The 448,978-nt window shown below is 37.2% G+C and overlaps 69 protein-coding genes, 1 long non-coding RNA gene, 1 other non-coding gene and 5 pseudogenes across 112 annotated transcripts; 44 read left to right on the forward strand and 32 right to left on the reverse strand.

The window, feature by feature from the left end:
* The first annotated feature begins 5,985 nt into the window (after positions 1-5,985).
* On the forward strand, positions 5,986-8,837 carry LOC119991195 (phenylalanine ammonia-lyase-like). Its single transcript, XM_038837454.1, has 2 exons — positions 5,986-6,521; positions 6,923-8,837. The coding sequence occupies exons 1-2, from the start codon at positions 6,118-6,120 to the stop codon at positions 8,670-8,672; spliced, it is 2,154 nt and encodes a 717-aa protein (XP_038693382.1). The 5' UTR covers positions 5,986-6,117; the 3' UTR covers positions 8,673-8,837.
* Positions 8,838-9,160: 323 nt separating this feature from the next.
* Positions 9,161-12,783, forward strand: LOC119995233 (isocitrate dehydrogenase [NAD] catalytic subunit 5, mitochondrial-like). Of its 2 annotated transcripts, XM_038841673.1 has the most exons (8): positions 9,161-9,449; positions 10,190-10,510; positions 10,598-10,759; positions 10,833-10,907; positions 11,115-11,224; positions 11,298-11,370; positions 12,188-12,375; positions 12,504-12,783. In XM_038841673.1, the coding sequence occupies exons 1-8, from the start codon at positions 9,258-9,260 to the stop codon at positions 12,559-12,561; spliced, it is 1,179 nt and encodes a 392-aa protein (XP_038697601.1). In that variant the 5' UTR covers positions 9,161-9,257; the 3' UTR covers positions 12,562-12,783. The 2 variants fall into 2 exon arrangements, with proteins under 2 accessions (XP_038697601.1, XP_038697602.1); XM_038841674.1 differs by having other exon boundaries at positions 9,162-9,449; positions 12,188-12,783.
* A 117-nt stretch (positions 12,784-12,900) lies between these two features.
* On the reverse strand, positions 12,901-26,364 carry LOC119995232 (helicase protein MOM1-like). 4 transcript variants are annotated; one of them, XM_038841671.1, is made up of 19 exons: positions 26,241-26,364; positions 25,816-25,942; positions 25,127-25,208; positions 23,774-23,866; positions 23,203-23,345; positions 22,464-22,651; positions 22,210-22,337; positions 21,833-22,117; positions 20,756-20,905; positions 19,843-20,097; positions 18,818-18,958; positions 18,435-18,746; positions 18,105-18,254; positions 16,382-17,423; positions 15,818-16,248; positions 15,172-15,307; positions 14,987-15,057; positions 14,667-14,868; positions 12,901-13,931 (listed from the first exon to the last, which is right to left on the reverse strand). In XM_038841671.1, the coding sequence occupies exons 1-19, from the start codon at positions 26,314-26,316 to the stop codon at positions 13,621-13,623; spliced, it is 4,323 nt and encodes a 1,440-aa protein (XP_038697599.1). In that variant the 5' UTR covers positions 26,317-26,364; the 3' UTR covers positions 12,901-13,620. The 4 variants fall into 4 exon arrangements, 3 of the variants coding, with proteins under 3 accessions (XP_038697599.1, XP_038697598.1, XP_038697600.1); XM_038841670.1 differs by having other exon boundaries at positions 22,210-22,340; XR_005467641.1 differs by lacking the exon at positions 12,901-13,931 and having other exon boundaries at positions 14,798-14,868; positions 15,172-15,366; positions 22,210-22,340.
* Positions 26,365-36,778: 10,414 nt separating this feature from the next.
* On the forward strand, positions 36,779-40,185 carry LOC119988031. 4 transcript variants are annotated; one of them, XR_005465540.1, is made up of 5 exons: positions 36,779-36,971; positions 37,042-37,096; positions 38,526-38,654; positions 39,826-39,906; positions 39,991-40,185. It is a non-coding gene; the product is annotated as an uncharacterized LOC119988031 (long non-coding RNA). The 4 variants fall into 4 exon arrangements; XR_005465532.1 differs by having other exon boundaries at positions 36,782-36,971; positions 39,790-40,185; XR_005465538.1 differs by having other exon boundaries at positions 36,782-36,971; positions 39,826-40,185.
* Positions 40,186-43,988: 3,803 nt separating this feature from the next.
* Positions 43,989-45,749, forward strand: LOC119995492 (subtilisin-like protease SBT3.3). 2 transcript variants are annotated; one of them, XM_038842007.1, is made up of 3 exons: positions 43,989-44,247; positions 44,332-44,429; positions 44,561-44,583. In XM_038842007.1, the coding sequence occupies exons 1-3, from the start codon at positions 44,072-44,074 to the stop codon at positions 44,566-44,568; spliced, it is 282 nt and encodes a 93-aa protein (XP_038697935.1). In that variant the 5' UTR covers positions 43,989-44,071; the 3' UTR covers positions 44,569-44,583. The 2 variants fall into 2 exon arrangements, with proteins under 2 accessions (XP_038697935.1, XP_038697934.1); XM_038842006.1 differs by lacking the exon at positions 44,561-44,583 and adding an exon at positions 45,441-45,749 and having other exon boundaries at positions 43,993-44,247.
* A 147-nt stretch (positions 45,750-45,896) lies between these two features.
* Positions 45,897-48,211, forward strand: LOC119995493. Its single transcript, XM_038842009.1, has one exon. It carries the CDS (start codon positions 47,475-47,477, stop codon positions 47,631-47,633), a length of 159 nt encoding a protein of 52 aa, XP_038697937.1. The 5' UTR covers positions 45,897-47,474; the 3' UTR covers positions 47,634-48,211.
* A 4,938-nt stretch (positions 48,212-53,149) lies between these two features.
* On the reverse strand, positions 53,150-57,897 carry LOC119993501 (cell division control protein 48 homolog D-like). The gene is made up of 9 exons (XM_038840660.1): positions 57,773-57,897; positions 57,460-57,625; positions 56,697-56,925; positions 55,512-56,278; positions 55,180-55,401; positions 55,016-55,087; positions 54,629-54,910; positions 53,813-54,172; positions 53,150-53,708 (listed from the first exon to the last, which is right to left on the reverse strand). The coding sequence occupies exons 1-9, from the start codon at positions 57,799-57,801 to the stop codon at positions 53,418-53,420; spliced, it is 2,418 nt and encodes an 805-aa protein (XP_038696588.1). The 5' UTR covers positions 57,802-57,897; the 3' UTR covers positions 53,150-53,417.
* A 1,292-nt stretch (positions 57,898-59,189) lies between these two features.
* LOC119995410 (UDP-glycosyltransferase 86A1) lies at positions 59,190-61,026 on the reverse strand. Its single transcript, XM_038841890.1, has 2 exons — positions 60,357-61,026; positions 59,190-60,122 (listed from the first exon to the last, which is right to left on the reverse strand). Exons 1-2 carry the CDS (start codon positions 60,889-60,891, stop codon positions 59,203-59,205), a joined length of 1,455 nt encoding a protein of 484 aa, XP_038697818.1. The 5' UTR covers positions 60,892-61,026; the 3' UTR covers positions 59,190-59,202.
* A 441-nt stretch (positions 61,027-61,467) lies between these two features.
* On the reverse strand, positions 61,468-67,061 carry LOC119995719 (TSL-kinase interacting protein 1-like). Its single transcript, XM_038842230.1, has 14 exons — positions 66,904-67,061; positions 66,327-66,549; positions 66,128-66,210; positions 65,993-66,040; positions 65,648-65,757; positions 65,174-65,258; positions 64,797-65,082; positions 64,403-64,540; positions 64,160-64,308; positions 63,837-64,075; positions 63,373-63,748; positions 62,481-62,882; positions 62,252-62,374; positions 61,468-62,032 (listed from the first exon to the last, which is right to left on the reverse strand). Exons 2-14 carry the CDS (start codon positions 66,460-66,462, stop codon positions 61,805-61,807), a joined length of 2,403 nt encoding a protein of 800 aa, XP_038698158.1. The 5' UTR covers positions 66,463-66,549; positions 66,904-67,061; the 3' UTR covers positions 61,468-61,804.
* A 181-nt stretch (positions 67,062-67,242) lies between these two features.
* On the forward strand, positions 67,243-69,641 carry LOC119989609 (membrane magnesium transporter). Its single transcript, XM_038835245.1, has 4 exons — positions 67,243-67,437; positions 67,582-67,634; positions 67,720-67,820; positions 69,286-69,641. Exons 1-4 carry the CDS (start codon positions 67,365-67,367, stop codon positions 69,377-69,379), a joined length of 321 nt encoding a protein of 106 aa, XP_038691173.1. The 5' UTR covers positions 67,243-67,364; the 3' UTR covers positions 69,380-69,641.
* Positions 69,642-71,607: 1,966 nt separating this feature from the next.
* On the reverse strand, positions 71,608-73,714 carry LOC119992029 (transcription initiation factor TFIID subunit 8). The gene has a single exon (XM_038838622.1). The coding sequence runs from the start codon at positions 73,146-73,148 to the stop codon at positions 72,060-72,062; it is 1,089 nt and encodes a 362-aa protein (XP_038694550.1). The 5' UTR covers positions 73,149-73,714; the 3' UTR covers positions 71,608-72,059.
* Positions 73,715-73,889: 175 nt separating this feature from the next.
* LOC119992043 lies at positions 73,890-75,970 on the forward strand. The gene is made up of 3 exons (XM_038838649.1): positions 73,890-74,102; positions 75,453-75,531; positions 75,629-75,970. The coding sequence occupies exons 1-3, from the start codon at positions 73,951-73,953 to the stop codon at positions 75,692-75,694; spliced, it is 297 nt and encodes a 98-aa protein (XP_038694577.1). The 5' UTR covers positions 73,890-73,950; the 3' UTR covers positions 75,695-75,970.
* A 487-nt stretch (positions 75,971-76,457) lies between these two features.
* On the forward strand, positions 76,458-79,247 carry LOC119992036 (thylakoid lumenal 15.0 kDa protein 2, chloroplastic). Its single transcript, XM_038838635.1, has 6 exons — positions 76,458-76,781; positions 77,074-77,177; positions 78,342-78,432; positions 78,571-78,639; positions 78,717-78,826; positions 78,934-79,247. Exons 1-6 carry the CDS (start codon positions 76,568-76,570, stop codon positions 79,024-79,026), a joined length of 681 nt encoding a protein of 226 aa, XP_038694563.1. The 5' UTR covers positions 76,458-76,567; the 3' UTR covers positions 79,027-79,247.
* A 9,844-nt stretch (positions 79,248-89,091) lies between these two features.
* On the reverse strand, positions 89,092-91,304 carry LOC119984478 (heavy metal-associated isoprenylated plant protein 5). The gene is made up of 5 exons (XM_038828458.1): positions 91,143-91,304; positions 90,870-91,005; positions 90,364-90,614; positions 90,073-90,151; positions 89,092-89,894 (listed from the first exon to the last, which is right to left on the reverse strand). The coding sequence occupies exons 1-5, from the start codon at positions 91,149-91,151 to the stop codon at positions 89,362-89,364; spliced, it is 1,008 nt and encodes a 335-aa protein (XP_038684386.1). The 5' UTR covers positions 91,152-91,304; the 3' UTR covers positions 89,092-89,361.
* Positions 91,305-94,809: 3,505 nt separating this feature from the next.
* Positions 94,810-100,266, forward strand: LOC119995021 (transcription factor-like protein DPB). Of its 2 annotated transcripts, XM_038841379.1 has the most exons (9): positions 94,811-95,383; positions 96,631-96,710; positions 96,921-96,964; positions 97,564-97,626; positions 97,754-97,900; positions 98,001-98,069; positions 98,178-98,276; positions 99,432-99,502; positions 99,829-100,266. In XM_038841379.1, exons 1-9 carry the CDS (start codon positions 95,139-95,141, stop codon positions 100,064-100,066), a joined length of 1,056 nt encoding a protein of 351 aa, XP_038697307.1. In that variant the 5' UTR covers positions 94,811-95,138; the 3' UTR covers positions 100,067-100,266. The 2 variants fall into 2 exon arrangements, with proteins under 2 accessions (XP_038697308.1, XP_038697307.1); XM_038841380.1 differs by lacking the exon at positions 96,921-96,964 and having other exon boundaries at positions 94,810-95,383; positions 97,571-97,626.
* Positions 100,267-101,846: 1,580 nt separating this feature from the next.
* On the forward strand, positions 101,847-104,057 carry LOC119995022 (zinc finger protein 593-like). Its single transcript, XM_038841381.1, has 4 exons — positions 101,847-102,024; positions 102,144-102,252; positions 102,480-102,542; positions 103,622-104,057. Exons 1-4 carry the CDS (start codon positions 101,943-101,945, stop codon positions 103,722-103,724), a joined length of 357 nt encoding a protein of 118 aa, XP_038697309.1. The 5' UTR covers positions 101,847-101,942; the 3' UTR covers positions 103,725-104,057.
* A 1,482-nt stretch (positions 104,058-105,539) lies between these two features.
* Positions 105,540-111,850, reverse strand: LOC119995023 (ABC transporter B family member 1). The gene is made up of 10 exons (XM_038841382.1): positions 111,350-111,850; positions 111,195-111,249; positions 110,939-111,114; positions 110,651-110,851; positions 110,282-110,541; positions 109,884-110,200; positions 109,473-109,696; positions 108,013-108,386; positions 107,221-107,935; positions 105,540-106,977 (listed from the first exon to the last, which is right to left on the reverse strand). The coding sequence occupies exons 1-10, from the start codon at positions 111,848-111,850 to the stop codon at positions 105,691-105,693; spliced, it is 4,110 nt and encodes a 1,369-aa protein (XP_038697310.1). The 3' UTR covers positions 105,540-105,690.
* An 11,372-nt stretch (positions 111,851-123,222) lies between these two features.
* LOC119986523 (transcription factor RAX2-like) lies at positions 123,223-125,034 on the reverse strand. The gene is made up of 3 exons (XM_038831112.1): positions 124,685-125,034; positions 124,448-124,577; positions 123,223-124,205 (listed from the first exon to the last, which is right to left on the reverse strand). Exons 1-3 carry the CDS (start codon positions 124,818-124,820, stop codon positions 123,503-123,505), a joined length of 969 nt encoding a protein of 322 aa, XP_038687040.1. The 5' UTR covers positions 124,821-125,034; the 3' UTR covers positions 123,223-123,502.
* Positions 125,035-130,910: 5,876 nt separating this feature from the next.
* On the forward strand, positions 130,911-135,541 carry LOC119995456 (protein PTST homolog 3, chloroplastic). Of its 2 annotated transcripts, XM_038841968.1 has the most exons (6): positions 130,911-131,186; positions 131,306-131,425; positions 132,024-132,178; positions 132,255-132,689; positions 134,314-135,324; positions 135,491-135,541. In XM_038841968.1, exons 1-5 carry the CDS (start codon positions 131,017-131,019, stop codon positions 134,502-134,504), a joined length of 1,071 nt encoding a protein of 356 aa, XP_038697896.1. In that variant the 5' UTR covers positions 130,911-131,016; the 3' UTR covers positions 134,505-135,324; positions 135,491-135,541. The 2 variants fall into 2 exon arrangements, with proteins under 2 accessions (XP_038697896.1, XP_038697897.1); XM_038841969.1 differs by lacking the exon at positions 135,491-135,541 and having other exon boundaries at positions 134,286-134,485.
* Positions 135,542-138,218: 2,677 nt separating this feature from the next.
* On the forward strand, positions 138,219-142,083 carry LOC119995455 (S-adenosylmethionine synthase 3). Of its 2 annotated transcripts, none has more exons than XM_038841966.1 (3): positions 138,219-138,270; positions 138,431-138,581; positions 140,526-142,083. In XM_038841966.1, the coding sequence occupies exons 2-3, from the start codon at positions 138,526-138,528 to the stop codon at positions 141,703-141,705; spliced, it is 1,236 nt and encodes a 411-aa protein (XP_038697894.1). In that variant the 5' UTR covers positions 138,219-138,270; positions 138,431-138,525; the 3' UTR covers positions 141,706-142,083. The 2 variants fall into 2 exon arrangements, with proteins under 2 accessions (XP_038697894.1, XP_038697895.1); XM_038841967.1 differs by lacking the exons at positions 138,219-138,270; positions 138,431-138,581 and adding exons at positions 139,375-139,504; positions 139,539-139,562.
* A 563-nt stretch (positions 142,084-142,646) lies between these two features.
* On the reverse strand, positions 142,647-150,265 carry LOC119995454 (FAD synthase). 3 transcript variants are annotated; one of them, XM_038841963.1, is made up of 17 exons: positions 150,051-150,265; positions 149,665-149,770; positions 148,382-148,427; positions 148,135-148,292; positions 147,858-147,975; positions 147,639-147,721; positions 146,854-146,913; positions 146,486-146,737; positions 145,788-145,884; positions 145,559-145,609; positions 145,352-145,432; positions 145,070-145,141; positions 144,236-144,298; positions 143,891-144,043; positions 143,313-143,370; positions 143,176-143,228; positions 142,647-143,072 (listed from the first exon to the last, which is right to left on the reverse strand). In XM_038841963.1, the coding sequence occupies exons 2-17, from the start codon at positions 149,763-149,765 to the stop codon at positions 142,992-142,994; spliced, it is 1,527 nt and encodes a 508-aa protein (XP_038697891.1). In that variant the 5' UTR covers positions 149,766-149,770; positions 150,051-150,265; the 3' UTR covers positions 142,647-142,991. The 3 variants fall into 3 exon arrangements, with proteins under 3 accessions (XP_038697891.1, XP_038697892.1, XP_038697893.1); XM_038841964.1 differs by having other exon boundaries at positions 149,665-149,788; XM_038841965.1 differs by having other exon boundaries at positions 142,647-143,069; positions 150,051-150,262.
* A 652-nt stretch (positions 150,266-150,917) lies between these two features.
* Positions 150,918-154,313, reverse strand: LOC119988711. Of its 4 annotated transcripts, XR_005465661.1 has the most exons (6): positions 154,156-154,313; positions 153,038-153,202; positions 152,742-152,829; positions 152,036-152,102; positions 151,822-151,950; positions 150,918-151,356 (listed from the first exon to the last, which is right to left on the reverse strand). XR_005465661.1 is itself a non-coding variant. In XM_038833877.1 (5 exons), the coding sequence occupies exons 2-5, from the start codon at positions 153,150-153,152 to the stop codon at positions 151,897-151,899; spliced, it is 324 nt and encodes a 107-aa protein (XP_038689805.1). In that variant the 5' UTR covers positions 153,153-153,155; positions 154,156-154,313; the 3' UTR covers positions 151,608-151,896. The 4 variants fall into 4 exon arrangements, 3 of the variants coding, with proteins under 3 accessions (XP_038689805.1, XP_038689798.1, XP_038689790.1); XM_038833877.1 differs by lacking the exon at positions 150,918-151,356 and having other exon boundaries at positions 151,608-151,950; positions 153,038-153,155; XM_038833870.1 differs by lacking the exon at positions 150,918-151,356 and having other exon boundaries at positions 151,608-151,950; positions 153,038-153,190.
* A 2,804-nt stretch (positions 154,314-157,117) lies between these two features.
* LOC119995497 (probable xyloglucan endotransglucosylase/hydrolase protein 32) lies at positions 157,118-158,380 on the forward strand. Its single transcript, XM_038842018.1, has 4 exons — positions 157,118-157,313; positions 157,416-157,516; positions 157,605-157,822; positions 157,904-158,380. The coding sequence occupies exons 1-4, from the start codon at positions 157,118-157,120 to the stop codon at positions 158,268-158,270; spliced, it is 882 nt and encodes a 293-aa protein (XP_038697946.1). The 3' UTR covers positions 158,271-158,380.
* Positions 158,381-159,056: 676 nt separating this feature from the next.
* On the forward strand, positions 159,057-161,661 carry LOC119989261 (dual specificity phosphatase Cdc25). The gene is made up of 3 exons (XM_038834682.1): positions 159,057-159,214; positions 159,324-159,462; positions 161,364-161,661. The coding sequence occupies exons 1-3, from the start codon at positions 159,132-159,134 to the stop codon at positions 161,532-161,534; spliced, it is 393 nt and encodes a 130-aa protein (XP_038690610.1). The 5' UTR covers positions 159,057-159,131; the 3' UTR covers positions 161,535-161,661.
* Positions 161,662-161,753: 92 nt separating this feature from the next.
* On the reverse strand, positions 161,754-161,826 carry TRNAK-UUU. The gene has a single exon. It is a non-coding gene; the product is annotated as a tRNA-Lys (tRNA).
* A 56-nt stretch (positions 161,827-161,882) lies between these two features.
* LOC119995206 lies at positions 161,883-163,856 on the forward strand. The gene is made up of 4 exons (XM_038841633.1): positions 161,883-161,988; positions 162,088-162,165; positions 162,279-162,380; positions 163,536-163,856. Exons 1-4 carry the CDS (start codon positions 161,986-161,988, stop codon positions 163,626-163,628), a joined length of 276 nt encoding a protein of 91 aa, XP_038697561.1. The 5' UTR covers positions 161,883-161,985; the 3' UTR covers positions 163,629-163,856.
* Positions 163,857-166,295: 2,439 nt separating this feature from the next.
* Positions 166,296-170,199, forward strand: LOC119986574 (ACT domain-containing protein ACR10-like). The gene is made up of 6 exons (XM_038831197.1): positions 166,296-166,670; positions 166,994-167,212; positions 167,664-167,769; positions 168,389-168,725; positions 169,142-169,426; positions 169,699-170,199. Exons 1-6 carry the CDS (start codon positions 166,517-166,519, stop codon positions 169,837-169,839), a joined length of 1,242 nt encoding a protein of 413 aa, XP_038687125.1. The 5' UTR covers positions 166,296-166,516; the 3' UTR covers positions 169,840-170,199.
* A 1,178-nt stretch (positions 170,200-171,377) lies between these two features.
* On the reverse strand, positions 171,378-174,234 carry LOC119995631 (heparan-alpha-glucosaminide N-acetyltransferase-like). Its single transcript, XM_038842141.1, has 13 exons — positions 173,980-174,234; positions 173,747-173,884; positions 173,537-173,618; positions 173,335-173,411; positions 173,125-173,240; positions 172,902-173,010; positions 172,692-172,808; positions 172,507-172,598; positions 172,343-172,409; positions 172,173-172,254; positions 171,973-172,064; positions 171,736-171,879; positions 171,378-171,645 (listed from the first exon to the last, which is right to left on the reverse strand). The coding sequence occupies exons 1-13, from the start codon at positions 174,232-174,234 to the stop codon at positions 171,499-171,501; spliced, it is 1,518 nt and encodes a 505-aa protein (XP_038698069.1). The 3' UTR covers positions 171,378-171,498.
* A 1,390-nt stretch (positions 174,235-175,624) lies between these two features.
* LOC119995632 lies at positions 175,625-177,421 on the forward strand. Its single transcript, XM_038842142.1, has one exon. The coding sequence runs from the start codon at positions 175,625-175,627 to the stop codon at positions 177,419-177,421; it is 1,797 nt and encodes a 598-aa protein (XP_038698070.1).
* Positions 177,422-178,103: 682 nt separating this feature from the next.
* LOC119992247 (serine/threonine protein phosphatase 2A 57 kDa regulatory subunit B' beta isoform-like) lies at positions 178,104-182,649 on the forward strand. 2 transcript variants are annotated; one of them, XM_038838950.1, is made up of 3 exons: positions 178,106-178,228; positions 178,345-179,630; positions 182,002-182,649. In XM_038838950.1, exons 2-3 carry the CDS (start codon positions 178,479-178,481, stop codon positions 182,323-182,325), a joined length of 1,476 nt encoding a protein of 491 aa, XP_038694878.1. In that variant the 5' UTR covers positions 178,106-178,228; positions 178,345-178,478; the 3' UTR covers positions 182,326-182,649. The 2 variants fall into 2 exon arrangements, with proteins under 2 accessions (XP_038694869.1, XP_038694878.1); XM_038838941.1 differs by having other exon boundaries at positions 178,104-179,630.
* Positions 182,650-183,099: 450 nt separating this feature from the next.
* Positions 183,100-185,515, forward strand: LOC119992261. Its single transcript, XM_038838963.1, has 4 exons — positions 183,100-183,334; positions 183,650-183,760; positions 184,704-184,772; positions 185,134-185,515. The coding sequence occupies exons 1-4, from the start codon at positions 183,191-183,193 to the stop codon at positions 185,182-185,184; spliced, it is 375 nt and encodes a 124-aa protein (XP_038694891.1). The 5' UTR covers positions 183,100-183,190; the 3' UTR covers positions 185,185-185,515.
* A 521-nt stretch (positions 185,516-186,036) lies between these two features.
* On the forward strand, positions 186,037-187,858 carry LOC119992270 (transcription factor MYB27). Its single transcript, XM_038838974.1, has 4 exons — positions 186,037-186,836; positions 186,923-187,052; positions 187,163-187,263; positions 187,362-187,858. Exons 1-4 carry the CDS (start codon positions 186,704-186,706, stop codon positions 187,709-187,711), a joined length of 714 nt encoding a protein of 237 aa, XP_038694902.1. The 5' UTR covers positions 186,037-186,703; the 3' UTR covers positions 187,712-187,858.
* A 1,719-nt stretch (positions 187,859-189,577) lies between these two features.
* Positions 189,578-192,741, reverse strand: LOC119985758 (probable pectate lyase 12). Its single transcript, XM_038830140.1, has 5 exons — positions 192,243-192,741; positions 191,240-191,700; positions 190,482-190,924; positions 190,184-190,392; positions 189,578-189,870 (listed from the first exon to the last, which is right to left on the reverse strand). Exons 1-5 carry the CDS (start codon positions 192,371-192,373, stop codon positions 189,672-189,674), a joined length of 1,443 nt encoding a protein of 480 aa, XP_038686068.1. The 5' UTR covers positions 192,374-192,741; the 3' UTR covers positions 189,578-189,671.
* Positions 192,742-197,081: 4,340 nt separating this feature from the next.
* On the forward strand, positions 197,082-197,927 carry LOC119995449 (zinc finger MYM-type protein 1-like). The gene has a single exon (XM_038841959.1). The coding sequence runs from the start codon at positions 197,288-197,290 to the stop codon at positions 197,711-197,713; it is 426 nt and encodes a 141-aa protein (XP_038697887.1). The 5' UTR covers positions 197,082-197,287; the 3' UTR covers positions 197,714-197,927.
* A 1,628-nt stretch (positions 197,928-199,555) lies between these two features.
* On the forward strand, positions 199,556-202,114 carry LOC119995634 (alpha carbonic anhydrase 7-like). Its single transcript, XM_038842143.1, has 8 exons — positions 199,556-199,649; positions 199,752-199,969; positions 200,052-200,161; positions 200,238-200,340; positions 200,559-200,723; positions 200,942-200,995; positions 201,091-201,165; positions 201,971-202,114. The coding sequence occupies exons 1-8, from the start codon at positions 199,556-199,558 to the stop codon at positions 202,112-202,114; spliced, it is 963 nt and encodes a 320-aa protein (XP_038698071.1).
* Positions 202,115-202,667: 553 nt separating this feature from the next.
* Positions 202,668-203,902, reverse strand: LOC119986468 (aquaporin TIP1-1). The gene is made up of 2 exons (XM_038831033.1): positions 203,429-203,902; positions 202,668-203,314 (listed from the first exon to the last, which is right to left on the reverse strand). Exons 1-2 carry the CDS (start codon positions 203,810-203,812, stop codon positions 202,943-202,945), a joined length of 756 nt encoding a protein of 251 aa, XP_038686961.1. The 5' UTR covers positions 203,813-203,902; the 3' UTR covers positions 202,668-202,942.
* Positions 203,903-207,056: 3,154 nt separating this feature from the next.
* Positions 207,057-207,764, forward strand: LOC119995635 (annotated as a pseudogene).
* Positions 207,765-208,399: 635 nt separating this feature from the next.
* Positions 208,400-211,399, forward strand: LOC119984420 (ras-related protein RABE1c-like). 3 transcript variants are annotated; one of them, XM_038828354.1, is made up of 8 exons: positions 208,413-208,750; positions 209,253-209,325; positions 209,415-209,515; positions 210,127-210,192; positions 210,348-210,445; positions 210,557-210,619; positions 210,792-210,895; positions 210,997-211,399. In XM_038828354.1, exons 1-8 carry the CDS (start codon positions 208,678-208,680, stop codon positions 211,160-211,162), a joined length of 744 nt encoding a protein of 247 aa, XP_038684282.1. In that variant the 5' UTR covers positions 208,413-208,677; the 3' UTR covers positions 211,163-211,399. The 3 variants fall into 3 exon arrangements, with proteins under 3 accessions (XP_038684299.1, XP_038684282.1, XP_038684292.1); XM_038828364.1 differs by having other exon boundaries at positions 208,420-208,750; positions 210,803-210,895; positions 210,997-211,356; XM_038828371.1 differs by lacking the exons at positions 209,253-209,325; positions 209,415-209,515 and having other exon boundaries at positions 208,400-208,750.
* Positions 211,400-211,499: 100 nt separating this feature from the next.
* LOC119984438 (ras-related protein RABC2a-like) lies at positions 211,500-214,819 on the reverse strand. Its single transcript, XM_038828381.1, has 6 exons — positions 214,590-214,819; positions 213,596-213,664; positions 212,868-212,933; positions 212,483-212,604; positions 212,178-212,306; positions 211,500-211,846 (listed from the first exon to the last, which is right to left on the reverse strand). The coding sequence occupies exons 1-6, from the start codon at positions 214,726-214,728 to the stop codon at positions 211,706-211,708; spliced, it is 666 nt and encodes a 221-aa protein (XP_038684309.1). The 5' UTR covers positions 214,729-214,819; the 3' UTR covers positions 211,500-211,705.
* Positions 214,820-216,425: 1,606 nt separating this feature from the next.
* On the reverse strand, positions 216,426-220,746 carry LOC119987460 (ras-related protein RABC2a). Its single transcript, XM_038832387.1, has 6 exons — positions 220,238-220,746; positions 219,598-219,666; positions 218,827-218,892; positions 217,869-217,990; positions 217,244-217,372; positions 216,426-216,925 (listed from the first exon to the last, which is right to left on the reverse strand). The coding sequence occupies exons 1-6, from the start codon at positions 220,374-220,376 to the stop codon at positions 216,806-216,808; spliced, it is 645 nt and encodes a 214-aa protein (XP_038688315.1). The 5' UTR covers positions 220,377-220,746; the 3' UTR covers positions 216,426-216,805.
* A 964-nt stretch (positions 220,747-221,710) lies between these two features.
* On the forward strand, positions 221,711-224,459 carry LOC119990474 (splicing factor 3A subunit 2). The gene is made up of 7 exons (XM_038836409.1): positions 221,711-221,916; positions 221,996-222,165; positions 222,965-223,041; positions 223,155-223,220; positions 223,370-223,444; positions 223,538-223,612; positions 223,840-224,459. Exons 1-7 carry the CDS (start codon positions 221,765-221,767, stop codon positions 224,218-224,220), a joined length of 996 nt encoding a protein of 331 aa, XP_038692337.1. The 5' UTR covers positions 221,711-221,764; the 3' UTR covers positions 224,221-224,459.
* A 359-nt stretch (positions 224,460-224,818) lies between these two features.
* Positions 224,819-232,051, reverse strand: LOC119990463 (phosphatidylinositol 4-phosphate 5-kinase 9-like). Of its 2 annotated transcripts, none has more exons than XM_038836389.1 (9): positions 231,815-232,051; positions 229,466-230,857; positions 228,714-228,881; positions 227,681-227,846; positions 227,196-227,306; positions 226,804-226,991; positions 226,385-226,542; positions 225,633-225,798; positions 224,819-225,301 (listed from the first exon to the last, which is right to left on the reverse strand). In XM_038836389.1, the coding sequence occupies exons 2-9, from the start codon at positions 230,704-230,706 to the stop codon at positions 225,034-225,036; spliced, it is 2,466 nt and encodes an 821-aa protein (XP_038692317.1). In that variant the 5' UTR covers positions 230,707-230,857; positions 231,815-232,051; the 3' UTR covers positions 224,819-225,033. The 2 variants fall into 2 exon arrangements, with proteins under 2 accessions (XP_038692317.1, XP_038692326.1); XM_038836398.1 differs by lacking the exon at positions 231,815-232,051 and adding an exon at positions 231,508-231,786.
* A 6,178-nt stretch (positions 232,052-238,229) lies between these two features.
* On the reverse strand, positions 238,230-239,465 carry LOC119989663 (expansin-A9-like). The gene is made up of 3 exons (XM_038835328.1): positions 239,244-239,465; positions 238,783-239,101; positions 238,230-238,689 (listed from the first exon to the last, which is right to left on the reverse strand). Exons 1-3 carry the CDS (start codon positions 239,431-239,433, stop codon positions 238,380-238,382), a joined length of 819 nt encoding a protein of 272 aa, XP_038691256.1. The 5' UTR covers positions 239,434-239,465; the 3' UTR covers positions 238,230-238,379.
* Positions 239,466-240,588: 1,123 nt separating this feature from the next.
* Positions 240,589-241,359, forward strand: LOC119995481 (thaumatin-like protein 1). The gene has a single exon (XM_038841994.1). The coding sequence runs from the start codon at positions 240,589-240,591 to the stop codon at positions 241,357-241,359; it is 771 nt and encodes a 256-aa protein (XP_038697922.1).
* Positions 241,360-243,013: 1,654 nt separating this feature from the next.
* LOC119989426 lies at positions 243,014-247,381 on the forward strand. Its single transcript, XM_038834937.1, has 9 exons — positions 243,014-243,447; positions 244,381-244,606; positions 244,716-244,863; positions 245,044-245,132; positions 245,260-245,302; positions 245,747-245,803; positions 245,913-246,006; positions 246,960-247,054; positions 247,151-247,381. Exons 1-9 carry the CDS (start codon positions 243,315-243,317, stop codon positions 247,244-247,246), a joined length of 981 nt encoding a protein of 326 aa, XP_038690865.1. The 5' UTR covers positions 243,014-243,314; the 3' UTR covers positions 247,247-247,381.
* Positions 247,382-247,974: 593 nt separating this feature from the next.
* Positions 247,975-248,610, forward strand: LOC119995051 (histone H2B.3-like). The gene has a single exon (XM_038841413.1). The coding sequence runs from the start codon at positions 248,067-248,069 to the stop codon at positions 248,493-248,495; it is 429 nt and encodes a 142-aa protein (XP_038697341.1). The 5' UTR covers positions 247,975-248,066; the 3' UTR covers positions 248,496-248,610.
* Positions 248,611-250,823: 2,213 nt separating this feature from the next.
* LOC119995429 (protein SHOOT GRAVITROPISM 6) lies at positions 250,824-286,466 on the forward strand. Of its 11 annotated transcripts, none has more exons than XM_038841925.1 (51): positions 250,826-251,257; positions 251,335-251,425; positions 251,526-251,580; positions 251,668-251,799; positions 252,618-252,689; positions 254,238-254,328; positions 254,431-254,526; positions 254,939-255,017; positions 255,181-255,244; positions 255,977-256,080; positions 261,517-261,622; positions 262,092-262,181; positions 262,324-262,401; positions 262,599-262,666; positions 262,744-262,843; positions 262,932-263,054; positions 263,598-263,687; positions 263,816-263,881; positions 270,558-270,656; positions 270,755-270,829; positions 271,212-271,271; positions 271,877-271,966; positions 272,154-272,275; positions 272,391-272,520; positions 272,597-272,676; positions 273,659-273,794; positions 274,049-274,130; positions 274,598-274,743; positions 274,820-274,900; positions 274,969-275,069; positions 275,859-276,127; positions 276,212-276,321; positions 276,448-276,576; positions 276,700-276,774; positions 276,858-276,991; positions 277,210-277,282; positions 277,460-277,591; positions 278,713-278,894; positions 278,977-279,099; positions 279,684-279,744; positions 279,855-279,950; positions 280,552-280,652; positions 281,884-281,989; positions 282,285-282,398; positions 282,497-282,571; positions 283,816-283,944; positions 284,557-284,628; positions 284,724-284,809; positions 284,916-285,009; positions 285,685-285,792; positions 285,870-286,466. In XM_038841925.1, exons 1-51 carry the CDS (start codon positions 251,212-251,214, stop codon positions 286,047-286,049), a joined length of 5,202 nt encoding a protein of 1,733 aa, XP_038697853.1. In that variant the 5' UTR covers positions 250,826-251,211; the 3' UTR covers positions 286,050-286,466. The 11 variants fall into 11 exon arrangements, 10 of the variants coding, with proteins under 10 accessions (XP_038697861.1, XP_038697858.1, XP_038697860.1 ...); XM_038841926.1 differs by having other exon boundaries at positions 250,827-251,257; positions 283,846-283,944; XM_038841927.1 differs by having other exon boundaries at positions 250,827-251,257; positions 275,859-276,097.
* A 2,466-nt stretch (positions 286,467-288,932) lies between these two features.
* On the forward strand, positions 288,933-290,832 carry LOC119989557 (UDP-glycosyltransferase 73C3-like). Its single transcript, XM_038835164.1, has one exon. It carries the CDS (start codon positions 289,120-289,122, stop codon positions 290,593-290,595), a length of 1,476 nt encoding a protein of 491 aa, XP_038691092.1. The 5' UTR covers positions 288,933-289,119; the 3' UTR covers positions 290,596-290,832.
* A 1,198-nt stretch (positions 290,833-292,030) lies between these two features.
* On the forward strand, positions 292,031-293,872 carry LOC119988216 (annotated as a pseudogene).
* Positions 293,873-296,400: 2,528 nt separating this feature from the next.
* On the forward strand, positions 296,401-298,217 carry LOC119988206 (UDP-glycosyltransferase 73D1-like). The gene has a single exon (XM_038833171.1). The coding sequence runs from the start codon at positions 296,541-296,543 to the stop codon at positions 298,020-298,022; it is 1,482 nt and encodes a 493-aa protein (XP_038689099.1). The 5' UTR covers positions 296,401-296,540; the 3' UTR covers positions 298,023-298,217.
* A 483-nt stretch (positions 298,218-298,700) lies between these two features.
* On the forward strand, positions 298,701-304,877 carry LOC119988294 (myosin heavy chain, cardiac muscle isoform-like). The gene is made up of 7 exons (XM_038833278.1): positions 298,701-298,932; positions 299,028-299,228; positions 299,309-299,431; positions 299,796-299,984; positions 300,348-303,509; positions 303,715-303,848; positions 304,268-304,877. Exons 1-7 carry the CDS (start codon positions 298,852-298,854, stop codon positions 304,512-304,514), a joined length of 4,137 nt encoding a protein of 1,378 aa, XP_038689206.1. The 5' UTR covers positions 298,701-298,851; the 3' UTR covers positions 304,515-304,877.
* A 3,402-nt stretch (positions 304,878-308,279) lies between these two features.
* Positions 308,280-319,401, forward strand: LOC119992310. Of its 2 annotated transcripts, none has more exons than XM_038839028.1 (22): positions 308,280-308,505; positions 308,607-309,782; positions 309,888-309,959; positions 310,091-310,295; positions 310,411-310,522; positions 313,155-313,250; positions 313,351-313,443; positions 313,684-313,776; positions 314,013-314,105; positions 314,245-314,329; positions 314,406-314,465; positions 314,550-314,602; positions 314,700-314,866; positions 314,987-315,197; positions 315,371-315,428; positions 315,644-315,700; positions 315,814-316,059; positions 317,467-317,531; positions 317,647-317,703; positions 317,783-317,876; positions 318,726-318,866; positions 318,948-319,401. In XM_038839028.1, exons 2-22 carry the CDS (start codon positions 308,649-308,651, stop codon positions 319,083-319,085), a joined length of 3,330 nt encoding a protein of 1,109 aa, XP_038694956.1. In that variant the 5' UTR covers positions 308,280-308,505; positions 308,607-308,648; the 3' UTR covers positions 319,086-319,401. The 2 variants fall into 2 exon arrangements, with proteins under 2 accessions (XP_038694956.1, XP_038694963.1); XM_038839035.1 differs by having other exon boundaries at positions 314,248-314,329.
* Positions 319,402-321,158: 1,757 nt separating this feature from the next.
* Positions 321,159-323,704, forward strand: LOC119985067 (putative pectinesterase 14). Of its 2 annotated transcripts, none has more exons than XM_038829239.1 (5): positions 321,159-321,744; positions 321,874-322,045; positions 322,771-322,977; positions 323,118-323,368; positions 323,468-323,704. In XM_038829239.1, exons 1-5 carry the CDS (start codon positions 321,293-321,295, stop codon positions 323,670-323,672), a joined length of 1,287 nt encoding a protein of 428 aa, XP_038685167.1. In that variant the 5' UTR covers positions 321,159-321,292; the 3' UTR covers positions 323,673-323,704. The 2 variants fall into 2 exon arrangements, with proteins under 2 accessions (XP_038685167.1, XP_038685174.1); XM_038829246.1 differs by having other exon boundaries at positions 323,118-323,375; positions 323,468-323,665.
* Positions 323,705-323,762: 58 nt separating this feature from the next.
* Positions 323,763-328,782, reverse strand: LOC119985060 (carotene epsilon-monooxygenase, chloroplastic). Its single transcript, XM_038829225.1, has 10 exons — positions 328,117-328,782; positions 327,727-328,023; positions 327,452-327,649; positions 327,104-327,205; positions 326,068-326,208; positions 325,840-325,947; positions 324,941-325,023; positions 324,660-324,822; positions 324,295-324,356; positions 323,763-324,102 (listed from the first exon to the last, which is right to left on the reverse strand). The coding sequence occupies exons 1-10, from the start codon at positions 328,606-328,608 to the stop codon at positions 324,099-324,101; spliced, it is 1,650 nt and encodes a 549-aa protein (XP_038685153.1). The 5' UTR covers positions 328,609-328,782; the 3' UTR covers positions 323,763-324,098.
* A 2,621-nt stretch (positions 328,783-331,403) lies between these two features.
* LOC119986893 (protein DMR6-LIKE OXYGENASE 1) lies at positions 331,404-333,414 on the reverse strand. The gene is made up of 5 exons (XM_038831585.1): positions 333,279-333,414; positions 332,868-333,184; positions 332,545-332,786; positions 332,028-332,373; positions 331,404-331,818 (listed from the first exon to the last, which is right to left on the reverse strand). The coding sequence occupies exons 2-5, from the start codon at positions 333,168-333,170 to the stop codon at positions 331,570-331,572; spliced, it is 1,140 nt and encodes a 379-aa protein (XP_038687513.1). The 5' UTR covers positions 333,171-333,184; positions 333,279-333,414; the 3' UTR covers positions 331,404-331,569.
* Positions 333,415-343,147: 9,733 nt separating this feature from the next.
* LOC119995132 (uncharacterized protein At3g50808-like) lies at positions 343,148-344,833 on the forward strand. 2 transcript variants are annotated; one of them, XM_038841528.1, is made up of 4 exons: positions 343,148-343,305; positions 343,416-343,595; positions 343,710-343,925; positions 344,317-344,833. In XM_038841528.1, the coding sequence occupies exons 1-4, from the start codon at positions 343,303-343,305 to the stop codon at positions 344,497-344,499; spliced, it is 582 nt and encodes a 193-aa protein (XP_038697456.1). In that variant the 5' UTR covers positions 343,148-343,302; the 3' UTR covers positions 344,500-344,833. The 2 variants fall into 2 exon arrangements, with proteins under 2 accessions (XP_038697456.1, XP_038697457.1); XM_038841529.1 differs by having other exon boundaries at positions 343,150-343,305; positions 343,396-343,595.
* Positions 344,834-345,900: 1,067 nt separating this feature from the next.
* On the reverse strand, positions 345,901-346,700 carry LOC119995636 (RING-H2 finger protein ATL2-like). The gene is made up of 2 exons (XM_038842144.1): positions 346,669-346,700; positions 345,901-346,570 (listed from the first exon to the last, which is right to left on the reverse strand). Exons 1-2 carry the CDS (start codon positions 346,698-346,700, stop codon positions 345,901-345,903), a joined length of 702 nt encoding a protein of 233 aa, XP_038698072.1.
* Positions 346,701-347,754: 1,054 nt separating this feature from the next.
* On the forward strand, positions 347,755-350,611 carry LOC119995711 (serine carboxypeptidase-like 51). The gene is made up of 13 exons (XM_038842222.1): positions 347,755-347,890; positions 348,024-348,124; positions 348,224-348,331; positions 348,422-348,668; positions 348,756-348,799; positions 348,897-348,964; positions 349,159-349,264; positions 349,404-349,519; positions 349,625-349,694; positions 349,994-350,044; positions 350,207-350,259; positions 350,338-350,470; positions 350,540-350,611. The coding sequence occupies exons 1-13, from the start codon at positions 347,755-347,757 to the stop codon at positions 350,609-350,611; spliced, it is 1,305 nt and encodes a 434-aa protein (XP_038698150.1).
* A 514-nt stretch (positions 350,612-351,125) lies between these two features.
* On the forward strand, positions 351,126-354,925 carry LOC119995189 (vacuolar protein-sorting-associated protein 37 homolog 1-like). Its single transcript, XM_038841610.1, has 7 exons — positions 351,126-351,390; positions 352,402-352,617; positions 352,897-352,984; positions 354,097-354,136; positions 354,251-354,297; positions 354,380-354,500; positions 354,590-354,925. Exons 1-7 carry the CDS (start codon positions 351,377-351,379, stop codon positions 354,751-354,753), a joined length of 690 nt encoding a protein of 229 aa, XP_038697538.1. The 5' UTR covers positions 351,126-351,376; the 3' UTR covers positions 354,754-354,925.
* Positions 354,926-355,278: 353 nt separating this feature from the next.
* LOC119995190 (dnaJ homolog subfamily C member 28) lies at positions 355,279-357,408 on the reverse strand. Its single transcript, XM_038841611.1, has 3 exons — positions 357,042-357,408; positions 356,143-356,473; positions 355,279-355,698 (listed from the first exon to the last, which is right to left on the reverse strand). Exons 1-3 carry the CDS (start codon positions 357,308-357,310, stop codon positions 355,612-355,614), a joined length of 687 nt encoding a protein of 228 aa, XP_038697539.1. The 5' UTR covers positions 357,311-357,408; the 3' UTR covers positions 355,279-355,611.
* An 886-nt stretch (positions 357,409-358,294) lies between these two features.
* Positions 358,295-360,954, reverse strand: LOC119992854 (exopolygalacturonase-like). 2 transcript variants are annotated; one of them, XM_038839652.1, is made up of 6 exons: positions 360,765-360,954; positions 360,180-360,348; positions 359,539-359,865; positions 359,147-359,436; positions 358,835-359,063; positions 358,295-358,719 (listed from the first exon to the last, which is right to left on the reverse strand). In XM_038839652.1, the coding sequence occupies exons 2-6, from the start codon at positions 360,333-360,335 to the stop codon at positions 358,489-358,491; spliced, it is 1,233 nt and encodes a 410-aa protein (XP_038695580.1). In that variant the 5' UTR covers positions 360,336-360,348; positions 360,765-360,954; the 3' UTR covers positions 358,295-358,488. The 2 variants fall into 2 exon arrangements, with proteins under 2 accessions (XP_038695580.1, XP_038695589.1); XM_038839661.1 differs by having other exon boundaries at positions 360,180-360,361.
* Positions 360,549-361,316, reverse strand: LOC119995637 (annotated as a pseudogene).
* A 409-nt stretch (positions 361,317-361,725) lies between these two features.
* LOC119992848 (DEAD-box ATP-dependent RNA helicase 38-like) lies at positions 361,726-368,825 on the reverse strand. The gene is made up of 8 exons (XM_038839640.1): positions 368,430-368,825; positions 367,183-367,476; positions 366,414-366,632; positions 365,646-365,711; positions 363,685-364,086; positions 363,488-363,599; positions 362,946-363,028; positions 361,726-362,240 (listed from the first exon to the last, which is right to left on the reverse strand). Exons 1-8 carry the CDS (start codon positions 368,697-368,699, stop codon positions 362,178-362,180), a joined length of 1,509 nt encoding a protein of 502 aa, XP_038695568.1. The 5' UTR covers positions 368,700-368,825; the 3' UTR covers positions 361,726-362,177.
* Positions 368,826-370,608: 1,783 nt separating this feature from the next.
* Positions 370,609-376,580, forward strand: LOC119991889 (aspartic proteinase 39). 2 transcript variants are annotated; one of them, XM_038838419.1, is made up of 11 exons: positions 370,609-370,728; positions 370,865-371,168; positions 371,816-371,945; positions 372,046-372,296; positions 372,879-373,106; positions 374,009-374,171; positions 374,767-374,840; positions 375,138-375,234; positions 375,336-375,399; positions 375,849-375,920; positions 376,045-376,580. In XM_038838419.1, exons 2-11 carry the CDS (start codon positions 370,936-370,938, stop codon positions 376,212-376,214), a joined length of 1,482 nt encoding a protein of 493 aa, XP_038694347.1. In that variant the 5' UTR covers positions 370,609-370,728; positions 370,865-370,935; the 3' UTR covers positions 376,215-376,580. The 2 variants fall into 2 exon arrangements, with proteins under 2 accessions (XP_038694347.1, XP_038694355.1); XM_038838427.1 differs by lacking the exons at positions 370,609-370,728; positions 372,879-373,106 and having other exon boundaries at positions 370,759-371,168.
* Positions 376,581-377,949: 1,369 nt separating this feature from the next.
* Positions 377,950-383,237, forward strand: LOC119991886 (polyadenylate-binding protein 7). The gene is made up of 10 exons (XM_038838403.1): positions 377,950-378,381; positions 379,334-379,452; positions 379,559-379,752; positions 379,865-380,124; positions 380,215-380,321; positions 380,392-380,581; positions 381,144-381,433; positions 381,566-381,718; positions 382,298-382,489; positions 382,796-383,237. The coding sequence occupies exons 1-10, from the start codon at positions 378,183-378,185 to the stop codon at positions 382,991-382,993; spliced, it is 1,902 nt and encodes a 633-aa protein (XP_038694331.1). The 5' UTR covers positions 377,950-378,182; the 3' UTR covers positions 382,994-383,237.
* A 1,636-nt stretch (positions 383,238-384,873) lies between these two features.
* On the reverse strand, positions 384,874-388,283 carry LOC119989654 (wall-associated receptor kinase-like 20). Its single transcript, XM_038835316.1, has 2 exons — positions 385,330-388,283; positions 384,874-385,243 (listed from the first exon to the last, which is right to left on the reverse strand). The coding sequence occupies exon 1, from the start codon at positions 387,223-387,225 to the stop codon at positions 385,336-385,338; it is 1,890 nt and encodes a 629-aa protein (XP_038691244.1). The 5' UTR covers positions 387,226-388,283; the 3' UTR covers positions 384,874-385,243; positions 385,330-385,335.
* A 1,676-nt stretch (positions 388,284-389,959) lies between these two features.
* On the forward strand, positions 389,960-394,892 carry LOC119985831 (annotated as a pseudogene).
* LOC119985828 (protein CHUP1, chloroplastic) lies at positions 390,197-392,050 on the reverse strand. The gene is made up of 2 exons (XM_038830251.1): positions 391,041-392,050; positions 390,197-390,903 (listed from the first exon to the last, which is right to left on the reverse strand). The coding sequence occupies exons 1-2, from the start codon at positions 391,887-391,889 to the stop codon at positions 390,436-390,438; spliced, it is 1,317 nt and encodes a 438-aa protein (XP_038686179.1). The 5' UTR covers positions 391,890-392,050; the 3' UTR covers positions 390,197-390,435.
* Positions 394,384-411,795, reverse strand: LOC119985806 (E3 ubiquitin-protein ligase UPL7). Of its 6 annotated transcripts, none has more exons than XM_038830207.1 (15): positions 411,619-411,791; positions 411,137-411,259; positions 410,073-410,313; positions 408,658-409,250; positions 406,668-407,645; positions 406,242-406,579; positions 405,164-405,442; positions 404,821-405,073; positions 400,697-400,867; positions 400,510-400,602; positions 398,942-399,049; positions 397,411-397,527; positions 396,068-396,157; positions 395,846-395,955; positions 394,384-394,888 (listed from the first exon to the last, which is right to left on the reverse strand). In XM_038830207.1, exons 1-14 carry the CDS (start codon positions 411,640-411,642, stop codon positions 395,872-395,874), a joined length of 3,492 nt encoding a protein of 1,163 aa, XP_038686135.1. In that variant the 5' UTR covers positions 411,643-411,791; the 3' UTR covers positions 394,384-394,888; positions 395,846-395,871. The 6 variants fall into 6 exon arrangements, 4 of the variants coding, with proteins under 4 accessions (XP_038686135.1, XP_038686144.1, XP_038686163.1 ...); XM_038830216.1 differs by having other exon boundaries at positions 394,384-394,902; XM_038830235.1 differs by lacking the exon at positions 400,697-400,867 and having other exon boundaries at positions 411,619-411,792.
* Positions 411,796-413,646: 1,851 nt separating this feature from the next.
* Positions 413,647-417,709, reverse strand: LOC119995331 (annotated as a pseudogene).
* A 3,205-nt stretch (positions 417,710-420,914) lies between these two features.
* Positions 420,915-424,160, forward strand: LOC119995284 (sulfite exporter TauE/SafE family protein 4). Its single transcript, XM_038841740.1, has 12 exons — positions 420,915-421,212; positions 421,329-421,488; positions 421,801-422,001; positions 422,110-422,171; positions 422,285-422,333; positions 422,442-422,497; positions 422,595-422,681; positions 422,772-422,822; positions 422,933-423,172; positions 423,385-423,478; positions 423,601-423,741; positions 423,824-424,160. Exons 1-12 carry the CDS (start codon positions 421,069-421,071, stop codon positions 423,904-423,906), a joined length of 1,368 nt encoding a protein of 455 aa, XP_038697668.1. The 5' UTR covers positions 420,915-421,068; the 3' UTR covers positions 423,907-424,160.
* Positions 424,161-424,938: 778 nt separating this feature from the next.
* LOC119989140 (60S ribosomal protein L24) lies at positions 424,939-427,435 on the forward strand. The gene is made up of 5 exons (XM_038834486.1): positions 424,939-425,024; positions 425,992-426,067; positions 426,217-426,318; positions 426,522-426,670; positions 426,927-427,435. The coding sequence occupies exons 1-5, from the start codon at positions 425,014-425,016 to the stop codon at positions 427,081-427,083; spliced, it is 495 nt and encodes a 164-aa protein (XP_038690414.1). The 5' UTR covers positions 424,939-425,013; the 3' UTR covers positions 427,084-427,435.
* A 1,278-nt stretch (positions 427,436-428,713) lies between these two features.
* On the reverse strand, positions 428,714-429,734 carry LOC119984813 (homeobox-leucine zipper protein ATHB-22-like). Its single transcript, XM_038828933.1, has 3 exons — positions 429,581-429,734; positions 429,108-429,454; positions 428,714-429,013 (listed from the first exon to the last, which is right to left on the reverse strand). Exons 1-3 carry the CDS (start codon positions 429,669-429,671, stop codon positions 428,786-428,788), a joined length of 666 nt encoding a protein of 221 aa, XP_038684861.1. The 5' UTR covers positions 429,672-429,734; the 3' UTR covers positions 428,714-428,785.
* A 2,171-nt stretch (positions 429,735-431,905) lies between these two features.
* On the reverse strand, positions 431,906-435,223 carry LOC119995321 (F-box protein PP2-A15-like). The gene is made up of 3 exons (XM_038841793.1): positions 434,629-435,223; positions 434,321-434,439; positions 431,906-432,745 (listed from the first exon to the last, which is right to left on the reverse strand). The coding sequence occupies exons 1-3, from the start codon at positions 434,938-434,940 to the stop codon at positions 432,283-432,285; spliced, it is 894 nt and encodes a 297-aa protein (XP_038697721.1). The 5' UTR covers positions 434,941-435,223; the 3' UTR covers positions 431,906-432,282.
* Positions 435,224-438,223: 3,000 nt separating this feature from the next.
* LOC119989067 lies at positions 438,224-440,397 on the forward strand. The gene has a single exon (XM_038834373.1). The coding sequence runs from the start codon at positions 438,750-438,752 to the stop codon at positions 440,208-440,210; it is 1,461 nt and encodes a 486-aa protein (XP_038690301.1). The 5' UTR covers positions 438,224-438,749; the 3' UTR covers positions 440,211-440,397.
* Positions 440,398-440,479: 82 nt separating this feature from the next.
* On the reverse strand, positions 440,480-448,323 carry LOC119989052 (pyruvate kinase 1, cytosolic). Of its 2 annotated transcripts, XM_038834361.1 has the most exons (17): positions 448,112-448,323; positions 447,855-447,951; positions 447,557-447,654; positions 447,045-447,200; positions 446,564-446,641; positions 445,684-445,815; positions 445,501-445,581; positions 445,309-445,380; positions 445,114-445,203; positions 444,187-444,331; positions 443,898-443,986; positions 443,223-443,318; positions 443,012-443,079; positions 442,768-442,867; positions 441,692-441,751; positions 440,709-440,889; positions 440,480-440,602 (listed from the first exon to the last, which is right to left on the reverse strand). In XM_038834361.1, the coding sequence occupies exons 1-16, from the start codon at positions 448,178-448,180 to the stop codon at positions 440,737-440,739; spliced, it is 1,584 nt and encodes a 527-aa protein (XP_038690289.1). In that variant the 5' UTR covers positions 448,181-448,323; the 3' UTR covers positions 440,480-440,602; positions 440,709-440,736. The 2 variants fall into 2 exon arrangements, with proteins under 2 accessions (XP_038690289.1, XP_038690282.1); XM_038834354.1 differs by having other exon boundaries at positions 440,480-440,889.
* Between the last annotated feature and the right edge of the window lie 655 nt (positions 448,324-448,978).

A 448,978-nucleotide genomic window follows, 5' to 3' on the forward strand; every position in this document is an offset into this window, starting at 1 on the left:
TAGTTGTTTTACCTCGAACCGCCACTGGAGGTGCGTCTGAATTCTAGCAATTTTTCCGATTGATCATCTCAAGCATAATCGTCTTAATTTACAATTGCTGATAAGAAACTTGAATTACTGTTACATAATTGAGATATGCACCTTTTAGTATGTGCTATAAGTAAGATATACACCTGTTAATTTGTACTTTAGCGGCGATAGACTAGTGAATTTTGATTTTAACAGCGTTAGGGTTATTTGCGGTTCAGAGACCATGGCAGAGTTGAGAGTATAAATTATTTGGAAGTTTGAAACTGTATGTTATTTGATTTAAATATTGGATGAATTAGCTATCTTTAACAAATTTGAGGTTGGAATTGTCTTGTATGAGTAGTTATGTAGGGTTTTGAGGATTGCATAGCAGGAAAGTTGGTATTTGTCATCTAGAGATGCTAATCTAGTTTTTCTTTTTCTTTAACGACAGGGGTTAAAACATCAAAGTTAAAATTGAATATTGAAGCTAGGTAAGGCTTATGTTAGTTGTAGGGACTTGGAAGCACGACCTTTCATTCTAAAACCGCTTGTACAATTTAGTTTAATATTCACTTATGAATCTATGATATTTTCAATTCTTCAAGGGTTAAACCAATTTAAAATAGTGGCTAGCGAGGGTGTTCAAAATTTAGAAGAAATGGAGAAACATCTACCAACTTGGGAATCATATGTTTATGAAGAATTTCTTGGAATCCTTATATTGATTATGGAGAACTCCACTTAAAAATTGCTTAGAAGATGTTGGAATATGGTTTAATCTATTGCACAAACTGATGATCTAAGATAGACATGTTGGGTGAGTGTGAATCTATCCATTTAAACTATATATATATATTAAGTACACATTCTATCATCTATTTCATTACTGATATATGCATCTTCATTCACATCACGAGTGCCAGGCAAGCTCACAGAAAATCCGTGTGTGGCTTGCCCCTAGAAAGGATTGAACTCTAGTGTGAGAGCATGACTAGCATGCTCTTAACCAACCAGGTTAGCCATGAGGGCTTATGCAATTTTTTGGTTAACTTTATTTACTTTCCATCCTATTTCCCTAAACGAATACTTTCTAAAGTAAACTGCTATATGGTGCTTTGCTGTATGCTTTGATTCTGTGAAGGAAGATGAGCGGAAAAAATTGTCATTATTTGCGCTAGTGATGTAGTAGGTGTTTGGTTTAAAATTTTGTATTTGTTCAGATGAATAACTATTATATTTGCATCGAATATGCCTTTGCTATTTCTTCCCTGTTCATATAGTTTTAATAAGAAACTACTTTGCTAGTTTAGTAATGTAGAAGTGCCATATTATGTAAGTGGCAGCTTGGTAATCAATCTCTTTTCCTCTGATTATGTGGCATTAACTGATAATCCAAAAGAATGGGTTATGTTTTGGTGATATCCTTCCCGGTTATACTGTTCTTCTTGATCGTGGCACTTGCATTCTACCTTCTTGGTCGAGCCCGAGGCCGAAGAGAGGCCCCTAGTGTTCCTGTTTATTATGGGCCTCCTGCACCTCCATTTCAAGCCCATCGACCTGAAGAACCTGGAAAGACACCAGAGCCATAGGCTTGATTCCTACAAATTATGTTGGTTTGTACAGCCCCAAGGTCAATTTGGTAGATTACATGACTAATATGTTATACTTATGTCGATAGTGGTAAAAATTAATTTGGATTTAATCACATAGTGACTGATTTATCTTATATATTAAGGGCTTTGGTGATGACGACTATGTTATTCGTGTTACACGAGCATCTGTTATATGACATTTTCATCTGTATAGAACAATTGTGTACATCAATACATTAGGTTTGTGACAAGTAATTTGACCCTTATGAGGACGATCGCAGTTTTAGTGTTGTTTAATCAGTGTCTTCCCTCTGTTCTTCAACAACCAACTCTGTAGTGTAATCAGCGAAGGCACCACTTAGGCGTTCATAGTTTCCAGTTTCTATCACTCTTGTTCTGTTATTAGTGGCCTACATAGTTTCCACTTTCTATCATTCTCTATTCAATTCTCTCTGTACAATTCTGCTGTTCTGATTACTGAGAAGATGTGTGGAGGACTCTAAGGTTGCTTCAGATTCCTAACTTGGTGCCAAAACTAACAGAGACCAGAAACAGAGAGAGAGATGAATGTTAAACCTAAAAGCAATTAAATAAATAAAGAAACAGAGAAATCTATTTACTACAGTCTGAATGGTTGTAGAGACTGCATTGGTTCTGCAACCAATATAAGTACGAGGCCACCATCACTACCATGTGATTTGTTTGTTTCCTCAAAAAATATCACATGCTCCCTGGCTCCTCAAACCTAACCATCCCCTCATAAGAACAGCTGTTGTGTCTCCTTGTTTTGAATGAAATTACCTTAAAATTTCATAACAGAGGGGGAAACTTCAGTCTCATTTTCTTCTCAGTGTGTGGGACACCATTGCATGAATCACACTTCCACATGAGTCTTGGTTTGGTTTTGTTAGGTGGGATGTATGGTGTGGAACCCATTTGCTGGTTTCTCCTGGACCCCTCTCTCTCTCTCTATAAAGATTTATTATTTAATTTAATTTAATTTCTGGATAAGTTACAAGCTTTAATTCTCACTTCTTATGATTGGTTCTCATGTTTAGTTAGGAAAATCAATAAATGCATGTACATATTGGGTTTGGACAATTCACATGTGAAAGCTACTAAGACATTCAACAACTGATGAGAAGATTTCATTGCCTCTGAAACCTTCCTCTTATGCCTACCCCTCAATAGATGGAACACTGGTTTTTCAGGTAAAAAATTTCTACCAGAACCTAATTTCTTGCAGGTTTCCATTCACACTAAAATGGTAAAACGGTGTTATGGACCAGAGGCCTTAGCCACTTGGGCAGCATTTGGTATATTTGACTGTGCAAAATTTGGATGATGAAGGCCAGTATTAATTGGTATCAAACAAAATCTACTATAAGTATCATCGAATAGTTAAAGAGAGTTTGTCCTCTTTGAAATTGTGGATTTGATTTATCTAGCATACTTGGTTTGCATATTATTGTGCGGATTGATAGATTTAATCAACTTACATTCGAAAAATAGTAATAAAAATGTCTATGCAAATCAACCAGAGATGACTTGATTGACAATCGACTGAATTAGGTATATGTGTATCCAAAGTTCGATTCCAATGAGAATCATATTTCTCAACGGTATTTCAAAAAGAATGTGCATGTAAACAGAATCTAACTTTACGAAGTTGATAGGAAATATCATTGAATTAGGGACATTTGACCATGTTTCAACAACCATGGCCACTCCAAAACCAGAATATTCTATGGGAAACAGGTGGGTTGGTGTGTTCTGCAGACTTTTTAACTTTTTTTTTTTTCCTTCCAACATTTCCCATTGACCCGCTGACCCAAGTCAAGAAAAAAAAATACAAACAATTAAGAACAAAAACACGCAACAGAGTGTGTCATTTGACCAAACCACAATACACACATAGTACAATCTAAAGAAACTCTTGGGGAGCTCAATTAGGTTTTTTCATCATTGATTCTCTTTCCGTCTTTCGTTATAGACAAAATGCATGCATGGGTATTGGGTAGTTAGATTTTGGTAAAAAACCCTAAAAATTCTTCTTCTTTGCACCACACAAACTTTTATTGGTGCAAATTTTTTGGGCTCTTATAATACTATATATATATATGAATTCTCATATGCATACCTAATTTACGAACTTAAAATACAAACTATTTTAAAATACACACTACTTTAAATCTTATAGGATAAAATTGAAATAGAATAAATTAAATTACAATATGTTTATCCACACCCACAAACCAACATTGACTCTATTGAGGACGGCCTTGTTATTCAACAAAGAGGTACTTGCCTACTTTGATGAACGATAATTTTGTTATATATATATATCTATATATCCATATAATATGTTGTTAATTAATTAATAAACTAATTAATTAATTAGTTTTGTGTGTGGTGAAGATGCTGTACTTGTTAAAGAACAGTTAGTGGAGAAAGAAAATGCCAAAATTAGGCAAACAAATTGGTGTTGCTTTGGTGGTCGAGACTCATTTAAAATTATTCCTTCCAATTAAATCCATGTATATAGTATATATTGCTTGTCGATTTTTGTCTTCATTTTAATCATAATTATCCACATTTTAATTTTACTTCTAAATCATTCTTCACATGCATACCAAAAAATAAAATATTCTTCGCTTTCACAGTTGCACTCCTCTCTTAAAAGTTAATAGAGAGTAACTTTAGAATATACTTCAATTAGCAATCTTGATTTATTTTTGTTCCAACTCATACTCCTAACTTCAATCAAATCCAATCCATTGAATTCAACAAAATCTTAATAGATACGGGTTGTGTACGTTATTTGAATAAATTAAAGAGTTCTTGGCAATTGTCATAGTGATAATTTATTTTTAGAACTTGTATCAGGACAAATTGAGTATTCTCGTCAATGATGGTATTGGTCTGGTCGTAAGGTGCATGCTAGTCATGCTCTACCACCATAGTTCAATCTTTTTTGGAGGCATGAGCTGACACATGTATTTTTCGTGAGCTCGTCTGACATGCGTAGATTAGCTTATGGATTAGCATGCATGCCCAATGAATTTACACAACATGCACTCAAAAAGAATAGTAATTGGAGGTCTCACCATACAAAAAAAACCTCTTTTGTACATACATATTATAGGTTGAGCACACACATAGGAATTCTCTAATGTGGACTTAAAATAATTAAAAACCTATATTTTCACTGTTGATTTGGAATATGCAAGATCCAAAGCCATGAGCCCACTTGTCATTTCACTTATCCACACTTTCAAAAAAATTTCAGTATTTTAAATCTTTATTTTAAGTTCGCAAAGGAGAATTCCTTATGTGTGTGTGTATATATATATATAACACTTAATATAATTGTAAAACAATTACATTTATGCTAACAACGGATCATTAGCTGAGATGGTAAAATTAACTATGGTAACTCTTAGCACAAGTAGCAGGTCGTGATGGGCCTTCGCTCAGCATAGCGTATGCGAATGCCACCTTGCTTTGTTTTTCCGCACTAGGTCTCAGTCCAGGTCTCAATTGATCCATGAGATTGCGGGGTCTTCATGTAGCGTGGGCACCTTCTGTTATCTTCCCACACTAGGTCTCAATCCAAGTCTTAATTGATTCATGAGAGTTGTGAAATCTCGTTCATGTGACTTGATGTTTATCAGTCAATTTTCCAATGAACAATTATGGCAACAACAACACCTCAACTGAAGTGATCAGGCATTTACTCGTCCGTGAAGCTACCCAGGGTTTGTCCCATGTAGTTAGTAATTATTCTCCTTCACCTGCCAGATCGAGTAAATTAGCCTTACCCATATGAAAGAAACACACAGAAAGGAGTACATTTATCATCACATTTTTTTTTACCATTTACAGTTTTAACACAACCTTTCTTTAACCAACTCGGTACATTGCTACTGCCACCTAATCAAATCTAAATTCATGAATATTCATTGATTGTTTTAACTCACAATTTTCTTTCTTTCTTTAAAATTTCTGACGTCACTAAATAACACTTGAGGTTGAGGTCATTCTGTCACTATAAAAATTACATTTTCCGTTAAAAGAAAAATATTACATATTTTCTTATTCTCACCAACCACGCACACCCCTCACCATGCACCACTTACTACCACCACCGCCACCTTACAGGAAAATTCACCCTTCTCTACCAATGATGTACACGAAGTCCACGCTCACCTAATCTGGACCCTTTGATCTACTTTAATCAACGGCTGCGATCGACTCTCAACCAACCCCGCTTTATTTTTTTTTCCTCCCTCTGCCACTCCCTTATGCTTACCTACCAAGCCTCTGTATCTGCTACAAATCTCTCTCCCTCTCTCTCTCTATTTAAACCACCACAACGAGACCAAGCTCTTCTCAGGAAATCCATACACAACTCTAGATTTCCTCTCTTTCTCTCTCTACATCCAATCCAAGCCATTGTCTTTTTGCTTTTCTGGTTCTGGGTCTTTTGTTTTTTCGCATTACATTCAGACAAATGGGTACGGAGGCAGTTATTGTGAATGGGCACCAAAACGGTGCGTTTGATAGCTTGTGCGTGAAAAGTGATGATCCTTTGAACTGGGGCTTGGCGGCTGACTCGATGAAAGGGAGCCATGTCGATGAAGTGAAGCGCATGGTGGCTGAGTTCCGGAAGCCGGTGGTGAGGCTTGGCGGGGAGACCTTGACTATATCACAAGTGGCGGCGATTGCGGCACGTGAGTCCGGTGCTGTTGAGGTTCAGCTGGCTGAGTCGGCTCGAGCCGGCGTTAAAGCCAGCAGTGACTGGGTTATGGACAGCATGAATAACGGCACGGACAGTTACGGCGTCACTACTGGCTTCGGCGCCACCTCTCATAGACGGACCAAACAAGGCGCGGCTCTTCAGAGAGAGCTCATTAGGTAAGAGCTCTGAAAAGTCTTTAAATTGTTCTTCTTGAATCACTGTACGACAATCGGCTTGTGACTCGGGCGAGTTGACTCATCTCAATGATGCCCATGTCGAGCTGACTCGTCCGAGTCGGGATGAGTTATGATCTGGGAGACATGGTAGTTTGCTGCACATTTATCAATTTGTTTATTCTGTGGTGTTGGCCCTCCATCCTCGACATTCTTGGAAATGCTGGTGGACCATACTTGCCCAAAATTGACCAAATTTAGTTTTTTTTTTTCCCTCTTGTAATTGACTATTGAGTATTGACAAGTAGTTAATTTCATTCACAACCAGCACCAGAATTTGTATTTGTTTATTTATGATTTGTTATCTACTAATTTTATGACATGGGTTTTTTTTTCTGGTCTAGATTCTTGAATGCTGGAGTATTTGGGAATGGAACAGAGTCATGTCACACACTCCCTAACTCGGCCACAAGAGCAGCTATGTTGGTCAGAATCAACACACTCCTCCAGGGGTACTCTGGAATCAGATTTGAAATCCTAGAAGCAATCACTAAGCTAATCAATCACAACATCACTCCATGCTTGCCTCTGCGTGGCACAATCACTGCTTCCGGCGACCTTGTTCCTCTGTCCTACATTGCTGGATTACTTACCGGCAGGCCTAATGCTAAAGCTGTTGGGCCTAATGGTGAATCCCTTAATGCCCTGGAAGCATTTCGTAAAGCCGGAATCAGTTCTGGGTTTTTTGAGTTGCAGCCCAAAGAAGGACTTGCTCTTGTGAATGGTACTGCTGTTGGTTCTGGTTTAGCTGCGATGGTTCTGTTTGATGCGAATGTTCTTGCTGTTTTGTCCGAGATTTTCTCAGCAATTTTTGCTGAAGTTATGCAGGGTAAGCCTGAGTTCACTGACCATTTGACACACAAATTGAAGCATCATCCGGGACAGATCGAGGCTGCTGCTATAATGGAACATATTTTGGATGGTAGTTCTTATGTTAAAGCAGCTAAGAAGTTACATGAGATGGATCCCCTGCAGAAGCCGAAACAGGATCGCTACGCTTTGAGGACTTCACCACAATGGCTTGGTCCTCAAATTGAAGTGATTCGGTATGCCACCAAGTCGATTGAGAGAGAGATTAATTCAGTGAATGACAACCCTTTGATCGATGTTTCGAGGAACAAGGCCTTACATGGTGGCAATTTCCAGGGGACTCCAATTGGTGTGTCCATGGACAATACCCGGTTGGCGATTGCTTCGATTGGGAAACTCATGTTTGCTCAATTTTCTGAGCTTGTCAACGATTTCTACAACAATGGTTTGCCATCCAATCTCACTGGTGGGAGGAACCCAAGTTTGGATTATGGTTTTAAGGGTGCTGAGATTGCCATGGCTTCATATTGCTCTGAGCTCCAATATCTTGCAAATCCTGTCACTAGCCATGTTCAGAGTGCTGAGCAGCACAACCAAGATGTGAATTCTTTGGGACTAATTTCATCAAGAAAGACAGCCGAATCAGTCGATATCTTGAAGCTCATGTCTGCAACCTACTTGGTTGCACTTTGCCAAGCAATTGATTTAAGGCATTTGGAGGAGAATTTGAAGAACACCGTGAAGAACACCGTCAACCTAGTGGCTAAGAAAGTTCTCACTACTGGTGCTAATGGGGAGCTGCACCCATCAAGGTTCTGCGAGAAAGACTTGCTCAAAGTGGTTGATCGCGAGTATGTTTTTGCCTACATTGATGACCCTTGCAGTGCTACCTATCCATTGATGCAAAAACTCAGGCAAGTCCTTGTCGATCACGCATTGGTTAATGGTGACAATGAGAAGAATGCAAGCACTTCAGTCTTCCAGAAAATTGTAGCATTTGAAGAGGAACTGAAGGCTGTTCTGCCTAAAGAAGTTGAGAACGCTAGGAGTGTGATTGAGAGTGGAAACCCCACAATTCCTAATAGGATCAAGGAATGCCGGTCGTACCCATTGTACAAGTTTGTGAGGGAGGAGTTGGGGAGTGTATTTCTGACCGGTGAGAAGGTCACCTCGCCGGGCGAGGAGTTTGACAAGGTGTTCACAGCCATTTGCCTGGGAAAGATTGTTGATCCAATGCTGGATTGCCTTAAAAGCTGGGATGGTGCTCCTCTTCCCATATGTTAAGTGATTTAAGATTTTGTGTCTTGTAACATGGTTTCTTGTCTTGGTTAGGTCTTAAATGGTTGATGTCAATACTATCTATGTATTCATTTCTACCCTGTTCGCTATATCATTATCAAGTTTATGAATAGATTTTTTGTCAAATAGAAAATGTTTAGTTAACTGGCTCCGACCTTTTTTACCTCAGATTCTCATATTTTATTGAAATATAAACAATTAGTCATTATGCGAAATCTCAAATGCACGTTAAATATTAATTTTTAACTCTTAAACTCAAGTACGGTATTTTTAAAAAATGATAGAAAATAATGGGAGCCCACCCAGCTCATTGTTACTCATTGCCCATCCAAATGTTACTAAAAGGCAAAAAAAAAAAACAAAAAATGGAGCTGATATCGACCCGACCCGACCCGACCCGACCATAATGTCTTTGTTTGATCCATCAGGAAATATATTTTAGCAAACTAACTCTAAAAAAATTCTCAATTACTTTGCCGCTTTGTATTTTATAATTATTTTTTAAAAATCTTAATATTCTCCATTTGATTGTCAAAGAAAGCCAACGAAGGCGATCGACGGCATCAATCAATGGCTTCTCAGATGTTGAAACGGGTTCTTGGAAGCCGATCGAGACAGATTCTCTCCGGAAACCCTAGCCCTACCTTTCGATCTGAATCGTCTACACTAGTGAGGGCTTTCTCTTCTCCTTCCACTCCGATCCGTGCCACTCTCTTCCCCGGTGATGGAATCGGGCCGGAGATTGCCGAGTCCGTCAAGCAGGTCAATCTCTTTGTACATCACTTTGTGTATACAAATGAACTCGTATTCTTTTTGTACATGAAACTATACATTCCAATTTTCATTATGCTTTCTGTTTGTTTTCCACCACTTTCTCCTTGCTGAATTGAATAGTATTTTGAACTAATCTTCGGTGATTTTATTTGTGAATGAAAGGATCCGTTTTAGTTTTCTGATATGTACGTTTATCTGGAGAGTTGCGTTCTTGATTCCATTTATGTTGAAGCTTGTGATCCGTAAATTTGAACTGTTATACTCAGACCAAAACGTGCACGTTTGAAACTTTGAAATACATGGCTGGAAAATCTAATTAACCAGTAATGCAACTGAATTTTCTGTGAACATATAATGGGCGCTGAATTTGGCTCAATATTTGTTGTTTGCTTGATTATAGTAATTGAAAGACTTGATTTCAAGTAGATGATTAAAAGAATCTGGCTATTGTACTTGTTCTTTCCGTTGTCTTTATCTGTATTTTTGACAAATAGCTAAAATGAGGCTCGGACAACTTGGTCTTCTACTTTTCTTTAGACGTTTGCATTGCCATTTCTTTGCAACTCTATTTTACTTTCCTTGGGTTGCGCCCCCTTGGTGTGTGAATAAATTTTCCATTCAAAAAAAAAAGTAAAATTGAGATTTTTCTTTTTTTTTTGTAACTACAGTTACACTTTAATTAAACACATTGTATAGATGCAGCCATTAAATCTGTTCTGCCACATCAGGTTTTTCGATCAGCTGAAGTGCCTATTGAATGGGAAGAGCACTTTGTCGGGGACCAAATAGATCCTAGAACCCAGAGTTTCCTGACTTGGGAAAGTTTAGAATCAGTAAGGCGAAATGGTGTAGGCTTGAAAGGGCCTATGGCCACACCTATTGGAAAAGGTCATCGTTCTTTGAACCTTACCCTTAGGAAAGAACTGAATTTGTTTGCCAATGTCAGGCCTTGCAACAGTCTACCTGGCTATAAAACTCGGTATGACGATGTAAACCTTATAACCATCCGTGAAAACACAGAAGGAGAGTATAGTGGACTTGAACATCAAGTAAGTTTGTCTCAGCTGTTTGTATTTTCTTGCTTTCATATCATACAACAATGTCAAACTTAATAGAGATCTTAATTCTTGTTCTAGGTAGTACGAGGTGTGGTTGAAAGTCTCAAAATTATCACTCGTCAAGCAAGTTTGAGGGTGGCAGAATATGCCTTTCACTATGCCAAGGCCCATGGAAGAGAAAGAGTGTCTGCAATTCACAAAGCCAATATTATGCAGAAAACAGATGGTTTGTTTCTTAAGGTATATCAATAATTGATGCTTAAATTGTAGACCCTATTGCAGATATTGAGTTTGGTCTAGTTTTTAATTGCAGTGTTGTCGTGAGGTAGCAGAGAAGTATCCTGATATCACATACGAGGAAGTGGTTATTGACAATTGTTGTATGATGGTATGCCAACCTTCCTCTCTCTTTCTTTTCAATAAAGAAAGTATTATTGCGTTTTAGTATAGTGTAACATATCAGTACCACCTTATAAGTATGGTTAGCAATGCCATTATTATCAAGTCTATATCATTTGAGGACGATTAGAAAATGTTCTCTTATCATACATGAAATTGAAGTATAACACTTCTCACTTGTTTTTTCTGTGCACAGCTTGTGAAGAATCCTGTTCTTTTTGATGTGTTAGTGATGCCTAACCTTTATGGAGATATTATCAGTGACCTTTGTGCTGGTTTGATTGGTGGATTGGGCTTAACACCCAGGTATGTGCATAGTTTGTTTCATCTAGAATGCAAGGCATTTATAACATCTGAGAGCATTTGATTTCCGTTGCAGCTGCAATATTGGTGAGGGAGGCATTGCCCTTGCTGAAGCTGTACATGGTTCAGCACCTGACATTGCTGGAAAGGTTAGTATTTGCTTAGTGGTTTTCCCGCATATTGCATCTACCTTTGGTTTCTTTCCTTCCAATTCATTTAGAAAAATCGAAGTGGGACTCTATTGGAATGTTAAATTAATAATAGTCATACTCATTAGTGGGAACTTTCCTAATCATCTTTGATGCCCATTTGAAAAAAGTTTGTTCGTGGTGGTATCTCATACTCAATTTTGAGCAACATGGTACTTTATATGTATTGTTCATTTGTTTGGCCCTTTGGTCTAAAAGAAATGCTATAATCCATTAATCCTCACAAAGAATTCAGTACTCTACTAGGAGAGAACTAAGTAAAGTTCTCAAGTTCTACGGCGTCTTATTTCTGGTTTGTTTTTAGTTTTTTCTATCTGGAAATTCGTGAAAGTGTTTGCTTTGGTATTTTCTTCCCATCATTTGGATAAACCCCAACTTGTCGGGTCATCTTTATTCCCTTAACTCTTACATTGTGGATAGTGGTATGTATTAGTTGCTGGTATTGGAGAGGCTTTAAAGAGTTTCTTGAGTGCTCTTAAGAACTTCTCTTTACTATAGAACTTAGCCATCTTGGAGATATCCTGGCTAAATGAGGTGAGAGTATTTTATGCTCTTAGATGCTTGGTTGCGAGTTCGGATTCAAATCCAAATAAAGGAAGCTTGAATGTCTCTTTCATTTTAGTCTAGCTTCTTGTCTTGTCATGGTTTTTAATTGTGTGGAAATTATTATTCATTAATATACTTATATATTTTAGACTTTTAAGTGGTTTCCACTGCATTGGTTGCTACTAAGTCCTCTCTCTTCTCATTTGCCTAGAACATGGCGAATCCAACGGCCTTGCTGCTGAGCTCTGTTGCAATGTTACGGCACTTAGAGCTCCATGACAAGGCAGATCAGATTCAGGATGCCATCCTGAAAACTATTGCAGAGGGGAAGTACCGAACTGCTGATCTTGGTGGCTCTGCATCGACCACTGATTTTACAAAAGCAATTTGTGAGAATCTGTAAGACTCTTGGGAGATTTAACTTTCGAATTTTGAGTACATAACTTGGTCATTGACATGTTGTTGGTTCTATGAGTAAAACCTTGTTTTAGATGGTGGTGGTGAATAAGACTGCTTCCTTTTTGAAGGATACGAAGAACCACTTCAAGTCGTGTACGGAGATTTCTTAGGATGTTCATGAAGTAACGACATGCTGCATTTTTTGTCCTCTGTTTATGCGGCGTCCTCAAATTAACTATATCATTTGATTTGTTCTGTAAAGTTTACTAAGAATTGCTTTCCTGAATGCCCTTAGGTAAGGAAATTGCCCTGAGGTAGGGAAATCCTCGATGTTCAATTTTATTTACATTTCAGATTACATCTTTTGACGCTACTTTTATAAATAGCTAGAAATAACGAACTTCATGATGACCTGCTTTATGCTCCCTTTCTCGAGGTTACTTTTATTCTGGAATTCAGTTTACCAGCCCAGTTTACTAGCTTGGGCCTGTGGGCGTTTATATCAAAGCTCGGCAAAGAGGTAATGGTGAAAATATGGTAAGCCTTAAAACAATGCCTTTTGAAACAAATTACCTCTCTTGGATAAAAAACTTGATGGATTAGAGCAAAGGCCAATAGTGATCCAAAGCCAATTGGCCTTATCCAATTTATTAAAGTAAAGCTATTCTCCAGCATGTGTATGGTTGAGGTGAATGGCTGGCCATGCAACATCTCAGAATCCGATGGGACAAACACCTGTAGTTCATAAAACCATGCTTTGTGTATATATATATATCTGTTGAGTGTTGAGGTTTGAGGTTCCCTATACTACGCCTACAGTATGATTAATCTTGGACAAAATTGGGAAGTTAGAAGGCATTCCTACTTCACTGCAGTGCCGCCCTTCAAAATGCCACCGACGTCGCTTGCTGGAGTATTGCATCTCAAAACCTACTTATCCTACTGTCCACTATCATCAAAGCAAACAACCCCAACATCAGAGAAACGAAACGAGGGGAAAAAAAAACACCCTGCAGGGTGCCTGTAAACTTGATTAGCTGAGATGCCCAGCCGAAAAATTGACCAAATCTTGCTGTGGTAGAAGGTGGCTCGCCATATTTTCGTCAGGAACATTGTTCATGCCATTTTGTAATCCAAAAGCTGAAGGATATGGGTGACTGGTATGGTGGCAACTGGCAACACTTTCTGGCTGCTGGATATTATGTGGTACCAAGGCTTCTCCTGGTGGCCTCCGCTGTGTCAGCATTACTGATGTTTTGGGAAGTTCTGTGGTGATTGCAGGTTTCGCTCCCCATTGCCAAGAACCGGCAGATGGTTCATTGCCACGAATGAAGGTGGTCTGCTGTATGATTGGAGATGCGGGGCAGGGGCTCGTAATGCTACATGTCGCACACGATTTTGAAAAGTTCCCTGGAAGTTCACGGGACTAAAATTTGGTCTGCCAGAAGTTGAGAATAGTTCCGATGCATGGTTGACCCTTTGCACGGGTGGAGCCGTTGATGAACTTGCTGGACGATGTTGAAGCCCACTCTGAGCATGAAGTTCAATCAGTGATTCTGTAAACATTGTTGTTGCAAGGAAAGGTCCTGTCAGCATATAGATTTAAGTTGAAACTTGAAAGCAAAAGACAGAATCAAAATTTTATATGTGCGTGAAAGTAACCATTGCACTGATGCATCCGGTTCTGGATACTTGATGATTCTAAGTACTGAATCTGCTTCGTATGCATGTCTATATTGAAGCTCTCCGAGCCTAATGTTGATGTTGCAAGCAGTTCTCTAATTCCCTTGAACACGGAAAAGAAAGGATGTCTTACGAGAATTGGGACTATTTTTTACATTTACCCAGCAAAGGGTAAATGTCAGGTTAACGGGCAAACTCCCATGCAGCAGGCAAGCGGTAATAGCTTTACCTCTTTACAGGTTAAAGCTTGGGGGCATGAAATTCAGGATCATTAATCCGGTGCCACTACCATCCTTTTTCTATGCACACCATAGGCTATGATTTTGTTTGGGACAAAAATAATACTGTTAGACTTGTAATCCATATCAAAACACAATCACAATTTTTTTTAAAAAAAAATTAAAAATTATAAGGCGCTGTAATGAATTTACAGTAGGCTCCTTCTAGACTCCACTCGGCATTGGTTTCCCAGAGGGTAAAAACCACCGCGTACTAAAAGTCAGAGAAGGCTAAACTAAACAAGTGGCGGGTACTTCCCATACAAGCAAAATAAATCAGCAAGCATAACAATTTGAACACTTCTGAAAGTTGAGAATCTTATGTTGTACCTGGTGAACCACCTGTATCGTTATCATCGTGCTTTTTTTTGAGAGCTTCAGCCAGCAACTTTTGTAGATACACTTTGTGATGATTCATCTCTAGATATTTTTTGTTGCGCGTTACTTCTTCTTCAGCATCCCGAAAGAGCAAATTGTACTTCTTTTCTACCTCTTTTCTCTCTTTATCACGCTCCAACTTGAGCTGCAAAATCTACTTGACATGGAAAAAGAATTATGATTAAACAGAAATGTGCAAAAGCTGGTATCCATATAGAGGAATAAGCATAATACCGATAAATAAGTTCAAAACAATAACATCTTGAACTAACCCTATCTTCGTGTATCTTTAGAGCTTGCACTTGATCCTTTCGTATTCTTTCCATTTCCATTAGAAGTGGATCTGTACAACAAGCAGGTATGGTAATCTTGGCATGGATATGATGATAACCAAACATAGTTCTGCCTGTCAGGCTGACCATGTACTTCGTTAGCACCCATATGGGACAATTTGTACCTGCAGATGGCTGTTGTGAATGTATCATCAAAGGGCTAAAATGATGCAGATGATTCTCCAAGGATGGTTCTCTTGGACTTTGAGCTTCTGAACTGGACCCATGCCTCCCACCGTTCTGCTCATTTTGACTCCCCAGCTGCCAAGGCATGCAAGGTAAGGGTCTTCAGTTGAGGAAGGAATAATAGTGATAGGCAACTGGAAGGATTCAACAGGCGGCAAACTGAACTTTAGATACAAAAATGATTTGACTATTATCCAGAATTTGGTGGCAAACATCGTTGGTTTCCATGTATAATGCTTCAGTTTTCACAGTGTTTTCCCTCCCAGTTAATTCCGAATGTACAAGTAATTTTATTGATGCAGAAAACCAGCAACCAATGCACAACAAATTCGTGTTCCCCTACTGATAATAAGGGTCGAAGGGATTCCCTTTTTCTATTTGAAAAGAGACTTGGACAGTGTCAATAATTTCTACTCAAAAAGATAAAAAGGGGTTACACACCATGGCCATCACTGCCAAATTAAATCATGCCTCTTCCTTATGCATCACCCCACCAAAAAAAACCCCAGGCTATGGAAAAGCATTAAGATATCCAGAAATGACAAATCAGACCAAAAAATTACTACTCAGTGAAACTTCATGTACCTGATTTACTGAGAGCGAATGTCCCAGGCTAGTGCTGGTGTTTGGCTGTAACAAAAGTAAACTAGTCCCTGTTGACTCACAAATAGGGGAATTCTCCACAGGGTCGTTTTTACTTTCTTCATGGGATAGCCGATCATGAGCTGAAGCCTCCACAGGGTCATCAATTATGACTACTTCATCCAAAGGGTTTAGATGGCCTTCAGAAGGTACAGACTGGTTGATCTGGATATTTTTGACAGCACTTTGATCTAGAGGACCTTCAAGGTGCTGCTCACTTGAAGCAGCTCTGGCATCTTTGGCAGTACTTCCTTCCTTTCCACCAATCTCTTCATCAAACACTATTTGAATAGTTATAGTCTCAGATTCAACCATGTTAACTTCGGGTACTCTTGCACAATGAACCACATGAGGTATGGGTAAAGAATCATTTTCTAGATCAAAGTTAAGATTTCGATCAGCAAAAAATTATAAATTTCAGTTGTATTTAAATTGCACATGCCTCAAAAACAAAAGATGAAAAAAAAAAATCAGGGACGCAAATTTGGAAGTTACAAGCCAATTTACCTCTCTTGTTTACGACTTCCTGTTTCTTGCTACTATACCACCCTGGTTTTAAATGTCTAGGATAAAATGCTTTGTTGATGACCCTCCTTTTACAGACAGAAACTTGGTTCATATTTTTCAATTTGCCGTCCTTGTTTGCGGCAGTCCGTTTCTTTCTTTTATACAACCCTGAGATAAGATGTATGGGATAAACTGTGTTGCTCACAACCTTCCTGCTTTTTTCTGTCGAATAATCATATTCCGGTGTAGATTCATTCACATTTTTTCGGATTCTTGGACTTGACTCTGACAGAAATATCCAATGCGGACACCGTCCTAATAGAAGATTTGTCCAAAAAGAAGTGGGTGGTCCATCTCCCTGCGCTTCCTTTTCACCAAGTAATGTCATATTCCCCCCATAAACTCCTCCACTTTGCTGTACTTTCGTAATGATTGAATTGTTACTAGCATCACTGTTCTCACTACTGCACGACAAATGCACTGACAACTCTTGCATTACATCATCCAAAAACAACTGGTCAGAAAATATGTTTGAACTTGATGATGATGTATGGCAGCGATGAAAGTCATCAAGCTTACTGAATAAATAAGAAGCACCCCAACGTAGCAACGTATGACAAGTATTTCGATTCATAGCCTTCAAACCACTATCAAGCATCAAACCTTGCTTTGCAAGAATCAGAACTTTTTCTTCAATAGTACAGCAGGAATACAAACGGAATACGTTTAACTGCTTAAACTGCGAACCAATGGTAATCTTATTCAGGGCTCTTAGATCATTCAGTGGATCCCAGTCACTGCAGAATAGAATAATAGTGTCCACTGAAGAAAGTTCAATGTTAGGACGACAAGCTCGACTTTCTATCAATAAGATGAATTTTCCACTCTCCTTATCATTAAATGTGTCTACGGCCTCTTTCTTCTTTATACATTTCTTTGAATGTACTGCATGCTCAATTCGAACACAACAATCGCCAAATCTTTGGTGAACAAAGTCTTCCAAAATATCTCCAACAGAAAATGGTCTCGAGTCTTCAATTAACTGTCATATATCATAAATTTTAATTAAATTAGGAAAGTATATTTGCAATAAGTTCTTGAGCCTATAAAGACTTATAAGAATCTCAACTATTTCTTATTTTTTATATGAACCTGTCAATATAGCATGTTCTAATAAGGAAAAAACAATTGCTATTAAAAATTAAAAATTAAAATGTCGATCAAATTTTTTGAACATTCAAACAAGAACCTCTTCTAACATTAGCAAGGTTGACTGAATCAGCAAAAGACCAAAATTGTGAAACTTTCAACATGGTTAGCCAAGACATGAACCATACACAAGGAGTTCTTGGCCTAGTGGTAGCTAACTCCTTACATTTGCATATGAAACATTCACAGAATTTCAAATAAAAAATTTACAAGGTACAAAAATAAAATTCTATTTTGAACCTAATTGTCTAAACTCGATAAAACAAATTGTCTAAATGGGAATATCATTTGCAAGTAACCTTCAGGGAAAACTAATCGCACAGGCACAGGCCTATCATCATTAATGATCATAATTGCTAATGTTTCAAGCCCCTAGTATGACAATAGAAACATCCATCACCATGGGATGCCAATCAATTAATTAAATATTAGATATTCAGCAAAAAAAGTCTTAACTTTTAAAGCACTGAAAGCTTCATTGAGAATATAATATCCAAATACTCACATAGATTACCTGAAAAAGGATTACAACTCTAAGACCCCGACTTTTGATCTCCAAAAGGATTTTATCAAGAAGCTGCAATTTTCCACTTGCCTGTATGTCCGTTTCCAAGTTTCTTTTGCTTGGCAAAGACTGATCCAGAAGATTAGGGTGGTCACAGCACTGCAAAATAACACTAATATGAGTGTGAACCATGATGCAAAGTTGATTTTACAAATTCGCCACAGTGATTGTTGGTCCTGATGAGTACATTAGAAAACATTCATAACGAGGTCAAACATACAATTTTTGGAAAAAGAGACTTTGGCTAACTTTAAGTCACAATATCTGGTTAAGACCAACCTTCCTGGAAGAAGTAACAAGTTCCCGAAGAGCATCAGCAGAATTATTCTTTAAGCATGAAGAAAGTAACATTGAGTTTGAAAGAAGCTTAGCACAATACTGCTCGAGTTGCAAGTTAGAAAGCCGGACAGGGACCCAATATTCTACGAACCTTGTGTGGCCTGACTGGCACTCATATGCAACATAAGGTGCCAATCGTTCCTTCAATTTATCAATCTTAATATTCAATGAAATCTCTTCAACATTGCAATCTTGCCCCTCACGTTCATGATCAAGAAAGAGAAGCATTTTGAGGTAGTCAGCAGAGCGATACTGTAAGTTCAAGCAGAAACTGATCAGTTTGAGAACATATAGCCCAGCTATGAAATTGGATAATAGATTACCTTTATTTGATCACTATCAAGAAGAATTTTCTTATCAGCAGCCAACATCTTAAATTTGTTCAGCTGTCTCAAGATTTTAGAGTGTTGGCACTGCTCAATAATTACTGCTTCCCAACTGATGTATTCTAAATCTTCCAAATCCTACATAAATACAACAGATTCAAAAGTCTAAATGACACATGAGTCATGAGTCCTATCTCCTTCAGAAACTGAAAGAAGGCTGATATTCCATCTAATGCAAAGCGGCTATTGAAGTGGATGTACTTCATAAAACTAGAGTTCATTAGGCGTGATGAAGATGACGTTGTATGTATCACTATGAACTATTGTATAAATTATCAAGCGGCTAAGAAAAAAACATTGCCCAGAAAATAAATTTAGCAAAATTGAAAAAGGTCCTGATGGACATGTGACAACAAAAGGAAGATAAAATAACTAAATAAGAAGTGAAGATATTCAATTTAAGGTTCAAAGGAAATCCAACTGAATAGAAAAGAAAATCATCTTAGATGATTTGGATGTGTGTAGTATAGAGAAGAAATGCGCTAGCAGGAAAATTAACAAAAAAAAAAAATCAAATGTGAGATTTTAGGAAAGGAAGATTGAAACTAAAAAGGCAATAGATAAATAGGAAAGGATATTGATGCAAGAGGATTGGTGGAAAGTGTGATCATAGATAGGATGGATAGCAAAAAAAGATACACATAGCAATCGAACTAGTTTTTATCAAACAATCAAATAGCAAGCCCCAAAAATCTTGGAGTAATGACTGTTATCATTCTTCATTCTTATCATCATCACTGCTTTTGCTTGATAGATATGCTTTCCAGCTAATGATGTTATTATAGGACTTGGGTACTAAATAGAATTCGTGGACAGTGTGGCACTAGACCTGAACAAAAGAATGGTCGATTACTACTTTTCAGAATAAATTTACCAACAAAAAAAAAAGGACGTTTTGTCAAAGCTGAGTCCGTCATCAAATAGGGATAAGAGCTAATTCTATCACTAAGGGAAAGAGGTACCTCAACAACAACATCCCAGGATGATAAAAGCACTTGAAACATTATCCGACCACCTTCATTTTGAAACTCCAATTGCCTGATACTTTTCCTGACAGCTCTGTTTCCCGAATAAACTACAATGTTTGCAGATGGTACCACACGTAAGAATTCAGCTTCCCACACAGAAAGAGCACTGGAAGTCGAGATGATGAGAAAAGGCTTTTGCACAACTAAATGCAGAGAAGAAATGAACAATATCAGCTTCAAAGCCCGTTCCTGCAAAATAAATGGTAACAATTGTGGTCCTGTTTTGGAAGTACTAATGGAAACAGCACAATTCAGCGCTTAAAGGACATCAGGCAAGATAACATAATGCAGAAAACAATAAAGTTTAGTAGAGAATATTGTGGACTTAAGCATACATGACAGTAAATACGCTAGATAATGACAACCCAATGAAGAGACACTGAAGCCACGTTAGAGGGTAAAAAGTAAACAATTCTCGTGCACAAGACTCCCACAGTGGGTAGGGTCAAGGACATCTAGGTTGCACCCCTGCAACTCTACCATTAGGCCACATGCTCGTCTATAAGAGGAAAGGAAAAAATAACGTAGTAACCTATCCGTACTTTTCCCAAAAGCATTTTGTGCATTTTACATAATCAATCCAATTTCCACATGCCATGGCATTATGGTCTTTTAACTCCAACCAGAATGCCAGATTCATGAGACACAACAATGTCCTATGATATTTCTAGTTTAGCTGTTATGAACAATATAAGAACAAATGCAGCCCCACCAATCATAATTACTAACACTTTCTCCTAACAAATCAACATATGATTTCTGCAATACAAAGGAAGGACGAAAAGCTGTCCAAGAGATTATGATAACCAAGAAGAGCAAAAATGAGAATGGACAAAGAAGTGCCTACCTTGTTTGATTGATCATCAAAAATGATGGCATTGCAACCTTTGTGCCAGTGCTCATAAAGCTTCTTTACATAACTAAGATATTGCTTATATATTTCAGGTGAACAACCAAATGACAATTCTGAAAATTCAGAAAAGTTACCTTTCCGCTCCTGCATTACCAAAAACAATTTACTATACAACAGAATAGATAATTATACCATCATATAAGATCACTTGAAATCAAGCTATCTTGTTGCAGATAGAGAATGATGAACAACACCAACAAGCATTAGAAGGTTCCACATCATGCATGAATTTTGTACAAGCAAAAGGCATACAACTAATGATCTGGGATTTGCAATCAATAAATACAAATACTATTATGCCAAGAAAGTGGAAAACAGAAAAGGCGAATAAAAATGAACCGCCATTTATTAGAAAATGGAATATTATTCCTTTGTGTTGCATTTTTTTTCTATATTTCTCCACTAAATTGGACCAACTAAAAGACTTTTTCCCGAACCTTAGTCTGATGTTTCCCGGATTTCCAAGACCAATCAGTCTCAATTAGCCACAAGTGCAGATAAACCAATAAATACGAGCTTATCATTCTTTTTTTACTATTTATTTTAGCAACATAAACTACAAGTGGATGGCTCTTTCAGCCATCATCAGTAGAATTACTGACTAATCATTATCAAACCCTTTATGGCTACATGAATTTATATAAGAAATTTGTGAGAATCCACCACATGAGCATCCACTTCACATGTGGATTCACATAGTTTGAGACAATTTACAAGCTTCGGATTATCTATCTACAAAGTATAACAAAGCATCATATAAAATGCATTAGAAATTTAAACCTTCAATCACATATATCATCTAAGGATTAGGATGTTCCACAGCGATAAATATGACATAGATATAGATCAACAAAAGAACCTCATCACATGAGGGTAAGATTATTTATATTTGCTCAATCGAAATGCAGCAGTAGATGAACCTTATGCACTGGGTTTGACTTTTTCTTCAATTGTAAAATACCCTAATGAATAACTAGAGTTAACAAATTTTAGCCACAAAACTGAAATTACCTCATCTACTTCCAAAAGATTTGGCGGTATTTCTGGCTTCTCATGGCGACTTTCATAATCTTTTATGAGCTTAGCAGCTTCAGGCGAAGTCAGAAATGGGGCATTCTCTAATTCCCAAGTAGCAAGGTCATAACCAAGATCAGTCCATTTCACAAGCCATTCATAATGACAATCTGATCTATCACCATCATATTCATGACAATATCCATCAAATTGTTTTTTAGAAAGTATCCTTCTTTTCTGTAGTAAACGTTGCGGGACAGTCCACTCTTTCCACCTAACAGCCTACAAGTTTGGTGAGAAAAAAAATCAATTGTTAACTTTGGAGGATTCACCGGTATTTTTTCATTAATGGCCAACATGAAGAGCTAGGAAACCTGGTTCTTTGGATTGAATTCTGAAAGAAGTTTTGGAGCTTCAAAAAGCAGCTGCGTCTCTGGAATCCAGCGATTGTGAACATGAGCTAGACCTCTGTACTTGACCAAATACTGCTTATCCATCACCACTGCTATAACCATAATGTTGTCCAATTGTTAACAATGACCCCTCCATTAGCAATAAACTAATTACCAGAATGAAAGGAACTTTAAAAAAACATTTTAATGAAATTTTAAATTGTTCTGCAAGATACCTTCATTATCTGTTGCCACCTCTTTGACATCCCAAATGGACTCTACTACTTCAGATACAGAATGCACGCCGAACTGTATCTTTTTTGTAACACACCATGAGCAGTGCCAAAGTCCAAGAGCACTAGTGAAAGGAGGGTCAAGACAAGACAGATGATATCTCTTTCCACACCCAGTTCCATCACAGCACCTGAAATTGTACAGAGAATTGTAAAACAAACTTGGGAGCAAAATAACAGGAAAAACTCCCACGAAAAAAATATTAGCTTCACAAAGCAAGTAAGGATTTGGAAATGAGAAAACCCACTTAAAAAATCCCATAAATACAATAGAATGTAGTAAAATATCCTCAACTGAAAAAATCAAGAGTCTGATTTGAGCTGGCTGCTACATGCAGGTCCATAAATACAAGTAGTTTAAGTATATACTCTAAGGTTCAATGATAAATGTCATACATAAACAATCTTGATGCAGGTAGAATAATAGTTTCTGTACTTGCAGACATCTACTTACAACCTCGGGTTAAAAATTATACTGCAGGTATTTTCCTTTTCCAAAACAAGGTCTACGTAAAGAAGAAACAAAAGGGAGGCCACCTTATATTGAACATATTAAAGAAATTCTCAGCATTGACATTATCGGAGAGAATGGATCAACAAGAGGCTAAAAGACATCACTGTGGAATGAATCTACTTAAAGATAAATTCTATATAGGAGAAATAATTAAATCTGATAACTCACCAAAGCTCTCCACCAAGCATGCAAATGGAACATACATTATGTTCACCATCAGTTCCAGCTTCTGAATTGTATTCCTCACTGCAAGCTTCATTGGCATGTTCTTCAGTAATTACCATGATGTGTGAAGGAGATTCGCTTCCATTCTATCACAAATTCACAATTCATAAGAGATTAGCAGAACAGTGTTTTCTAAACTAATTATCACATAATGACTGTCAATAAGGGTGGAAAAATCGGCCAATATTCTCCGTGAAAAATCTAATGGGTGCTACTTCTTTTTATCCTTGGCATGCACTTTTTGAAGTTGCATCTTTGGGAGGAAATTGGATCAAACAATTTGCATCAGTTCAATCAAGTAGAATTTGTTTGTAAGGGAAAGAAAACATTTGACATATAAGAAACAACAATTATACAGATTAGATACATTGAACAATTCTTGTTAATTAGCAAATAATAGTGCTTCCACTAAAGCTTACAAAGGATAACCAAGAAGAATTGGAATGATGTATCAGAAGAGCACAAGCATATGTATCTTCATGCTTCTAGCACTACTTTTGAATAAAAAACTTACATGCTCACGTTCAAGAATCGGACTACTTAAGCTGCCAACTTCAGTCACACCATTCAAGCACCCTCTTGCTGCAGATACTTTATCAGAGACGACCTACAAATATAATATATGACACCACGTGTCAATGTTCATCCTTCAACAGCAGTCAAAAACACTTAACCATAAATTATCCTTTGGATGGAAAAAAGATTGTTTTCAACACTTAAACCTGAGCTCTGTGAAATCAATATACAAAAGCGATCTGAAAAGGACAAATTGACAAGACAAGTACAATGTACAAGAGATGAGATATTATTGAGCAAATACTCATAGAAGTTAGAACGTAATCCAAAAAAGTTGTACCTTTTCTTCTTTTATCTTTTTGGGGAGGACAGTGTTTAGAAAGAAGATAATTTTCCCAAAATGCTACAACAGAAATGTCCCAGTGCTAACCATACTTGAAAATGCCATCAACTTCTACAGAACATCAAAGCATAGGAAGTTTGACAGTAGAGGAGCTACTTTCGTCAAGTTCTTGGTAAGGATGCATCGCAGGAGAGTGAAAGACGTGGACCAAGAAAGAACTACAGTAATGTGAATTTATCTTTGACTATTTACATACATATAAAGAATAAAAGTTAAAAGTACAAAAAGATATGAACTATACAAGATCCATGTTTTCAATGGCTTGAAAGCAATCTTTATGATAAAATATGAATTATCTGGGTAGACAGTGAAAAGAAGCTACCTCAAAAACAGAAGTAGGAGGATTTGGCAAAATCATTGGCTCGATTAGGAAAGAATATTAGCAGCTGTAAGATAGAAATCTTATCGTGGACGTTAAAATTTTAATACAGCATCGATTTCCTTAAACTAGTCAAGGGAAAAATAATTAACCAAAACTGCAATTTGCATTTCAAAAAAGGAAAAAGTCAAAAGATCTGTGCAAGTGGGGATAACTATCATATAGCTTGATCTGAGGCAAAAGAGAATAGACCATCTGATTCACTAAAGAAGCCACAAGGAGATCAAAAATATTATAATAGCCTAATATTATTAATGGAGCTCATGTTTTGTGCAAAATGCACACAATGATCCAGAAGGCAATGGTTCACAGATATTTTTCGACATGCGCAGGAAGGGTGGAGAGAAAATCCAATAAACACAACGTATATGTCAGATATAAGGGAACCCCTCTTGTAATTCTTTTCAGAAGGACAGCGAAAGTAAAAGAGCCTCCAGATGATCATGTTGACATGCCAAAGCCAACATTTGGTGTGTGCAGATTATGATTAATCTATAAATAAAGGAAACAGGGGGAAAAAATTAAGGAAAACTAAAACAAATATTTTTCACTGATTTTGCAGGACATACATTAGGAAGATGAGCATCAGGTAAATCATGGCCAAGTTCGTTGCTGCCAAAGAAACCATGTCGTTTTGAATCAGAATCTGCCCTGCAAAAAGGTATGAGAAAGTTCATAGAGACTATCCAAGAGATGGTCTTTGATTCTGAGTCCTAAGAGCATGCAAAGTTATCATACAACTAGAACTACGAAGAGCACAATAAAAATCCGTCACATAACCATTTCTTCTGCGATAGAGTTAGCTAGCATCATCCATTGTGATAGAATAAACCCTTTGCATGTCGAAATAGTAGTCAATTAGTCATTTAAAACTGGAATAGGATAAGAAAATATTAAACTCATGAGTCCTTAATTCATAACTCAAGTTCCCCAATTTCTGGCACTTGTTCGAACTTCAAAAACATCAGGACTTCATACATTGCTTTGAAATGGATATTTGTTTACTAATTGACCTAGTGTCAATGAACCATGTAAATACATGCATACTTGGATGGCCCCTCTCACCACTCACCCAGTAATACGCAGGGTGTAAAACTATATATACAGTGAATCGAATTTAGGGTTCCAACTGGAATGCTAAACCAACTCAACAACTGGAGAGTGCTTTGAGATGAAGGCCATTCTTTTTTTAATGTATTGATGAAGGCAAATATATAAGTGAAGTTAGAAAAAAAAGTTAAAGAAGTTTTACGGGTACCTTTGTCTTTTAGAACAAGACAAGGAATTCCCAGTAACCCCTGGCAGAACTTCCTCAGAAGTAGTAGTTCTCGTAATGCTCCCGTTCCCTTGAAAATGGTGCCCCCTCTTCTTAAGCATAGTATCCCCTGTCAAGTATTAAAAAAGAGAAGACTAATTCCCAGAGATGTTTCCTAGGTTACAGTATTTAAAATATGTGCGCTCCTTCATGCTGGATGCATGGTTGTGCTCGTTCTTAGGCACATAACAGTCTTACTGTCTCAGATTACTCCAAGTTCTCTACATGTATCTCCACCACCCTCTCTCCGTCACTCACATGCCACTGTTTAGTCCTTAATTGAATAATTAAATAAAAGTTGGAATGAAGAGTGATCTAAAAACCTATCTACCAAGAAAGCATCATGAGGGAGGCAGCAATAGTGTTACCTGACTCCTTTGATTTCTTTGTTTGTGATGCAAGAAACTTTCTGTAACTACGGGCATCAAGACTATTCTTGCCCATTCGTTTGCCCGAAGCTCTCCGATGGAATGAAATCGTGGCAACAGTGCCCGAAGCAGTTGAAACTGTACCACAAATGTCATGAGTGAGATGTCAGTATCATCAGCTTCCAAATTGCTAACAGACCCATTATCATCTCCTAACATTGCTACTGCAAGTGTTGTTACGTGACTAACAGAGTAAATTCAACATGTATGATACAAGCAAAAAAGAATATCCAATCAAGTTCCCACCGCACAACAAGGTGAAAAGGTTCTTTAAGTCAACATCAAGAAAGTGAAAGCAAGCAATGAAAAGATTCTAAAAGCAGGATCCAAAAAAATCAAGAAAATCATCCCGCGCAACTGAAAGTTGTAGTTTGACATGGTACTTGGTTGTGAAATTCGTGTTGAGACTTTTCTCATTGTCCCAAAATATGAATACATAAAATGAAAATAAAAGCAGATAGGGGCATGAATTGGCTGTCCCTGTATCAAAAGCCACAGATTAAGTACCAACATCACAGGGAAGCCAATGACCAACAGTCGAAGAGAAGCCCAAATCCCATTTTGTATAGAAGCTTGGAATAAGGACGTACAAACCTCCAGCCTAATCAAACGAAAATCCATTTGGTACGCAGATGCGATTTTTGCAACAAGGTATTGTAGGCCTTCCTAGTTCCTACCCTCCCTTCCCCTCCCCTCATAGATCTAGTCGGTCTCAACCTCTCAAACCAAAAGAAGTCACGGGTTCCTTTTATGTGAATGCAACCTCTACTGACGTTCATATCCATAACCTCTCTTTGATTGGGACTCGCTCTTCCAAAGTATACTGAAATAAAATCGTGAGAGAAGGGAATGCCCACAGAGATACCACCAGACCTAACAATACTTGGATGCAAAAATATGCATCCACAACTCCAATTAATTTTTTATGGGAGATTCAATTAGCTAGTCGAAATTGTTGGGAAAAAACTTGAACGACGATGAGCCAATGAATATGACAACTCAAACCAACATGACCAAATATGAGTAAAAGAAAACACAATGATGCATGCCAAACAAAAGTATCACTGTTTTATAAGGAAACAAGAAAGGAAGAAAACTACATCAGAAGAAGATGACCAAATACTGCAATACATTGTGTAGACATACATGAATACACAAAATCACTATAATGCCAAATTGCAGAACCAATAACGACGATTCCTTCTTCTTCAAGTCCCCCGTTAATGGTGTGGGAAGAAAACAAGAGAGTGAAGAGTGACTCAGTGCAGGTATAAATGGAATCCGTACCGAACAGCACATGTCGATTCAAGGTATATTGGCGCACAGGACGCGTGTTATTTGTCCTACTGTTTTGGGTAACAGCAGAAACAGAGGATTAAAGCCTTCCACGACGCCATCCTGAAAACGCGTCACATAAATCCAAATCCGTACTCCCCTAAAAACCAATCGTTGTTGTTGGCTCAGCTAGCAAATTAACGGAAAGAAACAGAGGCATCTCCATTAACAGATTCGGATTAACGGTTTTGCGAGTAACGTTTTGAATTTTGAACGGTGATTAGTCACCTCTTAATGTAGCGATTAAGGATTACTTGCTCGCGAAGTTGTGTCACTACGACTGTACGACCCGTGAAGGGCCTGATTGTCTGCGTCGCATGTCCATTTCACCAAAGTCAAAATTCGTCAATCCCAATTCAAGAGGGATGACAGCGCCCCCACTGTACTTTCTGCGTGGGACTTAAAATTTGTTAAAAATTCATATTTATATTTTGATTGATTTTACGAATTTAAACAATATATTTTTTTGTTCAAAACAAAAAATCAAATTCATCATAAAAAATATATCATAATCCTCGACTATTGAATATAAGTCAAAAATATTACATACGTTTTTTACGTTGAATTTGTATTTTATTTCAAACAAAAAAATATATGATTAGATTCGTAAAATGATCAAAATACAAATGTAATATTTAAAAATTATAAGAAAATTTTTTGAGCCCTCGTATTGAACATGAAAAATACGCGCGTGAGACTTTTAAATATTTGGGTTAATTTGAAATAAGTTCATCAAAATAAATTTTTATTCCAATCGATTTATTAATATTTGTTTTAGTTTAGAATATATATTCTATTAAAGATAAATAATTTTAAATTATTTTATTGATCAAAATACTCTCGACCCTTCTTAAATATTTTTAATAAGATTCCCTTTGATCTTTTAAGAGTACTTTTAACTTTGCTTATTGACAAAACAATATTTTTTATTTGTTAAGCACATATTTTCCAATAGTTGCCATTGATTTTCCGATTAAAAGTGATAGGGATCCTAGTAAAAAGCATCACGGTCATCCCAGTAATGGATGTGTCACTCTCTAATTCAACTATTAGGTTTTGTGTACCCCTACACTTACATCAATCAAGGGACATGATCCACTATTGTGATGACTGAGATGCTTTTTATTGGGATCCCTAATATTTTTGTTTTCAGATCAACTAACATGCTCTTTCTTTTATGTGAGTGAAGAATCAATACCTAACCCTGCCATATTTATTGATTGAAACAATAATTTTAAAATTTTAGGTTGTGGGAGGTGAATTTAATTTTGCATGTTGGGGGACTTTTGGGGTTTCTACAAGTGATATCTCATAATGGGATGCCTGCCAATTCTACTTTTTAAAAAGGAAGGAAAGAAAAGAAGCAAAGTAAAACAAATAAAGTTTTTAAGACATCTATTTTACCCTCAATCCATATCATAGGGTATGTTGGTTAGATTGAATTATATGTGAACCAAATCCTAACGTGTCAACAGCCTTCTCCAATTATATACTTTATTAAGACTGCGGTGACGGGCTCACCTAAAAATAATAGTTACTGCTCAAACCAAATATCTCGCAATGAATAACTACTCTTATGCGCTCAAATAAAATTACTCTAACAGTCGCCTATATTCATCATTTTTCCATTTCAAAAAAGCATTGCGTCCTGTAAATTTCAATTCTCAAACTACATATTAGACGTAAGTGAATGCTCAAACAATATGTCAAGGCCTCAATCGAAGTCAATAATGGTGATTCTTTTTAAAAGTGGGAAGTAGAAGAAGAAGAGAAGAAGGGTATAAAAATTAAATTGTTTTGGTAGTTGCAGTCATGCGGACATGAAAAAGTACGTAAAACCAAAAGTGATGGGGCTTTCACTAAAGTAGTCCGAGGATGAGTTGTTTCACACTTCCACTGTTGTTATTACATGAGATCTCTTTCATCTTCAACTGCTGTTGTTGCGATACTCTGAGTATCTTGTCTGTCAGGTCCATTAATTTGAGACCTGAAAATTACAATTTACAAATGTGAAAAAGTTGTCAGCTCCACGCAGTTCCAGTCCCAATTCCATCGCAGCTTCTTACTTGTAAGTAGAGGAGACGAGGACCACACTATCTTTTTAATCAAGTGATGGTGAAAGGAAGATTTGAAGCTAGCCAGCCTTGACTGTGTTCAACAAATAACTTAATAATAATTAATTGTTGGCTTTTTTACCCTGTTGTTGTGTGTTGTGGCTGTTGGGTCAATCCCTCTGGCTCTGCTGTGGTTACCAAATAAAGAAAATAATTAAACATATTGACCAACCAAATAATGAAATACATATGTGATGTGAAGGTGTTGGACCCATTAAATAGAAATGACAAAACAAAAACAGCAAATAAAATAGATATACTTGAGAACTGCGAGTGAGTAACTCAGTTGACATTCATGTATGTGATTGTGTGGTATTTCATAGAGATTTCGAGTTTGAATCACCTTCATCCCCTATAATAAAAAAAAAGATATAATCGGAAATGTTGTTTATATGATAAACGGTATTCTTTTATAAGCTACGGATGATACAAAAGATACGTTGTTTGCCAGCATGCGTTGATATTTGATAGACACAAACAAGTATAATGTACTGTACTGATATAATCAAGTATCATAATGAGTCCATGGAGTATTTGTAGCAATTGGCTTGAGTGGATTGGGTCACAAACCTATATATAGTGTCAAGTTTAGCGGTGTTGGTTATTGAGCGATGATGAAGCTAATTTTTTTTGTCTCATATCGCCCCAAAAAAAAGTGAAGTATAAAATATAGTAGGCCAAACTTTTAAATTAGTAATAAATGTTTTTTTTTTGCTCAAACTAGTATGGGTTGATACTGAATCTAAGAAGACAAACCCTTCTGGGCGGTATGAACTAACCTAAAATGGACAACATATTGGAGGGATGGACACTATCTTTTTTAATCAAGTGATGATGAAAGGAAGATTTGAAGCTAGCCAGCCTTGACTGTGTTCAACAAATAACTTAATAATAATTGTTGGCTTTTTTACCCTGTTGTTGTGTGTGGTGGCTGTTGGGTCAATCCCTCTGGCTCTGCTGTGGTTACCAAATAAAGAAAATAATTAAACATATTGACCAACCAAATACTGAAATACATATGTGATGTGAAGGTGTTGGACCCATTAAATAGAAATGACGAAACAAAAACGGCAAATAAAATAGATATAATCGAGAACCGTGAGTAACTCAGTTGACATTCATATATGTGATTGTGTGGTATTTCATAGAGATTTCGAGTTCGAACCACCTTCATCCCCTATAATAAAAAAAAAGATATAATCAGAAATGTTGTTTATACGATGAAGGATATTCTTTTATAAGCGACGGATGATACATAAGATATGTTGTTTGCCAGCATGTATTGATATTTGATAGAGACAAACAAGTACAATGTACTCTACTCAGTGGCGGAGATAGGCGGATAGAGTGGGGTCAAGTGACCCCACTCAATTTTAAAAAAAAAATAAATTAATATATGTAATATTTTATTTGTTATTTGTCTAATTGTAGTATGTTTGTTTTTGTGATTATGATTATTTGAGTTATTTTAACTAATATCATTTTGTCCTCTTAATAGGTTATTTTGGTATATAATTGTTTATCATTATAGAAAGTGTGACCCCGGTGACAATCCATCCCAACTCCGCCACTGACTCTACTGATATAATCAAGTATCTTAATGAGTCCGTGGAGTATTTGTAGCAATTGGCTCGAGTGGGTTGGGTCACAAACCTATATATGCAGTGTCAAGTTTAGCGGTATTTGTTACTGAGTGATGATGAGGCTAATTTTTTTTGTCTCACATCGTCTCAAAAAAAAGTGAAATACAAAATATAATAGATCAAAATTTCAAATTAGTAACAAATATTTTTTTTGGTTCAAACTAGTATGGGTTGGTACTGGATTTGAGAAGACAAATCCGTCTGGGCCGGTATGAATTGACCCAAAATGGACAAAGTATTACTAATCTGGATGGATGAACTTTTTTTTTTTTTTGGATGGATGAACTGATGTAGTATTAATATTGAAGATAATATCGGGATAAAATTTATCTCTTCAACCTAGTAATTATAAAGCTTTTTTATTATTATTCCATATATTCCTGATACTAGTCATTGTTCATGTGGTGGTTTTGGTTTTCAACGAGCTTCAGTGTTGACTTTGACTACCACTCCAGAATTCTCGCAAATCAGATACGCAGACAGAGCAAAGCCATCTTCCATCTCTTCGCCATAGCAAGTCAAAGTGATGTTAGTGGCAGGAACAGCCCAGTGCCTCTCAATCTTGGCCTTCAAATCCACAACCAAGCCACTGATCTCCTTCACCTTCAGAGTGTCATTCTTGGAGCCAGACTTGAGCTTGATACTGAACTTGGGATCTCCAGCAAGTGGTGCCATGGCAAGACTCACTGTGGCATCTCTATTCAGATTGTAGAATTCTAACAGTTTGAGCGTCGTCCAGGACTTGGTCATTGAAGTTGAGAATCTACCTGCTAGCTTTGACACCCAAAATCACTTCAATCAGATCCTTCAGATGAAGAATTCGCGCATCCTTGGGCACACCCACCTTTGCACTCATCTGTCCTCCTTGAATGTTCAAGCCAATCATGGGTACGTCCTCCATGATCAAGCGAAAAAGGGGTTGAACAGTTAAGAGGAAGGTAATTCAATAGTTCTCAATTGTGTCCAAAATTAACTCACTGTGGACGAATACTTATATATGTACAAGATTCATGCGGATTAGAATGAACCAAAGTAGTTGATTACATGCATGTTTCGTCTTCTCTGATTAAATTCATGCTTGTGAAGGTGGAAGAAAGATGTTCATGTTTACCAAGGAATGGTTTCTGTTTGAATCGACTTCAAGTGTGAGTCTGGGCTAAGAAAATGGCCCCATATGAGTTCCGGGCTGGGATTGTCATTTAACTTAAATCACCCGGCCCAATATGTTGGGATCATTTTCTTTTCAAGACCGGCCACAATATTTAACGATCATTTCTGACGCACAAAAGAAGAAGCCCAAATACAAACAATCTAATTAAGGCTTGCTTGAAAAGCCCATGAGTGACTCCATCATTTTGCCGTTGTCATATTAACTTTGCAGGCCTCGCCTGGAGAAAGCCCAAAGTGAATTTGACTTTGATTATTCAACTTATGTAATAAATAATTTAAAAAACCATGATCGGTACTGATCGTACATGAATATTATAAAATAAGATGACTCGGTTGGCACTCGGCTGGATTAGACTAATCTCAACGATATTTCCAAAAAACAAAAATTTTGATTATTCAAAACACACTTATTTTATTCCCATTATTAAGATAAAACCTAATACAAAACATAAGAACAGAATCGATATGACTAGTTACCCAAGAAAAGACAATTATTACATATTATGGTGCGTTTGGTACAAGGGTAATGGAGTGTAATAGTTATAAGGGTAATTAAATTTTAAGTTTACTTGTGTTTGTTATGTCAGTATAACTTTTACTCCTGTAATAAATTTTAGTAATTGAGCTTATTTTTTACACATAAAGTTTACTAGTGGAGGGACCTGTGTAATAAAAAGTAATGAGAAGTTTTACTCCAACCTATTACCCCTTTAAATAAAAAATTCTAAAAGTCCATAAGTTATATATACACACATATATATATATGAAAATTCTCAAATGAGGGATCCCTCACTTTATTTAAAATGAGGGATCCATCTAACACCATTCATTATGTGTAAGTGTGACCCCCACATGTGATGGGACCCGCGTGGGACCCGTGAGTGAATGGTGTTAGATGGATCCCGCACTTTAAATAAAGTGCGGGATCCCTCACCTGAGAAGCTCTCTCTCTATATATATATATATATATATATATATGTATATATACACACACATATACACAGACACATATACACACACATATATATATACACACGCACAAACATATGCACTATCTGTGTATATATATACATACATATATATATATATATACATATATATATATATACACATATACATACACACACATATATATATACATATTCACTATCTGTGTGTGTGTATATATATATATATATATATATACACATATTCACTCTCTGTGTGTACATATTCACTATCTGTGTATGCACTGTCTGTGTATATACACACACACATATATATATATATACACACACATATATACATACACACACACATATATATATACACACACACATATAAATATATACATATGCACTGTATATATATATATATATATATATATATATAATACACATACATATATACATATACACAGACAGTGCATGCATTGTCTGTGTATATGTGTGTATTATATACATACATACATATTTTATATAAATATAAATATAAATATATACATATTATATATATAAAAATAAATAATGTCGGGCTTGGGTCGGGCTCGGGCTGAGCCAAAATTGGCCTGAGGTGTCTGGCTTCAGGTTGGGCTGACCCAAAAAATGGAACCCATGCCCGCCCAAGGGGTCGGGCAGGGCCGAGCTCAGACCTAGGCCCGCGGGTCAAATGATGACCCCTACTCTTGTGTCACGTCTTTGTCACGGATTTGAATGTTATCAGATTATTTTGTTGAAATTGTTAACAATTGTTATTATATATATATATATATATATATGGGACTTTTGGAGGCCGGTACACTAGATTATACTTAATTGTAAAAAAGTGCAATCACTAAAACATCTTTTTAAAAAAGTACACTGGGATTCTCTCTCCACGAATTGTGATACAATAGTGATACTTTTAAATAGAAGATCCAATTTGATGTTCAATTTATATCTTTTGCTCATAAAATGATGATATAAATGTTAGAATGTAAATTTGATTGCATTACATGTCTTTCTAGTTTAATTATGTCATTTTAGTGGATTTTTGGTGTTGGTGATACTATAGTGATACATCTCTGCAGCTGTAAATGTTTTTCCAAAACGAGCAAGAGATGTACAAACTAAGAAAAGAAAACCAAGAAAGGAAAAGTAATTAGGAAGAAGAAGTATGCATATTGGTTCAATTGTATCATTTTAATGAATTTTTTGTGTTCGTGATACTATAGTGATACATCTCTGCACTTGTAAATGTTTTTCCAAAACGAACAAGAGAGGTAACCAAGAAAAGAAAATCAAGAAAGGAAAAGTAATTAGGAAGATGAAGTATGCATACTGGTTTAATTGTATCATTTTAGTGGTTTTTTGGTGCTGATGATACTATAGTGATACTATATTGATACTATAGTGATACATCTCTGCAAAAAACGAATCAGAGTCCAGATCTACAAAAAAATGAAGCACAACTCATATTGAACAACGAAGCATAGTCCAGATCTGTCAAAAACGAAGCAGAGCAACTCGACGCAGTCCAGATTGAGCAACGACGAAGAAGGCGATGAAGAGAGGAGAAACTCGGCCAAAAACGGAGAAGAATGCAACGAAGAACAAATTCAAATTGAGAACCAGAAGAAGAAGAAGAAGAAGGAGGAGGAGAGAAAGAATGAGATAACTTTTAGTAGAGAAGAATGAGAGAAAGACATGACACACTAGAGTTAGATAGTTGGAGGGAGAAGAAGAAGAAGAAGAAGAAGAAGAAGAAGGGTATTGTAGGAATAAATTAAAAAATATCTTAAGTCAGTTGACCACATTACCCTTAAATTGTACTTTTTTACAATTTTAAAAATGTTCATGACCTTTTTACAATTAAGTTGTCTAAAGTGCTCTTACTCCCAATTGTCCCTATATATATATATATGTCTGGCTGTGTGTGTATATATATGCATATGTATCTATATTTTTAAAATTTTGGTACATGATGGTCGTAACAATAAAAAACATAATCTTACTTTTTTCTACTTTGGTTCATTACAATAATAACAAACAAGGGTAATGGTATTACACCAATAATGTATAATCGTAACAAATAAGAGTAATGAATACTTGGGTAAATTTTACCCTTTTTTACCAAACAAGGGTAACACTTATTCTCCATAATTATTATTACCCTTGTAACATTTACATGGGTAACAAATTATACCCCCAAATTCTTACCCTCATACCAAACGCACCCTTAATATTATGATATCCATAAAACTATATAGATATAAACCATCACTAGCTCACACACTCACATTTAATTACTCTCAGCACATCCCCACATCATCGATCAGTTTGATTTCTCCCTGAGTACAACCACAGAATTCTTACAAAGGAAGTATTCATACAAACCATGTGCATCATCCATCTCCACATGATCATGAACCAAAATCATTTTCTCACTTGGTATGCTCCAAAACCCTTCAATTTCTTTTTTCAAGCTGCCAACAGTATCTCCTTCGCTCACCATCACATTAGCCTCCTTCGACGGGGATGCCACTCGAAGATAGAACTTCTGAACAAGGATAGGTGCATCAAGACGAAGTGTCACCAATTCCCCCTCGAAACAATATGATTGAATGGTGTGAGAATTCATCAACTTGGTGTTAACTAGGCATTGATTATTGCCTTCATCTTCCATATAGAGAGTCTGCCTGCTAATAGGTATGTTGAAGTGGGCTGCGATATTCTTTTTCAAATCAAGAATGGTAGCTGTCACTGGCATGGTGAATTCGGGTACAATATGTCTTCCAGTGATCTTGAACTTCTTTGTAGCCATCATTGAGTGCTCTCTCTTCAATACAGCACAATTTCTTCAAGAATTTATTGAGTGGTGTATGGACTGATTCATGCAGTGAAGGAATAAAAGCAATGAATTGCTTGTTCTGTCATGGCATACTTGTTTGAAATTTCAATTCCCTGATTAGTTAATTTTTCATGATTTGGAATTGGATGGTACAATCGGACAAAGCTAATACAAGCCCAGAAAAGAAAGCCCATATAACGGGCCTAGAGAAGTAAGTCAAGGCCCAAGTGGGATATACCAACATACAACGGGACTAGAGAATGAAGGCGAAGCCCAAAGAAGCACTAGCCCACCGGCCTGTGTGATTCACTCAACGTGGATTTAGTATCGGGCCGAAGTGTTGGGCCCGAGAATGAATGATCACCGTTTCACCATAGGAGCGCAAGTATAGCTCGGAAACAGGTGTTGAGAACTTTTTCAGGTTTTGGGATTTGGACTTTTGGAGTGGCAGAGGAAGAAGGATCAAATTACGTTAATGATGCAACATCTAAGGCTATCGTTATGGTTGACATTGTTCGTATTGGCGTGTACACCGACAAGCCCTAGGAGAAGGGGTCTGAAGAGTATCACATCAGAACGAGTCTCACCTCCGTCATCGGCAGGTGCGTCTCTTTTTTGATTCATTAATTTTGTGTGATTATGTATTTGACTAGATTGTATGTATCCTTATAGTGAAGAGGTTGCGTAGGAGGCTCTGATTTGCTGTTACAAGAATGCTCCCACCAAAGTAAGCTCTTTTTTTTTGTTTGCTGAAATTGGAAAGATTTGGGGGATTTCAAAAGTTGTGTATGGAAATGCAAAAAAGGAAAAAATTATTTCGGATACGTGATTAGATTTAGATGCTGCAAATTCAATGGACTAGATAAATTTTGGGTATTTTAATGCTAGGGGAGTTCGTCTACTACTGATGTTTTTAGCTCCTGAATGACTAAATTATTGCAGTTTTTTTTGCTGAATTCTTGGCTTCCTACAAGTATTGTCTGGTTGGACTTCAGCAGACTGTTTATAAGGAATTGGGTTTTCTTTATAAATTATAGTTGTTAAAACTTGAAACAGAATCTTTATGTTGCCATGCCAATGCATGTCACGAATTCTTGCCATGTGAGGGCTTTTGTCATTATGGTGCTGCCTTCTGCTTGTGTTAAAGCACAAATTTTATTGATGTTTGCAGCTTTTGATTGAGTTTTGATTGTAAAAGAACTGTCACCATTTTATGCTCTTGTGTTGAATGCAATGGTGTTACCCTGACATCCTATTAAAATTCAGAACTTCTATGGCTGACTGATGCCGAATTCTCTGTCATATTCATCGTGGGTCCTATATATCCCAGAATGATAATGAAGGGAGGTGGTGTGATACAAGTCAACCTATGTCCAGTAACATAGATTTTTATTAAAAGGTCCAAAGGGATAGTATAAAATCTTCGTAGTTTCAACTTCTTGTCTGTAACACTGCAAAACGCGTATGCGCTTTCATTGTAGGCAAATTTTTAATAAGTAGAAGAACTTTTCTCGGTCATCTACCTAAGTAGTCTTTTACATATGCCAAACTAGATATGTTGTATGGTTGTGACTTGAAATTTTAATTTTTGTGGTTGATATTGCAGAAGAACAGTGTGATGTGGTTTTTAAACTGCTGATGTATATTTTAAATGTGATTGAGCAAAATCAGAAACTCAAACCCCCAAATCAACCTCAATTCAAGAAACCCTATGGCTAAAATTCCCAATTCCTAGGTCTGAAATTGGAACAGAATTCTTGAACTTCTGAATTGAACAAGATCACCCTGAATCTCTTAGGTAGGGTCAGATCAGCTCACCTTCCCCTCTCAGCACAACATGTAAGGAATCTCTCTTATCGAATCTTTGCATAAAAAACTGTCTTCCTTTTTTCCTGAGGCTAGCAAGACTTTAATTAGAGTTTTACAAACATTGGTTTAAGGAAACATTAGGATTTCTGAACTTGACGGAGCTAGAGAAACATAATGATTTAAAAGAGACCTAACTAAAAGAAAAACCTTCTCCAGAAAGGATTCCTCGACTCTTAAAAAGAACAAATTAAAAAACAAAAACAAAATTAATGGCTTCCTGCATTACACAGCGTCTCAGTGCTCATGTACTGTATGTTCTTTAAGATTTATGTTTTCTGATTGTTCAGGTTGTCGATAACTTTCAAAGGCAGAAAAACCAGGTGTTGTTCAGGTTGTTTGAAATCAGGACTCTACTCTGCTGGTTTCTGGACATGAAAAGCTACCCTAGAAGAAGCTACTCAATTACAAGTAAAACTGTAAGTTCTTTTATCATACAGTTTGATGTGCTTTTGTATAGGATAATCTGTTGTGCTATTTGATAGAATCAAATGTAAAGTGGATAGAACAACTGCCTTCAGTCCAAGATGTATTTGAGTCGAATGATTTAATGTAAATTCAGTTTCCTTTAGTTCTATGAAGCAAATAATTCTCAGGCTTGTGAATCCATGCATATCAAGTGTCATTTTTCACAAGGGTTAAACTTTGTTTTCTGAAAAGTTCACCTTTCGGTTGATTACTTGTTTTAATCTTCTCATTGGTTTTTGAACTAGAAGATAGCCCTTTAGAGATGTTTCAATTCAGATTCTAAGAACCAGACATGAATTAAGCTTATGACACTGATTTGCATATTTGAAAGTTTAAGACGATTATTATAGAGCTATATTTCTCCAAAAAGCTATAAGTGAACTATCAGTCATAGTTAGCTGTTCAGTTAGCTATTCTAAGGGACAGTTTTCTTCTCCCTTACTTCATCCACAGAACCCTCACCATTGTTGTAGACTTGTAGTCATATAAACCAAAGCGATTCTCCATTTAGGCATAGGAGTAAACCTAGATCATGTTCACACTAAGCTTCAATACATTAATCATGTAATTGGAATATATATTAGGATTTCTTAACGCGTCAATTTACTAGCTATATCCAAATTTTAAATCAGTTAATGTCGGATTAAGAGGGTTACTGTAAGTTTAGCTAATTAAAATGTCGTCGTATTTTTTACTTTAACCAAATAGGAGGACATACCTCCATTAATTCAGATAAGAATCAGCCATCTATAAGGCTTGTAAAACTGATTTGGCTTAGCATCTTGGATAACTCAAATCATCTATTTCTATTCCAATATAGGGAAAACCATAGGATAGACCAGAAATCACATAACCAGTAGGACTAGCCCATGAGAGTTATTTATTTAGAATTCCTACATTTTCTCCATAAATTTAACATAAAAATTAACATATCTTATTATAGTATTGTAGTACTGACAGGCAGTTACTCATCCTTAGCATCAGTGTTGTTTTCACCTCCCTTCGCCTGATCAATATCATCCTTAGCATCAGTGTTCTTATCACCTTCCTTTTCCTCGATGTCCGAGTTTTCAATTTGGGCGACAGGTGGTTTAATGAGGAGTATGCTGACATGATTGTCAGGGTTAAAATGATAGGATTCAATTGTGCGATCGTCCTGCAAATTCTCTGTTTCAACACAGTGGAGAGTTTGCCTTTCAACAGGTACGTAGTAGTACTCTGCAATCCTCTCTTTCAAATCAAGAATAGTTGCAGACAGCGGCATCTGAGTATAAAAAATTAATTCAGTTCCTTGAGAAAATCCAGTTCCAATGATCTCGAATGTCACCCCAGCAGCAGCCATGACGAACCAGAAGTGTCTTCAATAATTTTTATGGGATTCTTACTTCTTTTTTTCAGAACTGATTTGTGTTATTCTATGTGAAGAAGTCATGCAGAAAAGAAGCAAATTAAGAAATATGAATGGCATGACATTATAATGTCTCTTTGAAATCCAAACTCCATTGGCATGCTTTGTTTTTGTGATTTGGATAGTATGAATGGCATATTATGAATGAACATGAAGTTTGTATTGTTATGGGAATGTTAGTTTCATTCTTTCATGATATTATCATGTCTCTGACTGTCCACAATTCAGACTTCATTTCCATGCTCTCTTTCGTGAAACTAGTTAATGATGCAGCAGTTAACATATGACTATAATATGAGTGCAGTTATGGGCCAGAATCAAAGCCCATAATGGCCAGTATCGGATGGGCCGCTGGCCAACTGTATGAAAATACAAAACTAAAGCCCACTCACAAGTACAGTAATATGGACCTGATTAAGAATAATTTTGAAGCCCAGTACTTCAACAAAGATGGGGTTTTTTTTTATCTGAAGCATTTGATCATGGATATATGTTATTATCATATATGCTAAAAGATTCAATTTTTCAGGGCTTTAGAAATGTGACCCAGCTAGTGAGGGCGACACCATTGGATTGGCTTGTGACAAAACAAACAATCAACTTTACCAATGGTAATTCACATGTGGGGAAAAGGGGCTTGTCAAGCTAGTAAGAACATTTTTATTTATTGGATTAATACAAAAGGAAATTAAAATCCTATAGAAATTTTTTTTTAATACCCTTAAGAAATATGCTTCTCATTGGAATCGAACCTTGGGCACATATATGTCTAACTCAGTCGATTGTCAACTGAGCCACCTCTCACTGGTTTATAGAAGTTATTCATTTCAAGAACAAGATAATGAATTCATATGATTAATGTTATTTTAACTTAAATCTCTTAATTCATTGAAATATCAAACATCTCCACTAGTTTTTTTGGCTTAAATAATAAACTTACTTGGAGTCATAAAAAAAATAAAAATTAAAAACTCATATTTTTATTCCCATACAGCAGTGAACAACTAGTACTGCTGCCCCATCACAAGGCAATATTATTTAGTTATTAAATATCAGACTTACTCATCACCTCATCACTCTATCAGCATCAAGTGTTAAATCTCAGTTACTTGAATAACATCAGCCTCACCAACGTAGTACTCCCACATATTCAAGTCATCAACGGCCAATATGATGTCGTCGTAAGTCAGCATGATTTTCTCAGAAGGTATACCCCAAAGTTGCTCAATTTTGGCTTTCAAATCACCCACACTCTCTCCTTCATTCACTGTCACATCAGCTTCTTTCGATTCGAATTTCACAGTGACGTCCATCTGTTTGTACTCTGGCTTTTGAAAGAGCATTAGGTCCGTGACTTGGCCTTTGTGATTAGAGTAATAAGATTCAATGCTGCGATCATTGTCGTCCATAAGTTCCTGGTGAAATTCACTGTAGAGGATTTGCTTCTCAACATCTACATACAACTCGGCTTCAATCTCCTGCTTCAAGTCCAGAACAGTTGCAGACATTGGGATTGTCATCATTGGCTTACGAAATCGTCCAGTGATCCTCAGTTTCACAGACTCCATGATTCAGCTGTAACAATCAACACAGAAGAGACTCCAATATTTCTTCTTTTTCAGCTCTGATTTGATTTTTTCAAAAATTCATCACATTATATGTAAAGAATTCATGTGTAAAAGAATCAGAGAAGCGGATTGCGTTTCATGTCTGTTTCAAAATCCAATTCCATTTTCATGCTCTGTTTTCTTTGACTTTGATGTTATGGTCAATTGCTCATGCTCATCACACCACACTCGTTACAAAGGACGTGCGTGACATGGCCGTTGGGGAGTGGTTAACAGAAAATAAAACTAAATTTTTATTTTAGGGTTGAAAGTTGGGGTGGCAAACTTGTTCGGTCCGGTCCGGATGACCAAATCTGTCCGATCCAAATTAAACAAAGTTTGAACATATGTTATATATCGCAAATCCGGGTTCAAAAACAAAAAATTGGTATCGTTTAAAACCAAATACAGGTCGAAACACATAAATCTTGTATAATTTACTTGTTCGGCCTCTAGCCTGATTAGGTTATTGTCTGGATTTAAACTAATCCGAGTTTGATCAATTAAATACGTCTGAAATCCAATCCAGGTTAGGATTCGAACATGTAAATATTTCAAAAATATATAATGTTGTTCATCCCGAAACCAATCTGAAACCGATTTTTTTGCCACCCCAATTGAAAGTCACATTTTCATTTTATACATCAAAAGCAAAGCAAAGCAATTGAATGGCTATCAGACTCTGTTAACCCTTGTTGTACATCATGATGACGCTGCTTCTGATGAAAAATAGTAGTCAACTAGTCAAACGAACTCTAACTTCCTTTCTTATCCACTAAAGGAGGAGTTGACTTTATGTCAAAACACATGGTCAATAAAAGTCCAGATCACACATTGGAGAAGTAAAACTACCATCAATGAATTCTGTTCAGTAATATTGATGTGGGTGCAGCCCAAAATAGTGATTGATTAGTAATAGTTTTATTTTATTATCATGAGTAATTTTCATTACATATAGTAAGTAACATCACTCGTCAACTATTCTACTCTGAATCATTGTCATTGTTATCCTCATCTGCTTCTTCTGTTAGCTCCTCTTCAGTCTTCATTATTATCCTCCTCCTCCTCTGCTGCTGATGAATCATCTTCAATCTCAATCACCTGCTCCTCTGTTCCTGTTGTTGATTCCTTCTCAATAATTCCATGAACTTTAGCCTCAATCACAGACCCCTCACAGATGTAGTAATGAAAAAGCTCAAAACCATTGTCCATCTCCTGCTCATTGCGAATCAGTGTAATTTTGTGGATTGGGATTTTCAAAACACTCGAGATTTTCTTTTTCAAGCTAAGCACCAACTCTGTTTCCTTCACCATCACAAGAGCAACAATCGAACGGCACGAAACCCGGATTTGGAATTCTGTATCTTCAGGAAGGAATTCTGCGTCAAGGACAACATTGACAGAAGGATAATTGAAACCATAAGATTCAATGGTGCGGTTGTTCTCCAACGCTTGCGCATTAGTTCCATCGGAGTAGTAGATAGTTTGCCTATCAATAGGAAGGTCGAGAAGGGTTTTGATTCTAGTCTTCAAATCCAGAATGGTCGCGGACACTGGCAGTGCAATTTCAGGTTTAATTGCCCTCCCCAAAACCTTGAACATCCTATAATTCATCTTGAACCAGATAGAAAAGCTGTGTTTCTCAGTATTATTTGTTTATCTTTTCTTTTTTCTTTGAGTTCAAACTTCTCTGAAAATACAGAGGGTTTGTACATAAGTAAGCATTTCATGTAGGAAAAAGAAAAAGGTAAGAATTACATGATTCAATTCACTCTAAATCCATTGTTATGAAAGTTAGCAGTACTATTCTCATTCCTTTATTTTGAGAGCCTCATAGTTTCATGCTATATTTTTGGTTAATTTTATATCTCAAGTAGAGAAAGTTAAAGATCAAAATTATGTGCAAGTCATATAATTAATAACGCAGTTACGTTAGAGATCTTAGCGGCTCTTATTATTATCCCATTTGATCCATTGACTTGTATGCATGAGATTTCATTAGGGATATGTGGAGCTCACAAATTTATTTAGATTTGTGCGTCCAATTCAATAGTTAAGATAACTTGTATACGATATTTTTATCATTTTCGTTAATAAGATAATGAGACTAATAAATAATTAATACATTTGATATTACTTAGTGAAGCAAATTATGTTGGAGTCCAAAAGACGGAAGTAGCCCTGCTGCAGGAGAAGCCAACGCGTCGGATCAGGAGAAGGGGAGATCACGAAGGAAACACGTGTACGTGTAGGACTTGACAACTGTTTCGAAACTTGATCGCTAAGCAAACCCATTACGCGTACTCGCAGAATCTCTGTATAAATCAGAGTTGCAAAGAAGATCCAATCGCCGATGAGATTTACTCTTTTGTCGTATTTCACACTTCTGATATTGTCGTTGGTTTCAATTCACATGGCGGAGGCAGCATCACCACCGGAATCGAAGGTTCACATCGTCTACACTGAGCAGCCCAAGGACGAGGAGCCTGAGGCCTACCACATCCGAACCCTCTCCTCTGTCGTCGGCAGGTCAGTCCCTTCCTTCGATTTCTTCTTTTTTAAGGACCGATCATGCGTAGTGTGTGTTGATTTGGTTGAATTTTGTGTATACAGCGAAGATGCTGCGAAGGAGGCTTTGATCTACAGTTACAAGACTGCTGCAAGCGGCTTCTCAGCCAAGCTCACTACTGAACAGGTTGCCGAGATGCAAAGTAAGTTTTATTTTAAATTTCAGTTTTCTTCATTTTATTTTGGGGTTTGTGCTTGTTTCAATTGTGGGTATCTCCTGAAGCGCATAGGATACCAATTTTAGTATATTTTCATTTTCATTTTTGAAATCTAGATCCATGATTAGTTGCTGCAAATTCAATGGACTGGAAGCTTAGTTGTACTGATATGCTTTGGTCTATTTTAATACTGGCTGAATAATGGGCAAGTTGGCCTGCTACTGTTGTTTGAATTTGATAGCTTTAATTTAGGAATTGGTGGTTTGTAGTCATTTATAGGAGTTAGAAGTGAGTCTTTACGTCAATGTGGGGGCTTTTATCGCTATGGTGCTGGTCTCTCCTTGTGGTACCTTGATAGAAACTGCTGCTGCCCTGTATTTATTTTCAACATCTTTGTTTGGAAATTTTAAGTAGGTTTTGTTTGTAACGAACTTTCACCATGAAAAGCAATGCTACAAGGACATCTATTGGCTGATTTTTTTTAACCAATGCTGAATAATTTCGCTTTTGAACTATGGGTTTTATATGTTGTATGAAACATTGAAAGGTGAGCTGGTGCTGACATTTACATAGATAATCATGAGAACATCTAATCCATAGTATAGACTGTTTCCAGCTCCAGTTTTCCTGTGCTCTGAAGTTCTGTAATATAGGAAAACATATACTATTACCTTTATATAGTGGCAAAATATTTGAAAGCTCAAAAAAAATTTCCATCTATTTAGCACTTTTTTTGGAGTATGGCACATTTAAGGTTCTCTAACTCTACTCTGGATCTAGTCTTTTTTCCGAGTATACACCTGGTTGTTCTAAACTTATTGATAATCATGGCAAGCTAGATATGATCTACGGACTACGGTTCTTGTTTGAAATTTAAACTTTGTGGTTTTCGAGTGATATTGTGGAACAACATGATCTTCGTACTTATTTTGCCGTTTGTACTTTTGAGATTTCTGCTTTCTGGTTTAGCTCACTGTCTATTAATTTCAATGGCAGAACAACCAGGTGTTCTTCAGGTTGTCCAAAGCAGGGCACTGCAGCTGCATTCTGGAACTGGGATGCGTGCTGGACCTGCAATTCTACACTGATGTTGTTACCTATTGAAAGTAATAGTCTATATATAAAAGACTAGTGTTTATCAATCTATATAAAGACAAGTGTTAATCAAGCTGTTTGCTGTGCTTCTCAATAAAAAAAGTTAGGCTCGTGTAATCGAGGCACCTGTGTGTATGTGCCCTAATAATGTGTGGGATTTGATTATATTTGAAGACCCTGTTTATGATTTTTGTTTACGCTACTTGTGAACTCCGAATGCGTAGCTAGTTACCTGTGATTCAGTGAAATAGCAATGGGACAATCTTATTGTTCGTTAGCTTATTGAATTATAGATGGGTTCTTCCACTCCATTCTCAAAGGCCATGAGTGTTTTTGTGGGCTTTGGAATGGGCCTAGCCCACCCATTAAATCAAAACTCATAAGATTATTAGTGGGCCTATGTGTGCTAATATATATGTCTTGGGCTTTAGCATTGCTGTGGGTTGTGACCGTAATATTGGTTAGCCAGCCCGTTTTGACCCAATACGATCTAAAGTACTATTTGCCCCAACTCCCAAGTGGCAGTCAACTTGAGTCAAAGAGATAACATAGCAGTCAATTTCGGACCACTTGAAGAAATATACTACAGAAAAAGCTGATGGTCAAGTTGATGGAGTTTTTAAGGTCGTGATTCTGCCACGTATTTACTATATTCTACGCTCAGGATATGTCCACGTAGGATTAGTCATAATACTAGGTCAATTAAGACTCCTGGACAACCAAAAAAAGGAAAAAATAAGGTTACTAAATTGGAGATCTCCCTGAACCTTAAAAACTCCAAAGTAGAAAAGGATAAAGAAAGGGAACAATGCATCTACCATGGCAGTAAGAGTAACATCATATATAGTTTTCTAATCTCTGTTTTTTTTTGGGGGGTGCACAATGCAAATATGATATAACATCTGAAGTTGAAAATCAGTGGAGATGGAGACCCATCAATGATCAATTGAAAGGTCTTTCCTAAGACCCAAAATGGCTTTTTTACTAATAAACTGAACTGGTTAAGCACATGGCTGCTGGACCCATTCACAGAATCTCTGACTCTCCCCTTTTTCTTTTTTACATTTTGACTTATTCCCCCCACCTCTTTTCTGCTTTCTCCATCTTCCCTTCTTTTGATTGTGTATCTGCATTACACCTACAGCGTCATACACATAACATAGAAATACTTATCATGTTTGTTCATTTATAGCGAAACCCCACAACAAATAATCCAATAGTTTTTTTTAACCCAAAACCACGCTATACAAATTTATCCTTTACACATGCAATATGAGCCTAAACTTGAGAAGTCAACAGGCTTAGAAGTTTCCGACCCGAAGACAAGATAAATTGAGCCAAACTCAATGAGTGATCACAAACGTATTACTCCCAGTGATAATCAAACTCGGGACGGGGTCCATACAATTTGATCACAGAGATATTCACCAACTAGACTATCACCCAAATGGTCAAATCACCCAATAATCACATTAATTAAAACCTTATCACTAAAGTTTTGGTAAGATGTGATACAATGAGTAGGTACTAAAACAGTAATTAATCTCACATGTCCAGAAGGTGGTAATAATAATGAGACAGGGCACATTCAACCTGGCCTAGGTGGGGTAATGGGGCAAAATTCACAAGGTTTCAGGTGAAATGGCAGGAACATTTTGGTCTATATTGTGTCCTCATGTGCTGTATGCCATCCAGTATCCCCTGACAGCCTGGTGTTTTACAAACTTACAATGACTAGAGACTAGAGTACTAGTAGTATTTATACCAAAATGAGAGGAGAGCTAATGAACCCATGAATCACAACCCCAACCCCACTGTATACCCAAAACACACACACTCTCTCTAGTCTATATAAACAATCCAGAACTCCTACTTCTCCCCTCTTCAAATATTTACTACTAGTAGTTGCAGTCATATTAGTGCTAAGAGGTATTCATGGAAGGAGAAGAAAACAGCCACCACAACAGCAGTAACACAAGCTTCAGTCAGAAGTGCAGTCATGTGGTGAAGAAGCAGAGGGCCAAATTTTACATTCTCCGCCGCTGCATAGCAATGCTTGTTTGTTGGCATGAGCGCGACCGCGGCGAATCTTGATTGACTGATTTTTTTTTTGGTCAGTTTTGAAAATTTAGAGCTACATATATATATGTGTATTTATCGGAGTAGGTGTGATTTTGAATAGGAATTCATGCTACGAATCAATTTGTATCTATTTTTGTTCCCAATAATTGCTTTATAAATAATGTGTTCATCATCAATCTGGGCATGTTATAATTTGGAAAAATTGAGAGCGATGAGAAGGAATTGAGAAGTAGAAGAAGGAGGTGAGCCGCGAGAGAGATTTGTGCTCAATCAACTTGAGGTATTGTGCACGCTTTGGGTCAAGACCCGCGTGACTCCATCATTCAAAAGGTGTCTCAAGTGTTTATAAACGACATCGTTGACTTACAAAAGTGTTTATAAACGATATTGTTGACTTACGCCAAACCGTTATTAGACTTTTTACGAGTCCAACATTAGCTAGGTTCTCAAATGTCAAGGGTCTCAAGTTTTCATTTGAGTGAAGAATTTTGTGTTCTCCATATCTTCTCAGAACATGGTTTCACAATTTAACTTCTTAGTCTCATTTATGATGTACACATATTGGATTAATATATTGGATTTTGAAGGAAGTGTGGGACAATCAACAGCTGGGTTTTGATGCAATTAAGTCTTAGTTCTTGTAGATATTGTCAAAATTGATAAGGATGTATGTATATACCCACTAGCATTTGATGGCATGTCTTCGGAAGGGACAAATCCAAAAGATGGATTAAATTGAGTGAATGAAATTGAAAGATTGCATGGGGTAACTTTTGGAATTAGGGATAGGCTTGTGATTGGCGTTGTAGATGGATTGAGACCCCCTACAATTTCCCTTTCATACAATTTATGTTCACTTACTGGTAGCCCACTCTTTTAAGAGGACTTGAATTATAAAATTAAATTGTCACCTTTTCATTTCATCTTTTTGTTTAATCATTTTTTTTTGCATAGAAAAATTAATTAAACAATTCTAAGGATGTTTAAAATTGTCTTCGATTTTGATGATGTATCGGGCGATAGGACTGATGTCAGAAGTTATCATCGATATTGCTGAGAACGATTTGCATAGGAGAACACGTAGGCTATGTGGGCCCCTGAGGATGATCTGGAGAACACGTAGTTATATGAGTTCTAGCTAGTTTTGGTAAGAGTATATCTACTCCCCTGATCTAGATCAGGCGGAATTATAGGAATGTAGATCATGTCCTGATTCCTTTCATAAATAAATTCAGTCTTTCCTTGAACTCTTAGTCTCCTTATGGTATTTGGTCACCTCCGATTACGGGGCAAGTGTGCTCGGTATTTCACTGAAGGGAGTTCCTTGGCCTTATCGAGGCGATCTCCTTCTCTTCGAATGTCATGTTCTATGTGGGCTCTCGGACTCTATCTCATCATCGCCCTAGTGTGATTTTGATTTTATTCACCGTGTGTCAATATATGAGTGGAAGTCATTTTTTTATCATCAAATTCAAAACATAAAAAAAAAAAAAACAAAAACAAAAACAAAAACAAAAACTAAAACTAGAGCTGCTAAACTATCAATCTTTGTGAATTAATCAAATGATATGAAGTGATAAACCTCTTTTAGGCAAAACAATATGTTGTGATTGGGATATGCATCCTAGCTACTGTTTATTTAAACGAGAATAATAGTAAATTGTACACAAAACATTGAATCACCATGTCCATGAGTTGTTTTTTTCGTTCTCCACAAAACCCTTAAAAATAATTGTACATGCATGATATCTCAATTCAGATCAGTCTAATCACAAGGTCTTTTTTGCTAAGGGAACATGAGACAGTAGCAATATAATTGCCAATTTTCCAACACACACACATATATGTACATATATTTTGTAAGTTTGGGGGCCAATCTTCATTTATTTATCTTGTTTATTTGTGGTAATCTGTGTCCTCCAATCCCATCATCCCTTCCAATTTATGGTTCTGTTTCTTCATCTCCTACATATATATGAATCCATCAAACACTACACCTAACACCTCCTTTGGTAAAATCAATTCGTTGCTCCCCTGATTGAATACCTATTATTTTTAAAATCCTAAAAAAATTATAGTTGCTTTTTTTTTTAGTAGTGTATACAATTCAAATTAAGATGTATTTTTTTCACCGGGAAAATATGTTTTAAAAAAATAAGTTTGAAATTTATGAAAAGATATATTAATATTACCGAAAAAAAGAAGTTTGATTTTTGTTGATGTTAAAAAAAATATATCATTGGATTATTTATATACCTTAAAACAAACATATATATGAATTTTTAAAATTGTTTTGTTTTTTTTTTTTAAAAAAAAGGGGATGAAGAGGCACCGTAAAGAGTACCCCCGATTCTTTCATGTTTTTCACGTACATCAGAGTAATCAATAATTGGGTCAACTTAACATCCTTGGAGGCTTGGACTAGAAAATCAAAGGAAGAAAAAGAAAACATTTTAGTGATGTGACAACGATATTATCTTCTACACTTTACCTAATAATTGTGTTCATACAATCATACTTCATATCTATCTACTATTTTCTTTCACGTAATAATTTAAGATTATATTAGATTAGATTATATGTATGTATGTATGTATGTATATATTGGGAGTTATGGTGGTGTGTGGGGTTGATATTGTGAGCCGACAACGAGAATCCCCCAATAAGAGAGATGCAGGGAACGTCGTACAACCTCCTGCTGGCACTTCCTGCTGCCCCTTCTCCTTTTACACTCGTGCGGCTCTCTTTTATTATGTCATGTCTCCTCTCCTCAATAATATGTATATATAGACTCTTTTAAACTTACTATCGGAGCATAGTCAAAGTGTACATTGGTGTGGAACCCAGAACACATGGAGTCCTGACAACAATGAAATGTGAGCATGTAATATATATATATATATGTACTCTAAATTCTACCTCTATCTCACCTTATCTAGTTTTAGGTTATCTTGTCCAACCACTTGTCCACGCACTCGGAATCTTCACTTTCAAACGCCACCGTTTTAATGGTTGAATCTGTTTTGACTATACTACTATTTCTATGGTTCTTGCTCCCTCAGTCTCATCGAAATAATTTAAATTTTAAAATTCCAATAAGGAAAGTTTAAAATATTTTTTAGAGAGAATGATAAAAATTACAAATTTACCAAAATATCATTCATTCTTCTTATTCCTTGCTTTGTAGAAGAAAATTGGGAAAAGGATTTGTTGGAATGATTCCAGCAATTCCACCTCATATCCACCATTGTATACATTAGGTGTAGTGTTGTCAAATCAATGTATTGTTGCATTGGATGGTGGAGATGGGGTGAAATTGCTGGAATAATTCCAACCCCCTATCCCAGAAAATTGGCGTCCGATCATCGTTCCCAATAAATAAACCACCAAAATAATGCCCTATGAAACTATCGAAATGCTAATGTGATCACAAACAAAGGAGAATAACAAAGGAAAAACAAAAATTCTATGTTTTGTTAGATTTACAAGTCTTTTGGGAAAGAAGAGGGTGTTTTATACAATAAAATAAATTATTTTAATTTTTTGTCATTTATGAAATACTGTTTTAAAATTTGTCACTTTTGAATGGATGTCGTCTTATGACCCGAGGCCCACATTAGTTTTTTTTTTTTTTTCTAGTAAAACAATGAGAGGGAAAAAAAAGGATGATGTGTTGAGGGTACAAGGACGGGTAGAGTATGCCCCCACAGACATGATTGATATACGTACGTATTATCTACGTGTATGATATGATATGATATATTTCTTTAGCCTCATTAATTTTTAGTTTTTGTAAGAATTTTTTTTTTTGTCTTTTTCCAATATATATATATAGTCCCTAAAATGAAAAAACAAGTTTTTTCATTACTGAAAATACTATGGGCCTATGGCAGCGTTTGGTTTTATGTGAAAACATTCAAAAAAAATTCATTAAAACTATCCATTCTTACATAAGTTTTTGAGATATAAGAAAACATCGAAACAAGGGATGTACACATACCAATACCAAGAAAGAAAGTGAGAAGACATATTGATGATATCATATATGGAAGTAGGAAATGAGATATATATATATAAGAATTCTCCTATGTGGATCAAAAAGTGTGGACCAAGTTTGTGGACCAAAATCCAAGGGTTGTAATAAACCACAACATAAGTGGGGACCACACATTTATTATGGGACCCACCACATCTGTGGTTGAAAAACAAGTCCACAAACTTGGTCCACATAGGAGAATTTCTATATATATATATATAGTTTTGCATGTGAAGTTGTCTCCCATAAAGTGACTTAGACAAATATAGTGCCCCTCATCATTCACATAACCTACCTAGCTACTAAAAAACACATCCAATTTCATTGCATTCTCCCTCCTATCCCTACCATCTGATGCCCAGCTTTATTTTTAGGAAACATTATATTATATGACTCCCTAATCTCCAAACCCTCTACAATATTTGCTAGCTCTGGAGGGGTTTGCACAATTACACTGACCCTATTGTCCACGACACCAGTCAGTAGATACATATATATCAACCTTAGTGCAAATTACTCTATTAAGTGGGGGGGGGGGGGGGGGGTATATTTAGCAGTAATTTGCATTCAAGATTTGAGTCCATCGAATTGTTTTAGTGGTCAAAGATGGAACATTTTTGAGTAACTAAGTTAAATCCTTTTAGTGAGATGTAAAAATCAGTAAAGAAGTGCGAGTAGTCAGCAATTTAGGCTGGAAGACTGGCAGATTTTGTCATGATAATTTTTACCTGTTGGTAGTCAATGCCAATTATCGATGCTTGAAAGTTGAAAAATGAGAGACAAGACATCTTTGTTGCAGCTCTCTTTTGGGTTTTGGCATGCATAATGTATGTGTTCACCTTTTCTTTTTGTAACGTTAGAATTTACATCAGACAATCAGTCAATTGGTTGATAAATTTCGGATCACATAAAAGATTCTACAATTTTTATGGATTCGTTGAGACTGAGGTCGAGGCCCAGTACAGATTCACCTAACAAGTGGCTAGTAAATTCCGAACCACATAAAAGACCTTGCAACGCTCATGTACTAGCCTGTTGAGATTGGGGTCGAGACCCAGTGCGGGAGATAACACACGGAAACATTCGCGTACGTTCGGTTGAGTAAGGATCCATCTCATAAATGTGATAATGGAAATACCCGTGAAACTTAACTCACTATCTCCCGCTTGCGCTAAGAGTTACCACGGTCAAATTCATCTCAACCAACCATCCGCGGAACACCTTTGCTCATTCGTCATAGCATGAAGTGTTGTTTTGGATTTCAAGTTCATCCTGCCGCATCATATCCATCAACTTTATTGGTTTAGTTACAGGCTCTTGGATAAGAATTATGATGTTTTTGTTCTGCAGAATGAGATTAGCTCTCAAACAAAAACTTGAGCTTCAAACATCCAAGTGTAATTCGGGCTTGGATTGAAGTCTTCTGGCTAACAGAGAAGGGAACCTATTCCACGACCTACTCATTTGACATAAAAGAGATGCAATCAAAACCTTAATCAAGAATACCAAGGTCCAATAACGGCCAAATTCAGCTTAAGAACTTCTGGAGTGGAAGTGAACCACTCTAGTACAAATAGCAAATTGTGTTCTTTTAAATCAGAAGGCAGCCAGTAATCTTCAATTAGTTAAAAGACAGGGTATTTCTGAATTAAATAACTGCCAAGGAAGGCTTTTACAACATCATATGCAGAATAAAAATGTACTCCTAGCACATAAATGTATGTAGGCATAAAAAGCGTATGCAAATATGAAGACAATTTCTAACTATAAAGGTCATCTTCATCGGCGCCACCGGCAGAGGCAGCGAATGGGTCGGATGCTGCAGCTCCACCAGTGCTTGCTTCAGCAAATCTGAATTCAGTTCCAAATCCTCTGGACTGCTGCAAGGTCTGAGCAAATGCCTGGTACTTACGAATATCAGCATCGCTCACACTCCTGCGAGCATACTTCATTGACTCCTCAAAATGTGCTGCCTTGATTTCTGCAACTTCATCCTCCGCATCCTCCTCCATAGCCTCTGGGTTATCCTTCCTCCTTTCCCTCTCAATATCCTGAAAAATACAAATGATTTGTTTTAATTAAATTATTAGATACTAGGTGGGCCAAGTCCAATCCTGCACTCTTGGCAGAAGGGATACAATTCAAAGAACCATACCTTCTCAATGTTCTCTCTAATAGCATATTTACAAGCACGCTGGCATATCTCCGTGATATCAGCACCACTGAATCCATTAGTGTACTTGGCTAGCGCTCTGAGGTCAACATCTTTGGATACTGGGGACTTCCTCAAGCAAGATTTGAATATTTGAAGACGAGATTCCTCATCGGGTAGCGGGATATAGATCAACTGATCAAGACGACCAGGACGAAGAAGTGCAGGATCTATAATATCTGGTCTATTTGTTGCACCGATGATGAAAACAGTTTTCTTTGCAGACATGCCATCCATCTCAGTCAGAAGCTGGTTCAAAACCCTGTCAGCAGCACCCCCAGCATCTCCTACACTGCTCCCTCTCTGAAAGTTAACATGTCAAAAGGATCATATGTAAGCCAAGAGCAAGATATCAACCGCATTGCCACGGTACTAAAAATCAATACAAACAACTGAACACCAAACTCTTTATATATAAAAAAAAAACAACTAAAAACTGCGCACCAAACTGATAATTGTCATCCCCAACTACACAAGGTTGTAGCCCATTGCTGCACAACACACTCATTAATTGTCTACCCAAATTATTCAAGTTAAATAATTCGACAATTTAATAGCATTAAATCAAGCAACTACTTAAGAAATCCAAGATGCACCTTTTTCTCCAGTAAAAATTACTGTAATTCTACTTTTCTTTCTTATCATACAGTGGGAAATGGAATAATGGCTCACTATCTTCTGAATCCACGTATGTCATGACATTGGCCACCATAAAATAAAACAGGCACCCTCTTGTACGTATTAACAAATAAAACGAACCTGAGTAGCAATAGAGTCAAGTTCATCAAAAAATAGGACGCAAGGGGCAGACTGGCGAGCCTTGTCAAAAATTTCTCGTACATTTGCCTCGCTTTCTCCGAACCACATGGTGAGCAATTCAGGACCCTTGATACTAATAAAGTTTGCTTGACATTCATTTGCAATAGCTTTTGCCAGGAGAGTTTTACCGCATCCAGGTGGACCATAGAAAAGAACTCCCTTAGAGGGAGACATTCCAAACTTCTCAAATTTCTCAGGATGCTCCACAGGATATTGAACAGTCTGTTTCACAAAGTAAAACAGGAATAAAAATTTTGAGTTGTTAACAAGTAGATAAAAAACAAAAATAACTGGTAAAGGATATGTGAAATCCGCATAACAAATTACCTCTTGAAGCTCCCTTTTAACATTCTCAAGACCACCAATGTCTTCCCAACTGACATTAGGCACCTCAACAACCTGATCCAAAATTATTGATTAGAGAAATGGCCATATAAAAATTATTCTAAGGATCAGTAACTCCAAGTCGATAAAGAACAGACTACACTTACTGTTTCGCGCAAAGCAGAAGGATTACTTGTTCCAAGAGCAGTCTGGAAGTGTTCATTGCTTACTGCCATGGAATTCAGTATCTCAGCATCAATTGTTTCATCTTCCAAGTCAATTACATCCATCTTTTCCCTGATGCATTGGAGAGCAGCCTCGGTACACAAAGCTGCCAGATCAGCACCCACATAACCATGGGTATTCTTCGAAATTCTTTCCAAGTCAACCTGTAAAAAACAAGGCATCAAAATCAGACAAATTTGACAGATTCCCTCAGAATAGTGAACATGGAAAGGAATTGCGTGATCCATGAGAACAAAATGCTATTTGATCTTACATCCTCAGCAAGCTTCATGTTCTTTGTATGAATACGAAGAACCTCAAGGCGCCCAACTTCATCTGGTACACCAATATCAATTTCCCTGTCAAATCTTCCAAACCTTCTCAGTGCTGGGTCGATGCTGTTGGGACGATTTGTAGCCCCAATAACAATGACATGAGCACGTGATTTAAGCCCGTCCATGAGCGTCAAGAGCTGGGAGACAATCCTCCTCTCAACTTCTCCATGTGTCTTCTCTCGCTTGGGTGCAATTGAGTCAATCTCATCAATGAATATAATGGATGGGGCATTCTTCTCTGCTTCCTCGAATGCCTTCCTGAGATTGCTTTCACTCTCCCCTGCCAACTTTGACATTATCTCTGGTCCATTTATACAGAAAAAGAAAGCACCCGTCTCATTAGCAACAGCCCGAGCAATCAGAGTCTTTCCAGAGCCAGGTGGTCCGTACAGAAGGATTCCTTTAGGTGGCTTTACACCAATTGATTTAAATAGCTGTGGATGCCTCAATGGAAGTTCAACCAACTCTCGAATCTGAGCCATCTGTTTTCTAACACCACCAACATCATCATAACCAACCTCATCCAATCTGTTCTCATCCTCCCTTCTCACAGGTTCTCCCTCACAAAAAATCTCTGTGTCAGGGGCAACCACACAGTATTCTGGAGGGTCAGTCTCAATAACCTTGAACTCCACACTTCTCATTCCCCCTCTCACGAGAAAAAGATCACCCTTCCTTACTGGGCGGTATGCCTCAAGGAAATATGCTGCAGGTAAAAGCATGCAAAGCAAATGGGAAATTAGCAAAGACAATTATTAATCCACACAACTGGTTCAGGTGAGATAGAAAGCCAGTTTTGAATATCAATTCCAGAAAACTATAACAATAGATGTAATGCTTCATAAGAGTCTCGAAGAAATCTTAAGACTCTGGTACCATAAAGTATAATGCACTCAGTGAGAGTACCATAACAACCAAGTTCATGAAATTACTGCTCAAACCAACATCTTTAAAAAAAATAAAAATTATCGCAAGCATAAAATGGCATGTAATATTCAACAGAAATCTTTAAAATCAATTTGTTTAACTTCCTCTAAAGCCTGGGAATAAGGAGAAGGAAGGGGGCATTGTCCTGTCATGGCCTCACGAGTATTACATAGAATAAAAGGATAAAATCAACTCACGTTTCAAATATGCATCGAACAGATTTCCGGTAACTCCTTCTATTGTGTCATCCACGGGCAGAATATGCACACGCTTTCCATACTTAACATCAGGACACTGGTGCACAGAAACAACGTCCCCAAGCCTAACCCTAAGGTTAGACCTCACAACCTTGTTCATCCTGATCTTTGGTTCATCACATGTATCATCAGCAAGGGCAATGCAGATTGTATCTTTCCTTTTCTTACCCTGAATATGCAAACAGTTGAACACAAATTCAGACTTGTTTACAAGAATATAAATGTTGGCCATATTATATATTTGAAATTTAAAATGCAGATAATCTGCATAAGTCCTCTATTCTATCCAATGAAACAAACACATAACTCCTTGCAACAATTGCAAAGAAAGCCCCTGAGAAAAACTATCTTCTCTGCTTCAATAGACAAAACAATCAAAATACGATCTCAAAAGTCCCATTACAATTTCTCTACTAACAAAATCAGGGTATAAGTCAGGCTTTAGACACTAAAACCCCACTTTAAAGGAATAAAAGACATCCTTAAATCATTCGTAGAGTACATGCCAATTCATGGAACAACAGTTTAAAGCCCATTAAACTCCAGATAAAAACACGAAATATCTTATCCCGCAAAAAACAAACCCTAATTCCCCAACATCAGCGATGAACACACAACTTCGAATCTCAACGAAATCATAAAGTACAGTAATAACAGGTGCAAATCAAGAAACTCAAGCGATAATAATTCAGTTAAATCAAACCTTAATCAAGATCGTGTCTCCACGAAAGAGTTGGAGCTTCTCCATGGTATCCGGGTGGAGTGCCACGACGGAGTTGTCATCGTTGACAGCCTCATCAACGACCAAGCGATTCGCCGCCTTCTTCCGCTCGAGAATGGCGGTACTGAAGTCCTTCTTCGTTCCCTTACTGTTAATCAAACCCACAACAACAAAAACCAAAAAAATCAAAATTCAGAGCTAAAATCCAGATTGATAAACACAATGACAAATTTTACATCGAAAAAACAACAAACAGATAGAGGAAATCTCTGCGAGCAGAGATCTGGTGACTTACGCGTCGGAGGATTCAGCTTGGTTCGACATGGTCGGTACAAAGAGTTAAAGCGAGAGAGAAGCAGATACAACGTGGGGTTGGAAAATCTGAACACTAGTCTTTTTTTTAAAGTAAAGGTCATGAACCTATATATATATTATTGAGAATACGAGTCCAAATTGTACGTGACTAAGGCCTTGCTCCGTTTCCTTTTTTTTTAGGCCCTTCCTCCATTTCTTGTTTGGAAAGAAAACTTTTTTATTTTAAATTTTATTTCTAACTTGAATTTTTTTTATTTCTAAATCTTATTTCAAACTTTTTTTTATTTTAAACTTCACTTCCATAACCATTGGTTGGCCTAGCCGAATATTGTAGCCACAGATTACACTCCTAGCATCTGTAAAATGTTCTATGTTATTTCTTGCTACGTTAGGAACCAAATTAATTATAGGAAAACAAAAAAATTAGAAATGTTGATACTGTAAAAATTATAAATAATAATAGAGATTCCTATAGAAATCATTAAGCTTTACTTTTAATTTTTTTTGAGTACAAGTACAGATACAATATACGACACACCACTAGATCAAGCCTATGAAAGTAAAGGTGTCAACATGCCCCATGCAGGAGGTATAAACCAAGCCCACACACCTCTTTATAAATATTCGGGAGGATGTGAGACTATAACTCATGACCTGAAATCATTAAGCTTTACTATCTTTTATGTGATTTATTAAAAAAAATAAAGAATGCCAATTTTATTCATCTTCCCGTGAACTTGCTGTTACTCTGTTAGTACGTTGTTTTCAAATAGACAGGCCCACGTAACACATTTAATGGGCTCGACCTAGAATTGGCCCTAAAAGTGTTGGTTACCTACGAATACGATGACGTTAATGGAGTTAAGACTAAATGGTCTCCGAATGCTTTGCCTATTTGCCTGATTCCCTTCATTGGAAAGAAGGCCTGGCCCGTCAGGCCTATTTGGCCCATCAGAAGCAAAGAAGTCGAGATAGGCGCTGTCATTAGTTTAGCTATAATTAGCTGTAATTATCTCAAATTATATTTTTTTTAGTTTTTTTTTTGTGTTTATTTAGTATTTTGGATCATCATAATGTTAGAATGAAGATGATTTTGAAAAAAATATATTCTAAATTCTAAACCATAAACCTTAAACTCTATATTCTAAACTATACAATAAACTTTAACTTCAAACACTAAATCATAACTCTTAAATGGTAATAATACAAAAATATATATATATATTTGGAGGGATCTAGGGCTGTAATTAGTAATTACAGCAAAAATAATTACAAGATTCCTTAATATTCATATAAAATTAAGCACATCATGAAAGGTTGTTTTGTCATATCAAAAGCTAGACCATACATCAAGTTTAGAACCAACACCTTTAGAGAAAAAAAAAAGAGATGCTTTCTTTTTTAGATAATCTAAGCTGTAATTTTGTGAAACTTCACGGTTTTCAACTTCACATAAGTAATGAAGCAATTCAAGTTTTCTTCTGATGATCCATTGCTTGATAATGCATTTTCCATCACCTTTCTGACCTCTTTGACATTCTTTCTCACTTCATCACCTGATTTTCCACACATCAAACGGTTGATCTTCGCCGCCATTTCCGTTCTCGTGACTAATTTCTTATCACAGAGATTAACTCCAATCTTCCAATCATCCACCGCTAATTTCCGATTAGTGAATTGATCAGTCAACAGAGGGAAACACAACAATGGAACGCCACACCATATGCTTTCCAATATTGAATTCCATCCGCAGTGTGTCAAGAACCCACCAACGGCCTGATGTGAAATCACTTCCATCTGACAACACCACGGCACAATCAACCCTCTTTCTTTCACTTCCTCATCGAATCCAACGGGTAGGAAATCGACTTCATCAGAACCCACAATGTCTGCGCGAAGCACCCAAATAAAACTCACTTTACTAAGCGAAAGCCCGTGAGCTATCTCAACGACGTCGTTTTTGGTGCAGTGAGCATAACTACCAAATGAGACGTACAAAACTGAACCGGGTGGCCTGGTGTTGAGCCACTGAGTGCAGTCCGACTCGAACCATAAACTCGAACCCACAATGGGTTTAGTGACATTAGTTGGGAAAACTGGACCAATTGCGTAAACTGGCTGGTTCTCTTGCAAGGCTAAGATGGGATTGGATTCTAGCTCTTGTATTGTGTTGACAAGAACAAAATCTACTCTCTTTACATCCTCATATCCCTTGTATAGTATTCGATGGATCACTGTTGTTACATCGGTGGCCTGGAGATATGATGTCATGTCTTTTGGTTCGATTGGATCAACTCCTGGTATGTAATCAATGGCATCCTCTCGCTTATCTACTCAAAACAAGAACAATCTCATTATAGTAACTCTTAGCAGTTGGGATCCCAATTATCCTACATGCTATAGTTGTACGCATGAAATTCTATGTGAATAAGTCAAACCCGCAAAGTCTCTTTTATCCCGTGTGTCCAACCCAATTGTTGGGATCTTTATCATTTCGATTTTTTTTAGAAATTAAACTTACGTGTATATCTAAGACGTATAAGAATTAAGTAAAAGATACATACCATGACAAGCAAAATGGCCATGACTGGTAAGCAGGTTCATGTGATAGTAGAGAGTGAAAACCAGAGCTGGTTCAGTCCAAAACGAAACACTAACAAGATTATACTTGTTGGCAATCACTGATGTCCAAACAAAGAAAGTATCAGCGATCAAGCAAGTGAGAGGGGGGTCTGAGTGAACAATCTTGGCAACAAGTTCATCAACATGAGCTGAGAAGACATGCAAAACACCGTCCCAGAACATGTCATGGTTAAGAATTCGATCAAACCCGAGTGGAAAACCATCGCTTATGGTTGCATAACGTATGTCAAGACCAGATTGACGTGCTTCGAGGAAGATGTCATCAGTCCCATTAGCAGTACTACCATCAGGTTTGGTTTTGGTTATTTGGTGGTGGATTGAATGGGTATTGACAAAAGTTATGGTGAAGCCCTTTGAAGCAAGTTTCATGGCAAGATGAACGAAAGGGTTAACATGGCCTTGGAGAGGGTAGGGTATCAGGATGGCATGAGGTCTTTGTTCATTATTGTTCTTCATAGCTTCGTTGGTCTGTGAGTGCAATTGTGGCTGTGATTATGGTCTTATCAACTTGCGTTATTTTGTGGGGCATATTTTGTGTGATTAGCACTATACATCACTTGTAAGATGTAACCTGTCTTGGCCAGAAATAGACGTAAGCCACCACCAATGATCTAGTGGATCTTGTCATGGCGCATGAGATAATGACGTCTAGGATTGTAAAAGCTAGCCATGTATTATATACAGAAGAACAATAACGATTGATTTGCAAAGAGATACGTACAGAACATTCGGCATATTATTCTATGGTAAGCCATCAATTTAAGATGGCCCCTGGGACTTAGTCATGAGCTCTCATCATTGATTTTCACTCTAGAGGCTTTTCATTGGTTTGTAAGGAAGGACAACGGTGCCCGAGAAGACTTTTCACTGGTATGTCATGTTAATTTTCACCAGTAAAATGATAAAATAATTATTGAGACTCTCAAAATATGACCCTCATTCACCCCCAATTAATGTGAAGTGAGGGTCTTATTTTGTAGATATGTAGCATTAATCAATATGATATCAAACCATATTAAAACAATAAACCAATAGTCAAAAGAAAATTAAGTTAGTTTTTCTTTTGTGAATACACAGTAAGTACATAACTTCTTTGGAAAACAATGTACAGAACAAACTACAGAAAAAAGTTGGACGACAACAGAAAACTGTGCAATGTTTACACTTTCGATATTTGTACATGCAGGGGTGATGCTATGATACATGGAACATTCTCCACGCCACCGGGTTCTCTTGTTGGCTTGTATCAGATCCATGAGCACACACACCTTTTGTCAGCTGAACCGGAAAGTAATTAGTCTTCTCTATATTCAGACAACTCCTCTAGCTCTCTAAGCATGTTATCACCGAGGAACAAGTCACTACAACTTCAAGCCCCACTGCCAACTTTAAAATTGATAAAGGAGGCAGTTTCATGAGTTTCAACTGTTGATGGAGCTTCTTTCTTGTCCAAACCGAAAAATGAGCAATTCTGAAATGTGTCCAAACTGCTGGCTATCAGACGGTTCAAACCACCAAGGCTGTCACTTAAAATTAGGTCTTCGTTATCATACTTTGAGGGACGAATGTCCAGATCTAACGATCCTAAAGATTCAGGCTGCGACATTCAGAACATGAAACCATGTCAATTATCCAATAAGTCAAGCCATAAAAGGTCCAAGTACAAGAACTCATATCCCCTATCATTGATGATTCGATACTATCATTTACTCTCAGGAAAATTTAGGTTTCAAAACCAAAACCGACTGCACAAGAAGAGGTAATGGGGCTGAAGAAAACACGATAGTAAATTGGGAAGAAAACGATAACAACATACCCAATAAATATCTGTTAGACCAGTGAAATCTTTTGCCGGATTGTAAACATCATGTGCATCAGGGGTACATTCCTCCATAGGGTCACAAGGACAGTCCATAGGGTGCTCGGCTTCAGGTAACTCCTGTAGAGATTGAGACTGGTATTGAGATTTGGATTGAGAATGTTTCACAAATACCTATTGCCTTTCCAGGAAATAAAGATACATAAGACAGAAACAAATAAAATACCTCAACCAAGTCACCAGAAGCCGCTGAGCTTGTTATTGCAACCTGTTTGCAGAGCCCCGATGAAGTAAAATCTGTTGTTGTAGGAACATCCTGACAAAGAACGTGATTCTTTTGAAATGAGAAGGCATCACATGTTTGTTCAGCATCCCAAATAGAAGATGCTTCCATGGATGCAAAGACCATCTTGTTCTGATGTCTGGACATATGAGCAGCAATAGCAGCATCAAACGAATCACAGCTGAATGGGGTTTGCAGAAAGCATTGACCAACAGGAGGTTCAACGCATTCAGCATCCATGTCCTGAGGCAATTCTGAAAGTAGATCTCCAACACTTATATTAGTAAGACTGTCTGCCCACTCTCCAGCTGATTGACCCGCACCATTGTTCAACGCCAGATCATACTAAACATGAAGATGCACAAGTTCAGTATCGCATGGTTGGAGACAAATTATTCTTAAAACTCTTTAATTTTAATAATACGTCTTGTTGAAAGGCGAATACATGACCCAATGGTAGAGTTTTAGTGGTGCAACTAGAGGTCACAAGTTCAATTCCTGAAAAAAAGCCTCTCTAAATATTATGTGGGGATAAGGTATGTGTACATTCTATCTATCCCCGACCCTGCCCACTACGGGAGCCTTGTGCTAGGGAGTTGTTTTTAATAGGTCTAATTTAAAATCTAAGTTGTACTGCTTCATGAGACAAAATTCATGTAAACCAGCCCACAGACTTACACTCTACATATCTATTTGTTTTAACACAAATGTATGACTTTCAGAACTTTTGTGGTGCAATGATGCACAACTCCAAAACCTGTAATCATGCCTTCATTCCAAAGCATCTTAAAACTGTTAAAGCCACAAGCTCGCAAGGATAAGAGAAAATATTTACCGCATCTTCCGATTGTCTCGGGTTAGTCCTGTCACCAGTGTCCTTTCTATGCAATGATATATTTGCTGAAGAATCAAAGGACTCCACAAGATTATTTCTGGAACCTGCATTCAAGTACCTATGCATTTCATGGGCATCATCTGTAGAAGGCGGTGCACAAGCATGGTTATCATCTGTTGTAACTAGTTGATCCCTGAATGGATCCACAAGTGTCTCAGACTGATCATTGTTTGATGGCCCAGCTGTGGGAACTGAACCCTCAGTTTGCCCCTCCATATTTTCAACACTAATATGATGACTGCAAGGAATGCACCAGGATCTTAACGGTGGTTGTGACGTTGCCGACCCAAATTGAGAGTTGGAAAACCAACCATACCTTCAATTAGAAAACTGATTAGTCAGATATCATGTATAGGGGCCTCATTTTAAACAATTGTATTTGATTTTAGAAGAAAAGAAGAAACCTCAAGCGAAAAACTGGAGGACTTCCTATCATTGCATATACATCTGCTGCACTGACGGTGGAATCCTGAGTCCATCTCTGACAACCCACAAGATTTTCCCTCTGAGCACTGTAAGGGAAAAGCATTAGGTCTCCAGATGCTGCACTTGAATTACCCCATTTGCGGTTCAGGTGTTCCAATACCGATGATATCTTTTTCCGGGTACTAAGAGTGAGCTCCAGGTGTGGATTATGTTTATCCTGAGAAAAGAAGAAAAACCAATCATTTCTTACAATGTTCTGACCTACATAAAAGTTGACCTCTTGATTTTCTTTTGTACTCACCATTTCCAACGCTCTCCGAACACCATCATCAACAGGAAACAACTGGAGCTTAAGTTTCATAGAATTGAGAGCATTGCCCCCGACTAAAGGATTTTGTGAAACAGCTACTGTGTATGGTACTTCTCCCACTGGGTCAAGGCCATTTTCAACTAGAAATTATAAGGAATTCATGTTAAAAATCCATGCATTTCTTCACAATTAAAAACATTTAGGAAACATATAAGCAATGATGTTCAGCAGCACCTGGCATACACCGCTCATGTTCCACCTCTTTATCCATCCTTGTTCGCTCCAAATGCTCTGCAGCATGAGCAACCAAAGAAACACCAGCAATTGCAGCCTTTTCCCATTTTTTATATGCTGCGGATGAGACGACACCTCCTAAGAATCAACCAACAAAAAAACCCATAAGCAAGTTTGTTATTTGGCACAGACAATTAAGAAATAGTTAGGATCATAATTTTCAACAACCAGATAGTAAATTGAAAGCAAGAAAAGTTTAGAACATTGGCTAACAAGATAGCTGATGATGATGATGCTAGATTGCATCAGATCATCAGACGAGAGCATTAACCAAAATGAACCCAAATGAAGGGGGGGCCGGGGGGGTGTGAAAGAAATAAAAGAAAAGATTTACCTTGTTTCCGTCTCTGCCTGCTGTTAGGTGGTTTTATGGCAGTAGTGTCTCCTCTGTGGCCACAACGATTACCACCTGAATTAGCGTTGCGCTTCACTAGTCCCTTTCCAGATCCTAATTTTTGAATATTTTGACTGTCCACAAGAAGCAGTTTAACAGTGCGGCTATCCTGTGCTGATGTTCTACTCTGGCTTCTGACAGATGTTGAAGTAATGAGAGAACAGTTTTCCTCGAAGGGACGTCGTTTTCTCACATTTTTCTTTTGGTCTTTCAAGAGTTGGTGCTCCTTCACGTGAATGTAGGTTTTGGTCAGTTAGTACATGCTCATTAAACAACTTCCATAAAATAGGAGGGCCACAGATATTATATTGACTAACCAAGGCTTCTATAAATATCTTAAAACGCCGGGGCTTCAGGTGAAGTTTCGAGGCCTTGCAGCTATATTTTTCCAATAAAGACCACCTAGAAAAACAATTAGCATTTGCAAGGAAAAATCATTATAAAACAATGTCAGAGAGGTTTATGGCCAAAACACAGAAAGAGATTTTAATAATTTTTTTTATAATGCTAAATACAATCATTAATGTATTTAATCTTGATGACACCAACACTAAAGTCGGCACAATTTTCCTTTAAATTTCACTTTTAGAGAAATTGAACTGCAATAAATTAATGGCAAATTGCAACCAAGGAAAGGACACTCAAGTGAGCAAGGGGCTTTTCCCCGTAGAAGATTTGCCAATAAGAAATATGAGTTTTATGACACGTAGATTAAATAAGGAATTACCCAATTACAAAAGAATTCACGAGACACAATCATATCTATACAAACACTTCTACAGCAATATTACCATCGAAGCATTGCTGCGTTGGTATCCTTTGAGTTTTTGGCATCCAAACACAGCCCTGGACCGAGCAGCTTGTTCATACGCCTCACAAGACGATAGTAGTAATGTCTGACCTGAAAATCAACAAAAAAAAACAAATGTTGAATACGATAAATATACATATATGATAACAAGGAAACGTTATTATATGAGCTCTTGTGCAATGTTCCATTCCCCTTTCCCCCAAAAAAATATCAAATATACCGGTAAATGGGTATAACCTAATAACTTAATCAAAAAAGGAACATGAAGATTAACAAACACAATGAATAAAACGACAACAATTATTTGGCCCTAGAAGAAAAATACCTGATCTTTGTTTTTGCTTTGGACACGACAAGTGATCTTCTCGAAATTCTGCGATCAAGCCATGAAAATGTAAGCATAATTCTAGCATTGAAAAAAGGTTCGATGGCAAAACACATTCCAACAACAATAATATACCTTGCCAGCTTGCCGGAGTGCAGTGAAGAAACTTTCCTCCTCTTGATGCGTCCAAGCTGCCCATTGCCGCGTTGGTTTTTTGGCTGCATCATGGATTTCAGCAAAAGTTAATATTTAACAATTACATGATAGACCAAATACATAAATCACAAACATAGCATCTACATTGTCAACAACCACAAAAATATCATTGTAGTACCAGGTGGCTGCTGCTGTGGTGAAACATTAGTTCTGGCTGATGGTGTCACACCAGGATCTCCATCCGGAACCATAGAAATGTTATCTTGCTGAGGTTGTACCTCAGACTCCAAGGAAACCTGTGATTCCGTCAGCATCTTCAGGACTTCACAGAAACCCTAATTTTCATGCTCTTTAGCTCCCAATGTCCAACCATGCATTACGCTCGGAGTCCAACGCAACAACTACAACAGACGTGCTTCATGTCAGATAAGAACACAATAATTGCAGGAATACAATCCAAACTCGGAGCTTGGAATCTATGAAAGTTCAAAATAATCGACAAGGGCTCGGATTTTTGGGTGAAAAAATGTCGGTTTCGTCGGATATGAAGACAGAAGAAAACATAACTGACCTAGAAAATCATAAATTTGCTTCCATTAAAATGGAAGCAAGATTGCTAAGAAGAAAAGGAAGTTAAACAAACAAAATCACGATTTCGAAGTTAAATTAAATCTTACAGATCATTGATTATAGAAAAAAAAATTTAAAAAAGAAAAAACAGATAAAAGCAAAAATCAAAGGGAGAAATAACGTACTATCTATGAGGACACGATTTGCGCAGAAGAGATCCGGAACATAGATCGAATCGATTCAATCAAGGCCAGAAAATTGACTAGGGTTCTTGTGTTTTTTCTTTGAACTTTGAAGTTCCTTAATTTTTATTTTTTTATTATTATTTTTGATCTCAGCAAATTAAGATTTGGAATTTGGAAAATGGAATATGGATAGTGGACTGGATAGTACCGAACTCGAGCAAATTATAAAAAGAGGCCCAATGTTAATATTAATCAAAAAACATCAGGCCCATTTAATTCTAGACTGTAAAAACGACATCGTTGGAAAGCAAGTCAACAGTCAATATATCTACTGACGGAGGGAGCTCTGCGGAGTGCGGAGATTCTTCGTTCCAGTTGTTGCTTGGTTTGTCCGTCAGAGTCGAGCACCTCCACCGTCGGTAAACCCGGATCCAACTTTGGGAAACTGTGCCGGTTCAAAAATGGGTATAGGGTTTGCAGTTGGAGTGTTGGGTGTTCTGCTTCTCGCTCATGCCGCTTATTCAACAATTCAATGTATTCTCCTCCTCTGCAGTTTAACCTAAAATTGCAATTAACTTTTTCTACTCATATGTAGAAGATTTGCATATGGTTCTTTGACTACAGATTAATTTGAACTTTTTGATTGGGTGTTTTGCTTGATTTATGATTTCGGTGCAGATAGGGGATTGCTAAAGATCACGGAGGAAGAATTCTCAGGGCCCCCCATTAATGTGAGGGTTTCAGTTTTTGCTTATTTGTGTATGGATTTGGTTTATTGTATTGTGGGGATGTTTTATATGGTTTTGGTGAATGCAGGTGGTGGTTGAATTGCTATTAGGGTTAGTTTTCTCTATGTGGGCAGCCCTAACTGTGCCAGGAAAGTTCCTTTCCATACACCCAGATTCGGAGGAGAATAGGTATTGATTCTTTTGATTTGTATTGAAATTTAGTTCGCCTTCACCAGGATTTGGATTAAAAATATTGTGCCTTAGTGGAAATAACTAGTGAGACTGGATTGGGTGCAGACACCCTTATTTATTTTTTATTTAAAAGGTGGCCTGAATATGGAGTATCAGCAATTGCTATAAGATATGCACACCATATTGAGTCATTTGGAAGGCTTTTCTTTAGTTGTTTAGGTTGGAATCTTTTTCCTTAATAGATCATTACCAGCTTGCTTTGCTACGGAATGAATGTTGGTCCATTGAATTGATTCTTCGCCAAAATCGAAGTTTACACCCTTCCATTATCATATAGTTGCACACAGCCGTTGTGTCTTCTTCTTCTTCTCCTTCTTCCAAACATGGGTAGGAGATATTTGGAGTTGCAATCACTGTAGTCATTCAGCATTGTCTTTAAACACACAAACTGAAATATTTGATTTCTTAATCACGACTTGCTCATTCAATGCTTCTTATTGAATATTCAATAAGATCGATAATTGCTGTTTATGTTGTTAGCTATGTTTCCTTTATGTATGAGCGTTGATTGTCTGGCAGTATATATTTGATTTGGAAACTCCAAGTGGGAGATTTGGTAGAGAAGAGGGAAGTGAAAAAGACATGAATAATAGTGATAAAGAATGATATAGATCAAAATAGGATATAGTGATAGAAGAAACTTCATGATAGTTCTTTTCTTCTCTAAACATCCTACCACCTCTTTATGTTAGCGCTGAGGAAAATGACGGAACGACTGAGAAAGGGAGACAGCTCTCACAGACCTAGCTATAATACTAAATAACTGACCCATGCTACCTATTTTGGTACAATGATTCCTACTCAATTGACATTATGCTTTCGACTTTGGTCATGAGGTGATTTACCAGTCATGCTATATGATTTTGAATCCAAATAATGGAACTGTTTCTTTGTGCTTAGGAAAAGGGCTGTTGTATATCCCATCGACAAGAGATATTGCAACTTTGTGATCCTGATGTAAGATTGCAACTTTTTGTGCACAAAAATATGGGAGAAGCTTACATTCAGCTGTTAACTAAATGTCAACATCACCTCCATCACTTTCCAAGTCATTTTACTGTGACCTGTTAAGTTTATATTTTTGTGGGCATCCATCTTTTTACATTTGTGAACAAGTGCATAATTTAATTGAAATACAAACGTTAAGAGGAATAAATGCATTTCTTTGAAGGGGCTTTTCCCCATGTATCCTGGACCATTGGAAATTGCCGACTTTCACTGTTTTCAATCTTGTTAAGTTTTGCTCGTTTTAGTCTCTTTGATGATTACTTCTTTGTTGCTTTGTTTCATGTTGCTTGCAAGTTAGATTTTGTAGAATCATATATTCATGCTAGGTGCTGTTTCTCCTAAAACATATCAGATCACTTACGTGAACTTTTGTGTGAACTTTTGTGAAACGCAGGATTGTTTCTTTGCCAGCCAACCTTGATTTCATGATTTTTAACCATCGTGGTAAAGCAGTTTTGTCAGGAGTTAACATGAAGTTGAAGCATTGAGGTTGTCTTCATCAAAGAAGATTTAGCTAAAAGGGTAGTATAATTTCCTGGTCATCTATAAGAATACTGATGAGTTACGCCATCATCAAGTTATTTTGGAAATGTTTCTCTCTATTTCTGCCTTTTATATTTTGTGGATTTAACTGTTAGCCTGTTACCACCTTTCAGTTTCATGTAATTTAAACTAGGGGGTGATCACTGTTGCTTGCAGAAGTTGTGCAAACTATATGGATAAAAATGTCAAAATATCTATTGCTGGTTATATCAAGCACACGAGGGTTCTTCCATTCATGGGTGCCATGGCGGACGACGATTTGCAAAATTTGACATATAACTGTGTTTAACCCTTTTGAAAGTTGGAGCCAGAATGCCCTTCATCTATCAAGAATCTGCTTCTATTGCTCAAATTTGTCAAAAAGACGGGGTCATGATGGAACTCTGTGAAGGATTGGAAAATTGAAAAGAAGGTAACACAGTGAACACCCAACATAAATGCAACATTTTCACTCACTAAGGTTAGGTGACATTATCAAAGAAAAGCCAAAATCTTTGTACCTTCTCCCTGCCAGGCTTAATTCAAAAACAAATGCACCGGGGAAGAACAATGTCCATAACTGGGGTTAGGCAAGCAATGAAGCTCTTACAAAAGGCTTTACAAAAGGTTTTGGTCGGGCAGAACTATCTTTCCTATTATACATTTGACACATCAATAAAAGCAGCAAAACAAGAACTTAGATTCAATCACAGTGTAGTCATCACAGCAAAAAGGCAGAAACACCATCATGAACTCTTGTAAGTTCAGCCAACACATAGAACACGGAATACAAATGCGACACAGATGCAACCAGGACAGCGCAAATCTTGGTATGCGCATTTAAGGTTTCAATTCAAATAAAAAGCAATAAGAAACATTGCCCATTACTAGGGCTATGAAAGCATCGAAGCTCTTACACAAGGCTTAATTGTACCATTTCAGATGGCTAACTGAAGGCAGCTATAGTATCAGAAGAATTTATTACTCCGGAGGTGGTGAAAAGGGCACTTTTCCCCGAAGCAACAGACACAAGAAAGTAACAAAATGCAACTAATTGCAATTATCTAAAATTCCATAAATTAACATAAGTCTGCAGATTGGCACCTAGAAATTTTGATAACTAGCTCACATCTCAACATGGTGCTTACACAAACGTATAAGCTAGTTTGTTGACAAAAGTAATTAAGCACTACATATAAGCTATCCTTCCGCTCTCTTCTCCATTTTTGTTTTTGGAACAACAAATGCAAAAGAAAGACACCAATATGGTGTCATCTGCTTTACAATCCAAAGGGGGTCACTCTATTCAATCCAAGATCAAAGTTCATCGAGCAAATTATTGTCACAAAAGCAAGTAAAAAGGTTCTTTAAGCATCGACCCTTGAAGATGCACAAGAAATACTTTAGCAAATTATATGCTTCAAAACAAAATACTTTAGCATATTATGACAGAAAATAACAGAAAAAACAAGTTAGAAAGTGACAAGAATATGCATTTCAATTAAGAAAGGCTCCCCGCCAAGCGTTGTGCTGCATGTAGAAAAATATTATGTTGGTCCAATTGTTACTGAGCAAGCTCCATTTAACACAAACAGCAAAATAGGTAATATGGCATAAATCCAGTACACTTTGGTTATTGCCACCAGGAGGCTGGGTTGCACAGTCATAACTGGTGTTCAAAATGGTATGAATACCTTAAAAGGTTACCTGAATTGGGTTAAAAATGGGTTACAAAACTTAAAATAATCCAGAATACTGACCTACTGAAATACCAATTATAGCAGAAGAGTAGCTAAAAAAAGAAAAAACAAATCATGAACAGTTTGGAGAGATTCGAAGATTTTAGATAATTGAGTTTCAATTTGACAGTTGGGCTTCTAAAACCAAGAAACTTAGGATTCATATAAATGATACAAAAGGAAAAATGACAAGATAGTAGTCTACGCACCGCACCAGGACTCCTGCAAATCACAAAATCTAAAGCAATTTTTTGTGCCAGAAACTCTTTCAAAGTTGATCCCCTTAAGGTACTAATGGTTCATGGATTTTTTTAAGTACTTCCTAGTATCAATAACAATAAATAAGAGTTTGAACCCCTAGTAAGAAACTAATCTGACAATAAGTTGACTAGGATTGACTTAAAAGATAGCATACTAAAATCATTAAATAAATAACGCGGACTGCCCAAAAAGAGTGAAAACAAGCATTAATAAATTAATTGAGCACTCTTTGATTAGTTTACATTGAGCAACTTTTTCGCTGTACGCAAAATATAATCTGTTTGCATTAGGAACATGGTGCTCTGCAACTCTAAATGATTGTTAAGCTACATGGTTAATGATATCAAGAAAGGAAGAATTGTCTATTGGATATCATTAGTTAGTTTAGCAATACAACATGAAAAACAGTGATGAAAAATTACAATTACAAAGACTGGTTCGAGGCTAGGAAAGTGTTGTAAAACCAATGATTTGCATACCTTGAACACATGTTAGATTGGGCCTACATGGTGGTCTCGCACCAGGCTCTCAAAATGCCCATGCAAGACAAACGATATATCCTCAGTAAAGTAACAGCCAGAGCCACTACTGCCTTCAAGCCAAACAGAAAAACATGTCCACCAAGCCAGCCAAACAACAAACTGATTCACAACTGAGTGAGTTCCTGTGGGTTTTCCATAGATTGTCTGAGTATATGCTCAGCTCTTCTCTTTTTTTCATCTCTCTCCTCATCCCGCCCTAACCTTGTCACCATTCTACCTCCACCCTTCTTTTGATGATACAAACTGAAGGGCTCGCCAAAAATTTTCTTGCTGGTCTTGACCTTAAAATTCACACTGGGTCGTCTTTCAGAAAGTAACTTTTTCTCAACATCTCCCTCGTCATTAATCCCATCTTTCACAGCCTCGATGGCCGGCGCAAATGCCTCTAACACAGAAAGATGACTTTGCCCCACTGCTCCATTCGCATTGTTAGCTGGAGCAAAATCATCTTTCTCCAAAAAATTAACAAACGATGAACTACTCTCCACTGTACCTGATTCCTTTCCGTCATTTTCGCTATCCTCTGAGACCGAAGTCCCCACAACATCATTACTGCTGACCAGTCTCTGCTGCAAACTCAGCAAGGCTCTCTCTGCCTTTCTCCGCTGCCTTGCTTGCTCAATCTTATCAGCACGAGGATCCGTTGCCCTCTCATTCCACATAGGCGTGTGTACATACGTGTGAGGATCAGGAAATGCTGGCAACCATGTCGGGATATGCTTACCAGGGGGTGTTTCACTCATTTGTACAAAACTAGGTATCAATCTCCTACTCCTAATTGTTGGAAACCGCGGCAGTGGCTGTGCATAAGGAATTTCATCAGATGACCACACAAACTCAGTTACTTCCTTCATGATTCCAGAACTCACAAGACAACTGCCCCCAGAAGATCCAGCAGGAAAACCTTGAGTAAATTTCAAATCCTCCAGACCCTGAATAACATCAAAAAGATTGCACTCCGTTCTACCAGCTAAATTCGCATTGAACCTCGCAGCTTTGCCTTGGTCACGGAGGTACCGGATTGTGATATCGGCAAGCGCGTCCAGTGCAGACTCCTTGAACCCCTGAAACCCAACGCTCTGACATATCTGCGCCACTGCAACCTTGGATACTGCGCGCCCAAACTCATCGGCTCCACTTCTTTGAAACTCAACAGGCGCTTCTCGTGAAATCTCCTCATCCCCATTGCTCATATTCAAAACTCGAAATAAATTTAGGGTTTTTCACAGCCCCTCCATCGTTCACCCCATGATTCTTCAACAGCCGCTAAAATTCTCCAATGAAATTACCTCACCGCACATCAACAGGCATAAATTTTTTCTTCTGGACTCTTATCCCGTTCACTACAGCCTTTCCCGGCAACACAAACGGTCAAAACCCTAGAGCTCTATAAGAAATTGAATCAAAATCTTCCAAAGAACGAAAGCAAGTGTTTGAATCGGGAGAAATAATGGATAGCTTTCCACAAAACAGTAACAAAATTTACAAAACAATTTGACCGTTGCTCAGACAAAATCAAACACGGGAATTAAAAGAGAAAAATAAAAGATAGATCAACTAGTACGGGCTCGGAGGGCGTTTGTGGGTTACTGAGGTTGTTTGTGTCAGTTAGGGCTGTGGAGGGAAAATTCAGCAATAGAAAAACCCTTGGAGGAGATTGGGATCGAGAGAGGGAACGAAGGATGCGAGTGATGAAGTAGAATCAGGCGGCTTATTATAGAGCTTCGACACTGGAAAACTCTGTCCCAGTGAAGCCTCGAGTACCGCGGGATCCATTACTCGCCAGATTATCTAAGGGACTGGGCTTCACATCACAATGGGCTTTCTAGAACTCGGACTGGATACTACAATGGGCCTGCCTTGTCCAGTGGACTCTTCACTTTGAAAAAAAAAAAAAAAAAAAAAAGGGCAGCTATGAGGGGATAAGATTAAGAGGCGTCGCATCGAGACCTGGTGGTACGCAGCGGACAACGCGACGAGAGGAAGAAGCGAGAAATGGAGAAGTACTTCGGAAACGCGTACAGAGGAGACCCAGGAGTGCCGCACGCCGACGCAGACCGTTTCGTCAACATATGGGTCGGTTCAGCTCTCTTCTGTGCCTTTACCTGGAACAGCCCTTACATGTGGCAGCTCACTAATCAATTCAAGTATTCTCTTGCAATTCCCTCTTTTTTACTTTCTGGTTTTACTCTAATGTTGTAAATTTGGCTCCTTTTCTTATGGATTAGGGTTCTTACGTTTCAGTTCAGCTTTATGTGTGCAATTTGTTTATGCATTTTTCGGTGTTTATGCTTTACTATTGTATCTGTTAAATTCATGCGATACATGTACGAATCGAGTCACCTGTATAGTTTTCACATTTTCCCAGCTATGTCTTTGAGGTCCTATGCTGCTTTAACTTAACCATTGCTTTTGGAATTTCGGAGTGATATCTGGTAGTTTACAGCTGTGGTGTAGAGTATGGATTTCATGTGTTCAAGTAATAAAACAAATGTGTAGTATTAAGATTTTTTCAAATAATTAAACCCGCCCATACCCATTCCCATTGCCTAAGCTGTTGGGATAGATTGGTTGATTAATAAGGTCTAATATGTTCAAAAAAAATTTGGATTATAAGTATGGATTTTATAGCTAGTTAACATGGTCTAGTATGGATTTAGTGTACCTAGTTAAGATGGTCGACCAAACTGTTTTTTATGAATTCCACAGTAAGTCCAACTTCACTTTACTCGATAAATTACCATACCTAACAAATCGAGCTGAAGAAGTTGAACTTCATCTGGGATTTCATTTGTAGCATGATCCCATCCTTTGCTGGGAGGGCATTGAAATTTCAAAGATGGTAGTTTTAGACGTTTTCTGACTAAAGCATTATGCTCTATCAAAGAATACTTAATGAATATGTAACAGTGGACGTGAAAGGAGTAGTTCTTTTAAAATAGTGGCAGAGATATTATTAACTCTCTCTTAATACGTGTATCTGCCTACACATTTAAGAAACATGAAACGGGTCTTATTTTCTTTGACAGACTTTTAACCTATGGGTTCTCTCTCTCCTGCTTGTATAATTGTGCTTCTGGTGGGGTGCTTACGTTTTGATGTTTTACTTCAAGCCACTATGGTTGTTGTTTTGAGTCTTTTGACCACTAGAGGCACTGCATAATTTGTACTTGTGGCGTAACTGTACTTCCTCTTACTTACGTTGGAAGCTGCGGATATGTATAAAATACTAAATCTAATAACGGATGATTTATTGAGATTGTTAATTTGTTACTTATAAGATGGAACTGAGAATAACTTAAAAGGAAAATACAAAGTGTTTGTTGGCTTAAGCATCTGTTCTGCATTGGGCTATATTAACTACAATTGCTATTAATTTTACAGATAATTAAGTTAAGAAACTCTCTCTTTTTTCTATGAAATGATGCTTGTGCACTTAGTTTTCCCGTTATGTAGGAACAATTTTTTCTTACTTGTTCAAATCCTTCAATTTGTAGCTGGCACGACAGAGCTTTTCTGTTTGAGCAGTATCACTGGAAGAAAGCAATGGCGAAAAACCAGCCATACAAATTCCAGGTGATGACGAGTGCTTATGATTGTTTATTTGTATGCTCCTTACCATCTTCTTGAATGGAACATCTGTGTTCACATGATCTCTTACTGTTCTTTGCAGTGGAATAAGATGGACAAGGAGATCCGAGACTCGTACTATTTCAACGGGCCTGTCTTCTTTCCTTAAGCTATCTTTCTATCGTGGGCATAGTTTGAGAAAACTTCTCTGAACAATGTGTTCGTTAGCTAAGCAAAACATGCCCCCTCCCCCTGTTTTTCCACCTTTACTACTTCTTGTTGGTGGATTTACGATAAGTATCTTTAATTATTAGCTGGATTCATGTTTGTTACTAATAACGTGGTGTCTTCTATCTTTTTTCGTGTGCATTTCTGTCTGTACATGTGAAATTGATTGAAAAATGTGCAACAGAGAAATTTGGCTGATAGAACTGTTTTCAAAACTTTTAACAGTTTTGGTCAATTGGCTGCTAGTTTGCTATGTTTTGTGCAAAATTTCTGGACATGTTTGAAGTGAGTTGTGAAGCAAGGGGTCGCTTGAACCTGGTCCATGAGCCATTTACAATGTTTTGGGCAAATTTTCTAGACTTGTTTTCAGAACTCTACGCAGCAGAAGATTGAGATCAAATTTGTCAAATACAGAGGGGCTTCTAAAGACATTATGTGATTTGGTATTTGTGGGTAAGAGCTACTTTTTTTCTTGAAATCTTGCCTTAACGCAAAAGAAAACCCTTGTTGGCAAAATAATCGAGATGTGGTTCGGTTGATAATCAGATGATTGGATAAGATGTGTACAAGATTCGATTTCAATTACAAATATATTTTTCTGCTGTATTTCGAAAAAGAAAAAACTCCAAGTTAATATGTCACACTTGCCTACCAAAACAACAAGCAGAAAGTACGTTAAATCAGGCTCTTTATGGGCCGACCTCGAACTTGTATTCTCTGAATGGGTAGAATATGGGCTTTGGGATCGCCCATTTTCTGGGTCCCTTAACGCGGAAATCCGTTATCCTATCCAACTAAACTCACCGTCACTTGAATGGCGTTTCTCCATCTCCCCTATTCATCTCTTGCTCTAGGAACAACCTCTTGTGGTGCTTATAAAGTACCCATCACCGCCTCGTCTCATCTTTCCCTGAAAAATTCCCCAGGAAATAATTCCAGTTACTGCAACAACTGGGTATCCCAATTTAGATCAAAATCGGTGAATTTTATTACTTCTGGGGCGCTAGCTCTTGGTTTATCTCTCACAGGCAAGTTCTCCTTTTTTCGCAATTTATTCTTAATTTGTGGTTTAGGCAATGCCGTCTGACTGACATGGATGAATATGTACTGGTGTAGCTGAATTTGTTGATACTTTTTTCTTTCATATTCTCAAATGGGTTAAACTTAATTTGTGATATGACGCATTGATTGTTTATTCTATGTTATTTTATTTGTTATGCACAACTACAACAATGCTCCCAGTTTAACATTCTCAGTGTTCAAGTTTTCTTTTGCACCATATAGGAAGGTTAAAGTAAGTAATAGAACTGAAATTTGTAGGAGTTGGATTTGCGGAGGCAAAACTTGGGGTTAACAAGCCAGAACTGCTTCCCAAAGAGTTCACTCCAGTCATTGATGTGGCAGGGTTCCTCTCTGATGGCCAGGTATAACTCAGTCACGGTTTATGATTAGGTCTAATGAGCTTAGTATCAGTCCGTCTTTCCTTTGTTATGCTGTTTTAAATGTAGCTATGGTATACACAATTTCTAGATGAATCCTATTTTGGTTGATCATTGTTAACATGGATATAGTCTATTTATTCGATGGTTACAAGAGTACAGCAGTTGGCTTGTCAAGTATCAATATAAGCTAAATTTTAAGCTCAATTATGAAGTAAATATTTTATTGCTGTAAGAATTTTGTCTTTTGATCTGCATTTAGTCTTTTTTTGGGGACATCATCATCACCATGGAGTCTCCTAGACACCTGTCATGTATCTTAGCAACGCACTTGTGACCGTAATTGGGGTAGTCTTCTTTTAGGGTAAATAGAAATAACTCAATTATTTATTTATTTTTTTGATATATAACTCAGTTGATTGTTACAATGATAAATACTATGGCTTAACCATGGAGGGGATCTTTTCAGCCAGGAGTGCTGTCAATTAAAACATACATTTTTGCAAATTTTCTTCCCGCTAATTGTGTTTAAGGTTCAGTATATTGAAATTATGTTTTATGGGAACCAAAACAGCTACAACATTTGTGTGCATCTTGCAAATGTGATGCTAGGTATCTTTTCTTCTTTTTCCAGTGACTTCTGTTCTCTCTCGTTGATGTTTTAACTAAAAGATAACTAGCTCTGCTCAATCAAGTGAATCTTTGGTTTCAATTAACTCGATCTTGTAGTCTGGTTGGGCAAAGTTTTTCTTTTTCTTGGCTCCTACGTATAATATTTCAAGATTGAAAATCGTTAGTTTCTCATGTATTCCTGACATTACTTCTCAATTGATGGGTGTCTTGCTGCAAAGTCCGCACGTTTCGCAGATATCTTGTATATAGTTTATGCATACATCACAAGACCTTGATGAGGAGTCCTGAACTATGTCATCGAGAAGCAAGACTGGCTTTTACACCTCATCTTTTGTAGCATAAGAACTCCCTCATTTACTGACAGAAAACTTCTAAGCTAATATGGAAGCTACATACACAATGTTTCTCTTCTGGTTTTTCAGATGCATGTGCGAGTAACGGTCCACTTTCAAATAATGGGCTCGTAGGATGGAAAAAAAAAATCTTAATTGCTAATGTCTAAAGATGAATTTTCAGGAAAAGAGACTTGCCCAGGAGATATCCAATATAGAGAATGATACTGGATTTAAGCTAAGAGTTTTGGCCCAGAATTATCCTGAAACGCCAGGTATGATTTATATTTTGTTCTTGCTTCCCACAAATTGTTTTGTTGATCAATCAATAATTCTTTGTGGGTTAATGTCCATTGTTCAAGAGAGTAGCATTCATTGTTAAAAGCCAACTGATTATCGTTTTCCAAATGCAGGGTTAGCAATCAAAGATTTTTGGCAAGTGGATGATAGAACCATTGTATTCGTTGCTGATCCTAGCTTCGGTAAGGGATTGGACATATCATACCGTTTTATACACACCAGATATAGTTGATTCATATCCATGGACTTCTTTGAACAGGCAATATACTAAATTTTAATGTGGGAGCTTCGGTAGATCTTGACATCCCACGAAGCTTTTGGAGCCGTTTGGCTGGGAAGTACGGAAATATTTTTTACTGGAAAGAGAAGGTAAAGATCGCATGTTTTTGTAGATAATCATGTCTTGTGTATAAGTTTGTTCAGTATACTCCATAACTTAATGGGAATGGATTTTCGTATTATTCGTGGGTAAACAGGGAGAAGATGCATCTATCGAAGCTGCTGTAATGGCAATATCCAATTGCTTGAAAGAACCCGTTGGCTCGAATAATTGCTCTGAGATAAAGTAATTCTACAGGAGTTTACAGACAATGTTTTCTTCATTTATACTCTCTCACATTGTTGTAAATATTGCTGAGTTCTTGTTGCAAGACTTTCAAGTTAGGATTGTGGTTCAAGGTGTATTCTTCATGATTCTGTAATTGATTATAGTCTTACATATGTTCAACTGATGTTTTACTGAATTAAGATTGATTGACTGGTAGATAAAAATTCTGTGTGGGTTTATTCATTCGTGGACCATTCTTTCTGTATTGGAAGAGCAGTATAATTTCACACTGGAAAGTAGAAACTAGAAACTACTGCGAGTATTGTATTGTATTGGCCAAAAATTGTCCTTATGTATATCTAAACCAAGAGGCCCATTGAAGCCCGATCGACCAAGAGTCAACCAATAGGTCCATTGAAACCCGGTCTAAATACAGCCCATGAGAGCCAAAGCTCAGCAAGCCTTTCTATTACATAGAGGCTCAAAGCCCACGGTTAGGAAGCTCCCTCAAGGATCCTTGGGCCCAATCAAAGGTTAAGGCCCATCCGTACAATCGGCATGAGCAAGTCACGTGATCTGGGACACTATAAATACATGAGGACCCCTCCTCATTAACTCTCTCAACTACTTGATACATCTCTCTCCGTCTCTCTTTAAAACCATTTCACTGCTCTCACTATAAATTATCCTCAACGTCAACTGACTTGACCTTTGGAACTTCTCTGACGGACACCACACCGGTGTCAAAGCTTCACGTTCGACCTCTAATATAATCTTGTAGGTTGTTGAAGGTCTCGATCGATTTTATAAGTAGATTGTAGACTTTTGGGTGTACAAATACAAAACAGGTTGTGCTTGTAAACTAGTTGGCATGGCATCTTTTCACAACCAAACATGAGAACGTAGTTTTATTTTTTTTACCAATATGAACAAAATGCTCTACTTACAGACTTACAGTAGCATATTGTCACTAAAGTGTAAAACCTAAACTAATTTTAAATGCGTAAAATTAGTACACATGTGAGAATTCATCATGAAACAAAACCGTAAATGTGTAAAAAGTGAAGGCAAATATTTAAGAACGTTGCTCTAAAATTTGAACTTTCACATTGTGGAGGAGTAGAAAGTCTGAGAACCGTTAGACGAACTAGCAATTTTGGCTGAAAATGTAGACCAATTTATTTATTAATGTTTGATTTTTGTGATATGTGTGAAAATATGTATATATATTTATTTAAAAAATATGAAAATCCAGAGGCACGGCCCCCCATGAGCCCACCGTATCAATGAATGAATCAATGGCGTGCAAATTCAAACTCCAACACAAAACTCATGTATACATGACGTGGACTAGGACCCACGAAGTAATTTTCAAGTCTGGTGGTTGGCCATTGGCCAAGGCTAATTCATTACCCACCACCATCACCATTGCTCCCCTAAAACCAAACCCTTTTCAAACTCATAAACAAAAAACACCATTCATCATGCATGCATGCTTCATGACCATCATCACCCATAACATGCATGACCATACATCATGATACATGTCCGGTCCTGAGACTCATGACTAATTGACTATTATGTATACGCGTGGGGCACCATTATGTGAGAGTCATAGTCAGAGCTGAGTCAGACGGTGGGGTCCTCATTGATGATGACTCACCTTCCTCCCTCTTAACTTTTTGTATATATACATGCTGACAAATCCCATTCTGTCTTAAACATGATTATCTTTAGTTTTGTAATTAGTGTTATTGACAAATGGATCAAGGTTTGTATCATGCCATTCTGGCTGCCTATATATCTACCTAGTCTTCTTCATTAATCTTGAAGCTCTAGAACAATAATTTTGTCATTATTTGATGACCATGGTACCTAACATTTTAGGTGGTTAATTACTATTTATTACTATATAATATTGTCTTGGTGTTAGCAAGTGGACTATATATTCTTACTGCCACGTGAGCATTACTAAAATTCAAAACCTTTACACGTAAAAAGTAAAATAATGACTCATCACGAATTGACAGAATAACAGATGTAATCTGAATCTTCAATTTAAGTCCTAATTAACTATGTATGAATTAAATAATATTTCTTATTTAATTGTATTATTTTTTATGATTATTATATGTTTATGATTTTATTCCCCCATAAAACAATAATTATAAACAAAATCATGGGCAGCCCTAGACGTCCGTCATCCAGGGTCCCATATTTTAAATTAAGAATGCCCCTTTTTCGAGTTCACCGATGGCTCCCGAAATCTCATATACGCCACTAAACAAAATTGATTCATTTTACATTCAAGCAATATACGTTTTTGAATTTTCCCAAATATGTTGCTAAATGCATGAAATGCTTATGATATTAAGTAAATAATTAATAAAGATAAAAGTCTTATTAAAGTTTCGACAAGGGAAGGAACTAATTAATTAGCTAGTGTATAATACCAATTTATACACTAGCGTACACAAAGAGAAATCGTGTATAATACCAATTTATGTGTTCCATATTCTTCCTTTTTTTCTTTGTCGTCTGGGTTGATTTCTCTCCAAATTTGTTTTGGTGCTTTATGATCACTTCAAAAATTAAGTTAACTGGTTTTTAAAATCAATAAATTGGTAACCGAGAATGATGTGGTATAAATTTATCTTTCGGACATCCAATATGAATCTACACGTGGGCCGTCAAGCCCGCATGCATAAAAGTTTATCACACCTAACGAGAAGGTAAATTTAACCAAAGCCTAGCGCGCCGCAAGGATATTGCTTTCCGTTGGAATCGAACTTAGGATTTTCGTGTCCATACAGTTTGGTTTAAGAGAGATTCATCATTAGGTCATCACCCAAGTGGTTTTAAAATCAACAGGTACTGAAAGCGCCATTGTAACTATATTTATAAGCTTAATTGACAAATCATTAATTATGAATGATGAAATAAACTGTGACAGATTCTTAATTGGTATATTCTATTAGGGGGTTCTTTTAGGGTAAGGGGAATATTCTATTAGGTTGACTGTTAGGTAAGGTAGCATAGAGGCCCATTACTAAAAAAATATAGAAAATTTATGGCCCATAATATACATGTATGTTGTCATCAGTGATAATTAATTACTAATTTATATATAAAACCCCCCAAATAAACCTGTGGCTGAGTTTTGTTAGGTGGCGTTGAAACAACACTAATTTTGCGAGTCACTTATCTGTGTACGTATATATACATTTATTAACCAGTAGGTTCTAGTGATTGTCGGTTAGATGAAATATCGATGGAGAGTGCATGCAGGATGTCATCATCATTTGCAGCAAAAGAATGCATAACAAGTATTAATGTAATATGTTTTGTCGGTGTAATCAGGTCTTTATATGTAATCCATTTTTATAGCGGCTTGAGTGTTTATGAATCTCAAATTCTTTGACCTAAGTTTATTGGGTAAATGAATACAATTCCATCCGTGTCCTGCGATTATACTGTTCTTCAAACCAAACCAAGTGTGAACAAATGCACGCGATAAAGTTGTGAGAATATTCTTGGTTTTCATTGGTTAATTTTCTCATTAATAAAGCTGTGAGTTAACAAAAAAAAAAAAAAAGAAAGTAAAATGAATCTCTTCTCTCTCTGTTTTTTCTTTTTGAAAATTGTGGAGGATAAAAATTATCTTGCCCTTGTGGATATAAAAAAAATTTACTTGGACTTTGAGAGCAACTTCACTTCATTTTATATATGTACATATATAAACCAGATTGAGTAGGAACTGGAACATGGAGCAGAATTATTTGCCGCATACGATGTTTTGATTTTAAAGTCTTAGTAAATTATTGAGAAGCTAATCACCATGAGAATGACATATATATATATATATTTTTGTACCAATTAAAGACCATGATTATGATGTGTGACAAGGATGGATATATATATATATATAGTGAAAAAATGAATGCATGATGATGCATGCAAATAGGTGTATATATATAGTAAACATTTGTCTGTTTCGAAACAAATTTTAGGTCTAAACACAGACGTAACCCCTGGCGTCACAATGCACTTTCCATAGCGTGTGTTGATCTTCTTTCAGATCATGCGTACCTATCAATCCAAATTTGCATTGACTCTAGACCTTTTCTTTCTTTTCCTTTTTTCAATTCACGTTTTTGTGATTGTCTGAGAAAAGGCCGCCAGCCTACTTTTGAACACTTTTTTTTTTTATAGAGACAAGAAACACCAATTACAAACCACACCATGTCAGACCAAAATAATGATCTGGGGAATCGAACCCACTATACAATCAATATTGCAACTCTGGAAGTCGGTGACTGGGAATGCTACCTGAAAGTCTCAAGGTAGCGGCCCATTTGGCGAAGACATCCGCCCAAATATTTTGATGTCTGCTAACCTTTGAAACAGACCAGCTCTTAAGCTTGTCTAGCTGATTGCGAGTCCCCTCTATTAGATTTTCAATAGCCCAAAGAGAAACCAAATCCGGTTGAGCAACCGCATTAACAACAATCAAAGCATCCCCTTCGAATTGCACCTCCTGCAACCTGAGATCTAGACACCGTTGGACACCCAATCTCAAGGCCAAAGCCTCACCAACAGCTGGATCTACCCGGACAGCACAAGAAACTGAAGCAAAAATGATATCCCCACCTGAAGACCGAGCAATGGCAACTGAAGCAGTGAGGTTGTGACCCATAGCTGTATCAAAATTTACCTTGATCCAATTCAAAGGAGGTGGAACCCAATTTGGATGAATAATATTTTGAACGTAGCGAGAAATCCTCCAAGCTTGGCAATGTTGATTATGAACATGCTGAATTTGAGCTACCAACAGGTTAATTGATCTCACTGGAGTCCCATGAAGAACATCATTTCTATACCTCAAAGTATGGTCAAAAGTCACCAAAGCCAACAATTGAAAAGCTTGACAATCCTCTCTAGAAATACCAATCAGATGGGGATTAATCAACACCTTGACCCAATCCGCCCTTCCTCCATGAACCAAGGTAGGCACATTCGTGATCCATCTAGAATTGCTCCACACCAAGAGAGAAATCGAGCATCCAAACATGAGGTGATCCAAAGTTTCCCTTTCAAAATTACAAATAGGACAAAGCTGTTGTTCCTCTGGAATATACAAAATACCCGACAATCGAGCCCTAGTAGGCAGAATTTTCCACAATAACAGATGAAATCTAGCATGAACCTTCATCTTCCATAGTTGCTTCCAATAGATATCAGAAGGCGACTCCAAATTCATTGGAATAGTGGCATTTGCATTTAACATATGATGTGCCACTTTTACTGAATATACTCCAGTATCATTAATATGCCAAATCCACCTATCCTCACCCAAGCTTTCTAATAAATGAATTTGAATAATATTATCAGCTGTTTCTTGCATGAATAGCCTCTGAATCAATGGAATATTCCATCTTCTAGGATTAAAAAGCATTAAAGAGTCCACTGTGGAATCATCTCTCATAATGGAACTATTTTGTCGGGCAATTGGTTTATAACCAATCTGGGAAGGAATCCATGGGTCATGCCAAATCTTAGTACTTGTACCAGACTTGATGAGTCTACATAAACCCACCTCTAGCACTGGCCTAGCCTGCATTAGACCCTTCCAAACCCAAGAATCTGAGCCAATAGTTTGAGCTGCCATGAGATCACCCCCTCTAGGATTCACATATTTGCAGAGTAACTAAGTTTTGCACATTGAATTTCCTCCATTTAGCATCCGCCAACTAAACATAGCAAGCATTGAGTTATTCATATGAATACTTCTTCTAAATCCCAACCCTCCTTGGGATTTAGGAGTACACAGAGAGTTCCACTTCTTCAAGTAGAGATGCCTTGTTCCATAGTCCCAACCCCACCAAAAGTCCCTCATAATAGCAGCAAGTGAGTTACAAGTATGTTGAGGAAAACGAAATACCGACATACTATAGGAAGAAAGCGAAGAGAGAACTGACTTAATAAGCATACCCCGGTAAGTCTGAGAAAGAACTTTAGCTTTCCACCCAGAGAGCCGCTGAAGCATCTTGTTCTTTACACCCTCAAACCACCATCTCCTGTTTGAAAAATCAGTGATCGGCAATCCCAAATATACAGCTCTTGGCGGAGAAATTTGGAAGCTTAAAATGCCATTAATATTTTGTTGTACCCTCTCAGGGGCATTCCTGCTAAAGAACAAAGCAGATTTTCCAGAATGAATTTTCTAACCTGACCATAAACAATACTTGTTAAGACATCTTTGAATAGCGCAAGTTTCAGTCGTATTTGCCCTAGAAAAAATGATCGAATCATCCGCATAAAATAAATGAGAAACAGGACAACTCAACCTATTAATCTGAACACCATGAATGCAACCCGCTGCTTCCTCTTTGAACAATAATCTGGTCAAAATCTCGGAACCCATAATAAAAAGAAGGGACTTTTGGAGGCCGGTACACTAGATTATACTTAATTGTAAAAAAGTGCAATCACTAAAACATCCTTTTAAAAAAGTACACTGGGGATCATCTTTTACCAAAATAACCTCAATTTTGATTTTCTCCACGAATTGTGATACAATAGTGATACTTTTAAATAGAAGATCCAATTTAGTGTTCAATTTATATTTTTGGCTCATAAAATGATGATATAAATGTTAGAATGTAAATTTGATAGCATTACATGTCTTTCTGGTTCAATTATGTCATTTTAGTGGATTTTTGATGTTCGTGATACTATAGTGATACATCTCTACAGCTGTAAATGTTTTTCCAAAACGAGCAAGAGATGTACAAACCAAGAAAAGAAAACCAAGAAAGGAAAAGTAATTAGGAAGAAGAAGTATGCTTATTGGTTCAATTGTATCATTTTAATGAATTTTTTGTGTTCGTGATACTATAGTGGTACATCTCTGCACTTGTAAATGTTTTTTCAAAACGAACAAGAGAGGTAACCAAGAAAAGAAAATCAAGAAAGGAAAAGTAGTTAGGAAAATGAAGTATGCATACTAGTTTCATCATTTTAGTGGTTTTTTGGTGTTGGTGATACTATAGTGATACTATAGCGATACATCTCTACAAAAAACGAACCAGAGTCCAGATCTGCAAAAAAACAAAGCACAACCCAGATTGAACAACGAAGCATAGTCCAGATCTGTCAAAAACGAAGCAGAGCAACTCGACGCAGTCCAGATTGAGCAACGACGAAGAAGGAGATGAAGAGAGGAGAAAATCGGCCAAAAACGGAGAAGAAGACAACGAAGAACCAGATCGAGAACCAGAAGAAGAAGAAGAAGAAGAAGAAGAAGAAGGAGAGAAAGAAGGAGATAACTTTTAGTAGAGAAGAATGAGAGAAAGAGAGGACACACTAGAGTTGGATAGTTGGAGGGAGAAGAAGAAGAAGACCAAATTACCCTTAAATTGCACTTTTTTACAATTTTAAAAATGTCCATGACCTTTTTACAATTAAGTTGTCTAAAGTGCTCTTACTGCCAATGGTCCGTAAAAAGAAACGGAGATAAATGGTCACCTTGCCTTAAACCACGACCTGCTTTAAACCACCCTACAGGACCCCCATTGAGAATGAAGGAAAATGAAGTAGTGGATAAACATTGAAACACCAACTGCACATTTTTTTCTGAGAATCCCATTCGACGCATAATTGTGATTAAAAAATGTCATTTCATACGATCATAAGCCTTGGACATATCTAGCTTCATAGCCATCAAGCTTCCATTCCCCCTTTCCTGTTTCATCGTATGAAAAAGCTCATGCGCAAGCACCATGTTCTCTTGAATGATCCTCCCTGGCAAGAAACCCGCTTGATTTGGGCTGATAAAATTACTGAGAATTACCTTCACACGATCCGCCAAAATTTTTGAGATGACACGATACATAACATTACACAAGCTTATAGGGCGCAATTGACCAATTCGAGATGCGCTTGCCACCTTTGGAACTAAAACAATGTTCGTATGGTTTAGTTGACTAAGCATAAATCCACGGTGAAAAAAATTCTGCACAGTGGCAACAACATTTTTTCTCACAACAACATCTTTTACTTTTGAACACTTGGAAGAAAAGTAAAAACAACCAATACTTTTAAGAAATTAAAGGATGCTCCCAATGCTAGCTCTAGTATGAATTTAATTTAAGGATTCGGGATTTTCTTATAAATTGTGTGCTCATAATAGGGTCATATATATATATATAAGACTGCCTGCACAAGGATAAGGTTCGATAATGATCATTATTGTATTTGCATGAGTTGTCTTCCTCACTCTCAATGTGAAAAGGATCGTACTTGTATATAATATGTCTTGATGAACAATATGACTATATATATATATATATATAGAAAAAGAGACTTGCACGCTTGTAGGATTAGAAATAAAAGCAGTTATTATTATTATTATTATTTTCTTTATTATTGATTGAGAGCTAGACTTGAGATAAGGGTCCGATTGAGTATGCCAGCCAAGGATTTTTTTTTTTTGAGCCAAGGATTTCTTTTAATACTCTATGCTGAGTTTTTGTTTTCTTCCTTTTCTACGTAGTTTAATTAGAAAATTGAATAATTTAAACATGGCGAATGGAAGATCACAAACCACGTTTGTCCAGTAAAAATTCACAAAAAATATATTTGTGAGTTTGTCTCTCGAGAGAATTGAATCTACGAACTATAGAATAGCATGCTACATGCATCACTAACTAACAAGTCCTTATTCAATCAGGCTAGTACATTGAGAGCATAAATTTTTTAAAAATTTAATATTTTGTTTGTCAACTCAACCACCACTAAATTGTTTGAAAACAGCCACTATTAAAATAAAATAGTTGCAAAAAAAAAAAAGACTATGGTACTTGCGTGACAAGGCAAGCCAAGAAAGCAAAGAATTTAGACGCATTCTACCTCTCTCTCTGTGTTTTGACCTGTAAAACATGGAGCTCTTTGATCACGTGGTCTTATCTTCAACTTTAATTTAATTTCAATTATTATAGAGAAATCAAATGAGATATCTCTTTCTTTTTTCTTTTTCTTTTTTAACGAAGAGTAGGATTCGAATCCTGATCACTAAGATTATACACATCATCTTCATCACTCCAACTAATGGTTATGATGTAAATCGAATGAGTTATCTGGGTAAATTAGTTGAATTTAATTTAATCTCGATTATCGTGTTATATTCACTATATGGCTCAAAAAGCCTAAAAGCTTATATCTGTATAGTATAAATCATTCATTTTGTGATGAAAAATCAGCCATTCAATAGTCAAATGGCTGCCACGAAAAGTCACGACTCTTTGTGTTAAAACGGCCGTGTGGATTAATTAAAGTTTCCTCCCCGTCCCCATACCATTGACTTTAGCTAAACCATTTGAGGTTAACCTCCTGTATTACCCTGAAAAAGTCAAACGAGAATTCTCTACTCTTTTATTTTTATTTTTATTTTTTTCGCTTTCCTTTATTTATTATTATTAATTTATTATGATATTATCTCTCCTTTTTAAAAAATAAAAAAAAAAAAAAAAAAAACCTTAGGAGTCCAAGAAAGTGCCAAAAACTTAAACCGGCCCTCGGCCTTGGGTTTTGGTTGATCGCTGGACCACAGTGAGAAGGACGCCCCACCTTTTTCTCAATTTTCAGTGATATATAGACCGCGACATTTTCTTAAAATTCTTAAATCAATGGTGTATCAAACAAAAAATACATGTAATCAAATACGTATTTTAACTAAAAAAATTTCTGATACATACAATTTAAACATATATACTTATATAGTGGTTGTCATTTGTCAATGGCCTAACTTTATTTGTACTGTCAATACGTGTAATCCAACGTACTACATTGCCAAATCTGTACTATTATTCTTGCCCCCCAGACAGCCCAACTAACCAAAACCATCCACCCCAAAATAATTAACCAACCATGTAACTAATACTACACTCACTTCATTAATAATTGATCAACAAATTAGCAACTGCACCACCACCTCCTGGACAAGTGTGCACACATCATCCTCCATTTGTAACCAACCGTCAGATAATGATATTCATAATTTGATATTAATTAAACTAAACCCGGCCAATACACAAAATCTTTTAAATGATTATCTTAGTTATTAATAAACTGATTCAAAGAACAACAAACAAAACAAAACAACCAATACAACAACCAAACTGGCTCCCCCGCCGACCGATGGGCCGGCCAAGTCCATTACTCTAGCACTAAACGATAATTCTATCAACTCTTTTTAACTTTTTGTCCACATTTAGATTGTGTATTTTGCCGTTCCCTCTCTAATTATACTTCATTATTTACATATTTAGTCCTCTAAATTCTCCATCGTCGATTTCTATCACATGATGGAACAGGCATTTGGGTTCTCGTCGCTGAACATCTGTGGAGGTTGCGCGTAGTAGTCGATCACAGGCACATATCCTTGCGGCATATTATACCCTTGGTGCTCGTAAACGTGGCTTTGAGGAGGAACATAGCCCTGTGCTGCATACCCCTGGTGATAACTATCGATTACGTAGTTCTGACCGTACGAGGTTTGTCCATCAAACCAGTACGACGGACCTGGTTGCGGGTAACCGAAATACTCCATCTTGCTCACTTCCACTTTAGCAGCACCACCTTCCTTTTTCCCCTCGTCTCCACCCTTTTCGTTATCCTTCTTGTCGCCGCCGGCAACTTCTTTACCCTTCTTATCTCCGCCGGCAGCTTCTTTATCTTTCTTCTCTGGAGCAACGTCTTCCTTTTTGGCAGGAACCACCTCGACGGGCCGTTTGAGCTTCTCCTTGAGATACGGCACTAGGTCCTTCACATCCATCGTGCCCTTAACCGTCACTAGATCCTTGGGAACATCTATGGATACGCTATCAACTCCTGTTGATTAAACAGCCACGTCAGAATGTCGTAATTCAAAATTATATTTACTAATCTGCCACCGACTATTGCGTTAAATTTTAAACTATAAAAACGGATATATTTATTCGGAGCAGTTGCATTCTATTTTTAATCAAGAAATTAATTAGCATTAAACAGTAGTTTATTAATTGCTAACCTTTGCTCTTCAATATTATCTTCTTGATCTTCTTGATGCAACCATCACAATGCAACCTGATCTTCAAAACGACAGTGCTCTGTACATCAAAAGGCAGTTCAACTCGGTTAGTAAAAACGAAAACAATTTAAAAATTAAATTTGATTGATTACGTTAATTAATCGCATTTAACCAACCAAAGACTTCGATATTAACAACACATTAATGACAAACTACGTTTCACCATGTGACCAGCATGCGCCGAAGGACAATGCGCACTATAGCATAGACAAGGAAGAACTGCTATCGTACCTCTTTGGGAGCCTTCTCCTCTTCGGACTTTTTCTCCTCTGGTTTCTTTACCGATTTGTCGGCCGGCTTTTCTTTAGGATTTTCTTTCTGGCCCCCACCGCCGGCGGCGGCGTCTTTTTTCGGCTGAGGAGAGATTATCTCAACCTTTTTCTTTGTCTTTTCTTCAAGTCTCTCTTTGATTTTGGTAGGGTCCACCTTCCCCGTCACAGTCAGTTTGTTGGCTGCAGAGTCTGCCTTCACATCTTCCACACCTACAACAACGAAGGAAGAAGAATAGTTGTATCAGCCACGGTTGGATTCTAAATTACGCCAAGTTTTCAAATTGCGTAACACAAAACCCGTTGATCGCCAATCTTATCCTAAAGACCGCTAATCCCGGTAAGTCTCAACAAAATTTCAACCAATTCAGTTTTTCAAAAAAATTAATTCACTGCTCTGATCATTCACAGACAACCATAGCACAGGGAAACTCGTTGATTATCAATGGATTAATGAATAATTGTTACCATCCATGTGTTTGACTGCTCTTTTGATTTTCATAGCACATCCTTCGCAATGCATATCGATTTTCAAAACGACCTTGCCGTCGTCCTTCTTCTCAGCGGGAGCGGCGGCCGCGGGCTTCTTCTCGCCTTCATTCTTCTGCAGAAGTAACCAAACAAACGCGTTATGCGAAAATCAAGCGATTGCAAAACCTAAGCGAAACAATTAATAGAAACTTAATTCGAATTAAGAACGAAAGGGGAATTTGAAAATTGATCGCCATATGAGTAACTAACCTCGCCCATTAGTGTTTGTCTGGGTTAGCTAAGCTAGGTTTCCACAAGTACAATTTGATCTTTCTGCGACTGCTGGTGTTTGCTTGAAGGGAGGAATTGGAGGCAGAGAGACGGGAATATATAGGAATACTCTCTGTCTGTTTGGGGATGTATGTATGTATGTGTGTATTTGAACGAATGGTGATGTTGATGATGGATGGATGGTGGATGATTAAGTTATGTAATTGATGAGGTCAGCAGGCGTGTACTAGAACATTGCCGCCAGGTTGGACTAAATGGTGGAGGAGAAACGAGGGCGCTGATGACTTGTCATCAGTTTTGACTTGACCCCGACTGGTATTACTTAAATTACTATTCTATCCTCTTCAACATTCTTTTAAGACCTGCTGCTTAGGGTAATTCAGTAATTTCAGATCTCGTAAATGTTGATCTGCCAGATTCTGTAACTGTGTTCGTGTAATTTCTTTGGTTTTCCTTTTTTTTTTTAATTAATTAATCTTCCATTAACAGGCAAGACCCATTAATTTTTATTTTTTTTCTACCTAGGTATGATTATTTTCTTTGTTTGTTTCTTCTTTGGTGGGTTTGGAATTCCAAAGTCAGGTATCATAGAATTCCATTCTTGACCTTGACCAGTTATTGTTAGGGTTTGCTAATTTGGCATTACATACTTGTTTTAATTTAGCTAATTTGAATTTAACGTCAAATTCAATACTCAGTATACATACATACAGTCAGTAGCGTCCAAATACGGTTCTGAAATTAATCGGTTATGGTAATTTGGCTTTTCTTACTCGTTTATATTTGGGTAATTTGAATTCCAAAATTTTTTTAAAAAGAAAAGACACATTCATGATTCATGAATGTGACCAGATAAATTCCTGAAATTAATTTGTTAGAAGTACACTGACTGACGTTATGTTTGGCAAGAGTACTTGCCGGACATGGAGTATGAAATGCTCCTCAACCTTCCTATTATTAATTGCCAAGCATAAGTGTCACTGTAGTTTCCTAGTAGTTTTAATAACAAACATTTAATCTGGTTGTCCACACAATGTATTGAATTTAATAAAAAACAAACAAGACATGCAACCACTTCTATTGCAGGAACCCTCATCCTATGCTAAGAATACCTTGAACCTGTAGAATTTCCTGTTTCAAATGGGTCTAACAGAAGTAACTTCTGTGTATCTTTGATTTATGCCATTTTTTTAAACACAAGAACAATATTGTTGTGGCATTTGCTCCTCTATGGTGCTTCGGTTAATTTGAGAAGCTTTTGCTAAAACCAAATTTAAACAACTTAGGATTCCTTCACTATCGGCCCAATTTCAATGTCAGGGTTTGTCCTGTTACAATTTTGGCTTGTGATTAACAATTGGTTTATTAGCTAGCTTTGTTTGGGAGCATATATGGTAGCTAAGTTGCATTGTAATTGCGTAGCAAACGAAATCTTTTGTTTTATTATTGTTCGTCCACGTAGAGAGTTGAATAATATCAAACCCTTAAATAAAAAAGAAGCCTAAAAGGAAGAAAATTTTGAATTTGATGATGAATTTGGTTACACAGTTACACTATCAGTAATGTAAATAATTAATATGTCTCTTAAAGCTTAAAAACTCAATGCACACACATAAGGGCTTCAATTCAATAATGGACTTTTGATTGAAGAGTAAGAAAACTAGGGCAGGGGAGAAGTTGGACCGTTAGTTTGGATTGTGACTTCCACCGCCCTGTAAGTGGCTAATTTATTTTTTGGACGTACTTTGGGGGCCTCCATTTTGAAAATATGAAGTTTCCCACATCTAGCAAGAAACCATTGATGAAATACTAATTTCGTTAATTTATTTAATTGTGGAAGAATTGTCCTATACGCACCAAATTTCTGCGCTTAAAATACTCATAACTTTTTAAGGGTATAGATGAGTGAAATGATAAGTGGGCCCTATTGATTTGAGACTCATACGTTTCAAATCAATGGTGAAAATATAAGTGTGTAAATTATGTGCTCATAGAAGAATTCTTAGGGTGGTTGGCGTTGTAATGGCTCTAAGGACATTAAAAAAAATTATTTTATTTTTTAAAAAACTTATGGATGTTTTTTTATCAGGTTTACGAGTGTAACGGTATATTTTTTGTCTCATACAAAAATCAAATTGAACATAAAAAAAAATGAAAATCATGGACCGCTGAATATAAACCCGTAACATTATATGTCTATCTTGTGATAAATTTGATTTTTGTTTTGGATGAAAATTATACCGTTATATTCGTAAACACAATCAAAACACATCCATAATTTTATTTTATTTTTTAAAAAATTTAAATACCTCCTATTTATTAAGTTGGGGTCTGTTGTAAATTTTTAAATTTTTTTTATAAAATTTATTTATTTACCAATGCTCTGAGAAATTTACCCAAATAAGAGACCCAAATGACGCAAAAAATTAAGAATCAAAAGGGCCAAATCCCTACTTCTTAGCCCTAACGAAGATCTGAGCTCGAGCAGAGCCGCTAGCTCGAAGTAAGAACTCAATGTCTTCTTTTGTCGCTCAAATATGGACTCGAATAAGAATACAAACAGAGAGTAACTTGAATAAAACCCCAACACTTACTTCAATGTCAAGTAACTTCAATTCTTATTCTCCTTCAAATTGTCGTTGTTACTCACGAACTAGTGGGAATTTTCTGCACCTCCTTCTTTGTTTCTCTTTCTATCTGGTTCCCCTCTTGTTTTTGTAGCTGATGAGAGAGACAAAAGGCAATTAAAAATAAAAAAATAAAAACAATAATAGTAAACAAATATTTCTATATAATTCGGTAGATTTAAGAAAATAGTATTTTATTTGTGTCTTTTTTTTCAATTTTATCAACTTTAAACTATACTGTTTTACCATCACCGTTGGTCAAATGACGGTCAAAGGATGGAGAGACTTGCAATGACACGAAAACAAAGCACATGGAGTCTAATTATTACAAATTCAAAACGAGAGGTGTATATAGAAATTACCCCTATCACAAAGGGTATGTGTGGCATTTCGCCATTTATAAACACGGAGACTGTAAACAACAGATTTGGGGATGAGTCCATACCAAAGTCCTTCGTCGGCCCACTAAGCTACATCATGGGCTAGTTCATTGGCAGATCGGATGGATTTTAGATGCTAGCCAACTATCTAACTTGGGCAAGCCCACTTCAATACCTTAGATGAACGGGAAATTGCGATTAGTTTGGTAATTATGTTTTTTTTTGAATAGAAATACTACACATCCATAAAATTTTATCCATAAACTTATATAAAGATGTGGTATGCCTATGTAGCTTCTTTAATAAATTTTATTTATATTTTTTTAATCTATGTGAGGCATGCCACCTAAATTATATAAGTTTATGTTCTATAAAATTATGAACATATATCATTTTGATTTTTTGAATGGATGAAAAGGAAATGTGAAAATTCGAACTCAACAGGTTTATGAGATAGAACACATATGTTACTCATGGTTGTCAGTTTCGAAATCACTTGTATTTGAGTCTTGATGATTAAAAGACAAAAAAAAAAAAAAAAGAGCATAAAAACATGATTAAAATACAAAAAAAAATTTAAAAAACATGATTAAAATGGCAGACTGACTTACCGGAGCCTCAAATTTCCCTCTTTTGGCATATGCTTTGAACCAAACCCGCCTCACCCATCCGACACGTTACCCTCTCAAACCCCACGTAAATCACCTCCGCAACGGCCACCTCCGCCGCCACAACAACCAGCGACAACTACCCCAAACACACCTACACATGCGTAGCCTACGATTTAGTCTGAGACAAAGTCAAGAACCAACTCAAGCAAGCGGCAAAACGCAGATGTAACTGATGCCCCCCTTCTTTACTGTTAGACTGCACCACTCTTTGTTAAAACCCTATTTACTGCCCCCTATTCTGTTGGGTTTGTGTCAGATTTTGAGCCCTCCAATCGTTGGGGGTTTGTGTTAGGCATTATGGTTACTGGAGGGGCCCGCCGGGAAGCAGGAGACAAGAACCCAGTAGCCATGTCAAGAGGAGGAGCGACCAGGTCCTGGGGCACCATCGTATCTGGCCAATCTGTATCCACCAGCGGCAGCGTGGGCTCCCCGTCTATCCGTAGCGAGCAGGCCATGGCCACACCCGCCAGCGACACTACTGTCCTTAGGTTGAACAACCTCGACATCCACGGGGACGATGCAGGATCGCAAGCGGCTGTTGGGTGAGTGAAATCCATGGGTTTTTGTTTTATATTTACAGTGGTTTGAGGGTAATACATTGCTGGACATGTTTGTGATATTTGGAGTTTTGATAGGTCTTCTTGGGTACAAGAGAGGGATTGTATGGAAATTTAGTTTATTTGGTTTCATTGATTCGACGTCGTTGTTTGCATAAGGAATTCATATTGACATCCAAGGAAATCGCAGATCACGGCTACAAAAACATTCATCTATGATCGGTGCTCAGTATTAGTGTAATTTTTTAAGTTATCAAAAATTTTAGTAATTTATAACCTTTTCATCTTAAACTCACTATCAATTTCTGGAACTTGATCATTTGGATCTCAAATGACAGTTGCGAGGAAGTATATTTGAGGCAAACTAAATCAATTCAATTGAAAATTACTCGGATGTTAGACCTTTTGATTGATTTTTAATGAAAATGAGAGGCTACACGGCTTCTACAAACGCAAGATTGTTAAGAGTTGTGAGAATTATTAGTGATTATTGAAGTATGACCTATTGACAAACTGACAACTTATGAAGCTCTCTATATTTTTGTATAGAAAACACATATTAGAGAAGGAAGCATTTGAGAGAGAATTATCCAAATTGATTGCTAACCATGTTCTGAAAGAGGAGGAAAAAGAAACACGTTGAAAGAAAAATTCCTTACGTGCAGTCTAAAATAGTCTACTATAGTCGTAAACGAAATGTCACTGACCGACATGATTTAATTTTTCTGTTCTTTTGAATAAACTAGAAATTGTAGAGTTGTTAATACAAAAGGGCAGATTGTGTTGAAATTTAGCTCATTTTTGTTTCAGTGATTTTATTGCTTTGTTTGAATAATGTTGTTTTCATTATTCAATTTGGCATGCCTGGCACAGTTTGATTTGGAGTTGTTTATTTTGTGAAGTGAATATTTGAACTAGGTCCATTGTACGATATAACATTATTGAAATTTTCCTGGTGGTTTGGTTTATTTCATGGACAGGAATTCTTTTGTTTTTCATCTTGTTTGCATAAATTATTGAAAGGGGTGATGTTTTTCCTGAAGCTTGTCCTTCCTGGAGCTTGATGATTGATATGCTTGAGAGACTTGCTACTGTTAATGTGATAATAGTTGTTAACTAATATTTGCAGTTCTTCGTACTATTATTGTTATTTATACCATTCCCTTGCACAATCATAAAATAAATTGCTGTAACTTTAGTTAAGTTTTGGACTTATCATGCAATGTGAACAGTAACAAGAAGAAGAAGAGATGTCAACGGGCCGTTGGCGGAGATAAGTCTGGTAGAGGACTCCGACAGTTTAGTATGAAAGGTATTGATTCATCTCCATCTTATTTTCTTCCTTTCATTGTTTCTTTCTTACCACAAAACCCTTAGTTTCATGGAGAAAGAGATTGAACCAAGTATATCAGCTGTCATGAACCCTATTAAAATGCCTATTATTCATTGCTGTGCCGAGATGGGACTTTTTGTACATTTCAACTTGCTGACAGATTGCTTAACTTTATTTGCTTGGGTCCAGTGTGTGAAAAAGTTGAAAGCAAAGGAAGAACTACTTACAATGAGGTGAGTTGGTTTCTTGAAGTTATTCTTTAAGTTTCTCTCTATTTTTCTGTCTTTTTTTTCTCCCTCTCATTTGATTGCTTAAATTTCATTTCATGACTTCTTGTTTTTGCATAAAAATGATTTATCACCGACGAACAACCTGGTTTAGCAGGATGTTATGTTTACCTCTGAAATACTTTTTGATCTGATTGGTTCGTAGCATTCGAATTCAGAGATCTGGAATGTTTAATTTTAATTTTTAATCTCAATTTAGGAAATTAGGAAAAATTGAAATTAGTGCTAAGATAAGAGTCTCACGCCAATGTCTTGTAAGTTAAAGATTGTAATTCCAAACACTTTCCTTGCATTCTTGCCTGAGTAACAAAGATGGTTCGTGGATGCTCGTATTTACAAGACTTCTGTTTAAAGGATCCTTATAAAATTTTTGAGTAAGAAGGATTGTATAAATACGCTTTTCTCTCCCTCCCTCTCTCTCTCCCTCTGCTAACTATATAGTTTGCAGTGATGACTTTTCATGTGTTTCAAGTATTGACATCTCCTTTACCTTTCGTTCCAATAGCCTCCTTCGCATTTTTTTGAGAGCTAAAAGTAATTTTCAGGTCGCAGATGAGCTTGTGGCCGAATTTGCTGACCCCGGCAATGGCGTTACAACCCCAGATCAGGTTTCTCTTTCTTTTTTCTTCCCCATAAATAATTTTTATTTTTCATATAATCACTTACATGAGTGATCTTTAATGGAATTCAAAGTAAAGCATAAATGCCTTTAATACTTGTTTTATTTGATGTCAGCAACAATATGATGAGAAAAACATACGCCGAAGGGTATATGATGCTCTGAATGTACTCATGGCAATGGATATCATATCCAAAGATAAGAAAGAAATACAGTGGAGGGGTCTGCCTCATACAAGCCTTAATGATATTGAAGCATTAAAGGTCTGAATACTGCTTGCATTTGTTTTTTGGAGAGTACTCTTTGGTTATTGTTCTGGTTCTGATTTGAGCTTATCCAACTCCTCCAATTACATTAACGCAGGCTGAGCGTCTTGGACTGAGAAATAGGATTGAAAAGAAAGCAGCATACCTACAAGAACTGGAAGAACAGGTACGAATAAGCAATCTGTCTTTTCTATCTAGTTCATATATCTTGGTTTACACATTTAAGTTATTGTTTGCTGAGTTTTTCTTTTTTCCTTCTCGTCCTTCCATAAAGTATATAGGTCTCCAGAATTTGATACAGCGAAATGAGCAATTATACACCTTAGGAAACTCTCCCAGTGGGGGTGTTTCATTACCGTTCATTTTGGTGCAGGTAGATCTTTTCTCTTAAGATTTTGTCTCGCAATGTTGGTATTACAGGAACTGTTACTTGTAGACATCCTAGCGAGATAAATATCATGAAACTTTTTCCTGAATGAATTTATCATACTGGTATGGCGATTCAGTTGCTAGCAAGAGAAAAACTGAAATATTCACTTGACATTTGGGCATCATGCCTCATATGTATATGCTGCCATCTCTAAAACTATTGTTTCCATACTCAGGCTTTTACCTCCACGCCATTCATGAGATGCTTTTTATCTGCCTTACTTTGCATGTTCTGAGCTATGATAACTACTTCAAATATCTTAAACCATCCTTTTGGCATTGCTAAAGTTTTATTGGTATTTGTAACCTTTAATGCTCTTTTAGTTGTTTATAATTTTCGTTGTTCTGTTTATGATTGTTGTTTTTTCCAAGATGAATTAAAGACATCCTAAACTATGGGATGGTTATGCCATCTTTTGCATATTCTTTGTGTATATTTCCCTTACAGTCTTGCATCTTCTCTTGCATATTATATGAATGGAATAGTTAATTGATAAGGTGGCATGCTGAATGCTTGATACAACTTGAAGGCATTCGAGAAAACCGGAATAAGATGGGGATGGATTGAACTAGATATGTCGGAAGCTTGTGATTGAACTAAAAAATATGTGCTTGATGAACTGAGTGGAGCACAATTGTGCATTTGCTTATGTTGTTTATTTTCAAGCTATTGAGTTATGCTGGTTTTATTTTTAACATTTGTGCTCCCCAAGATATCAGACTTGCTGTTAGCCCTCGTTCAATTTATAGTTTGCTCAACCTTTCCTTTTCTGCTTCTTGTTTTGCACTGCTGCTGCTTAGACTCAGACAGATACCTACCCTTAAACTAGTCACTTCACTGTAATGCTTCCACTATGGTATTTTGTCAACCTCAACAGATGATAATGATGAAAAATTCTATGTGTTTAAAAAAGATCTGTGAAGTTCATTCATTGAGGCTCTCATTTTAAGTTTCAGAAATTAGAACGACATTTTTAATTTACATTCAGTTTGATTTAATTAAAAAAAGTAAGCGGATGGAATGTCATAGTTAAGGTCCGTGATATGTTAATATCTCTCTGTTTTTCTCTCTAATTTTTACCTCATCCGGAAACTGCAGACCCGTCCGCATGCGACTGTGGAAGTGGAAATATCTGAAGATATGCAACTAGTGCATTTTGACTTTAATAGGTAAGTGAGCTTGTAAGAATGTCTAACTTCTCTATGTTTGCACCAGTAGAGCAAATTTTGTTTCCAGTAGATTAAACATTATTTTCTTGCTCCAATGTCTAATGGCACCATGTGGACAGTTCTTTTATTGATAGCCTTTGATAGTAAGTGTAATTTGGTCAAACTGCATCTACATGCAGTTTGCATGTCATATTAGAAGGTTAGGACGACTTTTCATGTCCATGTTGTATTCTGCTTCAGTTAGTGCCTGGAACTTGCCCTTTTTTCAAAGCTATATTTATGAAGTTTCAATCATGGATTTTATTTCATCTGTTTCATTCATGCAGCACCCCTTTTGAACTTCATGATGATAATTATGTTCTGAAGGCAATGAAATTTTGTGAGAGACCACAGAGTGATGATATGACTCCTAATTATGCTGTGGATGGAGGCGAAGGTTCGAGCATGTCCAACATGTATCAACCACAAATCATTCCTCCCCCAATGACAAGCACACCGACTAGACCTCCCACCACACCACCTATTCCTGGGATATTGAAGGCTCGCGTCAAACATGAACATTAGTAAGTAAGCTTCTGGGTTTCCTTTTGCACCAGCGCATTTGTAAATTGTTGTAAAGTAGTTTGCCACCATTGCTGTGTGATCACAGAATTTGATAGGAATTGAGGGGAGATCCTAATTGTTCCTAGTATTATTTGAAGACTAACTATTAGCATCTTGATGACTTTCCTCAGGAGCCTCTCTCTCTTTTGAGTGGATTGTTAGGGCTAGTTTGGTAGAGCATTTGCAAAGTAGCAGATATGTCAGTAGAAATGGTGGTAGTAGAAATGCTGGACAATTTTAGTAGCAGATATCCTGCTTGAATGTTGGGTAGGTGTTTGGTTGATTTTTTACTGTTAACATTTGTGTTGTGTAGCATATTGTGATAAATTAGGTGTAGGGGTATTATATATTTTAGTTGTAATAGAGGAAGATAATTGTATCGAAACATAAAAATTAATTTATAAATTTAATATAATCAAATAAAATTTAAATAACAATTAATTTAAAGTTACTTAAATTTAATACAATGAAATAAAAATTAAATATACTTAATTTATTATAAAGTAATTAATTAGTTAAAGTTTTAATGACAATTAATTTTTTTATTAATTAATTTATCAATAAAAGTGTATGAGTATAATAGGAATAAGAAGTTTTACGAGGGACGAAAGAGACAATTACCATTCAAATGCTATGAAAATGCTTCAAACAAGTAGCATTTGAAAAATAGTAGAAAATGTTTAAAAGAATGCCTCAAATTATGTGCAACGAAAATGTTGTTTGGTTGTCAACTAGCATTTATACTAATAAGTAGTATAAATGCTCCTAAAAAAGCTAATCCAAACGGGCCCTTAATTGTTAATGTTGCTATGCTTCAGCATATGTTGATAAGCTAATGACTAAATCATTGGCGGACATTTGACAAGATGAGATTGCAGGCCTGGGGTGGGGATAGAAGGTGTTGGTCATGTCTGATGCTTGGATTGCTGTTTGGACCGTAAGAGACATCTTCTTTGGAGTATACAAAACGGTCCCCAGATAGCCGTTGCTCTTTCATGACCACGGGAGGCAATGCCCACGTGACCAAATAAATACTTGTGATCGAAGTTTTACATTTTCAGCAGCATGATTTGTGTTCCCATGACCATCTACTTGGATTTGGCATGGTCATATCAGGCGGGTAAATCTTAGGTGTGATAATTGGTGTAGGAGATCGATTCCCACGTGACTATTGAGTCTGAGCCACGTGGTCTTTAGTGCAACCTTTTGCTAAAGATCTCAAGTAGGAATCTGTGGACAATTGCAAGCCTCCACACAACATGCATAATAGGGGATGTTTCTTAGCCCCTTGGCCCCCTTCTACTCTAACACATGCTTCTTTGTGATTGGGTTGTCGGGAAATTTATATTGAGGCTTAGTTTTTTATTATTGTAGGAGATGGGGAGGCTCGAAATATTTATGAGATATTAAAAGTGAGTGTTATATGAGCTATTAGTGGTTCTGGCTTAATTTTTATTTGGTCTTGAACAAGATTTTTTTTTCGGTTTTTTTTTAATATTAGGAACAAGATTTTCTTTTAGAAAACTCATTTATCTTTTATTTATTTTTTCTTTCTTTGGTTGGGCCTGTAAATGAGACCGCGGTCAATGTTTGGATCTCGGCCCATTACCCCAAAGTCCAACCCGCGTCGTTAAAAAGCAGCCTATTAAGCCGAAAACTTTGAAATCGCATACGACGTCGCATTGACCGCTTTAGAATTACGGTGAAGCGACGTCGTTTAGTCGTTTCCAGTTAAAGCTGAAAACCCCTTCCGAGTTCTCTCTCTTTCACCAAGCTTTTGCTCTTCTAGGGTTTTTTTTTTGGAGAAAACCAGAATAAAACCCTAAACTTCGATTAAATGGGAAAGTGTCCAAACAGGAAGGTAAAGAAGCGACGACTCTCTCACAAGACGGCTCGCCGCACCAAATTCCTTGTCAAAGATATCCTTCTTTCGTTGTTTTGCTTTCTACTATAAGATAACATATAATTCGTCTCCTTTTTCTTTAAGTTTTATCTGTTCGATTGTATTTGTGTTACCTTGACTGAGAAATTTCTTCACGTGACGATATGGTCTATGATCAGTTGCAGAAGCCAGAAGTGGACAAGAAATCCTTGCCCCTCGACGAGGATTTGCCCGGGATGGGCCAGTATTACTGCATGCACTGCGAGTGAGTATTTTGATTTTTGTTGTTTGGTTTATTTATGTTTTTTCTGCCAATATAATGTTGCGGAAGTCTGGATTTCGATTAATTATGCTCTTTGGCCAAAAAGAGAGTGATTTATTTCCTCGGAGGTTTTGGACTATTTAGGTGTTTCTCAGATTTTGAAACTTTTCAAACTTTTGGGTAGGATTCTCTTGTTTTGAGTATTGCTTATTTTTGTTCTTCCTTTCCAGCCGATATTTTGCAAATGTGACGGTAAGGGATGAACACATCAAGACCAAACGTCACAAGAAGCGGTATGTAACTTTGTTTCTGTGGCACTTCCGTTATTCATTACCCAGCGATATTGAATAATCTTGTTACCTTAAGTTAAAGGGGATTGAGTTTAGTGGGGCTGTTTATATCATTTTCCCCTATTTTGATTAATTTATTTTTAAAAAATTCGAGGCTTGTAAGTTTAATGGTTGTTACTTGTTAAAATAGTGGACTGTCATTGTTCTGGTCCAAATTACTTTCATCATTGGTAGCTTGTAGCCTTCGACTAGGTACAAAATAAGAAAACAATCAGTAGTGTCCCTGTGGCTCACTCTGTAATCCCTTGAAGTCTTGGGCCTTTTAGAATGGGGAATTCAATATGAAATACAAGAATCTTATATGGCTCTCAAGTTTTACAAGTTTGATGGGAGTCACATGCGGATGAAAGGTGGGTGTGTGTGGTTGCTAAGAACATTGGCTCAGTATAGGTTAAGCAGTGGAAGGTTAGCACTTTTTTTTGGACCATGACAATGTTCAATCTTGAAGAATATTTAATATTCTTAGAACCCTAACTTTGATGTCTCAACTTTCAGTATTCAAGAAAACCCAAACATGGTTTGTTTGAGACTAGTTTTTAAATCTCCTGGAGATGGTGTGTGCAAGCCCATTGACAGCAGAGCACAGTATATAACACTGCTGGTAACTACTTTAGGTTTTATGGAAGAGTTGACTAGGTTTCACAATATATTTTGGATTGTTTGTTAACTTGGATTATGGTAGTTGTCATCATCCAACTGAAATATGCTTATAATGAACAGAACAATGGAATGTAAAGGCTGGTACTTCTTACTATGTTCATTTTTAAATTTGTTAACTTTTTTGGATAAGGGTCCAGGGGCTGGGGAAGCGGAATCAAACTTGTGCTATGTTCAACCACTGGTGCCATGTTTAGTTTTTAAATTTCTAAGACTCTTAACTTGCGCTAAAAGTCTAAAACTGCATTCCCTGCTAATGCCGAATGTTTTATTTTCCCCTAAATTTGCTTATTCAGTGAAATGTAATGTTTGCCTATAGATAACTGGAGAAGAAATCTAATCTGAGTTGCATTGTTACTTTACAGAGTGAAGGAAATGATGGGTCCTGCACCACATACTCAACTTGATGCTGAACTGGCTGCTGGAATGGGTATGCCAGACAATGGTCCAAAACTCATGTCATTGTGAGATCATACCCCCCCAAAAAAGAACCACCACCTCCGCTCTTCCCCCTATTTAGTTTATGTGGCAAACCTCTCAACTGAAGGATATTTTTGTGTTGTAAGAAAAAATTTCTTTGCCGACATTCCTAGCATATTGTGTATCATGTAGTTTTGTTGTGTCAATTAGTAAGGGTATTCAATTTCATTTGTTATGGTCACTGATAAGTTTATATATTCAGTAAACAAGATTTGAAGCAATGTGCTATGGATGGAATGACATGATGAGTTGTGTCCATAAACTCTTGGATGTCAAGCGCTATGTGTAACCCAGTTTTGAAATGGAGTATACTCTTTTATATCTGTTTTGTGGAACAATTCTTTATTAACCTTAGATTTAAGCTTTATTCCTTACTACCAAATTAGAAGAGCAGACTGTCTCTCTATTATGCGTTTTGGGGATACACAGTTCTCGCAGGGCAGGAACTGAAACTTTTGAGATGGGTTTGGCCTATGTTGGCTCTCGTTATTGTTAGGCATGTCTTCAAAGTGTGATTGGGTTATTGTTTTTGGTGGTTCTAAGAGGAGTGGGTTCCTTGGGCTTCTTGTGAACCAGGCATGTTGATGATTGATGAATGGGCCAGAATGTTTTCTTGTTCAGTTGGAAGAGTTCATTCCAGTGCTTTAAGTTTATTACTGGTTGTGGCCAGTTACAGTTGTTAGTAATGTTGAGCAAAACTTTGGATGAAAGGCCCTCTCGCACTCTTACATTGGTTGTCTGGTGCACAAAAAGCGTATTTAGACTTGTTATTTCTTATTTTGCCTTCTTTTACAATTTTACGGTTGTCACAGGAAGGAAATATGGGGCCTGAAATTTATAAAAAGGTTGAGCAGTGGTATTCTGGGTGGCCCATGTTGAGTTGTAATAATACTTGGTTACTTGTACCTCTGAAGGTTCGAATATTGCATTCGAAAAGAGACACCAAGCATATGTTTCATAATTTTGTTTTGCAATCATTCTTTCTTAGTTTTTAGCTCTTTGTTTTTCTTATGAGAGGCTCTCCTTTGTCTTTTGTTTCATGTTCGTTGTTTTTAGGCACTCTGTTTGTTTGACTCCTTTGCTTCAAACGCACCCCACCTTAAAAGGCTGAGAATTTCTGCGATGCGTGTGCCTGCAAAAGCTGTGGCATATTAGAAGTCCAAAACAAGTTCCAGGTCTTTTTAGAGTGGCCAGAAACTTTTTATGTTTGGAATATTTGAATGGGTGTAAGTCATGCGAGGAATGGTTACTGTTTCTAGTGTTTGCTATTTTGTATTGAAGACGAGAAGTAAAAGTTGTAGGCAGTACCCGTTGTGCTTGTTATAACCCCCCACAACAGAGAAGAAAGTGGTCCAAGTACTTTGAAATCAAGACGCGGCGTTTCGGAGTGCAATTGAATATCTGTGGCCACTCACTTTCTTATATTTCTACCTTTAACAACAAAGGGATAGCTGAGTCAAGTGTGTGTGTGAGGAAAACACCATCATCGTCTCCTTTGTCTCTTTCCATTTCCATATGTCAGTCACTTTCCTCTCACGCTTGTCCACCACCAGCTACTACTACTTGAATAACTTGCATGATTTCCCTCCCACCTCACAAGTCTTTGTTTTGTATGTTCTCTACAGATTTTTCGTCCATTGCTATGTCTTTTACCAATCAACTGTACCTTGTAATGGGTACTGGTATCCTTCAATGGCTTTCATATTCTGAGTTCAAAACAGGGCACCTAAGTAGATGAGAAACAATAGGGCTAGAGATGCCTCTCTCAGTTGATCTGATTAACTATTACATACATCTTTTTAATTCTAGCAAAGTATTCTTCAATAACATATAAAGTAAAGAACAAAATAGATAGTAACATACTATGCTATATCAAAACATGGACAAAACCCAAGAACAAAGATCATAAGTGGTATTATACTGCTCTTGTCATTACAATTTCTTAGGAACCTTGCTAGGCTTCCTTCTCTTCATCATCCTTGGGTCTAGTTGTGGAACTTGAACCTGATGTTATTCCAATGACTTGGCTATGTGTGAACCTCTGCAACTGTATCATACGGGCGTAACACCCATCCGGGTAGTTTTTCAGTAGATGTGAGTGGGATCCTTGCTCCGCTACTTTCCCATCATCAATCACTGCAATGACACTAGCATTCCTGATTGTTGATAACCTGTGTGCAACTACAATCGTTGTCTTTCCCGAGCAAGCACGATCTAAAGCTTCCTGCACGAATCTCTCAGACTCAACATCAAGTGCACTTGTGGCCTCATCTAGCAGTAAGATCTCTGCCTTCCTTACTAAAGCACGAGCAATTGCAATCCTTTGCTTCTGTCCTCCAGATAACTGAACGCCCCTCTCCCCAACAAATGTTTTGTACCCTTCTGGCAATGCAGATATGAACTTGTGGGCATTGGCCAAAGTAGCAGCTTCGATGATTTCAGCCTCGTTTGCAGCTTCGTTCCCGTAGGCGATGTTCTCATAAATGGTTGAAGCAAAGAGGCATGGCTCCTGGGGAACCAGTGCCATGTGTTTTCGCAATGATTTGAGATTGTATTTTCGAATGTCTTTCCCATCAATCGTGACCCGTCCGGATGATGGCTCATAGAAGCGCTGTATAAGTGCAATGACTGAGCTCTTACCACAACCACTAGGTCCTACAAGGGCAAGAATTTTTCCAGCTCGAGCACGAAGGCTAAGGTCACGGAAAACTGGGACATCAGGACGTGAGGGATAAGAAAAGTCCACATGCTTTAGTTCCACCTCTCCACGAAGACGATCAGGAACGGGGGTGGCATCTGAATCATCAGGCTCAATTTCGGTTTTCCGGTCCAGAAGTTCGAAGACTGATTTCATGGCTCGACCACCCTTGACGAAGTCAGGGGCGAGAGTCAATGTTTCCGCAGCGCCATTGGCAGATACCATAAGGACCACAAAAACTCGGATTGTCTTTGAGAAGTCTGAGATCCCATGTTTAACAAGCCAGGAAGCATACCAAAGACCAAGTGCATATGAGGCATAAAGTAAGAATTGAGCTACGCCAAATCCACTGCCGGCAATCTGTCCTTTCCAAAAGGAGCGTCGTAGAGGTGTTTGGAGCCTGGTGGAGAAAAGACCAACAATTTTACTCTCTGAATTAAAGGCAGCAACAGTCCTTACATTGGCTATGGCTTCACCTGCAAGTTGTGTGGCCTTGGCATGAGCAGCTTCTAGGTCTCCTGAGAACCCATTCAGGAACATTTTCTGTTGATCATCCATCAAAACACAGCACAATAAGTTCTTGTCAGTTGTGAACAGCATTGAATTTGCTTTGTGTATAATGTAATAATCAACAATTTATCCACTAACAACGCCTATAGTTTTGGATTGTCAGTAAAACTGATCATAAATGGTTAAAGGCTGCCAATTGGCATTTTATCTAAAGCATTTCATATCCCAGACCAGATCGCCAAGCAAGCAATTCATGAATCAATTTAGAAAACAAACCTGCAAGACGGTTGCTCCAACAACCAAAGGAAAGACGGCCATGAGGACGAGGGCAAGACGCCACTGCAAAACAAACCCTGCAGTGCAGGCAAATAGCAAGAGTCCTGTGTTCTGTACAATCACTGAAATACGGTCTCCAATCGCTGACCTGACATTGTTGGCATCAAGTGCCAGCCTTGATGCAATCCTACCGCTCTCATTTTCTTCCTGATCAAACCAAGCCATTTCATTTTTTAGCACTGCTCCAAACATTTTCTCCCGTACCCGTTTGGTCAGATTTTCACCTACAATATTCCAGAAGAAATGCTGCTCTGTATTGAAGATAAGTGCAGCTGATGAAAGTCCAATCAAGAGATAGCAATACTTTTCAATTTCCCGGATCATGTAAGCATGGCTCGGATTGTAGTACACACTGAGGACAGCACTTAGAACATATGCAAAGAAGGAACTGAGGCAGCCACAAATGATAGAGCCTATAGAACCAAATAATGCATAGACCCATTCAGGATAATTCATCTTTGCAAGGCGCCAGAAGGAACTGGCTTGCTCCTTAAAGGCAAGTTTTTCAAGGCGGTAATTGGGGTGTGAGGCATCAAAGGACAAACTAAAATCGGAAGTCGAGAAATCAGATAGCCGGCGTGAATATGGTGATCGCCCATAGGAGGAATTTCGAGCAATTATTGGCGAGCTTACCGAATTCCTTGCACTAGAAGGCCTGCAGACAAGAACAATGTTAGCCAACACATTTAACTTGGCATATGAAGTTAGATAAACATGACTGATGTAAGCTACCTTGCGCTACTCTTTCTGGCATTATTCATTGCAGTTTCGTGGGCTGTTTCCTGCATCCGGATGAGCTTGGCATAAGCACCATTTTCTCCTTTCGCAATGAGCTCATCGTGGGTTCCAATTTCAGAAACACTCCCCTGCTGGATTACGGCAACAAGGTCAGCCTTACGAATGGTTGAGAGGCGATGGGCGATGACAAGAGTTGTCCTCCCAATCATGAAACGGTCTAGGGCTTCTTGCACCAGCTTTTCTGATTCAGAGTCCAATGCACTAGTTGCCTCATCTAAAAGCAGAATTGCTGGGTTTTTTAGCATTGCCCTCGCTATTGCTATTCGTTGTTTCTGTCCTCCCGAGAGTTGCAAGCCTCGTTCCCCTACCTGCCACAGTCCAAAACTTCTAAATTTTCACATGTCCAACCACTAATTTCTATAAATCAGAATTTGGAGTCATATGATAAGTAGGTTCCCTCTTCACCCTCTATCTTTCATGTAGACTAGCATCAATTGTTTAAGCATATGATTCAAACATAACCAAAATAGAAACAGGAATAAATTTTCAGGTAGGCTGTTCATATTGTTATTGTCATCACGATTCCTTTTCAGGTTTGATTTCATTACTAGTTAGAGCAATTCCTCTTCGCAGAAATAAATTAGCAGCTCTAGTTTTCAATTAAAAATAATTAATCTTGAACTCCTAAGCTTCCCTGTTGATTACATATCTCATATTGGTTACTTATGCCATGATCGAGTATCTAGATTCATCTAGAGTGCTTACATCATGGTGTAATTATACAGCTTCCCGTCATCTTCAACTTCGTAATTTTTTATTTTGCTGGGTTTGAAGAAATATTACAATAACCCTCCATGTTCCTCCTTCAACATCATTCTAGTCAATTTCTTGGTATCTTGTGTAATAGTTTTTCATCCTAATTTACTACTCCTTTTTCCTGCAAACATGTGGGCCTGATTCCTGCACATGCATTGTTGACTGAAGCATGTTACCTTCTTCCAAATACAAATCTGACCAAACAACATCCTCAGTGTTGACTTTCTTAGAAATATTAAATAAAGTTAGGTTCAGTTTGTTGAACAAGAAAACTATCTAATCCTTAATGCAATATCAAGTGGCAATTATAGACCCCAAAAGAATGCTAACTAACCACTTGGTCAAGATCCATAATTAATTAGACTTCACCTTCCATATACCAACTTTAACCGCCTCCCCCAAATTCCTTAAAAACAAGAACAAATCTGAAAGCTCACACATGTGCGGTGATTATTACTGCTAAATATCAAACAAAGGGTCCATTCACATTGTTTCAGGAATTTCAAGAACTAAATTGATGGGACATTTTCAGAACAAATTTAGCTGGCTTTCTCTAGGCGACTCTCTCATAACAATTACAATTGCTCAGTTCAAACTCAGTAACTGACTATCAACATTAGCCTTTTACTTTAGCTTACCTGAGTATCAAAGCCTTCCGGCAGCTTGATAATGAAGGAATGAGCATTGGCGACTCTGGCAGCCTCTTCGATCTCAACTTGGTCTGCGTCGGGCCGTCCTAGGAGTATGTTTTCCTTGATAGTTGTGGCAAAAAGTGCAGGTTCTTGGCTGACAAGTCCTATTTGTTGCCTCAACCACCTTAACTTAAGGTTCTTTATGTCATGCCCATCTAGCAAAACTTCTCCTACACAAAGTTCATGAGTTAACAGAACAGTCAGTTTCTCCAAAAAGATACATACCCAATAGACGAGAGCTGGAGCAAACCTAAACTTCAATTTGAAGAAAGGATAAGGATCCAAAAGTACTAATTTCCAATGAATTCAGAACCTATGTTTGATCAATAAACATAAAATCAATGTAAAGTATGATACCCGAAGTGGGATCATAGAATCTCTCAATTAGCGACACCACAGTGCTTTTTCCAGAGCCACTGCTTCCCACCAAAGCTATAGTCTTCCCAGCAGGTACAGTTAGGTTGAAATTGTTAAGGATCCGAACCTCTGGCCTTGATGGATAGGAGAAATCTACACTTTTAAGCTCCACAAGCCCTGTAACAGATTCTAATTCAAGCCCCGATTCGCTGTTCCGGTCTACCCCAGGCTTGTGATCAATAATACGGAAGATTCTGGCTGCTGCAACTTTCGCCTTCGCAAACGCAGCAATGCTTGGGGCAGATGCAGCCAAACCCCTGCCATTTATGGAATTTTTTACTATGAGAACCAATTGGAGAAATGCACAAAAAAACAGAGAAGTTTAAAAGAACACTCACAGTCCTCCAAGCATAACAGCGAACATTGTAGCTATGGCAAGTCCTCCATTGGTCAGGTGGTGCCTAACAAGGTAACCTCCATACCAGAGAAGAAGTGCATAGGAACAGAAAACAACAAAATAAGTAGCACCCAGTCCCATCCCCTTGACGAGTCCGCTCTTGTAACCACTTCTCTGGGAAACCTTCAATGCTGATGAGTATGCCTGTAGTGCCCGTGAATCACCGACGAAAGCAAAAACCACCCGAATTTGAACAATGGTCTGCAATTTGGCTTAAAATTAGCAATACCCATGCACACGAAGGGATCAATTACGCATAAAACAATCTCAAATGGAAGGCAAAAACAAAATGGGAGCTTGTTTCTCATACCTGCTCGACAACGTTTCCAGCCCTTGAAAGAGCTTCTTGGCTCCTGCCGGAAAATTTGCCTAATGTGATGCCATGAACAGCTCCGATTACTGCTATAAGAGGAACTACCGCCAGAGTGACGAGAGCTAATTGCCACGCAGCAGTGAAACCCACCAAAAATCCAGACACAAATGTCGCCATGTAATGAAGGAAATTACCAAACTGCACAGATAAACGAAACCCAAAATCCCAATTTAGATTGTGACCCAACGAGCAATGAAACCAAGAAGAAGAGAAGATTTAGACGACCTTCTCGCTAATGGCGTCCTGAACCATCAGTGCATCAGAGTTAATGGCGAAAACTACATCGGATGTTCGGACTTCCGTGTCAAAGAACTGAATGTCCTGGTTCAAAGCGGCTTCCAGATACTTGATCCTCATCTTGGTCGATTGCCTCTCTCCGGTCCACATCCAGCACGATATCTCTGCAAATCAGTCTCGCTATTAATTAACGCAACCAAAGATGGTTAAACAACAGAAATCAAGGACCAGTACGAATACTAACCTGCCCATGAAGAAGCCCAGACTGCAGCACCCACGACAAGGAAGTAGAACACATACTGCAATTTCACAAACAGATAGACAACTACATAGTTATCAATGGAGTTTTTAATCCTTATTCTAGCATAATGTCTGAATTTGGTGGCGGTTTTTATATACCTTGAGAACTTCCTGCGTCATCTTATCAATGTCATTGGCATTAGACCCAAACGAGTTAACAAGGTCGGCGAAGAAGCGGAGAAACACCGTCATAGAAGAGCCATGAATAATGGCACCAATCGACCCAATTATAATCAACACATAATCCAACCCATCTGCGAATCTGAACAGCTCTAGAAACCCAACTGTGGGAACATCCGCAGGCTTCTCTCCACTACTCCCAGCACCACCCCCACCACCACCACTAGTTCCATCCTTTTGGGGTTCAGAAATGGAGCTCTCCATTTCGCCTCTCTCTTGCACAGTCTCCAAAGCAACTGGTAGCTGTTGTAATCTTGGTTCACTAGTAAGTATTAAATGGGTAGGCGTTGTTGGGGTTGGAGATGGATTGCTGGTCTTAAATGGGTCAGAGACAGGAGAGGCAGAGACAACTTCAAGGCCTTGCATTTCGGACCATCTCCACTGCTCAGTCGTCTTTATCTCCTGAGAATCTTGTGACATTTGCAAAATTCCTTTGCCTGATTAGCTTTATTGAACAAACCACCCCCCAACTTCTCTTTATTAGCTCATGTTTTTCCTATCACCTCTCTCTCTCCTCCCTCTTTTATTGCTTTCTAGATAAAGCTCTTTCCTTTTAGTTTTTAACAGAACGTTTGTGTTCATGAAATATAGAGAGAGAGGAAACAACTGTTGATGGGGGGTTAGTGGGTTTTGTTCAAGATTGCTTCCTGTGTAAAAAACATCGAGAGTGACAACAGATGAGATGAGGCAGAGGCTAGAGAGAGAAACTAGAGAGAGACACAGAGAGAATGATTTTCCACCCGACAAACAACAGTGTGTGTAAAACTTGAAGATGAGGTTTCTTTGACTAAAGCAGAGATCCACAGTGGAGAACCAGTAAATTTTCCAATTTTTTTACTTTAAAAAAAAAAAGATTAAAAGCGAAAACCTTTGATTCCAATTCTAGGACTTTGGCTTCTTGTGCAAGTTCAAAAGATTTTGTTAAAAAGCTTGTGGAAGAAAGTTTTCTTCTGTTCATCATATACTTTTACCTCTCACACACCTCACCTGAACCTCATTCACCTCTCTGTCTGTCTCCTCCAAATCCGGCGCCCTTTTACACAATTATACCCAAAAAAAGAAAGAAAGAAACTTAATTTCTTTTCTTACATGACAATTGAAACACCTCATTTTGACATAAGCCTTGCAACTTTAGTGACTCACTGGATGTAACAGTGTACTGTTCATACTAATTTTTGGCTAAACTCATTATCAGGGTTTTAAAAGATTAAACACTAATCAAGTTGACCTGTAAATTTTGTAATTTGTGAAAGATACAAATGCAAAGTTTCAGCTAAAATTGTCAAACAAAACAGGCTGTAATGCAATCATTTTACTCAAGTTAACCCTGCAAACATTGTCAAGTAAATAATGTAATTCCATTAATTTAGTTCTCATTATCCATCTGGTAAGATCTCATCAAGCTTCCACTAATTTATGCTGTCTTAAAAAAATGAAAAAAAAAATATACCTTATTTACATAAAGTACATGCCTTAACAGCACAATACTGTCACACACACATGCACACTATTGATCTTCCACATTCACAAGTAAGATTCCACGAAATCCTGGAAAAATCTTGGGATTCCATTAAAATTTTTGATTCTTCACAGAAAATGACAGCAATTTATTACTTTTCTTATTTTTTTTGGAATGCAACTCCTTCTCTGTATATAGAGGTTTTGATAATTCAGAAACAGAGTGTACTGCTCTGTCCATCAGGAACTAAATTAACCCTATTTTGCAGTTCTGATGCTTTGCCTTTAATCACGCCATTGAAGTCTTTTACAACCCAAGTGAGGCAGCTCTCTTTTTTGGGTTAAATTACAATAAAGTGAGAGAGAGCTGACGTCTGACACTATAAAAATTCCTTTGAACTTGCAATAAAAAAAATAAAAAATACCCTGTATTTCTGCAACTTCATTGATGAGGAGTTGCCTTTAAAGAAAAATGTCTACAAGGAAATTAAAAATAAAAAAGCGAAAATGACATGTAATTCATGAGTTTGGTAATCCGTGGGAGTCCATCAAGTTTTTTCCATTGATTTAATCAATGAAATAGTTTTATTTTCACTATTTTATCCCATAATTTATTATCCAAAATTTATTGTTTTCATATAGATTATATTGCTTTTTAAAGCACGGTCTATAATTCATTATTTTAGTTCTGAATTCATTTGTTTTTAAAATTTCATTGAGAAAAACAATGGAATTAAGATTTATCCGATAAAACTCATCGACAATGAATCTTGTTAGAAAGAGTTTTATGTGCTGATTCTGAACATGTAATTTTTTAAAAAAAAATCTAATATATATTTTGAGATTTAAAACGTTTAAAAATTTTGTTTAAGAGACTTGAACTTTCATGAACTACTACTATATAGATTACCTAACACTACTGAAAAAAAGTGGGTTTGATATCTCTCTCTGTTTCCACACTTACCGTACGGTGTATATCTGCAAGTCTCCTATTGGAGAAGGCTGTGCTTTGCCTCCAAACACAGGTATTTGTCCAGTTATGCAGGTTCTTTGCTTCTTAAATCAACCTATCTTTTATCTTCCGTACTTATCTACAGACCATACCACTATGTCACTATTTGTCTAAATCTGTTACTATTTGTCTTAAAAATTCATTTATTGTCATAAATTAACTGGAATTGATAGAGTTGGAGGATCCAAATTGGCCAGTTAAAAGTCTAATGCAGAGTATAATGAAAAATCTAACAAATTACATCAAAACCCAGCAATAGTGTGGTAAAGTGAGACCAAATTAAAAGAAGTAGATGACCTATCAAGTGATGCAGACATGAAAACCCACAAAGATGGTAACTCAGGTGGAAAGCCCATCTGACTCAATACCAGTTTTGTGCTTACAAGGGACCTGCATTTACTTGCTCCTTTGGTTCTTGACAGATCATTCAATGGCATGAATTTTTTTTTTCAAAGAAATTTAACAAAATTATTTTAATAGGATAATGAGATTTTCTATATGTATATGTATATAATATATTTAACAAGTTTAATCCTTGAAAGAGGAGAGTTATTATGGGACCTAGTAGTAAGGATAATGTAGATTTGACCCCACTTAAATACATAATAGAGTGAAGATTCCACAAAGCTAGGGTTTGAATAGGACACAAAGAAGAAGAAGAAAGTGAACAAAGATATCAGAGGTCAATTCCTTGTAATAAGAGATTTTCTTTAAAAAAAAAATTAACTAATAAAATGTGTGAAAACAAACCAATAAGATTGCATGAATTTATAATTAAATAATATCAAAATAATGAAACATCCAAAATGATGGTTGGAGATTAGGTATGAAGTTGAGAGTCGGTGGTCGGACTCGCAATAAAATATTTTATAAGTTCCACAATTTAAAATAAATAAATATAAAATTATTTTTTTAAAAAAGAGTATATTTAATTAATACTCATGTAATGTGCCCAATTTGGGGGGAGAAAGAGAGAGTGGCATGAAGAAGTCAAAAAGAGAAAACCTTTTTCTTTTTTCTTAATGTCTCTTTTTATTGAGGGGGGTATGATAATAATTGTTAATCATAAGGTGTGGTCCAATATTCAATGCTAATATTGAAAATTTGAAATCAAAAAATTTATAGTACTCAAATAATATTTTATCAAAAGTGGTGCATGTGCCACTCATTATGCTTACTCCATCACTTCATTGTCTTTCTTGTGGATCTTTTAACTCTCAATAATCAGCCCAAGAAAGTTTTTTTTTTTTAATTTTGAAAATTAATCATGGTATTAGTTATATTTATTGAGATTATGTAGTCTTAATGTATAAGTGAAGATGATTTTTTCCCCTATGTTTTAGACAAATATTCTATGCATAATTTGGGGAGATTAAAGAGATCTTAACTTATTTTCACATTAAAAAGAAGGATGATTCCATGATAAATAAATAAATTAGTGATGAAGAGCATATATGTGTATATATATATGAATAAAAGATAATTGATTTGAGATATGGTAGGGCACTTGTTAGATAAAGGTGAACCAAAGATATTGCTACGTTTATTCATAAGATCAAAGTAATCAGAGCCCTAAAACAGTGTGTGATGAGGGTTGAAAATATATGTATAGGCTATGGCTCCACATCCCTACCTTACACCTCTCTCTATTCCTTAATATTGTGTGTGTGTGTGTGTGTGTGAAGGGTATGTCCTACAGCTAGCTGCACGAGGCCATGTAAGATGATCTTGCCCCCCATTTTCGTTCACATATGATTTACTGGGTCATGGGGCCTGCCCAGCCTTGGCTTCCTTCATTATTTATAACTTCAATAGTCAAACAACCTTAATTAATTACAAGTAGGTTGATTTGTTTGTGCATTAATAGTATAAAATATGTCGTGTGAAACAATGCTTGAAAATGTGTAGGGTTTATATATCCTGGCAGTGGCAGAGCCAGAGGTGGATGAGATGCAGAAAGAAAGAAAGAGTTGAGCCTTGAAATTCAATGGTCAATGGTTGCAGTGTCAGTGAAATTATCAGTACTGCTGAGTCTGATTAGGTTGACAAAACGGTTCAAACCCATTAAAAAGGACACACACCCTGGCACCTCTTAGGGTCTAGAATGTGGTCTACGTCAACAAAAACTTAAATTAATAATTTTGCAAAACCGTTCTACTCCAGTTTTCCCTTCTTTTTTTTTGACAGAAATATGTAAGATTAATGTGAAATCATAACAAGATCCTAACGCTAACTAGTGGAAGATCTTTGCTGCAAGATTATGATGTGTTTTTAATATATAACTAATTGACAACCAAGCTAGGAACATATATAGATATATAGGTATATAGTTGGTAAAAAAGGTCAAGGGAAATGGAAACGATCTTTGTTGTCTAAAGTTAATGCTCCTACAGGGGAAATGGTCGGAAGTCGAATTATGATTATCCCACCTAACAAATACTTTCCTTTTCTCTCTACACTGTTTTCTTTTTGGTTTGGGTTTGTCATATGTTTATTGTAATGATTCTCTGGTCATGAAAACAAAATTTAACAACAATAACATTTATGACCCACTATTACCTAGTATATATAGTTAGGGGTGGAAAAAAATTTGGGTCCAAGTGAGTTTTGGGTAGGACAATATACGTGTTTATCAAATATTTATATGTTCGGATTGTGTCTCGGATTGAATTTCGGACGTACTTAATTGACCAAACCTAGATTAATTTAAATTCGGACAATAACCTTATCCGGGTTAGGGTCCGGAGAAGTAAATTGGATAAAATTTATGTGTTTGGACCCATATCCGGTTTTAAATTGGACAAAAATGTTGTGTTTGGATCTGGATTTCGGACTCATAACTTGTGTTCAAATTTGGTTTAATTTGGATCGGACAAATTCGATCATCCAAATCGAATAGAATTTTACCACCCTTATATATGTTCTCCAAATTATATTTACCTGATCATTAATTTCATTCTCCACAATGTAGCGGTTGTATTTAATCTTAGTTCTTTTATATATATTAGATTAAAAGTGAGTATGGGTGACCCATGTAACAATTCTTGCGTAATCACGAGAGTATCCACATGCTGTAAATTATCTGGTTTAGATTATAGTTTTGAGTTAATATAACATGTCATCACCGAAAGATTGATCGTGTTCCATTTTCGTCACCAAATGTTTCAAGTGTTACAAGTCAATAATCTAAAATTTAAATTTGTTCCATTCTGACAACTCAAACAAATTTTCTCAATTTCGGATCGTGTTTAAACATTCGGTGATAAAAATGAAAAATGACCATCTCTTCGGTGACGTCGTCAAAGGAGTGTATTTTTTTATAGATTGGTATCTAATTTTCAAATTTCATAACTGCTCACTGAACACGTACAAATCCATAACCAATTGAGAATTACTAGCGGAATTATACTTTATAATGGAAAATAGCTAGCAACTAAAACTAAAGGTGTAAAGACTAAAGAGAGAACACATTCTCTATTCGATCCTTTTTTGTCATGCATGTTATTCCCACAGCTAATGAACATTAATTAAAATTCCATATTGCACGACTAAATGTTGCCTCCAGGAAATTTCCATTGAAAAGGAGAACCTAATCGTACGTTCAACAGCTCTAGATATATATATATATATATAGTCGAGTATAGTGTAAGTATAATATATCATTAAATTTTGAAAAACAAGTAAAGCTAATTAGCTTAGGTAGCACCCACACCCAATAATGCAAAAAATGTACGAAAAAATGTATCACAAAAAGATCCCACACTTATTATTACCAACTCATTTGCATTAATTTGTCAATATGTGTGAACTTGATTCATATGCCAGAGTGTGCATCCTCTTTAAGAGTGGGTGCTCCAGCACAAACCAATACATACATTTATATATTATTATTACATATCAAATAATTAGTTTATTAGTTGGTGGGAATCCAAACGGGTAGTATCAGAGAAAGGTCTTAGCTTCTTAAAACAGGTATCCTTAACGGTTGCCAAACCCATACACCATATAAAACTAATATATGTATATATTCTTCTTAAGTGGTTTCCACAACATTTCTCTCATGGTTGAGCCAGCTTTAATGGTGGCTAAAACAAGAATGTGTGTAGTAGCCACATATATGCTTGCTTTGAGCATCTTCTTGATTAATATTATATATACCTTTTTGGGTCTCCATTAGATATAGTGGGTTTAAGTGGGATGGGATTTTAATTATTTTTTTGTGGATGAATTGTATGTAGTACATGAACTATATATATATGCACATATTATATAGGAGCAACCAATGTTTTCAATGTTATTCAACTTAATTAGTACTACACCAATTTCAAACTACGTACATACAAAAAAATATTTTGTACGGGCAGTTGAAAATGAGATAAAATCACATTTGACATTAAAGAAAATCAACAAATTGAGGCTTCAAAAATCAAGATTATAAGGCTATGATGTGATGCACATGTATATATATATTATATGACTATCTAAGTATGGAAAATGAAGGGATATCTAAAATATGGGGTGGGGGTGATGGGAGTTGACCTTATAGTGGGCAAGTGACAAAAAGGAAGGGCGTGTGGATATTGTAAATGATGAATGGTTATATACACATATACATACACATACACACATATATGTTCCCTTGTAGATGTTGGTTCCCATGTGTGCATTGTTGGTGATCATATATATGCATGTGTATGATGATCGATACACATAATCCATATATATGTGTGTGTGACCACTTTCGCATCATCTACGCTTATGTCTCCCATCTCCTCTTTTGTCATCTTCACTCTTTTTTTTTTTTTTTCATTCTTAAATTATTTCTCTCTCTCTCTTCAAAATTTTGTCACACCCAACCCAATGTTCATGCTTTTGTCTAATAATGTATTTGTGGGTTGTCAAGACTCAAGAGTACTCTTGGCTGTGTGTCACAACAAGAAGCACAGTCAGATTTCCCCTTTAGTGCATGTATGAAGGAATGCTTTTATATAAAGCTTTAGCCCCTCAAACATGCATGGCATCACCACTACTACTTTATATCTTCCCATCTCAAAACTATACTCAAAACTACTATTTCTCACCCAATTTAGGATTTTTTTTTTCTGTTTGGGGATGCACAAAGGAGGCTTAGAAAATTTATAAAATGAATTAACCAAATGCATTTTCCATTGGGTTTTCAAGAAATTTGCATTATTACCTTCAAGTATTTGTTGGGGTGAAATAGAAGTAGGAACATGTAACATCAAAAGCCTAGCTCTAAAGAAAGTCCAATCCAAATTCATGCATTATTGAACAGGAGTTGGCCCCCTTATGCATATGCTAGACATGTGCAGCAACTACCAAACCATACTCTCTTTTCTTTTTGGTGAAAATCATACATCATTCAAAGAAAAAAAAAGAGAATGAAAGAAATGAACAAGGGCCATTGAAACCTAATCCCTTTCGAGAAGATTGGTTGAAATATGAAATAATTTATGTGCTTGAATGTTTATATTGTATGGAGCACAAATAGGGCCATGGTTCATGGCCCATTTTAAGACCTTTTGACATATATATATATAGCAATCCAACTGAACTTTATTTACCTAATGAGCTAGCTCTACCAATTGAGGAAAAATAAAGGGGAATTAATGAAGGTGAAGTGAATGATAAGTTGCTCTCACTTTCTGTTGAGGATGATCCACCACCAAGTTTCTTTTGGGAAATGAATAGGAAAATATATATTGCCTAACTAGGGACTTAATTTTCTTAGTTCACGTCAACACCTTATGAATCTGGTAGCACAAAATTGATCGATGGATCCAAGTACCTGATTATTTACATGGAGGGGGGAAAACCATGTGATTATCTGGTTACAATAAATTCAATCCTAAATCAAAGGGTGATCACCAAAAAGATTCCATTTTTGTTCTTCACATGGGGTCCGAAGATCCGAGTTTAAGTCTATATCGAATGTCTCTCAAACAGATTTTGTTTAAAAGTGACATAACCTTGGACGTCCGTATTGTGCAGGAAAAGAGCAGTACTTGTGAATTTTTGATGCTCTTCATGTCATTATTTACAGTACGTACTTCTTTGCCCATTAATTAATTGACATATTTTTGGGATTAATTTCTTAGTAATAATACAAATATGCACCATCTTCTTGATAACAACCATAGATATCACAATAATTTCCAATTTGGTCGCATTAATTTGCTGCTAAGAAAATTTCACAACAGCTTGCAGACAGATTAGGACACAGACATTGCTTTAATCAAAGACTAATGAATCTACAGTCTACTCAGAACAGTAAACTGTGCAAGAAAGTCATAGCAAAAGGTGACTTGACGGGCCAAATTAATCAAACACGGGTTAGATTAATTACAATGACCAATTAACAAGGGTGTGGGACCAATGATTTCAAAAGCCATAACTGAATTATTGAAGCAGTGGAGATATGATATTATGGCATCTTATGTCAAAGTCTTTGTTGAAAAAGGAAACTGTCCACAAAACCTCATTGGGATTGGACCCACAACTTTGTACCTAACGATGGGGATTGATACAAGAGTTTTTCTGTGGTTTTATTATATTTTGAATTGGATAATGAAGTCGCTAAGGATGTCGTTGTTTTTTTTTGTCTCAGTTATCTCAAATATTGAGATTGACGCATATGATCGATATGAAATCGTGTGCATCGCATCCATCTCAGTATTTGGGATAGTTGATTGGATAAAGATAAATCAATTTTGATGTGCAATAATCAATTGTCCGCTGTTGCTTAAAATGGGTAGAGTGTAATTAGGGTTCTACTGCAGCGACATCAAATCTGTGGAAGATGCTGAGTCTGAAAAAAGAAACTGATAGACACATTTTTTTGATAGGCCCAAGGAGTGTAGGCTTGGGCCTTTTAAACACAATGTTAATTGAACGAGCCCACATGAAGGGGCTGAAGGGAATTCAAAGGCCCAAACTGTTTTGTTGGATGAGTGGACCAGACTAGCTAGTGATTTATGGACCTAAAACTCAGACAGTGTAGTCCAATGGGAAGGCAGAAAGAAATGGGAAAAGCAACCTAGTGGGGACAGAAATTCAGTCCAAGAAAGCATGCATTCGAGGTTGTACTAGTAGACATGCGCCTGATAAAGGTATCAAACTGCAGCAGACAGTAACAATCTAAGGGACAGGAGGAGAGTTAAGTTTCTTTGAATGTTTGGCTGCTGCCTCTGCTGGTAATAATGATAGGGTGACGGCATATATATATATGTATGTATTTATGTATGTATGTATGTAGCAGGGGAGTGCATCATGCATAATGTTAGAAAGTAAAGAGAGACATGTAATTTGGCTGAAGTATAATTTTTTTTTGGAGCACAAATCAGTAACATAATTTCTTTTATTTTCCTGCAAGTTTTCAGTATCTACTGTTGCTAACAATGAAAAAGTGAATACCATAGTAAAGAGAATAACTCAGCAGTGGCTGTTGGACTCAGGAGCAAATCACACTATGACACCCAGTCTCCACCAGCTCTCCTCTCATTCTGAGTTATTCTCTTTAATGGCATGCTTGTTTTCTAAAGTAGCTGCTGAATGAGAACTATTTTTGGATTCGCTGTTTAGTCTCTGTTTTCCTCTTGGGAGCCTGTGGTATGTCGAGTTTGGAACAGTCAGATTAACGCAAATTTCATTTGACGTGACTGTAAAAGAACATATGCATGCTTTCTTTTCTTTTCTGGGCTCGTGAAAGGGAAGGAATGTTGGGAGAAAGCAGTAGCAGGGACTTTCACTATATATATATATATTCCACATGTTCATGCATGCAATATACCTATATATTCATCAAAGTGGGTGGAAATTGATGATATTAGACTTGCTCGATCATTCAATTCTCTATTCCTTTCTGTCTTCTCATTCCTCTCTCATGCACACTTGGACAGACACGCAACCAACATTACAAGGCCAGGATCAGATTGGATATGTCATATGTGGATGACATGCAAGTTCAAACAAGTACTGCTGTTGAAATTGGAAATCATAAAGTACATAGTGCATAGACATTCCTTTTGACAGATTGATTTAGTCAAATATTATGTGCCACATGTGGTAAAAACAAGCACCACTTAAAGAAGAAACAATCTTAAGGACTAATGTAGCCAATTTGACATTGATATCCAAGAGGAAATTCTGATACCTTGTCTGTCTGCATTTGTCAAAACCCTAAACCCTAAAGGAGTTGGAATTTGGCATACGTGTGTTAATGCACCAAGTTTTTTCTACACAGGGATGCCTCTTTTGAGATTAAACTGTCTGAAAGTCCAGCAATGAGTTTGATATTCTACACAAATATCATGTTTCATACTATTGAACAAGTACTTTTGGGCAGATTTCATTGGGCCGGAAAGTAGGTGCCAAACCCTTTTGACCTTCTTTGCACTCCACCAGAAAAGACTTTCCTAGAAAAACACTCTTTTTCGGTTTTTCCCCACACACTTTTAAGACAAATCATCTTTTTTTCAATCTTATATAATGCCTATAGCTGGCAAACCCCATTAGACACTTAATCTAATCTCACGAGCAAACAAAGATGGTGAACAGGTCAATGTGATGTGTGTATATATTCATCTTTCAATGTTGCTTTTCTGTTTGTTTCTTGGCATTACATTATTTTATTCATTTTGTCAGCAAAACCCATCAACCGATGATGTATCCCAAGGCATCATCACACATTTTTTGGGTGGCTATTGGACTGCTTCCCTATAAGGATTCTCTATCACTGGCACTGTAAAAATAAGACCTTGAATTTTTTTTTCTTTTGATTTCTGTTCCCCAAGTGGGTTTTCTTTTCTTTCATTATCTCTGGTTCATTTCTTTATCTAGTCTTCTAAATCAAAGGGGTTGTCAATAATTGAAAGTGAAGGTTACACGTGTCATTAACAGCTATATCATGGACCATTACAAATTCAGATCACTACAGCCAAAGTTGAAAATTTGTAGTTTTGTATTGAAAGCAGCCTCAAGGCTTACATAAAGAAAAACTACAGTGATGGCTCCATGCATGCCTCAGGATGTAGAAAATTGTCAGTGATGCCTCAGGCTTATATATATATGTTTGTTTGTTTAAGAAGACTGAGATAGGATAAACATCAAGTTATTTTTTTTGTCTTCCAAGACAAGAATATCTCACAAAGATCCATAACCCACCTTGGGTTTGACCTGATTCCTATTAATTTATTGAAAAATAATCATAAACAATGAAGTTTGTACATCAAAATGCAGGGGAAATTAATGTTTAATAGAGTGGAAATTTAAAAAAAAATAAAAAACAATTTTGGATGTCAAGTTTGGTTCTTGAGAGATGATGGATTTCTCTGGTTTCCATGACATTTATTAATTCTGAGTGTTGCAGTTAACTGTGCTAGGTGGATTGCAACAAACATCAAATCCCAAAAAGAAATGCACTAAGAGAATACTTTTACATACGTACTGTGTCAGTAAAGTGTTTCCATCAAAGCTAGAACACCCAATCCAACCCCCACAGCACAGAAGACTGAATCCAAAAATCTGAATCTTTAATCCCATCTCGATCATATCTTTTGTGATTGCACTCACAGTCAATATCATCAGTAGTACAAGACCCTCTCCTCTTCTGTCTTGTTTTCATCAAACAAAATATTGCTAGTACTGCTAATAAGCTGCTTAATTTCCTCAAGAGTATCATATTGATCTATAACTGGATTTTGCTTCTCAATAGTATTCCACCCATTTGAAAGCATGAACTTCTGGTTTTCTTGATCAGTTGGGTAGTAGTAATTCTGCATATTACCACAAGCCGTACTGTTTTCATACTCCAATTCTATGCCATGACTGATCTGGTTGTTGTTGTTGTTGTTGCCACTCCCATCAGAGGAACTGCAAGTACTAGCTTCACCTCCAAACATGATAAAACTAGCCTCGGCTTGATAATGGTGCATAGGGCCTAATAAGCTCTCTTGGAACTGAACAGCAGAATTAGCAAAACTAATGCTGCTCAACAAGCTTGATGAATATGAATTCATATTGGGTTGTTGTTGATCAAGGCCAGTGAAAGACGACCTCATGTGGGGATTATAGTATGGTGAGGATGCTGAAGGGATTTGTGGTGATGATGATGAAGAAGGAGAAGTTTGAAGAAGAGATGAGAAGGTAGTTTGCTGAGGCTTTAATCTTTGTGATTGATGAGGATTATTAACCATGCCAATGAGTTTCTTCTTGAGTTTAGTGTTCCAGTAGTTCTTGATATCATTATCCGTCCTTCCTGGCAATTGAGCAGCTATAATTGACCACCTGCAGTTTGTGCCAAGAAAAATGTTCCATAAGAAACCAAACCACAAAGAAAACAAGAAGTTCCACAAGTTTTAGCCATACTTGCTTGTCACTTTTAAACTAAATGTAGCAAAAGAGGACAAAAAGTCTCCTAAAATACCAACATAGTTTAGAACAAGAACAAGAGAAATCAAAGAATAAAGAATGGATCGATCTTTAGTGAAAACCCATATCTACTTTGGTAAAATTAAGGATAGCAGTACCTGCTTCCTATGGTAGCAAAGAGGGTACAGATTATTCCATCTTCATCATCTGTAAATTCTCCATGCTTAATGTTGGGTCTTAGATAGTTAAGCCACCTCAGTCTGCAACTTTTTCCACATCTTCTAAGACCTGATAAGAAAGAAAAGAAAACCAATACAAGATCACACCCTGAAACCTATTACTTGACCCCTTGAAACCCAAAAATAGATGGAAACAGAACTAACTGAGTTTCTTACCAGCCTTTTGTGGCAGAGCAATCCAGTTCCCTCCAGTGCCATGTTTTTCAATATACTCCTTGAGCTTTGTATCCTCTTCAGGAGACCAAGGTCCTCTCTTGACATTAGCCTTGTCACAACAAGGAGCCCTTCCCATCTCTCTCTCTCTCTCTCTCTCTCTCTCTCTCTGTGTGTCCCCTCTGTTGTGAGACCAGTAGGTTCTTGATCGGGTGCCTAATTTGTTTGCATAGAAGGACCTGGCTTTTGTTACTTATAATATTTAGTGTTGGAGGAGATAAACACAAGTCAAAGTAGAGGGTTCTCTAATTGTCAATCATGACCCTGTTTGTTGTTTGATTGAGCTGGTACAGAAGTTTCTATATAAATAAAATCAAGTATAGGGACCTTCCAATGGCTACTCGCTATTACTTGGTCTATGTATTTCTCTCTTTCAGAGAATCCAAAGTCTGCTGCTCAAAAGTAATATTGAGATATAATATTATTGTGTATATGAAAGTGATGGCCTATGTCTCCTCTTCAAGGTATAGGACAAGTCATATGTAACGACGCGGCCCAGTAGTTTAGCTGGCAAGTTGGATCGTATGTAATCTTGAACCTCAAGTTCGAACCCCATCCTCTTCTTGATAAAAAAAAAAAAGACAACTCATATATAGAGTACTAACAATTGTTATGGAGGCCCAATTAATATAGTTATTTAATAATAATATAGTGATGTGAAATTATTTTAAGAATAATGTGGAAACCTATTTAGCCTTGAAATTACGAAAAATATCGTTTTTATTTATTTATGTGATATCCAATTCAACCTTGGTGATTTATGAAAAAAATTATTCATTCGAAGTTTATGATTTATTAATGAGTTTATCACAAGAATCATATTCAAACTTTTCATATCTATGGTATCTCATAGATGTCTTAAGTTCGAACCTCTCCATTCATTTTCCCTATATTCAAAAAACAAATAAAATATTCAAACTTTAATATAACGGATTGACCACGCGGTCAAAATATTTGAACATTTTACCATACCATGGAAAGAAGCAGGCTCCATTAATATTTAATACTAGTATTTATTGGACAATTTCAAAAGAAAATCCCAATTGAAACACGTGTAAAATAATTATAGAAATCAAACAAGAAATAATTGAAGTATGCATCTTCCATTTATTTGTCTCTTATCAACGAGAGGTGGCTTGGTTGGCAATTGACTGAGTTAGACATATATATGTCAAATGTTCGATTCTAATATAAAACATATTTCTGAGCAGTATTTTCAAAAAAAAAATGTCTTTGCCTCTTAATCTCAAAAAGAGTAACATATAAATTTAATAATATATATTAAGCCCTAATTGGATCCCAAATATATATTCCAATAATTCTCAAAAACTAACCATGGTTTAACTATCAATATGCTCTGAATAAAATCCACCAGAAGGAACCAAGATTCCTGTGCATTTTCAATTCAAATGCAAGACATTGGTCGTATACGTGACCTAATTAAGCCATGGACCTTAATTACTACGTAACAAATTACTAATTATGTATAAAAATGTAACAATTTTATATTGAAAGTGGCTCAATTTGGCCAAATTGATGCTGCCTTATTAATTATTAACTCACAAGTCAAAGTAATTAAATTAAGTTCTTTATCTTGAAACATCAATTGTTTTTTTCCAACCTTGAAAGAGTCCAATCCACTTGTTTAATCAGTGGCTGCTACGTTAAACAGCTACCACTGAATAAGCTTTAGTACTTAATTGATGAATAAATTAATTTGCATGAAGCCAACACCATTTAAGGAAAAAAAAATAAAAAATTAATGAATATATATTTTTCTAAAACATATTATTACTTTTAATTTCCACGGCAAAAAAAAAAAACATAGTTAACATGGAAATTCGGGTGTAATAAAGTAATTTTAATATTTGACTCTGTAATTAATATTCTACCTCCCCAAGCCATCATCGACAAAATAATATCTTTTTCCCTGGTGGTGCAGGTTATATATATATATATATATATATATATATATATATATATATATCTTGATTTTGACACTTAGAAATTAATTAAAAACACATGTGATTGTGTACAAGATACACTCCATTATTGACATCTCATTAGACTAGACTTGCATGCATTGTATAATGTATATATATAGAGTCTATTGATTGATTATTAACACATAAGGGACCACTTTATTAAATACTACAATAATCACTATTAAAAGTGATGGATGACCTTGGAATTGATACGTTAGGGATTCAGTCACGTATGTGTGGTCCAATTAAGAACCAAAATTGAGACTATAGAGAGATCAATCATAACGTATGGTCTCATTAATCTTATATTAATTAAGCCAAGAAATTAGGTCATCCTCTTAAGTGGGTTAATTATTTTCAACGACCTTAGTGTATAATTATTTGAAAAACAATATAGTTGGTGGTTTGTTTGACCTTTGTCCGTGGAATTTGTGTGCTCGATGGCTCGATATATAAGTTTGTTTATGGTGACTTTGTATGGTAAGTTTCATGCATGTATGTGATCTCCTTCTTCAACTACAAAATTTATTGCATTTGACCACAGGAAGAAAAAAAGGGTGTGTACGCAAGTAAAGCAACATATATATATATGGAAAATGAGTGATGGTTTTTCAAACAAACTTAACGTGCTTAAGTGAACAAATCTAACTTCTACCTTAACCTATCAGCTGACCAATCTAAGACTTTTCTCTAATTGGTTTGAGATTACTTGAAATCTAACGAGGTGTTGAGAACTTCGAGATTAACCACTTGAGTGATAAGCCTAGTCGTGAATCTCTCTAGGTTCTGAGTTCGATTCTCATTAAGAGTAATATGCTCGTAGCCACTCGTTGTGTTTTGGGCTAATTTACCCTGTCGTCGGGTAGGAAATTACTGTGTGCGCGAGCTTGATAGCGTAATTCTAGGCCCATATCGAATTATGTCAAGAGGATAAACTTGTACGGTGTCGTTCTCAGTTACCAAAAAAAATTGAAAGAGAAAAATGCATAATTGCAACGCTAGTAAAAGCCTATATAAAGTAAAAACTTAATTAAGATGGTCATTAACATAATATTAGAGGGTGAAGTTATGAGTTGGATTCAATCTTTGTTATAATCCCAAGTTATTAATTCATGATGTTATCTTCTTTTGAAATGGAATGACTGTGGGTCTATATGAAACCATCCATTATTAATTAGAGATAGGGACATTCTTAATTTCAAACTACTTTTTTAAATTTTATACACACAATAGCAAACTTTGGAAGCAATCAAGCTAATTGGAAATAAATAATAAGACAAATGTCTAAAGTTAGTTGAAGCTACTACTATAAACAAATCAATTTGGATAATAATTTCACTGTAAATTAATTAAGGAAAATATATATATTGTATAGATTTCTGCAAAACATCTTTCTTTTATTATCCAATGATTACAACACTTTAAGACTTCATCCTACAAATATTTGTTTATAGTTAAAGCACGCAAGGCAAGCCTTCTAATTAAGTACAGTGTTTTCACCCACTTTTCATAATTAATATATATACATGATATAAAACATATATAATGCAAATCATATATATATATATATAAATATGTGGCACAAAGATATTGTGATTGGATGTAGAAATGTACATTATAAAGAATGCATGCAATTGATAAAAGACCACCCACTTTACAGATGTATCAAATCCGGAGGACAGCCCAAAAGCCTGGACTTTGTGTCCAAACAAGGATATCATAATATATATATATATACAGCTATATAAAGATATGAAACCAACTCGTTTGAACAAATGAGAAAGTTGAAAAGTCTTTATGTGAATCGAACCTTCTGCATGTGTTTCTCTAGCTCTTTTCTTGGTTGAGGATTCTTCGTTTGAAACACTATATGTGAACAAGGAGACAATGTGCATTAATCATTTTACATACCCATTTGGCCTTGGGTATGCATTTACTTACGTGAAACGTTATTTTAATTGGGTTGAAATAAATCGTAGCTAGAGGCTTGAATAATTTACGTATTAATTAATGACTGGACGTTACACCTAAAAGGTCGTAGTAAGACGACAAGAGTCCTAGCCTGCATTGACTTTGCATGATAGATCGATTCCAACTTCCAATCTTTATTATTTAAAATGCGTCCTTATTATACATATATAATTCCGAAAACAATAGCCAAAATTCAACCATAGGGGTGTTTTTCCAAACTTTCTAAAGTTATGTGGGTGTTTTCAAAAATATATCATCCTCGGGACTGATGTTTGGCTCGGTCAAAGAGCGACCGATCCATGGGGCCTAGGAAAGAAAAGTAGGGACGGGATGATCACGTTGGACGCTAGTGTAGACGTTCAATCAATCCATTTACGTTCGGCCTTGATATTGTTGACATTAATGGTGTGGGTGTTTGACAGTGTGTTTGTATTTCGTTCAGATGCATCACATTTTACAACATTATAATTTTTTGTGACACGTCAAACGCTGTTACAACAAAACTCACCTCACACACCATAGTTTTTTACCTCATAACACCTCACAGCACTCTCAAACGCTTACAATATATGTAAAATTGTCATACATAATCAAATTAAGTCAATTATTTTATTTTAGATTAATGTACAATGTAAACGTAAAGTGATTTTATATTAATATTATTAGTCATCTAATATAATCGTAATTTAGATATGTCAAACGCACCGCACCATAGTTTTAAAAGTGATGCGCCAAACAGCTTTTGCGTTGCAACTCATCTTATAACATCACAGTTTTATAACTCACAACACCGCACAACACTTCACAACAGTTGAGAACACTTCTAAACAGTCCCACTTGTGATACATGTGTCCGTGCAGGAAACGTCAGGGACTGATTTGGAAATGTGGTCTTTTTGGGCTTGGGTTTGGGGTTGGGCTTGTATTTAGACCAAAGAATTATGAATCTGATATAGTGATATTAATAAGGGACTTTTGGAGGCCGGTACACTAGATTATACTTAATTGTAAAAAAGTGCAATCACTAAAACATCTTTTTAAAAAAGTACACTGGGATAATCTTTTACCAAAATAACCTCAAATTTGATTTTCTCTCTCCACGAATTGTGATACAATAGTGATACTTTTAAATAGAAGATCCAATTTAATGTTCAATTTATATCTTTTGCTCATAAAATGATGATATAAATGTTAGAATGTAAATTTGATTGCATTACATGTCTTTCTAGTTTAATTATGTCATTTTAGTGGATTTTTGGTGTTGGTGATACTATAGTGATACATCTCTGCAGCTGTAAATGTTTTTCCAAAACGAGCAAGAGATGTACAAACTAAGAAAAGAAAACCAAGAAAGGAAAAGTAATTAGGAAGAAGAAGTATGCATACAGGTTCAATTATATCATTTTAATGAATTTTTGGTGTTCGTGATACTATAGTGATACATCTCTGCACTTGTAAATGTTTTTCCAAAACGAACAAGAGAGGTAACCAAGAAAAGAAAATCAAGAAAGGAAAAGTAATTAGGAAGATGAAGTATGCATACTGGTTTAATTGTATCATTTTAGTGGTTTTTTGGTGCTGATGATACTATAGTGATACTATATTGATACTATAGTGATACATCTCTGCAAAAAACGAATCAGAGTCCAGATCTGCAAAAAAATGAAACACAACTCATATTGAACAACGAAGCATAGTCCAGATCTGTCAAAAACGAAGCAGAGCAACTCGACGCAGTCCAGATTGAGCAACGACGAAGAAGGCGATGAAGAGAGGAGAAACTCGGCCAAAAACGGAGAAGAATGTAACGAAGAACAAATTCAAATTGAGAACCAGAAGAAGAAGAAGGAGGAGGAGAGAAAGAAAGAGATAACTTTTAGTAGAGAAGAATGAGAGAAAGAGATGACACACTAGAGTTAGATAGTTGGAGGGAGAAGAAGAAGAAGAAGAAGAAGAAGAAGAAGGGTATTGTAGGAATAAATTAAAAAATATCTTAAGTCAGTTGACCACATTACCCTTAAATTGTATTTTTTTACAATTTTAAAAATGTTCATGACCTTTTTACAATTAAGTTGTTCAAAGTGCTCTTACTCCCAATTGTCCCTATTAATAAACAGGCAAAGCAAACCCTAGGAGATGGGCTCTTATAACAAACTGGGCCGCAAAGCCTCAAACCTGACTACGAGCAACAAAGTCCATTTGTTGTGTGTACAAATTTGGATTTCCAGAAGAAACCTTCTTGCCATCTTCTACAGTTACCGTATTTGAACTTCTACGACTCCAGTCTTACGATTCGCTCCATGTATCAAATCGACTCCCGATGATCTCCAATAGCTTCTCACACTTTCCGAGCTTCTGCTTAATATGTCCTTGTAAGTACCAGCACCATCAACCACTGCAACGCCATCTATGCTGGAACACTGCTAGTCAAAACCGACCTCCGGTGCACTTCACAATCCGCGCTTCTTCGATCGAGAACTCGAGTTCCAGGTTCTCATGATTTTCTTTGTTTTCTTGTTTTTTTTGGTATAATGTAATTTTATTTTTTAAGTTTTGAAAGTTTATTGTCGGTTGTGTGTGTCATTTCAATTTTCTAGTTGGTGATGCAGGAGAGGGAGGAAGGTGAAGAGCAATGCCGAGCTATGCGACGAGATCCGAGAGTTTGTAATTGCAGCTGGATTTCCCGTGGGCCATGTCCCCTCTATGAAGGAGCTTTCGGAGCATGGGAGGTTATTGACTTTTACTCTGTTTTTGGGTTTCAATTTGGTTTGATAGTCTCGAATTTCATTGTTAGGGTTTGCATTCAAACCTAAATGATAGCTGTAGAATTATCTGGTTTTATCTTTGAATAGTCCTCAATTTCATTTATGTTTCTACGTAATCAGGCTATCTTTTTGTTTCTAGAATTTTTCAAAATGAAATTCTGTACTCTTTCTGCTTTTATAATTTATGCCATATCCAAGTCGTGTTTTCCACTATCAGTTTGGATACAAACTTGCTATTACTTTTGCTGATTTTGTTCAATAGCCAAATACTCGTGCAAGGTCACTCAATTTGAGCCATTTACTGATAGAAACTATTATGTCAGCCACTACAGAAATGCCTATTCAAAATTTACCCATTTTTGCTGTGAAATTATGTTCCTGTATTGCGATGTTATCTTATAATTGTTGGCCATTTTTCCTTGAAGGTAGACACACATTTGCGTGTATTATTTTTGAATAATTGAGTTACATATGTAAAGTCCTACTACCATAGTGTGAAGTATTGACTATTTGTTGTTGTTGTTGCTGTTGTTATCTTCCTACTTTTCAAAATAATCTGCAGGAATGACCTTGCAAACATTGTGAGACGGAGAGGATACAAACTTGTTAGGGAGCTTCTTGCAAACTCAATTCAAACAGACGTTGTTAAGTCCAACACTGATGCTATCTCCACTGAGAAACAGGATGAAACCGATAATCATGAAGATAAATTAGCAGGTAAATTAATGTTTCTTTTTCCTGTTCTTGTATGTTCAATTTACTTCAAGTCCTGATAGTTCTGTACAATTTAAAGGTCAGAATGGGAAGTTGGATGACTTTCCTCAAGAACTGTTGTTGCCGACTGAAGTTTCCATAATGGAAAACCATACCAGCACTTTAAATATTGATCTGCAACTCGAGGCTAATAATGACAGTTTGCTGACTAAAAGCTCTTTGACGGATCTTTCATTCGAGGGAAATGCTATGTATTATGTAAAAGGGCACGTTGAGGACATTGAGACCATTGTTGATTACAAATCCCCATCAAGTGAACTTTCTATCATGGATAATTTGCATTGTTCTTCAAAAATTGATCCACCTCTCAAATCTGATGTTGATTTTCATGCACCTGAAGAAACCTCTGGCAGTCCTTGCATAGAGGAGAGACCTATGGAATCTTCAACTGATATGTGTTTGAAAGAAAAGGTGGCAAATTTCATTCAGAATGGAGAATTGGAAATGGATGAGGGTGAGTTTTGTTACTAAGAATGAATCTTGTTCACCTTATTTTGGTAATCGTAAACCTAGGAACAAGAATACGAGCAACTGTCGACTCTTATTTCGAGACGACTTTAGGAGATGGTTTTAAAGGGAGTTTCAATGTTTATTTCAAATCTAATGTTTCAAATAACAAAACATGTGAGGAAGGAGAGAAGTAGGGTGCCCTGTGGATACATATTTATCCTAGAGTCACATCATTTGAACTTCTGGGTGATAATGTTTATAGTCATTTTTGGGCTGTAATAATTTATTCATTCATCTTTCCTCCGACTGGAAATCCCTTTTTAGCTAGGAAACTTGGATTTATCAAATGGTACGATGCGGTGAGGCTTGAGCTTTTTTCTTTTTGGAATCTTTCAACAATACAACTGAGTCCCCATCAAGTGAAAACCTTGTGAACAGCTAGATTGTAATAAATGACTTCACTAACCTCAATTAGTCAATGACAAGTTGTTTGGAACTTACTTTGATGGGAGTGCTTAATTTTTTATGGTGTGCTTTTTATCAAATGTGGACGTGTTCAATGATGCCTGTTTTTTGTTTCACGTAGGTACTAATTTCTGTCTCAAATGATTTGGAAACTTATGAATTTTACTATGCTTCCATGTGTCCTTAGATCAGCTGACTTAAGGGTATTTACTGGAAGATATGACACTATAAAGGAACTTGCTTAGTAAACTGTTCCTAATGCTGGAGACTTGGAGTACATTCAATTAAATGGACCAATGTTAATGTGTTTGGGGAATATCTTAACCGTCGAGGTCTTTTGGTGTACACTTCATGTTAATTTGGATAATTCTGCACCCAAGATTGATTGCAGTGTATTTCACTTCATGAAGGTAGACCTTTGGTGAACAGGCTTTTACATGACTTGAAATCTTAGGAGAAAATATATTACAGCATAATCAATGATGCTAGTTTCAATGTACCAAAGTTTGCGTCTTCTGGAATGTGAAGATTGTTCAATTCAAAAGAGTTATGGATATCGTTAAGCAGTCTTAGCTCATGCACAACAGTTATACGGAGAGAATGGCCTCTGGCCTGTCATGGGAGGTAGCACTAATCGCTTCACTGATGCATGTGAAGAAGGTTATGTTATTTGGTAGCACCTTGCGCACCGTATAAGAGAGAATTCTGATGATATAATTGAAAATAAAAAGGTGAAAAATGGGCATGTTTGCTTCTAGCCTCAATTCATTTGGTAGTTTATGCTTGTTCTGTACTGATTGTAGTTTCTGTACTATCATTTTATGTGAATATTTAGGAAATTTTCTAACATTCTTATTAAAAAAGACAGACAAACATGTGGCTTAGTGGTAGGATTGTAGGGTGTGACCTATAAGTCTAAAAGATCAAGGAAACAACCTCTCCACATATTATATGAGGGTAAGGTTCCACATATTATATGAGGGTAAGGTCTGCGTACATCTTGCCTATCCCTTACCTCGCCCATTGCGGGAACCTTGTGCACCGGAGTTGTTTACCTTTCTTTTCTTATTAAAGAAGAATTTAGAAAGTAATTTTGAATGGTGAATGATTTATTTGTTGCCTTTGGAATTTGAAGTTGAGTTGTGGAGCTGCATGATGGTCAGATAACATTGACGGGCTATTGAAAGATAGTGGAGCTGAAGAAAGCACGCGTGTTGAAGAATCAGCGAAGGAAATGGAACGTCTATCAAAGGTCCCTAGTGAAAAGAATGCAAAAGATGCACATAGCAGACGTCATGTTGCTCTGGCATCAAAGGAAAGTACATTGACAATGAGGCAGGGTTTCCCCTTGTGACTGTTAACTACCCTCTGAGTTTAGCGTTTTGTGTATCTGCTTTTAACTGTGGATCTGTAGGTCTAACATTTTTTTCCTAAGCTTAATTGCTCTATTTAAACTACTTCACATTGCTGAATATCATTCTGGATGACAGTGGGACCTCTTACCTTTTCCTTTTCCTGAACAGTGCCTTTGGTACTATTTCTATCATTCAATGTAGATAGGAAGTGATATTGAGTACTTGATAGTCTATTAATAGATTTTTACTCAGAGGTAAGAAGAAAAAGGTTTTGGCAGTTTTTAATTTTCAATAAAACTCAGAGCAGTGTGAATTTGAGCATTATTGTTTTTTAATTATAATTAAACCTCTGCTTAATTGTCTCTATGTTTTAAGATATGCTTCCATAGTTCTTATGTTGATGGCATGCAGTCTAAAGCTGAAGAGAGGCTTCTCTGTTGATGCCATTTGCAATCTCCATTCATTTGTTGTCAAACAATTAATTCTATCTGGTCAACTAGAAGATTGAGAAAGACATGAAATTCGGATTTCTGTGACTGTCTGGTTCTTTGTAGTTTAAAATGCTTTTGTTGTACTTTGCCAGATTTTCTTACAGATTCCTTTCTCTTTTTGTGAGATGCTTATCATGTTAATCACATGACGGAAATCCACTGTTACACATTTTCAACCTAAGTAAATTTTGTTGCTTTCTATTTTGCGGCTCATTAGGTTGAGAACTGTTTATGCATTGTTATTTATATCATATATAGGGATGATCGTTCATCAACGGAAGGACTACAGGAACCAGCTGTTTATACTGACCAAGCTCTGGATGTTGAGGTTATCATTCGTTCAATTTTATTGATTTATACGAGTACTAGTATTGCTATTTTACACGAGTGTTACTATTATTAATTTTTATTGTTTAATAATTATTCAAATATCGGTAACATCTCATTCTGCCTTTCTTTTCTTTTCTTTTCTTTTCTTGCATTTCTTGGGACAGACCAGCAAAAGAGATAATCAAACTGAGATTGATCGTCTGAAGTTTATGCTGGTACAACTTCATCTTTTCCGTTGGCCTAGTTATCTGAAAGTTTTTACTTTGGAGCTTTATTATTGATGTTGGGTGTCATTTTTTCGTATGCTTAGCATCAGAAGGAATTGGAACTGTCCATGTTGAAGGAACAGATTGAGAAGGAAAAGGTATGAGTACCAGTTTCTGAATTCACGTTTTCCATAGGAATAGGCTGCTATCATAGAGAATTAGCTTGATCTGAGTATCAGAGAATTGATCTACGTATGAATTATTGCTACTAGAAGGTCCTGATGTTCAACTTGAACCTCTTTCAAAAACAACTGAAATTTTGCATCATATCAAATTCCTTGTTATTTGATGAAGACGTAACTTGAGCTAGTCTTCCTAATGATATATCTCCAAACTCCCTTAGTAGCCAATTTACTTCTTGCCAGTGGTCCTACTTTTAGGAAACAAACAGTAGGTCACCCTGAGGTCAAATGTGGATGAATAAAATGAATAAATGATAGATATCTTTGGGCTCAATTCAGTTAAGCTTTTTCACACTAAACTAGTGAAGGCTTGTGCTTGAATTCTTTTCTTCCATTGTATGATAACAGCCTAACTGGACCAGATTCACCAGACTAATAAAGCCTGATCCTTAATCCCATGGTGGTGCTGTGGGGCTTTATATTTATGTGCTGGATACCACATGTAAGCTTGTCTTTCTGAGGCAGAGTTTTTGTCTGCTTTTAGAAGGAAGGACAATAAATGGAGAAGACAGACTTGACCACTCTCCCTTTCCCAATGCCTTGCTATGAGTGCCAACATGAAGGAAAAAGACAATCTGCTTGCAGAAATATGCAAAGAAGTGAAAAATTATGTGGCAATATAAAGATCAATGGAAATACAAAACAGAAAAGGAAAAGGAGGGATGAAAACAAAAGCTACGGAATGTTGGAACAATTTAAGATACCAGAAAGTTATTCCTACACTAGCTAATGTAAATAAGTCATTTATGTTTGACTGTCGTTATATGTTACGTGTTTCTTTGATGAATTTTTCTTTATTCATATCACATCCTTGAATTAATATTGAAATTTGAAACTTACAGAGATTGTTTGCCAATAAGTTCTAAGAGCTGTTTCTTACATTTCAATCCTCATGATTCTTGATTCTGTAGAACGAGTATCTTATGAATGACTTATTTTCTTGACTGCCTGCTCAGCTTGCTTTCACTGTTTTGCAAGCCCATGCTGAAACAGAGATCAACAAAGCTCAGAAACTTATACCAGATAAAGATGCTGAATTACATTCTGCAGAAGAAGGCCTGTCAGGATTAGAGGAGGTAGTCTGTCATTGTTCATATAAAAATTTGTATACACAAGGTCACAATTGACTGGATAGTCGTGGGACCATCTCAAAATGCGGCATGATCCATTTTTCAACTCTGGAAATTTTTATTTTTCTGTTCATATAAATGTATTAGCTGGACAGACAATAAATTGAGAGGGGATAATAAAATCAAAATGATGTATCATCATTTTTAAGTAGCAATGACGCCATAATTCCTTCACAGTACTGAGATAAGTTCTTTTCGGAAGCTTTGTCAGAGAACCAGCTTTCCGTACTATGCACTTTTATTGAACCAGAATCAGACCCAAGAAATCTCACAGAAAATATATATTTTTATTTACTTTTTGATCAACAAGTGTTTGTTTAAGCTTCCTGCCTGGGTTTTACATGTGTTCGACCTTTTGATAAAAAATAGTTCTTCTGATTTTGTCAGGTTGAAATCCATTATTGTGGGGATGGTGAAATTGTGGAGGTGACCGGTAGCTTCAATGGGTGGCACCATCGGATCAAAATGGATCCTCAGCTGTCATCAAGTATTATGGACCCTATCAGATCAAGGTTTTGAATGTTCTTTCACTAAACTATATGTATGGTCAATGAGTTTTAGTTGGTATTTATAGTTCCAGGTGATTAGTTACTATCAATGTCATCGCAAGAGGTTATAGATTAATGTCCTTAAGTGTTTTTTTTACTGTTCTCCTGCTATATTAATGAAGGTGTCCTAGTTGGAAAAGCAAAGATAGATGATTCATGGTTGAATGGATTGGAAGTTGAATGTCTTGTATATTTTCTATGTTGTCATGGTCCTCATGGATTCTCATCCATTCACTATTCTAGTTGTGTGACACATTAAGAAATATCCTAATGAGCTCAACCATAAGAGAATGATCGCAATTGTTGACTCCCATTGGTAAACCTTCCTGAAATATACTGCCCCGAACTGATGCATACCTGGATTACTTCAAGGATCAGTAATTCCTTTCTAAGTACAACACGGGTACTTCTGTTTCTTTTATGATTTAAATAGATCCTTGTTTATTGTTCAAGAAATGGAAATGAAGTGACTTCCCAATATTTTTCATTATTTTTAGAGTGAAGTGATTCTGACATGGAATTGTCTCAGAATACTAGATGGTCCTAGTATGTCCAGGAGAACTATATAATTTACTAGTAGTTAATTATCGTGTGTGCAGGAAATTTTGAATGTCGACAAGTTCTAGTTTCTGTTCTTGTCGATTCTGGTTCACTTTTACTTTTAAAGTATGCAAGGTCACTTCTTTTCCTCGGAATCATTTCTAGACTGTAGTTCCTGAAACAGGTGATGGAATATGAAACTGACAATGATCACATGTTTTTTCAGGACATTCAGAGTTTGGTCAACAGTTCTGTGGCTTTATCCTGGCATTTATGAGGTATGAACATCTGTATTCTGTCAAATAAATCTAATTCCTTAGCAATATCAACATACATACATCAATTATTGATTCATGTGGCTGACCCTAAATTGTTTGGTCTAAAGGCTTTTGATGATAATGATGAATATATGCCACCTCTAATGACTTGTTATTGCAGATAAAATTCGTCGTTGATGGACAATGGAAGGTTGATCCCCAGAGAGAGTCGGCCACCAAGGATGGCATCTGCAACAATATCCTCAGAGTTAAACGATGATAGGACTGGGGTCTTTTGGCTGGGAAAGCATAGTCTTTCATATACATTCAAGGTACGTAGATATAGTTCACGTCTTGCGGATTTTGAATGTCAATTCTCAGTACTGGATACCTGCTTCGAAAATAAAATTGAAGTCAAGAGATTGCAGTCTGTGTCTGATTCCTCAACCACAGAGTTCAAAGAGTGGAATACTGGATACTTGCTGTGCTTGAAAAGTGATGCAGACTCTCTATCTAAACTGTCACTGGGAGTAGCAATTGGCGACATTTACTATTAGTTGAATAATTTTTCTTTGTTTGGATAAACTCTCATCTATTAGTTGAAAGTTTGTACAATCTGCCACTTCATTTGTAGAAGTATTTTTCTTTTCTTCCTATTTCAACTAATGTTCTGTCTGTGGTGACACTAGATAGAATTCATGGTTATCTTCCTATTACCCACCCTAAACATTGTTGCTGGACTCAAACTGTACTATATACACTCCTCCAAGGACCTTTCAGAATGTTAATCCTGGCTGGGTTGGCAATCGGTTGAGTTATATATTTGTGCGTCCAAGGTTCGATTTCAATGGATTGATAATCGGTTGAGTTATATGCTCCTTAGGTTCGATTCGAATGAGAATCTTAATAGTGAGAGAGATTATATTAATTATTAGCTATTGGCCCCTCTTGTTAAACAATGCTGGCCCATACCTACTTTGTCAGGATCCGATCTGAGTGGAAACGGAGCTCCACCGCCAGCACTCCAGATCCACATCGCAATTTGGGTGTCAATGGGCGATTGGACGGGCCCCACCCAGAGTGGTTGGAAGTGAAAGCTTTTCAACGAGCGTGAGTGATCCACTCTCATGTCAGGTACAAGCGGCTAAAAAAAGAGGGGAGGGGAGCAAAGAAGAGCGAGCGAGTCATACGGAAGTGCGTGTCGGCCTCTTTATAAAGGATCTCTCCCTTTCGCTCTCGCTTGATCTCCTCCTCTTTCATTTCCTCTCTTCTTCTTCTTCTTCTTCTTCTTCACAGATCTACTGCAACACAGGGTGCGGTCTCTAGATCTCTTCTTTCTTTCTCTCGTATTGTATTTGCAAACTTTGTTTCTAGGCATTTTTTGTTGGCGGTAGATTTGTTCGTTCATTTGAATCTCGATTTTTTTGTTTGATTTATTGTTACTGCAATGTCTGCTTAGATTTTCTCGACAAATCTGTTAGTGAATGGCTATCGAATTGGGTGACCGTCAGATTTGTTCATGGAACTGGTTTTGGCAGTCTGGTCTCGCTTGCGACTCTGGCTTTCATCTCTTGTTTTATTTGTTTTCCACATGGATCTATAAAATTAAGATATGAGAATGTGATTATAAATGTCTGCTGTACAGAAAGAATGAATTTTGATGGTTATATATCTTATCAAAAAAATATTAATTGCCTATACATGGCACGCCTGATCTGAAGAAGGAAATCACGGGATGATCCTAATAAGGATTAGTTTACTATAATTATGGAATAATGGTTGGTAGTATTACTGTTCATGATATGAAATGTTGCTTAAAGGGCTTGCATTTGTATCTTTAAACCTTTTAACAGTCGTGCGTCCTTTGTGTTTTTTCTTTTTAACTCTAGAATCTGGAGATTTAGAGAGTGATGCTTGTCATAGTGGTAAAATTGTTCATTGCAACCAAGGCAGTTTTTCTGTCATCCCCATCAATAATGATCGTGGGGAGGAGCCTTATGCATTGGGCTGACCACCTCTAAATTTAGAGATTGGATTGTTCCAATCAATGTTATTTTGAGATTTTTGGGCTTGATATTTTTTCTTGATCATAGAACTACGCAATTTTCATAGGTGTATGCGTGTTTCTGAGGTAATGAGCTGTTTATTCCAGAGAACACTGGCAGAATTAGTGGTATATGGGTGGCTATTTTTTACCATTTGTTCAAATTCTTAAGCTCTTTTTGTAGAAAATTTAAGTGAAAATTAACTGACAGCTGTTCTGTATTCTGGTCCAGCCAACAAATGGATACCTTCCTCTTCACTTCAGAGTCTGTCAATGAAGGTCACCCTGACAAGCTCTGCGACCAAGTCTCAGATGCCATCCTGGATGCTTGCCTAGAGCAAGATCCAGAAAGCAAAGTTGCATGTGAGACATGTACCAAGACCAACATGGTCATGGTCTTTGGTGAGATTACAACTAAGGCAAATGTAAACTATGAGAAAATTGTTCGAGACACTTGCAGAGGCATTGGATTCACATCACCTGAAGTTGGGCTTGATGCCGACAACTGCAAGGTCCTCGTCAACATTGAGCAACAGAGTCCTGACATTGCCCAAGGAGTTCATGGCCATCTCACCAAGAAACCTGAGGAAATTGGTGCCGGTGACCAAGGCCACATGTTTGGGTATGCCACAGATGAAACCCCTGAACTCATGCCACTAACGCATGTCCTTGCGACTAAGCTTGGTGCCAAGCTTACTGAGGTGAGGAAGAACAAGACATGCCCATGGTTGAGGCCCGATGGTAAGACCCAAGTGACTGTTGAGTACCGGAATGAGGGTGGAGCTATGGTTCCTATTCATGTTCACACTGTTCTAATTTCAACCCAACACGATGAAACTGTTACAAATGAGCAGATAGCAGCGGATTTGAAAGAACATGTCATCAAGCCTGTTATACCGGCTAAATATCTCAATGACGATACCATCTTCCACCTCAACCCTTCAGGTCGGTTTGTCATTGGAGGACCCCATGGTGATGCAGGACTTACTGGGAGGAAGATCATCATTGACACTTATGGTGGCTGGGGTGCTCATGGTGGAGGTGCCTTCTCCGGGAAAGATCCCACCAAGGTGGACAGAAGTGGTGCATATATTGTTAGGCAAGCAGCCAAGAGTGTGGTGGCTTCGGGGCTTGCTCGTCGATGTATCGTGCAGGTTTCCTATGCAATTGGTGTGCCAGAACCACTGTCTGTTTTTGTGGACACCTACAAGACAGGGAAGATTCCAGACAAGGACATTTTGGCTTTGATTAAGGAAAGTTTTGACTTTAGGCCAGGAATGATTTCCATCAATCTGGACTTGAAGAGAGGAGGCAACTTTAGGTTCCAGAAGACTGCTGCTTACGGTCATTTTGGCCGTGACGACCCAGATTTCACCTGGGAGAGCGTTAAGATTCTCAAGCCCAAAGCTTGAGTGGTGGATTTGGTTTGATAGGGATTCTGCAGGTGGTTATTCTTGCAACCATTATTTTGCCCACCGGGCATAGCTATTATTTTGCTCACAAGGGAAGAATAAATAAGTCTAAGTGAAGGGAGGAATTGGGATGTGGGTGCCAAGTTGAGGAATTGGCGGATTTGCTCATTATCTCTCTATTTTTTATCCTGGTCTCCTTTTCTTTTCTTTTCTTTTGTTTTGTCTGTTAGGCAAACTGTGTTTCTGTTTTGAGCTGATGGGGTGGTAACCCTTTTCTTTTGGTCATTTAGTATGTTTCACTTGTTTAATTCAACGTAGTTTATTGTTTCCATCTTCAATGGTTTTGTTTCAACTAGAAGTTGTTTGGAAGTCTGTTTATCTTTGATGGGTATTAAAATCTTCCTGTCTACCATTGCATACACTAAGGATGGGGACTAGGGAGCTGCTGCTGCTGTCATCCAAGCGGGTGCGTCTCTGAATGGTATTCAACGGTAAAAATGTACTAGACCTGACTAAATGGCCAATGCAACAGCCATTTATCCAATTGTCTATGATATTGGTGGATGCAATACATACAAATTAATCATAAGCAATGTCTTCTAATAATGTAGCCACAGCAGATCATGCAGCCTCTCTTCTCCGGCACCAAACATCTCGTCTACCATGTCATCATCAAGATAAAAATGAAATGTTGGATGAACCCTTGACTTTATGCACTGCTTACATGAACAAACATCCATGAGAGATTAAACAGGGAATCAGAAGGTTCAATGATTCCAGAGATCAATTAATGTATGAGCATGACAGAGATGAATTGAACCCAACAAAGAAAAAACCAAGATATGATGATAATCTGTGTAGAGCTATGAGAATGAACCATGTAGAGCGGGATCCAATATGATCATGTCTTGAATGAGTTCCTCGTCGAAAAAAGTAAATAAAAAAAAATGATGATGAGCCAGATAATAGGTAAACACTGTTTAGTTCAAAACCAGAAACATTAAGAACTGAGCCTGCTGAGATTCATTTCCCGTTCAACTACAACTACAACTACAACAACAAAAGTTTTTAAAGTTCCTCTTTATCAGTTATTTCGGCATGTTGTAAAGGCTTCGCCTGTTTATGTAGCAGTTGTCTTCACTGCAACCTATTTTCCTAGCCATATACTTTGCTCCGTTCCAACTGAAACCCAATTTTGTTGTTCCTTGACGATAGCAACTCCTTTGATCTCCCCATAAGTCTGCATCCATGTACTTCTCACATGAAGGGAAATCACACGCTCCAGCTTACTTAACTTCAGAGAATGCTCCTGAATGAAACTTATTGCATAATGCTTCTGTAGCAGATTCAATGCGTGCAAGGTCCTGCTAACGATTCATCAAAGCATTAATATCCAGCCTTAGGGAACAGTTTATATATGTCATTAATAACAGAAATTTGACATGCTGGTGAAAGTTCCCTATATATTACCTTGCCTTCAAAACTAATGATGAGAGGCCCACTTCTGGATTTGCGACGGCACACTTGAAAATGCATAGAAAGATCAAAATAAGAAAGAGTTGGCCTTATCTTCCAAAATCCCTAAAAATAAATATAAAGACACCTACCAATTTTTAAGTCTGGGAATTTGAGGCAAAGTTCTGATAAGGGCCGAGCAGTTTCAACCTGCATTTTATGGAGCACAGTCAAAGTGAAATGATGATCAAAACAAGATAACTACATCACTCGGTGCATGATGAACAGTAATATCACTATAATAAATAGTTTGCATTTTGTTTCTTTTTGTGTTTTCTTATTTTTGTTTTACTTTACCATTTATCTTCTAGGCTTTTCTATAATAACTAGTTTAATAGTGCAACGATCATTCCAGCTGCAAAGCTGATGGTGGAGAGGGATATTTCAAATACAACCTTTGCCGAATATCTTAAGAAAACTGGGCAACCACTTACCCAAATAATTTTTTTATAAAAAAAAATCTATTTATGTTACCAACTAAAAAGGGCAAACCAGCAAAGTAACAATATAACCCCAGTGATAGTTAATTTGATCTACAGGACTAGTGGTGAACATCTAATAATTATGTTGTCTGAAAGAAACCAGTGAATGCTTCATTCCTTCAACTGAGAGATTAAAAATCAAACCAAGCAATATATGTACTGCATCATGACATGGAAAGTATACATACATCTGGAAGGAATGTGCTTAGGCGCTTTGCTACATATGGCTCCATCAATGTGAATAGGCCATTAGATCTTGTTAATTCAATCAAACAGAACCATTCCTTCTCCAGCTCAGGAACATTAGTAGCGGTAAGCATGATTACATTTTGACATTTGATCTACAAGATAAACAGTAAAACAGAAAGTTAATTAGGATTTAAACTAACAATCTGAATCTTTCATCGACATCATAATCAAGTGAAGAGGAAAAAAAAACGTTATTTTGTCCACTGATGCACCACATGGTGTTGAAATTGTGGACATTAATATAATAAGAACAAGAATAACAAATATAGCTTCCAAACACTTACCAGAGGCACTGGCAGCTTTTCGTGATGCAGCAATTCGGTGATACCCTCAGGCAACTGAGCCATCTGAAATTTTTTAAGGAAAAAAAAAAGAGATGCAATAATAATGAGACTGATTCGTGAAATGTGATTTTTGCAGTATTTGATGGGTTTGCATTATCAGTTCATGTTGACAAATTACTGAGATAGACAAGAAGTAATGCCTCAAAAATGAAGTTGGTAATCCCTTGTTATTATTTTTTAAAATCCCTGTTATTAAAACATAAAGTTGGGGGAAAATTTTTCGTTATGAATAACACCTTAAAACTAGCAAAAAAAAAACCATAATACTTCCACATAATTTGATAGGTCTCAGCCCAGGCAATAAAGGTATAAGGTGGTAGGCTTGTAGCTCTGTAATTCAAATTCATAGACAAAGGGAGTACTGTCATGCGAAAAACAAGAAAAAGAAGGATAGGATTTTATTTTCCCTGTCAGTTGCTGTGATGCAGTAACAGTGTATAGATTCTAGAAGCACATATCGCACGTGAGTAAAAAATTTCTAGAAATACCAGCAAAAATCCCATCATATATTATTGTTATAGTTGGATAATGGTGGTGCTTCTACGGTAGAATGATTTGAAGAGAACAAAACAGACCATTAAAAGCAATGCAGAGAAGTATTTTCTTAGACAAAACACACCCACCAACCAAAAATTTCTTCCTAAGAATAATTCCGAATTTGTACAATAATATATATTCTCCCTGCAAGCCGTCAAAAGAAAAGACCCAACTATCTGTTCCCAACTGATGAAGCACAATCAATGGCATATAAGTAATTTTTGACATCCAAATTACCTCATTCCGGTCACCAGTGCAATGATCACCTATAAGATGCCTAAGATATTCTTCAAATTCTTCATCAGGAGCCTACGTTGAAGACATACAATCAATAAAATACAAAACCTGCAATAGTTATAACTTATAACTTCCAGCCATATGTCGAATTACATTCAGGAACAAACTAAGTTAGCAGTACCTCTCCCTATTAAGTGAAATTAAGAATGTGTGACAATCTTGACCATGACCTTGCACTTAAAGAAATACGTAAAGAAAATTCACTTTAAACAAATAACATACCAGACGAACACCAAAAGCCTTTGCGACCCCTGCTGAGGTTACATCAGAATGCAAAGGGCCTACCCCTCCAAATACAAAAACCTACAAGGATCAGGTCAAGTATAAACCATATGAAGTATTAGAATATGAAAAGACCAAACCCTAAGTTGTTACTATTTCATCACTGAAAAAACCACCAAACAAGCTATCAAGCACATAAGGGTTTACCATATCATTGGCAGATTTTCGCCGTTCAACCTCTTCAGCCACAGAATCAATCTGGTAGGAGGAAATTACAATAGATGAAACTATAAGATGCAGATAATGTGGAACAATATGTAGCCAATATAAATAAACAAGCATACGTAGTGAAGCTTTGCACTAAAAAACCACAAATGCAATTGTACCGAAGGCAGACTATGGTATACCAATATGGACCAATAAAACAGCAACTTACATCATTCTGTACAACAGCGGCATGTGATACCGTCCAACCAATGGAATGAAGCTTTTGACACAAAAGAAGTCCCAAATCATCTCCAACACTGCCAGACCTGAGCTATGGAACAGCAGAAATTGCAATAGAAACTTCAGCAATTGTAGAAAGCAGAGGAAATAATTAAAATAAATAGGTTCAGACCTAATTGACAGAGAATACGAGCTTGGATAAACTATGAACACATGGATTTCCCCCAATAAAACATCGCAGTCTCAAGAGCCTGACACTACATAGGAGTGACACTAACCTAACTCCAGAGTTTACGTCATTGCCATGAAAGTGAAGATAAAATGTTTCCTCATAAATGTATGATCAGAGCTCACTTATGTAACTTCCAAGTAAATGAGATGATATTTCCCATAGAAAGAACTTTAAAACAATTTGAAGGTTCAACCAAAATCACGAGACAACCCAAGTCTGATTAAAACATCATGCATCCCAGCCAGCAAAAAACCCATCAAGATTGGCTAGAAGAAACACTAACAAAACCACCAAAAATAGATGAAAGAGCATAAAAAGCATCATACATCCAAGCCAGCACAAAATCCAGCAAGATTGGCTAAGACTAAGAGAATGCTAACAAAACAACCAAAAATACATGAAAGAGCAAAAAAAGGAATGAACAGATAGAAGCAAAATAGAAACAAGGGACGTACAAAATCTCATCCCCTACGGCGATTACTGAGGCAGTGAGCATGCTGTTTTTATCTGAATCCACACCATCAATGACCTTCCCAACAGGTGTCCTACCAACAGAAGGAGCAGACTTTTTCACTCTACCTGCTCTTTCAAGTCTACCGTCGGAAAGCAAATAAGCTGGTTTAAATTTTCCATCGCTGCTGGAGGAGTGACTGATGCACAACAATTCATTTGGAACTGTGTCGTATATGCTTCCTATTGAAGTATAACTACAAATATTTATAAAAAAAAATCAGAATTTCGAAAGAAAAAAGAACAATAAATTCCAGCTTTTAAATTAATAGAGATGAAGCCAACAAAAAGTGCAAAATTGAGGAAGAATTACCCTTGATCATAAAGACTGCAGTATTTGACCTTGCAAGTCAAAATGAATGACCAGACATCTCTGCAAGGTACGCCACATTAAGCAGACCTCAGATGTAGCCAAAATGAGGAATACGTCGGGAAAAAGAAAAGGGCTTCCACACTTTATAACCACAAGCACAAGCATTCATAGAAAAAAAAAATATATGGTAAGAGTTTCTAATCTCAAGAGAGCTTCCAAATTTAAATTTAGCATTAAGAAGAAGATCAAGCAAGAACTTTCTGTACACAAAAACCATAGATGATTGATAATAATCTAAGATAACAAAAACAGCACCAACGATATCATTCAACGAATACATCAAACTGAAGAAAATATAGGAGTAAGGTCTCTCTAAATTCAATGGCTTTCAGGCCTTACTGATTGCACCTAGTGAAACTAATCCTTCCTCCTGCCTTGTTTCTTTCTGTTCAAAAGATGTTGAGTATCCTACAGAAAGGAGCCTACTTTCATTACAAATTCTTGCCGCTTGAAGCATTTAATAAGGCGCATTAGCAAAGAACCGCTGTTATGCTATTTTCCAAGGATGCTCACATTGGTTATGAACCAACTCAAAGACAAAAAAATTTAAAACGGATGAAGAAAAAGGAAAAAAAAAAATCATCAATTTTCAGCAGTGATTTTAAGTGAGCCTTTTTCTTTCTTCAGCTGCCAAGGCAACCAAAGAGAATTTTGCTCTAAAGTACTCTTGCTACTCGGGAAAGGGAAAAGCGCTAATAGAAGCAAATTGTGGCACATGTAGTGACCTGTATGACCAATCCAAAATAGGATTCACTCTCATAAAGGGCGGCCATCCAGGTGAACTAGGGGAAAATTGTTCTTGGCCTACCTGCAAGGTCGAGAAAATATATGCACATATTATCAGGTGTCTCCATATTAATATTCTATGACATATTAAAGAGAACCAAGGAAATAAGGAAATCTAAAAACATTCTGGTTTTCTACAAGATAGGAGGTCGAAATACCGCGGTAGGGTCACCAATACGGACACCAAGGAAAATAGCTCTGATTGGTTTTGCCTTTAGTAAACCCTCCAACCCAGACTTGAAATCCAAGGTAATGATTTCCATCTCCAAACCATACCTGCACGTAAAGCTAATCCAATCAACATCGCACGCTTGAAAACACACTATAGGCTTAGAAGTGAAAATTTCTCAACATCCTCCCCAAAATATTATCTCCTGATTAACAAACATATGCATAGAGGGGGGTGGTAACAGTGGAAAAAAATCTTTTGCTTACGTGGTTGCCATATCATGCGTAAATGAGTTGATCTCAGGAAAAGCAGAAGGGCTTTCAAAATATATTGTTCTAATAGGAGAATCTGCAAGACCCCCGTTTGATAGACTTTGCTCCTTGTTATGCAAATAATAGCCAGCCCTCAGTAGGTGCAGCAAAACCTAAACAGTCAAGTTCATTTACAGTATTAACGTAGAAACATCAGAGACAGATTACCTGAGAAACATGCATTTAGAAAGGGGAGACTCACAGTTGAATCCTTTCCTCCGTTGAAGCTGAAGGCAACCTCCTCAATACTGTTGAGTAAAAGTATTTCAATATATGATAGAATTAGATAGGAAAAAAAAGAAGAAGCAAACACACACATACACACACTAGTATCCAGCATAAAGAAGCATTCAAATAATTGGTAACAAGGCAGTTCGCAAAAGAAATATATATCTGTCTTTACATTCGTACATGGTGAAATATAATTCAAACGTAACTTGCTTGAATAGGAATAAACTGACTCCAGATAAAAAAATCCCAAAGCTAGAAAAGTCAATTTTTAACAAGATAATCATCAAGAAGAGATTAAGAAATATACTGTTAATGATGAAAACTTTCTTTTGGCCGGTAATCGTACATTAATTCATGTATTGGGTTTACATAATATTCACATATTTCATCCACTAAATATCGTATTTCACACTTGAAGCCAAAAAAATACAAAGCTAATGATGTTGATTCAGTGTATGGAACAACTTTTTGATAAAAAAAACTAAACTATCAAGCCAAGAATTTGTCGTTTTCAGCCGTAATCTCTTCCAAACAAATTAGAAAATATATTATCATTGACGACATCCAAAACACTTGTAACACTTGGCAGCAATTATAGTTCCTCAAAGAATCTCAATACGGATAGGTAGACAGCAAGGAACCTGACAAACATCAGAAATGGACAGCGATTTGAATAATAAGACTATCCGACAAACCATCGCTTATGCATGTATGAATATTCCATCAGTCTTCACATATCAATTGATCCATAAAAATCTAACACTGTTTCCAAAGAAACTAATAATGCAACAGCATTTCTTGATAAGGAAAAAATATGAAGGAAAATCACATAAATTCATCATAATTTCATCATAATTTAAAATTCCATATTAAAAGACAAAGCAATGATTCCAGGTCAATCACATTCATGAAGCCAATTGGCATATCCTGCACATATAGAAGTACAGTGAAGGTTCCAGTTGCTTGTTTATCACATAGAAGAAGAATGTTTTTCAGTAAACTAAACATGTTGATTCTTGATACTGAAGATATTCCTGCATTGATTTTTAATCAAAAGATCTCATTGCTTACAAAATGTAGTAAAAGAGATACATAAGAATCCTAGATATTTCATTATCCTAGTAGCATCTCAAATGGAGAGTCATTTCCAACTTGACCAGTAGCACTCAAAACCCACGTCACAAAAAACCCCAGCAATACAAGACCGCAAATCACAAGGATTCATCAAAACCCAGAAGTAGATAAAGAACTCACGAGTATAGAGCGAGAGCTCTTTGAATAACATAGATAGCATTGTTGTACTTGGTCTTGAGCCTCCGGTCGTCACATTCTTTGATTGCCTTATCGATCTCCATGTCACCTGAAACACAAGTAGCTCCTAACAAAAGATCAAACACATAGCGAGCAAAACGGGGTTTAGTAAATGGACCAGAATTCACCGTTTTTTATCAGAAAAGATCATTTCTCAATAAATAGATTCCTTGAAAAAACTGAATCGTTAAGTAAATTAACCTAAAGGGTTCTTGTGGATTGAGGGTTTTGCGATTAATGCTAAAAAAATTCCGAAGCGGAATACACGTTTGAACTTTGAATAGACTGACTATTAAATTGGGCTTTAGCTTTCTGAACTGAATACTCACCGAGCGTTAGAATGTCCGAGGCTTCGTTTCTTCTTGGCTTGTCTTGATAATGGAATCAAGAGAGAGATTTATTTGCGAGTGCGAAGAAGATGTGCAGTGCTGTCTATGGATGCCACAGACTGGTTATCTAAAGAAGCAAAGAAGCCAAGAAAGGAGACTTCTTTTATATATCTAGTATTGCGCAAAAACGCAAGAACTCTTTCACAACCAACGCAAGTAAGTTTGTTTGAAACGGAAGATGACGCAAAATTTCGTACATGATTAACACATTCTGGTATTATGCCTTTTAACACTTATTTATTTATTTTTTTTTATTACAGAGAAGGGTTGATAGGCCCGAACTCAAGACTATAAAAAATCACACACATAAGTTTTATTTGAGTTACCGTGCTTATCTTTTAGCACTTTTTTTTTTTTTTCTCTTGTTAAATATTTGTAAAATTTGTGCATATGTTAATTACTTTTTTGAAAATTAGTTAACCCAAAAAAAACTCCCAGCGATTGATTATGGTTTCTAATAGGACAAAAAAATTATATTGAAATGTGATATGAGAATCTGTTCCCAATCAAGTTTTGATTTGAATGCATTTACCTGCAACTTATGGTTTGTAATTAGACTAAGTACAATAGTACAATCATGATCAACTGATGAAAGAGTTAATTTGAAGAGTTACTATTAATTAATCGTTAGTCATGTAAAATATAGATTGAGTGGATTACACCCAAATAACATCTGAATTCCTTGGTCCAACGAGACACGGCTACGTTTTTTGGTTTTGTCAAAACACAGACTGGGTCTACGCAATATCAATGTGTGAAGTGTGAAATTTGAGGGAAGTTTCAGCAAAACGTGAAAGAACAAAATCAAAATGGTCGCAGAGAAGAGAGTATATCCCAGAAGACACTCCAATGACTTTGACCAGCAGCCATTTCTCTATTTAGACTTTTCTTTGTAAAGGAAGATCAATCATCAATGTGGACAGGATGCATGACCAAACATTACACAAAGGGTGAATCTAATAACAATTGAGTTCATGACAAGAAAAAGGGGGAAGAGGGTTCTTCTATTATCTCAGAAAGAAAAGTAGGGGCCAAATCAGGCAAAAGCCCAACCCAAGGGACAGGATCTCTCCTTAAAAATGGTGGAACCTTATGGCTCTCACCCACAATTCTCATGACCAGCTCACTTCAGCCATTCTAGTCGTTAGGTCGTCTTAGATTGACAACCTTCCAAACATGCCAGGAATTATCAGTGATAGTACCTGCTGGAACAATGGACGCCTCCTCCCCCTCAACATTGACAACTCTGCCACATTGGAACATAATATAAGAGTGCAGTTTCATTAATTAAATTCCATGTTCCTTCAAATGCCTCATTTAACTGAAAAGATACAGTTGAGTTCACCGTTATAATCATGAACGGTAAACAGGATTCATAATCCCCAGTTGCTTGTTTTCTTTGAATAAGTAAAACCTCCAACATTTTCATCACAAAATTACATACAGAATCAAAATCCACACCTCAGCAAATAAGGAAAGTGAAAAACACAAAAAAAGTTTAAACTACCTGAATAATAAGCCTTATTTCAAAAGATGTTGTCACGTACAGATTTGTTTCGTTGTACATAACCAATGCATTTAGCAATGTTTTCAACATAAATGCCAAAGTCTGCACCAATTTTATGCTGGAAATACTCTAATTCAAGAAACCAGGAACAAGAGAACCAACAATAAATTTGTCATCTATATCAAGCTTAAAAGTTTTTATAACCTATGGATTTGACTTCATCTCCATCGATCTGCCAAAATAATAACTTGCAACCACCACAACAAATTTCCCAGTCATCTAGTCATAGAGGCCTTCTTCGTGCCATATGTCAACTAAAAAATCCACCATCTCCTGCATATTAACCAAATAGAATTCCACACAGCCACTAGTTGCAACAATAAGAAAACAAAAAAGAAGTTCATTCAAGACAACTTACAGCTAATGGTATTCGCTGATGGAAAGGTTCATTAGAAGAAAGCAGCTCTTCATAAGTTGTCGTCCAGCTGCATCAGAAGATTCCTTGGGTATTTTAGTTTTAGAAACCACATGGGACTAATAGGTTACACACCAATGACAAGAATGCATGCCAAAAAACTACCTGATGAGTTGATTATCACCTGAAGGATCATGAAGGGAGCAATTCATTTTTTTCCTTTTTCTTTTAGTTTCTTCTTTGCCTTGATAAGTATGATGCCAGCTATTCTGGCATCTCCTTTAATATTCTATTTCTTCTTATCCATGTAAACCATATGAAATGAAAACCTACATATATGTGCATATGCCCTCTCTCTATATGCATATGTGTGCATGTAGTTCCATCTAACAATGAGTCTAAATAAACGTAAACGAAATAAAATATATTGTATGTGTCTGTAAGTGAGAATTTGCCATAAAAGTTTAATAGCAATATAATCTTTCGTACTTGGCGTGTTAAATTAGCAATATAATCCTATAGCATATTTGAATATTTCATCTCTATAATTTAGGTGCACTAAATTGTTGATAAATAGACCATGACATGTTGGATAAACAAAAAGCTAAGACTCACACCAATTAAATAGTACAAAGATTCATAAAAAAAAAAAATTTACATTGACCAACATGCCAATAAAAATTTCAAAAATGTATCCAGAAGCATGTACCTCATAATTGGCTCCCTAGGTGCTTTTCGTGATTTCTTGGACTCATCTCCAACCCAATGGTTTCGTCTCTCGTGCCAAGAAATTTCAGCTGCATCAGAAGATCATCATCATTATTTCAAAGAGCAGTATTCTTCTTTAAAACAGTCTTCTCAGGCATTAACATGCAACGGAAGAATTTGTTACGATGAGTGAGGACTAATAGATGAGTGACACTGGCATGAAAGGAAAACTTGATGAGTTATATGAAATGTACAAGTTCGCTTAAGAGTATTTTTTTAGTCCCAAAGGAGACATACCATGGTTAACAAAGATATTGATATTTTTCTCGGCAGAATTGTCTTTGATGTCGTTATTTGAACCTCCCGAAGGATTATTTTCATCCGAATGAGGTTTGCTACCATTAATCTCCATTGTCTGCAGACAGAACAACCATCGCCTTGTGAAATACTCTGAAATAAAATCTATAGCACCAGTGAGTGTGGGGAACAATAACTACATTTCACATGATTATATCCAATTTCATAACAATGAACAAATCCAGAGGAAAAAGCATCAGACGCAACACACAGAGACAAATAGGAAAGCAAGCCCTTTTTAAACCCAGGAAACAACAATTGATGGTCTCAAGCCTAGCTGTTTGTTCTTCTGGTTAATAACTATCATATACGCTTCTGAATGCACTTCTTCCGAATTGAAACTACCCTCGTAAACAAACAAGGACGAGAATGTCCTACTCTTGTACTGTTTGTGGAACAAATTTCTTACAAATGTTGACTAAGAATGTAAAAAAAATTCTATCAAAGAACACAAGCTACTTTATAAGCAAGATGAAAGGAAATTAGACTCCTCCCTTCCCCTTGCTAGAGATTCATTATTACTAAAGAACTTCACATCAAATACCGATACCATCAATCATTTGAAATCACAACTCTAAAAGAAACAATGGAAACCTATAATTTTATGCTTGTATCTCACTAGTGCACCCCGAAAACTCTTCTTCTTCTACATTGTCCCCCTGTATCGGTTGTCAACAAAATAACTCAACCTCCACAGAAACTCATCACTAAATTTCAAAGCTCGATTGAGAAAATTATAATCTAAAAAAAAAATCAATCAAACAACGATCGGCAGTGCAGTCTTTCCCCTTGGAGATGATAACTGGTATTCACAAACACACTAAAACCTTCACATAAACAGTGCGAACACTTGCAATGCTCACAGAAACATCAATTAACATTCCATCATAAACGAAAACAAGCAAAAACTCATAATGAATTCGGACATCACAATAAAAACAAGATTCAAATAAACAACCGAAAGTCAATCCATAACGAGGCATCAAATTTCAAACACCTACAGAAACATTGACGGACTTTGAAAAGCAAAAAGGACAAAGACGAACACGAAACCCTACCTTCGTTTAACTCTGAAATGCGTCAGCTGCTAAGCAAGTCTTTCGCCAATCGGCACACTATGGACCTTGCGTAACAAATATCTTTTCTTCTCTCCGATTCTTCCCTTTTAAGTTTTGACTGTGAGACTCCGCGCGTGACCGAGCAAGCGTGCGCTGTGTGGTATATTCTTCTTCAATTACCCTTTTCTTGAACGGAAAAAAAAATAATAATAAATAAGTTGGCCCGCTAATCTTATTCGCATCTGTGTCTCCAATTTGGACACCTCATTGGGACTTTGAAGCCATTTTTGGGCCAAAATAGAGCCCATCATGAACAGTTGGTCCAGGCCCATTAACTGGACTAATTTCAAATCGATTAAGAAATCAAAGGCCAAAATGGAGCCCATCATAACCAGGTGGCCAGGCCCATTACATGGAAAACCAATTAATTTCCATTGTTCGGATAAAAAAGGTTGATAATAAACAAATTCTTTCTTAATTTACGTACAATTTGATTTATATTTTTCTTCTACTAGCCCATTACATGTCATCTTTAGTCGGTCTTTCTTTTTCGTCTTTCTCCCTTTTTTTTTTTTTTTAATTTGGTCGTGAATTTTGTACATTTCTATAATTTAGTACATGAAATGAAAGGCCTCTAATGAAACACATCACTTGATATTACGAATTCGAGGACACCATTCCAAGATAAAGCACTAATCATTTTATATAACATGCATGGTTGCTCAATGAGTTTTGTCTATATATATATATACATGATGACTAGTCTTGTCTCAGCCTCTTTGGATTCTCATTGGATTAAACAATAATAACAACACTCAAACAAAAGGCTAATAAAGCCAAATTAGCATTATTTTTCTTCTTCTCCATTCTCCTTCACAAAAACCATGTCATGCTTGGTTCCAAAATATTATAATGAGAATTAGAATCAATTAAAAATAATTTCAATGTCAATTTGAAACTAATAGTAGGATTCAATTATTATTTTCATTACACCAAACATTAGGGGTGGCAAAAAAAAATCGATTCCGGATCGATTTTAGATTGGACAATATTATGTATTTACGAAATATTTACATGTATGGACCCTAACCCAGATTGAATTTCGGATGTACTAATTGACCACACCCAGATTGGTTTAAATTTAGACAATTAAATCATATAATAACTTAATCCGGGTTAAGGTCCAGACAAGTAAAATGGACAATATTTATGTGTTTGGACCCGGACCCGGTTTTAAATCGGACAAAAAATTTATGTTTGGATCCAGATTTAAGAGATATAACTTATGTTCGAACTTGGTTTAATCCTGATCGGAACCAATTCGACTATTCGGACCAAACATAATTTTATCACCCCTACCAAACATCACAGTAATGGCTATTACATGTGAACCACCTCTTGCCAATTATAGATTCAAAGAGTTTGATAATAGGGCATGAATATAAGATTCCAAACTTCTTCTTCTTTTTTCCTTCAGAAGTTGGGATATATTAGCACAAACAAAATTCAATGTTTTCCGCATAAAAGCAATATTCTAAGAGAACAATCGAGATTTGTCGGCATTCTTCTCTCCCTCTCTCACCGACATAATTGTGCAACCCAATTTTTTTCATTTATATGTTATAGTATGACCTTCTGATTAAATTTTTGGGTCCAAAATTGAGGCATTTCGTCGTGTACATTTAATTTGAAGAGACATGAACTGATGAAAGCACGGAAACGTACAGGATATGTGTCCAGTTCACACGTTGGAGAGTAATTATAACATACTAGCAACCAGCTAGTGGTTGCATATACATGTCGGTGTAAGCTTAACTGGTTATCATTCGAGTATCTCTATTCAGTTGGTAGGATTCAAACCCTGTAAATAACATTTGTATGTAACTATGTGAATGTATGGGTTTGTTTGGGAATGTTGTGAGGTGTTGTGAGGTGTGGTGTGGTGTTGTGAGTTATAAAACTGTGGTGTTGTGAGGTGAGTTGGAACACAAAAAGCTGTTTGACGCATCACTTTTAAAACTGTGGTGCGGTGCGGTGAGGTATTGTAAGGTGCGTTTGACGTATCTAAATTACGATTATATTAGATGACTAATAATATTAATATAAAATCACTTAAGGTTTATATTGTACATTAATCTAAAATAAAATAATTGACCTAATTTTTATGAGCCAATGAACTATAATGAGATTACATTTTTAGATTCTTATGACCCACACCATAAATGAAATTGAATGGATCAAAATTCACCATGAAGAAAACTTGACTAATATGTCAGAATTTAAAGGACATTTCATCCTCTCAATTTTCTGGGAGCAACTAACATTAAATGTATGAGAGGAATTTAATTAACTAATTAATTATAGCTTGGTAAAAAAAAGTACACACAATTTGAGGCTAATTCAATATTGTTGTGTTGCTCTCAAGTCTTTTTTACACAGAAAATGGAATTCAGCTTTCAATGTTACAGGGGACCCTAAAATTATGACAACAACATTAACCAAAAGTTTCAAAGAATCACACATATATACATATACGTACATACTAACATATGTGTGTGTGTATATATAGATTGACAAAGATGGTCATTTAATAGGGTACCAAACTACCTCTATTTCATCACATCTTCTACTTCTTTCCAAACCATCAAGCTCAAGAAAACATGTTACTCTCATAAATAAAAAGGAAAGGACAGCTGAGCTCACTGCTTTGGTCAATATTTCTGTACACCTATGGACCCACCAAAAATAGAACCTTATTTTAACTATTTTGGTAGCCAATACTTTTGGCCATGACTCTATGAATGAATGAAACAAAACCCACCAATCTCTTTTATTTATATCAACTGTACTGCCATGCTTCTTTTCACATAGACCTCCTTCTCTGTTCATCTCTGTCTCTGCATTTATACACACACAATCAGTCTACTTTCTCTATACAGGTTTTTCCCCCTTCTCATTATTCATGGGTTTCTTTCTGCCATTTCTTCTAATTCTATTGTTTCAATCAAGCAATGGTGAGTGGCCTCCTTCACCTGGTTACTGGCCTAGTAGTAAGTTCAAGTCAATGAGCTTCTATGAAGGGTATAGAAATTTATGGGGTCCTTCACATCAAAATGTGGACCAAAATGCCTTAACAATCTGGCTTGATAGAACCTCAGGTCAGGCCTTTATTCATTCTTAATTAGTTCATCCCAAATGTGTTATCTTGATTGATTAAAACTCAAATTTTCTCCAATTCTGTCACTTTTGATTGATACCAGGAAGTGGGTTCAAGTCAGTGAAGCCATTTAGATCAGGATACTTTGGTGCCTCTATTAAGCTCCAGCCCGGTTACACTGCAGGAGTCATAACAGCCTTTTATGTGAGAACTTATATATGTATATATGTATATGTATGCGTGTGTGTACTATGAATCTCAATTCTGGGGTTGATTGGTTTTGTTGTGGCAGCTGTCAAACAGTGAAGCTCATCCAGGGTACCATGATGAAGTGGACATGGAGTTTCTTGGAACAACATTTGGGAAGCCTTACACATTACAGACCAATGTGTACATAAGAGGAAGTGGAGATGGCAAAATCATTGGCAGAGAAATGAAGGTCCATTTGTGGTTTGATCCAACCAATGATTTCCATCACTATGCCATCCTTTGGAGTCCCAGAGAGATCATGTGAGCTATTTACCATTAAAACATATTTTTGTTTCTTTAGTTGATAATTAAAGCATAATTAATTTGTTTGTACTGTTTCAGATTTCTTGTTGATGACGTGCCCATAAGAAGATACCCAAGAAAAAGTGATGAAACATTTCCATTAAGACCAATGTGGGTATATGGTTCAATATGGGATGCCTCATCCTGGGCAACAGAAGATGGAAAATACAAAGCTGATTACAAATACCAACCATTTGTTGCAAGATACACCAATTTCAAAGCTAGTGGTTGCTCAGTCTATGCGCCGGCCTGGTGCCGCCCTGTCTCTGCCTCTCCGTTCCGGTCAGGCGGCCTAAGCAGACAACAATACAGAGCAATGAGATGGGTACAAACCCACAATTTGGTCTATAACTATTGTAGAGACCCCAAGAGAGACCATGCCAAAACACCTGAATGTTGGGGCTAAAAAAAGTGAAACTTGAAGAGTGGGTAGTCTCTTTGAAGGAGTGTGTTGAGAGGACCCTACATGCCAACAATGTTTGTGCGAGTGTATTTTTAGTGAACAAAGAAGGAAAATTGGAAAGTGTGCATTTTTTCAGTTTTGGGTATGCATGGTTTGCCCATTTATTAGTCTTGTAAGAAAAGGAAGGGGAAAGGGGATGGTTATGGAACCAACATGCATGATGGAGTAATGGGGTTGATTGGTCTTGTGTGTGTTTCATTATCTTGTATAAATATAATGCAAAACAAAAAATGGGAAAAAAATAAATAAATACTAGACATGGATCATGGAAGTCATTCATGTGGTGTAAGTCCCAAGGATACATCAAAGCTTCTTGTTCTTGGATGGAAGAAGTTGACCTTTTCTTTTCCAAAATTAGAAGAATCAACCCTCAGTGCCTATCAAGGCATGAGAATGAGAGGAAAAAAACACACAAAACATCATACCAGTACAGGTTTTTAAAAATTATCTCTATCCATCTACATTGGATGTGATTAGAGATGCTTTTTGCCCCAATAAGGCAATAATGCCTCTCAATATGTAACACGACATGGAGGCCCCTTGGTGGAACTTTAAAATGGGACCCAAAACTTGGTAAAGCCAAAAACTGAAGAATCCAAAACCCAAAAAAAAGCAAGCCCAATTCAAAGTCCATGAAGCCCAACTTGGATGGACCCATATTGTACGAAGTCAGGCCCCAAAAACAAAGCCATTACGAAGTACGAACATGTACTCTTCGTATATAGCACAAAATATCTAACCGGTTCGACCCATTCTCCATCCAGTTGCGGAGGGGGACGGAGCACAGAGAACAGAAGAGAATCGATGGCTCGCAGCTTTTCGTACATAACGGGATCGCAGCTCCTGTCTCTCAAGCGTCGTCCCAATATTGCCATTATTGATGTCAGGTATGCTGTCGGTGCGCATCGATATCGACGCCGGAGATCTGTTTTATTTATTTGTTGCTGGTTAAGCTGGTAGGAGTAGTTATTGAAGTGTTGTTGAATGATATTTTAGGGATGATGAGAGGAGTTACGATGGTCATATAGCTGGATCCCTGCACTACGCGAGCGATACTTTCACTGATAAGATCTCGAGTCTAATTCAAGAGGTCAAAGGGAAAGACACCCTTGTGTTTCATTGCGCTCTAAGCCAGGTTTTGATTCTGCGCTTTCTTGAATAGTTGCTTTTACGTTTTAATTACCATTCTCTCTGTCGCGATTACTTTTCTACAAACTCGGGGACATTATTTTGGATGTTAAATTCAGTAGTCAATTATCGTGCTAGTCTTGATTTGTCAAAACTTGTGATTATTTGAGTTAGATGAATGATTAGACAAAGCCACTGTGGAAAAAGAAAATATTTTGTTCCTGCTCCATGGGATGTGGGTAGAGTTGACTAGTTTGCAGAAAATGGATTAAAACTTATCTTCCATTGAGAAATCTTTTTGTAATTATGAAGCCCAAAATCATTGATGGACATATAAATTTATTTTTCTTAACTAATACAGTAATACTCATGTGAGTCTAGTTTAAAATGTTAAATCCAGTAGATTTGCTCATAGAACTTTGCAAATAATATCATGTGCTTTGTTGGATCATAGACTTAGCGGAATATTTAAGTTAGCAATATTGTTGATTTGCTTGCTTTTCGCTTTACCTGATGGCACCTGCACTTAACTATCTAACCCATGATAAAAAGTTGTGGCACAAACACTCAGTCATTAGAAGTGATGGAATATCTGCAAGAAATTGGCAAATTGGGGAAACTATTACTTGCATATGTATCTTCCCCTTTGATGAAACTTAAACTTGAGCAACAAAGCACTTAGAAATTGCGTTGTTGGCTTAGTTAGATGAACTATATCTTTAGTGCTGTTGAGGGAACCAAAAGAACAAAAAGATGGCCCAATGTGTCTTCTTAAAATTATCAATTATGTCTCCAATCAGGTTTGAATCCCCTAAATTGCTTTGAGTGGTTTCCTATAAGGACAGTGACGGTTCTATTTCCTAGCAATATTTATCATCCCAAGTTTTCTTTGTTATATGTTGTAATGAAAGTGTCGTCACAAGGTTATTATGAAATTCTTTGGAAGCAGATTGGTTAAAGTTTCTGGGCAGTTGTTCCCATAAACTGTGAATTTTGTCTTTCTTAGTGAGTGATGGTATCTGTTTTTAGTGAGCAATGTACACTTCATTTATAGCAGTTGTAAGCCATAAAAGCTATTTTGGGAGTGGAGAGTTTCTCGTATGGATAATAAAAAAGTTGTTGGTGCAGCGGTGGTAATGCCATTTGCTAGTAGCAGTGAAGACCAGTGTATTTCTAGTATTCTAGTTTGATTACTGATTATTTGCCTTGGGATCTATAAGCACAAGGTTTCTTTCTCAAGGTGTCCTTGTTTGGAGAGCTACTCTTCTGCCTAATATAGTTATTTGGATGGAAGGATGCTAAACTCAGACCAAGAAGTCCAGTGACCTATTATTGTTCTTTTTAGTAGTTTTTGTCTACCTTCATATGCGGATCTCAGCCTATGCTGTCTGCCATCTCCATGCCATTCCGATTTGTTGTTCCTTGGCAAGACTAATTCAGTTACCAGGAGTATAAGGCATTCGGTTTCCTGAGAGAACCAAAATCCAACCCCTCAAAATCCTTAGCCCAAGGAATATAACTGCATCACTCAAGAATTTGATGCAAGAAAGGTAAGCCATGTTTGTGCTACTCAAAAGGTGTAATTGTGTGGCAATGTTTTGCTCTTTGTATAGAATACCTGAAGAACCTAGCTTAGACAATTTTACCTCAAGTACTGGTGATAATCCATGAACCATGATGAATGATTTGTTGAAAAGCAAATGATCTTGTTGCCTTGCCAGTTGCTACAGAAGGAATGCCTGTATGATATAATTGGGAGGATACCCCAGTGGTCATCGAGTTTTTCTCCCAAGTTTATCTTACCGTTTTTTCCTTCTTTTTTCGTTTATCTCATTATATTTTAGAATCCAAGACTTCCATGGCAGATGACTAGAATAGAGAATTCATGACAAATGTTTATTTATGCAGGTTCGTGGCCCAACTTGTGCACGGAGGTTAGCCAGTTATCTTGAAGAATTAAAGGATGATACTGGAGTGAGGAGCATTTTAGTTTTGGAACGTGGATTCAATGGCTGGGAGGCTTCTGGTAGACCAGTTTGTCGTTGCACAAATACCCCTTGTAAGGCTGAGATTGCTTAGTAGTTGATCAAAAGAAAAGTCACGGTGAAGACGACATTATAAGCTCTCCTTACAGAGTCTATGTTGTAATAACATTTATACATATTGTTTGCTTGTTTTCTAGTTATTCCATGCTCTTTAGCTACAAGGTCAATTGCAATTACCGCAACAAAAATACAGCTTAGTAAATATAAAAAAAGAGAGGATAAAAAAACTACGTTATTGTGAATCTGTGAAAAACGCCGTCTGTGGGAATCGAACCCACGACCACGTGGTTAAAAGCCACGCGCTCTACCAGCTGAGCTAAGACGGCTTCGTTGGTTGAGAGACTAAGTTAAATAATAATAATTATACGCTTTACATACCTTTGACACAACAGTTATCCGCCGATTTTCATTACGCAACCTCTATCGAATCGGGATCGGGACTGATTCTCTCAACCGGTGGTAGCTGCCACGAAGACGATCCGAAAATGGTAATTCCCAAAATTCTGTTACATGAACTCAGAGATCAGTTTAATTTCTTTGTGTGAACAGTGATCGAATCGACGAATTTGTTATTTTTCTTGTGTTAGGTTTGTTTGGCATGCTTGTTACCCCTCTTCCTCGTCCCGATCGTCAACCTTCTCCCTTTACTTTTTGATTATATTATGGTAAGATTATTTTCGATTCACGATTTAACGATTTATGTTGAGTGATTTCTTGGGTGTTATCAGTTTTCTGGACTATAGAATTTGAATATGGATTTTGTTCAAAATTATGAAAGGGAAAAGTCTATGCGATTTTCGGATGGGAGTACAGGAAGCCGGAGAGAGCTCCTCCGGCGTGTCCATATAAACCTGCGGCCAATAAGGACACCCCCGGCAAAGTGAGTATCTGCTTTCTACTTTATCGGTTTATTACTCCTCATTTTCTTGATGAGATCATTTGAATTTGTTAGTGGCTTTGCAATCTATCCTAGAATGATAAAATTGAATACATTGTTTGAAGCATATGCTTGTTTGAATAGTGAGATATCCTATCCTATCCTAGAATGAAGAGTTTTTGTAAAAAAATCACCTCTTGTCTAGAGAAGTTTTCTTGATTCAATTCGTTGGAGACTTGATTGCAACATAACTTTACTGGCAGAAGCTAGGTTTTGTCTAGTAAACGGTGGGTCAAAGGGAGTTGGATAAATAGTTAGATACTGGGATTCTGGGAAACTGGACACAATTTTACTTGCGAACATAGTTTTCAATAGATGCCAGGGCTGTATTTCTATTAAGAGTTTATTTGTTAAGGTTCTTCTGGTGAACTTTATAAGGTGGGGGATAAAATAAAGTTTTCAATTTGGAGAGAGCACAATAAAATAAGCCAATGGATTAAAACCTTATTCCAGGTCTAGCACAATCATATAGCGCAGAAGGTTTAAATATATAAACTTGTTGCTGTCGCCGTCCCTGTATGGGTCAGCTAATATAAGAACATTGAAAACAATTCATATCATCAGTTGGAGATATTGTATCCTCCTATAATTTTATCATTCATCACACATGGACCAAAATAAAATTTTGTATTCTCATACTGCTTATTGTTATGTCCTTCACCCGTTAACTGTGTTATTCGTTTTGATCCTGTGTTCAAACTTGGCATGCAAATCTGAACTCAGTTGTTTGTTCAGTTATCGTTTCATTTTGTCATTAGGTTAAGGAAGACATAGTTGTCTGCATTCACATGGAATGATGCTTCCGAAAATGTAAAACAACACCCCCCCCCCTCCCATTTCCTCTCTCCATGGGCACAGAAGTATGTTCGCTATTGGGGGAATTAAATTGGTTGGTCTATAGTTCATGAATGTTTGATAGAAAGATTATTTTCTGTGTAAAGTTTGCTATTACTGGGCATGTTGATGACTGGTGTGTTGTATGTGTTGGGGGTGGGGAGTGTGTTTTGTGTGCAAACTAGTGTTAATTGCTTTTGTGGTGTTCATGTTTTACGGATGCATTAAATACCTAATGATAGTGAACTCTCTCATCTTTTGCAGTTGGTGATGGAACCTTTACCCGGTGAAGCTTTGAGTTTTCCAAAACCAGTAGGAAGTATTGAAGTAATGGATGGCAATGGCAAGCAGGATTGAAGTCTCATGCGTTGAATCTCAAGGTCATAGATTTTATTTTACTAAAAGCTTCAGTGATCATGAGTTGGAATTGAAAACCCATTCCTCGAGAGTGTGCTTGCTTTAAAATTTCATATAAATCCTTTGAAACTCAATTTGTATTAATTATTTTTTATGAGCCAAAACAAAATTGGTGGGAAACTGTGAATATGAATTCTAAGTCTTCTAACAGTGGGCTTAGCTCTAATCCCCTGATGGGCCGGCCCAACATGTTAGCATAGAAGCAGGCCTCTTAATGATACTATACTCTCGGGAAACTGGAAAGTGGAAAGTACCACTGCAAAGTAAGCAGTAGCCGATGACTTTTGCAGGCTGGCAGGCATCTTTGTCCAATTATTGTAGGCTTTGAACAAGTGAATCTGCATCTAAGATTCTGTGGGGATCATGGGCCTGGGTTTGTCAAACCATTGGCTAAAGCATATGATTGGGCTGTCGGGCATTTGCGGTTTAATTTAATACGTATATTTTATTATTAATCTAAGATGAGTCGGTATAGCGTGGGAGTACTTTGAAAGTCTCACTTTTTATGGTTCATAAAACTCACACACATAATACTACTCAAATATATATGATCTTCGCAGGATTCGAACCGTGGACTGAAATGCACGAATGATATGTCATGGGTCATGTGCTGGCGGTTTACTTTGCAGCTAAGCGAAGCTAAGGTGTAATTTCTTATTATTATTGTTTTTATACTTCAAATTGGTCTTCAGGTCGCTCTCTCCCTCCCAAAAAAGTCAAATTGAATATCTACAATCACTTGTGCTTAATCTTATTTAAATATTAGTTTTTGTGAAATTTGCAAGTGTTTTTCATTTTTTTTAGTATAATAGAAATTGGAGGAGTGAAAGGGGTGGGTCCAATGAATCAGACATAATGTTGTTTAATTTAATCACCCACTTGTTAATTTTGTCAGGTCACAGGACCACGCGTGACTCCCCACACAAGAAAACCGGCCATTGATGTAGCAATAATATATTTTTATTTAATTCATAATGTTTAAAATTATCTTTTACAAATTTTAGGGGGCAAACACTTAGATTTAAATACTTTGTAGGGCAAAAAACTAATAAAATGTAATATTGAGAGCTAAAAAAAAAAAATGTAATCATGGCGTCATTAGTATTATGTCACATATATAATCACAACCATTTATTTATACATACACTCATTTTTCTGAGTGGTTGATGAGAATGACCCACCCACGCACCCACCCTAGACTGTCTTCTTGTTGTTGGGTGTATCACGTCGGATTAACCGTTAAGACAACTAGTAGTGGTTTCAACTTTGGTTAACGTCATTATCACCCTAATTATATAATTACTGCACTGACCAGTGACCAGCTCCACCCTACATACAGTAAGAGAATGATGTTAGGCTTAATTTGGATCGTTGGCTTTGAACCCACACACAAATTACTTGCACGGGACTTTCAAAGCATCAAATAAGTTGATTCAGTTTCACCGTAGGGGGGGAAGGTTGGGCGACTGGTGGATTCTGCAACTACATTTAAGATGAGCGGATCCAGCTGTAGCCACAATAAATTATTCTTTTTTAAATCATGATTGGATTTATGAATCTAACTAGTAACCATATATCTATATTTATTAGCAATAAATAACAATGTACTATATTTTTTTAAATAAAGATTAAATTGAATATAAAAAAGACAATTTTTAGCCATTAAATATAAACTCAAAATATTCTACGTTTCTCTTATAAAAATTTAATATATCGTTAGAAAACTAGAAGAAAAACACAGTCATAATTTTTTAAAAAATAAAATTAGAGCGACTGAACAGCCGGGCATTCGAAGATTTAATGCTATTAGTGTGAAAGTGGACAAAGGAAAGAAACTAAAAAAAAAAAATTAGAACGTTTTTTTAAGGACAATGTTAGAGACTCTCGAAATTTGATTCCCAAAAGTTCCTCAAATTTATGTGATAATTAAAATAATCATTGATGAAACATACATATATAGGATACACTTCTCATCCAACACTACACACAATAAATAAAATATCTTTTGGGATATTTTTTTCGGTTCTCATGCATTATTATTTTTTTAAATATAAAAGGTAAATAGTGATTTGACAAATGAGGTTTTTCTTGTTTCTTGAGTCCTCCGTTAACATAAGCACGTGAGATGTACCATCCACAAAATAAGACACACGTGCTGGCGGCTCACACTTCACGGCTGGTCTGTGACGGTGCAGGAAGAGTCAAAAGCGGGTCATCTCACTTTCACAATTTCTCACGATATAAGATTGTTGATTTGAGTTCCAACTTCTCCGTAAATGAGAGCTCAATTAATGTTACATTGTTTACAGTCGTACAGAGATCCAATAAATAATATGTGCCACGTTGACCATTTTAAGCATTTCCAGCATTGTCTATACCATACTTTTCCGGTTATCCCTATCTCAATCTATAGAATATCCAACAGGTTCCTATATTCATTCCCCTATTAAAAAAAAAAAAAAAACAACAGAATGAGATGGATCTGCCCGACCCACCCGACCCTAATGTGTTTAGCTGTCCATGTATTTGTCATTATCTCGTACGCGAGATATCCTAGCAGACTATTGCAGAAATTAAGGGAAAAAAAACAACGAATAGACAAAGCAACAAAAAAAGTGAAGCAGAAGGTTTTTACACACACTCTGTTCTGCCCCCAACTCTGCTATTTCTCTCTCGCTCTTTCTGTACACCAACGCACCAAGCATTTCAATCTCAGAGAAGCTAAATTATAATTTACATCGTACATATCTGTCGAGAGACAGTCTCATTTTCTTGCTTCAATTGAAAAAAAAAATCAGCATAAACAATTGCAGAAACAGGAAGCCGACATGGGTATTCTGTATGACGACGTAGTGATCGTCAGCCCACCACAGAAAGAAGGAGACCCGACTGTGATTACTGTCAATTGCCCTGACAAAACTGGGCTAGGTTGTGATTTGTGCCGCATCATACTCGTTTTTGGTCTTAGCATCGTCAGAGGAGGTAAGCTGCGATGAAATTATAAATTTTACCTGCTTAATTTCATGGAGTAGTGGTCAGTCTGCAAAATTGGATTTTGAAGTTCAGTTTTCTTCTTTTTTTTTTGGGGGCGGGGGATGGGATTTTGTGCTTTACCGGGTGAGCTTCTCTGGGAACTTTTGCCAAACAACATGCGGGTAGAGGTGATTTTTCGTGGAATTCCTCAAAAAAATCGATGGGGTCGAAGTTTTACAGCATATTTTTTAAAACCTGCTATGGAAATCATAATATGTTCTTTAATTAATTTTGTGACATCTTAATACTGACATATATTGACTTTGCTGAAGATGTATCTACGGATGGGAAATGGTGCTACATAAAGTTCTGGGTTGTGGGAAAACCTACAACTAGATGGTCTCTGTTGAAGAAGAGATTGTCTGGGGCATGCCCGTCTTGCTCCTCCACGTCTGGGATTTTCTATTACCGCGCTGAATTGCAGCCACCAAAGCCTCCTGATGTCTTCCTCTTGACTTTGTGTTGTTACGATCGAAGAGGCCTGTTACACGGTAATTTTTAATTTAATTGTGTTTGTGGTGTAGGTTTCAATGTTCGCTTGTTTTACATGAATAAATTTGGTTCAAGTTGTATGGAATTGAAGTTCTTGATGGTTCATTGATTGCTTTTGGGGTGTGTTTTTGTTTTATGCTCTTTTATCTTTTTATCTGCTCACTTTGAGCACTGAGACTGTGAGACGTGGAAAGTGATATGGAAGGTGCTTTTGGAATCTAATGACTACAGCCACTTGAATCTTTACCTTTTGTTAGATTCCAATTTTATCATCTAGAGAATCAGCAATTCTCTCTCACTTGCTTTTCCACTTACTCTGGCTATAAAGTTATTGATGTTTTCCTTTATCCTTTCTATTTGTTCTTGTAGGGAATATAGATACTGGGAAAACTCCAGGACCATATCCATTGCTCCCTTATGAGTAATTCTTCTTTTGGACTTTTTTTGCAGATGTCACTGTGGCTCTATGCGAGCTTGAGCTTACGATTGGGAAAGTGAAGGTTTCCACTACACCAGATGGAAGAGTGATGGACTTATTCTTTGTGACAGACAACAGGTGATGCATTTGTCATTTGATGTCTTTCTATCTTGATATTGGACTTCCTCATTAAGCTTTTACTACTGCGGTGGTGTCAAAGTTGTTTTTCATATAAAGGCTCAGATGATGATATGAACTGGTATTTGTTTGATTGCTTCGATTGATTTGTATTTATATAGATTTCAAGAACATCTAAACCCAAGTCTGGCATGCATACATAAAATTTACATTTTTTTTCTTTATTATCTTACTTTTTTAGTATAGAATAGTACAGAATGACCAATGCATGCTGTTTCACATATGCTGCATTGCATTTTTGGAGCGTACGGAATAGATGATGATGGACATTTGGCGTATTGCTTGTCCATATGTCCTTTTCCTTTCACCTAGATGATGATCGACATTCGGCCTGTAGTAGAGGGTTCATATGTAAATTTTATAGAAAGAGTATCTCCTTCCATAGTCAACATTTTGTGTTGTATTATGGGTCAGAGTATAATTGTTACATTTGGGAAATTAATGCAGTGACGTGAAGTTAGGATTCTTTTTGGTTCTGTTTCCATTCTATAATCATAATACTAATCAATGGAGCTTCACATTTTTTGCTAATTGCTATTTTCTTAGTGTGTTTTAACAGGGAACTTCCAGATAAGGAGAAGAGAAGGAAAGATACTTGTGACCACTTAAAAGCAGTCATGAAAGATGCGATGATAAGCTGTGAGATAGAAGAGGTTGGTCCTGAAATTACAGCATGTTCACAGGCATCTTCATTTCTTCCCTCTGCAATTACAGAAGATGTCTTCAACTTCAGAATGCCTGATGAAGTCCCTAGCAGATTGCTTACATCTGATAATGTTTCAATCACAATGGACAACTCATTGAGTCCAGGTCACATGCTTGTCCAAATAATTTGCCAAGATCACAAAGGTCTTCTTTATGACATAATGAGAACTGTAAAGGATTTCAACATTCAGGTACTTAAGTTAATGCAAATTTTCTTTTATATTTTAGAAACTCATGAAACTAATATGCAGCTGCATTATGTAATCATCTACTCAGTGCATCACTAGTTGATGCTCATTCCTTTTTGTGTTTCATTGCCCGCATTATTCTCTATGATTCATTTGCACATACACACGCACACAAACATAAGCGTACGTACGTGCATAAGTCTTGAGTAGTCTGTGTCTCTTGGTTTGTTAACTTCTCAGTTACACAGTAAGATTTGTTCTTCTTTCAATTTCTTCCCCTTTTTTTTCCGGCGGGGTTTATAATTTTGTAAAAGTCCATGAATCCCTGGGAATGTGAATAACTAAGATGCCTGTGGGTTTCCTTTATTTATTTGGCCTGGGACCAAGTGCTAACATCAAAATCTTGTTATGATAACCAGATTTCTTATGGACGCTTCTCTATAAAACAAAGAAGCAGCTGTGAGATTGACTTGTTCCTCATGCACGCGGATGGAAAGAAGATTGTTGACCCTAGTAAGCAGAAGGCACTATCCTCTCGTTTGGAGATGGAACTAATCCGTCCTCTCAGAGTGGCTGTCGTGAGCCGTGGTCCCGATGTGGAGTTGCTGGTTGCAAACCCAGTGGAGTTGTCTGGCAAGGGCCGACCTCTTGTTTTCCATGACATCACTCTTGCTCTTAAGATGCTTGACGTCTGCATTTTCTCGGTATTTTCTTCTCTGCTTATTGAATTAGCTAAGTTAAGGGGTTTTTCTTTGTATGTTGTAAACTGTAAGCACTAAGGCTGGGCAATGCAATCTTGGCTAAGATTGTATATTGGAATTGGTTTCTATCATCCTCCTCTGCCGGTCTTGGTTTAATTATTAAATGCTGGTTGCATCTTTAATGATCTCTCTTGAAAATAAAAATAGCGTCATTCTTGTTTCTCATGTGCATATTTTAAATGGCAAAATTTGATGTGAGCTGATTGTTTTTCCAGGCTGAGATCGGGAGATGCATTATTGGAGATTGGGAAATGGAAGTTTACAGGATCCTAATTGATGAAGGGGAAGGCTTGCCTGTTCCCAGAAGCAAAATTGAGGAAGGAGTTTGGAAAATGCTAATGGGTTGGGAGTGGTAAAACTTTGCTGATTTACAACTTGTCTTCGTAATGTGCTCCTCTACATTACAGTGATGCTCTACCTGCATTATCTTTATTAGATGTAAATATGGGGTCATCTGTCCTTGGAAACGCTGAGTTGTTCTTGGTCAAAGTTTATGCATGAAACTCTTGTGCAAATATCAGCGGATCACATCAGGGACTCCTAGGTAGAAATATCTAGCACACAGTGTTGTAGTTCAAAATTGTCATTTTCCACGTGGTGTGTTTCTTGAAGTCTCTTTCAAAACAAGAGAATATATTTGTTTTCTTCCTTGTGATTGAACCATGCAGGACCCATTTTTGGGGTATTAAATCTTTCATCTTGTCTTGTTGATTTGAGTGATTGAACCTCCTGTGTGTTTGTGCTGAATATCTAGGATTAACAGAGCTTTCATGTCTTTTTTTTTTCTTCCCTGTTTCATGGCATCTAGCGAAACTAGTGCAGTGAAATGGGGCTATGTGACAATTGACAAACAAGATGAAAAAGAACTTCACTATGTATGTGTGGCAAGTTGATGAAATCCTAATATGAAAGTTATCTAATATGTAACAGCCCGTTCATCCGCAGTATCAGCCACATTAGTTTGAGTCCACAAAACCTTGGGGCCATAGCTCCGATACCAATTGTAAAACTCACCCTTCCTGTACTAGTAACACTTTGTCCGTTTTGGACCAGTCTATACTGACCCGCATATGATACACAAGTCCCTAAAAGTAATACTCGTATTAAGAATATGAGTGGCACTTTGCAGAACCAGAGACAAAAGATTGGAGAATGCCTCCTCTCCATTGTGCAGCTATCAGAGTTCATATTGATGCTCTGAGATTGCTGCTTGATGCTGATTCAGAGTCAGCGCTACTAACTACAATTCTACAGACTACAGGGCACACTTCTTTACCTTGCTGTGAAGAAGAACCAGTTTGAAGAGCCCTGTGCGTCAGATTTGCCAAACATCGCTGATTGCCAAAGGAAAACTGTAGTCTGTACTGCATCTGGCTACTGCTGGGAGACGAGTTCAGGCAAACCATTCTTAATTTCATTAGCTCATGGTCACACACACATCTGCACACTTAGAAGTAGGAGGAACTCTAAGGCTAGTTTTCTCAACAAATTATATTGTGAGTAGCATTCTAAACAACAGACAGTCTGGATTGGAAATGTGTTAGAGAGGAGATACTGTGGTTTCTTACATTGGATTGTGAAGTTGTAATGTAATATTTTAGACCATTTCAAACGAGAGAAGTAATTACATTGCTAATAGACATAAGGAACATTGTTTGAAAACTTCCTATTACTTTGTTCTTGTCGCATGGATGCCAATAACCCTCTTTTTTTTGGTGATTGGTATCATTAGTTCCTACCAGAACAAGCTAAAATGGGCACTTCTGTGGTATATATAACATGACATTCACTACTACTCAAACATACTTTACATTTTGCCACTTCTGAAATTGGCAAGTGAACAATTCAACAAACAAAAACAGAAAATGAAATCAAGCGGCCACGGGAAAAAAAACAAAACAAAAAATTTAAGGTATATAGATGAACATGACAAGTACTATGACACATGTCTGAATCTTACAAGTACCACTAACTGTTGAGTTTTCATTCCATCTCATGTTGAAGAATGTTTCTTATCAAAGCTTCCAGTATATACCCAATTTGTGCAAGATGCCTGCAACTACTCCCCAGAATGTGATTTCAGCAAATATCACGTATAAGAGGGTCCCTCGCCTCTCTGATTTCCAAACATCATTGAAAACATGCTTTTGGATCCAATTCACCTTAACAAATAGTTGTTGTTTTTTCATCAGTGCAGGAAAGTAGGTACTTATATGACCTAAAAATAACCATTAAAAGACAGTATTGCTTACGAGGGTCTTATCAGGGGACTCGTAGTACCATCCATTTACGAATGCTGCAAAGATACCTTGAGCCGCCATCACAAATATCAGCATTGCATTCATCCCTATCCATTCTAGGAATAAAAATGGCGTCCGGAATCCCCAAACATCAATCTGTTCATTTGTAAAAACAAAGTAGTTGATCATGTCATGGATGATAATAATAATATCTCATGACTACTTAGGGTTATAAGAAAGTTATTATACCAGTACATAGAATCCAGAGAACACAATTCCAGCTGCACCAGCCGTAAAGCAGACATAGCTGAAGCTGTATAACTGTTTGTTGATGGGAATCGCTGCAAATTAAGCAGATGAAAGCATTTTAAAATCTGTTTACTTTTTAATAGTTTCTATATAAAGATAAGCTGTCCAATTTGACATTAAACACGTTAAGAAAACCCAACCATCCGTGAAATGAAGAATGATAGCTACAATCAGTAAACAAATTCCCATTGATACCCACTGCTTGAGCCTCTCCTTGTGACCCTGAACAAAGTACCATGTATCAGGATAAGCTTTACATTCTTAAACCCCCAAAATGAAATATTTAGTTATCAAAATTGGAGTTTCTAACCTTGAAATGGATCAAAACATGTCCATAATGAATACCAATTGTGCCTGATAGGATTGCTGAGATTGTACTGAGAAAATAATATAGCAAGAATCAGTTACTTCATGATAACAATTCGTCTAGCTTACACTTAAGTTAGCTCATTGTTTGAAATCAAGAGAACCAACCTCAACAAGCCTTCTGGTTCAAATGGAGCACGGCACCATGATGGAGCCCCTTCGCGAAGTGGGCCAGAATCTGGGGAACTAAGAGTGCAAGCCTACAAATACAGCCATCAATTGAAAACAAAAATGAACAATTGAGAACTAGAAATTAAAAGAACTAACTTATCTCTGCCTTAGACAGAACTAACCTTTAATCGCTTCCAGACGGGGTCTGAATAGAGATGATTAATTCCCCAAACTTCTCTATCCACATAACCAACAGCATTGCACGCAGGACCTAAGTGTCCTCTCATTCCACATTTTACCTTAAAAGTTCCAAAAGAAAATTAATTTCATGTTTAGGGGGAAAAAAGCAAGAGGAAAGTTGAAGTCATTTAGGCTTCTTTTGTAGTACATACAGTATATCTCTTTGCTTCATCATGGCTGTACGCCACGAAACTCCAATCTGGAACATATAGCGAGTATGTTGTGATCATGTATACGACGAATGCAACTAACCCTCCAATCCTAGATGACGGATACACCAATCAATCTTATCACAATGTCTGAGCAAATCTATGCAGAATTCTTACATTGATTCTTCAAAGACATTGAAACGATATGGAAAGGTTCACGTCATACCATTGCCACTTATATGCTGTGTAAATGGACAAATGTCCAGGTTCAAGGACAGCTGGTCTGAGTTTGGTAGTTAGAGCCTCAATTAGAGCCACAAACATATAAACCACAGCTATTCTCTGCTTACAAGATGGACCAGGAAAGTTTAGATGAGTCTCCATTACAATCATTGATACATAATCAAGTCCAAGTTAAATTTGCGACAAGAAAAACCTGGAGGATTCCAAACCACCGGATATGCTTCATGTCAACTCCATAAGCAAGATCGTCCGGGGCATGGGAGTACCCTCCTGCAATTGAGAGGCCATACACCAAAGTCACCGGGATAAACTACCATGTCATATATTCACCGTGAAGATTTACAACGACAAAATTTTATATCTAATTAGATTTATTGATCTTCATAGAAGCATACCTTGCAACAATATTCCCCAAAAGAGAAGCTTCAATGTTCTCAACATTATCTTCTTAATTGCATCCCCAATGTTGGGAACTCTCTGCAACAATTGAATTACATATGTCAATTTCACTTCAGAATTTGGGCATTACCCAATTTGATCATCTTATACTCAGAATGCATCGAAGAAGACAAAAAAAGGTATGAGTAAGGAAATTAAACAAACACCTTGAGTGCGAGGGCGATTGCAGCCCCAACAATGAAGAGAAAGAATGGCATCACAAAGTCAGCCAATGTGCAGCCATTCCATGGAGAGTGATCAATTCGCGAATACGCTCCCCCCGCATCATCCACCAATATCATCAACTACAACAGATATAACAACACCATAAATGGACAATCAATTTCATTTCTTTAACTACAGACATGGAATTGCTGTATAAATCTTGATCCTCTTGTACCACTATGGTGAGACCCCTAAATACATCCAAGGTTGCAACCCTCTTGTTCTTCTGCTTCACAACCACCTGTTCCTCCTCCCCTTTTTGTTCAACTACAGCTTGATCCTCTGCTGCCCTCCTCTCCTCTTTCTCATTCTTGATGACATCTCCACCATCAGATTTCTCCAAGTCATCACCAACATGAACCTTGTGATGATCTTCATTAGCAGTTGCTCTATGGACCAATCCTTCTTCTACTCTCCTAGCATCCTCCATTACTTTCTTCTATCTTAAATTTCTATTTCTCTTCTGTATACATACATACATACACTATATATGTATTTTATGGGGTCAATTTTGTGGTAGTGACAGAACCAAGTGAGAGACAACATTCAGTTCAAACGGCCGGCAATATTTGGCGCCTATATGGATTGATGGGCTGGGCCTATATATATTTAAAGGCGGGAAATGAGAGTCAGACAAATCACAAAACAAGGGCCTGGCCCACGCAAAGATACAAACAGAAAAGTAATCCAGATTCCATGATGGTTGGTCAAAGTTAATTCCTTCATTGGTGCAAAGCGGCCTAATGTTGTAATTAAATTAACATGTTGAGTACGACATGTACAACGTTATTGACGAAATTATTCTCTCTTGTTTTTCGCTAAATTATTTTGTTTGATTACCGATCCTGATAGTTTTTAAGTCAAAGAAGATATGTGTGTGATAGCCTCAATTGTTCTTCACAGCATATATGTTGCGACTCCAATTAAATGCTTTGCATTAGCCTAGTGGTTATATTGTCCGGATTAGAGATGAAAATCTCACAAGTCAGATGTTCGAACCGGTGGGATATAATTCTTTTGGGGTTTCTTGGGTTTCGTGGGCCGATAGCCGATGGCAGAGACTTGCTTCTTGAGAGGGGTAAAGAGACCTATTCTCGGCCCAATATTACTTGTGCACTAGGCTTCGACATAGCTATGGCCATTACAGGTTTAAAACTGAATCAAGGATCACAAAGTAACTATTAGACTGAGACCTTCCCAGTCATCAAAAAAAGTTTAATAAAATTTAGGGTTTTTTTCACAGCATGTATGGTTTGAAAAACATGTTGAACCAATCGGACCCTCAATCGAGAGATTCAAATTCTGACGTACCAACCATATTAACAACTTATTAACATGATCCGAACACTAGGGGACAAAATGGATAATGAGCCGGCCCAGCTGTGGAAAGCAGCTTTTACTGTAATTTTATCTTAACTAAGAACAACTCTGAATCCAAAAAATCAAAAGAGGGGTTTTCCTCACTGTGATAGCTACTTACTAACAGAAACAAACCAATTGACTTAACCAAATTGACTTCGATGGTTGGAAATAAGACCCACTTGGTTCTTGCAAATTAAAGTATGTCTTGCACAGTGTTTATTGTCGACTACTTGACAGAAACAGACAATTCGATTCTCCAAGGATGCAGGACAAGCACAATAGTACAAGAAAAACAAAACATAAATATATATATGTGTGTGTGTGTGTGTGTGTGTGTGTGTTTCTAACAGAGTCACAGAAGCAATCTACGTAATCACATCAATTAGTATTGTCAATAAATTCCAACGTCAAAAAATGCTAAAACTGGTACTATTTTGGAGCTGTGTCGAGGAGGACTAATGGCAGAGTCTAATGGCTGTGATTACAGTGGTTTTTGGAGACAAACAAGAAACTTTGGTTTGCAAATACTTGTGAGTAGATGGTTCATGCTGTTTGCTTCACTCCTGATAATGTCTGTCAATGGTACAGGCTACATGTTCGGAATATACTCCGGCGACATCAAGTCATCTTTAGGCTATGATCAAACCACCCTCAACACAATCGGATTCTTCAAGGACTTGGGTGGCAATTTAGGAGTCTTGCCGGGGCTAATCTATGAAGTTACACCTCCATGGATGGTTCTCTCAATTGGTTCAGTCATGAACTTCTTTGGCAACTTCATGATCTGGCTCGCGGTCACTGGTCGAATTTCCAAGCCCCATGTATGGCAGATGTTTCTGTACATCTGCATTGCCGCGAATTCGCAGTCTTTTCCCAATACTGCTGCATTGGTTACTTGTGTCAAGAACTTCCCAGAAAGTAGAGGCAGTGTGATAGGGCTTTTGAAGGGGTTTATTGGTCTAAGTGGAGCAATTATCACACAACTTTACCATGCTATTTATGGTGATGACTCAAAAGCTCTGATATTGTTCATTGCTTGTCTTCCTACTGTTGTTCCCTTAGTTTTTCTTCGAATGATTCGGATAATGAAGGTTGTTCGATGCCCGGGAGAGCTCAAAGTTTTCTACAACTTCCTCTATATCGCGCTTGGCCTTGCTGGATTCATGATGATCATCATTGTTGTGCAGAACAGAACCAGCTTTACTAGAACAACATACAGTTTTAGTGCTTTAGTAGTTCTCATATTGCTTTTTCTCCCAATCGCGATCGTTATCAAAGAAGAACTCAATAGTCTGAAAATCAAGGATTCGGCTGAAAATCTACCACCACCAGCAGCAGCAGCAGCAGAAGCAGCAACAGAAGAAACATTGGGGGCAGATTCTTGTTTGATCAACATCTTCAATCCACCACAAAGAGGAGAGGACTATACAATACTTCAAGCAATTTTCAGTATTGACATGTTGATTATCTTCACTGCAACAACTTGTGGCGTTGGCGGGGCGTTAGCTGCGATTGACAATTTGGGGCAGATAGGGAGCTCATTAGGCTACCCAAAACATAGCATTGCGACCTTCATATCACTAGTGAGCATATGGAATTTCCTAGGCCGGGTTCTGGCCGGATTTGTTTCCGAATCCTTATTGACAAAGTATAATTTTCCTAGGCCACTCATGCTTAGTTTGGTGATCCTGCTAGCTAGTGTTGGTCATCTTTTGATAGCTTTTGCAGTCCCAAATTCTCTCTACTTGAATTCAATCATCATGGGTTTCTGCCTTGGAGCACAACTGCCATTAGTGTCAACTATTATATCAGAAATATTTGGGCTTAAACACTACTCCACATTGTACAATGTAGGGTCAGTTTCAAGCCCAGTTGGGTCCTATATTTTCAATGTGAAAGTGGCTGGTAAGCTTTATGACAGAGAGGCTTTGAAGCAAATGAAAGGTTTGGGACTTGGTAGGGAAGCAGGGAAGGCCTTGAATTGTAGTGGAGTTGAGTGTTACAAAATGGGTTTTGTTATAATCAGTGTTGCAACATTGTTTGGGTTTCTGGTTTCTCTAGTTTTGGTGATTAGAACAAGGAAATTCTACAATGGAGATATCTACAAGAGGTTCAGAGAGGATGCCATTGCCACAGCAGAGATTAACACTGGAAATAATGTAGTTCCTGCAAGAAGCGTAGAAGCCTCAGCAAATCCAGCAGTGCCCAACATCAGCATCTCTGCAGCAACTAACATGAAATCAATAGCTAATTAGAAGTGAAATCATTTACACTTAATCTAAGTGTTTGATTGCTAGTTTGTAATTTTTGATAAATAAACTCATCAAAAATGATAAAAATCCCAATAATAACAGTCCCAAAAACATCTAATAGTATGTGTCAATCATTCATTGATTGTGATTTTCAATGAGTCATTTGCTATGATATCACCACACCCAATGAATAAGTGTCACGCAATGCTAGGATGCTTTTTGTTTTTTTGTCTGGTCACTGTGGTCAGTGTCATTACAATTGGGTATCAATGATTTTGTATAAGCTGGGCTTTCCCAGTCCACCAGTTCACAGCATCCGGCCCACATACAACACTAATTTGAGTGTAGGCAGATCCATGTTTGATGTTAGTAACAGCCCAACAAGGGCCCAAATGACATACATACCTTAACAAACTAACAAAGTGTGTACTGTTGACAGAGTGCTTAGCTCATGAAGCCATATTACCATAACATTTATATAAATGAAAATTAAATCTAGGATTTTGTTTCTTTATTTGTATTTTGGAAATTTAAAGCATATTTTAAAAAAAAAAAATTTATAAAAAGCAAAAATTCAATCATTATATTTAGTTTAAGGCTTAAGGTTTCTATTTGGGTTAATTATCCTCCACTATCGTCACTCCCAATCCTTCTCTCCTCTTCATCTCCACCAATATTACTTCTCTGTCTCGATTTATATATATATATATATATATATATCTCCTGCTTATCGGATTTATCGCCTACGCCCGATAACTCCCGCCGTTCCGGCAATCCGATTTCGATGACTCGCAGTTTTGATCCACAGAGGTTACAATTCCTATCGAGCTCATTTCGCAATTCAGTACAATTTCTCTTCGATCCTTGTTTCAGATCCGTTTTAATGTAATTCTTTTCAAGAAATTTATTCGTTTAGAACATTGTAGGGGTGTTATTCCATGCGTTCGGATCCAACGGAACTCACGGTCCGTGCCCAAACAAGAGCGGATCCTCTTTCAATTGTTGTTAGCGTAGTAGGCGGCAATCTAGGGTTAGGGTTTGTTGTTTGCAGTGGTGAGAAATGTTTAAGAAGATCATTAAGGGAACTGGGCATCGCAAGCACTCCAAATCGGACGGGAATGATTCGTACGGGTATGGGCCACCCGGCACCCGCAACTCGGGGTCCAATGTGGTGGTGAACCACGCATCCCGGGCGTCCGGCCCAAATTCCGGAAATATAGTGCCAACTGCGACGGCAACACCACCCATGGTATCGGTGGAGTCCCTTCCTCTGTTTCGCGATGTGCCAGTCTCGGAGAGACAAATTCTTTTCCTGCGGAAGCTGCAGCTTTGTTGTTTCCAATTTGATTTTTCTGATACATTGAAAACGGTCGTTGAGAAGGAAATTAAGAGGCAGACTCTATTGGAATTGGTGGACTTTATTCAATCTGGGTCGGGTAAAATCACAGAGACTTGTCAGGAAGAGATGATAAGGATGGTGTCAGTAAATGTTTTCCGGTGCTTGCCTCCTGCGTCCCATGAAAACACTGGGCAAGAGAACACTGATCCCGATGAGGAGGAGCCTTATCTGGAGCCGTCATGGCCTCATTTGCAGCTTGTTTACGAGTTACTTCTAAGGTATGTTGTGTCATCTGATACAGATACCAAGATCGCTAAGCGATACATTGATCACTCATTCGTGTTGAAACTGCTTGATTTGTTTGATTCTGAGGACCCTCGTGAGAGGGAGTATTTGAAAACAATTCTGCATCGTATTTATGGTAAGTTTATGGTGCACCGCCCCTTTATTAGGAAGGCAATTAACAATATATTCTACCGAGTTATATATGAGAGTGCCAGGCACAGTGGAATTGGGGAGCTTTTGGAGATTCTTGGGAGTATTATTAATGGTTTTGCACTGCCCATGAAAGAGGAGCATAAGTTGTTTCTTTTTCGGGCATTGATACCCCTCCATAAATCAAAGCCGGTTTCTATGTATCATCAGCAGCTGTCTTACTGCATTACACAGTTTGTTGAAAAAGATTATAAGCTAGCAGATACGGTTATAAGGGGACTGTTGAAGTACTGGCCTGTGACCAACTGCCAGAAGGAACTTCTCTTCTTGGGAGAACTTGAAGAAGTGCTTGAGGCTACACAGTCTGCAGAATTCCAACGCTGCATGGTTCCTCTTTTCCGACAGATTGCTCGCTGCCTTAATAGCTCCCATTTTCAGGTTTGTGAGTACGTTGGAAATATTTAGGCTTCCTTACACGATTACAATATTTTCAGGTTTATGCTTACACTAAGTATTTTTCTCCACTGCTATTTCCCCCATTGAATATTTGTCATAAATATATTATTCTTTAATATACTCAAGTTTTTTATGTGCGTTTGCAATAAACAAAATTAATGGGACAATACTCCTGCCACTTTAGGGTGGTAGGGTAAGATATTAGCAGCTACCCACATTAGTGTAAGATGTATTACTCTGTGAAAGTTCTCTTTTCACTGGTAAGAACTAGGAACGCATGATGCCTAGGTTGCGGTCCAACATCTTTAGCATTGTGATAGTGCTTGTCCTCACTTTACATGTGTTTCTTCAAACTTCGGGTAAATTTTTCTTGCTGTTGACAAATGTACTTCTCTGACCGAGTAAATAATCAATAATTTTGCATTCGTGAAAAAGTAAACTATCATTAATTTGCACTCGATGGTGTCTTGTGCACGGTAGTTGTTTACCCTTTTTTCGGCTGTTAACAAGTAATACTGCCAGTTCTTGAATGGTCATTCATTTATCTGCTGTCAGCCTGATTTATAACTTTTTAAAGGTTGATTGTGTTTTCCTTTTTACTTTTCGATCAATGGAAGGAACTGCTATAGTTGTGAGTTCTTTTTGATGTGATTTGTCAGAGAGTGAATAACATATGCTTGATTATATAATAATGTTTCTCTTGTTAATTTTTCTTTTTGTTAGAATATGATGATGCGAAATGCCTTAACCCAACAAGTTAACTTATGGGGTTGAATGAAAAAGTAACTAATCTTAACATGGTATCTGACTCGAAGCTAGACGTCTTGGGTTCAAATCTTAGTATCTGCAATTTAAATCTCCATTTGTTGTTGCTCCAAGTGTTGGCCTTTGTGTTTGTTGTCGCCCCAAATGAGGGCCTATGAGAGACTAGCCCTAGTGTTGGGCCTCGTTTGTTGTGTATGTGTTGGGTTGTCGCATACGTTAGTAGAAGTGTTAAAATATGTATAAATGACGTGAAATGCATCAACCCAACAAGTTAACTTATTGGGTTGAATGACAAATCAACTAATCTTATGAAATCACATTTTCCATTTTAAGGGGTACCATCTAGGGATCTATTGCATTCCAAGGCGGCAGTTTCTGACCTGTTCTATGTGTTACCCTGCCTAATCATTTCTAATGTTTCTCTCTCATCTTTTAAAGACGCCTTCTGTTTCTTCAATCAGGAAAAAAAAAGAAGATGCCTTATGTTTCATTTTTTCTTTATTTAATTACCTTACTATCAATTTATTTAACCGCTCTTTCTATTTCTGTCCTGGCTATCACTGAATCTTTCTCGCACTTATTTTTCTGTTATTTTGTTTCCACTTCCTCCTTTAATGACATGTCTCAGCACACAAGTTTATGAACTGAGTTGGACCATAACTCTTGATTGGTTTCATTTGCACAAACATATACCATCTCGTAGGTGTGCTTTTCTTTTGTAATGCACTTGATTACTTAGACAACGGACTCTTGTCCATTATTAAAATGGGATCATGGTATGAGTTTAAGGAACATATCTATGCTGTTAAGTTGCTGCATTCATGTGTCCTTGTTTATATGTACTGGCGCATTCACAAAACGATTTATAAACTCCATTTTGTGATGTGCACCTAGCAATCTGGCTTGTGTTCCAGCATCTTAAGCGTTAGGGGAATGTATGACCTTAACAATGACTTTCTCACTTTTGCCTTCTGATGTATTGCTTATTTTACCTTGAAATATTCATTGCCATCTTTTCTCCACAGGCTGATAAAAACTCAAGCGTTTTCCTGGAACTCTGACAATATGCTTTAATTACTTCTGCACCTTGATTGCTCCTGTGTTAGTTTTGGGAACAAAACTTTTTTGATATGCACCCATCGATATCAGTGGTTAGTTTATTATATTATAAGTTTGTAGAGTTATTTGCTGCTTGATTGAACTTTGAACTGGATGTTTGGGTACACAACTGAGAGTAGTGACATTAACTTTCTGGGGGCTTCTTGTATTAGTGAAGGAAGAATAATCAACAAGATTGTGAATGGTTTTCATGTCATGCATGATATTTGCTATGAGGAAATCTTATCTAGGAATGGCTTAAAGTATTTGTTTGCTTAAACAATGTTATGTATATCGGTATTTCCTTGTCGTTTGTATTTATTTTTTGTGTTGTGATTGCAAAGTAAAATCGCAGGTCTTGTAGATACTTTCTGTATTGAATTTCTTAATGCATATATTCCTTATTCATGATAAACTTTCCAGCATTGCTTAATATAATGATTAACCGAATCTTCTCTAGAAAATTTTGCTGAGCAAATTTGCGTGGCAGGTTGCTGAACGAGCCCTCTTTCTGTGGAATAATGAACATATAGTGAGCTTGATTGCACAAAACCGGAATGTCATATTGCCAATCATTTTTGAGGCATTGGAGAAGAATATCAAGAGTCACTGGAACCAGGCAGTTCATGGCCTGACTGTCAATGTTCGGAAAATGTTTTTGGAAATGGATACTGAATTGTTTGAAGAGTGTCAGAACCAGTATACAGAGAAAGAATCCAGGGCCAGTGAGGTGGAAGAGCAGCGGGAGTTGAACTGGAAGAGACTGGCGGATGTAGCGGCACAGAGAGAGGGAATGGATATGGTTTCAGTTTAATTGATTATTCAGAGTGTCAAACGGTCAACTGACATATAGGAAGGATTAAGGGAAGATGAGGCAGGTGCTGCTCCCCATTTTGGGTGCTATTCATTGTTTATTTTTCCCTTCTATTTTTTGATTTCGATCCAGTCATTCAAGATTTCAGAAGCAGGTGCATCTATGAATGTAATCTATAATATATGCAATCTGTTAAAGACAGGCTGCAGATTAAGGATGATTGTGAGTTGCTTCTTGTAATTTTTGTTCTCCTTTTATCTTGTCTACCCTCGTGAAGGAAAGTAACGAATTTTCTCATTCAACTTGGTTGAAATTGGACTTTCATCTGTTCCTTAGATAACCTAGACATGGATTAATTTGTCTTTAAGTCTAGGGGTTGGCCTGGAAATTAATAGTGCAGGAACCATTTTTTGTTATTTTTCCCTTTTTTTTTTTTTTGGGGTTCTTTGGCTTCTATTCATTTATGTTATTTGGTGATGGCTGTCACCCACTTAATTTTCATGAATCTGAATATATTTGGAACACCGCACAAGAATTTTGGATGTTTTTCTTCTCATTCCAGTCGGTCAAGTTGTTTTTCTTTCTCATTAAAGTCGGAGAAAGAGGATTGATATGGATAAAATTGCTCTGTTTCTCTTCATTTCTGAAAAGAAGAAAGGAATCAATGGGTGGAATAGGGCATAAAAATCAAATCTTGATGTTAGACAAATATATTTAAAAAAAAAGAAAAAAGGAGAGGGAGAGAGAATAGAAAACCTAATGTCATATATGCTAAGGATAACCCTAGCGTCTTGCTAAAAATCCTTCCAACACAAATAAAACAAAAAAAACGGCAGTGACGGTCTCACAAGAAGAAGAATTAGAGATGTCGAGAAAAGGTGGAGCTGAGCTGCAAAAGGATGCGCCATGGCGGGTTTCAACCGGAAAACCCGTCCCCAAGATACACCATTCCCCTGTTCTCCGCATATCCCAAAATCCTTATTCCAATTATGCCATCGCCGTCATGAAGGTCTTTATTTATCTCTCTCCCTCCTTCAATGCCATACTGTGTATCTGGGTGTTAGTGTATAAAAGGTGCACTGGTGTGTAATGATTATTTTCTTGATAATTTCAAATTCTGGTTCACGAAGGTCTCTATTTATCTCTCTCCCTCCTCCAATGCCATACTGTGTACCTGGGTGCTAGTGTATAAGTGGTGCACTGGTGTGTAATGGTTATTTTCTTGATAATTCCAAATTCTGGTTATAATAAGCGCTGACGCCAAACAATTTGTGTTGATTCTTGGATTGATTGTTTGGTTACGTTTTTGTTGGGAATTTTGCAGCACCCGAACCCGATAGGAGATGGGTTAGCAACGGAAGCAGTGGTGGAGTCTGCAGGACCTGATTGCATTGTACCAGGCCAGATAATGCCCGTTAAATTACTTGGGGTCAAGGTGAGACTTGTGGTTTTAATTTAATCAATTCTTCAGGTTAGTCCTTTTGAATTGAAATTGATACTCTCTTATTTTGCTTTTCGTTCTTTTATCTCTTTTCTTCTTATCATTAGTGCTTAAATATTGGTGAGTTTTTAAGTTTTTTCTTTAGAGAAGATATCTCACTTTACAACTTCTTTTCTTAATCTTTCATGTTGATCTTTCATGTTGAGATGGTGGCTGTTTATCCTGTTACAAAAAATGGTGCAATGAGTTCATTTCTGTTATCACTGCTTTTTTGTTAGGTAAATGTTCTCCTTTTTTTTCAACTAACAAGTAAAAAGGCCATGGTGCAATGAGTTAATTTCTGTTATCACTGCTTTTTTGTTAGGTAAATGTTCTCCTTTTTTCCATTGTAGCTTCACTTTTATTCTAAATTTGAATTTTATCATCAGCATGTCATGTTTTTCTTCACTCACTGCAATCTGTAAAACAATTGAGTTGTAAGCTTTGCTTAGTTGTGAGTGGCCTTCTTTTGCCTATTGAATGTGATTATGTGAACTTCAACTCTTGAGAAAATTATTGTTTATGACAGTTAAAAGGGTGGTGTTTTTCATATATTTTCTATTTTTTTTTTAGAAAATAGAAAACAAGTCTGAAAATGCGTTTGGTATATATTGGGAGAACAATCAAATATCCCAACTTAAAAGTTACTGACTTTGATAGCATCAACCCCAGCCCAAAATAGGGAGGAGGGTTTCAATTTGATCTCTTAACATCCATTTGAATTTAATCATCCAAGGTGGCATTTAATTGTTATCTCCTACCTTTATGAAATGTTTTTTTCTAAACCCCACTCCGTAAGGTATTTTGCACAAGAACCTTGAAACTATAATGTTATCTCCTACCTACTTTAAGAAATGTATTTTGCAGACCTGAAATTTTCAATTTTTTTTGGGTACAGGTATGGCCTATCAGTGTCGACCTGAAATTTTTGGAACCAGTTGGACGAGAACTTAAGTTGTTGGGAAAGGTATGCTCAGTATCTTTAATGAGTGCAGTCTATTTATCTGATATGGAACCGCTATAGGATATGTTGTAGATCCTGCATGGTCATTGGACTCTGTACTCATGAACTGGTTCTATATGTGTGAGAGGGGGAGAGAGATCTTGAAAATGAAGCTGTGCAAATTTAGCTACTTTGCACCCTGAACGTGTTTGGGTGAGAGTAATACTTGGAGAGGTGATCTCGTAAGAATTACTAATGTTGCACCCCTCAAAACAAGAATGTCTTATGTGCCATCTTGTTTGAATATCAGCACTTCTCACATTAATTAATAAACTGTTATGCATCTACTTTCAAGTGGTTGATACTGTTGTTCCTCTCTACGCAGTTCATGGACGATGCAGTTACTCTCATGAACAAATCATTCATTGACCGGTAGTGGCATGCAGCTGCTGATTCAGGGTTGCAAATTTTCATCCATTGTGGCAATGAGCAGAACCTAGCATAGCAGAGTGACTATAAATGAGATTCAGATGCCTCTTTTTGCTCCTTGTTCTCTTATAAATAATAATAAAAAATATATATCTAGGTCAGAAACTAGAAAAGCTTGAATGCTTGATGTTGTTATATTATATAGTCAGAGTGAAGATGGCACTTTTTTCATTGTCTTTTGGGGGTCTAAGAGTATTTTGGGGAAGTGAAGTTACTTATTGCTGGATGCATTTTATTATATCGTGAAATTTGAATAAATGTTTCTACATTTGAAATTTCGTTTAGTTTTGTTGCTTTCTGAAGCATTGCTTTGCTTTTATTATTTACCAATTGATATGCCGAGAATTGTTGAGTAGGGAGTTCGTAAACTAGATTATCTTTCATTGTTTCAGTCTCTTTTGAATAAAATATGTTTGTGCAGTTCTATTCATAATGAATTCAAAATATGTTTTTTGCACTTCTATTCACAATGAAGCCTGATGCCTCCAAATTGAAAACACCATATAATGGTGCATTACTTCTTTCCATACTTCTCTAAACGTGCTGTCTTGATCTTCAGTTCTCTGGAAAAATTCTTGTTCTTTTTGTAGAGTTTCTTTTTCTTATTTCTCTTTTGTTTTGGGAGTGGAGCTATGATGTTGAGGTTAGGGATTGAGATTTGAACCATGTTCCTTTTAGACAGGGATTTGAATCTCAAACTTAACTTATTGGTGATGCTCCTGTGGGAGATTACAGCATTTCACAAAACATTATTAGTAAGATATGAATATATGATTATCCTTGCTTATAAAAAAAAAAAAAGGGAACAGAGAGAAGATGATGATGATGATGATCCTTTTGTCAGCAGAGAAATTAAATCGGTTTATTTAGCATATGTAGATAATCCTATGGTCACTCACTCTGTCTTTATTTGGGGATTTTTTTTTTTATTTTTAATGGATGAATACTAGTTGCTTCTTTATATCCAGAAGTTTTTGTTTGATTGGAATGTGGAGTAGCTTTACTGAAAATATGGATGAGATGAAGAATCTTATTTGCTGCAAACATCAAAAGTGATCTCTTTCCCCACCTTTTTTTTGGATCTTTTAGTTAATATCAGGTTAGTTCTAGTATTCCTGGTACTTGCCATTTCTGTGAAGGCAAGTCGTTGTAATAGAATTCTTTCTTCTTCTTTTTTCTTGGTATATGAAGCCAAAAATGGTGATGCAAAGGCAGATAGCATCCAATCCATATCAATGAAATGATAATGAAAACATTTCGTTGGATGACCTAATTAAAACCCCTGTTAGCATGACTTAATCTGAGAGCCATGGTGGAGTTCCCACAAACTAGTGTTGTCCACCTATGATGCCATGTAAGATCTTTCAGGTTTCTCTCTCTCTCTCCCTCTTGCGCTTTTGTCCTACTTTAGCCACTTTTGCTTACTATAAGAATACTCGATCCTCCCTGAGTTTGTCGTGACAGAAATGGCTTACCATACGGCCATGCATGAAGAAAACCTGCGAAAAGGGCCTTGGCTTGAAGAGGAAGATGAGCGGTTGATAACATATGTGACACTCCTGGGGGAACGGCGATGGGATTCTCTGGCGAGATCTTCTGGTACACTGTGAATCAAATATGATAAAAGTCTTAATTGCTGCCTTATGGAAACTGAATTTTCTCATAGAAATGTCAATTGCTTGCAGGGTTAAAGAGGAGTGGCAAAAGTTGCAGGTTACGGTGGCTGAACTATCTGCGACCCAATATTAAGCATGGTGACATAAGTGCTGAAGAAGAGCAGATCATCGTTCAACTTCACAAGCGATGGGGCAACAAGTAACTCATCCAGACATTCTCAAGCTACATTTTCATTGCACCAGTTAGAGCTTAAATTAAGAACTAACCAGATTCTGATTTGCATTCCTGACAATATTACTCTCTTGCAGGTGGTCAAGGATTGCTAGAAGCCTACCTGGAAGAACTGATAATGAGATTAAAAACTATTACAGAAGCCATTTGAGAAAGAAACTAGAAGCTCTGGAACAAGGTGCATGCACTGCAATACTCTTCACTTTTTGATAGCTTTTAGTTATACCCAATCGATCATACTATTAAATTTACTCAAAATTATCCTTCATTTCGCAGAAAAATTTCCCAAACAAGGTAACTTGTTCGAGAAAGGTGAAGACGGTACCTATGAACTAAACGCTGAAGATGGGTCCGAAAGTATCACAGAAGTTAGCACAGGAACTCGTTTTAGTGATAGTCATTCACTACCAAACTATGCAGTTGCTAGCTCATCACCATATGAAATTCGGCTATCAGAATGGATAATGGGAATGCCAGACGATCAAAGTGAGGTACAGCACCATAGTTACAGTGACAATTCCCTAGATTGTAGCGCATCTTTTTCTTACTCGGCTTGGAATTCTGAAGAGAGGGATGTTAGTACGGCGTGGGACTGTTCAGGGAACCTCTGGAACATAGAGAGTTGAGATTTTAGTAGAGCGAAAAGAAAACTTCCAAAACTGTGTAAATATTTATCATTATGTACCATGCAGTTGCGCTAATGTATGTACACTTTTTAGTGTGTTTCCGTACTTGATTCCCTCACTTCAATCAATCCAAAGTAGTTTCCCTTTCTTCAACACAAGTGTGCAGGGGATTTTCACTAATTCATTTGTACGAATTCATGCAACTGACCCGTGCATTTTCTGATCTTCTAATTTGTAAAAACTACTTTCTTATTAATCTATGTGTATAAAACTAATTACGCTTATTAGCTTTAAATTGCTAATTAACATCTTCGAGGGCATATTGGTACTTTTAGTGTATGGTTTCCCCTACTGAGAGCAATATCCTTTGTGGGCATGGCTATGGGATAGGTTATAGCTAAACTTATACTACTATCAAGTGGGAATTTACTGCCTGAGTTTAAACTTATATCAGATGTCCAAAGGGTATGCTTATAGGCGTCATTCTCGATTACCCCAAAAAATGTATGGTCTGCCCTAATCTCCAGTAAATTGACTGTTCTATTTTTGAACCCTCCCAACCCTTGTGAACGCCCCGATCGAGCATATTGTTAGACAATGGAGCTGATAGACTTTGTTTTAGGTACTCTCATGCGTTGTTTTTGTTAATTTGTTGCGACTTTGGTTGATACCATGTTGGAAAACCACACCCTCATAAAACCAACCATATTATCCGTTTTGGATTGTCATTTTTTCGTGAATACATCTGGTCCACGCGGTATTGTTTTTCCCATGCCTAACAACATGGCCTAAGCCCAACTCACCAAATTAAGAAAAATGTCTAATTGTTTGTTAAGGGGTGAACTTGGGTTTATAAATCACACATGATTGGGATTACCAACTGACCGATGTGGAACTGATTTGATTTTAACAAGAGGGATAAATAGATGAATAAATCTTGTTGTGCATGGAATCCAGCAAAACTATCCGCTCCGTACGAGTCGTGAAGGGGCCAGACGAGAGAGTTGGTCAAGTGTGATTAAAAAAAAGAGGAAGATAACGTTATCCAATCATTAATCAAAAATAATACGATTATAAGATTTATTATAAGATGGTGGATGAAGAGAAACCTAGATTAAGTGAACAAAGCCTCTGCTTGATGCCACATTATATGCTTCGCTTTAAAAGGAAAGATCACACACATTATAATTATCTGCTTTTCATTTTAAATTTTTATAAGCTCAAGGGTCATGCATAACCTACCTTCAAATACATCATCTTCTTTTTATCTACAAATTTAAGGCATTGTTTTTGTGCACTGACTGCTATCTCAGTGTACAAAAAGCTCCCAAATTCACAACACCCAAACCATCACGAAATACAATACTTGCTCAAACCACTAATAGGAAGCAATAACTACATTGCATGGTTTGCGTTGGACCCCAGCCCAACTAGCCTGTGGGGCGGGTTTGTACCTTCTTAGAATGTCCCGAGTTTGGGTTTGATAGACTATCCAAAAATGGCATATCTACCAAAAAAAATTATTATACCAAATGGATATAAAGCTAAAAGGAGACCAAGATCTTCTAGTATCAAGTTGTTTCATACTTCCATATATAAAAATACTAAGAACTAGATGGGAACTACATCATCTTCTATCCATATATATTACACAGTCTCTATCCACAATCACATACAAATTAAGTTATATATATATATTATCTTTAACTTTGACTTTATTAGTCCTCTCGATTTAGTCATATATTCTTATGTTGTGGATATTCTGGTCACGCCAACCTGGCTACCTCTTCCTCAACTTGGTTCGTGCTCCTAGCAGTATCAATAAGCAGCAATCATAAAGCAAGCATGACAATGGTAATGGTAGAGTGAATGAAAAATGCATGTTAATGCACCAACACCAACTGGAATAACGTTTTTCCAACTAAGAGAGAAATTAGTCCTCTATCATCTCTCCCGTCGATTATAACAGGGATGTCAATGGTAGAGTGAATGAAATTAACAAGCATGTCATTGGAATAAAAATGGAAGAAAGAGCAGCATCATATCTATTCATGTTGTTTCTCCCAGTCCCAGAATAGTCGTCTGTGTAGTCATCGTCTGTTCCCAATCCAGCTTCGCCGCCATTGGGTCCTGTCCCCCATTTTCCCAAGTTGTTGTCCCTGCCCATTCATCCACACATACTAGTTTCAGTTTAGATATATACCAGGCCCAAATAATAGACCCGCTCGCCCGCCCAACCCAACCCAAGATGGGTTTATGTCGTTGGGCCTGATTGGGCTGTTATCAACAATGAAAATGATAAACATTACAAGACTTGATATCCCAATTATTATTATTGTTATTCCAGTTACTAAATCCGATGTATAGAATTCAAGTGAATTCGTGGACACACGCAGAGCTTAACAATCTAAAATAACTGGATACCAATTGTTCAGAGCGCATCATTACTTGTAAGAAACTAGAAAAAGTTACCTGCCACCAACTCCGAGGACCCCGGCGTGCATGACGAGGTGGTCAATGAGGACAGCTGACTTGGGCTCCACACTGTAGGCCTTCTCGTACTTGACCTCCACACCCTGCCCTGATGCCACGAAGAACGCTCCATTAACCATTATGTCTCCCTCTGATCTCCAATTCCAGTCCCTCCATTCCCCTTCTCCTGTCTCCACTCTCTTCGTCACCTGCCATTGCCATTAATTCAAACACAAACAACTCAGATAAATCTCATCTCGATTCTCGACTATTTCGATCACTTCACTATTTAAAGTACCTCCTTGGCATTATGATCGAAGGGAGCAGTGTAGCGATTGCCCTGGCTATTAATGGTTGGGCTACCGCTGCCACCGATGGCATACATCTCCCATTGGGTGAAATCGTTGTTGACGACGTGTATGTAGCCGCGTCTGCACCTGGGCATTCTCTGCACCAGCTTCTCCCCAAAGTGGTTAAAAGCTATGGTGACTTGCATACCAGAGTCCGGCTTGTATTCATCGCTGTGACCCAACAGCATCACCTCGTTATGATGTGAGAAAAAGTTATTTGAAATTGTGATTCCCGTGGAACCCATCACAGCATCAATCAGGCCGTCCTTGCAGTGTGAGAGGGAACAGTGGTCTATCCATATGTCTTTCGACCCAAAGATTGAGATCCCATCACCGTCTGATTCAGTGCGCCATCCGAAGTGGGTTGGGCTCGACCGCACATTAGCCTCTCCTGCATAGTGACCAAACCCCGTAATTTTAGCAAAATCATTGGAGCACCGAAATGGGATTTTCCCAAAATTAGGGAACATAAAGGACCCACATCAAGAAAGTAGGAACAATCACCCAATTGACATGAACCCACGTAATTAAATTGGTTTGGGCACCGCTTTAAATCCAAAAGATCACAACTTTCACCCAATTGACATGAACCCACAAAATTAAACTGGCTTTGCCACTGTTTTAAACCCAAAAGATAAGAACTTTGGCACTTATCAATGTGGAGTCTCAATCGCATATATGTATGTAGATATAAAAACAAATTTACCTGACTGCACACAATGGTGAATGTGGATGTTGTGTATGATGATATTGCTTATATACTGCAAAGTGACGCACCCACCACCAGTAATGTGCACATTAGCCCCACGACCATCAAGGGTCTTGTAGCTATTAAAAATGAGCTCTTGAGAGAGCTTGATGTGCATATTAGTAGGGAAAACAATCCACAAAGGCTCAGGCTGTATCACCGCATAACGCAATGTGCCCGGTTTAGGAGTGACCGCATCATTATCGGACGAGTCTGTGACAACATAGTATTCACCGTTCTTGCCGCCCATCGCATACTGTCCAAACCCAATTGCACAATCGGCTAGCCCTTGACGGTTGTTGGACCAATCTGGGTCACATTTCCAACAATCGTCAATTGGGTTCCCGGTAAGGCAATTAGATTGGTCGTCTTGGGTTAGTTGTAGGGTCTGTCTTCGAGAAACAGAAGCATTTACTCTCCTGAAATAAAGTGGGAGTATTAAAGATTGTATCAAAATCAATTATTATTTGTTGAACTACCACTTTAAAGTGGATCAAAATGTGAGCCACACAAAAGAGGAACAATGTGTGCACAGGAAAGCAAAGTTAAATTTGCTTTCAAAAATAGGAAACATATCAACCAATAATGCCAACAAATTACTAAAGATGAAGAAATCTGGGAAGGCCAATTGTTCGGAACTTTTAAAGCCTGGAAAATAAAACAAAAACAAGCAGAGCGAAACAAAAACACAAGTTACACAATTCTTTGAGTCCTACATTATTGAAAATCGTTAGTACAGTGAGATCCCAAAACGCAGGGTATCCCAGAGAACAGAAGTGAAAGAAAATCTCAGAACAAACCCATCAAGCTCATTCAAGAACAGAAATCACATGGTTTTTACAGTGAGACCCAAATTTCGTAGAAACCCAGATAGCAGAACTGAAAAGAACACATGAGCACACTCAAGAAGAGAATCTACAAAGCTAAATGCCAAAAAGAGTTATTCTTTTCCACATTGTACCTCTGAACTTCTTGGGCTACTTCTTCCGGGTTCGGATGAGGAATGAGAGCAGTACGGTTAAACATTGCTCTTCCAAGTGAGGAAAATGAGCTCAGAAGAGAAATCAAGACAATGCAGGTCCATTGGGACATTGTCACCGAAGAAGAAATTAGTGAGACGATGAAGTACTGAAAGTGAGAGACTTGGAACCTTCTCGGTTCTAAAAATGAACTGGGTACTGTGCAAGACGCATTTTGTTAGGGTGGGGGGAGAGTGAATAGTGGATTAGTGTAATTATGGGTGTTAATGAGGATGTTTGAGTGGAAGTAATGAAAAGATAGTTGCTTGTGTGTTGTATCCTCTCACACTCTACTGAGCACTAACTGTGCTTACAGTCTTGAGACTTATAATCATAATAAACGGACTTTCAGGGCCTCACCTAGCGGAGGCAATGGTAAAAGAAACACTCACTCATAAACTCTTTTTGAAAAAAATATTAATACTAAGAGACAATTACAGGGAATCCGGCCCATCTCAATAAAATGGTCTGTATTCGGAGAAGAGGGAGGAAAAAAAAAAGCGTTTTTGCCTTTTTAATCCTCTCAATTTGAATAATTGGAAGGGTGAATTCACTCACCAGAATGACCCAATGGTCAGCAAGTGTTGACCATGATAAAATGCAAAATCCATTAAACAGAGTGAAGCCAATTGGTGTTGTAAGTGTTTAACAAATTGTTAACTGCAAACATATCTCAGGTAATTTAGATTCTGAGACTTTATAGAATGGTTTCATTTGTCTTGTAGAGAACCAAAGTTAATGTAAAATGGTAAATTGGTAAAGTTTACAAAAGTTCAGCATGCGCTGTTGACAATCCAAATCGAAACACATGTCCGCTGGATTTAATTTCATGGTTTTTAAACCTAGACAATGTGTGATAAATACTATAACTTTACTTAGATATCACTCGATTGCGTTATATCAATCCGACATGGGATATAGCGTTCACCTGCCTTGGAATGACTATCTCAACACATATGGCGTGCAAGCCATCACTTGTTGTAAATTCTTTACATAAGCTGCCAAAGCGGCAGCACTCTTCCAAGCACATTAATTTAACTAAAAACCCACTTTGAGAACTACAAGCATGGATAGAGTCATTTTAGGGTTTAGAGTGAAGCAGCAGAATTTAAAAAGTAGATGACATTGATATGGGGATATGGGCATGTAATGTGAAGATTCTTCCGGTGTATCCGCGGACAAATGTTTGAGTTTGACCACGCATCTTCTTCCTCTTCTTTTCACGCATGGACATGCGAGCGACAAGTTATAAAAAACTTAAAACGAGAACTGCCATGGCTACTTTTACAGTCTACCACCCTTTATTGTTTCGGGACCCTCAGTTCATCATCCATCACTAGTTACAGGGTTTTGTATTTGATCCCTCGTGACCTCCACTAGGACTAGAAAGAGAGAGCTCAGTTTCAAAATTTCCTTATAAATGATCTGACTTCTGAGGATGTTGTCCAAATGCAAAGCAGAGGGAGAATGAATGATACAGCCAATCCAGACAAATGAAATCCCATCTTTTTGAATAATTTCCTCAAAGAACCCAAATCCCATTCATATGATTACTTTCCTCCACATCATCGAAAGCACAGTAACCATAATTACAAATTCATTTTAAATATATATATATATAAAGTTGATAAAGTTAACTTCATATTTCTATCTTTAACCAAAGCAGAGGACGGGGCCCAACTCATAGAAAAGATGGCCTAGTGCACCATCAATGGATACCATGGGACTTTACGGTTTCATTAGCAAAATAGCAATCTAGAGTAAAAGAAGGATCTCTGTTATATTACTGCTGAAGATATCTACTTAGCTTTACACTTGTGCCACTGACTGGATAATGTAGCTGCAAATTTTATTTCAAAACAGAGAAACAGAGAGAAGAAGGATCTCTGTTTCTGTTATATACGAAAGTGATTCTGATTGAAAATGTAGTTGCCACTTGCCAGTCTAGTGTTGGGTTGGGTCCATATGGAGACTTTCGCTGCTACTGGACCAGAGAGAAGTGGGACCCATGAGAACACAGTCCAGTTCTTAGACCTCTTTGGATACCCCTCCTGGTAGACTGGTAGGTAGGTCCCTTATCTTTTGACGATATCAAGACTTTAACGACCATTTTATGAGACTACTGCAGCTCTGGTGGGGTCAAGCAACGGCCTTTATGCTTTAACCGTATATTCACTTTGCATTTCGTCAAATTTTACGACCAAAATGCAAAATATACGTGAAACTGTCATTTTGTGCTTTGAATATATTGTGTATGGATGGTTCGAAAAGTCAACGAAAACATTGGGAGAGGCAATCATTTAATTTCAGAACCTATCCACAACACGTGATGACATTTATTGGGCTATACCATAATATGCTTTAAGTGAGTGAGGTGGAAATTCCAGCTTGGAAATAAAATTTAAAGTTCAAAAGGTCTATAGTTACTAGTTAGTTTATATATTGTTGAGACTGTAATCGTATGTAATCTATCTAAATAGTGAAAAAAAAAAAACAGAGAGAGAGTAAAGGGTATACAAAACTAAGAAAAAAACCTAATAATCATGAACTATAGCTTTTGATACCAAACTTTTTTTTTTGTTATATGAGAACCAACAACTAGTGTCCACTACTAAAATTCATAGGTTCGTGCAATAACTCACAATCTATGAGGAGTATTTGATAAACGTTTTGGGCATGACCCCACAACATGTTAGAATACTTGTAATGGTGAGTTTTTGTTACGTATTACTGATAATTAAGATTCTGTTATTGCTATCACACGTAATCGTTCTTGAAAAACACATAAGCATCTTTTAGGGTTTTTTTTTTAAAAAAAATCCAATGGATTCCCATAACTCTCAGTTTTAGGGTCCCATGCATAATTTTTAAGATACCTTTCACCTTTTCAAGTTAAGGTTAAAGTAAAATAGTGATAATAGAACCAAAAAAAAAGAAAGAAAAAGAAGTCCCTTTTTCTTAATTTCCTGGCACAGTGGTCCAAATTTCTAACTTTTGTAAAACCTTAGACGGGTACATTATTTACTAGTGATAGTAATTAAGAAATAATATTTGTAGCAAAAAAAGAAACAAAATAAAGTAAAGTTTGGCATGCACATTGGAATGTAACTGTCTTTTTCTTATAAGTATTATTTCTTTTTCGCATAGATTGCGGTGGAGGGCGATAATGTGCGCACTCTACGATTGTTTATAAATATATATGTAGTATTCACTTAATATACAACAATTCACACTAATTAGAGTAAAATGAGAATCACGAAGTCGGGGATGTCAGGCAATTTATTTTTTTAATGAGAATTACTACTTTCTGATTTTAAATTGGAAAAAAGTACCACATTTATTATTTGGGTTGATGGAATGGCTCTGGGTAGTAGGTCCAATATTGTCCCCAACGAATTATCACCTTTCGTATTGGGCTTTGTTGGATCGGTTTGCTAATTAGCCCATGCTATAACTAAAATTTAAGGCCCATGAAAAAGTATACTATCAATCAACTTCCTTGAAATAACTCTTTATATATATGTATTACAATATACGTACAAACTCAGCCATGCACACAAACACACATAGAGAAATATTTTACGACATATTGTACACGTTTCTTGTAGATTAACATGAAACACTAACATACATACATATGTGTGTGTATATATTGTAGTCCCTACGTGAGATTGTTTAATTATGGCACATCATCGTTATTACCATTACCATCAAATGCTTGCCTCGGCAGTCTATGGTGATTATTTAAATCAGGATCACCATCAGTACCCCCAGTGTTGGTCTTCACCGGCGCAGTACTAGTACTGTTAGTCTTTTCCTTGCTCAGAACATCACCCGCCGCAGATACGCCTTCCATCACCAGCATCTTCCTTTGCATGGCATCTCCCAAATCCGCCATAAAAATCAGTACAATCAATAAAGCAAGCATAAACTTCATGGTATAGCTAGTAGTAGAAGCGAAATCTGATTCATACATAGAAGTTGCTATATATGCATGGGTATTTATAGTGGGAGGAGGAAGACAATATTTTGGAGTGGTTGATACACGTAGATATAAACAGGGCCGGCCCTGAGCAAGGGCGGGCCTGGGCGACCGCCCAGGGCCCCCAATCTGGGGGGCCCAATATAAATATATGTAAATATACATAAATATACATATCTGTCAAAACTCGAAATTAGGTTACAAGGATCCATCCACGCATCAACTGCTGTCTGTGACTCCATTGGCTGCTGTCTGCTCCTCCACCTTGACAATTTACGACCCTAGGTGGCTAGGTGAGTTGCGACGGACCCCATTGTGTAAGAGACGAAGACCATTGCAGGTCAGTTTCTACTTCTTTGTCCCACTTTCTCTGACCCACTCCCGCTATCCTATATTCCTATCGAATATCGATTTCTTCTATTTCCTTCTTCTGCTTCTTTGTCCCACTTTCTTTGACCCACTCCCACAATCAAATATCGATTTCTTTGTTCTGTTCCACACTCCCACTTTCTTTTTTTTTTGTTATGCACTTCTGCCCCACTTTCTTTACTTTGTTTATAATTTTTTTAGTCATTTAGTGTTCAATTACAAAGTTAGAATCAGTGTCTATTTAAAATTTTAGAACCAATCAATTGTATTTACTATTTAGTGTTTAATTAGATTTACTGATTTAGAACCACTGAACCAGTGAGTGAAGTTATACTATACTTTGAAGTGAATTTTGACTTTATTGTCTTTATTTGAAGTATGTAGTCTTTAACTAAGATTTTCTAGTATGTGAATGACTTGTTATTATTTCCTAAAAAAAGACTAATCCGTAGAAAAAAACAATTTGATGAAATTGAGCAGGAACACACCTCATTTTCTGCTGAGGAATCGTTTAGGGTTTCTTATTTTTTGGTTGTTGTTGATGTTGCTATTTCGTCTTTGAAGAACAGATTTGAACAATTGGAAGCATTTGAATGTATATTTGGCTTTTTATTTGATCCTAAGAAGTTGGTTAAGATGGAATACAACAATTTGAAAGAATCTTGTATCAAGCTCGAAGCTGCTCTAACACATGGCAACAAATCAGATATTAGCTCCGATGACTTGATTAGTGAATTGCAAGTGTTGATCATTTATTTACCTGCAGGAACAGAGACAGCCATTCAAGTTCTTGAGTTTGTGGAATCTTTGAATTGTTTACCAAATGTTTCTATAGCTTATAGAATTTTATTAACTGTTCCAGTAACTGTTGCATCAGCAGAGAGAAGCTTTTCTAAGCTAAAATTGTTGAAAAACTTTTTGAGATCAACTATGTCACAAGAGAGGTTGAATGGATTGGCCATCTTATGCATTGAAAAGCATATGTTGAATAAGTGTGACTTTGAGGTTGTTATTGATGATTTTGCTTCTCAAAATGTTGTGAGGTCTAAGATATTTATGTGATTTCATGTAATTTTCAAAATGTATAATTTTTTTTTCCAATTTTTGTAATGACTGATTATAAATTTTATGTAATGAAATTCAAGGCGTGATGGCCTAGCCTCCCAGATTTGGGTTCCAGCCATCAAAAATTTCATGTGTTGTATTTTATGTTTATATAAAGGGCCTCCAAATAATTATATGCCCAGGGCCACCAAAAGGGCAGGGCCGGCCCTGTAAACAAGTTATGGAGTTTCCATTAATCAGTGGAGTGCTATATAATGCTCCATTTTCTTCCTTATTTTCATTAATAATATCTATCCATGACAAATTAACCATCTATATATATGTGTGTGTGGTGCACTTACATCCATATAATATATAATCTATTATAGCGAAGCTGAACCATTACCTAATCATGATATAATTAGAACCATTTCAAAATCCATTACCAATGTTTTCGTATCATATGAGATTACTTAATCAATAGAAGCATTTGACATTGTGTGATAAAGAGAGTGAAATAATAATAATAATGCAAAGCATCATCGTGAAACAAGCATGACGTTAATCACAATTCACAATATCTTAATTATTACATGATATTTCACCCATTTCATTTCATGCAATTCTAAAAGTCAACCAAGTAATTTTGTTAAAATGGTCTTTGATGGACTATGAATAGGTTGATTATTCCAATCCCACTCAAGCTAAAAACAATTATATAGTGATAAAAATAACAATAATGAGTGATAATCATCCAAAAAATATTCAGTAGTGTGTGACATTAAAGCAAAACCTCATTGTAAATCACACTATTAAGGAATGAGTGTCTAACACACTGTTTGAATTTTTTTAATAGCTATTACTGAGATTTTTATCATTTTTATAAAAATAATATTATTCAAAAGAAAAGGTGGGGCATCAATCTAATCATCCCACTAAATATTAGATTGGGCTTCATTTTCTTGGGGAGGAAAAGGGCTGGGGTATATTCAAAATTCTTGGGCTATGCACATAGATTTGGGCCCAACCTTACTACTTTTTTTCCTAGCCTATGATAGGCCAATAAAGACACTCAATAGGCCCAGTGCAAGCCCAAGCCTACGCCCGGAGGAACACAATTTCCCAAATTTTCAGAATATCAAAACAAAGTTGCGAATAATGTCAACCCAAAATACACAACATTTTTGCCCCATCAATGGTCCATTAACCTCCAGAATGTTCGGAACAATATGTCAATCTATCAAAGTCTATAATCCCACATCGATATGACATAATCCAACTAAATGACTTATAAAGAAAGTTTGGACCATCTCACATTAACGTGTTTTTTAGGTTTAAGTAACGATGGTTATGATTCATGAAGAACAAAGCTTTGCAGTCCCAACGTATTCATAGTGAACCAATTAGTTCAGAGAAAATAACATTGTTAATATGTTTGGACTTGGAATTTCAAGAAAATGACATCTAGTACTAAACATGGTCCATTAAGCGTGAAGAGATGGAAATGGAAAGAATAGTTTAACCAAACCCCAAATTAAATGTTAGATCTTGCAAGTCAGGTCTTCAAAATTTGAGTCAAAACCGGAATTGGTCTTCAAATTTGGCATGTTTCGGTCGTTTTTTACTTTTTTGGGTGAAGGAGGAATAGAGTCTCCGGAATTTATTCATAACCCTCGTAACCCTCACTTAAAGGCGGAGGAAAAGTGGAAAACTGAACATACACAGCCAAGAAGAGAAGAAAAAAAAAAAGCCATAATAAGAGACCAAAGAGTTACAAGACTCTGTTTGCGTTGTATAAATATATAATACAACGTAAACAGAGCCTTGTAACTCTGTGCTAATAAAGAAATATACCCAAACATGAACCATCGAAGCAAGCCAATTTGGGTCTCATGCTTTCTGATCATATTCTTTGTCTCGCATTCAACATCCTGTGTCACCGCTAATGAAGTTGGTATGTTGAAATACGACCCGTTTAATTTCTTTTTTTTCTTTCTCTTTCAACCTCTAATTAACCACTGTTTAATGTTTATTCAATACTGTAATTTTGGAGCAGAGGATGAAAGAGAGTTTGACTACTTGAACAACAGCGAGAAGGGGCCAAGACATTGGGGAGAGATTAAGAAGGAATGGGAGGAGTGCAAGAATGGAACTCTTCAGTCTCCAATTGATTTAACAGATCAGAGAGTGAAAAAGATTCCTAAATTATTACAGATGAAGAAATGTTACAAACCTTGCAACGCAACTCTCAAGAACAGAGGACATGACATTTCTGTAAGAATTACGTTACATTTGATTTCTGCTCCAATTCTGTCCGCATATTGTTTTGATATGATGTTATGTGTAATGGGTGCAGCTTCAATGGGAAGAACTGAAAGCCGGATCGATCGAGATCAATGGGACTAGCTACTTTCTTAAACAATGCCATTGGCATTCGCCTTCTGAGCATACCATCAATGGCAGAAGGTTCTTGATCATTTCTCTGGCATTAATTGTAAAGATTTGGTTTAGCAACATTAATTTAAACATTTGCTTTTGTTAGGTATGCCTTGGAGATGCACATGGTCCACTTAAGCCCAGACCAAAACATAACTGTGATTGGACTCCTCTACCAACTTGGTGCTGCTGATCCTTTCCTCTCCAAGGTATCCAAACAATTAGATACCGTTTCCAGAATCAAACCGGTCAGGTCAGGCAACTGGTATACGCCTATACGGTATAACCAGTTCAAACGGCACGGCCGAGCGACACAAAGATAAAATATACGAACCGGCCGGTCCAATCTGTTTTTTAAAACACTACTCTGTATTTTCACTATATTGGGTTTTGTAAATAAACTCTTTCAAATGTTGATTTTGGTCAGTTAATCAAGGATATAAGGTCACTGAGCGATGAGAAGCCAGAGATACCGATGGGTGTGATTGATCCAAGTGACATCAAGATGTATGGGAGCAGGTATTACAGATACTTGGGTTCACTCACCACGCCTCCTTGTACCGAAGGAGTCATTTGGAATGTTAACACAAAGGTTACTATGAACTATTCAAGTTATTCTTTAATATTAATACTCCCCACTTTTTTTCTTTTTTAAATATTATTGAGAAATATGTTTTTTATTGGAATCGAATATTGGACACACATATGTCTAACTCAGTCGATTGTTAACTGGATCACCTGTCCTTAATTGGTTAATACTCCCCCACCTTAACAAGTCTCTCCCTCATTGATTTGATTTGCATTCCTCAGATAAGGACTGTCTCAAGAGGCCAAGTGAAATTACTTAGAGAGGCCGTCCACGATGTAAGTAATTAAATTAATTAACCACATGCATATCGTGTATGACTTTTTAAAGTTATATTGATCAATTAAATTGAACATGGTTCAATAATGTGCAGTATGCGGAGGAGAATGCAAGACCAGTGCAATTACAAAACAGTCGGGACGTCCATCTCTATACAGGCCAAAAACCAGTAGCTTAACTGGCCGACTTTCATTGCATGCAAATTTTTTGTATTCTATCATCCCCGTACGTTTGTGACATTTATTTTTAGTATAGTTTTTAGATCATAATTTATAAATGCTATTTATTTTTCTTAAACGCTAATTTATCTGCTGCTGCAATCCCTTGATTATAGTACATTAGTACCACAGATCAAGGGGAGCAATTTTTATCTCGTTATGTTTGGTTGCACCATTCTACGAAGAACTAAACATAGCATAAAAGTTTTTCTAGTAAAAAGTCAAATGCTCTAAATCCACCACACGGCATATAAACTGTTCAATTACATGTTTGTTTAGGTAATGAATGGGTTATTAGTATTAAGTGCAAACATCCTAATTCTTAGGGGATATGTCGGCTGTTTTGTTTAAATGGTGCATGTTAATTAAAAAGATAATAAAAACGGTGCACGTTAATAGTACTTATTATTTCAACAGTAGTAATTAATTATAGCACCGCACTACTGTTATTTCATCACGTTCATTTTCATGTGACTATTGTTTTCAGTTTCACACACATAGAGAAAGGTCAACTATATTTTAGCTGAAATTCTGAAATGTTTTTAATCTCCACCATTTATTTCATCTAACGGTGATATTAATTGCACGTTACTAAAACTTTTTTTACTTCTCTTTCTCTCTCCACACCAACCCCCATCAAAGAATCCATCTGTTTGACAATGATCATACTAGAAAAAGTAAAAGAAATGACAACAAAATGTGGGTCCAACAAGATTTCTCATGCCTTTGTTACTTGATTTTATTAATTATTGAGAGGTAAGACTAGAGAATCTCTCGGCTCTCTGGGTCTCTCGACTCTTTTCCAGTAAATGGATTGCGTTCAATCACATCTTCGATGAGTACTATATCACCGAAGCAGTGCACAGCATACATGAACTAGAATTCTCTAGTCTTCAGTAGTTTGTTTGTTAGGAGTGGACAAAGCTAACTGTTTTTTGATTATCTATTAATTACACATTCAAAATTATGAAAAATAATATAAAATAAAAATGTTCACTTCAGCATGATTTTTTTCAAAAGGGGAGTGTAAATTGAAAATTCAGGAGATCTTTTTATAAATTACAATATATTTAGGTCTAATTAAATTTTTTTCGGATCGCCACGGTACTCTGATAAGTTATTTCAGAAAACAAATGCCATAGTCATATATATATATATATGTTCTTGTAGCTTTCTGTATTAGTTGCAATGGATACTACAAACAAGACAATATTAATTGGACTTGCCATATTAATTGAAAAAAAATATACGACTGTATCACCTCGTTCAATTTTTCAAGAAAAACAAAAACCATTCATTGAAGAAGAGTGACGAATGGTCTTAAAGATAGAGACCTAATTCATGACTCATCCAAATTAATCTCCTTTTTTGCAGAGTTACTCATAATATTTATATTTAATTGATTTGTAATTGCTGCTTCGACAACATATAATTAACTTTAGCATCAAAAGGATTTGAAGGATCAAAATTCAAAAGGATTAATAGAAGGTGAAAGGAAAACTAACAATGAAATCAGACGACAGGAAGCAGAACTACACAAATGCCCCCTGGGTCCCATAATCACACAATATCATGCCGGGGCAAACAACGCATCGATAAGTTTTGATCATGAACATGCAAGGATCAACGGCCACAAATTAACACAAAGATCGGAAAAAAAAAAAGAGATTAAATACACCGGATAGAACCCGTGCAACTGCTCATCAATTCAGATCCACGTCATTGCGCTTAGTAGTCTGCGGTGGGGAGCTGTTCGTGTGTGGGGCTGATGAAGAAGAACTCGTAAACAAGCCCAGCAATCCCACCACCAATAAGAGGACCGGCCCAGTAGACCCAGTGGTTCTCCCAGCTCCAGCTCACCAAGGCTGGCCCAAATGACACGGCTGGGTTCATTGAAGCCCCATCGAAAGCCCCACCCGCCAAAATGTTAGCACCTACGATGAAACCAATCGCGATCGGAGCAATAGTTCCCAAACTGCCCCTCTTTGGATCGATGGCGGTGGCGTACACAGTGTAAACAAGTCCAAAGGTCATCACGATCTCCAAAACGAACGCGTTCCATACTCCCTCACCGCTTGAGAGTGCAAAAGCTGAGGTGGTCTGTCACACACAGGATCAAAACACCGAAAGGAATCAGTTACAAACTGCCACAACATGTACTTACGTACACAATAACAAACTTACAAAGGGAGTCATGATGATAATTTAAGTTACCAGGCCACCGGTGGTGAACTTGAGGAGCAAGCAAGCGACGGTGGAGCCGAGGAGCTGAGCGATCCAGTACAGGATGCCACGGAAGAGTGTGATGTTACCGCCAACAAAGGCACCGAAAGTGACAGCGGGGTTGACGTGTCCACCGGAAATGTTTGCGCCAACGGAGACGGCGACAAAGAGAGCAAAAGCGTGAGCAATTGCGGCGGCAATAAGGCCTGCTGGGGTGTTGGCGCCACCGTCTGTGAGCTTAGCGAATGCCATGCCGGACCCCTCGCCAGCAAAGACGAAAATTAGAGTAGAGATGAACTCAGCCAACGCCGCCTTCAAGGCGTCCATCTGAGTAGCCTCTTGTGGATGGCCTACGGAGATGTTTCTGATCGGCATGGTTGATGATTAAGATCGGACGGCTTAGTTGACACTGTTTATTATAGTAGTACCGAGCGAGCTATTGGAAGCTACTGGACTGATCTCCCCTTCGCAGCTGGTGCTCTGTTTTATATCAATACAGTGAGGGTGTTTGAAACCTGCTATAACCGGTTTTCCGGTGACAATTTCGGGATATAAAAATAATATTTTGAAAGGCTATTGGCGGATAAGTTGTTAGGTTTCGTTTTTTTTAAAGAAAATTTTTAATACGTTTTGTCTAAGGCTACCCGTTATGTACAGCGAAGCAAAATGGTGTTACGGGGCTGGATGATTGACACGTGGAAATATTCGGATAGGGTACACGTCATGTGTGCTGCTGTAGTAGACTTTGTCCACTATGCTTCTCATTCTGGAAAGATCGAAATGCATAATTAAATATTTAAATATCAGAATTCGATTATTTATTTATCGAGGATAATTGGTTTGGTTGAATATTAGCCTAAAACAATTTAGTTAAACTTTTGTTTGTTTCTAAGGATAACTAATTAACTAATTTGCTTCCAGGTAGTGACGGCTCCATGCCAATCATCATCAACAATAATGGAGGTTGATGACTATAATTAAAAAAAGTAAGTAATTAAAATGGCTATAAAATTAATTCAAACAAAAGATAATACCATTTTTCTTTCTTGGGGAAAGATAAGACCATTTGTATTGTCCATTACAATAGTGTCTCTCTCTATATGACTATATATATAATAATAATAATAGAAATAGAAATGGTCACATCAAGCAGCTTGACATGACAAATACTGTAGACCAAAAATAATAATAAGCTGATATTATCAAGTGATCATAAAATGATACTTTTACGTAAAAAAAGGAAAATATTATAAATTAATTGAAATCATCATTGACATTATTTTAGTGGGGTACCTGGGAGCTCGTAGTTGGTATTAGATATTTTAATAATGCTTATAATTATCATGTATTTAGGGTCCTCTCGGATGAGCTAATTAATATTCGGTACCAGATATTATTTTAAAACATGCAATCATTCAATCAAATATGTGTTTCATGAATGATTGATCGGCTATCATAATATTGTTTTAAGCTTTGATTTAGTGATGACCTCTTTTGTACGTTTCCGAAGATTTAGATTTGTGGTAGAGAGACCCATCTAGTACTATATATAATATATATATATATATTTGATCATTAATTTTTCAAAACTCACCAAGGAATTGGGTTTCTGTAACTTCACCTGATGCAGATTGTAGCGACTTTTGCTGCATTATATGTATAAATGGAGGATATATAATTGAGGTAGTCAAAAGGAATAAGTAGCATAGAGAGAGAGTGGATAGTTATTGGTTGGACGGTGATGTGGAAATTGCACATGCTCTAATAATATGGTGGAATAGTAGGCTTTTACATAAAGACTCATACCTAACCAGCCTGGCGCAATGTGTTTGGTTTGGTTTGGGGTCTGTCCAAAACATGTGACAAATCATTGTTTGACAACCGTCTCCAATAATGGTGGGGATCCATCACGTGACAAGTCCGACCCTTCTGGTTCCTCTCCCCTAATATCTCATGGCCGGTAACTTTCGGAACTTATGGGATCTGACACCCGATGCCCAAAAATTATAGAGCCCCCGAATGCTGCATGTGGAGGTTGTGAAAGGAAATAGAGGGCCCTGGCCTTGACCTCCAGAGACAAAACTGATATGGTTTACCGACCAAATAGGCGTTTTTTGTTCACTGGAGAAAACGAGAATCTACTTGGGCCCAGAGAAATATCTTTGAGGGGCCCAGTCGTCATTCATGTGACTATGTGAGTAGCCCTTGTCCTTGTCTTTATATTTTGCTTAATTTTTCTTTGGTAAGTTTAGATTAGATTTTCATTCCACTCACGCAAACTCCCAATTGACGCTGTTTTTGCTTATTTGATTAATGAAAACAGTAAAAATTGAAAATTCCCACATTGTTTAGATGTGAAATTCTTATCTAATTTATAAGTGGTGTCCAACCCTCAAACACTTTATAAGGACAAAACACTTTATAAGGACAATACTTCAAGTGATGTTGGGTATAATCTTCTTTTTTACAGATTCTTCAAAACACCTTTTAAGGACCAAACTCACATGAACTTTTGGTCCAATGTAAAACAATAATTCAAGTGGTATTGGGCACAATCTTTCTTTTTTACCAATTCTTTAAATTATCACAAAAATATGGCAATCAAGTGATTTTGCATTCTCAATTTTACCAATTCTTCAAATTACCACAAAAATATGATAATATCCCAGACACACCAACAATATTGTCCATTTTTAGTTGTTCAGTTTCCGTAAATACATCGAGAACGCATGACTTTATTTCTCGTTAGGCCTAAACAAATAGGTTAAGCACAACTCACATAAATCTAGGAAAATACCTTGCTAGATGTGGAGGAGTGAGCTTAAGTGTATAAATCATATCCCACCGATGTGGAATATTGTTTAACAAGCACAAACTGAAAGAGACCCACCCCCACCCCCACCCCCACCCCCAGAGAAAAGTACGTATTTTAATCAAATCCAAAGGTCTACTCTTGTAGTGTACTTGTGGGGATTCTTTTACTCCAAAGAACTGATTTTAACAAAAAAATAAGAACAAGAAAAAGACAGAAACTTGAACAGCTTTCACATATCAGTGAGGGGGGGCTCCATTCAAAGCATATGTGAATTATCAAGTGCATTTGAATACAACATCATAACTATGTCCATCTTGATGAGTATCAATCCAAAAGAGGTCAATTTTAGCCGCTTATTATATCACCGACCTTCTTATATCACTCACAAATTGTGACCATTAATACAAATTAAATAATCATCATAGCTGGTGGTGCTTGGACCACCCCTGATTCTGTAATTGCTGTACTGATCCGGATCCGACCCTAAATCTAGACCCAGTTATTTCGAATCATTGGGCCAACTTGGGCTCAACAGTTAAAACCCAGGAAGAAACTTATCCTACTCCTCATATATTTAGGCTGCTGGCCGCATAGAGCGCAGAGAGCATATGTATCGGGGTTCAAGGAGCGCCCATTAACGTGGCCCATATGTTTGGGCTGTCTGGTTGACTGGTTGTGTCGTAGGCCCAAGGCCCAGCTTCTAAATAATTTAAAGTTGGAAAAAAAATACGCTTCAACTCATACGACTCATACCTACGGAGGGCTGGGAGGATAATTGAAGAAACGAATATCTCAGCGGGAAAAATGGCTGTACCGGGGAGGAGGAACGGCCTAATGGACGAAGAAGAAGACGAAGGTTTCTTCGAAGAAGATGGAATAATGGAAGAACTTGAATCCGACACACCCCCGCAGCTCCGTGACCTCGCGGTCGCACAGTGGAGCTCGGATTTGCAGAGGTAGTTCAACTTCTAATTAGTAGAGCTAACAACGCAGAGCGTGTGAAGAGGATGCTTGAATCAGTTGATGCCGAAGGTGATACAGTGAGTACAGTTGAGACTATGTTTACTTAGATAGCATTCTGTTTCTTTACTATCAATCTTTTTGTTTGATGGAAGTGTGTGCTTGTTGGGCCTACTGAAAATGCTATATTAGCAAGTGTATTGTTTGGTTTCTTTCTTAATGTTTCCTGGGAAACCATTTTTACTATCTTATTGGCGCTATTTTAGCCTCTTCATCACGCGGCGCAAGAGGTGAACATGTGGGTGTCATAAGATTGTTACTGGCAGCTAGCTTTTCTCCAATGACAACAAATATATCTGGAAAGGTATGCCATGCGTCAAGATTTTTTTTGCTGTTGTTATTTTTTGTGTTTTCCCTCGTATCATTTTCCTTTCATCAACATTATGTGCCTGTCTGATTTACATTGGCAGGATCCCGAGTGAGCTTGCCGATCGAGATTCAGAGGCAAGACGAGTTTTGAAATCTGCTGCTGGATTGATGTCAATCCAGTAGCTACATTTCTCCCCAACATTAATGTTGATAGAGCAGGCTGGACTTATTTTAGCTGAACTACTTTTGCCATGGTTGTGCCACTGTTTTCATTTGGCCTCATCTTATTAGTTTATTAGTTAATCTAATTTGATCTTTCAATCTTTTTTTTAAATACCGAGAAACCCCATCTCAACGGCCTCTTCGGAACCCTTGGACCGGTTCTAAACCCAGGCCTCTGACTGTCACAGTCCGCATCACAACGACAAACGCTTAAAACCGGATCAAAGCCCATACGGGTAAAGCTCTAGAATTGTTACGTTTGGTGTAGCTCGAACATCTCTTCTCATGCACTCATGTGCACGAAGACCAAATGGTATAACCAATCATGCTAACACCTTTTGTATCATTTTTTAAATTTTGATTTTACCTTATTTATAATTTATAATTTTATCCATATACAATCATTATTATAGGTGCCCCACCTAGGAATAAGCATATATATATATATATATATATATATATATATATATATATATATATATATATATATATTGTATTTCTTGTTTATATTTTTTCTGCAGGCTCTCCACTAGTTTTACTTAAAAGCATGTCAATTATTGTTTCATCATTAGTGATTAGCCTTTGCTATGATAGACAAAAGAAAACCCAATTTGTTTTTTGCATTGCATGACCAATTGCTAACGTCAGCAAAAGCCGCAGCCGAGCCAACACAAAGCCAACGGAACATTCAGGGTCAATTCTTGTTTAATTAAAGCTGGTAAACGAAAGGGTGATAAAGATCAGAGATACACACAGCTGGGCTTCAGTGAGCCAAGCCTTCTCGGACGCGCTGAAAGGCAGTCGATCCGACACGAAAGGCAGGCACGCTAGCTGCGTGTGAGAGGCCTTCGAAGAACGTCAGCACTGATTGGAGATGGCGGCTACGCCGGCTAGAGGTCGTGCTGATTACGATTACCTTATCAAGCTTCTTCTCATCGGCGATAGCGGCAAGTTTCTCTTCTCCCGGAAACTCTTTATCGTTTTTCCAGTTCGTCTCTTGTTTGGAGAATTTAAATTAGGGTTTACTTTTGAGGTTCAATTTCAATGGCTTATAGATTTTGTTTAATCCATTGAGAAGCTAATAATGGATTAATTTAATAATTTATGTGTATGTGCTATTGATTGATTTCTCAATTAACGAGGCTGAGACTATCAAGAGTTGATGACACAAAATAGGTCTTATTCTTCATTGGTTGAGCCACAGAAAACCTCTGAAAGAGGAGGACCCACGTCATAATGATCTAGTACTACATCATCAATTTATGATTCTCATATTGATTAAAGGTTTCGGTTATGATTGTAGCTTTCTGATTTTTGCACCTATGACGAATGTGTGTGTGTATTCACCTGTTGTGGTCCTTGTAAGGAGTTGATGTCATTGTGAATAAACTTTCTCATGTCCGGTTTTCCCATTTTGCTGAAACAGTCTACTGTTAAGGGTATTTGCAGGGGTAGGAAAAAGTTGTCTGCTATTACGCTTCTCAGATGATTCTTTCACCACAAGTTTCATTACTACAATTGGGTGCGTAATCAACACAGATTTTACTGTGTTAATGAGAGAATCATTCCATAGTCCCATGAAGTTTACTGAATTTTGAATGCTTATATTAGGATTGACTTCAAGATTAGGACAGTCGAGCTTGATGGGAAGCGCATCAAGCTGCAAATATGGGATACTGCTGGCCAAGAGCGTTTTCGGACAATTACTACTGGTAAATGATGATGTAACTATTAAATAGTACTAACTGCTAAGAAAGGCCTGTGTTGATGTAATAGTTATATATATTTTTTCATCATCTGGATTGTTGCCCTATTATTTGGAATGTTGATTCAGTAAAAAACCGTAGTATTTTACTATTTTCTTTATAGCATGGAATGCTGCTCGATAAGCCAGACTTCGATCTTTTGTAAACTAAACCAGTGAGTGAATATGGACACCAAAATAGCCAGTGTGACAGAGTTACCACTGCAATGAAGTGTATGGGCTCTAGGATTCTATTTTGGATTATGTAGTGATAGCTTCCTTTCCCATGATGGGCCACGAGTTTATGTAAGAGTGCAGCATCTATGCAATTGATTTACTCTCTTTATTCTCTTTTGAAATCTCTTGTACTAAGTTGATCTTATCGTTTATATATTTATCAAGTGATATTATTTGGCTGAGCTCGTAAGGATTCTTCGAGGTGTTTCTTTTTTTGTTTCCAATCATTCATTTGGTTCATATTTGTTTGATATATCATATATGGGTAGATCTGGATGGTTAATTGTGAATTTTTAAACTAAATTTCATCCGGCTAATTTCTTCTGGTTGTTTCTTGTGTAGCTTATTACAGGGGAGCAATGGGCATATTGCTAGTCTATGACGTAACAGACGAATCATCCTTCAATAGTATGCTGCGCTCTTTTACACTTTACAGTCATCAGTGTCATGTTCCATTATTGTGAGGCTTATCGTACTTGAATGGTATTAGCCAGCAGGATGAGCTGAAAAATGGCAAATTGAAGCTGTTCATACTGATGAGTGTTGGTGCAATATTTATGTAGACATCAGGAACTGGATCAGGAATATCGAGCAGCACGCGTCTGATAATGTCAATAAGATTTTGGTCGGTAACAAAGCTGACATGGATGAAAGCAGAAGGGTAATAAAATGAACTTTTATAAAAATTTTTTTTGAGTTTCTTACACCCACGTATATGTATCTCTCCATATATCCACCCCAGATGATTACTGATGTTGATCTATTCTTGTAGGCTGTCCCAACATCAAGTGGTCAGGCATTAGCTGATGAATATGGTATCAAATTTTTTGAAACTGTAAGTGTAATTTGCATTAATGATTGCTTCACTGATGGGGACACTATCTTGTTCATTTGAGGGTTGGCTGTAGGAGCTGATAGTGATGAGCTAGCATGTAACTAGTCTGTCCATTGTTTCTTCCAAAGAGTATCAAGCTTCCCCTAACTCTTTTACTACTGACATTGTTGAGCATTCGAGCAGAGCGCAAAAACAAACTTTAATGTGGAGCAGGTTTTCTTCACCATCGCTAGAGACATTAAGCAGAGACTTGCTGAGACCGACTCTAAAGCAGAGGTATTCACTTGCTTCCCTAATTTTCAGATTTGATGGAATCAAGGATTTATGCAATTCCATAAGCTCTGCAGCCTATAACAGCTTACACCATTGTTATGCAGCCTCAAACTATCAAGATTAGTAAACCAGATCTTGCCCAAGGCACTTCTGCTGCTCCAGCAAAGTCAGCATGTTGTTCTTAAGGTTCATCATATGACAGGATGGTCATTCATTCTCATTGCTAATGCCTACAGTCTTGCGATTTGGGGAGTTGATTCGGTATGCTAGCATATTCCGTTCCTTGATTTTCACATATCCAGTTGTAATATCTCCCAAAACAGTTCATCTGCGTAAGACCAAGTATATCCATCCTTACTATGCTTATAGCAATTTTATTTAGGTTGTCTTTCATTGGTATGTTCTGATTTAGTCGGGTCCTGTCAGATAAATGTAACTTGATTGACCAGACTCTGTTTTGAGTATGATACCCAAAATTCTGTTAACAAATCTTACTAACATGATCTAGACACGGCTGAATCACCTTAAGCTTGTGCTGTATGTTGTTGTCATATCTCGAATGAGTTGAATCGATCAAAGGTAGCCCTTCAATAATAGAGGTGACAAATAAAAGACAGAAAGCAAACCAATTTGCACAAGCTAAGATGGGTGCTGGTATTTCCAGAGTGATGGTACAAGTTATTAGGGCAAACCACGATGACAAGAGTAAAAGGTGGTGAAGATATATACATATATCTGTTCATAATATCTCAAAGGGAACATGGTATGTGTACTGTCAGCACTCAGCAGTGCCACTTCAGGCTCATTTTCGCATCAACAACAGCCGCCACCAGTGGTTGTTCTCATATCAATGGTCACGTTGATAGGTGGCTGAGATGCTGGCTCCTGCTCTGAATCATTTCCTTTCTCTGAACTAGATCCTTCTTCCAGAAGACTAGGATGACTCTCCAGAATCTGCAAAGTTAAATAGATTTTTAAGCTACTCAAAAGTGCATCTCATTTATAGATTAACTGAAATTACTTGCTGGTGCAATAGGGTATTCTTGTTCGTTTCTTTTCTTCTTTTTCTTTTTCTGATGGTAAGTCATCAATGCGAGGAGAGTTTCAAACAGTTTCTTAGAAGCTGAAACCTTGATGTATAGTGTCATAGAATGTATCAATATAAGGATATAGATAATTTCATTATGCAGAAAATATCGAACTGGCTAAAGAACAGAGTCTACCATCCAAGTTGTAGATATTTAACTGACAATTATAAAAATGTAAATGCCTTCTTAAACTGTACCTTCAGGGCAACCTCTTGAAAGCATCGCTCCACATTTTCTCTAGTTTTTGCACTGCTTTCAAGAAATAAACATCCAAGCTCTTTTGCCAAAGCCATTCCCTCTTCTCTACTTACAGCCTTCTCAGAGTCCTAGAATGAGAATAAGCAGGGTTAAAAGAAGAACACAGCACATTGGGATTTTTTATTTCCTTCCAAGTAAGAGCTGTAAGTGAACAGCCAGACGTGCATTTTCAAGTAAAGTTAAGGGTGAACACTTGACCGAAATCAACCAATGACCCCCATGAGGGAGATGGTATATATCTTACTTTATCAATTTTATTTCCAACAAGCATCTTGACACAGTTCTGATCGGTAGAGTAGAGGTCAACTTCTTTAGCCCAAAAGTCCGACAAGTTTGTAAAGGTTTCTCTTCGCGTCACGTCATAAACTATTATGCAGCAGGGAAAGAAGTTACAATTTGAGCAAGCCAAAACTGTAATAATAACAAGAAAAATACTAAGTCAAGCTGACATGAGAACCAGCCTATGTTATTACTTATTAAGAGGAAGTAGCAGCAAATAGAGACCATTTATATTTGCCAATTGCGACTAGAAAACATTGCAGACAAGGCAAATCAAGGAAGTAGAGTTTCTCGTATGTGTTCTCGGAAAATGATAAGAGAGGCATGAATTTTAACTGCTAGTAGCATACCAAGAATGATTCCATGGGCATCTCTGTAATAAGAGCTCGTCAATGTTCTGTACCGCTCCTGTCCGGCTGCAAGAATATTATGCTTGATGTCTCAGTAAAAGACAAAAGAGAACATGCACTTGACAAACTAGCCAGGACTACAGAAAACACAACCCATATTTTTGAATCACGGCAATATATAGGTGAATTTATTCAAGCAGTTAGTTTCTGATTTTGCTATTGAATTCAAATTAGCATGGCGAATTAAATAACACCGTATGTATGTATGATATGAGAGAATTGTTTATGTAACAAATTAGAAGATCAAAAATCTTAAAATCTTATGCATCCAATAAGTCACCTTCCGAACCATAGTGTCTGAATAATGACTTATTTTCAGCTTTTAGCTAATGTTACTGAATTGTAATAAACCAAGCTTCCTCCTTTTACATTATGGCCTCAGAACTTCGGATTAAATATATAAACTACTTCATCATTGATGGAGTCTGATTCCAAATAGTTGCGAGTTGGGTACATGAATCCATTATTAGAAAGAAAAAAACTAATAATCAGGAGTCATGGGATATCATACATTTACAAAGCTTTATGCCAAATCTAAACATATCGGCTATGTCAAAAAATGAATACTACATAAACATGGAGCAGAAATTCTTATTGAATAATATCATTGACTATTCACATTTCATAAAACATGTCAATGTGGTTGGAATGAATTAGTCATCACAAACCTGTATCCCATATTGTCAACTTCAGTTTCTTGTCACCGACTGTCAGCAACTTAATTTTGATGTCCATACCTGACATAGTTGTGAATAAAAGAGGATGAAACAGTTCTCGAGGGATGGTCGGTTCAGAAAAGTTGGCTCATGGAACGCAAAGCTAATATAACATCAGTGCATCCGGCTCCAATGTAAACATCACAAAGACTAATCACGTAAGAAATCACATATTAGGCAATATCTCATATCTATGACTCAAGCAATAGTTGTACTTTTGAGCAATCAATGAGAAAGAATCACATAATTGATTAACAAAGACATAAGTATCACTAAGCCCTTAACCTTACCAAAAGGATCAATTCAACCCTCGTGTTTTTTTTCGTGCCAAATTAGTCCCTCGACTTCAATAGACGGTCCAAACAAGCCCTTGGAGCACTATTCCATCCAAACGTGACAATTAATTGCTGACATGTAATTTTTTTTTTCAATTTCCACGTGGCAGACACGTGAAAAATGTCCAATGAAAGATGTCACTTGTCATAATTGAATTTATGTACAATTAATGAGTTTAATCATTTTCGTTAGTTTTTGAAATATTATTTTAGAATCTATGATGGAAGGGCAAAAGTGAATTGTCTGTTAGAGTCTAGGGGCTGATATGGCATTAAAAAAAACACGAAGGCTGAATTGAATATTTTTGGTAAGTTTAGGGCTTCTGTGATACTTATCTTATTAACAAATACACCAAGCTTTTGCACTGTTGCATTTACAGAACCTAAACAAAGATCCAAAAGCATGAAACTACATCAATTAAGGTGCCAAAAACAATCAAAATCCTAAATATCTCATCATCCAAGTCACAATGAAATTCAAGAGAGCTCAAGCAATATTCTTCTCAGGTAACAATCACAGGTTTTTTCGTCTTAGCTACCATCAGCTGATATAATCTCAAAAAAAAAAAGAAGCTGAAATTCATATTGAGGAATAAATAGGAGTAGAATACCAATGGTGGGTGGGAGATCTTTAACATAGGTGGAAATGAAGCTGGCTAGAAGACTACTTTTGCCCACACCAGAATCCCCAATCAACAAGATCTTGAAGGAGGAATCATAGCTACTGCTTTGCCCAGAAGAAGACCCCATTATTTCTCCCCTGTATTGGTTTCTGTGTTAAGAATTCAAAAACTTCAAATTTATGTTTTCTAATCTCTCTCTGTTCTTCTCTATGGTGTCTCTCTAATGATGATATAGGCTAAAAGGGAATTTGTTCTCTCTCTCTAGAAAGTACACTGAAAAAGAAAAGGAATATGAGAGAGAAAGTGGTGGTGGCATCTACATGTTTTAAGACTTGTTTGGATTGATATTTTGGAGAGTTAAATAATGAGGGTTAAGGAGGGAGGGATAAACCTTGCTTGAATTGTAGGAGGGAGGGGTAAACCTTGTTTGGAGGGGGAAGAGTTTGTGAGGTGAGAGAATTTTTTTTTAGCATTTCTTAAATTATCTCATTAACTCACATATCTTACCCCTCGTTAACTCTACCCTCTATCCAAATAAGAGTGAGTTATGATACCCCCTCTCAAAACTCCTCTCACATAACTCACCCTCCATTAACTTTATTCTACTTCTCATTTTTCAATCCAAACAAGTCTTTAGGGAGAGAACAAATTAAAGGTAAAATGCTAACTGGAACCTCCTGACAATAACGTTATTCTCTACTTTTCTTATGATATGATCATATAGGCTAAAAGGGTATTTGTTCTCTATCTAGAAAGTATAGTGAAAAAGAAAACGAATATAGTAGTGCATAGTAGCCCAAATCTCTTAAACGAAAATTTAAAACGTTTTAACTCTCAAAATACATGTTAATTTTTTTTAAAAAAAAATTACATATTCAGAATCAACGCATAAACCTCTTTCTAACAAGATCCATTATCGATGAGTTTTATCTGGTGGATCTTAATTTCATTGTTTTTTTCAATGAAATTTCTAAAATAATGGATTCAAAACTAAAACAATGAATTCTAGACTGTATTTTAAAAAAACAATGTAATCTATATTAAAACAATAAATTTTGAACAATAAATTCTGGATAAAAGAGTGGAATAAAGTTATTCCATTTATTAAATCAATTGAATGAACCTGTTGAGCTCCCTTGGACTACCAAATTGTTCGATTACATGTCATTTTCGAAACAAAAATGAGAGTGAGAGTGGTGGTGGCATCTACATGCTTTAGAGAGAACAAAATAAAGGTAAAATGCGAACTGGAACCTCCTGACACTAATTTTCAGATTTGGTGGAATCAAGGATTTATGCTATCCCACAAGCTCTGCTGCCTTTGACAGCCTACGTCATTGTTATGCAGCCTCAAACTATCAAGCTTACTAAACCAGATCTTGCCCAAGGCACTGCTGCTGCTCCAGCAAAGTCAGCATGTTGTTCTTGAGGTTCATTATATAACAGGATGGTCATTCATTCTCATTGCTAGTCGCTACACTCTTGCGATTTGCGGAGTCGATACAGTTTGCTAGCACATTCCGTTCCTTGATTTTCACATATCCAGTTGTAACATCTCCCAAAACATGCGTAGGACAAAATGGTTCACGTATGTAAGAATGGCTATCTCCATCCTTAATGCTTATGGCAATTTTATTTAGATTGTTTTTCATTGGTATGTTCTGATTTAGGCTGGGTCCTGTCACATAAATATAAGCTCCAAAATAAGCTCTACCGACGCTTTATTACTCAATAGAAATGTGAAGCCGGGTTCTCCTCTTGGAACATTCCCCTGCATTACATTAGATTACTGATTACATGGGATTGGAAATTGAGGCATTCAACTATGAGTATATGATCATAACATAAAATTTGAATGCCTGAAATCAGTGTTTACTGCACTGCCACACTAAAATCCAAGATATTGATTATCTCGAATGAGTTACATCGATCAAAGGTAGGGTAGGGGTAGCCCTTCAACAATATAGGTGAAACAATAAAAGACAGAAAAAGCAAACCAATTTACACAAGCTAAGAGGGGAGCTGGTATTTCCAGAGTGATGGTACAAGTTACTAGGGGCAAACCACAATAACAAGAGTAAAAGGTGGCGAAGATATATCAGCAATTACATATATCTGTTCATAATATCTCAAAGAGAACATGGTATATGTACCGTCAGCAGTGTTACTTCGGCTCATCTTCACCTCCTCAACGTTGCATCATATCAAGAGCAACAACCGCCGCTGCCAACACCAGCAGGTGTCTGGTTTTCTGGCTTCTGCTTTAAAATATTTCTTTTCCCGGAAGTAGATCCTTCTTCCAGAAGACTTGGAACGTCCATAATCTGCAAAGTTCAATAGATGTAAGCTACTCAAAAGTGCATTTCATTATGGGTTAATTGAAATTACTGGCTGGCGTAATAGGGTATTCTTGTTCGTTTCTTTCCTTTTTCTGATGGTAACTCATCAAAACGAGGAGAGTTTCAAACGGTTCTTGGACCCTGAAACCTTAACGTATAGTGCCGTAGAACGTATCAATATAAGGACATAGATAATTCCATTATGCAGAAATTATTGAACTTGCTTAACATCTGAGTCTACCATCAAAGTTGTACATTTTCAACTGACAATTATGAAAATGTAAATGCTTTCTTAAACTGTACCTTCCGGGCAAGCTCTTCAAAGCATTGCTCCACATTTTCTCTAGTTTTTGCACTGCATTCAAGAAATAAACATCCAAGCTCTTTTGCCAAAGCCATTCCCTCTTCTCTACTTACAGCCTTCTCAGAGTCCTAGAATGATCAACTTGTTGAATATAATTGCAGAATGAGAATAAGCAGGGTTTAAAGAAGAACACAACACATTGGGATTTTATTTCCTTCAAGTAAGAGCTGTAATTGAACACTGAACAGCCAGACGTGCATTTTCAAGTAAAGTTATAGATGAACACACAATAAAGAAATATGTTCATTACTGAATAGCTTCATGCTGAAGAAATGCGACGAACAGTTGACTTTTCTCATTAGATGTTAGATTTAGCATCTAAGGGATCAACATGCATCCACGTCAATAAAGAAGGAAAAATGTTTCCCGACAGTTAAAATGATTCAATAAAAGCTTATCCAATGCACTGATAGTCTACATTTGAGAGGCAGTGAAATGAAAATGAGTTAAAATTTGTTAGAAGTAGCACTTAGACTTAACAAAGAATGCAACAGTCAGGCATATTACTGAAGTTATAACCGAATCAACCAATGATCCCCAGGAGTAAAATGGTATATATCTTACTTTATCAACTTTATTTCCAACAAGCATCTTGACACAGTCCTGATTGGTAGAGTAGAGGTCAACTTCTTTAGCCCACACATCCGACAAGTTTGTAAAGGTTTCTCTTCGCGTCACGTCATAAACTATTATGCAGCAGGGAGATATGTTACAATTTGAGTAAGTCAAAACTGTAGTAATAACAAGGAAAAATGGAACGAAGAACAATCAATAACAATGGGAAGAAATCTACAGGAGTTGCAATGAATGGTATTTGATGGTGATGACTGTTTGAAGCTACTGAAACTTTGCACTAATCAACAACTCCATAAAAACGTGTTAAGACTGTCAAGTCAGATGATTGAGCCATGGATTTGCATCTATAAAAGTTTCCGTATCTCAATGATTCAGGGACACGTGTTAGAACCAACTTTTGTTCTTAATGACCAAATCATAATCATTGACAAATGAACAAAATTTATACTATGTTACAGTCATAGGAGAAACAAAAAAATTTGTTGAGAAATGGCCTCCATCTGATAAAGCAGATCCGTTGCCATGATTTATGAATGGTAATATCTCCTAAAAAAGGGAACGCTAGTAGAAATGAGCAAGCTTCATATTAATCCATGACAGTATTATCCATTGGACAAGTTTTCTTCCCCTTCCATTTATATTAAAGTCCCTCAATAACCCCCCAAATCCCAACTATCCTGCTCATTTGGAGGAAATAGCTGAATTCATAATTCACACAATTTGCAGTAATATACCAGAAGATTTTGAGGCCAATCATTTAATATGTTTTTGTACAGCTATCAAGCTAACATGAGAACCAGCATATGTTGTTAAGACGAAATAGCAGCAAATATAGACCATCCATACTAGCAAACATCAGACGAGCCAAATCAAGGAAGTAGAGTTTCTCATATGTGTTCTTGGAAAATGATATAAGAGACATGAATTTTAACTGCTAGTAGCATACCAAGAATGATTCCTTGGGCACCTCTGTAATAAGAGCTTGTCAATGTTCTGAACCGCTCCTGTCCGGCTGCAAGAACATTATGCTTTAGCAAATTAGATATGATTACCTATTTACCTTGCTTGATGTCTCAGTGAAAGACATCATGCACTTGAAAAACTAGCCAGTACTATAAAAAAAACAACCCATATTTTCCAATCACGGCAATAAGTTAATTTATTCAAGCAAGTTTTCTATAGAATTCAAATGGTTTTGCTTTTGAATTCAAATTAGAATGACGAATTATATAACAAAGTATAAGAGAATTGTTTATGTAACAAATTAGAAGATCATAAATCTTAAAATCTTATGCATTCAATAAGTCACTTCTGAACCATTGTGTCTGAATAGACTTATTTTCAGCTTTTAGCAAATGTTACTGAATTGTAATAAACCAAGCTTCCTCGTACATTATGGCGTCTTACTTCAGATTAAATATATAAACTACTTCATCAGTGATGGAGTGTGATTCCAAATAGTTGCGGGTTGGGTACATGAATCCATGATGAGAAAGAAAAAATAATAATCAGGAGTCGGGAATAAGATATTTACAAAGCTTTATGTCAAATCTAAACATACCACAACCCTCCAGATTGGGAATAGCTATGTCAACAAATGAGTACTACATAAACATAAAGCAGAAATTCTTATTGAATAATATCATTGACTATTCACATTTCATAAAACATGTCAACGTGGTTGGCATGAATAGAGTATGAATTAGTCATCACAAACCTGTATCCCATATTGTCAACTTCAGTTTCTTCCCACCGACTGTCAGCAACTTAATTTTGAAATCCACACCTGACATTGTTGTGAATAAAAAGGATGAAAAACTCAAGGGATGGTCGGTTCAGAAAAGTTGGTTCATGGAATGCAAAGCTAATATAGCATCAGTGCATCCAGCTCCAATGTAAACATCACAAAGACTATTTACATAAGAAATCACATATTAGGCAACAATGCAATCAGGTAGTGAAAGCATCGAAGAATTCATTTGTTGCTTAAAACTCACAAAAGAATGTCCAATATCCAATATCTCATATCTATGAATCAAGTAAGAGTTGTGCTTTTGAGCAATCAATGAGGAAGAATCACATAATTGATTAACAAATACACCAAGCTTGCTGCACTGTTGCATTTACAGAACCTAATCAAAGATCCAAAAGCATGAGACTTACATCAATTAAGATGCCAAAAACAATCAAATCCTAAATATCTCATCATCCAAGTCACAATGAAATTCAATAGAGCTCAAGCAATATTCTTTTCTCAGGTAACATTTATGGGTTTTTCGTCTTAGCAACCATTAGCTGATATAATCCCAAAAAGAAAAGCTGGAATTCATATTGAGGAATAAATAGGAGTAGAATACCAATGGTGGGTGCGAGATCTTCAACAGAGCTGGAAATGAAGCTGACTAGAAGACTACTTTTGCCCACACCAGAATCCCCAATCAACAAGATCTTGAAGGAGAGATCGTAGCTACTGCTTTGCCCGGAAGAAGACCCCATTATTTCTTCCCTGTATTGGTTTCTGTATTAAGAATTCAAAAACTTCAAATTTGTGTTTTCAAATCTCTCTCCGTTCCTCTCTAATGATGATCCAGGCTACAAGGGTATTTGTTCTTTCTCTCTCTAAAAATACTGTGAAAAGGAAAACGAATATGAGAGAGAGAAAGTGGTGGTGGCATCTACATGCTTTAGAGAGAGAGCAAATTAAAAGGTAAAACGGCTAACTGGAACCTCCTGACGACACTAACGTTATTCTTTTCCTCTGATATACGACGAAGTCGCCATTCCCTCCGCAATGCGGTGTCGTTTCATCCAAACCCCACAAAAGAACCCCCAACTGTCATCGGTGAAGTGGCATTTTCAGTGCGATTTTTGTGTTACTGTCAAAGGTCTCACATACCCACTATGTTCCCTGTCTACAGGTTTATTTCCAGAAAGAAAAGAAACAATTTTTTTCTTTTTAAAAGAAAGTTTATCTGTAAAAAAGCAATTAGTGCATGCTAATCATGCTGTGGGGTGCTTGGTCTACACCTTTAATTACTGTATTTGAAGTGGGTACAGCTTGTCTTTTTGTAATTTATACAACAGGAATACCACAAAGACATAATAATGACACTAACAGGTCAATTGATAACACAACTAGGAGTATTGTATTATGGAGCGAAAATGCACAATCCCAGTATTTTTTTTGTCATAGGTATTTCAAATGCTCAGATAATGCATATTATCCACGTCAATTCATGAACCTCGCATGATCTATATGAAACCTTGTGCGTCCATATTCCAGTATTTGAAATAACTAGGCTGGGAAAAAAACATTGAAATCCATAACACTACATATTATGGAGTGTAACTTTTCTTGGTTAACTACTCTTATACACTAAAATAGATAAATCCAATTTTGTTATATATTTTTGAAACCCTATTATCATTATGGAGAGGGAATAAGAGCAAAGAGTACAAAAAGGTTATGTGAAGATTAAGACTTTAATTTGGTAGCCTCACCCTCGTTTGTTGAGTTTGTTGGGTCGCTTATCCAAGAAAAGCATCTCCTCTCCTCACCTCACCTCACCTGTTGTTGTCTAAAACAAGCCATCCCCACGTTTTGCTGTGATGTTAATTAATGCGTCCACGTTTGGACAAATGCAGAAGATACCATTTGGGCTTTCTTTATGGACTGCTAGGTACGTGATGGCCATCAGTCCAATGGGCCTTAATCCACGAACAAATAAGAATGGGCCTTAATCAGAGAACAAATCAGGCCCACATCATCTAAAGCCCGGTATAGTGGACCGCCGAAATCGGGTCCTTGAAATCGACCATTTAGTTCTAGTTCTAGATCAGTTTAGCGAACAGCGGAGAAAGTAGCAAATCGAAGGGAATTGAAGATGGACAGAGAATGGGGTTCGAAGCCGGGCAGTGGAGGTGCTGCCTCCGCCCAGAACGAGGCCATCGACCGCCGGGAGCGTCTCAGGAGGCTCGCCCTCGAGACTATCGACATCGCCAAGGATCCCTATTTCATGCGGAATCATCTCGGCAGGTACCGTTTTGTGGCGTGAATTTAAATTTAGGGTTTTATTTGTGGTTGTATCGATGTAACTGGTGTTGGGGTTTTGCAGCTATGAGTGTAAGCTGTGCTTGACGTTACACAACAATGAAGGGAACTACTTGGCGCACACTCAGGGGAAGCGGCACCAGACCAATTTGGCCAAGAGAGCTGCCCGCGAGGCCAAGGATGCCCCTGCTCAGCCTCAGCCCCACAAGCGAAAAGTCTCCATACGCAAGAGTGGCAAGTTCTTTTTTCTTGTCCTCGCTCTCTCTTATCACCTTAGCTCGTGGATTTTTTAACATGTAAAATAAATATCGGTATGCATGAAAATTAATCAACCAAAATTAGTGCTTGACATGCTGTCAACGAAGGAAGATGATTTGTTTGAAATTGGTAATAATTTGCTCAAAATGGTGTGTTCTATGATACGGTTTGGCGTGCCATAGCTTGTCTCTCTTAAAATAACTGGAGAGGGCAATTCTATGTGTGGGTCGCTGCAATGGGGATTTTGAAATAGGGGATGCAAGGGGATGAGTTCCTGGAGAGTATGGTCCAATGAAAATTTTGATTATGGTATTTGAAAATAACAGAATTATTTAAATTGACAAGCTTGGATCACGATCTTTGTGGGGGTTTTATAGTATATACCCTTCAAAATTATGGGGCTATATCATCGTCATAAGATATGATGCTGATGGACTGAGCAATTTGATTCTTACTTTCAAACCTATTTGTGTCCAAGCAATTTTTGATTATTAAGTTACAAATAATGCTATGATGGTTTTCCTTGCGAAATATTGTGGACGTGAATTTGTAAGTTGGATTCTTTTGTGGTTCAAGCATCTCTTGAAAACCATTGCTGAATAGAGAGGTCTTTATTTTCTTTTCTCCCTTTGCTCTTTGTGTGTGCATTGTTTCAACTATTCTCACAATTGATGCATCCTTTTCTTTTAATTTCAGTACCATTGAGGATATCAGGAATCTAGTTTTCTTTAATTGCAATACTGTTGAGGCTTACAGTTTACATGCCTGGTTGCAGTTAAAATTGGTAGACCTGGATACCGGGTGACGAAGCAATTTGATCCGGATACCAAGCAGAGGTCTCTTCTTTTTCAGGTATACATTATTTTTTTTCTTTTCAAAAATTGTACTTGAATTGGGAAATGCAGCACCTTTTTTTTTAATACTTTGAGCATTAGACATTTGGTGATTTTTGGTATGTCATGCAGATTGAATATCCAGAGATCGAGGACAATGCAAAACCAAGGCATCGATTTATGTCATCATATGAGCAGGTACATTATCATACTTGTAGTGATTAGCGCGATTATATCTTTACTTATTGCATAACATTCTGTGCTTGGAATGATTTCTGCCTCAGTTGAGCTTTGCTATTGTTCATCATACCATGCCCTGATCTTTGTTTTTTCTTTTTCCTTTTTAGAGAGTTCAACCCTTTGATAAGAGATACCAGTATCTACTGTTTGCAGCTGAACCATATGAGATCATTGCCTTCAAGGTATTGATTTAAACCATATTCTTAAAACTTTAGGTAGACATCTGACATCTTACCTTGTGTTTCTGAAAGTCTCATATCATGTGTATCTCTCAGGTCCCTAGCACAGAGATTGACAAATCCACTCCCAAGTTTTTCTCTCATTGGGATTCAGACTCAAAAATGTTCACAGTAAGTTTGATGCAACACTTATTGTAAAAGCTTTTTCTTCATCATTTGACTTTTGTCCGGGTTGTTCCTGACTTATGTTGGATAATTATACTTGGATGATGCGACGTTTTTTCTGCATTGCATCAGTTCCTTTAATACCCGTTATAGTTTTGTTATTAATTACAACAATTATAGATTTGACTATGTTTGTTGAATGACTGATTCGTATATGTGTTGTTTATATACAGTTGCAGTTATATTTCAAAACCAAGCCCCCAGAGACCAACAGACCTCCATCAGCCCCTGCAGCTAATGGCATGGAACCTTCAGGTGGCCCACCGCCGCAAGCTCCACCACCACCGCCTCCACCACAAGGATTACCACCGGGAGCTCCTAGAGCCCCTCCACCACCAATGCCTGGATCTTTACCTCCGCCGCCTCCTCCCATGGGTAATGGCCCTAGACCTATGCCTCCTGGTGGAGCCCCACCTCCTGGTGGTAGTGGAACAATGGCTAATTTCACAGCTGGGGGGATGCCTCCACCGATGCCGCCAACGCAGGGTTTTCCGGGCCAACAGATGCAGGGCCAAGGCATTCGTCCTCCCCCACCTCCTCCCAACATGGGATAATAGGGTCCCTGGCATTACTTAGGGAAGCACATCTTTATATGGATATGGAGCCAAGTTGAACTATTGGTGCGTTTTCTCTAATCAACGAACTGTCCAATGAATTCAGTATATTCGTGATCTGATATGTTAGCAAATTAATATGTACCGTTTGTTTGCTTCCTTCTGCATTATGATGTTATTTTCGCAAATAAGTGTGTTGAGATCCTGAAGTGGCTAGTATGCCTCTTCTTCTTTTCTTTTTTTCCCCATCTCCATGAATGTTGTGCTGCATTGTTAATCTAGAGTAGACAGTAGGAAAAAGAAAACCTGAAGTCGTACTTATCTGTTGACGGGAGGAAAGTTTTGTTCTCAGAACAGCAACAGCTGAACTTTAGGTGGAGTGGAGTTGGGGATCTGTTGAATTTTGATCCAACAGGTCGTATTCCCTTTTCTCAGTGTTTCGATAAACATGCACCAATATTTTCTATACGAGTGTCTAGTTGTGAAGAGGAATGGAAAGAGACAAAAAGTCATCGAAACACACAAATGATTTGTCTTTGCCATGATTTGCGACAAATTTTGATTCTCCTACTACTTGATGATTGCTCATTGTATCCTATAAGCTGATGTTGATTCGTGAAACCCGTTGGCAAACCTAGTACAAGTTGATAATGGCGAATAAAGCCTCAAGAAAAATGGCATCACAACACGCCTTGAAGCAATTTCCTTTTTCAATACTTTACACCACCATATGAACTGAAAGTATACGCAATCACATGTTCGTGTCAAAAGGGAAATCTCACCAGATGCAGTTACATGACGACTTATTTAAGTTCAAACACCATTTGGAGGGAAGACCTTCTGAATGAATTCCAGGAACCGTTGGGAGTAAAATGTAGGATCCACAGCCGAGATGGACAGGGAATCAAACTGCATAGACTTGTATGCATGCTCAATCTTCTTACTCACGTTATACTCTTGCAATATATCAATGATACCCAGGTATAAAACAACGTCATATACTTCATGAAATGTCTCCTCCTGCTTTCCTGGGATCTGCTCTGCTCTTGCTGGCATGTTCACACCAAGCTGGATTTGAAATCTGCTTGCAATCGCATACCGACCAAAAAAGGGGCTTAAAAGTGCCTGAAGTAGTATATATAGAGAACTCCAAAATATGCAATATCACTACCATTAGCTGTGTCTTCATATGGTTTATAATCAGATGCCTACCCTAAATCCGCTAAAATTGTGTTTTCCTACTTGATATGTTTAACATATGAAATTCCAGTATGTGTGGAGTCGGCTTTTCTAAGGTGGCTTTCAGTGAAGCCACTAAGGTCTCTTTGGCACTAGGCTTGCATTATTTTACTACAGTTACTATGATGTATGATAGGGAATTCTCATGTACTATTAACACAATGTATATGTACCTTGCCGTGCCAGGAAGAAGGAGATCCACCTCCTCATCACCAGCAGATGACGCTCGCAAACGGCTACCCCTGATGTGAGGGCCCACAACAACACTATCATCATCTGTTCCACGAGGGACCAAGACAAGGCCTTGAGGGTAGTTAAAGATTTCATCCTCTATTGTATCTGTAATTCAAACATCACCAACATATTCCAGAAGTCAGCCAACCACCTAAATCACTATTCAGTTATGCAAATTTTAGGGAGGTGAGAACATTCCAGCAAGATCAGTATCAAACATTTTGCGTTGTTTTAGAAAGAAAAATCAAATAACTCACTCCCCTCAAGGAATACAGTTTAAATAAGAACAAATAAAACAAGGGGACAAAGGTCATCTCCAGTGTTCATGTCAAAACTCATTTGAACCACGCCAGTTTTTCAAATGAATCCTTTAAGAACTTATCAGTGAATCCAGCCTGGCTGTATAATCAGAGCTGTGAAGTCTCAACCTGTTAACTTTAGGAACTATTAAATGCATGAAGAGAGACCTAAGTAAGTACATTACCTCCTCCCTTTCTTTGTATTGTACAATCATGTTAATATTTTTAGTTTACTTTCTTTCTTATGTCATTCTTTTCTACATCTCCTCATCATCTAAGTAAGCCTTAAGTCATTAAGGAGGGGGAAAAGGAAAAAGAAAAAGATATTTGAAAAAATATCATAAAGCAAGCCCACACCAGCTGCTAAGTGAATAAGATATGAGAAGCACCACCTTCCTCAGCTAAAACTCCCAGTCCATCTCCAACTCTACTCCGATTGAAGGACATGAGAGACTGCAGGGGTTGGGGTGCTCGATAATGTACACCTAGCAGAAGGCTGTAATCCATAATGTGCTGTGCTTCCAAAAATTTACTGTCAATCTCGATCTGCCTGGATACAAGGGAGGAGAAAAAGCATGATGGAGTGAAGTTATACATACCAAATATTTATCCAATGCAGGTGTAGGAACAACTAAGATTTGTAATGAAAAAATAGCAGCTACAATAATTGGACAGTTAGTCGCATATGTCCTTGAAAAATTAACTCCATCTACAACCAGCAAGTCCACAACAGTAAATTATTAAACCATTTGTCCAATAAATTCTAAGAGTCTGAAACAGAAGTATACAAAGCTTCAGATGTATCACTTACTTCAACAAAGCATCCCGCCAGGAAGGTTCCAAATAGAAGCAATAGTTGAGATCCAAATCTTTAAGTGTAGTGCTCTCATCAATTTCAATCTTGTCCGTAGAACGCCCTAGGGATGAACCCTTTAAATCAAACCTTCGATGTATCCTTAATTCTGTGCAGAACATATTTCCCATCACTACAAATCGAAACTGCAATGAAGCCATTAGTTTACAAATATCAGCTTCTTCGGAATTGTAAAAGCATTTCAGAAACGTCACAGTAGCTCTCACAGTCACATTAAAGATGGCAGTGAAGAAAGCCATAATAAATAGAGCATTAAGAGAATCATGATGTCCTCATACACAAAAAATATCAACTGAAACCTGAAAGCTACAATCCACAGTGTTTATTACCTTTTGACCACTTGAAGGTTTGATCCTGTGAAGACCGAAGAATTTTGTGATCAGCGTGTTCTCATATGTCCTCACATGATGATGATAGTCCGGAAGCATTTCCAGAAGAATCTGCAGATAAGAACTTGGTTCAGGAGAACTTATTTTAAAACAATCCTTGTAAACAGAAAAAGAGATTAAAAAAAAAGAGTCGAACATTAGAAATCCTTTAATTTGAATCAGGATTAATTTGTATATTGTGTACACATAGATACCCATACAGTATTAGTCGTACACCAAGCCAATTAATCAACAGGGAATTAAGAAACTTGAAGAAAATTGAATAATGTCATGCAGCTTTAGGGACAGGGTTGGGGGAGCAATTATTCATTGCAAAATTCAGATGGTTTATTAGATTTCAAAGAAGAAAACAAAAGGCATTGGTGTAAAAAGAGGTTGCATGTCAAACACTCAGAAACTCTAAGGTGCACAAGGAGATGACGAACCTTTACTTCAGATTTTCGGAGTGTCTTAATCATGAAACGATCATCTTGAGACAGGAAAAAGACACTACCACTTTTCCCAGGAGAAGAAAGTTCCCTGAGAGCATCATTTCCACAAATGGACATCATGTAGTCTGCAGCATCAATCTTGAACATCTCCCTCAAATTCCTTTAATGATTATTAAGAAGGCACATACACCAAAAGGTTAAGTAAATGGTAGCAGCCTCCAAATGCATATGCAGATTATAAATCAGAACTTTGAACTCAAGGAAGGGATTAATTTCAACCAATTTTTTCTGTTTTGACAAAGAGCTAAGATTCATGATTATGATTATGATTCAAAAATTATAGTTTGTAAAAGGTATTGAAACAATATCTCGCAATTTTTCTTCACCTTATACAACAACTTTTGGATTGAATTTTTATTGAAGCCCCAAGGAGGTATGATAACATACATACCAATTTTTGGCTGCTATACTTATTCAAGTATCAACATTATTTATCTTTCGAAAAATGAAAAAGAACCAATAATTTAGTAGAAATTAACTCAAAAATACTGCATTGCCCTTAGGATGTGTTAAGTGTGGTTGTTTTTCCGGTTTATAAATGATTAGGAAATATAGGTCTTAAAAATGTATAAAAAATAGATTTCTAGGTAAAATGTAAAAAACACACGTACACAAGGCTCCCGCAGTGGGCGGGGCTAGGGACATGCAAGATGTACACAGACCTTACCCTCACATAATATGTAGAGAAGTTGTTTTCAGGTATTGAACCTGTGCAACCTCTAGGTTGCACCCCTGCAACTCTACCACTAGGCCATATGTTCGCCTATGAAGTTGTTGTTTTTTTTTTTAAATAGAAAAAATAGCTTTCTAGAAAAAAAAGATAAAGAACTTAAATTCTCTGAGAAATTAATTGCCATGTCTACACAGAGGGTAACTTGAAGTTATGGCAATGCATTGTTAGAGCATCTTATTAGTAGCGCTCAGCAAAAAATCTCAAAAATTATGACCAAGTGAAAGCCAACCAAACCTGAAGACCATTGGGCAATAATCTTTCCACTTAAAATCCTCCGATTGATGAGGTGGTGTCAATTGAGATCCTTCTTTTGGAAAATTCATCCAAAAGCTTGCACGAGGACCAAAGTCTGATTGTCGAACTTCTCGTTTCTGCACAGGCGTAATTTTCCCCACTGTATATCTGAAACAATTATAATGCATGTCCAACAATTGCCGACAAAACAGAAAGGAAAACAGGGTGACAATCAGTATGATGATGTATTCTGCTACAGTGAGCAGATCATCTCCTTTCATGCATAGACAAAGGATGCCATACTAATCAAATCAACAAACAACACATTTACATGATATGTCATTTCAGACGCAGACATGAGACATGAACAATAGATGTCATTTCACCAAAGAAGAAAGCAATGTAAAACATGTTCACGGATTGTGGTCACATGGTTTCTTCATTTTTATTTTATTTTTCTTTGCCATTGACCTTAAATTGCAACAAAGAATTTGAAGTATCAACCCAGACTCCTAGCTAAATGAATTTTACGTTTGAAAGCTAAAAAATGCTGCACTTCATCATCCTTAAGTGATTTCAAAACAAATGGACAAACTCTAGAATGAAGAACATCGAAAAGCAAAACTTACAAAAAAGAAAAAATGGAAAATCAAAAAGAAGAAAAAGAAAAAGAAACAGAAAAAGTCATGAAGAGTGTAACCTTTTGCAGTCCAAATGACAGAGTATAATACTAATTGAAAATGTGAGTATACCTAATTCCGAGCTGCAAACTGAGCATGAGATCATAACTCCTATGCCCCTTAATGATTGCTTCACCAGGTCTCTTAACCTCTTTTACAAGTCTCTTTTGTCGGCGTCTCGCTCTTCTTGAAGATGAGGAGAATTTATTATCTAGTACAAGTTCACTAATCAAAACACCTTGCATATATTCTCGTTCCAGTATTGGCGGAGTGTTTGTTTCAGACTCAGATAAACCTAATGATGAGTCATTTCCTATTACTTTTTCAATAGCTACCTCAAGACTCCAGCGCCTTTCTAGGGACACATTTTGGTTGCGAGACTGCTCCAAGGTTAACAAGTTTCCTTTGGATAGCTTATCAGATGAATTATGACGAGATCCCTGGTTCCCAACCTTGACATTTCCCATATCCACCGAAGAAGCATGATGGATATGTGCCTGATTCTGCTTTCTCAAATCTGGAAGTAGCCCTCTTTTTCTCAATGCATTGAGGTAAACTTCTTGTACAGCTGGAAACCGGCTGTCTCTTGGGTAGAATGATCCCTTTCCATCTTTCAGACCTCGTGTCCAAGTCCCAACATAGCAACCGCCATCGCTCCATGTGTATACTCCAAATCCATGCATCATGCCATTTAACCAGTTCCCTTCAAATAAGTCCCCATTTGTCCAAGTAAGAGCCCCCTTCCCCGACATTTTCCCTCCTCTCATGTTTCCCAAATATACATTCCCATTCGCCCAAGTATACTTACCTGGCCCTTCTGATGTTCCCTGCATCCAAGAGCCCTCAAAGATATCTCCATTAGAATATACTTGAGTACCCAATCCATGTTTGAGATTCAACTTCCATCTTCCTTTATAGGTCAACTGATTGGATCCAATATATGTCCCAGTACCATGCATATAACCACCTGAAAATTCACCCTCATAAAAAGATCCAGAAAACCATCGAAGTTTTCCATTCCCATGCCTCATCCCCCGTCTCCACTCCCCCTCATATATGCAACCATCTGACCACACATACTTCCCTGAACCCTCAGGCATGTTGGCAAGCAATGACCCAGAATATGATTCCCCATTAGGAAGTAAAAGCTCCCCCACCCTGAAGTCAGCAGTTTCAGAAGAATCGTGGATAGATTCACCATTGATTAATAGAGAATTGTGGTCTCTAAAAGAGATGGCACCAAGGGACTTTGTTCTTTCTGTGAATAAAAGTTCTTGTTCCACATCATTGGCAGTGACCACGGGACCAGACATGCATAATGCCCAAAAGGTTACAGTTGCTTGTAAGATTTATGACTGAAACCTTTTAAGTTCTCATGCGTTAGAAAACAAAATGGGATGACTTGAAAATTCTTACTATTAAAATGCTTATGTCGCTAAGGACGTGAAAGCCTTCTCCTTTGATCTATGCAAATAATAACAAAAATTAGTTAGGAATAGCGGAAAACATGAATTTTGGGTAAAAATGGTCACATTCTAAAGCATCATTTGCATTAACTACAAAGCCTTACACCAAAACCATCCACTTTCTCAGTCAAGAATTTGCATATGGACAGAAGAAACATGATAGAAAACGAAAGAAATAGACTAGATAACTGCATATATAGACAGAGGCGTGCAGCAAAAACACAATGAAGCACACTTCATACATTATTTACCAATTACAATCAATACAAAACAAGCTAAGCAAGAACAAAATTTCACTCCAATCTCAAAAAAGTTTTCACAGCAATAAAAGAAAAGCTGAAGAATATTAGGACAGCAATAACTCGTGAAAAGCCAACTATCTGTAAGGTTACTAAAGGGGAAGCATATGCTATTGCCAAAGGAAAATAAAAAGGCATATTTGGACATTATATTCCTTAACAAACATGATGCAAAGAAACCTCTTTATCACTTTTTATGCCAATTGATCAGGCAAAAGCTTTAATGCAGGCTTTATAGTTTTTGGCATTATGTCCATCATCTTAGGTTGCAATAGTTCGTTAACAACGAAAAACAAATGCGATAGTTGGATTGAGATCACTACAAATTGCAAAATCCAGTCAACCATACCCTCCAAACCATCGCAAAAATACACAATATGCAGCCCCTGCCTACTGCCCGTACAACAATTGACGACAAAGCAAGAACAAATTCCGTTTCAGTATTGAGAGCAAAATATAGGAATCTCTTTACACAGATACGCATTCGGATCTTCAAATCCCGCATCACTAAAGCATCTAATGCAATTCCTTCTTTTCGCTTACTTCCTCCGCAATCTTCAACGCAATTCACCTCTAAACAGCTACGAAAAAATACACGCAAACACATACATACATACGCGGATGCGGGGTAACGGAACAGAGAAGAAGAAGAGTACCTTGAGAGGAGAAAGAGAAGCAAGAATTTCGGAAACCGGAGCTGGTACGGTTAGGTTGTGGTATTGACAAACTGGAATTCTTGGACTGTACAAAGTCAGACTGGTGGTAAAGAGCGAGTCTATAAAGTCTCTCGACTTTCTCTGGTTTTCAATTAATCTTTTCAATGGTGACCGATATGTATCGAATCCCACGCTCGAGCCTTAAAGCTACGCTACCTTCAGCTTCACCAAACACACGATGCTATTAATCCCATCGTTTATTTAATATCGTCTCTTTACAAAGACTATTTTGCCTTTCCTTGGCTGGCTTTGAATTTAAGACCGGACAGTTTAACGGTAATTAGGACTAAAATTGGTCATTAGGGTGTCGTTTGGGTAAGAGCTTAGAGAGATTAAACAATTGTCACTTGCTTGTTATGGCAATTAAAATAAAGTCAATTTGAAATTAATTAAGAAGAAAGCGATAAGACGTCGCTTGCGGGGTGCTCTGTTTCCCACGTAAGCAACGCACCGTTTTGGAGCCTTGGGGCGTTTCAACTAAGGAGGGTGGCTTTTGGGTCTTGGAGTGCAAACTTGGGCTCCACCGTTTAAATCAAAATGATATGTATTCATAATTTAGATGACATGTTAACTTTAAATGGTCCCTACACTTTTTCTTATGTCATCAAGTTATGGTCCCAACATTTTTTTCATGCCACCTAATTATGAAGACATTATTGATACATAAATTATGAACATGTAATACTTTCGCTATTTAAAATGGAGTCTCCATACCTATTAGTCTACTATTCCTCGTGCTGACGCACGATGATGACCGTGTGTTTTTAATTTTTTATATATACATATACATATGTTGTATTTTTTGTATGGTCTCGGTAACTAACATATATGCATTTGCTACATCGATATCAACAAAAAATTTGGCATATATAAACATAAACATATATATATATATATATATATATATATATATTTGTATATTAATCATATATAGCTACAAACATATATGTCTAGAATTTGGAAAGTAGAAGAATCTCTTCAGCTAAACGACACCGTTGTATAGTTCAGTCCTTCTCTTAACCTTTATCACTTTTTTCGTAGGTTAATTTAAGCAAAAAGCATATCATGTAAGTTAATGATGAAAATTTTTATAAACTCAAAAGTATACCTTCTCTTCTCTGGAAGAAAGCTAAAGAAGTTGAGTTTTTAATAAACTTTTTAGATTAATTATTTGTGCACTTTGTCCGTTTTCCCAAAAATAATATTTTATAAATTAATGTGTAAAAGGAAAATGTTACATGTTTTAATAACTTTATCGAAATTTGTCTTTTGAACATTCGATATAGATCTAACCTCTTACTATTAGACCTATACGCAAAGAAGTTTCTCACTTGGCGACAGTGTAAGTTGGGTCAAATCTCATAGCGTGGTCATAAGGATATTACTCCTAGTAGGAATCGAACTCAGAACCTCTTGAGTGTATACGATTTAGTCCCAAAGAGATTCACTAACTAGGTTATATATCACCCAAGTGGTTAACAATGTTACACTTACCTATGAATTTTGTATTGGTTTGGTGATTTAGTTATGCGATATTAAATAAGGTCTAAATGAATGGACATGATAAGTCATCAATACATGTCATTTACGTATACTTCATATCTAATTAAATTTATAAGGTCTAAATCAGGATTTTTATGTTTGCATTTTATTCATATTTTTTAAGCTATTGAGCAATTTGTAAACTTAAGTTTGTAATTATGAGGAGCTGTAAACATCCAAAGAAGTTACCAAGAAATTGAAGTTAATAGTCGTAATAGTAATGAGCCATATACATAGAAGACAAATGAAGTATGACGTGGTGCTGATACTAGTCAATGGAATTATCATATTTTAGTGGTAATCTAATTTTTTTAGAAATAGTAGTAATCTAATTAGAATATAGTGAGCGTTGGTTTTGGTCCAACTTAACATATTATCAAGTGAGAAATTTATGCCCACGCGGGCTTTGACGAATTGACTTTAGGCTCATATTATATGTTCAAATGACAAACTTGTATGATGTCATTTTTTGTTAAGAAAAAGGGTTAGCTAATGAATATACAACGATTAACCAATATAAGTTTTCGTTTTATATTCATAATTAATTGTTACGCCATTTGCCTTATCCTATCATATGTTAAACCCCTCAACTTGCCAAATTATAGTGATCACTTTAACCGAAGCATAATTGACAGCTAATCAATTTGAAGCCAACTTGATAATATATAAACATAAAATTATTATTTAATATTTGGATGATGCAAAAATAACTAAATAATCAATTAATATTAATGACAAATTGACAACGTCGCTCGTCTTAGTTAAATATTCATGGGGGATAGTACTATATATGATACACATGCGTGCTTGGAAAGATTCCTTGCATGGCCAATAATTTATTTAGCAGTATGGATTCCATTTTTATACAATATGTAATTTAATATATATGTTACGAAAAACTAATAAAAATAGTATCAAAAGGTGCTTATTTAGGTGCCTAACTTTGAATTTATGTTCATATGACCAAGAGTTGAATATTATCTAGCTACTATTCCCAGGCCCCTGCTGAGAAGGTTTTTTTTTTTAATTTTATTAAACTAGTCGTTAACCCATCCAATGCATGATATGATATATTAAATATTTTGGATATCAATTATTGTTGAGTTAAGATGGTACTTAAACAATTAAATCTAACTAAAAAGGTACTAATTTACTTTTATTTTTTATCATGTTAAATTCATACAATAGCTCAAATAAGATTGTATTTGACATATATTAATCACTATGTACATTTGTCGATCATATTTCTCTGTCTGTTTATCTCTTTTTTCATTTTCTTTGGACATCATACATCGTGTAAATTTATATTACATGATACAATAGATAAAATCATATGTTTGTTCCTGACGAGTGACGACCCCTTCATATTATGTCCTGGTTTCGCACGCTGATTAACAGGAAGATGACTTGAAATCTAATGTTTCTGTGTTTGTACATGACACGTTGATCAATTCATCTCCTGCCGACCTAGTAACGGCTGGACAACAAAATCTTTATCTAATCTGGCAGGCGCAATTGTTCTATCTTTTTCTACTTCTATTGATTTAGTGAGGGATGTCGTGGCCAATATTGAGACGGAAGGACGAAAAAGGAAAAGTCCCTAACAGGGAAAAAAAGAAAAGAAACCAAAAAATTCAACCTACAAAGACAGAAAGACAACGCTAAGCTAGATCATGTATATATATGCTAGCCATATGTGGCAGTTTGGTGTAACAAGTTCGCTAACCCCAGTCCAACACTTCTTCCCCGCTGAGACAAACACCTACAAACCCTATCCAGTGGTTCCAGCAAAAAGTGCACTAGTAGTTATCTAGCACTAAAAGATATATATATATATATATGTTTTGGTTCATGACATTCAAGGACCTAACAATTGTGATTGTCAGTTTTGTAGGTGCCACTTAATGATCATAATATGCTCTTCAAGCACATGCGAATGTGGCTTTTATATATATATATATAATATATAATGGGTCGGTTGCTTATATCAGAATGACAGGTGAGATTGGGACCAAAACCATATTTATTTTTATTAGTATATATATTCATGTAGCGGACCTAAAATTTTTGGATAAAAGGCTTGCATGATTGATGATATGACAATGATTGTGGGTTATATATAATGAGTAATCATGATTATATATGAAAATTAAGGTGGTCGGTAATTAAATTAATTAGTTTGAGTTGGCTTGTCAGTTTTCAATTATCTTGGCTGTCTAGTGCCGGCACCCGACCAATGGTATTATTCTTTTCAATTTACCTCTTATAAATTGATGTTAGTTTTTTTAAATAACGTGGTGGTCGATCTGTCTAGTCTAGTGAGCTCACATTGTGAAAAATATCATTGTTTACACGACGACTTTTTCTGCTTTTCTTTTTTGTTTCTTTCTCATTGCGCCTCTCATCATGGATAGAGTGGAATTCAAGATTCTTCACAATGCAACGTATAATTGTCCGCCTAAAATAGTTTTTTTCTTTTTTTTTGGCTCTTTCTGGCATGGCCCACGTAGTCGTAGTCGAGAGTTTCTACAATTCTACCCTCACGATGGTTGTTATTTGTCTCGATTAAGCATCATGACGTTCGTAAGGTTTGTCATTTTGCCTCTAAATGCAGAAAAATATGCAAACCCAATGAGATATATATATATATGCGATCGATCTGATCGTAAGATATATAGTGATTGGAGCCATATAAGGGCCGACTATTTTGGTTTCGAAGTTTATGCATATGCATATTGATCATCTGATTCAGCTAATTCAACGATTTCATTGTCTAGTTTGTCGTCCCAAAGAAAATGATACTGTCCATGCATGTCATGTGCCATGTCTAACCAAAAGGTCAGGCCATAAGTTACTGCATATATGGCAGGCTGGTGTCAGTCAGTTTATGGCAGTTGATCTGGCAAAATAATATATTTTAATGAGATTGATATTTGAGCGACATAAATAATTGAAAATAAAATTTTTTCGATGGTTAAATTTATTTTCTTGCACTAAATGCATACATAGTTTATCCAACTTATAAGGGGATTTTTTTATTTTTATTTTTAGAATTGGTATATAAATGAATGAATATCGGTTGGTTTTCCCTAAATAAATAAAAAAAACCACATGCATGCATCATCATTAGACGTCTCTAGATGCTTCGAATATGATAATTTGGTCAGCTGGTTTTGGTTTCTTAAAAATTGCGATAATGATCGGGCATGCACTGCAAGATATAGATGGATATCTAGCCAGACCACCACGTTATTGTATAGTGATTTTTATTTATTTATTTATAACCGATAATGATATTATACAAAAATTTGTCATTTTAACATTCAATATGACCCTAAATTTAAGCTATCAGACCCGCGTATACAGAAGATTCTCACTTGATAACATTATAGGTTGTCAAAACCCAACGCATGATCACAAGAATATTGTTCCCAATGAAAATTGAATTCAAAACCTCTCGAATCCATACAATTTGAGTGCAAACATATTCAGCAATATTGCTTATAGTACTGATTGAGCAAAAGAGTCATCTATTATCCTAACTTATCCTCTTCCATTACTTCAAAAAAAATTTGCCCATTACATCCTTTTACTCTTTTAATAAGCCGGTCACTGGAAAAGGAATAGTAGTCCAATATGTGATAATATAGTATAGAGTACACGTTTAGGTGGTTTAACTGGGAGATTTGAGATACGTGTAAATTAGTCTATAAAATCTAAATGGATAAGATACTCAAGTACAATTGATGTGTAATCCGAATTGGACACGATAAAGAACATAGCAGTCTCAATGTGAGGATCGATGCATGATGAATAAAATAATACAATGACCAACTAACTTACATATGTAACGACTTAATAAGATCAACGTTCGTGCTAAGTTAGGTACGCCTTTTGTATCATGAAATATATATATATATATATATATATATATATATATATAAAACAACTTCATAAGATTAACCCTTTTTTTTATACAAAGGGATTTGGGGGAGGGGAGGACTCGAATCCACATCTAGTGGGTGTGCCGTCCTGTATATGTCAATCATCTTAGTGTTCCCCTTTTGTATCCTGAAATATTACAACTTTGGGCCCGCTCAGTTTTCTATTGGGCTCAGTTATTTATGTTATCTCATATTGGGCTTCTTAGTTATATATAAAAACTTCTTAAGACAACATTAGTTTGATATTCAAGAATTAAGACAACGAGGATATACCAACGAAACGAGAGATAACTCAGTTAACAATTGATTGAGTTAGATATATGTGTATTCAATGTTCGATTTCAACTATAAACATATTGGGCCGTTTCGGACCAGGACCATGCTTATTTGTTTTGGGGAAGTAACGGTGCAAGGATTGCGGCAAACGGATATACAAGGAACATCAAGCAGAACAAGCATGGGGGAGAGATGGAGTACTGAAGTAGTATGTGACAAAGCAAAGAATGCATGAAGAATGGCTCCAAGTATATCCTTTTTAGTCAGTAATCTTAATTTGATTTTTACCAGAAAGATCCGAACTAAAGAATCTTTATCTAACTTGATCATTATTTATTAAAGAGTTCGAAATATATCTTCCTTGGCCAAAACCAAAAAGACAATAAACTTGATCTTCATCCTTATTGTACAAAATTTACCGTATGGTTTCTTTATTGTTTTGCAGATTCATTGAAGCCTGCAGTTTTGTTTATACATCCTCTTTCTTATGGCTGTAAAGTATATAACATTGTCACAGTATTGGAAAAATAACTGATGAGATTGCTGGATTTTCTCTATGGTATGTGAGGGAATTAGGAACCAGTTATGGTTATTAAAAGTTTTATACAGCATTAAAATTAAGGACAGCAGGCTTCAGTATATAGCCATTGCCTTTTACATTACTAGCAAACATTAGATTAGAGAGACAGGGATAAGTTGATGGGAAGCTGCACAGCCTAATTAGGAGCTAATTAGGTAATAATCTACTTGAAGTTCTTGCCCTCGAAAGTCTGACCGAGTTGCCAGTTCTTGGGGGCAACATGCCATGAGGTAGAGTATCTGCCATCGCTAGCTCGAACCCTGAACGTCAAGGACTCTCCAACCAGCATGGCATCAGTTTGCCACTTCTGACCCCAGTTGCGCTTCATTGCCGTCCATTTCACCTTCTTATTGCCCTTCACTTGCACACTCACTACATCTCCTGCTCCTCCAACATTTGACACAAGCACTAGGTTGAAATACGGATTCCCAGTTATGGTAAACCTGATTCCTCCTTGCTTCTGGCATGGAACCCTGCAATAAAAACCCAGTTATGTCAACAATGTCTTGATCATGATAATGAAAAGGTTTGGTTAAAGAAATAGGAGAAGTTAAAGAGTGTAATACCTGCGATATTGAACTGGAACAATGCCGGCAGTGCAGCCAGCAATTTGTTCGAAGACTGGCTTGGCTATGTCGAAATGTTCTTGGGGAGGGTTGCACCAGCCTCCATTGTCATTTGGTAGATTGTAATTTGGGGGGCAAAGGTTAGTCCCTGTAACAATGAGAGATGGATTGCCTGGCTTGCACCATTTAGGATCATCCACACATTTGATTTCATAACAAGCACCACAAGCTTGCCCATTGTTGAACAGCGCTGTGCTCAATGCTGCTGTGCTTAAGCCATAGCCTTGCTTCACCACATCTTCATAACCACATGCTCCTCCTATATAAACAACATTCAACATTTTCCCATAAACAGAAAACATGGAATCCAAAGGGGAAGATGCTGATGCTTCTTTTCAAATATGATTAATAGGCAATTAGCTAATGTGAACATGAACTATATATATATCACCATTTCATACCAAATGTTCCAGAGCCGCCTTCATAGAAGGTAGCCTTAGCACGCGTCCAGGGTCCGGGTTTGAACTTGGGTCTGTGATGCTTAGGAACAGCTGCAGGTTTGTGAGGGGGTAGACCTGTTGCATGACAATCAGGCAATAGAACAACAAGAAGCATCAAAGTTACAGAGATGGCATACAAAGGCGAAGCCATGATGTTCTTTTGATTCAGAAAGCAATATGGCAATGCCTGCCTTTGATATTTTTCTTTCCCCTCTCTTATAATAGCAATGTTAATGCTATATTCTTGTAAGGCTGCGCGAATATATAGCACAAGATTTCTGGTAGTTTGTTATGCAAGTTATAGGTCAGAAGATTTTTTTAGGATCCAAGTATTTAGGTGATTTGAAGGGTTCGCCATTTTCTCATTGCCTTTCATTTTGAACGGATCATTCATCCTATTTTTGGAGCATTAATTTCCTCCTTTCACCACGATGCATTTTAGTCTGCGACAGCGGATAAATCATGAACTTTTTACATATATCCTTTCTCATTATATTGGACTAAAATGTCCCACATAGGTTAAAACAAGTGAGGATGGCTGCCTTATAGAGGCAAGCCCTTCTCCCTCTTAATAGGCCTTTTAAGGGGGAGGCCCAAAGGGCCCATTTATAAGATGGTATCGGAGCAGGGCCGTTGTGCACCCTTCCTCGAAAAAAAGTCCACTCGTTGAGCCTTGGGCATAGATACCCAGTTCACGAGTGCGAGGGGGTATTGGACTAAAATGTCCCACATCGGTTAAAACATGTGAGGATGGCTGCCTTATAGAGGCAAGCCCTTCTCCCTCTTAATAGGCCTTTTAAGGGGGAGGCCCAAAGGGCGCAATTTATAAGACATTAAAAAAGAGGAAAAAGAAGGGATCTATTTAATACAAATCAGGAAAAATACTCCAGCAACTCATACATGAAACTATTACGGAAAGGTAGATTCTTCTTTTTTTATTTTGATTTGAATCATATAGTTATTTTGGGAAGTTAATTTATTCGTCGACAGTTTAAAAATTATTAATTTGTTGGATAAGATCATCCAACATCATTCTTAGGTTGTGTAGGACTGTAGGTTCTTTCTTACCATTTCTTCCCAATCCATGAAAACTATTACGGAAAGGAAAAAATTTTCCCTTTTTTTTTTTTTTGGTTTAGAAGCATATTGTTATTTTGGGCAATTAATTAATTCGTTGACAGTTTAGGAATTATTATCAATAATTGCTGGATAAGATAATCCAAACCAAACATCATCCATAAATATCACTTCACTTCAACAAGAATTCACATCAAATTAAGCGGTCACAACTAGTTCTTCTTTAGCTATGGAATCTCAAACAGTAATCCTTCCACTAGCAATATTATTGGCCATTCTCTTCCAGTCTGCAGGGGCTTATGCAGCAACGTTCACGATCAAGAACAATTGTCCGTTCACAGTTTGGCCAGGAATCCTAACCGGTGGTGGAAAGCCTCAGATAACTACCACCGGCTTCGAATTACTCTCCAAAGCATCAAAAACCATTGACATCACAGTGTCATGGTCCGGTCGTTTCTGGGGCCGAACCGGCTGCACCACTGACGCCACTGGAAGGTTAGTTTGCGCCACAGGAGACTGTGCCTCGGGACAAGTCACATGCAACGGTGCTGGTGGAATTCCACCAACATCGCTAGCGGAAGTCTTCCTGGCGGAAAAAGGGGGTACGGATTTCTACGATATAAGTCTCGTCGACGGCTTTAACGTGCCAGTTTCGATCAGTCCACGAGGCGGGACCAAACCGAGTGGTGGTCCGTGCGTGTCAACAAGCTGTGGTGCGGACGTGAATGCGGGGTGTCCACCGGAATTGGCTGTTAGAGGCCATGGTGGAGGTGTAATTGCTTGCAAGAGTGCTTGCACTGCTTTTAATAAACCGCAATATTGTTGCACTGGGGCGTATGGTTCACCGCGGACTTGCCATCCTTCCCATTATTCTCTGTATTTTAAGGGAAAGTGTCCTGAGGCTTATAGTTATGCTTATGATGACCCTACTAGCACTTATACCTGCGTTGGTGGTACTGCTAACTATGCTATCACCTTCTGTCCTAAAAATTTTCATTGATTTGCTGTAGGAAGCAATATTTGCGACTTTTATTTGTTTTTTTTATTTTTTGGATTTTTATGATGAAGGAGATGAAGAAATAATAAATGAAATATTTTTCATGTTCTTGAACTTGGATTGTACTGATTAATATAAATTCCATATGATATATACATGTGTTTGTAGTTTGTGGAATTAGGTTTTACGCAATCAATTCATACACATGTTACAAAAACAAAATCATTAAGGTTAACGAAAATCTATGTCAAGGAGTGTGGAATATTGTGGATGCATGAGGAACGCACAACTCGATAATTGTGAATTTAGATTCCAATGATGAACAATTATCAATTCTCAAATGAACGAATATCGTCCTTCAGTTCCTTCATTTTTTTGATACGAGGTAGGCGGAACAATGAACAATATTAAACCAACGTTTAATCAAGGAAATAAATACTAAAATCCACCAAATTTGAGAGAATTTTTTTTCAGGTTTTTGATATATTTTTTCAAAATAAAAAAATGACCATTAGGGTCGGTTACAATTCTAAAGCAATGAAGAACACAAAATTATGAAAATATCCCTAAAATATTAAAAGGTCCATTTGAAGCTCTAAACAATGGAATTTGTCAAAAATAGGGTTGAACTAGTAGTATATTGAAACGAATCTCTCGGTCAAATTTCACACAAGATGTGACATTTCAATCATACTAGAAGATTTTCGCTGTACATAATTATGTGCCTCTAGTCATACATCAAAAAACTCAAAGTCAAAATTCCGTGCATTTCAAACGTGTACATATACGCATAATCACCTAATTAAAAAGACATTAAATTTTCCCCACAAAAAAAAGGCACTGGATTTTATTTAAAAAATATCTTGTATTAAAATTTCCTGTCTCTATACTTCTAAACTTCCTATAAATACAAACACCCACAAATGTCAGTTAATTAACCAAAAAAACATTAATTTTCTCTCTACTTTATTATTATTATTGCATTCATTTAAATTTTAATTTGTATGGCGTCTTGATTGTGCAGCTGCTTACTCTGCCACCTTCACACTTTACCAGAAAAGGCAAAAAAAAAAAAACTGCAATTAACCGATTTGGCCAGGGATCCTAACTGCACTGGCGGGCCCGCGCCCACAATAGGGTTCGAGCTGTCGGCCCATTAATTCAGGATTGGATTATAGCTCCCCTGATATCGGACTCTCATATCTTATCTATCTCCTATCAGTCCAATCTTGGTCAGCTCGTAAAATAAGCAGCCAGTCTAATGCTTGGGCCAATAAATTAGCTAAATGGGCCGCTCTGGGTTCTAACATCTAAGTTGCGGTCCTTGCGGATCTCCAATAAATTAGCTAAATTCTGGGCCGGGCGAAGTAGGTAACCAACCCAACCCAACCCAACCCATGATTCTGTTGCTGTCAATTATGCCATCATACATTACCGCCTTTCAAGTTTCTTTCTTGAATAAATTTAGCAGGATTAATAGAGAGACCGACCGATTGGCTTCACAAGTTTGCAGTTACTGTGACATTCTATGCACAATTGGCTTCATCACAATTACCCAGTAACAGTTCAATGACAATCAACTCGCCACTCGACCACAATTGGTGAAGAGAGTGTCGAGTCTCATTCAACTGGGTGCTTAAAGCCAACCACCATTAGTGGTGGGTGCATCAAACCCACTGCATCTCGCAACCCATAGGATGCTTGTTAAAGACTACGTGGAAGAGAAGAGTAGCACGCTGTTTCAATAATAATCCAATAAAAGCAATATAGAAAAATTCAGTTAATTTCGTTAATAGAAGAGTAGGCGTAGCCAATGACAGGTGGCCCATTGCAGACCCAAATCGTTAAATTGTCAATGCCTGCTGCCGGCTTTCATTCCCCTGTTTAGGGCTCTTTTTTGTCTCCAGTTTTATGTGAGACATTTTCTGTGGAGGTCCCGCGATTCAGGATTCGGAACAATGGCGAAGCAAAGGAAATTCGTTGACAACATACCTAAATACCGCCAGCAGCGGAGGAGTCCCGCTCCCAAACGCCGCACCGACTTTTCTCTCTTCTCTTATTACTCTCCTTCTTCTTCGTTGCCCTCTTCAGGTTTTTGATCTCTCTTTTCTATGCGTTATTCATGTTGATATTACATGATTTCAGATTCATATGTTTGGTGTGGGATCAATTTGATTTGATCGGTTACTTAGCGTCCTGTTGAGGATTCTTCCAATTTTGTGGATGAGATGTGTGTAACTGGCTGATCTTTGTGGTATTGCATGGTCTTATGTCTAAGATTTTGAACTTACTGCTTGTGAGTATTAATTTATTGCAAGTACTATGATTTGTTCTTCTTTGTCAAATCTTGTTACTCTAATTGTTAACTTAATCAATTCATCTAATTGAACTGTGAAATAGGACTTGTAGAGAATCCATAAATTGAATGGGTTTTTGAACTTGATTTATTGTCTGTGGTAACATACACTTGTGCATTGATCCAAATGCGATGTTAAAGGATTTAGTACAAATTGGATTCCCTTTGATATGCATTATAATCTAGCTGATAATGCTAGTGCTACAAGTAATCAAATTGAATTTGGTGCATGTTAAGTTTGATTTTTATTTACAGGACACAAGTTTGCCCAACGAAAGATCTGGCAATCCAAAGTATTCATAATGTTTCTCAGTTGTTGGAATAAGTGGGTGAAATGTTTTATGCTAGTTTACCCAAATGCATTGGTTATATGCCTAATGTGTTCCTTCATATGAGAGAGGCAGAAACTGCCTCTTGAAGTTTTCAGATAGTTCTCCTCTGTAGACTTCTCAAAGGTTGTTAGCTCCACAATCCAACAACAGTTTCTGTAGTTTATAAATTTTTGTCCCAAAATTTTTGTCTAACCTGTCTGACTTGGCTGCCACTATATAAAAAATCTATTTGATTGTTGCAGCTCCTACATGGAATACTTTGTAGTTAAGTTTTTGACAAGTAAGCAAATATTGCTTGATACCCTAAATGGTTCCTCTTTGAACATTTATCCACAGAATCCTTGCCGGGGTCATCCTGTGATAGCCATCGATCCTCGAATATCACCTTAACTAGTACGGATGACAAGAAACATGAAGGAAAATCATTTCATCAGCTCCATCTTGCTCTACATGGAAATTTTCAAGATGAAAAATTTGGATTATCTACAAGTTTATTAGAAGTGCCGGCGACTAAAGTTGAATCAGTTGCTCAAGATGTGCTCTTAAACTCTTGCAGTCAGAGGTTTGTCCTGTAGTTATGGCCCTACATGACCATGGCCATTTGTTATGCTGTTGATTTTAGGGTTTTGGATTCCAATGACTCTTTCTTTCCTATTATCTTAATTTTGTAGGGATCTCATTAAACAAAAGACTGATACTTCGAGGATATTGAATTTTGCCTCTACGGAGTCACAAGTTAAAGGAAACGGTGGAGTTTGCATGACCCCTGGAAATGTCGTATGGGCTAAAACAGCTTGCCAAATGTGGTGGCCTGCTGAAGTAGGTTACTACTACCTTTTGTAATTACTCAACATAAGTATTTTTTGATAAAATTTTTCTTTTCTCAGGCATTTATCTTCATATATACATTCAAATCTCTCATGTAATGAGTATCTCTTTTTCTTGCTGAAGTTATTGGGTGTACAACTTGGTTCATAAACTTTTTATTGACGTTTTCAGATTGTTGAAGGAGAATCCACTTCAGCTGGTTCAGAAACAGAAGGCATCTCAGGGCATGTTTTGGTGCAATTTTATGGAAAGCATGAGAGGTAGACGCCAACTCCTCTTACTGTTGCTGTTTCTTCCCCCTTCCCTCTCCCCATAGCTGTGAGAAATTTTGGCGGTCATTTGGTCCTAATGTTGTACGAGCTGAAGTATCAATGAATTACTTTTCAGTGCTTGGGTTGATCCAGAAAAAGATCTTTCACCGCTCGAGAAGGTGAGTATAGGCAGTAGCCTGCTTCTCTATTAATGGCCTACTATATTAACTTTCTGAGTCCTTAGCACAGAGCCACAAACAAATAGCTCATTCGGCCTTTTGTTTTGAGTGAGAACATCACAACGGCCCCAAACCTTTTGTCTTTAGTAGCTTGTAAGTAATGGCAATTTACTAGAACCATGTAGGGCTATCATATTAAAGAGAGGGAAGGAGTTGATGGGTTCCCCTCGAATTCCATTGGCATTATCTGTTCATTGTGATTGGGACCGATTATTGCAACCGGTGTAGTACAAATTAATTGTTAAGGAGTTTAACTGTATATATAAAGCTTTTGAAGACCAATACAACCGTTTGCTTTACTGGTTTGCCTTGACTTATTAATCAATAGTCTGATAACTGCCAATTTAATGTCTGACATTTTGTTCATGGTCTCTGTTTTTTCAGTCCTTTGAAGAAAGGAGCTGCAACCATATGGAAAATTTTCAAGATGGTTTGGAACAAGTATTTCCAATATCTATTGAGAATGCATTCCATACAGTTATTTTCGATATATTAATACAGAAACTCAATAACAAATACACTGTCTTTCTGTTTTTGTGACCTATTCCAGGCATTAAAGAAGAAGGAGCATTTACTTTGCCAAAGACAGTTGCTATTCAAACCTGATGGGTCGAATTGCTTGCTTCAGCAAGACCAGTCATCTCGTATGTATAATTAAGTTTTTATCTTGTGAGATTCAATTTATCTCCCGCCAGAGATTTTAGAATCCTGAAACCCAAAATGAGAAATCACAAAATGGGAAAAAAGAAAAATTTAGTGGAATAATGTTTGTTTAGTCAAGTCAATGAACCAACACAAAATTTGTTCTTCTATACATGGAAGCTTTTAGTTTGTGCCATGTGGATATCTTTGGCATCAAGGAAATATATTTCTTTGTGCATCTCACGTGGCATTTAGGAAACCATGTAACTACAGCTTTCCCCAAGAAGTCACAGATGTGAAGTCAGTATTCTCTCTTTTAGAAGATGTCAACATTGGGTTGAGCTTGACATTAGTTACTTCACATTTTATGGGGCAGTAGACATGCAATTGATATTTGAGTGCCCATGGAATCATGGATAAGGGTTCTTCACCTGCTAAATTTGAATGAGCATGAAATAATTAAGTGCTCTATGGCATTCTATATGGATTCTGGACTTGGGAGACTTTATTAGTATCCTTATCCATGAAAGAGGAGGCATTGCAAATTGGCAATGTTTCTTTTTATTTGAAAGCACTAAAGGTCTCTGATCAATCATTTCTTGTGAAAATGTCGAACTCCCAGATTTTGTATATGTTGCCTAGGTCCAGCCACTTACTTGATCTTCAAACCATGATCAAGCTCTTGCTACTAGACAACCTTCACTCCCCAGAAAAGAGAAGCATAAATAATGCCCAACAGTGAATGGTTCAGACTTCCAGTATTGCCATTGGCAATTGCAATTCTGGCCTCTGAATTTTGATTGTCATATATGCTCATTTGGAGAAGAGAACAAATCGGAATCCTTGTACCTGAAATCTGAAAGGCCAAAAAGAGCTAATATTTCCGGTGTTTGTGGAACTAGTCCTTTTTTTTATTATTGATAAATATAATGATAGGAGCTTATTTGTTGAACAGGTAAGTCAGTTTCATCAAATTCGGGCAAAGTAGAGGGCGATTTGCCGAAGAAAGTGAGGGAAAAAAGGGAAAGAAAGCCCAAGATTCACTTTGATGTTAGTTCTCTCCCATCTTTTCTTCTTTTTTGTTTAGCTAAGCTGCTCATCACTTGTGAATTTCTTGTCTCATACTATTCCAACATTATTTTGTAGGAGGTGGCTTTACCATGTAGATCTGCTAAGAAAGTTCGCCGTTTCAAGATAATGAGACACCTTGGCTTGGCAGCTCCGCTAGGTTCTCCTTTTTAACTCACTTCCTAATGTTATAGAAATCTCAAAGGTTGAGATCCTTTTTGCTCATAAAATTATTCTTAATGTAATGACTGTGAATAGCTAATTCCTTGGTTATTTTACACGTAAATGAGACAATGGCTTTTGCAGTAACTTTTTTTTATTGTACATTCACAACTTATCTCTGTTACCTATTTCGACATAATGATAGGGATAAGAGCACAACATTCTACTTGTATATGACAGGATATCCATATGTAGGGTAACTTTAGTCACATCCCGGTTTTTTCTAAAGACACCCCAATCTAAGTTGATCATCCCTTGTAAAAATCAGTTGACGGGGTGTCTTTAGAAAACATCGGAGTGTGACTAAAGCTACCCCCATATGTATACTGCAGGCTGGGCTTTTCAGAACCTGTGGGCCAAGCCCAGCCCAGCCCAGCCCACCTTCGTTTCCTGTGCGCGGTAAATAGACAAAATTCTCAATTTCGCATGAACCCGGCCCTCCCGCTTAATTATAAACGTAGATCTAACCGTCCATTTTATCTATTCAAAACGAACGGCGTCGACCCCTCGATCCGCGTCCTTCAAAATTCGACCATTCACAATCAAAGTGCTATAAAGGTAGATCCAGCCGTCGATTTTATCTCTTCCAAACGAACGGCAACGACCCCTCGATCCGCGCTCTTCAAAATTCAACCAATCACATCAAAGTGCTCTTTATCTATATAATCCAAACCCCAACCGCAATTTCCATAACTTATCCCGTACTCAAAGCAGAGCCCTTCGTCGCTTTAATTCGATCTCTCACGTCTTTCGAATTTCTTGCTTCGCAAAAATGGCTCCCAAAGCTGATAAAAAGCCTGCCGAGAAGAAACCGGCCGCCGAGAAATCCCCTGCGGCGGCCGAGAAGAAGCCGCGAGCAGAGAAAAAACTGCCGAAGGATGCGTCCGCGGCCGGAGACAAGAAGAAGAAGCGGTCGAAGAAGAGCGTAGAGACTTACAAAATCTACATATTCAAGGTCCTCAAGCAGGTGCATCCTGACATCGGGATCTCGAGCAAGGCCATGGGTATAATGAACAGCTTCATTAACGATATTTTCGAGAAATTGGCTCAGGAATCATCTCGTCTCGCGAGATACAACAAGAAGCCCACGATTACTTCGAGGGAGATCCAGACCGCTGTGAGGTTGGTTTTACCTGGGGAGCTCGCCAAGCACGCAGTGTCCGAGGGTACGAAGGCTGTCACTAAGTTTACCAGTTCTTAATGATTTCCCCCTTTTCCTGCTAATTGTCTTAGGTCATCGTTACTGGTCTGGTTTTTGCTTGTAATTCCAACATTAATGGGCAATCAATAGAAACAATTGCTTTGTTTTTAGCTTCTCTCTAGATCTCTAATTTTGATAAAAATTTGGGGATGAATGATGGAATTCAAACATTTTTAAGTTCGTCGTGAACTGCTCTGATTAATTTGGAAGTGTTAACCGCAAACATATAATTATTATTTTTAATTAAATATAGAATATTAAATCCTAAATTTTATGTGAAATCAACTTTTATCTATTCTAACCGAGAAAAGGGGCACATAAAATTTTAATTTTGAAATAATTTCTTTTAACGACTTTTGCCAACAATGATGTTTAAAGTTTCAAACCCTTTCTTTTCGGGGTTAAGGAGTATTTTTTAATGCAAGAGATGTATTGATGGCTACAACATTTATTTTATAATCAACAAAAAATGTTTCTTATAATTTATTGGCTTCAAAAATATATGAACGGATGGACCCCTATTCGATTACTGTTTATTTAGCATGTGAGGTTTTAAAACAACTTGGTAATAGTTGGTTGGTTATATGATTATTTGGTTTCGTAGGCCTTACAATTCACATCGGAGAGTTTTGGTTCCACTTATTCATATGGCTGTCCGGTCTAAAGTATCCGTCATTGTTGTGTGGGATGTGATAGTCAGTCAGGGTTGGATTTAAAATTAGCCTAGAAATTACAAAGCGATTGTTGAGCTGCCATTAAAAACAAGAGGTTTTTACAATTAATGAATCATATAGAATGGATGCCTATATTAATAGACGGCAAAAATACGCATTTGTTCCCTGAATTATGCCCCGGGTTTCAATTTTATCCCTAAACTTTTTTTGATTCTAAAATCATCATCGAACTATCCAAAAGTATCAGTTTCGTCCCTGAAGTTTGATTGACATCGGAAAAAGCCAATGTGGCGCCTAGTTGGCATACCGAAAAAATCCCAGTTGGCAAATTGTGTTAAATCACAACTTTTTGTCCTTAAACTATCAAAATGTAACACTTTTGGTCCCTGAACTATAAAAAACGTAAACAAATTATCCACATCCATACACAAATCATACTAACAACTTGATTAGAATATCCAAAATCATAATCAGAAGGCAACAATATCAAGGTTCAGTACATATCCATTACAAAACATAGAAACATTACAAGATCATCCAAATATCAAGGTTTCAAAAGGCAATACTAAACATTACAAAATGCATATCACTCATTTGTTGGCATACTCTTGGGTGTTTGTGGTCGTAGTAGACCTTGATGCCTGAAAAAGGGTAGCATAACAGAAGATGGCCAACATGTTACATTTGCATGAGATGAAGAGTTAATACTAAAACAAAGATGTTATTCCTGTTTTGTTGTGGAAGGGTCCATGGTTTTAGGTCCTTCGAAAGCAGCAACAGCTCCAGTATGCGGATCTTTGACAATGTATCAGGGTCTACTACGGCCACAAACACTCAAGAGTCTACCAACAAATGAGTGATATACATCTTGTAATGTTTAGTATTGTCTTTTGGAACCTTGATATTTGGATGATCTTGTAATGTTTCTATGTTTTGTAATGGATACGTACTGAACCTTGTTATTGTTGCCTTCTGATTATGATTTTGGATATTCTAATAAAGTTGTTAGTATGATTTGTGTATGGACGTGGATAATTTGTTTATGTTTTTTATAGTTTAGGGACCAAAAGTGTTACATTTTGATAGTTTAAGGACAAAAATTTGTGATTTAACAAAGTTTGTCAATTGAGATTTTTTCGGTATGCCAACTAGACACCACGTTGGTTTTTTCCAGTGTCAATCAGACTTCAAGGATGAAACTGATACTTTTGGATAGTTCGAGGACGATTTTAGGACCAAAAAAAGTTTATGGACAAAATTGAAATTCGGGGTATAGTTCAAGGAGGAAATGCGTATTTTTGCCTAGAGTAGATTGAGGTTACAGACTTTACAGATAGAACTCAGTGTCCTGAATACCCAGCTAATCTTAATTGTTAACATTCATCGCATAAAAAAAAAAACACATTCATGGCATAATGACTTTTCTCCCTATTAAAAAAAAATTGTACAATGAGTTTTCATGTAACTACCATGCACATATATTCTTATGATGATAATAATAATTATTTTTTTTTAAAATAAATTAAACGTCACCGCTTTTGGTCTCATGGTATGAGTGGGGCCAGGACTTTGTCCTTTAAAAAGGCGGTTGCTTTGGTGACATAGATATAGCGAAATATATTTTTTTTTAAAAAATATTAAGAAAAAGCAGACAGCGCTTTTCAGTTGTTCTGGAAGACTGACGACCCAGGCTGTAGCATTGCTTCTACAAGGAAGAATAATTGAAGATTTCAAGTATTGATGCGGAAAATAGATCCGTTGGAAACCTACCGGACTATGAATTGGCGTTGAATTTCCTAACGCCTGAAGGATTCCTAATTAGGTGTTTGCGTTAAATAGATCCGTTGGAAACCTACCGGACTATGAATTCGCGTTGAATTTCCTAACGCCTGAAGGATTCCTAATTAGGTGTTTGCGGAAAATAGATCCGTTGGAAACCTACCGGACTATGAATTCACGTTGAATTTCCTAACGCCTGAAGGATTCCTAAATAGGTGTTTGGCTATCCGACCATTTATTCTCCCGATTCTAATTCCGTTCCCATGGCTTCTTCTTCTTCAAGCCCTACAAATTCAATTCCCGCGGCAGGTAAACTTAGTTACCGCTTCCAGTTCTCAATTTTTGTTTATTTCCATTGATGTTGTCATTGTCCATGATCTCTGCAGAGGCGGTGCAGGTTCTGGTCTCATCGCTCGCTGATGATTCTCCACTCGTCAGAGAAGCCTCAATGTCCTCTCTCGAGGGCATCGCTCCCCTGTATTATCTCTCTTTCTCTCGCTCGCCGTGCCTGTATTTTCTAACTCGTGGTCAGAGATTCAAATCTTGAATAAATGGACTAATCAGGGTTTAATTGCAGGAATCCGCTTCTTGTTCTTGATTGTTGCTCGATGGTTTCTAGAGGAGGACGTCGGGTACTACTACTTCTTTGATGCTTCGTTTTTCTTTGTTATTTTCAGTGATACTTCAGGGTGTTTTTATGCTTTCCGATCCTTTTTCAGCGTTTCGGTAACATGGCTGGGGTTTTTCAAGTAATGGCACTCAGCGTCAGTGCATTGGATGAAAGAGACGTTGATCCTCCGTACATGACAAAGCTTGCCAAAATTGCGACGGCTGAGATTATATCCTCCAAGGTGCACTACTTCCACTCTATACTGTATTTACAATTCTACACTGTATTGACATGGTTTAGTTATTATAAGCGGGGAAGTTTATAGTACATGGAAGTCTGGCGCTTGTATTGTGTAAAATTTGGGAATGATTTTTATTTCTCCTTCAATTGGTCGTGTTTGGATGCTTGTGGTATTTGTATACTCGAATTATATTTTCCTGCTTCCAATCTCTGTAGAATCACCTTGATGAAGGCTTTCTTTGTGTCCGTGACTGTATTATATAGCGGGTACATAAACTGTATGTCTTGGTTGAGAATTGTTAGTTTAGAAGCAAAACTCTATGGTTAGGATAAAAATTGATAGAAGGTTTGCAATTTTAGTTATTTGGGAAGTTCTGTGTACTTTTTTTTGATGCTGTATTGTGTACTTTCACATGACATTATTTTGTAACATTATCTTTATGACTTGGTTAATTTTGCCACGAAATAAGCATCAGTTTAGGTACATGTATTGCTATAACAGTTTGATGAACTTTTTCTTCATCCTTCTCTCATTTTGACGTGGGATAACCTTTTAAAATATTTACCATGGAGGTGTCATTTGACCAGTTTTGGTTAATTTTTGTTGAGTTGTCATATAAGCAGTAATTCGGCCTTCATAAACGGCCTCTTAATTAAGTTTGCATTTTGATTTGTCTCGTTTTAGGACTTCTGCTTGATTTAAGTTTCTACTCTTGTCTTGGTGGTTTGATGTTTTTCTATACTCTATAAGAATCAAAAGTGGTTTGATGTTTTTCTATCCCCTATAAGAATTTACATTTGATGTTCACCTTGGTGCAGGAACTTAATGCTGACTGGCAAAGAGCTGCAGCAAGCCTCCTTGTTTCAATTGGTACACATTTGCCTGACCTTGTAAGTTTCTTTGTTTTTTTCCCCTCAATAACACTGACAGTAGCTATAATGAAGGAAGAAACATATGATTCAACTGAAAATCCCCCTTTCCTTTTATGATGTTCCCCCTACCTTTCCCACCCATTTTTTTCCTACTGGTGACAAAATAGCGGCTTATGTTCTAGCTATTAAGGGAAGAAAAAAAGGTAACTGTTTTGAGATGAAGATAAACAGTGAATGTTACAAGTTGGACAAGATGTAAGGGACTCACAGTTTATTTGGTATAAACGAATTGGGATTTTGATCCTTTAATATTTTCTTGACGTTTTACGATTTGTTTTATGAAGTGCTACCGGTCATCATTTTATTTGATGTTTGAAAATTTCCCTTGAAGTTCTTGCTCTTCATGGAAGAAAGTAGTCGTCGTTTTGAGATGTCCAATGAACAGGGAATGTTAGAAGTTGGACAGATTTAACGGGGGAGTTGTGAATTTGTGGTTCTTAGATCATTTGATACAATTATCCATCAAGCATATCGACTCACAGTTTATTTGGTAGAAATGATTTGGGATTTTGATTATATAATATTTTCTCGGAGTTAGATGATTTGTTTTATGAAGTGCTACCAGCAATCATTGTTTCATGTTTGAAAACTTCCCTTGAAGTTCTTGTGCTGCCTTATGTTGCTGTAATTTTGCGAATCTAGCTCATTTTCTGTACTTTATTTTCCAAAAATAAAGCACTTATGCCTTTTGTCTTAGACTGAGATCATGATACGAACTACGAAGTCAAAAAATGATTATTTGAAGTCAAAGAATCTGCAACTGTGACTGAGTCACACTGAAACTTCATAAGCGTCTTGGAGAAACGATCGCCACGATAACCTGCAATTTCTATTATACAAATTCCTAGGATGCTTGTAATCTTATTGATAGAATGACTTGGTTGCATGACTTGGTTGCTATGTAGTATTTCCATTGACTGGTGGTAACACATTTGTATGTTAAATCATGTCCAGTATACATTTTACTTAGGCTAGCACACTTTTCTCTAGTTAGCTATTCAGTATGCACTTTTTGTGTACGAGTGCGTACCTGCATGTGCATATGTTATTGTGCAACTTGTACTTCCCCTACTTCTATCAATAGAAGTACTGCCCCTACTTCTATTGATCAAACACTCATACGCTTCTGAGTATTGCTTTGTTTTTTTTTCCCGTTTCTTTCTTTCTGTTTGTGTTATTTGCTCGGGGAGTGAAATTAGTTGCTGTTTGTCTTCAGTCTTCACCGGTAACAACCAACTTTTCCTTTGTTTAATATATCTATATATATGTGTGTGTGTGTGTGTGTGTGTGTGTTTATATTTTTAATTCTGCTCAACTTCGATACTTTTAAACTTGCTCACTTATGCATTCTTAAATAATACCATTGTCCGATATTTTGTTTGTCTTTCCATCTCTGTATTTCAGCCTCCTCTCTCTGTCTATCTGCCCCCCCCCCCCTCCCCTCTGTTTGTCTTTCTTTTGACATTTTAATTCGATTAAGCGTTTCTTTGTTGTCCTAATTTTCAGATGATGGAAGAAATATTCCTGCATTTCTCAGGACCAAGCTCGGCTTTGCCAGCTATGGTTCAAGCACTTGCAGAGTTTGCTTCTGCTGATGGTAGCCAGTCATACTTCCTTGTCTTGCTACTTTGGAATGTTTTTTTGAGCTATTGCTATATTAGTTGATGCATGTCTTCTGTATTTTTTTGCTTCATTGAAGCATTGAAGTTCACTCCACGATTAAAAGGTGTGCTTTCACGAGTATTGCCAATACTTGGAAATGTTCGAGACGCCCATCGGCCAATATTTGCTAATGGTATGGTGAATTTTCTTGTTTTGTTGCTCAATCTGCACAAAAATTTGTACTAGCCAACTTCACCTTAGTGTTCATAAGGATTTAAGAATGTGAGTGAAGTGAATCACTTCATATTATAGTCTGTTCAAAAAAGAAGAAAATGCGACTATACTGATACATTTTTTTAGAGCAAGCACTTTAGTTTTTGGTGGATTAGGCTTGCTTCATTTCTCAAGACTGATTGAAATTTGGCTGCTGTAATTATTGACGGCCTTAGGATGAAGCTTTCTTCTTGCCTTTGAGCTGGCAAATGGTGGACACAATTCCTTTCCACAGCCTCAGATTTGACAAATTCAACAGTTTTTCATCAATTGAGTGGACTTTTTGAATTAATACTCTCTGAGTTTATGATAATAATTATGTTATTTTCTAGCATTTAAGTGCTGGTGTCAGGCTGCTTCGCAATATAGTACAGATCTCCCTTCGCTTTCTCCTCTTGATGGTGATGTCATGTAAGATTGGTATTTTACTTTTTGTTGCTTATTATTTCTTACTTTTACTATTATATTGTATGGCTGTAGCTTATTTTTATCTTATTGATACCTTTTAGTTTTATGATATATCATTATATCCTGCGAACATTGTGTCTGACTTAAAATGTGTCATTTAGTGCAGGTCATTTCTCAATTCTGCGTTTGAGCTTTTATTAAAAGTGTGGGCAGTTTCACGAGATCTTAAGGTTTGCAAAATAAAATCGTTTCTTTTCTTCTCCTTGCTCATGTTCTGCATAACCTCTTGCATTGTCGTGATGACATTGTTTTTAATATGTAGTGGTTTCTGCCTTCTAGTCCGTTACGATACTCCGAGGCATAATTATTTTTTTTAAAAAAATTCTTCAATGAAGTTCCAGTTGGATCCTACACTCGGTGTTTCACTTTTATTATGATGACTTGTGTTTCCTCTTGGATGTCTAATATTTGAAATCCTTTGGGAAATTATCATTTGAGTTGAATCAAACATATTCTTGAGTATTTGAATTTCGTGCTATTTAGTCTCCTATTCTAGACGTTTCATTTTCTGTGGGTTTATTTTGGAAGGGTATCAATTCAAATCGGTATCATTTTATGAGGTTTGAAGGGTGGAGCCCATGGCCTAGTGGCAAGGTTGCCTCGCAACCACCTAGATCCTAGAGGTCATGGGTTCAAACCTCAGAGCTAAGGTTTTGTACATCTTGCCCTTCCTGGTCTCGCATCCATTGTGGAGCCTTGTGCATGGTTTATCCTTTTGTTTTACCTCTTGTTATCATTTTGCGGAGTTTGATTCTGAAATGGCTATCATTTGAAATGTTAAGGAGGAAGCAATTTTTTCTCCTAAGTTTGTAAAATATGTTCACTATGGTTCTTTGATGATACCTTTCAAAAAGATTGCATTTTTCTGTGATCACCTTGTTTTTTTTTATTTTTTTATTTAGGTACGCATATCTTCTGTGGAAGCTCTGGGTCGGATGGTTGGTCTTATTACTCGGACACAGCTAAAGGCAGCTTTACCCAGACTTATCCCCACTATTCTGGAACTGTAAGAGTAATTTAAATTTGAAATGAGAAAAAGAGAGAGTTTGTATATTGATGAATAATGTATTATGAGATACAAGAGAGGGCTGTATATATATATAGCCAATACAAAGACTAGGATACCCTTGAGTATAAAATGACATAAAACATGTATATATCTCTAACACCCCCCTTCAAACTCAAGGTGGATCAAACACAGAGAGTTTGCCAATAAGAAGCTGATGGCGGGGGACCGTGTGAGATTTCGTGAAGAAGTCTGCAAGCTGCTCTGTAGAAGAAGTGAACGGAAGAGAGAGCACATGCGATAGGAATTGTTGTCGAACAAAATGACAATCTATCTCAATGTGTTTTGTCCTCTCGTGAAAGACCGGATTGCTAGCAATATGAATGGCACTTCGGTTATCACAATACATAGGGGTCGAACCAGATAGATGAACACCCAAATGACTCAGGAGACGTCTAAGATGAACAATCTCCTTAGCCGTAGTAGCCATAGCTCTATACTCTGCCTCTGTGCTGGAGAGTGAGACTACATTCTGTTTCTTGCTGCGCCAGGAGATGAGAGAGTCACCAAGAAATAGACAATAACCTGTAGTGGATCGACGAGAAGTAGGATCACCTGCCCAATCAGCATCTGAATAGGCCCGAAGAGTGAGTGGTGAAGATGAGGACATAAACAGGGATCGAGTCATAGTCCCACTGAGATACCTAAGAATTCTGAGAAGGGCACCATAATGAACTGACCTTGGAACAGACATAAATTGACTCACAATGCTAACAGCATGAGCAATATCAGGACGAGTGATGCACAAGTATACCAACTGACCTACTATCTGCCTATAGCGAGTCGGGTCAGGAAGAATCTCACCATCAGTAGGACGGAGCTTCACATGAAGCTCAAGAGGAGTGTCTACACTGGGAGTATCATCTGAGACTGCAGCACGACTGAGGATGTCTGAAAGATACTTTTGCTGGGATAGTAGAATGCCACGCTCAGAACGAGCAATCTCAATACCAAGAAAGTACCTGAGAGATCCAAGGTCTTTCATCTGAAAATGTGACTGAAGGTGCCGCTGAAGAGACTGAATGGCTGCAATATCATCTCCTGTAATGATCATATCATCTACGTATAGTAGGAGAATCGCCCGCCCCTGAGGGGATGACCGAACAAACAAAGAGTGGTCTTGTGAGCTCTCAACAAAACCAGCCTGAGTCACCACCTATCGAAAACGCTCAAACCAAGCCCGGGGGGCTTGTTTGAGACCATAAATAGCCCGATGAAGACGGCATACATGCTGAGGAGGAGTCCGAAGGCCAGGAGGGGACTGCATGTAGACAACCTCAGAAAGATCACCGTGAAGAAAGGCATTCTTCACATCCATCTGAAGAAGAGACCACTGTCTAACTGCAGCAACAGCCAATAAAGTGCGGACAGTAGTCATCTGAGCTACAGGTGCAAATGTCTCATCATAATCAATGCCATGTACCTGAGAGAACCCTCTAGCAACCAATCGAGCCTTATAGCGCTCAATGGACCCATCTGGTCGCCGCTTGACCTTGTAGATCCATTTGCAGCCTATAGGCCTAACACCCGCGGGAAGAGGAACCACATCCCAAGTCTTAGTCTGTCTAAACGCCTCAAACTCCTCTGCCATAGCCTGCTGCCATTGAGGTGATTGAGATGCCTCACTGAAGGAACGAGGCTCAGAGTCTAAATGAAGGGCAGTGAGAAAGGCTGTAAACTGAGGTGCATAAGTAGAAACAGAACCATAACCATACCTCTCAACTGGTCGACGATCGCGCTGAGGATAGCGAGGTGTAGAAGGATCCGCACTAGCAGGGGATGTGCAGGTAGTCGAAGAAGGAGAGGTACTATCAGGAGTAGGGGGTGGGACATAGTCAAGATCACGGGTGTAGTGGAGAGGATATGGAGAAAGGCTAGATGAAGAAATAGATGAAGATGAGTGAGGAGGAGATGGAGGATCATGCTCAGTAGCAATAGGATCATGCTCAGTAGTGATAGGATCATGCTCAGTGGGAGCAGAATCCAAAGGATACGAGGGAAGAGGACTATCCGAGATACTAGGTGAGGAGATAGGAAAAGATGGAGAGGGAGTGTCTGAAGTGGGTAAGGGCGGAAGCGTAAGAAATGTGAGATCCTGAGAAGTGGAAGAGAAATAGGGAACATCCTCAAAGAATGAGACATGACGGGATATACGAAGGCGCCTAGTCAAGGGATCGTAGCAACGATAACCCTTGTGTTCGGCACTGATACCTAAGAGAACACATCTAGCCGAGACAGCGGATAGCTTGGAACGCTCAGGAGGAGGGAGGAGAACAAAGCAAGTGCAACCAAAGGTGCGAAGGCGAGAGTAATCAGGAGGAGAAGAGAAAAGACGCTCATGAGAAGACATGCCTCCTGGGAGGACGGATGAAGGAGACATGTTAATGAGGTGGACGGAGGTGAGAACAGCCTCAGCCCAATAGGAACGAGGGACAGATGAAGAGAGAAGAAGTGCCCGAGTAGTCTCTAGGATGTGACGATGCTTCCTCTCAGCAACACCATTCTGCTCATGTGTGTGAGGACATGAGTGCTGAAAGATGGTGCCGTGAGAGGAAAGTAACGTCCGCATACCAGATGATAAGTACTCTAAAGCACAATCAGAGCGGAACGTCTTAATACGACGACCGAACTGAGTGAAAATCATAGTAGTGAAACGTTCGTAGACAGAAAGAATCTCAGAGCGATGTTGTAAAAGATAAACCCATGCGTAGCGAGAAAAATCATCAATAAAGGAAACATAATAACGATAACCACACATAGAAGGAAGAGGTGCAGGTCCCCAAATATCTGAATGTAATAAATCAAAAGGATTAGATGTCTGGGATACACTGGAGGAAAAAGGGAGTGCTGTAGCTTTAGCAAGCTTACAGCCAATACAAGGACTCAAAGCAGAAAAAGAACTACGACCGAGAGCTCCCGACAGGGAGAGACTCTTCAGTCGCGACTCAGAAATATGACCTAATCGTCTATGCCAGATATCAGTAGTAGGAGAGGCAAGACCACAAAAGCGAGGACTGGATGAGGGAATATGGAGAGACTGAAGATGGTAGAGACTATCCACTCTATGACCACTGCCAATCACCCGGCTGGTAGACGGATCCTGCACACAACAATAAGAAGGTGTGAATAAAACATGATAACCATAATCACATATACGACCAACAGAGATAAGATTCATGTTCAACTGAGGAGCATGAAGAACAGAGGGTAAGGATAGTTTGCCCGAGGGCTCTGAAGTAGGAGTGATGCAGCCAGTCTGAGAAACTCTCAAGGGAGAGCCATCAGCAGTGTGTATAGAAGGAACAGTAGGGGCTGGTCTACAATCAGTAAGAATGGAGGCGTCTGAAGTCATATGGTGAGAGGCTCCAGAGTCAAAAATCCAAGAATGATACATACCAGTAGTCGAGTAGGCAGAAGGTGCAGAGGTGCTACCAGAACTGGGGGAGACAGACATCTGATCCAAACGCTGTCGAAACTGTTGAAGCTGCTGCTGAAGGCTCAAAAGATCAGTTGAAGGCAGAGCAGCCGGACTAGGAAAAACACAGAGGTGGTGCAACTGCGGCAACGACAGAGGCAATGGAGGCACGACGACCACGACCACGGGGTCCCACTCGACGCTCTGGATGGAGCTTCCAACAATCATCCACAGTATGGCCAACCCTCATGCAATGGGAGCATGTAGGTCGACCAGAGGGAGGTGGAGGAGTAGCTGAAGCACTAGGAGGAGCGGCAGCAAGAACACCAGAGAAACTAGAAGGTGCTGGGGGTGAGCCAATGCCAGCAAAAATCCGAAGACGAGTCTCCTCTGCAACTAACTCTGCAACAGCAGTCTCCAAGCCGGGAGTGGGGTGGCGATGGATAAACTGACCAACCAGTGGGCCAAACTCAGGACGAAGAGCCAACAAGAACTCATGCATATGCCTCCGATCCCAGAAAACCCTATAAATAGCTGCAGCGGCTGAGCCAACCTCTGGGAGGAAACCCTCTAACTCACGCCAAAAACCACGCATATAATGATAAAAATCCTGGATGGACCTATCACCCTGTCGAGCCGCGGCAGCCTGGGTGATGAGAGAATGCTCACGAGCCCCACTACTCTCAACGAAACGGGAAACAAGTGAACTCCAAACAGTATGTGTGGACTGAGCAACTAAATCAGGACGGAGAGCAGGGTCGAGAGATTTAACCAGATAGCCAGCAATCCTAGCATCACGAAGGCGCCAGACTGCCAAAACTACATCAGAGCCCTCAGTCGGTGGACCCTCTGTGAGAAACGATAGTAACTGTCGACTGTACAAGGCATTTCGGACAGTAGCAGACCAGGTAGGCCAGTCACGCGCTGATGAAAGGCGAAAGTCCGTGGACGTGGGAAGAAAATCTCGAGGAATCTCAGGGGCCATTGTCGAAGTCGGATTAGCAGGAGTCAAGGAGGAACTGGTAGAAGTCTGTAATAGTTGTGCCGGAGAGGAAGCTATCCCCTTCAGAGGAGGGAAGTCATCAATATTTGCCATCACTAGAATGCAAGGGCAGAACTGCAATTTCACAAAACTTCAGGGGCAAAACTGCAATTTCAGAAAATATCAGGGGCAGAACTGCAATTTCAGAAAATTTCAGGGGCAGAACTGCAATTTCAGAAAATTTCAGGGGCAAAACTGAAATTTCAGAAAACTTCAGTGGCAGATCTGCAATTTCACAAAAGTAGAGGGGCAGATATGCAATTTCTGAGAAAAAAAACTTCAGATCTACAATTTCACATAATCTCTGAGGCAGATCAGTAACGCCATCTCAGTTCCTTTCATGGCTGATTGCTCACTGGTTGCTGCAGAACTAGAGAGAGAGCCCTTTTTTTTTTTTCTTCTAATATGCAATGCCACAAACAGATGGAGAGGTGACGGAAGGTGATGCTGACCTACAAAGTTGAAGGGCACTGTTGGGTAGAGATGTCGCCGGAGGAGAGGCGTCGCCGGAGGAGAGACGTCGCCGGAGAGAGGGAGAGGATGACTATCGCTCCGATACCATGAAATGAGAAAAAGAGAGAGTTTGTATATTGATGAATAATGTATTATGAGATACAAGAGAGGGCTGTATATATATATAGCCAATACAAAGACTAGGATACCCTTGAGTATAAAATGACATAAAACATGTATATATCTCTAACAAAATTGTTATATGCTTTAACAGGGGTATTTTATTTTGTGCAACATATGTTTGTTTACACATACCGGGCTTTGGTAAATTAGTATATCACATGTCTACCTGTATGTAACAAATGCAGAAACATATTCGTTATATGCCTTTGATTCCCCCTCAACATATTAATGAGTGTTAACATGATTTCGACCCCTTCTTATTTCCCTTCCATTTGTTTATCAGGTATAAAAAAGATCAAGATGTTTCCCTTCTAGCAACATGTAGTCTTCATAATCTCTTAAATGCCTCACTACTGTCAGAAACTGGCCCTCCATTGCTTGATTTTGAGGTATGTGCTCATTTTTTTTGGCGCATCCCCTCCCCCCCCCCCCCCCCCCCCCCCTCAAAAAAAAAAAAAGAAAGAAAAGAAAAACCATAGTGAATCATTCTATCTTAATTGTCAAAATAACCAAAACAAATGTCATCAATTCATCATACTTAATTTTATCCCCACTTTGTTGTAATAACTCCCCTTCTATTTAATAACTGAATCGAAATTGGGTGCCTCATGCCAATGTTACTGAGACAAGTGACGTATTTTTGTTTGCTAATTATTCAATGGGGAAGGAGTTCGATCCACTTGAAGTAGTGGTGCTCCTCTTCACTGGTGATATGTAGTATTGCTACTTAGATTTGCCTAATTATAGAAATGATAGAATCATAGAACCTGCTTTCTCTTTCCCTTGCCTGCACCCATAAAACCAAAATATTGTTCAGCAAAAACAACCTTGGGAGCTGTTTCTTATTGGATGTTGCAGGACCTTACAGTTGTTCTATCAACACTTCTCCATGTGGTTTCTGTTAATAATGACAGCAAAGAACGTTCAGACTTCTCAGTTGGGTTAAAGGTAGCTTGACATAATTTATTAATATTTTTTGTACTCTTTACAATTATTTGTTTTATGTCTCTGTATCTTTTTGTGATTGCTAGAATGTCCAGACCATGAGCTATTCTTTCTTCTTCTGATGTTTAATTTCTTTGTGGTGCAGACATACAATGAAGTCCAGCGATGTTTTCTGACAGTGGGTTTGATTTATCCAGAGGACTTATTTACGTTTCTTTTGAATGTTAGTTCGGTTTCCTGGCTACAGTTCATGCTTTCTTTCTTTTTTTTGGAATACTTTTCTGGATTAGATATTGTTAATGTTCAATCAATTTTATTATTATTTCTATTTCGGACAAAAAATGATAAGGTGTTCAATATCTGTATGAATTTTAAAAGTATTTTCATTGCCTGCCTCTTCTGTTTGTATTACCGGTCCAGAAATGCATCTTAAAGGAAGAATCTTTGACTTTTGGTGCACTTTGTGTTTTAAAGCATCTCTTGCCCAGGTATCTTGTGATTCTGTGCTTGTATTTGTTATTCTTGATTGTTGTTTCACCCAGCTAATCTAAGTATTCATTTGGAGGTCCTCTGAGGCGTGGCATGATAAAAGGTTGTTACTAGTTGAAGCTGTTAAGTCTTTGCTGGATGAACATAATCTAGCTGTTCGGAAGGCACTTGCTGAGGTATGATCTGAAAGCTCGTTAGCTTTTTGCGGCATAAGATAAGTGCTTCTATCTTTTCTATCTAACTTGCTGTATTGGGTGATGGTAGTTAATTGTTGTTATGGCTTCACACTGCTATTTGGTTGGTCCATCTGGAGAGTTGTTTGTTGAGTATCTCATACGCCATTGTGCCCTTTCCGCTCAAGACAAAAATGAACTGGAAAGCACCAAGGTAGAGTTTGGGTCTACTGGTCAAGTAATGCTTTGCATTCTTCTTTTCCTTTCATTCTTCTTTTTTATTTTTTTAAAATTTTCACACTTTTGTTAATGCTCTAGATGTTACAAGTTCAATTCCTGGAAACAGTCTCTCCACATATTATGTGGGGTAAGGTTGCATACATATTGCTTGTCCCAGACCCCGCCAACTGGGGGAGCCTTGTGCATGGTTGTTGTTTACTTTATGTTTTGTTTGTGCTCTATCTCTCATCAAAATATTACAAAAAGTGGAGTTTGTCTGTTGAATACTTATTTGGCTTACTTATCAAGATAATGTTTGGATGATTCTGGTGGTGTATTAATGTTAACCAAGAGGATGCAAATATCATGATGTCGTTCGACTTGGAAATTTCCCAAGTGGGACTGATAGCATTGTTTTGTGTCCATTACTCCAGTGTACCAGCAAGGGCTGCAAACCATATTTACCTCGCAATACAGTAATATCTCTTCATTAATTTTTTTGTACAGCATTTTAATATTTGGATGTCATTATTGTCAGGTGAATATAGGTGTTGTTTCTCCAGTGGAGTTGAGAGCAACCTGTGAGAAAAGTCTTCTTTTACTTACTATAACAATACCTGAAATGGAGGTATTCTCAATTATTCTAGACATGTATGTTGAATCTGTACTGAATTGATTCATGCTCGTGATGTTGGTTTTTTGATTGACAAAGCTTAACCTAAGGATAATGTTAAATTCAATCTAAATGTCTTGCAGCGTATCCTTTGGCCTTTTTTGCTGAAGATGATTATTCCACGGGCTTATACTGGTGCTGCTGCAATGGTATGACATTTGGACATCAACAGTTATCATACTTTCTTATTCTAGCATCTAATCAAATGGAACGCAACCATCCAATTAGAGGCTGGAATGGATGTTCCATTTCGGCTTCAGTTGGTATTCTTGTGTTTGGTTAAGGAGAAGGGATACATATGGCATAATGGCACCCTTGAAAATCACTCATCACTTTCTCCATGGAGTGGCAAACGTCTTTGTTTCCCACTTATATGTTCGTCAATCTGATAATTTTTCAGATATTGCCACTGGTAGAATAAATAAAAATGATAGTTTAAGAGACATATTGACGAAATAATATGAGAATATATAAAAATTTACTTGGTAACTTGGGCACACAGGAATTAAAATATATACTGACAAAAATATTGAATATTGTATTATTTACCTTACAGGAATTTACCCTAGAATCTACCAATTTAATGTTTTTCCTTTTTAAAATTAATTTACAAAACAATAATTTGAATTTTTTTAAAAAAAAGAGTATTTTGGAGTGTAATCTTTTGATTTATATGATTAACCATGTCATATGTGATCTTTTAAGAACTTAATGAATGTGTAGGAACTTATAAGAATTAATCTATAGAAGTTAACTGAATAATAGTTTATTTTTTCTTGCATAAGTATTCATAATTTGTTTATATATACTATTTCCATTCTATTACCGTACTCTTTCTTGCATATCAAATACTTGTTACTATCATTTGCATTCCTCCTCCTCTCTAGTCTTTGCCAAAGATATTTGTTCCATTGCTGTTTCCATGTCATTTTGATTTGTTTATGTTACGAGAGAGTTGTTGGCTTTGAAAAACTTGTATATTTCACACACTTCTTCGTACAATCTTGCATACAAACCTAAATACAGCCTAGTGCATGTACAATGACTAAACTACCCTTATACATTCTAACACTCCCCCTCAAGTTGGAGCATAGATGTCAATCATGCCCAACTTGCTACAAATATCAGTTATTCGACTCCCTGGTAGAGCTTTAGTAAATACATCGGCTATTTGATCTTCCGTTCTAACATGGTTAAGTCGAACCATGCCTTGTTGGAGTTTCTCTCGAATGAAATGACAATCAACCTCAATATGTTTTGTACGCTCATGAAATACTGAGTTAGAAGCAATATGAATAGCTGCTTGATTATCACACCACAATTGCATAGGAGTTGAGTCCTTCATACCAATTTCCTCAAGTAAGTGACGAACCCACATAAGTTCACAAATAGACTGAGCCATGGCTCTATATTCAGATTCAGCACTTGACTTTGCAACCACACTTTGTTTCTTACTTTTCCATGATATCAAATTCCCTCCAACAAAGACACAATAACCTGTAGTAGACCTTCTGTCTATAGGACATCCCGCCCAATCAGCATCAGAGAATCCTTCCACCCCAAGGTTATTACGACCTTTACAAAGAACGCCACGACCTGCTCCTTCCACTCTATTGTGACCATGATCTTTATAAACAATACCGCGGCCTGGAGCACCCTTAAGATACTTCAAGATGTGAATAACTGCATCCCAGTGAGATGTCCGAGGAGACGACATAAACTGACTAACCACACTTACCGGGAAGGCAATATCTGGACGTGTCACTGTAAGATAATTAAGTTTCCCAACTAAACGCCGATATTGTTCTGGGTCACCAAGTGGAACACCATCTTCAGCCGAGAGTTTCACATTAGACACCATAGGTGCCTCACACGGTTTAACATCAGTCAAACCTGTCTCATTAAGTATATCAAGTACATATTTCCTCTGTGAAAGAAAGATACCTCGCTTACTCCGTGACACCTCAATGCCCAAGAAATACCTGAGAGATCCAAGATCCTTTGTTTGAAATTTGGTGTGAAGAAAAGACTTGAGCGCGGTAATACCTATACTATCACTCCCAGTAATCACAATATCATCAACATATACCACCAGAAGAATACAACCTAACTCAGATTGTTTGTAGAAAACAGAATGGTCAAGAGCACTCCGACACATCCCAAACTCAACAACCACTTCACTGAATCTACCAAACCAAGCACGAGGAGACTGTTTCAACCCATATAATGATTTCCGAAGAAAACATACTTTCCCAGACTCCCCCTGAGCAACAAACCCAGGTGGTTGCTCCATGTAGACTTCTTCAACCAAATCACCATGCAAGAAAGCATTTGTAACATCTAACTGATGTAAGGGCCAGTGATAGATAGCAGCAAGAGAGATAAATAGGCGAATAGAAGTGATCTTGGCAACTGGAGAAAATGTCTCTAAATAATCAACACCATAAGTCTGAGCATAGCCTTTCGCCACTAATCGAGCCTTCAAACGGGCCACAGAACCATCAGGATTCACTTTAACAGTGAAAACCCACTTACAACCAATAGAACGTTTACCTTGGGGAAGAGAAACAAGATCCCAAGTACCATTCTTCTGAAGAGCAAACATCTCAACCGCCATTGCTTGGCGCCACCCAGGATGAGAAAAAGCCTCTGAAACAGACTTAGGAACAGAAACAGAGTCGAGAGAAGAAATAGTAGATCGGGAGACAAGAGAAAGATGATTATAAGACACAAAGGAAGATATAGGATAGGTACAAGAACGTTTACCTTTACGAAGAGCAATAGGTAAATCAAGACTATCATCAGGAGCAGGAGGACTCGGATCTGGTGAGGAAGATGCAGGCGAAAGTTGAGTGTCATGGTCTGTCATAGATGCTACTGGAGAATTCACTGGCGGTGATGCAGCAGAATGGTGCCAGGTATGTCGAGAATACGTGTGAGTGATGGGAGGTCGGGAGGACTCAATATGAAGATCATGTCCAAATACTCTGTAGACAAGGAACTCATCCTCAGGAGCAAAGGAGGACGTAGAAGACTCATTAACATAAGGAGTAGATTCAAAAAATGTAACATCAGCGGAAACTAAGTAGCGACCAATATCAGGAGAGAAACAACGATACCCCTTTTGATGACGAGAGTATCCCAAGAAAACACATTTCAGAGAACGCGGATCAAGTTTAGTAACTTTAGGTCGGACATCCTGCACAAAACACACACAACCAAATATACGCGGCGGAAGACAGAAGAGAGGCTGAGAGGGAAACAAAACAGAAAAAGGTATACCTCCATCCAGAATCGACGAGGGCATACGATTGATTAGATAACAGGCAGTATGAACCGCATCAGCCCAAAAAATCTTGGAAACTTTCATATGGAACAACAGAGCCCTGGCAACTTCCATCAAATGACGATTTTTTCGTTCGGCCACCCCATTTTGTTGTGGGGTGACAACACAGGATGACTGATGAACAATACCATTATGAACAAGATAAGAAGAAAGAGAGTCAGAAAAATACTCCTTGGCATTGTCACTACGGAAAATTCGAATAGAAGCATTATGTTGAGTTTTGACTTCAGCATGAAATGCACAAAATATAGAATATAACTCGGAACGCTTTTTCATTAAATATAACCAAGTCACTCGGGTAAAGTCATCAACAAAAGTAACAAAGTAACGAAATCCAGATTGAGACACAATTGGACAAGGACCCCAAATATCTGAATGAATCAACTCAAAGGGGGACGCAGCCCGTTTATTGACTCGAGGAACATAAGAGACTCGATGATGCTTAGCAAACTGACATGCCTCACACTCTAATTGGGACACTGAACCTAAAGACGGACAAAGAAGCTTTAATACGCTTAATGACGGATGACCAAACTGACAATGCAACTGGTAGATAGAGGTAGTACTAATAGAAGCAACTGGCCGTGGCACCGATGAAATGTCAGCAGCAAGAACGTACAGACCATTAGACACACGACCTCTACCAATAATCTTCTTCGTCACCAGATCCTGAAACACACAATGATCAGGAAAGAAATGAACAGAACAATGTAAAGCATGAGTAATTCTACTCACAGATAATAAGTTAAAAGGAAAGTGAGGCAAGCATAAGACGGAAGAGAGAGATAAAGTGGATGTAGGTAAGGCTGTACCACTCCCAAGTACAGGAACATTAGAGCCATCGGCTAGAGTGACATTTGGTAGAGTGGGAGATGACTGAAATGAAGAAAGGATACCTGGATTGCTAGTCATATGATCGGTGGCTCCAGAGTCAATGACCCAATTACCGGAGGATGAGGAAAGGCAGGCAGTTGCATTACCTGACTGAACCAGATTAACAGTCGATTGGGTAGCCTGAAATTGAGCAAACCGAGCATACTCATCAGCCGAGATCATAATATGACTATCAGACCGGGATGCTATGGAAGAAGACACAGCTCCAGTAGGAGTAGGCAATATACCCTCCTGGGTAGCAACATTGGCGAACTGCGGAGGTGCAGATGGTTTACCATGCAATTTCCAACAATATTTCTTCAAATGACCCTGCTCCCCACAGTGATAACATATCCTAGGACCTCCACGCCCTCCATTATCATGGCCACCCCCACGCACTCCTCGACCACTACTACGACCACCTCTATTACCACCTCTATTACCACCAGCTGGTGGTGTCCAACCCAATAAAGCAGAAGTATCGCCAGAGAACGTAGATACTCCAGAGGATTCTTTACCATCCTTACAAACTTTGCGCAACCGAGAAAACACCTCAGCAAGTGAAGGAAGAGTAGACCCTGTAAGAATTTGAGATCGAGCCACTTCATACTCGGATTCTAATCCTGCAAGAAAACACTGAACCATGATCTCCTCTTCCTGTTCCTGCATTTTCTTCACATCAGCTAATATAGGATACAAGGTCTTCTTCTCCTCAAACATCCGCTTAAAATCAGTATAATACTCAACTAAAGTGCGTCCCTTCTGATCAGCTCGATACAAACCAGATAATAGATCATGAACATGAGATAAGTTCTGCTTACTGGAATACAAGGACTCCAAATATTCCCACAACTCTCGGACAGTATCACAATGACCAACCATGTCATCAACAGTGTGCTCCATAGTATGTTGAATTATAGTGAACAATTTATCATCTTCTTTCTGCCATTGAGCCCTTGCTGCAGGCTCTATTGGTGGATGATCAGTTAAGTGCTTCTCCATATCAATACCTGACAAGTACCGTCTAATGACCCGTTTCCATTGACTATAATTAGTACCATTCAGTTTCCTATCTGTAATGCGATGCCCAGTTGTTACAATTTCAGTGAATGCCTTAGTTTCACTAGGACCAGCCATTGTAATCAGCTCAAAGAAATCAACAGAAAGCAACTTTTTTTTTTTTTTTTTTTTTTTTTTTTTTTTTTTTTTTTTTTTTTACTCTGACAGCAACTCTCTCATGGATCTACTCACGGGAACCAGCAGAATGTTTTCCCAGTAATGACAGAAATACTACTCCAGCAATTCATACTTCCATTTTATGAATTCTTGCATCCCAGAATACCAAAAAAAAAAGACTTACGGGAACCAAAAAAAAAAAAACTTACAGACCAAAGCCACACGCTGCCCAGGCCAGACCAATCGCACCAGCTGCCCAGACCAGACCAGTCGCACCAGCTGCCCAGACCAGAACCACACGCTGCCCAGGCCAGACCAGTCGCACCAGCTGCCCAGACCCGACCAGTCACACCAAGCACCGATCTGGAATCGACTCCCACTCTGAATATAGAGCCTAGATTCACAAAACAAAACAAGATAACGACTCGATTTCACCTTTGAAACTGGAACCAGACCTTGATTTCACTGCACCAGGTAGCAGAACTAGAGCCAGACTCTGAGAGCAGCTCATCGCTCATCGCACCAGGCAGCAGGATCAGAACTAGGACTGCTGAGATCGACATAGGCTCGCGACTACCATCAGGAGGTAGGAGGAAACCCATCGCGTTGGACTGGCTCCGATACCATGTTACGAGAGAGTTGTTGGCTTTGAAAAACTTGTATATTTCACACACTTCTTCGTACAATCTTGCATACAAACCTAAATACAGCCTAGTGCATGTACAATGACTAAACTACCCTTATACATTCTAACAGTTTATATATACTATTTCCATTCTATTACCATACTCTTTCTTGTATATCAAATACTTGTTACCATCATTTGCATTCCTCCTCCCCTCTAGTCTTTGCCAAAGATAGTTGTTCCATTGCTGTTTCCGTGTCATTTTTATTTCCACTTTTCTTCGCATTGCTATCCTCATTCTATATGTCCTCACAGTTCAGTTGTTCCTGTTGGTTCTTCATGTGGTTATTGAACATATTACTTTTATCATTGCATGGGTGGTTATACAAGTAGTTCGTGTTTGAACTTGCAGAAGAATTTCTATGATTTTTCCTTGATTATTTATTAAAGCCGGGGAAATAAGTGAGCACACCCGACAGTTAATGCTAGAAGGATTCATTTTGAATGGGTTTGTAAAATTGGTAAACTCTGCTAGTTTTGAAATGAAACCTAACCTGAACCCTTCTTCCACATGAAACAAATTTCCATATGAAAGTCCTTACTAGATTTTATAATTTTCTATACTGTAAATATCTGCAAACACTATTTAGCTACAATTTACTTGTCACCAAAGTCCTTTATAGAGAAAATACTGGCTGGTTAGATGTTGCTAAACTTTTCACTAATACCTGGTGAAATCTAATTTTGCTTAAGATCCCCATTAAACAATGAGGTGCCTTTCTTTTTCTTTATTCTGATATTACAGGTTTGCAGATGCATCTCGGAGTTGTGCCGGCACAGATCTGCGTATAGCAATAACATGTTAAATGAATGTAAAACTCGTGATGATATTCCAAGCCCTGAGGTGAAACCTGTTGTATTTTCTATTATATATATTCTTTCATTTATTTTCTTGCTACATGATAATAATTTCAAGTCAGTTTTTGATATATATCCATCCAGGAGCTTTTTGCCCGCTTGGTAGTACTTTTGCATGATCCTCTAGCAAGGGAGCAGCCGGCTACTCAGATTTTGACAGTGAGCACTTTTTCCCCCAAATAAAAATAAAAATAAAAATGAAGTGGCTATTGTAATATATACAATCTGAATTTGAAGGAAACATTAGCTGCATAACCATCCTCATACTTCGATTGCAATATCCGGATTTCATATAAACCCGTAGAGATTGTGTAGTGGAATATTTGGTGATTTGTGATTAGTTGAGTAGCCATATCATTTTACAAGAATTTGTGTATGAGTTTGGTTTACTTCTATCTCTACGAGGCACACCAGTTCTAAGTCTTCTATGCTTCTCCTGCTGAAGCAATTTAAAGATTGGGCCAGTCGAGAAATTTTTGTCAGAAGTGGATGCATGTCCCTCGTAACTCAACATGAGCTTAACCTCTTTTCCCTATTGCAGGTTCTCTGTTATTTGGCACCTCTGTTTCCCAAGAATATTGGCTTGTTTTGGCAGGATGAGGTATTCCATTGTGTAGTCAGAATTTACAGAACTAGTTTATATTTGTTTTGAAGTCTTATTCTTTCTAAGAAATCAAACATCTGAGCTAGCAAGTGAAGTTAAAAATGGATGATGCATTGAGGTAACCAGTCATATTAATATTCCTGCTGTAAAATTTTTAAGCACGTATAGGTATAGGAGTCATTCTTATGAAGGTTCTCTTTAAAATTTCTTGTTGTGCTTTGACTTCTCCTTTTCTCTGTCAAATATTCCATTTTCCTTGAGTGTTGGATTCTGTGTCGGATTAAATATGTTCTGCTGTCCTCTTTTGAAGACTTTTATATGTCATCTGTAGCTTAAGGGATGTGAATTTTGGTAGATAACTTGTTCTATGTTAATTGACATCAGATAATGAGTCTTAAGACGATGCACTATTAATTAGCACATGCGTTGTAGTTTCTTCTTATGTCAGTATGACATTTTGGACTTTTCGAAATGTGTTACCTAGGAATTTCAAAATGCTTCTTGATGACTGCTTTGTTTTCAGTTTATATCTCTTCGTGATTTTATTGTTCAGAAGTCAACGACCTTTAAATCTTATGTGCACTGTCTTTCATAAACTCTAGATTCCAAAAATGAAGGCATATGTCGGTGACACGGAAGACCTTAAGGTGGATCCCTCTTATCAAGAGACTTGGGATGACATGATTGTCGATGTAAGATACTTCTTCTTAGAATCTTTTAGACAGGGTAAAATACAGTCTGTCTTTAAGTCTTTCCTATTTTTGAGGTATGGCGTAGAGTCTTTTGACTTTCACCCAACCGGAGGACTTATTTAAATGCAGATAAAATCAAAGCTTTGGTGGGCAGTCACACCACTAATCAATTTTCCTTTGGCTGAAGTTTCTTGCAGAATCTTTGGATGTTGTTCAAGACGTAAGCTGGCTTGTTTCACTTGGAAATGCTTTCTCTATCCAATATGAGCTTTATATGCCTGATGACGAACATTCTGCACTTCTTCATAGGTACAGAAGTTTAAATGTGTTTTCTTGGACTCAACATGCGACACTCGAATAAGTATTTGTCAATTTAAAGCTGTTGGAAAATCTGTGCCTTGGTATTTATTATTATATTTTGCAGGTGCCTTGGTATTCTTCTTCAGAAAGTTGATGATAGGGCTTATGTTCGACATAAGATTGATTGGATGTACAAACAAGCTAACATTGCCATTCCATCTAATAGGCTTGGTTTAGCAAAATCCATGGGATTGGTATGTTGACATGTCTATTTTTTGATGATGTTTCTCCGTTAATGAGGTTTGTAATTCATTGATTTTTATGACTTAGGTTGCAGCATCTCACTTGGATACTGTGTTGGAGAAGTTGAAAGATATTTTGGATAATGTTGGTCAAAGTGTTTTTCAGAGGTGAGGGCAAGGTCCATCTGATGGGCAAAAAAATTTCAATGGTAAAAACGGTGTTGGTAGGATAATTAGACATTCGATCCACCATAACCTTACATCACTTACCATTATCATGGAAGCCTTAATCCCAAACATTGTGGGTCTTTATCTGGTATGAAATCTATTGGGTCCGCAACATGGATACACGTATATTTTTCAGTTTACTTGTTTTGTAGTTACATGTTTTTGAAAACAATAGGTGTACCAAAACTGCATACAAAGTAATCAAAGAAAGTTCTATGGATAAATTGGATATGATTTTTTTCATCTATAGTATTTATTTATTAATTGTGTGTTTGAGAGGTATTGTAAGCTGTTCAGTTTTTTGGGGTCTTTGAAATCCAAGCGAGGCTGCTTTATGGGAAGGGACTATTTAGAAAAGATCTACTATGTTAGGTTATTCCACGTTAGGTATGGTAAGCTGTTCAGTTTTGGGGGGCTTTAAAACTCAAAGCGAGGCTGCTTGCTTTCTGGGAAGGGACTTTTTAGCGGACGCCTGTATTGTTATTTGGATGTGGACTGTTTGGTGGTAGAGACAAATGCTCTTTGGAAGGAGAGGGATCCTCATTTTTCTTCTTCTTCGTGGCGTTAGGTCTATGGGCGTCTTTGCATACTTTTGTTTGGTTGGTAACCATCCTCATCATTGTCTTCCAATAACATCTCTTAAATGGAAATTTTTTTTCAAGATCAGGAAGTGTGCAATATTTATTCAATATGTACAGTGTTTAGTTGTAGGGTTTTTAGTGAACTTTCTGCAGTCATTTTCAGAAAGTGATTTTTTGTGTGTTGTTTCACTTATTTATAATTATAGGAATCAATATTTTCTTGGATTTCATGATTTTTACATTTTGGTTTTATCGTTTTTCTTTTTACATTTGTGTAGTTTTTTTTGGTTAAAATTCTGAACATATATTTGAACTGATGAGCTACACTCTTGCCATTGCAGATTTTTGTCTTTTTTCTCTAGTAGTTACAGAACAGAGGAGTCTGATGACATACATGCTGCTTTGGCTCTGATGTATGGCTATGCAGCACGATATGCTCCATCTGCAGTTATTGAAGCGAGAATAGATGCCCTTGTTGTATGATTTCTTGTCATTTGAATTCTATGACACTAAGAAGTTTTATTTCCTAGATATTCCATGAACATATTAGCTATATCCTCTACTTATTGTTTACAAGCTGCTTTTACAATTGTTTAGATTTACCCCCTGAATGTTACTCCGATGTTGACCAATATGCTATTGAATCATTTATGTTCGTATACTGCCCTTTTTGGTGTCTTTCTCTTCATGTGTTCTCTCTTAATCTACATGTTCACTGCTCTGGCTTACAGGGGACTAATATGCTCTCACGGCTTCTTAATGTACATGGTGCTACAGCAAAGCAAGCTGTTATTACTGCTATTGATTTACTTGGTATGTACTTCCTAATAAATTAATTTTGTTAAAATTCGTTATCCTTATTTCCTTTCCACCAAGTATCTAATGAAGTGACAATCAACTTGGTATTATTTTGTTATGTGAAGTAGCATATCCTTGTTTTCTTCCCTTTTCTTTGCCTTCTGCAAAGGGCAACAGATTGGTTTCTGTTTCCAGTGTGACTCTGAAAGGCTCCGGATGTGTTTTGTTGACCCAATATTGTTCAACCAGATTTTGTAGTTGTTTAGCACTTTTTATAGATGCTGCAGTGAGCAGTCAAATATTTAGCATGTGGCACATCATATGATTCTATTCTTGGCTGCAAAGTTCACCTGAATTTTTATTGTATCAAACAAATGTATGAATTTGCATATTATAGCTCAGACTATTTGCTAACTGGTATGACATACTGCTTTTTGCCTGATAATCTTCTGAAGACTACTGTTATGATATTGATAATGTAGGTCATGCTGTCATTAATGCTGCGGAAAATGGTGCACCATTCCCTCTGAAAAGAAGAGACATAATGCTTGACTATATATTGACTTTAATGGACCTAGATGACAGTGATTCGTTTATTGATTCCAGTCTCGAACGGCTACGTACGCAGGTATTTACTGTGTTTTGATATGATTATGCATTGTCATTTCCCTTGGAATATTTCCCAACTTCTTCCCGTTCTGCAGGCCCTTGCTTTAAGTGCTTGCACGACCTTGGTTTCTGTTGAGCCAAAGCTGACGATCGGAACAAGAAATCATGTTTTGAAGGTGCCTGTTGTTTTCATGTCATGTTCACTTATATCTCAATCTTGCAAGTGATCTGAATTCTTTGGCAGGCCACCTTAGGGTTCTTTGCTTTACCAAATGAGCCGGTCGATGTTGTCAATCCTCTTATTGATAACCTTATTACACTCTTATGTGCGATTCTTCTCACAAGGTACTAGTTGATCCTGGTGCTTAAATCTCTCTAAGTTACTTCAGATTGGAAATAATTATTCTTGAAAGTATTCCTTGGCTTTCCTGGACCCACTCACATGCGCATGCCACACAATACCATCACCACCACCCATCTTCTATACAGGTGCATGTCTGGTGCACAGACATGCTCATACTTGAACAAACTGACAGACATCCCTTCCACCCTTTTGATAATAGGTGTTATTGTATATTGGATATGTTATCTTAGCTTCTTTTGATGACCTGGTGTAATTTTATAGTAGTGACGCCTGAGAAACCTTGTAATTTATAGACCATGTGCCTAAAAGTGATCCTTTATAGAGTGACACTGTTGGTTAAAGTGGTCGAGCTTCTCACCCCCGTGTCTAAGGGCATCCCTTCCACCCTTTTGATAGTAGGTGTTATTGTATATTGGATATGTTATCTTAGCTTCTTTTGATGACCTGGTGTAATTTTATAACAGTGACGCCTGAGAAACCTTGTAATTTATATACCATGTGCCTAAAAGTGATCCTTTACTGAGTGACACCGTTGGTTAAAGTGGTCGAGCTTCTCACCCCCGTGTCTAAGGGCATCCGGTGTTTGAATCCCCTCCCCATTGAAAAATAAGAAAGATCCCTCCCCCATTGAAAAATAAAAAAATGGTCTTTTCCTGATTTACTTCACTTGGCATTTGTTATTTTTTTACCTATATTTGGTTATTGGCTTTTACTTTAACATTGAATACACATATATCATATTCTAATTAGCTTCTCCATAATAAAATTAGTGGAGAGGATGGTAGAAGTCGAGCAGAGCAGCTCTTGCATATTTTGAGAAAAATTGATCAATATGTTTCTTCACTTGTGGAGCACCAAAGGAGAAGAGGTTGCCTTGCAGTGCATGAGATGCTCCTCAAGTTTCGAGCGCTTTGTGTTAGTGGATATTGTGCTCTAGGGTGCCGTGGCAGTTGCTCTCACAGCAAGCAAATTGACCGTACACTACATCGGAATTTTTCCAACTTACCATGTAATTTTAATTTTTGGGAGCAACTACCATGTAATGATATGTCCTTATGCTATCCGTGTATCTTTCTGTTTTATTTTTCACTAAATTTATCTTATTTTATGTTGCATTTACCAGCTGCATATGTATTGCCTAGTCGTGAAGCCCTGTGTTTGGGAGATCGAATCATGATGTATCTTCCTCGTTGTGCAGACAATAATCCTGAAATTAGAAAAGTTTCTGCACAGGTATGAAATTTGGAGGCAGTTTTGTATGTGGCTTCAGTTGAGTTGATATGTTGGTTTAGAGTTCCCATCATCTTTTTTTTCTTTTTTAATGCAAGGAGGAATCTTTACCTCTTCCTTTTTTGGTAGATTCTTGATCAACTTTTTAGTATCTCTCTTTCACTTTCAAAGCCTGGGGGTTTGGGTTCTACCATCAATGTTGAATTTTCCTACACTGCTTTGTCCTCACTTGAGGATGTTATCGCCATCTTGAAAAGTGTAAGTTCATTTGCTTTCTTTTCCCATTCTCTTCATTCCTTTTTTGTCATCTATTGTCAGATGTAGTGAAATGGAAGATTTGATCAATGACTTTCTTTTTTTCCTTCCCTTTTTGCTCTTCAGGATGCATCTATTGACCCATCAGAGGTTTTTAACCGAATTGTTTCCTCTGTGTGCGTTTTGTTATCAAAGGATGAGGTAGGCTTTTATATCCCTGCGTATGGTTGAAAAATTAGCACTGTACTGGAGCAATTTCTTCTTATTCTTGAAATTTTTTTCAGCTTGTAGCAGCCCTCCATGGTTGCACGGCAGCTTTATGTGATAGGATCAAGCAGTCTGCTGAAGGTGCTGTCCAAGCAATTACTGAGTTTGTTACAAAGAGAGGGAATGAGCTGAGTGAAACTGATGTTTCAAGGTTCTTCTATTGTTTTCAAAATTCTGAATTTGGATATTGACTGCTAATTTTGCGTGTATATTCGCTGGATAAATATACAGTTTTCCAGATTTCTATTTCTTTATCCAATTCAAACTCACAATCTACCCTATATCTGGTCCATTCCTTTTCTGCAAGCTAAAGCTAAGGCTCCTTACATTTGAGTGTGCATTTATTAATTGGGCATCATGTGTGCGCAGGACGACCCAGTCCTTACTCTCTGCTGTGATGCACGTTTCTGAGAAGCATTTACGTTTGGAAACTCTTGGGGCAGTATCTTTTTTTGTTTGAAGCTTGTAGCCTCATTAATTAGTGTAACAGTTGTAGTTCCGTATATCTAATACTAGTTTGTTGCCTGCGGCTATATAAATGTATTATGGAGTTTTTTTAATTTCCCTTTTCATTTTCTTTTACTGTACCTTTACTTCCGAAATCCTTAGCTATCTGTAGGTATCTTCTCTAGCTGAAAGTACCAGTTCAAAAGTTGTTTTCAATGAAGTATTAGCAACTGCAGGGAGGGATATTGCCACTAAGGATATATCTAGACTACGCGGTGGTTGGCCAATGCAGGACACATTTTATGTGAGTTTCCTGTAATTTCTAGTTACAGAATTGTTCATACTTTTTTTTTTCTTTGAAGTTGTACTTTATATGCACTCATGCACATTACAGTTGCAGGCATATCATGTGTATCACACCTCTAGCTTCTGTCTAGCGTTGTTGGGTAAATAATTCATTATTCCGGTTGACATGAATCTGATGTGGAATCTTTTGCTTTGTGAATTTGAGGGTTGTGAGCGTTGGTAACTTTGTTGTTGTATTAAATTCTTCAGCGCCTTGACCTTGCTGCCATCGTGGGAGCCTTGGGCTCTAGCATCATAAATTTTTAATACTTTTCAGCCATTGGCCTATTTTGGTGTATTTTTACTTTTTGTGCTGGCTGTTAGGTAAGTGGAGTGTTCTGTATCCATAAGGTAATTTCTTAGTTCTAATTAGCCTGCCACAACATCTTTTGGGATAAATGTTTTGATGATGATGTCAACATGGTTTTCCTTGGCCATTATATCTTGTCTATGTTACTTTTTGCATTGAGCACTTAAATCCTTGTGCTGTTCATGCCTTGTAGTCTTACACAACTCTATCTTCTTCAATTGGAGCTACCTTAAATTGAATCATTTCATGTCTCATCGTATTCTTCAGCATGGCTCTCTCTTTGCAAACTCAACAGATTTCCCTGTTGTTGTTTGGGAATTATGCTGTAGCGGGTTCTGGTTTTTTTGGGGATCAGGCTTGTTGTGTCTGACAGGAAGTTAGGCATGCTTTGTTGTTTTGAATGGATTTACAGTAGTTGCAGGAGTCCTTGGGATTGGCAGCCCATTCTAATTTGTTTGATGTAGCTTGCCTGATGTAGTCTCTTTGCTTTGAGTAAAATAGTTGCACTTTTGATGCATACAGAGTTGTCAGTTGGCAACGTGAAGTTCTCGTTTTACTGTTCTTGTTTTATTGGATGCATACTTTAGCACACATCTCAATTTTGTCTTTATATAATTTTCTGTATGCTCTCTGTCATTTTGAATGGGCTTCATTGTTATCTCAACAATGTCTCCATGCAGTAAGTTTATCACTTGTACGCATATAGCCTGTGTACTTGTGTGCACCTAGTGACATAATTACTTAATGTTTTGCCTATATATCCTTAATAGGCCTTTTCTCAACACATGGTGCTTTCTCTTGTGTTCCTGGAGCATCTGATATCTATCCTTAGCCAGTCGTCAGTTCCGAAAGGTGATTTTGATAGAGGAGATGGTTCTGGTCATTTTTCTGATGGTCAGATAGAGAATGACACTCTGCAGGCTGCTATGTTTGCTCTCACTGCCTTTTTCAGGTAATTCAACAGGTAGATTAGATTTTAGTATTGCTTTTTTTGAGTGGTCAAATTTATAATTTTTTTCTTTTTTTAATCACAGAGGTGGAGGAAAAGTTGGAAAAAAAGCTGTTGAGCAAAACTATGCTTCTGTTCTTGGGGAACTTATACTGCAATTGGGAAGTTGTCATGGTCTGGCTAGTTGTGGTCAGATTGAACCACTGCGGTAAGCATCAAGAACAGACTTCTATGTCTTTTTGTTGTAAATCCCATCCCACTCACACTAACAATATTGTCCGCTTTGGGTTTACCGGTTCACGGTGGATGCATCGGGCCAGCACGACTTTGTTCTTCTTTGGGCCGTCTCACTTAATGGTACTTGGGCCCAAGGAAAAGGCCTTGTTGATAGAGTGGGGGAGGGCTTGTCCTTATAAACCATATTGGATCCTCACATCTTTTCGATGCGGGATTCCCAACACTCCTCCCAAATTTGTGGGTTGGGTTTTATGCCAGACCCAACAAGTGGACATGTGGGGCCCGTCCAACTTGGACCGAGACTATGCTCCGATACCATGTAGGAACCAGTAGGAGGTATATTTTGGTGTGGCTTACAACCCCAATTAGGGTTACCAGATTTTATATCATATGATTCTATAATAATAACATGAATACGATTATAGCCCTACTTGCTAATTGCCATTATACCAACTATTTACAACACTTGCAATTGGCTCAGTTATCGGCCTTCTGAAACCAATGTTTGTTCAATTGAATTTTCCTAAAGATGTTGTCTTATCCCTTTAATTGCAGGAACCTTCTAACTGGGTTTCAGGCATTTTGTGAGTGTGTTGGGGATCTTGAAATGGGAAAGGTGCGAAAACATGTAGAAAATCTCCAACCTGTCCAGGGCAATTATGCAAGCTAGTGATATTAGTTCCGTAAAATGAAAATGAAAAAGTGACATTGAAATATTATCTGTAGATTTTGGCTAGAGATGGGGAGCAAAGCGAGAATGAGAAGTGGATCAACCTTATTGGTGATGTGGCTGCCTGCATTTCCATTAAGAGGCCAAAAGAGGTAATATTTTAAACTCCACTCCCTGCCTTCCCCATTGGCCCCACTCCCTACCAAAGCTAGTCTTTTCCCCTTGATTTACCTCTTTTTTTTCCCAAACTGATCAATGTGAAAATCTATCACGGTTCAGGAAAAGGGATGCATGGAAACACAGGGATTGTGTTAATGTCTTTGAATAAGGAAATTAATCCATTTTTTCTCATTGTTCAAGTGGACTATTTTTAATTAAGAATTCGGCAATTAATCATCTTTCTAGTGAATTTTATGCAATGGAGCTATGCTTGGAAGGCAAATTTCATGCTTTTCTGAATCAGTGACTTTATTGGAGTCCATTAACTAAGGGATTTTTGGCTTCACGGGGGTTCCTTCATTATTTACCTACGGCAGTTTGTCGGCAAGAGATTCTTTGCAAGAGAGTTGTGAGAGATTTCCTAAGCTCTTGAGCTAATAATCATCAAACAATAAATGGAATTACAATATATAACAAGCACATGTATTCGATGTTGTGTATGTTTGAAATATATTTTAGTTGGTCCATCGTTGCATTTATATACTCACTTTATGATTATTATGTAAAACCCTTATATGTTTACAATGTATCCAGGTCCAACTTATTTGTCAAATTTTGACCAAAGCTTTAAACCGGCACCAAAGATTTCAAAGGGAAGCCGCAGCTGCAGCATTGTCAGAGTTTGTTCACTATAGGTATGTGAGATGATCTGCCTTTGGAAAATATCCTATTATTGGCTTTGTATCGTCTATTTTTCCTGCATTATTCTGCAGAGTATTTTCGTTGCTTGCTCTATTAGGTCACAGGTGCATCTTCTCATGTATCTGATTCATCTGGCTAGGTTGCTTATGGAAAGATATCTGTTAACACCCATGGAAATTTGATCACCAAGATGAACACGGATTTCCTTTAACACCAATAGAAATTTGATCACCAAGATGAACATGGATATCCCATAGTGGTTGGGATTTTGACATTTAGATTTCCAAGACCAGGGAGAAAAGTTGACATTTAGGCTTCCAAAACCAGAGAGAAAAGTTAACATTTAGGTTTCTAAAACCAAGGAGATTTGCACACCACCTTTATGATGCTTTTGAATGAGGTTATGGCCTATTTACTGCGTACTAGGAGAACTTTAATTTTTTAGACACACTCCCAACAGTCTGACCCTCTTTCACATGATATTTCAAATTTACATTCCTAGGTTCTGTATAAAGAAAACCTTTTGTGGGATGAGAGTTTCCTCCACTAAAATCGAGCCGTCTGAAATTTATAAAATCGTCACACCTACTGCATGGCTGAACTTGAGACTGCTGTTTTTATTGAGTTGGCATTCGTTTTGAAGATTGTTGGGACCAATATTTTCATTATCCTTTTAGGATGGCAACTGCTAATTGAAATCGTCCTTAAGCTCTGGCCCCTCGAACTGCATAAGGAGTTTCTTTGCATTATTCCATAGGTTGTTTGGTACACATGGTCCTGTCCTTGTTTACAAGTTAGTCCTTGCTCGCAAATTGCAATAGTTGTGGTTGCTACGGATGGGGCCACTACAGCATGGTTATAATTCTTTAATTGTTGATGCTCCATTTTGCCCGTTCTAGGGCAATTTATGTATATGCACTAGCGTGAAAAATTCTGCCAGTATTGTGTCTTCACTATTGGTTTTGGGCTGGCAGTTCCAGTTAGTTAACTGTTGATGTTCTAAAGCCATGAAATTTGTCTTCCAAATTGGATCCAATTTTATGTTTTGTGAACTTTTCAACTGTGTAGTACAAGTGCTTCTTAATGCTCTGGCAGATTCATCAATGAGACTTGTTTTTGAGTCTTTTGACCCTTATTTACAGTCAGTTTCATTTTTATTGGTAAGGATTTTAAATGTTACTCTTGATTAGTCATTGACATTAGTTCGTTTTATCCACGGTGAAGTGGTGGATTAAGTTCCCTCCTGGAGCAGATGGTTGAAGCATTGTGCCGGCATGTATCAGATGAGTCTCCTACTGTGAGACGCCTTTGTCTTAACGGGCTTGTGCAGGTAACATTATGGAAATTTGCACCAGCATTAACTCTTAAGGTTTTGAGTTTAGAATCTCACCCGGTGCATCTCAGATTTAAAATGTTAGTAGTAGTGGGTGACTGCTGCAGGGTTGGTCCAATGTGACCCTACCTTGGAGAGGTTCCAAATTCTCAGGGATAGCGGGAGAGGGAGAGGGCGAGAATTGTGTCATTGATATCCATGATCGAACATGTATTTAATGTGCATATTGTGTCTTCATTTTTTTTCTTCTTTAAACCCTAAAACAATGAATGGAACTATATTTTTCTGGCAGACACCATCTATTCATATTTATCAGTACACAACTCAAGTTCTGGGCGTAATACTAGCGCTGCTTGATGATTCGGAGGAATCTGTTCAATTAACTGCTGTGTCATGCTTAACTACGGTAATTACCCATCACATCTTTCCCCCATGCTTCCTCTCAGTATTTTCTTGGTTGTGCATTTGTTGACTTGATTTGTCCTCAATCTTCTATTGTCTTAGATTCTCGAGTCATCACCCAATGATGCAGTGGAACCCATTTTGCTCAACCTTTCTGTTCGACTTCGCAATCTTCAAGTATGTTCTATACTTCCTGTGTCTGTCTGGGAGTAGTGTTATTGACATTTGGTATTTATATGTTGTGAGATCCAAATGATGCTCTCTCTCTTATGCTAACTTTTGCTGTTAATATTCATCCTCTGTTTTCTTAGTGTTCATTGATTTGTGTAGGACCCTGCAAATATGAGGGGTAGACTATCATCAGGGTTTAGGTTGTATTCTTGCAGAAACTACTCTTGCCTTTGGAAGGAAAAACTTTCATCTTTCTTTATTTAGCTTGTAGCACTTTTTCTAGAAATAAATATAATTCATCTTCGGTATTTTTAAAAAAAGTAAGAGATTCCTAAGCTAGATTCTATGGGATGCTTAATTCCATTTTGGACAAACAGTGCAAGTGTAATGGAGAAATTCTTATATGTCAGAGCTGCAAAATTGAAGGTCCTTTTTTTTTTATTTCATAATATGATGAAAATAAAATTGGTTCTGCTAGATGGAAGGACGATGTAAACCCTAGTAGAATCTTGTTTGGATGAAAATCGAATCTTATTTTGAAGTTTCTTCCCCCTCCCTCCCCCCCTTCTAGAAGGTGTGATGAAGTGTTCTTTCGTTATTTTCCCCTCCTCTTCCAATGGAGATGTGATAATATTATTGTAAAGGTAACGAAAGTACAGTACAGTTTCTGGAAGATGTGATGAATTGTTTTTTTTTTGTTATTTTCCTCTCCTCTTCCAATGCAAATGTGATCAAAGTATTGTCAAGTTATTGAAAATACAGTTTCTGGAAGATGTGATGAAGTTTTTTTCGTTATTTCCCCCTCCTTTCTCAATGCAAATGCGATAAAAGTTTTTTAAAAGTAATGAAAATACAGTTACGTTTTCACTTGGTCGAGTGAAGTAGAAATAAAGTAAAGGCTAAAAGAATGCTTTATTTTTATTTTAACTAGTTGAGAGCCCGCACAATGCTTGGGTAGTCTTGACATAATTTGATTGATTAATGATTAAAGTAAGTAAAATTAAGTTTTCCTTCGTGAATAGCATAAAAGAATTAATTAATATGTTTGTTATTTCTGAAACGATACTACAAATATACTCTATCGGACTAATTAATCAATACAATTTTTTATATGATTTACTTATTAGTTTGTGTATGAACTTAGGAGCATCTAATTACCCCCTCTCCCACCAATTTTTTCTTGAGTTTCATATTTGGTGGTAGAACCTCAAAGTTTCATTTATGATATCTTTTTCTACCACTTCTATTAGCTAGCAAACAAATCCGTATATTTGAAACAGACATGCATGAACGTGAAGATTCGAGCTGATGCATTTGCAGCATTTGGAGTGCTCAGCAACTATGGAGTTGGGACACAGCGTGAGGCATTTCTTGAGCAGGTGCCTAGATGAAAATTCATGAAAATGTTATAATTGGTTATTAAAAAAAAAGGTCTTTCAGTGTCTGGAATTGCATATATTACTGAGTCTGTTTTTTTTTAAAGGTCATATAACTGAAGTCATTCTCAACGTATGAGTTCATGTACTATACCTGTAATGTGTATATTTCTCTATGATTGTATGCATTATAGATGTCATTTCACCACATAAACAAGTAAATATTTATGGGAAGGCACTTCTCAAGTACACTATGTTTCCTTATTACACACAAGATAATCACTTAAGAAGTAGCACCTTAAAGCATCATGTGTTGGGCTAGGAAAGATATAATTGTAATCCCAATATATGTAAGTGGGAAAGATCCAGTTTCCACCTAATTTAAGTTTCAGACTGATTTGATGGAAGCTTGAGATACTAATTACCCTAACAAAACTTCATGCAATTTACGTTTCCTAATATGACGTCCCTTTGTGAATGTGCTTGTGATCACTCCCCTTATTTTTCTCATAAACTTTCTTCTAATTGTTTTCATGATAATACATTGAAGATTAGCTGTAGATTTTCCCTTTCTTAACATTTGAGAGTAAGTTTAATTAAAGAAGTTGTTTTCAGATTCATGTGGTCCTCCCACGCTTGATCCTGCACCTTCATGATGATGATCATAGTGTTCGTCAGGCTTGTCGTGTAAGTAGTTGCAACCATTTTAATGTTGTTCTTTATATGAACTATGACCCTTCTCAGTTGAAATATTCATGTACCAGTTCTTGTTTCATGAATAGAATACCCTCAAGCAGATTGCTCCTTTAATGGAAATGGAAGGATCTGTTGCTCTGTCCAATTCACATTGTTTTAATTCTGACCATCGGTACGTCGTTCTTTGATAAATTATATATTTTTTAAAGTACTGCCTGAGTGATCTTTTATTCTATTTGTGGTGGTAAAATCTTATTTATTTATTTTTCTTTTTTCAGAGGTGACTACGAGAACTTTTTAAGAGATCTCGCGAGGCAATTTGTTCAATATCTTCCTTCTAGAGTTGATAGTTACATGGCATCGGAAATACAGGTTTATATTCCTCTGAAAACCTTAAAATTTTCAGTGGGAAGGTTTTTTTTTTTTTTGGGTGATGTAAATTTGGTCTTCCCAACACCCACTGTCCCCCAGGCCCCAACCAAAAAAAAAATCAAACAAAGAAAAACCTCAATTTGTACATGATTGGTCTATATATTTGTGTTTCTGATCATGCAACACATTTGAACTGACCTTTCACTTTGACGAGAGCAAGCAGCCAATCCGTAAGGGTAAGGCACTGAGCAATTCTTGCTCAAGTTGTATTTGTTTACTACAATCTATTTGGTACTAAAAAACATAATTGTGGCAAAGATCAAATTGAATTTTTTTCAATGTTATGAGTTCATTCTTTAGTTTGTCAGATTACTTCCAGTAATTGTTAAATTTCAAACACACAAGCACTACATCATTCTTTGACATTGTAGCCCATGTGAGCGTCCAGGGTCTACGGTATGGGGTCTTCAGATGTATGTGTTCATTTCACTTTGCAAGAGTATTATTTTTCCTCCAGTTTCTCTGTCGACTCTTATCTTGATTTAATCCATGTGGCATTACACATGCACTATAAAACAGTGCGTTATATGTTACTATTTTGCCCTCGTCCTTTCGAAGGGCAGATGTACACACAATGTGTGAAATATAATACTGCTTTTAATTTTGATGATACAGGCCTTTGATGCACCTTGGCCAATAATTCAAGCAAATGCTATATACTTCTGCAGCAGCATGCTATCTCTTTCAGATGATCAGCACATTTTATCTCGTTACTACACCCAGGTCATTCGCAAATTCTTATAATGAGATATTGTTGCATTTGGAATGAAATGTTTACAAAGGTTTTTTTCTTCGATTAGGTGTTTGTCCTGCTGGTGGGCAAGACAAATCAATCCACTGATGCAGTCGTTAGAGCAACATGCTCTTCAGCTTTGAGCTTGTTACTAAAGTCGACTAATTCCCTCTCATGGAGAGTAGCTCGACTTGATCGTATGGACTCGAGTAGAAGGGGTTATGAATCGGAGTCTGCTAGAAAATAGCTATGCTTAAAAGATGAAATGAATATGTTTCTCGTCCTGTGTTGTGTGAATAATAGGTTCGAATGTATCGTACTGGGTCACTTCCAAGAGTTGTAGATTTAAGCACTACTCTGGAGGGAATCACGTGGAAAGTGCATTTGTTCACTCTTGAGGTTTGATATGAATCTCATTTTGGATGCTGGTGAATGTTGAAATCATCCCAATGATGAAAAAATATGTACAGTTTGTCAGTGTGGTTAGGGGAGCCTGTTGTAAATTAAGCTTGCAATAACGGTGTGTAAAATATTCTGTTTTTATTTCTTACTCGATGTCTGTGGAGGTAGGTTGGTTCAAGAAACTTGTGCAGTCATACTGCTTGTAACTAAGTTGATCGGGGTACGTGGTTGAGAGGGTAGAGGTTTTTGTCTCGGTTGGAAATGACTGGAGTTGGGAGATCATTTGTATTTTTTATCCGTCTAAATGTAGTGTTTTTTTTTTCTTATACATGCATGCTTTTCGTGTGTGTATTTTCATCACGTTTATTGAGCAGATAGATCAGTCTACATTGAAATTTTTATTACTGTCGTCCTGTGCTTGATGCTGCTCTTAGAGTGACTGAAAAAAAAAAAAATCTCTCTTCGGTTTAGCCTGCTAACAATCTTGCTCTGAATGAAGCTGGGGGGACGACTTTTCTTTTTTCGAGAGGAGGTATATTTTCGTGAAATAATAGATCACGAAACATTTGAACTTTATTTAACATGCTGTTCTGGACTTGCAGAAATTTGGTTGCTCTTTGCTTTTTGATGCTTTAAGTAGTCTGAAGCACAGCACTTTTTCTACGTGAATACGGAACAACCAAGAGTAACGGGAGTCGGGCCTACTCTTTAGCGGCCAGACGTAGCAAGCTTTTAGAGCATCCACAATGGGAAGAATTTGAAGTACTTGAGATGATACTTTCTTGATAAGTTAAGTGCTAGATGTTCACAATGGGTATAATGTAGTGTATTTCAAGTACTTGAAATGTTACTTTTTTGATAAATATAGTGCTACATACACACAATGGGTGAAAAATTACACTTGAAAATTTAGTTGTGGAAAAAGGATACTTGAGAGTTGGAGTATGTATATAGTTGATGAATAGTGAAGAGAGAGGTGATCAATAGTGAAGAGAGAGGTGATGAAAAGGAAGAGAGAGATGATAAAAAGGAAGAAAAAGAAGATGAAAAGAAGAGAGAGATATGAAAAAGAAGAGAGAGATGATAAAAAGGAAGAGAGAGAAAATAGAGAAAGTGAGTATGAAGTGTTGGAATGTATGGAGTGTTGATGAATAATGTATATTGTGGGATTCACTCATCCAATTAAATTGTGCCACGTAGGATAGATGAGAAGAGAGAGAATGATTTTGAAGTGCTGGATATTTGGTGCATCACTGTGGATGCTCTTATCTTGGTCTTCTAAGTACTTCTAACTATAGCTATATTAGAGCAAGTCCAACCCAAAACATCGGGGACATCCTCTCCTTTATTTTAATTAAAAATCTATTTTTGGAGATCTTTATTTTAACATCATTTTTAATTACATCCACATTCTAGACATCACATCAAATATTTTATTGTTTTCAATATAGCTACCTTTTAACTATCTTTCACTTTAACGTATTATTATAATTATAAATACAAATAATATTATTTTAATATTAATAATATCATAATTTAATATTAATTTTAAAATAATATTAATAAATATATATCTTAAATGAAGATATTTTAATATTATTTTTTAAAAAAAATTTAAAAAATAAATATTTCGTCTATCACATTCTATTTATTAAAGTTTTTTATTTTAATTATTTTATTATAGAGGAAAGAGAAGATGAGGGGAGAGAGGAAAGAAAAAACAATAAAATAATGGTTTGAGAAGGTTGAAATCTCTTCAAGTTTGGGGAGAAGTTTGAGATTTTTCTAATTTGAGGGATTGTATGAGAGATCGATTGAGAATGTTTCTATAAAGTGGTCCCTCAAAATGATTTTTCCTCCATTTTGAGGGATCCGTTGGACATACTCTTACCATATGTATTCGCAACAGAGAGAGAGTTTCGCTTCTTGCAATCGTTCACAACAATTGACAGTAGGATATGCTTGTGGGTCTCGACCGTTATCGGGTCCAGCGGTATTCAAATTTATGCTGGTTGTTTTTCGTGTCGTACGCACCAACTGTTCAGTCAAATCTTGCGTGCTTCGGCTCCCCCACTTTATTTGGCTCATGCTTAAAAGACAAAATAGACATTACTACAAAGCAAAATCACGTGAAGAACTACTACAAGTTAGTATTATATGACTATCATCGACAATGACACGTTGTGGTTGGAACACCACCTGAAGCAATATGTGCTATGTGGAGAGGAAGAGAAGGAAGGGATAAGATAAAGAGGAAGCAATCTTGGGGAGAGTTTAAAGAGAGCATTAGAGGAAGGATTGCATTGTTGATAGAAGAAATTAGGCAACTTTCACATAATGTAGAACCAATCTAATCTACAGGCTTGTTGAGTAAAAAATATCTTCCTTCAAATCATTGATGTACTCCTCTAATTGTTGAACCTCTCACTTTGGGTGCGCTTGTCATTGTTTTGGTGCTTCTTAGTTCTGTCTACATTTGTCAGAACATTTTTTAACATTTTATTCCAAAAGTTCAAAGTAGTAGTATTTCACCTTTCAAACACGTTTAGCATATGTGGTTCTGATCTCTGAGTGTGGGTCGTGACCATTATTGGGTCTAGCTGTTTCCGACTATGACTCTTCTTACCACCACATCGTCGAGAATCTTTGCCACCAATTTCAGCGGCTCCTGCTTTTGTGTCTGGCCCAAAAAAGGTAACCAAACTGGAAATGAGGATAAACAGAAGATTGTAGTGCGTGAACACACAAAATATCATGTGAACCAGAAAAATCAAATTTTCATATTGATGTCAGCTCTTACATCATCTCCAATGGTTCCTGGTGGAGCAGCCTTGAATCTTATTACTCTATAAAACCAACTGCAAAATACTCATATTGATGGGTCTCTTCACACTTCACCGCTCCATATTAGTCCCATGACTTCCATACCCAATCAACTTCACTTTGCCTTGTTTCCATTCATGGCTCAGGGCCACATAACCCCCATGATAGATATTGCTAAACTATTTGCAGAGCACAATGTCATGATAACCATAATCACGACACCAGTAAATGCAGCCCGGTTTAAGCCGATTCTTGATCGCGCCATGGAATCAGGGCTGCCAATCCAACTATTGCTACTTCAGTTTCCATGCGCAGCAGCAGGATTACCTGATGGATGCGAGAGCATGGACATGCTGCCTTCACTAGACTTGGGCTCAAAATTTTTCGATGGGACGAACTTGCTACTCGAGCAAGCAGAGAAATTGTTTGAAGGGTTAGAACCGAAGCCAAGCTGCATTATATCTGACCAGTGCTTGCCATACACAATCCACATTGCTAAGAAGTATAGTGTCCCAAGAATTTCATTCGATGGCTGTTGTTGCTTTTCTGAGTTGTGCTTACATAATTTGCATGTTTCCAATGTTCTGGAGAGCATTAGCTCTGAAGATGAATACTTTGTTGTGCCAGGTTTGTCTGATCGCATTGAAATAACTAAAGCACACCTACCCAAATACAATATATTTTCAAAATCAGAGAAGTACGTAAATGAAATACTCATGGCAGAGGAGAGGTCATATGGTTTCATCATTAACACATTCGAAGAGCTGGAGCAAGAGTACGTGAACGTGTACAAGGAGGCAAGAGAAAATAAAGTGTGGTGTGTTGGTCCTGTTTCACTGAGCAACAAAAACAAGTTAGATAAAGTTCAGAGGGGTAACAAGACCTCCATTGAAGAATATGAATGCACAAAGTGGCTTGAATCATGGCAACCTGGTTCTGTACTCTATGTTTGTCTAGGAAGTCTTTGTAATTTGATACCATCACACTTGATAGAGCTTGCATTGGGTCTAGAAGAATCTGGCAAGCCATTCATTTGGGCAATAAGGGGAGGAGACAAAACAAAAGATCTTGAGAATTGGGTTTTAGAGAATGGATATGAAGAAAGGATCAAAGGAAGAGGACTTCTGATTCGAGGTTGGGCTCCACAAATACTAATCCTGTCACACCCTGCAATTGGAGGGTTTTTAACACATTGTGGTTGGAATTCCACACTTGAAGGAATATGTGCCGGTGTGCCAATGATCACATGGCCTCTTTTTGCAGATCAATTTCTTAATGAGAAGTTAATTGTGCAAATTTTAAGAATTGGTGTGAGGGTTGGGGCCGATGTTCCTTTACGATGGGGAGAGGAAGAGGCGATAGGGTTATTCGTGAAGAAGGAAGATGTAAAGAATGCCATAGAAAAGTTGATGGGTCAAGGAGAAGAGGAGGAAGGGAAAAGACAGAGAGCAAGAGAGCTTGGGGAGATGTCTAAGAGAGCATCGGAGGAAGGTGGATCTTCGCAACTCAACATTGCATTGTTGATAGAAGAAATCAGGCAACGAACATGCCATGAAGAACCAATCTAGTGCTTATATCAACATCCTCATTCATCAAAGCTTGAATCCTAAACAATCTAGTGCTTCACAAGCTGGAGAAATTTAGTCCGTTTATTGCAAACTGACAAATTGTTATGCATTAGTCCATTCGTCCCAAATCCTACAAATTGCTTGTTTGATCATCTTCCTCTTATATTTTCTTGTCTAACCTTCCTCTCTCACTCTCTCCAGATTCCATAACAGAAGCAGAAAAAAAAATTTCAAGTACTATTCGCATAAGAAATTTCAACTGTTCCCTATTGCATCAAAAAACACGTAGACTGAAAAGTCTCCAATAGCATTCTGTGACCAAAATCATAATTGTTGCCCATGCAGAGAGGTTTAATTATATTGCAGGGCTATAGAGTCCCCAATTTCTAGAATTGATTAATAATCAGATCTACATTAATTAATCACCACATGTCCGACTACTCGTAATGCATATCGTTAATCTAACAATAAAACAAAATGAAAAGGGAATGTTGATAACAAGAAGAGATTTGTGTCTTGACAGAAGTTGACATGAGTAGGGAGAGAAGGAGGATATACTGGAAGAGATTCTCCCCTAACTTTTTCAAATTATCTATGAAAGGTCGTGATGGAATTTCAACGAACACTTGATATGCACAGTAAATTTCTACCACAACTGAACTCCTCAATCAAATAAGCCATGGTAAATAAGATTAACACAAGAACAAGATCAAGTAAACAACTCCTCTAAAGTGATATTCCTTCCACAAGACAACAGCAGATAGCAAATACTCCTAAAAAATATTGGCTCGCAAAGATTATCCAACGAACATAAATACATAAGAGTAAACAGCAGTGCCCAGTCCGTAACTTCAAAATCCATTAAAAAAAAAAAATTGAACTGTAATGAGGGTATTTAGAGCATACCAGATTGCGATTTAGAGAATGCGCCGTTGAGCAAGAACGGAGTTAATTCCGCTCCTTGTCGTTACCGGACCGGCAATTGTTGAATCCCAGCCAACACAAGATTGACCCTTAGAAAGCGAAGCTCAAGACGAATAACCAAAGACAAAGGCGCGCGATACACAAGCGATTTTGCCTCAACTCAACAGTGATGGATTGGGCCTTGGGCTTGAGGTTACTGTGGGCTGAAGTTGGTCCAGTTGGAAATGATAATGGGCAACTCTCCCTACAAGGCCCACATAAAGCCCGCTTTGATAAGCCCAAAATACACCAGCCAAACCATAACTGGGTTCATGACACCACTGCTTGATTTACGGAATCACGGATAAGCCATTGCAATTTGCAAGTCATTTTTTCCTTCAATTTTGCTTTTGTATGTTTATTACCTGAATTGACAATCAAAATATCTTTCTACAACTTTTCGTGTCATATTGTATACCGCTCGATGCATCGACGATTTACAAGAATGCCTGATCGGATGGATGTCCTCCACAATGAAAAATCAGCTCTTCAATCATCAGCTATTTGGCCTTGTGGAGTAGGCCTGAATCTTCTGCAGCAGAACATGACCAACTGAACCACACACCTGTTGATTTCTCCCTTCAACACTCCGTAAACCCTAAGGCCTAAACCATGGATTCCCAACCCAATCAACTCCACTTTGTCCTGTTTCCTTTCATGGCTTAGGGGCATATTACTCCCATGATTGACATCGGTAGACTTCTGGCCCAACGCGGCGTAATGATCACCATAGTGACCACATCTGTAAATGCGGCCCGGTTCAAACCAATTCTTGATCGGGCAATGGAATCTGGGCTCCCAATCCAGTTGTTACTCCATCAATTTGACTATTCAGAAGCAGGTCTACCAGATGGGTGCGAGAATTTGGACATGCTGCCTTCGATGAGCTTGCGCAAGAATTTCTACGATGCAGCAAGCATGTCACTTGAGCCAGTAGCGAAATTGTTTGAAGGGTTAGCACCAAAGCCAAACTGCATAATATCTGACATTTGCTTACCGTATACCAGTCACATTGCGAAAAGGTTTGGTGTCCCAAGAATTTCGTTTAATGAATTTTGTTGCTTTTCCATCTTGTGCTTGCATAATGTGAAAATTTTCGAGGTTGCTGAGAAAATTGAGTCTGAAGATGAGTACTTTGTTGTGCCTGGTTTGCCGCATCACATTGAAATAACTAAAGCATTTTTACCCAGTTACAACATACTTGCAAATTTTGAGGAATTTACAAAACAAGTTGGTGCAGCAGAACTGTGTTGTTATGGTATGATTATAAATACATTTGAAGAATTGGAGCCAGAATATGTGAAGGAGTACAAAAAGGCAAGAGGAAATAGAGTGTGGTGTGTTGGTCCTGTTTCACTATGCAACAAAGATGAGTTCGATAAGGTTGAGAGAGGTAACAAGTCCGCAATTGAAGAAAATGAGTGTACAAAGTGGCTTGATTCATGGAAAACAGGCTCAGTAGTCTATGTTTGCTTTGGAAGTATTTGCAATTTGATACCAGCACAGTTGATAGAGCTTGCTTTAGGTTTAGAAGAATCAAACCAGCCATTCATTTGGGCACTAAGGGCAGGAGACAGAGCAAAAGAATTCGAGAATTGGGTTTTAGAGAGTGGATATGAAGAAAGGATCAAAGGAAGAGGCCTTTTGATTCTCGGATGGGCTCCTCAGTTACAAATATTGTCTCATCCTGCAATTGGAGGATTTGTAACACATTGTGGTTGGAATTCAACACTTGAAGCCATATGTACTAGTGTACCAATGATCACATTGCCGCTTTATGAAGATCAATTTCTCAATGAAAAATTAATCGTGCAAGTATTAAGGATCGGTTTGAGGATCGGGGTGGATGTTCCGTCAGTGGTGGAGAAGGACAAAGTGAAGAAGGCCATAGACAAGTTGATGGGTGAAGGAGAAGAAATGGAGGGGATTAGACAAAGAGCAAGAGAACTTGGAGAAATGTCAAAGACGGCATTACTGGAAGGGGGTTCTTCTCATACTAACATTACATTGTTAATAGAAGAAATCAGGCAGCGTGAATCTCAAATCTAGTGCCTTATAACAATTTTATGATGTCATCACACCCAATAAATAAGTGTCATACACTGCTGAGATATGTAGCAATGTTGTTTTAAGACGGAAAATGATAAAGATCCCAATAACATCCATCTCACACTATTATATATTAAGGAAGAGGTTTTGTTGACTCGTTAGGTACTAGTACTGAGGTTGTCACAAAAATTATTGGAAATTGAAACGCAATGATATGCAAATATTTGGACTGTAACTCAACTTCTGTTTTTTGTGTTTTGAATAAGATTATTAGTGTACTAAAAAAATAAATTATATATGAGTTTTAACTTCTCATGTATTTATCATCAGCTTAGCCGTTGATACATTCAAAAAAAAATCACATCTTTTAAGCAATCTTTGCATGATTCTTCTTGTCACATGCATCTATCCTACTCTTGCTAAGATGCTTTAAATCAATAGAGGTTCATAAACATTATTTGCATGACATTATAGTTACATCTCTTAACTTGTTATGACCATAAAAAAATCACTGTATTTAAACACAAAGTGAACAAATCTACGAAAAAGTAATGTTTTCATTTCTTAAAGAACTATGACTTATAAAACATCAAAAGCAAATGGAATATTGGAGGAAACTAATACGACCATTGATTGCAAGCTTTGCAGTAGTGCATTTTAATTTCTTGGTTTTATTTATTTCATTTTGGAATTTTTTTTACTATGATAATTATTCCACTTTTCATATTTGCAGGATGTTGATTCAATTAACAAGAGAGAATTACCGCTCATTATAATTTTTTTCTTTTTTCATCCGTTGTTATCTTCTTTTTTTCCTTTCTTCATCCGTTGTTGGAATGTTAAGAAAATTTTTGAAGTAATCAAGAAAATACCTCAACTGATGACTTCTTTTCTTTTATGGAGAAAGAAAAAAGATGTTAAAAAAATTCTTGAAGTAATCAAGAAAATACCACCTCAACTGATGTTTGGATCCCTTAATCATTGATGATTCTTGTAGAGATATTCGTCATCGGCCGATTTGAAGAGTTAATAGAGAAATAAGTTTTAAACTACACAGAGCATACTGAGGAAATGGGCAAGGTGAAAGAGTTCTTGAAGAAAAGAATAAAGAATAAATGATGGGACAAATGCCGAGAACAACAAAGAAGTAATGGAGGAGGAGAAGCATAAATATAAAATATACAGTACAACTGCTAACTAAGAAAATATCAGAATTGAATATATTGAATAAGAATGCGGATGGAAGAAAGCAAATGGATTTTGATACTACATACTTTTTCACAGGTAGCAAAGAAACTCAAGTGGGAAAAACAAAATCATACATAACAGAGGACATTCGGAAGAAAATGCTATATTCGATTACCATAACTAAAGGAAGTCAATTTGGGAAAACAAAATCAATCATAACAGAGGGCATTATAAATAAAAAAACCCAAAATCAAATTGGACTCGAAATTTGAAGATTTAGAGAATCAAAGTAGAGACAGATGAAACATTTTTTTTCTTGTTTGAATGGGTTATTTGCCGAATTGGACCTTTTAATTTTGCTAGTTTGATTTGTTTATAATACATATGGTGATTGAAATGATTTTGAACATGTTTTTCACATCATTTTCTTATCCATAGCCCTTAGGCCACATGGTTCCCATGATAGATATGACCAGATTATTGGCACAACATGGTGCGAAAGTTACTGTAATTACAATCACTCTAAACGCTGCTTGATTCAGTAACATTATCCAAAGACCCATTGAATCAGGGCTTCTGGTTCAGCTCCTTCAAGTTCCATTTCTTTATGCGGATGCTGGCTTGCCTGAGTGGGTGTGAAAGCATGGACCGTCTTCCTTTCTGATATTTGTTGGAAATTTATTTTGCTGGAATTGGAATGCTGCAAAGACAAAGACATGTGGAACAAATGCTCGATGAAATGCTGCACCGAGTGAGTTGCGTAATTTCTGATAAAAATAAAAAAATAGTGGAAAAAGACGAAGAAAATGGTGGAAAAAGACGAAGAAAATTCATGTCGACGACTACATCAATTTATTCGCTTATTCTGTGTTCCACTTGCATGTACTTCCCTGGCCAATGAAGTAAGAAAATCAAGTAATCTTCTTAGGAAATAGATGCTTGTTGTTGTTTCACGTGCTTCTTTAAAGTCAATCTTTATGTTATTTTCCAGTATCTGCACGAGGTGGTTCAGATGACCCCAGCTTCCTCCGACTCTGCGTGTGAATGCACACAATGTGTTTGTTATTTTTCCTGGCTGAAGCCCATTTTTGTGCAGCCGAATGTGAAGGTTCATATCTATCCATCAAAATGGAGTCAATCACCAATAATAAAGTAGCAGTCGACGGATTTATATGCTCGCCTTACATGCTTCTAGATTATTATAAGTTGTCAATATCAGTCATTATTTTTTTATGAAAAATACATCAGCACAGGCTTAGGTATACATCATTTGACAGCGTTGATGACATATGCATGCCACATAGAACCAGCAGGCATACATATCCTATGAAACTTCTCCCAGAATTTAGTTTAATTCTAAAGGAGTATGTTCAAATTCTTGCTGCAAAACCAACCGGCCACATTTAACTAGTCGAAAAATCTCCAGTAGTTGAACCAAATACCACTAACTTAATCAGCCATTAGAATTGGACGAACATGTAATGCCATGGCCGAATCACCAAAAAAGTAGAAGAATCATAAAACTAATCTCATGAATTGGATTCAACCCAAAACCCCAGTTGGGTGTAGACAGGTTAGATAAGTACTATCAGCTGACACTAATATAGTAGGAAATGACTTGTTCAAAGTCAAGCGCTCACTGTATAAGACTTATTAGTGTATTAAAACATTTAATTACATGACATTAGATCTTTAAAAACATCTAGCGATCACCAGACCAGTCACAAATTTTTGTTGCATGAATAATGGCTTCCATAATTTCAGGTCAATTACACTTCGTCTTGATCCCACTTATGGCTCAAGGCCACATGATTCCAATGATTGACATGGCAAGACTAATTGCAGAAAGAGGTGTTATTGTCACCTTGGTCACAACCCCTCAAAATGCTTCAAGATTCGACACGATCATCGATCGAGCAAAACAATCAGGACTCCTGATTCGGCTATTTCAGATTCCATTTCCATGTCAAGAAGTGGGGCTCCCTGTAGGTTGCGAGAATCTTGACACTTTGCCTTCAAGAGACCTGCTAAGGAAATTCTACAAGGCACTTGCTATGCTGCAACAACCTTTGGAGCAGTTTCTCCAACAGCAAGAATACCCTCCAACCTGCATAATTTCGGACAAGTGCCTCTCCTGGACATCCAATACTGCTAAAAGATTCAAAATTCCGCGGATTGTCTTCCACGGGATGTCATGTTTTTCATTGTTGAGTTCTCATAATATCAAGCTTCATAATGCTCACCTTTCGGTATCTTCAGATTCTGAACCTTTTCTGATACCAGGATTGCCACAGAAGGTTGAGGTGACGAGGGCTCAGCTTCCAGGAGCTTTTGTCAGTCTACCTGATCTGGACGATTTCCGCGACAAGATGAGAGAGGCAGAATCAACAGCTTATGGAGTTGTGGTGAATAGTTTTGACGAATTAGAGCATGGTTGTGCTGACTTCTACCGGAAAGCCATAAAGAAAAAAGTGTGGTGCATAGGTCCAGTTTCTTTAACTAACAAGGAACTTTTGGACAAGTTCGAGAGAGGAAAGAAGTCATCAATTGATGAGAAACAATGCCTTGATTGGCTTGATTCAATGAAACCAAGGTCAGTTATTTACGCGTGTCTTGGTAGCATGTGTCGTCTAGTTACATCTCAATTGATAGAACTGGGATTGGCATTGGAGGCAACAAAGCAACCATTTATCTGGGTTGTAGCCAAAACCGGGGAAAAATCTTATCTTGAGCTTGAAAAGTGGTTAATGGAGGAAAGATTTGAAGAAAGAGTCAAAGGAAGAGGACTGGTAATCAAAGGTTGGGCTCCACAAGTTCTCATATTGTCACACCCAGCTATTGGTGGGTTCTTGACACATTGTGGTTGGAACTCTACAATAGAAGGTGTATGCTCTGGTGTGCCGATGATAACATGGCCTCAATTTTCTGAGCAATTCTTTAACGAAAAGCTAGTCGTGGACATGTTGAGGACCGGAGTTTGCGTAGGTGTGGAGGTTCCGGTGAGATGGGGACAAGAAGAAGAACTTGGTGTGTTGGTGAAGAAAGACAATATTATCAAGGCTATAGATATATTAATGGACAAGGGAGAAGAAGGTGAACAGAGAAGAAACAGAGCAAGAGACCTTGGAGAAATGACAAAGAAGTCAATGGAAGAAGGTGGATCTTCTCACATCAACATGTCATTTTTAATTCAAGATGTAATGAATCAAGTGGTTACTCATTTTTAAGAGTTCAGTAGTTTTCTCAATTGTTCAAGGGGTTTTCTATGCAAATTTTATTAGTGTGAATCAATCCAGAGTCAATATATGTATTGAATTCTACTGATTTCTCTCTGTAACTTGAAATTTTTGGAGAGTGTTTCAATTCAGTGTTGAAGTCTGCACACAATAAACTCTACTGGAACTTGTACAAGACTACAGCTACATGACAATGTTACTAGAACACATCGCCTGGTCTCAATCCAGCAAAGTCATTGATATATCCGCCCGTGGATCCCCAAGAAAAAAACAGTAATCTTCTAAAACCAGAAGAGTAAAACGTTGTTGTTCGATGAAGTCAATGTATCCTAGTTGTCGTTGAATTCACTGTTGCATTGTGGCTAGGGGTTTTGCTTTGGCCCAACTTACTAGAACAGAGTGAAAAGCTTGTGTGCCTTCAACTTTGATCCAACTTATCTTATCATCAGCTTAGAGATTTGTATGCGTACAAATTTAGACCCACATCGGATGTATGTCACCGAAGTTTTGCTTTTTATCTACACCATTAAAAGGCAAAAGTGTTCGTTTGAACTTTGAACCAAACTGGCTGTTACAGGTTTCGACATTGGCACTCAATTCCTACAATGAAACGACATAAACTTTGCTCCCATGCAGTGCAAACTCTTGTTGTTGAAGCAAATGCCAAGGTTGGTATGGCATAAAACGACAACTACACAACTATGACCAGCTACAACCACACAACAATGACCAGCTAGCTAACATCGCTAAAATCAAACAATTTTGGTGGTTTAATTGAGCAAGAACGAACCCATAGATTTTACAAAGAAGAAGAGGAAAAATGTTTAGGTTGCAGAAGACTAGACCTTCTAAATCAGGAGAGAAAGTTGACTTCAAACTCTCTCATTTCAGGGCTCTCCAGGTAAATAAAATGTCCCACATCGATCGAAACTCGAGCCAAAGCTGGACATTGTTTATATATGTGTGAATATTAGACGCGGGTTTTTGTTTTTCCAGGTGCCGAAGGGATGGGAGAGGTTGTATGTGAATATAATCTCTGTGGAGACGGGAAAAACGATTGGGAAATTGAGTAAAGCTTTGGTGCGAAATGGGAATTGTAGATGGACGGAGACTCTGTTGGAGTCAATTTGGGTTCCAGGGGATGATTCTTCAAAGGAGCTTGAAGAAGAGTGTATCTTCAAGCTTGTTGTTGCCATGGTATGATAATTACGATGTTCTTATTCTTCTTCTTCTTAAAGAATAATTGGGGATTTTAGTATTTGAATATTGTGTGGTAGGGATCAGCCAGATCTGGCATTCTTGGAGAGGCAACTGTGAATATGGCTAGCTATGCTTGTTCGAGTGATCCTGTTCCTCTTCAATTTCCATTGAAGAAGTGCAGCCATGGAACGGTTTTACAGGTAAGTTTTTCAGGTATTGCGTTTTGAATTGTAATATATTAGATTGTTAGTCTAATGGATCGAAATTCATCATGTTAGCCATTGATTATTTCTTCTAGTGCAAGGAATGGAGTGTAGGGCCATTCCCCTGTGGGTTCAACTGTAACATAATTATGTTTGCTTTGCACAAATGCTACATTTTGTGAGAAAACCTAGGGTTTACCAGTAACCTCTGATAGTGACATTAGGAGAAAACTGCTAAGTGGGTACAATGGTTCAGTTGATTTGCTTTCTGAGCCAGTGAAGAGGTTTTGTTCCATACATAATTTCCCTTGAGAGTTCTTGCCCTGATAGTTTAATGTTTTGTTTTTAATCTGGTTTCCAGGTCAAAATTCACTGCTTGACACCAAGAACAGACAGGGAAATTACATCAAAAGAGACAAATTCGAATGAAGAAGATCTGAATCCCGACTCTCCGAATGTGGATGTCCAATCAGAAGCATCTAACAGCGTTTCTATGAGGAGTGCTAGTTCAAATTCCGGTAAAGATCTTGTCGGAGAACCTCGGAGTATGGTATGGCTACATCTTACATTGGACTACACCCGTGTTTTACGGAAACCACAAATGTCAAGATGTATTGTTCTTTGCTGATAAATACAATTGTTGTTCAGTTGATCCCATGGTTGATCATTCCTGTCAGATGATAGTTAAACCAACAATGTAATATGATCAATTGCGGCAGTAAACATTCCGCAGCAGACCGGATTTTGACATTGAAGTTAAAATTTATGGCGATTGTGCACTGAACATTGTGGATCGATTTAATAATCTAGAGTCCTAGAGTGAAAAAAAAAAATTGGGTAGGGGTGATTGCACTGCTTGATGTTAGCCAGTTTTCCATCTGTGAAACTAAGATAATTTTCTGTTTTATTGTAGGAAGAAAGTTTCTCTGCCACTTCAGGTTCATATCACAGCTATGACTCAGCTCCAAATTCCATGGAGATGGAAAGTTTCTCTTCAAGTAACAATTTAAATGGCGATGAGCATAATCTGAAGGGTGCTCAAGAACCAACCAGAAGCTTCCAGAATAGTGCTCAACCATCCAATTCTCATGCTGGCAATCCTTTTCAATCAAAGCATTCATCCTTTAATTCACAACATATGGATTCAAATCACCAATATTTGAGAACATTTGGTTCTTCCAAAAACCTTCTTGAAGCTGCAGAAGATACAATCGAGGAGCTTCGCTCTGAAGCTAAGACGTGGGAGAGGAATGCCCGGAAGCTCATGCTTGAACTGGAGATAATGAAGAAAGAACATTCTGATCAATACAAAAACCAGGCAAATCTGAGAATGGAACTTTCAGCAGCATGTGCAGAACATGATGGGTTGCAAAAGGAAGTTGCCCGACTGAAGCAACAGTTAGAGAAGTCAATGGTGAATCCATCTTCATCAGAGGTTTCAGTATTTCAAGATGAAGGTGTAAACCATGTAAAGAAGGAACTGCAAGATGAAATCAAATTTCAAAAAGAATCCAATAATGACTTGGCTCTGCAGTTGATGAGGAGTCAAGAATCAAATCTTGAGCTTGTGTGTGTGCTTCAAGAGCTGGAAGAGACCATTGAAAAGCAAAAACTTGAGATAGAGACCCTCTCAACACTGCAATTAAGACTCAGTGAAATGGATAGCTCCATCCTAGAAAGTACAGAGGAGGACAAGAGGGGTTTAATGCTTCAGTTGCAGCAATTTCAGGAAGAGGAAAGTTTACCAGCTAAGGGGCAACAGCTTGAAAAGGCACTTCAGGAAATAAAAATTGACAACGTAAATCTGACAAGCCAAGCACTTTTGGTTATGGGGACAGAATACAAAACTAAGTTATTTGCAAAAGAAGAAGAGATTGCCAGTTTGAGAGTAAAATTATCTGAGTTTCGCAAAGAAAGACGTCCTGCAAAAATGGATACCATTATTGCAGAAAATGCAGATCTGATAGGAGAAATCAAAGCCCTGAAAGAGAAATTGCAGATGCTTGAAAGGGACAGTACTGAACTGACAGATGAAAAGTTTCAGCTCTTGAGTAAACTAAAAGAGAAAAATGACAATGCAATGGCGGAAAGCACATCTCGGTCATCCAATAAGCTTTTAGCCAATGGTTTTATCAAATCCAGATCTGAAGTGAGTGATGAGGAATCCGAAATGCATATTCTCAAAGAGAAGCTGAAGAAGGAAGTACTTGATGAGATAGGAAACGAATATAACTTGTCCATCAAAGAACTTGAGAGGTTGAATATCGAACTGGAAGTAAAAATTGAAGAACACGGGGAGGAATTGGCCGAAAAAAGTTCTAAATTGCAGACACTTGAGGTTAATCTGGCGTCAAAAGAAGAGGAGATTAGCAAGCTTCTGCAGAGTCATAGTGCATTAGAGGCCAAGTTTTCAGATCTTCAAGATGACAAAGCTGAGCTAGAGGATAACATGGAAGATTTCCTAAGAGAAAGTGAGATTGCTACAAAATGCTTGACTGATTTGCAGAATGATTTAATAGTGCTTAGCAGCAGTGTTGATTCTCACATTTCTGTAAATAAATATTTGGAAAAACAAATCTCAGAACTGGAAACTGGAAAGCAGGATTTGGAGATCCGTATATCAGATTTAGAGCAAGAAAATGTGCAGCTATCCGCACTCAAATCTGACTTGGATGCTCAACTGAGGTCTTTGACAGTTGAGAAGGACGCAAGTGAACTGGAGCTAGAAAAATCAAAACATCTTATCCTGACTCTGCAAGATGAGATCACAAAATTGAGAAATGATATGGAGACTCAAAAGATGGATTTGAAGCAGAATCTAGAGGACACAAGTAATCAATTGTCTGCAGCTAAAGAAGAGTGTAAATGTTTGAGAACAGAAAATACCAAGCTACAAGCTGCCACTGAGAGTCTGATTGATGAGCGTAATTTACTTAAAAAAACTAATGGAGATTTAAAGAAGCAGAACTTGGAATTGCATGAGCTTCATTCTCACCTGCAGACAAAGTTGAAGGAATCGCATGCAAGTTTCACTGATAGCTCCAAGAAAATAAAACTTCTGGAAGAAAAACTTTCTTCGGTGCTGGAAGATAATGATTCAAGAGGGAAGATTTTAACTGCAGAATTAGATGCACTTCTTGATGAAAACAGAATACACAAAGAGAAACTTGATCAAGGTGAAATGTTGCTCAATCAGATGTATATGGAGCACACAGCTGAAGTTGAGAGCCTACAACAAGAGGTAAAACATCTCGCCAGGAAACTTTCTGCCGCTCACGATGAAAGGGATAGAATAACATCTGAATGTGAGCAGGAAGTATCTCATTTACGAGCTACACTGGAAAGCGACCTCAATAATATGCAATTAGAATCTGAGGAAAAGGTACAAGGCTTGGTGGCTGAGGTTGCTACCTTCAAACAGAACATGGAAAAACTGAAGACTGATAATGATAGACTTTTGAAGTCGCTACAGAAATATAAACATGGGGATGATAAGTTCAAGACTGCTGTTAATGATCTTGAGCTAAAGCTTACAGTTTGTGAATATGAACGACAACAACTACTGGAAGAATCTTCAAATCTCAAGATGCAGTTGCTGAAAGTAGCACATCATGAGGATAAAGTTTTGACTTTTACGAAGAAGCTCAATGCGTCAAAGTCTGAAAAAGATAAACTCGAGGCAGCATTAAACCAAATATCTGGAGAATGTGAAGAATTGAAGTTAGAGAAAAATTCATTAGTTGATAAGATTTCTACCTTGCAGGAAGCTGTGGCTGAATTAGAGGACTGTAAAAAGAGCAGGATCACTTTAGAAGAAAAGCTTTTGGAGATGGCAGATGATCTAGCGGCAACAGAGACATTCTGTGCACAGGATGCTAAGCTCAAAAATGAGCTCAGCCTGATAAAGAGGGAAAATGATAAGTTTCAGCAGAAGATCCAACTACTTGAGGAAGAGAAATTTGAGAGCATAGCTAAAGCTCAAGCACTTGAAGAAGAACTGAAATTGATGAAGGAAGAAGCAAATAATCAAAGAGCATCCAACATAGCTTCTTACAGGAATCGGCATCAAAGAGAGGTACAATAGACCATTTCCTTTTTGCCTCTTCGTTTTTACTGCCATTGTGAAAATCTTAAAACTTCTCTGTTTATATACAATCTCTGAATCTTTGACTTCTATTGGTGGATATTAATCTAAGTGGCCTTTTTGTTATTTTGTAATCATCTTGCCTAACTCCTTCAGGCTTCCTTTTCATTTTCTTTTCCTATCTTTTCCAATACAGAGTAAAGATGGATATGAAATTTCTGGTGAAATTCCTTATCCTTCTGGAGACGCTCTTTTGAAGATTCGGTCACTAGAGGAAGAACTTGCCAAGGCTACAGAAGCAAATAAAATGTATAAAGTTCAGCTTAAAAGGTGAATGCCAGCAGAACCCAATATGACACATAAGTGACATTCTATGTGCATAACATATTGCTCATTTAATTTGTGATCTGAATTTCATTAAAAATCAAAGTGCCAAAGAAAGAGTTAAATTTTATGTTCCGTTTAGGTTCTTCTAATCTGTTAGATTCCTTTGTTGACATTAGCCAGTGCAGCAGTATATGTAATTAGTGTTTTCAAATGATGACATGCCTAGATTTAACTTTTAACTAGTTAATGGTTATGTCATCAAATTGTAGCAACTCTCTGGCTGAGTTCTGCATTAGCACCACTTGCAATTCACCTGTATAGCGAGGGAAAGCATACCATATCCCCTAAGAGAGCTGGATATTTTATATTGCGACATTATTTCTGTTACATCAGATATTTGACTCTTAATAATTTTCCCGCAGATTAACATCTGAAGGTAGGAAAAATCGAACTGAGTTTCCTAGAAAATTGACAACTGAAGGTGAAGTTACACCAAAAGACAGAAATGAGCGCACAAACTCATCAATGGAAGCAGAGTTAAGAGACCTTCGTGACCGCTACCTGACCATGAGCCTCAAATATGCTGAAGTAGAAGCTGAGCGTGAAGAACTTGTGATGAACATCAAAGCAGCAAAAGAAGGAAAGAGGTTGTTCTCATTTACTTCATGATCTTCCCATGTAAGCTTTTCTAACGCAAATACAGACATTTTTTTACCTGTGGATCCCTTTGTACCGTAGTTTTGATCTTCAAAGCTGTTTGTGAGGTTGAATAACCGTTGAGGAGAGTAGCAAAATAATGGCCAGAATTCGTATAGATGTGCCAAGTGCTGTGGCTGACAGTTTTTTAATTCCCATTTTCACTGTCAAACATGTTATAGATCGCTGGATTTTTCATCTTTCTCTAGTTGCCAGTTGGAGTACCTTGCTAATTGCAAGAGCTGTGTAAGATTGTGTTATTAAGATGTCAAGGTTAACGGGATTCTACCCGTCTCAATGTAGTAAAACACACTATAAGAAATCAAATGATTTACACCCCATACCTGCATAATGTAAAGGAAGTATCATGAGTTTCCAGTAATTTCTCATTCATGTTCTTCTTTTATCTGTGCAGTGGTCTGCAATATTAGAAATTAGTGGAACCTGAAAGGCAAGTACACAATAGAGCACATGAAAAAGTCGGGATTTAATTTGTTTATTGTGGTATCAAATAATATTCTCCAGAAGTTTCCAATGTGCCCTTTTATCTAATCAACTTCAGCATCTCTTTTTCTGATTTTTCTTGGCTATCATCAGAATTCTTGACTCAGCATTGTTTCCTGGCTACATGAATTCTCAATGAGAATCCTCTTGTATGCTCTCTTACTCAAATTTCTTTACTTAAGAAAAGATTAGGTTTTTGCTTACCATGGCATCACGTTCGACAAAGCCACTATATTAAGAGTGTTTGGATTGAGAGATTTGGAGGAAGAAAAGAGAATGGAAATGAGTTTCCTCCAAATACTCTTTTTTTTTTATCTATCCAAAACATGAGGGAGGGAAAAGTATTCTACTTTTCATTATCTTCCTTTAATAAGTTTCCCTCTCCTTCCCTCAATCCAAACACACCCTAAGCATGGCTTCAGAAGTAAAGTCAGAGCCACTGTCTTAATACAATACAGCATGACTCATCAAAGCGCAAAACCTGGTTTAAAGGGATTACGTAAACAAAAAAGAAAAAAAGAAAAGAGAATCAAACTTCCAGAACAAGGGAACCAAAGAATGATCCTGTTGATGTCACTTAAAAGTATGAAATCTTAATCAGACAGACAAAAGGCTAAACAACAATGAATAAATAAATGATAAGGCCTGGTGACTCTTGGTGAAGCTCACAACAATATTATACTGAGCCCTAACGTGTAAAAGTATAATCAAGTTGATCGAACAGCTAAAATAAAAATATAGAATAATCAAGAGAATCTCAACCCTTTGGATGAATATATAATATCGGTATATATACATAGGTCTGAAAATGAAAAATGGATGAAAGATGAAAGAAAGAAAATGATAGGTGTTGTCATCAGATGTGGAGGAAAGGAGGTGGAATGGGCATTGGTATATGCTGTGGAAGATGCTAAAACATACAGCGCCTCCACTCCCTAACTTTTCTTTATTTGTACTGCTTTTAACATAAAGTGCCAACACTTCTCCTGCTCAAGTCACCTCTACCTTTTATTGCCCTCAAGAGAAACAAAACCCTATAACAACCAACCCATCCTTCATGTCCAAACCCTCTTAGTACTTCACCATCATCCCATCATGTGAAGCTACGGCTTTTCAGCTCTCTCCTCACCCCCACCATGTCAATGGCTCTGGTGGTGGGGGTGGTCTAGTCACTTCTTGTTTTGTATATGGTGACAAACATTGGTGTTCTCTTTTTTCTGTTTTAATGTCCCTTCCCTACGATTCTGGAGAAGTGGAGGTGATTAAATATGACACTGAATCGCCTTGTTAAGGCGCGGTACTTGTCTCTCTTCATAGGGCAACTTCGATCCTTTGGCATTTTACTACTTCCCCGATGTCTCTCTTCGCTCTTCGTTCCAAGTGATCTGAGCTCGAGGAAACCATCGTAAGGCGTCTCAGATTATGTTAGATTTTCATTTCATGGAATAAAACTGAAGCATTGTGTGTCATGTATGTGCTTGTTGTGTTCTGTTGCTCATATTTGTGTAGTAGGCCTCAGGCCACCTGTGTTTGTTATTGCAGTAATACATATAGCTTGTGAAAGTTCTGTGTGGAAACACATTGCTCGAGTTATTGACTTCTGTTGATCTAAAAATTTCCCCAAACGGCCCAGACTATGCTTCAGTTTCAATCCTGCATCTGTCTCCAGCAAAAATTACAGCATCTCTGTCATACTAGTTTCACTGCAATGATTTTTTTTTTACTTGTAATCTTGTCCATTTTAGTTGAATAGTGTTTTACATCACGTTGACGACAAGTAAGACTGGCCCAAAGTCCATGCGGGAAAATGAGCCTCCTAACCCCTCCTGGAAGTGGGTAGACCCACGGAACCATAAAAACCTCATGGAAATACTCTCAACTAGTTCGAACTCCTGACCTTGGTGCTATTCGTCTTAAGCCTAGAGATATAACCATCTTAACTATTGCACCGCAATTTTTAGTTGAATAGTTGGCACTTTCACATTGATATGACCCCTCATATATTTTCAATGTTTTGATTCAACAAATAGCATAACTTGTTCTGGTTTTTCATACTTATTTCATTTTTTTTTCTACATAGGGAAATTGACTTGTATTAACTATTAATAGGAAGATTGGCATATAAATCAGCATCATGTGCCAAAAAAAATCGTCTCAGTTGGATAACTTTTCTCACTGCTGCAATGATAAAGATTGAATTAATTTCCATATCTCACTATCATACAACAATATTATTCATATTCTAAATTAATATTGATGAATAGTGATAATATTAATAATAATTAAAAACAATATTCTGGAATTACACATTAATATGCTACCACTACCACTACCACTACCAATAGCAAGTATTACAAAAATTCACTCTATTTCCTCGCTGTGATCATTAACAACCAAGTAATTATATAAATTTGACATTTTATATATCATAATAAACAAATAAAGTAAGTACAACAACAGTTCAGTACTTCAATCACATAATTTGATAAAACAATACCATATATTCATAATGTAGGGAAACATGTTTGGTTACTGGGAAAATATGAGAGAAAGTAAGAAAGCAAGAAGCAGAAAAAACATGCTTATGGCTTGCTTATTGTTGGGTGGCAAAGAAGCAAGCATCCAAGTATGGTTTTATATTCTAAAGCATGAAGTTCATTTTGCATTGTTGTTTGCCAATGAGGATGCATGCTTCACAGCTTGATGATAAAAAGTAGGCTCATATGTTAACTATTAATGGCAACAGTAAAACATAAATAATTTGGAGAATATAAGCATAATTCAAAAAGAAGAAATAGGATGAGAACTACCTTTGTGAGATACAAAAGAAGAATTAGTAGGAGGTTGAGGAAAAACAGTAGAGGATTAAGAACACATGATCCCTAAAAGGGAACAAATAGAGATTCATAGAACTCAGTATATCTAGAAATCACTACAGAATTAATAGTAAGAGTACTAACATAAATCTGACGGTCAGAATATACATTCATATCAAATGTCTAAAGTACAAATTTGTATGGTGTTGTTTTTAATTAAAAAAAAAAACTTTAGATCATATTTAAACGGAAATAATAATTATTACTTTGCGATATTTGATCTTCAAATAATAATAATTATTATTTTTTGACAAAAAAGTGATACACATGGCTAAGGCTTGTTTGGATTGAGTGAAAAGCTATCGAGGGTATTATCGTCATACAAAACGGCACTTAGTTACTTCCCTAGTTTGCATACAAGATCCTCCTGCCGTTCTCCTTGGCACAACAGGGTAGTTCACTTCCCAACAAGAGGAAAAGCCCTTCGTTTTCTCAGTTTCTCACCAGACAAACGACTCCTACAATAAATCGATCCTCAAAAAGCCCTAATTTCATCTCAATTTCGATCCATCATTTGGGATTTCTTCAAAATTCAAAGCCTGGATCGAAGGCACCATTGCGTGGCCCTCATCTGATACTTTTTGGTAGTCTCCCTTAGCCAATTTTAGCTTCAAGCCCTAGATTTCGCAATTTTGCTTCTTTTTTTGCAGGTTTTAATTTTGATTTCAATTTTTTGAATTTTTAGAGGCTTTTCTGCTCCTTTTTGAGTTGGATTTGCGAGAGAGGCATGAAGCGAGAGCTACCTTATGTGTTGGAGGTTCAGTCTCAGCTCGTTGGTTTGCTCGGCCAGAATCGTTCATGCATGACTCAGTCTCCGCCTGAAACTCAGGCGACTTGTTGTACAGAAGCCGAGGGTGTTTGCCCTAAGAGATTTAGAGTCACTGAGGTGAATGGTTTCATTGTTTATACTCGCCTGAAGAAGTCTCCAATCAATGGATGCTCTGAATTGAGGGAGAATCCGGTAAATGGGAGAATTAAGAGCTTGGAAGAACCAAAACTTGATTCAACGAGCTCTTCCATTGAGGAGGAAGGTCGAGCTACTGATACTGTACTTGAGGAAAATCAAAAATTGGACAAACAAATTGAAGAGAATCATCTGGTAGATAGTGGAATTGAAGTAGGTATAGTAGCCGAAGCTGTAAATAGGAAGGAACTAAATGGTAGTGCAGTGGAGGAAGAGTTGGTGAGCTTAGGGAATGCAGATTGTAAAGAAAATGTGCCACTACGTAGGCAGTACTCACGAGCTACATTGAAGATGAAGGTAACCATGGAAGCTGCTGATGGTAGGGCGAGTTCTCAAGTAGAGCCGATCAGCCGGTCAGAGCAATTTTCTGCCGACAAAGAAGGTGTGGTGGAGGCCCCATTAAATTTTGCGGAGAGTAGTAAAACACCAAAACGATTCACGCGGTCAGCATTGAAGCTGATGGAAGAGCAAGTAGAAGTAACTGTAAATGGCATGGAAGTAATTGACAGTAAAAGTAACTGTAGGGCGATTTGTGCAGTAGAGTCGATCAGCAGGTCAGAGAAATCTCCTTCTGAGAAAGAAGGCCTGGATGAGGCACCATTAAACTTTACCGAGAGTAGTAAACCACCAAGACGATTCACGCGATCAGCTTTGAAGCTGAAGGAAGAGCCAGTAGAAGTAACTGTCCATGGCATGGAATCAATCGACCGTGAAGCAACTTCCAGAATAGATGTTGAGATGATTGCTGAAGGAAGTGCATTAGCAACTCCAAAGAAGAATTTGGAGTTGAAGATGTCCAAAAAGATTTCGTTAGACAAGAAGCCTATGACGGTCAAGGAACTCTTTGAGACTGGATTGCTTGAGGGGGTGCCGGTGATTTACATGGGGGGGAAGAAGGTTGGTTTTTCAGTTTTCTAACCAATTTTTATTTGGTTCCTAAATTTTTGTGTCATTGTTTGCTTTATTTATTAGTCTTTTTACCTTTTCATTTCTTAATTTTAGGCATTTGGTCTCCGGGGAACTATTAAAGATGTTGGTATTTTGTGTTCATGTTCTTTGTGTAAGGGATACAGAGTGAGTGCATTACGTTGCTTGTACTTTATATGGAAGTTTATTATTTTTCTTTTGTGGAAAATTTAGTAACTACTAACTGGATGATTGTTTGTTGGATGTGTTTTTTCTTGTGTTTATATGTTTTGATGTAGGTTATTCCACCATCCCAATTTGAGATTCATGCATGTAATCAGTACAGACGTGCTGCCCAGTATGTTTGTTTTGAGAACGGAAAGAGCCTACTCGATGTTCTAAAGGCGTGCAGAGCTGCTCCTCTGCATGAGTTGGAAGCAACAATTCAAAGTGCTATCAGTTCTTCTTCTGAAGATAGATCTTTCATTTGCATTAAGTGCAAAGGTGATCTTTTATCTCATACTCTCTGAAAGATGCATCGCAGAAGTGATTTAGAAGCATGCTTCCCATATTCGAATCATTGTGCATTAATTACCTTGTGTTTTTTGATGTTTTCTAGGCTCCTTTCCTCCAAATTGTGTTGGCAAACTTGGACCACTGTGCATTTCTTGCACGGATTCAAAGGAATTTGAAGGTGGCCCAAGTTGTGTAATTGTTGATATAAGAACTAGGTATATGTTCTCTCTGCAAATTACCTCTTAAAGCTTTGATGTTCTTCTGAGTTAGAATTCTATATTTTTCTCTCTTGGTATTGAATTTTCTCTGTTTTTCCGTGGGCTCCTCCCCACCTTGCCCAAAGGACAGGGTTTCAAATAGTCCATACCCATTTAACAATCGAAAGAGACCAAAAAAAGCCTTCTGTTGTGCCTTGTTATGGAGTTTTCTGCATCTAGGCCTCTGATGTCTGATGTCTTTTACCGTTGATCCCAACATTAGCATCCAAAATGGTTGTTGTTATCGAAGAAGACAGGTTTCAATCTTAGGCATTTACTTTAAGAGAATTCCTTTTTTTTTTTTTTTCTAATTGGTAACTGTTGTTGGTACAATGACTAAACAAAATGGACGATAGAGACTTTGAAAACTCCTTTTATATGCCATCTTTATTTACTTTTGTGAAGACGTAAAAGTGGCAGGATCCTATTTTTTAAGAAAGGGAGGACAGGAAAGTGAAGCAGTGGGAAAAAAAAGTTTGGGATGGGAAATTGAGATGATGCACATTTACTTTTCCATCCTTATTCAATGTTTTTGAGGAAAATCAATTTTATCCAAAAGGAATCAGGTGAAATTACAGTACTTTACTTACTCCATCAGCTAATGAGTAAACATAAAAATACAATTTAGTGTCCTTTTTTTGGCGCGTCTCTGCCAATCAAACTCCAAGTCAGAAACTCAGGAGAAAGGTTGTTGCTAACTACCCAGCTGATACCCATGAGTTTACCGATTGAAGACCATTTTTTTGAGTGAAAATGAAGAATCTCTTCTTTGTAAATTATCTAAGGTGAGAATCTTACCTAGGATAGTTTCCTGAAAGAAGAAGCTGACCTTGGGGGGGGTATATTAGATTTCCATATTCTGAGTGAGGGAAAACTTTTGATTTCCTCGATGGTGATTGTGCCTTCTAAGCTCACAAGTCACAATAATAAGATCCGACTGTAAATCCTTCATCATTCCGTTCTCAGGAGAATGTGATAGGTTTTTTTATTTCCCAGACTTGTAGTTATAGAAATTCCAAAGAATGAGTGTGTTGATTTTTGAACCTTGATTGAGATTAAATTAGAAATTAACACAAAATATGATGATTGACCAGCTGCTTCTACAACACTTGTGTGGAAATCTTGAGAAAATATGAGTCCTTACGCATGCACCTTGGCTAAATCAGATTCACTAATGTTTTAAGAAAATGATACGCTACTTTTCAGAAAGGTATTCCATTCATACTCAATGACACATACAAGATGAGTTCTCTTTTGGCAATTGGAGTGCTGTTTGGTTCCATTCTCACACTTGTTAGCCACCATCTGATCAGACTTCTCTCTCCATCTCCTCTTTTCCACTCTAGCTGTAGGACTACCTGTTTAAATATTTATGTCTTACTACCCTCATTGAGAAGTCGACCTGGTTACAGCTTGGATTATTCAATTATGTCCTCATTTTAGATGTTGGGCATCACCTTTGTCTAAGAGTTTAAAAGCTTTTTGTCGTCCCCCACGTAACTAAGAGATTAAACAAGAGATTTTGATGGCTTCTTAGCAAAGCCCTGCTTGAAGTGGCATTGGAGATATCCTGAGGATGTTAGCTAGTGGAGGACAATTGATGCAACATATGGGGTAGATTCTAATAGGTGCATTTCAAGGGAGAAAAGCATAACTTTATGGGGTCGGGATGTGGAAGAAGATTAGATATTGGAATTTTGGGCTTCTTATGTATGTTTAGAAAAAAAGAAGGAAGATGGAGTGGATTTTCAACAGGTGAACATGTGGCGTAGTGGTAGAGTTGCAGGGATGCAACCTAGAGGTCACAAGTTCAATCCTTGGAAACAGCCTCTCCACATATTATAACCTGCCCATTGCGGGAGCCTTGTGCATGGAAGCTATAAAAATGGTGTGGACTTTCGAAGTACCTATAGCATGGCATTGAGCCTCTCGGAACTAAAACAAAAGAGCTTTTCAGGGTTCATAGTCTGACTTCAAAAACAACTGCGTGTGCTCATCAAGTTGTGCAACTCTTGTCTTGTGGGTGAAAATCTACATATGGAATCTATTAGTAGTTAGTGGTGAGTGAGACATGCCTAGATTGTTTAACGAATTGTTTCTTGGATAGTACATCAATGGAATGGCTACTTAAAATACAAGTTTTAGATTTTAATTATTAGTCATTCTGAAAAGTATGTGTCTATGCATATGAATTCATAATGGGTGCATTTTGTTTATTTGTTAGTTTGCTTGTTAAGAATTTCTTGGTTCTGTAATTCTCTTTTAGTTTCTGCTGGCATAGTTACCCGTGGATCTGTTCATTGGCTTACACATGGCATAAGTGCTATTTTGTAAGCTATGCTGAACCTTTTACTTCTTTGAGTAACCTGATGTCACCAATCATAACCACATGATCCCAGAATGGGTGTATGAAGGATGCAATATTGTAATTGAATTGGTTAGCTTTGTGTTTTTGAGCAACATGAGCACATGATACAGAGCTGGGTGTTTAAATAGGTGAACAGTATGGATGATGCTATGATGTAATTGAAGTGACTATCTTTGTGTTTATTAAGTGTCCACTAATGAATCCTTCTCGTTTCTGTTGTAGATTGCCTGAGCCAGAACCAGATCTGATTGCAAGGCTTCCCAAAAATGATTCCACATTTGACTCTCCACAGCATAGTGAATTGAAGATAACTAGGAAGTTGGTTTCCTATTTATTTTTCTTGCATTTTATAGTTCTCTTAAGCTGTCTGTGCCTCTTTTCCTCAATATCTAAGTATGATCAATCTACATTATTTCAGGTCATCAAAAACTGATTTGCTTGCAGTGACCTGTAAAAGAGCTTCTATGCATAAATCTTCACGTTTAAGGAGCCAATGGAAGACAACTTCGAAGTTTGTATCTTATTTATTGTCTTCTTTTGTTGTTTGATCAGCATCTTCTTGGTTGAGTTCCTGCCATAAAACTTTGGACAAGAATCTATCTCAACACTTTTCTTTCTTTCTTTTTTTATGGAAACAAAAAGGAGAATGAGGAAATAAATCAGGGATGTTTCCTTTTCTACTATTTGTGGCATACTTTATCATTGTCTATTTACTCTTCCCTCTCTAATGGTTACTCTGGCATTATTTCAGGTTGATAAAAACAGATTTAATTTCAAAGGCCCCCAAAAGTGCTTCAGTGCCCATCTCTTCCATGAGAAAGAGTCAACGAAAGTCTGCACCAAAGTTCGTATTCTTGTTGGTTGTGTGTTTTTTGTAGCATCTTTTTTTGTTTTAGTTTTTGCTCTCTCTTTCTAAAAGGTAAAATATCATTTTGGTTATCATCCCTTTCCAAGAGGCAACAATAATTTTCAAGCCCCATATCTTACTGTTCCTGTCTGTATTGCAGTCAAACCCAACACCGCACCGACCCTAAGCATGATCTCTTTAATGTGGTTGTATATGCATTCTCTTTCTTCCAGGTCATCAAAACCAGCTGTGGTCTCAAAATCATTCAAAAATGCATCAGCGTGTGCCTCTCTGCAAAATAAATGTCAATGGAAGCGAACAACAAAGTCAGTATCTTAGTTGAACTGTGTGCTTGCTCCCATTGTTTAGAATATTTCAATATTTCTTGATTAAATTATTTGTTTTTATATTTGTCAAGAATGGATCTCACTCTTTTTGTTTTTCTTCCTCCTCCCCTTTCTCAAGAAGAGATCAGCGCTTGCATAAGTTGGTTTTTGAGGAAGATGGATTACCTGATGGAACGGAAGTTGCCTATTATGGTCGTGGGCAGGTGGTTGCCATAAAGATTATGTTTGCGTTATCTTATTTACCTTATCTATATGTAAAATAATCTGTCCTTGTAACAGAAATTGCTTGAGGGTTACAAAAAGGGATTTGGAATATTTTGTCGTTGCTGCAATTGTGAGGTAACTTTTTACTTTTAGTTGCTTGGACTTGATAGTTTCTGGATTTCCTTCTAAAGATTGACATTATTTACATGTAATTTGCAGGTCAGTCCCTCACAATTTGAAGTTCATGCAGGCTGGGCTTCTCGCAAGAAACCGTAAGTCTACTGGATTATTAGCTTCTTTTTTTTGGTGAGTATCTAGACTTTGTTATTGTGTTGGCCAAAGTGTAACGGCTTGAGTGTTGTTGGGCAGCTATTCATACATATACTTGTCTAATGGGGTGTCACTCCATGAATTGGCTATTTCTCTCTCAAAAGGTCGCAAATATTCAGCAAAGGATAATGATGATGTATGTGTCATCTGTGCTGATGGTGGGAATCTATTGCTCTGTGATGGGTGTCCAAGGGCTTTTCACAAAGGTAAAAGGATAAGTTCTGATATGTTGTTTCTGGTTTGAGGGTCAGTTATTACTTTGTTTAGTTTCTTTCCCCTACTGGCTTAGTTACAGGCAATGATTGTTTTGCTGGTATTTTTTGTAGACTGTGCATCTTTATCAAGTGTTCCTCATGGTGATTGGTATTGCAAATATTGCGAGAATATGTTCCAAAGGGAAAAGTTTGTTGAGCATAATGCCAATGCTGTCGCAGCTGGTAGAGTTTCAGGAATTGATCCTGTTGAACAGTTAACCAAGAGATGCATTCGTATAGTTAAAAGCATTGAACAAGAGCTTAGTGGCTGTGGTATATGCAGGTAAGAACATTTTGTGCTGGATCATATACTAATGGAGCACATGGACCCTATAATTTACAGTGTAATTTTGTAATGAGAAGTTGTTCGATGCATCACTCTATTTAGCTGCATTCATTACTGTTTATTTTTGACAATTATTCCTCTTTTTACTCAGCTTAATTCAATTGCTGCAGATGTCCTGATTTTAGCAAGTCGGGATTTGGTCCTCGTACTATAATACTTTGTGATCAGGTATCACCTCTGTTTTTTGTGACTCTTGTTTTTGCATCAGGGGCTCAGTGCTTTAAATTTTGGATATATTTTATGAACTCATTGGTAGTCTGGTTGTATTAAGTCGAATCTCACTTTTGTAATCAGGTTATGTGTTTTTCATGTCATTTTTTATATTGTTGCTTTCATTTATATGTCTAATTGGAGCAACTTTTCATTTTTCTATTTTGCATTAGTGTGAGAAGGAATATCATGTTGGCTGTTTGAAGATCCATAAAATTGCTAATTTAAAGGTTTGTGATTATGATTCTGCATGGATCATTTTGTGTATCAGTCTCTTTATTTCTGTCCTGAGACCATACTTGTCTATTTCTTGATGGAGATGCTAATGCCACCTCTATGTCAGGAATTGCCAAAAGGGAAGTGGTTTTGTTGTGCGGATTGCAGTAAGATCCATTCTACCATGCAGAAGTTGCTAATTTGTGGAGCTGAGAAACTCCCAGACAGTTTTTTGAATGTTTTAAAGAAGAAGCATAAAGAAAAAGGACTTGGAACCATTACAGATGTTGATGTTAGATGGAGGCTTCTGAGCAGTAAAATTGCTTCTTCTGAAACTAGGTCGTTGTTGTCTCAAGCAGTTGGTATTTTTCACGTAAGTGCAATTGATGCTTTAACAGTTCAATTCATCTATTTTACCATTTTTGCTTGTGAATGTTAATGAATGGTGGTCCTGGATTTTTCTAAGCCATCACTACAAGAAGGATCTCAATTATTAATAGTTGTTCAATCTTATGATAAACTTATTGCAAGATTTCTATCAAACAAAATCCTCAGTTAATATCCCGCAGTTGCATGAGCCTCATGCACTAGGATGCTCCTTCTGTGTTGAGTGACCTTGGAAATGTCTAATGTTTTATCGTTTGTCGATTTATTAATTTGTTCATGGGACCTTTCTTTTTCTATGATTTCCTGTGACCTCTTTCTTTTTCTGCGATATACTCCCTCCGTTCCAATTTGTCCGTCATCCTTTGAAAATCCAACTTTTTAAGAAGACATGATTTATTGCAATTGAACTACACAAAATAACCATGATATTCCAACTTTGTCCATAGTTATTGTGGTACTTTTTCTCCTTGAAACAAGGGTAATTAAAGTAATAAGGATAATTTTGGAATACAACAACAAAATTGTTAATGAAGAAAAGTGATACTAGTTTTGGGACAGATCAAAATAGAAAGGAGGACAATCAAAATGGGATATGAATTTAGATAAATAAGGATAGGAAACGAGAAACAATACCCAATGCACAAGGCTCTAGTATTGGTAGTGTATGGTCCTGGAATGTCAGAGGACCTGAGGTACACAGCTTTATTTCTGCATACAGAGGTTATTTCTGTGATTTGAAGTTGTGACCTCTAGGTTTCAATAAATCAATGCGGTACTAGGCTGGGGCTCGTCTTTATAATGAAATGATAAAAGAAAAATGTCATTGCTGGAACTGCATCGTGGCTTCATGAAAACTCTTTTATATTTCTTGATGCTACACACATATACGTCTGTTAAATACCTGAAGCAGACAATCCAATGACGGTATAGATTAGAGCTAGCTTCTTCTGAAAACCTAAGAGAGGCATTTATTGCACAAAATACAGCAACCAGTTATAGCAGACTAAGCTGTTGTTTGACCAGTGTGATTTACTATCATCATTTTCTTATATGGGCAAAGATTTTCCGCAAATTAGGAAATGGTAGAAGATAAAGATCAAATGTTTGTATACAATTCATCAAATGCCGAAAAAAATGGCCGTAAACTTGATCTCCTGTATTCAAGGATAAGATGCATTAGGAATATTGCCTTGACAACTATAATATTTTCAAACTCAAAATTCCAAATGTTTACGATACTACCAAGTCTATTAGTTTGGAGTTAATTATTTCAAAATTCGACCCTTGCTTTGCTGTTGCTTCTGATCATTCTTAGTATATGCATAGGTCTACGCATAAAAGGAAGTATAGTTAGCATTTCTTAATCAATATTATCCATTTTTTAACGTTTCAGGAGTGCTTTGATCCAATTGTTGATTCAGCGACAGGACGTGATCTTATCCCGTATATGGTTTATGGGTAAGTGTAAGATATACTTTGTTTATGTGATAAGTGGTTTTCAGATGCTGACTTTTGCATGCATTGCACTGTCCGTATTCTAATTTACTTCCCCGTCCATTATTGTCTTCCACAGAAGGAACTTAAAGGGTCAAGAATATGGGGGAATGCACTGTGCACTATTAACAGTCAAGTAAGAAAGTTTTCCATATTGAAACGAGACCCTACCTCCACATGATTGCTGACAATGATGCCTTCTGATAATATTGCAGCTCAACTGTTGTCTCTGCTGGAATTCTTCGAGTTTTTGGACGAGAAGTTGCAGAATTACCATTGGTTGCAACAAGTAATGATAACCATGGCAAGGTGATACTAATGGTTATCGTTTTCTCCTTTCAGTTGCCTTATAATTACTTCTGTTTTCTCTTGGACCTTTTTCTCCTCAAGTTTCATATGCTCAATTTTTTGATTCTAGGGTCCTTCAAGAATTGGCTTTCCTTTTCCCTTTCCATCTTTTCTATCCATGTCCAATGTAGTGTGATACCATGGCATGATTGTAATTGTATGTTCCTGGATACACTATGCTTAGATTATTAATGTCTAACAATGTAAACATCTGATTTGTTAGTCTCTAATTTGTTGGCTAAGAGTCCAGTGAAATCATAGCCTAATGGCATCTCCTCAATCCAGTTGTGTGAAAGGTCAGGTTTGGTCTAATTTTTTACTTGGCTGCTTTGAAAGTGTTTTCCATTAAATGATAAATTAAAGAAGAGAGGAGGTAAGTACAGAGGTCAGATACTTTATAATGGCTTTTTAAGTGTAGTAAACTGCTGGTGGTGGTGAATATATTTGGTTCTAATTGTGAATTGTGAATTGTGATATGAACAATGAATTTTATGAAGATTCATCCATTGAGTAATAGGAAAGGGAAGGCAAAACAACTATCTTTGCAGAATATAGTTGTATTTATTAAACTTGTTTGTTTTCTTCTGAGTTGAGACTTGTCCTGATTTCCCCATGTATTCAATTATTTATCAATATTTTTAAACTCTTATCCAAAAAAGGTGATAGTTTATTTTACATAAAAGTGTCTTATAAAGCCTTGATAATTTCGGACACTTTGTGTACCTCAATATGTTAACATCACTGCAAGGTAGACATTTTTTTTTTGGAGCAGCACGTGGATGTTGATTCTATGAAACCCAATTTTCACAGGGATACTTCCAACTACTATTCTCCTGCATAGAGAAGCTGCTTGGAGTTTTGAATGTGAAAAGCCTTGTGCTCCCAGCTGCTGCAGAAGCAGAATCTATATGGACCGATAGATTTGGTTTCCAGAAGATAAAACCAGACCAAGTATGCCTGTTGATGCTTGTATTTCTGCTTGTTTCTCGAACTGCACTGATATTGAAATGTAATTTCTTCATCCTTCTACAGCTTAGCAGATACCGAAAAAGCTGCTGCCAGATGGTGACCTTCCAAGGAACGTCTATGTTGCACAAATCTATTCCTGCTTGTAGTTTTGGGAATAAAAGTACAGGTGGGTTCATAGAATCTTGTTGCGCAGTTGAATAAATAGAAATTTTGTTGGTATCTGGGAGCATAGTTTTTCGTTTATTTATCCTTTTGCCAGTCTTGTCAATTTGTGGGATTTACATTAAGTTAGTAGATGTAAGCCTTTCTGCATTATTTGATCTCAGAAGAATCGATCTAGAGAGAGTGAATGGTTAATGATCGATCAAGCACCATAGCCAAATATCTTGTAGTTCATGGGGCATTGTTGAAGAACTTATGGCTTACATTGTTTTGTAAAAATATCTTGGTCTATGTAACAGCTCAAGTATGGGTGCTGTGCATCGGAAGCGTTTTTGAATTACAGTTGAGGTTGTTAGTCTGCCCTAGTACGAGGTCGTTTTGCTTAATTGCTGTCATTTTTGTCCTATTCAGTTTATTAGCAATTTAGTTAATTTGATTAATGAGCTGGCATTCATCCGAAGGGTCAGGATTGCACCAACTGAAGAGCTCCTCCAACCTTTAGATTGTTAAGGTGTTGAAGAGCATGGCTGTCTCGAGGAGAGAGTATCGAGATCGAAGCAGTATTGAAGTTGGTGGATTTCTTTCATTCCCTTTTGTAATTCATAATCAAAATCCCTTATTCTGTGTTGGTTTTCTGTGAGATAATTGTTGCGATTGTCAAGATCTGAATGCAGTTGTGTTACAGTGTCATTCCTCGTATGATTAAGGAGATGAATAGTTCAATTTTGTAGTCTTAGAATGGATCCATGAACAGAGCTAGGGGACCCTGCGCGCGCAAAATAAGTGCCGAGGGCAAGAACCAAAGCAGGCCAACCGCGACTAAGGAGAGAACTACGGGCAAAAGAAGGGAAATAGGAGAAGAATGGTTCAACCAATTGACTCCTATAGTTGGTGGAGAGGTATTTTTCCTTCCAACTTCTGCTTCATGAATGCCCACTGAGTGATGGGTGGTTAACCCTAGACGCTCTAAACGGATTACAGTCACGATTGCTCTGAGTTTTCGGATTAATCTACAGAAGGAATTATCTCAGAAGCCCATCGTAACCCTGCTCTCTCTATGGGCAGGTCAATAAATTATCGAGACAGGCCATTTTGAGCAATTGGGCCAGGGGTATTCCAAATCTTATGCTTTTGGGCTCGGGCTCAATTATGACGAGTTTCGTTTATTTTTTTTTTTGATAAACTTTAGTCACCCTTAAGTTTACTAAAGACACCACAACTTAAGTTCCTTTTTAGAGCTTAATTAGTTCCTAAACTACAATGCCAATAGCTTAAATTAGGCCAACCAAAATGCCAACATGTGTGTAGATTATTGCATGCATCCCAAATTTTTTTAGTTGGTACAATTTCAAATTTGCTAGTCTAGACACATCTAATACTATTAGGAAACTACATAAAAGGAAACCAAGAAGGCCTTTGGGGAACTTAAGCCCATGACCAAAGGTTAGATATATGATGAGGAGAGGAGCCCATGCGGCTTGATTGCGTGACACCTCCTCAAACGTCTCTCCTCGATTGTTCCAAGTTAGTATTTCTCTAGTTTGGGACGGTGCCTCAAAACTTTTTTTCTGGCTTATCTATGTTTCAAGCAAAAGTCAAAATCATGTAGAACTACCACCATCTAGTCTTTTTCTCGTTTGAATGTCAGAAAAAGGTTAGCTAAACGCACATGTTATTGTTAGTGCGTCAATCGATTTTCTCTGCTTTAATAAGTAGGCCTTCAGAATAAGCACACTACTTGCAGAGCTTTCCTCACATGTCAATATTATGGATTTGAGCATGATGTAACACAACGAATCGGTAAATCCAAGGCGAACAATATTATCCAACAATGAACCCGATAAACTCAAAACGGACAATATTATTAATTTGAATGGGCTGAGATTTGTGATGCCATAGTCAATCTTCAATATTCCCTTGTAAGAGTCGAGAAAGAAGAAGAAGAAGCAACAATACCATGCACTTTCATTTGCTTTCATCATGAGTTCATGACCATAATATCTCTTACTCTTAGCGTGTTTATCTTCCAAACTTCAACTAGCTACTTGCCTATCTCTCTCTGTCTCTTTCTTTCTACACTCTCTTTTCTACATCCTAACTTTATAACCCTAAACAGCAATCATCAACTCTCACGCGCACTAACACCACCCCCATACATTTCTTACCTCCCACGCCAATCTTCAACCACTCAACAATATATATAACTCAACACACACACCGCCCTTCCTTTCTTTTCTCTAAATGACATGACACTCTCTAAACAATTTTGCAGCATGAGAATCAAAACCTTCTCTTTTTATTTCTTTGCCTTCACCATTGCACTTGCTTCAATCGTAATCGCTCTCTATACAATCCCTTCTCCTACAACTAAAATCCCCGCGATTAGTAGTCCGGGAGGAGTTGCTGTTCTTAGAAGGATTATAAAGAGCAGTGGTGTACAAGATTTGGTATCTTCTCTAGTAAGGATCACATATAGGAGGCACCATCGCCGGAGGAAACAAAAATGTGATAGAAACAGGTGGAGGTTGAGGGTTCTATACCGATTCAGAAGACTAATACGTCGTTATCAAGTGTCGCTTGTACTTACAGTTGACTTGAAGGGTTGTGGGAATTTTAGCAGCGTTCAGAAGGCCGTCGATGCAGTGCCCGAAAGTAGCTCCTCTACGACCCTCATCGTCGTCGATTTTGGTACATACAGGTCATCTTCTTTTCCTAATGTTTCCTCTTTCTTTCGGGTCTAGATTTTTTGGTCGTCATGTGTGCATAACAGGGGGATTAATTAGTACGATAGAAGAGTTGAAACATTGTGATCATGACATGGTGGCAGGGAGAAGGTGATAGTCCATGCTAACAAAACAAAATTGATAGTACAAGGTCATGGATATCGCTACACTTCCATAACATGGAATGATACTGCGAATTCTACAGGAGGAACTGTCCTCAGTGCTTCTGTGGCTATTTTTGCCTCAAATTTCCAAGCTTACAATATCAGCTTCAAGGTATTTTTTTCTCCTATATATAAAGAAATTCTAGGACTGTGTACTTAGACGGACCGCCAAATTGAATATTTGTTGTGACCTTAAGAATCCGACCCTTTGTACTAGTAACATTTGTTCGCTTTGAGTCAACTTATACTGACCCACATGGTTTTATCTTCCCAGACCCAACACTAGTCTATACTAGTTTGAGTCCAGGAAGACAAAGCCGTCCGGCTAATATGTGTTGGCTCAAACCGAATAAAGTGTTACTAATACAGAGGAACCATCTATTACAAACGGTATCGAAGTGAGGCCCACAGGGTTTAAGGTGTGGGCACCCACTGGCATCTATGAGCGTGTGAGCCGCATATGGACGTGGGCCCTTAAGGGGAGTCTGTAGCACTTGACTCAAGTGGGCGGACCCATAAGCCTCTGCAGTGTCAAATTTGACGATGTTGGCAATGGTGCTAAGTCTTTTATCCCACATTCCTCAGGGAAGATAAAAAATATAATAAGTCAAACTTCTAAATTAGTAACAAGTAATTTTCTTGTACTCAAACCAGTATGAACTAGTGATGGGGAGCCTAGGAAGACAAAAAAAGTGCGGACCATTATGGACTTGTTCAAAATTGACACAGTATTAAAGTGTTGCTAATGTAAAGGAGCGAGCTGTTACAATGCGTCTGATTTGTCATACCACAAAATGTTTTAGAAGGTTTTAATTTTAATGTTGGTTTGTTGAAAAGAATACAGCTCCAGAGCCTTCCCCTGGCGAAGTAGGAGCGCAAGCGGTGGCACTTAGAATTGCAGGCGATCAAGCATCGTTTTACGGGTGTGGATTTTACGGTGCTCAAGACACGCTCAATGATGACCGCGGCAGGCATTATTTCAGAGAATGCTTCATCCAAGGCTCCATCGATTTCATTTTCGGAAACGCTAGATCACTCTTTCAGGTACATAATGACCTACCCTCTTATTGCTTCTCATTCAAGCATTCTACTTTGCTTCCATTGCAAGTTTCAGATTTTCTTTTTTTCTTTTATGGAATCAACACGATTAGTAGTTATTGAGACTGATATAGTGTATACGGCAGGGTTGCACCATCAATTCAATAGCCAAACAAGTCTCGAATGTCATCACTGGATCGATCACGGCTCAAGCAAGGCAATCAATGAGCGATGAAACTGGGTTTTCCTTCGTGAATTGCAGCATTAGAGGGACAGGGAAAGTGTGGCTAGGTCGTGCTTGGGGAGCTTATGCTACTGTGATCTTCTCCAAAACAAACATGTCTGCTGTCGTGTCTCCGGACGGATGGAATGATTGGAGAGACCCCTCTAGAGACCAGTCTGTGGTTGATCCTAATTGCTATTACCTCTTCTTATACCTTCTTAACTTGCCAAAACTATTGCTAATGTCACACATATATCTACTCTGTTATCACAGAACTGTATACTTTGGCGAGTACGAGTGCTACGGACCTGGAGCAGACAATACCTCTAGAGCCTCATTTGGGAAGCAACTAAAGCAGTACGAAGCAGAACCCTACATGGACATTTCATATATTGATGGAGATCAATGGCTTTATCCTGAAAATGTTACAACAGTACTTCCTGACAATGACGCTGGAGTTTTCCTTCATGATTATTAATAGTTTCCCTAGTCAGGGCAAATGCATGTTGTAGAAGAATACAGAGATTAGAGAGGTTAAGAGTAGTATTATAAATAAACCCTTGGGTGCTTATACAATAATGTAATGTGGAAGATTGATTGATCAGAGTTTTTGTTCTAGTAATAAAATGTCCAAGTTTCTCTCCTTGGTCATGACATGAATGATCATTTTTGAAACTCCAACACAGTGTGGAAATGATTAATAAAGAATGCTTTGAAACTGGGGAAACCAGCAGACATACCAGTCTGCTTAAAGCTTCTTCAGTCCTATTGCTTACCTTTAGTCCTGTGAATTGTCATAGCAAAGATGTCTCCTGCTAGCAGAGCACGCGTCCTCAGACTATTGTCCTCTGATGATAATTGTGGGATTGGACCCTTCCCTTGTTTAATTCCTTATTTCTTCTATTTACCTAAAGAGAGAACAAAAACAAAATGACCGATTGTTCCTTTTGGGGACATCTGATAAAATTGGAGCAATACAGACTAAACAATCGTCCTCTCTTTTGTCAGTGAAAAATAATGCATCAATTTCTAACGATGTATCAAAAGAATCAGAACAGCAAATCAGCAATCTATTCAACACATACAAATCTAAATCTTACATAGGAGAAGATGGAGTACAAGCAGATACAGTTTTTCGTTGGCTCAGTTTCATGTACAAGCCCTGCAATAATGGGAACCAATCAGGACACCAGGCCATAAGTCAAGTGTTTTTTTTGGGTAAGGGAAAAAGTCAACAGTCCTTTTTTGCTCTTTCATAGCAACCATTTCTTTTTTCTTGAAAACAAAACCGACCTTGCAACATTTAACTTCATGCCATTGAAATAACTGAAATTCATGGTTCAGCCGAAGCCTTTCAAGAGAAATTCATGATTCTGAGCTTATAATGTAATTCAGAATTCATAGACAATAGATGAAGTGAGTGCTCAGATGAAGGCCCGCGTTCAAGTCAAATTAAAATACTTACATTTGTCGTATGTATGGTCGCTCCAGTAGTCATACTAATGGTCTGGTCAGGAACCAATTCAAAGTTCAAGCGCTGCAATAAAATGGCAAGGGAAACAACAGCCTCCAGCAAAGCAAACTGATCACCTACACACTTACGAGGCCCTCCACTGAAGGGAATGAATCTGTGGCATAGTTTTGTAGACTAAGAATTTATATAATCGATAAAGGAAGATAATGAAAGGCCGAAATCTGAAAGCCAATGGTGGTAGTATGTTCCAAAGCATTGAAAAGAGTGTGGACCTGAAATCTGTATTTGATTCATTAGGTATTGGACCTTGCAAATCAAATCTTTCTGGGTTGAATTCTTCTGCTCTCTCCCATACCTTGCAGGAATATAATGATCAAAGCAGAATGCAACGTCACCAAAAGAAGAAGAAAATAAAACACAATGTTGAGCATGAATCTGTGATGAAAATTATTTGTATTCTAGAATATGGATTCTGAGTTTAAGCTACGGGTTCTAGAAATCCTAACTTGTCTAAGAATTTTCAAATATTGATGACAAAAATCTCCAATTTGAAAGTTGAAATACTGCATTGCATTAACATGAATCATCTTAGCAAATGAAGCAAGACCTCAGATATTACATTTCTTGCTTTAGTTGATATTTTCTCCAATCCAGCAATTTTAGTTCAGATTGTGAGACATGAAAAGTAAGACAAGGAACTAAAAGTTACATCTAGTGCACAACACTCTTGTGCTGGTGGCAGGGTTTGTGAAAACAAACGTACTTCGCATTACTCCTTGTAGAGTTTAATTTGCGACTGGAGCAACTGCACCATTGTTTATGATTGTCTTATATCGTGAAAGGATGCAAGAGGAGAGCTGCTGGAGCCCTTAGTTTAGTAAGGACTAATATCAGGACAGCATAACTAAATTAATCATTCAGCAGCGAATACAGATTGCTAGCCATGCCTATGTCTTCTCTCAATCTTATGAATTTGGAAATGCTTCAATGCTGAAGCCTGAATATGAATGAAAGTGTTTGGAACCCATAAACCCTTTAGTTACCTAAAAGAGATCATATCACATCAAAAGCACGGTAGGATGAAATAGTTCATATTTTAGCAAGGATCAGGATCAGAACATTATGGTTGACTGAGAAAGAGGTTTTGAGCAACAGGAACATGAGGTTGTACCTGTGAGGAATGATGGATGTTATACACTGAAATCATTATATCTTGACCAGCAGCAACCTTGTAATCTCCAGGAAGTACATCGTCAACTTGAGCTCTTCTAATTAAGACCTAAAAGAAAAACGATGCAATTTTCAAGGATTACGCGAAGAAAATATACCAGAGAGAGAGGGGGAGAGAGTAAACAAAGTGATTGCATATTATTTAGACAGAACACACGTTGTGACATACCGGAGGATGTGGATAGAGACGTAATGACTCGTATATACAACGTGTAAGAAATTTCAGATCCTTTATATTTTCATATGCTGGAGACCTTCCCTGTAAAACTCTGTCAACCTCCTCTTGCGCTTTAGCCAATGATGAAGCATCCTGCACGGAAATTTTAAGGAAAACAGATGTTTGATAACAATAGCTTGAATAAATATTTATCTAAATCAAAGCATAAGAAAAAACCAATATTCGTAATTTTTTTGATGCATCATTGGGTTCCATCATAGGCCAATCTTTAGCGGAGCCCAACACTGTTTAGGATAAATGCTTTTGATGATAATGATAATTACGCTTGATGCAGCTGAAAGATTTTGAAAATAAGGCAGAAGATGAATGGTCTAAAGTAAAAGAAGTCAAAAAGAACTTGCGTTGCAACAAAATGTTTCCTTGATGGGACTGACATTACTTGAATACCACAAAAGCAGTTCACCTCTGAAACCAATACGTTGAGTGCAGCGAAACCGATTTGGATGCTTTTAACTCTACAGTAGCACGGACAACATTACTTTCCAACTCATGCAAACTGAATAATACTATTGATGTAATAACCTATTCACTGCTTCCGTTCATAGGATAACGGAAATACTGAAGATTCATCCAAAAAACTGAAAAGAAATCGACATTGTGCAAAAGCCTAAAAGTCAAAATCAACGTATGAATCAGAATCAGCTGGTCATGTACTGGATTCCTTCGAATGTATAGGGTCGTTCTTAAGTTCAGTTGAGGAAACAGAAAGCAAACTAATTTTAGTGGACGAGTGTAATAGCAGAAAGCCAGCTGGACAAAAATGCTTATCAATTTTGTACGCCAAAAATATCTCAACTACTAATTAAGACATGCATTTATCCACTTTCATGCACAGCAAGGCCAGAAGCATCCCGCCTTTCTTTCCCTTTAAAATTAACGAGATAAGATTCAATTAAGTAGTTGTACACTTGTACTTTCAAAAATTAACTATCCCATTTTGTGAGTAACTTGCATATAATGTCAATACCTTGCTCAAAAGATACAGAGTCCAAGTCAAGACCGACCCAGTGGTCTCATGACCTGCTACCAACATGGACAAAAGGTCATCCCGCAGTTGTATACTTGAAACCTGTAACAAACATATGCATCAATGGAAAACTTAAAAAGGAAGACAGATTTAATTATATGGATAAACAATCATCATATTTGATCTGAGATTAACTAGTTATATGGAAAACAAAAACAACAAAACAAGATATATATATATATATATATATATATAGACTAAAATCACATGATCTTACAGGTTCCAAGCTGCATGTTCATTAGAAATACTAAACAGAGAATTAAATGACTAATTGGCATCAAGACAGACCTCCTCTCTGCTAGCAAGCAAAAAGCGAAGGATGCTGGGATCACTCTCATTCACGTAGTCCTCCTTATCTATTCTTTCACCTTCACTTTCCACGATCTCTTTACACTTTGTGATAAGTTCTTCAACACTTCTCCTAATCACTGTAACTGCTTTCTCCGCTTTTATTTGTCTAGGAACTATCTTACACAAAGCCTTAATCTGCAACATGAATGGCAGACTTAATCAGGTATAACTATAAAAAATAACGAGCAATGTAAAGCTAAAGGTAAACTTGCCTTCCAATATGGTAGTATATCTGTAGTGCGAAGCTCTGTCTCTTTCAAAGCTGTGTAAACTGCATCAATAACAGGGCTATCAGTAGTAAGTGAATCAAAATTGTAGTTGAACAATGACAAGCCGATAACATCAAGCGTCAATTGAGAGAATTTTTCTTCCATATTGACTGTAACGCCATTTAACACAGCAGGTTGGAGCTTCTCCATTAGTCTTTCCGCACATTTGCAAAATACTCGATCAACCATCACAGACAAAAACTTCTTGTGAAGAGATGGAGCCACAGCTTTCCGCCTTACCTGGCCACAAAATAGACATTCATGCCTCAATGAGAAACACTAAAACAGCAACGACTCAATTAGACATAATATCAAACAGTTCAGCTGCAATACCGTCCAGAGCTGTCCCTCAGCAATGGCGATCCCCGACCCGAACAAGAACTCGGAGACTTCGGCTACAAGACCCTTCGCGTATTTCCCGTAATTCCTCAACACATACTTAGCAATGGCAGGGTCGCTAACCACTACAAAATTGTTAGGTCCCGCGGCGAGTCTATAAATTGGTCCATACTCGTTCATCCACTTGAACAAGGGGAGGAAGAGGGCCCCACCTAGAAGATCAGAGACATCTTCAAGCTTGGCACTGGCTACCGGAATCCCGGATTCTTCGTTCCGGCCAGTCGACAGAGACCGAGTAAGGGAAGTGAGCCAGTCCGGGCTAACCCAGGAGGTTGTTTTCGAGGGGTCGTTCTTGTTTATGCAGGATTTGACAACGAGAGAGTGAGAATTGGGTCTTGAATAGGATCGGACTGTAGCTTTGTGAAAAACCGGTGCGAAGAGAGAGGAGGAGGAGGAGGCGAGAGAGAACGAGGACAGCATTGACATTGTTGGTTATTGTTTAAGCTTGTTTGTTGCTCTCCCTCGTTTGCGCCATTGCCGGAAACAGACGGCAGTTGCTTCACATATTTTGGTGTGGATAATCTCCCTCTCTCTGGGCCAACTTGGGCTTTTGTTCAGATAAAACTACTAGGCCTGCACCCAAAAAATAACATGGACTGACCCAATGAATAAAAGTCTTGGCCCATTTGTCCAAAACAAACGGTGGCTTAGTCTAGAGACTCTAGGCACACTGTTCTTTTTCATTAAAAGAACCTGGTCCCTTTGAGATGATAGATTAGTCGGTAATTGGGTGTAGGTGGCTTAGATACAAAGCAGCCATCAACTCAATTCTACCCCCACACACTTGCAATCAATATTGCGGGTCATCTAAAAATTGTATTGCTACATAATTTATGGTCAAAGTCAAGAGTCAAGACAGTACAGTTTTTCCTTCACTCCCCGGCCATTTACATGCACTGGAAATCAAAATTCCACATGCACTCATTTGAATATTGAGTAATTGAGATTTGAGAAGGCACGAGGTCGTCCATTTTTGTTTTTTAGTGCAAAGTACTATTATTTAATTTATTAGTCCATTATTGCCATGTCGGTCCTCATATATATAGTATTTACTACTAGTTTAGAGGCTCATTTTTTTATTTTTTTTTTTGAAAATGTCAGTATTCATATACCCAATATTGCAAGGTAAGAGAATATGAGGCCAAAAGGCACTTGAATCACCATAAAAATGGGAATATAACCCACAAACATGCATGAGAACTACAAAACAAAATCTAAACATATGAATCCTCCTGATACAAACGGACACTGGAGTTACTACATCAAGATGAATATCGGACTTTAGAAATAAAACGAAAACACAATACAAAACAAACATAGAACTCATGTCTTCACACTAAGATGGCATTGAGACGACAAACTTGCATTTGCATATCCAGATCTATCAGTTTGAAACAGCATCCAAAATAGACATGGCAATCTGAGTCAACATTAAAGCAAATTTGGAAGTATAGACAAATCCGAATGTAGATAGAAAGAAATCAACCATCAACATCATCATCTTTATCATCGTCGCACTGATGTTGTCAATCAATAAACACACAGATAGAACACGCAAGAAACTCAAATTATTCATCAACAACAACAACCTCATTTGGAACTGTCATTGATGTTTCCTTCACAGGTAGATTCGTTGGATGTAATTAATATATCTATGTACCAAATGTCGCATAATTAACACCTGCTTAGTCCTTGATGTCATAAACCTTATTAGACTGTTTCGCTTCAAATGACATATTCATTAATTTCAAACTTATAAAGAGTAATAAAATCGTGATCTTGACATGCATTGATGTTTATAATGTATATGCATACATACATTATATATATATAATCTTTGAAGCAGTCATACACGTGTCTTTCGGTTAAATATATATTTTATTGAATGTCAACTTAATTGGTTTAGTTAGACTTTCTCAAATGTCAACGCAATATTAATACGTGGAAAATTGAGATATATATGCGCTGAATTGGACCCTTGAAGGGTTTGAAGGGATCGTTTACTGTTCCGTCGGTATTTTAAACCCGTTCACGTATTTAATTGACATGTGGCATTGGTCAAAGTCAACTTCAGGTATTTAACAGTTTATAGATGCATCTAACAGTTTATAGATGCACGATTTTTGGTCCCCGTTTTTTCACATGGACGGGACCAATAAAAATCTCGGGTTTGAAGGGTTCGAATAGGTAAAATGTCAATTGCACCCACCGGCTTGGTTACTAATTAGGGCAAATAATTGGTTGATTAAGTTGACTGGAAATTAAATTCTTTAGTTGAAAAAATATTTAATGCTCATACGTATTTGAAATGACGGAGTAATTTTGTTGGCAGATTTATTGAATCTTGTAATACGTTGTGGTGATGACCTCCATATGTCCTAATCCCCAATTTTCCAAAACCCAATTGTTCTTGTCAAGTTCAAACTTCAAAGTATTGATATTTAACGCAGAACGGAAATTATCAAGTATGAAATAGTCAAAAAGAAAAAAAAAAAGCACATAATACCATGAAAATGTAGAATTATTTTATTTCAAAATTACTAAATTTACGACTCACAATCTTATTTAAACAAAAATGAGAAAACCCTAAAAATCAATAAATATGCCAAAATTGTAAAATCATGTTTGGCCCACAAATCAATACTAATGATAATCGGAATAATCTAGAATGGATGAAATGAGATTCAGACTTCCAAATGAAAAGATATAAAATAAACGAATAATCCTAATATGAAAAAACACTAATATGGAGGCCTAAACAATGGAATCTGACCAAAAAGTAATGGGGTCAGTATCACTGGTTCAGTGTGAATTGAAGTTTTGAGTCAGCCCACCAAGTTTTAAGCGATTACAAGCTAGATTTAAGATTTTGATTAGACAATTTTAAAATTCGGGTGATCCAAATGGTGCATAAATCTTTCTTCTTGGTATTACTTTTTAGAATCCCATTTCAAATTAATCGGCTTGGTATTACTTTTTAGTTAAACTTTGAAGTAATTTTTTACCATTCAAAGTAAACTAAATTCTTTATTATTAAGATTAAATGTCACCACAATGTGACGGACTGTTTTGTCATTTTTGAAAGAACAGAAACAATTCCTCTTTTTTCTTCTTCTTTTTTTCCCCTAAACTTGTGACTCAATATTTCAATAATATATGAATCCCTCACTGTCGAGTCTCTTCATATAATAATAGCTGGAAATAAAGAAAAAGATAAGTCCTTAGAAAAATATGTAAGAAATTCCATTAATAATACCACTATAGATTCAATACAACCTATATGATCCTTGAAGATTAACAAAGCCTCTACATATATAATTACTAATTAGTATTGCCGTAAAAGAAAAGGTAAATTTTTTTTTTAATTTCATTTATATATGAATCACTTTATGAATACAATTTTCTACTCTCCAAGAAATCCTTATGCTTGGGCTCGCGAGTTGAGATGTATTCAAGAAAAGTAGCAAAATTTGTGTCCTTATAACGCCTTGGATTTTCTTCATCGATGAGTCTTGGCCACGGCTTGACCATGGACATCAAAGAAAGACTATGCAGCGAAGCCACGGAGACACGATATGCTGTGGAATTCACTAGCACTCTGTGTAAAACACTCTTGTACCTTCCATTGCTAAAAATCTGGAATTTAAATAAGCAATTAATCAGCTTTTGAATATATGAATTAACGAAAATGCTAAAGATCGATCTTAATGTTTTTTGTCCCAACTATCTCAAATACTGAGATGGACGCACTTGATTCATGTGAACTGATGAGTCATGTGCGTTCATCTCAACATTTGAGAATTAATGACGACATGTTCCGGGACTAGTTATTACTGGATATTTACCTCAAGATGGTCGCCAACGTTGATGACGAAAGCGTTAGGGATAGGTTCAACAGTGAGCCATTTCTGGTTGTGTTGTATTTGCAAGCCCTCGACCTCGTCCTGGAGTAGGAGGGTGAGGAATCCATAGTCCGAATGGGGAGGCATTCCGAGTGTGAGATCGGGTTCGGGGCATGGAGGGTAGCAGTTGACTACCATTAGCTGGCTCCCATCTTCGAATTCTTCCAAAATAACCTCATTCTCTTTTGTCTTATCCTCCTCAGTGGTTCCCAACAGTCCTTCCAAGATGGCCTCCATTATCATTAAAAACAAATGTTTGGTTTCTTTTGCGTAGGTTGCCGCCAATCCCCTGTTCAACAATTGAAAAACAGCTAAGTCTAGTGATAAAATATTATTTATTATTTATATAAGCTAGGACTCATACAGCACACGAATTCACTTAAATTCTGTGCGTTTAATTATGCGACTGCAATTGGAATAACAATAGTTAGATCTTTTATCCTTTTTGCTTGTTACTTACCTGAAGTCTATGGGAGAAGAAGGCCAATGAACATCTGATGAAGAATTAGACATTACTTTCAAGAAATCTCTCCAGCAAAACACCTTATCCTTGCTCTGGTTAAAGCTAGTCCCATACCGGACCGGGGCACGCATATCCGAGGACATATACTTCGATCTTTCCTCAAATGGGAGCTCGAAAAACCTTCTTGATACATCAATCATGTTGTTTATAACATCCATTGGAATCCCATGATTCACCAACTGAATTCAAATCGAATTATATATTAGTCGATGATTATAATTAAATCTCTGAAATTTGGTCTGGTTGCATGTATAAAGTACCTGGAAAAAGCCGTACTGTTCACAGGCATCCGCTAGAGACTTAACGGCTTGAGAACGGTTCAACCCTTTCAATTCCGAGAAATCAATTACGGGCAGCTTGAGATTATGGTGCTTGGCCGAGCTCCGGCCGTCGGAAATCGAGCTTGGTCGTTCAGGGACAGGCAATATGTACTTGTAAGGAACTTTGGTAATGCCATTATCACAGAGTTGCTTCACTCCCTTGTGGTATAATTGGCTTTCAAGCTGACCATCACTTGGCTTGCAACTGCTGGTTGTCATTGCATTTGCCATTGCAGGTGACATTTTGTCTCAACTACCTGTCCAGAGATCATTGATTTGAGAAGAGTGAAGAGAAAAACAGAAAGAATGCAACTTTAATTAAAGACTTTCAATTTGCTTTGCTTCACTTACCTTTTAAAATCAAAGTAGGCTTCAAACAGATAAAAGAGTTTTGAAGTGTGCGGATATAGAGAGAAGGGTTTGGTGGTATATATAGGACTAGGAGGGAATGTACAGTGGCAAGTTTTGGGAAACAGGCTGTGGTATTTTGATCAAGAGACGACTGACTGGTTCTCTGTCAATAACAAAAACCGTTGACAAAACTGTCCATGAAAAGAAAAGGTCAGAAGAAGCAGACCGCGAGGTGGCATTGTAGGGATATGTCTACTATATTCTTTTGTTCGAAAAGATTTCAATATATTACCTATTTTGTCCTTGTTTTCTACTTTTCTTGGCCCTACTATTGATGGACGTTGAAGCCATCCGAAAAATGATAAATATCTTAGATATGTGTTAATATCTCAGTTATCTCAACTCTTGAGACGTAAGACCAGTGGTGTATCTAAGTCTTTCGAGGCCCTTGGCGAACTTTTAAAAATGGGTCCTCTGAGAAAAATTTAATGTCACATATTACTTAAAAAAATGAATTTTGTAACATTTTCAAATGCAAAATCACAAATTATGTTGGTGTAATCAACTTTTTTCGGGCAATCACTTTCAATAGACAGTATAACTAACTCAATTAGCATTTCTTATGACTACTCTAGTATTAATAGTCTAGTATTTTTTCTAAAATATAGGGCCCTGGGGTTTTGGGGTCCCTGGGCAATCGCCTGTCTTGCCCGCCCCCAGGGATGCCCCTGGGTAGGACGCACAGGATTCAAATAAATTTGTGGGTTTCACGTATATCACTTGATGCACATGAAATCATGTACGTACAACTCAAAACTATTCATTATTAGCCATCTCACACACTCGAAACTATTCAAAATATTTTTAAGTGTAAATTATAAGGAAATCATGGTTGATTTTTACCCCATGCATCTCATCCTTAATTAGCAGTGTCAATAGTTTCCCAATCTTGAGGGGTCATAAATTAAATTCATTATAGATTGATTAATATAGAATTGAGTATATTTTTTTGTTATAAATTTTGATTGGCTTCTCTAGTATTGTTTTTTCTTTGGTTGAATGATGAAGAATTAACCATCATCACCGCGTAAGAAGACTAGCCTAATTGGACATACATTACGTATAATCCAATAGTCTTGGTAAATATGTATCGACACCGTCAATGTCTATATGTATATTTATTGACGATTTGAGAGTTTTATGGAGTTTTTTGTGTGGAGCCTGATTTTTCTTATTTATATGGGGCGACCCGATTTGATGAGCCTCTCCGATAAAGATCGTTGCGGATATGAAAAAGGGATTTTTGAAGACTTACTCAGTGGAGAGGAGGTGAGGGTGATTCGACCAATTGTCGGATGTTTTGCCCCTTTTATTGTATTTTCATTCCAGTTTGTGGATTATATACTTATAGGGTAGGGTTTCGCAGCCAGTGTAATCTTGTAACCTCCGCACTATACTTCCCTCTTTGAATAGCGAAATCTCCGCATCTCTGTGAAAGGAGGCACAATTAATCGAACCACGTAAATTATTGTGTCGTGATTTTCTTTCTCGTTGATCTTTTCTATTCTCTATAATCTTTTTTCATTCCCAACAAGTTGTAGTTATTTAGAGTTGACCTGTCCGTATCGCTTACATTACATTCTATAGCAATTGTTATTTACCTAGTTTTTGAAACCTTTTCTTAATGTGGGATTTTCAACCTAAACCTATATACTAACTCGAATAGACAAAGAGTTCAGTAGTAGTGTAAACATTTGTCTTAGTACTTGTGTATATGCCATTTTTGAAGAATCCAAAAGAATGACGACGAGTGATTAACTTACAAATACAAAGTTTAGTTGACAATCGACAAGGCTGCTATTAATATTCTTAATTTATGCCAATTTTTCATTACGAAATTGACGTTCATGACATGTACCATATATAGAAAGACATCAAATACTACCAAAAGAAAACGTATATGTTCATAATGAGTATATGAATTTGTGCAATTTTTTTTTTTTTGAAATATTACTGAGAAATATGTTTGCGGTTAAAAAGAACTTTGGACGCACATGTTTAACTCAGTCGATTATCAACTGAGCCACCTCTTATTGGTAGAATAATTAATCAATTTCGCACATATCTCATGAATGTCAAATGACTTAGTTTTGTGAGTACGTAGGATCAACCGACCAACCAATCGAGGTCTTGGTTTACACGTAGATTTTGTTTAAAAGTAAAACATTAAATTTATTATTACTATTTTTTGGAAAGTAAGCGTCTATATATTAATATATATAGAATATTTATTTATATATGTGTTTTGGTCAGAAGCCAGAAGGTCATCAGGATACCATATCATGCATGCTAGCTCACGATGAAGATGCTATGCAAGTATAGAGATCAGACAAAGACAATTAATTCTTGCCAAACAACATTATATATTGACAGTTTTTGTCATGTATAAACATGTTTTGAATTTTTGATATTGCTTTTGTATCACTTCTATATATAAAAAGAGTTATTGAAGTTTATATAAGACCTATTGATTCTAACAACCGATTGTTGAGTTGATTATTCAGAATTTTTGGTTCATAGATGTGGATCTCGGACCTATAAATAGAGATATTCCCGATGTTAAAAGATCCAAGCAAAGGAAATAGCTATCAAAGGGTGATCAGTTTTTTTGTCAGCTTATCTGCTCAAGCAAATTTATCAACCAAGCTCCCATAAAAACTAGGTTTAATTCTAATTATGTATGCAATTTTTGTTAAATTCCATGTTATAATTAAAGTGTTTTAAATCGCTAATTACAAATTAAGTTGCTAACAACTTAATCATAAGCCACCTTTCAAAACGCAGCTGGCTAAAACTAAACTCTAAGCACGTTATAAACTTCGTTAATACATGCAGTGTATCTAATCTAAATATAATTACGAGTTTATGCCGGGTTAGCTGTAGTTGGTACTGAAATGTAATAGATTATGGTGCAATATTTCCTCCTCAACTTAGACGTGCTAGCATACATCATAGTATCCTATTATATACATACACATGTTAGATATATATGTGTGTGTGTATGTACGTATGTATGTATACTTGTTTGCGAAATTAAAAGCAACAACGTAACATACATAAAATTAATCAAAAGTGTACGTAATAAAACAATTAATTAGCAATGATAATATCTCTCCCTTTCTCTCTCTACAAAAAAAACCTCTCTCATCTCCAAAATATCACAAAAAAAAGTAAGGGAGGGGGAGAGATCAGATCTTCCCCACTTCTTCCTCCTTCTCCTCCCATGGGATAGTTTGCCTTTCTTTATCTAGATCAACTTTTTTTTTTTATTTTATGTTTTGTGTTGAATAAGGATTTTACAGGATTTCTCTTCTCCGACTTTAAATCTCCTCCATCCATCGTGGATTTTCGATCATCAATATTTTTGGTGTACTCCGATGACATATATTTGCTTTATAGTGAAGAGATTTTCATATCTGAGAGAAATCGACCTCTCTTGTTGAAAAATAAATCAAGATCCTTGATGTAGATCTAAGGTCATGTAATATGTGTGTTGTTTTTCTATTTATTCTTTATTACCCATTGTAGACCAATGGAGTCCGACAATTGTCTTGTGTAATACGATATCATTCGAGAGTGTCCGGTGATGACTGTTTTTGGTGTTTGTGTTCTTCTATTTTTTTTTATTTTTTCATCTAATCCTCCTTAATTGTACTCCATCTTTATGATGGTCTGTAGATTTCAATTATCTAATTTATTCGGTGAATCAATCCGATATTTTCAAAAAAAAAATAGCAATGATAATGACACTCTTTACATGTGATGAGACGCTTCTTACCCACGCACTAAAGTTAAAGTTTATCCATGGTTTACAGCTGTTGACGATCAAATTTAAGATTTTATTATATTAATTAATTAAACAAACATTACTTTGCAAACGTGCATGTGTATGCATATCTATCAATTTCATGAAGGGGCGAACCAATAGGAGCTTTAATATCATTCTAAAACTATATTCGGATCGATCTATTTATGAAAGGCTATAGGCCTGCCTTCACCCTACCAACTAAATAAAGTTTTTTAGGTTATGATCACGACCCTAATATTAAAATTATAAATTAAAATTGGTGAATAGTACATACTAGCAAGCAATATAGCCAATAGCAATTAGCTAGTATTATTGGGGGTCTTTTTTTAATTTTTTTAATTTTCATGGTCAATTGGGTCTTTGTTCCCCAACTGATTCCACGAAATTAATTCAAGGACTCTGTACATTAGTCTTAGGTCATACTTCCCTCTAAAGACCTCCACAAAAGTCAACTCACAGATCAACGCTTAGCCAAACGACTCTACTGGGTGATTTGAAATTTGGGGATGATCGGAAGGTGCCAACCTGCTTCATCAAAAAACAAAAAGTCCAATACTGTTTCATACTTGTGTACTGATCACTTGTCGTTTGTTCTATATTCGTTGCATGATTTTGCGCCACGTCCGATGGTCAATATTATAATCTGTGTACAAAAGTAATCCACATATTTATATAATTACGTGTGCTCCCCTACTACAAAATCCATCCCAAACACACGTCACTTTTGTCCATTCTAGGCCAAAGCTCCTTCGCGAATGTGCTTTTATCACTTAGTTGGGTTATACTAATCTGATATGAGATTATAAGTCTTGACATCCCTCACATTTGTGAATTCGATTATGCGAGACTCAACAAATAGACACGGGTAGAAGTCATATCTAAATGGACTGAGTTTCACTCTGATACCACATTAGAAATGGTCGCACAAATTTATTCTCTTGGACCGTCTTCTAAGTATTTGGGTCAAAAAATAAATCACTAATCTAAGAGGAGTTAGACTTTTGCTTATATAAACTACTCATGTCAATCTGATATGCGATTATCTTGAATCCCCGACCAACTTAGACAACTCAGTGATTACAAATGTGAAAGTAAGTTTTAATTAATAATTCAGGTTCAGAAAGGTCAAAAAATATATTTCTATTTCTTTTTTAAAATAAATTCGGATGCTCATTGAAAGCATCGAACTTGAATTCGTTCAAAACAACAACACCTATGAAATATTGTATGCTTTGAGCCTTAAGTCTACACAGGGTTGTCATTTAAAAGCATCTCACAAGTGTGAGGTTGGACTGTCATTTATATACTACAATATTATTTGCTATCATCCCAGCGACAGAGAACTAAGTATGTCTAACATTTTTACACGATTTTGTTCCTCCTAAACCTAATTATTACAAGTCGAAACTCAATTCACTGAGCAAGTTCGGTTACTATGAATCAAAGCCTAACTCATTAGATTTAGGAAAATGCCCTGTTGTTAAGTAAAGGGGTGGACTTATTTTATAAACCACACTTACCCAATCGACGTAGACTCTTAATAACTTACCCAACCAATGAGGGATTCCTAACAAAAATTGTGTCAAAGTTAGTAAGTTACAACCAACGCAAAACAAACCAAAAGAAGGAACGACCAGGAAGTCGAACACTCCGAGAGATCAGCAGATCCGTATGAAATATGATCCACAGCAATGGATTCCTAACCATCTTTTCAGAACTGGATATCCATCTGGGCCCAAATATTAAAACTCTAATTGGGCCGCACACATGAGTGGCAGTCTCGTGAGTGGACTATTGAAGGCCTCAAACAAACTCCCTTCTAGTTCTTCTGGACATCCTAATTTAGATTAATAAGCAGATTTGGGCCATTCTCAGCCCAATTCGGTCAATACCCATCTCTCAATAATGTAAACCCCGGCCCCCTCCCTGTTGTTTTCTCACTTTATTTCCTGTCAACGGTTTTCAGAATTGATTTTGATTTTTTCTTGTGAGTTTTTTTTTTTTTTTTTTTTAAAATGACACGACTGGACAATGCTCATAAGCAATCGAAATGATTGTAGCATTATTAGCATTGGCATCTCCCATGAAATGAATGGCTAGCTGCTCCAATGTATAAATAATAATAAATTACTATAGTTTTGGATCGAATCCTAAAGCTGCCCCTGCCGTAGCTTGAAAGTGGTGGTTAGTTGATGTCAATGTTGGCTACGTTGTCATCAATGATGGCCTATTGATGTAAGCACCCCAACTAACTCTACATTTCAATGTGTGTGATGTGCACAAGATTCCAACTATCTATAAATAATATCATAATCATTTGTTATTAGTTGTTTATCTTTAGGTTTTGACCCAACTTACTATGTCAGGTGGAAAACTTCGTGTATGTGGGATTGGCGACTTGAATTTATATCTATATCGAATGCCTAAAGAGCAAATTTGTATGATTTCCTTCTCGCTTTAAAAACAAAAGTATTGTGAAATGGTTTTGGTGCTATAGTTTTATGTCACGCCCCCTCATTTGGCGTTGGGAATTTTGGCATTAAATGTTGTGGGAAGATAAGCTTGTTGAAACCAAATAAAAATCAACATGCCTAAAGATTCATCAATTACTTCCAAATTGCATGCAATGTGCAAACCAATGGTGCGCCCACAATTTTAATTGTGTCACTACCTATATGCATTAAAACTAGATTTCAACTCATGACATAATCAAATCTTATAATGATTGGACCATAAATAATATCACATGGGAGATTCCATAGCTAAAAAGAGTGTTCTATGATTCACAAACCCATGTTGCCAGCCAGCCTTTGCTTAACTCCTACATAAAGCTATATATTCAAACATTTAAGTACTAGAAATGCACGTAATAATGTTTTGGAGAACTGAATTCATGCAACAAGACAATTTTTTTTTAAAACTAAGTAACCACTCAGTTTCAGTTTGTCCTTGGAAGTTCGGACAGTTGAATGGACGTAAACTTCAAGTCTCCAAATCAATCCGCACCACGTTAATGACATATAAAATTGGCCGAAATCCATGCGGATAGGAGTCCAAAAGTGGGACAAGCTCACAGAACCATGATTCGACAAAGAAATATTTCAACTGATTCGTTAGAACCCCCGACCTCAGACGCGCAAACCTTTAGTCTGAACTCCAAAAAAATAACCAACTAGACTATTGCTTAGTGGTTGCAACAAGACACTTAATCACTTGTCCTTTATTATTATTTTGTGGCGTGATCAGATATTGCTTAATTTATGTCCACCCAACAAAACCAACTTCTGTCAAGAAAAACATTTCCCAAGTTGTTAAAATGTTGTCCTTATTCCAAGTACATAATTGTTTAATTTGATTATAACTCTTCATATTCATTAACCACATAATTTGAATCTATTTCACATCATGGTAGGCACCTACCTTTCTTCTTTTGTGAATCTCGACATACCCTAATGTATGACTTTTCTTTCTCATCTGTCTCATCTTCCAGCGTTACTTCAATGGATTATTCATATTAATTAGTTACTAGTTAGGCATATGTCACATGAATATATATAATTACTACCATATTGTTGGCCTTCAATTGGTTATTAATCTCCAATCATACACATTACTCTCTTGTATGCATATCCTTTTTAAGCACATTCGTTAATCTCCTCCACTCATTTTTGGTGGTCGTAATGAAATCAAATAATTTTGGCAACTTGAAAATTAGGTGTCAAAATGACTAGTCCGGAAAATTCATTTTCAACCAACTCGATCATTTTTTTGGAGTCAAATCGTATGGACTCAAAATCTATTGAGTACGATTTTCATAGAAAACAATATTCTTATAACCACGCATTGGACTTTAACCAAACTTACCCTGTCATCATATGGGAAACTTCTGTGTGTCTGTGTGTATGGGCTTGACAGCATGAGTTTAGACCCATATCGGATGTCCTAAGGATAAACTTGTATGGTGTTATTAGGTTACCAAACAAAGTGACAATTAAATACAAACACACAAATAGTGGTTAATCAATAATCATGCATATTGCATAAAAAATTATTTAATTTTACCTTAGTATATCTCCCTCATTTTAATCAAACATTTTTTTCTTCACTTCATAAATATTATATAAAATAATTTATGGCTATCATAATCGAACTCAAGTTCATGATACAAATGACCATAAACATTATACCCACACAAAAATAAAATGGGTCTTATATTTGCATATAAACGAGAGACTTAGTAATGGACAGCCTTATTTTATTTTAACACCAAACTTGTCACTTTTCTTTTGTACTATTAATCTCTAATTATCCCAATCATCCATCAAAATCGATGAGAAGGAGCTGCATCCCACCAAACACAATGGACCGCCGGCTACTCCGGATCATTATATTTATTTTTAACATGATCAATATTTAATAGATTAAAATTATGTGACATTAATTTGTTGACAATCTGTCAAATCTCCACGTTTTATTAATCATAAAATTTAGAGCAATCATACCGACCCCAAAAATTACCCATCATTTTTTAACTCCAAATCCAAATACTTGCACGTGACAATATTCATCGATTATGAATACACATGTAAAATCTCAAAAATTAGGTGACGAAATGTTCTAATAAAAGTTAGGAAAATGATAATGAGTGCTCTTAGGACACTAGATATAGATGAAAATAGTGCATTGGAATCTCAAAAATATATCTTTTAAGTTTGAAAAAAAAAATTACGTGAAAAAAAAAAGTGATAAGAGTTTTCATCACACATGACATATCATGATATACTGTAACCAATCCTTAACAACTGTTATCAATACCCTACAAGTTATATCAGACACATGACACGCAGCCTAAAATTCAGGCCACAGCTCATAATCAAACAAGGGTGTGTGAGGTGCTTATATTAGTTGTATTTATTTTGCCTCAATTCCATGTCATTTTAATTACACGCATGAACAAATTAATTAATTGATATACAGACCATAACAACATATGACTGCCAAAAAGATCGATAATAATCATAATATAATGACATAATACTGATTATAGTAATTAGAAGATTTTTGTAATCCACTGTCATAATACTAATTATAATGATTAGAATATTGAGGATATGAGTTTTATCATTTTATAACAGCTTGATTATTGAAAATATAATTACCATTTTTCCTTGATACTCTATTATGTACATATTTTTTTTGATAATCGAGAACGATATCATACAAATATACCATTTGAATATTCGATATGAACCTAAAGACATGCTATCCCGACCCATGCACATATAAATTTTTCATTTGCAAATATGGTAAATTGGGTCAAAGCCAACATCAATTATCATGGCACATTAATCTTGGATGGGAATCAAGGAAAATACTTGACACATAGCCTTTCAAACTCTTCTCCAACAAATCAACGAGAGGTGCCTCGATTAACAATCCACTGGGTTAGACATATGTGTGCTCAATGTTCAACTATAATAAAAAACATATTTCTCAGCAGTATTTAATAAATAAATAAAACTCTTCTCCGACAATGTTTATAGTGCTTATCAAAACTCGGCTTGTCACGACTAATTATAATTATGTTAACTCCCCTATTGGATTTATGTATTTTCTAATTATAATTATTATTTTTCCCACCCTACAATCAACCCAAAAACATATTAGTTGTCCAATTCTTTTTTTTTTCTTCCGAATTTCGGCAGCGAGAAACGGCTTTTGCGGCCCGTTTATGATCGTACGATCCACATCTTGCCAGGTTGGATTGAGGACACGTGGCTGAAAGATACAAAGGGAATAATTCGTGTGAACAGCTATTCAGGTCCAGGCGTAGCCAAGTGGCCGACCTATGCCTACGTAGAGACGCAAAGAAGATCCAAAGTAGCGTAAGCGCCAAATCCACCCATCCCTGTCCATCTCAATCGGACGGTTGTGGATACCCCTCAGCCACCACATTCGATCTGAGCCAGTAGATTCCCCCAAAACCACCGCATTTGTTTTTTAAGCCCTTGTGCCGTGGTCTAGGCGTTGTTTTCTTGTTGAATTCTAAGTTGCAGGTCGTTTAGTCTTCTCTCTCCGACTCTCTGTTCGGTCTCCGGTACCTTCAAAGGGAATCCCAACAATTCATTCACATTGTTTGCGATTCCAGCTCTGATAATGGTAATGCCGATGATTATTTACTCTCCCTCTCTCTTTATCTTATTGAATGCCAAAATTTTTCCTCCTGATTTTCAAATCTGCAATATCCAGTTTTGGGTTCCGATGTACAGGACACAATGCCGGTACCGCCATGGCTAGAGTCACTACTAGGCACTGCATTTTTCAATGTTTGTCGGTCACACGGAGATGCAGCGAGAAGCGAATGCAATATGTACTGCTTAGACTGTAAGGGCGACGCGTTTTGCCTCTATTGCCGCTCATCAAGACACAAGGATCATCAAGTGATTCAGGTAGGTTGGAGTTTCAATTTCAATTTCTGGTCCATTTCTTTGACTTGTTTGGACACAATGTGCCCAAATTAGAGTCTGATTTCCCACTAATTTGGGGGTTATTATTTGGTTTAGATAAGGCGATCTTCGTATCACGATGTGGTTCGAGTTTCAGAGATTCAGAAGGTGTTGGACATAAGTGGGATTCAGACTTATGTGATCAACAGTGCCAGAGTATTGTTCCTGAATGAGAGGCCACAGCCAAAATCTGGTAAAGGAGTCGCACATTTGTGTGAAATCTGCGGAAGAAGCTTATTGGATCCATTTCGTTTCTGTTCATTGGGTTGTAAGGTTAGCATTATGTCCCTTTCTCTGCTCATCTGTATCATTGATCGGTATCCATCATTTCGTCACAATTCATCTTCCACATATACAAATATATATATACACACACTCACACATTGACATCTATTCAATCACCATCACAACCACCACCCACCACTTGCTAATCATTTTCCACACATGATTGCTTACTACATTTACAAAACCCACCACTGATCATCATTAATATCACCATATAAGCATTTACAATGCAGTAAAATCACTCTCAATTCACAATACTCTAGCAATGGTGGATGGCATTGCAGAGAGAATGTTGTAATGGACTTGTGGGTTTTTCTTGAAAAGAATGTGGTAATGATTTTCTTTTCTTGTTTTGGACTTTTGGTTTGATTGGGATTAGCTTGTTGGAGTGAAGACAAATGGGGATGCAAGCTTGAAATTGGAGGAAGGAAGAGAAGGGATATCAAGAGATGAATTGCGTGAAGGGTCGCAACAAGACATTTACCCTCCCACGCCTCCACCACCTCCTTCAACTACAAGGAGAAGAAAAGGCATTCCACACAGGGCACCCTTTAAGTCCTAATAATTAAGACCAAAGAAAAATAGTTAATTGCATATAATATTTCTTTTTCTTTCAGGAAAAAAAAGCCACACTTTCAGGTCTCTGTCTCCAAGTAAAAGAAAGAGGTGTACATGGTACCGTCTTGTTTGGGTTTTCCGAAGAACAAGAAGAAGAAGAGAGATGGTAAGAGGGCAAGAAATGTTGCTCTCTTTTTTCGAATTGGGTCCCACTCAGACAAAATTCTTAGCAATAATGCAGAATTGTTATTGATAGTTGCAAAGGTGTACATGTGAAATTAAGAATAAGAAATTTTAAAGCAGACTCTTTCCCATTGTGGAGTCCGCAGCGTATAGTTCTTATTGGGTCCACCCACCCACTCACATGGGCCGTTTACCCAAAAAGCTTTTTTAAAATTGTTTAATATTTTGTTAACATAAGGCAAAACCAACTGTGAATGATTGTCTCCAAAATTTCAAAAAGCTCTCAATCAAATGTGTCTTGGTGTTTCTTTTTGTACATTTTTTTTAGTATCTGTAGACGGGTTGGAACTTACAATCACCAAAATTGCAAGAAGACCACTGATAATTCAACAAGAAAGATCATGTCATTAGTCGCGCGGGTATATTGTTGGCTGACGAATCTCCGACGATCAAGTTAGGATCTCAAAGAATGTGTATGAGGAGGAAATTGAAGGCTTTTCAGAGAGAATGGGGATAAGTGAAATCATCCTTCGTATATTTTCGAACTCCTTTTTCAGAAAGGGAATAGATGACTAGGTGAGTGCTTGGTGGGCTCCTCCGAGGGGAGACCTGTCTATTGTGCTGAATAAAATGACCTTCATCGGATGGTGTTTGGGTTTGGAGCAATGGTCGGGCTTACGTAAGGCTGTGGGCCTGAGATGGGTTCAATGTAAACCCACTTATTCGGATTGAAGGCCATGATTGGAGATGCCAGCAGGCCCCAAGGATCATTATCGAGCCCATGGGCTTATGCTTGCTTAGGGGGGTCAAGGCCTTTTAAGTTTTAAACAGAACTTTGGCCCATGCAGTATCAACTTATTCCTAAGAGCTTGATGACTCGTGTCATGAATTAGCGAAATGGGCCGCATATGGAATATGGTTTAAATGCACTCTCAAATCCAAACCGCCCGGCCGACCCAGTTAACAACAAGTACGGACAAACCTACAAATCCTACTTCCAAGCTCAAGGTTCATCACTTCATCCATATGGGCCTAAAAGTAGCCTTGGCCCTTGGGCCTGAGAGGTTACTACTGTCTACTTACAAACCCGAAATCATGCAAGACAAATGATCAACGAATTGTTGATACTTGATAGAGAAGGAAAAAAAAAAGGGTTAGTTTTTTGTAAACAAATATATACTGTAAGTAGAAGAAAAATTGGAAAGAAAAAAAGGGACTTTAATTAGTATGGAAAAATTCCATTGGCCGTGCTAGCTGGACCCACCCGCAACTGAGAGGAGAATGACCTAAATAACCTTGAAGACATCCGATCCAACTGCCTCATGGATTGCATCCTCAACGATCTGCTCTCGTGACTAACATCACTTTCCGGATCAATCCATGAATTTTCCTTCTCTCTTTGTAAATACTTCATAATAACAAGTGATTGATCCATCGAAAACGACCGCTTCAACACCGTAAAACGACGCGGAACTCCTTCTATATCCGTCAACATGATCGACACATCGTGACCGTCTGATTTTACCCCCGCAGAAGAAGATGTCGCACTACCCTCACCATCACAATCACTACCTTGAACCTCTCCTATTTCGCCAAACGAAGGTAGCACAGAAGGAATTGGTGAAACCACGGGTGATCGGCAAACGGGACAACTCGTATGTGCCGAGAACCAACCATCAACGCATGTAACATGAAACACGTGTCCACAATCAGGCAATAACCGAACCGAATCCCCTTCCTCCAACTCTCCCAAGCAAATAACACATTCACTTTGACAAGAATCGTGTTCTTTTGTCGAGTAATAGAGAATTGGGAGTGTATGAAGAATGTGTTGTTCGGCTCCAATTGAAATTTGACATCCTTCAATCGTGCCAGTATTAGTACGACGTCGTCTGATGCAATATGGAAATAGTATAAAATGTTACGCTAGAATAACCCTATATAAGACAACCATGCCTGCTACAGATATCAGTAATGGCACATAAAAGACCCATCCATTGGAGAATCATTCACACCCTCCATGATTAGATAATTTTTTTTTATTTATTAAAAAAAGTAATTGAAACCAATTTTGTTGATTATTATATATAAATACAACTAAACAAGGTGGAGAGGGGAGAGAGGAAGTTATTGCAACTTAAGACTTGCAACACTGCTACTTGTCACAGCAACTAGGATCCCAACGATCCCAATTGTTGAGAATACACTTCAACAATTGGGATCACTGAGATTCTAGTTGCTGGGACAAATAGCTTTTTCGTAAGACTTGGGTCTGTATGGGAGTGAAAATACACGTGCATTCAAGGGCCGTGAAAGCCGGGAGGAGTCCACGCGTTTGGTCTAGGATTTGACAAGTATATATATATGAATTGGGCATGGTCTGATGGGACAAAAATCATGGTAATAATTAATTACGTTATTTTTTGAAATACTGTTGAAAAATATGTTTTTAATTGAAATCGAACCTTAATCACATATGTCTAAGTCAATTGCCAACCGTACCAATGAGACACATCGCCTCATTGATACGGTTGGCATGGCTGCAAATCATCAAATAATAAATATAGGGATGAAATATATAATTCAATCTTTTTTACTTCACAAAAAAGAAAAAGATATATATTGGTATTCACAGGTGCAAATGTCCGTAACTTATAAGTTATGGAAGTCCGCTTAAATGGTGCTCAGCAAAAGTGAAAACAAATGAGACACATCGTTTCCGGCCCCACTACTACAGGCAAAATCCAGTCATACAGAATTCTGTATACAAGTGAAACGGCTAATATGATCCTTATCAAAAAAGACAATAATGTTATCTGATATTCCAATGCAAATAGGATGATAGATATATACAATTTGAAATCATAGGTTTTAAACATGAATTATTATATATCAAGATGCCCAATGTACAACTATAATGAATATATTATGTTAATTTGGTGCATAAGTAAATTGTGCAACTTCCTTACTTGAAGTCGATATATAGATCATTGCATTGCTTCAAATCCATATATACGACATCCTAGCTACCTCTCAATTGGCCTCTACGTTAAATAAATATTCTGCTTTCGAATTCATGGATAAACACTATCATCTTCTTCTTCTCTTCCTCCTGTATTCATTCTCGTCGCCGGACTCTCATCTAATTTTGGCTACAAGATCAAGAAATAGAGAAGGGTCTGAATTTTGGGGATATGTTGAAGTTCGACCAAGTAAGTAGGTTAATTTTCTCATATGTTTTTCATTACCTTTGTTTTTTTTTCATTAATCGTTCTCTTCTAATTTCTCTCAAGTTTCGATCGTCTACTTGTGAACTTTCATTGTTGTTGAATCTTAACCATGCAGAGGCTCACTTGTTTTGGTGGCACTACAAAAGTCCTCACAGTAATAGGGTTAAAGATCCTTACAAACCATGGCCTATAATTTTATGGCTTCAAGGAGGACCTGTGAGTCAGGAATTTTATTTAATAAGTAAATCGAAAGGTTGAAACATGGAATTTGGTGTATGATAAAATGATTTTTTGATTCTAATATTTTAAACTTAGGGTGGTTCGGGAGTTGCGTCCGCCAATTTCTTACAAATGGGACCACTCGATGCTAGTTCGAATCCTCGTTATTTTACATGGCTTCGCAAAGCAGACCTCTTATTCGTGGTATATCTTTACTACTTTTGTTCCATTACCTTTTCTAGAGCATAATGTGGATGATAGATATTGATGTAGAATATCTGATATGAAATTCAGGATAGTCCAGTTGGAACAGGGTTTAGTTATGTTGAGGATGAGGATGAGAACTTGTTGGCCAAAAGTGATAAACAAGCAGCGACTGATTTAATTACCTTGTTAAAACATGTTTTCAAGAAAAATGATGCCCGCAAGAAGAGATCTCTCTACATATTCGGAGAATCTTATGGAGGAAAAATTGCAGTTGCTCTTGGTTTAGAAGCTCTTGAAGCTGTTAAAGCTCGTGAATTAAAACTTCAATTTGAAGGTAATAACGTAATTAGCCATAAAAATAGAATTATGAAATTAGTTTAAAATGTAAAGTTAACATAGAATGAATTTTGTCTAAATATAGGTGTGGTTTTGGGAAGTAGCTGGATTTCTCCTCAGGATTTTGTAGTACGTAAATTCGATAGCATACAAATTTTTGGTACAAGCTTTAATGACAAATTAATATTGAATGCTAATGACTCAAAATTTTTGAACCAATACGTAGTTTTCATGGGGTAGCCTCCTAAAAGACATGTCTCGGATCGATGACAATAGTTTAAAGGAATCAAACAGGTTCAGTAGCTCTCAATTTCTAAACTATTTTTTTTACGTTTGTGTTATTTACTTTTAATATATTTTTTTCTTTTTCTTAGAGGATATAAGAGAAAACAAAATCAACTTCAAAGAGAGTAAATTTTCAAAATATAGATTGATTACATTACATATATAGAGTAATATAGCATATCCACATCCATCTGTAAAAACAGGTTGGCTCTACAAGTAAAGCAACAGATTGAGGAAGGCAAGTATAGAGATGCAAGGTCAACATGGGCTGAGATGCAGAGATTTATTTACGAACGCAGCAACCATGTGGTACTTTCCTGGCTCATATATACATACATACATACATACTCCCAATGTATTATTTTTCATATTCATATACAATTTCATACATATTAGAATTTTAATGGAGTTGTCAAGAGTTCTAAGTCGAATGTATTGGATTTTACAGGATTTCCTTAACTTTTTGTTGGATTATGGCGCTCAAGTACTGGCACCTGTTAACTTTAAGGAATTCATGAATGGTCCTATTCGGGATAAGTTACAAATTATTCCTACTAATGTGACGTACGTTTATGTGAATAGAAATATTAATCAATTCTGTAATTTCCAAAATCGTCAATATATATATATATGAATGAATCACATATATATACGGCAATTGTTTGGCAGCTGGGAAGGAGAACGTGAGCTGGTCTTTGATGCCTTTGCCGATGACTTCATGAAGCCTAGAATTGTAGAGGTAATAATTCATATAATTCTTTTAGCCTAACTTTGGTAATTGTTAAAATAAAATGTCTCATGTTGGAAAGAATTGAGAGAAAACAAAGTATTTTATAAATTAATAACCAACAACTCTTGCTCAACTGTAGAGTTTTCTTCTAACAAAACCGTGTTAGTATTGAGATCCAACTCATTTTAATTCGTTTAGACTTTGAGATCCAAACGGATATTACCTGTACAAGTTGTTTGGGTTGGATTTTATTTCAACAAATTGTTTGTTTTGGATTTTCTTATCACATAGCTTTTTCAAAATTTCAGGTTGACAAGCTCTTATCTAAAGGTGTAAACGTGGTCGTGTACAATGGACAGGTACATGTATTTTTTTATTATTTGTATTATTACGACACAATACATCATTAATTAACACTAAAGATATAACTATAAACACCTAGCTAGATGATCATTTAGGTTATAAGTAAAAGAAAAAAAGTGAAATACTTTCTCAATACGTAGTGAATCGTTTCATGACAGCTTGATCTCATTTGTTCAACCAAAGGAGTAGAAGCATGGGTTCAGAAACTTAGGTAAAAAAACCTCATGTCTTCACAAAATTAAATCAATTTTATTGTTTTAAGTGAATATTCTCCATTTGAATGAATCAGGTGGGATGGCTTGGAAACTTATTTGAGTTTAGAGCGTCAACCTCTATATTGTGAAGGTGATCCCACCACTAAAGGGTTTCGAAGATCATACCAAAATTTTACTTTCTATTGGATTCTAAATGCTGGTCACGCTGTAAGTACTCCATCGTCAACACTACAGTGGACCAAAATATATTAATTAATTAATTATTAATTGGTGCAGGTTCCAGCCAACCAACCCTGTATTTCTTTACAGATGGTGGGAGAAATTACAAAATCACCCAGCCAGTCCTAGCAAAGCACCTACATCAAATATATATATGTAATAATTTGTATTCCTAGGAAAGCACCTACATCAAATATATGTAATGTAATAATGACATTGCAATTGGTGCCAATGGAATTCGAAATTATGGTATTGGATTTAAGTTGTCATTGCGGTTGTGCAAAAAACTACTGCTTTTCTGCTTCAATTAGACTTTAACCAAACAATTGCAAACTGATATAAGTAAATGAAAGAAACCCTAAAGAAAAATCACAATTTTGTTTTTTTTTTCTTTAATTATCTATCTTTTTCAGTTTTTATATTAACTTTTCGGCCCGACCCATCCAATTAACAAGGGTAACTTTAGTCACACCCCTATGTTTACTAGAAACACTCCAATTTAAATTGACCATCCCTTGTAAAAATCAATTGATTGAGTTTCTTTAATAAATGTAAGGGTGGCACTAAAGTTTTCCAGTTGACAAACAGTTATGCACAAAGCCCATACGAGCCCATATTGAGTATTGGCATCGTCTACTTCCTTTCACAAATCAAATATCGCCACGTATACAAGCAGACTTTCTCTGCAAAGAAGTGTTGGGCACAAACGGAGTTGCGATCGGAGAGAGAAGCCGAAGAAATCGAGTCGTTCCTCGTATGTTCTGAAAAATTAAAGAGAGAGATACAGTGTGAGAGAGAGAGTCTTCTTCTGTTCCTTCGTCCTTCTTATCACAGCAGACTGCTTCTTTTTCGGCAATTTTGTTGGACTTTCGCGATCGAGGATTTCTCCGAGTTATGTTCAAGTTCTGGTAACTGCTCTATCTCTTTCTGGCTATGACGCGCACGCTATTTGAATATATTTACTTATTAAACAGTAATTAGAGTTTCATGTAGTCAAGGGTTATCTATTGATTCTTGTTGTGTCAAGTTAATTTTTACGTATTAACATTTCAACAGCATGTTGTTAATCTTTGTTTAGTATCTTTCAGTTGTTGAAATTGAAAGCTGTAAAATTCAAAGATAGAAATAGATAGTGTGGATTTCTGAGCCTGATTATCTGATTTTGCAATCTCTGCATTTAGAGACGAAGGGGGTTGGGGGCACAGAATCAAAGCTATCTCTTTTTTTCTTTTCCAGGTTTGATGGGTTTCTGAATAATCAAAACGTGTTTTTAGAGTTAACATTCAAGCATCAGTGCAGTCAATTGAATTTTGATAACCCTGCATCTCTGTTTTTTCCTTGTATTATAATCGTTTTATGCTCAAGATTTTTTGTGATGCTTAATGTGTAAGTTTTTATGCTTTGGTATGTTGGAGAATTTCTTTTTTCAATTGTTCCATAGTTCTAGGATCTTTCCATCTTGCTGTTTGTTGTTGAATTGAAAGAAGTTACCTTACCTATCCAATAATCCATTGGTGTTGCCTCGTTAATGTCAAGTACAACATTGTATCTTGTTCAAGTGATTATGGTGTCATTAATTTGTTCATAACATCTGGCAACACTTCATTTGCAAATTTGAACCATTTTGAATTTTGTCATGTTAAATTTTTGCTTGCGTTGTTTGTTGAAGTCTCGGGCGAATGTTATGTGTTTTCTGATACATGCCTTTAAATTTGTCATCATTGAATGAATTTTTTTTTGCATATTTGATTAATCTTTGTTCTCTTGCAATTTGAATGGACTCCAATTTTTAATTCTTGTATTTGACGGTTCCAGTGATATTTTCTGATGTAGAACACAGGTTGTAAATAATTCACATATCTATTCATTCCAATTTTGTTTTTGTCATTTTCTCTCCTCTAAATCGTGGACATTTGCAGGGGTTCTCAGGAGCAACAAGCTCAACCACCCCCACAAGAAGTCTCTTCACAGTCTTGGTACCCTCCATCATTAGGTGGCTCTCCAAATTCTTCCCGCCCTTCAACACCAGGTAGTTGCTCTTCTAGCGGTTACGCTTTGCAAAGGCCTACCGAATCTCCATCACCTGTTTCACCTGCTGAAGCTGCAGGCATTATTGCTCATCTGAAGGACAAAAGGTGAGGGCTTTGGGAACAATTTAAGTAACAGATGCTCAATTGGTATTTCGCATTTTACTCTCTACCCTACCCTTTCACATTGTTAAGCAATATAATTCAGACAGGGGATTCTAGTAAGTAAATTGCTTCGTAATACATTTCCAATCTTTAGTGATGTATAATCCAATATTTTTATGATTTGAAGAAAGCGCTTGGAAGCCTCTATATTGACTGCTAAATCCCTCTTACCATAGATGTGCTTCCTTATCTATCTGTTGTTTTCTCCTAATATTTCCCCAGTGTTGATGAACTACGGAAGCTTTTGTCCGACAAGGATGCATACCATCAGTTTTTGCTGTCACTTGACCAGGTCAAAATTCAAAATAATGTAAGTTGCATAACTTTCTCATTTATTTTACTATCAAGCAATGCAACTTTCTCATTTATTTTACTATCAATTTATTGCTTGTTCTTTTTTTCTCATAAAACTTCTATAGTCTCTATTGGAAACTTCTTTTCAATGGTTGGCATTCTTTTGGATGTGTCCGTGTTTACTTTTTTTGCCTGTCTTTTTGGACGGAAAGCATTCAATCTATTGTAGGATTAGGTAATTTCTGCATTTTGTTGCAATATTGCGCCACTTTTTCGTATTGCAAAGATGCAGAACCTGTTTACATTTCTAACCTTTATCTCTGTTTTTGCAAGCTATTGGAGTTGGATATCCTGGGATTTGGTTTCTGGGCTAAGGACCTTAACCCCTGATCCTGCTCTTAATCAATAGTGATAATTTTCCATGATCTTGCTATGGCTTTTTGCATGATCACGTTCCATATTAAACTAAATGGAAGAAAGACTAGGGTTATATATATATAGTATAACCTGGTTTCAAGAACGGTGACAAACTTGAGATTCTTTCCTTGCTGTGGTAAAGGAGCAGGAGGGTGGTCTGGATTCTTTTTTGCACTTGCCGAATGATGCGAATGTTATAAATTAAATAATAACAAAATATAGCTCAGATCAACTGAGGTTTTTTGTTTATGTATTAAAAAAGTACATTTTATGGGATAAATAGTAGGGTTTATAGTCTTAATTTTTTTGCGGCGGGGAGGATTAGACTTTGCAGTTTGCACTAAATAGCTGCCAGCTGGTAACCACTGGGCCAGAAGAGCTCCTTATATGCATGTACACAAATTTACCCAGCTGTGTGAATAGAGGCTTACGTAACTATCCACATGTGAGCGCGTTAAAATGATGAGACAAAACATTCATCGCAATACCAATGTTTTTTGATAAAATCATATGATTGCCACAAAAACCAAAGCACCTGCTGAATTTGTTTTGGGGTCATATATGCATTCCAACTTTCAAGGCTTGCTTCATGTTACCAAGTTAAAAATCAAATTAATTTAACGTTAGAATGGAATTCCATGTTTATGAAATTACCTCCATTATGCTATTTTAGAGCTCATTTTTGTTTTACCTTTGTCAATCTGTCTTCAGATAAGAGATGAACTTCGCAAGGAAACTCTGCAACTTGCCAGTGAGTTTTCAACTTCCTTTTCCCCGTGTTTCCCGTAATGTCACATGTTTTTATCTTGTTTAGGTTGAACTAATCCTGGCAGGCCAATTCTAAGTTCTTATTCACATTCAACAGGGGAAAACTTGGAGAAGGAACCGCAGATTACAGAGCTTCAGAACCAAGTGAGGTTCTTGGATTATATAAGTTCATTTATATCATCGCAATCACCCTTCTACTTATTTTCCTCCATTCATGCATTTACAGTGTAGGATAATCCGGACAACTGAGTTGGCAGCTGCCCAGGAAAAGCTGAATGAGCTAGAAAGACAGAAAGAAGAGATTTTGAGGGCCTACTCCCCTGCATCCCTTCTACAAAGGCTTCAAGGTAGATGGCACTGATAATTTGAGTCACCAGGTTTCAGACTTAGGTTCATGCTGTATATCTGATGTGAGCAATGCATTTCTTATTTGCAGAGGCAATGAATCAGACAGAAGCAGAGTCTGAGACCCTTCACCAGCAACTCCTTGATAGAGAGACTGATCTTGGGACTTTTGTGCAGAAGTACAAGAGGCTGCGGACCACTTATCACAGGCGAGCACTCATCCATCTTGCGGCTAAAACCTCTTCGACCGGGTGATTAACACATGATTGTCCATGTATACGTGAATATTTAAGGGATTCTTTTACCATTTCAGCATCTGAAAATTCGTATGGTTTTGATGCAACTGGTCCTTTGTTTTGGTTGTAAATTTTGAATTTCCTTTTTTTTGCTTTTAATGTCTACTTTCTGAGTCCACCTTTCACATCTATATCTGCTAAAATGTCTGGCTGGCCGTATAATAGGAGTTTTCCCTTGTGCCAGCCACTATTTGCTTCGCTGAAGTAATTATGCTGTCTCGTATGAACACTTGCCATCCCTATAGCCTCCTCTTCAGTCTTCTCATGTTGGGTGCATCTTAGACTTCAAATTTACCTATATGAGATTTCTTTCGTTTTAGGCCCTCCCCTGGGTGTAACTGTCCCGTAGTCCCTCCCGGCACAGTGCTTAGACACACCAGATATGCTTCATCTGTGACTTTCTTTTCCTGTCCTCGACCAAGTTTCTTCAACTCTGAATGGAAATGAGGAAGAAGGCATAAAAATAAATTCCTCATGGCAGCCGTTGACTTGTATATGCGTTTATTTAAAAATAGTAACAAGGTTTATTCCTACAAATCTTCGTGCAACTAGAATACACTATAAAAGGTCAAAATTAGTAACAGAAAGAGTGATGCTACGTACCCTAAAATATTTTGGGATCCCCCATTTTACCCCTAAATCCATTCATGTGAGAGATTATAAATACATATATAGGATCACTTAACATCAATACTCCACATTAATTGGAGACAAAAGACTCGAAACAACCACTAAGCCTGCACAGGCATTAGCCAGAGAAACTTATACGCTTGTATATGCTGTGCCACTGGTATGGAAATGAGAGGAGGGTAATCAATCATTCTACCAGACCGTCTACTTCTTTCTCCCATTTCAATCCAAACATTTGGCGGCCAAAAGGAACAATAAGGTTGTACCGGAAAACCTGCAGTGGAGAAAAAGCATTAGTTTGTTTATCGGGAACATGTATAGAACATTAAAGCAGTAGGTGCAGTGCAGAAGAATATTATGGTAGAACTCAATTTTGACAAAAGCAGCAGCAACACATTTACACTGATATAGTCATAAGAAAAGGATGGCCAAAACTCAGAAACGATGCATTTGTTTTTCTGCCATATGTAATGTAGGTTGGAAATAAGCGCAGCATCTTTCTTGCAACAGTGCTGACAACCACTTCCAACAGCTCAACCAGATGAATACGCACATTGATGTTCAGTAAATTCAAGGTGTGGTGCCATTACAAGTTTCGAGGGATAGTAGCAAAAGCTCAGTTGGGATTCAAATCGGAGAGACCGGGAGCTAGTAGTCCAACTCAAACAGAATACCTATAGATCACAACAAATACAAGGGATTCTAATTAAGAGCTCACCTTGTTATTGATATCACGTAATTGCACTTTTAAAGCCTCTGAACTCTCAATCCATTGGGAATTCTCCCCACTGCATTTGTTACACCATGCTCTCTTCAAGGCTAATCGCCATTCAGCAATATTATTCCTTATTTCTTTATTGAGTTCAACCCACTCTGGTGCACACCCATTCTTTGAGAGGATTCTATACAAGGTATCTTCAGCTGGATCGGCATGAGGGTTAGTGCTGAGGTCAAGAGGTTTGCCTTTCCCTGGTAAGTTCTCGAAATGGCCTTCCTCCATCGACTGCCATATTCTGTGCTCAACAACATTGATTATATCTGTTTCCGATCTGTCCAAATAATAATTAACAATGCGGACTGTATCAGGCCGACAATTCAGATACTATCTATTAACAAGAAATTTTCATTTTAAAATTTGCAAGAGAAACACACCTAACATAATCAAAATAGCTTCCTTCCAGAAGCACTGCTAAGAAAAAATATCGCCTAACGAGATTTCCTGACACAGTTTACTATCTAAGAAATTCACAGAATATAATTGACTTCAATTTCAGAAAACACAAGAATTAAGAGATAATGAGAAATATTTTAAGTGTGCAATTCTTTAACATGAATTTCAAATATGTTTTAGCCAAACAAGAAAATTCTTCACACTAGTGTTAGTTTCGCAGGTGTCCTTGCCATAAAACTAGATCTTCTATCAACCATCTCCTCTTCAGTAAATCGCCGCTAATGTATAGATTATGAATTGAATTCCTTTCAATGAAAACAATACCAGAAAAAGAGCAAGAAAAAGTAATGATCATTGCATTAAAGGACCATCAATTTCAAAAGAAAAGGCTGCTAGGAACTATTGCAACGGAAAAACAACAGAAATTGATAAAAGTAGCGGTGAACCTGATATTGTTGCGTTGGCCGCGGAGCTCAGGAGGGAGTTTCCGGTCGTTAGCCGCATCTGTTACAGCCGACAATCGATCTGTTGCCTTTATCTTTTCCTGGGGCTTCGAAGTCGAGGACGATGACGAAGAGGCATACTTGCGCCTGGGTGAGCCATGGCCCGCCAAGATCACCGCCAGAGACCGATTACCAGCCGATAATCTCTCCATCAAAGAAGATACGCTTGAGAGTCCTGACGAATTGAATGTTCTCGCGAGGCGATTCGCCATTTCCGTGCGACTGAGCTCAAAGCGAGATCATGACTCGTTCGGTCATTCTGGGTTCGATTCTGGTGTGGTTGGCCGTCACTTTGGCGGTGTAAAACTTCTCCACGTGGCCTGACCATTGCCAAGTTTGGATTAGGCCTTTTGTTAATTTGGTTTCGTCTTTAACTTGGGCCATATTTTCTCTTATTCACATGTAGCACTATGATCCTTCTCATTAATCTAGCATTTTTGTTATTGGTATTGTAGGCAAGATGAAAGTGTTGTAGTCTCATACAATGACTATTAAGCACAATGCTACTTGATGCATTTTTTTCTTCTCTTTTTTAAATAGGTTTTAAGAATTGGTAAATTTACCAATTACCGATTTACCATTACCGATCGATCGGTATACCGACCATCGGTATACCGACTCTTCCGGTAACGGTAACGGTAACATTTTTTGAGTTACCGAAAGAATTGGTATGGTAACGGTATTCCGTGTTTGGTAACGGTAACCGTACCAATAACAGCCCTAGCCTCATGAGTGGGTCCACCGGGACGAGACAGATTGGGTTGAGTAAAATAAAAAGGATCAAGTTTTTATCTATTTGTATGAAGTGTTGATGAATAGTGTATATTGTGAGATTTAATCATCCAATTAAATTGTGCCACGTACGATAAAGGAGGAGAGAGAGAATAATTTTGAAGTGCTTGATATTTCAAGCATCACTGTGGATGCTCTTACATACTGAATTTATCACTTTCTTGGATATACAATTAAATCTAGTTTCCTTGGATTGGTTCACTTTTAACAAATTAGTTATTATAAGATATTAATTTTATTATAATAAATTAAAATAAGCCCCCACGGTTTAGCTTGGTGTCAGGACGGATCTTGGTATATGTGAGTTGAGCGCATTTACCCGGGAATATGTATTATGTTTACCATACAAATCTGAGTTCCGATGTGAGCTGACACTTGGATGGGTTTTCCGGCACCAAAAAAATAATAAGAAGAAAGCCATAAGGATTGCATTTAGTAATTCGAGAAAACAACTCCTTCAACAAGATACCAAATGCCTCATCAAAAAAACTAACGATTTCTATACTAAGCAAAAGATAACCGTGTGAACTAAACAATTCATTGAGCCTTTAAGAGAGTAAACCCTAAGAAAAAGTGCCTATGCTTCCACAGTTCCACTTCAGAAGTTTGAATTAATCACTTGTAATCCATCAATTGCGCCGTTTAGATTCAGATTGCCTTCCCTCCAATCTTCATCATCTTCTTCGTGGGTTGGGGTCAGATTGATGTCAACAAGCTTGACATTCTCGCAAGGCGCAGAAGGACTGCAAAGCAGACTCACTGCAAAGTCGGATTTGTATGATCCCGTCACATTCTTGAAGGTAACATCCTTAATCTTCACTTTTGAAGGCTAAACACAAAATAATTATCAAAACCCAGTTAGTAAACAACTATATCTATACTGTGTCGTGTGTGTACTGATAGAGATATATACATGAAAGGATATATGATTGTGTTGTGCATACCTTTGATGGGTCACATTTGTCGTTGGGACAGTATTTTTGGTCGATAATGATGGGGTTCGAGACATCGGTCATTTCAATGTCGTCAAATGTCATGTTGTAAGCATTGCTTGGAGTAGACCCAGCCCAAGTCTTTATTCTGATACCATTCTGGGTTTTCTTTATTTTGCACTTCTTGACACTGATCCCTGATACATCTTCCTCATTCTTGGTCTTGCCCAAGCTACCAATGCTGCCATATTGAAAAACAAAATATGGTATTACATTACTTGAGAATCAAATAACCAATCGTCAACAGAGTCAGAGTTTTGGTACCTTATTCCATGGCCAGGACTGCAAGTGACATCGTAAACAGTGACATTGACAGAACCAGCTATAATGGAGACACAATCGTCGCCAACTCCAATCGTGGAAGATGAAATGTTGATGTTACTAGAATGGCTGACATGGATTCCATCAGTGTTTGGGCTATCTTCAGGAGCACTAACGATAACGTTGTGAACATGAACATTGTTGCTCTCATGAATTATCAGATGGAACCCCTTAGCATTTGACAATGAAATATTGCTGATCGTCCCATGTGAAACATGATCGAATTTCAGCGACTGCGTTGATCGAAATCAAATAAGACCCTTAAAATTTCAGCAAAACTCAATTTAATCAAAGTGATTGACGAATTGACCATGATGTGCAGAAGCAATACTTACTGGGATTAAGGTTTTGCAACGGGCAGAATGTTGGCAGCTGTGTTGTTTCCAGGCTTCAACCGCTCCTTGTGCATCAAAGTTGGTCTTGCCAAGTTCTCCGGTTATACTGAATCCATTCAAGTGACTGAATTCAATCCAGGTTTTAGAAGGGAACGAGTGGAGTTCACTAGGAGCGATCAGATTCCCTCTAATCACAATCTTCGGAGACTGATTGCTCTTGCAAGGGCCGGAGAATTCAAGCGGACCGACATGGTATTTGCCTTCCGGTACATAGAAAGTTGCTCCCTCACCATGATCACAAGCAGCCTTCCATGCTGCTAAGAATCCCTGCAACCCAAAAACAACATATTCACTCATTGTGGGTCTTGAAACTGTAATCTTGACTTATTATTGTACCGTCTAAATCAGTTTCTTCTATATGGTTTCATGTTGTAGTAGTAGAAGAGAGTAGAGACTAAAATACAAATCTGGATTGACTGAATAAAATAGGTAACTAGTAATCTTTATCTATTATCTAACAATCACCAAATCCTATAACAGAATCACACTTTTTTTTTCCTTCTAACATGACTAAGAACTTCAACATCCACAACAACTTAGATTTTAGCAAATTATAGTAAAGAAGTAGAGACAAGACATACCGAGCTACTCTCTGTATCTCCATCGGCTACTGCTCCGTGGTGAGTGACATCAAAGACAAGGCCTCGAGGCCGTGAATTTAGTTCAGGCACATCAACAGTAGACAGTGCAGGCGAATTATCCTCCTGCTCTGGAGCTGAGTCTGGCAGATCATACATAAAGCGTGCATACCTGGATGCACCCACTGAACTTGCATGAAAACAAATTGCAGTAAAAACAACTAAAACACTGACAATTAACGTGAAACCACTCTTCGTTACTATCACAGCTTTATTATATATGTAATCTGAAGACTTTGATTAGACAATCAGTCAATCACTAAACTCAGAATAATCAGTTTGTGGTTTTTTTCATGTTTCAGGTGGAGTTGTTTACATTATATGTAAGTAAACTTTAAATCTAATCAAAGTTGAGTTCGTTTTACTACTTCTAATTGTAGTAGCAGTTAATATGAAATACTTTTTACACAAGTCTCCCAACTACATTCTGTATAGTAGAACTTGTAAATAAATACAACCAGTTTCGGAATTAAAGTTCATATTTAATTAGGAAAGAAACCTGAACTAAAAAAGATTGTGAATTGATACCTTTCACCTTGTGAGATAGCTCTTATGATATCAGGACACCAAACCCAGTATAGTTGTCGAACAAACCGAGTAAATTTTCTTCTCGGAAGATTCCTTACTGAAAGCCCAACAGAATCAAAAGAAAACAAGATCCCCCAAATAAAATGCGAAATACGAACATATAATTGAAACCAGCTCGTCAGGTTACCTGTCCAATACTTGTGCTAGGGTCTTGACGTAGGTGTTTATCATTTCTTCCTTGGGCTGTGGGTCATTAAACTCCATGACGGTTAGCCAGTGCTCGTATCGCACCCATCAAGAAGGATCATCTCCTTGGGAGGCCGGTTGCTCCAGTTCGGATAGGGATCTTTGACCAAAAGTCCTAGGTCGAACTGGGATTCTGACCCGGTTTGGGAGGAGATGGGGCAGTGGGATTTTGTCGATAAGAGCAAAAGGGAAGCGAGGAGGAGAGGAAACAGAAGTTGGAGACGAACACGAGGGCTCACGCAACGATTGATGCTACGGCGCACTCTGACGTGCGCCATCGCCGTAGTGCCGATTTGATTTCCCTCCTCTTCAGGGTGGGATTAGATAATAAGCAACACTACGTCCTGATTTGATTTGCATTTGCAAACGCCAGTAACACAAGTTTGCTATCAGCATCATCCCACATGCCACAGCTAAGTCTTGATTTGATTTGCATTTGCAAACGCCAGTAACACAAGTTTGCTATCAGCATCATCCCACATGCCACAGCTAAGTCGCAAACCGTCGCAACCGTCGCGCATCCCACATTGGACAGATGTGGGTATATGTGACTAAGTGGAGTGCTTTTTATAAGATTGGACATTCCTAATCTTGATAAATCGATTTTTAAATAGCTAGTTAAGCCCATGACGTTAGGATTGTCCATTCTTATAAAACACTCCACACAGCCGCACACAAACCACACACATTCCGCTGGCTACTGCTGCTTAGATAGTTTGGAAAAGAAAAAAAAAAACATTTCATAATGATTTTATGACAAGGCCATTGATGTCAAACACTACTACATGCATCAAAACCTGCGCTTGTAACCGGGATATTAATGGTTAACATGGTACAAAAGCAGACTCCTTCAGATGCTCGAGAGAAATGTAGGCATCCAATTCAAAACAACACTGCCAACCAACAGTAAGGAAGACAAAACCCATTCACAAGAGCAAGCACTCAGAATCATGTATGTTAGACTGGTACAATAGGGTCATATTAACTTCTTCCCTCAACCCCCCCTAAGTAACAGTAGAAAAGAGATCACATAGATTACTGCAGCAAATCAACAGCCTTTTGGAGCACCCTTTAAGTCCACCGGCTCCTTGGTGAGAATGAAAAGCCTCATCACACTATTCCAGTAAGCCTCGTGAGTACCCCATGAAGTTCTCAAAATTTGGATTATCACAATAAACCAGCAGCTTTGAGAGCAGCCTTGAAGTCGTCCTCACTATTCGAGGGTGGAACCTGTTTCCACAGTAACGATAGTCGGGCAATCAGAGTACATTAAGAAGTATAAACCTCTGTGAAGGGAAAACAATTCGAGCATTTTAATCTCCATCAAATATCAAATCAACAGTTTCCTGAAAAGAAATTTAAAAGTACACCATCCTCCAAAGGTAACTACATCAATCATAACGTACCAAATTATCAAGTAATTCTCAACTTCAGCTCCCCCCACCCCCTTTCTCTCCCTACTTAGGGTTAAATGGGTATTTATCAACAAACTATATCCATGTATTTCGCTTGAAAATTTTCACTCAGTCCACTGTCCACGTGCTCAAATGAAAATTTGGAGCTAGCATGAGTCTATGATCACCAATCAAATTTTATTATTTTCCTTCCTCTCGGAACTAACAATGTGTTTCACTTTGAAGTTTTTTTATCACATACACAACTTGAGGTACCATTGAGACTTGATCACAACAAATACACACCATGCATATAGTACATATACACACAAGCACAAATAATATATATTACTCCTGGAAGCTTAGAATAGTAACCTCACGTGTAATTGCATTTTCCCCAAAGCCATATTCTGCTTGCAGGAGAATATGGCTTGCAGCAGAACCATATACACACACTCCTAAACTATCAGAGAAATGAATTCCTTTTTCAGCCTTGTGGAAGGAGTTGTGCAGAAATAAGAAAAATAAGACTTAAAATTACCTCCATAACTTGGCTCCCAAAATGCTTCTCAATTTTTTCCATTAAAGCTTTCTCAGCCGCAGTAACCAAATTGAAGACAGCTCCTGCAGAGACATAAACTTGAATATCACATTTTTGACACAACTATAGGGAACAATAGATGCTTACAACAAAGACATACAGAAAACTCCCCTACCCATAAAATGTTAGTATTGAAGGAAGAAAATCTAAGTAAATACCTGAATCGTTTAGGTGGTTAATGGTTATGTTAGGACTTGGGACCAATCAAATATAAATTTTTAGCCATATCATAAACATATTCAATGTCATCATGATGCACAAGAAAATGTGACACTATGCTGCACATCAACGATATAAATACTTCAATTGGGCGCAAATATAATGGAAGATTAGAAATTACGGTCCTGCTTAATCAAAAAGAAGAGCTGCAACCATTCTCATTACTGTCACTAAAAGATAAGCACACTTTCATATCCTCCTAATAACTGTATTCTAGAGAAGAGACATACGCAAGAAGCAAAACTGCCATATCAGAAACTTACCTTTGCGGCCAAATCGCCCTGCTCTACCAACCCTATGCAAGTACACCTCATAATCAGGCTCTAAGCGCATACCATGCTTCTTAGGAAGATCATAATTGATAACCACATTAACCTGCAGGTGGCTAACAGGTCAGAACGACAACAATTTATGCACAATCCAAAATCAATCAAATGGGATTTAGGAACACCAAGTCCACCTGCTGCTGGTCAAAACCTCGGGCAAGAACATCAGTTGATATAAGAACTTGAGTTAAACCATCCTTAAACTCTTTGACTATTTTGTCACGTGCACTCATGTCAAGACCACCTTGGATCGTACTAACATCATAACCAAGCTCAACAAGTGCCTTGTGCAAAGCGCTGGCACCAAGTTTTGTACTTGTGAATATGATTGTCTGTCCCATATTTTCTCCTAGCTCAAATATCCGATCTCTAATGACCATGACTTTCGCAAGTTCATCGGGACAGTATACCTTATACTGCTTTACTGCATCTAACGATAGTTCTTCCTTCTTCACAAACAGTTGATTGTAATCTTCGACTATCCTTGTTACAAAGTTCCTGACACTGTCGCTGAATGTGGCGGAAAACAGAAGAACCTGGAAACAAATAGAAAGTACATCAATCATTGCAATGAAAATTTCAAGGGAAAAATATAATCAAGATATGACAAACTAATTATTTTACAAGGGTAGACCTCTTAACTAGCTCCATCTTTTTAAAAGTCTGTAATCTCCCATGTTATAATAATCATTGGATTATTGAACAGTTCTAAGATAATATTCCAGAGAGGAATTTGCTCCGTTGTGTGATCCAATCAATGCTTAGATATGATGCAAAGGGAACCTAATTGTGATGCCTACTTGCCTAGGTATCTATTGTCCAGTCTTCCCTTTTCTTCTAATGCTTCCACAATCTTAAATCTAATTTCCGCTCATTCAAGTCCTAAACTTCACGTTCTCAAAAGCACCAACCACCCCAGAATGTTCTCAATGCTCAAGTGTTATGCCTAGGTATCTATCTTTAGTCTTCCTTTTGTTCCAATGCTTCAAAAAACTATAACCTAATTTCCGCTCATTCAAGTCCTAAATTTCATGTTCTCAAAAGTACGGAACATGCCACAACGTAACTAAACCATAATAGGCTTAAAGTCCCCAAAATGGCAAGAAATTATTGTTCACAGGTTATTACTGATCACACCCAAGGTAAATTTCCGAGATCTCCAACTTTATCTTATTCTATCTACAGAAACTGTAAATTTTTTCTAACCTCATCTGCCATCAGAAGCCCTAAGAACAAGTAAACGTCCTACCTCACAAACCTTAAGAAGAAATATAAAAGAAAAAATCATTACATTTTGAAGAAGCCAGAGCAAAACGCAAACAAAACAGTCAAGGCAGTGATAAAAAAATGCATGTAACATAGACCACACCCTATGAATCTCAGACAAATTTTAAGTGGTGACAAGGACCTATCCATCTAGCAAATCGCCAAACATGTTTGGGTCATATTCTGACTTCCACATGTGCTTCATGCATTAGAATTCACTGCACACAAGACTTGACTAACAGAAGCTAAGGAAATGCACGAGTAGAAAAATAAATATTAACAGAGAAAAGAAAGCTTGAAAATAGCGAGTCAACAAGACAGAAAGTACAACTATTACCCAATTATAAGAAATATTTACAGAGTAGTCTCTAAAAGAAAATGTTTAGCAATTATTAAATTTCTTGCAATGTTATCTGTAACATTCCACTGAGAAAGTTTATCAATTATTAACTTTTTTGCGATCTTGTCTGTAACATTTCAATAATTTTGAGGTGGAAAAATGACCTCAAGCTTTACAAAAACATACAACATTCATTCCCTATATTATTTTGCGTTGACAGCTTAGCCAAAATGATGCCAAACTAAATATATCGAACCATCGCAATCTTGCACGTGCTTGCATGTCACAGTATGGAAGCTTCAATAAAAAAGGATTCCCGATATTCTTAGTAATTGATTTAAGAAATATTCTTTTAAGAATCTCTGATAACTCAACAAAAGTTCAAAGATGGCAAAGCTTGTAAGAACGAGATAACACAAATAAAAGCACATTTTCTTTCTTTAATCCTTACTCAAATAGTAAATTAGCCACAAAATCATTTCAACAAACCTGGCAGTGAGGACTGCTTTTTCTGATTTCCCTCATTATTCTCAAGGAATCATCTCTAAAACCATCCTGCACCATATATATCTAAATAAGCAATCAATTACAAAAAAAAAAAAAATGTATGCAAGTCAAAATAAATGCAATCCAACTTGACACCAGATGATAACCAGCATTGTCAAAATGTCAGATGTTCACAAGAGGAGAAGCCACTGCCTGGATCAGCATCACAACCAGGGCCGAGTGGAGGCCTCATATAATAGAAGCCCCGCTTAAAGACAATGTAAACGCTAGCTGTCCTTCCCTCTTTCTGGTGTTTGCTCATTTAAGCTGATTTTTCATTGGGAATGCACCTTGTCCTACTTCTGTTCTTTTAATCAACTAGATGGACTTGCCGTTTTACATATAAAATATCTCTTAGATATATTTCAATCCCAAATTAAGTAATTTCATATCATGAAGAACCAGGGGCACATTCATACATCTCTTAGAACATTTTAGTAAATACAAATATCTCACTTAAATTCCTTTCTTTACCCCCAAGCTAATTTCAGTGCCCCTGACTAAGGCACAAGAAGTTTCTGAAAAAAAAAACATATGCTTATCGTGCAACAGAGTTCCAACTCGCATAAGCTTCTTAAACAGTTCAATGATAATTGTTAAAATAAGGATGACGACGACACACTGCAATCAATCAACATGGATTGAATTTCAAAACTAAAATTAATATGATAAGTATGAATGATAAACATAATAATCGGTATAGCAAGTTACCGCATCCAGCATGTGATCAGCCTCATCAAAAACAAGAATCTTCATAAACCTTAAGCTCAATTTCCCAATTGTCATCCATTTCTTGATTGTACCAGGTGTGCCAATAATTATTTGTGTCATCACAGGAGCTCGTGATCTTGAAGCTGTAAACTCTTCAGGCACAGCACATTCCGAGCTTATCCCGGTGTACGTTGCCATTTTGGAGACAACTTGCAAATTCTGCATCATTCATTTGCAATAATTAAGCCAAGCAACATCAACAAATGCTTAACAGCAGAGAAAAGTTAAAAGGAATAGAATTGCGTCATCTGTAACCTATAAGAACTATAATTTTTTATACTAGAGGACCCTTAATAGAGTTTTATGCCATGAGATGTTTCCAAAAAATTTTATGATGCACATTTAGCTGGGAATTTCTCCCAATAAAATAATTGGCAAAGTGAGTGAGTCACTTTTAAAGGTAAAATGATATATTACTTCTCTAAAAATTTGGAAACTACTTAAAAAAATCAACTTTCAAATGCTACAATTTAGAAGAATGCTTTTTTGAAGAGTTCCTCCAAAATAAACTTTAAAACAAAGAGGAGTGTCTTAACTTCCAAAATCATGTGCGCGACTATATCTACATCTAAAATTGTGTTATATACTTATATCAACATAAACAGGATGTATGAGTCTTATTTTATTTGTTTCTTTTTTGATTGAAGTATATGAGTCTTATATAGGTATCTTAAAATGTGTGTACATATTGTGTATAAACTTGCATAACCTGAATAGCCAATTCTCTGGTAGGACAAATGCAGAGTGCCTGAGGAGCCTTCAATTTCGGATCAACACGACTCAACATTCCAAGTGCAAAACAGGTGGTTTTACCAGAGCCATTATGTGCCTGAGCGATCAAATCTTTGTATGGAGGAGTCAATATCATTGGCAAGCTGATGGCTTGAATCTTACTAGGCTTCTGAAACTTCATCTCTACATAGATACCCTTCAGCAGCTCTGGGGACAAATTCAAATCTTCAAATGTCTTTGCTGACGTATATGGTGTTTTATCAGATGTAACCTGCAGATAATTAGGGCCCCACAGGAAAAAAAATTAAATTCAGAACTGCCTGCCTGCTAATCCTCATATCTTGAATATAGCACCAATCAGAAGAAAAAAAATTAAAATATATGTATATATCACTCATGTTAAAACCAGAAAGAATATTTGGTTGAAGACATATTTCTGCCTTTTCCATTAGAAATCACAAAAAAAAAATTTCTAAATTCATTTCAGCATTAGTGAGATAATAGTTTGGTCCAAACCCCTGTCCTTCAGCAACTCAAACTTCCCCAACGAGTTCCACTTTTCATATTCTCCACCACAACTACTTATATTATTTTTTTCTCAGTAAGCAAAAGATTACATTACTACTTAATTCCATTGGAATTTTGTTTCCAGCTACTAAGTAAACAAAAAGAAGCTGAGAGACTTGACCATTGCATATTAAATTCACAATAGTAACCACTTATAAATCTTCAATGCTTCCAGTACAGCAATTCTAAATCCTTTGAATGCGTATTATGTGACCTGCTGCGCATTCTAGAAAAATTAGAACCGTCAGCTCTCCAGGGGGCAAATTCCACCGGTTATTAACACGGTTTGGCCTGGAAGTGGCTTCTGATCCGCTGCTTATAGCTATGAAGGAACAAATCCTCGCATTAGAGCGAACCAGGAGATCCAGAAATCGAAATAGAGCCATTGATCTTTTGGTCAACTTTATCAATAAAACTATGCACGCAAAAAAGTCAGTAAACATTTTTTTTGAATAGAAAAAATTTATTCAAGAGCCAAAGGGGCGCAACCCACAACTACACCAAGGACGAGCAGTTAATAAGAAAAAAAGTCAGTAAACATGGTGGAGAGAGATGGTAAGATCGTACTCCTGTGATGTTAATTAGCACAAAAAACTCAGAAACCCTAAATAAGTAAAACCCTAGAATACAAGTTGGACAGCGAGGGTGACAACGTACTGCTGTGACGTTCGAGTCTTCAGGCTCATCGAGAAACGTATTGATCTTCTCCTCGTCTTCAATCCTTAATTCCCCAACGTTGAGCTCTGAGACGACCTTATCTTCGGATGCCGTTGAGGCGCTTGGCTCCTCGTCCGAGGAATCGTCTACTTCGTCCCCCCACAAACGCTTCGGCTCAGCCGCCGCCGTCGATTGCTTGGTCTCAGACTTCGCCTCCGGGGCCTCTACAGCGTTGGTGGTGGATGAGACGGAATCTGTTGCGTCGGCCATCGTAAAAATAATGCAAAATTTTTGAAAGATTGAAAACAGTATTCGAGAATCGAGATCGATCTGAGAGTAACCAGTATTGCGGTAAGCAGTAAGAATATATCTTAGTGTTTGGATAAACCGACTCTTCAGAGTTTAGAGAAGGTTAGCTCAAACTCAATGGGGGAACGCGGTAATTTTAGGCTTTTTAGCTTGGTAACAACGCAGGTTACGAGGCCGCTTATTTACGTAACTGCCCCTGAAATTAAAACATGGATTACTAATCTGTTTCTCCGTGTTAAATTAGCTCAGTGGGCCTGGACTCGTTTAACTCGTCATATCTTGGCCCGGTATGATGATACCCTTAGTTTGTTAATGGGCCGAGCTTGCCGTTAAACTCACAGTGCGCATAAAAGTTTCTCGTTAGGCCGAAAACCCATCTCATGACTACAAAATATTGCTTTCAAATCGAATTTATGACATTCCACAGTATTCATGGCTAACCTATCACCGTGATTGACTAGCTTTTTAATGGAAAGGATGCATCAACCAATCACCTAGATGATGACTTTTGACTTTTTTCTTAATGAGAAAGGATAAATCAACCAATCGCTTAGATGATGACTTTACTCCATTGATGACAACAACTAATTTCAACCCTTCTATACCCCATCTCCAGATATTTTTCCACACCCAACAAAATACCTCACGTTTTCTCCCATGTTTGGTCTCACTCTCGACAAATACATCATTTTAGCAGAAGTCTACGTTATTGATTCCACCAAGCCCCAAGCTTCAACACCATGCAATAACCTTTCCAATACAAATGGTTTGTCGTACAAACTAGACAAAATGAGAGATGTCAACTCAATAATATGTAAGGATTCAATCAAATGTATGATTCTTAATTCGATGATAAAATGTCAACATATTCAACCCGGGTTAATACCACTTTTGTCACATGGGCATGTCATCACGACGTCAATGGTCAACGTGTCACATGAGCAGTTTGACTGTCCAAAAGGGGAAAAAACTACCCCATAGACTAAGTTGAAACACATATATTATTGGATTAATAATTTGAAACATTTTAAACAATTGTGTGCAAATTGGAACATACACTATTTTTCGGTGTGCAAAAATGGTATTAACTCTATTCAAGCCAATAAATCAACTTACTTGTTGAATTAATACAAGTTTCTGTTTATTCAATCACACACTCCTATATAGACTTTATTGTGTTTGACTAATTGAACTATATCTGTAATTTTCCCCATACAACAAACAATCTAGGTTGGAACCAATCAATCATCCACAGATAATTTTACTTACTGATGTTGCCTACACAACAAACGTCCATAATAAGAATTCAATTAGGTTGTAAGCTTAAGCGTGCAAGCTTCTGCTATATTCGTATCGATTTGTATGTGGTAGGATAATAATAAAACTAATGAATCAGGTGTATAAGATTGTAGTAAACGTTTTGCCTGCACTGATAGAGTGGAAAACAAAACACCCCCCCTGCCTCCTTTATTTTTGAAGTGGATGGACCTTTTTTCTTGTTAAGGCTGGAGATATACGTTGAGACCAGTCGCAGCTTGCTAAAAAGAGTTTACTTTTACTTTTTCTTTTGGAGCAGAGCAGCTGAGATGGAAAATACAGGAAAAACAATTCTGTATTTTTCATGTTTGTGTGCATGTACGACACACGCATAGGCCTCTGCGTGCCTCACCATCGTCTTCTACCCGCGGTGATAGTACAAAATAAAAGCACTTTCCTGGTTTCCTTCCTTATTTTATCGGCACTGGTCAAGAAAGGCGTCCGTGAGTCGTACACACTGGACGCGTTACCCAGCGGGTCCCGTTGGTTTTTTTTTTCCTCTTTCTCTTTCAATTTGATCCAACGGACATAAATCTCTGTGTTCCCTGATGGCTGTTCATCTTTTCTATGAAGGAAGTGGGGTAGAATGCACGCATGTTCTTCGCCTGTGGTAATGGTAATTGAAGGATAATCCAGACTTTTCAGGCCAAGAAACAAAACCTGGAGTGTTCAGGTAATTATATATATAATATTATGCAAATTAATCCAATTCAATCCTTTTCAAAGCACCCGTTAAATAGTCGGTTATCTTGCCCCGTCAGTCGGTCTTTATTTTTGTTCTACAATCTCTGCCTCTTCATGTACGGAAGCGAGAAGCATTTCCAAGTTGATCTCCCTCATTAGTTTCCCTCTCCAAGAACTCAAAAGAGTACCCAACCAAATGCGGTTCTTGCATACTTTTCTTCTCCTGGTTGTGGGTTTTGCCACTGTGACTGTGGTGTACTGCGCGAGCTTTCTCCCTCTGGAGAGGACTTTCCCCTTGAACCGCCCAGTCGAGATCGACAGACTTAAAACTCGAGACCTAGTCAGGCACGCCCGACTCTTGCAGAGAGTGTCTGTTGGCGGTATTGTCGACTTCCCTGTTGAAGGTTCCTCCGATCCCTTCCAAGCCGGGTAATCTTTGTCACCTTTAGCTTGGATTGACTAAGGTTCTTGAATGGTGGTTTGTTTCAACATAGAAATTAAGGAAACTTTCTTGGGTTTTGTTAATTAATGTCGGGTTCGTTCTTCATGTAATGTTTTAACATTTGAACTTTCTTCGTTTCTTGTATTTGTCTGGTCTCATTTAAAGCGACTATATGAAATTTTCATTGATGGGTTTGTTTTAAAATTGGTATATTTTTGCAAAATTTTGGGACTTTACTGATCAATAGTACTACTTTCCTCTTATAGTCTGGGTTTTCTTAACTGATGCATATTTCCTACGTATACCATGTTTGATAGCCTAAAAAGTGGAGGAAGAGAAAGCGGATAGAAAGAAAGTGAGAAGGAAGACTACAGTTTGGGGTTTACATTGGCTTTATCATATTGTATATCTTCGTTGTTTACGAGTTTTGGACTAGTGCTGTGCTCTCTGGCTGCCCTTTTCCCTCTCAACTTTAAGTTCCATTGTTCTTGCATGTAAAATTGGCTTGGTTTACTAGAGTTATTGTACTCTATCAGTCTCTTTTCGGTTGAGATGGATGTATTTAGTGTAACTTGGTATTCCATGTGTAGGCATTAACTATGATCTAAAATATCAATTTCCTGGTCTTCCGTAGGCTTTACTTTACGAAAGTGAAACTGGGCTCTCCTCCCAGAGAGTTCAATGTGCAGATTGATACCGGAAGTGATGTATTGTGGGTTAACTGCAATTCCTGCAGTGACTGTCCACAATCAAGTGCACTTGGGGTTAGTCCTCTCTTTATTTGATTTTAAATTTGAATGAATTTTTGGAATAAAATGAAATTCTGAACTTCTCTTATTGCTTCTTCTATATTATCTTTCACAGATTCAGCTTAATTTCTTTGATGCTGCTAGCTCGTCTACTGCTGGCTTGGTTGCTTGTTCAGATCCAATTTGCACTTCAGCAGTTCAAACCACAGCAACTGAGTGTTCTTCTCAGAATAATCAGTGCGGTTATGCTTTTAAATATGGAGATGGAAGTGGGACTTCGGGTTTTTATATCTCTGATACCTTTCGTTTTGACGCTATTTTGGGGGATTCTTTAATTTCTAATGCTTCGGCGCTTATTGTTTTTGGGTAAGTTTTATTTTTTTTAACTCCAAAGGATTATGTTTGTGATAAAGATGTGGGTTCAAAAGATTTATTGACAAGAAAAAGAGGAGATGGGTGAAAGGGGAAGGAGGAAGCCTGATCAAGTAATTTGCTCAAATTCTTCTCAGGATGGAGAAGAAATTATGTGCTATTAGATTTAGGATGATGATGGTATGATCGATAGTTGCTATAATGGACTTTAGTTTTAGTTAAGAATGATCCTCAAAACCCTTCGGATTGATTAGTAAATTCGCAACCCAAACTACTTTATTTTGTGGTTGATTGATTATGAGACTTTGCTAGGTTGATTGATCACATGAAAAATGAATGGAGGATGTAATTAGATGTGATTTCTTTCAAGGATGCCACAAGGTTCGTTAAGTTTGAAAGAGAAATGTGAGGGACTATCTTGAGCTACAACATTTTGACAGCACATGTAGCGTAATTCTTTTAACCTATTAGTGACCATTTCTCATATTTTGCATTAGTTGTTGGTAGTCTCACATTAATATTCATTTTCCTTCTGTTATTTGAAGCTTATTGCTTTGGTGATGGTGTTGGAAACAGTTGTAGCACCTATCAATCTGGAGACTTGACTAAAACAGATAAAGCAGTTGATGGGATTTTTGGCTTTGGCCAAGGGGATCTGTCAGTTATCTCTCAATTGTCATCTCGAGGAATAACACCAAGAGTGTTCTCCCATTGCTTGAAAGGAGAGGGCAATGGAGGGGGTATACTGGTTCTTGGTGAGATTTTGGAGCCTGGGCTTGTTTATAGCCCGCTTGTCCCTTCCCAGTATGTCTTCCTCTGCAGAAAGATTCCTTTTCTATTGTATTTACTAATTGTTTGGTTGCTGCTTCCTTTTTCAGGATCAATATTATGTATGCTTTATGTTTTAAATTCACAGGTTCACATAGTTTTGTGCATCTGTGGTAGTAGTGTTCTCCTTTCTATTTTCTCCCTTCTCTTGGGTAGCTGTTTGGGGGTATCCAAGAGGCACCTCAGCCATTTACATCTAAGTTACTGTCTTGGTTTTGTTACATAAAACACCTACTTATATTAGGTAAGCCATGAAGTGACTTAGATTGTTAGTCTTTTTACTTGCTTAGAATCAGTCGTATCGTATGGGACCATATTTAGATTGTATTGTAAGCTTTTGCTTGCATTGTTGTTTGGTTGGGCCTTCTGGGTCGGTAAAAGACTAGCACTTCAGTGTCACCTTCAATTGGTTACTTTCCTGACATCCCTATCCTTTAAAGACAGATATTCTGATTTTGGATAGCATACTAGCTTGCTTGAAGTGATTAAAAAGTTCTATAGTTGACACTGAATCGTTTTCTTTTGGGAGATCGGGTTGTATCTGATGGCCTATGGAGTCTATTCTCCACGTGGTCAATCCAATACTTCTTTTATTTGGGGGAAGAGGGGTTCTTGATTGCATAGATCATGACGTCCAAAATTTCAGCTTTCTCTGCTTCAAATCACGCCTTAATCATTCTCTTGAATTTCTTTTATGGGTTGGGTGGGAGGGGTTTACCTTCTATGAGAAACTAATGCTCCATCTCGATTTTTTCCCATTAATTTTTGTTACAAACATGTTTTTTAATTTTCTCATTTGATATCCTTCTGTTTCATTTGGAAAATGAGAATGGTGATTGTACAATATGTTTGACTGCTTCCTAATTCAAAACTTTCAGGCCACATTATAACTTAAATCTGCAGAGCATTGCTGTCAACGGCCAGTTGCTTCCCATTGACCCAGCAGTTTTTGCGACAGAAAATAACCGGGGAACTATTGTTGACTCTGGTACAACATTGGCATACCTTGTGGAAGAAGCTTATGATCCGTTTGTCAGTGCTGTAAGTTTGGATTTTCTTCCAATTGCATGCAATTGTCTTTGTTCCTATTCATCATTGCTGTTTTCTTCCCTACCCCCTTCCAATTGGAGGAATGGGGGGTTTTCCAGGTAGTTTTATTTTCTAATTTTATTTTGTGGTAACCTTTGTGCTTTTGTTTATCTTGTTGTCTGATGATGTCGTGAGCACATAGAAAACTTGATGTTCAGTTGGGGTCTTCCCATTTATGGTTTTATATACTCAAACATATTGCATTACAATTTGTTAAGTGTTGAGGGATGATCATAGGTTTTCCTGTGGTATAAGATTTGTATTGGCATGCCTTCCATGGGACATTAAGTTCTCATGGAGAAATATAATTATTTTCTTTATGGACAATAAGGAAATACAAGGAAGAAAAATAAAGAAATTAAATTTAGAGGAGAGGTAGACATGGCATAAACAGATTGCAGGTTCTCCCAATTTGGGTGGTATAATAATGCTGTCTTTCAGAAAGCTGATGGTAAAGATTTATTGGACTTGTGAAGTAATTGAAATTGAATATATATTGTTGCAGTTACTATCTGCTTCTAAAATTGTTTTGTTATTCAATCTGTAGGTAACTAGCACTGTTTCACAGTTAGCAACTCCCACCATTTCCAATGGAGACCACTGTTACCTAGTCCCCACCAGGTTTATTTTGACTCTTCATCTTATAAATATTGATTCACTACTCTGGTTAATATCTCTTTCTGAGTCAAATGCAAGACATGGAAAGCCCTGTCAAGCTCAGATATGGATTTAAGGCTCTCTATTTTTCGCCCATTATGTGTATGTTGTTGTATTGTCCTTTTCCTGTCCTGTACATGGGAGGCACCCCCTTGCTGCCAATATATATCTTTTTCTGCTGTTGAAGAAAAATAATGCTTTTATGGTCATGCATTCTCCCTTTACTTGTTTTCTGAAAAAATTTGTCGTTTATGAATCTAGCATATCCGACATATTTCCTCCAGTCATTTTAAATTTTGCTGGTGGTGCATCCATGGTGTTAAAGCCAGAAGAGTACCTTACACACCGTGGATCCTACGTAAGTCATTCTACCAGTTACATAAATTTTTTACATGATATGTCTTGGCATTCTTGTGAAAAATGTACAATTGAACGATCATGATGGATTTATTGTTACAGGATGGCGCTGCGATGTGGTGCATGGGGTTTGAGAAATCTCAGGGAGGAATAACAATATTAGGAGGTTAGACCCTGGATTAGCTTATTTCATGTTCAAAAAGTCTGCTAAAGTAGTCATATTGGATTCCACAGTCCAAATGAAGAAGTTCTTTATACTTCAATTTCCTGAACACTGCAAAGGCTGACTAACCCTTTCCAGAGTATGAGTCCACTACATGCCTAAGGTTGCTTCAAATTGCTTCAACCACAACTTATGGATTTTGTAAATAAATCATTTTGCTTCAGTTCTATGTTGTGTCACTCTGCCATTTCTCATTACTGCATAGAGCACTGCACAACAATGAATTGGGCGTGTTTGTCTGTGCCGGTATGGGGAATGTGGCTTATGAGTAGATTAACTTACTATAGCATTAAGGACCAATTCTACAACATGCAAGCCAATTATGAATATGCATTTTATTTGTTCTCTTCATATTTGGCTTTAATGTTCTTGTTGGTTCCTTCAACTTGCAGATCTTGTTCTAAAAGATAAGATTATTGTTTACGATCTGGCTCGTCAACGAGTTGGCTGGGCTAGTTATGACTGTAAGTAAAATGATTAACAAAACAACACGTGTTCTTAGTTTCTTTTTTCTTTTTAATATATCTTATATGCACGCCGGAGCTGGTACCATTTCCCTCTAATTATTCTTATACTTCCATTTATCAGGTTCATTAGCTGTAAATGTCTCCATGACTTCTGGTAAAGATCAGTTTGTCAATGCAGGACAGCTGAGCATGAGCATTTCATCAAGAGAGATGGTCTTTCAGCTGCTACCTCTGAGGATTATGACACTCCTAGTGCACACATTTGTGTTTACGATCTGCGAATTCTTGTAATTCAAAAATACATATCGGTATGGCCCATTTTCCATTTTTTGATATTGGAGAGGCATACAGCTTCATTCAGGTTGTCGTAAAGTTACTGCTTCAGTGTCATATAATTCTTGCTGGTCCTGATTGCCAGCGCACAAGACATCTTTCTCTAACTGCAAATTCTGCTTAGCATCTCCAGAAGTGTAAAAATTATTTGTGGTCCTAGGTGATTGTTGTACCATTACATCGTCGTAGAGTTAGAAATGTAGATGATACTGATGTTCAACCTGCAGGTCAATTTTGTGAACTTTCTTTGGGTATTATTTGTGGACCTTTTGGATCACAACTCACAAGATGTATCTTAATAGATGCTTTCTACTTTCCGTTCTATTTCTACTGCCTGTTTTTAGGATATTCAAAATTGGGTTTAATGAAGAGGCTTTTCAGACCTCCATGCAGGTGAAAGATATGATTGATCTGTAGAAAGCTGGAAACTTTAAAATTGTTTCTGTGTCGTACAATGACTTGAATATAGAAAGTAGAGTGACCAGCACTTTGTCATGGCATATCTCCCATGGCTTCCAGCTTCTCTTGCCCCTCTTTTTTTTTTTTTTTTTTTTTTCCCAAAAATAACTGCATTTTTTACCATAACCACCAGTCAGGCCCAAACAAACATGAGGACTGACCCTAGTCACAAGTTGGCATGTGAAAAACAACACACAGTCTATAAGGCCCAAACGCTTTTAACCCTGGGCCTGGCCTTTTTTCACACACTGTTCTGCGGATAAAAAGGAAATCCGAGCGACACGTGTCCGTGAAACAGGGCGCACCCTTTGGTTAAGATATGGCTAGAAAGGACGCCGATTATCACTGTTGAAAGAAGAAGAAGGAAGAAGCGGTTGGGTTGTGTTTAAAATAAAAAAGTTTTGAAGCAGTCTTTTAGGCCACCCCCGGGCCCGCCATTTGGCCTTGATTTTCACCTGCATTAACGTACGTGTGCTCATTCATTCTGTACGCGCCAAACTATCTCACGTACAAAACCCGTGCTTTCCCCTCTGGAATTACCGGTTACCGGTTCTAACCTTAATTTGCTGTTTTCAAGACGCTGATGTGACGCCATTATTCACCTACTCACGGAACGGTTCAGTAAAAAAAATTCACGATGAATTATATATTTATTTTCGAATTGTAATTCCTCTATTAACTAGACACAATAAAAATGTTGTTACTATTTCTATATGTTATAAATGCGTATTAAAATCTTCAAAATAATTAATACACCTCTAAATTTAATAATGGCATATCAACTAATAAATTGAGTTCACCACAGCCGTTTAAAGGGACACAACGAAAATTAAAATATTAAAACTATTGAGTATGAAAAAATTTTAGTAATTTCTTTTCCATTTTTCTCATTTCAGTAAAACAAATAGAAATTAAAATATGCAATCTCAATCTCTGACTTAATCATGTCCAAGTCTTATTTCTTAGAGTAGCGAGTGCATCCAAAATATGATTAAAAATATTTCAATCTTATTAAAAAAACTCAAAATGGACATATAATAAATTCATAATTTATAAATAATATACAACTGACAGTAATAAAAATAAAATACCTAAATTTGACGTAAAAATTGTTTGACGTAATCCACCGGAAGATGCTCATAACGCGCCTGAAGCGCGTTTTACACTGGCTATTCCCTTCCGGATGCCTTATAGCGAAAGGCCTAAACCTCCTAGCGTCCATGCAAAATCCACACACCGCTTGTCTCTCTCCCTCTCCGAAAAGGAAATCTTGGTTTCTCTTTTTTTCTTTCTTTCATCTCTCATTAATCGCTCTTTACTAACCAAAACAAAACCGAAACGGAAACATCACTCTCTCTAATATTCGTCGAAACTGCTAAACGATAAACGACGCAACCGCTGTCATTGCCCTTTCTTCTGAGTTTCTTCTGTGTTTCCTTCTTGAGTTTTCAATCGAAAACGATTCCAATGGCGATTCCATCGGCGGTTGTGGGGCAATCGACGGCGTCGATTTACGTCGGAGACCTTCACCCCGACGTCACCGATGGCCAGCTCGCCGATATTTTCGCCGAGTTTAAGAGCATCACTTCCGTGCGCCTCTGTCGCGACTCCACCACCGGTCGCTCCCTCTGTTACGGTTACGTCAACTTCGTGTCTCAGCAGGACGGTATAATCTAATATAACGCAATGCCTCTCCTCGTTCGACTTGACGCTTATGGATTTCTTTTGATATTTGACTATTTATATATCGTAGTGAACCTACTGGAGTCGTTTGATTTTCTTTTCCCTAATTGTTTGAGGCTCTGTTTGGCTCCTGCAAAATGTAGGGGATCGATCGAAAACAATTAGGGGAGTTTTGGATTATGACTTATTTTCTTGATAGGAATTGTTGAAGATTGTGCGTTATATTTTGATTTTTGATTATTTTGGTAATTACGGTTTTCTGTTCCTTTGATACCGTGATAGGAATGTCATTGCTAGAGAATTTTCATGATAGAGATTACTCTGTGTTTGCTAACTTGATTGATTGTTTGATCATGTTTTGGCTGTCGTGAAATAGTAGAAGAAAAGGACAAGAAAGTGAGGTGTTTGTGGTTTTGACTAAGTTATTTTTCTTCCTCGGTTGAAATTCGGTTCTTGGAAATGTGAATAAAGAGAATATAGAGTTCTAAATCGACATATATTTTCCAGACTCTAGGGATCTGTTTGACTTATGAGGGTTTTTCCAAAAAAATTTCAAAGCCAAAATTTATATCCTGATAAATCCTTGGTCCTTACACTATGCTGTCCCATGGTTTAAGTTTTGCAATGCCTAAAATGCATAGTGATGAAAGAATTTTTTACCTTGCATACCATTGTTATTCATTTAAAGAATAAGTTATCAATTGTCATCTTTAGTTGCAAAATAAAATATAAAAGCAGTATATTATCTATATGTAAAATGTCTTCCAGTGATGAAACCTTTATTGGAATTTGATGGCAGGATGGAAAAGGATTTGGTCTGTAATGTTTTTCTGTCTCTCTTTTCTTCTTCTTCTTCTTGTTTTTTTTTTTTTTTGTTGTTTGAGGCTTCATATGATGTCACTTTATTTGATCTCCCTGTTTTATGATTGGAGCAGCTGTTCATGCAATCGAGACAAAAAACCATATGGTGCTGAATGGGAAAGCAATAAGAGTTATGTGGTCTCAGCGTGATCCTGACACAAGAAAAATGGGAGTCGGGAATGTTTATGTTAAGGTATTTCCTATTATTTTAAACCAAGAAAACATCAACCAAACAATGGCTTTCAGGATCATTTTATCATATCTTCTGATTCTATTGTGTATTTTGGATATTCATGCAGAACTTGGTCGACTCGATTGACAATGCTGGGTTACAAGATCTGTTTAGGAAATTTGGGAATATACTCTCATGCAAAGTAGCTATTTCAGTGGAGGGAAAGAGTAAAGGGTATGGTTTTGTTCAATTTGAGACTGAAGAATCTGCAAACGCTGCTATTGAGAAGCTGAATGGCTTCACTGCTGGTGGAAAGCAAATGTAAGTTGGTTCTTGTTTTTTCTTTTTTGGTGAAATAAGTGGAGTTATTTATTGATTTTTTTCATCCAATAGGACTTTCGATTATTATTATCATAAACAAATTATGGTGCAGATTTGTTGGGAAGTTTATAAGAAAGAGTGATCGGATTTTGACTGGTCTTGATGCCAAATATACGAATTTGTATGTGAAGAACTTGGATTCAGATGTGACAGAAGAGCTTCTGCAAAACAAGTTTTCAAAGTTCGGAAAAATTGTGAGCCTGGCGATTGCAAAGGACGATAGTGGTGCCTCCAAAGGTTTTGGCTTTGTTAATTTTGAAAACCCAGATGATGCCAGACGAGCACTGGGAGCAATGAACGGATTGGACCTTGGTACCGTTTTGTGTTTCTTGATTACCTCAGTTGATAGGGCACATCAATGACCCAGTTTTAAACTGTTCTGTTTTACCTTGTGTTGGGTAGGCTCAAGGATTTTGTACGTGGCAAGGGCACAGAAGAAAGCAGAGCGCGAGCAAATTTTACGTCATCAATATGAGGAGAAACGTAAAGAGAAAATGTTAAAATACCAGGTAGTTCAACACACATTTCCTCTTAATCCAAATATACTGCTGTGCTTCATATAATTTGTTTAAATTGTAGGGTTCAAATGTGTATGTGAAGAACATTGATGATGACGTCACTGAAGAAGAGCTGAGAGAACACTTCAGTCAATGTGGTGCAATTACTTCAGTGAAACTTATGCGAGATGAGAAAGGAATAAGTAGGGGGTTTGGTTTTGTGTGTTTCTCCAGCCCGGAGGAGGCAGCTAAAGCTGTGAATACTTTTCATGGTAATTTATTTGACATTGATGAAAGTCTTAGGATTTGATTGTGGTAACATCTGTAGTTGTACGCTTGCAAATAGGTTGACCTAGAATGCGTTACAGGGGAAAAAATGAGCACAACTGCTAGTTTTTTTTTTGTCTTTAGATTCCATTTTTTCCTGTAAACATTTGTCATGATCAATTAACTTTAGCTTGATTTGGCCAATGAAAGAACTTCTTAGTTTTTCCTCCTTGGCTTTCAGCAACCAAGCCATTGAAGCGACACGTATCGTATTGCCCCAAGAGATTTTTCTTCTCCTCTTGGTGGCTTAACTGAATCACAAATACGCTCTTGGTGTATGTACCAGACACTGGGAAGGCCAGCATTCAAGGAATGCTCTTAGGCATTAGAATGTTAGTGCATCTTAGAAATATTTTTTTGAATACTATAAGAAGCATCAAGGTCTTGATTACACTTTGTTTTCACTTTGGAGGCTTGATTGCTTATTGATATTTGCTATTTGTCTCTATGCTCATTATTCGTGCTTTTCTGTGGCTGCTAATCCTCTCTTCATTCGACGTTTTTTAGGATATATGTTCCATAGGAAACCATTATATGTGGCTATTGCACAAAGGAAAGAGGAGAGACAAGCTCAACTACAGCTTCATTTTGCACAACGTATGGCTAGTCTAGCCGGTCCTTCTGCTACTGTCATCCCTGGTGCCTATCCTCCTTTTTATTATACAGCTCCTGGTGTTGTTTCACAAGTTCCTGGTCCTGGGTTGATGTACCAGCCTTTAGGGATGAGGCCTGGGTGGAGGAGTAATGGCTTTGCACCTCCAACAAGACCGGGATTTCAGCCGTCATCATTTCCAGCTGTAAGTATTTGACTGAGAATTCTATTTTGTACGGAAACCCTATTAAGCAATCTAAACGTGTCATTCGATTATAGTTTGCGTTTATGGATTGAAAATGGCTTAGCTTAGTGGACTTGTTGGAAACTCCTGTAGGTTCTTAATGGTCCCAGACATCAGAGGCAAAACAGGGGTAGGGTTAATGGGCAATCACATATACAAGTTGGTGCTCACTCTGTTGCATATATGCCACATCTGCAACAGCCCACTCAATCAGTGACTTCTTCAAAAGACTTGAACAATCAGCAGGTTCGTTTCCTTTTTTAAGGGTGAATTTCCTATCATTCATCTATCGAATGCAGAAGTTTATGGTTGATATCTTTTCCTGTACTTGATTTATCAAATCAGGTTCTTCCTGTGTTTTCTTTTAAACCAAATCTCTCTATTCTGTGTGCTTTCTAATCACCAAACAAGATGATTTTGGATAAAATGTTTTTGGTGTTGTGATGTTCTGGATAACAGGGAAAGTTTTTAGGTGTTATTTAGATGAAAAAACATTCAAGTTACTTTTTTTCCCTTAAGAGGTAAGCTTGCATAAACAGAAAATAGGCACAGAGATTGTCTAATAAGATCATTACAAGGACATTGTAATGGACCATCTTCTACCGTGTGGAAAGTGTCAGTTAAGAAATATTGTTCAGTAATGGGCTAGCATTTTATGCCAGTTTACAACTATTCTACAAGGTGTCCACATCTAAGTAGCACATTTTTGCTGCTTCTCTTTTTCTTTTGATTAGTAAGCAGAGGTACTTTTATACCATCATCCATCGGAACATGTCTTATTTTAAGTATGTGATCCATTTGAGCCATGAACTGCTGTGTGGATAGGTAAAGTATGTACCAAATGGTCGTTCTCGTGAAGTGAATATTGGATCTGCCATCCTGCCTGCTGCTCCCCATTCAGCTGGAACTGCATCTCAAGAATTAGAAAGTCTGAGCAGCATGCTTGCAGCTGCTTCTCCTGATCAGCAGAAGCAGATACTTGGCGAACGTCTTTACCCACTTGTCCAGAAGCACAAGGTAATTCTTTTTTATTATATGTGAATGTATTTGTGAGCTTTATAATAATTGTTATTATTTTACGTATCTTGATCATGCATTTTCTGAAGAGTTCATAAGAATTTCTAGGGAGGTTGAAACTTGAAATAAGAGACCAAGTTTTAATTTGTTAATTTATGATTTAGACCAGGTTGTCTCTAGGAATGAAACATAGCTTTTTTGTTGGGTGTGCATTATTTGAATTGGTAGAGGAAAATCCCAGAAAGATGCTGTCAAGAGAATTATTAACATGATCCAGAACTAACACTGTTCTCTTTATACCTGCAGCCTGATCTAGTTGCAAAAATTACGGGAATGCTTTTGGAGATGGACAATTCAGAATTGCTTTTGTTATTGGAGTCCCCCGAGTCTTTGGCAGCCAAAGTGGAGGAAGCAGTGCAGGTGCTCAAGCTCTCAAAGACAAAATCATCCGGCCAAGACTCCCTTCACCCGAGTTACCTATCTGCTGAGGTTGCTGTTAACTGAATCTTACCGTTGTTTCAAAGTAATACTTTTTGGAGGCTAGGGAATGTGGTTTGCAGCTTGAGGCTAGGATAGCAAAATTTTTGTACTTAATAAGTGGTGGAAACCATCTTCTTCTTCTTTTCAGGCTTTAAAATGCTTTTTTACGGTATTTGCACTACAGGATATTTTTCCTCATCTCGAGACATTTTATCCTTTGATCAGACTAGAAATTATGAATCTGTTGAAGAGGTTGAAAACTTTCTTCTATGTGGTAAAGATTCCGTTATTAGGTTTATTGCGCGTGTTGGTTTAACATATCGGAAATTTAGGATTGAGCCATGGTAGTGGAGCATGCAACTCATGGCCTGGATGCTACTATGGACTGGTACTTGAGCCAGCCAATACATGTGGAGAGTGTAGATTTACATTTGAGAAACAAAAACAATTCATTTCCCCATCTGGACATGTTGAGACAGGCACAAGTAGATATCTGTGAATACAATCTTGAAACTTGTAAGGGTCGGTCATATTGGTAATAAAAATTAAACTATGTTATTTTGATATTTAGAACTTCCAAAAATGCTAGTACGGTAAAAAAACTCACCAACTCTGTGTGCGGGGGAGCTGTAACCTTTGTGCGATTTCCGGCGAATGCATCGGTGGTAGATGGTGGTGGAGGGCTGGGATAAGTTCATGCTGGCTGGCGGTTCCTTGGGGAGCAACGACGAATATCAGATTTTGTCCGTGAGCTGTCGTGGCGGAAGAGACGAAGGAGAAGAGAATTTAGGGTTTTATTTTATATTTTTTCATTTATTTTAGGTTTTCAAATATTAGAATTTGACCCCGCTAGTTCTCTCCGTTCCCTGTTTTACCTCTATAGTTTTATTTCATTTCAATTACATCTCTATTTTCTGATTTTGAATTTCTCCCAATTTTTAAGATTATAGTATCTGCATCAAATTCCCTAAATAGATTATCTAAACTATAAATAAAATGTCGATATTCTCTATTTTATAAATCATTTATCTAAAATACAAATAACATTGCATCAGATTACTTATCATATTCTCTACTTCATTAAAATAATAAACTTTTTCTCTTTTTATTTTACTATGAGAGATTATTATTTTATTTGTAGATAATTGAATAGTGGTTATCTAAATATAAAGAATCACTATAAAAATTACTTAAAATATGTAATTTGATATAGACATGTTTTTTTACTAGTTCTCTAATTTATTCTAAAATAGAGTAATTTGATGTGGATGCTCGACCCCTAAGATATTGTTTTGAATGCTTAATATTCCAATCACTCGTAATTGTATTGCAGGGCATTTCGGATTGTAAACAAAGAAAGGGAGAAATTCCAACGGTATCGCTACCGCAGTATTTTTATGTTTCTTGGCTCTGTCTGTTTGACTGGAAATTTATCTTACATTATTGTAGTAGTGGTGGAGAATATTCGCATCCACTGCACTGATTTTACGCAAATTGCCTCAATTTTTTGTTGCATCCTAAGGTGCCGTCCAGAACTTCAGATATGTATCCGTCGTGCACCAGGCCTTAGCTTTTGTGAATTGTGGGTTCTCATCAATAATTCTACGTTGACTGAAGCCATTGCAACACCCACCTTGTTGCACTAACTTCTCCAACTTTTTTTCATCTAGAAATTGTCATGGGTCAACTGACACATTCCATTGTTCAATAAGTTACTAATTTTTTTTTGCAAAAAATTCTTTAGGTGTCGATATTGTGTTGGACGCCCTTAAAAGAATCATAATGTAGCACGCTTGTTGCCTCCATTGTTTACCATAATTATTACACTTCCCCACTAACAAACCATTCTGGGGAAAAAGACCATATAAATTTACTTAATGAACAAGGTCGTCTATGCCATTGAATCCATACACACACATACAGCAATTGAAACTTTAAATAATAAACTATTTTTTCCCTTACATGAGGAGTCCAAACTACAATCCTTATCCAAGTGCTTTCCCCATTAGAAAAAGCTTGTATGCTTTAGTACAACAAGAAGTAATTCGTTTACCAAATCCTAATAGGTTCCAGTGACCCCCTACTGGAAAGTCTTCAATATTCTGATGCTTCCATATTTTTTCATAAAATAAGAATCCGATCCTAACCCTTTATTAGTATTTTTCCAGAGTCTTTCCGCCCACTCTAGTTGATTCATGGAATCACTTTAGCTTCTGTGGGGGCAACATAATATCAGCATCATCAACACCAATATCCCATATCCGCACCTAATCTCTTAGCAACATGAATACATGATACATGAATATTCAATAATTCTAAATAGTGCCACACTCTTATTCTTATATAGTTTCTATACTAACCTCATTTCAAACCTCTTCTTGATCGACGGTTTGAATTATGTGCTGCAGCTCTTGAACAACATCTTTCATGCAAGGCCTATCCGTCTTCCTCTCCTGCAGGCAGGCAAGAGCAAGTTCTGAGAAAAGTCTTACACTTATTTCAAGATTACCTGACGGTTCCTTTCCCAACAGCCGGTCATCCACCACGTCCATGAGTGCACCGCCAGTGGCCCGTTCACTGACGAAAATGACAAGGTTGACATCATTTTCGTTCCGTGAGAAGTCAATCGCCTTTTGGGAAGTTAGCAGCTCAAGCAGTACAACCCCATAACTATAGACATCACTTTTATCAGTTAATTGGTAGTTGCGATAATATTCAGGATCCAAGTACCCTAATGTCCCTTGAGCACAGGTTGACACATGACTCAGTCCAGGGCAAGCCAACCTTGAAAGCCCGAAGTCTGCAACTTTAGCATTGAAGTCATCATCCAACAGTATATTAGATGACTTGACATCTCTATGATAGATTGGAGTGTATGCCGCAGAGTGAAGATAGGTCAATGCTTCGGCAGTTTGTAAAGCAATTCTCAGCCTTTTCTTCCAGTCAAGAAATGTAGAGTACTTACCATGTAAATGGTCATGAAGTGTTCCATTTGAAATGTATTCATAGATCATCAAAGGCTGCTCAGCTTCCACACAACATCCTAAGAGTCTTACCAAGTTCTTGTGATTGACTTGAGAGAGTATCCCAACTTCATTGAGTACTTGCTGGGTGCTTTTGATGTTACCAACTCTAGCTGACTTAACAGCTACCAGAGTTCCATCTTGAAGCACTCCTTTGTAGACTTCCCCAAAGCCACCACTTCCCAAAACCCGGTCTTCAGAGAAATTGTTTGTTGCTTTCTTTACCTCTTTCAGGTGAAACATCCTTGCAGTTTTCCCACCGTTGTTTGATTTCAACAAATCTTCTCTTGCCTTGGCAAGCTTTGCCTGATTGGAACGTTTATATGCTCTCCTTACTGTTATTGCACCCAATACTATTGCCACAGAGAAGAAAGAGAATACTCCGATTGAGACCTTCAATCTGAGGCCAGCTCTAGTGCTAGACTTTTTCCTCATGCAACTTAATAGAATATGGTCCCAGTGGTAGCCTCTATTGCAAACACAGCGAGAGCGCCCTTTTGCACCAGCTGGTACACACTTGGAAGCCCCAGAGCAATCAAGCTGGTTTTTACAAACTGGTTCAAGTGGCACTGCCCATTGGATTTCCAAACCCTCTTCCCATTGATTCGCTGGCTTATCAGTATCCAGATGAAGGATGCTTCTGAATGCTCTACAGCCTGAACTGTGAAGACGTATCTTGTAAGCTGAAGGCATTCCACCTGCAACAAAGGTGCAGCAAGGGCGAAGACTACTAGCACACTCAAGAGCTCGTTTGTCATCAACATGCCCAGAGCTCTCCAAGTATAGGTGACAAAGACTAGAATCCGTACAGTTCAGAGGAGAGACCAAAAGGCGTGGTGAACAATTAAAGAGGAAGATTGTGTTCGATGAGGTGACATTGAAGGGGAGTGTCCGATTCAACCAGAGGCCCTCACTCACAGGCATGTCTTGAGTAATGCATGCACCAGGTAGCCATGGTGATGTTTGCACTACCATGTGTTGAGATGAAGCCATGATTTGAAGAACAAGGTAAGAACTTCCATTCAGAGCATCAAAGTAAAGTTTATGAGAATGAGAATCGCAACGGAGGGAATAGTCTGGATCACCACAGTTGGGGTTTGTGCTCAGAGGATATGGAACTTCGATTGAGCCACAATTTGGACAAGTTTTCAGGGAAGAACAATGGTAACAGAGAAGGAAAAGATACCAAGGACAAACAAAAGGTAGTTGTAGATTTCTCTTACCTAAGATCATCTTGCATATGAATACGGAAAGAGCCTAAGGATTATGGTACATGGAGGAAGAAAGATGGGGAAATAAAAATCTGTCGAAAGAGAATAAAGGTGAAGAAATGATAACTTGAAAAGTGGGTATAAGAATCTACTTGAAGAAAAAACTCTTTGCCATTTATAGGACCAAGGGATTCCTGCTGTATGGCAACCATAGAATTTCTTGCTGTGATCTTTAAAGGAAAGCTTTGATATTCAAACTACATGAGTATCTACTGAATTAATAAGGGTTCTTAAGCATGATTGCCTTGCACTACTACTAATGTCAACTTTCTGTTCTCTCATTAACGTACACGTGGATTATGCACAGACATTATTATAACCATCAAACGGCAAGCTTAAACATGATATTCATAAAATGATTAAAAAAACACATCCAAATCCATCAGTATGATACAACAGAGGATACATAAATAACCATTTTATTGACATAAAAACTAAGTACCACAAAGGAAGATAGATAGTATCTTACTAAACATGATCGCTACTTTTTTCCCAATTACTGATCACGCTAAACAAAGAACAAGAAAAAACAGAGAGCAAAAAAAATTACCAAGCAGGATGCATCATGGTCAAAAATGTTTCCAGCGTAAACACGTAATATTGATGTTCCAAAAATATGAAGCAGTCCGTTAAGAAAGGAAGAGAACTTACATCTTGAGCAAATTTTATTTCTGAAGGCAATGAACACAGCTATATCAAAGTATTTTTTATCAAATTTGTGCTTCATTTCCTTAAGATGAATGGTACGACAGTCTGGTCCATGGCAAAAGGCAAATAGTAACGACTCATCAGTTTTACCCTGTGGTCCATCCACAGTTCCACACCTATAAACCAGATTATGAACAGAAGTAAAATATGATCAAATTAGACTTCAACAATTTTTACAGGAGACCTGCAAAGGAAAATTAAAGAATATATAAAAGGTTACTTAATTTTAATTTTTGGGAGTAAAAGAAAATAATTTGATCACATCATGTATCATCAAAGTAGGATAAGCATATGTAAATAATTTGATGGAAAAATGGCCAAGAATCTCTATTCAAGACAGCATCAGGACTCTAGAGAGCATTTTCAATTTCTTTATCAAGTTTTTTAAAGGTGACTAGATTCTCTTTCGTTCATTGAAAGATCTTTTGAGATGATGCATATCTTATTGTAATCTAGTTTCTATCAATATTTTGCAAGATGTTGAACCTCACATATCTCTTTCACTTTAAAAGTTGTCAATGAAGCACCCCTACTATTTGAAAATTAAGAAAGAAAAATATAACTTCTGTGAACACCGGACAGAGTAGAGCTGGTCGCAATAGATAATTGTGAGACCAGCTCCTTCGATAGATTTGGTCCGCCCAAATGCACAGATGGGCTGAAATCCAGCAAGTACTCCATGCCAGATAAAGTTTAGGCCGCCAAACAGACTGAGTACCAAGATGTGGAGGAATAAGTTGGAGTTTGTATGGCTAAATAATTACACTGGAAGTAGAGTGGTAAAGCACACAAGTGCTGTCTTTCAGACATCTTGGTTAAAAAGTTAGATCCCATGCCCAGGGCACGAACAACTACATCCAACTTCGCAAACCAAAATCTTCAATGAACTTCTATCAACTCAGTCATACACACAGGGTTCAGACCCACAACTAGACAGGTGCTATATAATAAAACAGTGTTTTTTTTATTCGTAACTTCTATAGAAAATGCATAGGTTCTTCTGGTCAGTACATTAGTGCTGTAATAAAAAAGCCATCACCATGTAATAATGTCCATAAATCATAGAGCTTATCACACATTGCTCACGAAAACAAAAGCTACCTTATTGCCTTAAAATGCCCCATTCATACATAGTAAGCGAATTCAAGTCAAAGAGAATCAACCATTCTAGCAGTGGCATATTTGATAAGAACCGCATAACCACTTAATTCTTTTTAGAAGAAGAAGAGGAACTCTCAGCTATTCTACCGCTGCTAACAGCCTTGGCAACATCATATACGTACATGCGAGCAACTGACTCACATTGAATAGGTCGAAAAAAAAAGGAAAAAATAATTGCATACTCATAAGGAAACTAGTGAATACTGTACCGAAAGAGAGAGTAAATTTCAAACCCTAATTATAGAAAAACCTGCTGTAAGGAGACAACCAATCAATGCTCTCCTTCCCTCACTCTGTACAGTAAGAGTTTGTGTCCTTGCCACATCCCCTGAGGAAGACAGCGAGCAGAGACATGGCCTCGCACATGAATTCCTGTTAGAGTGTCTTCTCTCTGTGAATCCATAAAATTGTTTCCGTTTCAGAATTTAAGATTTGTATACATTTTCGTTCTTTCTTAAGCAATCCATGAGTATACGTATATATATATATATATATAGAGAGAGAGTACATGCGATGAGATTGGACGACAAACGCATGTCAAAGAGAGTCGGGCTGTGTTGATTGAGGAGAACAGGGACAGTTCCATGATTTGGTGTTCGTTCAGAGTTGCAGGAAACGCGAGGCGAGGGAATTAAACCGTTTTGCTTTTTGGGCCCATTTCATTGTGAGAGGCTTGGGCCCACAAGTACCTTTTTTTTTTTTCTTTTTTATTTAAAAAGGTCAAATTATAGGCAAATAGCCAAAATAAGTAAATAACTAGTCGAGAACTATATTTATTTTATTGGCATTCAGTTTAGTTAGTGTATTTTATCTTTTAGAATTTTTTTTAAAATGCTCGAAAGTCAAGCATGGGTTTTGATGTTCGTGAGAGTAAGGGATTCGTACCAAGTAAGCAGAGAACGGAGAGAGAACTACATCACAAAACTATGCTCGACATTTGTTCGAGGAAATGCCACAAAGAAAGCTACGTCAGTCTATTTGCTCTGATGTCTTGTAAGAAACATTCACGACTGAGGTACTTCTTCTTTCATAAACTCACGTATATTGACAAGTGCTTTCTATTATATGGTTTGAAATTCATTTGAAATATAATGGATCATGTTTTAAGATATTTTCTTCCTTGCTATGTTCTTTGTTTACAACACTCTTCGTTGATTGTTTCAAAGTACATGTTTTGAAATATGTTTATGATTGTCAGTATACAAGCAAGTTCAACTTGCTAAGATCAGTTGCTTGATATATATATTTACATACATTTCTGTATCATTGTAATAGATGTTGGCTTCCCAGTTATGTTCCATGTTTATGCACTAGAACAAGACCTCCTAGGATGACTTGCACGCTCTTCTTCTGGTTCATCTGACACTGAAAACCTCCCAAAGCACTTGCCTTCTTGCTTCTCCAACTTCAACTTCTTGTCGTCACTCCCTTCCAGCACCCATCTTTTAAGCTTTTGCAGTAGCTTTCGCCTTTTTGGACAAGCCTTGTTATCAATTGCCACACTTGAAGAAGGTTCTCCGTGCCTAACAACTGAGACATCAAACTGCTGCTCTTCACCACAATATCCGTGGTCCTCACCTTCCTGAAATTCTAATGTCAGATCAATCTGTTTTTGTTGTTCTTGATTCATCATCAGCTGGTGCTTTAAGCATGCATTACTCCATCGTAAATAAATCAAATCCTCCATTTCAGCTGCCCGTTCCTTTTGTAGTTTTTCAAACTCATTTAGAAGCTGATTGTAATCTTCTACGGTTACGCCTTCTGCTTCACTCTGCAAAATTGGAACCTCAAAAATGTTGGACTACTTCAATAAAGAAAGTGCTCTACATTTTGACCCATGTCAATCCATTCAGGCAAAAGAAAATGCCTAATCAAATGCATTAAACAAAGGTTAATAATGGTTAAAACCTTTGAGATAGGCGAAGCTGACTTCTCTGCTGAGTTTAGCTCTCTCAAGAGTTCATTCCTTTCCTCCCGCACTTGATCGACAACGGTTTGCAGCTCCTTAACCTCGTCCTCTAATTTCTTGATAGCACTGCTCCTTGATTCAAGCACTTGACAAGTTCTCAAAACCTCTGCCTCTCTAGCTTCAATCTTCGAATTCTTCTCTCTTATGATGCGTGATTGCTTTATTGTTTTCCTCAAAAGCTTCTTTACTTTTCTTTTGAGCAACCCATTTTCCAATTTTGTTAAGTCAAAACTTTCAAGAAGTCTTAGATAATCCACCACCAAGTTGTCAAATTTGTTGTTGACAGCCTCCACGGATGATAGCTCCCTATCCATGAACTCAACACGAGCAATCTCTAACAGCAATGTATTGCTCATCTCCATTAGCACCGATTCATGCTCTTTAATAGCTTGATAGCTAAGAAAATGCATTTCCAATACCCTTTCTCTCTGATGACATTCATCCAATGTGGTTCTTAGGCCTAATATTTCTTCATCAAAGCTACACTTATCTGGAATACCCAAACTTTCTATTAACTGAGGGCTTGTAGTGATTTCCATTTCATCGTCTTCACAACGTAAAGAGGTAGAATTTATGCTTTGATCGCTATCCTCAACCATGGAGTCCTCATGAGAATAATCAGATTTATGGGAACTTACCTGGGTTTGTGGTGAAGAACTGTTGACAGAAGTTCTTCTTCTTGCAATGATTGTTGCAAATAGAAAGCCAGCCGCAGAGATAGCCAAAGGAATGCCAGCTTTGAGGAAAACTGGCCTAATAACCTCTGCCTTTGATGCTGTGTTCTCCATACAACAAATCAAGAATGGAAGCTCAATAATGCTAATGAAATTCTCTGAATTTTTTTGATTGTTTTATGAATGTGAATGTGTTAGAATAAAGCTTTCTTAAGATTCTTTGTTGTGATCATTGCTTTCCTTTATTTGGAGGGTTAGTGTTGTGTTTGCTTTTTGACTACTCCATATGTCCATGTACCACAATTTCCATCAACTCTTTCCTCCTCCAGTTTGGAATCTAATTCCTTTTAGGCTGAATTCATTTTTTTCTTTTTAAGATTTCATTGCTTCAAATGCACGAGGAAGAAATATGGGCTTCATGAGGAGGCAGGCATGCGTACCATGAGGCCCATAGGCCCCAAAACGACGGTGTCCATGTCCATCACTTAAGCTGAGCTGGGCTTTTGTCTACTGCACTTTAATGCTTATGTTGGACTTGGGTTGGGTCCATTCTACAAAGTACAAGGTACAAAGCGATGGAGAGCCCATGATTGATTTTGGTTCAGGTCCATGTGAGGCAGGCTGGGAGAGGAAGGAAAGCTACCAGAGTCATTTTTACTGTTTGGAAGATCAATGTTAAATCAAAAATCGGTGCTTTTACGCCAATCAATCATAACAACCTTCTTGACCAATGGCATATTACATGTCTGTTCCCCAAATTACTTTATGTGATAGAGAACAATTTGTCGAGGGCAGGTTAGGTCTTGTGGGAAGGTAAGCAAAATGTGTTTTGCTATTGAAAAAGCATGTACTTTTCCCTGAAATTCTCCAAAAGTGAGAAAAATCTCTAACAAAAACAATTATCACCTCCGCCAAATTTGCTCTGAAATACCAACTAAGCAAATACACCTTCAGTTAGCCTAATACATATAGGATAACAAAAAGAATGAAAATGTTATCCAGTGCCCTTAGGACATTGGATAAATGACATAAAAATTTTTTAGAATTTGAAAAAACTCTATTTAAATCCGTATTTTCAATTTAAAAAAAACGTAGATATGAGAGTGTTCATCCATATGACATAGTATGGTGCATCATTAACCATTACCTTTAGGGCACTCGTTAACGAGACGGACGATGAAATGCTTGAGCTTTGTGAGGTGCTTAACATGCCTCAGTCCCTGCAAATGAACAGCTTTATGGGAACTACAATCTTCAAGACAGCTATACCACTTTGACCATCACTCCTTTACTCGGCCCTTTTAAGTTCCCTCTCACTCGATATATCTCTCCTCTGTTTAGTCTTTAGAGTAGAAATAGTTGAAAATGGTGAGACTTTCAAGTGAGCTGCTGGGTTCTCTTGCCCTTGTTGTGTTTGTCTTCTCTCTGGCAAATGGACAGCCTCTTGTTCCAGCACTATGCATATTTGGGGATTCTGTTGTTGATGTAGGAAACAACAATAACCTCAATACCTTAATTAAGGCCAACTTCCCTCCTTATGGAAGAGACTTTGTCACACACAGACCAACTGGAAGATTCTGCAATGGAAAACTTGCTACAGACTTCACTGGGACAATTCTCAGAACCAAATCACTTTGTCATTACTCCTTGTTACTCTTTCATGAGCTAAAATGTTACTTCATTTCCTTACATTCACAGCTGAATATCTTGGGTTTAACTCATACCCACCAGCTTACCTTAGCCAAGAAGCCAAAGGGAGAAATCTCTTGCTGGAGCTAACTTTGCTTCAGCTGGTTCTGGTCTCTATGACAGCACTGCCCAGCTATATGTAAACATTGGCATCCAAAACTCACCCAACTCTGTCTCTCTTTCTCACTCTATAATACACACAGTTATGTATAATAATACCTTACTTCAGTTTACGAATAATGTTTCTTTTGGCCATAGAGCTCCATCACATTGACTCAGCAGTTGAATTACTACAAGGAGTACCAAAACAAAGTTGTGGATATGGTGGGAAAAGCCAGAGCAAATATCATATTCTCTGGTGGGATCCATCTCTTGAGTGCAGGAAGCAGTGATTTTATCCAGAACTACTACATCAATCCCATCCTCAACAGAATCTACTCACCCGATCAATTCTCTGACATTCTCATGACATCCTACTCCAATTTCATCCAGGTATTACTTTTAAGTAAAGTTCAATTTGGTTAACCAAGAACGTGCTTCATGATTTAGCGTTTTCGAAAGATAAAAGTTACGTAACATCTACTGCAATCTTAGAGAATCTGTATAATGTTGGGGTGAGAAGGATTGGAGTGACAACCTTACCACCAACTGGATGCTTGCCTGCAGCCATCACCCTATTTGGGGGAGGAAGTAACCAGTGTGTTGAAAGGTTGAACCATGATGCCATCTCGTTCAACAACAAACTGAACAGCACATCTCAAATCCTGTTGAATAGACTCCCTGGTCTCAAACTCCTGGTCTTTGATATCTACCAACCTCTATTGCATATGATCACACAACCAACTGACAATGGTAATGTTCCTGCTCTGCAAAAAAGTGGCTAGTTATTATGTCATGCATAAACTAACTAGAAATCTAGTGAGCTAAAAAACTATTTCATTCGTATAGCTTCAAGCAAAGCTGGAATTGTATTTTACATGTCAAAGAGGACTATGTGACCTTCATGCTTTGCCCCAAATAAAAGTGCCGTCTATCACTTTACAGTTCACAGCTGCCAAACTCTAGAAAATCATCTCCTTCCAGTCTTGCAAATTGAAAAATATTTCTAATTGAATTTTTGAAATACAGTAGAAAAGTTGCATGTTTGTCATTACGTGCAGGATTGTCACACACTCAAACTACACATCATCATATGCACACATCACTCCAATAATTTAATTTTCTTTCGTCTCAGGTTTTTTTGAGTCAAGAAGGGCTTGCTGTGGAACAGGGACATTTGAAACCGCCGTGCTATGTAATACCAGGTCTCTGGGGACATGCTCCAATGCCACAGCCTATGTGTTCTGGGATGGATTCCATCCCTCTGAAGATGCTAATAGAGTTTTGGCTGGCGATATACTTGAACAGGGATTCTCCCTCATCTCCTGAAGTTATACAACTGAAACAAAAAGTTAACTAGCACTCCACCAACTTTTAATTTTCACAAATCTTTCGTTAAGGCTACCAGAAATACATAGTAGTTTGCAGATAACATTATGGTGTGTTGCATGTAAAACCTCAAGAGCTACATAAGTAGCATGAATTACCTGATGCTTCTCTATTATCGGCATTATGTACAATTGTTGCAGAAACTTTTCTTAATAAGATAATTACGGTTTGCGGATACTTAATATGATAATACTAGTAACAAAATGACCATTGGAAAATATAAGCATCCCAAAAGATTTATTAGATCTTTCAGTTAGCCCTGAAATGCTGATCTACATTTGCCTTTTCATGACCAAACAACTCCATCATGATAAAAATAGTTACAATCGAAGATATAATAAACCAATTTGCAAGATTAAAGGAGAGCATACGTTTGGATACAAGAGTACTCTTATATTTAGAGTATACATAACACATTATCAACCAAGAAATCACATAAAATTATCAAAGCAATACATTTCCTGAAGTCAAAGTTTCCCAAGAAACCCAAAGGTTTTCAGTTTCTAACTTTTTTGCCTTTTGATTTCTTATCAAAACAAGAATTGTTTTTCCATCATTCATAATTTTTTTTCCCTTTTCTGCCTCTCAACTACAGTTTTTATCCAATTGTTAAAGGAATTCTCAATTACTTTTGAGTACTAGATTACGCAGGCCGCAGGGAACAAAAAAATTTGTGATAAATGATGTTTGCCTTAAGCATTTACTCACTCATTAATCTAACACAGAAAAACAGGAGAGAAAATGCCATCCTCCCCAGAATAATTTCTCTCAAAAAAAGTTATTCAGTTAATTGTTCAGTCGGGGAGGCAATTGCATCCACTGCTTCTCCAACAACCCCATGAAAAAAGAAGAAGAAAATAGAGAGGGGGTGAAAGAGAGATAAGAGAGATCACCTCCAGCAGTGATCAATGAGAAATCCCTAAGAAAGTTCAAATCCTGTGTTGGAACTGATCGCATAAAGAAGTTTTGCCCTCAAAGTGCTGGCACGTTTGTAAGATGGAAGCTATAACCATCCAGCAGAGTAAGAACCCACATATTCTCAAAAGGTTAGAAACAAAATAGTATAATGTGAGAGTTTTCATCATTGCCGGTCATGGGGTTAATGTAGACAATACCTTGAGAGTGTTGTAGCATGTAGAAGCTGATGGAAGCCGCTCCACATCTTGTCCTCCAAGTGCTGCCCATAGAGGTGTATCACAAGTGACCTAAATAAGATCAAATTCCTGACCCAATTATCCTCGTTAAGTAGGGTAAGATATTCCTTCCCCAAATCTCATTATCTTAAAAGGCATAAATAACATAAGCATATTGGAGAAGAAATGGTTGCTGTTCGCTATAAGGCCAGGGGCCAACAAGTGTAGCAGAAAGGGCCAAGGGATAGAATCAAATGATATTACTGGAGATATCACAGACACATTGATTGAGCTTGAAAAGGCATAGGGATTTGATCATGATGAAGGCAAGCTGTACCCAAGAACGGTGGGTACCGAGCAGTATCCATCTTCTTGAAAGATGAAATTTACATTGATCAACTTATTTGAAAGTCAGGACACCCTTCATAAAATTGGAAATGCACAAGTCAGGGCAAAGGAAAGAAAGGCATATATGATTGTGAATAAATCCGTAGAAGAAAATACCTCGTAGGCTCAAGGAAACCTACTTTGAGATTTATAATGGTAGAAGGTTCGCAACGAAAGGGTTTCTCTGGATTTCTAATCAGGTCTGTGTAATGATCAACCTTGATGAAGCATAAGTATCAGCATTGTGAGGAACTGACAAGGAGTGTGAACAAGTAATCCAGGGAGAGTAGTTAGTCTTTGAACAAAAAGTTTGTTATACAGTTTTTATTACAGGAACTCCAAGTCCATGACTTTTTACCCTTTTGCTTTGACGGAGCTTTCCAAGTAACTTGTGTTCCTTATGTTTTCACAGACATACTTTTTCCACGCGTGCGATCATTCTTTCATGTTCTTTATGTTTTCACAGCTATACTTTTCACACATGTGATCACTCTTTAGTAACCGCACTAGGAATCCGCATCTTCACTGCAATCTTATTTTTGTCAAAGATGGTAGCAAAACAAATTTTGCCTTTGAAAAATAATCACGTTTCTTGTACAGTAGGTATCATATTTTAGACTTTTAGTCCTTGTAATAGACTTGTCAACAGCTGCAGCCGTGCCTTCTCTTTTACTCTTTGGATAGGATATGCTCTCACATTGTATCAGAAAGGACTATATGCATAGCAATAGGGCCACCCAAGCACTACAGGCATGCAAAAAAGCACAGAAATAGATGTATGGTATTTTGCCAGGTAAATCCTAATTCCTAATGCACGTCAGGAATTTGTGCCCATAAATCTGTCACTGATGTGATGTTACTTTTATACTATTCCTGGCGTTGCTAATTTCATTAAAAGACAAAAGTTGATATACTTCTGCCAAGGGTCAAGAGCATACCTTGTGAATAGTAAAAGATGGCTGCAAGTATTTGAAACCAAGTAATGGAGCTCGAGAACAACTGGTCACAAATTTAAGGAGCATACAACGTTCTCTTGGTTCAAATCCATTCATGATCTGTAACGAAAAAGTCAAAAGACAGAATGGAAATATGATCAAATTTGATTAATGTGCAAAGAAAGTACATTCTCAATGGAAAAAGAAATTTATTAGAGCACCAAGAACTTGCAAACAAACTACGAGTGAAGGTGCACCAGAATTTTAGACTATAAAATCAAACAACAAGGAAACTGTCAAGGGAGGATTGAAAAGAGAACGCATATATTATGATCAAATTTGATTAATGTGAAATTTTATTTTACAACATAAACTAAAAAGCAGCATGTCGAAAACAAAATTTTCATAATCGCAAGGTAATATGAACAGAAGCAAGTGGAACTAAACAGCATAATTTTAAAGGCAAGAGAATGCAACACTGCATTAATTGTTGAACATGAAAGAGAGGATCATGGTGCTAGCTGATAGGCATTAATTAAGATCAGATTTAAATAAACCAATATTTATTTGTGGAAGTGTTACGGAAAACAAAGCAATTAACAATCCTTCACAAAATATTCCATAAGTAAATGATGCAAACTCTTTCCAGATAAAATCCATAAGAGACCGGTGATTTTAGAACCAAAGCATAGACTTCATTGATATATCACAGATAAGAGGTGATATTTTTTCTTCCCTGCCGACACTTTCCATTTATCTCACAAGAACAACTAGATCAACTGCACTTGTTCTTAGGGAGGAATTGAGAATCCTTAAGGTTCCTTGAACTTCGCCAACCACCAGCTGTTTTGGATACATAAATACATGCAGTCACTGAAAAATTGATCTTTAAGTAAGTTGAACTTGTCATTTGTTTCTATCACAATGCTTTAAATTCATGCTAAAATGCCCCCTAAGAGATTTACTCCAGCCAATTAGCTATTTTTGGGTACTCGTCAATTCCAGTAAATTTTTTTAGTGAAAAAGAACAACTATTCCAAAGCATCAAGGTGTTGCCATTACAAAGCAAGTCCAGCAAATTGTCTGGTAAGTGGTAACCAGGATTTTCTCTCTGTCTTTCCACATGCACATGTAAATACCATGTAATTTTTTTTTTCTATTTTTATTTCTGAGTCAACCAAAGCAACATTTTCCAAATAGTGAAAGAAAAGAAAAAACAAAAAATGAACGACTTTCATGTTAAAAGATCTGGAAGAGCAATAATGTTCTCTTGCAAGCAAGTGCATGATATATAAGCTGAAGGCCCTTCAAATTAATAATAAACAAGATAAGATTTAGGTTTTTGAAGCTTATCAAAAAAAAGATTCAGATTTTTGAAGAAACAAAATAAGGGTAAGGACTAAGGTGTAATTGAGTAGTATAAGTGTCAGAGGTAAGACGAGCCAAACCCATTCTTACATTTTCCATCGGGGGAATCGGAAATAAAATAAAAATACAAAATCACGTGCTTCAACTATCATAGACGGAAAAATACCTCCCAGAAAAGTTTAATCGTCCGACTCCCTTCAGAATAGCCACCAGAATACTGCGCATTACTTCTCAAATCATCAACATCTATGTCATGATCTCCACCTGAAAGCAACTAAATTAGGGCAGAATGGGTCAGCACTCCTCAGAAAAATGTAACTCATGGAGAGTGGTTTCAATCAAATAAAATACCAAAGCATGCAAAAGAATAAAAATGCCATAATAATTGTTGGACCAGTGAGACTAAATATAAACATTAGAAAAGAATGTTATATCTGACTGGTTGCTAACGGAGAATAGCCATTTATGTTGATGATCCTAGTATACAGAATACATGTTTCCTATATAAAAACATTAGAAGTTTCTCTATTTCGTTTTTCCCTTTTAGACCTGTTCTAAACATAGCTATGATGTCAAAAGAAACTCCCCAAGATTTACCTCATTGGCTGGACTGGAATAGAGCATCCTCACTAATTAAATGTCGAATAACTTCCCACACTGAAAGCTTAAATTTCAGGAAGTGTGAAAACACCATTTTCATAACACAAAGATGTCGCATAGAAGATTTTCTGAGCTTTCCCACTTAAATTTTAGGAAGCGTGAAAACACCATTTTGTCATAACACAAAGATGTCGCTTTGAAGATTTTCTGAGCTTCCATATGATGTTATACATTAAAGTAGGTACAATAAGTCTTCAGGGTACAAGAAACGTACGCAGCACAAAGGCAATGATTTTCAACCTTCAATAACCAGCAAAAACTTTTGTAGCATATTCTCCTAAAATTGCTTTAGTCACATAGCTTGAACCTAGAAAGTAAGATTTATTTTCTTTATTTTTTTAAATCCGGAGTCATGGAAAGATTGAGAATTCATAAAAAAATATTTCAGGGCATCCACTGAAGGCAACCATGTGCTTGAGGTTGCGAGCCATGTTCCACATCTTTCACACATCGAGAGTCCATTTTTTTCACTATTCAGCTTCATCTGTTGAGCAGCATGTAACCTTTATTGGTCCATGGTACGTGTTAAGAGATAAATGTCTAACATCGTCTAGTTTGGGTAAATTGTATGTGCATATATGTGGTACCCTCTTCTCTATCTAATAGGTCCTTTTAGGGAAAGTGTGGCATAATTTAACAGTATGTTAAAACTGGTATTGCTAAGATATATCAAGTTCCTGGACTACATAGCAACCATTCTCATTCTTTTTAAGTGGTACCAAGGAGGTGCAACCAAACAAAAACATGCTCATTTTTACCAACTCGCATCCATGCCACCTAAACTTTGGAAGTGAGAAAGAAAATCTTACAGTCAAGTCAATTATAATCTTTCTTTCCACACCAAATCAATTAATCCTCATGTTCAAACTAGCAAACAACTCATTTCAGACACTGTTGATTATATATGAAGTAATTATTCATAGATCACATTATGTAACAACCATGTACCAATTACTTAAGAATAATAATTAAGTGCATAGTTATGCGGATTTATTATTCATAGATCACAGTATGAAACAACCACGTACCAATTACTTAAGAATAATAATTAAATGCATAGTTATGGGGATTTACCTGATTGAACTCACTTGCATTAAATAACCTCAACCAAGATGGTGATATAAGATCTGTTAACCCTCCGTTAAATGCATTTGAAAAGGGTAAAATCTGCAACAAACAATAAGGTCAATCCACTACACTAGTTCAGTAATGCAACAAGTTTCCACATTCGTTGTTGTTGGATGGGTGGGGGTGGGTTAACCTGTCGATTTAGTTTATAATCAGCCATTGCATGAATGTACTGCATCTTGTTCTCATTCGTCACACAAGCATCCTTGCCTCCAGGTTTAAGCTCAATAACATGGCGTTTACCAAATGACTCTTCTGTAACCGTAAAGTCGAGAGACAGATCCTTGACATCATCCTCATATTGCTGTATAAACAGAACAACATATAATTTCAAGTTTCCACACAAATATCTGTGCAAGAAACTCATAATGCAGAGCAAATAGTGAAGGATTGAAAGACAGCTAAGTAATAAAAGTTGGAATAACCAAGCATACGATGGGCCTTTTATCAAACAACTCTGTTCTTCAAGGAGGATATTTGATCTTGTACCACAAGTAAATAACATGGACAAACTAGGCCCATGTGACAACGATACAAGTCCTATTAGGATATACTTCAAGAATTTATTCAATCTTCTACTCTTGGAAGCTATTTGGCAAGAAGTCTTAGTCCCGACATCTATGTAACTAAAAAGGAGGTAGATCAAATAATGATTTGAGGGGTTCTTACCATAATGTACAGATAGAAAGACCTACATAACCACCCTCCTGCCACCTCTTCCATTTATAAAACTTCCCTTAGTCAGCCTCTCTGCCTCTCCTAATCCCTTATTCATTCCCCTTATCTTTTCTCCCTATCTAACCTACACATCCAAACAAAGGTTCCCTTCTTATGGCAAGCTATATCAGATGAATGTTCCTGTCCCATTGTATTGACAATAAAGTAGAGGGAGAGAATTGGAAGAGAGAAGGAAAAAGAGCAAAAAAAAGGATGTCTAGTCAACAGAAAATATTGCTAGGGAAGTGAACAGCGGAAACGAACACATGTAATGGATTCCCGTTGATTTTATCATAGCTCATGTAGCCGGCCAAACTTTGGGTATAAAGGCTCAAACGATGATGAACATATACCGTCACGTTAATAATAATAATTAAATTTAAAAAAATGACTAATAAAAAGCAAAAAGATGCCGTCATCTTGTCAGTTGCAAGGGAAAACTTTTGGATTATCTTAAACATGTTTATCGCTAGTTAAAGAAACAACATGACATCATATGAACCTTTTAAATTGGCTTCTCTAAACATTCATCGCTCACCAGAACATTTTACTTATTAGCTCCTAATGTAGTTTTTGAACTACCGATGCATAATTTGTTTAGGATTGAGCAACCAAAACCCTAACCCCTAAATTAAGCCCAAAATTAAGGACCCTAGGACATAAACTCACAATTCCAGGTCTGATTCGTCTGAATCTGGAACCAAAATTCTTGATTTTTTGAATCAAACAAAACGATCCTGAATCTCTCAGGTAGGGTTGGATAAACTCACCTTCCCCTCTCAGCCTCTCACCGAGCGTGTCTAAGGAATCCCTCCTATAGCAAATTTGTATAAAAACTCTCATTCTTATTTATTCTTGACTTGCATCCATATATATAGACTCCTAGTAATCCTAATTACATAAGAAACTTCCTTCAAATAAAACTAGGATTCCTAAAAGTAAACTTTATATGACTCCAATTATAAGTAGAACTTGACTTAACAAAATAACCTAATAAAAGACTCTCAAAACAAATAACTAATATTAAATTCGAAATTCCAGCACACTTGGAAATTCCGACAATACCCTTACTGTGAAAACTAAAAGAAACTTAGTTAAAATAGACCCGATAATAGACTAACGTATAAAAAACTATATTAATGGTCCTCCTGCATCATTTCCTCTCTCCTTCAAGAACTCGACTCCGGCGAGTAAATGGAAAAATAAATGATGTGGCACTAGCTCGTTCCAGTAATCCATCTTCACAAATCCAGCCATAGGAATGAACTCGACCTCGAATTCTGAAGTATCGAAGTAACAACAGTAATGTCTCCTGAAATAACATAATTGCCAACTTGCATTGATTCCACTTGGAACCCTTGATTGGAGTAAGGAACGACAAAAATAAAACTCTTGCATTGGACATGTCAGTGAACTTTTCTGGAATAACAAATTCAATGATTTGAACTTGCGTAGGAAAGACAATCTCTGCATCAGAAAATATTGGACTGGAATTCTCTGTTTCTTTTATGTTTGCAACCTCAAGTTCACATCCTTCACCTTCAACTTTTTCAAAATCAGATTGTGCTACCTCGGTCACCTCTTGCATACATATATCTTCTAGTGGCTCATTGAGAATGATATTCGATTCTTGTCGAAGTACATTAGAGATAGCATGAAGCTCATCAGAAGTGTCTTTTTCCAAAAATTCTATTGTAACAAAATCTGGATCTTCTGCCACCTTGTTGTCTTGATGAAATTCATCTGTAGCATATAAATTTTCAGCTTCTTCAACACCCATAGCATGCCGACCTGCTACTTCTTCACCTTTAGCTTCCACAATCTCACATTCTTTCACCTTAACTTCCCGAAATTTAACTTCAGCTGCAACTGAATTCACATTTACCACATTCTGCCTTTGTCCAGTCCCAATTCGAGGCTTCTGATACCCCACTTGCCGTTGGAAAGTACTTTTGCATACTTGTTCAATATTTTGTTTGGAAAAAGTAGCTGATAGTACATTGTTGGCATCACTTTTATTTACTCTAAGCTGTTTGAAATGAGTTTCTGCCACAGCTGCAACTTCTTCTTCTTTAGCTTGTCCTCGAGAACTTGGATTGTAGAATTGTTGTGTGAACTCAGATACAGAAATAGACTCTTGCTCCAAGGCTGCATATTTCCTATATACTTTGCTGTGAAATTTTTGTGGTGAATACTTTTCTTGTAATAGTTTCTTCATCAGCTCCCATCTTGTGATGTTCAACCCTCTCTCACGCCTATAGTCAGCTTCCACTCTCTGCCACCATTCTCCAGCTTCACCCTTGAGCTTCAGTATGACAAATAACACCCCCTCTTCTTCTGGGAACTTTGTGAAGTTGAAAAAGTCTTCTAGGGATTCTAGCCACTTTGTGAAGACATATGGATTTGTAGTACCATAAAAATCTGATATCTCTAACTTCATGTACTTGTTGGCTGCATCATTAAAATTCCTTCTAGGTTCAATATATGTCTCACGATACTTAGCAAAGCGACGCTCACTGTTGTCCAATCTTGTTATCATAGAATTAATGGACGCTGCAATAGACTCTAATGTTATGGACTATTTTCCCCTTCAGAAAACAGTTTAGTCATCAGCTCGGTTAAAACCCTAAGTAGGCCACTCCTTGTTAACATAAACAAGTTAGAGAACTTGTAGGTTGCTCAGAACCATGCTCCGATACCAACTGATGTAGTTTTCGAACTACCGATGCAGAATTTGTTTAGGATTGAGCAACCAAAACCCTAACCCCAAATTAAGCCCAAAATTAAGAACCCTAGGACATAAACTCACAATTCCAGGTCTGATTCGTCTGAATCTCTAACCAAAATTCTTGAATTTTTTGAATCAAACAAAATGATCCTGAATCTCTCAGGTAGAGTTGGATAAACTCACCTTCCCCTCTCAGCCTCTCACCGAGCGTGTCTAAGGAATCCCTCCTATAGCAAATTTGTATAAAAACTCTCATTCTTATTTATTCTTGACTTGCATCCATATATATAGACTCCTAGTAATCCTAATTACATAAGAAACTTCCTTCAAATAAAACTAGGATTCCTAAAAGTAAACTAATATGACTCCAATTATAAGTAGAACTTGACTTAACAAAATAACCTAATAAAAGACTCTCAAAACAAATAACTAATATCAAATTCGAAATTCCAGCACACTTGGAAATTCCGACAATACCGTTACTGTGAAAACTAAAAGAAACTTAGTTAAAATAGACCCGATAATAGACTAACGTATAAAAACTATATTAATGGTCCTCCTGCATCAGCTCCATTTTGTTAGTTCTCAGATTCCCAACAATCAGTTTCATAGAGCTTGTTTGCGTGCTACTGACATAAAATAATAGCATTCCGAATTCCTCTATCTTCACCGCCAAAAATTAAATCTAGAAGTCTATATTTCGTATTCATAAACCTAATTAGGGGGGCTTTAGCAAGGATAAGACAGAAAAGTTAACGTAAAAGGATATGTAAATAGCAGCCACAAATAATGAAACCAAAAATATGACTTACCTTCACATATAAGAGATTCCTGTAGAGCTCCGGATCAAGAGTGGATAACTCATCAAGAAAGCTATATCGGCCCAAAATCTTTTGTACAAAAACATGAGAGAAAGAGTAATCTAGTAAAATTCCTTCATAGAGAGCTTTCCCAACAATTCTTCCAAGGAATTCAATCATCTGCATTCCATTCTCTAGATATTTAGCAGCTGCATTTGGGATTAGAAGACCGTCTGAAGTTGATGTTTGGGAGAATATCCCATACCTTGGACAAGAAAAAAGGAGAGTAAAAACCTTTCTTTTGGAAGGGATCAAATGAAAGAGTGATGTCAAAATTAAGACTTGTCAGGCTTACTCAGGAGCAAAAGCTGCTTTTGATAAATCAGTTAAAAATTCCTTGGATAATCCACCGTAGTCCAAGCCAGCCTCCGGAAGGCCACATTCACTAACAAATGAAACATGAATGGACGACTTCAGCTTTGATCCAAGGGAATTCAATTGTCGAAATCCGTCTTCAACTATATGACCCCGACGAACTACAATCTCAACTGCTCGTGAGCCGGGTCCACTAACTTCACCAGCCATTTTTCGAGAAACTTTATCTATATTGATAAATTCTCTAAACATCTGAACTCTGCCAAAATGGAAATTTTATATTAAGATCATTTCATCATGAAAGAACGATGTAAACTTGCCTCACTGAAGATTATTAGAAAAGAATACGTCAGTCTTCCTGTATTCGGTAGCTTCTGCTATCAGCTATCATAGACAAAGGCATAATCTTGAAAGGCAAATAGAATGTAACAGGTGATGAATTGTCATCTTTGCCAGAAAAAGAAGGACACCCTCATCAAATTCCAGGAAAATAATGACATTGGCAGACTAGATTCAAAAGTAGCGGGCTTCAAAAGACATTAGAGGTCAACATAAAAGGACATTAGGCAAAAATCTGGATATTTACCGGGGCAGGGGAACAAAACCAAAACCCATAATTTATTGGCAGGACTGATACAGAAACAATCATACAATAATAGAATTATAGTTTTCAATCTAAATTAAAATAATTAATATAATTATAGGCAGGTGCTCGCCACACCCGTATATAAAAAAGTATATAAGCATGTGCTGAATGGAAAAAAATGAATCAGAATTAGCAGTCACAAGTTCAACCACAATTATTTATAGCCGCTTACATATATCGATGGACTCGACTGGAAGTCATTAAATATTCCCATTAAGGGAGATCAAGATATGTTGACAGCTCAGCTTACAGACATTTCATGAGGCAGAATATTAGTTTTTAATTTCACCAATTCCTCAGATGTTATTATATGGGTGCAGATATCTTCGTAGGTATACAGGGATAAATCAAATCTCTCTGCTTTTTCTTTCTTTCTTTTTCCTGTCTCTCCAGAATAGCATGTAATTCTCACCTTTCTTCAAAGGGAAACACGTGTGGAGTAATGGTGATGACAGAACCCATGCTTGGAACAGTTGAAACATCTTCTGATCTTGCACTAGCTGACAAAACTCCATGAGCTCTAGCAGCCACTGCAATTGGTGGTCGACTCCTTCTAGCAGGTGAAACCCACAAAACAGGAGGGCAAAACTGGTGCCTGCAATCCCTTTCATACATTAAATGCAAGCATCTGATGGCAGAATCCATGAGAGCTCTGTGCTTTTGACCCACCAGACCATGGGACAAGCTATTATAAACTAGTGTATTGAGCACTGAGGCAATTCTTCGTTGTTGCTCCAGCATGAATGGCACCTACCATGCCATATAAGGCTCAACTAAATATCTTCACCACAACAACAGTCAAAAGGGATCACAAAAAAAGAGAAAGAAAACAATTTACCTGCTTTTCATAGAACTCTATGTCATCAAGAACTAGCAGCAAGTGTGAATAAGTTGCAGAAAACAGATGAAGTAGACATGCCAGATCTTTTGAAATACCTTGTGGACCGCATCTCAGTGGTTCAATATCCCACACGCCATAAGAATCCTCATCAACCTGGTTAGCCCTATGATGATCACCACCAAAATCTGTATCATCAATCCCTGCTTGGGACTTTCCAGTAATTCTATTTAGCACATTTGCCCACTTACTGGCCTTCCTTTTATTTCTCTCAAAGATATCATCTTTCTTGTTCTGTGAAGTCTTACTCCTGCAAACTTTGTCATCTGGAGAAATGCTCCCTTTTTCAGGGAAAAGTAAACCTTCCAATGTTTGCCATAGTGTTAGAAGATATCCAGGAGTAAAAGATAGCATGTTAAGCACAGTCAATGAACCAGCTGTAGGATTCAGAACTGAAAATATCCCAAGCATGTGAGAATAAAAGTATGCAATATCAATTAGCTCCAACTTCCAAAAATATTCTGAACCGTTTGGTGGGAGCACCACATCCCCGCTAATACTGGTATCTTTTTTTGAGATTGCCAACAGTTTCGTAAGATGCCACTGCTGAGAAACAGGCTTCAGCAGATCCATATACAAAATCTTTAAAGATCCTTGTGCTGTCTCAATCCCATTCAAAACTTTACTCGCAGAAGTTTCAGCATCACCTGTAAGATCTTGACTCTCCGTTGTGGTCAATCCAACACTGTCAAGCAAATCCACCATGTTCTCAGCAAGGGCAACCACAACACGAACATATAAAGCATAGTCGAGACCCTGATTGAGTCCTCCAGGATCCACAAAATCATTCTCATTCCCTGCAGCTAGGTAGATAATGTTTGCAAGAGCCCAACCAACAGGAGGAATCACCTCAGAAGAGTCATTAGCTTCCAAAGAGTTTATCATTGACACCTCTGTCAAGATATTCTCTCTCAAAATCTGCCATCACCTGCCATAGTTTGATCAGTCCCCATATGTTGTCTGAGAAGTTAACTAAGTGTATATTTTGTAGAATACATATAGCAATATGAAAGTAAAATGCATGAAAAACAACAGGTAAATTGATACAGAACTACTACAGCATAATGCAACACAAGAAATATAATGGATGAAAAGTTTTGAAATTTTACATGCTCATCCTAGTAAAATTATACAGCACTCTCAAAATTTTCCTTCATCTATTTGCTTCGTGGCTGTGGTGTTTTATAGGGACTTTTTTCTGACCGTATATCCTTCTAATGCTGCAACTACAATCCTATAATTGGTTAACAGCTAACAGTGAGGAAGAACCAAATTATTAAACACATAAACACTACATTGGACCACTAACTACATATTTGCAGAAATATACATCAGCTCTATATCTATTATTAAATTACTACACGTGGCCCGTACACTCGTTCGGAATAAACAGTGTGATTCTTAATCAGGTTGATCACAATGTGACTGCTCCTGTCAATACAAGTTATACTTGCATCGCAGTCTTCTATGCAAGAAGCGAAATGACAAAGTTTGCACAAAACAAAGAAAGGGTCATGTCTTCTTCCAGAAATCATACCTCCCCAGTGGAAAAAACTGAATGAATATATATGGGTCTTTAAAATTCGGCAAAAATTGTAACCTCTAGAGTGGCTGTCATGTTAAAATAACCAACACAAGTTCAGTTATATATAAAAGGTATTATGCCATGGCCCTTCCCTTGGTGGACTACCATCTCTCTAAAGCCTAAACTAAAGTCAACTGTAATGTCAGCAAACAGGAAGCAACATGCAGAAAAGTAAAAGCAGTAAAAGCACATTAAGAGGCCTCAATTTATAAAAACTACCCATGTTACATGAGCAAGTTGATGGGTAAATTGAATTTGAGGTATTTTCTCGTGAGAATCGATTAAGAAAAGAAATATAATAAAGAAACAATTACAGAGCTTTAATTCAAATTTGAGGCACCATACCAATAGAGTCTGTAAGCATGTAGACAGAATAGATTTGTGCTTCAGAGCAGGTATAAAAACAGCAGGTAAGCGCAAAGTAAGCCAAGGGATTGTAAGTATATACGAGCAGTACTGTTCCACAGGATAATGCACATCCAAATTGGCAGTACCAATTACATCAAACTTTGTTGCATGAAATGGCCTTAAAGCCAGAGTTATTGCACTTGCAGTAATCAAGAATTTATCATCAGTCAGAACTGTACTGTTTGTCTGTGAAGAAAAAGAAACATCCAAGTTACTAATATATCTTCTAATAGATATGTAAAGGCGGCTTTTACAACTTCCCATAAACCATATTAATTTCTTCACTGCTTCATCTGCATCCTGAAGATTGTCATTAGTAACACTCTTCCAACTCTTCAGATCGGTTAAGACAACAAGAAGACGCATAGCCAGAGAGGCAAGAAAGACAACACTTTGATCCCCTTGACAAGATTTCTCACACTCTTCAAGGACATATGAGGATAGAGAAATCAACTTCTGTGCTTGATAAGTCCACAGTCCCCTTTCTTCATTTGTACCCAATGGCAGGGAGCAAAAGTTCTTTGTGGTATCTATGCATATAGTAAGAGATCGGTACATCAGTTGTATGTAAGAAAGCTAAGGATGATAACTGAACTAGAAATATGGAGAGGTGCTAGATAGCAGATTCAGAAGTTTCTAAAAAAATTGTTATTTAGAACTTTTAAAATATCTAACTGAACAATTGAGTCCAGACAGGGAGCCGGTAATCAAGTGATGCTTCTGCTGATTGCTCTAAACTACTTTCGAAGACCCAAAATTCCCTTGAGGGAGACATTTCAAGGACGTCCCTAAGCACAATTGGAGCTGAATTCACAATTATAAAACCACTACTCCCCACCAATAAGTCTAGACCAAATCTCTAGAGAAAAAAATAAAGTAAGAGCAGTTTACAAGAAACAAACTTCTTCAGAGCCAAAAGGGGAAAGGCCCTGAATCTGATACCATGAAAAAATGATGACATGAAGGCCTTCAAAGCTTCAATTTAGATAGACAAAAATACCAGTTAACTTATCCCGCCTTTTGAGGTTGTAAATACATGCTGGACGACATTGACAAGATTAGGAACCAATTACAATCTTGACGACTATGTCTATAAATAAGAAAAGTAAAATTAATGTGATTATACGTAGCCCGCATCTTTCACAGATAATAATTTATAAAAGGATGGCTTTGTGTTTATAAATGCTGTGAGCTTTTATATAGATGTTTTTTGATGCAGGTAAGACTACAGAAACCGTAGTTTGTCTTCTAGTAACTAGAGCAGTGATGTTGTTAGAAAATATGGAGACATAAGACATGAAGGAACTTGAAAATGAATTTATCAATCCAAAGCAAACAGAAAACTGCCATACCACAGGACTTCATGCTTTCCAAAAGAATCTGAAAGCAACTCTTCATATTGTTAACATCTTTTGTTCGGATCTTCTGGTGCCTGATTGATAAACAGGTAATAAAAAAAAGAAAAGGCCGTAAAATAGTAATAGATATCCAGGTTGCCGTCATTAAACCAGCTTGACTATTCACTAAGATTTCCCATTCTTCTTCCATTTGCAAGGCCACCTTTTTGGTCTCGTTATAGCGCCTCCAGACTTTCTGTAAATCAAAGAAACAAGTTCATATTCTTCTTTCAGATTTTTGGAATGACAAGTACAAAGAACTCAAATGGATTTTACATTATCTGGGACATGTTCTAAACTTCTAATCTATCAGACAAATTTGAAATTGTTGAGAAGCTTTTAAGCTCTGCTCAAAATCTGCGGGCAGACAGTTTTCAAAAAATGATACACGAACCCCACAAACTTAACTCTCTTCATCTAAAACTTTAGTTTAAGAAGTTTGTTTATTTTTCTTTCCCCTTCTTGAAAGGTTTCACAGAATCATAAGAAACGTACAGCACAGACAGCTAATTATGCTTTGCATTACAGAAGGTTTCCATAAGACCCCCCCAGCGGAAAGCATAATTGATCAGCAGACAGTCATACAAATTGCATAAACTTGTAGTAAAATAAAAGGTCTAAGAATGGATAACTCTATTCAAATTATGCTTTCAGATATCTTTATCTATTGAATATGTCACCAGAAAGCTAGCTCTATCTCCCTTTCACATTTTCTTATGAACCATTGTTTATGACCTTTGTTTAATCGGTTTATAACTTTTTCTCCATCCCAAACCCACCATCTGCACCCATCACCTTCGTGGTGGATGATATATAAGTCAATTGGCTCAATTAGCATATATCAACTTTCTCGATATTTGAACATACCCAATTTAAAACAGAACAGCAAAGAATATTTTTGACACTCACTCGAAATTTAGCAGTAAGAAACAGAAGTAGAAGTTCAACAATAAGCAGCATACAATCATTCACCAAACGACATCATTATTCGAAAATCAAGCACACGAGTTAAATTAGACCTGAATAAAGATAGCAGCAGCATTGGCTCGCCTGGCATAGCTACGAAGTTCTCTTTCCTGGGAGACCTTCTCTAAAAGGGCATCCCTCGCAATCTCCCTAGCACTTGCTCCTCTTAGTGATACCTGAAAATCCCCTCAAATACACAATTTAAGCGCTAACTCTGAGAAAAATAAAGCAAAAAGAGTCGGTGAAACTTAATAACTGAGAAGAAACAAGAAATTTCCCCCGTTTCCTTCAATTAGAAGCGAAACATATGGGGATAACCATGTAATTCACTTGTGCCGAGCATAATTAGAACCGATTTATGAACAACACCAGATCCAAATTCATGATCGTATAACACAAGAGTGCCCATCAAGATAATTCAAGGAAAACGACAATGATCGAGAAAAAGTTTTTCATTCAAAGAAAAAGGGATGGAAAACAAAGGATTTTGATGGTGTTGCAGTTTCTACAGACAGATCGGAGAGAGCAAACGAACCTGATGTTTGCGAGGTTGGTCCATCGAAGCTCCTCAGGTTCGCGTCCAGGGAAAGCTCAGAGTCTTGCTCGTGGGGCTTCGACAGAAGGAGTGATGTAATCGAGAATCATATATATTGTTTCCTACACCGACACCACGCGCTCTCGTTGTTCTTTCTCTTTTGCGTTAAAATCAACCATCATAGGAAATACCGAAATAGGAATCCTCGATCCTCTTTTTACCCTCACTTGCCAACGGTCATATCTTGTTCTAATAAAATATATTTCCATAAAATAAAAAAAATTTAAAAAAACTTTTTAACAATTTCAGTTTTAAAAACGCGCGTGGAGGAGTGAAGGGAATCGCGAGAAGAGTGAGAAGAAAGATTAGTTGGCGCTTGAGTAGATGCGTCTATGGCTGCTATTATCCAAACCGCCATAGCTTTCTCCGGCTTATGCTCTCTTACTCCTTCCTTTCCAAGAACACCCAACCTTCACTACTCTTCCACACCACAACTAATGCAATCTCCTTCTAAACCTCCCTCTTTATCTACATCGAGAACGCGTCATCGCCAAATCCTATGCTCCACCGGCTTAGCCTCTCAAATCCTCCGTCTCTCCTTACCCCTTCTCTCTGTTACTCTTTTCAGTAGAGGACATCGATTCTCTTATCGATGGGTTTTTCTATTCACTTCGCCAATCAGTTAAACACAATGACATTGAGATTTGCTGAGCTGTACATGGTTCTGTTCTCAAAATTGAGGAAGACGTCCATCTGCGGAATACTCTTAATTGGAGCTTACGCCTTACTGCAAACTTTGGTTTTGTTTTTATGCTTGTAGGGTTTTTGAGCCCATGTCGGAGCATTACTCTGCCTTGGTTAATTAGGGTTCTGGGACACTGGGGTCTTCTTGAAGAAGCGGAGGAAACGATTAGTAAAATGCCTTTTTGAGCCAGATTCTTCTGTTTGGCGAGCTTTCATTGATAGTTGTAGACTCCAATTGCATGAAACAATTGGAAAACGGGTTGTAGAGCATATTCTTGCCATGGAGTCACATGATCCATCTACATGTATACTGGTATCAAATCTGTATTCTGCATCTGGGAGGTGGCATTGCTTTGAAATGGTGAGGGAGGATAAACAAGCAATGGCCTTTTGATGACCAGGACAGGAGCTATTCGGATCGTTAAGAACATCTTTCTATGTGGGGACTGCCATACACTTTTGAAACATGTTTCTCTTGTCACCAAAATAGAGATAGTGCTAAGGGATGCTTCAGGATTTCATTGTCTTTCCCATGGTCAGTGCTCATGTAAAGATTGTTGGTGTCAGGTTAGTCGAAACTTCCATTTACCTCAAGTAGTTTTCTCATTTCTGTATCACAATTTGTAGTTAGAATTTTGAATGATTAATGTTTCAGAGAATATACATATACATATAGTGAATTTATCTGATAATCTTTGTCATCTCCTCATTTTGAATCCTTGCTGTTTAATAAAGTCAACCTTCTTGTTTTCTTGCTAAAGCAATGATGTCAGAGCATAAACTTCCTAACAACTTGAACCCTAATAAGACTACACTAGATAAATGTATTCTGGAATCTGGAATAAGCAGCCAAACTTAGACCGAAAGGAAGATGAGGAAAAGAATAGAAAACAGCCCTATAATCTAATGCAGTGAAGAAATCTCTAATGTTTTAGCCTATTTTTCCTCATAATAAGAAAGATTCCACCAAACCTTAAGTTAAAGTCATCTGTCATACATTCAGAAGACAAGTGCTAAGCTGAGATAGAATTTTACATGGCATTCTAGGAAATGTAAGAGCGAGAGAGATTGAAAAAACAATGAGACTGGCAGGAGAGATAGTGATGGCAATGGTGGGGCTATGGGAAGTATATTGACCACTGATGATGAGGCATGCAGATGGAGTAGAGATAGCAAGAGTGTTGGGCAGCCAAAAAAAAAAAGAAAAATGAGACTTTATTGAATAATTAAATGATTTTTCAGTACTGAAAACAAGCCTGCTAGCTTTATTCCTAAACTCTGAAAACAAAAACGAATTCCTAAACTAATATCCTAAACCATAAGCTAATATCATAGAAAATATCCCTAACAAACGGCTTCGACAGCGAGCCTATACTGCCCACATTTGCAACCAGTTGGGCCAAAAGTGTCTTCAGTGACATTAACAGCACAGCTACCCTTGCCAAGACACAGATTTCTGAGAACAGACAAGGTATTAGGAGACTCACAAGTGCCTTTCACAAATTCACCACAAGTGCCTGTTGGTTCACCAAAGCTTGCAAACTTGATGTCTGAAATAACTCTATCACCTTGGCAAGATAATTCCAAATTGGCACCGTCATTAGCATTTGCACAAATGCTTCCCACAGTAACAGTTTTGAAGTTGACAAGAAGAGGAGTTCCTCCCATTTCTTCGAACAAAACCAATTCGTTATCATCTGCGTTCAAAAACTCTCTTGGAATATGGTAATATTGCTGAGAAGACTTGCCACAGTTGGTGACACACTTTTCAGACCAGTAAGCTCCCCGATAATCACACTTGTGAATGTCATCACATCCATTTTCACTAGCAAGGTAGCTAGGCCAGTATCTCCCAATACTTTTTCCATTCACCCAAGCATGTCCTTTGCCCAAACCCAACAGGTCCACCACAACTGGATCAGTACCCAATGGAGCCTTGAAGGTTGTCTGAAACCAAACAATTAGATTTTCATATCAGCGGATGCTTTTAAAAACATAAACAAGAGAAGCATATATAAGGTAAGACAGATACATTACCTTGTACCAAACAAACATCCTGTTTGATGGCATATTTTCAGATTGCCAATGGTGTTTTGGATTAGTATCAGGTAGGTATAATCCCTTCTCTTCACCATGTAAGCCAATGTGATAAACCCAGTTACTGTTATCTAACACCTTGGTTATCTCCTCATCATTCGTAGTAGCAAACAATCTAACTGGTCCGTGAATTCCAGTCCTCGTCTCTTCAAATTTGGCACCGTAGTTCTAGAAAAAAAAAATGTCAAAAACACGAGTTGCTAAATATATTTGTTTAAATAGAAGAGAATGTAATTGTACTTACAACCAACCCAGCAGTGACACTAAGCAAAACTATTTCATTGGTTCCAAGCTTCAAGTCGGCCTTTGTCTCCATCACAAAATGATTATGACCATCTGGACTATATTTTGTTCCTGATATTGCATTCAGATCCTGTTAGTTAACCCAGAACAGGAAATTTTGGATTCAGATAAATAACAAAACTGCATTACTTACCAATATGTTTTCCATTTAGAAAAGCATGAACTATGTGGCCATCAGTGTGTACATGAAGCATTGTGTCAAGACCCCAAAGAGGATCGCTTTCTTGCATATCAAAACTAACATAAAACAACATATCAGTACAAAATCAGTGAAACAATGACCAAAATGAACATTATAGCATAGATGATTAGATATCGATCGATAAACTATTAGAAATGGAAGGAAATGCGCATTACCTAGTCAAGTACCACAAGTAATCAGAAGTATCATTGAAGAATTTCTGGTCCAACAGTTGTGTTGTAGTCAATGCATTTCCATGAGCAAGAGCACTGTTAAGATTCATAAAGTGCTCGGGCCTCCATGTCCATTTCAATGAATAGGGCTCCTCTTCATCATCAGCTTCATTGCCTCTCTTCACCATTACTGATGTTTGGGTGTTAACCTGCCAATACCCCAAAAAACAGGCTCATATCATATCACAGAATCACTCCATACACACACCCAGAGAAAGAGAGACAGAGAGAAACATACACAGAATCATGAAACTAATGATATTACCTTGGCAGTGCTATACACTTCTTTGAAGCAATCAGGGAGAATGCTAACAGACCAACCAGGAACAGTGTACTCAGTGTTTTCAAAGGTGAGTTTTTGATCTTCATTAGCAGCATTTGCAAAGAAACAACTTCGTTTTCCTTCATAACTGTAAACAGTTGACTGCAAACCATAGATATAGTCACACACACACACACACACATATATACAATCAGCTATAAGTTTTTTTTAAGTAGATTTAAATCATTTTAAAACTTACATACAACTGATTCCCATAATCAGTATCTTTCCTTTCACCATAAGTAAGGGTCTTCTCCATGGCATAAAGGAGTTCATGAAGCTTCTTAAGATGCCCCCACTTAGGTTGATTCAGATTACCTATATACATCAAAATTCACAATACAAACCAAATAAATTTCCAAATATTATGCAAAATTAAAATTTAAAAATGATATTATTACCATATTCATCAAGTGGGGCATTATAGTCATATGTTGTAGAAATGTACGGACCACCAGCAACCCTTCCAAAATTAGTCCCACCATGGTACTAATAAAGAACAACAAACAATATTACTTGTTAAAACTCTAATTAATTAATTGTTAAAAAAATACTATTTTGATCATAATTTTTAAAGTGATTTGAAGCATAATTTACTTAGTACACTAACCATGTAGTAGTTTTGAAGGGTACCACCAAGTTGGTAGAATCTAGCAACTGCAAAGGCAACATCCTCTGCTGTCCTATGTGGATCTTTCATGCCCCAACTCTTAAACCTAAAAATATGATTTTTCACAAAATCATTAACAAATATATGATCATATTTATGATAAAACAAAATAAAGAAGAAGAGTAAACAAACCAGCCAGTCCAGTTCTCGGTCCACATCTTGGGAATCTTTCTACTGGGTGTGAATTGGTCACAATAATAACCATTACATGTGTTAATCTGCAAGTCAAAAATGAAATCAAATGAGTTAAAATGAGTTATCAAATAAATATAAAATTAAACATGAACAATACCAATACCATTGGGTCTGGAGCATCATTTTGTTGGCACATGATCCATGGCACCTCCACATTGTAGCTTTGAGCCAAATTAGCACACCATTCTACATATTTCTTTCCATCGTCTCCAAAAGGACGTTCAATATCTCCATATTCATTTTCAATCTTTTTAAATTCAAAATTAGAGGAAAAAATATATTGTTAGAGCCAAAAATAAAATAATTAATTAAATCTGTGCCTAAAACAATTAAATTTTTGTTATATAGAAGTAATTATAAAGTCACAAAAACCTGAGCTACGATAATAGGTCCTCCTTGTGAGGCAAAGAGCTTCTCATGTCTCATTGTTTCCACGATGAGTGTTGTGAAATTTTGCATTTCATTCTAATTTTGGAAATCAAAATAATAAAAGAAAAGAGTTAGAAAAGCAATAATATATATATATATATATATGTATGTATGTATGTAAAATCCAATAAAAATGAAAGTCTTGTCATGTGTGAAATAATTAGACCTTAAACGCAACATTGTTTGTCCTTAGATGCATGTCTGGAATGTTAGTTAACCAAACAGGCAATCCTCTGCAAAACAAAAATAAAATTTTCACATCAATATTAATATTATTTTCCATAAAATTCATTACTCATAACATAAAATTTTAAAAAAAATGTATATTTTGAATTACCCGAAATTCCATTCAGCACAGACATATGGTCCAATTCGAAGAATAGCATACATGCCAGCATCATGGACAGTCTTAAGGAATCTAACAAGATCCAGATTTCCTGAGAAGTCATACTAAAAAATAACAAAACAAAAAATTAGTATCACATGTTTTAGCCCCCTATTAATTAATTAATGAGTAATACATTAAAGAAAAGAAATAATTAACCTGACGACGTAGAGGCTCATGTGCATTCCAGAACACGTAAGTCTCAATTGTGTTGAGACCACCCTCTTTGGCTTTCTTAATCAAGTCTGGCCACATCTGTTTATAATAATTTCGAAATTAAGCAATCATAATAATATATTGTGTAAACAACAACCAAAAAAAAAAAATGAAAGTGGATTTAATTAATTTACTTCAGCAGTACTACGAGGGTAGTGAATAGAGCCGGACACAATAAGCCTCCTTTCTCCATTGATTGTCAATGCTCGTTCATCGTATGAAACGTCAATGGCATATGAAGCAGCAACTAATAAAGCAAACACAAAGAGACTACATAGAGTAACTCCAATTCTCGCCATCTTGACTTGCAGATGGAGAGAAGCAAAGAGAATCGTGTGATTTGTGATGCCAAGTATGGGCGTATTTATAGTGAAGGAAATTGTTAAATGATAATGCAGACGTTTTGGAGAGATATTTGTGAATTAATTTTTTATTTTAATTTTGAAATATAGAATTACACTTATGGTTGGAATCGATACATTAATTCTATTTTGATAAAACTTTATAATTGATTATCGGCACTAGGTTTTGTCAAAATGGGATTAAATCTATTTTTATAATAATATTATCCCTGATAGGAATGGACAAATGGATTAATGGATGGGGTGTGGTGTGGTAGAGATTTATTCCAAGTGTACAACAACACTCATAGAGAGAGAGAGAGAGAAAGAATTAGAGGAGCAATGGAATTCTGCTTCTTAGCATTAGTTGTTGACTTGGACTATGTTTAATTATCACAACTGCGTTAATGATTATCAGGAAAAATTAGTCCATATATATGTTGAGTGTAATATATATAGAATGATTGTGCAGAGGACTAATTCTAACAATATTTCTCATACTTGGGATTGACGATTCTCGGGAAAACTAGTCCATGTTAACGTATTCAATTTCAATTTTTTTGCCTTACTAACTCGGTTGTCTTCATCTCTCTATCTGTAGATGTAGATAATTTTCTGTTTTCTTCTTGCATGATTTCTATTTATATATGTTTCATGGTTTTATCTTTTTTGTTCTGGATTCTGAGCGAAGATGATCCATGTACCAGCATTCCTCGATCGGGTACTTTAATTTCGCTTTTAAATCACCAAAATTTGGTGCTAATTAATGCGTTTGGCATCCTCCTCATCTCTCTAGATCTAGCAAGGATTTGGCTTTGTTTCGGTGGTCGCAAGACTCAGAACTCAAGTATATGTTGGTAATTCTACATATGAACTCAATATGTTTTAATTTTCACTTTCAGCAAACCAGTGCTCGTCTTGCTTCTTGTAGCACACCGGACGAGGACCTAGTGTTACTGTGTTAGGTCATGGGGCCATGCTCAATTTGAGTTGCTTCCCCCGTCGTGTTTTCGAATACTTGGGTTTATAAAATAATCCACATCGTCCGCTTCAAGTTATATGGTTATCGTGTTTACATTGGGTCCGCACGATTTTGTTATTTTTGGTTCATCTCACTTAATAGTATTTAAACTCAAATGGAAGACCTTGATTGTGTGCAAGAGTACCTTTACTTATGAATCAAATTGATTGGATTTCTCCAAACAATGTGGAACAAGAGTCTTGACAGGGTTCGATTTAGTCCATAGATTTGTATTAAGGTTTGTATTTTTTCTTATGAATTGGTTGTTTTACATATTGTACCTTTCTTTGATGATAATATAATAAATGGACATCTTGCTTTGAATTAAAAAAAAATATTATCGTAGCCTTGCAATAGCGCACACCATGCATGCCAACAAATACATGATAATTTATTCTGCAGGAGCTTTTATCACCTATAACATGGAAACAGTAAGGTTTTTTCATATAATTCCAGCAAACATATTATTGAATTAGTGGTACGCTTTTGAATTTTATTCACAATTCATGTCCTCCCAATGAATGATTATGAATACATAATATATATTCTTTGGAACATTTGTCAGTCGTCGGGTTCAACAATCATCCTTGCCATCTTTTTTTTCCATATGCATCTAAAATTTAAAATTCAAAAGTTAAATACCGTTCTCATCACCAACCAAGTATTTATCTCAAAAATTTAGAATTGATTACATGAGTCTATGACATCAGCGAAAATTCACCACATATATTTGTTTGTTTTATGACTATTTATTCATAAATAAATATATATATATATATATATATATCTTAAAAATGCAATTCAATTAAACTTGTACAAAATTGGGATATACTTTAAGTCGACATGAATGCATTAGGTACGTAGAAATGTTTAAAATCCAAAAAAAAGAAGGGACAAAAAAAGAAAGAAACAGAAAAAGAAGGGACAAAAAACGGAAAAGGACAAAAAAGGAAGGAACCATGCAACCAACCCCGAGTAATTGGAAACTACATTAATATTGGGTTTATTCATTATTGCAAGTACGACATAATGAAGGATAATGTTAAAAACCCCTAAAATTTGACCCTCAAAAGTTCTCAAAATCTATGTGGCATTAAAATAGTCATTGATTAAAAATATAGGGTTCACTTTACATCCAACACTCCAATTAAAACCTTAAAGGAAGGTTTAGTGGAGTGGATTTCGAGTTTTTTTGGAGGATTTCGCTTTGTGTCGCAGGAAAAAAGAAATGTCTATTCTTCCTGCTGCGGCTGCGGTATGGTCCCTTCCCCCTATAGAAGAGGTTTATGTCAATGTTGATGCTGGCCGGTTAGGATAAGAGGAACTCGGTGTATGGTGTTGGTTGTGTAGCTCGGAACTCCAATGGTAATATGCTTGCAGCCTCGGCAACTCAGGTAGGCCTACCCCTTTCTGTTGAAAGTGCTTAGTTGCATGCTATTAGCCTATTAGAGAAGGAGCAATGATGGCCGTAGCGTCTGAGCTACAGAATGTGACAATTATAAGTGACTCCAATTGTGCAGTTGCAAAGATTAACTCGAAGGAGAGTGGGCTGAATGAAGATGGCAATGTGATAAGAGATATTTGGCAATACGGGGAACTATTTCACAGCTTCAAATGCATTTTTCGCCCTAGCGAATGCAATAAAGTTGCCCATTGCATTGCTAAGTTTGCTTTGAATTGTTCAACTCCAATGTAGTGGAGTGCTCTATATGAACCTTCTTGGCTCAAGAAAGTTGTATTGACAGATTTGTGGCCACATGATTAATAATAATATACGGACTTTTCTTTTCAAAAAAAAGTACCACAACTTAATTGGCACATTTTTAGGGGCAAAGAAGGAAGAAAACATGCATCCAAATACCCAATCCTGAGTAATTGGAAATTACATTAATTTGCACAATTTTAGAGGCAAAAAAGGAAGGAAATTATCTTCAATATTGGGTTTATTGCAAATGTGACAACTTAATTGGCACAATTTAAGGGTTTAAATTAAAATTAGTAGAATCCGAACAGAAAAATTAGGGTCAAAATAAGTCAGTCTTAGTCAAAAATATTAACCAGTCTAATGTCGCCACGTGTAGATCACTTGTCTTATATGGGAAAACAATTTGTTTACGTATTCTATTTTGCCTTAAACCAGGCAATCTCCCCCTCAAATTTTCACAAGCCAGTTGCATACTTGCATTCTGATTTCTGAAGCCGAACATAACGTACTGGGTCTTGAGGGAAAACAGAGAGCTTTCTGTTTCTCAACTTCTCTTTTGTTTTCGCTGTGACTGTTGCTGCCGTGTTTTTGTTCTAAGCACGGTAGATATGTCGACAAGAGGATTCGTGCTTTATTTGCTCGCTGGTTTCTCTGTGGCCGTTCTTTCTGTGCTATTCGTCAGTGACAAAACGTATTCAAATCAGACGGTTTTACTATCCTCATATGGATCTAGCAGCGACAAAGTTTGGCCCGTATGTCTCTATGTGACACGTTATATACTTATATATGTATGTTTGTATGTCTTGTGTGTGTATGAGAAGATTTTGATTTTTTTTACGAACTGGGTTTTCTTTTTCTTGCTTCGCAGAAATTGGAGTTCAATGGGAAACTCGTGGCGGCGACGGTGATTGGATTTCTTGGGTCGGCATGCGGGACGGTTGGTGGGGTTGGTGGTGGAGCCATTTTCGTTCCCATGCTAACTTTAATTGTTGGGTTTGATACCAAATCTGCTGCTGCTCTTTCTAAATGTAATTAATCAAATTCATACCTTTTTTGTTGTATATTGTGCTTTTCATTGACTCTGTGATAAAATGCCAATGATTTTTTTTTTATAGACAATGATTTACTTTTTAAACAGAAAAGTACTCCAAATGGATGATAAAATGTTAAAACCATAAATTTTCTCCCCTCTCTCTTCCTTCTTTTTTTTTTAAACATTTCGGTATGTTTTTTGCTAGTTTCTACAAGGATGAAATTTCCCCTGTTTCTTTTTCATTTGGGTTTGTGTTTTTTTGTCTGAAAATTGGGGCAAGGTTGTCACTGATACCGTGTGGTTGCAGGTATGATTATGGGAGCATCAGTATCATCAGTGTGGTATAATCTGAGAGTGCCTCATCCATCAAGGGATGTTCCCATCTTAGACTATGACCTGGCTCTTCTGTTCCAGCCCATGCTAATGCTGGGCATCACCGTTGGTGTTGCCTTGAGTGTTGTCTTTCCTTACTGGCTCATTACTGTTCTTATTATCATACTCTTTATAGGTTGGTTAAAATAATTGGTCGAACGGTTTTTTACTAGCCATTGCTCAATTATTAAGGTAAAATATGATACTAATTGTCCTGTTATTGGTTTGATTTGCTTGTGACTAGGTACCTCATCAAGGTCTTTCTTTAAAGCTCTTGAAATGTGGAATCATGAGACAATAATGAAGGTCTGTATCAATTAACTAGTTGAATGGCAAGTTGACTAGCGAGGTGCTTATATATTATAGTTTAATGGTAATTAACCAGTTTTGTATTCCAAATTGTTGTTAAAATATTGCAGAAGGAACTGGCCAAGCAACAAGAAAATACTGTTAACTCCCGTGGCGAGCGTAAGAATTAATCAATATAGTAAACTATAGACAAATAGTCCTCGATTACTTCCATATGTGTAAGTTTGTGAACAGAGTTGTTCATACTGCTTCTCTTATAACTTGCAGTTCTGATAGACACTGAATATGAACCATTGGTACCTAGAGAAGAGAAAACAGAGTTGGTAAGTAAAGCTCCCCTTTTCATATTGTATAGACCATTTTCCGGGACATTAAGAGAAATCCCTGACGAGAAAACTAAAGATAGCTTTTTTCTTCCAGCAAATATTATGTTTCAATCTCAGGTGGAAAAGGCTTTTGGCACTGCTCGTTGTATGGCTTTCCTTTCTGCTTCTTCAGATTATTAAGGTAGGAAGATTTGAACCCGAGTCATGTGCTTTAAGAATTTATCTGGAGCTACATATGTTCATGTTCATGATTATAACATTTTTTATGCAGAATAATGTGGCAGCTTGTAGTACATGGTATTGGGTCCTCTTTTGCTTGCAGGTAACGTCAATTATGTATAATAACATGAACGTGATGGACAGGACTTATTTATATTCTTTGTATTAGTTTTGGTGTGTCTCTCAACATTTGGTTTTTGTTCTGTATGTCAGTTCCCTATAACCCTTGGAGTATTTGGATATGAGGCAATCAAATTGTATAAAGAACACAAGAAGAGGATGAGCACAGGCAATACAGAATCCATTTGTGAGGCTTCCATTGCTTGGACTCCACTGCACCTAGCCTTCTGTGCACTATGTGGACTCTTGGGTGGGACTGTTGGTGGCCTACTCGGTTCCGGTGGGGGATTTATCTTGGGACCATTACTCCTTGAGATTGGTGTCATTCCCCAGGCAAGAAATCAGGCTCCTATTATTTCCTAAATGACTGTCATTTCTTCTTTTGTTAAAATTGAGTTTTTATGGTGATTTTGTTAAAATGTAGAGATAGTGAAACTTCTGATTATATATGTTACTGTAACCTCGGCACATAATAATGAGATTTCAAGCAATATCGGTCATGAGAATTCGAACTCCCCTTTAAAATTTTGTGCTTTTGTGGACAGGTTGCGAGTGCCACAGCAACATTTGTGATGATGTACTCATCATCCTTGTCCGTGGTGGAGTTTTATCTCCTCAAGAGGTTCCCTGTGCCTTTTGGTAGAATTCCCTGCCTCCATTTTCAAGTTTTTTATTTGATTTGTAATCTCTTTGAATGATAATTAGGCAGTAATCTATCTATTCTAAGTTCTAACCGAAAGCATGATTTTCTGAATTTTCAGCTTTGTACCTAATGGCAGTGTCTGTTGTGGCTGGCTTCTGGGGACAGTTTCTCGTAAGAAAGCTCATTACAATCCTAAGAAGAGCTTCACTCATTGTATTTATCCTCTCTGGTGTCATCTTTGCTGGTGCTATCACAATGGGTAAATATGTTTATGCAGTGCTCATTAATTCATGAGTTGTTAAACTCATGAGTAGTTCTAACTCGGATTCTTTTTTTCGCAGGAGTCGTTGGCATTGAGAAGAGCATTGACATGATACATAAACATGAGTTTATGGGATTCTTGGGGTTTTGCAGTAGCCAATGATTGTTGGCAAGCAAAACACAAAAGGAAAAAATAGAACAAGGGAGGTTCTTGGTTAAGATTGGCATTGAAATGGGTTTGTGGGTCAATGAACAGTTGACCAATCCAAACAAACTAAATCATCAAAGATGTTTGTTTTATTGTGTGGAATAATCGTGTGTGTTAGTTCCTGGCTAACACCACCACCGGAAGCTATTCTTTCCATGTATTCAAATCTTCGTTCCATTAGTAATAGACTAATAGTGAGTGTTCATTTTCTTCCATAATTTCCTGCATTTCCTTTCTGTTTCATGAAAGAAAGAGAGGAATACGACATATCTGAAGAGAAGATACAAAAACACTGAACAAGTAACATATGCGACGCAGCCACTTTGTTTTGCATGAAGGATTATTTAGTAGCTAGCTCACATGGAGGATGGATGGGGATCATGTGGGATCCGCCGTAATCTGGATGAATGGAGAAGAAAGTTTCTAGCGAATTCAATTATTGACTAGAGTCTGGGTTTTATGGAATGTTTTTTTGTTGGTGTTGTCCCGAGACAAGTCCATGATTTTGATTTTCATTGAAAAGATGTCACGCAGTGGACTGATAGAGTGACAATAAAATGGATTCGAAAATGTTAATCATCTCAGGATTTTTTTATTCAGTTATCTCCTATATGTCCCACGTGATCTGTAGGAAATGGTTTACATCCATCTCAACATTTAGGATAGATGAGACAAACAAAATCGTGGAAAAAGATTTTGTAATTTTGTTTTCTATATGGGCTTCTGGCTTATCATAATTGTACATAAGATCGCCCCAAATGGGCCAGTTTTTATTGTGCTCCTTGGGCCTGCAAAATAATGTTGTCTCTGTTTGCCCGTTTGGTGTCTTATATTGGGTTAAAATTCGTTCCTTTTACCGGTCCAGAGACCACATGTTGGGCCGTTATGGGTTTTAAATGGGCTTTGGACAGGTAACTTTTCGTATTTATCGCCCATTAGAAGGCCCATTTGCCTAAACTATAACACACCAAGTCCTATTAAAATGATATTGCCTTCTAGGGTATTGCCTTCTAGGGTTCTTTTACGAGGTAAGAGCTATACAGCGGCACAACAGAAGCAGCCATGGTTCTCAAGTACGTTTCCTATTCTCTCCATTTATGCTCATATACTTGCTAACTAATCACAGAAATACGTCCTTTTTTCTGATTCGCGTATGTGACTTCACTTTCTATTGAGTGGCTTCAGGAGATGTCTGTCAGCATCTAGATCTGATAATATGTTATTTGTGTCTATAGATGTTTGATGGAACATTTCCGTAGATTTTGCGCACTTGTTGAATGGTTCTAAGATGATTAGTGAAGTTCTTTATGAACTCCTTATTTTCTTGTAATTTTATTGAAGCATTTGATCCCTCTTTGTGTTATTGATTTAGTTAGGGATGAAATATCATGATTAAAGAAATTGTGATTTTGTATTGTGAACGATTGTGAGAGGATGAACAACGAGTTTGAAGTTGAAGTGTTTGTTTGTGGTAAGGATTGCGGTATTGAGTTGTTAATAAACTTCGATTTTACCTTAGAAATGTAGGTTGAAAGGAATAATGGAATACAGCTTTGATTATATAATAATTCTGCAGCAACAGTCTGAGTACGTTTGTAGGAAGGATATTCGGCAATTTAAATGGGACTTCGAATTATGATGTGAAGCATTGAAATTAATCTTAGATTTTTTTTTGCATCTTGGGGGAAAATGGGGATGGTTTATTGTGTTGCTACGACCTTGTTTACAAGCATTAAATAAGGTCCAGGAGCATTGGAGTTTTGCATGCAGCCTGGCATGGCTCAAGGAGCATTGAACTGCCAAACTAGCTGTTGAATTTATATGGCTTAATCGCTAGTCTAGAAGATTTGTGACCAACAATGGGAAAGAGTGTTTTCCATTTTCTTCCTGGGGAGCCCTGACAATGTGTTCAAATTTTCCTTCTAGTCTTTTGACTCGTTGCAATAAATCTGTATTTCTAACTCATGATTGAAACATAGAGAACTGCATGAAGAAGTAAAATTTTCAATATAAAATTTATATTTAATTTTTGAACTTCAGGACTGAACTCTGCCGCTTCAGTGGAGCCAAGATATACCCAGGGAGAGGCATCAGATTTATTCGTTCTGATTCACAGGTAAACTTCATATGGATCTAATTGAAATATCCAAGCAAGTGCACAAAATGTTTTGATTACCCTTTCATTTCCCTGGTCCACCTCAATTTTTAGTTTCTATCTAGTGTTCTGCTGATTCTTAGGATGTGCTTGTTTTTTTATTCGTGTAGGTGTTCCTGTTTGCCAACTCAAAGTGCAAGAGGTACTTTCATAATCGGTTGAAGCCTTCAAAGCTTACATGGACAGCCATGTACAGGAAACAACATAAGAAAGTGAGTTTGCTTTGATTTTGCGTATTTTTTTGGGTGAACTGTGGATTGAAACCTATGTTAAGATTCTGTATCTATTAGTATCAGACATCTAAAATGCCAGATTGTTCCAGAGTCCAGACCAATCGAGTTTTTTTTAAACTTCCTGTAGAGTTGGGTGGTTTAGTATTTGTGACTAATTGAGCCTTTTATATTGACAAGCACAGGATATTGCCCAAGAAGCTGTAAAGAAGAGGAGACGTGCCACCAAGAAGCCTTACTCTAGGTCTATTGTAGGAGCTACCTTGGAAGTTATCCAAAAGAAAAGAGCAGAGAAGCCTGAAGTTCGTGATGCTGCGAGGGAAGCTGCTCTCCGGTGTGTTTTTCTTATGTAGCAAGTTATTGTTTGCCCTGCTTTTATTAGTATCATTTCAGCTTTCATGCATCGTTATATGGTATTTACAGATGTGTAGCATGTTATGGAATTGTTATCCAATGTGTCTTGCAAGGTTGATCTAAATGCTTGAATTCGGGGTTGTCATGTTCTGAAACTTTTTATTGCGCATGCATAAATTTGCTTGCAATTTGTGGGATCTTTGGAAGTTCGGCTCATTAATGCCTGTGTTTTGCAGTGAAATCAAGGAGAGGATCAAGAAAACTAAAGATGAGAAGAAGGCTAAGAAGGCTGAGGTAACGTCAAAGTCACAGAAAGCGCAGGGCAAGAGTAATGTTCCCAGAGGTGCCGCCCCAAAGGGTGCTAAGCTTGGTGGTGGAGGTGGAAAGCGCTGAACTTAAATTTTATTCTTTCCTTCCCAAGTTGGGTAATAGATAGAAAGAAATGGTTGTTGTTCAATTTGAGGATTTATTTGTGTATGGATTGATTGGCCTTGTCGGCCAAGTTGTTTTCTGAATTTTTGTTTATTTTGTGTCTTGTTAGTTATCCTATTGATGGACACCAATCTACATCATCGGACTTACAGGTTATGCTAATGGTCATGGATGGCATCTCTCTCTCTCTCTCTCTGAACTTTTGCCTTGTACTTGTGTCCTCTTGTTTTAGTTCACTGCTATTCACTGTTCATGGCGATGAACCGAATGCCCAAGTCATGGTGATAACCAGGCCAGGCTATTTGAGATGGTACACTTGTTTATATGAAGATGTTCCCTGGAGTCGTGGTTTAATGTTGGACTAACATCCATTTATATTTCTTATTGCATTGTGTACTGATAAATTTGGTACAGAAGTCACTATTGAAGCTGGGGAGTGTGATTTCTTTACGGTCTTTAGTGTATAACTGGTACTTGAGATTTTTTCCAGTTTTAAAAAAATTAGTCCTATAATCAATATGTGTGTAATTAATTTCTCTAATTTATACATAATCACCACGTCTATATTGTAAATATGCAGTTACGAATAGCCCAGCCAAAGTAATAGCAATTAGACTTAGACCTAAGACGATTCCAAATAGAAAAACTTCAATCATTTCCATTTTTTCTTTGAAAAGAGAAAGAGAGGTAATATCTATCCTTAAATATTAATCTGTATTACTCAAGAATCTCAATGACCCAGAACTGGAAATTTGCACCCATAGAGTAGATGAAATACTGCAGAGATTTTTATTTTTATTTTCTGAATTGCTCATTCAATTTATTTTAAATAAGTCGTATCTTACTCAGACCAATAATCGTGGTAATAAAATTATAATTGAGAAATTTATTTACGAGGGACATATAAGTCTAAACCTTTCAGGATGGACTCGCTTTATTGTGATGGACCAGATCGGCCCCTTCGCCGATCTTGATGTGCCGGATGTTTTATCTTTACCAACCTTTTTTTTTCTTGAAACATAATTTTACCAACTTGATTGATCTTGTTGTCTTTCACAACAAACCTGCATGAACCTTTCACACCTTTCACAAAGTATGTGTCCGGATAATCAAAGTCTCGATAATTAGCTCTTGGTCTTTCAGTTAAAAGACAAAGCCATGAATTAACCCATTACAGTTTACTTATTTTTATAGTACATATAATGTAACAATACACACTCACAAATATACGCAAATATATTGCCCGCAGATACGAACCCCACACTCAGCTGAGCTGAGCACCGGCATCCCATTGTAGTTCCCTTGTGTGTTTAAAAAGTATGCGTCATGATCTTTTTTTCATTTTCCCACAATTCATATATAGTAAAGGTAAAATAATTAATTTAGCCACCCTTGATAAATTGGTAGGACACTTTTCCTTAAAGAGAGCCGTAAGGAAGGATGTGGTATTGATACTAAAAATACCTAAAAAGAGAAGCAAAAATGCCAAAAAAGAAGAAATTAAAGTAGCCCATGACTAGCCAACAACAACTCCAAACTTTTACTGAGATACAAGATTACCAATCTTACTGAGCTAATTATTAAAAAGCTGAATCTTCTTAAGATGTACTAAACTGAAGTTGTTAACCTAGCTTGATCATATTACTACATAATATATATCCTTCTATGGATAAGATGGTAGCTGGACAGTAGTACTCCATGGCGTAACTGGGTTATACTCATCAGCACTGTAAGTATACTTGTACTCTGCAATATTCTGCTGCTTACTTGTGCTGCTGTGTGTCTTGCTTGAGCTGCGAATGCCCACAGATGTGCTCTCAACTGCCTCTTCCCCAGTTATATCCGTTGTCTGCGACACTTGCTTTCTCAATATAGCTTTCAGTTTCATAACCTACAAACACATGTTCACGTTGCTATCAATTTCTCCAAAACAAATTAAAAATAATAATTTGGAAGGTATCATCAACTTTGTTAACACGGCAAACCTCCTGTTGAAGCTTCTGTTTCTCTCTAGAAATGACATCAAACTCTTGTTTAAGCGTGTCATATAGGCGCTCGAGCTGCTTTGCCTTCCACCTAGCGCGTCTGTTCTGAAACCAGACAGCAATTTGGCGAGGCTGGAGCCCGAGGTCGCGCGAAAGCTTCATCTTTCTATCAGGTTCTAACTTTATGTCCTCTTGAAAACAGCTCTCCAGTGACTCTAACTGTTCATTTGTCAATCTCTTCTTCTTTTCTTGATTTCCATACTTCATATCGTTCTTGTCCATACCAGGCACGAAACCATGTGACATCTCTGCAGCCATTCCTGGATGAACAACATTCACCTTCATGCCTGAAAATAGAAGCAAAATATAGCATTAATTCACAATGCCAGTACTTATAAGAACTAGTCACTTCATTGTTTGCATGAAAAGCCATAAAAGATTCTGTTTCACTATTATTAACTGTTGAAGTCTACCTGGAAATTGTTCATAGTTGTGGTTGTAAAGGAAGTTGAAGGAAGACTCTGGTCGAGGAACAAAAGCTCTCAAGTTAGCATTCCAGTCCATATCAGTGACTCTGTATCTTCTCAAATCAAATCTCACAATGTGATTGGGGATAGAAGGATCTAGTACTTGAGTCTATGAGAGAATGATGATGGGTCTTAGACTATAAGGCTCGAGAGAGGCGTGGCATGTCAGCTTCTTCTCTAACTCTCAGTCTCTCTTCTTGGATGAAGTGAAAATTACTACTTGAGAGACTGAGAAGGTTAAAGAAAACAACAAACTGACTGACTGTAATTGTGAGGATTGTCTATACTTCACTTTTGGGGCACAAGAAAGTTTAAATATAGAGGAGATGTTGTCGGTTGTGAGCATAGAGACATTAATGGAAGAGGAGGAAAAAAAAGACTGGAATCAAATGTCTCTATCTGGTCCCAAATAAAGTCTGCTTAGCTTCATCTATATGAAAAAAAAAAAACTGACTCTCTCTGCTGAGGCCAAAAAAAGGACAGAGAGAAAAGCAAAGAAGGAAGAAAAAAGTCTCTGCATCACTTACTTAATAGTCAGTGACGGAGACTATAGAAAGCTGAAGTGTCTGTGTTAAAAATGGTGACTTGGGTTTTGCTTGAATTGCAGTTAATTAGGGGGTGTATACAGTATAGGGTGGTCAGGCCTGTCATCTATGGCCTGTAAAGAAAACAAGTGATATTAGATTTTCACATGTACAGTGCGTCTTGAGCCCAAAAGAGTGAAAGAGATGAGACAGAGAGGTCACTGCATGCTTCAATTACTTGTGTGATCTTTGAAATGGGAAATGTGTTCTTTCTGATCTGCATTGATTATAAAGAAACTGGTTGCACAATCGAGAGACTACAAGGTTAGTATCTCAGAGATGTGATGTGCAGTAAGACACTGACATATGCAGTGTTTACAGTACATGGAAATTATGTTATTTCAGAGTCTCGTGCTTAATTTCCTTTAAATGGCAATAGAAGGATAATTTATCTAGGTGAGAAGAGGCAGAACCCTAGAGAATTGGAAGCCATTTTGATTTTACAGTCAAGCTGCTGACCTTCTTTTTGCTAAAATTGCACTGTTCTATCTATGAGAACATGAGCTTAATTTACCATAATAGCATTCAATTCCATTGCTTGAATAAGAGAGCAGTGTTTTACTAATGAATGTAGCAGTATGAGGTAATTATGTTTCATGTAAATCTTGGAATATTTGGATAATGCATCTTTTGATCATTAAAAAATATGACCATGTCAACTTGGTAATCGAATTTTCAAATGTCCCAATTTGGAAATCGAAAGTTGAAAACTGTTGCAATTTACACACATAGGCAGATTTTTCACTATTAGGGCAATAAACTCAGTGATGTGATAAAAATTAAACTAAGAAATGTATTCGAACAATGAGAAATTTATCTGCGTGTTCATATTGATAGTCCGTGTGTTCATATTGATACACTTTTTCAACTTTTGATTCCCGAGTTGAACGTTTGAAAATTCAATAACCGAGTTAAACTGGGTCATATTTTTGAGTGACCAAAACTTATATACCCCCTCTCTAAACATTAGACATATGGACCCATCTATGGGCCCAATTTAGAGTAAGTGTGGACCATTCTTCAAACTCTAAAGCCACAGCTTCTTTAGACTGTTGTTGAATTGAACAGTAAGGCTATCATTGGCCCAGCAAACAAGTCAATATATTTCAGTGCCAAACATGACCAATACAGTGTGTAAGAGGACAGCTCTTGAAGATAAGGTCATTATAAAGAACTATTTAGTCGTCATAACATAGATTAGGGGGGCCATGATGGACTGATAAAAAAGATTTGAGGCTCTGGCCGCCCCTGAATTCACAAGTACTTTATATGGTGGTCCACTATAGAAGAAGTAGGCAGACGGCGAGCCCTTTGAATCTTCAAGCATATATGGAGGATTAGAAGCCAGTTTTTCCAGGGTTTCTTGTTCGCATTAGCAGATTTATGGTCGTGGGTAGAGTGCAGCGCGCGGTGAAAGTGGACCACTCTCTAGTTATTAATGGGAAGCCATGGAATCCAGGTTGAAGGCAATTAACAATTGCCTTATAAAAAAGGCACATAAATGTGATGGGTTCTTTAGCAGCTCTACTAATTAAAAGCTATAAGCTTCCCATTCTGGGGAGTAGTAACAGACGATCTGTTAATGATTAACCTTATAAAAAAGGCAAAAAAAATGGCTTATGAATTAAGAAAAACAAATGAAATCAGCAATCAAAACTTCAAAGGAAATACAAACTTCTGGTCAATGTGACAACACAATAAAACAAGGGGAGAACTCGATTTCTAGTGATAGGACAAATGTTCTCCCGTAATATGGATAAATACAAGGGAGAAAATATTTCTTGTCACTCTCAAACTAACAAAAAAATAATGACAGCCAGCCCAGACATGAGAAAACATATTTTTTTTTCTTTTGATGTCATCTTCATCGACAGATATGTATAAGAGAGACAAAAATGGATCAAATACACAGCAGAGAAAATCACAACCATTCTGACGTGCCTACTCAACTAGAATACTCCAAAATATGAAATACCATCAGTAGGAAGTTGTATAATAAACCCCAACTACAAAATGCAGGGATCACTAAATCACTATCAAACATCATCCACGTCGTGTTCCTGGCTAGTTCCAAACTCCTTTTTTTCTATGCTCTTTCAGGTCACTAGGTATGATAAATACAGAATCTACACATAGCCCACCTTTGGAGTGAGTGCAATCAATCTGTTTCATGGAAAATCTCACTTCAGTTGCAACTTCTGAGTCAGTGACAATGAACTCGCCAACCTTATACTCAATCCAGCATCCGCGTTTATGGCCTCCAATCACAACATCCTCCCCCATGTCATCCAAGCAGCACTCACATAATGCTTGCTGACCATCAGAAGTAGACAACTCAAATTGTACAGGCTTTATATCCCAACCATGGGCATGCTCATAGTTGCACACACGTCGTCCAAGTCTTTTGGAAAACCGTCCAAGGTGAAGCCTGAATGACAATGTATAGATATCAGCAGGAAGACGAAATCTTACAACTCCATCTACTTCAAACCACCATATTTGCTGCAAATATGCGATGACATGAAATCTGCAAAGTGACACAGGAAATGCATTATTAGAATGTGAAACATCGTTCCACAATAATAAAGAATGAGCACAACAGATTAACAGCAAAGTCAGATTCCTAGATGTTGGTGGTTTGATAAGCTAAAACCTACACTTTGTACCCCCTCTTTCATGTAAGAGATAAAACCTAAATTGATTAAAGAACAACGACTCACAATCCAAGAAAACAACATGAATTGGGCACAGGGATAAGCTAACATACAATTGTCACAGAGTAATAGTTATTATTCAACCAAAAAGAGGAAGAAGAGAAGGGGGGGGGTTACAATTATAATGAAAAAGGTTTTACCATCTGTGAGAAGCTTACTTTTCATGATGACATAGTCATTCGGTCATCATTACCGCTCCCCAGGTGGTTTTTTCTTTACAAAAATCATATAAGGAAAAAAAAAACTAACAAAAAAGAAGGCCCAACACTGGAGCATCGGCTATAGATACTAAGTAAAAAGGTGTAAATGAGCAAGCCGCAATGACGGCTGGTAGAGTGATATGGACCACATCAGTCCAGAACAATTTCAGCTCTAGTTCAAAGTGCAAAGTCAAATGTGTTCTTTCTTGGTTCATATCAAGAAAGATTGGGGAAAATGATATTTTGAGAAACAATCAAACGAATTGAATTGGTGTAACATTATGTAAAGTCCTAAATTGAATACTTGAACATAGATTAAAATTCCTAGTTTAGTGCAGCAGTCTACGCTGGCCTCAGGTGCAAACATGACATTGGAAAAAGAAAGTTATTCTTGTCTCCCTCTCCCGCTTCCTCTCAAGAACATCTCAAGAGAAAAGAAAAACAAACTTGATTTAGAGCATGATTCTTTCGTATTATAAATCTAGTTAAAAGGCTATGCATCCCAAAAACACTCGAGTCTAGTTCACAAATTTTGCCTTAAAACTTGAAGAGGACTACATTGTGCCAACTGGAGGTATGGCAAAGCATATTCCAAATCAGACGAGGAAATGCTAAGTTTGGAATCTCAATAACTTGCAAGAAAATATGATCTTCCAGATGAAGATGTTTCTACCAAACAGACAAACCTCAAGGCATTTATACATGAAACTCAAGGTGTAGCATCGAGACCAAGGAAAATACACTAAAAGTGTTGTGCAGAGAGATGCGACATATGTGTAATGGCTCAAGCCTCTGTACAGAGCCTGAATACATCCCTAAAAATTAGCATATTTATTAGTGAGATGCATTAATAAACCCTCTGCTCTCAAAGGAGCTACAATGCTCAAACAAGTTCTTCTTCTTCATCCACCATCGACATGTGTAACGGCTCAATCACAGTACCTGAGACAACTCGATGCTTCATTGCTCGATCGCATTACTTAATCAACACATAACCACCTAGAAGATACTAAAGGAAGAAACAATTAATGCCATTTGATAAAACTTGAGGATTTAGAACAATAATGCAGAAAACACATTATTGAGTTCTTTAATAAGACTTACCAAAAAACAAAGTTCTTTAATAAGCTTTTATCACACCCAAAAAAATAAGACATGTACGTCAACAGTGGAGGACAAACAACCAACCTAGATTCTTCCGTAGGAACCCAATTCCAATATCTTCGATCTTCGATCCCAGTTATTGCCATTGCCTTGGCAGATATTGCCATGCATACCCTGCCAGTCACTTTGTCCAGCCAAACCTCCTGGCAGAACATCAACACTCGATATCAAATACCAGAAAACCCAGAGCGAGATAAAAATCAGCATATTCCAAATAGACAAGGCCAAAACCCTAACCCCCAAATTTCCAAAAAATAACCTAAAATCCTAATTTCAATTATTAAACATTACGAGCCATACATAATGACTTGAACTCACTGATATGCAAATACCTTATTGCCATCGTCGAACGGAACTGGGCGGGAGAGGATGGAATATAGGTCCTTCTTGGAAAGGTTGAGGTACCGCTCAGGGGGCAGCAAATCGAGCAGATCCTGGTAATTAGCAGGCAACTTAGTCTCCCAGACAGAATCGGAAGATGCAGCACCGCGAAACGCACGATTCAATCGGGCCAAATTGCAAATTTCCGGCGGCGTCAGGTACGTGAAAACGCAGGCAACGCATCCCTCTGGTATGTCCCCTAAACCAGGACCCATAGCCGAACCATTCGAGCCCTCCGTCAAGTTGGAAAGCGACGATCCCATCGCCTCCCAAACTATCAAAACACTAGTATACAACAATATTCAGTAAAATACAAAAATAAACAAACAATGAGTGTATGTCTAGGTCTTCTTTGTTGTGGTGATATTAAGACAAGAAAGTGAAGACTGAAATTTTAGTCGGAAAGGGATGGTTGGTGGTGGTGGTGGGGTGTTTTCATTTTCCAACTGGTTTCCTTTTCTTCTTTTTTTTCTGGGAAAAGTTTAATGGGAGTGAAAGTGAAGGAAAATGTGGAGATGAGAAGAGAAGAGATTAGGTGCAGGGTCAACACATTACATGTTGATTCTATTTCTATAATTGTGTCTTTAGACTTTTTGACCTTTTAGTACTAGTATTTCTTTAAAAAAAAAGGTGATTATTATTACATCCGACCAATTATTAAAGGCCAAAAAGTTTAATGTATCAAATTCAAAGTTCGAAAATGCAAACTCACATGTGATCCACGACATAAGATATTATATATGTCCAATGTTCGATTCCAACCATAAATATAATTCTATGTAGTATTAAAAACAAAGTCTTTAACATTGTAGAAAATTGTATTAAATTTCCATTTTTAATCTTGTTTTAAATGTGAAATTCTCTTCATAGTACCCCTACACATAATTTACCACAATAATTTCAGTAACATAAATGTTTATCAATAGAAGTACAAGCAAACATAACCCGCATTCCATGCACCATATCTGTAGCCATTTTTTATCAGCATTTACGTCATCATAATTAATATTACCATTAATGCTATTGTCTAAATTGTCCACCAAATACTGAAAAACAAAATTTTGACCACTTCAAAAGAAAGAAAGAACAACATTAGATTATTATTTAATAATGTCTTTTATTCATCGGGTGGAGAGAGATATCGAATCCTAAATCTAATGTCTAGGTATGACAATATATTAATTGCTAAGCTGGAGTTTGTCACGGCATATTTACTATTGTGTGTGAATAGTTTTCACATTTATTACCTTTTTTTCAAAATTTACTATGATTTGATAGTCGATTGTTCCCACTTATTTACTGTCTTAAAGCTGTTTCACTTTCATTTGAAGGTCGTTAATTAGACCAAGTCTTTTGCGCATGATGAATGAGATTTGGTTTGGTTGACAATCAATTGGGTTTGTCATATATATGCCCAATATTTAATTTCAATTGTAAATATAATTCTATGTGGTATTAAAAAAAAGAGTCTTTTGCAAATGAATTATTTATAGGTAAAATCAAGATGATATTTTTTTTTAGCTGCTGTTTCTTTTCTTTCTTAAGAAAAATAAACTTTGGTGTTATATATTCTATGTTTAACCCACCAGGATTTTTCCCAAATTTATAACAAAGAAGTTAAAGCTTATAGGATTAAGCTGATGATGAAATTATGTAAGCCGAGCTCATCTGATAATAGGTTACGATAATAAGTGAGTTGTTGATTGAATGACAATCACGTTGCTTGTATGGGATCGATCCATCTATTAGGGCATGAGTTCGAGTCTTGCCCCCTCCCCAAGCCCCTGATTTCAATTATTATAATAATAATAGTAATAGTAGGTTACGATAAGCTTTTAATTGATTTATATGATCATCAATAGGTCCAACATTTTCGTTAGTGTCATTCCCTACATTCTGTTTTCTATGGCTTGACATTCGAAAATCCTTTATAAAGAGATGACTGGAACACGGGTGGGCTAAATGGGTTTCTGGGCCCGCCATGGTACCCCAACAGTTGGGCCTTGTAAGAAGTGGAGCGGACTGCGGAGTGTCGTTTTGTTATTCGGCCTTTAGTACAATTCGGCTCTGTTTTAACTGGACTGAAGCCCAATTGATGTGCTTATCTCCGATTCTCCGTTGAGGATATGTAACATAATTTCAAATGTGCTTTTGGTGAATTAACAAACAAAACCTATGCAAAAAGGTAAAATAGGTAGATTTAACCACCGACTCCACCTCATACCAGAATATGACTAACATGCATCTTACCTAGGGATGGAAAAAAAATTTTGATTCCGGGTCAAACAACATCACGTATTTATGAAATATTTACATATCTGGACTCTAGTCAGGATTAGATTTTGGACGTACTTAATTGACCAAATATGAATTGGTTTAAATTCGGACAAGTAAATCAAATAATAACTTAATCCGAGTTAGGGTTCGAACAAGTAAATCAGATAAGATTTATGTGTTTGGACTCGGACCCAGTTTTAAATCGGACAAAAATTTTGTGTTTGGACCCAAATTTCAGATACATAACTTATGTCCAAACTTGGTTTAATCCGTGTCGAATAAATTAGGACCGGACACAATTTTGCCTAGGACTGTTAATGGTACGGTAAAATACCGATTACCGTATCGTTACTGATCGTTTGGTTATCGAAATTTAGGCCGCAGTAATATACCGTTACCAATTCTTTGGTAAGGTAAATTTACCAATGACTTCGGTACTGATAACGGTAATCAAAATTTAACATCGAAAAATTTACCATTTACCAACATATATATTAAATATATATTATTGTTATTATTCAGTTTTAATTTATTGAATTATGACCATTAGATTGATCTTCATTATTTTAAAGATTTTCATTTATTCATTTGATTGTGATATATTTTTTTCCCTTTTCACGAGACATCTTTTTCCTTTTTTTTATACGGATTTTAAGTGTTGATAAATTTATCAATTATTGGCTTATCATTACCGATCCATTGATATAACGATGTAACGATAGTATTTTTTGAGTCATCGAAGAAATCGGTATGATAACGATATGGTAAGGGCAAATGCAATGGTGAATTGATATTGGGCCAACAAAGATGTTGTCTTTTGCTGATGTGGCTGTATTGTAAAATGTGTTTTGCTTATGTGACTGTATTGGGATAAGTGTTTTGCTGATGTGAATGTATTGATATTTGATGTTTTGGTGTAGTTTTGTTGTGGATAATATGGATGAATGAAATGTTGTTGGGTTTGGTGGAAAGAGAAAGTGTGTGGGAAGAAAAAGTGTATAGAAATTTGTGTTTTACAGATGTGGTTGTATTAGAATACGTGTTTGACTTACTTTTTGTGTAATAGAGGTGGGACCGGGGCAACAAAAATGTTAGCTCAATAAGTTGTTTCTCATCGCATTTGCCCTAACTATACCAATTAACACTCCTAATCTTACCACCGCCAATACCAGTTCGGCACGTTGATGGCACATAGAAAGTACTTTATGACAAATGGCGACATATTCGCAGTTTTCGAAACCTGTGGGTTTGTTAGGTTTGGGGGGGGGGGGGGGGCGCAAAGGCAAAGCGGAGCCCCGGGACAATCAAAACCATCAACACAAAACCGCCGGCTGCGCTAGCTGTATCTATTCTCTTTTCCAATACAATCCGACTACATTACTCATCCTCTCGCCCCACTCGTTTTATCTCTCTCTCTCTCTCTATTCGTTGCGATCTCCAAAAGTTTTCTGGGTCTCGAAGCAATTCCAGGAAAAAGCTCTGGAACGTTCTGCTCGAGTCTAATCTTTCAGTTATTGATTGCTTAGAGAAGGTTTCCATCGACGGCGTTTTGCTCTGATAACCATCTTATTGGCTGGGTATGTTTTCAAATTTCAATTGCTGAGTTGTCTTCTATCCTGTTTAGGGCGGGCAGTCATATGTGCCTCAAAGTGGGTCTCTTTGGTGTAGTGGTGCTGTCTTTGAATCAGTATAGGGAGAATTTAGGAGAGTCTCTGATGAAATTTGTTATTACCAGTGCTATTGTTGATTGTGAGAATAGCAGCGAAGGTGTAGCTTATTCAATTCCTTAAGTTTGATGGAACCAAACGTTTTACCTGGTGGGATTTTCTCTCCTATGGGAACAGGAATGTTAGGGCTTGAAATGCAATTACAACCACCACCCCATCACCGCCAACAACCTCCACAAAACCCTCAAAATTCACAAAACCCTTCCCATGTGAACCAACCCCAAATGGCTGCTTTTGCCCACCATGACCCACAGACCCAACAATCTACTAAACATGGGTACCCATATGCCATCACCTCTGTAGCCTCAAAACCCAAACAACCATCTCCTCTCAGTGATGATGATGACCCTGGTTTCACTGCTGATGATACCACTGGGGATGGTAAGAGGAAAATCTCTCCATGGCATAGGATGAAGTGGACTGACAACATGGTTAGGCTCCTTATATTGGCAGTCTATTACATTGGTGATGAAGTTGGATCCGAAGGGAATGATCCCACAAGCAAGAAGAAGGCAGGGGCATTGTTGCAGAAGAAAGGGAAATGGAAATCAGTATCGAGGGCAATGATGGAGAAGGGGTTTTATGTGTCTCCACAACAATGTGAGGACAAATTCAATGACTTGAATAAGAGGTATAAGAGGGTTAATGATATACTTGGTAAGGGAACTGCTTGCCGGGTTGTTGAGAATCAAAGCTTGCTTGATACAATGGATTTGTCCCCAAAAATGAAGGAGGAAGTTAGGAAATTGCTGAATTCTAAGCACTTGTTTTTTAGAGAAATGTGTGCTTATCATAGTAGTTGTGGGCATAACTCAGCTGGTGCTGCTCCTGGTACTAATCAGTCACCAGAGGGGGCGGTGGAGACATCACATGCTCAACATCAGCAGGTACAGCAGCAGCGTTGTCTGCATTCAACTGATAATGTCCAAATTCTGGCAAATTCTGGCAGAGCTGGAACAGAAGTATCAAATATGGGGAAAAGGGTGACGGGTGAAGAGGGAGATGATGAGGAGGAGGATGAGAGCGATGAGGATGAAGATGATGACGAGGATGATGAAGAGGAGACAGAAGAAGGCAATGCAAGGGCCCAAAATGGGCATGGACATGAAGAAGATGATGAGCATGATGTCAGGAGGCCGCTTAAGATGCCAAGAAAGGAAGAGACCTCTGCTTCCATTCAACAATTGAATGGTGAAGTTATGAGTGTGATGCAAGATCCAGGGAAGACACCATGGGAGAAGTCACAATGGCTCAAGTTGAGGCTTCTGCATTTGGAGGAGCAGCAAGTGAACCATCAATTTCACGCCTTTGAGATTGAGAAGCAAAGACTGAAGTGGTTGAAATTTAGCAGCAAGAAAGAGAGGGAAATGGAGAGAGCAAAGCTGGAGAACGAACGAAGGCGGCTTGAGAATGAGAGAATGATGCTTCTTGTACGCGAGAAGGAGATCGAGTTACTTGAAATTCAGCATCACCATCCTCAACAACATTCCCCCAACAAGAGAAGTGACCCATCTTCAGTCACTGGATAGACTATCATATTAAGTTTCAGATCTTGTTCTCTTTTGTTATTTTAAATTTTGATAGTGCTGTATGTTATTTCCAATAAAGAAACTTGATGTACAATTCCATCAGCAGCGAAAATAGTTGTTGGGGGAATATGGGATGGTCCAGTTTGTTAATTTCTCATTCGCAATTTTAATTCTTGTTAGATGGGGATTTCAACTTTCAAGTAGAGGTGAGGAACCCAATCAATAGAGTGATACCCGCAATGCAAGCAACAACAATTCCTCCTAATCTGTTTTCTAATGATTCTTAACTTGTATTCACAACAGAATTTGTTTGATCCCCTTTCAATGTGTAAGCTTCAAACTTGAGACTGGAACATTGTCATCTTCATAATTCATCAATTGGAATACCGTTCCTATTGGTGAAATAAAAATACGATCATGGGATTATTTGCAGATTTCAATTTAACTAGAAATGGAAGTCATGGTCCTGATATTGCAACAAATTGAGGGAGAACACACCACAAGAAATTTGGCTGGCTAAGATATTTCAATCTTCAAGCTCAATAATCTTAACCACAGATGTATCTCCAACTTTCTGGCAAACGACAACTCGGTCATGCGACTTTATAACTCCAGAGGCCTTTCCGTGATCAAGTGCGACCTTTAAAACTGACTCATTTGTTGCACTCGTGGATTCCGCCTGCAAAGTAGAGTAAAATGCAAAATTCCAGAAATAAGTTTCAACTTCCAAATTAACAAACAAACAGTAATTTAGGAAAACAATCTACCTAATCAATGTCACATTATGCCTGATGAGCATCAGCCTAGGATTACTTGAGACATCAGGTTGACAGGTTAGGTGATAAGCTCCTCATCACCCTGTCCCACCCTCATCCCGATTGAACAATCAAGAAAAGATATGACTACGAGGGTTACATCAAATTCCAGACTAGTATGACTACATGTCTGTTCAACATTAAGAACCAAGCCCAGAACCAGATATGGCATTCAAGTAGGAACTGATCATGGGGATACAATTGGCAAGTAAGAATATAGAACTTAAAATAGCATCTATACAAAGGATACCTAAAAGATAATAATTCATAGTGCTAAAGAGGTGGCTGAACCTACAAAGGCCAGGTATTGTTTTGCACTTGTCAAACCTAAAACTATTTTGGTGGTTGACAACCCAGCCAATTTATCACAATTACTCTAAGCTGCTATTAATTGACTAAAATATGCAAACAACCATCTAGCTTAATTCATGGCTTGTTTCTCTTTTAACAGTAATTATGCTGCCAAGTAATCATGAGTAGCCCAGCCCCCCGAGCCAGTTGTTAACAAACAAACAAGCAAACCCTAAGGAACTAACCACAGTTGACAGAAAGGGGTGTAATCAATGCCTTGTATTTCATCGTCAAGGAAGGCAACCAGAAGTGTATATGTTTTCATCCTCCAAATACAGCATTGACAATTCATGAAGAATGAATTATAAAACTTACAGCATGCCGTGGATCAGCAAGCATGGGGAAAAGACCTCTTACGATGAGGGATTGCCTTGCCTGAACATTGAACATAATTAGTTCCATCTATTTTAATATCAAGGAATGGTGCAAAAAGCAGCAGAAACAAATTCTAATTTAGTTTCAAGGAGAAAGGGAAAAGGCAAAAAAAAAAAAAAAAGGAGAAAAATACCCTTTCTAAAGGTAAAATTAAAACTGATAAAAATAAGAGACGGTAATAATGAAATTATAATGTGGTTAAAATCAAAATTGCCCAGAAATCCCGACTTCAATACAGTTTACCAAAGAAGAAAGAGGTTCGTCCTTCGGAAGTGAAAAACAATAGCCTTCTTTTCAAATTCAATAACATAGATATTCGGAAATAAGATCATAACCAGTTCTAGGGTTTGTAGAATCTCTAGGACTAAGTATATACAGCTCAATCTTATTTGAAAATTATTTGGGAGAGGATAGGATGAGGAAATTTACCGACAAGAACGATTCACTAACAATTACAAAGTTTTTGCCTTACTGCCCCTTTACGACGAGAGAAAATACAAGCCAAAATTTCAATATAATGATGAAGACCTTGCCCACATATCAGTAGACTTTCCAGGTTTGTTTTGTTATTTAATTATAATACATTTTCCTTTAATGGTAAGGATTGCAATATTTATATTTGGTATCTGAATCGTTGTCAATTAGGTATTTCAGGTTATTTAGGAGATTGAGTCAAACAACGCTACTAGTTCAGCCTCTATATATATTTATTAGTTGATGTAATTTAGGGTTTCTAGCAATTATCAATAAACAAAAATGAGAGCTCTCTCAAGCAAATCCCAAAAAGTTTGTATTGGGCCTGTGCCCATGTACGATTCTCAAGCTTTCTAATCTTGGCTTCCATCATTGTTGTGGGATTTTTTTTCATATAAATAAATGCTGCAGGCTCTAAAATTCAAATTCCTCAGTCCTCTGAAAATGGGTATTTGCAGTAACAGATGCCAAACTCTGGTCATTTTCCAAATAAAATGTGATCCAATGTGTGAATGTACACTGTTCAGATTAACGAAATGTACCTCAAACGCGCCACTAAAGCTCCACTTTAGTTGATTCGTCTTGAGGCGGGGAATGACAACTGATAGAACTGGCATTGTTGGCCTATACTTTGCAATCAACCTGAATGTAAAAGAATATTAGAAGAGCATTGAGAAACATGACAAAATGAAAAAGATACCTGAGAGAATAAAAATCATCTAAAGAATAAGGCCCACAAATCCCCAAGCACACCCGGCTAAGGGAACACATCAAAAATACACATACCTTGCAGCCCTTCCAGACGAAGTGAAGCATATAATGACAGATGCCTTCACCTTAATGGCCGCTCGTACCTAGAAAGAAAAAGATATCAGACTATATCAAATTTCCTTTAAAAAAGGGCTTCTTTTTTAAAATTAGACCAGTCCAAAGCAAAACTAGAGTGAAAAAAAATAATGTTGCAGATATATAAAAATTAAAACACCAAAATAGGTACCGCGGATGAAGCAATAGATTCCAAGTGGGTCATTGGCTCTCCAACATATTTGACAGTCTTCTTGAAATACAAGTCCTGATTGAAAACCTTCTCTGCCTACATGGTTCATGCGGGTAATAAAATGAGAGAAATCTTGCACTTAACATGCCTGACCTTACTAAAAATAATCATATATGAGAATAAATAGATTAAATCCATATATTTACTAGATGAATTCAAATAATCTTGCATGCACATCCTCAAAAACTACTTGCTTCTAGCAAAACAAATAATTGGAAAAATAATTTTCACCTAGCCCAATATTCTGGCAGAATAAAAGAATCCCAATCAAGTACCTTGAAGGCTTGAACAAACTCCAATAGAAGCATGATCAAATTTATATGATATTTCCAATTTAAATAAATTTGTAATGACAAAATTTCAATCAAAAGGTCAACAGTCAGTCAAGTCAAAGTTTGTGTCAAACAGAAAAGTTGCGTAATCATTGAGAACCTAGGCACTCTGAGTACATTTTCACTTCCAAAACCACAAGGTCACAGAAACCTTGCAGAGTTTAGGTTGAGCTATCTATCTATCACGAGGCACAACAAATTCAAGGTTTTTCATGTAGCACGCTTAAGTCAAATATGCAGTTGCTTATTCATCAGGTGCATTGATCTTAAAATAAAGGCTTACCTCAGCACAAATTTTTCCAACTGTAGAAATGGTTTCAACAGGGTACAATCCACGTAGAGTCTCAGCCCCAAGAAGAATTGCATCACTTCCTGCACACAACAAATAACGAGAGACCATGTAAGATCTTGGCTACGCATGCATGACCCATTGACCTCATAAAGACAAACGAAAACAAGATAAATACGCAATAAAAAATGTTAAAAGGACCAAAACCAAGCACACACGTGCGCACGCAAAAAGAAAGAAACGTCCCCAAGCAACAATATTAAAGATATGAATAGAGACACACCATCCAAAACAGCATTAGCAACATCGGTCGCTTCTGCACGAGTTGGCCTTAAGTTGTCAGTCATGCTGTCCACAACACGAGTAACCACAGCAGGCTTTCCAGCCATATTACATTTGTAAAGGGCAGCTTTTTGAAATAAGAACACCTGCATCATACACAGGATGGATTAGCAGCTGGCTCTATCCACAGCCTTCCACGGCAATACAACTTTGCAGAGACAAAATGAGATTCGAAGAAATATGCAGAAAACATTTTCTATCAATGTACAAACATGTTTTAAGTTTTGCAATGAAAATAATTTAATATTGAACAGTCTAAAGTCTCTAGAAAATAATGAAATAATCTTACCATAATTTAAGATGACAGTTCATAAATTTCTTCAGCTTTATAATATAAAGAAATATATAACTTCCTCCCCAAGGATTACATCCATCAATCAATTCAACTATTCTCTATATAAATGGAAATTAATTAGGATTCATTTATTCAATAAGCAATAACATTTTATGACATGATATTGAACCCAAGTTTACAGCCTTGCAGCTTGAATCTGTAATTGGAAACTAGTGCTACTTCACGTAACTTCTACAGTGTATAGCGCCAGAGAAGCTCATAGATGAGGTAAATACAGGAAAACGTACATGTATCCCTATCTCCATGAATGGGAAATTATATGCATATACCCAATTGATGAAATAGAAACATTAGGACATATCACAATGTTTTGTTGCCTTCTTTTCTTTCTTTTCCAAAAGGTGAGTTGGGGAGGAGATGGGAAAGAAGTGGGTGGCCAAAAAGGCTATGCAGGTGGGACATAAAAGTAAGTGGACGTGGATCTATATATCTTCTTCAACGTTCAACCAACCAATTTCAAACTACAATGAATTAAAGCCACATGCCTGCTTGGTTCAAACAAAGTAACCTTACCTTTTCAGGTGGAAGATCTATGCCCAAATTCCCTCGAGAAAGGATAATGCCATCTGCCTCTTGTAATATCTCATCAAAATGGGTCAATCCCTTAAAAAGACAGAAACAAGGTACAAATAAATATTAAAAAATGTTTAACTAAATATGTTTAACAAACCATGTGGCTTTGAAAATGGATTAATATATTTAACATACCTCTATATTCTCAATCTTTGCAAAAACTTGTGTCTGGCTGAGGTCACCAAGCTTAGAAAGCAATGCACGAATCTGCATTAAATTTTGGAGAAGAATATAACTGGCATCAATTATAAAATAAACGCATAAAACAGGAAGATTATAAGCTCAAGAAAGATGCATTGTATAAGGAAATTTTATCACGAAGATTACCTGGCGAACATCTTCAGCATGCCGTGTATATGACAACGAGAGGAAGTCAATTTTGTTTTGAACTCCCCAAGTACTTATGACCTGCAAGTAGCACAAAAACATCACGAAAGCAAACTAATAAAAAATTAAGAAGTAAAGGCAAGCAGTCAAACATTAAGGTGTATAAAGGGACAGCAGGACTACCTCCTTATCTTTATCAGTAAGGGTAGGAAGATCAATATGAATTTGAGATACATGCAAGGTGAACAATGACCCTGCTAGTGTTGCAGAGTTCTTTATCACACAAACCACATCATCCCCTTTAACCTCAGAAACCTGATCAACTCCAAAGAAAAAAGAGATTCCAGGTCATGCATGTAAACAATTTGCTTAGATAGCATGCTCACAACATAAAATGCCATTATAAATGATGCAGCAAATCTCAACTTGGAAACTATGTCCTCAGACTCCATTATTCTTGAGCCAACAAATAGGTTTTCAACAGAACCAAGCGGGATGATCTAAGATTAGAAAACCACCAACCAAAGGCAGGCCATTTCTCCCTTTCTTATAAAGATTTTTTTCGATACATAGGATGTAACCCATAATTAAACGACCCCCTGATTATCAAACACCTCCGCTGTTTAATGTTACCAAACCTGTCAGCATTATTTTTCTATAAATGGAAGAAAACATTATCAATCCCAAAAAGTGAAAAAGTAAGAGATTTTCTAATGGGTGACAGTCTCATGCTCATCCTTGGTGGCATTAACCATCTTCAAGTCTTCCCAGGTGGAAAGGGTTGTTTTAACTTCCGGGAAGAATCTTTATACCAATTTCTGAAAATTTTCGTCTAGTTGCCTTGTTAGGGGCCAAGTGTTGCCATTGCCTTGTCATCTCTGTACATTTCTACCTTATTTCTCGCCTTGTTAGTTTCACTGTTCTTGTTCAGGCTTCTTTACTTGATTTGCTTATCTATATGGATTTAATTTAAGTTCATCCATGATTTGACAAGAACCACTTCAAAAATTATAGGAAAAAAACCAATTTTATGACTATAGCCTCTGGCTAGTCCTCATCCTACCTCCAGCCACACAGAAGTCGTTTCACTACCAGTGAACAGATATTGACCCATAAAAATGGTATCTCCTGGCTTGACCGCCTGCAAAACCATGTGAAAATTTACAATTTCATGACAAGCACCAAGAAAAAAAGAAAATTGGACGCACACAATGATCAATAGAAGACACAAATATAAAATTGCCAATGCCAGCTGTTCTTAATTAGTTTCTCTACAAGTTACAGAAACCTTACAAACTAGAAGTATATAACTATGCCAATATGATACGGGAGTAAATCCAGTTGTTAGACATTCCTTCCCTAGAAAGACACATTGATGCTAATTTCAATTACACACATCCAGAACCGATTCATAATGGCACCCTTCTCACTAGGAATTTCAATTGGTAGTGTAATGCTATTTAAAATCCCCTAATGTCTAATAGAATCAAACATAAGAAAACTTATTGACCGTAAGGCGTAAGCTTCAAAATAGAGTGGAGAACCTTCGATAGTCCATCAAAGTTGATGGGTAAAACTTCTGAAGAAGCTTCCTGTTCTTTGTTTGGTGTCAGAACAACAAACCCATCAGCCAGAAGTGAAATGGAGCTTTCACTCTTGTTGACAACCTGCAACTCGGGCCCTACAGTGTCCAGCATAACCTGAAATACCAAGTAGTAAAGCACTTTGTAGCCCTTATTCTACATTTATCAAGAGCAACTGGAGTGGTATGGAACGAACAATAAGAGGGCAAAGAACTATCAAGTGTTTCACACCAGTTATGCCCGCAAAAAGAAGCATGTACTCAATAAAATAAAAAAACTTAATTTTTGAGATAAGTGAGGCATTGGCATACAAAATTACAAATGCGAGCTGTGTATGGCAAAGAAAATTGAGATAAAAAAAAAATCAAATATTCTTTCCCTCTGCTCTGTCCCCTTATCAACCAAACAAACAAAACCTATTAATAGAAACTCTCCAGTATCAACAATCATCTATAGAACCCTAAGTAACTTACAGCACAAAGCTTCTTGGTGTCCTTAACAGCGGCTTTCAAGTTCTCTAAAGTCTCCTGGTGGTACTCCGGGTCACCCCATGAAAAATCAAACCGAGCCACTACCAAAAAGAACACATTCAAATTCATCAGATTCGTCCAGCCACCTTGATAGCTGCACAACAAACCCTAATCCGTCTACTGTTTGCCGCAACAACTTTCAAACCCTACGCGCCCACGTTCAATTTAAAACTCTTAACAAATGAAACAAATTTTATTACAACAATTTTCGAGAAAAAGACATTGAAGTTAAGCCTTGCACCTGACATTCCAGCCTTTAGGCAGCCCGAAATAACCTCAACAGATCGAGATTTTGGACCTAAAGTACCAACAATCTTCGTCATTGCAGGAAAAAAGTTCTGCGCATCAATCACATAACAGCGAATCAATACTGTAAAAGTTTCGACATTACTGTAACAATTTACTTTAAAAGTTTCGATAATAATGTAACAATTTCATGAAATTTCTACAGCAGATCGATACCGAAACGGTCGACAAACAGAACAGGCTAATACTCACAGACTTTGACGGTTCCAGGATCGAAGCCATCCTGATCGGCTCCTCGAGAAGCAAGTGATTCGAATGCATCTTCGCTGATAAAAATCTAAATCGCGCAAAATAAAAATCGACCCAAACAAAGATTGCAGACAACAGGAGCGAAAAAGAGAAATAATAGAATTTTCTTAGCGTGGAGCGACGGAAGGGCAGTGTTTTGAAAAAGGTCCCTGAACCAGGAGGCAGAAGACCTTTTGCACTTTGACTACAGTATTCCAATTTACTGTTCAGGGAAGCATCACACGTGTCAAATCAAGGATTGTCAGATTGAACTTTTATTGGCATCAATCGAAGAGTCCTTACGGAGTTTCATGTACCGCCAAAGTATGGTTAACAAGCGAGTATTTCGTGGAGAAGGGTAAAGCGTCAAGCTCACGCGGACGTGGGTTAAGTAGTTGGCGGGAGTGGTCTTGATTGGCCACATAACTGCGCGTAGATTACAAGCATTCGAGACGAGCACAAATTTTAGGGGGTGGTGGAACAAGGGGCGCGTGCTAATGCGAGGGATGTGACACGTCAGCCGAGCACGTTTTAAAGGTCAGATCCTATGAGCTGTCGTTTTTGATGGAGCCATAGGTTCTTTAGGAGTATACAATTTAATTCACTTTTAACGAATTCTCTAAAATACAATAAATTGTGTCTTTTTATAGTTTCATAAAATTACAATTCAGCAATATTTTACGTCAATTCCTCTAAATAATCCTTTATAACTTAACATATTTATTTCTCCAATCATTTTTAATATCTTTTCTATTTAATTTTTATTGAGTATATTTTAAACAAGGAAATATATTTTTTTGACAACATCATATTTAATATGTGATAAAATAA

The sequence above is a fragment of the Tripterygium wilfordii genome, chromosome 3, assembly GCF_013401445.1.
Source record: "Tripterygium wilfordii isolate XIE 37 chromosome 3, ASM1340144v1, whole genome shotgun sequence".
NCBI classification, from domain to species: domain Eukaryota; kingdom Viridiplantae; phylum Streptophyta; class Magnoliopsida; order Celastrales; family Celastraceae; genus Tripterygium; species Tripterygium wilfordii.

Excerpts from the sequence above, each read along its gene's own strand:
- LOC119991195 (XM_038837454.1), top strand. The coding sequence starts at position 6,118 with ATGGGTACGGAGGCAGTTATTGTGAATGGGCACCAAAACGGTGCGTTT. Across the intron at positions 6,522-6,922 it reads CTTCAGAGAGAGCTCATTAG|ATTCTTGAATGCTGGAGTAT; the intron begins GTAAGAGCTCTG and ends TTTCTGGTCTAG.
- LOC119995233 (XM_038841673.1), top strand. The coding sequence starts at position 9,258 with ATGGCTTCTCAGATGTTGAAACGGGTTCTTGGAAGCCGATCGAGACAG. Across the intron at positions 9,450-10,189 it reads TTGCCGAGTCCGTCAAGCAG|GTTTTTCGATCAGCTGAAGT; the intron begins GTCAATCTCTTT and ends CTGCCACATCAG. Across the intron at positions 11,371-12,187 it reads CACCTGACATTGCTGGAAAG|AACATGGCGAATCCAACGGC; the intron begins GTTAGTATTTGC and ends TCATTTGCCTAG.
- LOC119995232 (XM_038841670.1), bottom strand. The coding sequence starts at position 26,316 with ATGGGCAAGAATAGTCTTGATGCCCGTAGTTACAGAAAGTTTCTTGCA. Across the intron at positions 22,652-23,202 it reads ATGCTTGGTGGAGAGCTTTG|GTGCTGTGATGGAACTGGGT; the intron begins GTGAGTTATCAG and ends GTACAATTTCAG. Across the intron at positions 18,747-18,817 it reads TTGATAGTGATCAAATAAAG|TATCGCTCTGCTGACTACCT; the intron begins GTAATCTATTAT and ends TTGAACTTACAG.
- LOC119995492 (XM_038842006.1), top strand. The coding sequence starts at position 44,072 with ATGAGATTTACTCTTTTGTCGTATTTCACACTTCTGATATTGTCGTTG. Across the intron at positions 44,248-44,331 it reads CTCTCCTCTGTCGTCGGCAG|CGAAGATGCTGCGAAGGAGG; the intron begins GTCAGTCCCTTC and ends TTGTGTATACAG. Across the intron at positions 44,430-45,440 it reads ACAGGTTGCCGAGATGCAAA|AACAACCAGGTGTTCTTCAG; the intron begins GTAAGTTTTATT and ends TTTCAATGGCAG.
- LOC119995493 (XM_038842009.1), top strand. The coding sequence starts at position 47,475 with ATGGAAGGAGAAGAAAACAGCCACCACAACAGCAGTAACACAAGCTTC.
- LOC119993501 (XM_038840660.1), bottom strand. The coding sequence starts at position 57,801 with ATGTCGAACCAAGCTGAATCCTCCGACGC. Across the intron at positions 56,279-56,696 it reads GTTCGATGCATATTTGAAAC|CATATTTCCTTGAGGCATAC; the intron begins GTGAGTTGATTT and ends TTTTACCTGCAG. Across the intron at positions 53,709-53,812 it reads TTAGAGAGAACATTGAGAAG|GATATTGAGAGGGAAAGGAG; the intron begins GTATGGTTCTTT and ends TGTATTTTTCAG.
- LOC119995410 (XM_038841890.1), bottom strand. The coding sequence starts at position 60,891 with ATGAAGAACAATAATGAACAAAGACCTCATGCCATCCTGATACCCTAC. Across the intron at positions 60,123-60,356 it reads TGGCCATTTTGCTTGTCATG|ATAAGCGAGAGGATGCCATT; the intron begins GTATGTATCTTT and ends TGTTTTGAGTAG.
- LOC119995719 (XM_038842230.1), bottom strand. The coding sequence starts at position 66,462 with ATGCTGACGGAATCACAGGTTTCCTTGGAGTCTGAGGTACAACCTCAG. Across the intron at positions 65,259-65,647 it reads AACGCAGCAATGCTTCGATG|GTGGTCTTTATTGGAAAAAT; the intron begins GTAATATTGCTG and ends TTGTTTTTCTAG. Across the intron at positions 65,083-65,173 it reads AGATATTTATAGAAGCCTTG|GAGCACCAACTCTTGAAAGA; the intron begins GTTAGTCAATAT and ends ATTCACGTGAAG.
- LOC119989609 (XM_038835245.1), top strand. The coding sequence starts at position 67,365 with ATGGGTATAGGGTTTGCAGTTGGAGTGTTGGGTGTTCTGCTTCTCGCT. Across the intron at positions 67,438-67,581 it reads CGCTTATTCAACAATTCAAT|ATAGGGGATTGCTAAAGATC; the intron begins GTATTCTCCTCC and ends ATTTCGGTGCAG. Across the intron at positions 67,635-67,719 it reads TCTCAGGGCCCCCCATTAAT|GTGGTGGTTGAATTGCTATT; the intron begins GTGAGGGTTTCA and ends TGGTGAATGCAG.
- LOC119992029 (XM_038838622.1), bottom strand. The coding sequence starts at position 73,148 with ATGAGCAATGGGGATGAGGAGATTTCACGAGAAGCGCCTGTTGAGTTT.
- LOC119992043 (XM_038838649.1), top strand. The coding sequence starts at position 73,951 with ATGGAGAAGTACTTCGGAAACGCGTACAGAGGAGACCCAGGAGTGCCG. Across the intron at positions 74,103-75,452 it reads CAGCTCACTAATCAATTCAA|CTGGCACGACAGAGCTTTTC; the intron begins GTATTCTCTTGC and ends TTCAATTTGTAG. Across the intron at positions 75,532-75,628 it reads ACCAGCCATACAAATTCCAG|TGGAATAAGATGGACAAGGA; the intron begins GTGATGACGAGT and ends TGTTCTTTGCAG.
- LOC119992036 (XM_038838635.1), top strand. The coding sequence starts at position 76,568 with ATGGCGTTTCTCCATCTCCCCTATTCATCTCTTGCTCTAGGAACAACC. Across the intron at positions 77,178-78,341 it reads GGTTCCTCTCTGATGGCCAG|GAAAAGAGACTTGCCCAGGA; the intron begins GTATAACTCAGT and ends ATGAATTTTCAG. Across the intron at positions 78,433-78,570 it reads GAATTATCCTGAAACGCCAG|GGTTAGCAATCAAAGATTTT; the intron begins GTATGATTTATA and ends TTCCAAATGCAG.
- LOC119984478 (XM_038828458.1), bottom strand. Across the intron at positions 90,615-90,869 it reads AGCAGTCAAACACATGGATG|GTGTGGAAGATGTGAAGGCA; the intron begins GTAACAATTATT and ends TCGTTGTTGTAG. Across the intron at positions 90,152-90,363 it reads AGGAGAAGGCTCCCAAAGAG|AGCACTGTCGTTTTGAAGAT; the intron begins GTACGATAGCAG and ends TTTGATGTACAG.
- LOC119995021 (XM_038841379.1), top strand. The coding sequence starts at position 95,139 with ATGGTTACTGGAGGGGCCCGCCGGGAAGCAGGAGACAAGAACCCAGTA. Across the intron at positions 95,384-96,630 it reads GGATCGCAAGCGGCTGTTGG|TAACAAGAAGAAGAAGAGAT; the intron begins GTGAGTGAAATC and ends CAATGTGAACAG. Across the intron at positions 97,901-98,000 it reads ATGATATTGAAGCATTAAAG|GCTGAGCGTCTTGGACTGAG; the intron begins GTCTGAATACTG and ends ACATTAACGCAG.
- LOC119995022 (XM_038841381.1), top strand. The coding sequence starts at position 101,943 with ATGGGAAAGTGTCCAAACAGGAAGGTAAAGAAGCGACGACTCTCTCAC. Across the intron at positions 102,025-102,143 it reads CACCAAATTCCTTGTCAAAG|GTGACGATATGGTCTATGAT; the intron begins ATATCCTTCTTT and ends AAATTTCTTCAC. Across the intron at positions 102,253-102,479 it reads TATTACTGCATGCACTGCGA|CCGATATTTTGCAAATGTGA; the intron begins GTGAGTATTTTG and ends CTTCCTTTCCAG.
- LOC119995023 (XM_038841382.1), bottom strand. The coding sequence starts at position 111,850 with ATGTCACAAGATTCTCAGGAGATAAAGACGACTGAGCAGTGGAGATGG. Across the intron at positions 111,115-111,194 it reads CTGGGCTTCTTCATGGGCAG|AGATATCGTGCTGGATGTGG; the intron begins GTTAGTATTCGT and ends ACTGATTTGCAG. Across the intron at positions 110,852-110,938 it reads AGGACGCCATTAGCGAGAAG|TTTGGTAATTTCCTTCATTA; the intron begins GTCGTCTAAATC and ends TTATCTGTGCAG.
- LOC119986523 (XM_038831112.1), bottom strand. The coding sequence starts at position 124,820 with ATGGGAAGGGCTCCTTGTTGTGACAAGGCTAATGTCAAGAGAGGACCT. Across the intron at positions 124,578-124,684 it reads TGCTCTGCCACAAAAGGCTG|GTCTTAGAAGATGTGGAAAA; the intron begins GTAAGAAACTCA and ends CTTTCTTATCAG. Across the intron at positions 124,206-124,447 it reads TTTGCTACCATAGGAAGCAG|GTGGTCAATTATAGCTGCTC; the intron begins GTACTGCTATCC and ends CACAAACTGCAG.
- LOC119995456 (XM_038841968.1), top strand. The coding sequence starts at position 131,017 with ATGATCTCCAATAGCTTCTCACACTTTCCGAGCTTCTGCTTAATATGT. Across the intron at positions 131,426-132,023 it reads GAGCTTTCGGAGCATGGGAG|GAATGACCTTGCAAACATTG; the intron begins GTTATTGACTTT and ends AATAATCTGCAG. Across the intron at positions 132,179-132,254 it reads TCATGAAGATAAATTAGCAG|GTCAGAATGGGAAGTTGGAT; the intron begins GTAAATTAATGT and ends TACAATTTAAAG.
- LOC119995455 (XM_038841966.1), top strand. The coding sequence starts at position 138,526 with ATGATAGGACTGGGGTCTTTTGGCTGGGAAAGCATAGTCTTTCATATA. Across the intron at positions 138,582-140,525 it reads GTCTTTCATATACATTCAAG|CCAACAAATGGATACCTTCC; the intron begins GTACGTAGATAT and ends ATTCTGGTCCAG.
- LOC119995454 (XM_038841963.1), bottom strand. The coding sequence starts at position 149,765 with ATGGAGATCGATAAGGCAATCAAAGAATGTGACGACCGGAGGCTCAAG. Across the intron at positions 146,914-147,638 it reads ATTTTGGATTGGTCATACAG|AGATGTCTGGTCATTCATTT; the intron begins GTCACTACATGT and ends CGTACCTTGCAG. Across the intron at positions 143,371-143,890 it reads TAAGCACATTCCTTCCAGAT|GTTGAAACTGCTCGGCCCTT; the intron begins GTATGTATACTT and ends CATAAAATGCAG.
- LOC119988711 (XM_038833877.1), bottom strand. The coding sequence starts at position 153,152 with ATGGAGATTAATGGTAGCAAACCTCATTCGGATGAAAATAATCCTTCG. Across the intron at positions 152,103-152,741 it reads CCTAGGGAGCCAATTATGAG|CTGGACGACAACTTATGAAG; the intron begins GTACATGCTTCT and ends CTTCTGATGCAG. Across the intron at positions 151,951-152,035 it reads ATCAGCGAATACCATTAGCT|GAGATGGTGGATTTTTTAGT; the intron begins GTAAGTTGTCTT and ends GTTAATATGCAG.
- LOC119995497 (XM_038842018.1), top strand. The coding sequence starts at position 157,118 with ATGGGTTTCTTTCTGCCATTTCTTCTAATTCTATTGTTTCAATCAAGC. Across the intron at positions 157,517-157,604 it reads GAGTCATAACAGCCTTTTAT|CTGTCAAACAGTGAAGCTCA; the intron begins GTGAGAACTTAT and ends TTGTTGTGGCAG. Across the intron at positions 157,823-157,903 it reads TGGAGTCCCAGAGAGATCAT|ATTTCTTGTTGATGACGTGC; the intron begins GTGAGCTATTTA and ends GTACTGTTTCAG.
- LOC119989261 (XM_038834682.1), top strand. The coding sequence starts at position 159,132 with ATGGCTCGCAGCTTTTCGTACATAACGGGATCGCAGCTCCTGTCTCTC. Across the intron at positions 159,215-159,323 it reads ATTGCCATTATTGATGTCAG|GGATGATGAGAGGAGTTACG; the intron begins GTATGCTGTCGG and ends ATGATATTTTAG. Across the intron at positions 159,463-161,363 it reads TTCATTGCGCTCTAAGCCAG|GTTCGTGGCCCAACTTGTGC; the intron begins GTTTTGATTCTG and ends TTATTTATGCAG.
- LOC119995206 (XM_038841633.1), top strand. Across the intron at positions 162,166-162,278 it reads TACTTTTTGATTATATTATG|GGAAAAGTCTATGCGATTTT; the intron begins GTAAGATTATTT and ends AAATTATGAAAG. Across the intron at positions 162,381-163,535 it reads ATAAGGACACCCCCGGCAAA|TTGGTGATGGAACCTTTACC; the intron begins GTGAGTATCTGC and ends CATCTTTTGCAG.
- LOC119986574 (XM_038831197.1), top strand. The coding sequence starts at position 166,517 with ATGGGTATTCTGTATGACGACGTAGTGATCGTCAGCCCACCACAGAAA. Across the intron at positions 167,770-168,388 it reads TTCTTTGTGACAGACAACAG|GGAACTTCCAGATAAGGAGA; the intron begins GTGATGCATTTG and ends GTGTTTTAACAG. Across the intron at positions 168,726-169,141 it reads TAAAGGATTTCAACATTCAG|ATTTCTTATGGACGCTTCTC; the intron begins GTACTTAAGTTA and ends TATGATAACCAG.
- LOC119995631 (XM_038842141.1), bottom strand. The coding sequence starts at position 174,234 with ATGGAGGATGCTAGGAGAGTAGAAGAAGGATTGGTCCATAGAGCAACT. Across the intron at positions 172,255-172,342 it reads ATGTTTTGATCCATTTCAAG|GGTCACAAGGAGAGGCTCAA; the intron begins GTTAGAAACTCC and ends TACTTTGTTCAG. Across the intron at positions 171,646-171,735 it reads AGTCCCCTGATAAGACCCTC|GTGAATTGGATCCAAAAGCA; the intron begins GTAAGCAATACT and ends CTATTTGTTAAG.
- LOC119995632 (XM_038842142.1), top strand. The coding sequence starts at position 175,625 with ATGGCAGAGTCTAATGGCTGTGATTACAGTGGTTTTTGGAGACAAACA.
- LOC119992247 (XM_038838941.1), top strand. The coding sequence starts at position 178,479 with ATGTTTAAGAAGATCATTAAGGGAACTGGGCATCGCAAGCACTCCAAA. Across the intron at positions 179,631-182,001 it reads TTAATAGCTCCCATTTTCAG|GTTGCTGAACGAGCCCTCTT; the intron begins GTTTGTGAGTAC and ends TTTGCGTGGCAG.
- LOC119992261 (XM_038838963.1), top strand. The coding sequence starts at position 183,191 with ATGTCGAGAAAAGGTGGAGCTGAGCTGCAAAAGGATGCGCCATGGCGG. Across the intron at positions 183,335-183,649 it reads ATGCCATCGCCGTCATGAAG|CACCCGAACCCGATAGGAGA; the intron begins GTCTTTATTTAT and ends GGAATTTTGCAG. Across the intron at positions 184,773-185,133 it reads AACTTAAGTTGTTGGGAAAG|TTCATGGACGATGCAGTTAC; the intron begins GTATGCTCAGTA and ends CTCTCTACGCAG.
- LOC119992270 (XM_038838974.1), top strand. The coding sequence starts at position 186,704 with ATGGCTTACCATACGGCCATGCATGAAGAAAACCTGCGAAAAGGGCCT. Across the intron at positions 186,837-186,922 it reads TTCTCTGGCGAGATCTTCTG|GGTTAAAGAGGAGTGGCAAA; the intron begins GTACACTGTGAA and ends AATTGCTTGCAG. Across the intron at positions 187,264-187,361 it reads ACTAGAAGCTCTGGAACAAG|AAAAATTTCCCAAACAAGGT; the intron begins GTGCATGCACTG and ends TTCATTTCGCAG.
- LOC119985758 (XM_038830140.1), bottom strand. The coding sequence starts at position 192,373 with ATGTCCCAATGGACCTGCATTGTCTTGATTTCTCTTCTGAGCTCATTT. Across the intron at positions 191,701-192,242 it reads GTAGCCCAAGAAGTTCAGAG|GAGAGTAAATGCTTCTGTTT; the intron begins GTACAATGTGGA and ends ACTTTATTTCAG. Across the intron at positions 190,925-191,239 it reads TCACCATTGTGTGCAGTCAG|GAGAGGCTAATGTGCGGTCG; the intron begins GTAAATTTGTTT and ends GTCACTATGCAG.
- LOC119995449 (XM_038841959.1), top strand. The coding sequence starts at position 197,288 with ATGGAATACAACAATTTGAAAGAATCTTGTATCAAGCTCGAAGCTGCT.
- LOC119995634 (XM_038842143.1), top strand. The coding sequence starts at position 199,556 with ATGAACCATCGAAGCAAGCCAATTTGGGTCTCATGCTTTCTGATCATA. Across the intron at positions 199,970-200,051 it reads ACAGAGGACATGACATTTCT|CTTCAATGGGAAGAACTGAA; the intron begins GTAAGAATTACG and ends TAATGGGTGCAG. Across the intron at positions 200,724-200,941 it reads TTTGGAATGTTAACACAAAG|ATAAGGACTGTCTCAAGAGG; the intron begins GTTACTATGAAC and ends TGCATTCCTCAG.
- LOC119986468 (XM_038831033.1), bottom strand. The coding sequence starts at position 203,812 with ATGCCGATCAGAAACATCTCCGTAGGCCATCCACAAGAGGCTACTCAG. Across the intron at positions 203,315-203,428 it reads AGTTCACCACCGGTGGCCTG|ACCACCTCAGCTTTTGCACT; the intron begins GTAACTTAAATT and ends TGTGTGTGACAG.
- LOC119984420 (XM_038828354.1), top strand. The coding sequence starts at position 208,678 with ATGGCGGCTACGCCGGCTAGAGGTCGTGCTGATTACGATTACCTTATC. Across the intron at positions 209,326-209,414 it reads AGTTTCATTACTACAATTGG|GATTGACTTCAAGATTAGGA; the intron begins GTGCGTAATCAA and ends TGCTTATATTAG. Across the intron at positions 209,516-210,126 it reads TTTTCGGACAATTACTACTG|CTTATTACAGGGGAGCAATG; the intron begins GTAAATGATGAT and ends TTTCTTGTGTAG.
- LOC119984438 (XM_038828381.1), bottom strand. The coding sequence starts at position 214,728 with ATGGGGTCTTCTTCTGGGCAAAGCAGTAGCTATGATTCCTCCTTCAAG. Across the intron at positions 212,934-213,595 it reads GTTGACAATATGGGATACAG|CCGGACAGGAGCGGTACAGA; the intron begins GTTTGTGATGAC and ends ATATTCTTGCAG. Across the intron at positions 212,605-212,867 it reads TGCCCATGGAATCATTCTTG|TTTATGACGTGACGCGAAGA; the intron begins GTATGCTACTAG and ends GCTGCATAATAG.
- LOC119987460 (XM_038832387.1), bottom strand. The coding sequence starts at position 220,376 with ATGGGGTCTTCTTCCGGGCAAAGCAGTAGCTACGATCTCTCCTTCAAG. Across the intron at positions 217,991-218,826 it reads TGCCCAAGGAATCATTCTTG|TTTATGACGTGACGCGAAGA; the intron begins GTATGCTACTAG and ends GCTGCATAATAG. Across the intron at positions 217,373-217,868 it reads TTGGAAATAAAGTTGATAAA|GACTCTGAGAAGGCTGTAAG; the intron begins GTAAGATATATA and ends TGATCATTCTAG.
- LOC119990474 (XM_038836409.1), top strand. The coding sequence starts at position 221,765 with ATGGACAGAGAATGGGGTTCGAAGCCGGGCAGTGGAGGTGCTGCCTCC. Across the intron at positions 223,445-223,537 it reads ATGAGATCATTGCCTTCAAG|GTCCCTAGCACAGAGATTGA; the intron begins GTATTGATTTAA and ends TGTATCTCTCAG. Across the intron at positions 223,613-223,839 it reads CAGACTCAAAAATGTTCACA|TTGCAGTTATATTTCAAAAC; the intron begins GTAAGTTTGATG and ends GTTTATATACAG.
- LOC119990463 (XM_038836389.1), bottom strand. The coding sequence starts at position 230,706 with ATGTCTGGTCCCGTGGTCACTGCCAATGATGTGGAACAAGAACTTTTA. Across the intron at positions 228,882-229,465 it reads AGTTTGCAGCTCGGAATTAG|ATATACAGTGGGGAAAATTA; the intron begins GTATACTCACAT and ends TAATTGTTTCAG. Across the intron at positions 225,799-226,384 it reads GGGAGTTTTAGCTGAGGAAG|ATACAATAGAGGATGAAATC; the intron begins GTGGTGCTTCTC and ends TTTGAATTACAG.
- LOC119989663 (XM_038835328.1), bottom strand. The coding sequence starts at position 239,433 with ATGGCTTCGCCTTTGTATGCCATCTCTGTAACTTTGATGCTTCTTGTT. Across the intron at positions 239,102-239,243 it reads AGGCGGCTCTGGAACATTTG|GAGGAGCATGTGGTTATGAA; the intron begins GTATGAAATGGT and ends TTGTTTATATAG. Across the intron at positions 238,690-238,782 it reads GTTCCAGTTCAATATCGCAG|GGTTCCATGCCAGAAGCAAG; the intron begins GTATTACACTCT and ends TTTTTATTGCAG.
- LOC119995481 (XM_038841994.1), top strand. The coding sequence starts at position 240,589 with ATGGAATCTCAAACAGTAATCCTTCCACTAGCAATATTATTGGCCATT.
- LOC119989426 (XM_038834937.1), top strand. The coding sequence starts at position 243,315 with ATGGCGAAGCAAAGGAAATTCGTTGACAACATACCTAAATACCGCCAG. Across the intron at positions 244,607-244,715 it reads TTAAACTCTTGCAGTCAGAG|GGATCTCATTAAACAAAAGA; the intron begins GTTTGTCCTGTA and ends TTAATTTTGTAG. Across the intron at positions 246,007-246,959 it reads TCAGCAAGACCAGTCATCTC|GTAAGTCAGTTTCATCAAAT; the intron begins GTATGTATAATT and ends TTTGTTGAACAG.
- LOC119995051 (XM_038841413.1), top strand. The coding sequence starts at position 248,067 with ATGGCTCCCAAAGCTGATAAAAAGCCTGCCGAGAAGAAACCGGCCGCC.
- LOC119995429 (XM_038841925.1), top strand. The coding sequence starts at position 251,212 with ATGGCTTCTTCTTCTTCAAGCCCTACAAATTCAATTCCCGCGGCAG. Across the intron at positions 272,521-272,596 it reads TAGCAAAATCCATGGGATTG|GTTGCAGCATCTCACTTGGA; the intron begins GTATGTTGACAT and ends TTTATGACTTAG. Across the intron at positions 282,399-282,496 it reads CTGTGTCATGCTTAACTACG|ATTCTCGAGTCATCACCCAA; the intron begins GTAATTACCCAT and ends CTATTGTCTTAG.
- LOC119989557 (XM_038835164.1), top strand. The coding sequence starts at position 289,120 with ATGACTTCCATACCCAATCAACTTCACTTTGCCTTGTTTCCATTCATG.
- LOC119988206 (XM_038833171.1), top strand. The coding sequence starts at position 296,541 with ATGGCTTCCATAATTTCAGGTCAATTACACTTCGTCTTGATCCCACTT.
- LOC119988294 (XM_038833278.1), top strand. The coding sequence starts at position 298,852 with ATGTTTAGGTTGCAGAAGACTAGACCTTCTAAATCAGGAGAGAAAGTT. Across the intron at positions 299,432-299,795 it reads GCCATGGAACGGTTTTACAG|GTCAAAATTCACTGCTTGAC; the intron begins GTAAGTTTTTCA and ends TCTGGTTTCCAG. Across the intron at positions 303,510-303,714 it reads GGAATCGGCATCAAAGAGAG|AGTAAAGATGGATATGAAAT; the intron begins GTACAATAGACC and ends TTTCCAATACAG.
- LOC119992310 (XM_038839028.1), top strand. The coding sequence starts at position 308,649 with ATGAAGCGAGAGCTACCTTATGTGTTGGAGGTTCAGTCTCAGCTCGTT. Across the intron at positions 314,867-314,986 it reads TCCAAGGGCTTTTCACAAAG|ACTGTGCATCTTTATCAAGT; the intron begins GTAAAAGGATAA and ends TATTTTTTGTAG. Across the intron at positions 315,429-315,643 it reads CTATAATACTTTGTGATCAG|TGTGAGAAGGAATATCATGT; the intron begins GTATCACCTCTG and ends ATTTTGCATTAG.
- LOC119985067 (XM_038829239.1), top strand. The coding sequence starts at position 321,293 with ATGACACTCTCTAAACAATTTTGCAGCATGAGAATCAAAACCTTCTCT. Across the intron at positions 322,046-322,770 it reads CTTACAATATCAGCTTCAAG|AATACAGCTCCAGAGCCTTC; the intron begins GTATTTTTTTCT and ends TTTGTTGAAAAG. Across the intron at positions 322,978-323,117 it reads ACGCTAGATCACTCTTTCAG|GGTTGCACCATCAATTCAAT; the intron begins GTACATAATGAC and ends TGTATACGGCAG.
- LOC119985060 (XM_038829225.1), bottom strand. The coding sequence starts at position 328,608 with ATGTCAATGCTGTCCTCGTTCTCTCTCGCCTCCTCCTCCTCCTCTCTC. Across the intron at positions 328,024-328,116 it reads CTGAGGGACAGCTCTGGACG|GTAAGGCGGAAAGCTGTGGC; the intron begins GTATTGCAGCTG and ends TTTTGTGGCCAG. Across the intron at positions 325,024-325,839 it reads ACATCCATCATTCCTCACAG|GTATGGGAGAGAGCAGAAGA; the intron begins GTACAACCTCAT and ends TATTCCTGCAAG.
- LOC119986893 (XM_038831585.1), bottom strand. The coding sequence starts at position 333,170 with ATGTCACCTGCAATGGCAAATGCAATGACAACCAGCAGTTGCAAGCCA. Across the intron at positions 332,374-332,544 it reads TCTTCTCCCATAGACTTCAG|GGGATTGGCGGCAACCTACG; the intron begins GTAAGTAACAAG and ends ATTGTTGAACAG. Across the intron at positions 331,819-332,027 it reads ACGTTGGCGACCATCTTGAG|ATTTTTAGCAATGGAAGGTA; the intron begins GTAAATATCCAG and ends TTTAAATTCCAG.
- LOC119995132 (XM_038841528.1), top strand. Across the intron at positions 343,596-343,709 it reads AGGATCATCAAGTGATTCAG|ATAAGGCGATCTTCGTATCA; the intron begins GTAGGTTGGAGT and ends TATTTGGTTTAG. Across the intron at positions 343,926-344,316 it reads TCTGTTCATTGGGTTGTAAG|CTTGTTGGAGTGAAGACAAA; the intron begins GTTAGCATTATG and ends GATTGGGATTAG.
- LOC119995636 (XM_038842144.1), bottom strand. The coding sequence starts at position 346,700 with ATGGAGGGTGTGAATGATTCTCCAATGGATGG. Across the intron at positions 346,571-346,668 it reads AATGATTCTCCAATGGATGG|ACGACGTCGTACTAATACTG; the intron begins GTCTTTTATGTG and ends ATATTGCATCAG.
- LOC119995711 (XM_038842222.1), top strand. The coding sequence starts at position 347,755 with ATGGATAAACACTATCATCTTCTTCTTCTCTTCCTCCTGTATTCATTC. Across the intron at positions 348,669-348,755 it reads ATTAAAACTTCAATTTGAAG|GTGTGGTTTTGGGAAGTAGC; the intron begins GTAATAACGTAA and ends GTCTAAATATAG. Across the intron at positions 350,045-350,206 it reads TGGTCGTGTACAATGGACAG|CTTGATCTCATTTGTTCAAC; the intron begins GTACATGTATTT and ends GTTTCATGACAG.
- LOC119995189 (XM_038841610.1), top strand. Across the intron at positions 352,985-354,096 it reads AGGTCAAAATTCAAAATAAT|ATAAGAGATGAACTTCGCAA; the intron begins GTAAGTTGCATA and ends ATCTGTCTTCAG. Across the intron at positions 354,137-354,250 it reads GGAAACTCTGCAACTTGCCA|GGGAAAACTTGGAGAAGGAA; the intron begins GTGAGTTTTCAA and ends CACATTCAACAG.
- LOC119995190 (XM_038841611.1), bottom strand. The coding sequence starts at position 357,310 with ATGGCGAATCGCCTCGCGAGAACATTCAATTCGTCAGGACTCTCAAGC. Across the intron at positions 356,474-357,041 it reads GGCCAACGCAACAATATCAG|ATCGGAAACAGATATAATCA; the intron begins GTTCACCGCTAC and ends TTATTTGGACAG. Across the intron at positions 355,699-356,142 it reads TACGTGATATCAATAACAAG|GTTTTCCGGTACAACCTTAT; the intron begins GTGAGCTCTTAA and ends TCTCCACTGCAG.
- LOC119992854 (XM_038839652.1), bottom strand. The coding sequence starts at position 360,335 with ATGTATGATCTGCCAGACTCAGCTCCAGAGCAGGAGGATAATTCGCCT. Across the intron at positions 359,437-359,538 it reads GTTGCAAAACCTTAATCCCA|TCGCTGAAATTCGATCATGT; the intron begins GTAAGTATTGCT and ends CGATCAACGCAG. Across the intron at positions 359,064-359,146 it reads AGTCCTGGCCATGGAATAAG|CATTGGTAGCTTGGGCAAGA; the intron begins GTACCAAAACTC and ends TCAATATGGCAG.
- LOC119992848 (XM_038839640.1), bottom strand. The coding sequence starts at position 368,699 with ATGGCCGACGCAACAGATTCCGTCTCATCCACCACCAACGCTGTAGAG. Across the intron at positions 367,477-368,429 it reads AAGACTCGAACGTCACAGCA|GTTACATCTGATAAAACACC; the intron begins GTACGTTGTCAC and ends AATTATCTGCAG. Across the intron at positions 366,633-367,182 it reads CCAGAGAATTGGCTATTCAG|AATTTGCAAGTTGTCTCCAA; the intron begins GTTATGCAAGTT and ends TGAATGATGCAG.
- LOC119991889 (XM_038838419.1), top strand. The coding sequence starts at position 370,936 with ATGCGGTTCTTGCATACTTTTCTTCTCCTGGTTGTGGGTTTTGCCACT. Across the intron at positions 374,841-375,137 it reads TGTTACCTAGTCCCCACCAG|CATATCCGACATATTTCCTC; the intron begins GTTTATTTTGAC and ends TTATGAATCTAG. Across the intron at positions 375,400-375,848 it reads AGGAATAACAATATTAGGAG|ATCTTGTTCTAAAAGATAAG; the intron begins GTTAGACCCTGG and ends TTCAACTTGCAG.
- LOC119991886 (XM_038838403.1), top strand. The coding sequence starts at position 378,183 with ATGGCGATTCCATCGGCGGTTGTGGGGCAATCGACGGCGTCGATTTAC. Across the intron at positions 379,453-379,558 it reads TCGGGAATGTTTATGTTAAG|AACTTGGTCGACTCGATTGA; the intron begins GTATTTCCTATT and ends ATATTCATGCAG. Across the intron at positions 379,753-379,864 it reads ACTGCTGGTGGAAAGCAAAT|ATTTGTTGGGAAGTTTATAA; the intron begins GTAAGTTGGTTC and ends ATTATGGTGCAG.
- LOC119989654 (XM_038835316.1), bottom strand. The coding sequence starts at position 387,225 with ATGATCTTAGGTAAGAGAAATCTACAACTACCTTTTGTTTGTCCTTGG.
- LOC119985828 (XM_038830251.1), bottom strand. The coding sequence starts at position 391,889 with ATGGAGAACACAGCATCAAAGGCAGAGGTTATTAGGCCAGTTTTCCTC. Across the intron at positions 390,904-391,040 it reads CAGCTTCGCCTATCTCAAAG|AGTGAAGCAGAAGGCGTAAC; the intron begins GTTTTAACCATT and ends CCAATTTTGCAG.
- LOC119985806 (XM_038830207.1), bottom strand. The coding sequence starts at position 411,642 with ATGGACCAACCTCGCAAACATCAG. Across the intron at positions 400,868-404,820 it reads GGAATCTCTTATATGTGAAG|CAATATGAGGATGATGTCAA; the intron begins GTAAGTCATATT and ends CTGTTTATACAG. Across the intron at positions 400,603-400,696 it reads ATTATAAACTAAATCGACAG|ATTTTACCCTTTTCAAATGC; the intron begins GTTAACCCACCC and ends TGTTTGTTGCAG.
- LOC119995284 (XM_038841740.1), top strand. The coding sequence starts at position 421,069 with ATGTCGACAAGAGGATTCGTGCTTTATTTGCTCGCTGGTTTCTCTGTG. Across the intron at positions 422,172-422,284 it reads ATCATGAGACAATAATGAAG|AAGGAACTGGCCAAGCAACA; the intron begins GTCTGTATCAAT and ends AAAATATTGCAG. Across the intron at positions 422,823-422,932 it reads GGGTCCTCTTTTGCTTGCAG|TTCCCTATAACCCTTGGAGT; the intron begins GTAACGTCAATT and ends TCTGTATGTCAG.
- LOC119989140 (XM_038834486.1), top strand. Across the intron at positions 426,068-426,216 it reads TTATTCGTTCTGATTCACAG|GTGTTCCTGTTTGCCAACTC; the intron begins GTAAACTTCATA and ends TTATTCGTGTAG. Across the intron at positions 426,319-426,521 it reads ACAGGAAACAACATAAGAAA|GATATTGCCCAAGAAGCTGT; the intron begins GTGAGTTTGCTT and ends TGACAAGCACAG.
- LOC119984813 (XM_038828933.1), bottom strand. The coding sequence starts at position 429,671 with ATGGACTGGAATGCTAACTTGAGAGCTTTTGTTCCTCGACCAGAGTCT. Across the intron at positions 429,455-429,580 it reads CAACTATGAACAATTTCCAG|GCATGAAGGTGAATGTTGTT; the intron begins GTAGACTTCAAC and ends TTCTATTTTCAG. Across the intron at positions 429,014-429,107 it reads AACAGAAGCTTCAACAGGAG|GTTATGAAACTGAAAGCTAT; the intron begins GTTTGCCGTGTT and ends ATGTGTTTGTAG.
- LOC119995321 (XM_038841793.1), bottom strand. The coding sequence starts at position 434,940 with ATGGGATCGTCGCTTTCCAACTTGACGGAGGGCTCGAATGGTTCGGCT. Across the intron at positions 434,440-434,628 it reads CGTTCGACGATGGCAATAAG|GAGGTTTGGCTGGACAAAGT; the intron begins GTATTTGCATAT and ends ATGTTCTGCCAG. Across the intron at positions 432,746-434,320 it reads GTTCCTACGGAAGAATCTAG|ATTTCATGTCATCGCATATT; the intron begins GTTGGTTGTTTG and ends GTCACTTTGCAG.
- LOC119989067 (XM_038834373.1), top strand. The coding sequence starts at position 438,750 with ATGGAACCAAACGTTTTACCTGGTGGGATTTTCTCTCCTATGGGAACA.
- LOC119989052 (XM_038834361.1), bottom strand. The coding sequence starts at position 448,180 with ATGCATTCGAATCACTTGCTTCTCGAGGAGCCGATCAGGATGGCTTCG. Across the intron at positions 447,952-448,111 it reads TCCTGGAACCGTCAAAGTCT|AACTTTTTTCCTGCAATGAC; the intron begins GTGAGTATTAGC and ends ATTGATGCGCAG. Across the intron at positions 444,332-445,113 it reads TAGATCTTCCACCTGAAAAG|GTGTTCTTATTTCAAAAAGC; the intron begins GTAAGGTTACTT and ends TGTATGATGCAG.